At 40.3% G+C, this 453,997-nt stretch overlaps 2 protein-coding genes across 7 annotated transcripts; both read right to left on the minus strand.

Moving 5' to 3' along the window:
* Nucleotides 1-23,320: 23,320 nt before the first annotated feature.
* Nucleotides 23,321-264,009, minus strand: erbb4b (erb-b2 receptor tyrosine kinase 4b). The gene is made up of 28 exons (XM_028393608.1): nucleotides 263,644-264,009; nucleotides 149,947-150,098; nucleotides 126,723-126,909; nucleotides 109,275-109,406; nucleotides 106,129-106,194; nucleotides 100,115-100,233; nucleotides 99,020-99,161; nucleotides 96,638-96,751; nucleotides 96,236-96,362; nucleotides 95,777-95,850; nucleotides 90,990-91,080; nucleotides 89,385-89,584; nucleotides 85,399-85,531; nucleotides 80,797-80,890; nucleotides 75,661-75,815; nucleotides 73,721-73,765; nucleotides 70,179-70,311; nucleotides 66,936-67,058; nucleotides 65,412-65,510; nucleotides 60,905-61,090; nucleotides 33,008-33,163; nucleotides 31,308-31,383; nucleotides 30,623-30,769; nucleotides 28,588-28,685; nucleotides 27,926-28,096; nucleotides 24,996-25,239; nucleotides 24,251-24,379; nucleotides 23,321-24,176 (listed from the first exon to the last, which is right to left on the minus strand). Exons 1-28 carry the CDS (start codon nucleotides 263,720-263,722, stop codon nucleotides 23,491-23,493), a joined length of 4,158 nt encoding a protein of 1,385 aa, XP_028249409.1. The 5' UTR covers nucleotides 263,723-264,009; the 3' UTR covers nucleotides 23,321-23,490.
* A 12,398-nt stretch (nucleotides 264,010-276,407) lies between these two features.
* On the minus strand, nucleotides 276,408-295,665 carry ikzf2 (IKAROS family zinc finger 2). Of its 6 annotated transcripts, none has more exons than XM_028393447.1 (9): nucleotides 295,291-295,665; nucleotides 293,951-294,033; nucleotides 292,941-292,990; nucleotides 288,418-288,519; nucleotides 285,528-285,722; nucleotides 284,214-284,381; nucleotides 280,602-280,739; nucleotides 280,329-280,460; nucleotides 276,408-279,580 (listed from the first exon to the last, which is right to left on the minus strand). In XM_028393447.1, the coding sequence occupies exons 3-9, from the start codon at nucleotides 292,966-292,968 to the stop codon at nucleotides 278,814-278,816; spliced, it is 1,530 nt and encodes a 509-aa protein (XP_028249248.1). In that variant the 5' UTR covers nucleotides 292,969-292,990; nucleotides 293,951-294,033; nucleotides 295,291-295,665; the 3' UTR covers nucleotides 276,408-278,813. The 6 variants fall into 6 exon arrangements, with proteins under 6 accessions (XP_028249248.1, XP_028249250.1, XP_028249249.1 ...); XM_028393449.1 differs by lacking the exon at nucleotides 295,291-295,665 and adding an exon at nucleotides 294,858-295,130; XM_028393448.1 differs by lacking the exon at nucleotides 295,291-295,665 and adding an exon at nucleotides 294,226-294,496.
* Nucleotides 295,666-453,997: the final 158,332 nt, after the last annotated feature.

Below are 453,997 nucleotides of genomic sequence, written 5' to 3' on the forward strand. Positions count from 1 at the left end.
CTGTGCATCCCTCCCTAATCCAGGCTGGATGGGGCCTGTAATACAGCGACGCATCCCTCCTGGTAGACCCCAGTTTGTCTTTTATCTCCCAGGGACTGTTTACTTCCAGTAATTAGGCCATTCATCACCCTAATGGGAACATCCCCCTACACTAAATAACTTCTCTTTTCTCTGAGAAGGCTTACAATCCCAGCACAGTGTCTTGTGAGGGAGGTGGTACTCCTCCTATATGTGGTTCCAAACAGGGGTAGGATTCCCAATCTGTCAATGTTTCTTATCAGAAGGCCATTCAAGGTCTACAATACACTGGGCTGTGTTGTAAGTAGAACTGATGACTAATAAAAAAAAATAATGTGTTGCTTGTATGATCCGTTACAGGCATACAGCAAGCCTTTGGAATGGAATGGAATGGAATGCTATGAGGACATTTTGACTGAAAAAAAGAGTGCAGATGATCTGCTGATCATGTATAGAATCCCTCCTTAAATTCCATGTGTCCAAGCAAATATAATCCTGGCCTTTTAAAGGGACTTGTAAAAGAGGTCCACCAAACCCAATGTATTTATTGTTCTCAGTCATTTAACTCCTCTTAACAGACTTGTTTAACTCTATATTCCCCAGCGACTACAATTTGCTAAAAAGCCACAAAGGTTTTTTCTAATCCAATCAAACCCCTTCTGAAATAATTCAATTTCACTTGGAAACTCATTACACAAGGTATAAGCCATGCTGCTAATTTGTCCCAGTGCTTGACGGGGTTTCTTAGTTAGCCTTCTACAATGAATAAAGCCACAGGGCCAGGCTGTGGCAATGTGATTGATGTAGGCCTATTGCCTTTTGTCAATTATCCCATATTCCTGTAGCTTTACTTCAGATGTGGGATGGTGGATGTGATGTGTGTGGAGTTATGGTTCAAATGAGTAACGTGTCCCTCAGCAATTAAAAAAAAAAATGTCACATACAGGTAATTCAAGCTAATTTCTGGTACTGTGTCTTTAAAAAGACTTCAGAGACCCTAAAATGATGTGTATAATAATTAGAGCAAGCATCAAGTATACCTAATTGGATGTTTTAAAACAGACATTAACATACTTTATTTAATGGTGCAGGCTCAATCTAACTGAACGGCTTTGTGTCACCAAGACCAACTTGGGAAAATCTTCTCTTCAGTGGAGGTCAGTAAAACCACATTATTACTCATTATTTTCCCCTCCAGGAAGCTCTATCTCTCTGCCTTAGTTTAAGCAATGGCTATTGTGGCATGGACAGACACCTCAAACAAAGCAAAGGAAGAGATGGGGGAGTGTATTAACGAAACACTGGTGGGAGCTGCGCTGATGAGAAATTGGTTAGTTGATGGCTCCAGCAGTACTGCCTTTCCATTCATTACCCTGTCCTGCTGTATCGGCACAGGCTGAAGTCCAAAGCCTTGTCTTGTCCACTGGGGAATGAGTGGACGAGCTGGACTCCTCATCTACCTTTCCGATCACCACTCACCCCATGCCATTGTATCCTGCCCCTCTTCATTACGATAGGCCTTAATGGACTTTTTGCAGGCCCCTGTGCTTGATGTAAAAGGGCATATGAGGCTATGGATGAATGTGTTCCCCTTCTCTTGTCACCTACACAACAGGTTCAACCAGCTAAAAAGAAAGTCCCTTTCAATAAAGAAAGGGCTCCCTTTCAATATTTGGTCTCAGAGAGAGAAAAATGAAATGATAGAAAAATGGAGGTGGTTTTCAGGGGGCTTTCTATGGTTGAGATATAGGACAGAAACCACTATTTCTGTATTGTCAAATTATTCCTACTAAGCCATGATAAATTCAGGATCAACCCCAAACACGTTCCATATAGTTCAAACATGACTTTTATATACTCTGATTTTTATCTCTGCCCTTCTCTTAGTTTTCATAGGACTGCCTGTCAGTTTAGTTCATGCTTGCTCTTGGCATTATGTAGTGTCTGATCAGAGTTGGTCAAGAAACTGTGGTCAGGAATATTTTGGTCCAGCTCTACCGCTTATGTTGCTCTTATTGATTTTTCCCTATATTTTATGACCTCTAGTAACATTGTTAAATATTATAAAAGGGGAAAGGATGGTTGATTCTGCAAATCTACATCAAAGTGATTTAAACTATATTGCCAAAAGAATCAACTCCCCCAAATAATTGAATTCAGGTGTTCCAATCACTTCCATGGCCACAGGTGTATAAAAAAAGTACCTAGGCATGCAGACTTCTATAAACATTTGCGACTCTCAGGAGCTCAGTCAATTCCAGTGTGGCACTGTGATGGGGAGCCACCTGTGCAACAAATCTAGTTGTGAAATTTCCCTGCTACTAAATATTCCAGTGGTATTATGACAAAGTGGAAGTGACTGGGAATGATGGCGACTCAGCCACGATGTAGTAGGCCACTTAAAATGGCGTGGATGCTGAGGCGTATAGTGTGCAGAGGAAGGTTCAGATTAGCTCAAGAACAGTGCGTAGAGAGCTTCATGGAAATAGTTTCCATGGCCAAGCAGCTGCATCCAAGCCATATATCACCAAGTGCAATGCAAAGCATCAGATGCAGTGGTGTAAAAAGCATGCCGCCACTCTAGAGCCGTGAAGACGTGTTATCTGGAGTGACAATTCACACTTCTCCCTCTGGCAATCTGATCTACAAGTCTGGGTTTGGTGGTTGCCAGTAGAACTGTTCCAACAGGACTATGCACCCGTAGCCAAAGCAAGGTCCATATAGATATGGATTAGCAAGATTGGTGTAGAAGACCTTGACTGATCTGCACAGAGTCCTGACCTCAACCTTTTATAGCAAAGACTGCGAGCCAGGCCTTCTTGTCCAACATAAGTGTCTGTCTTTACACATGCGCTTCTAGAAGAATGGTTAGAAATTCCCATAAGCACACTTCTAAACCTTGTCAAACTATTCTATACTATACTTTACTATACTTTTGGCAATAGTGTTTTCACACATGCACCTTGTGATAACAAAATGTCTCTACCCGACTAATTTGATGAATGCGGCACAACCATTAAAAAAGCCTAACTGATTTTGTGTATCAAGAACAAAGATCTCATCTGACCATGCCCCACAGCTACTGTCAGATGCAGGTTTTGTATTCAGCAAAGGGTCACTCTCATTAGTCAAACTCCTGTATGGCACGGTAATGAATTAAATTAGGTAGCTCATTAGCAAGCAACTGGGTGATAGGCGAACTCATTTGAGGAGCATGTGCCCTCTCTGGTTTCAACACTGATGAGGATGTTACTGGAATAGGAAGGGGTTTCATTGGGAAGTTGTTTTGCTGCTCATCTCTCAAGGTTTTACACACGACATGGGAATTTTTCATATATTTGATCTTGATTGTTGGAAATACTGGCAACGAGGAAAAACATGAAAAAGGAAAATACCAAAATGCACTGAAACAGTGCTACAACCCGAACACAACATAAATAAATATGAGTGAGTGACTGAGTGGACAGTCATAGCAGCATAGATCTTTTTGTGATATAATTCAAAAATGTGTGACTGAAAAAGCTCAACAGATGCTAATGCATTAATGAATTGTGCGCTATACTAAATTGCTAAGCTGACCCCATATTTAGCTTACTTGAGCTTATAATACTTTATTGTTGGAACAAAAAAATGTCAATTAGTTTCAGCGCATAAAATTGAGATGTTTAAATCTGTAGCTAATGTTATTAAACGTGCTAACAGCTGGTAGCGCATAGCAACACCATTTTGCACTGAACAGACATTTCTTACTACCATCGCCATTACTACTTCCAAACCATGTTGTGTTTTATCATGCCCACACAAGTAAATCCAGGTACCTGCTAACAGTTATTAATGAATGAGAAGACCCTATGCATATAATGTAGCATTATGAAAGACATTAGCGGTTACTTAATGTAATATTTACCAAAGCAGATTTCTGACAGGAGTGTAGGTGTCAAAAGCTTAGAGTAAATACGCCTTTTTAAAGCTACGTAGCATAAAAAACTGATCTAGATGTGCCCAAGATTAAAAATAAACAGTATGAAATAAGCATAATATGACCACTTGAAATCTTTACCTTAGAACATACAAAAATTTAGCACTGAAATGTATAGGTCTTGACCATAGTATGAATGTAAGAAGCACACACAACATGCAGACATATACACAAAATTGTGTCTCAAATTGTTGCAGTCCTGTTCACATTGACTTGACTTGGCTTATATGAAGGACAAAAAATTCAATATTTGAATGGTGGGACGTTCAAGGAGCACAGCTGAGGCCCTGTTTACTCCATAATGGAGACAGAGGCGGTCGAGAGAGAGAGAGAGAGAGAGAGAGAGAGAGAGAGAGAGAGAGAAAGACACCTGCTATATGGGTGAGGGAAGTGTGGGGGAGATTTCCTGAGTCCTTGTTTACCTCTTCCTGTAAAAAAATATCCATATTTTCCTTTCTCTTTAGCTCTCTCTTACATACAGTGTACACACCCACAGTCATATCACAAGGACAAAACGCACAGTAATCAGAGCTGTGAGTATCCATTATATTATAAAGGGGGAAATGATTGATGCACATGTGAATTAAAGTTCAATTGAAGGACGCAGCTCCCAGTTATGGCAGCTATTCATCAATTAGACCCTGAAACACCCTCCTAACAGAGAGGGAAAAAAAGAAGGCTGCATTGAGTTTCCTTTCTTTACTTTTATATTCTCCTGTGGATGGATACAACAGACCATTTTGGTTACTTTAAAATTGATGGGGAAAGGGCACCTAACCAGTCAACACTGTTTATTTTTCTTGCAAAAGATTGCAGTGTGCAGCTGTATGACACATATTTTGGGTTTCTGGATGATCTGACAAAGACAATTATCAAGATATCACCTTGGCTTCTGAGACATTACTTTGCAGTTTTGCAATTATCCAACCTGTTAACCACCCTATTTGGGATGTGGAGGTACAGTTGTACTGCAGTTGCTAACGTTTGCCAATTTAACAGGCTAATTAACATTGTAGAAATGCTTCCATAAATCAAGAAAAGGTCCAAATGTGAAATTGATGCCACACACTTCAAATTCCCTCTATTAATAAGACGGAGGATGACATCGAAATCTTATCTTAATAAAAATTAACAAAATACTGACACTTCTTGAATATAGAGATATTTTGTACTATTATTCTACTCCAGAGCACTTCAAGATATGACAGGAAAACTGATTTCCTATTGGTGACAATATGTACAATTTATAACTAAGTGTATGGTTCATAAAATGCTAATCCTCATATGCTACTTGTGAAAACAATAACACTGCTGGAATAATATTTAGTACTGCCCTTTTGACTGCCATGTTTTGTTTAAATTCCACTTATTTTTCCAGTTGCAAGCTGCTGGTAAGGCAGGTTGCAGAGCAAAGAGAGTGATAGTTTAACAGCTTTGTCACCTAGTAGGATGAAAAGATGCACAGAGTTCATTTTTCTGAGCCTCTTCGTAGCAGCACATAACAGCATTCTAAAAACTTTTTCAAAACCCCAACACGTTTCTCTACCAGAGTTCCTGATGCTTTCAAAAACCAGACAATGTTTCGCACGCTTCTATACTACAATTGAGCTGAAAACCAATAAAAAAAGCAAGCTGCCTTGACATTTTGCAGCTTTACCTGTGTCAATGCTGCCGTACATTGTTTCTGAAGGAGGTAATCCGTGACATAGAGCTTTGATCAGGTACTTGTTTATGGCGCTGCAATCTAAGGCCTTAATCTGCTAGGGACATATCAGATAGTGTCATCCCTGGGTGCTGTTGAGTGGATGGAAGAGTGTCTGGTCGTGACTTTGTGTGCATAGAAGGGGATTAACTGAGAACAAAACAGAAGAGGAGAAAAGTAGCAAAACAGAGAAACTGCACAGAAGAATGATGATTATGCATCCTATTTAAATAAAAAAGATTCATGACCACTTGACCATTGAAATTATATGCAAGGATTAAGCAACACTTAATGGGGCAGCCATGATGCTTTACTTTAGGTATGCAATTGAAGCTATGCTATGTACACATGTAGGGTTCATTACACGGTGGAGAGAAACTCTGCATGCTACTGTGACAAATCTGCCAGCAGATGGGGTTTTAATAAATTAAAGGGGAACTGAGATATAAATGACAGATACTATGAGTTTGCAATACCTGCATCCTTTGTATGAATGTGTTAGAGCCTAGTCAAGTCTTGCCGTGACTTGACAGGTACATAGACTTAACACAGCATTGTGCTTATGTTTTTACCATAGTAATCACATTGTAGTTTGTCTGCCAAAATTAGCCATGTTTCATGTTTTTTTTCTGCGATGAAATCTTGCCAGTTTGCAGCGACAGTTGCTTTTATTTAGCAACAAAAATTCCCCTGGGTGATGTGAAAGTTGCTGTCTGCCAGACTCTGGAGCTGCTGCTCCAACTGTTGTACTGTCAGGCATTTTGGACTTTTTATACAAACAAAACTTGGAAATTAGGCTGTAAAAGGAGAGTAAAAAATGTCACAGCCGAGGGTCATCCACTGTGAGCTGGCAAGTGGAGAGCTGCCTCGACCAGCCACGGACAGCTAGTGGAGTTGCTGTCTGCAGCAGTCAGTTTGTTTTGAATGAAGCTTTCAACAAATTGCAGGAAATATTTGGGCCAGACATGGACAGGCTTGATAAAAACTTACTGATCCCATAAAAACACGAAAAAAGCAATGTTAGCAAGATGAAATGGTGTAGCAAAGAATGACCGAGTCTCTTAATCAAAAAATCAACATTACCATGTTAAAACATGCTATAAACTAATAATAAATACATCTCATTGTCTATACAATTCATCTGTTAAAACAGTCTATCATCTGCTGAGGTCATTGTTTTTTAACCACACTTGAATTCCTCAAATTTCTGTGATGAGCACAGTGCATTCTGGGTGTTTAAGTTTTATTGTCTTTGGAATAAAGGAACCACGCAGCCTTTTCTTTCTTTTCCGGCACTGTAGCATTGATTTTATTATTTCACCTTACTATCGAAGGTTTGTGACACATCTATCATGGTAAAGTATCATTAAAGACAACTAAAGTTACTTTTTGATTTAGGTTGGGCTTTGCACCATTCCTCATGCTGTAGTTGCCTTTAGGAAATATGTTATTCGTTCATGGCTTTCAAAGACATATTGACCTTAAGAGTCCCATAAAAGATTCTTCTTCTGTAAACTCTTACAGAAGCACTAGAACTGAATGTTTAAAAGTACTGCTCCCTGAGATATATCACTCTTTACCCCGCTGAGTCAAAGTAAGAACTTCAAAAAAACATTGGATTATGTGTGTGCACAAATAACAATGTAGAAATCACCACTGTGCTATATTTATATAAAAAAAATGTCCTTCTGTGCAAGCAGCACAAGATAGAAAAAAGGTCACATGTTCACAAACCATGCTAGCAAAGACCAACACATTCTCATGCACGCTCTGCCTACATCTTTTAGTGCAGCAGTGCATTAGTAGGAGCTATTGAATTGTAGCAGGGGGTTCACATCTCTCATTATGCATCGCCATGCCACCATGCAAGTGGAAGAGAGATTAGAGTGCAGATTAGCGAGACTCCATTATTCTAGTTCCCAAATGGTTCTGAAATCAATGGTCCAAACTAAGAATGTGATTTTCTTTTTAACACAGATTCCACCACAGTTATAGTTTTCAAAAATTGTGCATCCTCAGTGGTACACTATTGTATACACTAAGCATCCATAGTGTTTTCTGGTGAGCTATGCACATTCATGTTTGTGAATAAACCACCAACTGAAACAACTATGAAACTCATTATTCCTGTTTGAGGAGAAGGAAGATCATGCAGACACTCCAAATGAAATCTGGGAGCAATAAGTATGATATTACCAGAGGAATATGTTCCCCTGTTTACAAACACAACTGTACTGTTGAGGGAGATATGAAGGGAAAGTGCCATAAAAAAACAGACAGAAACGAAGGCTAATCATTTTTCAAACTGATGTTTTCCCTAGGACAAGTCCGGAAGGAGGATGGAGACACCGAGAAAAAAAGAGGAAAAAACATAATAAGAAATGCTAACATACACTGAAATTAATGAAATGATGTCAAGTCTGATTTTATCTGACAGGAAGGTAATTTGTCTTTCTTTGGCTGCCTGTGGACTATAGCCTTGTTGAATGTGTGTGTGTGTATTAGTTTTGTAATTGCTTTGTGCCAATGGGGCACTTTCTCTGCGCTGTATGAGAGTGTAATGTGAGCATTTCTGATTTTGCATGTGGTTATCTGTTACTTTCAAGGAGGGATGTGTCAGCTAAACCACACAGGTGAAGGATATAAAGTACACCCTGCCAACATACAGTTCTATCTGAATGCTTGTGTTTGTCACTGAAAGTACAATCTATTAATAAAAAAAGCAATGAATTATTCAAATAGTATTCACAGCAGGTAGACACACTGGAAACATAACTCCAATGACTGCCCTTATGACTTCACACTCCTCTAAAAGAACATGCGAGGTACATAAATATTGATGCCAATTTGTTTTAGTTCTCAGATCAGTCACACAAAATCCACATACAATACTACTGATTAGCTGCTAGCTCACAAGTAGCAATGCAGGTAGCATCCATTTACAACTAGTACAATAGATTTGAACCAATATTATTGTATTTATACACGCAACAAATCTTATGTTATTGAATAACACTTAGAGAGTCAGCAGGTTTTTAGATGTTCTTGTAAATTATGATGAAATTTCCATTTATGTTTTTCATGAAAATCTATATTTTTGCATACTTTTGTCATGTGCAACAATACAAAATAAATACAAATAGCTTCACTAGGTTGACCTGACAGCAAATTAGCCAAGTTACAATACATCGGCTGGTAACTGGGTTTCAACAATAACCAAGTATGAGTATTTATCTTTGTTTTGTTTTTGCCATTTCTAAATAGCATGATGTCCTTTTAGGTAAGAAAAGATTAATAGATACTATTTTATATGTTAAATGAATCTACAAGGCAATGTGGATTCATCAAAATGAAATATTGTGTTTCTTCATCAACAACTCCAACAGAAAGAGTTAATAACCTTACAGACACCTATCAAAGAGACTGTTTTAAGTCTTTCTTCTCCCTTCCTGAGAGCGAGTAAGTGGGTTACAAGCCTTTCAGCAGACAAAGAGGTGACAGACAAAGGGCAGCAAAAGTTCTGGCCTAACCTGCTCCAATGACCTTGCATTTTCCTCAGTTCTTCCAACAGGCCTTTAATCCTCTGACACTCCCCCACTATGTATCTTCAGGCTTCAGCAGCCCTTTTGGTCTGAGAATGTGAAAAGCTAAATGGGAGTGGGATGTCTCTTTTCAATGTGGTCTCCAATGTGAGGCAAATAATGCTGTAACGAGGTCAGGAGGGGGCTCTGCTGTCTGCAGTGTTTCAGCAGTTGAACTGTGTGTATATATATATATATATACATATATAAAATTGTTTTGCGCTGGAAAAAAGTCATCAAGTCAATTGCATCATAAGAAAATAAATTGACAAGAATAATGTCAAAATCTGTTCTTTCTCTAACAATAAACTGTTAAAATGTGTGGGAGCAATCATGAGTTCTTCTTTTGAGATGGTGATGAAACATGTCCAGAGAGCTGACATGACCAATCAGCACAAACTGTCCTCAATGTCTCTGGGTGTCCCCAATCATAGCAGACACAATGAAGACATACTCATAGAGGGAGCTCTAGTTTCTGCGAATGCCCATGCACTGATTGTCATATTGTCATTTAAAACCAGATTATGTTACTGATGAACACACTCAAAAAAAGGTGGATGCATAATGGCTGTAATCAGCCTTGTTTTGATCCTACACTGTGAATTTATGCCAGGAAACTCTCTCTTGTTTTTTTGTTTTCTTTTTTTTTGAACTCACATTACTGGATGAATGCAGCAATGGGGATGATGCAAAAGGAAGCATCCACTTTGCAGAAAATGGACAAAATCTCTACCCATTAACAGAGTCTGTTCCTGCTCGAAACAGTCTGCATTCATTCATTTCAAGCGTAGAGGTCTTTGGGTTATTTTGTTAGTCTCTCACACTAAGTGGACACAGGAAAGGGAAAGCACTCAAAAAAGTAAAGATCCTCACCAAGGCCAAATAACCTCAACACTTCCCCAGTATTTTCTCAGTGAGCGTTTTGCCAGGGTAAGGTTTGGTTTTATGGTATTGCTAAGACAAAGGCCCCTTTCCTCTCCTATACATCAAAATGTATAAGAAAAATTTAAATCTGATACTAAACCATCAGATGGTGCTAATCTAAAGCTGGATCCATACTCCGCGAGAACTGAGAATTCCCTTCCCCCTGCCGACGTTACGCCCACAAAATGACGTCATTTTTTTATCTCGGACCGCCCATTGTGCAGCACTCTCGTACACATGGCCCGGGGAGAACTTTTTCTCTCAAGGCTGAGCGTCAACCATGCTCTGATTGGTCGGAATTTATTGTGGGCGTGATGAATGTGTTGAAGCGCAAGAGCTTCTTCAGGTGCAGAAAACACAGACAGAAGGAGGAAGTACGACGACGATGGACAGTTTAGATGAGCAGCTGGCAAACAGCGCCTGGAAGGAGAAACACGGCGCACAGAGGAGACGGGATGTATTATTGCAGACAGTCATCCACACGTTCACAGAATTAAACTCACATAGACCAGAGGTCTGCTACAGTCAGCTACACTGATCGTTAGGCCAGGTAACCACGACTGTGCACACAATTTACAATACAATTGCATTGTCAACCTTTTGTGTGTGACGTGCGCTGCGTGGGAGGGCCATATGAGGAGTTCTGCACACGCACGTCTCACGGAGTATGGTACCTCCATGCCGAAACTAACTTTTTTTTCACTCTTACCACCAGTGGAGCGAGTACTTTGTTCTCGTGGAGTATGGAACAGCCTTAAGTCCTTTGACATTCCCATAGAGCCTCAGCTACACTTTGAGGTAATTAGGACATGGTACCATACTAACTACTAAAAGAAAAAAAATGCAATTATCTACAATCATCAGAAGGCTTATCAATGTAAGCATTTAAACATTTACTCTAAGACTTTAAGTCTGTCCTCCCATAGCTCTAATTCTTGCTGAGATACAATACACTACAAAATAAATGTTAGAGTCATTTCCACTGTAATGACCAATAAACCTGACAATGTGTGGTTTGCAGTAAAGTATTAATCACAAGAAAGCGCGTGAAAAAATTATACATTTCTAGCACCCGCAACCTATATGAGATCTATAATTATAATGATCGACATAAATGCAAGCATGGGATTGCTTTTTTTTCTCTATATCATATATGCATATGGCTTGTTGCATTTAAAAGGTATAATTTGGATATATAATTGTGTTTAATTCACACACACACAGTAAAATAGTTTACCGGTACCTCAGGTCCGTCTTTCTAAAACAAGTCCATTTATTTAGGTAACTCTATTGTTCTGTTCTGTGGCAGTGCATGATGGATTAGTAGGATGGTAAGAAAGACAAACGATACCTGAATTTGATAACAAACTCCATTTTTACCTATTAAAGAATCATAGTTGAGTATTCAGAGGGTAGATACAGTAGCACAGTAGGATGAACTCAAAGATGAAGCCTTTACTCTATTTCTAAAATGAGTGTTAGAGTAAAAATATTAAATTGAGATGTGCCATTTTTATGTGTGAAAGGACACAATTATGCCTCCACTGTAAGCCAACAAAGGACTGCCATCAAGCCATTATGTTACACATGAATAGAGCAGCATAATTGCAATGGAGAGTTGACTTTAACAATGATGGCTCCTCACTTAAGACTGCTGCTTAATTAAAATGCAGCGTTGCCCACAATTGGTCTCATTTATCACTCCGCTCACATGTTATTATTAGTATATTCTATGACTGGAAGTCATTTTAAAATCTTACTTCATTGCCATTAACTCTGCAGACATGAGGAAATGCTAGTTTGCCTGCTGCGTCCTTGATTATTTTTTAATGTGAGTAGAAGGATGCTCTTACACACAGCCTAATTAGCAACTCTTAGCATCACGATATGGCCACTGTCCTCCATATTTTTAAAGACTGTATGCTTGATAACTCTAATAAACACAGGCCTTGGATACTTGCAAAGCCAACCCAAGTAAATGAACAACACTTAACATAAGCCACAAACTGAAGGCCTCTGTAATAGTGAAGCAGCCATTAAGTCATAAATCATATTTGATTAACTGAAAAAATGCACTGAAAGTACATTTACAGAGTTAAAATGAAACAGGTGACAAGACAATGTGCACAACTGATGCCATACAGGTTATCTGAACCACACCTGAAACCTGATTAGAACTGAGGCAAACCCACTCACACCACAAAATCAAACAATCATCTAACAAACCAAACTAAATAAGGCCATCTACATATACAACACCACAACAGCATGGCGCAGCGGCCAAATAACCACATACATTTCACTTATTTACCGGAAGCATGCAGCACAGAGAAAAACCTGGTAGTGATGATGGAAAATGTAAATCTCTTACCCGTGTTGACACTCCAACTGACAGCTCCGCTGTACTGACACCACGACATGTAGCACAGCAGTCACACAGGAAATGTTGTGGGGTTCAGGGAAAAAGTTCCAAGAAGAAGGCTACTCCAGGATTGCAGCAGCAGGGACCTTCGGCTGGGCTAGTGGAAAAGACGCAGCAGAAGCAGCTAGCTTGACAAATCTTCTCTGCGTGCGTGTTATCCTCGATATGAGACGGCATTTTTCACAACTAGTGAAGATAAACGTCGTAATAGTTAAGTATTAAAAGCCAAACAAAACCACCTGTTAATTAGTGAGGGCCAAAATGTCCACTTCTTTACTAGTACGGGCACTTTTGATCTTACAAGCTAGCTTCTGCTGACATACCGGACGAGCATGCGCAGTTAAGGTCCTGGCAGCTTAAAAAGCACAAGTAGTGGAAAACAAGGTCCACCTTAAAGTTTCCCTTTAGCTGTATATCCAATCCATAGCACAACAAAAATAATCATTGGCTATATTAATAAATTAATAAATATAAATACATTTTTAAATTCATTAATATGTTACCCAATCATAATTAAGGACAGAGAATTCTCAAAATATTATTTGCAGGCCTATCTGTCAGGATCACCCTATTATTATATATTAGTGCATAATAGGAAGGCCTACTGTGTTTTCATGGAATTATAATGTAAATATTGAATAGTTTACTGAGGACTTAGACACGGATTAATATATTCTGTTTTAATAATTAAAGTGCCAGAGAAAATCCCATAAGACACATTTTGACTATTTTTAGTGAAAAACTACACAGCATCTGGCCATTAAGTAGCATTTACAAATTTTGCTAAATTGCTAAAAATGCACCTCAGCAAAATTATGCATGCAGCACAGCGAGAGGCCTCTTCCAGTGAACAATTGGCTTGCTAAATAATTAATCTCCAAAACATTTATGCGAGTGGAGCATTAGAAAGGTGGCATGGACATATAGTAAGTCAGTGCCAAACACACACAGACACACACAGACAGACAGATGTCCTCTCCCTCAAGATGTATTCAGTCATCACACTGTATCTTTCATTATTGGAAGTGAAGAGAAATATAAATGAGTTGCAATGACCACTTTTTCATTTAAGTGCCAGTGCAGTTTCAATGGAATATTGCTTTGCCTAACAAAGCAAGTGATAAACAGTAAATGCTGAGCAGCTCATATTCAACAGTAATCAGATGGGCTGTATTTCACAAGCACCATGCAAATGACCAAATGAGATTGGCTTATTAATCTTAATGTTTGCGATGTCAACTAATACTTAGTGAATGCGGGACAGTTTTAGATCTTACCACGCTTGAAATGATGACAACTGAATGTAGCCACAATAGAGGAGATTGTGCAAACCTTGCATAATTGCTGATTAATTTCTAATGTGGTCAATAAATCATTAAATGGACATGGCGTACATAGTGAATTACTTCACCAATTTATTGACTTAACGTCACAGTGGCACAAAGTTGTTTGCTTCAGATGTTTATTTCCCTTTACTTAACAGATAGCATATTATGAAACACATCTATTAATGATTCATTTAGCATCATTAATGATTATTTCGAATGTAATCATAGCTGATGGAAGCCATTGAAATCTGTCCAGATGGCTGTACATCCTCTGGTACACATGACAATAAGGCAGGAGTGTAACTTCCTAAAACATGAGAAGGAAGTGCAATTACGAACGTGAGATGCTTCATGACCACTGGATTAAGTGTGTAAACACAGGAAGGAACAATGTTTTTTCTTTTTTTTACTTTTGATAAAACTGGTATCTATCTCAGGCCACAAACCTACCATACGCCTCATAAAGTGTGAACTGAGTTGTAACTGTGTTTGTTGGCTGATCGGTGGACAGCTAACTTGCTTCAGAGGTCATGTTAATCATTGGCAGTAACAGTATTGGGGTGCTTCCATTGTGTCTTCACTGTAGGAAAGCAGATTCACTGAGAATCAGGCAGGATTTATTACTGGCCTGTCTACATGCTGTCTTGTATGATGCTTTGGTGTGTGTGTGTGCATTCCTGGAGAGACTGTAGCCTCCAGAGACAGATAGCCTGTGAAGAGCATCCAATATGCTGTTCCATAATGAAAGCTCTCAAGGGGGATCGCAACACTGCTTAGTGGGCTTTGTACAGTCCATTCAATCAGAGGCTGCCAACATCCTGGGATTTAGAAGCATCCGCCCTCACCAGTGGCTCTCTGAGAAATAGAGATAGCAATGCCAAAACAGCGGAAAGTACACAAAACAAATTTCAGAGCTTCGCTGCTGTCATTTTGAATACGAAAATTACTGTATAATTGCATCATTTAATAGGATAGAATTGTTGCTCTGATGAAACGTACACAACTTGTGTTGTATGTGTCAAAAGTTGTACAGCTTTGTTGCCGTGACAATTAGAGGAGTGTGTGTGTGTATGTGACACCAAACAGAAGAAAATAACTTCTCACCAGAGTAAACAAAATTCCCCTTCTGGCACACAGCCCGTTTTTTTTTTGAAGCCACTGTCTTTAGAAGTGTTTACACCATGCAAACCCAAACATAAGCTGCACAAGGAGACGGGCCAAATGCTGTGATGAAGAGTGACACAGCCTCCACTTCTATTTGTTGAGAGGTGTCACTCAATCGATTCACCTGAAAACATTTAAGATCATTTACATTCAGCTGTGCCTATCATCGCTCATATCAGGTAAAAATCCATATAGTTTGTCGCAGCGGGGGTTGGCGTGTGAAAGTGAGAGGACAGGCAGTGACAGATTGTTTTGATCACACTCTATTACCATCTTAAGGCAAGTGATTTGACTTTAGATGGGGCAAAGGCTCCGAGATGCTGATCTTGTTATTGGATTTCCGATGATAATGCCATAAAATGTCATCAGCTAGAAAAGAGATGCATCTATCATGCACGAGCAAGTGTCACAAGTAATGACACTTTATTATTGGTGCTCCTGTGTAATTTTCCGGTCAGTGTAGACGTTTGTGTGTGCAGTTTTAAATGTGGAAAACAAATGGCTTTAGAATAGAGGTTGTGAGGATGTGGAGTGGAGTGTAGCTACTGTCTGACTCCTCTCTTTTAAACCTAAAGGTATAATTTGCTGAAATGGTGCAAGATGTCTGCAGCCTCATCTGGGCAAAATGAAGATGTCATGCTGTGACTACAGGCTACACAACACTCCCATGTGTCTGGCTGAAGCACTTGAGAACAGGCTGACATTTGAAGTAAGGAGGTGGAAAGGGCACTCAAAAATATAAGGGCTGAATTGGAAGGTTCACTGAATCTCATCTAGAATTGGATGGAGATAGAAGACAAAGCCACTTTGTAACATTAAATAAATTGATCATGTGGACACAAGTGCTGCTGTTCCTGATAAAGTTCAAATCTGCCATTTGTAGCATTTCAGGGCAGTTTGTATAATTTGAATAACACTAATGGTGCAATGTTAGAAAGTTGGGAGAAATGGTTGACTTCCCTTATTTGCATTAAGTAGCCATGACATTGACTATATTTCAATGATGACAATCGACTTAAAGGTAGAGTAGGAGATTTCATTCTGATGCACATTTTTCAATCCGATAGCAACCAATTCGTTCGGCAGATTCACATTAAAACGAAGAATATTAATCATCTGTGGAAGCTATAAAACGCTAAAAACATCAGCCAATCCTCCGGGTGGACCCTGCGTGGACTATTGGCTGGTTGTCACTCTCTTCCTGCTTTGCGTGCACCCGAGAGGTACGTGCACGATGGCCGAATTCACAGACCGCAGCTCGTCTTCAGGTAATGCGCGTCCATGTGATTGGGAGGCGTGGCTTCGGGGTGAGCTCCGAGAGAAAGGGGCATGTGTTTAGTTTCGAAATCTGGCTGACTCTCACTGAGTTTTCAAAATCTCCTACCCTACCTTTAACACCCTGTCTCTCAAAAAAAACAACAACATAATGCATAGTACAGCTTTTTACATCTCAATTTAGAGGCTACATCCTTTGAATGCAGCATTTGAAACCTGTCTGCACCACACAATGGCACAACAAGGCTGTCGCATTTCAAAGAGGCTCCCATAGAGAAATGCAGCAATTTTCTTTCCAACTGGTGGCTCATTCATGACTTAAGCTGTCTCAGGATTTTTTTTCAAGCCGACCGCTGTTGGCCAATTACAACAGGTAAAGACACAGACTAGTCATCTGTGTCCAAACTGTCCCCTTTAATCCCCCTCAGTCTTCACAGTCAAAGGCCTCACCTTCTGAGATGATGTCCTCTGAAGGATGTAGAGCCCTGACAGCATAGGCTGATTATGTGGAAGGCATCATTTAACCCTAGAAAATAAGCACAATCCACCTGTAAATATTGACCGATCTTTATTCATATTGAATTAAAAATATAGTTTTGACAGATTCAAAACAGAGGGAGTATGTATTTAAATGTTCTAGCTTGAGAAATGTGTCAATTTAGCAGTGAAAAGAAACATGAGACAAAGTACGGCCTATAAAACTTAGCTCTCAATCATCCTAATGAGTCAATACAAAGAAATTATACTTTATGATATTTTCATGAGAGAATATATTTTCTTACAAACTTCAGTGTACTTCAGTGAACAGATTCCGAGGGGGCCTTACCCCCCCCCACATATGAATATAAAAGCTGGATATGATAAAATTAGAGGATTGCCACCAAAATCATTGTATGCAAATGACAACAGACTTTCCAGTGGTAAGAATTTTTACAGTACAGTTGGTCTAGAGCATTCTGGAAATATGGTATGAATATTAAAACATACGACAGACATTTAATCCAGAGTTCATTGTTTAAAATTTGCTTTTAAAAAGAAGAGCTTGAGTATTTTTGTATATTAGCAAACTATACAGCATGAAAACCTTTAGCTGTCACAGGCTCACCTCTGGCATTAAAGTAAGCAAGTTGTGCTGTGTTTCTCTACTCACTAAAATACACAATGCGACCGCCGCACCATATGTTCCAGTTGTCTTATCTTCCACACACTTCTGTTGTCCAATTCTGACACAATTGCTACAATGCTTCAATGACAATAAAATAATTCACCGTGATTATTTTGGTGACAGTGTTAACATCAAATATTAGGTGAAAAATGAACCCAGCTCCCCCAAAAGTCCAAAAATGATCCTGTAAAACACTGGTGACTTCTTGTAAAATTGTGACAAATTGCTGGAAAAGTCCTGATAAAGTCCGAGTAGCTACTAATCTATCTGCATAACACCAGTGATCTATCAATGCCTCCCATGCAAACCGCCTTCCATTTTGTTTCTCAAACATCCATCTTGGGTCTGCAATATATTACTGCAGCTTTTATATCAATATTGCCCCAACTGGATCAAAGTAAACAGTGACTGAGATCAGTGCAAATGAAAAAAAATGAAAGTACTCAAGTAAAACGTAGTATAGTTCCTCAACATGTAAAGTGTAGTGACAATAGTGGATTAATAGTATTTATTAGGAAATGACAAAGAAAAAGGGGGGGTGTCATATTGAGTATTCATTAGTATTGCAACAGCATGTTAAGAGTGTAAAACATTTTGTAAAAAAAAAAAAAAAAAAAAAAAAAAAAAAACCTCAAGAGGTGGATAATACTGAGAGAAGCACAGAGAGTGGACAATATTACACCCAGTAATTAAAAAGAAAGAAGGAAAGAAAAAACCTCCTACAAAGTGAGCAAGAGGAGAGTTTAAAACACAAACTTCACCAAGTTGTGCTCAAAACACAATCACAGAGGAAATGATGGGGTGGGGGAGTAACAAGAGACCCTGCAAGCGGTTTTAAAGTCAGAGTTCACTCTTCAAATTACATTTACAGAATATACGTATATATATATACTGTATATATATATATATATATTTTTATATACATACAGAAAAAAATATTCCCCAAAGAAAAGGTTGAGATATAAGAGACCACTAAAAATGCAATGAAGTGAGGAGAAAAAAATCTTGCGCTGGAAAAAAGTATCATTATTCTATTTACAGATGCACCTGGCCACCTTTTTCCTATAAAAATATTATCCAATTTATTATTATTATTTTATTAATGGTAAAATTGTTGAGCAAATGGGCTTTACCATCAGTTCAATACAATGTAAACTGTGCTTACTTAACCACTGTCTTCTACCCCAGTCATAATGGCATTGTAGAATTTACATATACAGTATGATTTGGTGTGAAACCACAATGTGACAGCAATACACGGTCTATTAGAGTGGTAGAATAATATGTTAGTCACTGCTTTTCTTTAAAAAATATGATCTGTTCAATGATGCACTGAACACAACCAGTAGTGTGACTAATTATCTGTAATGTGATGTGTGTCTGAGACAACTTAGACCAAAGGTGGATTTTTACTTATGCTGTGAAAAATGTCCTCATGATATGAATAATCAAAGCAGAGAGAGTGAAAAAAAAGAAATAGAGCACACACTATAAATACAGTTACTCTGTCCCAGTTCAGGAGTTAGACCCTCCGAAGTCCTCATTTCTAGGCCGGATAGGTCTTAATGGACAGACACGGGTTGTCCCATTTCAAACATCTCAAAAAAAAAAGTAAGCCAGGTTTTACTTTAGAGGACCTAACTGGTTTATCACTGGTTTAGCCTTCATTGGCACACAATCAATTGTGCACCAGTCAGTCTAATCCTGACACATTAACTGAACCATGTAAAAATGCTACTGCAACATTAGGTTTACATTTATCACAGAGGCTTACTGCAAAACATATTTGATCTGGTCTGGGTAAACCCTGCTAGTTGCTCCCCACATGGTGAAATCTGACCCATATAACCACTGATATTTCAAATGTCTGGAAACAACTGCTGGGTGAGAACCTGGAGAGTTGATGAGGCATGCCTGAACACACCTGTAACCATGATGCTGCTGTTTACTTGGTGAGCCATCAGCACTGAGGCTGACCATCACACAGACAACCACTTTTTCCACATTAACTTATTGCATGGCTACTAGTGACATTTGACAATGACATCTTTTCATTTCATGTCTGTTTGGGTCGTATTCACTCATCGCTCAACTTCTCAGTTTTCCACAGTAGAACAGTGTTTGCTACATTCAACTCTACAGTCCCCTCAGAGGAGAAAGATGGAAAGAACGGCAATTAACTCTGGTCTCCTCTGCCAGTTACAGTGCACTTGCACTTTCTCCCCTCCTAGCTTTTGTAACATTGATGCATTGGTTGGGTAACATTTCTTGAATGCTAATACCGTGGTTTAACCTCACTGCAGGATTACAACCTATTGCCTGTCGTTCAGAGTTTCTCAGCTGGTGCCCTGGGTGAGATGTTGGGTAACATGATTTCCCCACAGAACAACAAGGGAAAGTGGATGAATTAGCATTCAAAAAGCTAAAAGCCCCTTGTGACGGTTGCCGGTTGAGAGCTCCAGCAGGTTTTCTCCTCTAGAAGATTGGCTTTATTTTTCCGTAGAGATCTATAACAAAACCTTTTGGTCGACTTGCTCTCATCGCTCTTAGATTCAGGGCCCTACAGTAGTCTATACATACCAATACGCAATGGGTGATGGTTTAAAATATTCTTACATAACATTACTTTCAACACAAAGGGGACGGTTTTACTGCACTATTTTTCACAAAGCATGTGCACATAAGTGTAAATTCAAACTAGTATATCTGGAACCAGTAAAACAATCACAATTTCAGAAAGTGTAAGAGTGTAAGACAGCAGATCAAGTACAGGTAATAATTAAGCTCAACAGAAGAAAGCCAAAGTGATACTCAACACAGTAAAATTCTCTATAAAAATTCACATTTCTGTTGAGCTGCACATTTTATGTGTGCATCCAGTGTGGTAATTATGGCACTAATCCATCTTCCATTATGCTTTTTATTTCTATAGGTCTAATGTCCCTTTATGAGGTGGCAACTTGTGTCTCAGCTGCGGCTCGACTGGATGATTATTATTCCCCATAAAACCTGAGAGGTGGAGAAAACACTGCGCCACGGTAACATCTGTGTTCATGACAGTAAATCCCCATCGCGGCTCATCTGAATCTTTAAATAAAGAGGCACAATGTTGTGTAACAGTTCCTGTGTATTGTACAGTGTGTCAGCAGTGAAAAGCGCACAGGGATTATTAAGCCTTTAATGACATGATCACCTATGAATCAGGGTGAACATGGATTCAATCTGGTATTAGAGTACGTTTAGAGTTTTATTGCGATATCAATAAAGAATAAGTTAATCCAGGTAATCTCTGTTTTGGCTTGAGATTTAATAATTACAGGTGAGATGTTAGTAGACTTGAAAAGAAGAGTTTAAGAATGAGAAGTATATGTATAATGCTTCGTCCAGTGGACCACATTGGGATGATATTTTGGGAAAACCCATAAAGTAAACAGTGGTTCATTCCACATGAATTACACAATGTGTGTCAAGTGAACATACCTTCAAATATGAGACTGTAAATTAGGGATGCATTGTATTTTTGTCAGCCTATTGCAAATGCTGTTATCATCCATATGCACATATTTTTTCTACCTAACCACAGTAAATATAAAATCCTTCTGGTAGTGGAATGACTATATTAACATGGGTAACTGAATTTACTGAGTCCAGTAGGATACTGAAATCGAAACACATAAGCTCCTTTAAGAAGGCCATACCTTTAAACTGCCGTGCCATGCACCAATGTACATGTTAAATTGACACACATATGTGTAAATCATGGTGAAACCTCCATTTGTCACTTGACCACCATACATATTAATTCCAAATATATTATGTTCCATTAGAAAAGGTAGGACTTTGTCTGTCTATTGAACGATGCAACTGAGGTGCATTATTACATTTTTAATATTCTGACTTCAGCATTCTTGTGTTTTTAGCTGTTTCTTGTGCATACAGCAGCTTTATCAAAGCACAATATTATATGCCTTGAGTACATCTTTTACCCAGTGAATTAAATACCTAAGCAAACAACAAGAATGAGCAATGCCAGAAGTGTCCACAAGAGAAGAAAAAAAAAAGAATACATGAAAGTGATAGCTACCTGGGTACTGAACATTTAAAACTTTGTTATGCTTATTATCACCATGTCCAGCCCAGCTCATTAAGGATCATGAATGGCAATGCTTCTGTTGTGTCACTGTTTAAAAAAAACATACATACATACAAAATGCATGAAATGCTGCATAAAATGAGAATAACAGCACAGTCATTTAGCTGTGCAAGAGCATTAAGTGCTATTAAATTATCAACTCCTGCCTAAATTAGCCTTCAAAGTCATTTTATGACAGATGTTCCATCAGAGTTTAATGTGGCATCTGGCAGTAGTGTACTAGTACAGAAAGCTAGCTATCAGTAGATTCAGCAGTGTCTCACCATTAATGTCAAACAACAATACAGAAGAAAGTATCCCATTTTCTCTCTCTGTTCCACGGTAAACCCTCAGAGACAGAGTAAGTCGTGACTAAAGTTAATTTTCTGATGCACAAAAAAATCAGTTATATTTGTCTAGATGTACTTTAAAAACCTTTCCAGACGGAGCTCAGTCCACGCACCCTTTCTTCAAGATCATGTCTATCTGGTAATGACATGTAATTGGCTTATTTACAGCTCTGCAAAGTTAGCCCCTTTGCCATCTCCACAGTGCTCTTTTGTTGATTTTCCTATCCTTCATTAGTCAAATACAGTGTAAGACAGAGTAAACAGATCCCTGATGAATAAGAAGAAAGAACAAAACCTATGATATAAATCTTAAACCCCCCTTTATCCACAAGTCCCTGGTAAAAGGAGTGTCCACCCAAGGCACCGCTTCTACTGAAACATCATGTCTTGTACTGCAGATACCATTATGTATGTCGGTCACAATGCTGCTTACAGTGATATGAAGTGAACTGGACAGTTTGCTGGATCTTCTGACAACAGTGAGGAGCAATACACAAAACTGAGAAATCATGCCAATAACCTTCCAAATGCTTTCAACCAGGTGATACCTGGATGACACCACAGCTGTGTTGACATTTTCTTTCCTGTCGACCCTTTTTCTGGCTGCCATCGTCAGCACGCTCTTTCTTCTAGCACAAGGTCAATTGAGCTACTACCTGCGAATACATTTCAAGTGGCAGCCAGCTTATCTGTCTGGTTGTATACTTATGTATGAATAAATGTATCGAGCCCACAGGCATGTTTACATGTTTTGGGTATGAAATCAGCTGTGTGGTGGATTCCATTGCTGGCACAGGGAAGTCAAAGAAGCCTACATGTGCAGGCATGCAAGCCACATCTGGGCTTTTCAGCATGACTGCAGGGTTTGCTGGTAAGTCACGACACAACTCCGTGTGCATGTGTCATTTGACTGACTGCACAATTAATGGATATCACAATGTGCACATCTAGCTGGGGGGAAAAATGTTCCACTAAGACAAGGTGAAGAGTAAATATGGACGTACAAAGAAAAGCATGTAAGGTCATGAATAATCCTCTTTGGGCTAACCTCAGTTTCTTCCTTCTTTCCTCCTATTAAATGTCTCTCTTCCTCAGATTGATTGTGTTGTTTATACACATTTCTGGTGCTAAAAGTGGCAGGACAGTTTTCTCCAGGACAGGACCGACTGCAAAGAGATGTCTGCTTTCTTTATGGTTTCGCATCTAAGGATGAAGTTAATAAACCTGTGCCGAATGAGGCTGTTTGTAACTGTTATTGTAGTCCTGTCATGATTTTTTTGTGTGTAAGAATACATGATTTTCAATCAGACATGACAGAGAAGTGTTCAGGAAAGGTGCAGGTGATTCCCGGTTGAGAAGTACTGCATGGAAAAGAGAGGACTATTTAATGTCCATTCACCTCCACCCATTTCCCTCTAACTCATCCCTCCAGTGTGCTACAGGTGGGTCACTAAACCACAGTGTTCCTCTGTCTGTATGGAGGGGGTGGCAATACATTGCCGGCTTTCATAGCAGCCTCGGACAAATATTCCTGGTTTTCAGCCACAGCAGGGCGAATGCGTCCATTCTGCCGGTAGAAGAAGCGTGTGCTGCAGTCCTGCAGGTACTCAGGGTTGTGCAGTGAGGACTTGGGAGGGAGACTGTGCTGCCAGTATTCAGGATTGTCAAAAGTGGCTTTCTTGCCTTTCTTATCAAACATGATGGTGCTGGTTGTGATGCCTGAGTGCAGAGCGTGTCCTGAATGCCCTGGATGGAGGGTGTGCGATGGATACGATGGGTGGGGGAGGTGACCGGGGGGTACCACATATCCAGTGGAGGAAACAGTGTGGCCCGATGCAGATGGGTTGACTGTCGACTGCAGTATTGATTGTGCAGCAGAGGTCGTGGGGCCCGAGATGGAGACTGCGCCTGCCAATCCATTCTTGTCCCCGGGATTGAGGAAGGTGTTTAGGTACAGTGGCTCATTAACATACTCGTCATCACCGTGTACAGACTGGCATTGGGCAGCTGCAGCACTAGCGGCGGCGGCAGCAGCAGCAGCGGAGGTGTGGCAGCTCGCTCCATCAATCACTGTGTGGGCGTCACCATTCCTACGACGTGTAACGAAGGGGTTCTCCTCTATCGGGTTTAAGTAATCTGGAAATAAAAAGAAAGGATTTGTTAATACTATGCAAACAATTAATATGAGGTATGAAAACCGACGAAGCAACCTGTGTTTTTCTTTTCTCTCATGGCAGTCATGTAGGGATCCTGGTCCTTATCTCCTTTTGCTCCTCGTTCTGCTAAAAGACCGGTTGGATCAGCACTGTAACGCTGTCCACTGCTGTCCTCCGCTCCTCCTGAGGGACCAAAAGACAGAAACGTAGCTTAAAAAATGGACCTTTAAAACCTTAAATTACACAACCCTGATACAGAGGGGCAGAATCTCCCATATGTGTGCCCTGTATCAGGTTTGTTTGTGACGGCACTCTGAGGCAGAGCTATAGTCAAGTACGCTTCAGGGGTTTGTAGGTTTTGGTGACCTGAGTTGCTCTTTATATTCTGACAATAGATAGATGGCAAATAGCTGCATTAGTGATATTGCGCCCTTCTATCCTTTTAAATTACTTCCGTGCACAATCATCTTACAATGAATGCACAATAAGTAGATACACATATTTTTAACACTTGCTGAAGTACATAAAGAAATGACAAAGAGTTACTCTGTACGAGAAACATAGACTAATTCACAAAGGCATCACAAAGGCCTTCAGTCATCACATTTTAAAAAGAGAAATTATCTCATTTACACACAGGTGTTGCAGTTCTCTTGTTATGTGTGTTCTATTCAGTACCGCATATGACAAAACAAAGTATCCCAATGCAAAGAGAATTCAGGGAACCATGCTGGTTTTTACTGTTTGTCTGTTAACAGTCAGTTGTGACTGCTGCTCCTGGACAACATTCTGTTGTTACCTGCGATGAGAACTGAGCCAACCCCGAGGGTGCTTGACCTCGGCGATGCCTGTTTCCTCAGAGTGCCGTTGCAGCGAGGGTCATCCTGGTTGCCACGGGCAAATCCGCCAACAATTTGCCCCCCTGAAGCGAGGTCCTGTGGAGGGTGGCAGCCCCCGGATACAGGTGGAACTGACATCACTCTGGGGAGGGTGGCCAGCATGTCCTCCATGCTGAAACTGGGATCCTGGCAGCCATACTGGTTCTGAAAAGAAAAAGAAGAGAGAAAGGTTTTAGTTAGGAAAGCACTGCTGGGACAAGAGGCTAAATTTCAATTTGCCCAAACAAACCCCATGAGATAAATACAAGCAAGAAGAGTTATGTCAAAGGTTTTTTAATTCTTCTCTAGGGAGTATTAAGGTTCACCTTTGTTGTCAAGTGACAAAAAATGTAATCCTGTCTTTTTTTCATTGTAAAAGTGCAGGTTAAGCATAAAAGTACAAGAAACAAATGAATAGAACAAACACAAGGTGATGGTGCAAAATATTGTGAATTATAAAACTGACAATTCAAGTACTTTGTACCATTGTTCCTGTGTAATTTTCAACTATGACAGGCAGGGGAGACAAACAGCAGTGCCAAACAATGATATGACAGCATGACTGCCAAGGACAATTTAATTAAAAGGATTTTAATTAAAAGGCTCCATGCAGCAAGTCTTAAGTAGCCATATCAGCCCTGCCCTGCTGTGTGCATTTGTGTCTGCGGTTATAACAAAAAAGTGTTTTTCAGAGCCTCAGTGGGAGCTTTACTCTGATTTATCTTTGTTCCCTCATTTCTCCAGCAAGAGGTTTGTTTCCCGTCTTACATTTCCTTACTTAGTTTCCCTTTCACTGTGTCTGAGAAGTCTGCAAGCATACCAAGAAGACAGGAAATCCACTATTTTCCTCGTTGCACTTATTTTTCCTTGTTGACAAAATGGAAAAGAGGCCTTATATTCCTTTTTTTTGGACTGTGAGTGATGGTGCAGGTTGTGAATCCAAAGAATCTGACATTATCTTAAATTTCTGACTCATATCTGAGGAGAAAGACATAGTTATATCAACAATTAACTCAGAATTTTGAGGTTTCTTTTTTACTAAGACTTTTTTTCTTGAGTGTGCCACACCCAGATTCATTTATTTATTTTATTTATTTATTTATTAAGGCATACAACTGGAGAATGACACTTGTAAAAAGACAGAATCATTGTTTTGTATCCTTTTCATCACTCAGGTATCACTTGAGGTCTCATTTTCTCATACAGTGCACTGACTGTAAGTCTGAGAGGCTCCAGAGATCATGCTGCATTCTCATTATACTGTACTTACAGTATATATCTACTAAATCTTGACTCATCATGTTTTTATCTTGTCTTAATATTCTAATTCAGAGTACCATCACACTCTGTACATAAAGGTCAATTATGAAACTGTTTAAACACTGACACCACAGGATTAAAAAACAGAACAAGTCCTTTAGTCAAAGGTTCCTCAAAGTATATTAATATCATGTCAGAAGTTCCCGTAGTTATCACCATGCAGTTGTATGTATGTGTAAATATTTTGTTGTCTACAGTGATTTGGTTCATTACAATCATCGACATGATTTATGTAGATGAATGTAACTGTAATGAATCACATTAATTCAGCATCCAAACTAATAACAAAGACCCAAAACAGTGCAGAGTAATTTTTTCAAATATTATGCAAATAAATAATCTTTCACCCTCAGAAATGCACCAGAGAGAGTTGGAGACATGTCTCTCATTGGCATTCAGTAGGCATTTCTATCCTGACACAAACACAGGGGGATATTAGAATACAAAATGGCTGAATTCTGGCTGTGTGACTGGTTTCGTGATAGATGTGAGTCCAAAAGAAAGAACATTTGAACAGTCGAAGAACTGCGGAGATCTGGCTGTAGAAGGCAATTACCATAGTTCTACAATGGAGTATAAGACGAAGGAAAACAGACAGAGGATGAAGGATGAAAGTGAAACGGAGAAAGCTGCGTGAGTGCAGTTTTAAAACTTCAATCTTTTGTGCTTTAACAGGAGAGTCCTGCAGTACATGCTGAGAAAACTCATTCCCGCATCACTTTAGAGGCCATCTGAATGATCTGAATGACTAATTTGACTTTATATTGTCTCATTTTTCATGGTTCAGTGCCAGTCGCCCTGCTGCTTCACTGGTAATAAGAAATGGCAATCAGAAGCTCATGTCAAATTAAAATAGAGGCAACTAAAATATAATTACTGCAATGAAACAAATATAATAATATCATTCTGAGCTTATAAAATATTTCAAGGACTTGAAGAAACAATACACAGCACTCACTGACATAAAAACGGGACTGGAAAACAAAGGTAGAGGTTTTAGGTCTTTTAGTACTTGCCCCCTTTTTTATACTTTGGTGTCCTACAATCACACTTGAAGCAATCGATGCTTTTATTCTGACAGGATCTGAGTGCTGGATCATAAATTATTAAAACAATTTAACTTCAATTTCACTTGTGCTGGAAAAATCTTCAACAATGCAGAGGCGAACAATACACTTGACAGTTTGTTGACTGCTTAAAAACCTGCTTTGATAGCATCTTTGTTTGGAAGGATTATGAATATCAAGTTCACAAAATAAGAAATTAAATCTGGCAGGGATGTGGCATGTGGTCACATCAGAGATAAACTGAACTGTAGGTCAACTGGTACACTTTTCAGTCAGTGTAAAAAAGGTTCCTAACAACAAGATGAGGAACTGAAACACCATTTCAGATACTACAGAAAATATACACAAATAATATTTTACTGTATATTCATATTGATGTGTATAAAGCATCGTAGCCAAGAGCCAAATAAGATGAACTTCTGCCCTTTGCCTCGTGATAATCACAGATTGCAGAAAGAAAATACCTTGTTGGGGTCCATGCGTGTGCGAGGAGTGTACGCCAGTGGTGGAATGTTGTAGGAGTGGGGTACCAGGTACTCCTCAGCGTCCATAAGGTCCTCCAGTTCCTCCTCATCTAAGAGGCTCTGGAAGAACTTGCTGTCATTGGGGCTGGGCAACTTCATGCGATCATCACCCTGAGAAAAGGCTGATGATTTCAGTCTGAGGTGTATGTTAACACCGTACTCATGTAACAAAGACATTTGCAGTTTTTACATTTCACAACTCATTTTATAAATATTAGACTTGGAACAAAAAACACCAAGTATACAATATTTGACATTTCACCTTGCTGCAAGTTGCCAAATTTTGGAGACAATGGCCAACAAATAATCAACAGAGAAGGATGGCATTGATGTTTACACCACAATCCTGTTGTCACAGGTGTATGCACTGTACCATCTGTGCAGTGATATAGTTCTTATATAGTATATATATAGTATAGTTCTTATGAGGAGTACCTGAGCCAGGATTGTGTGTATATTGTTGCTCAGAGAAGACAGAAGCTAGATATCAATACCAACAACACATCGCATCAAAACATTGTAGATGATAACTAGCACTGCAGGACACATAAAAAAATCTGTTTGGCGGGGCAGTTAAACTGTCCCTTTCACTGGAAACCCACCTGAATGACCAGGTATCTTTGTGGATCGCGAGCCATCCGAGTGAACTCTGCTGCCAGCTCCTTAAATTTGGGTCGACTGTCTGCATCAATCATCCAGCCTAGCAAAAAAAAATATTGGTATTAAATGCTTATGTATATAAACCCTGTGCATGTATGTTTTTTTTTTCCAATAGCTCTTGACTTTAAATTTAACCCCTCAAGAAAACATCCTCTGCTGTTTCTACGTCAAGTTCAAATTATTTCTGTGAACTCTGCATGTATAAGTGTGTGGTGGGAGGGGGGGGCAGTATGCTTTGTGTGTGTCTGTGATGATCAGTCGGTGCAGTTCTATAGACCTTACACTTTGGTGGTGATGGATTCTGCCTACGCAAGATTGGGTCAAATATGCATAACATGTTCTTTTCAATGTCATTTGCATGAAAGCTTTGATAATAATTTGACTACCGGTAGCTTATATTGTATAGTGGGAATATGTCAACATAAAAAGGTCTGTATGACTAAAACGGGTCAAGAAGGTTAGTACTACAGCACCAATACAACCTTTTTACAATCTCACCAAATCTGCACACTAATTTGTGCCAATGTTAATTATAAAAGAGTAAAATGGATACTAATAATATCACATATGTTGTGTTTGCCTTTATATCTAACTACAGATTAGTTACATTGTGGGTTCTCTGTTTTATTTGCTTCTTCCAATTTAAAGATAAATACTGTTTCATTACTAAAGTGGCCATATGGAGCAATGTACTCTTCTGCCAATTTCCCTGTGAATACATGGGTACAATGCCAAAGCAAACATGTGATCTGGCCTTGAGCAGAGCCTGTAGGTATCCAGGGAAATACCACACAGAGCTTGAAAGAGAGAGATGTGGCTGTTGAAGCACGCAGTTCGCCGTACAAGAGATCTTACATTTAAAAGTGTTTGTTTTTCATCTTAGAGCTGAATAAACAGTAGTAAAATCAAATGAATATGAGGAAGCACATGTATGTGTAGCTGATTACAATATGTGCAAAAAGAAGGCAGGTTACAGGCAGGTGACAGTGACCTCTCCCTGCTGAGTGCGTGTCTGGTTGCCAGGTTGGCAGAGATTCAGGGCGACGGTAAAAAGCCAAGGTGACAGTGATGACCAGAGGCTGCAGCTTGGAGAGCACAGGACAAGGCCGGGGTGACGCTGGCACTGAGTCTTTGTCCTGGCAGTAACAGCCAGAGGTTACAGTGCCACCTGTGACCTCAGAGCCTGACAGCGTGACAGCAATGACCGACCAATAAAGAGGTTGTTTCCTCACAGCCGGTCAGAAAAATCAGTCCATCTGCAAAAGTTTTACTGCTGTCATCACTGAAATATTTCATGTGTGTAACACACGGCCTGGGTTTGCCTTGTAGATTAGATAGAGACAAGTAACCAGTGTCTGAAAAATAATGGTCCGACATGGGACATGAGCTAATATATGCACATCATCTTTTTTTCTGTTAAAAACAAACAGAAACATAAACCAACTGAAATTCATATTCATTTGCTTTACTAGTGTTTGAAATGCATAAGACTGGCACAACATTGGAAATTAGGTGCTATATTTCTACTCTGCAGTAGATCTGACAGCAGTAGGGCTGACAGACATTTTAACGTGCAGTTATTTGAAATTTCTCTCTTGCTAGAGAGGCTGTCTGAATCTGGTCCAAACCTTCAGACACAACAGATCAATATGCCAACAGGCAAATTACTAGAAGATATTACACAAAATAACAGAATCTATCTGGAAAGCTTGCAATTCTCAAAATAATGATGTTGTGACAGAACTGGGACAGAGAAATTTAGAATGTCACCACAGTTGCTTAAATTAAGGGTTGCTGCAGAATCCGGAACAGTTCACCATGTGGACTCAGAACCACCTGTGGCTTACATACATGCATGCATGGGTAAGACCGCCGTCTGGTGTTAAATGAAATGCTTAAATGCGCAGACAAGATTTGTAAAATGTGCGTGAATTATTATTAAAAGGTATTTTTTGCTTTCCCTTGGGTCCTACTTACATTTCACCATGACCATGTAGACATCAATAGTGCAGATGGGCGGCTGAGGAAGACGCTCCCCTTTCTCTAGCAGATCTGGGATATCTCTGGTGGATATCCCATCATATGGCTTCCCTCCAAAGGTCATCAACTCCCAGATGGTTACACCTACAAAGAAGGAGGAGTAAGAAGAGACATCAGTGAAGAAGAGCCAGAAGAGAAAGCACAGACAAATCAAGATGAAGGGAAATGTGAAAGAGGAAAATTAACAAGGACCAAAAAAAAGCCAAGCAAAAATGAACGTAAAAAAGTGATGAGGACAAAAAAAACCACGAGAGATCAAGAGGAGTACAGAAAAGACAAAGGAACAAAACAAAGGATTCACAATAGAAGGTCAAAATAAGAGAAAACAGCTTAACGGCAGACAGAAGATGAGTGTAGGAGAGGAATTAATCACAGCCCTGAAAGTCCTCCAGTGTGAACTTTCAGCACTCTTTGTTGCTAATCACGTTAGCGTTAATCAGCTAATAAATGGCAAGGAGAATAAATGCACACAATAAGATGGAGCTGTAACAGCTTCAGGTCACTGAGAGCCACAAGGGAAATGGATCTCTGTCTCATTACACTGTTATGTATTATTATAATTTTTTGGCAATGTCAGTCTGTCAATATAAATTCTTGATGGAAATGATATTAAAAGGCTTACCGTAACTCCAGACGTCACTCTGATGAGTAAACTTCCTGTAATGGATACACTCCAGTGCCATCCATTTGATAGGCATCTTCCAGATGGAAGAAAAACATTCATATTATTATTACCAAACATAACATAACATAATAAAATCACAGCAGAAATTAGGTTCACCCAGAATTTGAGTCATGCGATGGTTTTGGCTTCCACCACACTGGGGACAAGATGTAAGAATACAAGAAAAAAAGGTTTGATGAAGGAGAAGTCACACACACACACACACACACACACACAAGGTGAGGCTGAACACAGGGCAGTCTGGGATGCAGCTTAACACTGTGATTAGATTTGAAGGCCAATTCTATTGATTACAGTAATGGAGGTTGAGAGGAGGAGGGTGTCGAAGGTTAGAGTGCCTGTCTTTCACTTAGCTGAGGGGATAATAGCACACGCCTCATCGTTGACATAAAGCATGATGGACACACATGGGAAGAGGAGTGAGAGGGGATGAAAATGGGATTTTCTTGAGAAAAGAGGGTTTAAAAACAAAATACCAAAGAGACAAAGGATAAACAAAGATTAGAAGAGGTCAGAAACCTGTGTACAGAGAGAGCCAAGGACGTATTTGTTTACTACGTTTACAGGGTTTTGAAATCTCTCCACCCCAAAGGTAAATAAAACGGTCCAATAGAGCAGAATGGCATTTTGCTCTGCTGAAACTGTCCTCTGTGGCGGGCTAAGTTCCTCCCTCAGGATATGAAACGCTCATTAATGTTAATATTTATGGTTGTCTTTTATAGCCTGTCAATGACACGATCCAAAATAGTAATTTAATAATCTGCAAAAGCAGAAACATCAAACAACAGATAATGAGCAAATACACATGGTCATAAACAGGGTCTGCTCTTTGCAAGATGAAATGATCATACAAAAAGCACTCACAATGGTGCTTTAGTAACACTGCTGCTACTAAAATGAATACCTTATTGACACGAGATACTCTCACGATCTCTTACAATCAGTCACTCAAAAAAGCATTCATTAAATGACTGGTAAAAATAAACCGAGATTTTTAAAAGGAAGAGCATGTCCACATTTTATTCACTGTCTCGCCAGAACATTTTTCTAAATCACTATATCTGGAAGTAGAATCTAATTTGTATATGGATCATTCATCCATCCATTTACTGGACCTGCTTGTCATGTACAGGGTCATGGAAGGGGTGGGGGGGTGGAGCCTCTTCCGGCTGTCAATGGGTGAGAGGTGGGGTACACCCTGGACAGGTTGCCAGTCCACCCCAGGGCTAAACACAGAGATAGACAAACAACCCTTCACACTCATACTAACAGTCAATGTAGAGTATGTGGGGATCATGCTGCTTTTAAATAACACTGCTAAGAAAAAGTTTTAGTTCAGAAAGTTGAGTGAAATTTTGAAAGAATGTTGCAAACAAGCAAGCAACCAAGCAACCAAAGGTCCCTGCTTTTCACAGATAATAATATTTGATGATTTAATAATATATTCAGGAATTGTGCCTTGTTTTTATTTCAGACAGACACTAAAATAAATTGTCTGAAATTGGAGTGAGGTTAAAGCTAAAGCTGAAAAGCGCCTACTGTTGTAGCTACGTGCTATTTAACCTCTAAGACAGAAGATTTTAATGCACTTAGCGAAGAAATAGTTACATAGTGTAGCTGCTGATAGCATGGATTACCTTTCCTCCATCTGCATTGTATTCCTTCTCATTCACATCCAGCAGACGGGCCAGGCCAAAGTCAGTGATCTTGATGTGGTTTGGAGACTTGACCAGAACATTTCGAGCTGCCAAGTCCCTGTGGACCAGCCTTCTCTCCTCCAGATACATCATGCCCTGAAACACACAGACATTATTTGTAATTTTCCATTAAGTTAATTTAGATGCGACTCACATCAGCGGGCGTAAAAAGTGCTCTGAGGTAACCTGCAGCACACACACATGGCAAGTCTGACTCCTGTTTAACATCACCATCTGTCTTCATCTCTATCATCACCACCAACCATCAAGTCCACATTAGAGTTTTTCTAATTATTTGTGTGATCATCATCACTACCGCATTGTTATTTTTATGGTTATAATTCCCATCAATCAACAACTAGACTGTGGAAAAGCCCTCGTAACTGCCAAATGCTTAGCGGTGCAATAAAAGCAGCATCCGTAAGCATCAACCCAGAGGCAGGTTTTCAATTAGGAAGGAGACCCACAGGGGTGAAAGACGCCAGGGTAACAACATTTTCTTCAATACGTTTATTGAACAATTAAGAGACCACAATGGTACTCTTCTTCTCTGTCTCTATTTTAATTAATGATGATTATCAGACCTTCTTATTCTAGGTGTTTACATTTATTCTCAATATGATAAAACCTGATCCCCATCAGAAACCCTTTAAAAGTCAAGCACAGATGGCACTGAATGAATAATTAGACACATTCATACATATATATATATATATGTATATATATATATATATGTATATATATATATATAACATACACTGCTCACCACTATCGAGCCACACTAACACAGCTGTGAATCTATTGATAAGTGAATCATCACACATGCAGACAGGTACGTTCAGTCTGACACAACAATATCCTCAGGCTACAAAAGACTTTTTTTCAGACTTGTGTTACACATCCAAAGTCTACACCGTCTACTGGGCATCACTTGTGCAAGAGTAGGAGCTGAAGAGAAAAAAAAAATAAAGGGAGGGCGGGGGACTATTTTTAAATTGAACGAGCAATAACAGAATCCACTTTGTTTGAAGTGGCGAGCAGACAGAAAAACGAGGCCTGATTTGAAACCATAACAAATTGGATTTAGCTGGAATGGGCAGGAATGAAAAGAGGAGTGGATGGTGGAGGAAGAGGAGGAGAAGGAGGAGGGCTGCAGACAGGTGGGGTTGAGCTACAGCAGTCTAAGAGGTGAGATTACATTGGTACATCGCTAAGGCTATAATCACACTGCCTCATTTGGCTCCCCCTCAGCGGAGAACATGTGGTTTCACCTGCACATTTACATACAGCACCTGCACCTGCAGCCCACACGGAGATACACCCGCACACATGACTAAGACTCAATGTTGAGCTGCTAGAGAAAAAAGATTCTAGTGAAACAGCACATGCTATTGTCATGCATAGTTTACAGTATATAATTTGCATAATGTACTTCAGATTGAGATATTCCATAAACCTGAAGCTGCCAGCCTGTAACTCACACCTGATTCAAGAAGCATGTAAGCAGCTGCTCTTTGCATAAACAGGCCAGTTCAACTTCAAATCTTACATTTTATAAAGGATTTGAAGGGAAGTGTATTGACATGCACAGGGTCAATACACCTTAAACAGTGTTAAATAATGTAAGATCCTTCCATCTGCAACAAACTTCTCTGCCATGTTTCTTAGCTTCTGTGTTGATAGGTCGAGATTTCACATACTGTTTGAATAATCAGGATTGGCTGCAGTGCAAAAAAAAAAAGAAAAAAAAAGATGTTGATCAAACTGAAAACACACTGTGCTGAGTATGGTGCTTCATGTGACTTCCTTCTCCTCTCTAGAGCACTGATACAGGCATACATTACACAAACTGCAGCAGAAAGTGCTGAACTGTAATGGACCTAAGCTAACCCGTGCTGGCCACCTCCTATGGCTGCCAAACAACTGAACAGCATGTGTGTGTATGTGTGTGTGTCATGGTACACACTGCCAGGTTTCTGACAGATTCTTATTTGTACATAAATCGCGCCCAGTAATCTCCTCAATTTTCGAGACAATTAAGCAGTGGAGGGAGAATGGATGGCTTGGCAACCTGTGAATTTTAATTTGCCAGCACAATGAGATTGAGATTGTGTGTGTGTGTGTGTGGAGAGCAGGAAGTGGCTGCAGACATGCAAAAGGAACAAACTTTTTTTTTCCCCCTTTTTCTACCCGGTTGCTCGCATTCACTGCCCTCCCATGTGGACATGACGAGTGCAACTCACTGCCAGAGGTTTGTAATTGCAGCAAACCTAGAAGCGAAAGGCAGGCTGGGGTGGCAGCAGAGGAAGCTGCATTTCAGGTAAGCTTGCCACCAGAGAAAATCCACGGGCTTCAGACAGACTCTGTTATGATCGCACCTCCAGACGAGGGCTGCTTTCCAATCAGTGGGGATCAGGCCTATGCCCTAAACCCTAGCACACGGAGATTTTTACATGGGGAAACAAGCCAGGGAGGAAAATCTGTAGAATAGCTGGAAGCAGGAAATTCAAGGCTTTGAGTCACCAACAAAAGGTTTTCAGGAAATATACAATCGGTAGCAGTATGTTACAAAAACCTGAGCACAAATAATGCTTTTCTTATTTTATAATCAGAACTACAGGTTTGTATACCTTGAACATGACCTAGAACATTATGTTAACACCGTGAAGTTGACACTTGACCTTTTTATAAAATGCCATTGTAGGTTATTGTTAAAATGACAAAATGTCTTTCTTTATGTCTAAAGACTGATAGAGAGGGACTCGTCCAGCCGCTGGCCAAAGCTACCACCGGCGTGGAGGCATCATAAAATGGTTTTAATAAAGAGATGTATTTTTTAACCTTAAAAAATGATTACAAAATCATTTTAATGGCATATCAACTCATAACGGTGTAAACGGTGTGTGAACAAATTCACAGGTACTATATAATTCATGGGGAAGCCTCCCATAGCAACAAGTGTTTACACCAGCAGTCATAAGAATGTCATAAGGGAACATAAAGAAAGCATATAAGCAGTCATAGAGGTATTATATACAGAACCCTCTCAACACTCCAGAGAATTACTACTCCCTTGGATCATATGCTGATGCCCCCCCCCCACCCCCCGGTTATTTGTGCCTATTCCGCAGAGCCATGCAAACAAAACCCAAGTGGACGGTACTGTCCTCAGATGTGTTTTTGCGAAGACAGATTTGTCGGCGAGTGGCAAAGGGCTGGAGATTAAATCAATGGAAAGACACCGAGGTGAGGTGGTGCCCATTTTTCACCGACTGGCACTTCCCACTGTTGTTTACTCTGGCAGGATAGACACACACATGCGGAGGCACACAAGAGGAAGCTGTCAACACATATAAACACCCAGCAGATACACACACACACAGAAATCCATAATCATGGGGTTTATCCTGAATAATGTTATTCATGAGGAAACATTTTTAATGAGACTGAACATCCAGCAGAGGCTCTGTAAAGCTCTGGTGTGTTCCCTTTCTTTAGGGTTTGTGTGTGTGTGTGTGTGAGGTGACTGCCTACTGTAGCAGTGTAGAAGTGACGCTTCTTACTGTGGGTTTATTGTTGTATTTCACTGTACGCTGTCTATGATCACCTCATCATAACACTGTATTACAAATACTGTGATTTATCAGTTGAACTTTTACAATTTTATTTAAGCAAAGCAAAATATTTACATAGCATGTTGCTTGTTGCAAGAATTTTCTTCAGGATTAATAAAGTTTTATCTTATCTTATCTTAGGTGATAATTGAAACCAAAAGTTTTAACATAAACCAGGTTTAGTTGATGAGTTGGTCTCTAGATAGATAGATAGATAGATAGATAGATAGATAGATAGATAGATAGATAGATAGATAGATAGATAGATAGATAGATAGATAGATAGATAGATAGATAGATAGATAGATAGATAGATAGACAGTCTGTTGTTTGAAGTATGACACTGTGAAAAATATTGTCCTAAACCATCCTTACTATTTTCATGACAAACTGCAGCTCTTTGAATGGGATTGTTCCTCATTTAGGAGATTGAGTGTGAGAAAATGGATCATCCACACCTTTATACTCGATCATTTTGTTCATACAGTGGGGAAAAAAAGTATTTATTCTGCCACCAATTGTGCAAGTTCTCCCACTTAAAAAGATGAGAGAGGCCTGTAATTTTCATCATATGTATACCTGAACTATGAGAGACAAAATAAGAAAAGAAAATGTAGAAAATCACATTGTAGGATTTTTAATGAATTAATTGGTAAATTCCTCAGTAAAAGAAGTATTTGGTCACCTACAAACAAGCAAGATTTCTGGCTCTCACAGACCTGTAACTTTTTCTTTAAGAGGCTCCTCTGTCCTCCACTCGTTACCTGTATTAATGGCATCTGTTTGGAGTCGTTATCAGTATAAAAGACACCTGTCCACAACCTCAAACAGTCACACTCCAAACTCCACTATGGCCTAGACCAAAGAGCTGTCAAAGGACACCAGAAACAAAATTGTAGACCTGCACCAGGCTGGGAAGACTGAATCTGCAATAGGTAAGCAGCTTGGTGTGAAGAAATCAACTGTGGGAGCAATTATTAGAAAATGGAAGACATACAAGACCACTGATAATCTCCCTCGATCTGGGGCTCCACGCAAGATCTCACCCCGTGGGGTCAAAATGATCACCAGAACTGTGAGCAAAAATCCCAGAACCACACGGGGGGACCTAGTGAATGACCTCCGGAGAGCTGGGACCAAAGTAACAAAAGCTACCATCAGTAACACACGGCGCCGCCAGGGACTCAAATCCTGCAGTGCCAGACGTGTCCCCCTGCTTAAACCAGTACATATCCAGGCCCGTTTGAAGTTTGCTAGAGAGCATTTGGATGATCCAGAAGAGGATTGGGAGAATGTCATATGGTCAGATGAAACCAAAATAGAACTTTTTGGTAAAAACTCAACTTGTCGTGTTTGGAGGAGAAAGAATGCTGAGTTGCATCCGAAGAACACCATACCTACTGTGAAGCATGGGGGTGGAAACATCATGCTTTGGGGCTGTTTTTCTGCAAAGGGACCTGGACGACTGATCCGTGTAAATGAAAGAATGAATGGGGCCATGTATCGTGAGATTTTGAGTGAAAACCTCCTTCCATCAGCAAGGGCATTGAAGATGAAACGTGGCTGGGTCTTTCAACATGACAATGATCCCAAACACACCGCCCGGGCAACAAAGGAGTGGCTTCGTAAGAAGCATTTCAAGGTCCTGGAGTGGCCTAGCCAGTCTCCAGATCTCAACCCCATAGAAAATCTTTGGAGGGAGTTGAAAGTCCGTGTTACCCAGCGTCAGCCCCAAAACATTACTGCTCTAGAGGAGATCTGCATGGAGGAATGGGCCAAAATACCAGCAAAAGTGTGTGAAAACCTTGTGAAGACTTACAGAAAACGTTTGACCTCTGTCATTGCCAACAAAGGGTATATAACAAAGTATTGAGATGACATTTTGTTATTGACCAAATACTTATTTTCCACCATAATTTGCAAATAAATTCTTTAAAAATCCTACAATGTGATTTTCTGGATTTTTGTTTCTCATTTTGTCTCTCATAGTTGAGGTATACCTGTGATGAAAATTACAGGGCTCTCTCATCTTTTTAAATAGGAGAACTTGCACAATTGGTGGCTGACTAAATACTTTTTTTCCCCACTGTATACAGGGCATTGAAATAATTCCAAATTCTCCAGGAAAGGCAAAAAAAAAAAAAACTCAGCTGCAGGCTATTACTGAACATCGACACGGTGCTACAGCCAAATTTAAATAGTTGCTATAATTGCTGCAAATATCCTGTAGCTAAAAAGCCCAAAGACATAACCAACCATTCAGAAACATCCACAGGAGCGCTGAGTGTTTGACCCTCAAAATGATATAAAATTAAATAATAACCCACCTAAGTGGCAGCAGACTACATCACAGGTACAGTGTGTGCGTGTGTGTGTGTGTGTGGCTTGGTTTTAAATTGAAATTACACCACATGTTAATAAGTGACCTAGGTGTTTTTACTTGTTTCTAAATCCAAAGCCAAGGACTCCAGCTCTGTGCTGACAGAAGACACTGGCTGTTAATGTCATCCATCCATGCTAGTGCAACAGAATTATATATACCCTTGTCTTATTTGACAAATGTTGAGGGTAACAGTGTTCGTACAGCATATCACAAAGTACACAACACCAAAAAAAGCCATGATTACAATGACAACACTGACTATTCAGCAGGAAGAGAGCATGACTCCTCTGTGCATTGTTCTTTTTTCCTCTCTTTTAATTGTTCTTCTTTTGGCTCATTTTAACAGGCATACAAGTATTTCTGGAGGGCACAGGATGTTTAGTGACTGTCTATTTTATGTTGTCATATTGGGTGTAACGGTGCAGTTTTTATTGGAGGCTTGTGACATCAGCACAGCATCTGCTTGATGCAGCACATGTTTAATGTATATGGTTTGGATATAAAAAGATCCCGGTGGGCATGGAAGATGGTGAATCACTGTTTAAGGAATGAGGTGAAACGAATCAGATCAACGTGGAGGAGAGAAACTGAGAGAGGAAAAAAGAAAAAAGGTGGGGGGGGGGGAGATAATATGACAATAATGATGAAAGCGGTAGGCTTTCATTTCATTTTGAGCTCCCATGTCAGAATGAATTTAGAAAATGACATTAGGGGGCAGCTTGAATAAGAACAATTTGTGTGTGCTCAGAATGGGTTTGCAGTTTGTGAAGGGAAACCTTGTCTGTATACATTTATTCTCTCTGATGAACAGTGAATTCTTTTTTTTCTCTCTATCCTACTTACAGCATAGAGGAGGGGTTTCTCCGTCTTACGTGAACACAAATACACACACACACACCTGCACACAACAGCAACTGATCTGCCGTAATATGAAATCAGATAGTAAAAGTATGAGATAAATTTTAAATTAAAAAGAAAGACAGATAATATCCCACGCTATCAGCCATAAGAGAACGATATCTTTAAACCCAAACAAATTCTAGAAATGCAAGTGAAAAAGAGTATTTTTTTGTATTCTAAGTGCATCACTCAGATCTGTATTCCCAGCTTTTTTTCAGCAATGATGATGATCATGTTTCTTGCATTCCAGAGCTGTGTGTAGAATTATTACACACTCATACGTATTATATTAGTATGCTCAGACACTCTTCAGTTGTGTGTAAAGCATTCACGGATGCAACAAACTGGCCTGAATCTCTTTGTGGAATTAGGTCTCCCGTCTCTTTCTATTGCTGCTGTCTAATAAAAAAGGGGTTAGAGAAGAGATTCAAATGCCAGCTGAAGTCAAGTTAAAGGCTTTAGTGTTTAACCTGTTGTAGCTAATTTCTGACCTGTGCTCAGGCTGAAGCAGAGAATAGTGCGCTGTTATCATAAAAGATGAGAACATAAGTATCTCGCTCAACCCCCCACTCAGAATCTCATAAATAAATAATTTTATATATATATAAATAAATAAATGTCTAACTAACTTGATTTATTGGGTTATTTATGGGGGGTAAACATTTAGAAATTATGTCATGCAACAGATTTTGTCAAATTATTATGGATGAAGTCTATTTTAAATATATTCCCATCAAACTTAACTAATTAACATAGTATTTAACTTTTATGTTTGTGGTAAAAAAAGGGTGTTCTCTATGCAACAGAATTACAGGCACATTCATTGTATTAATAATCTGGTCATTTAATTCAACAGTTTTTACTCTAAACCCAGGAGAGCTAGCTCAAATTTTTTATTCATTGTGCTCATTCATACGACACAGAGTGCATGTGTGATTGACAGCTCAAATGACTGATAGATTCAAAGCCCTGCCCTCTGTGATGACTTGTAACATTTGTGAATATTTACTGTGTAGTGCTACAATATAGCTGGACGCAAATACGATTTCTCTTCCTCTGATTTTCTCTTCCACTAGTAGAAGGTCTACTGTTGGAAACACGTGGAGTGTGTGGAAATGTTGTTGGAATTGTTTTTTGTTTTCACAACAACGTAAGATTCTCTGATGGAAACCACTGGCTGCAGCTGATCACTATTACATGTTCCTGCAGGATCACCTTCTGCTGCTAACATTACAGAGTGTGTAAACATCAGAGGGCTCGGATCATTTTGTGATCTTGGTAACTGAGATGGTTGGGATCTGACGATGTGATTCTGTGGTGGAAAGGGAGGGTACTTCTGCTGCTGAAGAGCTGTCAAGCAGCCATCACTCTAAATGGGATTCAACCTCTTCACTGTAAGTGGCAGCCGAGCAGGGCTGACTTCACTTTTCTACTGCCAAAGAATTTCCATCAGCTGCCTACAAATGAGCAATTAAAGCTAAAGTCCAGCCAATAAACTGATAGAGGAGTAATATTTGTTGACATAAATAGATAAAAATAGATTAAAAGCAAGAGAAGTCGGAGTATAAATGGTAGGTTAGAGGTCTTTTTTTGTATAGGTCAAATAAAAATTCAATATGCATTTTACCTATAAGGAGTGACAGTTTCTCCTCCTTTGTTTTGAATTAGTGGAATATATTCACACAAGTGTAACAAACAAACAGTGAGTGAGAGAAAAGAATCCATCTTTGAAAGAGAGAGCTGGTGTTGAGCTAATATTTTTGAAGCTCTTTATGCAGCTGGATCTTATGAATGAATGTATGAAGGGTGTCTTTTGACCTCACCACCCACAGAAGGAGGGACAGAGAGGAATGCACAGGCAGAGACAGAAAAATAAAGACTGATAGTGCAGTCATGCAGAAAAAGTAAATATAGCATACTGTATATAAAGCAGATATGCAGGACAATGCAAAATTGTGCCAATATGTGAGAAATGGGCCTATATTTAATCAATAATTAATGGTAGTAAAACAGAATAGTATCATGTGCATATGGATATGTTCTCATTTTCCTGATTCATGTTTTTAATTTTCTTAACGTTTTTAGTTTTACAATTATAGAAGCCTAAAGTGCTTTCAGCATGTCATATCAACTGGAAAGATGGGTGAAGGCTTAGTGGTTGCCATGGCGATGACAGCATATCTTTAACATCTACAAACTGACAGTGTTTAGATAAGGTTAGGAGAAGGTGCAGAATAACACATTTAAGACAGACCGTCCTCAACCCCACCCCCAAAACACACACCCACACACACAGGCACACACACACACACACAGGCACACACACACACACACACACACACACACACACAGGCACACAGGCACACACACACAAACACACACACAGGCACACACAGGCATGCACGCCAACAGTCAACTTTCATATTGAATAAATTATTTTGTCTGGTCACTTATCTCAAAGGACAGGTTAAGTGCTGGTTACTGTTCTAAACAATTCACAAATGCCAGTTAAAGGAGAGAATAAAAAAAGCCAGCGATACAGAAAGGCATTATTTTGTGTGAATGTGTGGGCATGTGTGACCCAGTTTGCACCATCCAGCCTTGCTTTCTGTCACTTTTACCGCTACAGAGACACCGCTGCCACCCTGCCAGCCTGCCGGTGTGCCAGGTCCCTACAGGCATCTTTGGGATCAGGTGGCAGATTCATAACATACGCCAACAACATGACCTTCTCCTGGACAAGCCCGCTCGAGCCCGGTGATGGGGGCAACAGGGGCCAATGGGGTGAGCGAGAGTAGGGGAAGAATGAGACACCAGATGGATATGTTAATGTATTTGGCATGGTGTAATTTGTTACTATCCCTCTCCGTCTTGCTCTTTTTCTTTTTTTTTCACTTTGACTCTCTGTGTTTTGTCAATGAGCATAAAATGTCCATTCGTAAAGCTTCATAAAGAAGCAGATGATGATGGGTCAGCCTCCATCACCAGCCAAAGAGCTGCAAGCACATAATCAAGTTTGTGGCACTTAATTTGTGTCCTCTTCAATTACAGTAGCCTGTAATTTGCCCAAACAGTAAATCACAACAGAGGGGAACTCAGCACGCTAATCAAAGCTGAGATCCCAACCAAATATCTGCTAAAGCTTTATCAGAATAGCACGGTTATAGCTGTAATAATGAATACAGATGGTGCATTTGCCGGAATATTTTTTTTTCTACGCTACACACTCCCTGAGCGCACAAGATAAAATTATGCCTCAGTAACAAAACGAGCAAAGTAACTTGCAATTAACAACATCTCCCAATGCTATTGTTATTGGCATAAAGGAACATTTTTCCTTAAAGCACAAATATCTCAGTAGATCTAACTGCAAGTGGTGGGTATATATTTGAGAGAAAGGTCTCTACTAGAGTATAACATGTCATGCATTTATATCAATATTTTAGCATTACATCATTAGCTTTTTGTGTATGTGTCTTGGGCAGAGGCACTTGCAGATGTACATAAATATACGCAGTATATTTGTGTAAGAGTCATGAGTCATACCACAATGCTGATAAAGTATGCAGTAAAAAGCCCTCACACAACTGAAGGGGTAGGCGGAGTAGCACAAAAACAGTATTTAGATAGATACATAGATAGATATACTTTATTGACCCAGCAGGGGGAATTGTTATGTTAAAGCAGCAGCAGCAAGAACACAATAGAATTGAATTAGTCAAATATAACAAGTCAAAATAAAGGAAGTAGAGTTAAAGTAGAGTTAAAGCCTTCTGACAGGTCCAAGCAATATAAAAATAAAAATATATACTGTACAATAAAACAAGTGGCAATAAAAAGTAAGGGCAAACAAAAAATATATACAATAGGATGAAGATAGTGTGTAACAAACTCTCAAAAGAAGGGGTTTCAAGAAGAACAATAAAAGAACTATGTGTTCCTAACCTCTCAAGTAGAGCAGCCATTTTGGCTAACGGAATGAAATCTCTCACTTTCCCTTCACCTTATATCGTTATTATAATTGTATGGGCTCACCTAATCCCACGTACATGCTGATGCATCTTTATAGGTGCAAAAGTGCTTGTGTTTAATTTCAAAGCATAAAAACCTCTGACATCTTTTAAATGTTTTTTTTTGATGACTTAAATTATCCCATTCTTTACAGCTAGGGGATGTGTCAAATGTGAGGAAAAAAATAATCACATTTATTTAATTAATTAATTTTATTTAATTGTTTTTTTATTTGTCCATTTTATCAAAAGCACTTCATTCTGTGTCTTTTTCCACAGCTGTTCTGCTGTGGTATTAGTTTTAAAAAAAGTGGTTTGTACAAGTAATAAAAATGTGAACAGTTCTATTTTATTCTACATGCTACTTTTTTTTTTGTCATGACGTATGCCTGTGTAAATGTTAGATCCTGCACAATCGACACGTTCGGCTTCTCTCTATCTCTAAAGTGCAGTACTTTTAATTGCAGTGAAAAATGAGTCCTGTATGGTTTTTCAATGTCTGGCACAAAAACTGACAGTTCAGAGTAATGATTGTATAGCAATAGCAGCTTGATGTGTGACACAGTTAATCAATGTGTAGATGGAATCTGTCCAAAGTATTTGGTACATGGTTCTTGCTGAATACACAAAAAATCATCTTAGAAAGTCAATTCACCAGAGAAATTCTCAGCCAAGCCTGAATTTGATTTGCTAGCTAGTAAGCGAAGGTAAAAATTATAAACTTGTGGCTCCAAAAACTGAAAACCAAAAACTTTAGGAAGAGACAAGCGGGTCAAGAGGACAATATTTCCAGCAGACCTGTAGTGAAGTGGATGACTGTGAACTGGGTGCAGGTGCTAGTGGCTACTTCAGCGGTGCCAGGATTCAAGTGGCTGAATGGAACAAAAATATCAACTGCAGGTTGCTAGGCGACAAGAGCAGTGCATCATGAGAAACAGGAAGTCTGACTAGACCGTATTATTTAACAATTGCTGATACAGCCTTCAAGGGCTGTGCTGTGGTCTATTAAGCACAGACCATTGTAGATCACCCCCTCGGAGGGTGCAGCCCCTCAGTTGGGACACAGTTAGTGTGTGATTATATTCTTTTTTTTCTCTACGAAAATTTAAATTAATGCCGTTTGAGTCCACAATTTAATCCTTTGTTATCCATGAAGCCAAATCACAAGAAGCCTTATATCATACCAGCCAATGTAATGTGAAAACCAGCCACACACAGTTGATGAACAGACATGTCTACCATCAGCCAAACAACGTCATGGCTTTGTTTTAACATTGGTCACAACACAAGTTGTATTAAAAAGCTGCAAAATAAATAAATACATCTCCATGAACCTCTCCTAAACTGCTCTCTTGCATGGTTTATCTCATGCACTCAGACTCTACTTTTCAATGGTTTATAGATTTCCATCTTGGTGCTGCCAATGACATGCACTGTGAGTTCTTTTTAGTAAACCTTAAAGAGAATTTACTTTCATATGGCTGGTTTTGTAACCTAGCACAAAAAGATGGGCTTCAGAGAAGTGCACTGAAATGTCATCATCATCATCCACAGAAACAGAATTCTCAGTATATGTTCTTAAAGGTAACGTCGGGTTTGATTTCCTGTGATGCTGTTAGCAAGGCACTCGCTGCTTTGCCGTTATGGCGGTTTCAGGATGGTGTTGTGTCACTGAGGTCACAGCCATCTGTCTGTGCATGTGATGGTTACACAACAAGGTTAGCGCACAGTGGGAGATGTACTGTACATGAGAAATGTTGTTATTTCTACTGATACCTCCTACATCACACCATGATTTCTTGTCAATGACACGTTAATGTCTTTCATTTACTGAGAAAAAAAAAAGTCATAGTCACATCCAAGAGTTTAAATCGAGGCATCTGGACCTTGAGTCCTTGAGAATTTTAATTGTGACAAAGTGTATTCAAATATCTATTTTATTTGAGACCTGTACAGTATTACTCCTGGATTCTAGAGAAGAAAACTTATTAAAGGCATGTCGCACTTCTAACTTTTAATTAAGTCCTACGAGTGGAGTTCCTTTCCAGCTGCATTTGATCATTTTTATTAAAAAGAATCAGGATTTTCCAGTTTATGCTGTGATCAAAGTCCCAAAACATAAGTTGTCACATTTTAGAATTACATCACATAAGCAAATCTCTGAATCTATATATTATATTGCCTTCTAACTGAGCATGTCTGCTGCACTGTGTATGTACAGAGCTTTGAAACAAAGTGCATGACCCTTACATCTTATGAAACAATCTCAAAGCTTACTTCATCTCTTCCTGAAATGGCTGTCTAAATCGCCTTGACTCATAAAAATGTGATATTTTCTGAAGTGAAACCATGTTCTGCCAGAAGCGGCAGCAGCATGACGCGACATTCCTTTCTGTGCTTAATCTCATTGCTACAGCTTGTGCTGTCTGGCGTATAGCAAACAACAGAGGTTGTGAGTCAGATGCTGACTCAGGCTGATGAGTGTGTTAGACAGCAGCTATTTAGAGCTTATGTTTATTCTAATTCCTTCACCTCTCAGGGATGGGACAGTGTCCCTATCTGGTGAGCCGTCCGTCTGCTTGTGTTTGAGTGTAGGCTGCTCCTTCTGTTTGTGCTTTCCAGTGAGTATATGGAGATCGCCTCAGGTTGTTTGCGAAGGGGTGGGCGTGTTTAAAAAGCACTGCTGAGACATAAACATCAACTGTGCCTGCTCTGAACTGCTCTGATGCATATAGGAAGAGCCTTTAAGTGTCTTTTTTTACTCTTCAAAATGAAACTCGGACACGATGTTCGATGCACACAATGAACTGAGAGGTTATCCTCTTTTTAGGCTGATCCTCATGTGGAAATACATGTTGAGTTTTACCGAGCTGTTTTTGAAGAGAAGAACTATAAATTATAGAGTTTTTGAAAATAACAGATTTGCGAGCAGATTGCTGTTTAGCCGGTGAACCACAGTGTGTGTTAGTGCAGATCTTTACGCCAATCTGTCTCCATGCTTGTTTGAAAAGAAAACGTGATCACTAGGATAAAGGATTTTAAAAAAATGCTTTGATTTAGTAATAATAAAAAAAGCCCTAGTAATTTTCCTTCTTTTCTTTTCTGGTCTTTCTTTAAAGTGTAAGCACAGAACCACTGATATTTTTATTTTATTTTATACTGTATGCTACAAGTAAAATATACTCTTTCCTTCCCTTTCCAGTTATTTTCATTTTTTTTCCATTCCCATTGGTCAGACCCAACAATAAGTGAGAGCACTCCGGCAGCATCAGTCAGAAGAGAAAACAGCACGCACCTTCCTGCCAATCAATAAATGGAATAACTGCCACTTAGGTCATTATACGATCCTTTCTCAGCCTTGGAGTAATGAACTGTAATAGAGAAATGATAATAATGATGATAGTCATAATTAGTGGGATAATAACAGGGCAATCACAGGGTGCTGAAACGGGAGACATTAACCGTGATCTATGATTGATCTGTTGCAAGGCTGGCAGCTTGGTGATCGAGCAGGAATTCTCTGGAATGTGGGCAATGCAGCTGGGGGTGATGTCCAGGAATGTAAACATGGAAAACATGTTACAGCAGTTCATCTGTGATGACCTGGAATTTCTGTCTGACTGAAAAAACATTTTTTTTATTAATGCAACACATTTTTTTTATCCTAATATTTATACCTATAAACTACATATCAGACCATTGTCTGTTGTTATAAGTACTGTAGACCGTACTTATTTTTGATTATTTACTGTCAGCAGGTTTTGGAAAAGGTTGGAATGGCTTCTCTTGGACTGATCTTTGGTTAAAAGATGTCACAATCTTTCATAGCCTCTTTGGTAATAACAAACCCGGTGAGAGATGTTCTTTTTATTATTGAGTGAGAATCTCCTTGTGGTGGTGGGTGGCACAGTGTGTGGCTGACACTCCACACAGAGACTCCAGCAGCCTGTAGGTTCAGTAGGTGCATTATCAGTCATTATACTGTGTTTTTGAGGATTCAGGTTCAGGTGGTTTTAGAAACCAAAGGGTTTTACCCGGAGTGTCGAGTCTGTGTTTTTACTTTTGTGTGTGACTTCTAAAAGTACTTGGGGTAGGAAAATTACGCTTTTCACAAAAGGCAACTTATCCATTTTCTGGATTACCATGGTGACACAGCAGGATGCACTAACTCACTTTGCCACACTGCTGACATAATGTGGAAAACTTGCTGCGACCTCCAAGGCTCAGAGAATAGACTAAATGTAACTATGGACAGTATACTACTCATTATGCTTAAGTGAAAGTCTTGTTCAATGGTAAGGTTAGCTGCAGAGGACAGGAGGTCAGTGACAGTCTAGTCAAACATGAGCTCTGCTGTCACTGGAGCTGACAGAGCCACCTGATTGGTTAACACCTCAGAGATTGCAACACAATCCAGATTTTTGTGCAGATCGAGGCAACATTTTGGCAAAACTGTATTCATGAAATGTAATGAGTAACAAGAAAATTAAATGTTTGTGTGGCTGTTTGTTTCAGTTTATAGGCCTAATGCTAAAAACAAAACAAAACAAAACCAAAAAACAGACAGAAACAAATAACCTGGCCAGCACGGTGCACAGAAAGCTGAATAAATAAAAACTGCTTTGTCCATTCTTCAAGCCCCTCGACTCCATTTCCATCCTCCCACCTCACTCTCCTTCCAGACAGTGCTTTCTCATTCTGAGTTTGCTTTGTCCCCTGTAGTTCCAGTAAATAAAACATACAGTGTCTCCTCGAGCCAACAGGTGTGTGCACGTACGTGCACGCCTTTGACAGTTTATTATGCCGTGCATTTGAACCTCCCTGCAAGTGTGCGCTCTTGTCTGTTTGCACACAGGAACTTTTCATTGTGTGTACGCGGCTGTAGGTGATTGTGTGGTAAGCCTAGGAGAGACAGAGGACTGGAAGCTGCTATCAATATTGTACTTCTTTCTCTTCTGAGCTTTGGGATGTGTCGACGTCTGTGTGTTTGTAAGGTGGGGGGTGGTGGGCGCAAGAGTCTGAGTGTGTGTAAGGCCTGTACAGCTAGCCCTAGTTTGCCAAAGGGAGCGCGAGACGTGCCTGCATCCCGTCAACCAGTTCTAACAAAAGACATATTGTAGCAGGAGGATCCTGTCTGGGGCACGATAACAGCTTCAACAATGCCAAAGCCTGCGTCCTGATCAGGAGTAATGAGCGGAACAGGTTTTCTATAGTTTAGCTTCATTTGCTTCATTTCTCTGATGACACTGATGACACCCCCAAACAACCTTGAGCTGTGGAAATTCCTCAGGGCATCTTGATAGATGCTCTTAGAAAAGAGCTGAGAGGTTTTTTTTAAGCTGGTTTGAGGTTTTTTTTTTTTACATGTTTGGATGAGAAAGTGCACAAGCAGGGTCCACAGGCACAGAGGCGCAGAGCAGGTTAAGGACAAGGAAAGAGAAACTATAAACTATTTGTTTTATAATAAGACACTATTCAATATTTGAGTCCAAGCATGCTTATAATTCCCCACTGAGATAACCAGGTATGTATTATCATAAGAGATAAAGTCAGCATGTAGGTTATGTTCTTTATCATGGCACTACGCTTTTTTCATGTAAATCAAGGAGCTGTATACTCAGTCATAGGGATGCATCAATGTCCTGTACAACACATTGCTATTCATCAGTCAGCACACATTAACCTTCCTAAAACTCCCAACTACACACCTTAAATGACATCATTCTACAACATGATGTAACCACGGTAATTTAGCACCTAAATATCACAGGGAAATAGGAGCTATTGTATGACTGAAATTATGACCATGAGTTTTTGGTGTCTAAACCTAGCCAAACAGAGGTAAAAATATATGAGCTATATTACCTAATAACATAATATAATGGCACAAATTCAATAAATAGAAGTGCCTTGAGCATGAAGAAAAATCATCATCAATCATTGTTTATCACTGTATATCTGAACGTGTAAGCAAATTGTTTGTGTACTATATAAAATGTTATTATAATGCCATATATTATCTACATACTTTTTTTTCATTTGTATGCATTCAGAAGTACCACTGCTTAAATATGAATATATATAAAAACTGTTTTAAAAAAATATGTCATTTGTTTTTGACAAAGTATTTAAGCAAGAGCAACACAGAAGCACTTGCAGCTCATTGTGGCGCCCTCTCTCTGAGTCAGAGACCACTGAAAATAACAGATGGTGCTGGTCTGTATGCGTGACTGTGGAACTTGACCTGCGCTCAAACAGCTACATCATAAGTCCACTCCGGTTAAGAATTTTATTGCTAATTGCAGTGAACTGGAATATGGAGAGGTTGAGATCATTAAAAGGTTTAATGGCATGGTTGTACTTGACTTTGATTGCTTTTATTCCTCATGGTTGCTCGCTCTCTATCTCTCTCTCTCTCATCTTGGTAAGTGCATTATTACAGCACCAAAATAAAAAATGTTCCAATGGATAGTTACTGCTAGCTTAGCACACTGTGTTTTTTTTTGTTTTTACACAGCACTAGCTGATATATGTTGGGTCAAAGAACAGGTCCTGCCAGATAAGTGATATGTTCAGTCTGGCTCTGGGTTCCAGATTATTTCAATTACAAAAACAAGATGCACTGAAGCTGCCTAATGTCCCGCCTCGATCACTGTGAGACAACAAACTAACTTTGATGCAAATGAGGTTGCAATTACCGCATATTTTATAACATTTTATATTTTTATAAAATTATAACAATTAATATGCACTCAGTATTCCAAAGAGAGCAAAGTTAAAGTTAAAGTTACATTTTGATGGTGTCATATAGCTGCACACATGATACCAGTGATGTTTTTGTTATAACTGAGTACAAAGTAATTGAGTAGTATTTGATGCCATGACTTTGACTTTTGAAACCAAAAATATTGATGACACATGTCATGGTATTAAGGGTTAATATGAGAAATACATGTAACAAAATTGATATCAATTACTGTGCTATTTATTCAACCCAGTGCTTTCTAACATGAACTTATGATTAAAAAGAGTAACATTTGTTTACAGATTTGTGATAACAACACGACTGGTTGGTCCAGTTTCACCCTGGCAGGTGTGCTCCAACCTAGGGGGTGAAATATCACAGTGCCCGACACCTGTCTCTGAGGTGACCATGTCAACCATATATCACACAAACACACATACTATTATTATTATTTTGCACATGCAAACACACTAAATCTACCATAACCTTCTAATTCTCAGTATTACACACAGACACACACACTCAATGTTTTGAGCCAGTTCCAGAGAGGCTAGTGAGGAGGCATCTACACTGGCAGGTGACTAATTGAAAGTGAAGTTGGTCCAAGCTGTTGAAGCATTGGCTAAGTGATGACCAGCAGCCTGGTCATACGCAGTAAACACACATGCATGTTTACTACAGATTAACATGCACGCAGGCATAAAATACCACAGACACATGCAACAATTCTGGAGGCCAAAGCACGGAGTAAAGAATGAAGCGGTGCATTTTTGTTTCCACAAAGCTCAAGTAGCGATCAACTTAATTGGTGGAAAATTACCAAATTGGACCTGTCATCAGCAACAAAACTGCTGGAAGGCAAAATGGTGCTAAAATATTGGAAACAGGCAATTCACAGCATTTAACCCCGTGTGTCTTTGCCTCTATTCCACTTTTTCTTTTCAGCCAAAGTCATTTTGATTTTTAAAAATACAGAGTAAAAGCAGACATTTCACCTGTAAACAGATTTCTCAATATTGTATTTTATCTATTTCTGTTATCACTATATGTTGGTCTGGCTGCAGATTTTGAGGTGTTGTGTGTGCCACTCTTGGCTCAGCTGTTTCAGAGTAATGAGTCCAGTGAGAGTGACTTTATTAACCATCACCCTGGCCAGGTTATATTCAGCCAGCTGTTATTGTAGTGGCGCACATATATGAACCCAACATAGCAGGTGTAGTAAGCTTTAGCCTGCTCAGTTAAGACATTGTTCCATGTCTTGTTTGGGTTTTTCATACTCAACTCTACAGCAAGTAAAACAAGTCTGACAGTTTCAGCAAAGTCATCCCAAAAATAATTAGTAACCAAAAAAAGATATGCTTGAACAAACCTCAACACAGCTGCTGAAATCGAGCACTTTGCATCCGCCGTATTCATATTGACACAAGAAAGCTGAGGAAAAACAGATATTTGCTGAAACAGTCGGAAAGTTGCGCTGTGTGAGCTGAACTTTGAGGGGGGACTGCAGGCGTATTGTATCGCTGCATCGATCACAAGGCTCGCCCGCACTTCTGTATTGATGATCTGAAAAGTATTAAAAGTGATGCCTCTGTGGCTACACGATGCAATAAAACAGGAGGAACTAGGCAGACACACTTGATGCCACGCTTCAATGCAGCCTTGATCTGAGGCTCATCAATAGTAATTACAACACTGCAAAATAGTTGTTGTAGTGCACACCATATTTTTTTACAAATGTAACGAGGGAGCCTCTATGCTCCATAAAGATGACATGTACAGTGTAAAGGCTTAACACGCAGACTCTCGAGTGTTGGTGTATCCATTTCCGTTTCTCTGGGAAATACATATAAAATCAGAGGGTGAGCCTATTCTGTAATGAGAAGCAAGAGGTGGGAGAAATGTAGGGCAACAGCTTGACATAAAGCAGCAGGCTAAAGATACGTATCTCCAGTGTTGGTGTGTAAAGAAGAGGTTACGGAACAGTGAGACTTTTTGTTGTTTGACACTGATAGAGAGCAGGAGGAAAAGTGAAGCGAATAAAAAGGTTCTGTGGGTGCGAGCTTGTTTGTTTACCGGAGGGCATCGTGATACGAGTGTGTTTATATGCATTCAAATTTTGAGATGTTCGCTTTGTTAATGTCTGTGTTTTTTTTTTTTAGGATTTTTTGGATGTCTACAAGCCTTCATTTACCTGTGTGTGTGTGTGTGTGTGTGTGTCTGGCAGTCACTCATTAGTGTAGACCCATCTCCCTGAGCTGCCACTCTCATCCATTGTGTGGGATGCCTGCAGTCATCCATTTCCCCGACCACCCTACCTGACCACATCCATCTCCGCTCAGCCAGACGCTGTTAAAACTGTGTCACTGCTGTAGGTGTGTGTGTGACGGCGTAAGAGAGAGAGAGAGAGAGAGACAGTAGGGGACAGTAGAGAGTGAATGTATTCCTCTAGGCTTGTTTGTGTGCGTGTGGTTCTGACTGACAACATGGCACTGACTCAGTGCTGAATAGTCTTTGTGTATCCTTCAGTGCTTTGCAGTGACGATCCATCTGCTGCCTTGAGGTTGTGTACTCTGGCATTCAGAGGTCATTCTAGGTGGCCAAGTTTCTCAGCAAGGACGGTATCTTTTTTTTGTTTTCTAGATAAAATCAACTATTTTCAGGTAGATAGAAAAATATATACTAAAAATGATTACTACTACGACCACAAGGCCATCCAACTGTTCATTTCCCATCTGTTCCTTTTTCCACTGCTTATCTGTTCTGGGTCATGGTGGCAGCAGACTGAGCAAGGTAGCCCAGATGTCCTTTTCCCATCTCTCTAGCCAAGTCCTCCATCTCTTCCTGGGAAAATCCCAAGGTGTTTCCAGGCCAGATGGGACATGTAATCCTTACAACGTGTTCTGCCCTCCTCTTCTACTCCCAGTTGGAATGCCTGCAGAATCAGGCTTCCATGTGGCACTATTCTCAGGATGCTCCAACCAAATACCAGCACCTGCCAGCATGAAGGAGCAGCCATTCCACTCATAGACACACCTTTTTGGCTGTTCATATGGAATGCTCTCTACCATGGATCCCTGCTTCAGCTCCATTTTCTTATTGTTCCAACACAGCATCCAGACTTGTGATGATGCTACACATTAGGCTCAATCGAGTAATCTTCTTTCATCTGAGAGTAAAGGAGGATCGGTGTGGCATGAATGCTAAGGCTCTGTCCCAACTATTTGGTAGTAGTTTGGAGGGCAGCGACTACAGACTCAAGCCAGGTCAGGCAGGATTGTACATAAACAACACAGCAGGTGATTTAACTGATTATTATTTCCTTTCTACTTAAAAGACAACCAATTCAAGGAAGATTGTTCCGGCTCATGTTTTGTTGAATATATCTGTTTGTAGCTGACGAACTGAAGAACTCTTGCAACATTAGCACATGGTATGGTTTATTATAACTGACAATTCAACAGAGCTTTTGAAACTCAGCCTCAGGGATCAGACTGTTGTCATCTCAGAGGTGCAGAAATTCAAACTGTTTCTGCTTTGGAGCCAGTCTAAATTAACCATTCTCTGGCACTGACATTGGCCTTAATACTTGTGGTATATACAGTAAATGATCAGATTCTTTGTTTTTAAGTCTTTTAAGGATTCAGGCATTATTTCAAGGCTATGCCATCAAAGCACTATTAGAAGTGCTGATATTTTCCAAAAACTGAGAATAAGCAAGTCTAACCAATGGAACTGTTACACCCCAGTGGGTCTAGGGAGTTGGGATGTAATCATTATATAAAGACTAAAGAAACAAAATGAGGAAGGCCGGCTTTATGCGAAATATTTCTTTACTTGGTAGGTATTAATAATATACAAAACAATAAATAAATACGGGGAAACCAAACTCACAACCACAAAATAAAACAAAGTGGTATATAACTCAAAATTAAAGCAGGAACCCTGCCAGGAGTTAACAGTCACGACTGTTAACTCAAAACTACTCGACAATGGAGCGATGGCGCTATAAGGCGTCAATCATAAACGAAAAACTACTCTAAACAGAGCGATCTAAAGGACAGACACGAGCACCCTAAAACAAAACTACTCCAATAGAATGAGTGACAGCACAATAGATTGGCATACAACAAAGAGAGACAGCACAAAGCTTCACTAATAGAATAAACAAAAAAACGAAAAACACGTCACAGCGACAAATGATCAGTTTTCTCACACACAATGATTCTCAAATCAAGACGAATTGTCAACGACACAATCAAATTGTTTCACAGGGGAGAGCTGCAGACACACACACAGCCGACCACAAGCGGTCTCTGCAGAGATGAAGTCTTTCAGGGGATTTGTAGAGCGCGCTCCTAGTTGCATGGTTTTGATTGGAGCAACGCTCTTCCAGCCAGCCATTCACGAAGGAGTCCATTCCTCTGAGGAACTCCTACATTACACACACACTCACAAATCAGCTGGCAGACACGTCACCAGCAACATCACGTGACTTCTGAAGAAGACTGCAGGAAGCAGTCGAAACATGTAAAGGTAAAAACACAAAACACTGGTCTGATCGAAAGAACACTTATATGGTTTAAAAAGGTGAAGGTGAATCTTATTGAAACACACTCACATAACTGGCCCACGCCCCTGTCAGTTAGCCACACCTCCACACACACACAGACAAACCCAGGGGGCGTAAGAGGAACAATGACTTGTTGGTCCTCAGGAAAACACTAAAATATTGCCTGTAATGCATCTGAATGTGTGTTTGCTCTGAGTCTGAGCTTTGGTGCAAACTGTTTTGCTTCACACAGGAAACAGAGAGGTGCAGCAAAGGGCTGCAGGTTGAAACAGACTCCCGGCCACTGTGGTGAGGTCTATGACTATCTCTTTCCTTTTTTTTTTAAAGATATATTCCACACAAACAAATCACAGTGTGCAGTACTTCCTCAATAAATAAAACCAACAATCCATGAGTTCTACCCACCCAGTTCTCCTGTTTGATAAAAATTCCATCTGATGAAAACTTGCATGAAGCTGCTTTTAAATTAAACAGGCCTCTAAAAAGTAATATGTACTGTACCCATGGGAAGGGATGTATTCTGGTCACCATTATTGAATCATACACTTATTTATGCAGTCATGAAAAAGGCACCACACACACACACAAAAAAAAGCTTCAGAATAAATTAGTGTGGACATGAAAGAGAGGGAGACAGTCTGAGCGAGAGATAGAGCGAGGGGAAGGGAGAGAGGCGGACACTTGTTGACATTTCTAAGGGTTGGTGGTATCAAAGGCTTGACGCCTGTGATCTGCTCCTCGCTCTGTGCCTTAACATGCAGGCTCGGAGCAGGGATGCTATCTGCCAGTGCTGGTTGAAATCAAACATCTGAATGCAAACTGAATGCTTTCCACTGAGTGGGAAAAAAAGAGTCCAAGTTGGTTTGTAGTCACAGTGTGGGTAGTTTATAAAGATCAGCATGTCCTTATGCATAAGTGACAGAATAGGTTGATTAATGAGATCTGAAAAACATGACAAATAATCATTGTACGGACACAGGGCTGAAGTGAGTATTAATATCATTTGTTTACCATGTTGGGCCTCTGCTTGCAATCGATGCTTTCATTGTTATTTTTGGATCATAACATGACTACTGTTTGTTTTATATATATTATATTATATTTTATTTATTTAAAACAGACCCTTTCACACTCCCTTTTCTGTGAAGCATGGCCTCTGTTTCCACACATTCAGCTCATTCCCATGACCTCTGGAAATGACAGAAGACATGTTGTCACTGAATGGCCTGGACGACGCATCAGCCAGTGTGGCTTGTGTACGCTTTGAGAAAAAAAAAAGAAAAAAAAGAAAATCACCAAAGCTCTAGAGAAGGTTGTGGAATCTGGGGCTCATTTTTCTTCCACTCACATAACTGAGGCTTAAAAAGCTACCTGGTTAGGTTTAGAAGAAGAGTCGCATTTTCTGGCTCTTGTCGTGGCTACCATGGTGCTGAGTTATGTCCTGATCAACACCATATGACCTGCACTATTTTAATACAAGCACTAGTGGGCGCCAGTTGGCAAAAATCTTGCTTGTTTTATCTTCTTCTGGGGATGAATCCGTTTGCCTTCAAAGCTTTGATTATGTTTTGTTCGGTCTTGATGATGTATTGTGTCATGAGGTGACAATACATACATGAGTACATAGAATATTTGAAGTGAATTTAAATTGAATTTAAATCAAATAACATAAGTGGAATCTTTTGTTTAAAGAGAAAGAAAAAATAGCAACAGTAATTTAAATTTATTAAGGTAATCACATTGATTCAAGGGCAGCTGCAGTGAGCCGCACAATGCCCTTGAAAATCTGTATCCCAGTGGAAATGTTACTCTGGATATTTTTGCATAAATATTGTACTCCTGTCATGACCAGTCACCAAAAATTGAATAATGTCCCATTTAGACAGGAACAGTTCTCTAAATGTATTCCAAAACAATGCGCCAACCTTTTTTGTTTTTAGCAGAAATTGCTGATAGAGTGAAGAGTGGGTTTTTACGACATGGCCAGTCTGTGAGTGATGTACAATATTTGTTCTAACAAATGTTAGAAAACTAATATGAGCAGTCATAAATATGGTATATTCTTCTGTGCAGCTTTCGCAGGGAGCCCAGGAGGAAGAAAAAGTACTGAATATTGAAGTAAATACAGACAAGGCAGTCGGAGAACAGAGGAAACAGACTGAGAACTGTGTTTTCTTTGGAACCCTGGGGATGTATGTAATGAGTTAGAGAGAGGCATGTTTGCGGAGTCTGGTTTACACAGAGAAATGACCCTGTGATACACACTGTGGGACCCTCTTTCCACACACACACATTCCCACAATACTTGAAATGAAGACGAAGATATTGACAAACTTTACTGTGCTGTTGAATCAGTGTAGTCTCACAGGTAGTGGGACATGCCCCCCCCCCCCAAAAAAAAAGCACAACACAATAAATATTTAACAGGAAAACTGACTCACAACAGCACCCATCACTGGTATATGAAGACCTGTTCAACTGCAGCTTATGATAGTGTTTTTTCTTGAATCTATGCAGAAGCATATTAGCCTGTTTTATAAGATGGAGCATGCCGTGCTGCTCCAACACTATGAGAGGAAAATAATCGGAACATCATCATTGTTTTCACTTGAAGCTTTTTAACCTCAGATGAAATTGATTCTGACTCTTATTAATTAATGTGTCAGAATGTGTCTCATCTCAAGCAGAATTCTGAGTAAAAGCCAGCTGATGATGAGTGAAGTATAAAGACTGACAAAAAACAACAACAACAAAACATGGAGTAGACATGTATTAGAGTAGACACCATCAGTATTTTACTGACTAAAAGGCAATGGTAAAAGGTAAGATTTTGATCTGTCAAAAGCACTTAAGGAAACGTTTAAAAGTTTAAACCACTCCATTTATCTAGTATGGCGTATTCCTGCTTTATCCTGTGCAGGGTTTAAAAGGGGCCTGGAACTGGCTGAGAAGTGGGCCACACAGGCCAACAGGTTGCCCATCCAATCCAAGGAACAATTACTTGAGTGGTGTAAATTATTTTCTTAACCACATTTCATGGCAATCCAGATATGTCAGTCAAAACCACAACAGACCGACAGAGTCACTCATTATTCAGAATCATAAATGTCTACAAAATTTTGCGCCAATCCATCTGGTAGATAAACCCCGACCTGCTAGCGGGATCATTATGAAGGGTCAGGGATCGTGTAAGTCAGCAGGATTAATTATCCTCTTGTACGTACATAATTTCATGGCAATCAATCCAATATTTGCAGAGATGTCAGTCTGGAGCTGCACGTCTGGAATGGACGGAACAATGCGGAAAGTTTTCTTGCTAAAATGTTCACATTCTTACTGACTGCTGCCTTGTAAGTCATTCCTATAAAATACATTTCGTTATAATAACTTCCATATTGAATATGTGCCATTGTCCTTATGAACCTGCACACTGGACTCATTTAAACTTCATATTTTAAAAAGGAAGGCCTATAGTAAACAGCGTTGCTTTACTGTGTGGCTTATGAGGATCTACTCTAGCCGTAAAGGAGAGGATGATACTTTAATTTAACAAGACAATAACAGTGGCTTATTTAAGTTTAGTAAATCTTTATAAGGCAATATTTACTATTAGCTTCACTCTCAGCTTCCCCAAATATTCTTAACCATCCAAACCTGCTCCTACCAGGTGAGCTCAGTGGTGAATCCCACCTGATCATAAATCAGAGATGCATGACTGATTGTTTGTTATTAGCATAAATAAATTATTAAATTATCCTCTAAACACTATATTAGGGCATGAAGTTGCTGTATGCTAATACTCTGGTATATTTGGGGATGATTGAAGAGGTACCAAAAAAAATGTGGACTGTGAAACTTAAACCTTTAAGGAAATTGGCAAAACTCATACATGGCATCCTGTATGACCAGAAGACAGTCTGTTCTCAGTGCTGTTGCATAAAAACCAAGAGATTTAAAAAAGCAAGCAGACATAATGAGGAGAAAATGATATAGTAGGTTATACTGAGGGAATATAGAAAGATAAAAAAAAAACATTCTGTGGCATCAGAGCCCTGCATGCAGAGTAGCTCTGATGAATCTGCTCATTAGCATGACTCTCATAGCAGATCACTCCATTAATAATCTATGGGTGCGATGGTGGCCATGACAGGGAGGGAGGGCCATGTGGTTGTTGCATCCGAGTTGAAGCACTGTTACTCTTAAGAGCCTCAAGAGCCGTGTAAGACCATGCGAGAGTGCATGCATACACCCAGGATAAAGATAATGACATAATGCTTCCAGAGTCAGGTCTGGAATAAGTTATTATGAGCACTTACAAGGGGGAATATTGATGGCTAAGTGTCCCATTTCACCTTGCTGGAAACATTCAGCTGAATTCAGAAGGACGATTTGTGTTTGTGTGCACTTCAACCCAAGTGTTGCCACCTTGTTAACCCCCCCCCAGCCCCTGACGGCTATTTGTGTCTCCAGGTGCCGCAGCCAATTATTGCAAACAATGCAGTATATATGCGTGAGACAGAGAGTAACACAACACAATGGTAAATAAAACATTATCGTATCTACCCTTTATGAATTATACATCTCTCCTTGTTGACAACTGTTCACAGTGGGCATATATTTATTCATGTGCAAGTAGCCGATCTGTGTCCCTTTTCTACCAAGTCATTTGTGAGATTAATTCCATACCATGAAAATATTTGTGTTGCACAGCATGGGAAGTTTGTCAGCATGGCAAGACTTAATGCAAGCTCTAAATGCCTGTGGTATTACAACAACAAAAAAGCTTTATTTGCTGGGTCCCAAATTTAATTGATGGTTTAATATTTTCTCCTGGAAGCTCGCTGGAGTACTGCCTGCTTCTGGTATAGCCAAAAATGGCAACAGAAATATTTGTCTAAGATATTAAATCTTAGGACTGCAGTCGTTTTCATTCTGCTTCTCTCAAACCAATTATCTTGCTCTCTATGTGTGACAGTTTGCATCAGCCTGCCACTTATGAAATGCAGCATGTCTGGAGATATAATGATATCATGATCCATGTATATCATATCGGAATCCAATGGCACTGCAGTGCTTACAGTTTTATAAATAATAGATGTTTGTGGAGCTTATAGGGTTTAATAAGGTGTTATGAGGGTTGTTAGACTATGTCAGACCATTAGGTGTATGTGTCACCTATCTCTAAAGACAGCTACATTATAACTAATTATGATGCACACCTACATCCATGATCCTGTAACAGTGAGTCCCCCAGCACTCCACACTTTCCCCAGCAAAGTCAAGCAAGACTTAAATTATTTACTTCAGTTGTTCAGAGAGGCTGGCAGGGGAGGGTTCTTCTGTCTGCTGCTGAATTCACCAGCACACTCAGAGGCGCTTTACTAAGTCTCAAGCCACTGTTTCTGGCTTTCAGCCATGTGCAACACACACACATATAAACATAATTTTTCTCACACTGCAAACATTGTTCATTTGTAAAAGGGAGCTTTGGTAACTGTGAGTGTGCGTAATCCCAACGCAAACAATCAAGCCTGCCAAATACCAATCCACCGATCCACCAAACAAATCAACCACTCAGCTATCACGCAATGATTGGGTGATGTTTTTGACCTTACCTTGGCAATCTGGACACACCAGTTGAGCAGAAGCTGCGATCCAATGTTGTCCTTGTGCTCGTGGACGTAGTCAAGGAGGCACCCGTGAGGCATCAGCTGTGTCACCAGCTGGATGGTGGGACTCAAGCAGACGCCCAGCAGGCGGACCAGGTGGGGGTGCTCCATGCTAGCCATGATCAGAGCCTCCTGGACGAGACAGATACACACTGAGGCAGGCATATAGAGGCACATTTTGCACTTTTATTATACATACTGTAACAAAAATCAGTGGGTATGTATGTAACAAAACATATCCTATATTTAAAGCAAGAACACAACCTGAGGTGTGTGTATACAATAACCTAAGCCAATGTTATTATTGAACTGTTGGGATGGAGGACAAATTAAAAAAATATTGGTGTGTGTGTAGTTCAATCAATCACATGGACAAACAATATGATGCACTATGAGAGCCCCAAAGAGGAAACAAGAAGCTGCAGCCTAAGGATCTTTAAAAGCCAGCAAGCAGTTATGTGTAGTCCATAATCATCAGTACCCACCCCAGAATGCTGATCGGCCTGACCCACAGTGGACCAACAACAAAACCACATAGCTTAGAGCCTGATGAGATGGATTGTTGTGTGATCTCACGAGATTCCAGCTGACTTGCAAGGTAAGGTATCATGATTGCAAACCGCTTTGCAAGCATTTTACCCAAAGGCCAGGAGGCACCTTACCTCATTCTTGCAAAAATAATTTCCTCCAACTGTCAATCATGATATGCATCACTAGCCGCCATCTTCTCCAAAATGGCCAAATCAACACATTTTAAAGAGAAGTTCAGGATCTTCCATTGATGAGTTCATTTAGTTTAATTCCACATTGAGAACCGAAAATGTATATGTACCATCAAGTCCACCATTCGCACAGTATCATGTCAGTGGGTCAGTTGTGTTGATGTCCTGTTGAAGACAAATGCCAACACTAAAATTCAGACCCACATACTGCCAGAGAGTTCATCATGTTTACAAGTGTAGACGGAAGAGCAAAAGATCATAGGACGCCTTATTCTGTTTAAGGCTCAAGTTTCTCTTGAAGTGAGCAGCAAGGTTCCACTCAGTCAGAAACAGAAGAATTTTATTCAAAACCTTGACATCAAAGTGACTCACAACTTCACTTCACTTGACTGTCAAGCCTCTTTGTAGTAAGGTAAAAATGCAGTAAATACAGCAGGGTGGGATTGCTGTTGTTTCTCTGCGGTGGTGTACAGAATGTTTGGTATGTAATTTTGCTATTATAGAATATGTGACAAGGTATAAAATAAAAAAATGGAAACTACACCAGTCTGCTATATTGCATATGATTACTGCATGATAAACTCCAACACGAAAAACATATTATTCAAATGAGACAGAAACGCTACCAAAGACAGAAATAGGCCTTCATCTATTCTGCATATCTACCTCACACACACACACACACATCATGGGTTATGGGTTAATGTGACAATTCATCATGAAATGGATAGCTGTGCAGCCAAATACATGAGACAGGTGGAGGTGGATGTGTAGAGTCAGATATACAGTGCATAAAGCTCCACTGAGCACTGACAAAGAGATACAAGCACCACACCATCTATAATTTATGTGGCTCATCTATCACAATGCTTGCATAATCAGATCCACTGCTCACGGGCTGAAGATGTCCAGCGATGGCAGCACATACAAGAAGGGGGACGGCAAATCAGGTCAAAGTCTGTGAGACAGTCTGCCTGCTCTTTGACTGGAGTGACGAGTTCATCTGCCACTGTGGGGATCTGACTGTATCCTATGCACAAAGGACTATAATTTTCAAGATGCAATTATATCATATGGACCACAGGCTGGAGATATATCAAATCTATCAGCTGTAGTCAGTAAATGAATGAATTCCCCAGCATCACATAGAGCTTTTTCAGACTGTAATACATGTGCTGTGGAAACTGTGGCAATAGATTTTAACACCATTAAGTGGGCAGCGATAGTAGAGATAGTGGATGGTAAATCCATTGCAGCCATGACTGCATTATCAGTTGTCAAAATGGTGACAGCCGAGCCCCTTCTTCATCTTGAGGAAAAGGGAGTTGTGGTGAATCAAGTTGTCAGAGTAAGTTTTAGACAAGCTGAAATGGACTTGTGGATTGTAGCATTGTGCTGCTGGGAAGAGCACTCCTCTCCTCCACTTCCCACACTGAATCTTCTGTATTTTCTCCTATTAGCTGCCAGGGAGGCTTATATAATAGTGTGACCCTTTTCCAGGCTTATCCACCAGCAGCACTTCTTTTTTATATGTGTCACATCACCTTGCCTCTGGATCTTACCAATTAGGCTTTTGTTTTGTAGATGGAGACTGATAGTTCTTCAGTCTCAGTCTGGAAGTGGAGGATCCAAGAACAAGAACTCTTTTAAGGATCTATTTTTAAAAATTGCTCTTTGGCATGTCGTGCCTAATCAGCTTCTCATCAGGCCCAAGACACAGCGAGCTGATAAGAGTTTCTTGTGCGAACATGCTAATGGCGACACCCAGCTCTGCCTCAGTGTGTGGTTGTGGTCGGTTAAGTTCACAGACCTTGTCAGTGGTCTCTGCATGGTGATGATGACGGGGCCGTCTTCGAAGCTCTTCCTGACAACATTGATTCACCTGTACTGAGACTTGATTGGCTTAGACTAGACGTTGTTCTTATTTTTTTGTCAAATTTAGGATTCAAAACACAACATATGAGCTGTTTTTCACAGGAACCGTTTTGCTTTTCTTTAAAGCATTGTGTAAGAAATGTTTTGAGAAGCACAGTAAACGTGTTCTTTTGGAGCGCTGTTTGTTTGATAGAAATTGAGAACAGTAATTGAGACATGAAAAGGCCAGAATATTGTTTTCTTTATTCACGATTGAAACAGAATTACTGAAGATGATTTTCAGGGACAGACCTTAGGTTATATATAGATTTATGCTGCTTCAGTGAAAACTGAGCAGAAGTTTGGTTTTCTAAATGAATAACATGCTGCAAGAGGCTGTAGCTACAAACTGTTGCATAATGATAATGTGGTGTAATAACACAGCAGGGGGCAAAGTTGGCAATTAGTATTTTTTTTTGTACATTTGATTGCCTTTTAAAAAGAGGGAAGCTGCATTTCTCTGAGTGCTCCACATGTATGGAGTGGGAAACTAACCAGAATAACACACACACACACACACTCACAGAGAAAAACGATCAATCCTCTGTGACATTCTTCAAACAGTCAGAGGCAAGCGACTGTGGCCTGCAGCTAGAAGGTCACCAGTCAGAATTCCCAGTCTAGCAGGAAAATAATGGATGGGTAAAGTAAATGAATGGCACTGTGCTTCCCCTTTGTAAGCACCACCAATGTTCCCTGGAGCAGAAGCTCAGCCCCCAGCTGCTCAGCAGTCAATAGAAGAAGAAGAAGAAGCAGAAGAAGAAGAAGAAGAAGAAGAAGAAGAAGAAGAAGAGGAGGAGGAGGAGGAAGAAGAAGAGGAGGAGGAAGAATAATCCTCAAGCTTGTACACTCTGTCTCTCATTCTGTTTCTTTAAAGATTATCTGGAGTCTCTTGCATGCATTTTCAGTCCATAGCATTACTTTCAGTAACCCATTCTGATCACCTCATATCATCACTGTGTTCTTTTTTGTTCAAAAGCAGCTGCATTCTGTGTACAGTTTGTTCAGTTCACTCTCCTCCTACACTACTTTGATGCATGCTCAGTAAAAAAATATTCTCCTCTTCACTGGTAGTGATTATCCAGCCGACTGCCTCTCAATGGCTGTCCATCATGATATATACAGCTGCATGCTTTCCTTCTGATACATGAATAAGCATTGTTTTTTTTATTATATCTCCTTCTTGTATACATTATGTCTCTGTGTCACCTTTGTCTGCATATGTTGCATACATATGTTGTCTTTTCCTTGCCCCCTAACTAGTTTTGTGATTGTCGTACAAGCTCCCCAAAGCACGCAGCAGAACATACAATTAAACACACATGGGATATTCATCAAAGACGACCTGATATAAATAGAAATGCTAACACTCCAAAACTCTTCCTTTTAGACTGCCAAACTAAGAGCAAAACATGAGTGCAAGTGGGTCGCATTCGATGTGTGTGTGTGTATGTGTGTGTGCGTGTGTGTTGATGGGAGTTATTTCATCTGCATTGCATCATCACAGGGTAGTAATTTTGATTTTTTCTTCCACTTTTCCTTTTGAAATGAGCCAAGCTGTGAATGTTTTATAAATGGGGCCTTGCCCACAGTGCTGGGAGCCTGTGGCAGGGTGTGTGTGTGTGTGTGTGTGTTACGTATGCAGGGCTCCTAGGGGCCTCTGATGGTTTCTAGTCTGGTATCTGTGGGGTCTTAGGTTTGGTTCTTAATAGCTTCATCTCACCAATAGATCAAATACGAAGAATCATTACAGACTGCTGAATTAGTTTCAACCAACAGAAACATTGATTTTTCTGGTCTGTTTTCAGGATACTCACGTCCATGAACTCCACGTTAGCCTTGGGTCCTGTGGCCTCATTAAGGATTTTGATGGCTACAGGAATTTTCACAGTTTCACCCTCTGGGACCCAAATACCCTAAAGAAGAAACACACACAAAAACATCACCATGAATCACTACACTGATTGCAAGCTCACAAAAAAACAGCATGGAAAGAAAGATTTTTCACCATATTGTTCCAAATATAAGTAGTGGGTAGTAGTACTAGTGGGTTTTTTTTTTCTTAGAAATACATCTGCAAAAATGGGGTTGTGTTCTATGCAGGGTCTAGACTTTTACATGTTAATTATACACCTATAAGATGTAGCCCAAATGTGTGTAAAATGTGTGCCCCCCAGGACGAAAGCAACCTGTCCCTCTAAACTAGTTTATAGTGCCAGAGGACTGCACATTGACGAGTGACCATCCTGAACCAGCAACTGAGCAGTCTTCAAACAACACTCAATGAAATATGAGTGTGATGTACGTAAGGCCAAAAAGGTTAAAAGTCCTTGCTAATGCTAACAGCCAAAGAAAAGCTTAATGCAGTCCTAAATCTGGTCACTGTAGGAAATTGACATGGTGTCACTATGTAGCCAAAAAGCGAACTGTTTTTACCATAATATCCAAACAAAATAATAAACAAATAAAAACATTATAAATATCCATATCATTCAAGTATTTTATAAAGAAAATGATTTAATTTGAAATAATTTTATTTTTTCCAAAAACTACATAGATCCCATCCTATATTTATCTACAAGAGACTGTACTGCACACTGTGTGGGTACACTGACCCTTGAAAATGACTTAAAAGCCGATGGTTTATCAGCTGTCAAATGATTTAAAAGAGAGAAGAAATCAAGCATCACAAATGTTTTGAAATAAGTTCCAGCGATGTGTTTTTGCCCCTCGCAACATGGGCCATAAAATTTGACTTGAGAAAATAAGATCAGGGTCGTCCTTGAACTCCACATTAGCATCACACTAATTCTCCTTGATTCAGAGATAGGGCCAGGGCCAGGGTCCTGTGGTCCAACCCTGAGGATCCGAAGTGGCCGTACTGCATACTCTGACATTTCTATAAGTGCTTTGGAATTCCCCTAGGGAAGTAAGTGTGCAAGATGGTGTTTTAGAAAAGGACATCTACGCTCATGCTATCATACTTCTGACCTAAAATTGTGTGATATTGTGCATGGATGGATCCATAAAACGACCAATTATAATCTCAGGGAGAGTGTTCTTTCTAATTTCAGCTATGTTTTCCCTTTGCTTCTCCCCAGCCCGTCCCTGCACTGGTAGTGACCTCAGCTCCCTCTTATTTCACTGTCACCCCAAGGGTCTCAATGTCTGCTATTACTTATTCTTTTCATCTCCTGCCTCCAGCCTTCCATATCATTTCCTGTCATTAATGATCCTGCCATCCATCTTTCTTGTCTTTCCTCTCATGATGTGAGATTGCAAAGACAACTGCACTTTTACATAGAAATATGTGTGGCTGCTGAAAAGGACTCTAGTTTTACCTTGTAAACCGTCCCGAAGGCCCCGGAGCCGAGGATCTTGACTCTTTTCAGTTCTGTTTCCTTTAGGATGCGAAGCTGGGCTTGATTGGGTGCTGTTCCACTGGGCGTTAAAGGTTCCACCAACTGATAAAACAGACAATAACATGCAAGCATTCAATCAGTAACACAAACCCTAAAACAACAGCAAAGTTATATAAAAAAAACTTTCTCACAGGTTGCTGACAGTAACAACCAGAGAGGGGTGTGCCTAAAAATGGTGACCTAATTTCTAGCAAGTCATGCTGTGAAACTCTGCTTTAATCGTAACACACGTACATGGAATTATGACGAAATAGGAGAGCTTCTTTAAGAAATATCAGTGCTTAAAATAGATACATTCAAATGCAGTATTTACAGGTGCCTACTTCATCTGTTGCTAAAAATATAGAGCGTTTACGCTCTGGTTCTTATTGTGACAGCAGGGTTACAATTACATCACAAATCTAAATTGTGATCACCATTTTAATATCAGAGGTGAAGGGAAGTGTAAGTGAGATATTTAATATGTGAACAAGAAGAGGATCATGGAGATAAAAAAAAATGAGAAAAGGACTGGGGGAAGGTGAATAATTGCGGAGCCTGAACAGGAGTTGACACTTGTTGTCTCATTACTGCTCAAGTGGAGGAACGAACACATGAAATAGTAAAAGACGGAGAAAGATTATATCTAAGGAGGGAGGGAGGAAGAAGTAGAGCGGCAGACGAACTGTGGCAGAAACAACAACAAGACAGCGATGAAGAAGCGAGCCGCTGAATTAGTAAGTTGATGCAAAAGCATAAGTGAGGGAGCAATATGAGGAGAATTAGAGGAAAAAAAATGTTTAGAGAGGGAGACAGAGAGAGAAGAACAGAGAGTGTAAATCAGCCTGATTGTGGTCCACAGCTACTCTGGCTCTGTCTTATGGTTACCATTTGATTAAAAACAAAGGCCATTCTTCATTTAAATGGAATAACATATTAGCCTCTGCGGGGTGGAAACAAACACAGAAAAAATACAGATGTCTTTAAATTGATCCAACCACACACACACACACACACACACACACACACACACTATGGTGTTCCACTATACTGGGAGCTGTCCAGCATTAGTGGTGCTGAAGATGCATCGCTGTCCAGCTTCTTCACTCTAGAGCACATCACACAAACATCACACAAGCCATTTGACAGCATGCTACAAATTAGACACATCTCATACCTACTGGCTATTGATTTATGAGTAGACATGCTGCTCAGGCATACACAGATGTGCTTAGAAAAGGAACAAGAAGGTTGAGAGTTTTGAAGATATACTAGTTTTTCCACTAGTTGAAATGCTGTATATCCAAAAATGTTATGTCCACACAATATCCACATAAAGGCTTGGACCTAAGGGTTCCTAACAGAACACTACTACACTGGTTCACACTGCTGCTTTCTTCCTTAAGTGCATCTTTCACACACACACACACACACACACACACACACACACACACGCGCACACACACACACACACACACACACACACACACACACACACACACACACACACACACACACACACACACACTAACATGACCTCACTATAGATGAGTTCAGTTGTAAAGACAGGGCACTGACTACTTTGCAAACTCATTAACAGCTTTCATTGATGCTGTAGGAGTTCTTCCTTTAGTCTCACATCCCACAATGAGCCATAGACACAGATGACCTAGTTCATCAGCTGTTCCTTTGACCACTTTTGGTAGGTACCAACAATTGTTTACAGTGCCATGAACACCCTACAATTTTCCCTGGAGATTTTGTCCCTGTCCCAATTGCATTGGGTCACTGTCAAAATTGCTCACATACTTAAGCTACTCCAGTCTACCAGGCTCAAGGGACTCCAATCAGATGGATTTTTTTTGTAGGTTAGGGAAGCTGAATCAGGATGTGGTCCTAAATCAGATGCCATCAGATCGGATCTATAGGTATTTACTCTAAAGTAAATACCTATAGATCCTCTACAGTGTGTTCTTAATTACATAAACAAAAATAGTTTCTGAACATAAATTCAATTTATTATGTATTAAAAATGTACATTTATTTATTTACAACACAATAAAGTATAAAATGCAACATTCTGATTCCTAAAACATGGATGAGAATCCAATGCGCTTTACATCTGTTTTCTGATTATAGTGTACATATGTATGATGCATGATTCACTTCTGTTTCAGTGTCTTTTCAAACCTGCTATGCGTGCCACTGTTTTCTAACTACCTATCCTGTAGGTGTAGTAAGAGGTAGGTGTCTAAGCACTGATTGCATAGATGGATAAATGTAGTTTTCTGTTATATACTTCATGTTAATAAAAAAATACAACAATTATGGAGGTATAACACTTCACTGATACTTACATCCTGTGCAGCAAAACAAGATCTTATTCACACTGCGGACACACAAGTGTGTTAAATGGTGTACTCCTCTCATTTTAACACCAAGAAAGAGTGCTTACTCCTCTTCTAATGGTATGGTCCCTTACCTAATACTAATAGAAGTGTCCTCTTCAATGCACTATGCTAAAGTCAACAGCTGAGTCTACAGTTTCTGAAACTTTTCTCCACTTTCTCCACTCTGCAATCACCATGAAGCCTGATTCTTTTTTGTGTCTCTCCTTCAGTCTTTTACTGGCTTTTACCCTTGTGAGTGTCCAAACACACACAGACACACACACACACACACACACACACTGCAGCAATACAAACAGGATCCTATAGGCGTTTCCTGTGTTTTGATCTTGCTTGATCTTGAATTGGTGCAGTTTGTCCTAAATAATCCTTATTATAATCTGCTTTGTATTGAATTGTTTCATAAAGATGTTCATGTTTTTTTTAAACTTAAGTCTTAGACTTTTTTAAACTTAAGACTCTAAGTCTTTCATCTCTCTAACACCACTTTAGCCATGACATCGACTCAGGAGGATGCCATAAGTGTTTACATCCACTCTGCTGTAACTCTGCTGTAATGAGCATTAGTCTTTCTTCATGGGTAAACGCATGCTGCGCCTGGCGTATTGATACCAGTGTAGTTGGATAGAAAATAGTTCTTACAAGAAATTTCTCAAATAAGGCAGAAACATCTTTTGCAAACAAAACACATTTTGGGGTCACTTTAACACTGAATTGCAGCTAGATTTCTTAGAACATTCCACCTTTTCTTCCACCTTGTATTTCATCTGCTTACCTCTGTCTCCAGGAAGCGACGAAGGGCCCTCTTCTTCTTAATGTTTTTCCTGCGCACAGACACCGCAACGCTCAGCACCATGATCACCACCATGAAGAGGCTGCCGATCACCCCCGCTGCAATCAGAGGGGTTCTGGAAACAAGAAAGTGAGAGAGGAGAGAAGGAGGGAAAACAAGCAGATGAAGATGAGGAGGCAGAAGGGCAGACAGGTTGAATTGAGTACAGCAATAGAGGACAAAAACACAAGGGTGCATCATGTTTATGCACAAAATTTAATAAAAAACACTAAATTAAGAAAACAAAAAGAGCACACAAAACAAGTATCTGCTTGCGTGGGTGATCTGTTAGGAAGAAAAAAAAACCTTCACCTTCAGTTTTTGTCTGTTTTTCCACAAAGTTTTATCTGGTAACAAATATCGCTTCATGCCCTCTCATTAAAATTCAGCCTGAGATCAAAAACATGGAAATCACCATCAAAGTGAATTCTCAGCACCACACTGATGCTGCCATTTGAAATCAAGGCTCTCAATAATTTCCCTGATATTCTCCTCAAACTGTCTTCAGAGTTGAACAGAACTGCGTACAAGACCAACTCTGCTTTTCTTTTCTTTTTTTGATGAATTGAAAGGACCTTGTTTGGTCAATGCTCTGCTCAGACTCTGCTCTAAATCAGTGTTTGGAAAAAAAGGACGGTATATCTTAGCCTGCAAGGATGCACCCCATAAAATGTTATCACAGTCAGCTGTCTTTGTGAGAAGTGAGGGACTCTGTATCTCCTCCACATCTCTCTCTCTCTCTCTCTCTCTCTCTCTCTTTCTCTCTTCCACTGCACAGGGAGAAAATCACTATACCTATAATGTGATGGTTGAGAACTGGTGAGAACTGGAGTCCAAGCAATAAATCAGCCAGGCAGACGTTAGCTCAGCGCTGATTTGTCAGAAGGAGACCAACGATTAAGAAAGAAATCTGAAGATTTTGAAAATCTGTGACAATAGACTTTTTTTTTTTTATGGTTTTGATGTCTCAATTTACCCAGTGTGCATAGCAAAGTTGAACTTGATCCCATGAAATGGCTAGTGGACAGGTGTTCATAATGTTTTATATAAAACATTAACATTTTGGGGGTGACCTCATGAATTCCTAGTGTCATCCCTATCAAACCACCAACTCCTTTTACAGTCTTTTATATGGATTAAGAGATGCTGTGTAATAATATAATGAGGGAGCGTTTTAGAGGTGCTGGTAGACTGCTCTGGTGGAGAAAAAAAAGTTTTATGTTTCATGGACGTAATATTAGAGTAGTATTTATCTTCTCATTTGTCTCTGAACAAGACAAGAAAAGAGAGGGCTGTAAAAATGTCAAACTATTCCTTAAATAAACTGATGTAAGGATATGAGAAATTGTTATTTTTATGATGTTTTAAATTATGCATTGCACAAAGAGCTTTGCAGGCAATATCAGCAGGTATTACTATGTTTCAGAGCAGAGGGATGAAGGTAATTGTTAAACTAACTTCTAATTCTCTCTCTCTCACTCTCCAAACTTTAGCAATGGCTCTGATTAATTTTTCTCTTAACTTCACAATTGCCTGTTTTTCACCCATAAACAGCTCTCTGGTTTTCATGTTAATTACAACTCTAACTAACTATAAATGCAGTCTGCACAAACGAAACCAAAACCTGAAACTGAGCACAGACATTCAGCGCTATTTATTGTTCGAATAATCAATGTAATTGGACACAGCAAGGGAACAAAACACACCCGTCAGTCACATGTTCGAATATCTTTTGCTCTCATGGGTGCAAACAAAAGGTGTTATCTTCTTAGTCGTGTCTCTGATCTAGACATAAATAGCTGGAAATAAAAGCTGAATCTCTTGTCTAATGTTCATCTTTTGATGTCAAACCCAAATGTTCTCAGTCTATATTAAAAATAAAGGTATTGGCCTCACTGTTCCGATACCTTTGGAGGGGACTGTATGTGTCAGGAAGACAGGCCACTGACAATCTCTCACAATGGTGACAGTCATTTTAGCATCAAGTTACACAATAGATGGATGTCTGACTCCTTCCGTACGCTCCACTTCAGTTCTCCTTCCAGCTGACATTAACAGCTCCCCTGAGTGATCCCATGAAACCCATCTGTACAGTAACACACAGTTCCAAAGATCACCCAGCCAGCCACCGTTTCACATGACCAGACGGGCATCTGAGCAGACTAAATGGGATTTTTTTTTGTCTTTTCCGCACCATTACAGCAAATATGAAAAAAATAATTAATTAATCATGCACAGGAGGAGCCAATCAGACACACACACACGGGGTGTATCGGGGGGAGAGAACAGACCCTGACTGAATTAATCTTGAATAAAAATAAGATATTGCCAAATAGAAGCAGGTGAGATGAGGTACCACTCAGCTTTATCAGGAAAAAAAATATTACATGAGTAAGTGACAGGAAGTGATTAATCCAGCTTAACCAGATATGCAACACAATCCCGACATAAGATGTAAGTTAATGCCAGGTGGAACAATGGCCTTGAAAGGCTTAGTTTAATCATGTATTTCTGATAAGCCACTTTCAGCAGCTCTAAAATAAAAAAAAAAAAAACAATGATACCTCCAACAGGTAACGGCTTTACAGCATGTAAGACACGTCAGAGCAGGCAGCTTAGCCTGATAGCTGCGGCTAGGAGCTGGCTGCATCCCCCCGCCACAGCTATTGGAGATCTGATAAGAGCTGATCTGTTCACTGGGTCGGCTGATAGTTACATTTTACCCATCTGCTACAGTTCCCCTTCCTTCTCCTGTCGGCAGTGTCACAAATACTGTTTCAGGAGAATATGTGGAGATTTTGATCAGTTTTCAAAATGGTCCAATTCAGAAATCACAACATCTCCATCAGCCTCTGTGGCATCAGTAGAAACAGATCACCTATGAACTGCATTCACAAAAACAAAGAAGTGTTCTGTGTGGATAGATGGTTTAAATGTGTTTCCATTTGTCCCAGTTTGATTATTCTCATTGACATTACCTTTTACCTTTTCCTTGATCTCCAGAGCCAACTTGTGCAGTGCTGACTGCTCAGTTTTCCTTTTTTTTTTTAATCACCCCCTAAATGCCCAACAACAATCCTCCAAACCACTTGTGCCAAACTGTTTCACTTACAAAGTCTTGAATCCATTTGCAGTTAACTGTGAGCAGCATTTTCCTCCCTTTTCTCATACCCCCCAAGCCTCACAACAAAAGCTAAATCGCTATCAATTTATCAAGAAGCAGGGAAACTGCCTACACACACACACACACACACACACACACACACACACACACACACACACACACACACACACACACACACACACACACACACACACACACACACTCTCACAAGCATGCATGCACAGAGAAGCATTAAGGACACACAGGGATTTTGGGCCTTAGAGCTAGCCATTAATCAGAGACTTTGCTTACTGGGATTCTTCTGTTTATCTGTGTGTGCTGCACTGTAGGTGTATAGTTTGTATGCTGGAGAATCTCATACCTGTCCATCCAACCAATGCAATCTTGAAGTCTTGGTCCAATGCACCTTGATAAACAAAGTAAGGACAAGCAAAAGGTTAAAAGCAGCACTCAAACATTCAGAAGTTGCGTGTGAAGATTATCAAGAATTTGTGCTTTATAAATTAAAAGCTGTTTGGGTTGCTCACTGTCAAACACATGTCAAGACTGCAGCAAAGATGGTTTTGCATGTTAAACTCTTAGCGGCCGTAGACAAGCCTGAAATGTAAAATGAGATCTGAAGTGCTGCCTTGTTAGCACATATTCAGCTCTACTCTCGTAAAGTTCAGTGACAGATTACAAAGCCGCCCCGTCTTTCTGATGCAAAGCAAAGATCTCTGCTGGAAAGTTTCAAAACTCCTTTCACGTTAATGTTTCAAGCCTCCCATCTGCAGCAGGCACATGTGGCATCTCACACCACACATAATAGCTTCAAAATGTAGTGGCTCATTTGAATGTGTGGAAGTCTCTCGTTCTCTCTCTCTCTCTCTCTCCACCCTCCATCAGCTTGTATCCTTTGAGAGGCGGACCTGCTTATGAAACTGTACCTGTGACAAAGTGTCAGCCTGGTGTTTTTCATTTACGGCTACATTGTTATGCTCAAGTGAGCTGGAGGCTGTCACTCAGGAGAAGGAAAATAACACACAAGGAAGTGACACAATATCCCTGCGGAGTTAAATACAAAATGATGCCTTGCCAAACCTTGCTGAATATTAAATTGAGCGATCAGTAGCCAATGAGCAGCAGAGACTGGCAGCGTACTTCTCACTTTCATTTTTTGTTCCCTCGTCTCTATAATTTCCTGCTTCCGCTCCCTATTTATCTCACTTTTCGGACGTATAATGTTCTGTACGTGCTTTTCAACAAGTCGGTCTGCAAAGAGCAAATGACAAAAGCACACAAAGAATACAGTCTGGAAAATGACACAGCACAATGTATTCCAAGTGTCTTTGTAAAATTGGAGGTGCTGTGGTGACTGCAACACTTGAGGCTAGTCGGTGAGGTAAAGTAGTGGCTCTGCACACATGCGAGGAAATGAAGTATAATATTTGTAGTATGCAGCTTTGCAGATTTAAAAGCCGGAGTGGCAATGCCATTATGTATTAGTGTAAGGCATTTTAGTAAGGCAATGCAGCTTTATTTGTGTAGCATAATTCATACACTAGGGAATTCAAAGTACTTCACAGAATACAATAAAAAATCGAAAAAGAAAATGGAACACTGAATTGCAACTTAAAAAAAGGATAAAGGAAAGATATCAAAATTAAAAATTCATCAACAAAACAAAAAGTAGTCCGTCCCCTTTTCTTATTTGTGAGTTACCATTTTCTTTTTTTTTACTCCATTCCTATGAGCAACAACAGCCGCCATTTGTGACTGAAATGAGCTGATGAAGGTTAGAATCCCGCATTAAGAATGGTCTACTTTTGGTCAATTGATCTACACATAATATGTTTTTGAGTTTATTTGCTGCATGCTTTTACTCTGACAGTACCGTGCATCCACTGTGTAACACTGTCTTTAAGTTTAATTCAAAAGACCACATGTTTCAGCTGAACAGGCTGATGGAGGCTGAATCTCTAAAGGAAGATGGCACCTTGTGCCGTCTCCTTGTGACCTGTTCTGTCTGCTACATTCTGGCCTTATTGGCATCCACAATAAACTAACACCCTGTGTGTGCTCTCCCTACAACTGAATGAGAACCAGACTATTCTCCTACACTGCAGAGAGGTCTGGCAAGATTGAGTTAAAGGTTATGAGTTAAGCAAATGATAATAGAGTTCATGCATGCTTATACTTAATAGATTATTAATTTGAATCAACGATCCTTGTAAACCATCACATACTTTGCTTATAAAAATAAAAATTCTGAACATCTGATACCCCACTGCTCTGACCTGTCCCTGCCCCGGTTACACTCACCCCTGGGTGCAGTTTGCGTGGCAGGGACGACATTCGTTGTTGGCTTCGGCGTACTTGAAGATAAAGCTGTTAGCTCCTTGCAGGCCATCGGGACACTTGTCCACACAATTCGGACCATCCTTGAAATGAAGGCATTTCACACAATGCTCAGGGCCCTGTGGGCAGTGAGAAAACACACACACAAAAAAAACATTGTCTGTTCAGAGGCATGTTGTCATTTTGAAAACAATGTGTACACCCGCTGTATAAAAGTCAGGACATTGCAGCAGTAATGCTGAACTGCCTGGCTGGATGTAACAGTGTTGTTTGCTTTTAACAGCGTCCTCTCTCAGGTGTTTAGATGAGGTCAACCCGACAATATTTAGTCAGGCATAAAGGACAAATCTGTCGTGTCACAAATATAAGGGATGAGCTGCTGTAGCCCGAGTCTGAAACTGAAACTCTCTGCTGATTGACTGGTATATTTAGACATGTATAACTTGCGGCTAAGTGCTGATTTTGCAGCAGCTTTTCCAGATAAAACTGCTTCACTTCCATCTGAGTAGCAGTGAAAGCTTGAGAGTTAAAGAGCGATAACAGGAGGAAGACGGAGAGTGAAAGTGGAGAAAAGGGGAGACGAGAAAAGAAGAATGTACTGTGGAGTAATAAGGGAAATGACGGCGAGAGAGAGAGTGGACATGGATGCAGAACAACAGAGAGACAGCAAGAAGAAGCGGGAAAAAAGAAAGCGAGAGGAAAAGGGGCGGGAGGGAGGAGGCAGACGAGACGCATAAAGCAGTGTGAGCAGAGCAGGCAGATAATAACCATCGCTCACAGCACACACAATGACCATAACAATCCGCCTAGAACAGGATTTATGGAGCTAATATAGGCGAGGGAGGGGGGAGAGAGGGAGAGGAAGAGAGGTGAGGAGCTCTGCCAGACAGGCATCGTATCATCAGCAGGCCCAAAAAACATCTCACTGATAAACAACACACACACGCATAAACACAATCACTGGATCGACAACTATTTAATTATTAGACGCACATTAACACATACATGGGTGAAAGTCTCACACTCACAGACACCATGACACAAAGTCAGCTATCTATACTTTTGCAAGTGGAGGACTGTGTATGAGTGCTTGTTCACGCAAACAAAGTAGTGTGTCAGCAGGCGTGCGTGTGTGTGGGTGCCTTTACACTAATGCTTCTGCCTGTGCTCTTTATTGCTTGTGTGTATGAGTGTGAACGTGCACTCACCCTAGTATAATTATGCAAATTGAAAGTCTCACTGCTCTCACTGGCTTTAGCGTTGAGCCTGGCACTTTGCTTTTATGAGTGTCTTCCCACCCATGGCTATTGGGTGTGTGTGTATGCATATATATGTGTGTGTGTTTATACAATAGTCCCATCACATCAGCAAGCTAAATTATGTGACAGAGCAAGCAAACATTGTTTGGTCCAGCAGGGTATTGGGGCAACCAAAGCACCGACCAAAGCACCCTGCTGTAAATTTAAATTGGTCTGCCTGTGTGTGTGTGTGTATGTGTGTGCGTGTGTGTGTAATTCTGCTGGATAAGGCTGTCTTTAAAAGATTTTTTTTTTCTCTTCTTCACAGTTTTACACCATGCAAGGCGCTTAGGTGATATTAAAGACAATGCAATTACTGCTGATGAACACACACAGTCGATGCATGACTGGTATCAGTGTAATTGCAGAAAATGTGTGTGTTGGTATAACAGTCACAGTAAAGTTGACTTTTGACATTTTGGTTATACAAAATGTAATCTCCTGATTATTTAATTCCACTCAACATTTATATACAACTTTGTCATAATTTGCATAAAGCTTCTTACCATAGCGACCTTTGACCTTCGACCATCGACCATACTTTCATATTAACACACTGTATAAAACACAATGGCAGTGTCATAGTCTGTCAGGCAAAGAGGTGGAGAGTGGGTGGAGCTGAGGCTGAGTCTCAACTATTATAGAGTTTCAACTTTTACCACATGTGTGTGCATGGGGTTCATTTCTCAGCCCCAAAGGCTGCTGTTTAGATTTTACATTTACTAGAATAGAACATTTTTTTTGACGACTATCCACCACTTTCTAACAGCCTCATGCTTTAGTCAGATTGGAAGCTTGTATGAAATTTGATGAAATTCTATAAATAATTTTATCTTAAGACATCATCTATACAAGCATAAAAAACATGGTTGTTATCTATGAATGCCACCAGTCTCCAGTCCATCAGTTAAGTCACTCTAATAGATGTGATTGCTGTAAATAAGCTAATCAAGTTTGGTGTATCCTCACTCAACGACAGCAGTCGCTGCAGATTGACAGCGATCACCTATTTATACATATTGTCATATCTCCAATCTCTCTCCACTGAGGGCATTAGGCCTATCAAATCACTATGTGTAAGCTCTAATGTAATTGCTATGGGCTTTGTGGCTATAACATGATTGCTGTAATCCATTTGTGTGCCTGCGCTGCACATGTGACGTCTACACGAGGTCCAACAGGTTACCCTGGGACATTACCATTATACACAGCTTGATGTGGCACATGCACACACACACACCACACACATACAGACACACCCACTCACTGAAATGCTGCATGAGAATGTTAAAGAAAGGGAATGTAATATAACCCTCTGATTCTTCCTTTGCTTCATAAGAAAGTATAGGACTGTTTCGACAGAGCTGCTGGATCTAAGCTCCAGTACTGTTTTATTCTTGCTACAGCAGCTGTCTTCAAATGATCCGTCTCAGAAAGCCAGGCACAAAGCTGTGAGGTATCTAGTGGACAAACAAGACAACCAAAAAAACAACATTGAACTCCTCCAACAGCCACACTCCACTCAAGCCAACAACCAGAGATGTGCTAACTTTGCTTCCCAAGCTTTTACACTCACACACTGTTTTTGGGGGTAAAAAAAAAACACACACAGTTCCAAACTATATTAGGAAGACTATCTGACAGGGTGTGACAGGACACAAAAGACAGCACATGGCCCCTCTGGCTTGCATCTGTCGTAAATCATCCCTCTCTATCAAATGGCAAGATAAGATTTTAAGAGAAAGCACAGGGTCGGGGGCCTCATGTGGCTGTGGGTGGAGTGTTCACAAGAAGACGGAAATGAAGCAAAAACTGGTGCAAAGCTAAAGGAGTTTAAACTTAGAGCAATCACTCAAACAACAGCAGTGATCCCAGTGATAATGCAATCATACATGCACACAAATATACATTACCTTGATATTAACCCACAGCAAATTAGCATGTGGTAATGCTGAGCTTGGCTAAAACCATCAGTTTTATCTTTGAGTCTTAACATGAGGCATAATCAATAATCAAGCTGAAAGGCACACCTTCACTGCTAATACAATAATTAATCATTGTCCAAGATGACTGCGGGGGAATGTCTGCAGTCATTTGCTGAATGAAGCGATGCTCTGGATGTTTTTTTGAGGGGGGAAGCCCAACACAGAAAAAAAACACAACAAAAGAACAACAAAACAACAACAACAACAAATAGACTTATATAGGATATGGCCAACCTTAACATTATATTATATCTTTGTAAGTGGTATGTTTACTTGTTCTGTGCTGCTTGTCTCCTCACTGGGAAAATAGTTTAAGGTGAATAAAATGAAAAAGCCAGAGCTCTGGTGCTATAAAGCCCCTGTTTAAAAGGCGTCACTGCACAGGCCAGGATGTGGACTCTGATAAATTTGGTCTTGTCCATTCCAAATGTGTGTTCTCGTTCTGTTTGTGACATGACGTTGTGTCATTGTGACACTGTCTGTGGAATAGGGACAATAAAGTAAAGTTTAAGTCTTTTCCTCCCTTAAGGTGCAGTGAAAATGGACTGGATGAAAAATTAGACATCTGAACTAAAAAAGCTGCACAACTTGTCGAAAGATGCATGAACTTTTTGACGCATTGGACTTTAGACTCATTCTCACTCTAGAAATGAATCACGTTTGGACAATATGAACAGGTGGATTGATTAGAACACCAAAAAGCTTATATCATACATGGAATCCAACATAATCTCATATTATGGTCTCAATAGTAATAGTAATAATTAAAGCTGCAAGCAGCATTGCGGGCCCTCGCAGATCTTGTGATCCACGTGGTTAACGCAATCCCCTCTCCTATTCTCTCGTCTCCTATACTCTTCTGTGCTCTCATTTCCAGAGACATACAACAAACATGTTTACAAGACAAAGTTCCTGTTGCCAGTAGGTGGCGCTATGACAGTATCATCCTGTTAGCATATATATCTGTTCAGACTTGCGTCCATAGCAGTACTGTAAGATTTTGTCCACATTGCATGAAGTATGTGGTACTGCAGAAAATACAGTGTTTCTTTGTAATGGCGAATGGTCAACTTTGAGGCCACGCCCTGGCCACACCATAAGACTTTTGTAAGAGTTTTGGAATGCGTCTATTCCCTATACTATAGGGAATCTAATTGAGCTGAAATTCACTGTGTCCACTCAGGACACTATAGGGCCTATAGTGTCCTGAGTGGACACAGTGAATTTCAGCTCAATTAGATAGTATGCAAGAGTATGCAAGGCGTGAAAAGTTTTGTAGGAGGGTCACAAATGGCCAAAAATGGCTGCAAAATTTAAAATGGTGGACTTCCTGTTGGGTTTGGAGGGGGGGGTCCAAGAGACTTTTTTGTGCATCTTGGGGTGATACACATGTGTGCCAATTTTCATAATCTTGTGTCAAACTGGCCAGGGCTATGCATTAGGGGGCGCTATAGAGCCATTTTCCCATATGCATTTCAAAAGTCAGCAAATTTAAAAATTTTTCGGGCGAATGAATTTTCTACCGAGTTTGATGAGTTTTGGGGCATGTTAAGGCCTCAAAAAATGCGATCAAAGTGGGGGAAAAAAAAATTCAATAGGGCTCTTGCACCATTCAGTGCTCGGGCCCTAATAACAATAACAACAGTGTTGATAGCTGCCTCGTGTCCTACACATGGAATCACGAGAGCCCCTGTAGTAATCCAGCCATTTGGTATATTCTTGTTACCACACAGAAACATGCTCATTTAGCCATCTTCTCTAACACATACAGTGTGCAGTGAATGTTTCAGTCAGGCTCAAGATGGGAGCAAACTTACCGAGCCATGGCAGGTCAAAGAGTCGTCGTCAGCACGCTCACACTGGGCATCACACTCCACACACACTGACCCATTGGCATATTCTCGTATCTCCCTAAGAAAGGCAGCAAAGGTAGAAGAAAAGAGAGGGAGGGAATATGATGGACAGAGAACAGAAAGAGTGCAAAACACCAATGTTAAATATTGCAAAGAGATACAGTACAGTGCTATAGCTTGCCTTACACACTCCCATGTAGCCTGTGAATAAACATATGTCTGTTGCAGAGAGTTGCAGAGAGAGATAAAAAGCTGAGCAGTTACCACTCTTAGTGAATATACATTAATGTCTGCTGACAAAAGAAATCATTGGAAATATATATAATTAAGTGGACAAGCAAAGTGTGCCACATAATCAATAAACAGGATACAAATAATACAGTAAATTAAGAGAAAAAGGTCTGTTCTGCATCAAATAGACAGGGGAAGGTGATGCACATGCAAAAGGTTGTAGTTCTCTAGTTGCCTAAACTGAGATGCTATTAAAGTGTCCAAAAATGTATTACACATCATGCATGTGGTATATTTTTTCTTTAGTCTATAGCCCTGCTTAGCTACAACTAGCTAATCCTCAGTCACAAAGCAGTGTGGCAGATGTGTACTTAAATCTCACAGCCAATCATGCAGACTTATACCTATTATTATTACCTTTATATAATCTGTTGGTGTCGAGACTATAATTGTGCTGCCCTATGAGAGCCTTTTCACATTCTTCTAAACACATAGCTAACTGTTGCATACACACAATGCTGTCTGAGAGCAATTAAAAAAACATGTTTTTTTCTGTTGAAAACCAGTACATGGTGCAGCTCTACAAAAAAAAAAGAAAACCTTTAATTCAATAAAAAAGCAGCCTCCATTTTGACAGAATTATATGATGCCCTTGTGTACAGTAATGAAAGTTTTTGTATACATCCCAGCAAAAGAAAGATAACCACATACTGACGATATATCTGTTGAATCACCGTCTCAATGTCATCATGAACTCTGTATGTGAATGATCCTTTTCAATCAAGAAAGACTAAATCAATCAGCAGTAACAAATGGAGGGACAGAGAGAAGAATTAATAGCAGTAGTGGATAACTAAGGGTCAGTTAGATGCAGCCATAACATAAGCAGTAACACAGGGACACACACACACACACACACACACATTCCTGTTACACCCACAAGCGTTACAGCTAATTAGCTAACCGTGATACTGATACCATCACTCAGAGGTCGATGCAGGTGAAAGGTGCAGTACCTGCGAGGGTGTGCAGCGTTTTCAAAAATCAATTAAATTAAGTGCCTAGTTATTCAATTTCTGCAATCCTCTTATAGTAGTAGAACAGCAGAGTGGCCTCAAAAAGTCATTAAATGTGACCACAGTGCGACTGTGCTGGCACTTTGCCTTTGTCACTGCAGGAGAAGGCGAATGAGTTTTGGGTACTTTTTTTGGGTTAGTGAAGAAAACAGAAAAAAAGGCTGTTGTCCCACTGGGAGCTAAAATCAAATTAGTAATAATTATGCTTCCTCTGGCCTTCAGAAAACCTTCCAGGAGCAAGGGATGGTCAGCCTTTGTGTCGATGTGTGCTGGCTGAAATAATAATGGCAGCAGTGTAGCTGGAAGATATCATTGATGGTAAGAGTATTGTAAGAATATCTGCCCAATTCTAGTTTCTGCCTGTTAAAGGACAAAGATAAAGAAAAACACCAGCAGTGTATAATGTACAATATAACCAATGGCAAAGCAATCACAGGTTACACACACCTGACCCTTGCTGGGCTGCTGCAAAACTTTATAGACTGTACATGAAGATGGACGACACAAATCCGCCCATTAGACAAATGTAGTGCTTCCATTCAAAACCCCATCTCGTAACCAGGGTCTGAGCAGCAGAAGTTGAGCGTTGAAGCCACCTTCTTGCTGTTCTGTCCACCCACTTTAGCTGCTTATATGGCCTTTCACTCAAACTGGCTAGCTTGGCTGCTCCGTACCATGAAGACTCTGCTGCCGCTCTTACAACCTTGTGATACAGACCATTAAGACAGAAGGATCATCACAGTGAAAGGGAAATGCTGCAATTAACCATGACAGATTCACTTCTGCAGCTGTCAGTCACAGCTCCTGGCCGTGATACCGTGTGTTACTTTTCTTTTCTAGCCAACAATAACTAATTAAATAGGAATGCATGGAAAAAATGAACACTTGAACACAGATTATCATTGTAAAAACTGACTAAAAAGCCACACATACAAGATATACAAATTAATACTTACACAACTGTGCAAATCTCCCAGGTGTCCCCTTTATTATGACACCAAAAGTATTCAAATACACCTAGTGGTTGCTAAGATATACTCAATTCATTCATTTTCAAGCTGATGCCTTAAAAATGGGCTTGGGGTGGAAGGGGTTAAAAAAAGATTTATTAGCTGGGTTCACGTCCCATCCATGTCCACTAACAGAGAGGAGGTGGGGTTTATGACCTATACATAGGGCATCCAGCCAGCAGGGGGCTGTCATGTCATCCATCTTTATATACGTTTAGTGCAATGCACCTTTGCATTAAAAACAGCAAGTGTAACCCAGCACAACACACAACACTGGACTGATATGCAAGTTCAAGCATAATGTACATTGTGTGTTTGTTGGACCATGCAACAATTGTACTGGTGATGCTGATGTTACACAGTAGGTGGTGTTGACGTGCAAGTGGACAGGTAGGCAGGGCGTGGCCCCGTGCGCAAGCAGTGACTGTGACACGCAGTGACACGCCTAGCCCCCCTGCCCTAACAGCACCTCTCCTGGTCCTCGACATTCCTCTCCAATGTGGCTGCTATGAGTTTGTAATGCTTGTGAACATGTCATTAATAACATTAATTTGAGAGTTAGGTCACCCCCCCTTTCTCTCTCTCTCTCTCTCTGCCCCCCCACTGTTATGGCACTCTGCAGGGGTGCCTTTTAAACCAAGAGTTACCACTACTCCTTAAATTGTTCTTTTTGCCTGCTGGCTCTTATTATTATCCTTAGCAAACAGACAAAAATTACAGCTAAACTTGAAAATGGTAACAAAGAGCCTTGGGCTGTTCTAAAAAAAAAAAAACTTTTGATGAGCAGGTGCTGCAGCTTCCAACAATAGAAGATTATTTTGAGCCGACCGATCACATTCACAGGTGAATAATTTATTTAAGTTTATTTATTTATCCTTGATTTGATCAGTGCTACTCATTTTACTGCTGTTTCACTGTGCTGAAACCCATCCAGAAAGCTCCTGCAGGGATTCTGTCAAGTGCTTATATAGGAATCAGTTTGATCTTCCCTGCACTGGTTACCTCCAAGTTGTATTTTGAAAGGATGATGATGGTGATCCCTTCAAACGCACTGTTAGATTATTTGGAAGCAGAAAGCAGGGTTGGCAATTTATCAGAATTTATTTTCTGAAGGCAAAGATAGTCTTTTTTCTGAGGTATGTTTTCCTGCAGCCATGAAATAAAGTTCATTTTCCTTTTAGCAACCTATATTTCCTCTTTTCCTCTGGCTTTACGGTGTATACAGTTTTATGCTATAGCCATGTTTATCACCAGTGAGACACACACACAGGATGCAGCTGAAGGAGCAGGATGGAACATGTTGAACTTTGAATTGCAGCTTTTCAAATCAAGATGAAAAAATAACTTTTATAGTGTAATGCAGTTCCCATCCTGCTCGCCCTCTTTGTACAGTAGAATGGACAAACTATGCTGGACTGATCATGTTTATAAGTGTAGGTGTTCCATGAGCTAGGGAAAGAGCTTTCAGTTGGTTGCTACCTCCACACTAAACATATAACTTCCTGTGGTGCTTAGTATAAGAAAGCAGACTATTTAAAGATTAAAAGCACATCTTTACTGTGTCACTACAGGCAACTCTCAGTGCTGAGAGTGTTTTTTCATACTATGTCACCGATAATAAAGGCAATGTTTATCAGTGACCCCACTGTTATCACACACTGAGAGCACCCATGTTGATGCTGCCTAACTCGCAGCATCAACATGACAAGCTTTGCTCAGTGTGCAAAGAGTGTAGGTCTTGGTGTTCTGTTTTTCTGTGTGTGTGTGTGTTTATGGCCTTTTAGTGATGTATTGAGATGAAATGACAGAAAGGCCAATTTCTGAGCTTATCTTGACATAGAGCTGTGTTTTCTTTGGAAAACATGCAGAGGGATGCAATTTGGCAATGAGATTTTGTGTTATTTACTTTTGCTGCATTTACAGAGAGCTTGATCTGTAGAATCAAAATTTTTCTTCCAATCAATGCATAGAGATGGACAAAACTTCAACGATGTTAGGTTTCCAGGCGAGCAATCTAGAGTCAGCTGTTCTCTGTCCTCTTATACTGACTGTGCTTGACTCCTGAATAATCCAGATACGGGCGCGGAAGTGGATATAATAGGAGACATCTTGTTTTTTGGTCTGCTGTGTCCCTCAGTCAGTCCAGTACAATGGATCACACTTATATTACACTATTAATCTATTTGTCATGTCATCACTGTGTTGATGCACTGCATGACTGTACTTGTGCATGCACAATAAGAACTCACCCTTCATAAAGGTTGCAGGTATCCACACAGGTTCGCCCACGACTGAAGTATCGACAGGAGAGGCACTGGTCTGGGCCGGGACCCCAACATCCAGCATCTGAACACAGCGGGTCACACACCATGCGCTCTTTGGCTGCTCAATGCACACAGATAGACAGTAAAAGAGCAGAGGATTACAGTTAAGTAGAATGTAGCTGAGCTTTGATGATTCACTGTTAGTACAGATGCAGAGAATAAACCATAAATCCCCCCAAATTAGCAGGGTATAAAATTATCCAAAATAATCCCATTATTTATGAAAAGACACAAGGGCTAGATGTACTAAGGCACATGCAATTTGTGAGGGCTTATTTTTTGCATTCAGTTTCTCTGCCTTCACAGAGCAGCTGTTCATTTATGGCCTAAAAAAAGAAAAAGCTAACATTCCAAAACAAAGGCAGGAGTAATTTCTGCCAGACAGAGGAATAGGTGTGTGGCTCAAAGACATGATAAAGGATTAAGATATTTCACTTCGGTAAATAAGGAATTGTCTAACAACAAACACCAAACAGTTACAGAATAATTACACCTCCTGGATGAACTGAAAGAGCCAGTTACTTCCACAAAATACTCCAATCCTGTCCAAGCAACTTTTTAAAAACATTACTGTAATTAACTGAGTGGAAATTCAGTGTGTGTGTGCATCTGCTGCTCTGTATTTATATCAATGGTACCCATATGTAGTGTGTGTAGATGTTGACTGTTTGATATGGTTCACTGTGTTCCACAAAGACATGTTGCTTTAACAACATTGTCCGTCTTCATTTGGACTTGGACTACATTATAGTGGTTGGTGTCAAAAGGTAATATTGACTATTAGACTATTAGTTTTTGTTATTGGCTTTTTTTACACAAATTTGTTTGTGCTTCTAATACAAACATCCCTAATACAGCAGGTTATATCGGCTGTCTGGATTGCCATTTAAAGCCATAATAAAAGCACAGTTGATTTACAAAGATAGAAGTGATACAAGAAAATGTCCCTTTCTCTTACACTGCTCACAGTGAACAATCTGTATTGTGTTGTCACTGTTTTTGTCGTGTTGTATTCAGAACAGACTGACTCAGGCCATTACATCTGCTCTGTATTGGCTGGATGTCTTATCATTCTCTCTCTCTCTCTTTTGTCCACAGCACTCGGTTCTACAAAGGTGTCCACATTTGAGAGCATTACACTGACAAAATGAGAGTGTTGAAGTAACACAGAGGCAGCACTGCAGATATTATTATCGCATCTGATGCGATTCTCTCCTTTGTTGGCAGCTCCTCTCCTCCCCTCCCCTCTCCTCTCCTCTTTTCTTGTTTCCATTTCCGGTGAGTGGTGGTAGTGGTGGTAGTGGTGGACGTGGCGCGGAGCTTTCTGGTGGAATCTTTATTGATGAAGTTTTTGTTCAGGTGTCTCCGCTCTTTGCTCCCTACACGAAGATTGCGATCGGAGAGAACAGGACTCAAGTTGCTCCATTATTTAATTGAAAATGGTTGCTACCACAGTTGTCATATAGGGGAAGGGCTTTGGTTGCCAATAACCTGGCTGCCTCATCTCTGTGGCACAGGCTTGTGGCACTGACTCCACCAAGAGGTTTGATGGAGGGAATTCAGAAGGCAATCGTGGACTTCTTCTGGTCAAAACATTGGACTCAAGCATCAGTTCTCTACATGGGGAGGGAGGGAGGCCAGGGGCTGATCGACATTCAGTCCAAAATTGCCTCATTCAGACTGAACGCTGCTCGGAAGTTTTATCTGGGTGTGGCCCAAGGTGGCTGATACCTCCAGGCTGCTGTTGAGGAATGTTGGGCGCCTGGGATACAACAAACAGCTTTGCCTGCTGGGAGCAGGGGAAGTGAAGCCCAATGCTTCACTGTGCAAGTATGCAGAATAAGTTTCAGCAGTCTGCACTGCTGCACTAAGTTGGGACATCTGCAGAAGATGATGGAAACATCAATGGACATCTTCAGGCAGAACACCAACATCACCTCCACCAGGCTGGTCAACAAGGTGGTTTGGGAAGCATTTGCTGCCCTGCCGCAATGACTAAGAGCATTTGCAGAAGACAGTTCTCTTTCTGACCAGTAGGAGGATAAGTGTGAGTACTGTCTGTTCCCCAGTCTGTTCATCACCCCTGCTGTAGGAGAATGGCAGAAGGGAGGTGGTCAACTGCTATCATTCAAAGTGCCCCTCCTGTCCACCTTTGAGGCAATGGGGAAAAAAATCCATTAATCAAATCCGCATGAAGGTTTTGAACCTGAGCTGTTTGGCAGGGGTTAAAGACTCGACAGAGAGTTTTTTTGGCCCAGACTTCGCTCCAAAAGGCAGCTAGTGGTCCCTGTATAAGTCGCCCGTTGAGAAACAGACAGCAGACCTTCACCCTCCCTTAGTGTTCTTCACCATCCTGGCCACATGTACGCCAGGGGCTATGCCTCAGTGCCATCCACAGCTACGTTCAGAATGCTTAACACTGTAGCAAGAAGGATGCAAATACATGAAGAGAACAGAAATCAAGGGCAGAAGATGAAAGCTTTGCCTTTCACAAGAGACAAAACCAACCTCTGTGGCTTGCAGCGCTACAGGTAAACTGACCAGGCTAAGAAAGATGAGAAGGAGGAAGAAGGGTGCCGATAAAAAAAAAGAAAAAGAAAGATATAAACAAGAGGGAGTTGAGGTTGCCTGGCTTTTTAATGATACCAGAAGATCAAAAACATGACTTCAGATGTTTTTGACGTGGTTGGAAAACAAAAGACCTGACAGGTGCCTTTTTGAGACCCGGAGGAGACAAGAGAGCAAAATGATCATGATAAGGGCTACATGAAAGGAAGGAAGGAGGGAAGGAAGAAGGGAGGGAGGAAAGAAAGAAAGGAATGAACCTAATGGTCTGTTCTGTTAATCTATGCAGGAAAGGAATAGGTGTAGCAGCAAGCCAGCAGTTGAGGGAGATGTCAGTAAACTGCATATGCCCACAAAGACCTAGCTCTAGGCTAAAGTCATCTGTGTGGGTTTCTTTTACATTGTTTAGAAAGATGTAGTCTGGTGAAACAGCCTGAGATTTGACATTTAAATGTTGAGTTCTAGCTGAAACTGAGCATTTCAATGCAAAACCACACTTGAAGAGAGCACGCTATTAAAGACAACCATGTCAGAGTACAGACAGAACATCATCTGCAGTCAGATCCAAAGACAGCTCTGTTTTACATGTGCAAAGAGCTGCGGCTGTGATGCTTTAAATCCAGGGATAATTCCAATACCTGGATTACACACACCTAAGATTACTCACATGGTGAGTAATGCTTGTAATGGCACAAAACGTACAACAATAGCATGCAAATACACTCAGTATATTCGTATATTCTCTGTCTGTGCTGTCTTGTCCTGCACCCTGGTTTTGTCATATCTATACTCTAACCCAACACCCTTTAAATCTGTGTGTGTGTGTGTAGGTGTGTGTCCTCAACATGATCAGGAACTGCCCAGGGGAAGGGAGCACAAGAACAGTAAAAAGGGACCAACTCAATAATGCAAATTCTGGCTCATTAATGCAAATTATACACATATGAATAATGTCTTTAAGACTTGTAGCAGTGATATAATAAATTTTCCATTTTTAGAAACATAATCATTATCTCATCAAGTTATTGTAATTTAAGTTTTTTTGTTTTGTTTTTCATGAATGATTGAGATAGTAGCAGACACACACACACACAGGTCAAGTGTGTTTATACATTAGTGTGTTCTTGTGCAGGTGTATAGTGAAGTTATGAACAGTAAATAACGTGCATAATAATGAGGTCGCCGATATCTTCATTTGATCAATATAATATTCTTCGTGGCATCTGTGTAATGCAGTGGAGTTCATTTGTATTGTTCCAGCTTTGTAATATTTTAGGTGCAAATTGCAAATGGACATATAGTCAATAAAACGTATTCAATAGATGTTCAGTATAATTTTAACTTACAGCATTCTTGTGGGCTTCGGTTGTTGCGGATCAGAACTTTTTGGTTTTGGGCGCGGAACAGTCTGGTCCAGTTGACTGTATTGTAATAACAAAGCTGGCTGTTCTCTGCAATGTGGACGTTTCCAGCACTGATCTCTCTGAGAGACTGAAGCTGCAGTGATGAGATGCCCGGCTGCTTTAACACCAGCAGAGAGATCCCACTGAGAGAGTGAAGAAGGGGTGGAGGTGAGAGGAAGAGCAGAAAGGTTAGAGGAGCAGAAGGAGAAGAAATGAGGTGGAACAGCAATGAGAGAGAAAAGGAAAAAAAAGATCAGTATCACAGGTTTTGTTTGAACAAAAATCTTTTTTTTTCCCACATACTCTACAGTTTTGCACAGATTATGTTTTACATTTGAAAACTGATGTGATGCCAGCATGTTATGTTATTTTAGTAATAATGCAGGGATGTCATGTACAAAAATGTTTTCATTATGTGTCTTAAGGAAATATCATCATTTAAACACATCATAGGTGACCTGCCATGTTCACTGTGAGCTTATTTATTGGCAAAAATAATAATAATAATAATAATAAACAGCACAAAAATGTTTTTTTTTTATAATCTTTGATATTGTAGTATTGCCAAACAAATTCCTTATAACATCTATTGCCTTTTGCCTTTTGCCGGAACAACAGGGCATCACCATATTTTAATCATTCCACTACCAGCAATCCGAACCGCCACCCCCACCCACTCCGCCCCCATCCTAACTTTATCCTGTATGCCCCCACTTCCACTTGCACAGTTTAAAAATGACAGGAGGCCAGTGGAGTGTCAGAGCCATCAGATAGACAGCGAGTGTGCAGGATCAAGCACGGAGCAAGGGTGGGTGGCAGACTGTAATTTGTACTGCAGCCTGCTGTTTCCATCTGCAGGCAGGTGCCGTGCACATACACTCACAAACACACGCACACGCAGCCACACACACACACACACACACACAAAAAAATCACACAGCATACTACAGTCCACACTGCATCATCAGCTGACACTCACTGGGGCGTCATACAAATGCCACACTAGAAATGTTTAGAGCACTTTTACATTAAAATAACAAAGCTGTGGTAAAAATTAACATGCACAGCCTCAGAAGGACAAAAAAAAACACATTCACTATTAACTTACATAAAGAAGTGACTCAATATGCTAGCTGCCTGTAGTACTTCACTACCTAAGGCTCTTCTTACTTCCTATCCTTTAAACTGGCAAAGAGCAATTCTTGTGTAATTCTTCGTGCAATAAAAACAGGATAAAAAAATGTTTGAGGCTCTCGTCATTTTTTCAGAATAAGGTTCCGTGGTTTTCACTAGGTGGGGTTGACACTTTGAATAAAACATAATCATTAAGAAAACCTGAAAAGCTTTGATTGTTCTAGGTTTCAGGTGGTTTTACAATCTGTGTGAATTTTGTTCAAACATTAACAGTGCATGTACACTAATAATAATAATTTTGAAAAATTACAAGGAGCTACAAGAACAAAACTAAACCCAGATATACCAGCTCGCCTTTAATTTACTGAACACTCACTTCTGACAGAAATGTAATGTAAAAATGTCATCACATACCTGTACAGCGCTCTTCCCCCTATAGTTGCCAGGTTGGAGAAAACACTCAGGTCTGTCATGTTGTCAGGCCAAGACTGGATGTTAAGAAAGCCTAAATGGGGGACACACACATACACACAGGTTACAATGAGTTGCCAGAGCTGATAGACTGGAATCACCTGTCTGTCCTATTGTCCATTTCACACAGTGACAAGGATAAATTGAGTAGGGTGAGCTGGCATCTCTCTAGAATTAGCAACATACCAGGGCCACAGTTACTACACCACCTGAGCCTCCCCTGAAAGCAGCCAAGCAATTCTAAGCTAGAAAAAAAAAATGCTATGGCCACAGCGACTCCGCGCAGGAGTCCAGTGCCAGCTATGAAGTGTGAAGTCTGACATATCAATATTTTTGCATTTCCTTTATCTGCCCCTCTACTGCTGAATCATTTAGAAGCTTAAATGAAAAGCAGAGATGGTGGCTGTGGCTCATTTAGGATTTTCAATAATGGATTGAGAAATATGAAATATTTAGTGGAGGAACAGTACAGGGAGTACAATCCCCAAGCCAATGCCAGAGGACAAACAAAACAGCTGGAAGGGGGCTATGAGACCAAGGAAAAGAGCCACAGGGGGGAGAATAGAAAAGAAGGAGTTAGACGGTGGAGGGAAGGGAAATCAAATGACATTAGCTGCTGTTGTGCTGCCTTCACAACAAAGCCGAGGAGGTGGAAGTAATAAAAAAAAAATGTGGGTGTGATGGGCATTTAACAATCAATAACACTATCTCAACTCCATTATATTAAACTGTATGATTTCCTCCCACAGGATACATATGCTGGTTCATCCAGGAATGGGAATGCAGGGTGGAGACAGAAAGAAAGCGGGTTTTTAGTCTTGTTAATGAGAGAGCGATAACCTTCAGCAGCAGGTTTATCAGACCATGGACATCGTTTTGTTCGTTATGTCAATCCCGGCTCAGCAGTGGCAGGGTGTGAACATATGCTTATTAAGGCTGTTTGATGAGGTAATATAAAAGTCAGGTAATTGTAAAGAATCGCACACCAGGGCTGATGGAAATGGACAGGAACAGAATTTGATATGCATCCTCACACCACAGCAATTAGTCTCATGCACGAGTGCACAGTTAAAGCAGAAAACAATGCCTCACTAAGTAATGTAGAATAGAACACTCTTTCTGTGTTTACTCCTTTTCCAAGACAAGATTGAATGTGAGTATAATGATGGAAACCATTATCATAAAACAGTAATACTAACTCATTCCATTATAAAGCCTTATGAGATATTTATACTGAATTCTGAAATATACTGCAGGAAAATGATTGTTTCTGAAGGCTAACAACGCTTTTTGTATGGGCCCCATCTCGTTCCTCATGGTGTGCAGTTTATAACGCTTCAAGTGCCTCTTAGCCCCGAGGCAACTGTGCTATAGAATTGTTAACGTACTTGTCGACACTAATTGTCTTAATGACAAAACCTGCAGCGCCGAGGCATCTGACTACTCTGTTACAGTGCTACTTCAGAGGGGTTGGATGCTCCCTAATCAAGATAACAGTCTACTGCCTCCTGCACACTTGTCTGTGCTGATGTAGTCATGTGCTAACGGCAGACATATGTTATATCTTACAGAGCCTTAGACGGGAAAACACGTACAATGAAGTGTGTTCCCTCGTCCTTTCTACATGAGTGTTTGGTGTCCAGTTGCAGCACAAAGGCGTGTTTTCTCTTTTTTTTTAACCCCTCATACACAGCTATGTGGTTTATAGCATGGGTTAGTTTGTGTTCTAGTGGATGTGCTGTTATTCTGCACTGCATCCACTCAGGGAGTAAACAGCTGGCCACCCACTGAGAAATGAAAAAAATAATCTTGCGCTCCACATGGCTCCATGAGTTCTGAATACAGCCACCCACAGCTAGAGAGGCTAATGCTATATTGCTATTTCAGACCAGCAGTGGTGCCCTAATGCTACAAGTGGCAGTCTGGTCTGAATCCCTGATGGTTTTGTGGTGGGTGTTTTTTTTAACCTAAAGCTGCGCTGAATATCATTGGGGCTTCATGAGGGGGAAACACGCAGGACCTGGGGTGTACATTAGGTTCCAGGGAACATACAGTACATGACAGCCTTCTGCTCCTATTTTAGCCACTTGAACTGGTATCTATAGTATAATGTTTATCCCAACCACTACTTAAGTGGGTTCCCCAGGGTAGCAAGTAAATGGGTCAGAGTGTGGCCAGAGGGAGTCACTTCAGCTTATACAAGGTTGCTTTGAAGTCTCTAAAACGATCACATAGACACAGGGGAGTGTGCTGAGGTGGACACACTGCAAAAAAATAATGTCACTGTCATGTAAGCTATTACTGTACAATATCAAAGCAGAGGCAATGAGTAAAAAAAAGATGCCCATCTGCTATGATGCAGCCTTTAGATCAGGGGATAAGGCAGCACCACAGTTAGAATGATACAACTAGTGTAAATAGGTACATCAAATCTGTTCTATAACATATGTTGAGACCAAAACCTGTGTTAATGATAGTGATAATTTCCTTCATGATTACAATGACTGTACATTTTCTTCACAGGGAGGCTGCTGCTGACGTAAGGAACACTCAACATGCACCCACCAACATCGGCCCATTAGGCTTGGGCGCAAGATTGACAAAAAAGATCTGATGGGGAGGCACAGCACTTTCAAAAGAATGCATGTAAGTAAACTGGATAAAGCTGATGCTGCTGCTGAGAACAATTAAAATGCAGCTCGCATCACTTCTATACCACCTTTTTAGGATAAGAGTGGAAAAATAAGCAGAAGGAAAGGTTCATGGTGGACAATGACTGCTGTAATACCTGCAGCTATATGATACACTTAACATGATATGGTAAGGACTGCGCATGCCATAGACAATTTACACATCCACTACCAGATCAAAGATGGCACAAAAAATGGTTTCGGTCTTATTTCCCTCATGACAAATGTAATTTTTTTTATATACCTTATAATAACCTTCAAAACCGATCTTCAGAACATGACAAAAGGCTTATGTCAATGGACATAACTACTGTAATTCAAGTCAAAAGGTCACTGGGGAAGAATTCATCTTTGTTCTAATGGCAGTAATAATGAAGTTTTTTCTTCTCCCTCAGCGAGTCTGCCTTCTCACCTCTGACAATGAGTGAATTTGAGCAGAAAAAAAAGTGAAAAGATCACCAAGCATCGGTTCATGTTCTGCTGCCACATCAGCAGCACACCAATGCACACAGCAAATTACACCATTGAGCCACTTAGAGAAGAAGGCCATGGGCTCACAAGCAAAGGTTAAGAGTGCTTAAGTTGTGGTGATTACATTCTGAGTCACAACACTGAGCAATCCACTTATGTTAAACTGTGTTGAGTTGATCACCCACTCTGAGTAAAACCTGACCTGGTGAAATGTCTTTATAGATCCTGAAAAAAAAAAAAAGAAATAAAAAAAAAAGGCAAGAGTCACGGAGCAGCAGAGGGAAAGAGAAGAAGAGAGCTGTCCTCCTACGCAGCTCATTTGAAAGCTACAGCAATGCTAGCTGTGACCTCTTGGCTGCCTCTGTCAGCAGTCACGTTCACTTGACAGCTCAGATGACAAGCAGAGCAGACACATATGTCTCACTACATGGCCACTGGTTTATGCCCTATCACCTGCTCAGAAAGCTGCAATCTCTAACCTTAAGAAGGAAAACAGAAATAAACCAACAGAAGTCCAGGTTTAGAATCATTCAGGCTGCATTTCTTCACTCACAGTTTTGAAATAATGGTGCGGTTTACAAAGACATTACCTGATTACACAGTAATGACACAGATTGCAAGCTAATCATGTTTTATAAGTGAATGAGAGTTTAAAACCATCCAATCTTTGCTGCTTTGTGCCTTTTGCACACTCAGCTTCCCTGATATGAATCCTCTAAACCACAAAGGGTTTATTTGCTGGTGTCTTACTCTGTATGTAAGTATGTGTGTATGTGTGTATGTGCTGTGAGCGGGTCATTAAAGCAAATCTAAATCCCGACAGTGTCACATGGGACCCTGACATGAAGCAGAGGAGCCCCCATCAGCCTGAATGGGGTTAAAGTTTGCTATAATGGCCACGTTGCAGCATATCATCCTGCTTATTACATGGGTACTTACTGGTGATCTGTACCATGTGCTTGGTAACAGTTGCAGTGCTGCTACATTTATCATACACATCTGTGCATTCACAACCTGTTGTTCTGAGTTATAACTAATTATGTGTATTCGCTTTCGCTTAATTGTAAGGGACCAAAACATTAATAAATGTCCTGAATTTTTCTTATTTACTATTTATTATATAAACAATTTCAGGTTTTCTTTCTGACGGCTTTGTCAAATGTCTGGCCTGGAAAAATGACAGTCTACATTGCAGCTCAAAAGTGTCGGTGTCAAAGGGGAGCGGGAGGATTAACGATGCGCACCACATGTTCTGGATCTTTTCTTCATGGTGCGTGAAGGGAGAACTGGGACTGTGGGACTTAAGGCCCGGGACTCCCCCGAGGGAAAGGAGGAGGAGAGAGAGGAGATTGAAAGACTCATATGATATTCATCTTGTGCTGCGATGTCTGTCCTTGGTGTGGACAGTCTCAAGGGGAGGGAGTGAGGTGGACTTGTGCAAATATCCATGAGGGCACACACACACACACATCCATCATGCACAGTACATGTGCGTGAGAAGTTAAAAGTTAATTCTGTTTATCTGCTTGGTTATGAATTCATGTGCTCGGACACACGTGCCACTCTCACCTGTGATCTCTCGAACGGTGCGGAATACATTGAGTTTTTCTGGGTCCAAAGCTTCTATGTTGTGATAGACGTCTCTGTGAATGATAATAGGAGATCAGGATGACACCAACAAAGAAGGAAGAACAACCTGAGCTGCACTGACTGAGCGTGTGATAAATCCACAACACCAGATCAAATTCTTATGAAATTCAGTTTAGAGGTATATTGCTTTAGAAAATATCCCCACCATCAACTGCCATCTAGTTTTATTCATGTATTTTTGGAAAAAAGGCCTAAATCTTTACCACCAAATATTTACAAAACTATGGAACTGATGGAAAAATAGCTCGGCAGGGGTATAAGGGTAAAATGTCCCTTTAAACCCAAAACAATGTAATTATAATTATGTTATACAGATTTTTGTCATGAATGCCTGCAAATGACAAACACGCTCCACAACCTTTCACTCTTTAACCTCACCCTTTGATTCCGGTGATGAGGAACACCAGGTTTCCGTTGATTTTGGTGCAGTTGACAAACTTGTCAATGTTGCTGGAGTCCACTGTCTGAGCCGCCTGTAAGCTGGCTGTTCCTATTCCATCACAGGCTAGGCAGGACACAGAGGAACAGCAGGTAGATAGGATGCAAAAAATAACATAAAATAAATAAGGGAGGCTGTAAAATATCAGTGGATATCAGAGTTGCTTATGAAAATGTTTCTATATTAACAGACAGAATTCACACATTACATGTCACATTGAAAGTGCAATGATTTATTCACGTGCTTGGCCAGTAGTAACTAGTTTGTACTCACATAATGTTGTGACTAATTGGAAAATTACAGATTAATTACTTAGTTTTTCAACATCTGATGTGATTTACCCTTGGGGCAGATGTCAGTACAAGGGATGCACATTTTGATGCGATTCTCTTCCACCTCCATCTTGTTACTCGGGCACGCTCTCACACAGGAGCTATGGTCCACCACGAAGTTATCTGAAAAACAAGTCATCGTAAATGTCAGATACAGATGGCTGCTGTTTGTCACACAGGAACATACAGTACAGTAAGTGGCACTGGAGTGCACAGACAATCACATAAAAAAACACACTGCTGAGGCACATCGGCCCACTTTACCTGTACATGAATAAAGACAATAAAACCTTCATTCATCGAGGTTATATGTTGTAAAACACAACATTTATAATCAAAAGAAAAAGACCAATAATTACCAGTTATTGTTGCTGTGAGACTAACTGAGGCTAAAGAGTACAAACACATTAGTTGACTACATACTACAATATTGAAAATAATAATAAATAAGGGACTTAGTTTCATCACACTAAATATTTAAATAGTTATATTGTATCTGAAAGAACTCTGCCTTCAAGCACAGGGAAGTCCCACTTCCTTTCCTGCTGCTTGGCCTTTTCACTGATGTTGAGAACAGCATGAGGTGTCCACAATTAGCTGCAGGCATGGTGAGTGGTTAGGCAAATAATGGCTGGAGAACGTGCAGAATAATCTTGGGACTGTCAATGGTGCATGGCAGTGAGAGGAGATGTGGTGAGGATGCAGACAAAATCCCCAGCTTCCTTATTATCTGTACTTGCTCTGCAAAGACCAGTTGCCACAACCCCCCCCCCCCCCAGGCTACAACACAGACTGTTTGAAGGTAGACGGCAACATGAGCGAGTGTGGGGAGGAGATTTTGACCAGCTGTGCAGTATTTAGATGCTACAGAGTCAATAAGGACTGGTTAAGGATTATTATTTTCACTATATGCAACAACTGTCTTGTCCCAGTTGCATCAAGCATAATATGGAAAAAAGGGACCCGCAATTTAAAGAAATGCAACTGAATGTGGTCAGAATTATATTAGTATGTGTTCAAATGAGGTCAGAAAGTTTGAACTTATAGCTGTATGAGAGGAGTTTGTTTATGTTGTTTTTTTGTTTATAAGAAATTCATATTTATGCATGTGTAGCATGTGGAATATAAAATGTTTTTAATTAAAGCATTTCTGTGAACATCTGGCAAAGTAATAAAGTAACAACAATAACAAAAAAATAAATTAAATAATACTAAAACATGCATTCCGCTCTACTAAGAACAAACTTAATAATAATATTTTTTATCTTACACGACCTGTTCACTAAATATAAACCCAGTGATCACCTGTGGAACGTTCTGGATCAAAGCATTGGATTGTTAGCTCCTCTATCAGCAGGAAAAATTTAAAATAGGGCACTGTCTTTTGAAAGTGAGCAGTTCTGTCCCTGCAGCAGGAATCTAAAGAACTGCTCTGCTTTGCTCTTCTGTCATGTGATATATCTACTTCATACAGAATGACAAATACTGATTTAAATACTGACTTCAAAAGACAAGAACACGCACTCACTTACACTTTGTGAGAACCTTCACTGACATAATGAAATCGCTGGACTGACCTTAATAAATGCCAAAGCCCTATGTAACCTAGTCTAATTCTAACTCTCAAAATTGATTGAACACTTGTTAATATTCTGAAAAAGTAATATCTGAAACTCAAGCCGGGCTTCATGAGCACACAAAACCACACACATACAAGTTATCAAGGAAACAAGCTTTATGTGTGTTAGCACTATTTGCTCTGATATATGATCCAGTGGCAGTAATAAGCAGGATATGAGAAGCTTAAAGACTAAATGAAATCTAAGCTCTGCTCAGTATGTAATTGCTGTTCTTATTCACGGCACTCTGTTGATTTGTATGTCAAGGCAAGGCAGGAAGAAGCTGTACACTTGACAGAGTCTCTGACGGAGTCTAATGCAAATGAGGCATTTAAAGGACATAACTGCTCTTGTTGCTGTCCGTGCACTCTGCAGGCACATGTGACAAGCGGTCTACAAGATACAGAGGGATGTGGGTGAGAGAATTATTATGTATTATCCTGGCATTATGAAAATAGGAAGAGACCAAAGGCTTATTTTGACACATGTGCAGTGACCACACACAGCTCTGTCCCTTTGTTGTTATCAGTAGCATGCTTCATGTATCAGCTAATCAGCATTTATCCAATATTTGGAGACAAACTGGACTGACTATTAAACAATAATAGACTGTAATACATTATAAGGAAAGAAAATACAGAAGTTCTAAAAAAATTTTTTTCAGTCTTAACCTTTGGTTTTGAACTATTATAAATATTATTAATGGTTTATATGGCACTGATTCAATAAAGCAGGTGTGTGTGTATGTGTGTGACCAGGTGGTGTGACTTACGCGGACACTTCTTGACACAGAAGGCTCCATAGGTGTACTTTGCTCTGGGGTTGTGCTCCAGTTGGAAGGTGGTGGGGTTGTAGACAAATGGCTGGGGGCACTGTGTCACACATGCCCCACTGTCATTGAAGTTGGTGCAGGCCTGCAAAAACACAACAGATTCTTCACTTAAAGGGTCATTTTATTCTTATCAAACAAACATATTTTCTCACTTCTTCCTTGTGCCATTTAGTAATACAATCATACACAGGTGTGTCTTTGGTCACTGTGGGAACATGTATTGACATAGATGAGCTAAAGGTCCAACACCAACTAAAATTGTCAGTTCCATCCATGGACATAACACCTTTTAACCAAAAGGGTTCTTCAGTTTCTGAAGGTTAGTAGGAATCCCAGGATTTTATAGTCCTATGAGGTCACTGAGAGTAAAACTAGTGAAACATGTGAATGAATAGCAGGGTACTCCAAGGCTACTTAATGGTGTACAAATCCAAATTTAAGCTTGAGCTATGACCAAAAATGAACATGTATACCATAATGTCTTAGAAAAAAGTTCATAATAATATATCAAGACTTCAGTATCCAAGTTGGAGTCTACTTTAAAAGGACTTTCTAAACCATTCCCGTGTGAGTATAATTGGAGAAGTGTAGAAGAAGAAGGTTAAAGAATGCGACAAGTGATAAACTCTGAATTACAATAGGAGAAACAAGCTTAAGATGCAGTGAGATAAAGAAAAAAAAAACGTATAGAGCAAAAGGAGAAGGGCCAGAATGAAGAGTTCTCTTGTTGAAGTCTGTGTTTAACAATGGCACTCATGTCAAGAAGAAATGGAAATTAAATGTCAGCTAATGATATTTGTCATACAAGTGGCATTTTAAGAGTAAGTAAAAAAGTGAAGACAAAATCCATTTGCAGACATACTCAGAATCAAAGGAAAGAAAAAGTCACAGCTAAATGAGTCAGATTGAAAAACAAGAAATGTAAAGTACAGTACAATGGAAATGGGTTATCTGGGCTTATTAGGAATTTCTTTCTGCCTGGCTTTTTCCATGAATGATAAAAAGTGTGACTGTGTTATGTGTGTGTTCACTCACAAAGCAGTCTGTGTCCTTTGGGCCATAGCAGCCACCTGCACACTCACGGTGGCAGCAGTCGCTAACATAGGGACCGAAGCATCTTCCGTCGCACTGCTCGGCACACACTGTCTTAGTTACTGTGGAGGGACAGAAACAAAGACAGTATTCACATGGTGTTATAACAAGTGTAAACAACATTTAAGCTTTAAGCTTTAAGGAACACTAAGAATGACAGAAATTCAATATTGTGTTTATAATGAGCCTTGTTGAACGGACATGTTTCTACCAGCTCGTTTCAGTCGTTGATGCAAAGAGTCTTTCCATCTTTCTCTGGCTGCATCTCTTTTATGAATGGGGGGTGGAGCTCATCACCAAGGCAGCAAAAAAATGGTGTTTTTAACACCCACTCTTTGCCAGCACTTTTTAATACTTAACCCTGAGTGAAAACAAGGTGTAACTATGAGCCAAAATGTCCTGGTGTCAGGAAGACACAAACTCCAAGTTGCTGTCCATTACAACAGTCCATCTCTGTTTGTACCACCACAGTTTGACTCCAATTGTGGACATGGCAACGATAGTCCTATTGATCTATTGATGCTGGCTTATATGCCCATATGTTCTATTCAGGCTATCCATCATAAATGTGTTGTATCTGGGGGTGTTTCTTCAGGAGAATGTGTTGGTTTCTACAGAAAGGAAAGAGTAGGCTACAGGAGGAGTTGCTCAGGCTTCTTCACGCTTCAGGGCAGCAGCTCTCTAAGCCGATAGTCTGCCATTAGATAATGGTCAGTGAGTGTTTGTGGTCCTGTCCTAAACCTCTGGCTGTTGTTGTTTTTGAGTTGCATATCTCTTTCTAGCACCTGGTGGTATCTAGAATTACCCCCTCTCACATAGAGACAGATGTGCTAGTGGCCAATTGGCTGTAGCCTGCAAGTGCAACTCTCCAGACCGGGCTTTCAACAGGGATGGGCTTCACAGACACAGGGTCAGGGTCTTCAAGTATCAACAAATCCTCCACACTGCTACTTTAACTCCCCAGCAATGTGTTTAAGAAAAATGGAACATTAAAACCATACAGTGTGGATGTTCTGGTGGTTGAATGTGGTTTAATTAATAACCTTCTGAGCTAAGAGTCATTTACTGCAGGTAGTTAGTCCGTCAATCTAAAATCTACTGTATTCTTTAAACTGCTGGATGAGCAGGTTTGGGGCCCCTCTTACATCGGCCCTGCCATTGCCTGGTGAAGTGTATGAATACTGCAGTGAGGTGAGTTCAGCTGAAGCTGAAGCATTTTTACCACCCACTAGCTATCTTCAATCATGTCATCTTATCCCAGCATGCTCCCCTGAGGGTCTCTCTAGCTGGATGTGACAGAGACATAGTGATTCCCATCTCCCTCACTGTGCTACCTTCATGGTGAACATCTGTCCACTGATTCCTCCTATGCCTGTTGCAATCACATGGGCTGCCATGTGTCTGCGTGCTTCTCTTCTTGACAACCATATGTAACTGTACATAGGACACTGCCATCTCTTAGTTTAGGACAGCTGGTAAGAGATGCAGCTTAAAGTTTATACGATAGAGCTGGGAAACATGACTAACCTAGGAGATACTGGGGATGGATAAGAAAAGGTTGCAGCTGTGGGTGTTTACAACTAGACATGTATAATAGATCATATCATCACAATGCTTTGTGGATGTTTGAACAACTTGGTTAGGTTTAGGAAAAGAGGATCATTAGATTAAAACCAAACAGCTCCACTTCCTTGCTGATATTTGTATTAACCTGGAGTTAGGCAGAAACGTCGTCTCTCATTATTTCTAGTGTTTGGTTAAATTAGACCCTTTGACAGCGTTAAACACATCTTACAAGGCAGATTTCTCCCATCTGCAAGAACACATTTTTACCCACAGCACAGCTGTAGAAAGACACACATATGTTCTGTTTTCAAGGACTGAAATAACCTCATGTTCCGTTCTCCTGGTGAGAAGATGGGCTCGTTGTATTAATGCACAGTTTGTCTTTTTTTGGTGGTTCTACCTTTCAATGTTTCAGTGAGGAGATACTATCACCATGATAGATACAAGGTATGGACAAGTCACCAAACAACCAGACGAGAACACACACCGACACACACACACATTTTACCCTGTACGCATAATGTGCCATCAGTGGCATTTGATTAACAGCGCCTGGGCTAAAATGAAATGGCCTGCTTTATTCAAAAGACACTCTGCCAAACAAATGACCTTGCCAGAAAAAGACGCAATGCTGTTTATCAATTTGGTTTTAAACTTCCACTTTAAAGAAAAAAAAAAAAACTGGCGAGTGACAACAAATACAGAAGGAATCCATCTCATGAAATATGCCTGGAAGCTTCCATTTGAACAGACTGTGGACAGCGGCATCAGTCACAGGAACCACTGCCTCTCACTTCCCATTTACATGAGCGATTTTTTTCTCTACATCAGGTTTTCTAAAAGAACTTCATCAATAATGTTTTTTTTGCACACTTTTACAGAAATGGAGAGGTGGAAGGGGTGAGGAGTACCCACTGAAACAGCATCAGTTTGATTCACAAGCTCTCTGTCTATAATGAGGTACAGTATAATATTTTATTTTCATTCAGATTAAAGTGTTTTTATTTAAGTTTATTTTTAAGTTTCATTTTTTTAATTATTCACCACTATTTCAACCTATATTCCATTTTATTTGTTCAATTGTATTTACTTTAAGATTTATTTTAATATTACTGAATGAACGGTGCTACATAAATAAAGCTTGATTTTGTTATAATGTCTTTATAATATATATCAAATGCTTATAAGGCTATTAGCTATGCTATGAGTAGTTTGACAAGCAGAAATCTTGTTGCCAATTAATGTTCCTAATGATAATTTACACTGAAACAATGTCTTTTTATTTAGACTAGAAAGAAATCCAGTCCTGTCAGGACTGCAGAGCTGTCTTCCTCCATGTGATCCCAGTGGGATATTTGTAACGACATTTCCTTCTTCTTCTGGTCCATCTGATAGAACAGATAAAGATTCCGCTCACTCGATGCTTCTCTGAGCTTCTCTTTTGTGTGTTTTAGAGGATCCGGGACTCCTCAGAGCTTTCTTTCAATGCTGTTCAATAGACACAAGGAGGGCACAAAGGAAGATGAGAGATATCCAGTTTCTCACTGCATCCCTAAGAATTTATGCTTTATAGATTAACAATGTTATGTAATATCCCAAGGTGATTGCTGTGCTGACTGTGGCCTTCTCACATCACACGTTGTATTTCCTGTCAATAAATATTTACAGTAGATTTTTCCAGTTTTTAGCTACTGAAATACATGATATAAAATCCCTGATTATTTCAGGCTTCTAAAAACACAGTTAAATACCAGACTTTACTGATGAACACAGCAGAATGTTTTACAGATAATCAGCCTGCAGGGCTCGCAGAGAGTGAATATTGCACCCATATTTCCCAGGTGGACTCAAACACAACGAACAAATGAACAACAATGCTGTTCTATAGCTGGAGCTGGAAGTGTGGAATAAAGCGGCAATATCAGGACATGATGGTGGCAAGGAAGCGTTAAAAACTGCATTTCCCTGCATGGACTCTAGGGGCTGGCTCCAAAAGCAAGTCAATCCCATAGACTCCCATGTTATAATATCCTACTTTAGAGCATGAATCAATAAACATTATTAACACCCTGGTAGAAAAAACATTTTGGTGATAAGGGTTTTTTTGTAATACATCCCTCTATTTAATTACATTAGGAGGGTGTGATCACTTTCATTGACACGCAGGTGCTGATGCACAGCAGGAGCTTCCTGCTTCCGCAATTGCCGCCACCTGCCTCAGCTCCACTCATGCTCCACCTTTTTGTCTATATTGGGAGTTGAATCAGACTACGATGCTTCTAATTTGGCAACAATCACAGCCACCGACGGGTAGTCCAACTGGCTCTTCAAAGATCTATGAGTGACATTGAGGATGCTTCGTACATATTACATATATACAGTCTATGAGCGGATACAACTTCAGTCTCAAAGTGTCCAAAAATGTGAAACGTGAAATGAAGATTGCCCAAAAAGTAAGAAGAAATGGTAAAACTACCTATTTTTTTTTAGCCAAGAAATGTCTTTCTTTTCTGTCTTTCTATCATGGGTATTTGGATACTTGTAATGTGTTGCCAGTGATTCTAAGAAATGAGGACATATTGAATTGGGATGCTGATGATAGGCTACCAGCAGAATAATAACCCAACGCCAAAGCTTCAACATCATCTGTTACAAGAACATAAGCTGAAATATAATGGTAACCACAGTGTCCTCCTGCAATTGTGTGAATAACTGCATGTAATATCAAGAATGGAACACATCGCTATGGCAACCAAGACATTAACAGAACATTTTTTGTAGATGGAAGAAGTTGCTGCACATGTTCTCTATGTTAATACTGTAAATCATACTTACAATCACTCTGCTCTATTGTGAATGTGTGAAGACATTACTGTAACAAGAGCTGGTCTATGCACAGATGTGGAGCACCATGGAGAGACTATTTTTCTCAAAAATATAACAAAGATGACATGAGTTGTGTTTATGTCTTGTGTGTGTTCACTCTCCTACACAGTTATGGACATTAAAAGTTACAGTCTATTGTTGATTATGAGACGGCTGAATGATTATTAATGAAAATGTCAGAAGAGTCATTTTTGTTTGGCAGTTTTTCGACTTGTTCATTCAGAGGATTTCAGCACAACAAAATTAAAGGTTATGAGGAAAATAAGATGGAAGAAAGATGAATCAGCCTGTGAATGAACAGATGAGGATGGAGAGATAGTGTGATAACAGCTAAAAGGAGGCAGACAGACACGGCCTGGACTTATCTGAGCCCTGTCTCTGACGTGTTGTTAACAGGTCCTGGTCAAACAGTTCATTCCTCATTATCTTAATGAGATCGTGACCGCAGAACAAATAAGGCAAGACATGCCAGAGTTGGAAGGCATAGATGAAGTGGTCCATGCACGGAGTGATGGAAAGAGAGGAAATTGATGACAAGGCGAGTGCACTCAAACTGGCAGACTGAGGAGGTAAACAAAAAGATGTGTGTAATGGAAAAAAAGGACAAAATGTGTGTGAGACCAAACTTTTGTGTGAATGAATTCACTGACTGTGTTATGCATGTAGTCCAGCAAAGAGAAGCCGGAGCTGGCCATTTTAAAGGCCTGAAGAAAGGAGCTCTCTCTCAGGTGGAGTTTTATTAAGGAAGGAACAAGTGATTTTAGAGATTTTTTTATAGATTTTTTAAAGCACTTTTTATATATCTACATGATGCACATGGTGTGAAGCAGATGGTCTGAATGGCCAGGTATAAATCCAGAGATCTGCTACTCAGATGTACCCATTTGCACCTTAACCAATAATTTGAGTTACATTTTGCACAAAATAAATAAAACTCCTGAACAAAAATAAGAAAACTTTCACCATTAAAGATTGCAAGTACTATTAATGAAAACCAAATATGAACACTGGTATATAGTCTTCTGCATGCTTTCCATTGATTTTTATAAAAGTATGGTATCACACAGACAGAATTAGAATTAACATTATTTGATCTTATCTCTGTGTGGTATGTTACAGCCTCAGATATGATCTAATTAAATTTAAAGTCAGAAAATGAGTTTAAAATTTGGTTAGGATTTATCAGGATGGATTTGAGCAGAGTAAAATGTGATACAGTGTATTTTTGGTACCAGTCAAAATCCAACTGAGGCACATAATAACCATAAAGATATCTCTAGTTTCACATTTAGAACATATCATCAATGCTAGGGTTTGGTTCATAAAATCAAAAATTGGCAACAAACTTAATGTCATACACTGTGTGTATCATGAGCATACGTGAAATATAGTCTTAGAACGTGTAGGTCTTTCTCTGTGATCCAAAGCTGCATGGAGAGGAAGCCACTGAAAGGTCACTAGACGTGTCCTCATCTAATAATAGTGATATAATTGTGAGTACTTACAGCTTTGACATTGGTCCTCTTTGGGTCCCCAGCAACGACCGTTGCAGGAACGATGGCACTTCTGACCTGCACACAAGTTCAAAAGAAGAGGCGGTTGGCAAGAGGCTTCATCAAATATGCTTCTCCAAAAATACTTTGCTTTAATAAGTAAATAGGCCAGATTCACTAAGCTGGAGTCACCAAACACTCCTCTGAAGGCCAACCTGAACCAGGTGTGTGTGTGTGTATTGAGATGCAGTGCCTTATTATAGGTGCATTCCGAGCACTCTGTGAGAGCTTGGTAATTATTATAATTACAACCTACCATAATAAACAGTCTGCAAAGATGCAGGTACAGTACTAGGGCTGGGCATAGTTAATTATACTGCGCATAATGATGTTGGTATTGGTATTAATTGATGTAATCGACCTAAGTTGTTACACTTGTAATAAAATAAATTCTACATTGACTTTATATAAAATGTAATCATGTGTTTTTTAGGTATTTTAAATGCAACTTGCAGTGAAACTGCGTCTGTACCTGGCTGGTACGTGCTGTTCCAGCCATTAAATCTTAAATAACCTTGGAACAGGTTGTTTTGCGAAAATAAGATCATTCTTTCTGCCACTCCACACTAAATCAGCCCAGCATGAAACCTACACATGTCAGGATGAGATAAAAGCAGTAAAGAAGCAGCGAGTAGCATCGTACTCTCAGAGCTTTAGCCAGAGCCTTTCTGGGTTTTTGGAGGACTTAATTGACTGTGCACTAATTGACTGCGGGGTGGAAGTGAGTCTGGATAAGTGCAGAAGTGCTGTCCTCTGTCCATCAGCCTCTCCAGATGAGAGCTATTAGCATCAGACTGACTCTATTGCCCAACAACGAGCCTCTCCATCTACTGCCCCCCCCCTCCTTTTTCCTCGTTTGTGAGCCTCTCCACCACACGTTGGATCACATTCATCCTCAGTCCATCCCTCACTGATTCATCACTCTTTCACCTAATTCCCTGTCTCTTTTTGTCTTGTCCCCTTCAGCTTGTCCCTTTGTGTTTCTCTCCGCCTGCTCCCTTCACTTTGAGAGCGGTCGACAGTCTTGAGTGTATGAAAAGCAGCATACAGTACAAACAGGATAATAATATAAATGTCATTCAGCCATAAGTGGTTGTCTGACAGTGCCAAAGTGTGCAGAACCTCTGCTGCACTTATATCTTTGTTCTCCTCTGAGTTGCATGCCCTGTGAAGTCAAGTCAAAGAGTTTTTCATTCAGTGTCCAAGGCCCTTTACTATCGCTGCTTCTGACCTAGAATAAACCTGTCCCACCCACTTTCCTGCACCATAATCTTTAACAGCCCCTGAAGGTTAAAATGTCAAACATGGTGCCATATCACTGCTGGTGTAAGGCCAAGAAGACAGATTGGGTGGTTCAAATGAACAGGGGCATGACAAAACACAAAGGAAAAGGTGGCACAAGTCACAAGCAATAATAACAACACAAAGCTTGTGTCACCCTAAAAGAATGAAATGGAGATTATGTTCTCAGTTGTGGATTACAAGTTTGAAGACCCCTTGATCTTTTTGGCAGGGGTAGAGCACTTCCACAGGAGCAGGGGTCGATCCAGGGCTAACAGGGCTGCAGGGAGGAGGGTGATTGAGCAGAATATCAATGCTTCAAGTTGTTAATATGCAACTGCAGCCCTCAGGAAGTTGATATCCAAGGATGGACTTCCTCATTTTGTTTCATATATGACAATTCTACAGTTTTGCTTTTTGTACACGAGACAGATTAAAACATGAACAAAACAACAGATTTAAATGTGAAAGAGCTTTAGCATTAAATTAATAACCGGAGGAAAGAAGTGTGTTAAGAGGTTTAGTCTGTGAATGAACAGAAGTGGGTCAGAGAAGGTGACTTAATATGCTGCAACCACCTCGACGACCCCCCCCCCCCTTCTCCACAAGGACAGATTGTGTTTATTTCACCCTAACAAATCCCATCATAACTCTATGTGATCGTTAACATGTCTTCCAGCTGGCTACAGTGGGCTATTTAAGCTGTGTATATCAATATGAATAGGGTCATGGGGTGATTATGTATTTTTTTTATTATTACACAGCAGGTTAACATGTGGGAGGACTCCTTTGGACCGTTTTTCTTTGCTGCCACTCAATGAAGAACCCCTGAATACACTCCTTACAGGCTAATACTGAGTCAACTCAAAGTCAGACAGCGCAAGCTCTGCTTTACACAAAAGTGTTGAAGCAAATGAGTAATCACATCTGTGATCATATTCTCATTAGCAAAGCACACACAGCCATATGTAAAGTCAAGAAAAAAAAAATGAAATGGGAAGTCAGAGAAATTGAGAGGTACAAAAGGTTGGCAGTGTTTGAAAAGAAAATAATTAGAACATTCACAGATTAATGTGGGAAAATATGACTACGATATTTATGATTTGTAAAATACATCTGACAATTATTTCTATCCAGTCTTATATAAGCCTACCTATAAATAAAAAATGTTACTTTTGAATATTATTTCTTTTGAGTGTCCACCCGTTTTGTGTGGTGGTTTGACTGTGATATTATGTGATAAAAGTCAATAAAATATGGATCTTTTAAAAGATAACACCATCACAGGGCCCGCTGGATTCAGTTAACTTCAGCACTCTCGTATGAATAACACATTTCTAACAGCATAACTTACTGTACACTAAGTTGATGTATATGTTACTAATCTCCTAAAACTACTGTGACAAATCACATGTTGTATTCTGCTTCATGAGAGGCTTATTCTCAGATTCTATATCATTTTTCCAGGATGGCAGTAACTATATGCTTTAACTACACTGCTTGAAGTTAGCAGCTTGAGGCCATGTTAGCTTCTAGTAGCGAAATGGTCTCCAACTGAACTGTCAGTTTTGGAGTTGTATAGTTTTCTAACAAAACTTGTTTTGGCAAAAAAAAAGAATTGATTGCAACAGATGATCCTCCCGGTTCTGCCACATTTATTCTTTTCACCAATGCATCCTGTAATCCAGCAGGTCAAACCATGGTTGTACTTTGCAGCTTTCTGGTGTGAATGAATGCTTTAAAAAAAGGCTCCTGAAGTTTAAAGTCATTCACTGATTCACTGGTCTGCCACACGAAGTAGGTGTTGGGTTACTTACATGTGACACTGCTATTGGTGGGCACCACCAGAGGATGGAGGCGTGGATTCTTAACAATATCCTGCCAATGGATTGTGTCAGCGTGACACAGGAACTTGTTCTGGTCAACGTACACACCTCCGCTCAGAATCTCTGTGAAAACGAGAGAGAGAGACACACATTGAGTTAATGTAGACACACACACAAGCAGTTCTTTAGGTTTTTCCTAATTCTGGGTTCTTCTCTACTCATGATGGCAGATGGTCAGTTTTACCTTCCATCTGAGGAGAAGACACTGATCTGATGTTTATTGTGAGGCAGTGTGGACAAAGCCATGTCATACAGCTGTTATTATAAACATGTTGTTTTTCTCATCCTTCTCTTCACACTATGTGCGACTTAAGCTTCAGGAAGGGACAACAATTTTGTAATTATATTTTTATCTTTGCCTTGTCGAACCAATGATCACCAGACTTAGAATGAAGATTGATTCCTGCCACACACACACACACGGTCTGCTAAGTGATTGGATACGGAGGATGGCTCAGATTATTGTTGTGCAGGAGTTTAGAGAATGCTTAATCCTGACTTTTATGCGAAAGAGAAAGAGTGAGAGAAGAAAAGGAGAGAGACAAAGCCACAGAGAGACGGATGGCAGGAAAGAAAGACAGAGTGAAGCCCAGTAGCAGATTTGCATTATTTACAGAGCGTGTGTGTTCTCTATCTCCCTACAAACAGATTACTGACACAGGGCTGAAACCGATGAGACACATAATCATACACGAGGCACCCCGCCAGCCACACGCATAACCAAATGCAGGATCGTCCCACAAAGGCTCGATTAAATGATACTCCTTGGATAATAGGTGGTGGGGGGACCTGCACAGGTAATACAACCACCACCACCCCCACCCCACCCCCAACCTCAGCTCTCCTCACATTTTTGCATGTGTGGTGGGAGTTAGGGAGAGAAATTAATCCTGCCTCTCACCACAGGAGGGATATCATCCGGCCAGGAGGAGGCCATGTTTCAAATTCAAATTGTTTGCACAATAGGAAGCTGACGACAAAGTAGGGCAATGGACAAACCAGCAAACAAAGCAAAGTAGTTATTATGACAGAAAAATGCCAGCACGACACCCCAACACTGCTTAAGAAAGACACACGTACATCCTCTGTGTATTTTTTTGCCTTCATCTCAGCTGGCTGGCTTCTAATTTGAGCCAAAAATATATCAAATTTAACACTTCCAAGACACATCTGGTCACGTGTGTAGTTAAAAAACAGGAAGCCACTTCAATTTGTCAAATCAAATGTCACTGCAACAATACCACAAAACCACTGCATGACTGAATTTGATCAATGTCAAAGAAAAAGTGTAGGTTAGCTCTGTTTCCAAATGACTTGAATTCATTTTGGTTATCGCATATAAGAAATTATATTTTAACTAACCCCTTTATACCCATGAAGACCTCAAAAATACCTCAAAAGTGTTGTTTTCCACCTGCAAAATAGTGATTAAGGCCTCAACAGAGTGCCTGAGTGGTTATTTCTGCCTCAAAATAACTAGAAGTCATTCTTGTCTGTGATTATTTATAGATTATCATCCAACCAGCCCATACCTGTACCTGTTAAAACACCTTTAAAGGGCCAAACCCTAACCTCAGAAACTGCATTTTCCACCTGCCAAATTGTTAGCCTGCATTGTTATTTCTGCCTCAGAATTACTATTTTATTCTTGTCTGTGATACTTAACAGATTGGCTCTTTGCCCAGGACAGTTACAGTGTTTCCCATGGCCTCTTCCATGCAGACATGAATAATGAATACATGCATATTACATAATACCTATGATAACATGTAATACTCAACTTTAATTAGGAGTAAATGCTAGGCTTGCTTGTTTGCTGGCCGGGGAGAGATCAATGGTTAAGTCATGTTGTTGATTGTTTCGTGGGTAGAGAAAATGCCTTAATTAGTTTGTTCACGTAGCTACAGCTCATTTTTCTCAGTTACCCATCCCCCCTCCTGTGTCTTGAGAGCAACTCCTCTGAATGAGCGCGTTGCTACAAAAGGCGCAGCAATCTCCAGCATCGGGCTGCATGACCGTTCAGAGAAAAACAATATCAAATTCAGGGAGGCAGAACAAATGTATGCAGGCAATTATTTTGATGGTAAGTGCTTGTTGTGATGTTTTTTTTTTATCCTTTATTGCAGTGTGGGGATGAGTTTGATTAAGACTGGGAGGCAAACAGCAAACCAACCATTAGAAAAAAAAGCCATATTAATGAGTCTGGAAAGTGAATTAATATGTGTTGTGTGGACTGTTTAATGAAGAAATATGTAGGGCAACAGAAATACCATAATAAATGGTTGATTGGCTCCAGTGTTGGAAGATTGCATTATCAAATATCCCCCAATAGGGTTCGTTCCTCTGCATACTGAACAACATCCATGTGCAGCTCAATTCATGGAAGAAAACACTTTCACTCATTTAGTCCATTTATTGTCTGCTAAGACTGACCTAGTAAGTAGGAGCAAACACAGACAGTAGTTAGAAAGTTAGAGTGGCAGAAAGAGATTCCGAAAAACACTCCAGCAGTCAGGGCAATTACAGCTGATAGACAGGTATTCAATCAAAACGACAGAGACATTTCTTTTTCTCTTTTTCTCTAGCTGTGAAACTGGGGATTTTATCCCGGGTCTCCACTGTACTGTCTCATTGACTCTGAGGGCTTCAACTTGGTTTCCCTCAGCGCTGTTATGAGCTCAGTGGAACAGAGGGGAGAAACTCTGTGGGAAGATGAGGATGCATTTTGGGTCAAAGAGGCTAAATGCTCAGGCGAGGATCCTGCTGGACATCCCAGCAGCAACAGCAACAGCAGTAGTAGCAGTAGAAGGCTGAAGTTGTTGCTAGGCTGTACTCCACAGACACAGATGGGCAGAAATGCCAAAATAAGAATAAGTGCACACACATACACACACAAAGAAAAAAAAAAGAATGTTTAAAAAAATTCACACACACACAAACACACACAGGCTCACACATACATGGCTCAGGGTTGCCAGTAATGAGGCCCTCATTACTATACGAGCCTTGAGCATCAATTAAATTACCAGTTTGGTTTATCAGTAGGCTTGTAACCAGAAGGTCACTAATTTAAATCCTTACACAAGAGCTGGAGAAAAGGGGGTGGGTGAATAGTGGCCCAACTCTGCTGTCCCACTGCAACAAAAAAAACAAAAAAAAAAACACTTTATCAATGATGGGTTCATTGCCAAACAATCAAAGAGAAGTGGGAGGCTCAAGCAGAGCAAGGTGAGTAGAAGAAGGTTTTCCTGGAGTCTTATGTGAACATCTCCTGGACAGTTTTTCTAGTAACACTTCAACAGTGCTGATGACTTTAGATTCAGCAGTATATCTATTTTGTAGATCAATGTAGTTTTACTTACTTCTACAGTCAGTGGACAGTTTTTGGAAATTCCACATTGCCTTTATTTCTCAGCCAGTGAAGTTGCTTCAGACCTGAACTGACCCTGTACCTTCCTGAACTACTCTCAGCTCATTTAGGAAGCTCGAGGGAGGCAGACAGACTTTATCATTACAAATATATTACAATGACTTACAACTATGAATATTAGATTATGAGAGAATGGAGGCCACCTATTTCATCAACCAAAACAGAAATAACTGTCTAAAATATTGTTCATATAACAGAGACCAGCTAAATACAAAAAGGAACACATGCTTTCACTGTTAAACAATAAGCTTTTAGAGAAGACATGAAGACATTGTGGCGTTTTCAGACACAGCTTGTATTGCCACACAGCGCTGCGTCAATCACCGCGCTTTGAGCTGCTCGGCTGCTGACAGCAGAAGTCAGGACAGCAAATCTCTGCCTTTGCTCTACAAATAGGTGATCTCCCTCCCATCCATCATCTGCTGCTACCACACAGTTCCATCCCTGTCCTCCAGTCCCCACTGTTGCCAAGGAAATGCAGCCCTGACACATACATATAGCATGTGTTTACCTGCACAGATGCACTTTCACCATGTGTAAATTTATATAGTTCCATAAGTACAAAAAACTTTGGCCCAAATAAATAACAAAACCTTTCCTAGCCGAACATTTCAAGGCCTATGATTTCAGTCTTTTAAGCTAAGCACCATTATTCCAGTCACTAATAACCACCATCATTTCTAAAAGCCAAGTTATAAATTTCTATACTCAAGGCAAGTTATGGGCCACAAAAAAAATGGATATTCCCATATGAATAACCCAAAGCACACTGGGTAGGAACTGTGCAAAAAATGTGCCTCACAAGAGCCTTTAAAAGAGCCTTAAATGCTTAAATGTCCCCACACAGATGAATGATTTCACCTCTCAAGTCCAAATACAAACAAATCATGTCATGACATAATCAGTTAAAAATAAAAGTAACCTAACGTTTTAAACTACATTTTTAATTCTATTTGAAATCTAAATATACAATCTGAAATGTATAATCATAATATATCATATATATTTAACTAACAACAAATGAAATGGTCAGTGGTATAAACATAACATAAATGACGATTTAAACCATCCGCGACGCTAGCTAACACTGCTAGGAACAAATATAATCTTAATTAGCAGACTGCTAACATAAATGTTATAAAAAATAAAATGCATCTGGTAAATAAACAACATAACTTACATCTCTATGGACGCACACTGAGCTACAAACAGTGCATCAAACCATAAGCACCTGCATGCTCAGCTTCTGCATGCTAATAAACATCTCAACATCAGTCTCTTCTTTTCTGTGTCTCATGAAATCAGTGGCACAACAGCACTCCTAGTGGCTGGATACTGCACTCTCTTGTAATCTTCAGAACATACTCTGTTAAGGGTTAAATAGGCTAGCTATTACAAGTCAACCACAAGAAGATTGAAATATTAATATTTCAAGTATTGTAATAACACATAAGTGACACTTGTACATCTAGCTGGATTCACCTTTGTAATACTTCACATGAATGTGTAACAAAACCACTTTAGAATTTAACAATGAATAACTTAATATAAGCACTATAGTGTAAAATATATAGCAGAAGGCATCACAAACTTCTTATCTTCTATAAGGTCAATGAATGGAGCAGCCCCCTGAGGAATGAAATGCAATTTTAACACAGTTACAGCAGTCCCCGAACGAAGAAGTGCTGCCCATTCAAATGTAATTGCACTTTTATGTGTTCAACTATTGACCTGAAAAGAACAACTGCATTAATTCGACTACATAAAAGTGCTTCATGAGAGGTTCACCAGAGAGATGGCAGCACTGGGATTTGACTGTCTCTGACCATACTGCGGTCAGAAGCACCAGCGTGGGCAGTGTGTGAAGTGTGTGTGTAGCGTGTGTGTGTAGCGTGTGTGTGTGTGTCATATTGTTGGGTTTGCAGAAAAAAAAAATGAAACCATGAGACGGGAAAAGCAGAATGGAAGGAAAAGGAGGATATTAAAGATCGAGTCTTACATACTGTGCCCCTCATACAGTATGCAGACGCGCGTATATGAAATAAAAGCATGTTTAATGTTAACATGGTGACCGACATTCATGGCTGAGTGGCTGCCGCAGCATCACATGCACAGCGTCACATGCACATTGTAGAAAATCTATGAAAAATAAACGAATAAAAGAATTCAAAATCATCTAACCAACGTCTCATTTTTATTTTCCTTCGGCCTGACAGTCAAGTATTTGGGTGTAAAACAAGTTACATAGCACAGCTGGAAGTAAGTGACATTGATAATAGCAAATAAATAAAATAGTTCTACATTAGAGGAGAGATATATCTCCTTGGAGAGGGCAAAGAGCAGTATGACAAATGAAAAAGAAGCAGGGTGAGAGAAATGGCTGTCTGAGAGGACAGAAGAAGAAATGTCTCCCTGGACGCACAGCAGTCATTGGTAAAAGGAATTCTGGGTAACGAAATTCAACACAGCTCACCGACTATACTTAAACTGCAGTCTGAACTGCTAAGTTTCCATTCAAAATGTGTGTGTCCTTTGTCAACAATTACACTGGGAAAAAATATATACCTGATTCAGTCCCATTTGAAATGAGAATGTTGCAATATTTATCGGTATTGACATTTACCTGTGACATATTTACACCAAGACACACAAAATACACATAAAACAAGTAATCGAGTCTTCTCTTGAGTCATGTCTTCCTGTGTTTACATTTTCGCTGTGCAGTACACTCACTTTTTTAGCATGCTTTTAGTGCAGTGTCTGGCTACTCCCTCTGTGTGTTGGTGGATAAGACAGAGTGTAGGAGTTTATTGGATTCTGTAAAAATGACAACATGTTTGTATAGCAGACACTCCAGTCTGCAAGTCTGCAGGAAGAGCAGAAGAAATGCCACATGTCACATCACTCAGCAGGTTTAACCACAGCACAGAGAGTATAAGCTAAGCTGCTAACCAAGGAATGTGAAATGTTACATTAAGGTCTTGTGTTGTTGATGATAAATTATCATAGCATTGGAATTGACAGTATTTCCTCTGTCCTAGGGTCACGTAGCATCTCTTCATCCTACGTGCCACTCCGAAGTAGAGATTTTTCCTTTTTCTGAGGTATAGTAGATGTCATGGGGGTGTTGGCCATGGCCCCCATCCCCCAAACATATGCCTCTCCTCCACCAGGATAATTACATTCACAGGCTGCTGATTGAATTTGGCCCATCCCTCACGCAATTGTTTCCTATGAGTCTTTATGAAAAATGGCTGAGATTTAGAGATTATGGAATTACACCGGAGCAAGGCAAAGCATCTGCTTAAACATGAGAAGAGGAAAACAAAAACATAACATCAAGACAGAATGGTTATGGGGGGGGGGGGGTTACAATCCTTTGCTTATTTTCAACTTAAACTGTGATAAAATCCTGGTAATCTGAGCTTTATGGCTGAGATGAAGGGGGAGAAAATCATATTACAATACCTTGAGATAAGGTAAATCTACAAGCAAGAAAGAAAAACAAAACCAAGAAAACAAATTAGGAAAAGGAGAAAAAAAAGGCTATCAAGGGGACATACAAGTGAGTGATTAAAAAAAGTGTAAAAAGACCTTCAATTGCTGCTGCTGAGGGCCACTTAGCTTATCAAGGCTAATGTGTGATCAGCCTGCCAGCTGAATTAAAATGAGCCACGCTCTCTGGAATGGACAAAACAAACTGGGGTCTGAGAGAGGCAGAGAGAAAGAGGAGGAATGATGGAGACACTGAGGGGAGAGAGCGTGTATCTTACCTCAAGCATACCAAGTATGTTGGTTTTACCACAGAGGAAGCTATCTTCAGTCGGTGCATGGTTTGCTAAGGCAACAACACGTTACTGAAGCCTTGTTTTTTCAGGTCTACTGAGAGACATTCAGTAACACACTGCAGGCCATGGCTCGAACTCTCTTCACACAGTTCCATTATGTGGTGAGCATTAGTCCAACCAAAAAAAAAAAAACAGAAGCACGGGCACATATCTTCCAAACAAACATATACTCATTAAAAATGATGAACATTTTCTGATGAGATGGGAAACGTGTTGGAGGGACAGGGTTGAGGAGACTTATAAGGTGAAGTTATTTTGAACTACATTAACAGAACTTTCCAAAATAAACATTTCAACATCCTCACCCACTTCCCACAGCAACTGGCCAAGCGAGAACGTAAGCAGGGTTTTAAAATCTCTATCAAGCTCTCTTCTCATTACAAAACTATTTCTGGCACTGTGTGTGTGTGTGTATAACCAAGTCCAACAGTATGAAAGTCTTCCAAGAGAGAAATTCTGAAATTGTCAGCCATTATCCTGATACTTTACAATTATAGTGTCTTCCTCCTCTCTGTGACAGCTGACTCTTTGCTCTGCTTTTTTTTTTTGCGCTGCCCATTTAGGACAGCTATTACTACGGATATTTTTGCCATGTCTTGATTTTTTGGAACTTCTTTTTCCTCACGACAACTGGGCAACAGAAAGGAATGCCATGAAACTTGCAGCATCCTGTAGAGGCTCTCATGTTCCAAGCATGTTAAGTAGACGTTTTTACAATAACACCTGTTTTACCCGTTCAATACAACTGGTTCAAGACTACAGCAACTTAAGTCTTCCTTTAAATTAGTGTTAACTTAAGTGGACTTATACATAATTATGGGCGTGACCAGATTGAGTGCGGAGTGAGTGGCCTTTTTACAATGTGAGCGTCCTCCTTTCATGTCTGCCTGCTTACCTCAGCTCCACTCACGCTCCACCTCTTTACCTGTATTAGCAGTTTAGTTGGACGTAAACATTGCAAACCTGGCGACCAACTGCTCACAGAGACTCAATCAGTGTTTTGTGTAGACTGGTGTGTGACTACCAGCTGTCCAAAATACGCCCACAATGACAAGCTGACCTGAAATGTCCTGTTCTTAAAGTTTACTTGCATATTTAACATGTTTCTTTGGATGCTTTTCCCCATTCTTACCTAAACAGGTAATCAATGAACTATCCTACAAAACAGTATTAACAAGACAGCCACTAATAAAAAGTAACCTCATGGAGGAGAGAATGACTGTTGTGAGCATCACTGAAGCATCACCAACTGATGAAGGAACCGTATATTGATTACCAATAGCTTGTATCTTAATGCATAAACTAACCTTTTGTTGTCTTTGTCACAGAAGCCTCAGGATAATTGCAGCCTTCTGAACATTGTATCCAAAGCCCACTTGAATTTCCTCCTTTTTTTGTCTGCTTCACTGATGTCAGCCTATATATCATCTGAGAGCACAGATGTGGAGCAAATGCTTTTAGTGGCCATCCCAGACTAAAGTGACCTCTTATTTCGGACAATAAAATGGATGCTGCAATCACAGAGTAGCCTTGAGTAAAAACTGAATATGACAGGACCACCTGTGGATGTGGCGGAAACGGACACAGAGCTTTAGATGAAATCAAATCTGGCTCGGAGACATGGGTAAGAAACACATGTAAATGGTTAAATACTGTATATATGGTGAAGCCATGCCTGGTGTTGCATGTAGTAACACCCATCGTATCTCTGCGGAGACCTAAGCTGAACAAAAAAGGTATTTTTTTTTTATGTCCCATTACCCACCACTGCCCCCATCAATAACTGTTCCACTTACCCAAGGCTTCGGCCTAAGAGGCAAAAATAAGCATATTAATTATTAAGCTGCCTGGGGAGAAAGGGGAGGAGTCGTAGGGTTGGAGGGTAATGTGTGTGTTTATGTGTGTGTTGGCACTGGTGCGGGGTTATCAAATTAGTTTTGGGAGCACAGCAGAAAGGAAGCCTCAACGATAACAAGTTACATTTCTGGAGATCTTAGTCCTTTCATCCAGCTGTTCAACTATCACTGATGCGCCACTGTTAGAGCCTATGTACTTTTTCTGTCTAATTTTATACCATCACAGAGAAAATAGGTGAAAAAAAGAATGATAATGTGATTTCAAATGTGTTTATGTTAATGTTAAACACCTCCGGTCTCGAACAGTAAAAAGCCTTCATCAGTCCACAGGTGTCCATTTAGACCTCATAACTAAGTTGATAGAAAGTGACATTTTCCTCAGTGGCTTTTGAGACCCTCCGAGCTGCCAGTCAGCTCCTATTTTACTTGCTTTCCCACTCATTTTGTTCCTCCTCTGAGAAGAGCACTGAGCGTCTCTGACATCAAAGACCTGTCTGAAACACAGCCTGGCCTTCGGAATCAAAGTAAGAAACTGCACGTCAGACTGCACAGCCATGCTCTGACACAGTAAAACCACAATGACAGCCAGTCAGTGACAGAAACTGAACATGCCAATCACAGGGTGATGGTTTTGAATCTGCAATCATATCCATGTCAGACTTTTCAAAATGGAAAAAAGTCAGTACAGAATACAATAGACAAACAACGAAAGGGTTTAAAAGTGTAAACCACTTCACTGGTTACACAGTGTGACATAACCAGTACTGAATACATAGGTTTCACAAGGATTGCTTCCATTGAACAGACTGTAGCTTATTAAAAAATAAGAAAAGTTTATTAAAGAGTGCATGTTTGGAAACTGAATGAATCATTTAGGATGAATTCAGTTTTAATAACCATAAAAATGTACATAGGACCACAAAAAGGGAAATTTATAGTTGTGCGCAGTATGCAGAGAAACAGAGGGGAAAAGGTGTAAGAGCAACAGGGACATTTATTAGAGGAAGAAAATGGATGGATATCTGGCTAATGGCTTACCCCACCTATGGTAATGTTCTCTTGCACATTCATGCAAAATGGCTAACATGAAACCACTGTTTATTTCCTCTTACGCCAGCAGTGTCTTTTTTAAACAGTGTGAGTGCAACCTCCTGTATTATCCCTTTGTAAGCAAATCCCATAAAAAGTTGCATTTATCCTTCTCAGAACCGGCTGTGTAACCAAACACTGGTGTATATCATTCCTCTCATCAGTCCCTTTGAGACCTGCACTCCATTAATCTGAATGTGTCCCCTTCATGTATGAATAAGCAACGTCCAGGAGCAGAGGAAGTGTGGGGACAGGGTTCACGCAGAAGCTAAGACCAGGACATGCAAAATGTGGAAGCAGATATGTGTGTATCGGGCCTGATTTTGTGGGGTTTTTTTTGTGGTCAGAATCGGACATTACCTGATCAGTACTGGGATATATATGTATTACGGCTATCAATGACTCTCTGGCTTGTAGTATAGGGGTATGATTGTCGCTTTGGGTGCGAGAGGTCCTGGGTTTGTAGAGAACCCTAAAAGTATCGGATCGAGACTTGGTATCGGCAGATACTCAAAATAAAATGACTCGAACTCGGACTTGAGGGCAAAAAAAACCTGATCGGGACATCCCTAATATGTGTGGTACAAAAAGCAACACCTTCCAATTGCACGCATCTCACAGATGTTGTGTGTATACCATGGCTGTCACTGAAAGCTGAGCTACTTGCTGACATTGCAATTGTCAGACTTTAATAAACTGATGAAGCCACCAGTAACACAGGTATTTGCTGGACTTTTCAGGAGTGAAGATATGCTAAATAATGCACATATTTAAACATGTGATATACTTATTTACTCTGAGGTAGGAGTATCTGGTAGTAAGCATTCCAAAGCCCAAATGGCTTAGAAACACAAGCTAATTTATAAACCCTACAGAGCAAATGAATCCCCAGCACACACAGTTCAGACAGACACAGTTTCACTCGGCTGTTCCTGTTTTCCTGTCGGAACAAAGGGAAAGAAAACAGACTTCAACGAAGTGAACAGCATCCTACTGGTCTCTCAGCCAGTTTTACATCTACATCATTGGAGATCTTAGTCTGATCTGAGCTGTTGCCTGCGGGGATGGAAATGTTGGAAGAAGAGAGTAGAGGACTGTGTTTTGATTATTAATTGGCATTAAAATTCCTTCCACGCCTCCTTTAACTTTTAATGAGGTGAAAGTCAACTCTCACTTCCAGCAGGCCGCAGAGGTTCAGTTAGGAAGGTAAATTGGTAATAAAGGGTATGTAGTCATGTTTAAGCAAGTCAGTTTTTTTTAGCTGACAAAAGAGGGAGCAGGACTGGAGGAATGAGCCAGGATAGTCCTCCCAGACAAGTCCCTAATGCAATCACCGGCATGTAAATTATTTATCGGACACATGCTGCACATGTGAGTTCTTTTCTTGCATAGTATGCTTACATTAAAAAGAGACATAAATGGTCCCTAGACTAGAGGGAAAAAAACATCAGCTTCAAAAATAGTTCTTATTTATATTATTTATAGTATTTGGAATATCTTATATTCAACAGTATGAAAGAACAGAGATGTTGACCAAAGAAGGCTTTTTCTGTCTTAAATGGAGTCAATCCAAGGACAGATCCGGGCTGCTTTAATAGTATTAGCAACAGCCACTCCACAGTATTTATTACCAATCTGCATTCTGCTTCTCTAAATGCTGTCAAAATAGTTCTATTTCTTAACTCCTCTTTGTTTGTTTTTTTATTTGCGTTTCTAGAGGCATTTTAAATTTTTTGTCCAAACAGTTTTTGCAGTGACCTGTTCTCCAGAAGCAGGTAAAGGCTCAGGGGAAAATGCAGTAAATACAAGGTGCTGTAATGATGGCCTTGTAGTGTTTGTTTGAACTTTGCAGCTTTAAGCCTTATATGAATTAATTGAATTATAGGCATATTTAGGTAAAAGTGAGCAATCATGGAACAATATAGTGACAAGAAGGACAGCAAAACTCAAGAAATTGGAAATAGGGTCAACATCGTGCAGTTTAAGTTCTAAATAGCTACATTAGATGCAAAAAAACTTTTAAATTTGAGAAGTTATGAAATTCTGACTGCACATGTGGACATATAGAGTTTCCACTGATGCTTCCTGCAGATGTCACAGCTTATTACCTGCACTGTTACTACCTTTGTTTTCTTAAAGGCTCAGTTTTCAGTTTGGCAGCTCATAAAAACGTGTTTCTGTGTGGACAGAAATAACAAGGAGGTTCTCTCTCTTGGACGATAAGTGCACAAGTGGACAGGACTTAATTGTCCTGACAGTGATTTGATTGGTTGACAGTAGATTGTCATAGACGGCAACAGACAAAAGTGTCCTTTCCAAACAATTTCAACTTCTGGCGTGTTAAAAAAGGTTGAAAAAATAAGGAAATGCTAAGCATCGGACCAAACATCTGCTCATAAACTGTATGATATGAAATGAAAAACTATGAAAAAAACCTTCCGTCGACCTGCTGGCCTATGGGCATAAAGACGATTGTCTCCAATGGTCTCATTTTGTCTGCCACTCAATGGTATTATGCAGCAATCAATTAACACCCGACTACCACTGATAGCCGTTCCGGACTTCAATTTAACATGTGCCTTCCCACGATCCACATTAGGGGCTCACAAATGTGACAATATGAATGTCGTCCTTCAAAAAGAAGTCCCTCTTGCCCCCTTCCTGGAGCGGTGAAATATTGAGTGTGACACGGGAGTAATTGCATGGGAAGTAATCAATTAGACACACAATTGAAGGAGACCTGAGGTCTGCGGGCTGCCAGGCAAGAAGCTCGACTGAATTCTGGTGACGTGCACTGAACCAATCTTGCCTGCCTCCCGTGGCAGAATTGCTCTTTCGTCTCCTAGTAGTTAGACGGGAAACGCAAGTCTCAAGGATCAGAAGAAGGCAGCAATTTTATGCCCCGTCTTCAGCACGCTCCCTTGTCTGGGGGAAATGCAGCGATTCAAAACGTCCCTTTCACCTTGCCCATCCCATCCCTTTCCTCTCCTCCCATGTGTATTGCTGTCACAAGACACTAAACGAGACACGTTCAGCAGATGATACTGAGATTTCCCCATCGGAAGAAAAAAAAAACTGCAGCAGCCTTTGGAGAACACAGTAGGACTCAAGTGCACAAAAGTGTTTTGCATACATGACAGAGTGGTACAAACATGACATTGTGTGTGTGTGTGTGTGTGAAAGGCATCAATGTGACAAATCAAGACAGCCAACTGTAATATGACGGCCGACACAAAGCCAAAGAAAGAGGGATAAAGAGATGGAAGAAAGAAATGAAAAGAAAGAAAAGAAAATGGTAGAGATGAAGAGAGAGCAGATGGGCCATGAAGGAGTGGATAACGCCTTGGCGTAAAACACAGGCTTGTGTACATGCATGCGATGAGAAAGGATCATTCAGCAGATGGGGCCTCAGATTGGATGCTTCATTTTGGACAGACGCAGTGCAGGCGTAGGGTGGTTAGAAAAATGAATCAACAACACTAAACAAATCTGAAAAAAATAGATACTGGATGAAATGAGGGAAAGGGAGGGGGTGGCAGTAAAATGCGCTAAATCGGAAAAGCTCATCTGTGTTGGGCTCCTTATTGAGGCTGTTATTATTTTGCCAGAGGAGGCAGGCTGTAATTACCATGTGAAAGCACAGAGGCTGTGCCCAGGGTTCATGTGAGTCCAGACAGAAGTGCTGAAAATGTTTGCCTAAGCAAGAAGGAAGACACTGCGGGTCAGCGTGCATCAAAATACAGATTGGGAACTTTGAAAATGTCAGGAGGCAGCTCTGTTTAACCTTTATCTTGCTCGGATATGGGAAGAAAAAGTAGACGGAAGTACTTATTTGAAGCTTCTCCTTGCAGCAATCAGACGACTGCACATCCAAAAAGCAAAGAAAATGGATAGTCTCTGCTCTCTGTTTTCAGACAGGAGGTGAGGCCACATGGTTACTTTTTAAACTTTTTCTTTGTCCCAAGAAAATTAAACAAACAAACTTTCCACATTGAAAGTGTCTACTATATTTCTTATTCTATACACCCCTGTGCACACACTGCATCTCTCAAACTTCTCCCTGCTTTAACTGTGCCTTATATTTCATATTCATGAGGATAACTTATTTAAGCTTGATTGAAAGGTGCATCAGAGGGAGTCCTATCCCTGCTCAGCCAGAGACCTCCTCCACCCCATCCTCCAGTCCCCTCAAATCCAGAGAGTCCATTCACAGCTTGCAGAGAGTGCACCAGAAAAAAATCAATAAGTGCAATGCTACAATATACTAGCGACAAATTGATTTCATCCCAAGGCAATTTCGACCCAAGTGCATGTTTCAGCACTGAAGGGGTCTCACACCGACCCCTCTCTCGATTAGCCCCTTATGTAGTTAAGTTTTATCCTCTTATATATGTTGCTTATGGATTGTATTGATTATTTTACACTTCTCCTGGGAGCTACTGGGAGAGGAGCGATGAACTATATGACAGCAACATCAAAGGCCTTGTAATGAATGAGACGGGTAGTCTTGGATGCACTAAAGCACTTGGAGGAAGGAAGGAGTTTGATCTGTGTTGCTTGATGTACAGGAGTGGATCCATCTTGATGGCTCAGGCTCAATTCCTTCCTCAGCAGCACACTGTAGAAGGATGACAACTGCAACAGGACAAACTGGGACACATGTGACTCTCTCTCTCTCTCTCTCTCTCTCTCTCTCTCTCTCTCTCTCTCTCTCTCTCTCTCTCTCCCTCCCTCTAGCAACAGCCTATTTAACTGTCAGGTCCATCTGTGCAAAAATCAGTGATATGATAAGAGCCTCAGAGGCATGTTTCTGTTGTGAAGTCCACATGTTATGGACCTAAACAGAATCAGCTAACCTGGCATGCATATGCAGAAGACTTTCCAGTTTCAAAATGTGTGCTAGACAAATTTTTGTCATCAATACACCCACTGAATGTATCATATTTTACACTTATTTTCTAGTTAGGTTGTGTTCACTGAGGCTCCTTAAAGTGCAAAACCACTTCCTGTCCCTAAAGAGTTACAACAAAGAAAATGTGAAATATCTACTTGGGATGAGACTCATAACCCTGACATTCTTGAAACTTTGAGTGGTGAACGATGGCCAGAAAGAAACATCTGGCCTTACAGGACTAATATGCAATAGGAGATTAAAAAGGAAGGGTGGTGGTTACAGTAGTGCTGCAGACCTCCATTGCAGGCTGGGCTTTGTGTCTACTGTAGTAACATTTCTGTGAATGGTAACAACTGGTTAAGGTTGGTTAAAAAAGGGAAAACAAGGTAAAACAGCATAAAAATGCACACCTTCACAACATAAGATCAAGTTTCTCTTTCTCTCAAATTATCTGTTCTGCCCTCAACAAACACATGGCTACAGATGAGCACCAGATAAATGCACAGTTGTCATTTCCAAGGCCTCAAATGCACACATTTAGTTGTGAGGCTGGTTTGGAGCACAAATATGTAAAGAATAAATCACATCATGCACAAATAGTTGGAAGTACAGCAGATTCAGACTGTTGTGCACAACTTCCCCTCTACTTCATGGCTTAAGGCCACGAATGGCACATCAAACAGCAGCTTCTCGCAGAGTCCAGCCCCTGCACTCTCAGCACTGGCTTCTACTTGGCACCACAATAAAAAAGGACTGGCTTGGCAAAAAAAAAAAAAAAAAGCTGCTGGTGGCACTGGACAAATGCAATTCCCAAAGTATGGCGCAACATGTGACAAAGAAAAGAAGATGGAACGTAACACACGAGCATTCTGTGGCTGCACATACAGGCTGGTTGTGGCTGTGTTGTTTACCCCTTGACTCTGGGGAATCACCAGGAAGGAACAGTTGAGGTAAACAATGAGAGACAACTGAATTATTTAGAGACAGGGGTTGGAAGAGGTGGAGACAACACACTTCATCTCACGAATCTAAACACATTTTCTGTCACAAAATAAATTGTAATATTTCAATACAGAAAAAAACTTTTTTATTGACTGTGAAATGACAACAATGTCTTTCACATATTGACTCAGTGTCTTCTTGACATTTTTTTATGACTTGTTTATATCGCTGTTAAAAACAAGCCTCACCGTGCTGTTTTACTACCAGTTCTGACTGACTGAAGCTCACCCCCACTGTGAAGCAAAAGCCAATTCAAAGCACATCCTCATAACACTCCTCAACAACATGGACATGCATGGCCTGCAGAATAATTTCCCATGTTAAACTATTTATCCTGATGCTACAAAGGGTATGGAGACACAAACACACATAAAAACATGTACATTGACTTACATTTAGTGATTCTGCTGCTTGTCTATTTGTCTCTTTTGGACATTATTTAAACTAAAATGTGTTGGTTATAGTTTTTGTGCACTAATTATCACTTGTCAGGCTGATAACACTCCAACTTGTTCCTATTAAACCAACAGAACACTCAGAATGCTTCTTTCTTTATCTTCCACTCACTCAGAGGATTTGTAAGGTTGAATTTATCTACAAAATGAGCAAACAGTACCTCTAAGCTTATGTTGTACACATTATGAATCGTCCCTGGCATGCCACACTTAGCCCTTTAGTGGAAATGCTCTACATCTTTTGTGCAAGTTAAGAGCTTCATTTTATGCTGACCTCAGGGTCAAGGCTCCTGAAGAAAACCTAGAAGCGCAAGGATTCATTGTTTATAAAGAGGCAGAGCCGCCCACACAATGGTTTTCTACTTAATACAGTATTTATCAGCAACCACATTCAATGTCTTCTCTAGCTTCTGAGGAAACAGGCTTGGTTATAAATCATGAAGGAGATTTTTTTTTTGCATGAGTGATGGGTGGAACTGACAGATAAGATGTAGTCTTAACAACATTTGTGAGAGGGTTAATGTCATAACATATATATTCCTGTGTAAAGGTGAAACAGGTGATAATATATTCAACCGTTTCTTATCATAATTCTACATTAAAGGTCTCTTGGTGAAAATTCTACTAAATTATTTGAGTAAAATCAAGAATTTACCTTGCATGCTTACATGCTTTTTATGAGCACGTTCAGAATAACAACCAGACAAAAACCTATTTCCTATGTTTAAGTCTGTTGCTGGCATGGAGGCATTCGCAAATATTACAACACAGCAGAGACAAATGTTAACTTAAGTCAGTCACTTGCCTGTGAGGTTCTTCAGGCCCAGCTGCCGCAGACCGAAGTTTCCGTCACGTCTGTAGTTGAGGAAGATAGCAAGGGAGTACCGGTCCTCGTAGAGCTTGGTTCCGCGGATGATCCTCAAGTTCTCCAAGGGCAGGTAGTCAAACTGGTTCAGAGCCACCAACACGTAGCCCGTCACCTCTCGGATAGACTGCAGACACACAAATAGGAGGTGTTATACTCACAATAAAAAAAAAAAGTAAATTAAAGAAACAGATTTTTGTATGAAAGAGAAGAATTATTTATTGGATGTAAAATTATTGATTTAGCGAGAGAGGTGGTAAGATGTAGGGGATCTTCATGTTTCCAGTGCATGAGTCTGACGATTTCAGGGTTTAGCCAAAAAAGAGTTTGATACAAGATACACCATAAAATATGCCGATACAGTAAGTTTTACAATACACCTCCAGGATTAGGAGAAAAGAGTACATGGTGTTACATATAGCTTTCCTTCACATCTTAAGAGAGTACTTGACTGGCACAGTAAAATATATTTTTAAAGAAAATATAACTGTTGAGGCTTGATCGAATCTGATTCCCTCAATTCTTTCCTTGAAAATGCATATTGTATACATAATCTGTATGAATGACACATCGTCTGTAGGTGGAGTTCTGTACGACTACTCTCTGTTGATTTTCAGCCACATCTGAGAAAAACATACAGCATATTTAAAGTTCCTTGCACCATGTGACCCATAGTAAGGTGAAAATTACAACTGATTTAAATTATACAGAGTTCAAGCTTTTAACATGGGCAGAATTAAAGACAGTTGCCGCTCTAAATTAATTAGGGAGAATGAGGGCAGCAGCAGTGGGGAAAGCAAAAGAAAACAAACAAAACATGAAGGGCCGAAAAAAAAAAGAGTGAGAGTCACAGGCCTACATCAGATCACTGACAGCATCTGTCTTCAAGGTCACTTTCCACATATTCAATCATGCCAGTGAGTTGAGTTAGAGCATCTGAGCGCGGAGAATTTGCCGCAGGGTTTGTGACCTCACTGGAAAACTTGGCACAGGGTTCGACACTCATGTCCGGGGTCCAGGCTTGAGGTGACTGAGCCACAAGGACAGCTATTGCTTCACACTTTAAATGTCATTTAGGAGGGGATATAACGACTGTCGAGACTTTGGCGATGAGCCACCCAGTTGGAGTTGCCGTTGCATGAATCAAAGTGACAGCCTGTGTCCTCTTTCTCCCATCCACCATCATGGTGGCTGTCATTAGCAGACAGGCGGTCAGAGAAGTCTTTCCACGCCGTGCCGCTGATGCTAATAATCAACAAGTCTGTGTGTGAAGTGCTGCTGCAGCTGATGTACTGAGCTGAAATAAGTCCTAAGGAGGGCCCTGGCAGCACAGTCATGGCGGCTGACAGCTGTCAGAGAGCATGGCCATCAGCCACCAGAAAGTATGCTGCAGTCACAGCTCCGTCATCATTACCCTGCTGATTACCATTAATAGAAACAGACGGCCCAGAGTCTGGTGAGTCGCTATGTATTTATACGAATGAGTACATTCCGTTTGTGTCTATGCATGTGTTTGTCAGTTTAAAAAAAACTGGCTGCAAAAGAAGATCAAGTAAGATTTTTCTTGTAGTCCAAGAATCCCTGAGGAGAACGGGGTGTTCAAAGGTTCAAAAACTGATGCTTTACAGTTGTCCATATAGCTCACTGTAAATCTCACTGTCCAAAAACTATGCTGAGCTTCTGTGATGTGTTCATATTTTGTGCTCTGTGCCAGTTTGAACAAGGAATTTGGACGCGGTTTATTGGATGACTCATGTTCCCCCCTGCTGGGGTTTGAAGGTTGTTTTAATTCTGCTAAAATCCCTGCTCATGTGTATGTACTACAGTGACAAAGCCTCAGCCGTGTCCTATCAAAAGAGTGGCACACAACAGTAAGAGCAATCACCCTTCAGCTGATCACATCCGACCATATATGGTACCCACTAATCACTTTAGGTCACATTCTTCATGGGTGCTTTTATACACATTTTTTCCTGAGGCTGTTTATTACCCCACTCGCACAGTTGTCGCTTTGTTATTTTCAAGCCACCGAATCAATACTTCCAAAGTTCAGCCTTGCAGAGGGAAATAAAACCAGGGTGAAAGAAGATGGCAGATACACACGCTTTTCACCCCGCAGATTGTTTGTTCAATAATAAACCACGTGAAAAAAAAAAAAAGGAAAACAACTCGTAGTGATTACAGGCTCTTGCTGAGCTAATGGCCAAATCTGCTCTGCGCGTGGTCACTTTCATTAAACACAGATCAACAAAACAAGCACGGCCCTGCGGTAACACCACTGGAGCAGGCCAAGTACACGGTGTGCCCACTTCAGGGATACAGGTACGTGGATTATCACGAGCTGTTACACCTACTGTACAAATCCTCATAAGAACAAGGTTGAATATTTATATATATGTAAAAACAACAAAAAAACACACTGTGTCATGGAAAAGTGATTCTATAGTGCCAATTTAATTGAATTTTTGTCAGAGCTCATACTAAAGTCATTTGCATAATACTCTGTATTTAGCTGCAGTGCAATTAGAGCAGTAAATTACCTGCTAAATATAACAGCATGACCCATTGTTGTCCTGGATTTTCCACAATAAAAATAGCTCCTTATAACACTCTTGATACAGGTGCCGTGTGCGGCACATGTGACGGAGAAGTTACAGCATCCTCATCCTTTTATAATCCAGCTCAGAACGTGCTCATGTCAATGCGATGACTAAAGGGGCCATCATCCCATAGAAGTAAGTACAAACTGTTGATCATCTTTAATCCCCTTATTGATTAAGAATAGCCTTGTTTAGTGAGAAAACCCTCCCCAGTTCATCCGACATGTCTCCCAAGAGATCAATGTGTTAGGATCTCTGCAACAGTGAACAAAAGAGACCGAGAGAGCCAGATTCACTAGATTAACAGGGATTTCTCACTCCTCCCCAAGCTGGAGCATTTGTGAACGGAAGTGTGGCAGCGGAACAAACCCCTCACTTGAGTCACTGAGACGTGCGCGGTTTTGAAATCGAGTCCTTCAATCCCTGACTTTTTTAAAAAAAAAAGAAGAAGAGTAGAAGGAGGTTTTGGGATAGAATCAGTGAAGGAAGGCAGGAAGGAAAGGGAAGAGGAAGAAAGAGAGGATGAGGAAGGAGGGATTCACTTTGCAGGATAAGCTCAGTCATCTGGACAGGACTAAATCTAACTCTGTGTTTTAATGTACAATTAAAGGCAGGTTCCAGGTGGTGAGGGAGACAGAGAGACAGCAAAGAGTTGATGAAAGAGGGGTGAAAAGTTGCTGGTGGAATGGGAAGGGGCCCACGGATACCATTATTAGCATGTTTGAAGAGATGGAACACACGTTAGCATGATTCCCACTCATTTCCATACATATTGAGGCACAGAAATGTGCTCGGCAGGGCTGCGGTCATTGAAGTCAGATACACAGGAGTGCACTGGGAGGGCTTAAGGTTTGCATCACTAAGCCCTCACATTCTCTATTTCCATATCACTTCTCTAAATCCTCAGACTGCGCTCACATCCACATCTGTAAACAGACAGAGAATCCGGATGGAGTGTAAGTAAAAACAAAATTCCTCCGGCGTTTTCCCAGGAGATCATTCTCATCGTAGCTGACACCATAATGGAAAAATTACTAGCAATTTGTCCCATCTCTGCAAGTGAAGGCTTCATTACTGTTTTGACATTAATTTCTGAAATTAAATCTTTATACATGCGTGTTAACGCTTCATTGTAAATAAATGATGCATATCACTTACTAAGTCAGATATAATCTAACTTTATTATGTCATCATATTAGTGCTGTGTGAGTAGACGACTTCAGTGTCCCTGATGGGCTGACTTTATTAGCTTTGGGTGTTTTTTTTTTTTTTTATGCTTTGCTTTAGGATGCCAAAGTGGCCAGCTCCCCGGTAACATCTCAATCCCTCTAGAGTGGTTCAAGCTCAATGTGGGCCACTTCAAACAGCTGCATGTGCTGCTGCCCTTTGATGTACGTGTGTATGCATAGAGGAGAGTGTACGTGCGAATATCTGAAGTATACTTTACTGCTTGAACGAGATGATGACGGTGATGAGTCACCTTTGAAGATGAAGAGAAAGTGTTGCTTCTGTTTCTTACACCGCACTTCTAATGCTCTCATGAAACAAAAAGTCTGCACGCGTTTGTGCTGCTGTACAAAGGAATTCTTATGTGAGATTACACAGCTTTTTTTTGGGTTGTTGACTGCAGTAACAGAAGCAAAAAAAAACCAACAAGTGACATGAAAGATTTGAAACCCCTCTGTTGGTATTCCATGTCCTTCCCCTGCCTCTACAGTGGGTCAATGCCAGCCGCTTTCTAGGAACAAATTTGCCATAAAATTATGCAAAAAAGGGCAATTTTATTTTAATAAAATGTAAGTAATGTAAGTAATTATGATGAATAAATGCAAGACAATAAAACAGAGTACAAAGGTTCTGGTTTACTGTGACATTTGAAATAGCCGTCGCTCCTTAATGAGATTGGCAAGAATGAGTGACTTTGAGAAGTCCGTGTTCAGGGAGTGAGTGTCATGTACGCAGAGGCAATGTGTAGTATACTCAGCTGATGTTTGAGTGTCATTGGTTTCGACAGAATGACAGTCTACTTGTCAAGCACGATGACAAAAAAGCCCTGTAAGGTGCATGCATCATTGAAAGGATGCACCATGATCGTCAAATACAAAACACAGAGTCACAGAATCATGTGAACGGAGTTTGACGAGAGAAAGAGAAATACATGCTGGATGACTGTCACAGTAAATAATGACAGTGAGGTTTTTGTAATTTTATTTACTTACAGAACAGGCAGTTCAAAGAACCATGTTAAAATATTTGTATTTCAGTAGAAGTTAATCCTAATTCCCACAAATGTAGCTTTTGCTTGGGTCAGCCATTCTTTAACGACCAAGTAGAAGGTGTGGTTAATATGTGCTAACGAGGCTAATGAGTGCTGTGTGGTGAGAAAGTCTTTGCATTGCTCCAGTTTGATGCCAATCCAAAACTCTTCATCCACTAATGAGGTGTAGACAAGGCAAAGCATGTCAATAAATGGTCATCAATAAAATGTATGTGGTGAAGGTCATTGCTACACTTTTCTACAACTCTGCTATAACAGATATATTATTAAACTGAGTCAAAACCCTATGTAAACGTCTTATTTTTATTTTTTTTTCTTCTCTCCATTAGGTACCTCGATACCTGCTCTGCTGTCCAACAGTGACTGGGAAACAATTCAATAATCACTTTGGCCAACGAGATAAAATCACAGCACTTCACTTTTGACAAATGTTGGATTCAGCCTATTAAAAAAAGTTGATGCTGTGCAATCCAAAGAGCATCAATCAAATGTCAGAATGAGTCAAATATGAAAATTAACTTTTGAATGAAATGCAAGTGAAAGCACAGTTACCTTACAAATGACCTTAGCTTTTTTTCTCAAACTTATTTAATCAAAAGACTGTAAATTATTTATTTTCTATAAATCCCATTCACAGCAGTTGTTCGTTCATTTTTTGGGAAAAAAAAAAATCGGTTTTGCTTCAACCAGGACCCATCAATCATCGATGATGACGCATGAGGGTCGCTCACCAGTGGCACATTTAGTCTGACAGTTCCTTTATTGCTCTTCAACCAATCTGCTGAAATTTAAGGATGACTTTGCTATCCTCTTGAAACACATTCACATATCTGTGCTCATGCATTTTATCAGGACATTATCTGCACACTTTAATGGAGTATTATCTCATATGTAGTCAAAAAACGTGGCGCAGATGTTTTTGTCAGATCTGTTCTGCTTACTGGAAACTACGGACCTTTAAGAGGCGTGCGCGCACACACACACACACACACACACACACACACACACACACACACACACACACACACACGCTTTCCTTCGCTGTCTCTCATCATATCAGCCCTTTCCCATTTCACCTCCCTGACAGTTCCTGAATTGAGCTAGAAAGCCCTCTGTCATTAAGACTGACTATCACCTTTGGCAGGAAAATGAATGGTGTGGTGTTCACCTTATGCTTTGCTATGAGAAAGAGGGAGAGCCATATTCTTCACATCACCACTTTCCTCTAGTATAGGTACGTATACTTTATATAATTCCTGTCATTTTTTTCCACTGTACTGCTGAACCACAGCTTTCAGGGTCACCTGGTAATCATCTCCTGTTATGTAGAGATTTAAAAAAAAACGTTAACATTTACAAAATGCTAACAGCATTGTAAAATATAAAACATGAAAATCAATAATGGCCGAGGCGAATGTTACAACAGCTTTTAAAGCTATACATACAAAGTCTAGAAAAGCTTCACTGCTGCCAACTAATGGTGCCCAACAGCTACCTTCTAAAGACACTTCATTAAGTTCGATTAGCCTCACACAGATGGACACTAATTATAATGCAATGCTGTGTAGCTGCATCCTGCATTGTAATGCCATATAACAAGCAGCATTGATTTCATCCTCCATTTGTCTTCTAAATCCTACCTTGAGAAAAGAGATAAAGACAAAGATAAAAATGGAGAAGAGTGGAGTGACAACCCTTCCCATGAGGAGGACTCCATCACAGCTCTGGTAATGAGTGGACTCCTGTGGGGAATTCTCCAAATTGACTAATTTGTAATTGATTCAGTGCATTAATTACCGGCCTGGTTACGCCTGTGTCATGGTTAATATTGTGCCGATCTGACGAGGCTGCGAGGCCTGTCTGCATTGGGACTGTTCGGGTGAGGCAGCCTTTATTTAATTATGCCGCACATATCTGCGGTGAGGCAAGTCTTAATCCGAGAGTAATCACTTCCCCACGCTCACCAACGATGAGCTGATGTGTGTGGGAGGAGAGTGTTGGGAGTGGGAGGCTGCCTGAGATGCATGTAGCCCATGGTTAACTCCTTAATCAGGGCCGTCAGCCAAATCCCATTTGTAAAGTTTTAATGCAGTTGGAGCAGGTTTTCTTATTAAAGTTAACAATAAGTCTGTGATGCAGCTTTGCATTGTGCTGCAGACTAATTGATGCTAAATTAATATATGCACAAACAAAAACCTACTACAGACCTTTTTGTCAAAATTTGGCCTAACATAGAGTTAAGAAATAGCCACTGATTTCCCCAAAAAACAGTACAAAAATACTTCTAAAATAATGTTAACTTACAATGGAAGGACTTGTATGTATACTTTATGAATGTATACTTTATAATATTGCTACTGGAGAGGCGGTGTTCTACTCCACCTGCTCTTGGAGTGCTGTTGTGAGATTCCAGGATATGAGCGGTGACGGCACTGGCTCTCCTGGGTAAGCTTCTCTTTGCTGCTGAGGTACAAATTCCTTAATTGCACAGATACTTAAGTGTGATTGGTTCAGAATGGATTGGCCCTTTGGAGATATTAACAATATAATAATATAACCAATCCACTTTGTGTATGTGTGTGTGTATGTACGCGTGCTACGACTGCGACAGACTTCCTCTACTAACTTCAGTGAACAGAACTAGAACATGGTCCTTTAGCATTTCCTCCTTGAGCACAACAACTTGATGCAGCACAATTAGGAGTTGGTATCCTAGTTTGACCTCCTCCTGTTTACTGCACACCACAGAAAAAAAAACTCATATTTCAAGGAATAGTCTGAATCTGTCCATGTGACTCATCAAAACAGAGCCGTGTTTTCCACTTCTACTTAAAAAAAACAAGTGGAGAGCACATACTGTACACTCCTTTTTTCCCTTTATCAACTTTTAGTTCAAAAACAGTCTGTTTTCAGCCCTAAGCCAGGAGAGAAGATAAAAAATAGAGGCCTCTCTCTCTCACACACACTCTTTCATACACTCTCTCTGTCTTTCTCTCTCTCTCTCTCTCTCTCACACTTGATTATATTTCTGCTTTGATCTACAGCAGCCATCCTCTAACCATTCTCTAAGAGTTTGGACCTAGCACATCACAACAAAAACAACACCCACAGCCCTGGGAGTAACCAGACTCCATTGTGCCCTTGTTTTAGTACGGCAATCTAAAGAGTGCTTGCAGGAGCTTTCGTTTCCTCACTATCGGGAACATTTTTCTATTCTGACAAGGCTTTTCAGTAGTAAACAGTAGTTTCCAGAGCATTCCAACAGGTGTCTTAAAATGATATACAACTAAAGAGTCTCAAGCCGTCTTGGTAACATTACTCGGCAGTTATTTTTAAGGTAACAATAATTTAAACAAATACACTAGGTGCTATGACTTCCAGCTATGACTTAATCAGTAAACTGTGTCACAAATAAGTTTAAATCTCACAAATGCTACACTAATTCATGTTGTGGATGCAAAAAGTTCAGAAAAACATCTAAAAAAAAATCTCAGTGGAAACTGAGAGAAGCAACACAAGCAGCTTGGTATGTTTTTCAGTTTGTTTGTTATAAAAGGACGCACAGAAGCGGACTTTCACTGCTTTCCCATTGTACTCATATCAAATATTGTCCTTAAATATTGTCCTTCTCCCTCTCTGTGTTCATTTCGACCTGTCCAACATACCTCACTGACCACGCAGAAAACCTGCATGTGCCAAACAGTAACACTGTTCCTTTAACACCAATGAGACAACGAGAAACAAAAATAATAAGCAAGACATAATGCCTAAAGGCAAAATTACTTATGCAAATGACACTGTTTTACCTGGAGTCATTCATTTATGCTTTTTTAAATTTGGCTGGATTTAAGTGACACCTCCCCCCCCTCCCCTCTGAGGGCTCTGTGCTGGTCTTAGCACCATCACATTAGAAGTCTACACAGACACTTCAGTGCAGGGGGCCTGTCACACAGCGGTCCTGTTACTTCAGTCCTGCTCCTAGTGCCCCACTGAGACTGTTAAGTGTTGCTGTGGGGGAGTCTCAGCCACGCTTAATGGCCCTAACTGCATTATTAGCTAATAAAGGTTGATGAGCCTCACGGCTCTATAAATTTAGGAGGACAGGAGGAGACAAAGAAGAAGTGGCCGAGTTAAGGTGAGGTCTAAGCCTAGGAACGTGTGTGTCTGCCTCATACTGCACATCCTGCATGGTAGGATTTAAGAGTGGGTTTATTAAGTCTAAGACAGATACTTATGTGAAAACTCAGTGATTAATAAAATAATATTTCTATACTTTTAGCTTCACATGGCAAACAGCAGTTGTCATCAAGAATATCCTAAAAAAAATAAAATTGGGATTTTAAAAAAGGATAAAGACAGAGAATTAAAACCTGTTTGGACTATATTTGTGTCAGACATTGTTTAAATATGCGCTTTTTTTTATATTTTCTCTTGTCTGCATTAAGTGATGGCCCAATAAAACAAGTCCAAGAGTGGAGGAGAAAGAGGTGATGTGGCCTCTTATTCTGACCACAGAGGAAATCTCTGAAATTGAAGATAAAGGTCTTGCTGTCTCCACAGAGAACCACGAAATCAGTTTTCTGACCCACTTGGCTGTACACACACCCTCTTTCTCTCTCTCACTCACTCACACACACACACAAAGCAACCCAGTGGCTACATCCAGTCCATGGAGTTTTATTTGGCAGCGAGACCCGTCAGCATTTCTAAGAATTAAACAAACCCAGATAACAATCATGTTTAATTAAGACGCAGAAGTGTTATGGTGGAATTAGAGCAGAACTCTCTGAATTGATGTGGCTGTCTGTATGCTGCTTGCAGATCACGTTCACAACAATAAAAGAAAAGTGACATATTGTGTTTGTGGAAAATTAAACTCCGTTCCCAGAACATCGAGGGGCTTTTTAATGCCGCTAAATCAAGACAGATGTCAGCGGCGAAGATGCCTCTGCTGTGTATGTGAAAAGGGCTGCCTCTCACAAGTCATTTGTAAAATTAGCTACATAAGTAGAAAAAGTGTGATGTGTACTTACAGACACTTATCAAATCATCTGAAGTGTTATGTTTGATTGCGTTCAATTTAACTGTGTAATAGCTTCTTATACACCCACACATAAATCTGGTCATCAGCTCTGATTATCACTCTGCACAAGACTTAAGACCATCATACTTTCAATAATGCTTTGCCCTATTCAAATGTCTACACAGGCCAGAATGCACATTAACCCTTTCAACCCCACAGCCCTCTTTTTGGAAACCTGAACACATAAAACAAGCCTCCTTCACTTGTACTTGCTATTAATTTGGTTTGCAGAGAGGTGTGAGTCTGTCAGTGGCATTATAATTTGGTGGGGAGCCTTCTATCTGAATTAATAAAAATATTGGCATTAAAAAAATCCAATTTATTACAAGTTTCCAAAAAAAAGGCTGCAGTTCAAAAACGCAATATTTTCCTTATGTTCTTCCAAGTTGGAAGAAAGAAATTATATAAAAAGTAAAAAGATACAGAAGCTGCTGTGACCTGCTACAAGGCTGCGCATGTGTCTGTGTTTTCCTTAAGTAGACAGAACATGGAGGAACAAGTCAGGAGCTCTACGGGCGACTAAAAAATAATGAATATTTGAATTGTTTTAATGGACATCTCCTGTATGAGCATCTACAGTACTTTATAACAAAAAGTTGAGAGAAGCTGGAGCTGTAGCGGGATCCTCTGTGGAGTTAAGTGTTTCATTGGACTGTGTGTGTGTTTTTTTTTTTTATTTTACAAGTCTCACTCCAAGATGATTTTAGCATGCCTCCAAGAAGTTTGACAAGATGAGGTGGATGGAAGGGCCAACTTTTAGCTTAATAAGACAGCAAACTGTTTTTTATTAGCTTCACATCAGAACTAGGGCAAGTTTACTGAAGAAAAAACTACTGTAGAAAACTATTGTCTCAGATACAAATCTACCACGGTCACAGTAGCTTGTACAGAATCCATACAGATGGCTAAATTAAAACACTACGCTGACCTCTATCTGAAGATGACATGATTTTCCTTACCAGCATAGATAACACTTACCGTTTGAACCACACCAGATGAAGCTCTAGCAATTTTCTCTTTGAAATCTTTGACAGTCCACTTCCACTACACATGGCCGTAGCTACAATTGAGGTCCCTGAGGTCCGGACCTTGATATTTCTTTCTGCAAAGATATTTTATAATACCAAGATTCACTGCTACTGATTTACTTTGTCATAATTGCTTGTCTCATTGCCTGGTGAAGTTTGGTCAAGCCAGGTGATGCGAGAATGATAAATGCATGTCTATTCAAGGTGTTCGGTGTCTGTGCTCAGGCCAAAAAAGGCAAAGAAAGCTCCGTATTTCTGTAATTATGTATCAAAAATCTTGAAAAATGATGTCTACTTACTACAATTCATTGTACATTAATTAACCTGTGCCAATTATCTTTTAGAGGTAAGGAGACACTTTCAATGGATCACATGTTGACTGTAACACACGTTTAATGCAGATCTGGAGAATTCATAGTGTTTATTGGACCTCATCCTGCCTATGGCCATGCCACAACATAACAACAAGCCTTTGAAACACATCCACAGCCTTATTCAGTATTTAGGATCTGTTTCAGGTTATTTTCGCTCATTGTAATGAGGTAGGCAGGTAGCATTAAGGACCTCACATCTTCTCCACTAAAGGATATGTCGTTATTACCTAAGGATTCAGACCCTGGTCTGCTGTACTGTAGTCAGCGGTGTTACCCATAAATCTAAAGCCTTAAAGCTTCGTATAATTGAACAGTACTGATACCCACTGATCGAGTGTAATCTGTTTTACTGCATTATAAGTCCAGCATTATTTAAACTCACACTCACAGATCTGGGAATATCATCATAAACATTGTGCATACAGTTGTTCTCTCCACCCACTTCTATTTCTTTGTCTCCCTCTCTTTTCATTAGCGTCATCTCTTTTGCCTTCTTGTGGTTTTTTTTGGAACTCGCCCATACACTGTAGATGTCAATGAAAGAGTCGTAAAAGTCAGAGCAATTTTCCCTTCCCAGATAGTTGTGCACAGTGCTAGACAAAAGCCTGTGTAATTACTGTAGTAGTCACTGGTCCATTAGTGATAAAGACACGATGGCTCACATGGGTGGAGCTGGCACCGTTAGCTCCACACAATGCATTCATTTCATGGTAAAAGCTGCAATTATACTAAAAGAGACTCTCTTTTTAATTCTCCATCTCTTGCTCTTTCTTTATGTTTGTCTTCTTCTATACCCTCTACTCTCTCTCTCTCTCTCTCTCTCTATCTCTCTCATTTCCTTCCCATCTCCTTTGCCGTTCCTTTATCTACACGATGTCACTGTCAGGCAATGGGATATTATCTGCATGAAACAGTGTCATCAATGAGCAATTAAGTTATTCTCTCATCTATTAAGAGAAAGAATTGGAGTCATTCTGAATGGAAGAAAAAAAAAAAACAAAAAAAAAACTTCTCCTCACCCACCACCTCTGTCACACTAGTGTCTGAGCCTTTTTAGCTTCTTTTGTATTAACACAGCAGTGCTTTGGGGAAAGGAACAATGGAGTCTAATGTTGCATGTGTCTAAGAGAAGCTAAGCTTTGCTGTGGTAAACCTTGTCTCTATTTGAGGCAAAATAATGAGACCCTTATTCGCCCCCTGACCACCCCAAACAAATCCTGCTCACACTGATTGATCAAAATGGCCACGACTCGAAGGAGGCTGAAACAAGAGGCATTATGCTGTTAAACAATCTAAACAAGGATCACTCACTTGCATAGAAGACACAGGAAGAACTTATCGAAGAAGCCTATAGAAGTGTGAAGCATGCGAGAGGGAAATCACTGGCTGACTGACTCAGAGTATACGTCTAAGGATACAATTAAGGGAGGATGATTAAAAAAATCCAGGTCATGTCATCCCGATTAGTGAATCTACTACTGTATCACCTTGGTTTATCCGCTCTTACAAAGGAACCTCCTGTACATATTACATCAAATTAAATGTTACAATATCGACATTTATCAGTTTAAATCAGTTTATGTGAGACTTATAAAACCTTGGATCATATAAGCTGTTCCCAGCAGGTAAATAATTGATTCATCCATCAGTGTAGAATTTATCAATTCCCATTCAGGATTTATGCTTATGAAAAGTGATTTGTGAAAGTCAGCATAAATGTGTAAACACTGAGGGGAGTGTGAAAGAATCTGGGGGGGATTAACAGTGCGCTCCATATCTATATTAATTCAATACTATAATGTAGTGCTGCTGGTAACTGAACTGTAGAAAAGAGGTGAACAAATTACATTGGAAGGACAGCGCTAGAGGGAAGGAAGTAGTGTGGGTGAAATTGAAGGGAAAAAAAAACACAATGGAAGGTAATTGTGCACTTGGTGTTTGGGTGTTGCAGCACAGCTGGATGGTGAAGGCAGCTACACAGTTGGTGCAGGTAGATGAAGGATAAAACATATATTAGGAGTAATATAAACAATATCTTTACCTCTAAAGTGTAAGCTGGGCTCACTAAGGTCAGCTTCTACAGCCTTGATCAGTAGTTTTGGTCAGGTTGTTGTAATGCACTACTAACATGTTACCTGAGATACTGAAGCTACCTGTATTTAGGTGAAGGTGAATGGTCGTATGGCCAGAAGCCTGACTCACAGACGTCTCAGTGAAACCAAGCAAGCAGTGTATGTAGCTTATCCTGGACATCATCATACTGCTTATTGTTCCATCACTACCAGTAACAACTTCTTCCTCTCTTGTTGGATTAAGGGCAGACTGCTTTATTGGATCAATAGACCGCCTAGTGACACAAAGAGGGATTGCACAATTGCTATGGTCACAGCTTGCTGGTTAGCATGCCAAATTTAACTGCATGAGGTTTTTTGATGATTTTTTAAGGTACATTTCTTACAATTACAACATTTTCTTACAATACCAGAATGATTAAAGAAGAGAGAGTGTCTTGAGCTATAGAATTATAGCCCTTTTTTCTTATTAATGTTTTTGCACTCTTGCACTAAAAAAAAAAAGTACATTTCTGTATATTTTCATTCTCCAGCCTTCAGTGATGGTCTGTCTGATTACTAAAATGAAAATATGTATGCCTGAGTATGATCGTGTATTGGTCAATATAATTTTAGCTGTATGGTGCAAAATGTTCAGTAACAAATATGCAGTGTGTGCAGGAGAGAATAGGTTGGTACAAAAAGTGATATTCTTTTCTGTCTTTGACGCTCAGTTTGTCTCCCAAGTTAATTTGGCTGGTATGGGTCAACGACCCTGACCGCAATACCCTCCAAGACCACCCACCACCTATCACCCCACCCGATCTCCTCTGGCTGTTTATTTCTAAAACCCACTGGTGAAATTGGCTGATGGCTAATCAACATTTAGCTCCTCCGAGTGTGTTATTACACAGGAATTGATGGATGGTACAATTACACCCTGTGTCACTTAGCTAAATGGCTATGTAATTCTAATGAGTTTTTATTCAAACACTGACTAGTTAGCACAAGGAGAGCTGTGGGTGGGGGTAGAAGGAAAGCAGGCATGGAAAGGCAAAAGGAAGCGACAGTCCTATAGTGGAGCAGAGAAGAAGGGAGGATTAAAAAAGACGAGGATAGTGGGTAAAGACGATCATCAGGTAACATGATGAATGTGTGGTGGTCTTGTCGATGGGAATCAGTGGGAATCCAGTCTTGGTGGTTTAGAAGTGGAGCACTCAGTATATAAATAAGTTTATATTTAAATAGAGGAAACTGCAGTAGAGTGATGGACTAAAGATTAAAACTCATATACTGGACAGCAGAAATGTGACACACAGCTGTTGCTGATTAGTTATATGCAATGAATACACCATAAAAATTAACTGGTATGAGAACATTTACATTGTCTACTAATAAATACTTTGGATCAAGAGCTGCTTCAAGTCACTTCTTGTTTTGTTTTTTCCCCACTGCAACAAAGAAATCAGTTGTAGTGATGCTGCAGCCACAGTGCGAGAGCATAGGATTACTATAAGTTTATTGACAATAGAGCAGTTTGGTGTTGAACGTATGGCAGTATTTATGTTTATATTGTTATAGCTGGAAATGTTGGATAACAGGCAATCTGTCACCTAGGCTGACAACTCAAAATGAGTTCACATTTTAGAGGCCTGTTATGAATATCTTCCTCATTGATGTAACCTGCAGCCCATCAGCTGTTAATCAAAATGTTAATTTTTTTGACCTGACTTTCCTGATTCACAGATTAACATGTGTGCCTGTGGCTCTTTCACTTTGTAGAAAGTATTAACTAAATAAAACAGCCCAGTGAACTTTTGTTCAGACAGAACCGATCACTATGTTTTTTTTTGTTTTTTAATTCTCACTTTATGTGACCATTTTTGTTGTTGTAGTTTTTTTGTGTGAAATTGCAGCATTAGTGGGTGAGAGGACTAAAACCAACTCTCTGGCTGCAACCTTGACAAGCTGGTACAGAAATTAGACAATAAACTGTATTTCATATGTGCATAAACTGAATAGACAGAATAAGCTAACTGACTGCTAGTGACATCTATAACAAGCTTCTATACCAGTTCTATAGCTGACTGCTGGATGCAGCAACTGAACTCATAAAGAGTCAGGCAAGGTCAGACTGGACAGCTGGGAAGAAGGACTCCAGAACAAGAGTTAGAAAGCTAAAAAGCTAAAAACAGAAAGGCTTCGGGAGCTGACCAAAAAAAAAAAAAAAAAATCCAAGCTTATCATCACAAATATGTGTTTTTCAGTGCATGCTGAGCTTGGAATATAGACAAATAATGTAAATAAAGTTATTGAAAAAGCATATTGTCCAGCATAGCCAGCAAAAATTATGATTTAAAAAGTTTGAGCAACAGGGGAAAAACAAAACAAAACAAAAACATGCTAAGAATAATATAAAACAACAGGTAGAAAGATGACAGTCTCACTGTTCGCAAAGCAAGCCAAACCCACAAGGTCCCTCATTATCATGCATAGACTTACCAGCACATGGTGAATGCTTAAAAAGTGTGTGTGTGCGTGTGTGTGTGTGTGTGAAGGGAAGGTGGGGGCCTACATAAAGCCAGAGAGGATTATATGTGCTGGTGGCTGTTTTCAATAACTAATGTTATCAGTGAGGTTTTGTTAATGAGGAGGACAGAATCGGGTTCCAGAGGAACAATTCTATGTCCATCTAAGCCTTAACACCTGCCATTCTTGAAAAGGACTCCCTCATCTAAGTCGCAGTGGGTGGAAATTGATTTCGATCCTCCTGAGAAGTTGGTCTATATTATTCACCCTTTTTTTTGGCAGGCTGCACAGGGAGGTAGATATGAAGTTTGAAAGGCATCAGAGAGGCAGGGTGGGCTATTGTCACAGCCCGGTTCTGCTTCTCCTCTCGACTGCTGCTCTATTCAGTCTGGCACTGCTACGTTACGATAAGTACTATCACCTCCGGTGTGTGTGTGTGTGTGTGTGTGTGTGTGTGTGTGTGTGTGCTGCAGTGAGACTGTCTCATGCATACTCCAAGACAGCATGCTTTTTAAAGCAGTAGCTTCTAAATGATCGGAAGCTACCGCTATTTTCAGTAATACATTAAATAGCAGCATTACATTTAGGAAGAGTTATTCGACCCCCCATATACTCTGAAGATCACCATGCTAACACTGTAATTTTAAAGATGGAGTCAAGTCCCATTACGAGAGGTTGGTGAGATGAATGAAATGTACTGCTCTGTAATTTCACTCATCACTCCACACTGTACCCATCAGGAATTTACAGAATGTGGTCTGTAAAAGATGTGATGTTTGGCAATGGGAAGAAAAAAGCTAAAAGCAGAAGCTACATGTTTCTGGCAGGAAGTTAAATAGCTGAAATGGCCACATGATGGGAGTCTGAGGCACATATACAGCATGCATTCCTCATACTTCATTCAACATATTGCTGATTGCATTTACATGAGCTGATAAAAGCAACAAAGACCCTGTTCACACTGAGGAAATCAATCCGACTATAGAGCGGGATTCGGGCCGTATAGCTGGATTGGCTCACATCTGGCTTAGGTCTGAACGCAAATGTGGCTAGTGAATCCCGCTACAGACACTATACTTCCAGTTTCAGAGGGACAGTGTATTCCGGATTCAATCCCACCTAGCTGGATTAACTTTCTCCAGGGTGAACGGGGCCAAAGTTTGATATATTTTTAGTTTTTATCAATTAACCAAAACATAAATAAAATCTTTTAAAGATATTTATTTATATCAACTATGTGTCACAAAAACTGCATCCTGAGTTCGGAATGAAGATCTTGTAGATTAAGATGTTTAATTGTGTGTGGAGTGACCGTAAGTTTCCCATTCACATTCACTGAGGAGAAACAGCAAGTTTCCCTTTTCACAATAATGGCCATTACAGAATAGCACAGCTTTAATTGCCTTAAAAAGGGTCTACAGGTCAGTACTAATGGAAATTGTGTTGCTTAAGTGATGGAAAATAGTGCAAGTAGAGGAAATTTCTATTATCCTTCTTTACTCGTGTATGTTTTTTTTTCCCAAAACAAAGACATTTAACCTCTTTTTTTCTTATTTCATTGCTGCAACAATGAAGATCGTTTCTACTCGAGAACAAAAGGATAGCAGCTAACAAACAGCGGGAAGGGGGCCAAGCTATCTGTCACACGACAGTGTAACGTCAGCGCACAACATTTGCAGACACAGATATTGTTAACTGGTGTGGTCAGTTTGAAGGAACATGGTTGTCAAATGAATGTCTCAATTTCAGAAACAAACCAATACACACACACACACTTATGTGACATACATGCAAATAAATAACAACTCATATAGAAATATACACAAACGTGACATATCATCAACTTCTGACTATCAACAACTGCTTTTTTTGCTTCCCCTTAAGGATGCAGCATCATTCATTTTCAGGCACTGCCGTCTCCGTATCTCACACATTCATCTTTTTCACTGACAAGCCATTCATTTGGATACTGTTGCAGGTGAGAGAGGGAACGTGGGATATGAAATACAGTCAAAACATTGAAAGCTGCACCCACTGTCACCCAGGAGTGGGATCGAGTCCCAGAGGTTTCAGACTCATTTATAAATGTTGTTTTAGGCATTAAAAACAGGGAAATGGGTGTACCATTGTACCATTACACACATTTTACAAGGAAAACAGCTCACATGTGGTCGCCATTTTCGGCTGCCGTTGGCACTATGAACACATATGCGACTGAAGAAATACGCTCAAGGGTGGGCAAATTTCCTGGTGAGGACAGAGTGTTTAAACGTTACTCTTCTTCCACCAACAATGCCTCGCTCCCATTCATTGTGGATGGATGCAAGACTATATCTTCTGTGTCATTGTTTAATTCATGGCAGACTGGTAGACTTTAACAGAACTCCCTATCCTCCTCCTAAGCAGCAAATCACATTCTAGGACTCTCATATGGCAACAACCAAGACCCAAACCACAACCTTTTCCTAGACCTAAAGTTATTCTGATGCTGTGACTTCACCAGACAGCTGTTTAAAAGGGTCCTCAAGTGTGAAAATCAAGCACAATAAAAGTCTCCACCGATCCTTTGTGCAACCACAAGATAATGCACTATTGTGCATGTTGGAGTGTAACAGGATGAAGAAAATGTGACCAAGGGTCCATGTGTGACAATCTGGGTGAAAGAATGTGTGGCTCCCTCTTGCAACAGCAGGTTTTTTTTCTTTATTTTGTTGGCTGTCAAGCCCACCTTCAGGTAAACGCTGTTTTACAATCACCTTGTAACCACTACTCTTACTTTCCATGATTCTAGAGGCAGCAGGGACTCCAACAAAAGAAGTTGTGGTTACAATTTATATGTGTGTCTGATTATGGCCATCCAGGTGTGATGAAGTCACACAGTTGTACAGTTGTGCAGAAATCGTCAAAAAGTTAAAGTGTAAAGACGGGTGTGAGATGAGAGTATCTGTAGTTTGCCTTCTCTGTGCTGCACAGCCTGTAAATGACTTCCTGTTCAAACTCTTTTCACCTGATCTTTCCCTCAGCAACCTTTCTCCTCAGGACTCCTTCCTCTCAATGGTCTCACTTCCAGCCCCACACTGTCCTTCTTAGTGTCAAATTAAAGTGATGGAAATGAACTTTAGGAGACGCTAATTGCAATTGTCAATCCAATCTAGGTCGGGGCTGAAAGACAGGGGCTCCCTAGCACTTCATCAGTCTTCATTAATATTGAAGGAGTTTGCTGAGGAGCAGGGGGCCAACGTAATCTGCACTCATCTAACAGTGCATCAGAAATTAGGAAGCTGGGGAGGTCAGTGATGGTGCCTGAGGGACAAATATGCCAGTCAAAAAGAAGCATGAAGAAAGATGTCAGAAGACAGGAAAAGAATGCAGGAAGAGCTGCTGCGTTCAAACACTGGCATGCACGTATCCCTTCAGGGCAGTAAAACTGTACATTATTGAGTTTGAGTTAAACATATTGAATTTTTCAATAAGATCAGGCATAACAACACAGCACAATCCCTTTAAAAAAACTTAGTGATAGAAGGAAGATGGACTGCTTTTGTTGTCAATTTGTAACTTTGCCACACACACACGCAGTCAATACAAGTGCTGCCTGGTCACTCCACAGCAGGGTTTACAGACGGCTGATGCCCACAGATCCAGATGGTCAATCTGACTTCTCTGGTGAGGAGAACCTATGCTTTATTAAGTTTTTTTATATATTAAGTTTCAGTGTTAAGTTTACTATCGTCAAGCCAAAGTTTTGACACCTGAAACACAATTCATGTGAGGAATGATAGCTGTTCTGTATTGATTGATCAGCAGCTTGTTACTGATGCACAGATGATACTAAAGGCTAAGGTTCACACACTGTTGCCCCTCACATGTGTATAATATTGAATCATTTTCTTGAATAAATGAATGACAAAGTAAAATATTCTTGTTTCATTTGTTTGATCGGGTTCAGGACAGTTAAAGTTTTGGGTCATATTTATGCAGAAGTACAGAAAATTCTAGAGCTTTTCAAGCAGCACTGTATATTTGAGGATGTGTAGCATGGTCATCACATAGCCTGATTAAAACACATACAGATTTCTTTTCCCCTTTTTTTTTTAAATCTTTGCTGCCCCTTTTGACCAGGACACAAACAGAACATCCAGCATTAAAGGTATACATGTTAGGACAGAGAAACAGCTTAGGTCAGACCCACTGTGCTTTTCCTTAACCCCTGCTGTAGCAAAATGTTTGCTTACCCCACCACAATCTATATCAACCCATAACTGGCCAACGTGCACTCTAAAGAAAAGTGAGGTCAAGGCAGTTGGGACTGAGAAAAAAAAAAAACCTTGCTGCCTATACATCGTCTGCCCAAGCTTTAAAAATAACTGGCTTCTCCAAACTAAAGTAAGCAGATAGCTTTAATCTCTGGTCACCCTTTAGTCTGTTCCTGCTCACTGGTGCAGCAGTGCTTGCTTTCCATCTGGCATGCATCACTGTGACAGCTGAGAGTTATTTGAACAAGTGCAGGGTCAAGTGAACACTTCATACAAGTGTCACGGAGGACCCCATTAGCAGACCACCACCATCATTTCCTAGAAGCCCCCCTTTAGTGCATAGACGTTGGAGGATTAGAAAAAAGATTTGAAAAAAAGAGAGAAAATTAAGTATTTATTAAACCTTCGTTACACCTTTGTTGCTTTGTTCTTATTGACTTCATATGCAAAAACTTATTTATATATATGTATATATATATAAAGAAATGCCATACAACCTCTTATTTCTTTTCTTCACATACACTCATACAAACAAGGCCCTATTAAATACCATGTTAAATTGTTCAATTTGCAAATGATAATTCCATAATTTATTTACAACTACAGCAAAAGAAGCGGGAAGTCAGTGAACTGGCGCTGGGCTGATAAGCAAACTGATCACCGCAGTAATACTTTGGGGGGGATTACATGTTTACTAATGGTAGCAATGGCAAGACAAACAATCCGATCTGACAGTGTGGTTGTGGGCTCCTACTGAGATTCAGAGGAGGGGAGGAAAAGGGAAAAGATGAATATTTCATTATCGCAGATCTGTTTGTGCGCTCACACACACGAAAAGTCACATGGAAAGAAAAAAAAAGATGTAACGTGTGCTCTCTTCTGTGTGAAGATAAAAAAAATAAAAACTGTTAAAATGTGTTGAGCCAGGTCCTGCATGTAGTTTAATTATGTTATGCAAATGTTATAACAATAACAAAGGAAGAAGATCCAAAGGAATAAGGGGTGATTTAAACACTGAGTATGTAAACACAGCATGTGGTTAAAGCTGTGTGTGAATGTGCATATGTGCCGGAACAGAGAGAACCTCAGTGCTGAAATGCAGTTATTAATCACAGCGCGAGCGTTGATTCATCTGTCGTGGAGGCAGTTTGGAAGATGGACTCTATTTACTGCTAAAGCTGTTTGAGGGGCTTTGGGAGGCAGCCATCAATCTCTTGGCTATCTTCAAAAGAAGGAGCCAATGCACAGGCATCAGTTTCAATCACCTCCCAGAGACAGGTGGTATGGTAAGCTGCTGCACAATAGTTTTTTTTTTTCTTTACTTCTTCTCTCACCTCAAGGTGATTTCTTTCTTTTTTTTTTACCCTCCCTGGGGAAGCATGTTATTAATGTGCTTTATCATAATACTAATAAAATTCCCTAAAAATACAATCTGCCCCCTGCCCTTTTTGCTCCCTTGCTGTTTGGCACCCTGTGTTCCTAATTAGCATCTTCAATTAACCCATATTAATTGCAATCCGTGGAAAGGTGGAGGAACCTCTGTGCCACGGGAGGGGGGGGGGGGGGGGGGGGGGGGTTTGTAAATGACTGGTGGTGTAATAACGACATGTAAATAGAGGATTGTACTAATGCACTTTCACCTCACACCTTTATGTGATGGTAGGTTGTTCGGATGGCACATCTAAAGTGAAACCGGATGTTTCAAAGAGTGCTTTGCTCCTGTGTAGTTAAACAACAAGCACACTGTTCTTTTTAACAGCATCACTTCTCCTACTACCATTTTTAATCTAAGTCGGTGGGGCCTATTACCTCCGCAGGTGTCTAATCGTAGCACTTTAGCATCCATTGCTCCCTCTTTCTTAATATCGTCTTGGTTTTGTTTTGCATCATAGAAGTTGTTTTCAGAATTGCTCTCCACGAAGCAGAACACTTAACTAACTTTTAGTGCTTTGATCAATCTTGATTTTTCTGTTCAATATAAATACCAAGAGAAGAAAAGTTGCCCCATTAGCTCCTACCTGATGTAAACTAATTATTTTGACATATTAATGTTGAATCGTGGCTGCAAGAGGGCAAATTAGGAAAACACAGCTTGCGTTCTCTGTGAAGCCCCCTCAGCCCAGTCCATTCACACAGCAATGCTGGCCGATTAATACAGTCAGCAGTTTAGTGTAACACCGGGGAGCTCCAGGGTCCCCCAGATATACTGGAATCAATTGGAGTTGAATGGCGTGAGCTGTTCAGAGTGCAGTCAGTATGGTCCGGGGTGATGTTCATGAGAAGTAGAGTGCAAGTGCAACAGGAGCAAGCTGATTGCACACAAAAAAAAAAAAAACAGGCTGTGTTTTCCTCCCTCTACATTTCTCTGCAGTAACCACCTTCTAACCTGTCATTACCACACTATTAAATCCACAGCTTCTGAGGAGCTGCAAGCTGTCATCAGCTGACACTGTGTTTGCTTGTGTCCATCAAATAAAACTAGGAAGCACTTGTGTAATTCTGTCTCAGCTCCCTGAGCCAAATATCTACATCCTCAGCATTAGAGAAGACCTGCCCAAGTCATTTAACCTTCCTCTGCCTCTCATAGACAGCCTCACTTGGCTGACCTGTTCAGTACATGCATTTAAAGCTATGTAATGCATGTGTAGGGTAGGTTTTCCACTTGTTCTGTCCATTATCCACACTTAATCATAAAAGCTTTGCAGGATCAAGTTATTTCATTTTTTTTGATTATTCTCAGACCACAATGGTGCGAGCACACAATCAGTTAGACACTCTGAGAAGAGAGGAATTCTGATTACCCCTGATTAGAATAACACTCCTCACTGCCTATCATTGGCTATGAGGACATTAATCTGAGTGCTGATTGGTAGAGACAGATCTGAGTACATTTTTTAAATATATATGTTTAACAAAAAAACCTGCCAGTAAAAAACACATATTTAGCTTAGGGTTTAGTTCTTACTCTGAGGAAGGTCAGGTCACGACTTCGGTCAATGCTTGTGATCTCAAGGTTGCCCATCACGACTTCGCAGTTCTCGTAGTACTTCCTCAGAGTGCGGTACTGCTGCTCCAGGTCCGACAGCGTGCTCAGCTTGTTCTCTGTACCAGCACATACTAGGAAAACAAAAACAGGGACAGAGAGATCGGAAAGTCTTAATACAGAGTTATACACGTGCTGCAGAAAAACTAAATCTACATAACTCCATAGGTCCTCCGTTTGTTGTGGTCAGGTGAGGACAGGAGGCCACTGGACCCCGCTGCAGGTCACTTTCTCATTCCATCACCCACTCAGTGCCCACCCCACAGGGCAGGATGAGAGCTCTTTAGTGGCTAGCTGGGCTCCTTACTTGACAAGTAATTAAACACAACCATTTCCACCCATCACACACCTTGCCCACCCAACACGACACAAGCCATCTGCCCAGTCAGCGGGTGTAGCACAGTCTAGCATGAAAACACACACATATGCTTACATAAACACAAGCTCAGAGAAAAATTAAAGATATAACATGCAAAGTCTCCACTACTTGACCAACAGCGCAAGCCATATTTACTGCATGGTGCACTTTTGTAAACTTGCCGATTTGTAGCCAATACATACGGACAGTGACACTTGCTCTTTTGTAGCGTCCCTTTCATTTGTATTGCCAAAGCAGTGTGCTTCCTCCCACCTGCAGCCTCTTCACGCTTGATGACAGAGAAGCCATCACTGTGACGGAGAGGCGACGGGTCCTTTCCTGTGTCTTGTCACACTGTCACCCATGAGCTGTTACCTCTCTGTGTGAACACCTCCACCTTGAAAGATCTTTACTGGCGCTTTGCATTTTAATCCAAGATCTATTACATATCCTACTATGCACTATACTGTGCTCTCCATTTTGTACCTTATATCCCCCTCGGCCCAAGCCGAGTGCAGTTTCCCTCTCGGTTAGCAATAAGCTAGACTAAACTCATTTACGTCCTATTCTTCACACAGGCACAATGTGGCAAAATCTATTCCATTTCCTCTTCACACTTCCCATTACACAGCAGATACACGTGGGAAAAAGAAGATTCAGCCTCCGGGCAACACAGGCTGCAAAGACAAATGGGATTGTGTTTAAATACTTTCTCATCTAAGCAGATATTAGATAAGTGGAGCCATCCCAATGTGACCCGAACAATGCGTGTATGAGCTGATTCTGATTAGCAAGGTTGCACATAGCATACCGCGCTCTTCAAAAATGATGTATAGCAGACCTGGGTGTTTTCAATAACAGTTAGCGTGGGTTTGAGGGGGTGCGGGGTGGGGGTGCTGGGTGGAGGTGGGGGGTCATAAAGTGAAGATAGGTGTAATAAACTGTTATTGCACCCTTGGGGCAGGGCGCCGAGATCAGAGGAAAGGGCTATTGTGGCATGTGATGTCTGGTGAAATTTACTTTTTTTATACCTATTTGCTTCTTCCAGCATACCTCAAGCAAGCCGGCTGACTTCTGAAAGCTGCCTGATAGAATCTGAAGTATGTATAAGTATTTTTTTTATTTTTAATTGTGTGATTTCTAATGAAACACTATGAAATGCTAAAGCTCTACATAGACTTGAGATGTAGAACGACCTGTGTGGTGTGGAGCGCTTACAGAGGGACATGCAAACTGTGGCAAGTTTACTGCAAAGCCTGGTGATCCTGCTGAAAATTTGTCTACATGTGTGTGCATGAATGTGGGCAGGCTGTAAATAATAGACCTCGGGATATATTTTCCCGCTCTCACTGCATGATCGAATCCATTTGTCTCCATGCTCAATAATGTTGTGAGCCTGCACATCGCAGTAAAGGTTGTATAAAACATTGTCTCTGCTCTATATATTGGCCAACCTGCCCACCCAGGAGTGCATGAAATAAGACACTGACTGTTTAACATACTGTCTAGGATGCAGGAAAAGACTGCATGAACAGATGAATCTTCATATTGTTTAAGGCTTACTGTTGTTCCATAAAAGAAAATCTATCTTATCTGTTTGATGGATTTCACTCTCTGGCACACTTAAAGCCGAGAATGCCAATGAGATCCACTGTCTTTGTTCCACATGTGTAGAAAATGTGCCCATGTAGGTAAATCAATTTCATTTATTTTCAGGGAATTTCATCTCAGAAGTGATAGATTAAGGCAATGAATCATATTTTATTATTATTTATTCTAATTTGTGCAATTAATGAGATTATGACCCAATGGGCAGAAATACATCTATTTGTACAGTAAAGTTTTTCTGCTGCAATACTTTCACACAGACAGCCAGCATTTGAGTAGCCAAATAAACCAATACTGCATATTTATCAGATAAATAAACGGATAGCTCCAGTCACAATGCATCTATCACTGTCTGACACATTTGCCGCAGTCAGCAAACATTCCTTCACAAAAAGCCAAAAAAAAAAAGGTCCACAAACAGACTGCCGTGCCCTCCAGCTGCATTTTCATCAATTTTAATTTAATAAATACCCTTATCAGGATTACATACACAATACATTGCCAAGATTTCTGCCCCTTTCCCTTGTCAGGTAAGTGCTCACAACTTCATCAATAGTGCCTTGTGCGATTATTGAATGCCTATAAAGTTGGCAAGTCGCGGAGGTTTATAGGCTCCTGTCAGTGAAGCCAGCAAAAGGTCATCCCAATAGCCAGTAACTGACTGAATTAAATAAAGTTGCAAATGTCACTTACATAAGTAAACACTGTCAATAGCTGAGCCTGGCTATCGTGCCTGGAATAAACAGGAGGAAAAAAAAGAAGCTGAAACATTGCCATGCACTGTGCAGAATACTACAACGTCTGTCAGGCACGCTGAATAACATAACAGCGTTTGAGGTCGGAGTCGTCCTTTTGTCCCTTAATGTCCCCCCAGATGAGCTACGGTGGCTAAGTATGAGTTACAAGCCACTGCTTCTGATGGTAATCATGGCTTAGATTATAGTCCATCTGCTGAGCGGCTTAATAAGCATCAGAAACAATAACTAGATGAGTGTTCGTGATGACGGCATGGTCCAGTAACACTAACCTCTCGCTGCCCTCTGAGCTCTGGTCACCTACCAACAATGCTGTCGCTGTCTCCATATGGTCGGCCATAAATTAGCATTCGTGCCCTCACTGGTGTGCACTCTGCCAACACCTTGTGGGAAATTTCCACAGAGGATAGCTTGCAGCTGCCAGTGTGCACCCAGGGCTTACACAGGCTGACTGCAATGCATACATCTCATATACTGCAAATTATTACTAATAAGTGGCCCATGATCGGCCCCACATCCTCATTAAAATGTCTCCTGTTTAAACAAGCGAACTCTGAATAACAAGCTAAAAAATATCAAGTTTACCAAGTTAGGTTCTCGATAAAATGGCAAATCTATGGGTGACGCTACAGAAGGTTTGTGCGTCTGTATTTACAGTCTGTAGTTACAACTAAGATTGGATCATCCTTCATCACACACAACACAAAATGACATGCACAAACAAACAGGCTTGGTGATGACAAACGACTTGAATTGGCATTTTATTACTGTTAAACCATCTCACAGTTTGATCTAGGTCTCCAGCTAGCTTTTCAATTTGCATTCAATCCATTTGATTTTGAAGCACGAGGAAGTTATCTTAGAGACTGCTGTGTCCACACTTTTGTTGTCTTAACGCAACTTATTTCCCAATCAAGTGTTCAAAGGAAACATTTTTGTGGAGAATTGGTCCAGATACGACACCTAGACTTCACCCTGGTCCATTTATTCTCTCTGACCACCTTGCTCTCAGTATTTTTCTGGGATTTAAAGTTGTCTCCAGACAAGAAAAATCCAAGTCACAGGGGAGTGATTGGCTGACACTGACACACATCTCATTACCCCAAATCCTCCAGCTTCTTCTTGACTGAGTGCACTGCTGACAGTAGGTATATTGAAAAGCCTTCCAGAGCTTACACTGACCAGTGGAAATGTTTTTGAGTTTTCATAACTCTCGGGTTTAGCTTATCCTCATAATACACAAGCTAGAACGTGAGTCCATTTGTATGATAACTAGGCGAATTATTAGAATGTAAAATCAAGTTTTATGATTCATTCAGTTGGCATGCACCATTTCAGAAAACGCAGCTTTGCAACGATGATTGATTGAGCTATTTTCCCAGTCATTTTGTCTTGTTTATTCATTGAAGATTAAAGAGTACTGCGAAGTTCTGACTGAGCGCGTTTAGAAAAGCAGGTAATTACCATGATAGCTATGGTTATGAGTGACAATTGTGTCGCACCGGTTGCTTTGTTTCCCTGGAAAAACAAAAAAATTTCCACCTAATTTGGACTGGTTTAATATTGTAGCACTTCATCTATAAAAAGAAAATTAACATTATTATAGATTTCCCAGCTGTCAATTTACATATTGCAATATTTTCTGACAGTTAGAAAAAAAGATTAAATTGACTGTCTAGTGTATGCTATATGCATTCTGTAATTTGTGATTACAGATTGCATACGACTGCAACTTTCCATTATCAAAAGTTGTATTTAAACCAATCGCAGCTCCGACTGTCGCCATGTTGGCAGCGTCACAGTCCGCCTAAACTCCAAATACAGACAATGAGGTGGAGCATGAGTAGTGAGTGAGTTATAAAAAATAAAATAAAAAAAGTACATATCCCCCCCTGTACAGTTATCACTAAAAAAATATATCACTTTTGAACCCATCTGCAAATTTTAATACTTTCACCTTGGCTTCAAAATTATTATGGTCCTAGTATGGGAATTTAAGTCTGAATCTTGTGGATCTTCCAGTGATGTACTTTTGTAGGTCTGTTGGCTGTATGGAAGTTAAGCACAGGTGCTGCCTTATCAATAAGGGTTATAAATATCAGGTTGAAATTGGTCTGAACATCAGTAGTGGTCAATACACTGCTAAAACAGCTTCCTTTAATTTTGTGAAACTAAACAATAAAATAGTATAAGACAAAAAAAATCTCAAGTATATGTGATTTTTTTTTTAATTCAATAATTAACTTAAGGACAATTGTCCCAGCACAGGACTGCATGACCACCAGCTGCTAAGACCTCACTGTGGTACCAATTATACCTCAGCCACTGGAGGGCAAAAATGAGCAGGGGAAAGTTGCTGACATACAACAAGATATGCATAATTTATGGCACATTTTATAACCTAGGAGCATCAGAAGCACCTTCCCTATTCTATCCACAGCCTTCATTATCAGCAAAGAGGTTGGATATTTTCCTTTACTGGAGGAATCTGCTGATGCTCTTAACAAAGATGGAGCCAGCCTGTGGAGGGACCCTAAGGCCTGCTTTGGGTGCTTTATAGTGTGCCCACTAACACTGTGTGGTTTTAGTGCTTGGTTTTTAATGGGAATGAGGTGGATGATTAACCTCCTCTGTGATGAGCCAGGCAAGACTTCTCAAAAAGCAAGTGTATGACAAGCTGAGCATGTCGAGCAGAGACAAAGAGTAGACCCCCTTTACCAGGAACCTTTAACGTGTTACTGTAACAATATTTTGATTGTGCCGAGAAGGGTCAGCTATTACATTCAAGATGTTCTTCTCACCTAAAGCTCAGGCCTGTATTTGCACATACAGTATATACTGTATGACCTCTTTCATGGCAAAAAAAAAATGAGCCTGAGGCAGTTTTTTTTTAGTTTTCCCCAATGGATTTGCTTTTGTTCCTGTAGCCTCAGAAGCTTCCTGGAGCTAGGTGGAGCAAAATGTATGCTCTTTATATGCTAATAGGAGTAACAGTAGGCCCCTGAGTGGTTCAAATCCCAGCAGTCTTCTAAAAGAAGACGGTGGGTAGGCAGAGCAACAGGGTCAAATGATCAGTGCCCATACTGAGAAGGACAGTGCTTTATTTTCTTTGCAGAAACACGCTTTAATTAAAAATAAATAAAATAAATCTACAATCTAAAAATAAATGTACTTTGTTGTCAATCTATTCCTGTAACATTTCTGTATTGGATTATTAATCAATTTAAGGGGATTATCATTTAAGGTGTGTCTCTGTCAACTGTTTAACTATGGCTCAACGAAACGAAAGACTCTTCTACCATGTCAGTCAGGACTAGTTATTTGGGGTCATTTTATTTATTTATTTATGTATTGGATTTGGGCAGTTCTGTTCTTCTGTACCTGACTAAGTAGGCCTACATGCACACATATGTGCCTGCAAGTGACCACATAAATCACGCCACAACAGAAATACACAAATCACATGTATTTAACAGCTAAAGCAGCCTGAGGATGATTGAGTGTAGAAAATCTAAAACTAAACACTTGAAGCAATCACACCACACATCCTCACAAGCACGTGTACGTCACAATGCCGTAAACAGCTTTTGACTGCAAGACGACGGAGAATCGGTCTTTTAAAGAAATGCTTGAACCAGTGTTTACGCTTTCCTGACGAGTGGCCACTTGGCTTCACATAAGTAATGACTGTTCTTACTTCAAAGTAAAAGACAGAGCCGAGGTGATGTTTTCATACCATGACAAAATCTCAGATTAAATATCTGGGAGGACGGTTCAGGTTCATGTTAATACAGTGCTGGATTCTTACCATAACTCAATTATAATGTCTGTGATGAAAAACTGAAGTTTAAGGCATTGCAAAGGATGAAAGGGCTCAGAAACCTGAAGCAAAAGCATTAAGTGAGGATACAATATCACTCTATTACTGTACGGTAAAAAAGCCTCCATCATGTTAACTAAACTTTAAAATCATTTATATTAATAAAAAAGAATTCACATTGGTGTTACTAGAAGATTTTTCTACTCACTGTAAATGATGATTATTGTCTTTATACACATTGTTGTTATGTTAAAGCAAACGTCCTTTCAGGTAAATTGATACTGTGTCTTCCACACTAGCCTCTGCCTTCATCTTCTTTCATCTCCTGACAGTTCTGACCCCCATTTTTTCCATCTCTTGCCCCTTTTGATCTTTTTTCATTACAGATTATGTGCATGGCTTCCTTTATATTCTCAGGCCCTCCCATTACAGTATAAATCACAGTCAGTTCAGTGGGTCAGGTATTTACCAAGGGTGAACCTGCAGATTGCTTCTAGAAAGATGGCTCAGAGGATATAATATTAGGCATTTTATAGCTGGCCCTTTTGTGAGCTACCCCCCTTGATAAAGCATCAAAAAACGACTGAAGGAAGAGCTGATAGGTATTCAGACTGTAAGCTGTGATGTTTTAAACATAAGTTACGCTGTCCAGAAAAGAGTCAAGATTGGCTTCACTCACTTTCTCGCCATCACCTATTTATACAAAACAGCCACATTAACAGCAGGCGCTATACTGTACTATAGCTTCTATTGCTGGTCATTGAGCAGCTCCACTGGGGCAGTTGGGTGTTAAGCACACTGCTGAGAGGTTCCTCAAGGGTAGGTGATGAGTGGGAGTATATAACTTTGCTTTTTCCCCCCCTCCACCAGCCTGTTTCCAGCCAGTCTAGGGGATAGGAACCACTGACCTTATACATGCAAACCAGATATACTCTTGCCTCTGGGTTTCAGCTACACTTTCTTTCCCCTCCCTCTCTATCTCTCTGTCATTCTTAGTTCAGGTCCAGGTAGTGGAATCCATCCCTGGTTCTAGAAGTGAGTGAAATCCTTTCTGATAGTTTTTCTTTTTTATACTGCATCAGGGACGACGCTCTATCAATTAAGCCAGCAGGCCAGTCAAAATGTTACCTCATATCCTTCATGCCTCGAGCACATACTGGCTTCCAACCCCCATGTGTGGTCCTACCCATGAATCTTAATCTTGTACCCAAACAGTTGCCATCAATTATCCTGGCTGCTACTGCTAACTCTTCCCCTGCCTCCCATTTTTCCCCATTAAAAAAAAAGCCTTTTTTCCTCCTTGCTGCGACGGAATTGCCTCGCTCACTTGCCTGGGAAATGATTTCTCAGCAGGCTTGTGGACCGCGGTGCTTTCCACAGGTAGAACATATAAATGCATGCGTGTGCGTGTGTGTGATTCTGTTTATCATGCACATGTGTAGCTGATAGTAAAAACCCTGGAACATTTCTTGCAAGAAATAATTTTGGAAAGAGAATGCCATCATGCAAGACAGAGCTCAGCAGTGTCATTAAGATGGGAGAGAAAACTATTTCAGCAAAAAAATAAAATACAAACAATACAATTCAAACACTATGAGCTTAAAAAAACAGGTCATCCAACTGTGAAAATATTCAACTAAAATAAATGTGTCCAAAAGATGAATTGAGGCACTGGGATGGTTGGATAGTTGAATTTCACATCAGTTAAACTCAAGTTTATTTTATCAGTTTGCCCTTCCAGAATTTGAACCTCTCATGTGTGTGTGTGTGTGTGTGTTTGTGTGCAGAGCTTATATTTTAAGGAATATGATGAGGGTATCGGCTAAGAATGCACCCTGCTAAATCATACTGCTTGTTATAGTGACAGTTTTATTTCTATGGACTCAAGGTGCACCATTGGGAGAATAATTGGGGGAATGATTGATCATGATTTTTTTGTACCAGGCACTAAATATGTTTATCTCAATATAGTTCTCTATAGGAACTGACTTCTAACCTCAAGTGGCCATTAGAGGAACTGCAGTTTTTTGGCTTCACTTGGGCCGTGTTCGAAATCACTCGCTCACTCACTCCCCTATTCCCCATATGGGGAGTTCAATGTAGGCACCATATAGTGAACTCATTGTGAAAGCATTTTCGGACATTTTCTGTCGCCGTTAATGACGTCATTGCTGTCGCGAATTAAACGTGCCGATCTCTGCCGGCTAAACAAGCTACGTTGTTAGCAGTTATAATTTGTGCCGTTAAAGCCCAATAAACATAAAACATTAATAAAGCAAACACAGTCGGTTATGCTACATTCTTTAAACCATCATTATATTTATAAGACAGGTGACGTAACTTTCGTTCCCTCTCTCTTCGCCGGTCTGCGCAATGCATGACGGTACATATCTCTAAAAGTAGTGACCATCGGATGGACACTACTTTTCAAGATGCATTGTGGGATAAATTGAGGGCCCTATATGGGGTCTATAATTTCTCACTAAGAATTTGGACAGCACTACAAAATGGCAGAGATTAGGGAGTGATTTCGAACACAGCATTAATGTTTGCTGTTTGTTAATTTCCCCTGCCCACAATGTAGATTACAATACGATTACATTCTATTTATACATAATTCTATGAACGTATGTTGTCTATTTTCTATCACTCTGCTTTAACATTACTGCACAAGTCCAGAGAAAATGTCTTGTTTCCATGAGCTCCATGTAACTCTACCTGTCACACAGTGACATGTTTCAGAGACTGCATGTTACATATGTCAGACATGTCTGAGGGTGTCAGCACGAGCAGATAATTTATTCCATTAAACTGCAAGAACACACTGACAGACAGGCTGAGTGTTTATGTCTGCCACATCAAGTTGACAAGAAGACACCGCTGCAGGCGTTTGATTGTCTGAATGCATTACTGTTCCTCATTGGTTCTTTTACAGGTATGTTTGTTGTCAGACTATAATGAGATTTACACGGCGGCTTACGTTGGGACTGTAAACTAATGTTGTTTTAAAATATTTGGACTAGTAATGTACACCTAAACCAGTGTAGCATACCAAACTGTCTTTCAATTCTCATTGAAGGATCTGCACCATTGTTTTGAAGCATTTCAGCAGATTCAGCATCCTGGAGGCATTGCTTGGGGGCAGAACCTGTGAGAACACAGAAATCCAACATGTTAAAGCTCCAGTATCCCTGAGCACAGACCTTTGAAAGGAAGGTCTTCCTGGTTAGGAATGTAGATGCATTTGATTGTACTTTTTTAAAGTGCTTTTCTTTTAAAATGTACCTTTTTGTTATTATTTTTGATGAATTTTTTGAGCAGTGTTGCATTTGATCTTATGGCACATGTATTTCAAACAGAATATATATATATAAAAGAGGATCTTGCCACTACTTACCAGAAAGTGAAAGAAAAACTTTCTAACTAAAAACCTTGTGCCATGCATCTCAGACCGCCTGTACGTCTAAGACATATGGGTTAATGTGCTGTTTTTATTGCACCGCTCACTCTGCTGTCCTTGTCACCTTTCATTCCTTTTAATTTGCAGCAGGACCACCCTTTTCATCACGTCCAAGATCGATTATAATTTGTTTTTAAGGCTTAGCGGATGAATGTAAATAGCCAGGCATTGATGCTTAAAAAAAGATATAAGCTAACATGCGGCCAGGACAAGCAATCAGCTGGGATGCAGAGAGTAAACTCAGCATTGCTTGTAATCTATGTTCTTATTAGAGGAGAGAGCAAACACATCTTGTAATACAATATCAGACTCCGCAATGAATTACCAAGTGACAGGTAGCTGCAGTGGTCAGGCCAAGTGTGTGTGTGTGTGTCACTTTTGTGTGCATTATCCTACAGTATACCGTGTGTGTGTGTTTGTAGGTATTGTACTACAACAAGAAGGTCACACTATCATCACTATGGTGTGTGTTTCCCCTTTTTTTCTTTTCCGTTTGCTGTTAATCATAATCCACTCAATCCAGTGAGTCTGTGGGAAAACAACCTGTAGCCACTTGTAAAACAAAACACACTTTCACACTGTGACTCTGATTTGTGGCATTTTAAGTCTCCAGCCACACATTTGCTGCTAAAATTGAACATAAACACGATACAGGAGAACATGTTTTTCACTCAAGTTAGAAAGGTTTCCACCAAATTCAACATATTACAGTGTGCACAGTAGTCTGTCTGACAAACTGATTATAACACATCAATATGTAACAAAGCACATCCTGGATGTAAAACTGCCTCGAGAAGTTGAACTACTTAGTGGCTGGTAATCACTGTATTGATGATACTGTTACAGGTTAAGCCCTCCCCTTTAAAGGAAGCTCTAATCTGTGCATGACAAACGGGCTTACATGTAGTTGCTATAGAAACCGGGCTGTGTAAGCATGAAAACGAATGTGCAAGCCTTTGCATATATGCATATACATGTTAACCAGTAGCCACCAAGGTTTAAGTTACTTTACACCTATAAGAGAGAACAGCATTTGTTTTGTTGCTGTTGCCTTCTCTTGTTTGCTAATGGTGTAGTGATCCAGTAAGACGTTACCAACTATGAGCCGAGCTAGCGGGGTAGGCTGGCCTTTAAAACCAGGGTTCACTATGATGGTACAGAGCCCATGGGCTGAGACCAAGCTGCAGAGTGCTGATGGATGAAAGAGTTCCATAGATTAGGATTAAAGTTGCTAATATTTGTGTTTGGGATTGTATTTTTAGTTTAAAAAGATGTGTTTATAGACTTGATGACATGATTTTTTTTCTTTGTCTACTAACAGTATGTTTCTCCTTGCAGTTGCGTGTGCGTACTTCTTTCCACTGGCTTAATAATACCCTGTTGATATCAATACTTGTTCTCTGTGGCACTTTATTGGCCTTCAAAGCTGATAATATCACAGAAAACAAGCATCTTCTTAAAGGAATCATGAGCGACTTCTTTTTTTAACCACATGAGTTTTCATGCCTGGTTTAATTTGTGGCATATTTTAATTAGCCATTATGTATACAGGCTACCATGTAAACAGAGGATATGGCAGAGTGGAGTGGTGAAAATGATAAATTTCCACAACAACATCCTTCTGCATAATTACCATCGTCCAGCGCACTCAAACAAATATCCCACTTCCACTCCTTCCACTCCTACCATACATGTTTTAATTGTGTGTGTACAGCCAGCGGATAGATGCATCTTTGTTAGAAAGTGTACACAGCTCTACAGTCATTCATTAATTGTGCTCTGGTGGGCCGTTGTGTAATTGTTTCTACCACCACACTGGAAGTGGCTGGCCAAAGGAGCTTAGTATTAATTTTTCCCGGCCACAGCCAAGGGATTAGATGTGCTTTCCCCTGGCAAGGCTGTTTGGCAGCCACACTTATCTGCAGCGACTTACAAGGCTTATTGAACATTAGCATGCAATTATCTTTGATGGTCTAACTTTCCTGCTGGCTGACAAGACCCAATGATTCCCTGTTAGGGCTTTTCTGTGGACATGACATGAATATCAAGGTGCAAGGATAGAAGAGAAAATAAAAATGTCATCTAGTTGAAATTGACTCTCAATAAAGTTGGTGGCACACTAGAGCATGTTTAAAATCCTGATTGATTTTTGAAATGCACTGCGTCATTCATCACACACACAGCTATGGATCTGTTTTGCCTCACAGTTGTCAATAAGCTCAAATTATATGACTGCTGTGTGCAAGACGGAGATATTAGAAGATCCTCAAAGACCATCAATACTGCATGAAAATTTTAGAAACATATGTTTCTTTAACGTTCATATCTTATTACTCACTAATGGTCGTAGAGCTGCCACACAATTCCCTGGTCTGCTATTAGGTTCTATGTCTTGCTCATAGACTTAACACTGTGATAAAGCCTCTGGCTCTACCCATAGGTTTCCTGAAAAGCAGCTTTGAAGCTCAGCGTGGTTCCTCAGTGTGTCTGAGTCTCCACAACTAATTTATTTTAATTACATTCAAACATTTCATTAATCAAAACCTATTCTTTATGTTTGTGTAAAACAGTTTGTAAAGTACATTCTGATGCATCATGTCACATGATGTTCAGTCAATCTCCGAACAAGCTGGCTGTGCATAGTGTGTAACACGTGTGTGTGAGTAAATAGATATTTTCCCAGTCTCCTTTGTTCCATATAGCTGTGCTGACTGGTTTCAGAAGCTGCTAATAGTTTTATCAGTGCTGCAGTCAGTTTTTCTTCTCCTTGATTACTCCAGAGCCCCCAGATGCCTCCAATTAGAGACGGCTCTACTCCCCTTCGGATCACTTAATTCCCCTGCACCTCTCCTCCTCTTTTGTTTCTCATCCTCTGTCTATCACCCACGTCCTCTGATTGCCTTTTGCTCACTGCCCATGTTAAGTCACATCTCAGTGAGAGTGAGCAAGAGAGGAGATCAATTCTCTCCCCCCATCAACAGTCAATAACTGGTCAATGGCACGAAAGGGAAAGGGAGGCAACTCTATTGATGACTGAAGAGATGTTGTCACACCTGATTTTCTCTTTATAGCTTGTTCACCTGGGGCCCTGTGATAACATTGGTATCGATTTGAACTTGCCAGTGTTGCCTAATTCAATAATGGCGGGAATCAAAGGCAATTACATTTATGCACGAGTTTTACTGTGGCTGCAGACAAACTGAAATCAGCTGATATTATAGTAACTGAAACTAAATGACTGATCAGAAAAAACTGTGTTTGTTTTAGCCAGATCAATGGCTTGTCCTTTGACTGCATAACAGCTCATTTAAACTGACTTTATTATATACATGACTTGGATTATTAACACATAAGATGAAGAAAATTCCTCCCTAACACCACTTTTTCACATTTAATTTCCAGGACACTTTCTATATATATTCTGCTATTGTGAAGGCTCCTAACACATGAGAGGAGGCTCAAAGCCTTTAGCTTAGGTTCAGATCAGGCTCCTCTGCTGTGGAACCAGCTCCCAGTTTGAGTTATGGTGTACTTAAGTTAAGGTTATCCACACATTTTTCTCATGCACTGTATATAATGATCACATTTCTTGGATTATTAAGATTAGCAGTATTGATAAAAGCATGAAAGGAGCCGAGGTAAGCAGATGATACCAGCAACCCGATACCACCCACCTGATGTCACTTAAAGTGGCCGAACCTTTAAACATACATAACTTTACACTCAAATGGGTGAGTTATAAAAATATTCAAATCAAGTTAACCCCTAACCTTCTGCAAGGCATGCACTGTATATAGCAGGGACAAAAAGCCAACTAGTCTGCAAGGGTTAATGGGCTGCTAACACAAAAGGTGATTGGTATATGCACAGATGTAAAAGGGAGACTTAATGGAGTCTTAAAATAGAAAAAATAAAACATCTGAATCAGACATGTTTCGTCACATTTCTACAGCAGTGAAATTCTATCAAAAGGAAACTTATTGCTTCCCAAGCTAGTAAGAAAGGACTTAGAAGAGCATGGAGAAGATTTAATCTAGATAATCTATAGAGAAGGAAGATAAAGATAAATTCATAACAGCAACATCAGCTCTGCAACTAAACAATGATTTCTTATTCCCTACATCAAAGTAGGAATAATCCACTGCGCCGAGAGACTGATAACACATAAAACAAAGTTTGTCGATCTTATTGAAGCACAGATGTACAAAGAAGCAATTCCTCTCTAGAGAGTAAAGATCGAGAACCTTTGTGAACACTTTGTCATAAATGTAGCCATCAGGTGCACGGAATGAGCAAAATGAGCAGAATTAGTCTGGCAGACTGTGTAAGACAAACAAAGACACGCACTGATGCAAGACAAAGAGCTTGTTGAGCAATAACTGCACTACAGCACGTACAAGTTATGCTTCCTGACACATAATTTGGTTTTAATGAACAACAAGTCAGAAAGAATGAAGCTCAAAAAGCCTGTTTCCATCGGCGTCCATCTGCGGGGCTGGGCTAATGAAGTGCCTGGCACAGAGCACCTGGGCAGGGAGGAGGAGAGCGTGTGTCTAGTCTGAACCGAGCACACAGACTTCTCAAAACGTACTGTAAAACTGTATTTTTTTTTCATTTAAATTGATATCTATGCACTTTAATAAATCCTGATGCGTTTAGCACACACCTGAGTTGTCACTTAGTGCAATCAGTAGGTCTAATTTCCAGTTTACTCAATAATTCATGTGGCAATAAGCCACTGTAATGTCATTCACATTAGCAAATACAGGACAAGCACACAAAAAAGCTAAACTAAGGTGATGGGAAAAAAAATGTCGGGATGTGTGTGTGTTGAGGAAAGTGATGGAAACTTGGCTGTGCTAGCATAAATCCTGTTTTATTTTTCTGTGATTATACTTGCTTTTCTGAGAACATAAGTGGGCTTACACTGGAAAGTGTGGCAACATACTGTGCACTATGAGCATGTGCATGATGTACTCGTAACAGTGTGAAGTGATGGACAGTTCTCACTTTGATAGTTGCCATCCTGAATACAGAGAGTATATGGAATCCCGACCAAACTTTCTATCTTTGGAAAATGGTAACCAAGGAATGGCAAATACCATAAACCACACTTTGTCATAGTCTAAGGTGCTATAACAGTCAGTACCGTGCTACATTGCCTCAATGGGACACTGCTCAACTCTACCAATCAGCTATTTATACTAGCAGAATATGGCCCATTTTGTGAAACAATCCACACCAGCTGGTGCAAAGTAACAGACTAATATTATCATTCTGGTAATACTTCCATAATACTTGTTATATAAACCCAAAGTGATAAACTCAAGTACATTTCAAGTATTTATGCTGTTATACCATCATAGGACAGAGGGACCAGGTGGGCAGAATCCACCTCAGGTTGAAATGGCTGATTAAATGAGATTGATGAAGAAACAGGGAAGAGAATAAACAACAGGGAGAAGTGGAGCCAAACTGCTCAGATGAATCAGCCAAGTCAGCCCAGCCAAGCTGTCAGAGACTGGGTAGTGTTTTGCATGTAGTGTAACAGATCCCACTCTAATATTCTTGCATGGCATGGTCTGTGCTTTTATTAGTCACACTGAGGAGAAATGAATCTGTTTATATAGTCACATTTTGGTGACCCTTTTCCTTTTTCTGGAACTGAAAAGCTCCCAATAACAAAGCTTTACTATTAATGTGAATACTTAGTATAATGTGGGGTTTAGTTAAGGGTTAATGTGAGAGAGTGAGAACATCACTGTGTGAGTGAGTGTAAAGGGTTGACATGGGATTAACCGTTACGACTGCCTAAGACTGTCAGACGTTCCTCTTCACATGTCTGAGTCACTGTACTGTATACATATTCACACACACACACACACACACTTGTCTCATAGAAACACACCATCCACCTGTCACACAGTCTGACTCTCTCCATCTTCACTCTCTCACACACATATGCACATTTGTCTGTTTTGTGTCTTCCTCACTCGTTTGCTCGCTCACTCACTCAACACCCACACACATCATGCACAAAAAGCTAAACAGTACTGTATGCAGTCACCCAAACTGACAGCTTTTCTGAACATGGGATGACTTAAAGCCTTGCGTTCCAGACAGTAGCTCGCAGATTTATGACACATCACATCTCTCACAGAGATGATGCAGCAAGACACATTTTTACCAGCTGAGGAATCAGTTTCATCTTAAGTGCCGTGGCATTCCAAACTGGCAGGCATTATGCCTCTGTGACCATTTTGCCCAGTTTTTAATTGGCTTTAACCGAACATCCTAATTATCTACAACCTAATAGATCATTGCAATAAAATCACATCACAGTGAATACACCATCGAGATAACAGAAACAACTTTGACATTTAAAGGGCTGATGCACCTAAATAGTGAGCCAGTCCAGTTAACTGTCCAGTTAACTGTGAAAGTTTTATTCTCAGTGAATGATGGTACTAGTCCCCTCCCCACCCTCTGACTACTAAGTGTCTTATCAGACTGAGGTCCTGAGTTCTCTCTTCTTCAAAAACGTTTCTGATGGGATGATCATGATGACATCAATTGCCCACATAAGATGTGCTCAGACATGTAGCAGAAAAAGATGTTGACAGTAATGCAATACCACACCAATGCTATGGACGGAGCATCGGAGCAGTCAGCAGAGACGACTCTATGTTGTGTGCCAGATTGCGTGAAACTCCATATTTGAAAGCTGCTGAGGCATGCCTTATATCTGAACCTCAAGCAGCCCCAGTGTACTGACTGTGTATCTTTTTTTCTTGTATTCTTTTCCTGCAAATCAAAGCCAAATGTAGCTACTTAGAACAATTGGAAGTAAAATCCTGCAGAGGACAAAAGGACATCCAACCACTGATGTTGGATTTTTTTTTAGAGCTGGGGATGGCAGGATGTTGTACTGTATATTTTGCATGCATGAAGCAGAGAGTGGAAAGCCTCCCAAACAGAAGTGGTGGTGTGTAAATGTGGGTGTGGTGTTTGATTATGTGGCAAAGCTGTCATGTTGCTTTCCCATTTAGATTGCATCTCCTGAGGGGGAAACACTTGTTCGTGCGTCTGCCGCGTACAGTCACGGCATGGCAACCTCGATCTCATCAAAGAGACGGGCAAATAGAAAAGAGAGGGAGAAATGGGTGTTTGTAGCAAGTGTAGGACTGCGTCTGTGGTGTGTTCATGCTCTCCTTTCCCTGTCCTTGTGTGTGCTGATGCATACCTTTTGGTGTGTACTCTTAAAATAAGCCTGTGAGTGCGTGAACAATGAAAATTTAATGAAACCAACTGGTAGCGTATGATTGCAATACATCATGTTTCCATCCTCTTGGCGCTGCTTTGATGAAGCCAGCTTCTCCAGTTTTGAGACGGTGTTGTAAAGTTCAGGTACATGCCACAAAAAAAAGTATTGACCTTTCTGCCCGCGTGCCGTCAGAATTGATAATCAAGGAATTAAGTGAATTAGAGGCTGGCAAGGGCATTTAGAGAAGGTGAGGGATGGATATGTGAGAGGGACTGTAATGAAGTCAATGGTGCGAGAGTAATGCCCCATCACCCGGCACCGACGGCACCCCTGCCACACACCACCCTGCTCCTCCCACCCTGCTGCAATACCTCTGGGCATCAGGGCAGAAGATATTAAAAAACTGTGGCACATCCTTTTCAAGGACGATTAGACATTTTTCCCCTTCGGTATCCTTATTTACACATTGCTACAGACTCTGCTGAGATGGCTCAGGAGCAATATTTTGCAAGCTAACACTCACATCAAAACCCTGCTTACTAGGTGTTGCCTGGCATTTCCTTCTGTGTTCAACACAAACAAAAAGGCTTCCCCCTGCCTTCACAAGCTAGTTTTTGAGCCTACATCAAAGCCTGCAAGATGGCAGCTGCCTCCGACAACCATATGCTAATTAATGATGACACTCAATGAAAAACCACAGGAAACCGCATAGAGCAGCTCTGCCACATGCTGAGTTATGTGCGAACTACACCTTACCATCAATGCCCATTTACAGTGAAGCTTTAGCTACCTGTGAAGTACAGTCATTCCCATTATTGTAAAACCTGCCATGTTCCTATTAGAGAAAAGTTCTATGGTTACCGCTGGTAGCAGGTCTCAGAAGCATTAGATTGGCTACCTTACAAAGGAATAAATTAAACAGGGTGTTCTTTATAGACGTGCACACACCGACGTGCTGCAGCTGTCATACTGTTTCTTATCTGAGCCAATCAGCCAGTGGAGTGTTGAAGTATTGATGGAGTATTGAAGCTGAGTATTGATGTGTCATCATTGCCATTCCACCCTAAACACCCACCCACTGCATCGACCGCACCCTTCCATCAACTTCTTCCATAGCTTAGCACTTCCATTGGCTGCTGATGATGACCTTACTTCCTGCTTTTTCAGCAAACAATAATTCAATAGAAACAAAAAAATGAGCATTTGAACACAGATCTGCTTGAAAAGAAGGGAAATGTATTATTCGGTGAATTTTAGTTTTTAGTTCTTTGTACTGCATTCTACTAACACAGAGGAAGCAAGGTTTAATCGTTTTCCTGGGATCCATGAACTGAAAAAAATCCTCAAGGCCTAGGTGTGTGTACAAGTTTTGGTACTATAGGGCCATTAGAACAGAGAAGAAAAGAGGAAACAACAGAAGAACTGTCACATCTCTGCTTCAAAAACCAACGTGCAGCACCATTTTCCTGGAAAATGTCTATAACAATGACAGACACCTTCTATGATAGTTGATCTTTTCCTGGCTCATGTGTTTACGTGTATATGTTTCAGGCTCCACACACACACACAAACTCATAAAGCCTGCTCTACAAGCTAAAGCTCATGATGGTGATATCAACCCGAATGCCCTGCGGCGTTACAGTTGTCTTCTCAACTGAAGGAGACAACCAGGATGAGGAGAGAGAGTGTGAGCAATAAAAGATCCGACTCCCACCCACTCGCCTTTTCCGTCTGTGTATCCCACATACGTTGTAGGCTCCTTCCACTTTCAGTCTGGGTTTAAAGGCACCTCGCCGTGACATTTTCCTGTCTGTACCAAATGTGTGTCTTCCGCCATTCCTCTGACTCATGACATTGTAGGCAAAGGGCACTCGTGGGCACAAGTGAGGCAAACAGAAATGAACACTCTTCCAGAGATTGGAGAGTGAATGCCTTGTGCAATTAGCTGTTTTCTGACTGTCCCTGAAGTAAAAGTTAGAGTCTTAGAGGAATACTCCACCCAAATATGTGTTGAAGCACTAACTCCTGTCAGCTTGAAAATTGTTTTTATTTTTTTACAAATACAACTTTCTCAAATGGAAACTGTTGGTGATCTCCGTTACTCCACTTCACTTTTGTTTTGTTTGTCGAGTAATGTAACTGACTTTTATTGGTTGTTTCATTGTTTCTCTGTTTCTCTTTGGTCAACCTGACCTGGCACAGACTGCCAGATGGCCTCACCAAGATCAGTTTAATCAAACAAAAAGGTAGATGAAAGCGTTTTTGTCCTTGTACCGTGGTCCCAAATCAAAGCTCCCCTGTCATCTTTGAAAACGCTCTCTCTCTTAATCACTTGAAAGCTTTATTTTAAATACCAAAACTAACCTTCTGGAGCCAGAAGACACAAACACGGCATGTAGAGAGATCCAGTCTTAGAGGGTGGGAGTACCGCCTGTTAAGCCACCTTCTGCCTTAACAAACTTTATACTTCTCACATCTATTTCCAACTAATTTTACTTAACAAACTTGCATGTTCACAGAAATCCAAAAAATGTCCTAAGGAGTTAAAAGAAGAAATGGAGAATCTGATGATGCGAGTGAGTCAGCTCCCCCTCTGGTGTTGTGTCTCTTTCTTTCCCTCTGACTCTCTCTCTCTCTCCTTCTATCACTGCCCCTCTCTCCATCTAATTAGATTTGTCTGTAACCTCACTGTTCCTGCCCCGCTTTCAGCTTTCTTTGTCTAGCAGCAACGCTTGATCCCATGTACCACAGCTCACATCGCAAAATGGGATTTCAACCCACCACAGGGATTTTTTTTCCCAACTCTTTCTATAACAAGCCTACTATAATACCATGGAAAGTAACATGGGGTAGGAAGCGGGACGTTTGAGGAGTGCAGAGAGACTTTGGCAGCGTTGGTGTTAAAAAAAAAAAACACAAACAATAAAAATAAAAATCACTCTGTGCTTCCATTATGACTTGGCTCTTTAGAGAACTTGTGTAACAGCTGTGAGTAAAGGGCAAATCTGTCAATGAATCCCCATTTGGTTCTTCTTTTCTAATGCCTCTGAAGGCCTTCCCCTTCATCTCACTGACTGATGTATTTTTAAGGAAAAGTCTAAAGTCAACATGAAAATGAGTGCTGGCTTAACTCACTGCATTCAAACAGTGTGTGTTTCTTGAGATAAATGTGAAGCTCCTACGCTATTAAAGACAGGCAGCGTCTGCCTCCTCCTCCTCCTCTCACCTTAATATCTTCACAACATTTCCATTTCACCTCTTATTAAAATGCTTCTATGAGGAATAATGAATGACTTTGTTTAGCATGCACTGTAATTAAAACAAATTATTGTTTTAAGGGTGTCTGGCTGTGTGTTTCCACGTGTTAAGGGTTGCCTAGTGACACAGCAACTTCAGTCACATTGACTGCAGACTTTTAGTAGAAAGTGTTAAAACACTTTAGAACAAATTTATATAATAAAAAGAACAGACCATTTCTATGTCTTCTGTCATTCATAACCACTCCTGCACAGAGCAGGAGTTGGTTCAAGCCAGATAGGTTCCTACATAAAGGAGTTGATATCAAATCTACATGTATCTGGATTATCAAGAAAAGGGTAGGAAGGAAAAAAAGAGGGACCTACAATACACACAGGCACAGTCCAACATTACACAGACATTAATCAATAGGAACTAGAGGGATAAAGTCTCTTTAATGTCTAGCTGAATGTGCAGTCACACATACAGTAGCTTCACCAGAAAATTGCAGGGCTGCTATGTATGTGTATGTATGTGTGAAATGATGTAAGGACTGTTCAGAGTACAATGCATTTAACCAGCGCACCGTATCCTTAAATGAGTGTATTTCCCTCTCCTCTTCTCAGTCCATCTCTCATCCACTCACTGTAAGCAGGGGCGATAAGATTGCAGGTGAAAGGGCCTGCCAGTGGCCACTGATCCCATTACTAAACCTGTTTTCCCAGTGCTAAGGTCAACTGGCTCTAGCAAGTGATGCAGGCGAGGAAGAGAGAGAGAGAGATTGAGTGCATATGTTTTTTGTGCATTCATGTGTGCATTTGAGGACACGCACACACACACACACACAGGCTGATGTCAGTGTGTTTAGAGTACAAGGTTGTGTGTGTTCCAGAGATTAATGGGCTGTTGAGGTCCACCTTTGGTCGAGGCTAACATTAGAGAGCAGACCACATATTACTGTTGAAGCTCTCCTGGCCAAAATAACAACCCCTGTGTGTCGAGATACAGTTTTCTCATTCAGGTGATGGACTCTGCTGCCCCCCTTTTGATAGAGTTTAGAGAGAGAGAGACAGAGAGAGAGTCAGGGTGAAAAACACTGCGATGGAAACATAGAGATACAAAAGAAAGAAATATTGACCAGCAAGCACAAAGACAAAGAGCAATAAAGACGTAGAAAGTGAGACTGAGTGAGAATAAAAGAGAACACAACTGAAATACAGAGAGAAATGTCGACAGAGTCCACCCCAAACCTGTAATTTGTCTGCTGAATGTTACTAAGGAATTATAAATCTATCACGGCAAGGCGACGGTAGCACTACAACAACACCGACACATAATGAACTGCCTATAGTGATGGAGATAGAGGCACAAACAATGTTCTGCGTTAGAGCGATCCAACACCAAAAAGAAGCATTTCATTGAGCAGTCAAGTTTCTGTGCCTCAAGGTGACAAAACTGCCCCCATTGTTCTGGCTTTCAATGGTCTTTACTCAACACTGGCTTTGGGATGTGTTACGTTATAATGCCTGATGTCATCGGGGAGAACACGGACAAAGAGATTTAAAAGGGAGCTGGAGGTAGTCATAAAAAAGAGGTAGTTGTATGTGTATTGCAGAATGACGGCAATTTTATTTTAGAGTGGTGCATTTAAGTTACTTGAAAAATAAATCCATCCTTGGGTTTCTTAGATGGACAGTGCCCGCACACACACACAGACACACACTTCAAGCTTGTGTTCTTTAGCCAGGAGGGGAGGATACGTTGCCAACACATAATTCTCCTCCCTGTGCTTCCCCCCCTCCTTCGTATCTATGTGGAATGCTTTTGAAGATGATAAACTGCTATTTTTTGATTTGCCCTCTGCAAGACATCTTCTATCTCACAGCTTTCTTTGGTCCAGTCAGACCAGCAATCACATCCGTGCATGTAGAGATGCACCGCCTGTGCTCAACCAAGGCTCCTCCAGCTTCAGGCGCTGTGGTTGGCTGTCCAACTCGCCACCATGGCTGTCAGGCTTGACCCAGCCAGCACCCCTGTCATGCAATCATCCACTATCAGTAAGAGATGGAGGATGGCATGCAGGGAAGACGTTTAAAGCGCTTGTAATTTTTTACTGGTGTAATATTTTGGATACAACAAGTGTTCTGTGGCAGCCTTTGTTTTTTCCCTGCAGTGTTTGCCACTAAATCAGATACAAATTTCAATGAATATTTGTGTTTTCTCATTCACCTGAGACTAATGAAAATACAAGGCAAACATGTCATCCGGCTCGGGCAGCTCTTCTCTCTCTCTCTCTCTCACTCAAAAATACTCTCATGAAAAAACATGACTATTTCTCTGACAAAATTTATATAAAAAAATATTTTTCTCACAGTATAATCATTGTTCGTACAGTACCACAACCAGTCGACACGAAAAGAAACAGCAGATATGCAGCTTTTTAATGACGATGTTGTTTACTGCAGTTTCCTACATTCTGCTTATTGATTGAGCACTATCATTTATAGCCTCAAGCAAACACAACAATGAGAATTTGCCTGAAAAAAAGACAGGACGGGAAACATGCATTAAAAACTCACCACAATGAATTATAAAAACGTGTGCATAAATGTGACTCATTAATTATGTGTCCATTAACATAGCTGACTGTTTCACAAATTCTGTGTATGCCTTTGTGTGTTGATGTGTGTGATTACTATGTTGGACTACTAGTTGACTAGTGTCAACTCAGTTCTTGTAATTTTGAGGTTATGGGATGATAAGAGAAAATTGGCTTATGTGGCCAATAACTACAGCTCCCACAGAGACAAACACACACTATAGTCATAAATACAACTGAAAGCTTGTCTGTCTGCAGGCAGGCTTCACCACCTGTGGAGTCAACTTAGATCTTATTGACAAGTACTGAGCAGAAAAAAAGCAGCTAAGGAGTAGAACCAGAACAAACATCTCACCATACTGTATAGTCAGACTGGTGAAGGCTCTCTCCCACCTACATGACTGAAACAAAGTGGTAACTAATGGGTTTTTTTAAGGTCAGATTCTTTACTCTCTTCTTAAAACACTTGCTAAAACATGCTACGCAAGGCCCCTGCAGGAAGACATTTTTTTCAATGTCCGACTCACAATTGGACTAGTATTATAAACAGAAAACACCAGCAGGCCTGCCTACATCAAAGTTTTACACAACCACAATTGAATGTCTCCCATGCCTTTAACCTGAATCGCCAAATATGTGTGTGTGTGTATATATATATATATATGATATATATATATATATATATCATATATATATATATGATATATATATATATATATATATATCATATATATATATATATATATATATATATATATATATATGATATATATATATATATATAGATATATATATATATAGATATATAGATATATATATATAGATATATAGATATATATATATATATATATATAGATATATATATATATATATATATATATATAGATATATATATATATATATATATATATATGATATTTGGACAGCACTTATTGACACAGGGGAGACCTCTGTTCTCACCATGGATACACTACAGGTGGTGGCTGCCATCTTTGTCATGCAAAGGGGAGTGTGAACTTCTAGTGGGCAGTCAGTCACCAAGACTGGCTGTCCCTCTTATCACCATCTGAAGCAAAAACAAATGGGTTGCCAGTTTGAGATGAGGTCACACATGGTCCATAGCCCAACAACAGGACCCTGGCTCTGCCTCATGGCTCTAACAGTGGGACAACCACACACACACACACGTATACACGTACACTCGCAGGAACTGGCAGCTTAGAGGAATGCTCTCATTCAGCACAGGGGCAACGGAAGTCTGTCAGAATGAAACTGTCCAACTGAGCTTCTGAGCACTGATGTAAGCACAGAGCTGGCAGTTTTTTGGGGTTTCCAGTTCAGTCTCCAACAGACACACAGTAAAATCAAACCAATAAAAAAGGCAATATCTAACTATTCAGCTATCACTGACGTAATTCAGTACATGTAGAATAAGATACCATCCAGGTTTGCATTTTCTGTATTCATAGATTCTCTTGTATCACACCTCCATTCACTGCTCTCCCATATCCACAGGTTTATTTGAATGAGCAAATAGAGAAGCACTGATTGACAAAGCCACATTTCAGGCCTTAAATGAGAGTTTATGTAAGCAGGATGGGCATATTTACAACTGTTAACAAACAGCCTTAGGGGAGAGAGAGGGTGCAGCAGAAAGAGTCAAAAGAGTGGGAGGTAGTGCAGAAATAAACTTTATGGAAATGGTGGACCAGCAGAAACACCCGGCTACAAGCTGCATAATGCAACAAAAGAAGGGGATGATGTTTGTGTCAGAGTACTTTCTAATATTCATACGTTACATTTTCCAACTTAATTGGAATCTGTCAGGGCGCATTGGCCGTGAGTGGCATCACAGTGGCAGCTGGGCTGTTTCCCCACAGCTGATGAGATGCAATAAAAAGAGAGGGAGTGAGAGAAAGAGGGAAGTGGATTGTCGAGCGCTGAATGAAATGCAATTCAGAGTCAATGGGAGTCCAAAACGCATTACTGCAAGCATGGCTTGAGTAAACCTGCAAAGGGAAAATTGTTTAAGACAAATACTTCCGCTTATTCAAAGCCTTCAACTGTTCCCTCTGGGGGTGGGGTGGCGGGGGTCATCTCTATCTGCCTGTCTGTTTATGGATCCCAGCACATAAAGAGGCACAATCATAGTGTCCCACTATGTGTAGTACATTACAATAACTAGAGCACTTTAAAGTGTTATGCATAAATGGTGTTTGTTTTGATTTATTCATCTGACATCTTAAACCACCAACAGAGTCAAAACATGATTAATCTTCAACCTTTTTCTTTTATTTGGACTATCTAGCCCATGCAGACATGCAGTAAAGATGGTTGGCCTTCAGCTCACATTAGTACTGGGCTGTAATGGCAGACCATTTATTGACCGCAATCATTGGTAGCAGGACCAAGACCCTAAACCCCAGCTATGCAAATCAACTGAGCCATAAATGCCGTGCACCTGAGGCAGCATAACAGCCGCCACTGGTAATTATATACCCATTGAGAGAGTCGTACGTCTGCCTACTGAGTTTGTTTGGCCTGACAGAGGAGTGGCAAAACCATACGTACAGTTTTCCACATAACACTTATCAAGGATGGTAGCTAGGACCAAGAGAGTCGTCAATATACATGTACATCTACATGTTCTGTTCCTCAGTGTGGTATATGTGTTGTCTAATTTATTATCACTAGACATGGCCAATTCCAAAACTGTAGCACTTTAACTTGAACAATGATTAGGAGCAGGGCAAAAAACTTAACGATGAGACTCCGAAAAGAAGCTGTTCTTTTATCATGTGTAAAGAGCAGTGTGGATTGAGCTGCAACCAGGAAATTGCTTTCCATTTTGACAGGTGCAGCAATCAGTTCTTGCTATGTTTGAAACCCTAGCAGTCCAAAAGGCTTTGGCATTTGTTGCTTTGCCACAGGTCCACCTCTGTGTGAAGTCACTTTACAAAAAAAAAATCTGGTTCCTTTAGAGGTTCAGTGGACTCCAAAGAAACAGAATACCATGCACAATCTTAATTTTTTACCAATAAAAGGCTGTGTGATAAGGATCAGGATTCAGCTTCCTCCCACGCTCCCATGTTAATGTTAGCTTAAATTGTGGCCCAGGTGGTAGAGTGGTTGGTTCAATCCTCTGCCCTGGCTGCAGGTCAATGTGTCCTTGGGCACGACACTTCAGAAAAGCGCTGTATAAGTACTGACCATTTACCCCCTCTAAACCAATGACAGCTAGGATAGGCCACAGTCCCATGTGACCCTGAATAGATAGATCGAAGGCTGCGTTAGCATGAAACTTTGGTCCTTTACCTTAAATCAGATAAGATCCTAATTGAGCTGTAATCTTTTTTTTTGCTTTGCCTACCATTAACAAATGATATATAACACCGACTGTCAGATAGTGGATTAAACCTTGAAATCCACTGAAAAAAACATCTAACATTACATTCCACACGACCTGGTCTAGTTTAAACATTTCTAGATGAACAACTTTATCCCACATTTAAGCTTATATCATTTAATGTAAATCAACATCAGATTCCTGTTTCTATAGCTACCAGACAGAGCACACATATCAACCTGTGATGTTCAGCGTCAGAGAGTCAGTGAGTTACTTTCATAAATCCCCAGAGCAGCCTGGGTCTACAGTACGACCACGAGTGATATGGTTCCTGAATATAAACAGTATCCACCAAGGAAACAAAGGAAGTGTATCAAATTTTAAAGTGTATGAAACAACCTGTGACTACATGGGTAGCCATATGAATACATGCATCTGAAATCTCTTGGATAGGCCTGGACAGTACACTCAAAGACATTAATAAGAGGTGAAAATGAAAACACAATGACACATTTCTATGTACAGTTCCATAGAAACAACACATCCATAGCACACCCCATTACACACACATACACCAACACAATAGGCTTATAGCTGGGAACATCTGGACGTGAAGTCGACTGGAAGTCAAACCTCAAAAAACTGGCTGTGAACCAAAGCAGAAGGCTACAGATCCAAGCAGTCACCGCCACCTCCAACACACTTCCCAGATTCAGCACAATGACTTCTCAACAGACACTGCAGGAAGCTGGAAGGTCAGGACTAGAGTCAAACCAATGGCATTTATAACTGAAACTAATTTGGAATTGGAACTCTGATGGCATGAAAGAAATGCATTCTGACATTCATACATTTCATGAGCACCTCTATTGTAACTATCCTCACCACCATTTTGTCCTGCTTTTTCTAGTCTACCTACAAACCAGAAAAAAAGTACAAGAAAGGCAGCATCTTTTTTTCCCTGAGCTCAAAATGCATTAGCAAGACTAGACCATGATTGTAGGACTGTAAATGTCATAAAGTAGAGGGCACAAAAAAAGCTACATTGTTATTATTCACCACCCCATCCTCTTCATCTCCTCCCCTTTTCTTCCTCTTCTGTCACTCAGGAAGTTATAATGTGTAATACAGCAGAAATGACATTAAAAGAAACTGCAACACACACAGAAAAAATAAGGCGTATTGTACATTAGCTATGATGGATTCAAAACAACCCTGTATGTTTGTGTGTGTGTGTGTGCACAAAAGGAAAATTGATGAGCGAAGACAAAGTACTGATGCGTCAGTAAGCTTTGGTTAAAAGCCTTATCATTTAAAATGTCTTACAAGGTGAGACCCTTAAAGATGTGATTGCACAGTCAGCATTTTCTGGTTGACATTTAATACACATTTCCCTTCCACAAGAATTAGAGTCCCACATGAGGGGAAAAATAGCAAAAGGAGTACATGCAGAAACGCAACCCTCACACACACAAGTGAGACCAAAGTCTGGTGAAAAATCCGCCTTAACTCTTTTCCTATCAAAATAAAAGCACAAGTCTTAAAGCACATATATTAATATTCATTGAATCAACATCAGTAGGGTATACCTAAATAAACATGGTGATATACCCTTGTATCTTATAGTGTATGGGACCCTTGTGTTAAATTCATAGTGGTTCAGTGGATGTTTTACAGTTGTGGTGGTTGTTTGTATTCTGAATAAATATTTGTCCTGTTTTTTGTTGTTGTTGTTTTTATCTGTAGGGAAATTTCCCTGTAGAATCTGCTCTGCTTGAAAGTTTATCTATCAGATAGCTTAAAAATCCCCAGCCAAAACAGCCTATATATACACAATCAAGCATCGCACATTCATTTTCACCAAAGTTCTACCTGCAGGGGGTTTACCTCATGTTAGATCAATTACTTCCATATGCAGCAGCTTGGACACTAGAAAAGAGACACAGCATGCTGGAAATGCTAAATGGCTGCGCAAGTACATTTACTTGTGAGGGTTAAGGGGAGCACCACCAAGAGATATAGACCATCTGCTTTGGAATAGATAATTTATGAATTTATTGGCTCTTATGTTGATTAAGGACAAAGTCTCACATCAAAGTGTGTAATAGTGACTTTGATTCGGATTATACCAAGTATTTATTTTTGGCATTTATTTTCTATTAGCCTGCATATCAGTAAGCACAAAGTTGACAACACATTAGCGAATGAATGAATGCATATGGTCACACGTAGGACTTTTACCCAGCAGGCTTGAATGTGATTTAAGGTGATGCCATTTTTGTTTTTTAGTTGCTTTTTTTGTCTCACTTCCTGTTTCATTTTGTGCTGCTATTTTCTTTTGTTTTAAATTGTTGCTCTAACTCTAAGAAAATATCATCGTACATTGATCATCAGTACAGATTTGTTTTTTTTTAGGAGATCCTCTACTACTTTTATGCCTGTTTTTAGTTGACAGTGTTTTTATACTGCACAGATGGACCCATGCATATGCCTGTAGCAGTGACAGACATGTGACATAATCCTTAAAGGGGGGGTAGGAACAGACAAAGCCATGCATAGTAAAAATGAAAAATTATGCATGTGCATAAGCACAATCTGCGGGCCCCACACTGGTCTGAAACCATCAAGGCCTTATACATGTAATTCACCTGCATCCAGAGCAAACTGGAAGCACCGTTTGTACAAAGTGAGGTCTATGCTTTGGACATGAAAATGGATTTTATATTAAACCAAATTCAGGCTTACACCATTGGCTGTTCCTGCCTCTGTGTTATCCACTGTAACTGTGGAACATGAAAGTGTTTCATTACCCTTATACCAAGGCCAAAACATGTCCCTCTACTTGTATGTCAGTTAGTTGGACTCCATATTTGGGAATATCTTGCCTCAAGAGTGTGACAATGTCAGAGAAAAGTGCACTCCACAAAATGACTGAGACTAACTTTTCCAGTAGATATACACTTCATCTCTCTTACATCTGAACACTGCTTCACCTCTTCCTTCCTTCCTCTCTCTCATGCTGTTAGAAGAGAGACACACACATGCTCACACTCCTACCTGAAAGCTCTCCCTTCTCTTCATTATCTCATGTTAGCCTCAGCAGATCCCCACGGTGTCACTTGCATTCTTCCTTAAAGTTGTGATCAACTAGGTCAAGATCCAATACCAATAAGGCAATTTTGACATTCCTTTCAACATCCTTTAATATAAATTCCATCAATTGTGATGTTCGAGCCCCTTTCTTGTGGGAACATCATGATCCTATGATCAGAGGTAGAAAGTTTTGTTCTGAAAAATCATTTTTTGAACCATAATAGTCTGGTTGGAAAGAAGTTTTTGGTGTATAGAAAAAAGACTAAACTTAGTGAGATGCTGTATAACAACAGACACGGGTTGAGAGAGAAAGGATGGATGAACACACTAAGGATAGAATATCAACAACATCTAGCAAATGCTAAAAAAAAGTACATTAGAAATAGCAGAAACAATTTTGTCTTTAGAAGACAAAGGTGCAAAGAAAAAACAGCGGTGCCCCCAACGGTAGCGCAAGCCTACACAAGTTGATAGAGCCAACTTTGGGCCGGCTGACAAAAATATGTTTATCTCCCACGACAGTTCTTTCATGCAGCTATTTTTCTCAAATGTCAGGGGCCAAGCCTCTCAAGGTGTGTTATCATTTAGTGCGGTGAAGAAGTTTTCTGCCAGTGAATTGATTCTGTGGGTTGAAGGCTACCCGTCTCCTCTGCATCCTGCAGCTAACCCAGCCAGACCGAACCTGATGCATTTGTGCCCACATATTCTCTCTATTCTCGTCCAAAAAAAAATGAAAAGGGGTGAGCACGAAAAGCCTCTTTCGAGGGAGGAGTGCAAAACCCTCCTTGAAGGAAAAATAGGGCCTTCCATCTCTCTCCTTTTTTTCCCGATCCCCAGCTTGTACGTTGCTCACAAAGGCAGCAGACAGGCGGGTAGAAATCAATTCCATGGAGCCACCAGATGAAAGTAAAGAAGGAAAAGAGCAGAGAAAGACAGAAGCTGTATGAAGATTTCACCAGGCGAAAAAGCAAAAAATAACCAATGGTGCTGGCTGGTCTTCCACCTGTGTCTATACACACACACACTCAAAATACAGTATGGAGCTGTGGCCAAGTAGGTGGCAGGATACAGAAATCTTTTGTAAGATTTCTGTATCCTGCCCTTATCCTGATTTCGTTTGTAATCTTACAAATATATTGCACAATTCCATATTTGTAAAGTCATTCTTCTTCTTCTTCTTAGTTCATTAATACATGAATTGACATAATTGTTTTGTTTTTTCAATAAATGAGCAACAATTGAAATTTTGCAGTAATTATTTTTCATGAATGTAACTTTTGATTAACTAAAATAAAAAATAACTCGAGTTAGAGTTGTCAAAATAAAGTAAATTTATAGTGGCCTGGTGCTCTGATTATTACCCCATATCGACACAGTTATCTTACAACTTCACTTGGGCTGCAACGATTACTCGAGTAATATTTGAGGGCAAAATGCATCCACAACTCATTTATTACTTGATGACTCGTTAGTGACGTCATCAGGGATGATTCGCTCTTGGCGTAGAGGGATGATCAGCGTTTTGGGTGCAAGAGGCCCTGAGTTCGAAACCTAAGTACACACACACACACGCGGTTTTGGTGCCGGGCAGAAGCAATGACACTGCAGCGGTCCAAAGCAGCCGTATCTATGGAAAAACTATGACATTAACGCACGATCCAAGCACTTGCAAAAATAATCGGCTAGTATCAAAATACTCATTTGTTGCAGCCCTAAACTTCACCCTTACTGAAAGTCTGGCTGCTGTATACAATCAACAATTCAATGTCAACAATGAGGAAAACATTAAACATTTTCTTGGGATTGTAGAGAGATGATCACATAAAGATATGAGATGTGAGTCTCAAGATGCCTACAATTGTCTTGTCTAGTGATCAGAACCACTTCCTTAGCAACCGGCTGTTATACATAGCAACATTAAGAGACCTTCTAATACTGCTATTGACCAAACCAATCTAAAATAAGTATTCAACAATGTGGAATAAGTGACTGGCACAGGGCTTTGTTGATGCATAGCTGTGCAAATAAATTCTGAACTATTTTCTTTTAAGCAGACTAATATTCTGAAGGACAACTATAATGTGGTGGAAAATTTCTGCCCCCCAAAAACCCTAACCTTGTGTCAACGAGCAACATCCAATCACTGTGAATCTGAACAAGAAAGGACTCATAAAATGAGCTGCTCCGTTCTCTTCAACCACTAAATATTTTGTACAGTTAAAAACACTCCAACTATCATACATGCATACATACATCCATGGGCGGAGCAGGAACAGATTCATTTTACATGGATGCCCTGACATCAGTAAGCATCAGAGACGTGACATGAGTGTGTATGTGTTAAAAAGCGATATTCAAATAGAAAGAAATGACAGAAAGAAGCCTAAATCCAAAAGTTGACAAGAAAAGATGAGACTATAGGAGTGGAGATAATCATACACACACACACACACACACACACACACACACGCACCATAAGCAGCTTCAAGCTGACTAGGCTCCCACACGGCCCACTTACAGGCAGACTTTTGGCGCTATCTGCAATCTGCATCACTGCTCTTGCATGTGTGTGTGTGTGTGTGTGTGTGTGTGTGTGTGTGTACAATCAGACCAGAGAGTGCCAACAGCTCTCAACCAGTATTAGGATTAACCTACTGATCGATCCGGGCAAAGCAAACACAGTCAGCGGAGATCGGCAAGGAGGATGTGAGCAGAGAGGGAGTCTTATCCAAAACTTGGAACGTGCAAAGAAGGTTGGAAGGAAAGTAAGGGAGGGGAAGGGAGAGGAGGGGAGGGGAGGAAGAGGAGTGGAACTGGAGTCCGGAAAGAGAGAAAGAGTGAGTGTGTGCATGGAGGCGTGTATGAGTGGGAGGATAACTAGAAGAGATGAGGGAAGAATAAGAGGTAGATGAGACACACACACACACACACACACACACACACACACACACACACACTACCCACTCGTAAACCAATGGTGGCAGATGGAGAACAGCACCTTCCAGACAATACAGTCACTTGTGTACGTTTTGTGTCTGAGACCATTTCAAACACACCTGTGCTTTTCTAGCTGGGTGACCATCACCTTGTGTTTATGCATATTTTGAAATACTGCACTGCATTGTTGTTTTCTCCATTTCATAATACTTTTAATATGTTTTTGTATGTTGTCTTTTCCATTCCAACCACCTGGTAGAAACACACCTAATTCACATTAATTCTGTTTTTTGTAAACTTTCATAAAATTCACCCCACATTCCTTCACAAACCAGGCTAGTAAAAAGTAAGATGTGTGTGAACACACAGTATAGGTGCCATTAAAACCATAAAACACAGCATATAAGTGTGTATGTATGTGTGTGACTGAGCTTTCGTAGTTATTCCATTTGAGAGAAATGCCATCCTGAATCCATTTGCGTTGCATCAGAAGTCATATGTCCTGACCCTCTCTTATTTTTTTTGACATTCTGAGTCATCCCAATATTTCCCTTTAGGGGAGGGAAAAAAAATAAAAAAATAGAAAAACGTCACATCCCGAGCAGCAGATTTGAGCTGACAAGATATCATTGGATTACAAAGCTCATTTCACTGTAAGTTCAACGCTTGACACACTAGCGCCTGGTTGGTCAGGCATGCAGATGGAGATGGAGCTGCGATTCTCTCCAACCCATCATTGTCTGTGGCATTTGCAAAAGGGCACTCGCAGGAAGCCTTAGACATGACAAGCTCCGGCTCCATCTGCATCCCATGATTGCTCTGTGGGCTGAATATAATAGACGCTTTCCAAACCACTGGAGCGGCGGGACACTTTAGCGGCAGGCCGTGAAAGTTACACTCAGGTAAAAACCATTAGTGCAATAGCCCTAATACTGTTTCTTTGTCGCCCACATGCTCGCCAACTAAAGCAGGAGGCCACTTTCTGGCTAGAGCCCTGGCCTTTATTGAAAAAAAAAAATAATAAAAAAAAAAACATGCTCAGCCAAGCGTGATAAAACAAAGACATGCTCGAGGGTAATTGGACGAGCAGGCAGGGCATCGCTAGGTTGAAGATGGGAGGAAAGGGAAAAAAAAGATGGAAACGCACAGAGCTACAAGGCGAGGGAACGCATCAAAGCTTGATTAGCCGCGCATTAGAAAGCAGGCCTACTTTCTTTTTGCAAGTACTTAGCCCTCACTGAGACCCCAGAGCCTTTCGCCCCCTCCCTAAGCCACTACCATTGCGAAGAGAGAAAACTTCTGTTCTCTTTCATGGAACATGTGTACATCTGATGTGTAGCAGGGATTGTAATGTTCCTGATGGCAGGCCCTGGTGATTTGTCAAGGATGATGGAACATCTGCAGGAGACAGTATTAATGATGCACTGGTCGTGGTTACAAGCTCTCTCTGTGCTGTGCAAATACACACACACAAACGCACACAGACCAATAGGTTACACATACACACACAAGTTATCATGTTAGAGTGTTAACCTGCATCTCTGCACACTTTTTGACAGAAAATCCGAGTCAAGCCTTCAAATAAGAAGAATGTGACAGATGCTTTTATAAACATACAAAAGAATTAGTTGATTAATTCAAAACTCATCAACAGAGTTTGATAATTACTGTATCATTTTAAAAACATGACAAGCTGATTTTCTCTGTTTTATGTATGACACCTCTGTATATGTTGTTCTGGGACTCATTGGAAGCTGTTAATTCTGTCAATTATGTGTGAAGATAGGTTGTAGATAGGTTATTAATACTCATTAGAGTCCAGTGCAAAGTAAGTAAATTCAAAAACAAAACTGCCGCATTTTATTTGTAAGGAAACAACACTATACTCTGTGTAAATCATGGAAATAAAGGGAAAAAGGCAGATACTTAAAGACAATATTACTCCTATGAAATGTATTAAGCCAATGTAAATAGAACAGTAGCCAGAGAAAGCAGGGAAGAGTGCACCATTGCTGAGGACGCAGAGAGGTTAGGGAGGGTGGGTATGAGGGTTGTAGGAAGGCTGTGAGGCGGGGGGTGGGGGGCATCTGTCTACTGTTTAATTTGCCATCTGTGAGGCATACTACTGCCAGGGTCTCTAATCAGGCAATCCATCACACCCCCATAGAAGGAGTGTCAATTATGCGCCGTCCCAGGGCTGACAGTAGCCCTCATGTCATTCAAAAAAAGTTGTCGCCTTCCCATGCATCACTGTGTAGGTTTTTTTTTTATTCAGCTAGCTAGAATCACTTCAGTTACAACTTCTTGTTCCAGCATTGTCTTTTTTCTTGTGTAGTTAAAATTTTAACCGCAGCTTCCAAACACAGCTCCTGGTGCTGCGACACACAGTGTTTTGAGTGAGCCATTAATATTAATGTTTACATTAACGGCTATTACATGTGCATGAGTCCATCAAGATTTTATGGCTTCCACATCTCCTCAGTCAGTTACAACTGGGACTAACAGCTTAATAATCAACTGAAGATGCGTCCGTTGTTAAGGATTCATTCCCCTTTCGTTTGTTACAAGAAAGTACAGACTGTGAAAAGAGCTGACTATGAAGTACAAAGTTTGCTTGAACGGACAAGCATCCAACAGAACCGGACCGTCCTGTCACCCACAGCTGTTCACTTATCATTTTTCTTGATCAAGCACTTTTTTGCTTGGTCAAACTGGTCCAGTCCTCTCAGGATTTGCTTTTAGACATATGCTTTTGGGCATTTATCCTACGATGACCTGCAACTGAGACCGAGCTCTCTGACGCTGATCAATTTGAATGCCTTGATAATCTTATGATTTTATTTGGCCCCACACAGGTTTAAGGCTCCTTGTAGTAGAAGCTGCAAAGCATCTCCTATGTTTGATGTGTGTATATATGACTTATATGTGCTTATAGTAGAGTTTCTCCCATTTAATTTGATATGCAATATGATTTTTTTTTTTTTACATGGTTAGTACAGTTTTCCTATGGCTTTTATTGTTGGGTGCATGCATGCCGTTGAAATGGTTAAAACTAAGCCTGCTCCATGTGTCACAGTGGGGATGGTGTTCCTTTCTTGAATAAGCTTCATTTTTTTTCTTCTTTAGTGAATAGAGGCTGATGTGTGTGTATTCAGAAAGCGTGGGTACAGCCACACAGATGTTGTACTTCAGAGCTTTTGAGGTCAGCACATGGCCATTCATATGTGTCCCAACATTCAAAGGATCCTTCTTTTCTATGTGGGGACAAATTTCCTTTTTGTGGCCGCGTACAGTGAGGTTGGGTACAATCCCAAGGACCCTAAATATTATTAGCAGTTGTTGTCATGGAAACATAACTGTCATTATGGTATCATGGCCTTTACCTTGAACATGCTTGCCAATTATTTGTATTCTTGACTGATGAAAAGATTTGAGGATATTATATGAAAATAACTGTCTGCTTACAGGAAGAGGAGATAATTGTTTTAATGAGCTTTGTGAGGTAGCAACAGTTTTTATGGCCTGAGCCCATATATTGTCCAAAAAAACAAGGTTAGCTGCAAACATTAGGTCATTCAGGGGCATGAGACAATAGCTTTAACTGTATTTCTTACCACTCTTTGCAAAAGTTGGACAATCTAGTCTATAATTCTGCAACATCAGTGGATCTCATTATCATCACAACTGAAGTTAGTTTTCTGTAACTGGCTAATACTAAAAATGCTAAATACATATTCTAATTTTCTAATTATAACAAAAATCAGGCACTTAATCTTATTATGTATTTTTTACACATTCTAAGTTCTTTGCCTTAAACAGGGAAGGAATAATTCCCAGTAGTGTAAACTGGTGGAAAGTCTGCCTTCACACAAAACTGTAAATTAGTTATTAACATACACACAGGCGGAACACACACACACACACACATAAACTCCATCCTCTGCAGAGCAAACTTCATCTCTGTACTGTTCTTCTTACACAATAAGGCAGCAGTAATTAATTTAAAGTCTCCCTCAACCTCAGTACTGATCAAATTCATGCTGTTTGCCAGGAAAACATTACATTTCAAGTGAAACTAGAATTAATGTCTTACACTTGCCTTCACTAAAAAGTGCAGCTGCTGTTTTTTTTTTATCCATGTCTGTCCAGACTCAAATATTAACATTTTGCAATGTTTTGACCTTAGACCTTTTGGATACCTTCTCATACAAAATGATAGATTATGATATCATTACTATAGAATATCTCAAATAAATGAGAAAAATAAATAAATAAATGATCACATTTTTAGTTTTGTTAATTGTAGGTTTTTAGTGTTGTTAATTATAATACATCCTCACAAAAAAATGCCACATTTGCTAAATGTCAGCCCGATATGACACTTGGTTATGTTATGCTAACAGGTTAGGTAAAGGTCATCTTAAAGATCACAGTCACACACAATTATACACAGTTTACAAGGAGAACCGCTCCTGCACAATCTGCATTTTTGGCTACCACTGTGGCAAGTCTCTGCCCTCATGGACACATAGAGATGCTGCCAGTGTGTTACGCTCACATGTTCCATTTTAAAGGACTGAAACATTGACCTCATGTTATGTTTTCCTAGTGAGAATGGGCTGATTCTTATTATTATGTAGTGAGGACTAGCACCTCTTGATAGGCCTTTGGAACACTCTTGATCAACAAAGAAAGAGCAGCCAGCGATGGGTACAGTAGTAGTAGTGATTTCAACATCACAGAGTTAGTCTGGGATTACATGAAGTGGCAGAAGCATTGGAAACAGAAGAACGTGACGTGAAGTTTTCCAAGAAAGGAGTGGTCACCCTGAATATGAATTATTATAAAAATAATGCTACATTTACTTTAAGAAGTTCATGTATAGTGGAGAAACACTTCAAATAAGCCCACTTCAGCGACCAAAACTTTTCCACATAAGTATTTATCTACCTATCTGTCTGTCTGCTGCACTCCCTGCCTGACTCTCTCTCTTTTTATAAATGCAAACCAGTTAATTTGGAGGCCATCAGCTTGCTAAATGCACTCTAACTCTTCCTGGCACTGAGGTCACATAGCCCGCTGAGCACACTCATAAACAAATTAATTGGCTTGCCAACACTATTTACGTGCTGTACACACACACACACACACACAACATTGGATAACGCTTCCTCTCTCCCCACTGATATAACCCAGGTAGAGAAGTGAATGGTTGTTGTACACCTCTGCAAATTAATAACATTCCACTCTGAAGGAACACCGACTCGAGAAGTTCAAACATCCTGGAGCTTGTTAATGTAAAAGATATAGATGATGAAGGTTAATATAATCTTAAAATTTGAGTAAAATGTCATGACATAAAAAAACATTGCATTGCATGCAGCAGAGTATTTATATGTGAAGCTACAATAATTTGTGAATTCAGTTAAATTAAACATACACAAATAAATACTAACACCACTCTAGTATTTCTGTATATGGAGTCTGATATAAAGTAAGAGGTGACACCGATGATGGCTTTTTGTTGCTCTTGTCCCACATCAATGTGCTGCTTGACATCACATTAGATGACTCCTGGGTTTACAAGTGTCACTATTCAAACCAATGCCTCGTGCTTCTATTTTGAGCTGTTATCATGGAAAACGGCCTCTTTCACCTTTAACAAGAACATTTGTCACATGAAGGAAAGCAGTGTGATTTTAGCTTACATCCACTTTATAATACAGCTTTAAACAATAAAAACAATTAATTTAGTCTCTTTATTTCCATTTGTCACAGGTGCAATTTAATCCATCCAATAAACATGGATCATTAGAGAACAATGAGCCACCTTTTAGAGGGAAAGAAATGTATTACATCATACTAATTTACATGAATAGGAAGCAAGTGGAAATATGTGTGATGTGTATAAGTCTACATGACAAAAGTCAGTAAGGTTCAGCAGAGACAATTATTTTACTTTACTTTATGAATAAAGTGCCCAATTTTGAATTCAGCCAAAGCCTCTAGTAAGTAGTGGCTCAGGTCAGGGATCAGAGGAAACTTAATTCAAAGGCGCCAATCTTTATATAGGGCGGAAAACACACAGAAATGATACATAAGCAGAAATATGTGCTGAGTTTCAGATTTCCCCATGACTCTGCCAGTCTGTAGGTGACTAAAGTTTAGTATAGGCAGGCCGATACTTCTCTGGATGTAACCTTTGCAAAGTAAGTCTGAAGGATGATGGAAACAAGTGCATCAACTAAACTGAGAGGCTTAGGATCCTATTAATGTCTGTAGTTTTTGGTCTACTATCCAGCTCTACCGCCATTATGAACATGCATTTCAGCCAGCAAGAGCATGGGTCTGTTCCCTATACACAGGCTAAATGCTACAGTGCTTGGAAAAGGAAATAGAAGAAGCACAGGAGGTGAATAATCAGCTGACCTCGGACATAAACATATATCTAAATTAGTACCATTATGTAATGTAATGCTATTCTATGATGCAAGAAATGATGAAATAAAAAAAAATACCAGGCATATGAACACTCTGTCTGTGGTTCTCCACGTGTTTCCCTTCTTTTATAAATAATGAGGCTTCTTTGTTGAAGACCTTGTTTACTTACAAAGGTGCTGCACAATGTTTCCGTGCAGGAGAAAATACCAAACATTTTGGACAGATGAGGGCATAAAATTTAGATGAAAATTAAACCAATTCCCTGCTTTATACAGCAGACAATGACTACTTCATATGAAGTACATGTTTTTTTCTTCCTTTGTTTCCCTTCTAATAACCATCTACACTAAATGTTAATTAACACCAACACACTAATGCACCTGCACACCATATGCAAAATGACCTGTATCAACTTGCAGACCAGGAGCCTGCATGGACTATAGCATTGGGCCAGTCTCCAAGCATCATTTATAACAAACAAACACACACACACACACACACACACCATCCTGTCAGCTTGAGGCAAAACGGTTTACATAAAATCTCAAATCTCAGTTGGCACAAACATCCTTGATCTGTGCATGCCTGGTCTTGCTGAAGTAGAAGCTGAAAAACAGCTTAATCAGGAATGAACACACACACACACACAGTATTGTCTCATCTCTGCAACTGAACAGACAAGAGGTGTGGGTCATGTTTTCATAACAGTCAAATGCAGCTCAGTGAGAGCACTTGACAAACAGCCACCAGAACGAGGATTTAGGGTTAAAGTTAAGTAGGAGTTGCTGTATTTAATTAGTAACCTGGTGGGTGGTTTTATTTACATTCAGCTCTAGTGTTGAGTGGTAACCGAGGTGGCATTCATTACAGACATATACAATTTAATGAGACTAAACATAACAGTTCTGTGAGGGTAATATAATTCACAGCATCTGTCAAAGGTCTGAACACAACTATTCATTCAAAGGGGGGTTTTCTACTACTTTCTACAGCGTAGAGGAAGGAACACCTGTGGTTAAGGATGTAGAGTGGCCTGTCCTGTGATTGGTAAGACAACCAAGCTGGTCCTGATGACACCAACCCACACCACCAACTAGGGTTGCAACAAACGACTATTTTGATAATTGATATTTTGCAACTACTCGAGTACTTGGATAGCTAATAACTATTTCAATGGTGGACGCCTACTTTGGACCGCTGTTTTGTCATTGCTTCAACCCGCGACTCCATGCCCAGAGCCAAAACTACACGCGTGTGTGCCGCACCGACCTACAAACAGCTAAACCAGGTTTCAAACCCATTGCCTCTTACACCCAAAATGCTGATCATCCCGCTACCCTACGAACCAGAGAAACATTCTAATTTAGTATTTGATGACTTGTTAGTGATGTCATCGAACCTTTAACCTTTAACCTTTAATGCATTTAAGGTCATCAAACTCAACAGTAAATTCCTTTATGTGAGCAATATTAAAATGAGAATCACAGCTGAGTTAAGAGACAACAGCAGGCTATCACTTCATGCCATTCACACAGTTTTTTGAAGTTAGTTCTAAAACCTGACAAACACTGCATTTCATTGGGATGCAAAGTACTCCACTGTGACTCCATGCATGGCTGCACTCACATTACCCTTTATTGACTGACATGTAAAGCTCGGTCTTTTATTCTCTGACACACAGGTTAAAAAAATACAGCAATTTTCTTAGCATTCATAGATGCACAGCACACATAGAGGCTTTACTTATCAGTGTAATTATGGCCTGTGCAGACGTTGATACAACTGACTTTCTGTGAGTGCCTAAGGAAGGCACATTTTATTGAATAAATGGATAAGTGATAGTCTTCAGGCGGCAAGGATTGGAAATAAAATATAACCCCAGCAGTTGAACAGCCACTGAATGAAGGTTAGTAGAGTGACAAAGTCGGGAAGTACTGATGTTGCCACAAGGGCACAGCAGACGGAAATCAAAGCTCTCACTGATGTGAAATGATTACATTTTTTTTACATAAGTGTCTAGATGACCCTTGTGCCTGAGCTATTCATCTTTCATCCAATGAAAACACACACACACACACACACACACACACAGCTATCCCACTCTAGACCTTAAGTCAGAACAATGCCTCACTGGCCTAAACCAGTCTCTCACAATGACAGATGTGAAAGAACAAACACAAAGAGCCTCTGCAGCTTCATGCCCACTCTGTAACTGCAAACACATGTGCACATATTCCACCACTCGTCCTGTAACCACAGCCTGTACCGGCCTAAGTGGGGAAACGCATGCCAACTACTCTTAATGTACGACTGTATATAACAAAGGAAGTGCATCCACACACAGGAATACACACGCACCGGCCTTCATGCAAGCACACATCATGTATGCATAGATGCATTCATTAACTCCAAGATGCAGCCGCACTCTTATATGTACATAAATAGGCCATGAGAACTGACTGTACAGCTCAATATGATTCATCCTCATAAGGAAAGAGAGGACAGAGCTTTCATCAATCAGTAATAAATCAATCCCAAGATGAAAAAGAAAGACACAGAACACAGGGCACAATCAATCCTTTTACCTCAAATCAAATCTTCAAAGTATTGCCATCTTCGCAAGCTCTCATTTGACCTCATAGAAACGTGATTTTGTGGTCTAGCTGGGGGGAGAATTCTGCACACCTTCATGGTACCAAGTGAAAGACAAAAGATGGTTTGGTCATGAATTCTAAAATATTCTTAAGTTTGCCAGGCTTTGTTTGCTCTTTGTGATCAGAAGAGCGAAAATGATGACAGAGAGATTATACACTAGTTTTTAATGCATTTCAAACAGGTTCAAAAGAATACCAATGTGTTAAACTTAATTCCTTTGTTCACAGATTAAGCACGACACCCCTCTCTCAGGCTGACCTTTGGTGGCCTTAACCTTCAGCCACGCAGCTGCATATAACACGTCATCATCACTGCTGTGATACCAGCCCCAAGCATCTTATCAGGTTTAATCACTATAAACTATTATGTCTATTTATATATTCTATAAAATGACTTTATACGGTGTGAATGAGAAAATTGCAGCCTAAGGTATAAGGAATTGAGTCATACAGTCGTCATTACATTAAGTTCTTTTCAAGCAACTCCACAGAGTGTCTAAAATCATTCACTTTGTCATATTTATGCTTTGAAAGATAGAAAATTCTGTCTCAGAAAATGATCAACACTGGCCTTTGTGTGCAGTCATCTGATCTCAAGGGCTTATCATCCAGTACAAGAGGAGCTTGTGTCTCCATCCTAGTGGGCGAGCTTCTGAATACAAGGCTGAAAAGGGACTTGCATCCTGAAAGGCCTGGCGCTGCCCTCTACGCAAAAGACTATTGATAAGATCCATGGCGTGGCGGCCTGGGACTCCTGGGGTCTTACAAGAAGCAGATCTGAGGACGAATTTTTTGAAGAGATTTTTTGAGAGATTTTTCCATGAATTTATGACCAGAGAGTGAACCGCCGATTCCAACCAGAAAGGAGAACAAAAACAAAGATTCTGCTTTTTCAAACACACTTTAGAGCTCCCCACACCGCCCTTCATCGAGCCTGAATCACACAGATGAGTCACCTAGTATTTTTAAATCCAAGGATGATAATGTTTTTTAATTGAGTTCATCAGCCTGACAGACAGACAGGAAGGGGGAAAGATGAGAAAGAGAGGAGCTTTTAGCTTCCTGTCCTCTTTCAGACAACCCTCAGGAACGTCCAGACGAGAAGGTATTCAAGTGCTAAATCCCTTTAATCTCACACATCAAAAAGCAACTCACTCGCAGCACTTAGCTGTCTGCTGCTACTGAAATAACTCAGGACCTGCAGCTTCATCTTTCTCCACTCAACACCAGACTTTTTAGGGCAATAAATTGGGATGCTCTTCCCTTGTAACATACACCTTCTGTTAGATTTTAGTCACACTTTTAACAAACTTTTTTCCCCCTAACACTAATAGAATATTGTTTACATCTCTAATAATACACCACTTTGTAGTCGTATCCTCCGCTGTGTTTACTCCTGTGTTTGCAGGAAGATGCTGCCTTTTGTCAATGCCTTATCAAAGTTCCCTCCACCTTCTATAAATCTCTGTTTTTTTTTCCCCCTGTAGAAATAACAGCAGCGTGTATACTAATTTGTGGCAGACAATACCACCGCACCCCCAAGCTTTTGCAATACAGGGAAGTCAGTCAAATGGATAAATTAGTGTCACAGCTCTTGTCCACCTCCCTATTGAGGTTATCTCCCCTTTGCATCACAGCAACATGCATCATGTTTGATGGCTGCAGGCAACTATTCATGTCAACTCAAACCCTGCAGTTTTACAACCCCGGCCTCTGCACTATCAATCACAGCATCCTCGCAAAACATTCACACAAGCAGTACACACATATGTGGATGGATACACTCACAATGGCTTTATACACACAACAACACACAAAACCTGCTGGCGCACAATAATGCACAGACACAAGACAGAGGTCTGCCATTTATGATGAAATCAAACAATCATCCAGCTGCCTTGTCTCTCTGAGTGTGTGTGTGTGTGTGTGCCTGCGTGGGCTCTGTCATTTCTCAACAGCCAATGAAGAGTGTCAGTCAGGCTGCCGTCAAATTAAAAGGATGGAGGGAAGCCAGAACAGATGAAGCTTCATTCAGATGAAGGAATGAACAAAGACAAACATGTCAGGCGGCAGTGGCGGCTCGGCACCGTACGCCCCTGTGATCGCGCAACTTCAAGATGACGGAAACATTTTGTAGGATTGGATGTGTGAGGCATGTAATTATAAAGACAAAAAAAGGCAAAGAAGGTTGAGAACAGCAAAAAAGAAAGACAGACAGGATTATTAAAGGCCCAATTTACTATTTAAACAAAACCCATCCCACCTAACCACCAGCATAAAATGAGAAAACTTTTTTCCTTCCTTTCCTCTTGAGAGATATTATGAATGTCATTTTCATTTTGAACAACTCATAAATTCATCAACAGAAAATATGTGTAAAGTAAGTGTGATGGTAATCAGCTGAAACAATTACACAGTGCAATAGAATAATGTAATAGATTCATATACATAGTGTGTGGAAATTCATGCAGGCTATAAGATTCCTCCCACTTCACTTCAATATTCTGCCTGCAACCCAAAACACCCCGAATAATAAATGTAGTAATAAAACTGTGGCACTGAAACACAAATCACACCTCTGAAGAGACATCATGAACAGTTTTTTTTTTCTTCAGTCTGACACACTGCTCTGTTTTTCTGCTGTTTTTTATTGTTCTTTAAATGTCCTTTCATAGTGCAGTTGTATTGCCACAAGCACATTATTTTTCATGTATTTGACTGCATGCAATAACAACAGCAATAATGTATTTGTTTGCCAGATGGTAAGAAGTCTTTTTTTTTTCTTTTTCTCCCCAGAAGTGACAGTGTGGTTCTAACAGACGGATACAAATTATTTTTTGTTCGGTTCTTTTAATGAATAACGAATGACTTCTACCCAAAAATGCTTGAATTTCAACGTCACCAACATAAAAAGCGCTGTCTTCATGTCTATGCCCCTGGAGGCTACTTGTCACTCTAAGTCACTGATCATTACTCAACAGAGGTCATCAATCATGACGGTCAACTTTTGTTGCACAGCGATGTATAAATTCTCATTATTATTATTATTATGTCCCTGTTATTCTAACTAGATGTGCTGCCCTACACAAATAAGCAGTGATATGGTCTTTTTCTTCCACATGCTCTGAGGCCACCACACCACCAGATCTTGAGTGATGTCACTTTGTCTCCATAATGAATTCTCCACCTAGAAGGATTCGCTCCAGAATAGTACCATTGATACCATGAAAGGCCAACGGTAAATTATTACATTTGTTATGTACCGTACTCCTGGTAAGATTAGAGGTGAATTAGCTGCTGAACAAGGAGTGAAAATACAATCTCAGAGGAAGGACAAAGCAATGGAAAAGAGCAGCTTCACTGAAGAAAGAACACTTCATAGTGGGCACAATCTCTTGTCACAATGGGGCATTACTGAGGGACTGAAAGGAAGAAAAGGCCTTGGAAGGAAGAGACCTTGGAGAGGCCGTGAACGATTGAACGATAGGCAACATTCTGATTCCAAGAATGGTAAAACAGGGATGCTTTGAGGAGAATAGGGGTCTAACAGACCTGGATCTCTGTTTGGGTCTGCTGCACTATCCTTCCAGCGTCGTGCTGTCTTATTTCAGGCAAACCGTTTTAGTTCATTAAAGGGGACACATAAAGGAGGCCTTGATGGGTCGGACCGTCTGTCATCTCTTGTAATGTGTCTAAATGTGTCCGTCCTTGTAACGACAAGTAGAGCTGAGACAAAAGCACCTCACTTTGTTTGGGCCGGTGAGTTTTATCGATTGCTTCGTGTACGCTGTGATGTGATGTGTGTAAAACTGCAGCCGTGTGTTGTTTGTGTACAAATGAGAGGTCTCCTGATATTTACATTAGATCAGGTACATTATAATACCATGAAGAAATAAAAACCATGACGAAGAGTTTTACGTGTGCATTTTTAATATGGTGGATTTAAGTGTAACCACAACTGTATCCACATTAATTCATTACTACACAACAAGGTGAAAAATTAAAAGCAGAACCCGAGGAGACGAGTCTGCAGGGAGGCTTAGAAAATGCACAAGTGAGGTGTTCTGTTTACTCATATGCTAATTTTTCCCTGTGCTAAAGCCCACATGTAAAATGGATTTTCTGCACTCTGCTATTAAATTATGAGCTCTTGCTATCCAGCTGTTTTCTTTCTTTATTTCCTATTCGCTCACATGTTTTCAAGTTTATCTCTAGTTTACGCACAATAATCTTGATTTCTCTTGGTGCTACTTTAAATATACATATGTTGTCTTTTATGATCTGAAAATTACATTTTACAGCCTCAAGCCTAAATTTTAAAGAAATATACGGCGCTGTCTCTGCTGTGTAGAAGAAGTGTTCTCATTGATTATGTTTTTTGTGTAGATAAAAAGATTGAAAGGAAGGAAATATCAAGAAACAAGTTGTTTGCCTGCATTTTGCCTCATTCTACCTCTTTTCTAAAATGTTCTATGGGTGGCCCAGAGACACATGGCAAGAATGCTTTGGTCTTTTCCCTTCTTACTCTTAATTATTTGCACGAATAACTCAGGAAAACACTGTTTAGATCACTTGAAGTCAGGTGCTGCCATCCGAATACCAGCAATACTGACACGTAAATGTAAATGGAGGATGCAGATGGATGGCAAAAAGTCTTTGATTTGGATATGCAACGTTAGTCAAGCAGAGATAGACAATCAATGTCTTTTTTCAACCTTTATGTCACATATTGCTGCACATCTGTAGGGAACAGCCTTATAAGACATAACAGCATGTGATAACAGGTATGAAATATGCACTATATATTACTGGCAATAAGTTGCTGCACATACAATTTGCCCTTTTTTTTTTACACTTAAGCTAACACATTCAACAAATCAACTCTTCATGTCGGCATGAGGTCGGTGTTATGTTTTCCAGTCTGCATGTGTGTGATGGCCACACCTGCTATGACTTGGTTTTGTTATGGAGCTGTTATGAGTCCACCGCTCTGTCTGTACAAACAGCTAATCAAACAGCTAATCAAACAACTTCCTGAGAAACCGAGTCATCATTTTCAAATGGGGCACGGCGTAGACATACAACTGCAACAATATATATCCAGATTTATCAGTGATGAATGAGCCCTCATAGAAACCACATCAGTGTGTATACTGCACTGTGTTTTACTGACTTGGCCCACAGGGATGCACTTTTATCTCATCTCAGTCTCATCTGTTAATGCTGCATATGATTGTAATTAGAACCTCCACATGTGAAACCCTAATGGCTGACACAACTGATTTATGCGAGATCAAGGTTACTCATTCTAGGTAATTGAAATACATTGAATTTGGTTTGTGATTTGGGCCTTTGATACAGAGAGATTCACATACAAAGACAATAATGCTTATATCCCTTGTTCTGAAATAGAGAGGAGAAAAGCGTATTTGTATTAAAAAAAAACATCAGGCCATATCACATTAAGAGGAGTGGATTAGATCAAGGAACATGGTTGCAAGATAAAGCCTAATGCCTGTGCAGAGTTAAGAAAGCAATTAGATGTAATCTCCCTCCTACGCTCTTTCTTTGGTATATTGTCATTTTGCAGGAAAAACTGCCATCAATTTAAGGTTTTAGGTAATTAAATATGTATTAAATGGCAACGTTTTCAGTAGACAAGCACAATGGATGAACCAGTGCCAACATACTGAACTACGTTTAAAAAAAACATACACACACACACTAAAGTATAAAGTAAAAATACAAACAAGAAGAAATATCTTAAGGCATTGCATATATGACATTGTGCTACAGCTCAACCTAGGCAACAGCAAGACAGTCATGGAGAGCTTATGTCCAGGAAGTTCTGAGCAACAAGCACACATCTTCCATCATTTATCACTTACATAAAGCACACAAAACACCTGCTCGGTTGCCATAATGACTGCGGTGCAAGTGCTGTGTGTATGCTATGTGGAACGTTTGTATATCTGTGTGTGTGTGCGCTGTGTTGTTATTCCAAGGACCAGTATGAAGTGACCTGGCTACAGCGTCTCTTCTCTACCTGCTCCTGTCTCTTCAGTCCAGGCTGACATACAACAAGCTGCCACTCAGGTCATGACCCTTTCTTTCACCTCCTCACCGGCCAACCATGGGTCACCACTAATGATGGCAGTCTGGTTGAATGGGCAGCTAGGTCAACCCAAGGTCCTGGTGACCTAACGCACACACATAAGTACACCTCCGCAAACGCTGCTGTCCTCACCGGTAGGAAGGCCAAACATTTCATGATGCAGGTAATTAAAAAAGAAGAAGGGAAAAAAAATAAAATTAAACGTTTGTATGGGCAGTGATCAGGTGAACAGTGATACTGCAGGTCACTGCAGGAGCGGTACAGAGAGCGAGCCACATGAAGACATTTTAATACATTTGACAGGTCTGTCTACTCGCAACATGAGGTTGAATAATTGGCCCAGAATCTGCTATCAGTCACTACCTTTGATGTTTGTTTGACATTTTTAATAAATGGTGTGTGTCTTGAATACACCAACGCTGGAAGCGTGTGCAAGCTTTTTTTTTTTTTTTTTTTCCAACACACAAATCACATTTCACTGTTAATACTAAAACCGGTTTCCGCTGTGTTCTGCCAGTTGTGTCACTTTTTTATGGCAAGTTTTAGTTACTCTCCATAAAATTTCTCCTGAGTTCAGCACAACAAGGAATGGATTTATTCATACACACCTACATGTACTGTACACAAAGCTGTCACTCCTGTTTCCACACTGCCGTGTATTGTAATAATAACCAGGCAGTGATTTAAGAAAACCTGAAAGAACAGTTAGGCTTTAAATACCACAACAGAGCAGAAATCAAATCAAAGTTTCGCTGTGATTGAGTTCTTTTTTTTTTTTCTTTCTTTGTCATTCTATCATTTTTTTTTTTACCAGGATGTAAAGCACTGTTCTGAACTCTCTCTGCTTCACTGCTTTTACTGGAGCTTTGGGGCTTCGCACACTCACTGTTTACTTTTCAGTACACACACACACACAACACACACACACACACACACACACACACACACACACACACACACACACACACACACACACACACACACACACACACACACACACACACACACACACACACACACACACACACACACACACACACACAAGGAACGTCTACTGGCTAAGTGCCAGGTTACCATGCCAACAGTCAACAATGTAATGGCAGGGCGTATATGTGTTGACATCTTCATGAGATACAGTGACTGGAACTCTGACACACATCAAGATGAACGGCCGCAGTATCAAGATGTATAACCGCAGCAGCAGCAGCAGGGCGTTTTCCAAACACACCAAACACTACAAACTGTAGTCTGCCTTGTATATGTGTGTGTGTGTGTGTGGGTCTCAAGAGTGAGCAGGTGGAGGGTGGAGGCGGTGTGGTGATTGGAAGGGAGTTCAGTCTGCTTCAATATTATGAAAACAATTAAGTAAAAAAATAATAAAAACAAAACTCCTCTCTCTCTTTCATTAACATGAAATAAGAAAACACACATTCAGAGAGCAAATGAACTTGTTTTTCTATAAAACAAATGAATACAATTTAATAAACAGCACATTTTTAATGAATTTAAATGTAGCTATGTATATATAGAAAATGTGCATGATGATAAAACCTGCATATGTTGTGTGGGTGAGAAATAAACAAGAAGTACAGTACAGTATATGTGTATAGAAAAGTTTACATCCAGCATAATGTGACTGACAACACAAACCTGAAGGGAGAATAGTGTCTCCATGTTTGTACAATATTGTGTTAAACACTTTACTCTCACATGGACAGTGTACAGCAGCAGTCGGCCACATAATGCACTGCTGCAATATCCTCTCAGTTTATGATGCTGGAAATGACCAGCAGGGGAGCTGACTCCAGATAGCAACACAACTTATATCAACTCCAAAACCTCACACACAACAACATACTTAGACCTTTGTTCCTTTAAGGCACAGAGGTATCAACATCAGGTTATCAGTCATACTCTGTGCCAGGTTCATTGAAGCTCACTACAGGTGGATGCTTGTGACATCGGAGGTTACTTTTAAGGCCAACCCTTGTACAGTTCCAAAATATTCTAGTAATAGAGATTCATAGAGATGCAGAGAGTTAACCGATTCCTATCTCGCCAACTCCTTAATTCATGTTATCTTTATGTACATATTAAACTCATGATATAGCACGTTTTGATGGGTATGTTTTTGAACTTTGGATACAGTTAAGCATCTATTTCCCTTTGTGTTTCAGTCTTAATGCTAAGCTAAGGTAACCCCCCTGGAGGTCATGCTGCATGCTTAGCTGCAGACGTGTGCATATGAACCTCTTCTTTTAAAGTCTTCTTAAGTCAAAGGTTAATAAAACCGAAGAGACAAGTTCAAGTTTCTCACTAAATACAAACTGATGCTTGAATGTTTTTATGCAACATATATGTGTTTCAAAAGTTGTTGTTGACTCTTTCTGCACTTAAGGCTGATTTCGTATCCAATGTAAAACTTTCCCAAATATTTGCTGAGTAAAATCTGCAGGGATGAGCCTGGAGGTGAGGAGAATTTCAGACAGCAGTCTGTCTTTAGGGCAATTATCCATGTTAGGTGAGCGGCTAGCTTACAACACTAACAAAGCTATAGTGTTAAATAGTTAATATGACTGGAGGAAACGTGTATAAGCGGACTTGGTGACCTCCCATTGCTCCTGTTAAAGGTAAACACACAGCATTTCTCATTATGTTTTCATAAGATCTTCACCATCCTTCCTCTTGGTACTGTGTTATATATGACAAGGCAACTTTGAATGGTTTGTCTTTCAACTGTCTCTTTCATGTGTCCCATCTTTTCTTTAATCCAAGCCTGATCAGATGCTGCAGCAGCCCACAGTATTCCACCTCAGATCCACCTGTCTGCCCGTACCTACAGTGAATCTCTGTACCTACACCTACATGTGTGCTCAAACAGCACCTACGCGCACTAATATAGCTGGAAACAGGATAACAAATCTCTCCTGTGTCCTTATTCAATGACCTATTTTTCATGCACGCTTGGCATGAATTTAGCATTGCAAACTTTGGAAATTGTGCCATTTCTATGTGCGTCTGAGCTCACTGAGCAGGTAAACAATTACAAAGTCAACTGTACAAGAGGAAAGGAGGAAAAAAAACAATTGTACACACAACCTACAAATCTGCAGGTCAAGCTTGTGCAAGTCAAGTCAGCCACACAGAACCTCCAACCAGTCAGACAGCATTACAATGCAAATTGAAATTAAAAAAAAAAAACAAAACAACAGCTTGGGTAATAACTGTCAAAATGTGTCTCAAACATACGTGGTATAAATAGATGTGATCCAATATTTAGACCAGCCTAAATATCCCCTCATGAAAAGAGAGGATTTACACACAGATTGCACATGTTTGTTTCAACCAGATTGAGCAGATACAACAATTTTGCCCATGATAATAAAAAGGTATGTGCATGTGTTTAAGTGGGTCTGTATCAGATGCCACAACTTTAAAACTAATTTAATTATACAGTGATCAACAAGGTGGCATACAAGCACCACAATAAAGGTCAATCACTGACCCTTTTATGCTCTTGCAGTAAAGGGAGGTAAATTATATTGAAATACAGACCGTGCAAGTCAGGACATGACAGGTATTTATGTGTTGAGTATGACGTGAGCATGCATATCAATGTGCACGATCTACAGTGTGCTGCAGGTTTGTGCAGGGGTTAATGCATCGTGTCTCCTGCTCTGTGTGCATAATAATCAACACAAAAGTGAAGCTGCATTACTCATCGCATCTGCGGTCATCACTGAGGCTGAACCCACGGGGAAGAATTAATGCAAGTTACCTGCAAGACAGAATGAGAGAAAAGACATTAGAACATCATCAGAAGTCTGTCTAACATGCACACAGCCCACCTGCATAATTATCTTCATACTGCTTTTGCCAGCTTTCTCTCGCTCTCTCTCTCTCTCTCTCTTTCTGGACTAAAACATATGAACACAGAGCAGATAGTGAGCATCTCATCTTTACAGCAAACATGACTTGGCAGATTTAATTTCCGTTTCAGCAAATTGGTGCAAAAACGTGTCCAAAGAACACAGCGAGGCAATCTGGTCAATTTATTAGTCAGGAATATTATATTCATTTCGGGCAATGGAAGAGTAAGTCGGGTTATGAATGTTAGGTAATGGCTTGTCTTTTTAGCTCCATTTTTGTTTTTTGTTTTCTTTCTTTCTTTCTCTATGCTTCTTCTTCCTCCTTTACCAGACAGACTGGTTGCCTATTTGGTTTGGCAGCAGCAACCAGATGCAATCTCCTCCTAACAGAGGTCCAGGTGATGTTTAACCCATTCGTGGGCAGTGGGATGAGGGAAATCAATCACCTGGGAACAAATAAATAAATAAATAAAAAAGGCCTATCCTGCCGCTTGCCCCTTTTAACACCTATCCCTGTGGCTGGCTGACATGGAAAGGAAACCCATGGGAGGGGGGCGGGGGAGAAAGAGGTCAAACTCATTTGGGCAAAACCATGGAAAAAATGTCACATGAAAAACAATGTGTTTAAATGGCTGACTGCTTTTAAGGCCGGCTCTTTTGGTCACAAAAGCCATTGTATAAGTTGGACAAAAACTATTCATCTTGAAATGCAGATTTTAACCATACCCAAAGCAGCAGGTCCTCCAACCTGGCAACACAGGTTGCCTTCCTCTATGCTACCCGAAGGAATACGGAGAATGAAAGCCTCTACCAGCACCAGGAAGTAAATCCCACTGGACAAGTCACATCACTGTCAGAGGATGCTACCTTCTGGCACGCCCCCCCCCCCCTCCCCAATATTTCTGGCCTTGAGAATTTATAAAACAGACCCTTTGAGGCACTTTAAAACTGCCCCTGAGCACATGTTTATTTGAAATTTTCTGCTGCTGAAACACAGCTTAAAAAAGTGGCCATCTGAAAATGAAAGGGGAATGTCAAGAAACAAAACAACCATGACCCTCAGCCCTCCAACATCAGTGATATTCATCTCAAAGAAATATTTTATTCTCATTTGTTTTTTTTCGCTCTTTCCTTTTCTTCTTTTTTTCATACACAAATACTGCAGATGCAGAGCAGCGTTGATGCCCCTTGCATTGCTAATTAATCATGACTCAGCGCCAAGAAACAAGCTTGTTCATTTGAACACTGAGAAACCTACTGTGCAGCACTCATTGCACTTTTATTTAATGAGTATCTCAAAGTCCCCCTACACCATCCTTATCTCTTCTACATTTTTCTTTTTTACCTTTAACTCCTCCTCAACTAATCATCCTCTGCTATTAGGCGTCCTTTGTCATTGTCTTCCAAAATGCACCCAGATAAGAGGTTTTTGATTCTGTGCTTCTATCAGCAGGACCACATCATCGACAAAGGTGTGGGCAGTGATTACATTTTTAGTTTGTGACTACGATGTCAGCGCAAAAATACACCCCCAAAAAATTCAAGGTTGCCCTGCCCTGAATGAGATTGCAGAGATATGTGGTCCCTGTTCTCTGTTTGTGTTTCCACTGGATTAATTCAATGCAGCAGCAATATTTATAACCAAAGTTGTCACGGCTCAATAATATTGCCAGGAGTTAAGACCCAAATGGAGACACTCAGGCGGAGCAAGCTAAGCTATTGTTGCAGTTTTTGAAGACGGGGAAGGCAGAAATGGCAGAGATGCAATGGTTTACCAATATTATAATGAAGAAGGGAGCTAAAACATCAAAGGTCGTTAAAATCTGCTCAAGAGAGTGGCTTACTTTCAGGTTGGACCTCCTCAGTTCAATCAGGTGTAACTAGTGAAAAATTAATACATGTGCATACAAACACAACAGAACAGTCTGATATAATGTCTGGAGAACTGGGCTAAATGTTGGTTGCTCATCCAGAAAGCTGTGGTTCTTCCTCCTTCCTCCTTTACTTTCTCGCTCTTCATGGTTTTTATTCACTGTTTGGTTGTATTTCGGCACTAACAATTACTGGGTTAGAAAGAGGTCCATGTTCAGGCTGAAACACTCTTGAAATGTGGAAAACGTTATCCCATCTGTTTTCTTGACACGTGCAGCAAAAATGTCAATCACCTAGAAAAAAAAAATGACAACTGCCATTTCCTATGAGAACTCACTCAACAGGAGTCATGTCATGCAGCAGAGCCGGCACTAGCCATTTTGGTGCCCTAGGCGAGATTATGGTCCAACCCCCATCACCCCTCCCTTCCCTGACCTGATAGGCCAGTTTTACCAGCGTAGACCAGACAAGCAAAATCCAGCCCTCTGCCAGGGTATGTCAGTAGACTTCGTATTGAGCATCTTAAATCTTATTTTCGGAGCTGTTGACTCTCCACGCTCTGTCCCACCTGCCTGTTGACTTTTGTCAGCAGGACATGAGGTTTATGTAGTGAACGGTGAACTGAGTTTTATTACATTGCCCCCCACAGATAAAAGAAATGATATCAGGTTAATGTTAAAGACCCAGCACTGACTGTAAAAGCTACATTTGTACTCTTCTCACAACCGGTTAGCTCTCCCCTGGTGCCAGTTAAAAGAACAAAGGTCACACCTATTAACCCCAGTTTGATAAGAAGAGGGGGAGCTCTCTAACGCGTTCAGAAGGCTTGTCCACCAAATGCTCTAGGGCACGTCTCTGACATTTGCATTAACGATACTAGCTTACCTAATCAGGATGACCACCCCATCAGATTTATCCGACTTATCACCAGGCTGTAAAAATGTTCATTATAACCGCATCCCCCACAGTAGGAACCAAAGGGTGACCAGGATAACTATTAAAATGCTCAATCTGGGGTATTTCTTTCAGTCAACCACTAGTATATTATATACCAGGGTACTGGATGGTCTAAGACAGCATGGAGTCCACAAACCCCTCCTACATAACGAACCTACAATCAGTGGCATTCCTAATGAGCTCTACATTGTCGACAGACTTTAAAGCGTTTAAAAATGATGACGCATCACAATCCTATTGTGCATTCCCACTGAGAGTGATGAGTATGGGAGGTATGGGAGCTTGAGGGGATACTGTAAGAAGAACTGAGGCCACCATGATAACATAGGGTAATAATTCCACCCTGCCACCATGGCCACAGAAGGCTTGCCTTGGCCCCCTCAATTCCTCCTCTCCTTCTCTCTGCCTTTACACGAGGAAGACAGCCAATATGTGCCAGAGCGACATATCCTTCCCCCAGATAATGGAATTGCCTGGCTGTAATAATAATTTGAATTTCACACCCTACTGCCTCAGTGCGGAGGGATCGCTGGAGCAGTGGCATAAATTAGCCTCCATGCACTGAGCTGATCGATGAATGCCCCGTCCGCCACCTATTGATCTGAGACAACTCCTGGGGACGCAAGTATACCCTGCATCTGTGCACAACCACTTTCTTCACCAAAATGTAAAAAATATGTATTTATATATTGATGGCGCTGTGTATTGGCCTCTTGAGAGCCAGCCACGTAACATGAATGTGCTCAGAGCAGGTAGGACAAGTGAGCATTTTGCAAAAACAACATTTAAATTACAGAGTGACACAACAGAGACAAATGGCAAATACCTCCCCCACAAAGGCCTTAAAACATGTTTTTCTTCTCTCTGGAGGAAGATGACAATTTAAAGTCATAACTGGAAAAACCCAGTTACAGCCCATTTCTGCAGTTTTGTAGCACTAAAGAATTCTTATAGTGAGGATTTTAAAGAATTGTGACATTTCTGTGTGAGCTAACACCTGTTTTCCAGCACTTAATGGAGAAAAATGCAGACAGTTGAGATGAGAAATGAAGGTGGAAAACACTAAACAACTAAAATCAAGAGAAACTGTAGCATCAATGATTATGATGTTCTTAGAAATGGGAAAGAATGAAAGAGAGCCTTTCAGCTCAATTATACATGCACACACTTTTATACCAGAACCATCTACAATCATGCATTTAACCATTCACAAGTGCAGAATTGAAGGAACAAAACAGAAAGTAGGCTGAAATAAGTGCATCTGAAGCAAACTTTACAGTTGCTGCATGAGCCAAATAGGAATACAAACATACCGAGCAAAATACTGTGCTGAAATATTGAACAAAATAAATCATCAAATTCACAAATCGATAGACCCACAAGCAGCCAAATCCCTCTGACTGAAAGACAGGAGAGGTAATTTTTCTGACCTTTATGCAGGTCTGTGACTGTGGGTGCAGAAGGGAGCTGGGGACCAATAATGATGACAATCAATTCTCAGTTCAGGCCTCTTTTCCCCAGTGTGGCGATGAGGGGTGTCGAGGAATCAATGAGTGTCATAAAAACTCCCTGCATGATGGAGCAAGCACACTTCTCACAAGTGTCCACACATCACACCGGGGGATCATTGGCTTCAGGATTTGGGATTTCCTGAGGCAGGGCTGTGTGGCATTACCTCAGAGACAGCTTAGACCTGCTCATTTTGAAAGATCGGTGCAGCAATTATCACATTTTGGCATGGGGATCATTAAAAGTTGAACCCATTTATATTCTAAATGAAAGAGTGAGGTCAGCAATTTATGGACCCTAAGTTAAAGTCATATGCACAGCAAACATAAATTGAACAGAAAACAGTGCCTTGATGTATGGTCACCCTAACGAACAGTAATTGTGTTAATTAAATGGACCACACTGAGCCTTAAATTAAATTGCAGGGAGCATCTACTTTTCCACTAGACATTATATTCCTAGTGTGTGTAGACACTCACAGAATATGAGCTATCATCACTTCCTTCCTCTCTCCTTCAGTAAGAGCATGTGATTGAGCCACTCAGCATTACAGCCCCTTGTGATTTTATCACAAGAGGCTAAGCCCCACCCATAACTGGTTCAGTGTAAAAAAAAAAAATCACTGCCAGCCATATTGGCTTGTTTGCTTTGTTCTTTCCATGACATTTATTGCATTAGCAGGTTCAGCACTCAGCAGCAGGTGACTTGCATTTGTAGCTACAAACATGATAATTCCCATGTTGTGTAAAATCAGGGGAATACCAGCATGGCTGTATAAGCAGGAACCCAAAACTCTATAACAACAACTCATCTGCACATCACACACACCAGCGACAGAAAACATACTTGTGAGACGGAACTGCTGCGGCAAACTGCTGGAGGGTGATGATGACGAAGCTCAAACCTCCAAGGATTCATCACATACTGAATCAATTTGAGTCTGATTCAAAAATTTAGACTGACATACAATCAGTGGGCCCCTGGGTCTAGAGAGAAAAAAAAGGCCCCATAAGACCAGGTATAGGGTGAATAACATTACCCATTGTGTATGATTGAGGGCCTATTAAGACATGACATAACACATCATATGTTATTTGATTGAGGGGCCCCATTCAGGAATCAAGTGTGAATAACATAGTCAGTGTTATATAATAGGGCAGCCCACATATCAGGATGGATAACAGAGTGATAGTGACAAAGATATCAGTTTGGATAACATAGAATTGCACCGGGTTGGGCTGCAGGGCCCCTCAGCTCTCGGGCCCCCGGGCCTGCGCTCAGTAGGCCTGTTCAATAACCCATTCCTGCACTCTGGCATCGGTGTTTAGATAAATCTGAAAAATCAGATTGAAGCCACACCACAATTACCTGGCTGAAGCAACTTAAATGTAGCTTGTGGATTATGTGGATTACTACACTATTGTTGAGTGTGGTAAACAACCTTGATAGATAAGAAACTAGACGTTGCCTGTTAGAGGCTTTCCCAGACTTTCACCATTTTTTATCTTTCAAAATATCACCACATTCCACTGTGAGAGACACACAGGTAGACAGAGAGAAAGTAAAGTGAGAGATTACTTCCCACTCTCTGCCCACCGGTGTCAGTTGGAATGTCTGGCACCTGAAGAGTCCAACGGGCGGTCATGCATTTTCGCTCTGTTGGCATCAAGCATACTTTCTTTTTTTCGGAGACGTGAAAGTCTGAGAAAAAGGTTCCAGGCAGCAGTCAGGAACCTTTTTTCCTGTGCTGAGGAAGCAGACTGAATGCTTACACTATTATTAATATATATAGCTATCATGTCATGGCCGTCCTCGTTTGAAGTTACATATTTATGAACAGTATAATTGCTGCACTGCACGGTGAAATGTTATGCAACACTATTTCTGGGAATCCCTAAATTCCATGACCCACTACAACAATTCACCGTTTGGTTGTTGTGTTTAAACCACTTCAGATGAACTCCAGTCAGCAGCATCCAGGGAAATGATAGGTCTCATTGAATTACATGCACTCTTTTACATTTCATAGCATATCACAGTGCCTTCAAACAGAAAATGGGAGATCATTTTCTGGAGTTGTACAGAAAAGGAACAATCGCACTGGCAATTCTCTCTGAAGCCATTTGATAAGCTTTTAATCTCTGTAACTGTGAATGTTACTTTCATACTTACAAAACGCAACACAAAGACTTCACCAAGAGCCATCATGTCTGAGTGATGCAGCTTACTGCAACACCGGTCAGCTAAGATGGATGTTGCGTCCTCTGCAATGGTGCTGAAAGAGATTGGCTTTTTTTTTTCCTCCTTCCTCACACATTTTTATTCCATAGACTCATTATCTATCAGAAGAGGCTGAGCTGTTGCACAGTTGATAGCCAGTGGCTTGAACCATGAAAAGAAGAGATATAGACATAATGCCAACCATATTATTTTTCACTGCTCTCCGTCCGACAGGAAAAACAGCTGAAGGGCATGAATTGCGTTAAGAATTCTCTTTCAACCTCTCAGTCATACTAGGCCACGTCCCCCTCTGTAGATCAGATGGAAGCAGAATCACAGAATCTTACTCACAATTACGTATGACAAAATCTAAACAAACATTTGTGAATTGTGTCGGTAAAAGATGTTTACAGGTTACAAAATACATGTCCTCTAAATGTACACAATTTCATGCCTGGTTTTACCAGGCGCACCCCCCCCCCCCCCCCAATGATGGGGCGTAAGGGCATTGGGGCTTGTTGCTAAGCATTTTTTTGTCCAAATTACCAGGAAAATGTAACAGTCCTTGAAAATAGAACGTGCGTTTATTTCTCACATCTCACATGGGACTCATCTTGATGGTAGCCAATAATGTGCAGAAGAGGTTTTCCTTGATGATCTTTAATTGACCCCTTACCCTGTTTTTAATACCTAACTTTCAGCATTTTAGACCTGTAATATATAAAAATATGGCCTGATACACCCTCAGGTATTTAACTTGTTACAGTAAATCACTTGAAGCTTCAACAGCTTTTATTGTATGAACGCTTAAGGCATCCTTCTCTGTAAGTTTTATTTAATGTATGATAGAATAAAGGTAACCATGTGTCATACCTGGCGGATATATTATCCACCAAATATGACGATTTTGTTCTCGAGGACGTATCGGCCATAAGAATGTCTCATCGATCATCCTTCATAATTTGCTTTTCTTCTGAAGTCACATTATTATTTCAGATACTTTGGATTAAATAGCTACAATAAACACCACACATAAGGAGACACAGATGGTTGGTGATGAGGCAAGAAGACAAATATACAAAAAAAAAAAACTACAGCTACTACAGAACTTCAGTCAATTGTCAGTTTAGTTGGGTCATTTTGCACTATCCAAATACTCAAATCGATAAAAAGTTAAAATGAAGACATAAAAATATGACTATGACTATATATATTTTTAAAACCATTTAAATATTCAAATATTTAGAGGCCTCACTCACTAATGACACATTTACCTGCAAACAATATAAAAAGTCTATGAATAAGCCTCAACACTGTTGTTTGTAAGTTAAACACCCAGTTGCAGGCTTCAGCTCACTGGCTTACAGGCGTCTGTGTGGTGATACCATATGGTGTTTCCTAATGAGGAGGTGCTGGGTGCTAGTATCAGTATTCTACTCTCACTTCCTCTCCCCACAGGAAGACGCCCCCTCCCCTCTCATAAGGAATTCACTGCACATTGTTGGCCCACTTTGTAAAAGAAAGTCTCCTTGAATCATTGAAGCTGTGAGTCTCTGTTGCAGTCAATCCTCAGTGCACTGTGGGAAGCTTATTAGCCAAGCTGAGGCATTATAAAAGGATTTAAGAAAAGAGAAGCAATTGTCGAAAACCCTTTACTAGGTGTATTTTTTTTGTAAAACTCAAACTTAGGTCAGGTACATATATCCAGATCAAAATACATCCTAAAGCCTTTAAACATTAAATAAAACCTACCGAGAAGGACGCCTTAAGCTATTACACAAAAAGCTGTTGAAGCTTCAAATGCTTTACTGTAACAAGTTAAATACTTGAGGGCGTATTATGCCATATTTTTATATATTACAGGTCTAATGTGTGGGAAATGGAGAAAAATATTTAATTTTATGTTTAAAATTGTAATTCACCCTTTCTTTTTTTTTTACATGTGCAAAGCATACAGTATGCTCAGGGTACATCCATTATGGATGGGGTCACTCTTTGTGGGACTTGAAAGGTTAAACACACTCAAACACACAAACATAAGGTACACAAAGTTAGTTTTACTGCAGCTCTAGACACAGGGAAGTAAATGCGTGGGCAACTGACACACAACAGACCCAAAGACAGAATAAAATAAAAGTAAATTAAAACTCTATGAATATGTGTCATCATTATATGCTTCTATTTTCTTGCTCACAGTTAATTATTGTTTAAAACCCGAAGCCATGAGCCTAATAATTGGCAGCTCGTGTGAGAAATTCCACCAAAAATGCCTTCCGCTGGTTGTTTTTATTAACAAGGTGATCCTAAAACAGTTTGTTTCACCTCTCCTAAAGGGCAGGTGAGAAACATTTACATCACCCACACCCAACACCCCGCCTCTCATAAATAACCCAGTTGAATAAATTACCCTGTTCATTTGACGTTTAACCAGATAATTACGTGGTGCGTTGCAAAGTCGAGAGCTTGGTAGCAGGGCAGCTCTCTTCTCGGCTTTCCAACGGGCTGCTAACCCAGCCATGACATTGAGCGCTCCTCATCAATCTTAATGAGGCCAGCGTCACCACTGGACTTAACAATGAGACCAGCTAAGAGACACACACACATGCAAAGACATGATGGACACACTCACATGTATGGGTGACAGGATGAATGAATGAAATATAAGTCTGTAAAGGTTTTTTTTTCTCTTAACTATTGTTAAAAGTGTTAAAAATGTGAATATTTGTTTTTTTGTTTTGCAGGATTCACACTTCTTTTCATTTAGGTGCGGGCACTTAATGTGAAAATATACATTAAAGTCATAAACTTAGATAATTGAGTGCAGAAAATATTTAATTTAGTCAACAACAAAACAAAGAAATTATAAGAAAATAAACACATGAGTGGAATCCCTCCAAAATGATTGTGGGAATTAACACTTTGCCTCCTCGCGGTGAACTTTAGCACCGTCTAGCACACGCTGTGATACATGTTTACACCCACACAAATGCTGACACACACTCACACACACAAACAAGCAGAGACGGTCTGTGGCGGTGTATGTTACATGTGCTTGGAGCAATCGCTTTCAACTACAGCAGGTTGACATTGTTTGGCACCGAATGTGAACAAATTAAATGAGGCAATCAAAGAGTGAATAAGCCAGCGTTGATAATTGCGACCTGATATGCCAGCAGCAATCATAATGAGGCTGCCATTCTGCTCAACTGGCTTAGCAGTGTTCTACAAGCAACCGCTAGATGCAACGTGTGTATGCGCATAATGCGGTGCTCAGCTCAGACCATGAATTCATTCTCTCACAGACACTTACCCTAACCTTCAGGGTGGAGTTTCAATATGCCCCTGTCAGAGCCCCTGTCAGCTGGTGTGTGTAGTGAAAATAAGTGTGATAAGTAGAACAGGTGTGTAAAAAGAGAGGGACTGACAACATCAACTTAAAATCTGAATTACAGAAGAAGATGGTATAATCTGAATAAGATATACGCAAATGTGCATGCACAAAAAGGTGAAAAAAAGGAGAGAGGGGAGAGGCAGTCTGGCAGAAAATTGAGACGGTCGGCCATTTTCGACTCTCCCTCATCCCTCTGGGTTTATGGCCCGTGAAGCCTCTTGTCATTGTGACTCACCAGAGAGCCAAGTTAACAGGGCCTGTCCTCGCCTCACCAGCACATGAGATATTCCTCTTCATCATTAACCCACCTTAGAGACACCAGAGTGCACAGCTGAGGTGGAAACCATCGCTATAAAGCACAACAACAACCAAAAGGAGCCAACCTTCACCTTGCTATCCTGTCGGTTTCTTATGTTTTCTTATGAAAAAATAATGATAAAATGCAGGTTGTGCAATAAGTCACAACATGCACATCAGGGTTTGAATGCACATTAAGGATTATGGATAGCACAAAACACAGTCCATGAAAGAATATGTCAAGATTATCTTATCATCTTCAAATAATAATGAGACTTCTTAATTAGACTCAAATGTACCCAGAAATGGAAAGGTTATTAGAGGGAACTTTTTATCCACCCTGCAGTCGATAACAATTCTTAGTCACTGCTTCCTCCAAAGTGAGGATACAATTACATGGAAAAAGAAGTTCCTTTAACTAAGAACTAGAAAGACAACTTTGAACAAAGTTGGCAGTAGACATTAACTCTGCAAACTGATAAGATTTGTGATAAAACATTGGGCTTTAAATGACTCGAGCCAAGAAAGTAGCTAGACCTTCCAAAGTTTTGGTTAAATTTATGCAGAATTATTTGACATAATATTATTTAGAGGATCTGCTGTCATGTGTTGGATCACTGAAAAAGTTTGTAGATATTGTCTTACTATGCTGCACAATCAGCACTGTATCTAATATGTTCAACCAGCTACTCCTTACGTTCTCTCTGAGTACAGTAAGATTAGTTTTGGCATTGTTTTTTGCACAAAGGGAGTAGGTAAAGTGCAACATATGAGAAGAAAAGCTCAAATAAAATCGGTGCTACCTCCATCATCCGTGCTGCACTGCAGCAGTAAACAACCTGGCCTTGAAACTCCCTGTTTTCAAGCCTACCACTTTCACACACTCTCAATCTCCTCTCCTGTCACAGGGGACTCGGGCAGTCAGTGCTGGCCAACCGCCATACAGTCCCACTCTGTTTATCTGTTTGTAATCGCTGCCTTTCCTCTGCAGGGACAAATAGAACCCAATCAGTCTAGCTAAGGAATGACAGGGTCACAGGCCTGACTTGCTGGCCGGCTATCTATTTGTCAATGGTGTCAAATAGTGGGGTGGTCCAACATGTTGCTCGGCCAACAGATCAGTCTGGTATATCACTGATGCTGGAGAGCGAGTGGGTGGAAGAGAGAGGCAGATAAAAGTCAGAGAGAAGGGAAATACACACTGGAGCACTGGGCATGTGGTTATCAAGATAAGCTAAACTTGTTTGGAAAAAAATGTGTGTGGACAAGGGCGCTCACAGCTCCCCGTCTACAAATGTGTGCAGGAGGGGGTTCTCATCATCATAAAGGGGAGCTGTTAGATACAGGAGTGGGTAAAAGCCCCACTGGAGACCTATCTCAATGTGACCTCTATTAACAACACCCGGGGCATCTGAGTGTGAAATGAGCAGTGTGTGTTATGTGAAGGAGGACTTGAATAGATCTGGCTTTGGAAAATAATGGTATAAAATAAGATAAAGAGGCTCTTTATTTGTTTTACAGTCTTTCTTCATTTAAAATTCTTAATAAATGAAAACATGATCAAGATGATAAGCATTCTGCTGGTTTCCAAAGAAAGATGGCCGTCCTGTATAATTATTTGTAAGACTTTCCCTCAGTGCCTGAAAGACAAATCAGAGAAAGAAGGAGCAGACATTAACCAATCCAATCCGTATCTAACCCTATAAAGTAACAATATTTGTTCCTATATTGATGATGGAGTCTGATTCTCAACCCAACTTTTACTAAACCTAACCAAGTAGCTTCCACCCCACCATAAGTAGAAAAAAAGACACCATACACACATGTCCATGTATGTCATCTCCATGTATTAACATGTTTATACAGTCCCTATGTTTTACTGTTAGACAGTGACAAAGCAGCAGAGGTTGAGAGGTTTATCTATATGGCACCAGTAATTCTTTAGGTATTGGCAGCATTGTAGGCAGTTAGCATCAATAATTAGCTGACTGTAGGCAGTCGATATGTTCCTGTGAGATTTAGAGGAGGCCATAACCAAATGCTGTGTGACTGCTCATCCCGCTGATAGACCTCAAACAGGTAAATAAATCATCTGAGGCCTGGAGGTGATATAACCACACACACAGAGGCCCACACATGCACACAAAAAACAGAAAGGTATACGAACAGTCATATCCATAAGGATAATGAAGGCTATTGTTGGTGTCTTAGTAAAGTGCACACTATTTCTGAACAGTTGTTCTTTGGCTGCAGGCTTTGAGTCCCATTGTTCTGGTTTGCAGTATTAGATATGTAATATGATACACCAGTACTGCAATGAAGCACATTTTTCTAACTGACAACACAAAGCAAATAATACTAATAATAGCATCCAGAAACTTAGAACTGCAGCAACATTTTTTTAAAATCAAAACTTTACTATGCCCTCCTACTTCTAAAGCTAAACCTTTACCACCATGATCTGTAGCCAAAACACATTGACCTGAATACTGAAAATAAATGACAACTGGAACATATCTGCATTTAGATCCATACAAATGGCACAGGCCTGAAGGCCTGACCCCGGCTCTGTGGGTGGGAGAGGGGGCATTCTTCTAACATGGTTTTTCCCACTTGTCCCTTAAGGGGAAAAGGTCAGTGCGAATCAATACAAAGAGTTTCCAGATTGATCACCTTTAACCTCACACTTCCACACTGATCAGAAGAGCCTCTTACATGGACGAAAAGACACTCATTCACAGAGCATGAGGGGGGTCCCTGAATGGTTTGATGAGCTTGAAAATAATGTGAATCTAATAATATCATAGTCATGAGGTCAAAACCCCACGGAACATCAGTGTGGAAATATCCTTGGTTAGAATGAAGTTCCGGAGGCCTGTGGTAGCAGGATATACTTTATGTATTTCTTTTACTTTTTCTTTTACTTTAATCAGACATCCATCTCTATAATGTGGACTGCATTACATTTAAAGGCTGTTTGAGTGTAGATGTAAATCGTAAGAGTAATGTTATTGTGAAAAAGGAGGAAAATGAAACAAGGACACTTGCTAACAGAGCAAGATAAAGTAAAGATGTAGATAAAGATTCAATTCAGTCTTATTTAACCAAAATACACTGATAGAGGCCGAACGAATGTAATTTCATACGACCACGTCTTGTTTGCTCTTTCCCAAGATTATGTAGAAAAAGTTCAATAAAAAAACGGTGCGCTTCTTATCTTATGAGCCCTTAGAGTTGAATTTTTGCACTTCTAGTCTGCTGTACAAATTGGTAAAAATTTTCATCAACGCAAAGCATACATTAAAAAAATAAAATTACACTAATGAAATCACCCATGATACAAGGGGTTGAGAAAAACATCAATGTTGCAAGCTGTGCTTCCATAAACGACTCTCACTCACTGCTGAAAGCAAATTTCACTGAGCACCGAGTCGTAAACAATTATTTCAGTCTTATGGGATGCATGGCACAGAAAAGCAGCCATTTGAGTAAACGTGGAGGTTGTTGTGTATGGGAATGAGAGGTGGTGTCATATTACAGCGATAAGCGGAGAAGAACAAGATAACCCTGACTGACTGAACGGCATCGAACAATCTTAGGCGTTATCACCTGCTTTCAGGGAGGAGGGTGAGGCAGGCAGAGACGGAAAGAAGGAGGTGGAAGTAAAGAACAAGAGAAAACCCGTAACAGGACGAAAAAGCAGGGAGGAGAGTTAAAATGAACATAAATGACAGATGAGACAAAAACAATAAAACAGGTCAACTGACATACGTATATTAGAGTCAACAAACTAATGGTGGAAGCTATGTAGATGTCATGCTCAATGAGCTTTTCTGCATCAACTTGGCTGACTGCCTTAATATACAAGCATTATTTATGCTGCAGAGGGGGGCACACAGCTATGTAAACAGTCAAAGTGATATCATGGGATGCCATAAATATCCCATGTGACGTTTATGCTAAAAATGCATTACAATACTACACGAAATGACCTCGCCAGGAAAATGAGTCCTTGAAAATGGAGCATTCTGTGTCGATGGGGGCGGGGACTTGTCTCAATGACTGCACCATGGCATGAGTTTTAAGATTATATGTATCTAACCCTGTTTTTATAACTGTAATGCTCAAATTGTGCAAAGGCGCTTTCCATGAGTACTATCCTTAACCAGTTTAAGATAAGGCAATAAAAATACAACACCCCTTGGTGCTCGGACCCTAACAATCTAAAAACTTGGGAGTCAGGTGAACATCTACTACTTTGGATACCTATGCACCATCCCCTACCCACCTCCTTACTCTGACTATTGCGGCTCTATTGGTCCCATTTGCTATGTTGGACAATACGTCAATATGGTTTGTTAGCAGAGATGCAACCGTGCATCATATCTGGTGGGTGCATCATCAGCAAAATGTGTCATTTTTTCACAAGGATGTGTTGGAAATGAGTTTCCAAGAAGAAACTGGTCTTTTTTAATAGTTTCAAATATCCTGGCACCAGAAAGAATGGTCAAATGACAGAGGATGAGGTGGGGGAAAGTGAAGGATGCGAGTGGCCTAAAGGCTTACAATGTTCAGGCTGTACATATAAAATCCCATTACATTTTACTGTCAGTAAACCCTGCACACCTACAGAACATGCATCAACCATGACTTAAGCAGTATACCGGGATCCATACAAAATAATGGTGGCAGAATGGAAGTGTACATTTGTGGCATTACTCCCATCATAAGGTGAAGTACACAACAACTGCACATCCAGTAGAAAACCAAAACAGACTTTGTACAAAGGCTGCATGAAAAGGTTTGACTCTGCATGCCTCTCTATAAATTTGTACAAAATATAAAAGACCAGCTGTGCAAAGTAAATTGTCCTTGCTTTAAGAAAGGAAAAAAATGTTTGTATGAGTTTGATACATTCCTGCAGATGCTGATCTATACATGCACTCCACACTGAGGTGGAAGCAGGATTGAAAGAATATCCAATGGCCTCTATACACTGTGCGATTTTTATCAATATTATAAAGACCATTGGATGACACACTATGCAACGTGGATCTAATAAACTTTGGTACGCCGTCAGGTTTGATGCGTGCAGATTGTACAATGACCACCACGAAGGGTGACAGGTCATCCTAAATGTCTGACATTGGTAGAATTTTATTTCAGGTTATCTTTGGACGCAAAAGGCTGACAACGGCCATCATTGAACCTGTCTCACAGTGTGACGTAAGACCACTGTTTTAGAGCCACGGCCAAAGATAGCTCCACGATTCTCCTCTGACGGTCGTATTTCGTCTGGGACAGGGCAAAATAGGACAATGTATACCCGGCATGTGCTTGGCATCCACAGCTCTATGGTCACAACATCAATAAAAAAATACCTATAATTGGGCTAAGACTTTGTTTGAGAGACCCTAACCTATGAATAGACATAACACACATAAATGAAGAGATAGTAAAAATAACTTGAATAAGCTATGTTTTACTACTGCTTTTGCGCCATGACTTCTGCTTGCACTCATATTCACAAAAAGCAGAGTGCTGGTTGTGGAGTGCTTTTGACTTCTGCTTCTTGACCACTTGAGATTTGTCTTTTTTATCAATTTTATGATAAAAAAAAAAGCCAGTAGATAGCAAAAGAAGGACACCGGCCATGAGAATCACTTGTAATGTTTTGGTATAAAAGCACACACCAGAGGTTGTATCTCCCATTAGGAGCTTTGAATATCTTGCAATCCTACTATATTGCTGCTTTGATCAAATTAGCGTGGATGCTTTGTGTCTAAAAATGAATGCGTCCCAGTAGAAAGATTATAGGCACATAAACACTTTGATCAAGACATACAAGTACAAATGAATGTTGATATACCAATCATACCAGTCCAAGTGGAGAAGCAGTGTTCTGAACTTCAAAGCAAACAAAGAGAAGCCAGTAACCTCATGATTCAGGTTAAATGTGATTACAAAGCGTCCAGTTAGTAGTAACAGGTCAGATATCCACACTGCATTTCAAAGTCTATTTTCAAACATAGAGCTGCAGCACATACAGGATCAAAATCAGGTCACTCATGCTAATTCATTCATTATTCAAGGGGATCTGTAGCTTTGAATTAGCATTGAGGTGTGCGTCTTCATTAGTGGTCCAGCAGGGTTAAAAAAGCAGATCTAATTCTCTATACAGTCAAGTACGGTAGTCCTGAAAATAAACCTGCACAGAACATCAAGACGGAAAGGAGAGCCTCGTCCTAAATTTATGGACATCAGAAGCAGTGTCTCCCCAGCAGCTGATATGGGAAAATGTGACAGCCCCAAAGACATGACATGAATAGTAATAAGACCTTCACAAGGCAAAAAGAAACTAAACAAAACAAAAAAGACCTGACAAAAGGTGTTTGGGAAATCTCCCAGGAGTGTTTTTTCCCTATCTGTGTTCTGAAAATGAAAAAAATGAAAAAAAATAATAAAAGACACCTTTGAGGAGTGATATTTCAAAGTTGCCAAAGTGAAGTGAGAGATTTGTTGTCTTTATCTTGCTTAGAGGTTTGTGGACAACCAAAAATCCAGCCACACAGAGATTGGTTTTCAGGTCCCAGGGCACACGATCTGGAGATTATAAAAGCCCAGCTCTGTTAGCCGATTTATCAACATCAAGAGCTTTTTCCAGCACCATCAATTACTAGTTTGACTGTGGCAATACAACATATGGGACCATACAGCATTCTATTCTGTGTCACAATCTGCACGACTGTTTTTCATTTTCCAAAGGAAACTAAGAAAAGAGGATGTCAGCCTTTATTTAAGGTTATCTGTTTATGGCTACAATGTGCCACACAAACACATTCCTTTTTAGGAGAGGAAAGTCACAGTCGTCGTGTTGTCCTCAGTTTTAATTAACCAACCTGGTTTCCTCAGAATGACCAGACCAAGCAGGCAAAGTAAACACATTCATTTATCTCAGACCGTATTTGATTCCTCGCACATTGATTGCTTTGGCCTGGAAGCAAAAGGAAAACATCATCATCTGTCTGCTGAGATTGCTTTGACTGCAGCCAAACTGATGAATTAATTGAGTTACATGCAAATAAATACATGACATTTACAGAAAGGTGACAGATGACATGAACTGACGCCATCAGATTAATGGAAATGAGTGCGCGTCTGCAGGATATTTACCATCTTTACCGGCTTATGACAAATTGTGGCAAATTTTACAAATATGGTCTATTTAAATATGATTATATAGCATTAGTCTGATTACTTTTACTGACTTTGCAGCTGTTAAAGCTGTTATTTTGATCAGAATGATCACAAGCTGTAGGACTAGTTGACACATTTCATTAAAATAGTGCATGTATGAGAGTGTAACAGTATATGTGAGTATAGAAGGAATGTAAGAGAGTACAGTAGTATGTGTGTGAGAGTACAATAGTACCTACAAAAGTTCCTACAAAAGTAGGAATCCCTAAAGTTTCCCGACAGATTATCTGTGTACACATTTAAAGCCTAAACACATGCAGCAGTAGCTGTGCAGTTACACACTCATATACCTTGTAGCTAACAACTTCATTTTTCTACTTGTGGCCTGAGGGAGCCGAACAGCATAACCGTATTTACACCCGTGGCCACTTTGTAGCTCGACTGAGCAGGCAGGGGTTTGGAGCTTTACACACAAGGACACGACAACCGAAGTTGCTGAGTTAAGCAACTAGATTTTTTTTCCCCCCTTGGTATAGTCGATACATCCTCTGGTGCCAAACACGAGCATTACCAAAATCCACATTTCCAGCTGTATTTGTGAGTGAACTGAGAGCCTTAAGACTAGCCCTCCTCTGTTTGTTTTTGGCTGTGGATGTTGTGTACAATATATAAGACTGATGCCAAGTACATGGGTATTTTTTATTTTTTTTGGCAAAGTCAACCCACAACACACACAGCACAAACCGCACAGGACAGGTGGTAGTGAATTCCCCAACTGTACATTCCAGCCTGCCCGTGAGCAGGTGACAAACCGGCCATACTCTTGGGGGAAGAAATGAGCTGGCGGGCTGGGGAGGAGGTGTAGAGAGGGATGGGGTTTGTCTCCCAAATGTGGCCCTTCAGTCCCTCGAGGACTGCTATCATTACAAAGGATTGCCCCCAAACTCTCTGAGGTTAAACTGAGGTTCAACAAACCAACTAATGAATGCAGATACAATGACCTCGACTCCCCAGGCCACACATACACCTCTGTAGCCTCTTTCACACACACAGTGCACTACAAGTGGTGTTCAGACTTTAGTTCAGACTGTGAACGCATGTCTGACTGAGATGCAGCTTCAACACACTGGCTCCCCTGTACTAAGTCCATGTAATGTCTGATTCAGGTGACGCCAGTGAATTCATGACTGCTACTACTTTTTTGCTGGTCCATGCGTCATCCTGATAAGCCTTGCTGGGACTGCCTCTTCTCTGTACATCTCACACAGACATCTGCATGTGTGCTGGGGACATACCACTCATTGTCAGACCCGATTGTCTGGACTACGTATTAAAAGTGCTTGTATTTTCATGAGGACCATTGAAATAATGCTTCCAAGTCTCAACACCAGAATTACACACATACAGCTTTTATATGTATTAACAGATGTATGGATTACATATTTGACAATTTACATATAAATAAAACTTACATAAAATGATTTTTTTTTAAATCAAAGTGGACATTTCCAATACCCAATGGTAAGAAAACTATAATTTTAGCTATTAACACAAGCTGTGTGTTTTTTTTTTATTGCGTTTTCCATTTTAATACCAAGCTGTCACTTATTGAACTACATAAAACGATTATAACATCTGAATCCATGTAGAGCGTGTCTGGCTGCTTTTGTCAGTTTTCATGCCGCTCAATTGTTCCCTCTTTCAATTATGAAGAAAACTGACATTGTTACTCATTAGCAGGTCTCTCTAATGAGTGTCAATAATCCACAATCATTATAAAGATTAACTCCAACAGAAAGGTTACCTATCCATTTTGTCTGGGGAGAGGTGTGGCATTTAGAAGTGAAACCCTCTGAAGCTGTATCAATCACAAAGCAGCAGCAGTTAAGTCAGGGCTTGAGGGAGAGCCGGGTTAAAAGTCCTGGTAAACAATGATAGACAATAAAAAAAAAAAAAAAAAAGCAGAAAGCACTTTCAGCACATGTGACTGTCACTTTTCACTGACAACTATAACTACTCTGTTATTTGTAAATTAGCATATTTTTTTCTGAGTCTGTAAACCACTGCTTAAACCCCCATGAGACAGATCCGAACATTTTCCAGTATTGTTATTGGCTTGTGCATAATGTCAGACAACACTCTTTACATGTGATATATCATATGTAAGGCGCCCCCAGTGTTTGTTACATACAAGGAAAAACAACAAAACACAGGCACAAACATGGTCTTATCTTTCACAGCAGGGAGAGGCGGTTTTTATCGGTTAGTTTAATTGTCGAGATCCCTCCAGAACCTAAATTCTCTAGTTTGTGACAAAATGAGTTTTTGATGAGGGACCGCTCATTCCATGTAGAAAGTGGCAGTAAAAGGTTTGCTCCAACAGACAAAGAAGAATGCAATTAGATTGGATTTGCAACAATTATGCTGAAACTTTTTCACAGCCTCTGTTCTCCATGAGAAAGAAAAAAAATGCACATCCTTTTCAAACAGTTATTCATTTTAAAAATTTAGATTTTGGACTGTCCCTACTTCAACACACTGCAGCATCCAAACCCATCATTACAACAACAGCAGTCATAAACGAATGAAGCTCTGTGCACGTCACAGCTCAGACAGATTTAATGGTCATATGGAACACAGGAATTGTTGGACAAAAACAATGGAACACATATAGCCTGGAATTGATTTATCTATGGGAACGTTGTTGTGGAGGTGCGAGCGGCAGAAACAAAGACCTGTGTTAATTCACTTAACCTCTATTGTTCTGTGCTGCCATGCAGGGACTGTTATTGATTCCTTTGCAGCTGGGTATCAAACTCTCCCATGCGCACATACACACACACACTCAAAAATTCATGCACATACAAGTCTGCATGGAATCACACATCGCTGAGCCCCAGCAGAGAGTGGATGTGAGAGAGGAATAAAGCGAGAGAGGCATTAGATCAGATCAGATAAGAGCTGAAGTGGCATGAGAAATTCACAGAGCCAATCAATAATCACAGTGAGACTGATGAATGATTCAACATCTTACTCACTGATAATCATAATTATGATGTTTGGATTTCTGTCGTCATCTTATATGCAAGTTTAAGAGTAAACACATTAAACAAGAATCATCATGGAGGTTTCAAGGGTGTTTCTTGACATGAAACTTTGTTAAAGTGTTAACATTTAGCATAGTTAAAAACATATTTAATGGATTCCTCCAGTTCGAGGCATGTTGAACTAGATGTTCAATATTACTGATACATAAAACCCAGGCTAATATTTGTTTAGCTGCTGTATTTATTCTTTAAACCGAGGCCTAGAGGTGAATCACTTCCTTGTGAAAAACAGCCTGCCGCTGCCACAGCGCTCAGTGGCAGAAATCAGTCTCACCCTCACTGTACCTTTTTTCCACATCTCATGCATTTATACAGCCATGGTTTGGAGATGTTGTGTTTGTTCTGATCAAAGAGAGAAAGCTTAGAAATCAATAATTGTAGACTAATTCCTAGCACAAAAAAAAAATTTCAAAAGTGTATATTTGATACTCACTAATCACCCTATTTTGAGCAATGTTGGATTTTTCTCGGATGTTGCAATGGTTAACACTGCCACCTTTAACCTGTTCTACCCCAGAGTAACTCAACTAGGGTGTCACTCCTGAATAATCATGTAAAAAATAGTCATATTGCATATCAAATTAAACAGGAGAAACTCTCCTACAAGGACATAAAAGCCATATTTATACACATCAAACACAACTCCAACACCAAGCAAATTAATTATCAAATATCAAAATCAAAGTCATACATCAAAGTCATCCCACTTGCCACTTTTATTTTTTAAGCGCTTGGGTACTTCATGCTACACAAACAAACGAGGTGTCATATGAAACTTGAGACTTTGATGATTTGGATGCAGCTTTCTGTCTGGAGTTTGCACGTTCTCCCCTTGCCTGTGTGGGTTTTCTCCGAGTACTCCGCCTTCCTCTCACAAACCAAAGACGTGCATGCTAGTTGAAATGGGGACCATCGCTATTGGTTAGCCCTGTGACTGGCAGGATGTCTAAGGGGTACCCTGCCTCTCACCCATTGACAGCTGGGAAAGGGACTAAGGTCCCCTATAAGCCTGTAGTACAGGACTAAGCAGGTTCAGAAGAACAATGGATGGATGGATGTTTCTCTTTATCCATTAAACTGCAACTGAACTACTCTGAACTATATTCGGTTGATATTATTCAGTAACAGCCAAATTGCTGTACATGACACTCAGACACTATGCTGGTGGATTTTTTGTTATGTAAAAGTGGTGCTTTTTCTTTACAGTGTGCAGTCTGCACACCATGCATACCTCCAGGGTGTACAGTATCTGCTGCTTTCATAAACTGCAAAAATAAAGGCAGCCCCCAGCTGTACCAACGCTCCCCCAGCAGAGCGGACCGTCTAGACAGCCCATCCACAGAGGGAAAAGAATTCCTGTGTCCACACAAATCGTGACAAATCACTTTACCCTAGACAATGGAGCAGGAGCAATATGGTTTGATAACTGTGAAGGTTGAAGAGAAAATACAGATGGAAAATAAAAACAAACCTGACCAAGGGGGGCTGTGGGGTTTGTGTATCTGCAGGTGTGCGTGCAGCTCCCTGACCATGGGTAGCTTGTATTGCCAGGTGTCCAGGGAGGGTGCTAGTATAATGGCCATCATGGAGTATTGTGCTATTCATATCTTCGCTTTTCTCCCTCACATTCTCACACACTCATAGCCAACTGGAAGCATAAGAAGAAACTACTCAGAGCTCACAGAGCAGTCAGTGGGACTCGTCTCTCCATGAGTCTCTCCGGGGATCTTGGTCACAGGCTGTGTTGGTGTTGCGGCCAGAGCCTGGTGGGCCTTGGAGAAAACCGGTCTGTTACTGGTTTTCCAAATGTACCCCTAAACCCCCACCCACCCAACCCCCTTACTCTGCCATCTGCAGCGTCATCTGCTCTGGTATTCCAACACAAAGTCCAAAACACTGATTGAAAAACTTCTCAGTCCTCCAAAGAGAATTTGTGGTGCAACGTTCTCATTGTTTGAGCTTAATGCAAAGAGGCACTCTGTGTAAAAGGTAAGGAGATGAGTTCTGTTGTAATAAAATCTCCTGAGTGTCAGCTAAATGTGTTTTCTACTGTGTTTTTCACCTTTTCGTTGAAGCAGCAGAGATAGAAACTGGCGAGCACCGCCTCTTTGTAGATGAACAGCCTTTTATCAATGGTTTAAGAGTTTCAGAAAAAAAGGTTTTTGGTCATTGTTTTAAAGCTTAATGTATGATCATTAGAAACATGAATACTCAAATTGGCTCCAAAGTACATTTTGAAACAAACATGGTCTGTACTAACATCAGAATTTTTCATGTTAACGAGTAATACTAGAGGAAGGAGACATAATTTAGTAGTTCTCCAGCAGGCCGTGGCATGTGTGTAATTAGAGAAACTCGCTTAAAAATGCAACTTTTTGCTCAAACACAATGTGTGTGAGGTCTTAAATCATAAAGAAGATTGCCATCTGAGAGATAAAGGGCTCCTCTCTGTTAACACTGTAAAGGTTGGCTTCAGTCTAAAATATCTATTATAGGACGGCTACATCAATACTGAGGGTCGTTTCTTTCTTCTGTTGAAATTTACAGTTCCCACTCCGCTCCAAAGGTCCTCTGACGCCTTGCGTTGATGTTTCACTGAAGTCTTTCTATCAAAGAGTTTGATGTAAAGGAATCACATGAAGGCTGCCAGCCAAGAGATAGATGAGAACTAACAAGTAGAAGAACTGGGGCAAAAAAAAAAAATTTTGAATATTGATGTGTCTGAAGTGTCTGTAATTAAGGACAGAATATGTTGGTCAGTACAAATCAACTTGTTTGATACATTTCCTACATTCTAGGGGAAGTATAAAACGTGTTTCAGAATACTGACATTTGAACGTAACCAATCAATTAGCAGAGCTTCAGAGATACCAACACCGATGGAGATAAACAGACAGCATTGCGTCACTGTGTCCACAAAGAGAGGTGTCCTGTCAGCTGTTCATAGTAAGGTACTATCATACAGACAGCTATAAAGGCATTCTCACTTATATGTACACAGCAATCCTCCCTCTGTTCCTGTGCGTAGCTCAGTAAGCATGAGACACCAGAGAATCCCATTCATCAGGTTTACTCGCTAGCTAAACAGATGGGGTTTTAAGCAAACTCCTGCGGTTTCCCCCGAGACATATTACAAACCACATCCATTGAGAGCTCACAGAGAGAGAGAGAGAGAGAGAGAGCTTTGAATTTGATGGAGATAGACTGTATCTGATTTCATTTGAGCAAAAAGAAAAAAAGTCATTTTCAGTAGGATTCAAACACTCTGGCAAATGTATTTGAATATCAACAAGTTCTTTAAATTAAACTATAAAATGTGCTCATCACCGTATTTATTAATAACCTCATCTGCCTGTGCCTCACAGACCTTACACCTGTGTTACCAGTGTATCATTCAACAACACTATAGTAATAGTTTGGAAAGATTCAGGCTCAAAAATGAATTCTAGTTCCCAAGTTTCATTAAGGTTAGGGGACCACTGGGATTCAATAGCAACTCACCCATCCATCCACACCAAAGTCAGCCTGCATGGCTGACATTTCCTCTCACACATTACCTTTTCCACCACCTTCACAAATACTAACAAGGAGGAGGACAACATGAGCTAAACTTAAGATCAAGAAGGAATATGACATGATGACATTCAACACAATGAAGCCTTTGGCTCCTCAAGAGAGACACAATGCCCCAAAAGTATGTGTTGCAGTAGAAGCCTCTCTAATGAAGAGTGTGATAAATTTTAATTTAAGGCTATCGAGCAGGGACCATTCAAGGTGTTTTGAGCTGATATGCCATCAGAATGATTTTGTAAGGATTATTTTAATGAGGAAAAAACTACATGTTATGACTTTAAAGCATAATCAAAGATGGATTTTTTTCTGCTTCAGCGCTGGCCTTCCCTTGTGTTTGTTTCTGAGTGTGTACGCAAAGACTGTTGCATTCGATGGAGTGCTTTTTGACATCAAGGACCATGCTGTGCCCTTGATGCCAGTTCTAATATAACCCTGATCAAACTATAAAATAACTCCTCTGAGTAGAGAGATACACAGCCACAATGTCATATCAGACTTTGTTTTTTGGGTTTTTTTTTTTTTTAGGAAGGCACCATATTTTTCTCCTCTTACGAAGATAATATCCTCTCAGCAAAATAAATACAAGTGCTCAAACACACTGAGTGGTAACAGACTGTGTATTATGTGCCTGAGCTAATCTGGGAATAAGCGACCACTGAGGCTCAAAGAGGCTGTCTAAATTTAGAATTGACTAAGACTCAGTGACAGGAGTGAGGAAAGTCCAGCGTGTCTTAATCACAGTTAACTTTTTCACCTGAAGCTACATCATATTGTAAGGGTGCACACAGCAGGTTATATATACATGAATATGCTGTTCCTGTTGATGACATGGTGCAGCCAGTAAAGCAAAATTAACAACATCACATAATGACAGTGGATACGGTGATAGAGCATTTACACCAGTGGATGTGGCTGAGAGGAGCCATACAATCTGACTTGGCAGCGCTGCAGAGCAGCTTGCCATTGTAGCAGACAGTGAGATCCATGTCAGCTTCAGCCTCTTTCGTTGGAGTATTTGTGCTGAAAATGCTCCCCTTCTGTTCCCCATGGGAGCTGGACACAAAGGCAGACAAAGAGGTTTGTGCCAGAGTCCGTCCAAAATTATACACCTACTCCACACTCCTCTCAGCTGGGATCATATAAAATCATTATGATATGTTCTCAGCTTTTAGAGCAGGGGCAGCATTGAGTGGCACACACACCTGTGACAAATGTTATCTACGTGTTAAATGGAAGAGCTGTTATTAACCCAGACAATACAATACACATTAGTACTTGGTTAGGTTTAGGAAGAGGAACAGGCTACCTAAGTAATCAGGATTACTTTACCTTTATAACTTGTAACATGTTCAAATGATCCTAATAAAAAGAAATACCTCACATCCACTGTCAAGCATGGAGGGGTGATGATTTGAGCTTGTTCTGCAGCCACAGGACCAATGGGTCAATGAGTTGATCATTGACCTAAGTTGTCAGGATGGCCGAGCAGTCTAAGGCGCCAGACTCAAGGTGACAAGCCTTCCAGTGAACGGGACTTCTGGTGGGTGGGTTCGAATCCCACTTCTGACAATACTTTAACACAAAATAAAGGTTTCTTAATCTTAATTCTAATCTTAACTCCTCTACAAACCAGTAGCCTATATAAAGTATTCTAGAGGCAAAGAGGAGGCCCATCTGTCTGTTTGACAGCAAAATCTTGGTCCAAATTGTGTCACGCAAGAAGAAAATGAGTCAAAATCCAGACCTCAACCAGTGAACCACAACAAGTAATATGCCGTGTTGGGACTCTCTGCATGAGCAAAAAACCAAAAATAAACTGAAGCAACAACGTGAAGAAGAATGGACAAAAAATTCCTTAAACGGTGTGAGAGACTGATAAACTAAAGACAGTTATTGCTGCTAAAGGTGAATCTACAAGCTACAGAATCAAAACTTTTCTTTTTGGCTTCATTTTTCATAAATTAAATAAACTGTAAAAATAAATAAATAAATAAATAAATAAAACATGTTACATGTTGTTTTTGCCTGATACTACAATCAGATGATTTTATATTAGGTTTCTTGACAAAAAAAAACAGAATTATAAGAGGGGGAACTAAAGTTTGAAAAATGACATGATCATAATATGTGTAGCACAGCAGTTAATGTCAGTAGTATCAAATATATTGTTACCAGGGTGATTACAGAAATTCACAGTTTATGACAATCTAAGTTTAGAAGGTGACTATATAAACTGCTACACAACATCAATCAAGTATCTGTTCTGCGTGCCCACTTCTTTTGGGCAGTCTACCTCATGGATCTGAGGCCAGTTTGTGATTATAAATGATGGGAACGCTGCCTGGACGAGCCAAATAAGACATCAGTTAGGCTAATATTCGCACTGGCAACATCTTTCCACAAGCACAGTTTCACCAGATGTGTTAAATCCGTATCCAAGTATCCAATTCCAAGGAGAACTGATGACAGTTGGTAAGTGTCTTAGCCTGCTCTGGTGTATTACCCTCAGGAAATTGTAGGAATAAGAAACAAAACTGTAGCCTCGTGATTTTAATAAATAAAAGCAGCTGTTCCCTTGCTTTACAGTGTATTTTTCATCCATTGTTGACTAGCCCATTACTTTTTCTTGTCAGTGGCTTTATGCATGTGTTGTACACGTGCCTTCAGGGCATGCTGCAGGAAACACCATCAGCTCATAGCTCAGGCTAAGAAAAAACGGCAGCTCACTTAGTGGAGCAAGCAACAAGGCACTACTACTATAGCCGAGTACCAGAACAGAAAATGAGACACCGACAGGAAGAGTTAGATCCGAGACCAATTTGGTCACCTCGGTGAGACAGAGGAGTATAAAACAAGCACCGGTGAAGCACTCTGACTACAGATCTGAGGACTTAGCACTTCTAACTCTGCCAAATGAGGTCCTGCCTGCTGGATAAGACAAAAGGGGGAAAAATAGATGGTGCTACAGTGGGAAATGAGAAGGAAAATTTGTTTCTTCTCTGGCTTATGTCATTCATGAGCGTGCTGTAGAAAGGGAGGATGAGGTAATTTTGCTGTGAATCCTGAAATGCTTTGAGTCCTTTTGATTTACATCTTAAGGGGAACATAATTTAATATGCTACACTGATGAATATTTACATTTTATTAAAGCAAAAGGCCCAGGAAAAGAATAGAGGGACGTGAGGAGCCATCAGATGAAAAGAAGATAAACATTCTGGAGCTAATTAAGCTGTTATGTTTTGTGAATTTTAAGTTTTAAAATGGATGTAATTTATTGCAGGTGTAGTTGTGGACTATCTCTGTTATTATTATATACGTAGGTTACTGTTGTCATACTGCATGTCAGCACCTAGTGACTGAAAAACAACAAATATGTTTATTTCAAGTTCTATAAAAGAATCAAGCTGTATTAGGAGGACCGGTGTTTTTCTTCACAGCAACCCAAGAAATCTTCAAAGCTATCCATCCAGCTAGGCCATGTTTCTGTCTGCACTTATTGGCTCCCTCATTCCCCTCTTAAATCCTCTATGCACAGTCCAATTCAGTTCACAAATAAAAACCTCATTGTGTTTCCCAGTATTGACTCGGATTTCAATAGTGCTAGTTCACAGTTCATTAAAAGTCAGCCAAGTCTGAAACTGGTCAATATTATTAAACAAATGGCATCCGTTAAAAAAAAAAAAAAAAAAAGAGGTTCTTACAACCACCTCACCCCATCGTCCATGGTGGATGCTGTTTGCCTTGTTTGCATACAGGAATCAGGTTAATTTCAAGCCTCTCACTTTCTTATGTTTATCAGGTCAGGTAAGAAGTATTCTAACGAGCAAGGACGCTGCAAAGTGAGGGCAGAACAGAAGCATGAGAATTGTGATGAATAAATCAGACCTCTGTGATTTATTGGACCGTGTGTGTGCCAAACTTATGTGTGCCCTTAGAGCCACTCCGCACACTGAACCATAACTCATAAATAACACACCAGTCCCTAGATGGAGCAGTTATCACAGGTTGCATTGTAACTAAAACTTTTGCTTGTTTAGTCATACAGCTGGTAGATGCACACACTAGAGCTGGTTCAAGTGTGCAAGCCAGGATTCTATTCTACAAAGCTGTCTTATCATCCAAAAACATTCACTTCCACTGTTGACCATCTATGACTCTATAGCCAGGGGTGTAATGACATAAGACGTGTACCTGTTGGCAGACGCCATCACATCTGAGCAGAAATCCACAGGTTGAATCACATGCATACACAATCCTCCCATTTACTGCAACATGATGTAGCACAAAGAAATAACACTGACTGTGAGGCTTCACAATACATACAGTCGTGTGAGGAATGTGTAAACACACACATACAGCAAACTCAATAGACCCTTTGTTCAAATAAGCACAGTGATAACTCTCATTAATCCTGCAGCTGTTCATGAAAGAGCCTTAAAACCTAATTAACATCAAAATCTATAGAATGCTTCTAGTCACATTTTCATAAACAATGGATTACAATGTATGGTGAAGGTGTCCTTCATAATTAAAAGCCCAAAGACTAAACTTTACTTTACCGTCTCTCTGCATCAGTGCTTGCTTGTGCTGTTTTTAGGTTATATTTACCACTCCTTTCTTTAACATCACTTCCAGAGGCAGCAGCAGCCCTGATAAAACCACAGTACTACACTATATGCCCAGCAGCAGACAAAATCAGGAGCCAGGCGTTGTTCTCAGGAGAGGATCGAGACTAAACAGCAGTAAAAGGAGAGTAAATGTTGGGCATATGTAAAGAAATAAATACCAGTCAACACTTCTGTGTCTACCTTATTTTTTTCAATATAATACAGGCAGCAGAGGAGCCAGCGCTGTAGGGAATGGACATATGGAGCACATAGTTACAGACTTTCACCGTATGCACTGGATTCACTCCAAGCTTTTTTCATTCATTTTTGAGACCTTAGGTTATTTTGGCTCCACAACAAAATACACACATGTAGTATAAAAAAAAGTCTCCAGGTGATGTTTACCAATTAAAACTTTTATCCATTAAATAATGTTTAAAAACTAAAATACAGAGTATTTCATATCTGTAAATCATTCAAAAATAATGTTTCCCCTCATACACCGGGCCAGATGTCTGTACTCTGTGCATTCACCACACTTTTTAAGTTTTATTCCAATCTGTATTCTGAAGTTTAGAGAAAAGACGTTTGTTCATATATCATTTATAGCCTGATCCCTTTGATGGTTTATTGCTGAAAACATGTCTGTTTTTTGAAATATGGAGTCATAAAACGAGATATCCAGAATCTTTGCTTTGACTTAAGGGTGTGATCACACTTGGCAGTCTTGCCGCAATTAAACTGAAGACCGGTTTGATTGCTTTGCCGAGTGAACTCTGGACCTTTTTAGATGAACTCTGGTGCAGTTTGGGTGATAGAAGCTGAACAAAAGCATCAACAATATGAGGGTAGACTTTTGAATCTGTCTTAAGCTAATGTGCTGATCACTGTTCTAATAATTATTTATGTTTAAACATAAAACATCAGTCTCTTTCAGATGCTTCTCAAACTTATCTACATATACACAAGTGTAGTAATTGAAGCAGGCAGATTTGGACCCGTGCCTATGCCTCTCCAGCTGTATGCTTTTCATACACTGCTGGACGCTTGCCACACCTTGTCACGAAGCCAAACCTAGTTAAAATTTATGACCTTATATGATCTGAATACTAATTGCAATTTGACGTTGTGTATTTGAAATCAGGCTGCATGTTGCCATCCTCCTTCCTGTGATGTTTTATTTTATTTTAATTCATTAATTGTGCGTAAGGACGGTATAATCTGCTCAGTTCTTGTCTTATCTAGCAGACAGGACCTGTTATTTGCTACAGTGGTACAGGTAACCAGAGCTGTCAGGAGTGCTCGGCTCCCAGCTTAGCTGCTTGGGGATTTTCATGATGCCTCTCTAAAGCCTCCAAAGAAGTTTCAGCATTCTGCTTGGCCAACTGTCCAAACAGAGAGCCAGAGGCACCGCTGAGGATCTAGGTGAGTAATAACACTTGTGACTTGTATTCACATGTCAAAGCTTGGCCTCTGTCCAGCCTAGTGTATAAACATAGTCCTGTGGGAAATCTGAGAAGAAAAGAATGACACCATTTATTATTTTTCATTCATTTGCCTGGAATTGGAGCTGGTGCACATGCTTTTGTTCAGAGTCGGTTAACAATCTCTCATTCTGCCGAATGCAACAATCTGCAAAAACAGTGAACATGGATTTATCAGCGATCAATAAGATTTGCATGCTGCACTGGCAGAATAAATAAAAAGTAAAAGAAAAAAAAGACGAAAAAAAATGCTGCAACTTTGATGGTTTAAACTCAGGATAATTTGCAGAAAGTGGTATGCTCATATGGTCTCTGTGGGCCACCTGATAATCCTTTCACTCATATCCGTAGCACACATGCTAGGACACACATGCCAGGTGACACAGCTAACAGTGCCAAAGGAGACATGTTGCATCATATCTGATTTCATATGGAGAGCCTCCTATGATACTCTACAAATAGTCAGCCAATCAAAGAATTACATGAAATTTAAGGGCTGAACAGGATTCCCCTATTTCTGATGTAGATAAAATATACATCTACACAGACAGTCTCATTTCTAATACCATAACTATACACATTTTACTTACATGCATCCAATTATTTCTCTATTGCAATGACAATGAAAAACACAAAGGGAGACTATAGTGCATGTGACGTAAATCACAATCATGTTTGCAGCACGTGCTGACATGCATACATTTAGTCTAATAGTAACTACTTGCATAACCCTTACCTTTACACGACCCTTGAATAAAAAAAAAATGTTAAATGGAATAGAGTATCAAACCCACAATCAATTAGGTCCCAACATTATGAATGGTGTCAATAGATTTACACACCCACAACCTGAGTAGCATAACCACATGAAAATATTGGTGCCAGGGCACCAGTAACTGCGGTAACAGTGCATCTATCTATCCCTCTCCAATTGGCCTGATCTGAACTCCACAACAGGGCAGCGCATTCTCACTAATGCGGCAGTGCTGCAGTGTATGATAACACATGATGACACTAAAACACAATGAAGCCTCTTGCAGGTGATTGAAAACAGCATAAGTACATGTCAAATTAAAGTCATTTAACATTCTTCCTTCGCAGAAAACATGGTTTTGAAAAGTTGGAAATTAGACAACAAAACTTGAATGCAAAGTTAAACTGTAGTTTAACAGAAATCTTTATAAAAAGAAACATTCATTTATGTCGAGCAGTGCTTGGATTTACTTGGTATGAAGTAACTAACCCGTAGTTTGTGGACTAGGTGATTCATTGTATTATAATGTGTCATTGAAGGGCATTACAGGATTCCAGTCCTGTCACTGTCCTGAATGAATCCTCTGTTCTTCATGTAGTCTGTTAAGGTCTGTGAGGCACATTTTCTCCTCCCCTTTTCCATCTTTTGTGACATTGCCCTGGCGTCTATACAACTAAAGTGTCCAACTGCCCTCTGTCTGACCCTCTGCTGCCACTTTAAATGGCTCATAAACCTCCACGCCTCTCACCCCTCTGCAACCACCACCATCTACTCAGCACCACCGTTGGTACAACACCAGCCTAAACCACTCCAACACAACTGAGAGACCAAACTCAATTACATGTCCCATTTATCTCTGCTGGGGCCGCCTGGCCCCGTGGCTCCAGTGTAAATCTCTGGTCCCAGTCAATAATCTATTCTCCAACTCGTCCAAGGGCCCTCCATTGTCATTAGACATCCGTTTGGCAGAGGATGGATGAATGGGAGAAGGATAAGGGGATAAAGTGAAATGGTGGGAGGTGATGGGGACTGAGAAACCAGAGACCATCCATCTACACAATGACTTGTGGTCACTGTTCATTAGGGGCCATAATGCAACCTAGCATCACACATACCCAGTGTTAAGCACTAGTGATGCTGTGGCGAAGGCCAGGCTGGGGCCTCCCATTCTAGCCTCAAGTGTTTGATTGTCTTCAACACAGCAGATGTAAAGTATGAACTGATTTTTGTGTGACAACCAGACTGTACTGACTTTTGAGAGCTTCGATAGTTTAACCCGGCCGTGCAGCGTAAGGCTCAATGGACCGAGACGTCAGTCTATGAAGGAAAAGATCTGAGCGAAAGCCATGTAACTCTCCAGGACACACTAGCAGTGTTACTGTCAGAAGGTATCCATGTGTATACCACAAACAGGAGACCGATGATAACCAACAGTAGTATCCAATGTCAAACTAAAGATGTCATATTAGATAGATAATTACAGCTGATATGGCAGCGTGGGCTGCTGTTGTGCTCTCTCACAAACTCTGGGCAAAACGATCTAATTAAACGATGAGAGGGCATATTCATCCTGTTGTCTGAGAGTCCACTGGTGATGGATGGGATAATGAGTTTCCTGAAGAGCAGCAGACTGGGATAATGAGTTTTATCCAGGAGAGGCTCACAGGGTGCTCAAGGAGGGCTGCCGCATCCCAAGCTAGGTGACAAACAACTTGAGACATTCTGTTTGAGTGCGCCTGCAATAGAGGAAATGGCATCATAACTGTTGGCCAACGCAGCCTATTATTTTGTGTGACTGGCTGTTAGGAATGAAAACTGCCAGACATGTTGGCATAGCAATCTGCGAAGGTGATCATTCTGCGTGATGGGGAGGCTGGCCTTTGGTATCAGTTGCAGACAGATTAAATGATGGTTCACTCACTGTGAGTCCCCCGGAGTCAGTTTCACAGGGCTGTCACACAGCACACACCATGCAGAGTACAGGTGAATGGGTGAAGGGGTAATATCAGCTGTCCAGGAGGCTAAAAAAATGTGTGTACTTCCTTTTGAGGGCAATCAACAGGTGATAAAACAGATGAACCATTGTACACTAACATCACCGTGACTTTCTAAAGAAGACGATGTAGATTAAGGCGTGACACACAGAGGATTAGTGTGTGTGGTAGACTATAAATAAAGATGGATGAGCCGTCTGTGATGTCACCCACAGGTGGTCTCAACAGCAGTATTGTGGCTCCAGCCGCCATTATGTTGCCTCCACCTTAGTCCACCTAAATCCCAGTTAATCCAAATAAGGGTGTGGGAGTGAAGCTAAGGTGACACGGCTGCTCATTAGCAGGCAGCTGCAGGCTGCCTGAGACGACAACCACTCCAAGTGGGCACAACCGATATTATGCACATAATCCTCATCTTAACCCCTCATTTAAACAAGTGAGTAATAAGAAAGGGAAGAAATCATGGAGGTATAGTTATGGAAACAATAAAGCCATATTGATATAATGAATGCTTTATAAGACATAATAAAAATGTCCTATAAAGCAACCAAATACCAAATGAAATCTAACTAACACCACCTTGGCTATATTATTATATTTGTCACACAGTACATCATCACTGCTTCTCCATCTTTATCGCGTTCTTTTGTCTGTTGTTGTTTTTCTGTCCTGCAGCTGGCAGAAATCTTTTGGACGCCAACTGTGTGGACTTTGTCAGTCGTAGGCACAGCAGGCTTGATCTACACTGCCGCAGGCGTTTAAGTGAGACAGGATGAAGCAAAGCTGAACATATCTTTACAGTGGTCATAAAGGCACAATGACGAGACTTCTTAATGTAGCTTTATGTCAGCTGGCAGCTGCTGCTGCTGGTGGTCCCAGCAAGTGCAAGTTACGGAGAGGCACAATAAACAAGGGTATGAGACACAGAGTATGTGCTTGTGCGTTTGTGTGTGGGCGCCATCAGCATGTGCTAAGTTGTGTGAGCACATGTAGAGTAGGGAAAGCTAATTTAGCCTCTCACACTGTCTGAGCAGCATTTAGTCAAAACAAAGGTGGAGTAAATGGAGCTAGAATTTGGGCTGTGTGGTTGTATATTTGGACCTACCAGTCAAGTCACTTTGCTTGGTGAATCTGTTTCTGATACAACACAAAAGTTGTTTCCATGACAGTAGACAAAGCATGCTCTAACATGTGTTTAACCTGCGAGCACAGAAAGCACAGATTTCCAGTCACAGTGACTTAAAAAAATACATTTGTGTGAAGAACTCTGCTCCCTCCTTATGAGGATGTGATGTACAGATTATGTGCTACTGCCATCGCAGAGCATCAATATGATAAGTAAAAATATGCACATCAGATCCGGAATAATTTCAAAGGTCTGTCACTCAGGCACGCTGAGATAAATAGCATGAAAATGTTTCCAAATTAGCACGTTTGTTGAACATTCTCACAGCTTATCAGCTTATGCTGGGCAAACAGAATAGCTGCTCTCTGCAGAGGTGAGAGTGGCTGATCAGGAAAATCACTTTTTACATTCATTGTTTTCATGTTCCGCTGCTCACAAGTAATGAGGTGGATTCTGACTCTCATTGGTGCAGGGGACCTGATCCTGTGCCAATTCTGCAAACATTTACTGGCATGGTTGTCAGCTCAACAAATGCACACACACACACACACACACACCAAACCTGTCTCCACTCCACATTGCTCTGAGCTCAAATTAGTCATTGGTGCACTGGTTTCATTTCCAATATCCTGATAGATATCAAATTGTGACAGATGCACTGGATACAACAGCATGCATGCATAATTGTTATTATTGCCAAATGATGTATTCACTGGCCCCTGTTTTTTCCAATATGAGTAAGTGTTTCAGCCCACTTTGCCATATTTCAAATTGACCTACTCCGTATGTCCAAACAATACAGCACTATCAAAATAACGCTAGCATTTGTAGAGAATTTGTGCAACACTAAAATAAATTCCTTTTGAACAAAGAAACAACGAATAATAAGTAACTGCATCTCCACCAACCAGCATGACAATTCAAACCCACATAGCTACTTCCCAGAAGACAAAAAAGGTACTTTTTTAGCTGCAGATAAAGAGAATGCCAATGTTCCTGTGTTCAATAGAATTCAATAGCTGTGCTGCAGCTATTGAACTGCGTGGCAATCAATGTCTTAACTAAACACAGAGTAAGTTACACCACAGCGTTCGCCATATAAAAGAGAGACAAGGGGAAGGAGGGGAGAGAAAGTACAAATACAAAAAAAAAAAACTGATGAAAAGAGGGATGTGTTTGCCCCTTAAGCCACGCATGTAAGGCCTAAAAACCAACTTGAGCTTCAGCTTCAGGAACATCTATGTACGTCTGAGACGTCTGACCCTAGTACACATAGTGTGCCCCGCAGGCCAGTGACCAGCACCTGTAAACTAGTTTACAGTCTCGGGGTGCAGCACTGTGCACGGCTCTACCACATAATGGATTACAGAACAAGCCTTGCCGAGCACTTGCCCTCTGACATCAGGAAGAAAGTGCTGTTTTCTGACCTGTATGCTTGGCTTAATTAACCTAACTGTTATTAAATACCACAGTTTATAAAGTATTCATTTTTAAATATGACTGTTAATACATTTTTCCAGTATTTACCATATTTTCAATACAAAAATGAAACATTAAAATAAAAAATGAGAGCGTTTTCTGTATTAAAAAAAAGATTTTGTCTCCAGAAATCCAACATTACTCGGAAAAACTCCAAAACACCATGTAGTTTTAAAGCTAGGAACATCCAATATCAGTGAATGCACCGAGTCTGCCCACCCCGTGCACTTTGTTATAGAGTGCAGAATAGAGCTAAGTTAAGGCCTGCTTTGCACTACAATTATGTTATTGATTAGGCAAGTCTAGCAAACTCTGACACAACAATTGTACACTGGAGAAAAGACCTTCTGCAGAAATAGATCAACACACACATTAACAGATGCACAACCATGTATACACGCCACTTCAGCAAACCAGTGTCATAGATGTGTAGTATCAGTTTTTGTACAGTGGAGATACAATTTCTGATCCAATATAACTGCCAACCATGAGCTTTTAATGCAAATTACAGTCACAGAAACAAAATTCTACTGTCTTACTCTATATGGCAATTAAAGTAAACTGAAGAAATTTACCAGCAAATAATCCCTCCTCTTTCTCTATTAGTTAATGATTTATCAAGATTTAATCCCCATAAGAGAATCTGTCTTGTAAAGTGTTCATGCAGCAAGGAAGAGCAGCCAATTCATTCTTATTGATCACACACAATAAAGAAGAAAAGCTTTATCTCCAGAAAGAAGAAAGAAAAAAACTCAGATATTTTGTGCCCCCACAACTTTAAACTTTAGGAACATCCATGTTGAACTTTCTTCAGGATTATACCGCTATAAGAGTCGCAACCTGTTTCCTGTCCACTGTGATAACAAGCATCATCCGCCGCAACATTCACCAGCTCACGACCAGCACAAGGGTCAAACTCTTTTTACTTAAGAGATTTCAAGACAAAACACCATAAGAGCTGCAAGCAGCCCACTGAAAAGACATACAGGGGAAAAAAACTGAATCCCTCAGCTTCATCATCTCATCTTAAAAACCACCACAGCTGCCGCGGAGCTCAACATTCGTAAGACATCAGAAAGACAAAACGCTGGAGTAATGTCTGTCTGACAGAATGCCCTCGGGCTTCTACGGTGTCTGAAAGCGCAAAGAGAGAGATTCAGGGGAGAGAGGATAGAAGCACTCTTTGGCTGAAAAAGTCAAATCACTCAGACAAAAGGTATAAAACTAAATCTTCTCATTTAAAGACAGGCGTACAAGAGTAAAAGTGTTTATGACACGGCTGGCTAGATTTTAAAAAGTGCATGGCTTTACTCAAGTTTACTTCATGCAAATTGTGAAGCTGGCTGCGAAGTCTTGAGCTGGGATTATGTATCCACGGCGTCGTGGATGTTCTGGCCTCAGCTTTGTGAAGCATGTTGTCCATCTTCATATACAGTCATATATATGAGAAGTGTGGGTTTATCTCGATAAGTGAGACAAAGCCCTTTGGATTGCCTTCTTGTTGGAAGTGCTAAATAAACCGTCCTCGCCTGGATCCCTTTCAGATACCATCAGTCCCGTGATCCATTGTTATTATTGTACTGATCGTGGCGGTTTTACACAAGTGGGTTAAGAACAAATCTCTGTTATGAGACAATAACCTCCTGATGCTGATCCCCGGAGAGGAGGGCATATAAAGCTGACAAGGACAGGGAATTACACACTGAAACCCAGATACAGATTTCTTCTGTGGTGTCCCACAGGTGCAGGGATATGAGATTTTCATAGCACACTACACACTGTGTTCACAAGAGGAAATAAACTATATGGCAGCCTATCCAATAACGGGGAAGATTTGTTACTTTTAGTGTTATTGTGCGTCAGTGAAGGGTTAGCAGGACGATGTAGGTTGGGCTAGCCTTATTGGAGGAGACAAAGAACCTGCAGCAGATGCTTTTATGCTTTTAGTAGTTCAGTCTTCTGTTACATTATTCTCATACCATCAGTGTAGCAACTGTAAATGGGGCAACTCGCACACTAAATGGTTCACTGGGTGAAACCTGTTATTCAATACCGGCTTTCTGGGCAGTCGTAAATTTATTAGATACCCAACTTAGGGGATTTTGAACTAAATCTACTCCCTTGGCCAAGTGTATAATATGTCTAATTAAGATGAGAACCATATTTTCCTAACACTATCCTATAATGAGGCTTTGGGACGAAGATTTTTCTTTTTTAATTCTTCATTCATTAAGCTTTAATTAACACAACTAGGATTCAGTGTCCTTTAATGATATTGCTTGAAGGAGACATTCATACTCATTAACAGTCAATAATTCCAGCAACACCAAATGAAAGGTTAGCAGGATGATCTCCAACGTTGGAATTTTATCTCTCTCTTACACTTTTCTTGTTAAAATGTTATTGGAGAACAAAGAGGGACCTCTGAGAGGATTTTTTTCATAGCAAATGAGACTGAGGTGCTAATTAATATTGTCCTATGATTTAGTAGGTGGGAAAGTTACACTGCACAACTGGAATGATAGTAAAACTACAAGGGTAAAAAAAATAGCATGTAACATTTTTAACAAATGTGCACTGGAGAGGAGTGTTATTGAATTGCAATCAGACTTCTTCAAAAAAAAATGCAGTTCCCCAAATGGCCACTTGAGGCAGGCAGCTTGTGATGATTATGTTGTATTATTCAGCAAACTGATAAAAATCAGGACTCTAAAAATATTTTAGGATTAAAAGAATTAAACCCCAAATTTACTGGTTATACATTAGAATAAATAAAAAAGTTTTTAAAAAATTACATTTTAAAATATTTTTACATATTTACAATAAATATATGAATAAATGCATATTTTTATAGATTTGATTTTAATTTATTACATAGTTTTTTCAACATCTATCTTGTATCACAGCTTAAAAAATCGGACCTGATTTGGATACAGCAGAACAGCAACAGTGCCACTTGTATAAGGCAGAGTGCCCCCTGTACAGCCCGGCTGTAAACCCATTACTTCGTCCCACTTTAAAGGGTTAAAAGTGACAATCATGAGGCCATGCATTCTAATAGCCGTCCATGTACTGACAGAATCAGGCTGTTCACTCCCCTCACCACAGTCCGGACCCTCAATCCTGATGAGCATTAATATCTGCGGGGAAAGCACAATCGATGCCGTCAGTTTTTCATCAGCTCGTACCTCTCTGTGTTAGAGATTCACATCTGAAGGCTTGGCAGCAGCAAGAATGCGTATTAGTGCTTAACATGTCAAGTCAGTTATGTAAAGAGAAGTTTACTATATGGATGAAAAAATTCAGGAACAAAAAGGCATTATTATCTCTGTACCATTGATGCCCTTTCGTCCACACACACACTGTCATCAAAGCTTCCCGCTGATCTTGATGTCCTGACTGCTGCATATTCCGGAATATATTCTCCATCTCCCTCTACTGTACGTCCGTCCATCTGTCTATGTGTTGCCCTCCCTCTCTCACAGGAGATGGTAATGGGATCTTAGCAGAAGTTCTGATTAAAAGGACACTTCCTCCTTGGAGACCACCCGACAGTTTCCCTTTTTTCTTCCTCAGAGCGTCAGAAACCTTGGGTTTCGGAACAGAAGGGCCTGATAGCAGGCTCACGCAGTGCAAGCTAATTAAATTAGGCCTCCTTTAATAAAAGAGGAAGTCAACTTAACGCTTTTATCCCAACTGCACCATCAAAGGAAGACGGAAAAATAAGGCAGTGAAGGGAAAAGGAAGAAAACACACACACACACACACACAACCTGAAGATATGAATTTCTTCCTGTTACGTTACGTTCACCCTCCCCCTAAGCTACACTCAACCTCGTGCTGGAAAAATAGTAAAAAAAAAAAAAAAAAAAGTAAATTATTTTGAAAATAGTGAAAGAGTTCATGAAGACCAAAAAAAAAAAAAGTTTTCCATCCTGGTGCTGAGGGTTTCCTTTGTAGTTTTGATTAACTCTGTGTTTGGCTGAAACATGTGAATCTCATGCCCCTATGTGAGGTGGAGAGTGTCTTAGATGTGCTGCTTTACCTTTTCAGCTCAAAGGGTTCTATACATTTACAATTAGTACAGTTATTGCACTCGGTTTTCAGGTGCTATGATTTTTTTAAAGCATTTAACAACATAGACTGCAGACTAAATATGTAATGAAGCTGGAGACCTAGTAAAAAAATCCTTTAAAAAGGGAACATTTAGGACGCTGCTTGCCTGAAGGATTGAGAGCAAAAACGTAAATAATTAAAAAAAAGGGAATACAGTGTATTTAATGTATTAAATAGGGGAAAATCCCCTTCAATTGCTGAAGAAGTGGAAATTTTGCCCTTCAGACAGTTAGCTTTCTTATTGTCAATCTTTTCAATGAAGCTAAAGGCTTCCGGACTTAAGTCCGAGTCCATTACTTTCCATATCTTGGAAGGAGGAAATGAAAGGTTTCGGAGCGGGGCAAAGGGCAGGAGGAGGAAGTCAAATGGATTATCATAAATTTACATGATCAAACTCTCAGCTGTATATATGTACAGAGTTTGGAAATCTGAGAAGAATCAAAAACAAGTATAGACATCTGTTTAATTTATAGGAGTACAATGGATTTGATAGCCGTTTAACAAACGACCGAGATCAAGAACATCCTTTTCTATAACTGAATATCCTGTGTGTGTCGTTGAATATCAGGTCAGTGGGAGCCGTGTGACATTGGACATAGGGACTAGAAGGAAGTGCTGTTCGGCTTTGGTTCAACAGGCCAAAGACAGAAAACCAGAGAGAAGCGGGGAGGAAGAAAAAGAGAAGAAAAAGAGCCTCTCCTCTCATCCTCATTATGTAAACGAGGTGCATGACTGTTCAGTGGGTCCCTCGAGAGTTAATTACCAGTGGCTTCTCAGCCTAATTGGCTGAAACTAAAGAATTTGCCATTTCTTATTCCCGTGCTCACTCTTCCCTGCCCCCCCTCTCTCTTATTCAGTCTTTCTCTTTGTTTCTCTCTCACATTTTCATTTTCCCACTTTTCAACCTGTTTTCTTGTTGTCTTCTCTCTCTCCCTCCCCGGCATTGGCCTTCCAGCTTAGCTTCACGCCAGTTGAAAATCTGGCACTGATGCTTAATTTGAGCATCTGCTCCAGCTGGCAGTGGATACACAGATTTTTACATTGCTAATTCCAGCTATTTGGCTAGACTAATCACTACTGGATAAAGAAGAGAAACGGGGGCTGAGAGTTGCCCATCACTTAGAAACAAAAAAAAGAGAGAGAGATAGTGAGAGCTGGCATCTCATCTATTTCTAAATGGATGCAAATTAAATTCAAAAAGACAGGGATAACAAGTTGGAAGTAAGAATGAAAGTGTGCAACACTGTGAAGAAATATTAATAAAACAGGGCAGGCAAGGAGAGGAACCTAGGGGACGCAGAAGGCTTTGATTTTCATTGGACAGCGCCAAGTAACCAAAAAGCTATTTCGGACATGCCACGCACTAATAAATACCCCCACCCCTCCACCACACCCCATCTCCTGTCCGTCTCCCTCCCTCTTATCACTTCTAACTTTATTTGACAAGACACTGCAAATCATCAAAGTTAATAAATTCATCCAGATACTGCAGACACTAACACATTCAAGGCTGACAGGCCTGCTGGATCCGTGATGTGACCCTCAACCTCCGTCTGCTCTCGCTTTTTAAAATTAGAATGAAGTCAGTGGCACCTGCCAGGTTTTTACTCCTTAATTGTTATATTATAGAACAAAGAGAAATATTTATAGGCAAATGTTTAAGATATGAGCTGCAATAACGCGCGTGAAATTTAACAACCCTGTGTTCGGATCCTATGAGTCACCTGCCAATAACGCAAAATGCCTCAGCTCCCACTGTGTCAAGTTAAGCAAAGCATTACCTTACTTTTGTGAGACTCTTTATGCTGTCATTACTGGAAAAACGCTCTCTTTGCAGAACCTAATGCAGTCTTTCCAAACCTTTGGTCGGTCCACTTTATCTGCACTGTGCCAAACTGCACTCATATGCGTTTTAGCAGCAGCAGCAGCACAGCAGGAGTTGACCATGTCGACCTACGCTGCTGTGGCTTTTGTAGCCTCTAGCTGGAAGTCTGTGGTATAGAGTTCAGTTAAATGCCACTATATGTAATGTACACTTGGATATCAGCCTTGATTTTACTATCGACATCAATACGCTGACTGTACTATTATACAGTACTATGAAACCAATAAAATGTACACGTCAATTTTAAGGTATCCTAGGAGAATTAAAGCAGCGAAGAAGCCGCTGAAATGTGCTTGTGTGCAGTCCAACAACCTGACTGCATGTGACCTTTAGTTAATGATGCTCGAGCTGTGTTCGGGCCTTAAAAGTTCGGCCTGACATGGCCCGAGCCCGACGAGTACATTTTGATTGACAGCTTTTAAAAAACCTAAACCCGTGTACAGCCCAGCATTATTCAAATGTGCACATGCACACAGTTCCATCGCCTTTTGACGAGAATGAGTTATTTATGCATGTTTTAACATAACTTATTCATGACTAATGTAGGCTACAGGCCACATGTAAACTGAAACAAAGAAATAAAAAGTAACATCGTAACATCTCATCTAAACAAAACTCATCTCGAGCCCGAGCCCGGCCCAAGTCCGTGTATAATGATAGAAATTAATCAGGCCCAGATCTTCAGCTCCACTGTAGAGATGTTTTTTTCTGACCAGGGGCAAGGTAAACAAACTGCAAAAACATGACCCACATCTGCACAAGCAGCACATATTTTTGACACCAAATGGACGCAGACTGCTGCAATAGGAAGGCTCAGTCCCCTACAAGTAAAAATAAAAAAATCTACAAACGTCACAGCTGTGTGTGTGGTATGTTGACCATAAAATCATAAAGTGGAATCAGGCTGTCTTGTGTCAGCAGATACATGCTGTACAGTGTGTTTCACAGGTGTAACTGGTTACTCCAGGATATTTTATGGACTGACAGAAATGCAAGCTATCAGGTAAAGATTCACAACGTCACGTCCAAAAAGGAAAAAACGCAATGTTCAGTAAAACACAGAATAAATTTAATTCAATTTGATGTCCCTCCATTTGCTGCGCAAAACAGACATCCACGCAGAAAAGCGGATGGACTTAGCAGCACTTTTTGTATTATATAAACAATGATCAGGCACTGGCGGTGGGGCGGACAAAATATGATTAGCTGTGCTTGTAGTTCAAAGGCCCAGCACAAATTGTAGCGGCCCTGTGCAGGCATATCTGCACGTTCACAGCTGTGTTTTTAAAGATAACCGCCATATTCAAAACACAGACATGTACTATTTATTCAGTGTAATGAGCAGATATTAAAGAGAAAATGAGAAAGCGCAAAACAAAGGGGCACAAACGAGAAGAATGAGAGAAAAATAATAATGATAACTAGGTAATAATAAAGAGAAAAAGACATTAAACCCATGAAAGGGAGAGCGTTTCTTTTTCTATCCATCGTTATGAAATAATTCTATTCACGCTCTTCTTTGTTCCCCCCATTGTGCACATACTTAAGTCTATGTTGAAGACACTAAACGTATTCTTTATAGCACGCCATCCACAGCTTTAGCCCTCTGTGACTGTGAACAGAGTAGCGATCAAGCGTCATCCTGCTTACGCCGAGTTTAAAGACACTCAAGTGAAAGTTGCAAAACATTGCAATGAAGTCAGTGACCTCCATGCTCATGCTGCTTTCTGTTTACTTAACTCAGCCAGCCATGATGTCAAATGTAAATTGCTGCTCTACCCATGTTTAAACATGTGCATATATGCACTCATTTTAATGTGACGAGGGTAGATGAAAAGCAAGAAGACGCCAAAGCCTGCATGCAGAAGTGAATGGAAATAGCTAAAAAAATGCCACAAAACATCATCGTGTCATCTAACTACACACAGAACATGTCATTTTCAGGGTAAATAATAGATCACAATACTGTTCAGGTACACACCTCATGAAGGCCTGTCAGCTGGATTATGTAAAAAGTGACCCGATTGTTGTGGTTGTTGTGAAGATGGCCTGTTAATGCTCCCAAAAGTCTCTCGTCATAGGTGATTTTTCATTTAACAGTTGTATTTCTTAAAACTTGTGCTAGTTCTCAATCCAGATTTATTCCATTTTATGAGTAAAACCCCCGGAAGACGTGCATGTCTGTGATGTTTTTGTACACATAAAGTGGAACATTTACCAGGCTGCAGTGTAACCGATATCTGACAGAAGATGAATGGGATATGCCTTTTCTGACTAAACTTCTCGACAGACCACAGTCCTCAGAGAGAGCCTCCCCTCCCGTTATCCTTCCCCTCTCCTTCCTCGCTCCCCATGATCAGCTGAGCGGATGGCGGTGCTGCTCGGTGGTAGCACTGGCATTTAGGAAACAGCTGCTTACCTTCCTCTTTCCTCACCCTGCACCTATTACAATGATTATCAGCACTGTCAATCTGAACACCCTCTTATGTGTACTTCTCAATTCCACTGTCCCACCCTCCTGTAGCCTGGAGGGCTATGCTGATAGACAGATCCAGCGCTCCCCTGAGACTGGAGGGAAGTGGAGGGAGATGGTGGCAGGAAGAGGAAGACTTCCAGCATCTCGACAGGCGAAAGAAAAGCAGCAAGGGAGGAGGAAAGAACGACTCTGTTGGTGTTCTTCTGGGCAACACATACTATAAGTTTAATAGTGTGATTGCTTTAGCATTGCATAGAAACTAAATGCAGCTTCATCATATTTAGTTGTGACACTTGGGAATTAGGTTTATGATTGAACACGTTGTTCACTGCTGAAAAACTGAACGTACAATTGAAATGGACACAATGACCATGGACTGTACATAAAGATGAACAACATGACTCTTCCTCTGCCTGTTGTACAAACAAAGAGGCCAAAATATCTTACAGGTGCTGCTATGTTGGGAACAGGTGAAGCTCTGCCCATACACCACCCATTTCTGCATGGAGCACAGCTTTCACTCATTCCTTTTCAGAAGGCTAGAATATTGGAATGGCCTCACAGGTCCAAAGGAACACAAAATCAATCAGGCAGATGCAGCTGGTCCAAAATGCTGCTGCTAGAGTTCTGACTAATACCAAGAAACTGGACCACATTACACCGGTCCTCAAATCACTGCACTGGCTTCCTTTGAGTCAAAGGATGCATGTAAAAAAAAAGTACTCTTGGTTTGCAAAACACTGAATGATCTTAGCTCAAAACTGCACTTTAATTTCTATGTTGTTTCTATGCTATTTTAATGTCTTAATATGTTGCTTTAATGTCCTCTGTAAAGTGCTCTGAACCGCCTCGTGTATGAATGGTACTATATAACTAAACCTTAGCCTTTCTTTTTGATGCTCTCTGTCAGTCATAGACTTAGAACAGTTCCAAGCTCTTTGCTGCACCTTCATATGCGCTGCACTTAAACTGGCTCCCTCCCCTTTAAAGCATCTTCTCCAGTACATTATTAACCAACATCACTGGACCAAGGACTAAGAAACAGTGACTGGGACCGCTAAAATAAAGGGCCATCTCCAAACCTTTGATCTTTTGTTCTGCTTATACCATTAGTGTGGAGAGCCACACACAGTGGCTCACCGCCAGGAGTTTTGTTAGATCTAGCTAACGAGGAAGGCTCAGGTAGTCCTAATAGAATCTTTCCTGCTCTTATCTGTATTGACTTCAAACAGTGTGGAATGAATGGAAAACAATCTGGGCCTGACTTTGAGGGTGAAGTTGAAGAATACTTACGGGCTTCTGCTTTTCTGCAGGCTGGGCTACCACACTCTGACTACACTGCACAGATCAAAGTTAATTCCCCTCTTAATTAAGCTGAAATTGGATGAGAGCAGGCAGGGACTAGCTTTTGTTTTCCTTTGTGCCAGCAAACATTACAAGCAGTATATTCGTGTGTGTGTGTGTGTGTGTGTGTGTGAATGTGAATGATTTCTTGTACCCGTGACCATTGGTGTTAGCGCATCGAGCCTACTTAGCTGTGTGAGTGCACATCTTTGTCTGTGCGAATGCGAGAGTGGGTTCTTCGCTCTCTCTCCTGATAGCCAATCAGTCTGCATGTGGCCCGGTAGAAGCACAGCGGTGCTCCGTAATGAGACTCCTTCTGCCACTCTCTTTTTCATGGCCGTGTCCATGTGTTGTGATGCTAATGAGCCCTTGCTACCGCAAACACCCCCCCTTAATTGTCCTCTTTGATCTACCACTAATTCTGCTAATTAGGAGCCCAACTTTCAAAGTTAAACGTTTTGCTTCCACCTCCAAGTGTGCTCGCTTCTTGTGTGTGTGTGTGAATGAACAAAGGAATAAAGAAATGGCATAAAAAGAAGGAAAATTGTCATTTTGCCTCCCATCTGTCCCCACCTGAAGATGGCCCGGGTTATGCTGGGTGACTGCAGGGCATTCAAAAGAAATATATTCACCTGCCATGTGGAATTCATTACATGATCAGCAAACACACACATACACACACCACAATACCAACAGATCCAGTATCCAGCTCCGAACAGATGTAAAAGTATAAATTCTGCACAGATTACCACAGATGCTTCTGTATGCTCCAACACATCTGTACATGCACCCAGAGCTTAATGTACTGTATGAGTGGACACATCCAGCCAAGCAAATTCTTGCCCACAAATTTGTTATCTCTGCTCGCTCACGCATTGCACACATGCTGTGCAAAAGCCCGACAAACCATCCAAAACGAGCAGAATAAGACTTGTAGAAATCAGGAAAAGATTAAACGATAACGTCATTTGTACGTCTACGCTGTGGTTTGCCATCATTCTGAAGATAAATGATCAACAGAGAAAATGGAACCTCGATGTTGTGATTTTTGTCACTGCAAATGGTTTGTTCATGTGTTCCTGTGTGTACATTGTAACTTTACACCACTACCTTCATCTGGCTCTATTTCAGTTTTTTGTGTGGATGTGACATGCCGGACCATGTTCGGAGCAGTGTGTTCATACAGATGTCTGTCGCTGTAGCAATTATATTCACAATGTTGTCAAAAAACAAACAAAGACTATACTGTGTTTTGCAGGTTTAGAGAAGAGTATATACACATACAGTAGGTCAAACACACACGCTCAAGTGAAGCTGCCCTCTGTGGCCTGTGTCAACTGTGGCCAGCCGTGTTGTCCCTGCTTCATATGTATGAGGGTAGAGACAGAACTGAGCACAATGAGCGGGCATGTCACTGGTGCAGCCTGGCCCCGAAACATCAATACATCTCCATTTCACCGTCAAGAGCCAATACACTCAAAAAAAAAAAAAAGAGAGCAACTGGATACGGTCCGAATTCATCTTCAGCATCAGCGGAGAGCTTACTGGATGTACACGTGAGAAATTACCTTTAGATTAACACTAAAACAAGGAAGCTACAGTGACATTTAAACTCTGTTTTAACGAAGTGGTTCACACTTAATTAAAAAAGAAGTGAATCCTAAAGAAGACAAGTGGGCCTAACCTGGATTCACAGAGTCACAAAGGGACTTGGCTTTATTAGATTCTGGGAGTAATCAATAAGCACTGGAACAGGAGGAGGAGAAAAATACTGCAGATGGACTGAGGGACCCCTCCATGTACTTTACGCAGCCTGTGGTCACATTTCATCCCTGTCATCAGCTAAAGTAAGATGAGCAATTAATAGTGCTGACAGCCCACCGAGAGAAATCAGCCAGACAATCCTGTTCCACCACAGAGCCTGTTTAATAAGAGAGAGAATTTAGTGTTGTTTATAATTACAATAACAATACCACCACCACTACTAATAATATTAATAATGCTATTGAAGGGCTAGAGTAGCCTGTATCTCTAGATTTGGGAATAACAGTGAGATCTGAGTATTTGAGTGAAGAGAAAAGAGAATGCAGGAGCCTGACACAGCACAGCCAGGGGATCCCATGCCAATCGGAGCATGGCCTTTTAGTCGAGCACTCTGTCAGAGATGCCAGTTTGACGGACGATGCCTGCACAAGTGACATTTCTCCAGGGTAGGAAAGAAGGGACAAAAGTGTGAGACATCACAGGTTGTTAAAGAGAAAGAGTAAAAAGCATCCATAAGCATAAAGAGGAGACGGGGAGGAGCCACATGATGCTTGTTATTTCCCTAAGTGCTCTAAAATGTTACGCTCGTGTGAGGGTTGGGTTGCAATTTTGTTTGAAATTGTCTTACATGAATACATTTTGTGTAATATGCTCTTTAACATAACACAACATTCCAATGTTCCTATGTGTATTGTGTCCGAAATCTGACTGTACAAAAAGAGCATGTCGAGGTTACATTTTAATAGGTCCTGTTTCTGTAGTTTTTGGCAAGGTGGCTAAATTCACCTCATCATACCTGCAAGGTTGTTAAACAAACAAGAGAGAGGATCAGAGGTGAAGGAAGGGGAAGGGAGCGCTTGTTTATTGGCTCGGAGCTCATTAGCATCACACCCATTAGCGTCCTGCCAGCTTCGCTGCCCCTCTCCGTCACTCAATCCTCTGAGACAGACTGGCTGTCAGTGCGGAGAGGCGGCCAACATGCCCCACAGAACAAACACAAGCGCTGCCAATTTTTTGCTCCGTCTTTATTTATCCATTTGCTGTCTGTCCGTGTCTGAAGTTGAAAGGACAGGTTAACAGATGGGCGAGGAGAGAGGAGTATACTGGGAGTGCAAGACGTACTGTGCAACGTCGTGAATGGCAAACATGTTTCGTTTGAACCCTGTATTGGACAATTCTTTATATGAAGGCTGCTCAAAATGACAGACTGACTCATTCATTTGGAAAACTACATTCTTCACATCAAAGCAAGCCTGAATGTTAATGTCGATTCTGTCAAGCTGTGAGAAGCTTCAAAAACACTTCTGGTTTGTTACTACATGTGTTTATAGATGTGTGATTATAGTGATTATCTTGTTAATTTTTGACACTGGAGGGGTGAGACAGTCAGTAAATATGGAGTTGGAGGTGTACAGAGGCACAGTATGGTATGTTACCATGAAGGAGTTAAACATTTAGTCACAGACATGTGGATAAATCAAAACCAGTCAATCCAAAAAACACAAAAACCTCAGATTTTTCTGGTTTGCCTGCTATTGAGTCTGAGCCAGAGCTGCCCATTACTGAAAGATTTCAAAAGCGCTACCATATAATTGTGATGTAATTCATGGATTTGGTTGTTGTGTGCTTATGAGAGTCTTGACTGCTGACTCACTTGGCTCTTCACACTCACCCAGGCTGTTTGGTGTGAAGGGGCCGCTTCATCAATCAGAATCAGAATTAGAATCGTGTTTATTGCCATGAACATTGCATGAACATGAAATAAGGTAGAACTAAGATAAAATTAAGGTAAATAAACTAAAGTAAGGCTAAATTGACATGACATAACAGACATACAATGAACAGAACATAAAATGAGTGGCGGTTGTAATGGCAAACATAGACCCTTATATGAACGAGTGGAACAGTGTAATAATGTAATAGGTACCACATGGGTTGGTGAGGTGGTACTAGTGTAAGATGGAGTAAACAGTGCAAATAGTCTGAACATATGCAGTTTAAAGACTATCCAGATACAATCCTACTCTAGCAGGATTAACTTTCTCCAGTGTGAACGGGGCCTTAGTTTCTCACCTCCTCCCATAGGCCCCGTTCACACTAGAGAAAGAGTAGGATACAGAGTTAGATCAGGCCATGGTAGGACCGCGTGTACGCATACGTTGTGCGTTTTTTTTGTCCCGTGTCGCTCGTTCTTTTGTTTTTCCGGTTCAAAAAGCAGTTTCTTCCTTTGTAGCCCTGTCGAAAATAAACTCAGGGCAAAGCTGTCATAGTTCTAGTTGTTTACACGCGTCTTTCGTACGTGACACGGACACTGTCCCCGTGAACCAGAAGTATCACGTCGCTAGCAGGATTCGCTAGTCGCATTGGCGTTCACACCTGAGCCACATTTGAGTCAATCCGGCTCCGAGACATGGATCAAGATCTATCCGGATATATCCAGATTCGTGTTGTTCAGACTGTAGAAAAAACTATCTGGATATGGCCCAGATTCTGCTCTAGCCGGATTCATTTCCCCAGTGTGATTGGGGGTCGTAGATCTTAATGTAGATTTAATAATTATAGGTATTCTTTAGGCTGATCACTTTTTTAACCCACATAAAAACTGAAGGAACATCACTTTAATCTACCCTTTGAGTCTGTATAGTTTTAGTACAGGACTTATGTGATGTGATGTTCAAAATCTATCTGAAAACAAGAGATCTGACTGTGGTGTAATAAGCTCACAACAGCAATGCAATGAATCAATTTCTCTCAACTGAACTAAAGCATCAGAAGCCAAAAGAAAATCCTTGTCTTGGTTTCTTGTCTTACTCCTAAAACTGCCAACAAGCTCCTGCAGTAGAAACATGCATAACCTCTGGACTTTTTCTCCGAATGATGACATGTTCACATGGGCCTAACAAGTGCTTTGCACTTGTTCCACTCACGTCAAGTCATTCAGTGAAATGCTGGGGCAGGCGGTAGGTGTGGAGCGGAGGAGAAATTACAATCCCATGGACCTCTCCCTTCTGGCGATCAGCCTGAGACCAGGACACACACATTACTGTACTTGCTTGTACCGAGCGCCAACACACCAGATATACTGAAGCTGTGATTCTTCTGAACGCAAAGTGACTACAAACAACAGAAAAAACACTGTCAACAGCAGTGAAGAATAAAAGGCATCCTACACAGACATTCCTCAAACTAGACTTCCCTTTTTGAGTGTTAACAGCAGAGTTATGATTTCCACAGCAGACAGAGATGGCAGGGGAATAAAGGTAAGAAACAGGCATTGGCATGGAACGCTGAGATCTGCGCTCTGGTTGGCTACAACCTCCTGTTTCCTTCCAAGAGACTGTTTTTTTTGTAGGGCAGCCTGCCTTATGCCAGCTTGCCACCAAAAACTGGTGGAGTAATACATATTAAAAACTGCTGAATACAGGAAGATTTATGCTTGACACCTTAACAACAGACCCTTCTTGAGTTTGGAGAAGTCAGGAGTCGGAACAGATTGTCGAGTCACAGCGATATAGAGAAGTTACAGTGTTTAAGCAATGTGTTTTAAAATTCTAACTTCTCTGCTATAGATAGACATTTATGCATAACCTACCTCAGTTTTACTTTGTCATGACTTGATCATCTGGTTTGTGTAGTAGTAGTGTGTATGTGTAGTAGTAGTGTGTATGTGTTGTAGTAGTAGTGTGTATGTGTGAGTATGAATGTGTAAGCCAGAAAGTAAAGCTACCCTGTCAGGCCCCTGAGGGTCTTCATTGTTTGAGTCTCCATTAGGATGATGAGGTTTGGCAGCTGGAGTTGCTGGAGTTAGTGTTGAGCTTCAACCCTCCTCATGGCTAGGCCTAATTAAACCTAGACCTCAGCTCTAATTTTAAAGATAATTAGCTGTAGGGGTTAGCTACCGCCACCACAGGCTAGGATGAGCATTGGGTAATATGTGTAGTAATGCGTGCTAAGTGGTAGTTTTCCCAGTGACAGATCTGTTGAATGAAACGCACTCACCACATGCAATTGCAGGTTTTTATCCACAGCAGTTCACAATAACATGGTGACACTCTGGAAAGTCTCTACAGTAAATACTGCATTTCTCAGAGGCATATTGTTTTGGTATTTTTGACTAAGGAAAGTCACAATTTGTGTGTTTGTGATAAACAAAGACACCAACTGGCCAGGGTGCATTTTCATAGGTGCTGACCAATAAACTGTCTGACCCTTGGGACCGGCCCTATGTTTTCCCATTAAGCTACACTGACAGGTTGACATTTCCCAGGGTAGAGGGCTCTGATTCAGGTATGTTTTATTCATCCTATTGACTTCACATTGCTGCCAAGGCAGACAGAGAGCAAGAGCCTGAAGTGTGGTAGACGGCAGTGAGAAGGAGCAGCAGAAGATACCTGTTGTTGTTGTTGTTGTTGTTGTTGTTGTGTTTACTGCTCAGATAGCCAGACACAGCTCCGAGACAGCTGGGTGACACATACACAATATACTCATCACCATGCAGGCAGAGATCGGGAGATACTGCAAGCACCAAGAGGAGGAAACTGCCTATATATATATATATATAACGGAAAGACTTGAGGCAGGCAGGTATGGTGGAGATGCAGGAGTATATCCCTCAAGGAGGTTCGTGCTTTGCTGCCTAACGCCTTAAGCAACAGAGTAAAACCCAACTAAGCTTGCTTAATTTCCTCTCACTATTTCGGTATGTGTCCAAATTATCTTCTCGTTCCTCACAGCAAAACCTATAACGATCACCTGAGTGGGTGAAACTGAAAAGCCGTAGGCACATTCACATGGATGCATTTCCATGGCGTTTCATCCTCACTTATCAATAGTATTTTGACCATTTTATGCAGCATTGCCTCCCTGTCTCTAGTGCCCTGTTCACACTGTGCAGAAAACACAGCTAACACCTATTAACATTTGGCTTTTTCCCTTGTATAGGTACAGGTCATGGCTGTGCTTCTAAGGCGAGTCCATTTTCCTGTATTGTAATCTACAGAAAAAGCAAGAGTTTTTCTAAATAACAAATCACATACGGAAACATTCACCTTCTAAACCTAACCAAACAAAAAAATATTTTAATTGGATGATTTTGTACATCAGAAACTTCAGCAGAAATGGCCTTGAGCCTGGCTTTCTTTTTTGAATACAACTCAGTTTGCTGTATGCTTAATATTCTGTCTAGGGTCTAAAGAGTACAATTTGGTTTAATTAATTCTTCTGACAGATGGCTGAAATACTCAGAATTCATCAAAACTTCTCAGAGTTTCAGAGTTAAAAGATTTTGTGAATTGCTATAGACTATAATTAAGTGAAGTTAGAAGAGCCTCATCTTCGAAGAGTTTTATCTTAAATTCCATAATTTTCACTGTGGCTAAAAAAAAAATTGGAACCCTTAATCTACTTTGATTTATATTTATAATACAATACATTTTGAATGTATTTTGTTTATATAAACAAAATAAAACACCTCTAGTGTATCCATTTTGAGGAATATTTGGATATATTTAACCCAGGTATGTGCAGACGAGTGCAAGTGCTGCCCTCATCTCCAGGCAAGTCACGTGGGGCTGGGAGCCAGGACCTTCGGCGACAAAGCACTTGGAGCTGAGAGACACTGTGGGCCTTGTTACCGCTTTGCTGGCTCCATGTCAAGTGGGTGTTTGCTTACTGGGAGGACCGGGGACCCCCGTGGAGGGGAGAGCAGGGGAGCCTACGCTCAAAATCAACAAGACGACACCTGGACTTACTGTACGCACATATTTATGACCAGACGTGGCTAAGGTCTAAATCAACACAGCACAGCTCGGAGTCATTCAAGGCTGTGATTAATTAAATACGTGGATCATTTAGATAATGCTAAGGATTTCTAAACCATTAAAAAACATGACAGGATATTAATGAATGCCATTACCATGTTGCACATTTGATTAGTAGAAAAGCATCAGATGAGATGAGGTGTACCATTTTAGGAAAATGCCTCCTCGCCCTAACAACCCAAGCAAAGCATGATGGTCCACAGCGTCAAGTAAGCCTTCTTTCCCTTTCTTTGTCTTCTACCCTCCCCATCTGCCTCCTCGATAAGTCTCACCAGTGTCCTTGCTTACGCCCTCGGGTGAACCAGGCCATGTCAAACCTGAATCCATCAATCACTCAGCACCAGCCATGGGAAGAAAGAGGGGATGGGGAAAGGCAGACACGCAGGGGTGAGAGCAGGGAAGCAGAGGGAGGGGAGGCTGAGGTGAAGCATGGCCCCTAGTCCACCCTCTCTCACCTTATTTCCTTCCCCGTCTCTCTCCCTTTTACACCCTGAAGAAACTCAGACTTTTACAGAGCTCAGAGTCAGCTGTCAGGTCACAAGAGGCACTCTCAACTGATTCTAATCAAGAGGTTCACAGACCTAAACACATGTTGGAGGAGAAGAGAGGAAAGGAGAGGCAAGGGGACAAGGGAGATGAGCACAGTACAGAGGACAAGGAGGAGGAAATGGCAATGGAGGTGACGAAGCTATGGGTGAGCCTTTCAGCAGGTTCTGTGTGTGTGTGTGCATGTGTCCTGCAGAATAAAGTGTCCCTGTCAGAGCCCCAGCATCCCTCCTGGACCACTTCTGATTAATCGTCCATCCAGCTCCTGTGATAGCGACTACTTTAACCAAGACTCCCGAGACACTCACCCATGTCCCATCCCCCACCAAAAGACACCTCTCTTCCCATGTACGCAGCAGCCTGGCTGCCCTTCTCTGGCTAAAATTAGGAGAATTTTTTCCTCTCTTTCAAACCCCCCCACCCCTTCTTTTTTTTTGTCTCTCTGCTACAAATAATCTTACCTCAGCACCCCATTCACCTTGCCATCGGGGGATAATGTCTCTCAGTGGGAGAGAGGGTTTTAGAACAAAGGCAAGGGGGGGCTGAAAACAGCATGATATGCAGCATGTCCCGTCCCCCCCACCTCTCCCCTTGTGTGTTTACACGTGCTCTGGTGACTGGCTGAGATAAAGCACCCCTGTCTCAGGTAAACAGTCTAGCACAGCAGGCCAAAATGGCAGGGTTGACTTTGGACCCACATTACACTTAGTCAGCTCCTCTCACATTTGATATACACTCCTACACTATACACACATGCACAATGTGAGGTTCACCGTCACCGTTCTCTAATGTCTGAAGTCATTTTTGGTCCAAATTTAACCCATAAACTCACATAAAGCTTTTCTACACTATGAATAACAACTGTCATACTCAGCATTGTCCCTTTATTTTTCCCCTCCTCTCTTTCTGCCAGGCTGCAGAACCATAGCATCCATCCGGATGGCTATAGAGCCAACCCCCAAAAGCAGCCAAGGTCAATTGCCTTTCCTGCTCCTCTCATCTTGTGCTTTATGTACCTTCACATCCAGGGAAAAAAGAGCTGCGCTATTTCTGCTCTGCTGCAAGGTGACTGCTGCTTCACACCAGCAACAGCCGCTGTTAAATGCAGGGACGGGAAGAGCAGCAAACATTTCGTTTGAGGTCTGATTTTAAAAGGTAAATCTATATCTAAATCATTTACATAAAAGTTCCATTTTTAGGAGGAGCCTTTCATGTGTTCAGGGTTTTGATCTTGTTCTGAAAGCCTGAATAATCAAAAGGTCTCGATAGGTGAATGAACCTTTGGCTGATGTTAAGAGGCATAAATGGCCATAATGTGGGCTTTGAAAGCACTGCTGATCAATACTAACAACCCAATGATTTCTCAAGCAAGCAGAGAGATTCCTGTATTTTCTTCTTCTTCATGCTCTCCGTTTTAGAAAATGAATCAATATTCCAGTATAAAACTGATCCTCCAGTGTTCACACAGAACTCCCAGTACTCATTTTGTAAGTCAAAACAGCACTGCACTGATAAATATGAATACATTAAACCAGGCTATGATATATATTGTGTAAAATAAATGAAATATTTGACAGGTTGGGAATTAAAGGCTGAAAAAGCAAAACTAAATGTTGCTTTGACTGTGGTACATTTGTTTTTCCTTCTCTACATCAGTGATGAACTATTTGCCTAATATTGCAACTTGCTTCTCAGCTAGAATTTACATTTTTTCTTTATTATTCTCTGGTAATCATGAAATATTAATGCAGATTATCAGTGGATTTGTCTCTTGTGCGATGTCTGCCTGGTAAAGCCAGGCTTATTTCACAGGGTTATACTAGCGCCGTCATTTTTTGCATAGCATGTTTGGTGCAGCCATTTTTCATCCTTGCATAGACAAATGCTTTTTCCAGTGAAGTCTGAATATCTGCCTCTCTCTCTCTTGCTCCCAGATGTCTCCTTACAGCTGCCATGACTGACTGCAAACTCATTTATTACAGGTCACAAACGGCAAGTGCTTCATTTAAAAGGACACCCCCACCCACTACACACACACATCCACCCACCCTCCAGCACAAGTGAAAAATCGACCTGCAAGAATAGCATACAGGGCACGCTGCTCCATTAGCGCTAAACGGAGGCCAGCAGCGCCCGAAAGATGGGGACAGGGTTTGAGCGGTGGGGGTTTGAAACAGGAAGACATCTGAGTTTAGTGACATCTCATACTGTGCAGAAATACATCCTCTAAAATCATACTTTGTTGTTCATCGGCATGAATCAGATGGGAGCTGTTGCTAGTGTGCAGATTTAGTGGACAAGGTGGTATTTTGTATGTTTTTAAAAAGTCTTGAACCACATCCCAAGTCTGTTTCATATTTATTCAGGCACACAAATCACCAAATCAAGACTTTGCATGAAGCATGCATTCCACCGGCCATATCCGATATCACTCAAAGCCGTCTGTAATTACTTTATACACGCAGATTAGCTATGAATATTTTAGAAGGGGATTACTAAAAGAGGAAAGAGACAGAGAAGGAGAGAGTGGAGAGAAATCAGCTTTTAACACACGCCCACATGCAGAACTGCATGAAAAGCTCGTTTGAAGGTGGAGCTACTCTTTCATGCCCAAGTTGTCAGCCTATTATCATCCTTTCATATGTTTGCCACCATTATTAACTGTGAGCGGGAATAGAAAAATAACACAAAAAAGTGAGAATAAAACACATCACTCCAATATGTCAGGCTGTCTCTTCAGAGGGAGAAAAAAAGCATGGCAGACCAAGTCTTATCGTCGGACTCTCATTCTAAAACGTGGTGGTAATGAGTGTGTCTTAACAAAGATTAGCCATAATTTCCATTGTCATTTTAATGCTCCCACATTATGTGGAGGCTTACAAAGCCACAGATGAAGGCAGAGGGTGGGCGGAGGAAGACGAACAAGCAGACACTGGAACAGAGAGAGAGTCTCTGGGGCTTGGTTAGTCTGTCAGTCACCCTCTATCCCTCCAACCATGCATCCGCACACACACTGACTGTCACCGCACACAAACACACAGTGTATGTGTGTGTTTTCCACACCCTTTGTCACCGCATTTTGAAACCTCAAAATGTGGTTGTCAAAAGGGTCGAAGCCTGACAGCCTCCTGCAGTCCTCCAGGAGGATGCAGAGGACGGACAGGCTTATTGTTAGATGAGAAGCAGCAACAACAAAAGGGATCAAAAGTCTCACACACTGACAGACATGCATGTTGCGTTCAGACTCCCGACATCTACATTGTTTAGTGAACACAGGACTGAGGCGTCCAAGGGCCTGCATCTCACACACTTCTTGCCTTATACTTCAGAGTGATGGCCCAGGGTGAAGGCGGTAAGAGAGCGTGGGCATGTGTGTGCGAGTGTGTGGGAGTGAGTCTTGGAGTGTGTGCATCAATGTGTGATGCACACTGGCACCAGGCTGTACTGACAACTTTATGTGGATCCAATTAAAAATAATCTACTAAAGAACGTTATGTAAATATTGCAAACTTTGTCTGAATGTTAAATGTAAGAATGATGCAACAACACTTCGACTGATATCTTGGAAAAATACACACATAAGACAGACAAAAAAATCTCTAGGCTGCTGTTTAATACGTTTTTTTGCTGTTTTTAGGTATTTTCATAAAGTGAACACACACTTGAAATCTACCATCACCTGACACCGCACAGCTTAGAGATCACTACTACAACAACACATCATAACACTAACCTGTCTCACAATGATCTAATCCCAGCTCATACTTCTAGCAAACAGCCAACATGATAATCTGATGGATCCCTGCTGCAGGGACCAGCCCAGCAGGTATATGCACCACCTGATGCAGGTGGGCGTGGGCAGGGAAAGTGTCATTGCAGAAGCATGTAAGAAGACAACACAAAATGTCAGCAGATCTGCAGCATAATGGACCAACATGTTATGCTATGTTTGTGTTCAAAAAACATATGATCATATCAGCAGATATCATGGGACTAATACAAGGGGCAGTGGAAGGGTATCCAAAGTGGGAGAGTCTGAGGTTCACGTCTCTGAACAACGCCAGCTGTTCTGCTTTTGCAGGTTAACTTTCATTTTTAATCACAGCTGGATTTGGCATTAAAACGGTATTGGTTAGGATTAACAAAACTGTGTAAGGGGTTAATTAAAGATCATCTTAAAACACACAAATTCCTAACATTAAACACATTTTACAAGAAAAACTGCACCCGCGCCGTCACCAGTTTCAGCAGCCATGGGGACGACTCCCTGCCCCCACAAACACATAGAGATGCAGCCAGAGAAACACACTCACACGTTCAGTTTTTAAAGACTGAAACATCGACCTCATGTTACGTTTTCATGGCGAGGCCATTCTGTTTAAAAATTTGACATCACTGTTAAATATTTTAAACGTCTTTAACAACCAATCTCTGAAACAGGTTAAGCCTCAGCAGAGATTTTTTTTTGAATGACACTTGTCAGCACTGTGCCTGACACTGCATCATGTAGCCGTTTGTTGGAGAGTTGTTTGTGTTGATCTCACTGTAACATACTGAAGCAGCAGAAAAACAACAGAGATATTCTAAGCTTTTGTTTTTGTCCTGCAAGCTCTTTTTGGTGGTCTTAAACGCAGACTTACCATCCTAATTAAAGCGCAGCTGATTGATTTCCTCGCTTTTAAAAATGAGTCCTCAATCTGTCTAAACTAGCTGTAGCATGCCGTCAAAGATATCAAGCAGGACCTTGCTCATGTTTGTTGCAACTCCTTCTTAATGAAGGATTTTGGTTGCTGTGTATAAAGCACTCTGGGCCAGGGTTGCACTGAGGCCATCAGTATTTCTATTTCTCTCTCTTGCTGCCTTTCATTCTCCGTCTCTAACACACACACACAAAAACGCAAAGCCTGCTCAATTTACAGCAAGCAATGAGGGGAAGCCATAAAAGCAGAGAAACACAGAGGGAGCGTGCCGTAAACAGGAAGCAGGCATTCAATTTTCAACACACCTTATCAAATCTGCAGTAATCTAATTGCTTGTAAGCCAAAGCTTCAAACACAGAATTTGAATTTTAAATACACATGTGATAAACAGCTGGTCAAATTAAGCATGTACAGACATGGGCGAAGCTCCAATCCAATTACGACATCCTTCACTAAAAGGGACATTTAATAGCTGAGCTGACAATGATACATGGCGAAAAACACATGCACATGTATGGTGCATTCATAACTGCCGGTGATAAATGAGGCTGCAGGGTTTGTAAAGGTCACAGAGGATATGATCCAATCATTTCTGTCGACTGCAGTCTGTTTACGAGCTTATCAACAAGACAAAACTGCAAAACAATGTTTGCAGCTATATCATCAGAAAACAAATCTCAGAAATCTAAAAAAAGCATTTTTAAACATTCTTCATGGTGGTAATTAAAGAATATTAGAGTAGCATAATTAAGACAATGAGACAAAAAAGGGAAACACTGTTGTAATGTTTCAAAGACTTTCTAAAAAATATGTTTTTTGCCCTTGTGTTCTTTGGATAATTTTAACCATTTAAATGCACAATGCTAAAAGACTTAGGAGCAAATTATATTAGCTTGAAGAATTTTCTTCACAGTGGATTGATGGCCTTATGCTGCTCCTCATCTCTCACCCGGGCTGAGACAGATGGGACAAAAGCACAGAGGTTCACATTCAACAAATGGAAGTGGATCACCACCTAATCAAAGGCTGCCATTCTTCTAATAAAAAGGCCTGGTGGTGGTAGAGGGTCAGAGCTCCTTTAACAGGCGACAGCAGATATGACTGTAAGAGAGGGCTTTGTGGCCGAGCTGAGCTGTGTGGGCTGCTAAATGTGACACCATTCTTTCCCTATGCTTCATACTTGAGAAGTGTACAGTACAAGAAGTGCCAGACTGCTTACCGAGAGCACAAAAACTTGAAAAAAAAAGAAAAGAAAGAAATAACACTGTCGTATCTCTCTGTTCCTGCCGGGTCTCTCCCTGTGCCTCGCTCAAAGCCTTGTAAACATTTTGATATACTATGAACTCACATCAGCTGCACACTGAGATGGCAGCACTGTCAATTTCACTCCAATAACCTGTGGTTGCTGCTATGAGATAAAAGGTGTAGTACAGGCTGCAGCCACCACTCAGACTTTGAATTAGAAAAGAAACTGCTCTTGGCCGTAAGATAGGATCATCTATAGATGTCATCAGGGGAAGAAAACACACACACACACACACACAGTTACATTCAACAGATGAGTACTGCACTCCTGTGCAAAGAATATATGAATATTCATAAACACAGATAGAGTTTTGAAATGTAGCCATATGGTTCAGAGTCAGCAGCTGTATGCGTTCCCCAGCTCCCACAGCTTCAGTGTATAGCTGCAGTCAAATGAAGAGGAGAGCGAGGACTCACCGGGACACACACTCAGGCTGCTGCAGCCACGCACGCTGCCATCTAAAAACTAATTACCTCCAGTTTACCTGGAGATTTTCACATTTTGAACAAACTAGATAGAGACGCTGACGTTTGTAACTGAAATGTTAACAGAAATCGTTGTTTGTGTTTATTTAGCCTCACTACTTATTTAAAGGAGAGGTAAACAACTGGCACGGAAGAACCGTGCACGCGCTCCCGGTTTTACGTTATACTACGTGCCAATCTACAGTGAAGCGATTCCAAGACGCACAGACAACTCGTTCGCGCGTAAAAGCGCACACCAGCACTCTCTGGCGCAAACATCCATCACTTTGCATTTTCTTTTCTCAGACACATATTGTGCGCGTCTCCTCGCGTCCCTTTGAACTTACAAATACATTTACACGATTTGAAGCTTTGCAGTGTCACACTGAGCTTCACCTTAAACTGTATCCATCAATGAAACACAAGTGCGCGTGTGAAGCCTTTTTTGTGTGCGTTTTCCTGATTGCTCGGATGCGTGGTTTATTTGGAGAGGCACTGAAAGATACGTTCATTAAAATAAACATTTTAAACAAAAAGCAAAAAGAAAAAAGGAGTCAGGAATTTTGTCTGTTAACGCGAAAAGACATTCGGGTCCGTTGCAGGCTCTACTGGACGTGCATGTTTAGGGTTACAGGTCTGGATTTTATGTGCAAAAAATGCACATATTTCATTAAAATTAGCCGTGCCAGCTGAGATGGTCTGAAATGTTCCTCTTCCTGTAAGATGTAACGTTCAAAATAAATAGCCTCGCACAGAGCGGCCAAGTGCAGATTAATTCCACACTGATTGATCTTAAATCAAATACAGGCTACACGTGGTGCTGTTTGCACACATATTAACTTGTAAACAATGATTTACATGTGGCCAAAAAAAGGAAAAAGGAGATCGTGTGTGCGCGTAATGGTCCGTGCGTGTGTCCTTGCAGCCGATACTTCCAGGCGTAGTCCTGCCTAAAGGTGTTTACGCATGGCAGTGATGATATGGTTTTACCTTTACCTATCTCCAATCTCCCTGTGACACAAACACCACAAACACACAGCGCTGACTGAACCTGTGCCTCCCAGTGCGTAAAGAGCGCCCCTGCACTGTACAAACAGTACTGCCACTGAGTGTGGAACTCCTGCGCGCTGCAACACCGGGTAAAGACACACAGGCTCCCTGAGGGTGCGCGCTATAAAATGAGGAATAATGTAATTTCACGGTAATCCGCTTTGCTTTTATCCCGATTACTCAATGCATATGGATGAATGTTCACCACTGTTATCACCGTTTGCACAGGTGAGAGAGTTACACGGATCAATACTGAAACACAAAGACGTCACACTGCTCCCAAACAGAACCCCAAGCATGACTTTTAACTGAAAGTAGTTTGAAGAAACGCGTTTTGATCGACAATGCCCGCTGAGCGCAAAGCTTTTTAAAAACAACCCACTTTCCTACAAACAGAATAGATTCAAAGGATTATCAGAGGTTCTAACTTACACCATGACAATCACTGATCTTTTAAATTATTATAGAAAAAGGGGCTAAAGCAACTTTGGAAGCACTGGATAGCCTGTCTACCCACAGGAGGGGAGGACAAGCGCACAGTAGCCTGTTGTAAAACGAGGCTGTCACTCCTCTGTGTATGTCTAAGTACACTGTGTAAAGGACACGTGTGATGGACATCAAATGCTCTCCTTTCTCTCCAAATTCAACAGTGCTGCTCTGTGTGAGAAGGACACGGAGCGACTGACTCGCTTTGATTCATCAGATGTACTGCTACAAGCTGCCATCTGCTCCAACCAACACCTGTGTTTCAGCACAACAGTGCGTCATCCCATTTTCTCCACAATGTTGTGCGAGTTCCTTTGGTCAAACATTACAATCTGACTCCGACTTGATGAAATGAGCAATATTCACAGACTGGATGAGTCAAACACGCACAGCTCAACATGCGTAACAAGGAACAATACAGATGGGGGGAAAGTATGCTCGGCGGATAGTTGCGCTGCGCTCAGCGCGCACTGACTGACCAGCTCCACGGACACACCAAAACTACGCACCGGGGGCAGCAGGCGGTTGGCATTCACTCACCTGATTGTGAAGAACTGAACCCAAACAAGAGGCAAGTCAGGAGAAAACCGGAGCAACACAGGGCAGTCGTTGGATTCATTGTTGTGCTTAGCAAGTATCTCCTTTAAATTCACATGTCCAGCAGCGTATGCTTCCTTGAATCAGCCAGAGAAGATGAACCGTTTGCGTTTGACGCCTCTTCAGCGTGCGAGTTTTGGGGGACTTTGGTTGCTTTTGACCAAGTTTACAGTTTGTCCGACTGTCCTTTACGTTCGCGTCTCTGCGCCCTCGGGCCTTTTTTTTGACTGTCGTGAAAGCAGAAATATTCGAATATTAGTTTCCAACGCACGCACTGAAAAGCTTGTCTAAATAGTGTAAAGCAGTACTCATGCCATTACTCCCCGACTTGGATACAGTATGCAGCTGCAGACTCGCATTCTTCAGACACACCTCCGATGTTCTACAGCTCCTCCTACAAGGGGCTCTGATTGGCACAAGCGCCCGACGATCACGCCAAACCCCGCCAGCCACAACTTCATACGCGATGCCATTGGCTGACGCAAGATGCCAAAACCTACTTAATTTGTGCGTCGGCTCTATTGCACCTGTCACACTGAACGCAGCACGGATAAATTCTGCCAGAGGGATTTACAGGAGTACTATGTAAAACACAAGCAAATACGCTTAAAGACACACATGAAACATCCTACTCCATACTCAGCTGTCAGCACTACACTTGTAGTGAGAGTGCAATTCCATCCCAGGTTTACAACCAATCACATTGTATGGGAAACAAACCCTAAAACAGATGCTCCTGTATTCTTTTGCAACATAAGCATGATCAGGCAAAATCATAACCCAGCATATTATTCCTCATGCTGCATCTTAAGGAAACACTTTTCTCCAGTTATCAGACCACATTACTGTGGAATGTAATATCTCTGCACATCCAGGGTGATCTTTTTTTTTTACCCCACATGGTGTAAATGACACAAATAAAAGTCAAAAAGAACATTTAGATCGTGTTATTATTCTTCTCTCAGTGACTTTGCTGTGACAGAAAAATAACTAAGATAACAGGGCTACAGGAAACACTGTGACAAAAGGTTATTAACTTTCAACAGCTGCTGCCTACTTTGGCACTTTTATGTTTGAGGGGTGAACGCCTCCTGGAGTCACAATATGCCCACACATCTGGGCTGAAGTCATGCACTCTGACTGTTCCCCTCACCTTTTTGGAAGAAAACAAAAGTTACATTTAAGTGTTTAAAATGTATTTTATTAATTAACCTGTATTTATCTGGATATTAAAGTGCATTTAAATCATTTTTAAATGCATAAAACTATTCTCACACACCTATTTTAAGCATATATTGGCCGATCTCTCCTTTTTTGGCCGCACCTATGGCCATATGTGATCTTGCAACATTAAGCTGAAACACAAAGTTAGATCATATTTTAGTATGAGAACTACAAAGAAATGTGGGTTCCTTAAAAAGGACAACAGCACCATATTTATGCTCTTCTGATAGTGAGTGGTCATTAGCTTTATTATGACCAGAGGGGGCACTTTACCTTCCTTTTAATTGTCCATTACATCAAAGTATATGCCTGAGCAATAATCTACTGAGGCCCATAAACATCCTTCTTTTAGCTATAGGCAGGTCGCTCCTCCCCTGAGATTATTCAAGGATTTTGTTTGCTCTAACATGGAGGCATACTGCTCACCCACACACACACACACAGCCTGCTGCTGCTTCTGATACTAGAAAACTAAGCTGAACTTCCTTAATCCAAGTGTACTCGACACTTTTCTAAAATGGGATGCAGACAGTTTTCACTTTGAAGAAAGTCAAAAGGCCCTGTGATTTTTCAGCTTGGCTGCAGAATGAATAGTGCACTGAACTGTGAGGGGCACTTCTTGAACCTCTGCTGCAGTGTTGACCCTTCACCAGTGGGGGGCAGACCGTTTCTCACCATTTAGGTCACAGGACCAGCGGTGTGACACAGTTGGGGGTGGGCGATTCAAGCTGCCACCAACTAGTTTCATGACTCTCTGTTTGACATTGGCGTCCTATCACACAGAAGCTTTATTAAATATTCCTCAGCAGAAATGAGCTTTTAATATCACTGACACCGCAAATTTATTAAGAAATATGGAAAAATGAGATCTGGCAGCATGCTACGAGGAGATGCGTTACTCTAAATATCCCCCAAATGGCTGCCGTTTATCATTTTTAATACCAAAAATGCAATTTAGCGACGTTGTGTATTTTCATTATACATTATGCTTTAAGAGGCACCTTCTGACAGTATCAACCCTAATGCTGTCAATTAGGTAATTTATTCCTGGGATTATGAGCGGGAATGAGACGAGGTTTCATACGTTCTTCCAGGCGTCCCCCAGTGCCTGCTGTACAGCTAATCTAATACATAACCCCCTGATTTGTTTAATGGATGAGACTTTGCTGCTGCAAGAGGCACGCCAATAAAAGCCAGGCCCCTCCAGAGGCTATTGTGCCTCATAATGATGCCAGACACACAATGTGAGAGTTATGAAGCAATTTTTTATCATGCGGCACATTGTTTTGCTCTGTTGGTGCCGCGCAAGTAAAGGCAATCTTTCCCTGCAGCAGAGCCCTTCTCCCCCACACTTAGATAAACCTTCAGTATGATAAACGGTCCCAGCCACATGTTGCAGGGATGAAGGAAGTTTAGGAATGAAATGTGCTGATGATTTGCAAGTTAGACAACTCAGACTTTTCATTGACTCATTTTAATTAGGATTTCCTTGATGCCGTTTAGTAGTATTCCTAGAAAATGTCTGGAAGATACAATAAACACTTTTTGATGAACCTCACAACAACATACAGCTCTCACAAAGCCCTCGAATAAATGGATGGATGGATGGATGTTAGACAAATGATGGTTATAACCACACTCCACTCTCCAGACCATCACCTTTAGCCATCTAAACCACATGAGCAGGCCATGGCTTAAACATATAATGCAGGAAAACTCTCCCATCTACAGCAAGCATGTCAAAATCCATTTTACCAGTGAAGAAGGGCAGAACATTTTAAACATTGTGGGCAAAATGTCTTCCACAAACCTTCTAAACGTGCACATTCTAAGCATTGTAGATCTAATCAGATAGCTCTACTTTCTATTTTGATGAAACAGAAGCAACTCCAGCTTCCTCCCACATCCCGTTCTAAATTAGACTCTAGGATGACCATTGGTAGAAATAGCACTGTGAATGATTGCGTGTCTCTCTGTGTTAGCCCCGCAACAGACTGACGGCAGGCAAGGGCAAAAATGCATCCAAGTACAAGCTTGTGTTCAATACCCCGCCTCTCGCTCATTGACAACAGGGCTGGGCTGCAGCCCCCCCCTCCCACAGCTCTGTACAAAGCTGAACAGGACAAAGAAAGTTAAGAAAATAGATAGACGGATGGCTTGATGGAAATTAAAAGCATACATAAGTGACCTCTACATGCAGTAAAGTGTTCTTCATGTTAAGAACTGGATCTCAAATAGATAAAAGTCTCAGCTGAAAATAAACAGCATTCACCATGAAATACTTTCACTCTGAGCAGGACAAAAGTAACAGTTAAGTCATACGCATCTATACAAAGGGCCCTCTGATGGCAGACAGCACTGCAAGCTTCTGAGTGCATCTATCTCTTCTAAACAATAAGAACGAAAGAAGATGAATACTTCTTTCAAAATAAAAAACAAACCTTCAGTTTCTGAGTGGTGCCAGGGCTGCAAAAATGTCCAGGCATTTGTTATTGTCAAAACAAAATGGCTTGTTGAATAGATAATACTGTGGTTGTCTGAGAGAGGCAACGAGAGAGCTAAACGACTATCGCAACACCTCAGAGAATTTCAGTCCTTCTGGAAATCAATATCAGGACAGCTGCACGTATCCAACGCTGTGAAAGCTGATACAGCTTAATAAACATAGAAACTTACAAACACCCAAACCGCTCATCGTTCCCTCCCCCACTTATTTCATTAACAATCTGAAGCGTTTTTAGAAAACTATCAATCATCTTTAGATCAGATGTAGGTTTAGGGCAGATTCTCATTCCATAATGACAAGGACAAACAGCAATAATGAGAATTTTCAAGCGCAGATTACCATTGATCCTATCTGTGTCAGCTGACATCTCAGGCTGCAGGCTGCACGAGTCATACAAGGCAGTGCATAGATAAACAGTCATGACGCGTCATTTGACATGTTGACTGATAAAAATTCAATCAGTAAACACTCACATCTCCCCATTCCTCTTTACAGTTAACAACGTTAATAGCACTTTCTTCTTCATCATTTTATCATAATTCTTATTTTGAGTCAAAGATCATAAGGCTTAGATGCATGTTTGCTTGTCACTGAAGCCTTTTACTTGACTCACTGCTCTACTTCTCTCTCTTTGACACCAAGACACATTGCTAATGCGGTTAGCTAATGCAGTATGTAGTTTTCAAGACACAAATACATCACAACACAATGACACACAAAGATTTCAGGTGTAAAGTTGACTTTGTTTGGATTTCTGTGAACGTAATGTTGCCTCATCCACATGTTAGATGTGTGCCGTTATGCAAACCAGAGCCAACATGAAAATGTTTGTGCAACAAACTGGTCTGAATCATCACTGGAAGCTTCATATGATCCATTTATCACCAAACAAATATAAAGTCTGTGGAAATGGTGAGCCTGGGAGTGCTTTTATACACAGTTGTTTTAATTATCTCAAAAATAATTGTATCTGCGTCTGACAGATAACTCAATGTGATTCATTTTGCTCTGGTTTACACTTTTTAAGCTTAGTGACATTTCATTTCACTTTGGAGAAGCTTCTTACCTGTGCTGTTGTTCCTCCATGTTGTTTTTTAGGTGTCTGGGTCCAAACAGTCCCTCAAGCAACATGAACACTGTTTAAAGGTTCCGGGAGGTACCAAGTGTTTGATTGAGGAGGGGGGTGGATCATGCACTTTCCAGCTCCTTATTAAAATAATGTGACATTTAATGTCTTTGTTACCTAACACCATGCTTCTGAAATGTATCAATCAATTTTCTTTGTTTATCACTAATGCAGCACATCTTGTCTGTGGCAGTCATGTTTTTTTTCCACTTTCCAATTTAAAGGCCCGTGAACACACTGAAGTCAGACAGGTGCATTCTATAAATGTCTGCCAGTCAAGGTTAGTGCCTGTGCTGCTGCTGCGGTTGGCACCTTTTTCTGTTTGTTTGTCATGTTTTTGCTGCCTGTTCATTGATGGGAGGATAAACACCTGGTGGGTCTCCACCTCATCCCTGCCTGAAGCCCTTTTGCTTTAATCCAGCTGTTATTGGTTATGCTAAGAATGTGATCAATGTATTTTTATATAGAATTTAACCTGAGACCTGTGATACCTTCAAATAAAAGACACTTCAAATTACTGAATGACAGCAGTGGCCTTTTTTGTGTTAGTTCTTATGAGAACTGACCCAGCTTTGAGTTTAAAAAAGGTACAAAAGCTACAGATGACAAGCTGGATGCAGCAGCAAAGAGAAGTCTGAGGATGTTTACATCAGTGAAAGAGTCCAGCTGAGCATAAATCACTGAAAGAGCCCATTTCCCAGTGCAATCTATTCACATAGTCTCTCCGGAGAAAGAAGAAGCATCAGGGATTATTTGGTTTTTAAAGAAAACTTGTGTGCGCACATTCCTCAGTGTGTGTGTGTGTGTGTGTGTGTGTGTGTGTGTTCTTGTGTGTGTATGGTGACACTCTCATTTCACATTCTTTTTGCTGTCATCAGACTCATATGGTGGCAAAAGAGTCAACTGAATCTCCGACTGGCCCCACATGAGCCTGACTCAGTGAGCAATAAGCAGCGTTAGCGCATTACACACACATGATTACGTGGCCATTTCCTCAGTGAATGAGTCTCATCAGAAGTCACTGAAGAAGCCACTGAGTGTGTAATTGTTTCCCATTAGGGGAAATGTTGACTGCCATCGAGTCGCATCTCAGTGCAGAGTTTGCTGACGAATGCTCAGTGTCCACTAAGAGAAGTACATTCATTTTTTTAATGCTGTGGGTTATGATGGAATTTCTCACAAGCCCAAAACCACCAGATCAGTTAGAGGGTGAGGGTGACGTGTCATGTTGTTTTTGCACTGCAGGGCAGATGTGTGTAGATTCACTAAAATGACACCAGAACTTCAACATTATTGTATCAGTCATATTAATGCCTGCAGCACTAATGTGTCTGTAGCTCTGATGCAGTCTGAGTGTGACGGTAATGTGTTGTTGTGCTCTGTGTCCTTATTTGTATGCCATTACTGGAAGGTATGTATATATTTGTGTCACATCTCCATATAGTCTACTTTCGTTTCACCATCTGCAGCACCACACACACACACACACACACACAGCCAGCACTGCAGTGATGAATAATCGTTGGCATGTGCCCTTGTGAAGGTGTTGTAAATTGGATCGCTTACACTGCAAATTACGGGCCGGTCAAAAGTTCAAATGAGGCCAACCGTGTTAAGTGAGACCTGAGGATGAGGCGGAGAGAGGACTTTTCTCACGTTATTAATGCTGCCTTAGATGAGCTTTGCTGCTGAACTATTAAGCTGATGTATAGATGGGAGGAATAATCAGCTTGTAGTTTGGAGAGGGGTTTGCTTTACAATGCTGCCATCTTCAGGATGAAAATGAACATGCCATCATTGCCAATGTTGGAAAATTAGCTTGGAAAAGATGATGGAAAGTAATGAGGATGATACTGAGGAAATCAGAGCTTCTCTTTAGAGAAGACACATACATCAGAAACATGACGTTTTTGTTGTTTATTTTGCTGCTTTCAATGTACAAGACAAGTGTAAGGTTGCACCTCAATCCACACAAATGACAAAAGGTTGACAAAAAAGGATGAAATCAAATAAATTATTATAATTTTGTATTTGAACTTTATATTCAATAACTGAAAAAGCCATGCTGCTTTTGTTATGTTTCCCATATGTATTTCCAATAGCAGCAACACAGCACTGGATGGCAGTAAGAGCACACATCTGAACAATCCTGAACAGCATCGAGATGTCATTAGTGCTTTTGTGTGTGTGTGTGTGTGTGTATGAGACACAGATATAAAAAAGCTAAGCTCTCACAAAGCTCTGTAAAGCAGCAAACTTTGAGAGAAAAGATGTGGCGCAGTAAGAGTGACTGATCACAAAGATGGCAGGTGATAATAAGTCAAAGTTCTTTTCTGTAGGTCACACACAAAATCATTTTAGCTGACTACAGTTCAATAAAAACTCACTGCTTGAATGACCAGGACATGCTTCCTCCTTTCCAGAAGCTGTCAGGACATAATGAATACATCTCACTGTACAGCGGAGGGATACATGGCTGCTCATGTGAGGTGGCTCCATAAATACACTTTGTTACAGTATCTGTTCGTATGAACGAGATCAGTGAATGTTCCAGGGGTCACACACACAAATATATTATGAGAGCATACTGTCTGGCAACAATATGGCTTCACCACCACATTTAGGTGAAGAGTTTAATAGATTGAGAGCACTAAGACCATAATATTATTCTTATTATTGTCATTTTACTGACCTCAGATGACCCCAGAATGTGATTCAGTCTTGGTTTTTTATTAAGCTGTAACTTTCCTCTGTAGGTTACCCAGGCTTTATAAAGAGAATTAAAATGACGTGTCCTGTCCTTCTTTTTTTTTTTTTACGTCACGGTTTTTGTTTACTCTCTGCTCTATTTTCTCTGGAAGAGTCAGCCCAGTCAGACAGTGGCATTAACACTGCTGAAGAGTGTGTCAATCTTTCCATCTGAGTCTCCTCCACTTTTTTTTCTTGATCCAAGCTACCAAGAAAAGCAGCACTGACATTTGAGAAACAAAAACTAAAAAAGGTGAGAACCACACCAGAAGCACTTGACTCTTTTTCTCCCATTTCCTTCATTTGCAGTACGACCTGAATGTGTGAAATTGCCAAAGACTATTAAGCACTTTCTGCATTTACCAGCAATTAACAACAGCAAAAATCGCTGTAATTACTGTTATTTGATTAATGGTGGTATTTTGAGACCTTTTTTTCCATCTGCAGCCAGGTTTACCTTGACATGATGCTGATTTATACTATGTTATAGTGTTTTCACGTGAGAATTCAAGCACTTCATAATTAAAAGGTGAACAGCATTTCACTTTGAATAACTGCATAGTCCCAGCCTCTTCTCAGAAGTACAGTAAAGCCGAACACGTCAGCATCGTTTTTACAGAAACGACTGTGTGACACTGTTGATCCACGAGAAGCAAAGAATGCACCATTCACAATTTGATTTCACTTTGAGTAAAAAAAAAGAAAAAAAAAAAGAAACCTTCTCTGCAAATGTAGTGCTTTATAAAGATTAGTGAAGTTTGGAGGTTGATTGATGATAAAGTGCAGCAAAATACAAAAGAGCTGACATGCTGTGTGTTCCCCAGAAGCAGTGAGTGTGATGCAAGGAGGCCTGGCACTTTGTTTTTTGCACTTGCAGGTGTGTGATTGCCCTTTAACTTGTGACTGTTTGACTTGTGATTGTTTTATACAACATTTCTTCTCTTCACTCCCTTTCAGATCCCACCTCAGATCCCACCTCCAACAACACTGTAGTTGGAGGACACTCAAACTGAAAATGATTAAAAATATATATTTACAGTCCATGCACATCTATTTTTGGAAACACCACTGACATTTAGATTAGCCTGAATGCACCTCTGAACTGGTGAAACTTCCTCCTTTTTATTTGTCTGTGCAAAAGAAGAAGAAGAAGAAAGAGAGATCAGGTTTTGTGATCACATTTATTTCCTGTTTTCAGTTCAGCTCATTGCAGCTGTGTATCCATTTCTGTCAAACCACCAGGGTCTTGCATCCCTACATCCCAATTTCCTAAACCCCCCTAGCTGCCTGCTGCATAGCAGCCCTCACACTGCATGCTGCTTCCCTGTGTGGCTTTTCACAGTTCGAGTTGATCAGCAGGTGTGCGGTGTTTGATAAAGCCCCACTTTCTCTGTGTTTTCCTGTGTCAGATGCATTAATCCCTCTCCCTCACCCCGTCTCTAAGTTTCTCCATTGTTGTGTCTCTTTGTCTCTTTCCCATTCACCCTTCTCTCAGTCCGGCACCCTATGATGCATCTGATGATGCCACCTTTGTTCTCTCTCTCTCTCTCTTCAACTCTTCCTCTGGCTTTTCCCTAGTCAGCTGTGGCTGCACGTTATTATCTTTATCATGTTGTTCACCCTCAGCAGACATGGCTGCATGCAGCGGGTAAGCATAGGAAAGTGGAAGTTCCCCCCGCAGTCCTACTTCCTCCCCACATGAATATTGCGACCTCGCTCTTTTGAGACCACAAAACAGCCCCACATAGGCCTTTGCAGTGACACCAGGACTTCCTCACCCAAATGGTGTCTGCACAGAGAAAAAGTCAACTAGCAGCTTCATTTCCAGCTAACTGATCAGCAGAGCGTTCATCTCGTTTATGTTTGGATTTGCAATCCATGCTGCTGAACTTCAGCCAAAGTGGGTTGACACAGTCAAACCGCCCACGCCGGTGCAAAACCCTTAAACCAGCACTGCCCTGAGATTCTCAGGCTGCAACAGCACCCGGCCACCTCTTCCACCACTTCAGCTCCAATGTTTCAACACAGACGTTACACCAGTCACTGAGTTGCATTAGATCTTTTCCCAACATCTCACATTACAGCAAACATAACCACCACAGACTCTGATACTTAACTAGTTGCAAACTTCTAAAATATGGGTGTGTAACAGAAACTAACAAGGTGTGTGCATATGAGTGTGCCATGCATGCATATCTTTGCTGGTGTGTGTGTGTGTGTGAGAGAGATAGAGAGAGGGTTTAAAGGCCTGTCCAAACATCCACCACTACCTGGCAGGAAAAACTGGAATAGGACTTGTCACCAGTCTATTGCACAACCTTACTGAGGAGTCACACATTTGACTTAAAAAGATCTGGAACTGCTTTTGTAACCTGAAACCCAGAGTGCAGGCTGCACTGCTCAGACAAAGCCAACAGGGATTCTGAAGCCTTGGTTTGACTGTTTCTGTGCATTCAGCTTAATCAAAGGTAAAGCTTTAATAAAGCACGTATTGCGTTCACAGCTTTTTGACATACTGCTCACTGGCTGAATGTTTTGCTCAACGCTGTTAGACGGTTTGCTGTTAATTGGAGTGTACAGATTGTGCTCGTGTGTGTGTGTGGGCGTGGATGCCAGTAGTTTCCAATGCTTCAGACGCCTCCATGCAACTCTTATTATGTAACTGGATCTGCAGAATAAGTAGCATGGAACCTAACAGAGCCAGAGCCACAAATCTGCCTCAAATGTATGAAAAAACACACCAAAAAAAAAAAAAACTTTCTGAGGTTTTAATTAAGAAAGCATGACTTTCAAACATGCTGGCCCAAAATTGCACCTATAATCTTTTTCTTTAGTTTCCAAATAATTCAAAGTGTGAAATGACTGTCTGCCAGAGGAGCAGAGGGCAGGTGTTCCTCTCCTGCGCTGAAAGTATGACTCAAACAGAGATAAGATCGAGATGGGAACAAACAACTGACAGGCAGGTAAATAGAGGAATCTGAAGATGAAAAGATACAGTTTGGGGTCTGTTCAGGCTCAGTTTTGCTACCGCCTTCAGGTGGCTTTGATTTTGTGTGTGTTTGCTGTGTGTGTGTGTGTGTTAGTGTGCACAATATACAGATTAAAGAAGTAAGGTGGTTGAAGAAGGCTGCTCTGACATTTAGAGGCTTCCACGGGCTGTAGCGCCCACCTGTTCATACACAAAGACTGGGGAGGAACAAACAGCAGTCATTACATTGTAAACTAACACAACCCTGAACATTTCATTTTTTTTTAGAAATTGTTCTGTTCTGAGAGATTTTACGGATACAACACTTTCACCTGTTTTTAAGTAATAAATGATAAATAATAAGAATATAAATTGGATTTTTTTTAAAGCAATTTTCTTCACAACACACGTGAGTCTCATCTGTTGATCTCTGTGGTGTGTTAAAGTAAAAATACATATTTGATAAACACTGCATTGCCAGCTGCTTTGTGTCAGCAGCGGTGCACATGACTGATTGCTATCTGAACTAAGCTTTATCAGCAGACTGCCTCCCTAACCCTCAGCAACCAGGGCTTAATTATTTTACACTTTTTATCTTTTTTTATGATACAAATTGACCTAATACAGCTTTAACTTGAAATATGTCTAAACTGTACATTTCTGAGAATTGTTTGAATTTGAATTGAAGTCACAGATGATAAAATATTCTGCAAGTTCGGTTCCCCTGGGCGGATAACGCCACACTTTTTAAAGTAAATTCTCCACAGAGTCACTAATTCTCCTGATGATCAGTTCACTGCTGCACACCTCAATCTGTGATTGCATCATTTAAATTCCAGCAGGACTGGGGTTTGTTTTTTCTTTTTCACAATTATCTCTGAAATGACAGAATTAAACTCAGACATGTTTCACTCCTTTATACTCATGTAAGCCAGCCAAAAGATTTGAACATTATTACCAATGCATACTTTATTCTTTTTTCTTCTTCTCCTCATAGTAGAACCCATTAATTTCCAGTAAGGTACAGTGAGGTTTGCATGTTTTGAAGAAACACTTCCTGTATCAAAATTCACAAAACATGCAAGGCAGTAAAACCATTTCTTTAATAGAGAGAAACTCATGCCTTTAAAATATACATTGTATTCTTCACAGCAATTTGTCTTCATTTAAGGTCATTGATATAAAAAAACAAAAACAAAAATCAGGACTGAACCTCCAACTTCCTTCACCACAGTCAGTGTAAGTTTTTAAGCCAAGAGGGGGGGGGGGGGACAACAACATCTGTTGATGTGCGACTTTTTGATAAATAAATCACATATTATAGGACATAAAAATACACACAACCTATGCAAATACCTGAGAGCCCTCACGTCAGAAAGTCCTTATCAATATCAGCACACATTTTGTGGATAATTTCAATATTCAGTGCTGCAAAACGTACACCGTTTGTATATTAACTCTTTAAAAAATACCCCCAAAAAATGCACCCAGACCCCCCCTGCGCCTTTAACATTTTTTTGTAAACATTTTTTTGTCTCCTCCAAACTTAAAAAAACACACAAAGTTCACAAAACTATTTGCATTGACGTTTTTTAGCAGAAAAATAGACATTTAGCACACACTCACTTCCAAAATTTACAAAAACAAAAGTACCAGAAAATCTGTAATAATAAGATTTTTGATTTTCAAGTAAACTCCTTGCTCACAGGGAGAGCTGACAGTAAGACCCCCACCCAACCACACTCCCTTTTTTTCTTTTATTTTGTTCTTATGGCTGCTTCAGGTAAATAATTTGTTTAAGCAAGGCTGTCCTTATTACAACATTTTTAGAAAAAGATCAATAGAGATAGATCAATAGACAGATAGTAAAATGGATGGAAACTGAGAGTGTGTCATAGTATCCTTAGTTCATTTTAAATTCTGTTTAATATTGGGGATAAATAACCATTCCATGTGAGCGTGGGATAAATAAAAGATGACGTTTCAGAAGGACCCCTGCCTGAACAGATAAGGCTTTGCAGATAACAAATAATATATACAGGAATAGAGTGAGAGAGTGAATGTACAAACTCAAAAATCACAGCTGTTAACGATTTCCAGTGGCAAAACTTTACAGACAGTAGGTTGTTGGGTTTTTTTTTTTTTTATGCTAGCTGGGCACCAGTTGCGCATAAAAGAAGCGACATGTAAACAGAGGGAAAGCTGCCTTTCGAGTATATATATTCAACACAAAACATCACTGAGTTCAACCTTAATTAGCTGCTTGTTAATGTGAAAATAATGCCAAACCTCTTGAGTGAGTTCTAATACAGTAAAAACAAAACAGAGCAAAGGAAAATGGAGTCTTAATTTCTTGTGTTCTGATTAAACAACAACAAAACAATAAACTAAAACACAATGCTACCTATAAAGACACATAAAGTGCATGACTTATCTGACTTCTTACACATGGGAGACGCCTCAATGAAAGAACTGGCCTAATGGATCAAAAATTCCTTCAACATACTTTACATCTTATATATACATGAGCCTTTAAATGTCATTGTTGTCAGAGGTGAGGTGGAATGCTACAGTTTAGGGATGTGCCTTCAGAGTCTACTGCCTCGTAACCACACTCCCTTACCTTCTCATCTTGCTCGCGCTGTCTCTGTCATGATCCCCTTGGTAAAAGGTCACACATGAACGTGGTGACATTATAGCGATGCAGAGAGCAAGAGTCAGAGATAAGTAGTAGACATTAGTGTGTACGTGTTTCTGCAGAAGATTGAGAGCAGCCTTAGTCACACCAGTTCCATATTAATAATACCACCAATGTGACAAAAAGTCTGGGATGTTCACCTTCACTAAAATGTTTCCCTATATTGGTTATGCTCTATAAATAGGATGAAAGATGGAAAAGACTAAGATATGAGCTAGAGAAGACTACACACACAGCCTAAAGTGGATTACATACAAAAGGAAAAAGCGTAAAAGCATAAAGTGAGGTACATCAGAGAGCATCCCTCTATGCCTTTGGTATCCTCTGCTGTAAAGCATCATTCTGCAGCAGGGTAGGTAAATCATTATATCACTGCAAAATTCAAAGTTAAGGAACTTAAATGCGTGCTCACCTAACACAACCTGCACATGTAGTCATTTTTCTGTTATTGACTGCATGAGAATCAGATGACCACGGCTAAGGTCACGGGACTAAAACAACAACAACAGGAAAAACACTGTGAGCTCTTTCTTGTTTACATTCCAGCACGCTTTGGCTTCATGATCAATAATTGTAGGTACGACCTGAATAAAGGCTGATTATAATGGAGAGATATACATTTCAATACAAGCAGCAACTTCAGTCTCATGAGATATGAAGAGAAAGATTTGCAGACAATTGAATGTATGTAACTGTATTATATAATTATAATTTTCAACTTCATAATATTTGAATATGAAAACGTTACTGATTCCAAGAGAGACATGAACATACAGTTTGTGTGTGTGTTATGGAATTACCTAATTCAAATAAGTTTCATTTCACAAAACCAGTGTTGATTATTATTGTTTTTTTTTTTTTTTTAATTTTGCATTATGCTGAATATAAAAGCCACCGACAGGAAGCTGGTGGCTTTTTTCTTGTGCGCCTTGGTTCATACGTGCTGTAAAAATAATGTTTGTGCACAATTTGTGGAAATCGAATGTGTCTTAAGGTGGTTGCTAGGAGGTAGATGTCTGTTATGTGCTGGACTCAGTGCAGCATTAGCATTTCAGCTAATCAGATCTAAAAACAACCAAAAAAATGAACGAAAACAGATGAATAATAAAATGATACTTTTAAAAATCTGTAAGTTTCTGTTTACTGACACTTTCTTTGCCACTTGTATTGAAACTTTTCTCCATTGATTACATTCAAAGCCTCCATGTTCTTCGGTTCTATTATGTATATGGGGAGACATGGATGTTTCTAAGATATTTATCTGAAGTCATTTCTAATGTAATTTTCATCTTTGCATCTTCTGAAGTAATGTACTGTCAGGTCCATGTGGTAGAAAGGCTGAAAGGCATACAGTACACTTAGTGAATAATGAATGATATTACCTGAATACTATGACATTCTTTTTGATAGTTGAAACTAGTTTTGATTTGATGCATTGAGCCCAAACATGTTCTGACTACACCTGTGTGCATTTGTTATGTCTTAAAAATGAACAAAATACCATCAAAATGAGCACAGGCACAAAGGGAAAACGGTCAAAAGAGGGACACTTCCAAAAGAGACTAAAGAGTAAAAGAAAGTCAAAGCCAACTGTCAGCTGCTCTGTTACACTATTCATTAAGATTCAAAAAACAAACCTTCTTCCTCTGCATTCATTTTAATTAAATAAGTAGAAAATGTGTCTTTGGCCCATACCTTCATGTGATTGTTCAACTGTTCAGATTCACAATAAGTCTGTGATTGTGCTACACTTGTCTACAGTGCCGTTCATCTATGCAGTCTCAGAAGAGGGGACGAGGACGGACATAAGGCTATTGCTCCTTCCATGTCTCCACCTGTCCTCTTACTGGAAAGTGTGCTCACCGCGGACAATGTGAGAGGAAAACTCGTAGCGGTCTTTGCTCCGGTGACCACAGATGTTGCACTCCATTGGATCTCTGTATCCGTGGCAACCCATATGGATGGTGTACATGACATGGTCCAGGAAGAGCACCTGACAGTGCTCACACTGGAAGGCCCGTAGCTGCTGGCCCTCGCGTCCAAACACTCTCACCCCTTCCTGGCTTACAGACCTCTCCGCCCCTACTCGCATTATCCCCACCCCACTCCTGGGCGAAGCATCTCTGATCCGCTCACCTGGATAGACCACTGCCGGACTGGCTCGAGACCTGAGGAGTGAAGGGGCATTGCTGCCGTGGTAGCCATGCTTGTCTTGAGGGCTGCTGCGAGCCGAGTCGGCGGAGTCCATGCCACTGTTGCTAGGTGACTCTTCGTGCCCTGGATGGGGCAGCTTGCCCTGCTTGGTTAAAGCGGTTGGACCATTTGAGATGGGGTGGCTGGGGAACTCGTGGGGGGGAGGTGGCTGTGGTGGCAATCCGTCACAGTTTCCTGGACGCTCTGTTCGTTGGCCCAGCGGCAGGACATGGTGGAATAGGGGGTTAACCATAGGCACCACCTCAGCCATAGAGAGAGGAGGACCTGGATGGTGGAGCATGGGACGTAGGGAGTCTGAACCCAGATATGTGATGGCATTGTTAATGGCCTGGTCCATCATGTGGCCTGGCATTATTTCAGCCATATCAGGATAGCTGTAGCGAGCCATCTTTTCACCTGCAAATGTGCGATTAATGAGACAATGTTGAAATCATAGAAGACATGGACATGCACTGCCTACAAACACACAAGGGGCAGATAATCTGCAAGATTAGCAACACTTGAACTTTCCTTTCTAGCCAGTGACACTTATATCTTTCTGATATTTCAGGTCTTGTTTTTCACATTTTGTTTCTTGATGTTCGAGGCTAATGGGGTGGAAAGCCCCATCCATCTACTATTGCACTGTTTAACCCCTCCAGAACAGGGATGCGGTAAGCTGTTTTCTCTCGATAAGAGCAATGGCAAAGTTACAGGTGTACGTAACCACAGAGTGAAAAACATTTCCTTGCCTCTCTGTCATGTGCTTGCTCTAGCTTGCTCAATCTCTTCTTCTAATAGTGTGGCAAGTAACAAAATTATGAAAACAAAAACATCTGTTCTCACAAGTGGAGCAGGGCTATTCTGTCATATTGCACTGTATGATGAAGGGAAAACCCACATGTCTCAAACTTGATAACATGTTTTCATTTTCATAGCATAAATCACCTCCTTTGTTTGAAATCTTTCAATATTGAATACAAAAATCATTTGATATGCTGCAAAAATCAGACCATAGTGGTTCTTCCTGCAGAATACAGCACAAGGAATCAGCTCACCTCCAAGCAAATGTAATAAAATAAACCAATACTGCATGTCAACTGTTTCTGTGTTCTCTATATCCTTAGTAACTTTAAGTAAATAAAGCTATGTGTGAAATACTCACCCACAAATTTCTGAGGTGTGGTGCTTTTCCTCTTGCCTACATTGCTGTGCAGCCTTTCAATAACAGGTGGCCGATCAAAGTTAGCCATGGAGTTGGCGTCTGCCATTGGCCTCGGGTCTTTTGGTACTTCACCTAGGGAAGGATGAGAGAGGGGGTGGGGTAAGAAAAGTGCAAGAAGATAATGTGGAGGGGTCAATATAAGGACAATGACAAATAAGATTATAAAATAATAATAACTTAATAATGTGTTATTCATATTTTCTGCCTGTGTACCTGTAAAATGGCCAGTATTGGTGTTAGCATCCAGGCCGATACTCTGCAGGTACCCGTGGCAGCGTTCTTTGTGTTCTTCCAGAGATGTCCTCTGTTTGTAGCTCCGACCACAGTAGTTACACTTATGTGGTTTGCCAACTAAAAAGAAACCAGCATTAAAGGAAGAGCGTATTAATTTCATTTACTGCTACACACACACAGAGAGAGTGGGTAGTGTCCACAGTCTCAGGATTCAGGCTGCTGCGTAGTAGTGCGCAGAGTGTGATCAGTCACCAGTACACACAAACCAAAAGTAAGCTTCTGAGATCATGGAGATTCCACTACTAGTGTGAGGATTCCACATATACAACTGTTGCCAGACACAAAGGCAGGTTGTGGGCGACAGAGTTGTGCAATGAAGTCTATGTTTCAAAATGCTTTCAAAACGCTTTTGGTAAACATACAGCAAAACTCCCACTGCTTTGGCACAGCATGAGTGAATAACGGTGATGATCATGCATCCCATGGTGGTGGTAGGAAACTAACTCCAAGTTAAACTGCGATGGAGGTGGAGTGTGATTCATTCTGACATTTCTGTCTTATTCAGCTGCACCTGAACAAGTGGAAAGATGAAGACATATCCTTTTACTTCTATTTGAGTCAAGCTGTCAGCCCGTCTGTCCTAGCATTCAGCCAGTGTCCTGTAAAGTTCCCATTTTATGGCACTTTATAACAAGTTCACCTCACACTTCTCACAACAACAGCTCTAAATACCACAGAAATTGCTCACTCTCCTATGTCTGCCCCTGGTTTTCACACTGTGTCTGCAGCTTTAAACTACTGCCCGTGCCACTTTCCCACAGACTGTCCCATTTCCTGTCAGTTCATTCGGCAAAAACACGAACCAATATGGCAAGAAAACCACAAGTATTTGTTTGACCAAGCCGGGCAGCAGGGCTTATCCCTTTAAGAAGTTTGATAAATTGACTGATTGATGATAACATGGATATTGCATAATGCATGATGCCCCATGTAACATGTAATAATGGATTATTACTTCACTGGTTAAAACAATAAGGGATTGGCGTTACATTAGGGAACATATTAAAAAGGCAAATCTCTCCAAATGTAACAATTTTTTTCTAGTGTAGTCCTGACTCAATATTCGATCAGTTTCTGTATGTATTCATCCTATAGAAAGCCACTTACTAGCTGACATGCTGATGAAAGCATATAGAACTATATGTTTTCCATACAGAGTTAAATAAGATCCTATAGAGGCAGACATCAAGCCTGTGACCTGTGCTAGGGTAACTAACGCAATGACTCATAGAAGTGACGCATAGTGATGTGACCCAGACACCGTCATCTCCATCACCATCACTATCGCCTTGTAGTAAGTCATTCACCAGCATTAAGGTGACAGCTATTACTAGAAGAAGACGCGCAGATGATCCATCCAGTGCTCTTGTCACTGTGAGAACAGAGAAACCAAACATGTTTCAGTATGAGGCATGGAGGCTTTAACACAGTGTGTGTTAAAGGTTGTCACTCACACGTGAACATGTCTTCTAAGTTCAATTAAAAAAAAAATAAATGAGTGAAAATTAATTTAACTCTAAACGGTCTTTCTATTTCTTTGATGATGATCTGTGTGAATAAAATAAAAACTGTACTTGACATAACCAGTCATGGCCGATCATACATCAGCAGGCACTGTTTTTAGTGAATCATGTGGAATGAGAAGAGTTTTTCCTCCTGTACATGTCATTCAGTACTTTTGTGGTCTACAAATGACACTGTATTGGCAGAACTCGAAACTGGGGTTTATTATTTTTTTTTTCTGCGAATAAAGATTCAAAAAAAAAAAAGGAGTTTCAGTATTAATAGTGTGGGTAGGTGTACCTGCAGGGTCATCACAGCAATATTCATTCTAGGTACTGAAAGAGTTACTTCAAAATGGAACGTCATCATGGAAACTATTTTCTTTTGCCGCTTTCCAGCCTTAACAGTGAAGAAGGCAGCATTCAATCAAGAATCGCTCCCCTGTTCTCACTGTCTCACATATACACACACTTCTCATTCAAACACACACACCATAGACTTCATTACTTTTTTCATATTTATAAAACCGCCCACACGCGACCTTGTGCAGATGTTGGATGGACCTGAAGAATCCACCTTTCAGCTGCTATTCTTATTCATGCAAATGGTGCACACAGTGAACTCAGACTCACTTGACTGATTGCATTTGGCTAATAAATGGGAACTTAGATTCTTAAAATATGTAAAAATCATTTGCCTCTCAAGTCATGACTTCTCTGCATTATTATTTCACCAATCAACTGTGCTTCAGTGAACTTACTTCCACTGTGAAATTCAGTCTAGTCTCTTATTCTTTTTTTTATTTTTTTCTGGCCTTCCACATTTCCTCATCTGACCCCTCTTTCAGTGCTTTATTTTTCTCTTTTCACCACACCTCTTCCTTCTGGTCAGGCACCAAGACAGACTTACAAGATTTCCAGCACTCAAAGGTTGAAAGGATGAATGACAGAGACAGCTATAATGGAACAACTTGACTATGTCAAATTCCTTAAATTCCTCACAGGATGATCAGGGAAAGGAAAGATATTACTTACAATTTTGTTGGTGTGTGTGTGTGTGTGTGTGTGTGTGTGTGTGTGAAAAGTATAGCTGAACATTAAAACGAAGTGAAAGCAGGAGATGGTTTAATTGGAATACATATGTGGAGAAATGGATCGAGTAAAATGAGTGCTTTGTCTTCTGTGTGCTCAGCAGCAATGGAAACATGACACGTGGGTTAAAATCCCAATTCAGGTCTCTTTTCAAGCGCAATTCTATGATACATTCATTAAAATGTGGAAACATATGTTAGCTCAGATGCTAACATCCTCCACAGACTGCCAGATGTGCAGTTTGAAAAGCCACCTGCAGGCTCAGATTGAACTAGCTGTTCTAATACCTGTTGTCCAGTCATAGTAACGAAAGTGTCACTTAAACAGCAACGTCATACGTGGTAAGGAAACAACATGACTAAGAAAAAAATTACGGACATCCAAACACACTGACGCACACCCAAACACAAAAGTTACCTGCACCTAAAAGAAGAGCTGCGTATGAGTAACCCCGGTGGAGGCATCACAGGCTGAAATGACGGTATTGTCTGACCTTGATTTTAAAGGCGCAACAGAGGGGAGAGCACATCCGCTGATAGGAAAGTGGGTTACAGTTAAGACACACAGCCAGATAGTTTCCTCCTTACTGAGTCAAGCGACTAAGGAACAGCATGTCCTTGGTACCTAACCACAAAGCACTCACAGTGCTGTCTATAATGCACTCAAAAAAAAACATACCACCATCTATTCAAAAACAATGAAGCAGCATGTCACGCTAAATATCTCAGGAGGACGGTTGTGGTGTAACAGCACAAACATCAAATTTTAACATGTATGTATAAGTGTTGAATAACCTCCTCTAAAACTCCAGCCCCAGCACTGAGAGCAGTGTTTTTTTTTCACAGATCTCTGAAGCACATTTGATAAATGCAACACCTTTCTGGGGAACAGAAGTAGATGAGTAAAAAGGGAAGAAAAGAGCGAGGAGGAGGCTTACCAGCATGAGTGCGCAAATGACCAGTGAGTGCATCGCGCCGCCGGCAGGCGTAGCTGCAGAAGGGGCATTTGAAGGGTTTTTCACCTGTGTGCAGCTTGATGTGTCGCAGCAGGTTCCCCTTCTGGGTGAATGACACACCACACTGGTTGCACTGGAACGGCCTGTCACCTGATAGACGGAGGCACAGGAAGTCAATGCCACACTCACACTGTATCAACAAGCCCACATATAAATATATATATATATATATATATATATATATATATATATTTTTTTTTTCTTCTTCTCTAAGTGGACTTATTTACCTTCTGTGTGTTTGAATGTGACAGCTCGGCCTTGCCCTCACTCAATGTGCAATAACTACTGACAGCTGCTTTATCGCATTTGAGCACTGAAATATTGTGTCTAACAAATCTTACTCACATGACACATTGTGTCTGAGGTTGTTATGGAAATATTTATATATAACTCATCCTTTTTGCAATTATGCTAATATTGTTAAGGCACTGAACAACACTTGAGGACATATATTTTAGCACTTACCTTGCAGTGTCACATCACACACCTTTATATGGTGGAAACGGAAACATTTTTGTGTTCAGAGCTCTAAAATTTCTGACACAACAACTGTTAGGGTTAGATTAGAACTTTAAACACCTATTATAGTGTTTAGTCATTATGCAGGAAAGCAACTTGAGTAACTAATGACTAATATAAGGAAAGAGTGCACTTTAATCAATACTTGACACCTACACCTACATGAACCTCAGTTCCTTAGAGACCTACAAGTGTCATGAAAGGTCTCTTCATCCTTATTTACTGTTCATAGTTTAAACACTTTTATATTTTTTTCTTAAGTCATATTGGATGAAGTCAGTGTGTGATATAGAGTGATTATTGTGCATATTTCTGGGAGTGACTCCTTCACACTTGGTTGATTGTGAATGTTCTTATAATGAGGACTACTGTCTTTGCCTTCTGATGTCAAATCTCTGGATCTACAGCCAGTTGGAAAAGAGAAATATGACCCTAATGCTGCGAAACCCTGAGCAGTCATGGCGTCAGTTAAAACAGGTTGTGGGAGATTCCAAGGATATTTTTTTTTCCCTGATAATAAATCCAAGTCTAAACTATTGTCTTGCAACAAAAAACAAACAAACAAGAAAAACAGAAAGCACTCCACACCCACTGTCCAGGAAACAAATGAGCTGTGACTCACTCTAGCAAAAAGAACAATCCCTGTGTGGATCGCTCAATCCCAAAGAAGTACCACACAACTTTTTGACTTTCAATGAAAGACACAGTCAGTAGTACCATTTGATTGTCGATGTCCTGCATCAGCTGTCGCATTCGGCCCAGATAATCCATCTTGCACGTTGCTGGAAGGGCTGCCGGTCATGGATTCCTCCAGTGCTACTGCATCATCACCCATTTGGCCAATGTCTTCCGGTGCTGGGCTTCTGTTGTCAGCCTCGTCATTGATTTCTTCTTCCTGCTTAATTGTCAGTTCTGTAAAAGGAAACACGTGATAATTCTGAGGTTTTATCACACAAACAGCCAGTCATAAACCATACTCCATTCCCCTCTGAGCTGCCTGATTCTAAATGGCACTGTACTAGATTAGGGTTATGGCTCAGCTTCAGTAAGTAGGTGGAATAAACATCTGTTGACTTGATGTGTACCTTATTTAGCAGCTTAGTTGATAGACAACATTAGGATAGATTGTTGTGGTGACAAGAAGAAAGTAGAAGATAAAAGAAACAGGCTGGTCTGGTTTCAGGCTGTCCCTGAGGAGAAAAGGAGTGTCAGAGACTCTCAATGGAAGACTGGCTGGATGACAAGGGCAGAAGATTGGGTAATACTGTTTGTCTCTGTATGTGCATGTGGAAGTGGCGGGAAACTAGTTATCACTCATCAGCTAATAATAGTTAAAAACAATAAGCAAGACGCTTGAAAGACACTTGTGCTCCATCTCATTCAGCTCTGATGCCACAGTGAATGATGTGAACTGGACTCTGCAGACCACACAGTTCAATCAGAGAACAGCACAAGCCACTGTGATACATCAGTCACAGACAGTATATGCAATGCAAATAACTGCAACACTCCAACACTGGAGGTTATTTCATTACTGCTCTAAACAACATACTAGTATCTCTGAATATGCCTCCATGCTTCTCCTGGCTGAACATCACCCATGTTAGTTATCATTGCAAATTCATTCAATAAAGCCAACATGGTTCCTTCAGTGACTACTTTGCAGCTCCAAAAAGGGAGAAATCCCCATAGACCTCTGTGTGATACTGACCAAATCCCATCTAAATTATATTATGTTTTAAATGCTTTAAAGGCTTTGAGTGCCAAGTGGATGCCATCAAGAATCACCCAGCCACCTCAAACCCACTCACACTCCTTGCTTGTTTTTGGATTAAGCCGGACATAGGTAAGGACCTCTGAAGCCACCACACTGAGTTTCAAAATCCCTCTTCTGCTAACAGGTGACATTACCGAAGCCGCCTCAACCTCCCAGAATTCATGGTGTAAATAAATAAGCACAGTGTAGGATGTCACCTCTGCTTGGTCTGAAATATGGCAACATTTTTAAAACATATAATATACATACATTTAAGGATTAGCCTGTTTTCGCATTATCCTCCTATTTAGCCCACTTATGATCGATTTGCTCTGCATTCTGTAATAAAACTTCATTTGGTCATTTTTTGTTTTTGTTCAAACTGGAGCTGTGTCACCAGATTTCTAATGATTAATCCTGACCAGCAGGTCTTTGAGCACTATACAAGACAAACCTTGATAATGGGTTAAGATGCATGTGGAAAAAAAAGCTTTATGTGTAGTGCCAAAACACATCTGGACTCAATCCAAACACAACTCACTGATCCTGATTGTCCTGTTTTGGGATTTACAGGGGCAATAATCACAGTGTGAGAGTATGTGGTTGTTTTACAAAAACCTGCATCCATCACCTGTCCCCTTAGGCTTTAAGGGCTGCAATCTGTTTAACTCTCATGGGCCAGTACAGAGAAACGTATAAATTCTGTCATTTTCATTAAAAAAAAAAAAAAAAAAAAGCCTAGTAGTACATCGTAATAAAGAAAACAGTATTCCACAGTTTCTACAGAAGAACACTTATCCCAATACCCAAGTTGCAATCAAGCCATGTCTTCGGCAGCTGTATCCTGGCAACACGGAGCAGACCTTAACGTCCTTGCTATTCAGCTCCTTGCATCTTCACATCTGTTTCCAGTGTGGCAGAGTGGAATGCATAGAGTGGTCAGATGAGGATACGCTTTAAACAGTCACCACGACAAAAGCAGAAAGGGAAATCATCAGGGTGCAGTGTTGTTGGTTTTTTTTTATCCCTCTTCTGGTTACAGTGCAGCATGCTGTGCGACTTATGTGAATTTCCCATGACTGACTGACTGAAAGCAAACATTCTGTCACCCTTTTCATCCAATAAGTGTAATCTAGCCAAAGGGTGTAATTCTACTCTTCCGTCGTTTATTAAACAGAGTGCACAACAGAAGCATAACTGCATTACTGTTTCTGCCTGAGCTTGCAAGTTAAAAAGTCTCTGTCTTTATGCTCATTCAAAAGATGATGTGAAGCAGCCACTCTTTTGTAACAAAACCTCAAATAAGCAAACCATGTTGGGCAACTTCCAGAAATGACAACAGCCTTTATCTGCGCAGAGTATCTCCCTGTGAAAACCATTGCCTGGCCCATCTCCTGTATCTCTAAACTTGTGGGAAACTAGCTTCTCTTTTCTCACTCAGCCCCCTTGTCTCACTTAATTTCCCCTTTTTCTTACCATGCTGCTGCTTCATAGTGACAATGCGAGAAATAATCTAAGATATCAAGTCGATAAAAAAAAAGGAACTAAGCGACACTTTAGATCTGGCGCCTTGTGGCACAACATTTGGCCCACAAAACGCTTGCCTTATGTTATGTGCTTTAACACTGTGCTTATCTTTCAATTATTTATTAAATCATGTTTGGAGACAAAGCTTCATTTTTTTGTATAACTACACAGTCTCATCATTCAGACGCACACACACACACGCATGGCACAATGGATAACATTCCTGCCTAATATGTTTAATATCTAAGGGTAAAAATGCTACCCTTCCCTATGTGTGCATACAGTGCTGCTGCAGACATGTGCATCTATTAATTGAGCACTCACCGCATGGGGAATTAGGACCCTGAGGAACCGTCTGTCCATTAGGTGCTGACATATCCGCCAACATTCTCGAGTTCTCCTTACCAGGAGAGCATTGGCCGTTACCTGGGAGACAGAGAAACACAGCAATCTTCATTGTGCTGTACAATAATGGTAGTTGTTTAACACTTAATGCTGTGTGGAAATAAAAATCACTTTTGCTGCTAGTGGAATAAAATGTGTGTGTGTCACACTGCACAGTGTTACCTTTACATAAATGATGGTGTGCAACAGAGTACAAACAAATCAGACAGTATGTCTGACACAGATAAAGAAACCTGTGAATGTCTTCTCGGATTAAAAAATGATTTCCTCAGACTTCCGTCTAGGCCGAACCTGAACGGGCAGTATGGAGGTCAACATACAGAAGGCTGAAGGGAAGAAACTAAGCAGTCGTTATTCACCTATGGGATCCAAATGTCCAACAAATGTAGATCAGATTGCATCCTCTCAGCAGTCTGTACAGAGCCCGGGCTATGGATAGCCCAGTGTCCACTCAGAGGGAGAGCAAACCAATCCCTTATCCCCTTACAGCGCGGCCCCAACAGGGTCACTCGAACAATACAGTGGCAACAGGTAAACACTCCTTCTGACCCAGGTGTCAGATCCCTTAGGAACCACAGTGAGTCATCAGTTACTTCTAGCACTACCAGGTCCAAATGCTGGAAGGTTATAATCTAATCACACCACTTAAAACCACCACGTGTTTATAAAGCTGATGAGCCGTGGCTAAAGAATCTCATATCTGAAACCACTATAGGGAGGCCTTGATACCGTTTATCAATGCCACGTGTGACAGCAACGATCCCTCATACATGACATGAAAAAGAAATTCGTGTCAGATCTCCTTTGGCTGTGACAGCTCCTCTTAATTTGACAAGCTCTTCTGTGCTATTGTTCCATTGTAGCGGCGGCCTCGCTGAGTGGGGCTTACTGGGAGACGTTGTCCATGACACAATCCCTGGGCCTGGGCTCAGGTTGCACAGGTTGGGGTTGGAGGAAATCTCAGGTGACCAACGCTGGCTATCCCTTGGCAATGCTGTCCTGGACACAGGAGTGGCCCAGATTTGTCATGAAGGATTTTCCATTACTGTAACAGATGCTGACAGATGCCTAGCGGCACCACAGCTTAAGCAGTCCCAAGCACAGAGTAATAGTTTGAGGCTGTCAGGGCTCAGAACACACACACACACAAGAACCCCACAACGAAGAAAGAGAGAGAGAGTTTATAAAGGAACAAAGGAAAATAAAAACATGAGTTAAATGCAATGGTCAGAAACACATAACCACACACAGCCAGTCAGTTTCCACACAGGCTTTTTAAAGCTTAGCTTAGCTGCTGGCCGATATATATTACTAATTTGGGTAGCCGAAAAAAAAAATGCGACAAAAGCACACACATATTCTGTCATTGATTGAATTGAATGTTTGCGTTGGTGCCCCACATTTGCTGAGTCAAACCTACAATGAACAGTAAGATCAGGATATCAAACAGTTGAGGCCAGCCTGAGTGGGGGGGATACTTTGAGTAATACGCACCAAAATTGGGATGCACTGGCAAATGGAAAGGAACAAATGTGTACACATGAAACTTGTAGGCGTAATAATAGCTGACTTCATCACTAAAGACCAAATGATGCGTCTAAAGTACAGTCATCCTCTCTTACAGGTTATTTAAAAGGAGGTGCACACTATTATAAATGTATCTAGGTCAAAGAACAGTATACGATGACAATAAACCACAGTCAGGCTACATCGACTGCAGCAGACATCCACAGACAATGGCTCAAAAGTCTAAGAGCCTTTTATTGTCTCACAAGGTCATCCTTTAACTGCCTTGCACAATTTTTCAAGTCAAATCTTCCTAACGCCACAGAATGAAAATGCGGAAAACAAAAGCATTCATACTGTGTGAGTGCACCCTATTCCAGACGCATTACAGACACAGACACATGCTAGGCTAGGTGCTAATTTTTATTACCGTCCACCTCTACGGAGTCCAGGTATACGGTGCATAAAATAAGAATGAGAATTGGATGAAAAGCGTTCATGTGATTGAATTTTGAAATCTGCATTGAAGATGAAAATTCACCTCTGGACATACAGTCATCCAAGTAAACCAAAAGCTTGATTTTTCTCCATCAAACGTCAATTTTAGTCTTAAAATTGTTACATTGAATGATTTTTTATTGTGTAAAGTGTCATGCTTTGCAGTAAAGTGTCTTTCATGCATGGTAAATATATCTATCTTGACTGACTTTGTTAGCCATCTCCAAAGGAGTAACAATGACACATGATGATTTCATTTGAAACAGAAAAGTGTCACAATGTGAAAATGATTTCACATGTGATAAATGGTGAATGTGACTGAGACTGCTGTGAGAAAGTGTACATGAGGGTATGACACCCAGAATGACTGTGAGAGGAGTGTTTAGGAGGTTGAAGAAGAAGACACACCATGCTCTTCCATACCAAGCTGATCAGTAAGGTAATTAGAAACGAAACTAAAAATAAAAAAACAAGTCGTCCATCCTTTACATCGTAAAGCAAAATAAATCAGTTTACCCCATTGTACAAATTGATTTATTATTTAACAACATGTATGTAGGCTGGCCATGTCTGTGCCTCAGTAATGAAGCACATTGACTCCATATTGAAATGTGTTTTCACTTTACATTATATTTAAATTTACAAGAAAACTGTTTTTAGTCTAAGTCAGAAAGTTACTGCTGGGGTGATCCCAGGTGTTTCACTCATGTCTGTACACTAACAGTAACTGTGAGCATCTCTTTCATGTCTAACAGCAGCGTGTTAAAATACACAGTAAAGAGAGGTGAGAACAACAGACAGAGCTAACCCTGGAGTCTGTGCAGCGAACACAGTGTTCTACAAATGATTTTTTGTTTTTTAAAATGAGGATAAAGGACATAGTTTATTTTAAATAATTTAAGTTACTACATTTAAACAACCCTAAACAATGTCTGGCAGGGTCCAGTTTTACATTGCGTTCAAAGAACCTTTGCGGTCCGCATGTATGGCGCTTTATTCTCTTTATCTCTCCTGATTTTCTTTTTTTAATCAATCTTTTAAACAGATTGATCCACTGTGACAAATTAAACATTAGCGAGGACAGTCTGAATATACTGCGTGCAGTAAAGAGCCTTTTTCTTCTGTTTTGTTTTACTCAGTGTGCTCTGCTTAAGTTGCATTTTGGATGCAGAACTTTTACATGCGGAGGATATTTTCATTTTTTTGTTTTATTAAGGCTCAGAGTACTTCCTCCTTCTCTGGTATGCAGTGTGGCTGAATGTGTGGCGGTTCAGCCTCAGCCTCTAAATGATCTCAGAGCCTCCCCCAAACCTCAGTTACATGTTACACTTCTAGATCCATCTTCTATATTTATCTCTACGTGTTTATGAAGCCGGCTCATAAACAGCAGAAAGCAATCCAATCAGAGGCTACGACCTGACCAATCATTGTGAAAGTTACCCAACACTTATTTCCATACAGTATGTGCAGGAGGTATTTTGCCTGCCCAACAGACACACACAGACACGTGATCATGAAATAAAGAGAAACTCTATGAAATATGTGCAATCATTTGTGTTTAATTTGACACATCCCCTTACATGCAACCTCCCATGCTGAACGCGTCCCAGTGGATTAGTATAGTAGTGTGTGGGAGAATAGAATTAGGATGATGTCTGTCACAACGCGAACATTTAGGGTTCACTGTCACTCAGAGTCAGCACCGCACTGCCAATAAGCTAATGGTAAATGCGTAGAAACCAGGAAGGTGTAAACTGCTTCACATTCGTTCCAAAAGTTTTGTTTCAGACTCAAGCCCACAGACGGACATGGAGAGGAAGAGCCTCCATTTCTTCCTCCACCTCCACCCTTACCCCCGCCTGCCAAGTGTTCCTACAGGCACAAACCCCCAATGGAGACCTAAAAGTCCCCGATGATGTCATCAACAACATGCTAGCTGTTTAGAAATGTGCACAACATTCAGCAAATAACAAGTGAGGGAAGGAGGGGGGCAGGTAAGCAGGCAGGGAAGATATTCAAGAGACCTGCCCAAAGGAAACCAGCAAAGGGCAAAGGAGCACCACAAAGTGCATATCCAGTATCTGCTGCATTCAACAGGATGTAGCTAATGCAGAATTTTCTCTACCTTTAAGGGGTGAACAGGAAAAGTGCTGCACTGGGGGAAAATCCCTTGAAATGTTTACAGTGTTGTGATTGCATGTTTCTTTCAGTCAGTGTTGTTTCAAAATGCTGGAAGAGCTGTGAAAGTGAATAATGTAATTACACTTGCACAGATGCAGTCATCACTATCACCTCTGCCTATACCATCACCATGAAGCACGGTCTGATTTACTACCCTGTACCATAACAACATATGTTTTCCATGCTTGTTTATGAAGTGTGGGTCAGAAGATGCACCGAATGTGATGTGGAATAAAATAAGAAGATGTAGGACTTACTGGCACAGTAGTCTTCAGTAGCCTCCATTTCAAGTGCTTGAGGACCGCTGCTGGAACACAAATAAAACATTCATATTAACGCAGTTGAAATTTCACTTGGTACAGACATGAATCTAATCAGAACACAATTCACAGCCATGGTGCAGCAGTGCACAAAGCTACATTAGCATCAGGCTTGTGCAGTTTTCTTTTAGAGAAGTAGACGTGTATATTTAGCAAGCCACCTCTGAACTATTTTAAATGTGTGAAAAGCCATTTTTTTTTTAGTTTCACATTCTTTATACAGATCATGTATGGCTGCAATTATGCCTGTATTGTGTTTTAAAGCTTCAACTGAGGTGAAATGATGCCATTAACCAGCAACAAATGATATGAAAATCCAACATTGCAATACAAAAAAAACAGCCATATTACTTTAATCATTTTAAAAAAAGGTGAACTCAATAGTAGTACGTATTTTGAGCATTTATGGGAATGCTAAGAAAATGTGTCCACATTCCTTTAAAGTTGCATGTTAGTTGAGTTTTATGGATTAAAAACTGAGTTTACTTCACTCTTCATCTCTCAATCCAATATTTTTTTAAAGTCCAGTTAATATTATGATTAGAATTTTAAAGGTTTTGCATTTTTTTCACTTTTTTAAATGAAGTACACTCGAACTGCAACAAAGCACAAGGACTTCCTTGTAGATTATAACACATTAATTAAAAGAAAATCCTTCCGAATGACCCACATCCCCTTTCAGTTTCTCATGATATTTATAATTTAACAGCACTTTAGGGCTAATAGTGAGATCAGCTCTCTGTGGTATGAGCCTCCTTCTCTATAGCTACCCACTTAGGGGAAACTTTGGCCACTTTACACATACAAACAGGGTGGCAAAGCATAAGCGTTCAACTTTCTAACACCTCACACCCCTTTGCCACTAAAATTAAAACTGAAAGCTGAAAGCAAAACAAGACAGTAACAAGCAATAAGCAGAAAAAAATGAGTTGGATTCTCATAATTACCTTCAAGTGTCTCCCCTGTGCAAAATTAGTTGGTAATTTCAGTCAAGCAGGGAGGGAGGGGGTGGCAAGATGTCTCCACCTCCCTTTAAAGAAACAAAAAAAGATTCAAATTTACCTATTTCATCCCGTGATTCCTCAGTATCAAATACTTTTTCTTTTTTTTTAAAAAAAAAGATGAGAATGTTCAATTAAGAGTCCAGTAGAAATGAGGAAAATCACTTCACATGCGCGAGCAAAGAAAAGCAGAGAAAAGTTGCGCATCTACAGTGTCCTACAGGTGACTGGCTGCGCCAAAAGCTCCTTCTGCGCGACTGTCCCACTTTAAAAGCAGCGCGGTCCCATCGAGCTCCACACTGACTTCATCCAAAACTTACATTTCACTTCAAAAAGACGACACGCACACAACTATAAGGCGAGCCTTCCGCGGTTAACTTTCAGCTGTGTAGGAAGAAAGGAGGAGGGAAGACTCAACAAGTTGGTAAGGGAAAGAAAGAGAAGAGGGATGGATCAAACTGGATCCACCGGTTCCTAAGGAATTAGCCATAGTGACAGGGAGCAGCCAAGTTATTTTCAACAACTGAAGGGACTGGAAATCCGTGGGCAGGACGTGAAAAAAACCTACTATGGAAATGTGACTCAAGGTCGAACCGGTAAAGGTTCACGTGTTTTAACTGCTGCTGCAGAGGATGGGAATGAGGTGGTGACAAATTGCACCCATTAACCCCTTCAAAAAGACAACTACGGCAATTCCATCACACACAATAGGAAACTACAGACCCGCGTTCCCTTTTAATGTATAGGCCTACCACTTTCCACCCTTACTTCCTACTTTGCGCCACGACTTAGGAACGCTAAGATTACACATTAATGTGAAGCGCAAACAGGTGGAAGGTTTGTGTCCGTGTACCTGCCAGACAATAGCGCACCTCATAACAGACACATCAGCTGCAACAAGAGAGAAAAAAAAAAACCCATGAAGCGAGTTTTGTTGTTATTGTTACAATCATCATCGCGCTGCCTCTCTCCTGTTGGCTGATGTTTGCCGGCTGTGCTCGCCTGCATGGCTCTGGGAGCTGACTGACAAGTGCAAATTCAACAGGTTATCCGATCACCGCAGTGTGCAGCAGTCAGCCCGTCTGGCTCTCCATTCATCAGACAGACGCTCCTTGTCTGCCTTTTGCTGCAGACATGCGCCTCCAGCAGCTCTTAAAGCGTCTCTATAGCCACCTGACAGCCGCGCGATATTGAATGGTTAGTATTAAAACAGCTCAGCTCATAGTTACAAGCATGAAAACGCACGAAAGGTTTCTCTCGGTCGCTTCTTTTTTTTTTAAATTTACCTTAAACACGTAGGAGTTTATGTAATCCAATGAACTTGCACCCTGATCCAGACTGAACGTCTCGGCTCGGTATAGAATTCATTCTTGTCCGACATGCGCCATGCAGCGCGGGCTGAAAGGTGTATTTGGTTCCGCAGCAGCAGCAAAAGCAACAGTTGTTAAATCCACTGACTTCCTCCTCCATCTCCTCCAGAGCGGAGCACGGCGGCGGCGGCAGCAGCAGCGGCAGCGGCAGCGGTGACAGCAGAGACAGCAGACAACCCGCACGAGTTGCTATTCTGGGAACTTGGTCTGACACAGAGAAACGGATCACAGAGTGTGGACCCAGTCTGCCTCTCTGAGCGGCGATCGATTAGGTTTCAAGGGGCCTCTTATTTCTGAGGCTGCAGCCAGGTTATATCCCTGTGGCGACAAAAAAAAAAAGATAAGTGGGATTACATAAGGATACGCTGCACAGCAAAGTGACCACAGGCATATTTATGCACCCTGCTGCAGTTATATGCACGTTTATTACTGGATTCACACTTTTAGTTTGGACAATTTTTAAAAAATTAAATATATGATTTAACTGCGCATGCTCTTGTTTTGTTAAGAAGAAGAAATATTATCACTATTATCATAAGAAATCACAATAAAAATGCAGCTTTGTTATGGCAATATTCATATTTTATATTATAGGATATGGTTAGGCTGCTTAAAACAGTCCTGGCCCTGATGTATTGGTCTGCTGGGTCTGATGATGATAATGATGATGATGATGCCAGTCATACTCATCAGATGACTTCTTCTGCTGAGCTTGGTGGTTTTTGTTGTATTGTTGCTTTTTCCATTTTAGTTCTACTTGTAATATTATCAGTCAGACCTCGTCTGCACTTTGAGATCCAACTCATCTATCATGCAACAGAAATTGATACTGACTCCTGACATCATACATGATGGGAATCAAACAAGATTTACCTTTAACTGGGTGATCTGATGACTCAACTGTAACATTTAAGATGTTTAAATATTTCATAGGCACATAAATACACAATGCTATGCATAATGATATGCATCTGTGCATACCACACCACAGAAAACAGGTCAAACTGAAAAAGTGTAACTGCGCTTGCACATAACTTCCAAATATTAGGAAGTAAATCAGGTTGTGAGGTCTGGTGGTCAGCGACATCAGCACTGTAAAACCGTCAAAGTGTATATTTTTGAAGTGTGGAAACAAAAACCAAACCAAAAACAGGTCACAGGTGTAGAAGAGACACGTTTTTAGGCCAGTCTGTGGGGCATCAGTGGCCACTCAGCAGACGATAAATAATATCGAATTAAAGTTACAAGTGCAGTGTTAATGCAGCAAAGATGATGTCAGTCTAAAACCAATAGATCAGGGTTCATAAACGACTAACCGAGTAATCAGTTTCTTATGCTAACGGTAGCTGATTCTAACACTTCCAGTTCAAATCTAGCCATAGCTCCCAGGGTGTAGATTTGCTTTTGACATTGGTGGGGACCTAAGATTCCAACAGAATTTAACCCTTCCTGCACCCAATGAGAATCTGTTCTTTTATTTAGGACAGGATCAAATTATTGGTGGGGACGCGTCGCCTCCGTCCATGCTAAAACTACGCCCTTGCATAGCTCTATTTACAACACAGGTCCTGCCACATGTGCAGGACACAACGATATATATATATATATATTTTTCTTAGACTGAGAATCAATACAAAAGATTTCAACAGATGGCCCAGATGACCAAGAATCACATGAGCATGATAACAATGCAGAAAACTGAACATGACAACATCACAGAGGGTTCATTGCAGTAACAGTATATGCTTCCTGTAGAAATATTTCATATAATGATCAGAACTGTACATGTGATCATAACACTTTGATTAGCCAAGAATAACTGATGCTGGATTATAGTACAGAAGAAACAAAGGAGCACTGCAGAGGTCTAATAGACCTATGGTTGTAAAGACATCTTCAGTGAGTCTTGAATGTATGTTGTTAGCATTCAGCACAACATTTAAAGTGTTATGTGTTCAAGTTAAACGTTATTATGCGCCCATCTCATCAGGGCCAAAAGTCACTTCTCATTCCGATGTCCTTTAACGAGTCGACTAAAGAAACTAACACTGCAGACTGCTGCTTTTTTTTCTATTTTAAACCAGACAGACACCGCGCTGACCTTTTACATATACTGTATATAGTACTGTACTATAGAGCAGTCACATTGGGAGCATGGCTGCTGCCACAGAGAGAGAAGCTTACAGCACACAGCCACAGTCAAAGGCAAAATAAAGGTATGATTATGATGATGACGCTAATATCCTTAGCTGTTATTTGTAGTTATTGCTTGTAAATGTGTGTGTGATTTAGTGGTTGAGTTGCTTTTATATCAAAACAGTGTCTTATATTGATACATTTAAATATTAATGGTGGATAGAAATGTTTCATGTAAGAACCTCCTGAAATTTAATGGGCAGTGAGGTGTGGCTGGATGTAGAATGAAAGATGAGGAGATGATGAAAAAGGCAGACAGAAATGAACTGCATTATAAAACACACACGCACACACACATCTACATACAGGAAATCAGCTTTTGCATCTTATCTTCATACATTACCTCAAAAGCCATCGTTTTTTTTAAATCTTCATAATGTTTTTATCTCACCACACAGAGAGCTGGACGCCAGCCTTTCTGCTGTGAAAATGTGTCTTAATGCTGCAGCTTTCAGCCGTGCTGTGACTAGTCGCCTTGCAGTGTTCTTGTAGGTGCAACAGCTTTCTGATTTTTGTAAGAGCATATAAGTGCAGATCAATTCATAAGGCCCTGTACAATCTCTTGTCCTTCATGTCTCTTGTAATCACAGATTACAGTGACACAATAGAGTGCACCTACTGTCTGTGGCGAAGTGCTACAAAGAAAGCTTTGTGCTGCTTTTCGGCTAAAACAAGGTATATGCTTCAGAAACTAGACAGTCAGAATAAAGCTGGGCAAATCCACATTTAGACCATTCACAGCAAGTGTACTACAGTCTCACTCCCTCAGACAAATTGTACTATAAGTACAAGGATTTAATGTATGTTTACAATATTTACTCTGAGATGTACATACACACTACCCAAACTTCCCTATTGATGAACATTGAACTCTTATAACCTCTACTCCACCGGTCTGGTCACGACAAACTGCAGGGAGAAGAGCGGACTGTTGGGCCAAGCTAATTTTCTTATTGTAAATGTTATTAATGTTATCATGTAATATATGGTGACCTTGAGTGCCATACAAGGCCATTACATTATACGAAATGTAAATAATAACTCCATGCTGTGCTCCATGCTCATTAATAGCCGATGAATGGGGTGTAAGGTGACCGTTAAATAAAATGTGTTATTAATAAAGCAGTAAAAATGATATCTACAAGTAAAATGGTGCTCATGGAAGGCTACGCTAACAATGCAACCATGCTTTGTTAATGCACTAAGTGTGATTAAATACAGGCCCATCACTTGTAAGGGAGTGTGTGCACATAAAAAAGGATTTTAAGTAGTGTTATCACTAAACCCACATTAACAGGGGGCTCAGTTGTCATAATGATGGCAGCAGAATGGCAATTAAACTATATATGTAGGATAGCAGGAGTTCTAAGCAGAAGCACTACCATAAGCTCTGCACATGTAGAGTTATTAGGTCTAATGTTGACAGTAGACCTCTTCATTGAGGTAAAATAAAAGACTTGCAATCATCATATCATCCATTAATCTACACTACTCGAATTGCCACACAGCTAGTTCATGTTCACAGTGCTGTGTGATGTTATGCACTGCAGACCACCTCTTTTTTCCTGCAGCTCCCCCCTGTGGTAACTCTAAGTTAACATCAGTTGAGTGCTGTTCAATCCATTTCTATTCATTTTCCCTAGGTGCTTTACAGAAAACAAGTGCCTTGAGGAAACCTTGAGCCGGATCCTGCTGATGGGCAGCCAGGTAAAGGAGAGAAGGAGGAAAGGAGGATGAAAGAGAGAGAAAGTTATAATGCAATTTCTGTATTTATTTACATTACAGCTGTTATATCCTATAGCTAAAATGGGATAGTTTTCTTGAAAACATTTTGGCACTGATAAAGCCACTTGGGGAAGCTAAGCTTAGCTGTAAGGCTAAGTACACAGACAGAGATGCTATTCTCTTTGAATACATTTCATTTAGAAGCTGATCTGAGCTGTTTGTTAAAATCTTGTAAAAGTCTCCTCATTCCTTTGCTAATTCTATACTCATGCATTCTACTTAATGTACTATCTAAAAAAACACTAAGATTTGATCATGTAAAAACTTAAAAGTCTTACCCTGACCAGCTCTCTGCTTTGTTGCTGAAGGGCTCCCCCTGGTGTCTGTGTGCTGAACATGTTGAAAATCATTGATGCACCTACTGGAAAAAAAAACACATTGTTAAAAACTGACAGTAAGGAGAGTGTTTCCATTTGCACAGGGTTAATTTAAAAGCAGGAAACAGGGTCTGGTTGAGCTGCATGCTCTCAGATGGGTGTGATACACTTCATGAGAAAAATCAGCCACTGTTAATGTTATTAGTTACACCTGTGGTTTTCCTGTTAATGACATCTCAAAATGTCTGCTCTAAAAACATGATCTACACACAACCAATAATATGAAAGGCTGACAGTGTTGGAGCTTGACCAGTCAACATGTCCGGCATTAAAAGTTAATGATAAAAATTCAAACTGTGATGATAATTAGACTTATTAGATAATGACTTTAGAATTATTTATTTTTTATTTTGCAGCATTATTTTTGAATTAGTGTAAGAATAACAGACACATAAGTGCAGCCTTTAGCACTTGACATGAGAATATTGAACTTTTTTTCTGTTTTACCACAGCACATCTTTGTCTTTATGTCGAAGTTATTAAGAGGTCACATCACTCGCAGTAGTCAAAACTGAGCACATGGCGGTAACAGGGCAGACCCATGCAGGCTGGAAAATGTCTAGCGTGGTCTAAGGCAGATGAAGATATCATCAATTCTAAAGCGAGCCGATGCTGTCTCTCTTCCCCACAATCCATTTTCAGTTTCACACACATGAACATACACTAATAACGGCCCCAAGACCCTTTCACCGCAAAGTTGAGCTGACTTCATGCACGCCCACAGCTTTGGTTATTGGATGATTCTGAGGTAAGGTCGTATCCTCATATCCATCTACAGTATAAATGCAAATGATCTTTGAAGAATATATTTCCTTTTTTTATTGCCAAAATCCTGCATTTTCCCTCTCTGGCATAGAAAAAAATAAAACACCTATGTGATATCCTGCAGGAGGCTGACAGAGGGCACTGGTGGTCTATGAAATATTTAACTGTGCTAAACTTATCCTTCAACTCTTGTCCTCAGTATCTACAAAATATAAAGCATTCAAAAGGTAGAACAAGCTCATTACCCTGTAGGCCTTTCTGTGTTCACTTTCACACCGTGTGTCCCATCAACACTGAAGGACATTTCACCAAAATCTGAAGCTGCACCAACGTAAGAGTAATTTTAATTAAAAGGCCCAAATCTCAAACCAGTCAATTTAATTTGCTTAGTAAAAACGCTAGCTTGCAGCGTACATGTGCTGCAAATCAGATCATTAGATTTTAACACTGATCGTGTGGGTGTGTGGTTTTGGTAGAGAGGGAGTCTTTGTTTGTTTGTGTGAGAAATAGAGGGAGTGTAGGAGGAAGAAGTGAGTGGGTGGTTGTTTAAACTGCCCATGCAGATTATTTCATGCATCCAGCGATATCATTTGTGATCAAGCCTGGCCGATCTTCTGTTAACCCATCGACTGCTAAAAATCTCCAAAACAGGCAGGTTCTGTTTTGTTGTGACTGCTTTAATCACGGAGGCCTTCTGAACTAACACCACTTTTGCACACCTTGATGCAGAATTACAAAAACGGGGTTTAGATTAAAAGTGTGCAGAGTTGGCATGTTATTTCAACAGTCTTTGCATAGCACTAATGACACCCACCACAGATTGCAGGACCAGGCACACCCCTTCTCTTCATATGTGTATGTTAAGAAGCAGTTTTATCACATGCTGCCTTTAAACTGCAGTTCTACAAGGGTGGCTGCTAAATAAAGAATAGTTTGCCATGTGTCATAGTTCGTCACCATAACTTTAAAATGTCATACTCTGTTATTACCTGCCTCTGAGTGCTCCCTTCATTTTGTCCAAATAGACAGTCATCTCTGTAAGACTTTTTTTTTTTTTTTTTTTTTTTAGCAGAAAATGGTATGCTTTTTAAAACGCACTTTGAGCACACAGCAGGATCCTGTCGACGGGGTGGTTTTTATCCCTGCTATCGACTCTTTTGATACCTTTTGTGTAGGGTGTCACGTTGCAAAGTCTCAGTGTGGTTTGTATTTACAGTTCAGCACAGTCAGTGGTTTTCTGACTGCAGCAGAAGCAATAGCCGATGCAATTGTAATAATATTGCAAGTCATATACCAGTGATATGAATGAATACAATAGATTATAATAAATAACTGAGCAGATATGCATGGTAAAAGTAGCAGTGTTACACCAACAGATTATTTCTTTTGTTTATGAACGTATGCAGTGTTGTTTTAGAACACTCACATGTATTTTATGTGTTTGTATTCAGGTTTTACATCTAAGGGTGGTTTTGTTTTCTACCTGTTATTGATCATGAGGTTGACTGTCATACATGTATGTGGCTAAGAGGAGAAAATAAAGAACTGAATCTGAACATCATAACTGTGACCTGCATGTCACCCAGCCTCAGTGAACAGCACTGCTGAGCAGATTTACACCAGGTTTACACATGTATCGCCAGCAGGACGCGTTGCAGCTCTATGAAGCGACACAAACTGCTCTGCCCATTAGAAAAATAAAATTTGAGTTTGATGAGGGTTTATTAACAATGATATTACTTTAGCAAAGCTAAGACCAAATTGTATTACATTTTAAAGGGTGCTTCAGCCTGACCCTCAGGAGGTTAGGTTAAGATGCCTCTCTTGCTGTTAACTAACAAGCTATTGAGTATTTAATAAAATTAGAACATAAGTGCTGATGACTTACAACTAAAGGGTTTTTATGTAATTCTTGAAAATTGAATAATCTAGAGTTTCATGTATTGTTTTTTTTTCTTAATTAGTGTGTTAAAGGTAGGGTAGGAGAATTTGAAAACTCAGTGAGAGTCAGCCAGATTTTGAAAGTAAACACACGCCCCTTTGTCTCGGAGCTCACCCCGAAGCCACGCCTCCCAACCAGTCTGTGACTTCGGCCATCATGTATGTACCTCTCTGGTGCGTGCAGAGCAGGAAGAGAGTGACAACCAGCCAATACTTCGCGCAGGTGTGCCTCGCAGAATTGGCTGATGTTTTTAGCGTTTTATAGCTTCCACAGATGATTAATATTCTTCGTTTTAAAGCAAAACTGCCGAACTAATTGGTTGCTATCGGATTGTAAAGAGAAGTTACGCTAATTTAACATAAAAGTGCATCAGAATGAAATCTCCTACCCTACCTTTAATTTGTTTTACCAGGTCAAACCACACAATGCACGTATAAGGTTACACAAAACAGCTCTTTAAAAACTCTATGTATTCAGTGGGGCAGCTGAAAATGGCAACCGTATGACCATTTCCTGAAATGTGTTTAATATTATGACTGTATGTTTAAGGTGATCTATGCCTAAACCCTTACCCTGTTTTTAAGGCCTAACCTTAACCAGTCGTTTAAAAACGTAACTTGCTGTGGGTGAAAACAAAACTCAGCACTGGGTGAAAAGGAACTCGTGGTGTCAGGGGACTCTAATTTCAGACTGCTGAGTCAAAGTCCTCTGTTTGGAATACCCCCTCCTTACTAGGACTTTCGTGGCTTTTAATGGTCCCATGGTTTGATGTTCCATGACTCATCTCTGACAGGCGCAGTATTGACCAAATGGCCGATGTCAAATGGCCGATGTCTTAGTCAAGCATGCTCTAGGCTCAACTGAGAGGGATGCTACTGAGTCCACAAAATTACAAAAAAAGAAAGAAAAGGAAGGTACAGTACTCCATCCATTCCCAATGCATCAGTGACTCAGACTGAACTTCACCTAATAGAGTAGGAAGACATTTTTTAGAAATGCTGACATGCCTCCCAGGCACAGACCAACCAGCACAGTTAAGAAAGATGTTTCTGTTAACCATGGATAATCACTGGGTCCTCTGTGAGGGCTTAGTCCCACTGGCAACACCTGCCTGGGTGACTGACCAACAGTTCCCAGTCACTGACAAGCCACTCAACCCCATATAACTCCAACACTTTTGAAAACCCCTCCAGGGTTTTTACTGAATCTATTAACTGAAAACAAGAGGTCAACATACAGTAGTGTGCTCAACAGACCGCTGCAGTACAATAACACCTCAGCAACATCTGTTCCTTTAGAAACAGGACACACTGTATACAGAGATCTGTTATGATTTATCTTTATATTCCTCCTGATTTAAGTGGAATTCAATACCAGGTCAAGTTTTTCCAATCTCTCTATGAACGCATTAATTTTCCTTTGCCTGCACAACACCAGTGAAGCAACCCTAAAAGTCACTTTAATCGATAAGAAGACAGTACACAATAATGATTATTCAGTTATCTAAACATGTCTTCCTTCAAAGACAGGAAGGGTGGTTATTTATGATGCTGCACAGAAACTGCTAACACATTCATACAATTCAAGAGGCTAACAAATGCTACCATTGTCATACTGATATTTGGGTAGCAGCATAATCAAGGGGATGCCCAAGGCTAAAAGAGAGAGGTGCATTACATTTTATTAACTTTAAAAAAGAGTTTTTATTGAGCTACTTAAACCTCAAAGATGGCGCCACATTTCAAATAGTTTTGGGAAAACTGGTGCATCTCTGTCCTTTGAATGTGTTTGGTTTGGTGCTTTCTGATTCATTTTTCATTGAGCAATTGCACTTCACTTTAAAGTTGGATGCAGACAAAGTAAGGTCAATAGACTGTTTAATTTATTCTCATCATGTCTGCAAACCTTGAGCTGTGAAATTGCAGAACAGAAACAGAGGCAATACAGAGACTTTAAAATCATCCAGAAATCCAGAAAGCACATCTGCCTGCAGAGCATACTTGCAGCACCCCCCCCTCCCCCGTGTCATATATGCTCTTTGTTGTTGTGCATGTGTGCATCACAATGTGTTTTATTTTTTTTTGAAAGAGTTCCATGTCAGTCAGTCATCGTTGACCTTGTGAAAAACGCTTTATATATTAGTGGAAAAATGAGGGTTTTAAAGGAATGACATATCACCTGACTCTGTACTACATCAGACTCCAATCACACACGGCCTCACAGGACTGCCCTCTGGATTTGTTATGTCGTTTTGATGCTCAGTGTTTACACAGGATTTATAATCATGACTTCAGTGCCCCGCAAGAACTCAGCCGATCCAGCCCGAGGCTTAGAGAGCAAACAAAACAGAATTACCATGCAGGGACAGACAGTTCATCATGGCCAAGGTCAAGGAGCGCTTCAGTTTACGAAAAAAAAGAGATGTGTGTCCGCTCACTTCTTGTCATTACTGCTTTCAAAGTGGCTTTTTTTCAGCTGGTCGGGGCATGGAGTCCAGACGTGCATCTTATCACATCCAGGACAAAGCATGGACTTCCCAGATGGACAAGTAGAGCCCTTCACTGCCTTTCAGTAACACACAGCTGTGACCAATGAATCCCTACAGTTTGTGAACATATGGTTTTGTCATCTACTATAAAATATGCATTAAAATGCTGTGTTTGAATTGCACACAGGGTCTTGTTTTCCCTATTGTACACAGATAAGCAACAGCCCAAATTCAAACATGTCTACTAAAGAGACATTTCATTTTGTTCCATCAAGGGTTTGACAAAATGTGCCTCGATAATGTTATCAGATTTAGGTCACAGTGGAGAGAAAATGTATTTCAAGGGGGTTTGAGAAAAAGCTCATTTGGCACGCACAAGTCAGCTGCAGTAGCTGAAGGGCATGGGATGAGCGATGTCATTACACCAGCATTGTGAATCTGATTGGTCACAGCTCATATGTGGCAAAATGACTTCAGAGCGCTCCACTGGTTTGTATTAGGACTAAGTGAGATCAATGAATTCTTTAACTGAGGAAATTACTGAAGGGATAAAGTACAATTCTTATGTGCTTCAAAGATTTATCAACAGTTCATGTACAACTGCTTGACATATAGCGTGTATTACTTATTATAGTTTGTTGCATCAGCAATATAGAAAACAGAACTGAAACAATTTCTCATCCAGATCCTGCACTGTAATTTGGGACTGAAGGACCACTGTGTTGTTGTGTATAGTGCAATCTAGATGCCATCTTGGAACCAGAGTCTGGGCACTATTAGGTGGAGGTCACTGCGCTATCCACACACACCCACCCACTACCCACTACACACCCTTCCACTACTTTCTTCATAGCCTGGCTGCTCCATTGACTGCTGACCATGATGTTACTTCCTCCATTAGCCAACACTAACTAATTAAATACAAACTGAAAACACAAACAGCATGATAAAAAACTAGCTATAAGTTGCCTAACACCCATGCCGAGAAGAATTTATATGAAAATAATTTTTGAGTACTGCAGGATGAAGCGCGTTAATAGATAATGGATGGATGGATGGATGGTTAGGTCATTGTCCCACCCACTAACATGAAGGTGAAGGGTTTGTGCATTTGTGTGTGCAGTGTCATTAAATATAACTTAAAAATAACTAAATTTGGTGCCTAACAGTATGCGTCGGACAGTTGATTGCATCCCTGTGTGCTTAGCTCAAGTTCGCTATACATTACATGTAATAGAAATTAACAAAATAACATGATATCCGAGGTTTCATAACACAGTGACTGTATTTTTGAGTAAAAAAAAAACTTTGATTTATTTATTGCATTCTTCAAATGTGAATAAATTGCAAAGTTCTGGGCCTTTTCTGAGTGTCCCTCATCGTCAACACAAAGTGTTAAGCTCAGGTCTGCATACAGACATCATACTTACACATTCATTAACCACTGAAACCATGTGGAAATTTTGTCTAGTGGGGGTGTTTACATTCTGTGGACCACCATTTCCTATACAGTCAGTGACTATTTTCGCTACTGCAGAAGTGGAAGATAAACTGTGATGACAAGTGAAACCTTCTCACGTTGCCTTCACTCCCCCCTCACATACCCACAATGGGTTTGCAGCTTGACAACTTTATCTGAAAATCTGATGAAAACAGCACCTGACATGAAAGAGATTCTGTGGTCTGCAGGCAGTTGTGCGTGTTTGGATGGATGGGGGTGGGTGGGTGCTATAGAAGCTGATAAACAGATATATATAGTCTTCCTTTTCTGTTTTGTTGTCTATTAGGTGCACGTCTAACGAAAAGTAGGTAATTGGGCAAAAGTAAACACACCTTGTGCTACATTTTAAGCAAAGCAGAAGAACACAACTAACTAAAGCACATTTAATTAAAGTTGCTCATATCATGGTCATAGTTATGCAGACATTTCAGGGCTTTAACATGGATAACGGATACTTTTTTTTACACTGTGCTGCTTCTGCTGGATTATGATAATTAGTACATGGATAATCTCTTAAATGGTTTTAAAAAAATCCAGGTGCCCGGCTAATCTCTTCATTACATTCGACTAAACCGGGTGAGATAATTCCAGGAATCCAGCGGGATGCTAATCTGATCCCTATCACCATAAATAAAGATAATTCTTATACAGAGAATTATACTAGCTGTACTTACAGTTATAATACGTGCTGTATCATAACAGAATGAAGGCTTTATTTTCACCATCTTGGTCAGTGTAGGTGTTGAGAGGCTCTGATCATTTAGCCACTGTGTGAATGAGTGTTTGTACCCACCTCTTTTAACACGTTGTCATTTATCTAACAGTGAAAACTGTATTAATATCCACTCCTACACTGACACCGACGGCCTGTTACCATATACAGACAATAGATATTTGTCATATTAAAATTTATTATAATAAAAAAAATATATTGGGTTACTGGTTGCTGTCTGCAGAGTCCTGGGGCTCAGTAAGGCCAGAACTGTGTGTTCCCAGACAGCAAAATATAGCCAATTAAATGAAACCCCACTCCACGATGCCCCCCCATGATACCACAGTTTTTTTATGGATCACTGATGTGAACAGAGCTGTTCCTTTCACCCTGCTGAATGAACTGTCTGGAGATGGGAACGAAGGCTCACCTGACAGAACGTACACAGTGGTTATTTATAGACATTCTGCTCCTGTAGTGCAGCTTAAAGCACAAACTAGACTGAGAGTTCTCAACTCTCTCAACAGTTTCATTCATCGATGTGGAGGGAGCTGTGGGCACAATACATTATTATGCTTAGTTAGTGCAACATAATTTAAGACCTACATCAGTGAGTGCTTTGTCTCTCATGTTAGAACAGCATATAACACAGAAAAGGAAACAATCATCTGTTTGGTACAAATATACAATGGATTTACAGTATACATCTCTGCCTACAGCACAAGAAGTGGTTTGCTCTTTTCTATACAATTAATCCTTATATTTTGTTAGGGTCAAATTTGACCTGTTCACAATTTTTGCAAATTATGAAGGTCTCTTAAAAAAATGTAATGTGGTGGTACTGGTCACATTTGAGCCATCAAAATTATTGGCTGTTGCAGATCAGTCCATATGGGGTGATGCCAGATACCAGATGCACAAAGACAAATATCAAAAACAGGTGACAATTTATGGTTGTCAATCACTTACGACATCCAAGGTAGGGCATCATCAGAATGACCCCATGCAGGACCTACAAGATATGCTGCATCCTGTGCTGAGGACATCAAGGCAGCATTCCAGTTGTTTAAACCACCACATATTGAGAAGATCCTGATTGAAATGGCACATTTTCATTTTTTTAATATATCACCTATATATAATTAGAAAGTTGTATGTATGACGTAAATAAATTTTAAGACATAAGTAGGGCAATGGGGATCCTGTGAAAAATGTCTTTAAAGTGCTGTCTGATACAAATCATTCTTACAAAGTCTACAAGTTTTAAAACAAAATGTGAACATGATAAAAAAATTACTTTTAAGTGAAGACTTCAGTGACCGGTGAAAGTCAAGCTTCACATTCTTGTCTGAAAGTGTAGAAAGACATCATGAATCAAATTCTGTCATTCAGGTCTGATGGGAACAAAATGGATTGCTGCATTCATCTTTGATTAAAAAGTTTCCACTGTTTCATCATAAAATCCCTTCTGAAGCCTCGGCAGGATTAGCACATGGTTTTTATGTATATCAAATATGTGCCTGCAATCAAAATGTCACATATGCTAAAGAGGACTGATAACATTTAACAGTATGAACTTGATCCAGTTGTGAACATGCCTCAGCTGTTAGCATGAAATGTAGCATGCTGGTCTCACACACTTTAACACAGACTTTCTGTCCCCTTTACCCCACTCAGACAGATTACTACAGTGTGTCTGGTGTACCTTTCCCTCCACTGCGCTGTCAGCTGTGGTAATTGACTCTTGCAGTCTCCACTGAGATGTTCACACCCAATTACAGGCTGATGCTCCCTGATGGGCTGAGTTAGATGACTATAGGTGCAAGCAAGATTAGTCTCTGATGTGAAAGGAATGGTCAGATGGATGCATGGGCAGACACACGTGTGGAGCGTAAGATGTTAAAATGTTTACCTATTAAGGTGGTGTCATTTAACTGTTTTTGTTCTCAGGACACATCGTTGAATCCCCATTGAATCAATCAGCTGACTCACACAGGCAGCAGCAGCAGCATCTCTTCTGCTCCACCTGTGTATGAGGCACATTTCAGCCCACATCACACAGAGAGAGGTGTTTCTTTTTGCCCACCAAGCACAGCTCACACCGCCAATGATAGGCCACCACCGGTCAGTGGCAGTCTGTCAGAGATAATAACCATCACTGGGTTTAGCTGTGTTGTGCCACAGGGAATCTCTGGGAAGTGGTGCTTTGTATGCATTTGTCTCACCTGACAGCTTCTAATGAAGTCCATTGATTTTTTTTTTCAACTTAAAGAGGAGGGGCATTATTAAGATGTGCGACTCCTTTTTTTTGTAGTTTTGGCCGTTGTTTGTAATTACTATACTGACAACATTATTACTACTAACTGAGTTTTAATCAAACTATGTGGTAATGTCAGAAGGAAGCACATGGTAAACACTAGCAGTATCACACAGTGTCACACAGAATTTTAGGTGATGAATGCGTATGATTGTGCTATGATATGTATTGTCAAACAAGGGTGTTTTGCAGTTTAATATGCTAACACTAGCTTTTAGCATTCGATAGATATTGCTGCAACATAGTCGTGGTTCCTTTATGTTGAGATGTTTTACAATTCTTTTTGAACTCATACCTTTTATCCTGGGATTAATAAAGTATTTCTGATTCTGAATCTACACATAGTGATATAGCCTGAGAGTCTGGGAAGGCTGGCTACAAGCAGGGCTAAAGTAACGTGTTCATCAGCATGTACATTTCCAATAGCATTGGTGACTGTGGATGTTAATGATGAACATTAAGAAAGGTCAAAGCTGCTCTTTTCTTAAGTAAAACTCATTTAGCAAACCATCTGCTAGCAGCAATCAGGGGACTCTATTGCAGTAAATCAAATATGTGGGCTGAGTGACAGTTTTTTCCTATTCAGTAACATCAAACATCACAACAGAGCAAACATAGGAAAATATTATTGAATGATTTAATCCTATAATGTAAACTCAACTATAAGAGTATCTACAGTACACTGGGATCCATCTCTTGCATCAAGTATAACGTTTTATTAAAGTACACGGCCACTTGTACCTAAGCCAAAATAGCAGCTTCACTACTGTAGATCATGAGAAAAAGAAGAAGAATGACCCCAAGATTACAGAGCCAATCACTTAAGCCTGCGACAAACAATGTGAGAATCAGATTGTACTGGACATGATTACTTCTTGCAGGACCATAAGCACCTTCATCAGCCACCTTCAGAGAGAGAATGAAAGAAAAGAGAGAGAGAGAGTTTTAGCGTCCAAGTTTTGAGGGCTAATGGTCCATCTAAGATGTGCACAAAACAATTAGCCTTGCTGACCTCAGAGATGGTGCGCCGGCCTGTCAATCTCGAGGAAAGAGGGGCAAGAGGCAACTCTTATCTCTGCCTGACTGTTAAAAGGGGGCAGATGAGCAGATGAAGAGGATGGAGAGAGAGAAAGAGAGAGAGAGAGAGAGGATGGGAAGATGTTATTGATGGCAGAGTCTGGCAGAGTGGAAGGGTCAATTAAGGAAAACCACTGGTGGCCTCGACCCCTAAAAGAAAAAAAATGATCCACTAAGGACCATTGTATCCAGCATGTAATGAGAAAAATCACTAAAAACCCCCCACAGTACTAATATTATTGTTCTCTGGACGGAATATCTTGAAATTCCCTATCATTACTACCTTAGCAGTGACTGCTTGAAAATTGTACATCACCTTATGATTTTTGTGGCCTGAAAGGAGAGTTTAGAAGGGCTTAAACTGATAAGCTGCATAAGTACATTTTGTAATTCTGTTTCACAACTTTTTTTTTTGTCTGACCTTTGTGTCATTCCTGCCCCTCTATAATCCGGAAGATTAAAAATAAAGTCTCTTCTAGGAGTAAGGTTAGTTAGCAGGTGTCTGCAATTAGATTTGTATAGTATAAAAGTATTATATTTGTTAAATGGAAAAGTTATTTTAAAGCCTGCATAAAGTTTCAACAACCTGTGTGCACAGAAACCCGATCAGCTGAGGGCATGTCACATGGTTTTTGACACACAGTTAAGTGCTCTGTGTGTGTGTGTGTGTGTTCTTGTGCGTTAAACAATAAAAAAAAGTCTCTTTAACTTATGTTCGATCTGGGATTGTGGCATCACATGGCAAGCTCTACAAGGACACCCCAAAATAGATCCCTCTAAATCCTGAAACAAATAAAGCTACCATACAAGCTGCTGATATACTGTATTTAAATTGAACCTGATGATGGATGTCCTGTTTCATTTATATGCTAATAAAAGCCCCAAAAGAAAATGTACAATAATATTATTTACACTTAATTTGGTGGATGACACTGATGGCCTCATTTGCAATAAAAGAGAAATATTGACACCATCAGCAGTAGGGTTATAATAAAACCATTCCTCATAAAGCTCAGTGAAAAATATGGTATTGTTACATTAAATTGTGTTGCTTCAGTGCCCTTCCTGCAGCCTGTGCCTGAAGGCCCCACCTATGTATGCTCTTTACTCCTTGATCACGAATCTTGTCAGAACTAGGAGGTGACATAGATCATTGTTAAGGCCGGGTTGTGACAGGGTCACATTCTCTGTCCTGGTTGTTAGCACCTGATGTATCACTGTTGTTGTGCTCTTCCCGGGCCTGGTGCTGTATGTGTGCATCTTCATGACGCGGAACTCAAACCAGCAGCAAAGTGCAAGCCAAGGACACACTGCAGGAAAATGATATAATCAGTGACCATTTTCTGGTCCTTCTGTCTTGCCAGAAGTGAATCCTTTCATATAATAGCAGCTCTAATGACCACATTATTACCCTCCTCATGGAGCACTCTACTGATAAATAAATGTCCAGTTCGCACTTTGAATTCTGCTCACACTGTAACACCAATTGTCTCCTATAAGGACAGAGTATTGACTATTAAGAACTATAAAAGTAAAAAAAAATCTAAACCTTTCAAAATGAAGAAACCTTATTGATTTTATACTTTAAGGCGCAGTTGATAAAATGTAAAGTACAGGACATGAGCATATTTTAAATGTGTCAGTAGGGGGCAAAATTGGTCCAGCATTTTAGAGTCAATGGTTTCACTCCAGCAGTGAGTAATACCCAGTCATGTGGAGGGGTGCAGAGAGAATGTCACAGAGAAAAGGAGAAAATTATTCCTCACTGAGGAGCTCTGAGGAGAACGAGCACCACGTGAGTGACATTTAACCTCATTCCCATCCCTCATTCTCATCAAAGAGTTTTATTCACTTAAGTGAAGGTCACTTTTACTTTGTGAAACTGCAGAAAAAGAAAGGTAATATAAGCCTCCTGAACCATCTAACAATATCTTCAGAGGATATGTTATAATAGAACTGTATGTAAAAAAGTGCACCACCGTTAAAGGACATGCTATGGTTAGGATTAGGACTAAGTACACTAGTGAGTAGTCCATCCTTATTCATGACTACACTGTGTGGAATAACATCACTAATGCATTTTATGTAACAAAAACATCATACAGAGCACTCTGATGCAGAGTTACAATCCTCTTCCTGTTTGTGTCCGAAGTGTCAAAGGCATGAGAAGCAATAAATGGCAAGAGGATTCCTGAGAAATGCTGTAACTACATTTTTCACAACACAGGTGGTTGTAGACAAAGATACAGCAAAGCGAAAATTATTGTTTACATGGCCTGTAAACCTGGTTTTAAAGGGAAACGTGATAAGAGGATCATCCAAATCCTGTTGAAATAGTAGTGAATTTCAGGTCAGAAGCACGCCTCAGGATTTGAAAACCCTTGTTTTAACATTCAGTGCTTTCTCCTTTCATTATTTAAGGGGGGGTTAGCTGTTAATGGAATCCCTTGAGCGCATCGCAAAGGAGTTAAAGATTTTTGTCTTGGCACCATGAATGTCTGTACCAAAGTCTCTGCCAATCCCTTTTTTGCAAGTGATAAATTTGATCCACCGGTGGTCTGAAGCCATTGAAATTCATTATTCTGACCTTATATATTTGCACCAAGTTGTCGTGTGATGGATCTATTCCAGATATTTTACCTAAAGCCACAAACGTCAAAAAAGCTGGACTGTTTGTTTAGCAGGTATCCCTCACACTCATAGCATAGTGGTCAATGTCACAATGACACTTTGTAGTTAGAAGGAAAACAAGCTGGTGACCTCAAGTTAATGAGTGACACCAAGTCAGTATGCCAAGTATGCTACTTGAAAGTGAACTACAGAGGCAGTACATCTATAAAAAGTTAAATGAATGTTGTAAGTAGCCGACTATATGTATTGCAGTGAAACTACAGGAGGCAGAAAGCTTAGCTTAGCTAATGTCTGTGGTAGCACGTGATTAAGAAATACTATAGACTGTATATAACTAACCAGCTGAGGTGGCTCTGGCATCTGTTTCGGATGCCTCCTGGACGCCTCCCTGGGGAGGTGGTCCCACTGTGGGAGACCCCAGGGAAGACCTAGGATGCGGTGGAGAGACTATGTCTTTCGGCTAGGAACGCCTCGGGATTCTCCCGGAAGAGCTGGGGGAAGTGTCCAGTGAGAGGGAAGTGTCCCTGCTTAGACTGCTGCCCCCGAAACCCGGCCCCAGATAAGCGGTTGAAAATAGATGGATGGATGGATGTATATAACTATGGACGTGTCCATGATGTCTATCTTCTCCGAGCTCTGCAGCTCTTACCATGACTCATGCTAAATGCCTGACATTATGTTAATGATGTGCGGTGGCATGTTAAACATTTGTTGGTTGGACTGATAATCACAAGTTTAAAAGTTCTCCATTTGACCATCACTGCTTTACCTTGCCACTCCTCCTTAGACATTCTTTTTCATCTTTCATTTGTAAAGCAGTGAGCAGCTATTTCCCACAGGATTACCAGCAGTATGAGCTCCTCTGACACCAGGAAAAAAAAACTTTTAGCATATTTTAACATGACCTTGAGAGCAGTACTGTTACCCACCTAGCAGGCATTTGCCAAGTAAGGAAATTGAAAAAAAAAACAAAGCAAAGCTTGTACCAGTGAAAACCAGCCTGCAGTCGTAACTGTCTGTAATAATGTAGCACAACTTTATTAATAATAGCAATAAGACTAGGAAACAAAGAAGGATTTTTACACAAATAAGCAACATTTTATCCACTAGAAGTTTCAGTCTGAAATATGAAATGCCTGAAAACATCTTATCCAGCTTAGTGCCATGTCCCTACATTGTCGGAGTTGCAGGCTGTTGAACAGGGTCAAAGGAGAGTTGTGGAGGTGGATAAATAAACTGACATTTTCCAACAGCCACATTAGCTTAGCCAAAGTGATGAGCCAGCACTCTCCAGCCTCTCAAGACTTCATAAAGGTGTAGAGACCTTTCCTCGCTTTCAGCGGTCTTCTGTTTTCTGTTTTTCTGGAGTTCCATTGCTCTCTGACTTTTTCACTCACCACCCACTTGGATAAGGGAGGTGCCCGGTAACCAAGTAAAGTAAAACTAAAAAAAAAAAAATCTCATCACATATTACTGGACTGTCCAAAGAATTCAACTCAACCAAGCCAGTACTTTACTGAGGTACAAAACAGCTTTATATCCCTCTACAGCAGCAGAACTTGTAACACTTCCCTGCACTCTTGTTGGCTACAATGTGCACAATGGTGAAGGTGGTGGTAAAGACACTGCCTCTGGGGTTTATACTAAGTGGAACTGGCTGTGCATGGGAGGAACCATCAAGACCCATCTCAGGGAGAGAAGATTTGGGGAGTTAAGCTATGGCTGTCCAGGCTACCAAAGGATCACAACACTACAAGGGGTCAAAGAACAGATGACTGGTTCAAACTCAGGGCTGTCACCAGAGGTGACTGCCTGGGAAAATTTCATTTTGCAGTAATATGAACATGCAGTAATAATTAATAAGTGAATGATTGACAAACAAATTATCAATTAACAAAAAAACTTCCAACATACAAATCAAATCATTGTGATGCCGCTCGATGCTGCTGGCCAGCCTGTGACATTTCCTGTGTTCGCTGGGCAGTCTCATTAAGGCTGTTTGTTGGAGACCGGTCCACTGAAGGACATTGAGAGAAAGAGAAAGGTCAATGCACATGTTTGCCTCTTTGAATACTCTGTGGCTGTTATGGTGTATTCAGTGTGATCACATGCATGTCACAACTTGTACATTAACCTTTACCACAATTCTCCTTTGATGTGCCAGCAAAGGTCATACATACATGTGTTCCGTGTGTGTGTTTGCTTTTTTTGCTTGTGCGTGCTTGTCATCATCATCATCATCATCATCATCATCATCATCATTATTATTATTATTATATAAAATGTTTATTTGTCACATCCACTACCATCTTGTGGTACAAAGTGGCATTACACAATGGTACCATCCAGGAAAAAGCAACACAGAAGTACTAAGCTGCAGTTCCTCCAATGGCCACTTGGGGTCAATTCCAAAACTGAGTTAATTCCCAAAGACCAGCATTTCAAATTGCCTATCTTTACAGGGAAACAAGCAGGGTTAATCTCTGTAGATGTTCCCTCTTGTACTTTGTTGCTTCAAAACAACCTCAACACAACCAACTCCCATAGCAGCGTGTAGATTCACTTGGTGGTTTTAGTAATGAACTATAATCAACAACTCGATGCACTCCAGCTGTTTGGAGGCACTTGTTTTTTGATTTTGTATCTTATTAAAATTAATGGAACACCATAGTTCATCATGGTAGCAATGATTCCCATTTTCCCCATGCAATAATTATGTTACTATATTAATTCAACACATTGTAAGAAAGACACACAATAATTTTACCTCAAATAAATATACATGAACTAAAAGGCTTTAAACCAGCCTGCACTTTCTTCTTTCAGTTATATATATATATCTGGTCTTAAAGAGAATCACATTACCAGGAATGTATTATCTACACTCAACAAAAATATAAACGCAACACTTTTGTTTTTGCTCCCATGTTTCATGAGATGGACTTGAAGATCTAAACTTCATTCCAGATACACAATATTACCATTCCTCTCAAACATTGTTCACAAATCTGTCTAAATGTGTGATAGTGAGCACTTCTGCTTTGCTGAGATAATCCATCCCACCTCACAGGTGTGCCACATCAAGATGCTGATCTGACATCATGATTAGTGCACAGGTGTACCTCAAACTGCCCACAATAAAAGGCCACCCTGAAATGTGCAGTTTTGTCTCACAGCAAAATGCCACAGATGCCACAAGCATTGAGGGAGCGTGCAATTGGCATGCTGACAGCAGGAATGTCAACCAGATCTGTTGCTCGTGCATTGAATGTTCATTTCTCCACCATAAGCCGTCTCCAAAGGCGTTTCAGAGAATATGGCAGTACATCCAACCGGCCTCACAACCGCAGACCACGAGTAACCACACCAGCCCAGGACCTCCACATCCAGGAGGTTCACCTCCGAGATCGTCTGAGACCAGCCACTCAGACAGCTGCTGAAACAATTGGTTTGCATAACCAAACAATTTCTGCACAAACTGTCAGAAACCGTCTCAGGGAAGCTCAACTGCATGCTCGTCGTCCTCATCGGGGTCTTAACCTGACTCCAGATCGTCGCCGTAACAGACTTGAGTGGGCAAATGCTCACATTCGATGGCATCTAGCACGTTGGAGAGGTGTTCTCTTCACGGATGAATCTCGGTTTACATTGTTCAGGGCAGATGGCAGACAGCGTGTGTGGCGTCGTGTGGGTGAGCGCTTTGCTGATGTCAATGTTGTGGATCGAGTGGCCCATGGTGGTGGTGGGGTCATGGTATGGGCAGGCATCTGTTATGGACGAAGAACACAGGTGCATTTTATTGATGGCATTTTGAATGCACAGAGATACCGTGATGAGATCCTGAGGCCCATTGTTGTGCCATACATCCATGAACATCACCTCATGTTTCAGCAAGATAATGCACGGCCCCATGTTGCAAGGATCTGTACACAATTCTTGGAAGCTGAAAATGTCCCAGTTCTTGCATGGCCAGCATACTCACCGGACATGTCACCCATTGAACATGTTTGGGATGTGCTTGACCGGCTTATACGACAGCGTGCACCAGTTCCCACTAATATCCAGCAACTTCGCACAGCCATTGAAGAGGAGTGGACCAACATTCCACAGGCCACAATAGACAATCTGATAAACTCTATGCGAAGAAGATGTGTTGCACTGCATGAGGCAAATGGTGGTCACACCAGATACTGACTGGTTCTGAGTCCCCAGACCGCCAATAAAGCAGAAACAAAATGCACATTTCAGGGTGGCCTTTTATTGTGGGCAGTTTAAGGTACACCTGTGCACTAATCATGATGTCAGATCAGCATCTTGATGTGGCACACCTGTGAGGTGGGATGGATTATCTCAGCAAAGCAGAAGTGCTCACTATCACACATTTAGACAGATTTGTGAACAATGTTTGAGAGGAATGGTAATATTGTGTATCTGGAATGAAGTTTAGATCTTTAAGTCCATCTCATGAAACATGGGAGCAAAAACAAAAGTGTTGCGTTTATATTTTTGTTGAGTGTATATCTTTGGATATGGACTGACTTTAAGGCACTGTGAGGTTTGCAGAAGAAGAATATGCTTCTCCTGTGAATTCTATAATGTGCATTTGTTGCCTCTATATCCCTCATAATACTTCCAAGAGTAGTTTTTTTATGAGACTGGTGAGTAATCTCTGAAGACTATGCACTTCATCTTTCAATATATGCCGGCAGGGAAAGGGGGACTTCGCCACTCTCTCCACGGTCTGCCAATTTTCATTTTGAGGGCACAGATGAATTGAGAATCCCTGTGAGGTGGAGGAAGACACAGAAACATGGCTTTTCCTCCTGGGGATGTGCAGATGGAAAAATGTGTATTCACTGCAGAGAAAGCCAGAGTGGTGCATCGATATCACCGTATGAAAGTTTCTCATCATGGACAAAAGTCTTGTAAAATCCTGCTCCAAACATTGTGATGAACTGTTTCATGCATTCATTGTTTTGGTAAAACCTGCAAGGTTGTTTCGGGTTGAGAAATGAAGTCAACAGGGAAGTGTCACAAACTGAAGTTCCTGCCATGGCCTCGAGGCTATCTCCAACCCTCAGAGACCTTCATGTTCAAACGTCCAGCTTTACAGCATAAATTAACAGCCTGATACATAAAATTGTCTCCACTGAGATTATAGATTATGAGCTGTTTACAAGACGGCCCGTCCTAATCAGTTCCACATATTTGCCTTTTTTTATCATCAACAGTTAGACAGACTCAGACACTGCCGTGATGATGAAAACTGAAGACTTGGCCCTGAAAGCTGCTGTTTAAAGAACCTGCAGGTGACAGAACAGAATGTCTGTCAAGACTCAAAGGAAGACTGATCATTTAAAACAAGTTTTATACATTCAAACTAAAGCATGTAAATTAGATGTTGTACAGTACACAACACATATTAGACTAGTACTGTAATTTAATCCTTGGAATTTCTTTCTTCCTGTGACATTTTATGTCACACTGACAACAGTACATTAGTAAAAAAAACATGTTTACAAAGTCCATCTACACAGGGCAGTAATCAATGACAAGCAGTCATAGCAGTGGATAAATCAGGGTTGTTACGGCAAGACCAAATGAAACAAATATGTCAATCATAGCTCACTTTGTTACCCCTTTCATCTCTGTGTTAAAATGACATGATGGCTAATAACAAGGCAGAAGGACAATCAACTCCACTTGTCTGCTTCAGTCCTTCAGATTTTTCAGTCCTCTCCAGTGGAGGAATAATACCCATATCTGCCATTCAAAGGCCAACTACTACAATTTTTTGTTGTTGTTGTGAACATGAACTGTAATCAATCATGACCTGCGGTACCACCATAAGCTTACGAGAGCCACTATGGAAATGTGATGGGCAGGATGGACAGAAATAAATGTTTGTTTCACTTGATTTGCTACAGTGACATTAAAAGTGACATTTGAAATGAATCACATGGAGAGTTGCTGTAGTCTTTCTAACCTCACTCAGTCTGCACGTGTGTGGGCCGACATTATCCCCTCAGTTTCAAGTGAAAGGCAAATTTGACAGTTTTAGTATCTTGATATATTATAAACCAGCTGCAGCTGACTAACGGTGTAAACGTCGACTCCTTTGGTCACTGCAGGGTGACATAACATGTGCCATTCAATGCCGGGCAGTTTATATCTCAGTCTTTTCTTGGAAAACAGCTGTCTAGGAACAAAACAGAACCTTTTTTAGCACAACAAAAAACATTGAGAGTGAGAGATGATTGAGTTAGTGAATGGCACACTCAAGAAGTGTATCATCAGGCCAATTGGAGGAAGCTGCTGGTGTTCTCTTTCTGATGCTGAATGCATACTTGAAGAAGCAGATCTATGACAGTGACCCAGATGGGACCACACAAAGACTGTCATTAAAACGAAATAATAGATTGCTCTTCTATCCTTTCTGCTTTACTTTAAAATGGCCTATAAAGTGTTTAACTACAAGGTCAGCAAATAAAAAAAGTTTCAGGAGAAAGTGGATTGCGGGCTATGCACACTTATTTCACCTATAAGTTGTGTAAATGTTCTCATTTAAATGTTGAGAGTTAAATTCGTGCTCTCTCCTAAAATGACAAGAGACTGGAACCCTACACCTTTGTCTCTAATCTGATAATCACTGTGACAAATTTAGCTCGAGAGTCATGTTGAGAGACACATCAGACTGCAAGTCGGTCACTGAGCAATCGTAGCTTGCTATCTAGCATGACCTGCCTGGTGTCATTGGAAAAGGAGGTTTGAGGGGCAAATGTATACAAACAATTGAATGATATAGGATGTCTTGTGTTTGGAAAAAGCAACAGAAATTCTGTTGCAGTCATCAAGTTGCTGTCAGGGCCATGGATGCCTCCTCTTTTGTGTCACTATTACAGGACCAGAAAAGTCGTTGAGGCCCCCAATGGTCTTTATATTGAGGGGATCACTTGCTGTATGTATAGAAGAGCCATGCATAATTAAGTTTTTCAGTTTGGATGCTCAGGCATCGGCCAATTTAAACAGTTCTCCGTGTGCTCTCTGTGCACCACAATGACCCGACATAAGAGAAAGTAAAAGAACTGTCTGAGAAACAAAAAAAAAGGCAAATTATTGCCAAGCACGGTCACGGTAAAGATCACTCAAGTGCATCATCTTCAAGCAGCGAGATGCTGCTGAGACCACAGCTGCTAATATTATTAATAGACACTGCTGAAAGAGGAAGACCGACTCATAGAATAGTTTGAAAGGTGGAAAAAAAGCACAGAGAAAATCTTCAAAGAGATACAAGCTGACCTCAAGGATCAAGGAGAAACAGTGAATGTTCACACCATAGCACATTGACTTCTGAATGGAAACTGACTCCATGAGGAAGACACAAGCAGAGCACAGAACAGCCAGACTTTCAGCTTTACGTATCAGATGTATCTGCATTGTCTCTGCAACTCTCTTCTATGTGCCACATAGTTTAGTTATCTGACCTTTGCAGATTTTTTCATTCTATATAAATGGTAAAAACGTTCAAAAATAGCCTCTGTATTATATGCAGGTTTTACGGCAGCAAAGGTGGAACCTGACTTTCCATCTAGGTCTAATACAACTCGCTGCAAAAATGAGCCAGTACAACAAATGGCTCATGCTAATGCTAAGTCTGCTCATGCCAAAATACATACACATTAGCAATTTAACCACACATTTATTGTAATTATTCTGTTGACTGGCTAAATAGCTTTTAGCAAGATACCCAACTCAGAAATTCAACCATTTCACAATACCAGCAAGCTTGCATCCATCTCTGAGTAGGCACTCCAAACACCAATGGGAATGAATTTAAATCATAAAAAATGTCTTAAATTAGGAACTACCTACCTCTCAAACCAAACAACCTATGAGATGCTCCCCATTAGCTCCATCCCAAATGATCACGCCAAATTCCATTTAGTTCCCACAGCTGTTTTCTTTATGAGGACAAAGAAGGGTACAGGACAGTGACAGCCCGTAGGAAGAGAAATCTCCCTGCGAGGAGAGATAAAAGGAGAAAGTAAAGTGTTGGATGCTCTTTGGGTTAATTGCATTTGACATCCATCCTTTTCTTGTGTGCTTTTCCTCCGAGGTTGCACGCTGTAAGAAAGGACAAAGTGTAGGATTGGGTACAGACGAACAGAGCAAATCTTGAAGCTGTGTCAAAGAGAGGCTAGTGTAAGGACACATAGGCTTCACTTTGATCATGATGAAGCCTTAGCTGACGCTGCATTCCCTTTAGATCTCAGGGGGTTAATATTTGAGGTCTCATAATAGACGTGGGAGGGGAACAGTTGAGCTCATCACAGCAGAAGTCCATAATGTCTCTATGTTGAATCAGAGTCAGCCTCCACTGAACTGAGCCACCTGTGAGCGTATTTAAAAGATATGTTTGAATTTAGAGGGCCCAAAAACAATTGGTGGATAAACCAGAGCATTCTGTATCAAGCCTCAAAGAAAAGAGCTGCTGGCAGGGATTTACTAGTAGTGACATCTGTAGAGGCAGAAGTATTACCAGGAGCTACAGTATAGCTGCATTATGTATCAAAATGGCACCACCTACATACTGAGATACAACTCACTGCACGAGTATTTTCATTTTGATTACTAAGTAAATGTAATAGTAATTAAGACTTTCACTTAAGTAGGATTGGTGAAGTAACACCTTAATTTTTACTTAAGTACATATTTTGATTGGTAATTGTACTTTTACTTAAGTAGCGAACTTCAGTACTTCCCCCACCACTGGTTCCACCTACTGACTTTAGCCTAACAACATATCCCTTGTTTAATGCAAACAAAAATGCAGCACTGTATGTAGTATGGTAAGGATTGTGGTGGTTGGTTTTTGTGTTCAGTGTTGTGACATCAACTACTCCTGAGGCTGTATTCACAAAGATTCTATGAATCCCATCACAGAGCTCTTATCTTAATCTAACAAAAACTTAGTTTAGCTTAAGTGATTTAAGAACATTTTTTCACCTCAAGACCTCTCTTGAGGGCAAAGATGTTTTGTGAACATATCTTTACTAGGATTTAGTCTTAATTATAAGGGAACATTCTTAGAAAATGCCACAATTCTAAGAATTTTCTTAAATTTCACCACGAAGGAAAAACCTTAGCACTGAGAATCTTTAGTTTCTACTTACTCCCATTAGTGGAGCAGTGGGTTAACTATTCAGATCATATTTTAAATATGTATGAGAGTGTTAAATTGCCAATATTGCTCATTATTCTTCTCCTATACACTTTATTAACTGTGCATAGAGTCAGTAAATACACACAATATACACATCATAGCATAGTAAATGGCCTCAGTATGCCAGGACAGTGTTTATAGACTGCCACTACAAACTTGATACCTAATAAAAGCAAAACTATAAGAACATGAAGCAGGGTTTGTGTATCATTGTGAACCAACATCCATACAGTACAATTTTTATAGGTGTATTTTTGGCTATAGGTCGTGTATATAATTATATGTTTTCTATCCTTGAGACCATGTTTCATCAAAGTGTATGTTTGACCAGCAACAGCAGCCGAAGCAGACGAGAGTGCATTATGGCCTGAAGAATTGAGAGATGCAGGCACAAAACAGAGCACATCAGAATAAAAAAAATATTCCATTCTCCACCATTCTCCAGCTTTAAATCAATAGAAGAAGCTTGTTTTTTTCCCTCCAACCCCCAGATACAATTTAAAGGTTCAGTATAAATTCCCCCCTTGGCCAAAAATAGTAAAGGTCCATCTCTCCTGGTGATGCTTTGCCATCTTTCAGTATTCTGTTACCTATAGGCTATTACACATAAGCAGTTACTATTGGAGTCATTTATGTGGAGCCATTTGCATTAAAATGACATTGGCAGCCATGTCTGGACAGCTGGACACTGCTGTTACCCACAAATCCCTACTATTCCCTGTTTGGGAGCAATAATACTTCTAGCTTCTTTAGAATAATTTTCAGACAGAATTAGTCTGACTCCCTTAAGCTAGACGCATGCCAGAGCAGACTGTAAATGAGAGCGGATGATGCTCTGTTCTTCCTGGAGCTGTGAAATGTGAATGTTTAATGTCACTGTTTTTACAGAGAGATCAAGATCTACATATGGTCTGAGTCACCCAGCAAGTCATTGAAGTCAAGCAATGAAAAAGTTCAACTGTCTCTCAAATACATTTAATAGTCCTTTCTCCTTTACTCACTCACTCATTCACACATCCATTAAGTCCTTTATGTCTCACTTGAACTCTTTCTCACACAATCCCACTCAAGCTCCATTAATTCCTCCGTCTCATTTATCGAAACCAACACATTCATTGATTCATAACCTTGAACATTATCATACTCATTCACACACATTCCTCTACTCCCACCTTAAGCAGCCATTGACTTACTCACCAAATTTCTCAGTGATTTTTGTTGTCATTTCATGCTATGTTCCATTTAGCTGCTACGTTACAAATGACTGTCATGTGCATAACAAAATACTAAAGTCCTGCATACATTTGAGATGCAGCTAATGATAGATGTGTTAGGGTTTTGGGGGGCTGTCAATTATTTCCTTCTTCTTTTTGTGCTTTGTGCATTTTTCTCCGCCTCCTTGGAGGTCTTCCTGTTTTCAGAGTGGAATGGGTGTGGTTTGATACTGGCGGGGGATTGGCGTACCTGCTCCTCATCAGGACTCGTCAGTCCTTTTAAGCCGGTGCAGGACAATGCTTCGATGGTGGATTGTCTTACCTCCTGTGGTAACATTCTCGCCAGTCGTTTTTGAACTTCTGAAAACCAACCGTTTGTACTTTTGAACTCACTTGTAACTCATGTTTGTTGTTCTCCCTCAAGTCCCTTGAGGGACATGAACATGAACAACAAAGGGACATGAGTTACATGAACAACAAAGGGACAAGGGACTTGTTCTGTTTGGATTGCTCTCTCTACCAGCCAACCACACCCCTCTGCCATTAACTTCGAGAACAACCAACAGACCAAATTTACCTTTAATCTGCCTACAGCCTGCTGTCTGCTTTTGGGTCCTCTCATAATATGCTTTTGTGAGCAACCAAACAGTGACCTACCAAGTAATGATCAGATTTAAAAGACCAATCTTCATCCCGCAAGAAATTATGGCACACAATATCCCAAGTCAGCGAGACGAATAAGTGACTGCTACTGAAACGGTTAACAAATTAACTGGTGAATATAGACATCCATCCCTGTCTCCAATGCATTCCTGACATTGTAGGTAATACCAGGTTTCTCATACCTTGTATCTGTTAGTACAAAGTTCAAAAAGAATCTGTGCAATTGTTTCACTTTTTTACTTTGACTTTGAAGGTGCGCCATGACACAATTAAGAGTGTCCTGCGGTATAAATACTGCTACATGCTAGAAGCATTTGCATCTCTGTCAAATGATGTTGCACAATTTTTTCCCCTTTTTCCAGGTTCAAAATATTATCCTCCAAAATGGCACCCTAAAGACATTTTTCTGTTTTCTTCCAAAACTGTGACACTACTTAAAACACACTCTGGTCTGCCAACTTGTGTGGCATGTCAGTGTTTGCACAGAGGGTTCTATGTGTTGATGAAGTGCAACTACACTAAAAATCATTAAAAAGTTGCAATGCAGCGAGTTGCCGATTAAAGTCAGAGAATCTCATTATCATAAAACTACTGCTTTCTCATCAACATTTCACAAACAAACCTTGGCTTAGATGGCTGTGTATTGCCTACTAATCTAAACAACTCCTAGTATAAACTGGTATAAACTGCAGCAGGCATGTGTCTTATCTCAGAACAGACTTTTTCATTAGAGTGAATCTTAAAAAAAATGCTTTGTGTATGGCTAAATGGCCAGTTCATGTTTGGCTCACAAACCCATTCTGCAGTGATGGCCCTGGGATAAACTGGGGACCTGTCCAAGTTGTACCCCGCCACCGACTGCACATTCACAGATGAGATAGGCTCCAAAGCCCAACTGCCCCTCAATACCCAGTGATGTTTGAGAAAACTCAAAAAGATGTGCTGACCTACTAGCACATCACATTTTGAGTGTCAAGCTAGCACATTTTTAGCTTGTCATTTCATGCTGTGATAGAGTTATGTCTGAGCTGATTGACCTGAGGTGCCAGGCTATGGCTGAATAAAGTTTAGGCATAAATGAGGTGCTAGGCAACAAAAATGGGAGAATTCATACCCAGAAGGCCATACTTTAGAAGGTTGTAAGTCAGTGGTCAAACACAACGGATCTAAGAATTGCATGGTTTATCAATGCAAAGTGTGGTAGAGCAATATTTGTATTGAAATCCATTTCAAGCTGTACTGAAACCCTCAGTCTCATGTCTGCTGAGGTCATTTTGTGTACAGTTCTGCGTGACTTATTAAATCAGAATCAGAATCAGAATCAGAAATACTTTATTGATCCCCGGGGGGAAATTGTTTTCGTTCCAGGTGCTCCATGTATACTCAAAAAGACAGAAATACTAATAAGGTAAAGTAGTGAGCGTAAAAAATAAAAATAAAAATAAAAAAATAAAAAAGATAATACAGCGAACAACAGCCTTTGACTCTTGGAGCTTTTGAAGAAGACATTCATGTATAATTACAGACAACAAATGCTGCAAAAAGTCACCTGTTTGTTGTAGAAGTTAGACCTTCAGTCCTTAGCAGTGCCTGTTTCTGGTGCCCGGCAAACCTCCTTCATGTCTTTTCTATATTTTATTTAACATTGACTGATGGGGGTTTAGAGACTGCTGAATTCTCTGTTTTCATAGAGTCATGGCTCAGAATGAAGCTGTTGAAAATGCCACACAAAGCACAAGTTTTAAGCCGAGAATTCTTTCTTCTTATTTTTTTTAATAATCTTCAAGAGCGGGATACACAGCTGGTGTTCTGTTATGGTTCAGATTTATTAATGAGGTGTTCTGACATTTGCAAATGGAGTAGACTAATTTGTGCAAAAGGGACTGAGTTGGATGGACTTTTCATTTGGGCCCAGTGGGAGTTGATATTGATCTTCCTAATGGGGGGGCAGGATTAATATGCTGCGTCATTTGCGTCTCGTTCCCAACTTTTGTTTCTACTGAGTGAATCTTAATTGACTGCAAAATCTTTACAGGTATTTAACTGTTATAATATATAGTAGCTAATGTGCAGTTAAACATGACAGAACCGTATACATGCTGGTGGTTTTCCAGCTTTAAAGAGATACCCCAACCCACCCCCACCGCCGCCGCCAAGTTGTCAATTTGGGTGAATATACAGTCCACTTTGGGAGTGTCATTAAAGTGACATTGATCAACGGCTTCATTAGAAGCACTCAATGAATTCCATATCTGAGGACTTTTCAGAGCATGGAGACTGCACTGATCCATCCACTGAACTGTCGATGAGAGACGTCAGGCTATAAAACAAAGCTATTTCTCCATAACTCCCCGCAGAAACTAGTAAGGAGTCAAGTATATCTGAACAGTTTTCGAGAAACACATCTAAAGGATTTTGTCACAGCCAATGAACAGATGATGCCATCAAGGATCATCTTTGGTCATTTGTGCCACAAATCAGGGTTCTGTACTGAATGTATAGTAAGTAGGAAAGTCAGCCTGCCCATACACTTACAGTCTTATTTAGGACTGTAGGACTCTAAGCCTGGTGGTATAGACTGAGAACTAATTAATGAGACAGGACTCTATGTGAAAGTGCAGACCAGTTTCATTAGAATTTTCAAATGTTGAGTGTGGTAAAGCCTCGGATGGCTGAAGTCCAACAAAGAGAGTGTAATGAGTCTCTCATTCGTATGGAGAGCTCACACCTAGGGAGGGCATTTCCTTTCTAGGCAGGGGAGCTTGTATTGTTTTCACTGCATCATGTGTGTTCAGGTGACCTTCTGGTGGAAAAACAGATTTTGCTACACACAGTTCCTGGCAGTCGTCCCTGGGAGAGGAGCCATCGAGGTACTGTAAATCTGGTGATTACTCTATCCCGGGTGTGTTTACACAATTTATCTAAAAAGGCAATATGGGGGAAGGATTCCAGATATTTAGACAGAAGGGAAACATAGTGGCATTTCAATTAGAGAAGGTAGTCTTGTTCTGCACACACACACACACACACACACACTGGGAAAAATACTTGATTATAATTGGCTGCTAGGTGTTTAATAATTCCTTAACCCTTTAAATAACATATCAGGTTGTTTTTCTTGCTCTGAATGTGGAAAGGTTAAAAATGAATTTCACATACCAGTTCTCTGTTTGTCTGAGCCCTAATATTATACCTCTAATCTTAAAATGTCAGAAAGTAACTTTTTACACACAAAATTAGTCATGTCTTTTTAAGTTATTGATTTGATCCTGGTGAGATAATTGAATCAATATCATTCAAAGCTGTTTAAAGTAATTTATTGTTTCAATAAAGGCCGACTTGCCTTCGAGCGCATTCCATTTCTGCCTGGGGATGAGATCGTTATAGCTTTGCCTTTCTTTGTGATAAATGTAGAGACTCCCCCTTCTGCTTAAAGTGAAATTAGATGATAGCAGGGTTATGAATCAAAAACACCATGTCATTTTGCTTGACTAATAGGACTCATCAGATGGACTGAGGTGCATTTGTCAGTTTCTATGTGGCTGTGTGTGGAATTAAAACAATGAAATGTGTCTAAAAGAGGCAGGGATGCCAGGTATCAGGCGTTCTCATTCATTTATTTGATTTATTCTTACATGAAATCCCTTTGTAAGGGAATAATACAGAAAGCACAGCAAGGCAAAGGGACAAATAGATCTACAAGACATCAGGTTTCAAGGGTAATCATATTTTCTTTAGTTTTAGGGTGCCAGGCAATATTTTATTACACTATAACTTTTTTACTGGTCTCTTCAGAGTGCCATCATACCTCACCTTTGGAAACTATCTACACCTAACAATATTAGCAGCTGCATTTTTCAATAACTATGCAGTTTTTTAAAATGACTTAACTCTTGGAGGTGATGAAGTTGAATGAAGAATGCATATATGGCCCCTCCACTGAAAAAAATACCTTGAGATTTTAAACTTACATCAAAGACCCCGTTCACACTGGGGAAATCAATCCGGCCAGAGTGGAATTCGGGCCATAGATACTGTAGTTTTTTCTGAGTCTGAAGAACGCAAATCTGGATATATACAGATTGATTTCAATCCACCTCTCGGAGGTGGATCTAGCCGATTGGCTTACATGTGGCTCAGGTCAACGCAAATGCTGCTAGCAAATCCTGCTAGTGACGTCATACTTTGGGGTCACGCACAAAACCCGTATGTAAACAACCGTCAAACTACGACAGCTTTGCAGTTTATTTTCAACAGGGCTACAAAGGAACTGCTTTTTGAACCGAAAAAAACGAAAGAAAGAGCAACAAGAGACAAAATAAACGCATGAAGCACACGCGGTCATACCGTGGCCTGACTGGACACTGAATTTTACGAAGCGCCACCTAGCGGTTTGGAGGACAACAAACAAGCCTGAGTAAACTGGATTGAGCGTAGACACAGCAGATTAAAAATAAGTCTGAACGTATCCAGCTTAAAGGCTATCCGGATTCCATCCTACTCTAGCTGGATTGACACTCCAGTGTGAACGGGGCCAAATATTCTTTTTCAACCCAATGATCGAAACATGAAGTGAGGAAAATTTTAAAGAATGGCTCTGACCTTCAAATAAAGTTCCAGAAGAATTGATGTTAAAGAGCAACTGCTCAGAAAAAGTGATCTGATGACCCAGAAAACAGGGTTAATATGAAAAACAGTGTTCCTCCTGTCCTAAGGGACAGCCATTAGTCACAGTCAGAGTGCAGTCAGTAAACATATTCCTAATTACAATCATTAACAAGATGCAGGTATAAGTTACAGACGTCACCACTTTTATACTGAACATCTTGTAATTACTATAAATTGCATCTGATGAAAGAAATTAAGAAACTGTGATCATTCACACATACTAGCAGTACTAGGTGTCCCAAGTCTACAGGGAGAGAAAAAAGGCAGAACAGCAAAGGAGGAAAATGAAGAGTCAGAGCACGCCGCAGCAGAGAATCAAAACAAAGACGAATCAGGGATAGGTGAGCATAGGAAGGTTACTTTTTGATTTTTATCATTCAGCCAAACCCGCTCCACTTTTAAGTAGCTTTACCAAACCATGCCCGGAATTGAGTGTATTTTTTGTAGTGTGTCCTTTAAAGAAGCAAAAGTGGTCTAGCGGTCTGCATCATCATGCATGATGTAACAGTATCTAATGGGGTCTCAACAGCAGCAGAATGATGTCCTTTTAGTAATGACTTTCAGAGGTCTTCACATGAAGAAGTTATCTAAAGTTCAACATTGGCTGTAAAGGCCCTGTATAGGATGGTTTTAAGCTCTGGTTAAGTGACCCCTGTGAATAATCGTCCCCTAAGAATAAGAGATCACCGGGTTGCTGAGAGCCAAAACCTTCGCCAATTCAAATTCAACAGTGTCGCTGTCAGCCTGAGTATTACTGTTTTCTGAATTATACTCCAGCTTTTACCTTGAAGCTAAAATGTCCAGTTTTTACCAGCTTATTTCAGTGAATTGATTTAATTAGAGATATTAGAAACATTTTCTCAGAATGTTTGTAGTGTTTTTATAACTTTTATGGTCTGGGGAATTAAGCTATGTAATAAAAAAGAGCTTTGTCCTCTGGGTCCAGAATGACCCTGAGTTAAATGGGTTGTGGTGATTCCATGACTACAAATGCACAGTGCGGCACAAATGTTGAATCTACAGGGACAGAAAGGAGCACAACAGACAAACCTTTCATTGTTACTATCTCATTTGTCCTCTCTCATAGAGCCTCAAGTTTTTCTTGAAGAGTTTGTATATGTTTAACAAAGAGTACAGAAAAAAGTTACATAATTAATACTAAACCAAAACAAAATTCTAATTTCTCCAGCAACACATCTACAAAATATAACGTGATTAAAAGCTAAATTAGCCGCAGGCAAAAACTATGTGAAAGAAAAACAGCTTGCAATGTCAGGGGGGCCTTGAACGTCCTCCTCCTGAGTGAAAGTCAGCCATCGGGCAATTTGATCACATGTCTCTCTAGCATGAACATAGCATAATGTCATATGTGAGGCAATATCCCCATATGTTCCATTAGCATAAATAATAACCATGTGTCATACCTGGAGGATAGATTGACCAAATGTGGTGTCTTTCATGAGGACATGTTGAATAGAAATCCGTCCAGGTTTACATAAAAAAACACCTTCAGAATAACTAAACACTAAATGTTTACAAAATACATAAAATCATACAAACCCTAACATCTGGAAACACACAGACACAGGATAAGGATAAGGATCAGCTGTCCAAAGCCCTGAAGAGGGCCTCATGCAAATATCCTGCCAGCACTGTGTTTCAGACTCCCCAATAAGTCCTCACAATACTGACTGACCGTGTTTCAGGCATGTAAATCTCTGTATCCAAGACAACATCAGTCACTTCTCCTCTTTCACAATTCTCTAACCATAGTCAAACCATGGTCCAAGGAAGCAGGTCAGAAGGAGGGGAAGCTCTCACAGGTGACGCTTGGTGAAAAGCTGTAGTGTGTCAGGCACCAGTGTGAGTGCTCCCTTGCACTGCACTGTACTTCATGTTTACTTCCAGTGTGTTTCAGGCCTTAGAGAGCCTACAAATTCCTCCCCTGTTCTCAAAGTCAGCTCGAGTGACTGATAAAAGGCTTTTCTAGCTGTGAAGTGTGCCGGCCTTCGCATCAAAACCCAGCCCTCCCAGAGGACGCGGTGCTGTTTTGAAGTGAGGCACAGCTTGTCAATGGTGTCACATTGCATTTTCCTTTAGTCGCCAAGCTCAGGTCGTCGTTTTCAGCTGAACTTCTACAGCAACTTTCTAGAAACAAACCATTACATCCTACTTTCTTAATTTTTTTTAATCAATGCCTGTTTATTATTGTTTACAATTGTTTAACAAGGCATACAGATTGCTTATTCCTATTTAATAAAACACTTGTGTTCAGCTTTCATTAGAAGGTTAATTATAATGTAAAGTTTGGCTTGTGGCCATTTAGAATCTATATTGAGGATTTGGACAATATCCCTGATGCTCTGCAAGGCTTTACTCAACTGTAGCTAATGGATTGGCCTAACTAATAAACAGCATTATTGATCTATGTATTCCTGTGAAAGCATGTTCAGGACCTCTCCACATGATAAAAAGATCCTATCAGCCTCCAAACACTGAGAGTGCTGAGGCGATAATTCTTTCTGCTACCACTCTTAGCATCAAAGCCTTAAAACACAGTGACCAAACAAATACTCTAACTTAGACAGTAGACCTTTCCAAACCAAACAGGTAAAAGCAATCATGGCATCTTCCACAGTTATTTGATCATACATACATTTGATCACAGGTAAGGCTTCTGTGTGCCTCTCTGCCAGATTGTTTAAGTCACAGTGAGTGTAGGCTAAAACAATGAGGCTTAATCTGTGTACACTACTGTGTGTATGTGCATTGCTAAAAAAATAACAAAAGGCTCATCAGTAGCATTCTTTGTGGTATTCTTGTTGGCATACAGTGCAACACCTGCTATTGGTGCTAAAGGGGCACTGCTCAACAAACATCATAGAACAGGCTTCTCTCTACACGTTTTTCTCTTGCTCAGACTGTGAATCATGATGCTGAGAATTCAACACATCCTCATGAAAAAAAAAACAAGAAACGCCACATTTGTTCAATAATACATCCTCCAGATACGACACATGGCTACACGTTGCTGGTAAAACATATATATGATGAGGTACATGCTAATATGCGGAGGTTAAACTCCCCTAGACACCACAAATTTAGATTTTGAGTTTTGTTTTTAACCACGACTGAATTTAGTCTAAAAAACACTACTTCTTAATGTTCAATGGCTAAGATCATATTAAAACAAAGCACTTCATAACATTAAACACATTGAACTAGGAAAACCCTTCCATCGCACAGTCACCATTTTCTCTTCTGAATGCAGAGGTAAGGCCAGAGAAATACACCGACATGCTCCGTTTTTAAGGCAAAACATAGACTTCATGTTGTGGTTTTCTAGTGAGGACAGGCAGGAATAAAGGTTAAACATGTGACAATATTTTAGAGGACATAATTTATAAAAAAAAAATATGTTTTCAGCTTAAATTATTGCGCCTTTAATATTTAGATAAATTCAAAACTTGTAACAAACAAAGGTTTGCCTTGTAAACACGAGCTGTGAAGTGTCAGGATTAGTGCGAGACCGGCGTTTCCTCCGGTAACTGGTAATAACTGCAGAGCTAGTCTTTGATCTTAATTTCATGTGAATCTGCCGTATCTGTAATTTGTAATAAAATCCTCTGCAGCAGTCCTGTAATAGTTGCGTGTGAATCACCATCTCTGCGATTTGTAGCCATTTTCTTAATATGTGATAACATCTTTGCGTTTCTCTGCACCTTTCCTCTGCCTCTCCTCTTCTTCTCAAGAGTGCAAATAAAAAATTCAGAATGATCATGTTACTAAAGAAAAATAAATTATAACCATGCACTGATCAATCAGAAGAGCAAAAACCTTTAAAGAGGAATAAATTGGATGGTTTATATGCATTAACTATTTCCTGCTTCAACCTTCAATCAGATGCCATGCTGCACTTCGTGAAGCCAATAAGAGAATGCAATAACAATCATTGTGCTATCTTTCAGGAGGCTTAACAAGTATTGTATGACAGTCTATTATGTAATTTAATGTCAGGAATCTGAAGCGAAACACAAACTGTGCAACTATGCTGTCTAAACACAGCTGTGGCGAGTAGTATTTAAATTACAAAAGGTCCCCAGGTAAAACTCATTGCATGCTAATAGTGCAAGTCTGTTTTAACCCTTTTTTCTGCACATGAGCAAGTAGTTATAGTGCTTAACCACAGCAAAGTGATCCAACACAAATCCAAGTGACCTAAGGGGGAAAGTCTCCATCCCATGTCCTCTGTTTAATCTCTTTTTATAGTTGTATATGATTATGACATTAATGAGATTTGACCATTTCTGTTGCTTATATAATTCCAAGCTTTAAATATGATTTAAGGGGAGCCTTTTCTTTAATGCAAATCAGGTTTGGCATCCTTCTACCACTCAGTACACCTGTCAACAAAACCAACAAACAAACACACAGTAGTAGATAGAGACATACACCCTGAGTGCACCCAGATAGCATCATTCAGCTGTGCACCATTATCCGTCTTTACCATTCATTCCCTTGACTCCACTAGACTTTAATCATTTATTAATTTCCCTAGTGGTCTGAAGAAAGGCATCATGGTCTGAATTTAAACTGGCGAGATCAGAGGATTGGGGGTGTCACTTTCTCATATGAGAAAGAATATGGAATGTGCAGCTTTCATCCCAGCAATCAGCCAAATCCACCATGGACAAGCATATCAATAAAGCCACTGCTTCAAGGAAAGTGTAAAAGAAAACTTGGATTTTCCAAAATTTGTTAAGCATTTTGCTCTGCAGCCTTTACACGGCCGTGACATGTGATTCATTCACTGAGTGAATGTATATGTGTATATATATTGTGTGATGATTTGGATGCAAGACTTAGCTGGAGTTCAAAGTGACAGCATTATAAAGAGCAGATCTCTGCAGACCATCCCGAACATCTGATAAGACACAGCAGTGAGAGCAGTGTGTAGAAGAAAGGTGCTGTAGACCAAGACTAACAGCAAAATATGTTACTTACGGTGGTAAATACAGCAGAAAGCACTGTGAGACAGAAATGGAAAACTCAACCTGATAGAAGGATGACTTCAAATAACAGAGATAAGTGGCTGATAGGAGTCAAGTGTGGCAACAGATGCAGGTGTGAGGATATTGCTGCAATTTATTGGTCCCTCCAGTCTGTATCCAGTCTGATAGAGCTGACATGGGAAATGATTTCGTTGTCTTTCACATTACTGATTACTTTAAGATAAAGCTGAAAAAAACGTTCTGTAGTCTAGTCAACAGGTTCAATGTGCAGTACCTTGTTTTTCTTGCAGCTTCATCTGTATGCTGCAGGGATGTTGTGGAAAATGTAATGGCTGACCTCTCCATCTATATGATAGCGGGGAATGTAAGCTTTTCAGAAGCATGTGCCCTTATTGTGCTGATCCAATGAGCTCTTTTTGTTTCTCATTAACTCTGAAGCTTTCATTCTAGATATATGAATATTTCATTCATTCCTGTCATACTTGGAACTGCTATGGCCTGTATGCATTTCACATGAGCTGCCTCGGGCCTTTTGCTGACATGAAACCAGGCCTGCAGATATTAAACACTCCTCAAGGTATTGATGCAACACACAAACTACCTGCTGCTGCTTTTATCTTGTGTTCACAATCAGTCTTTGCAATTGCAAAGGAACGACTAAAAGAAAACTGAACTTAATCACTTATAGCAACAGTAAGCATACATTGTATGTAGGTCTGCTGCCTGTGTAAAAAGCCCTTTGAGCTTTTATATCCTTGACATCAAATGCTCTTTTCCTGCACTAGTAATGCAGAATATCACACTAGTTTACTACTGAAAGTCAAACTTATGCACTAGTTAACTTGCTGAAGCTTTTTTGACCTCACCACTTAAGTACTCTACACATCTAGTGTTGCCAGGATGCCTCAGATTATTAGTTTTTTTTTTCTTTTAGAAAAAAACCACACACTAATGTATCTCTTTACCTAATTTTAAAACATGTAAGTCTACCTGTTGTAGCTATTATTTACCATATGGTGACTGTGTTGCAAAGTTATGTGCAACAAATAATACCAATAAGCCAATGATAATGCTTGCCCATAATCTTTCATTTTGCATACACAGAGAGCTATACGCAGAGAAACCCAAATTTAAACAGAATAGTTAGATTGCCAAGGAGCAGATGGCGGAGAATCATTTTGATTATAAAAACTTGTTGGGCTTTAGGAAACAACGGACAATTTACACAACAAGCTCCTCATCCTTTTGACTAACCACACTCACGAGATTATGCTTGTGTTTTCCAGTGCTGTACTAAAGTTCTATGGACAAACAATACAATAAATATATATATGTGTTGTTTCAGTCTTTTTGGTCTGCATGGAGGTCGGCTGAATCTACAGCCAGACCAGAGGGTGTCTTTCATATGACACACAGCTCAATAAAACACTTGTTATTATAATCTCCTTCAAAACTGACCAATGCTGCTGTTTTTATGGTGAGGATGATGTTCAGATTGTGCTGATGTGTTATATATAAACAGCCATACCACCATCCTCTACAGCCTTTGTAAACAGAGCAGCTGCAGCTGCGCTCACAGTGAGTGACTGTATGCTGTCATAGTTCAGGCGTTTGAAAGGAGTAATGAGCAATAAATGCATCATGTAAAGTGTCACATTACCTCTTCTTTCTGAAGAACATTTCCTAGCCTGACAGAGTATTGTTTCTCCACTACACCAACATAACTGTTCATATGAATCAGGGCTTAAAATTAAACTCTGAGCTGATGTAGACGGCAAATCAATCCTATTCCCTTCTATACACACATGCACATTGAACCAACAGCAACGCTTCTATTTTTGTGGCAGAGTGAGCGGATGATTTTAAAGGATGTCTTACATCAACATGATGCCAGCAGGGAATATATAGTGTCTGTTCTCACGCCCTGAAGGAATTAAGTTTGCATGAGGCCTGTGGTTATTGATGAACCCCTGCGTGTCCCAGACTCTTTTAAAGTTATGCCAACCAGCGGAGCCATGATGGAGCCCAGCGGTTTTTCACAAATAAACAGACAAGACAGACCGAGGCACACAAGTTGTAAACACACAGTTGTACACACAAAACCTCACAAGGAGTTCATAGACATATGTCTCCTCTGTCAGGGCTATAAATCATTCATGTCGAAAATGAGAATTAGCTCTGTTTTTTCCTTTTCTCATGAGTGAATCCAACAGCAGCAACAACAAAATACTTCTGCAGCACACCGGATCATTCATAAATAACTAATGGTAATGTTTGGTGATTCAACTTTAATATCTATTTACTTTAATTATTTATTCAAGATTGAGTGATCTTCACCATTAGGGTTAGTTTAGGACATGTCTAACATAAACAATAAAATGCACACTCCTTGAATTCTGTGTGGGTCTCTGCGGTTTTTCAACACTCTAAAAAAAATCCAGGAGGCACCACTGGACACTTCTGATACGTTCTCACAATAATGTGTTGAGCATGGGATACATATTAACATCCAGAGTTTTGGTTATTTGTGGCAAAATGCTGAAATTTGCTGTGCCAAAACATAAAACAATGACATTTTCTGTTGGCAGGCCTGAAATATGACAAAAATATGACAAGATGAGCCCAAAATGTGTCCTTGTTTTTCCAAAATGAGGCACTTTTTGTGTTGGTTTTGGCAGGTACCTCCAAGAGCGACATTTGGATGAGATATATATGTATGCCAAATGTTGTGCATGTTGTTTAAACCTTAACACAAACTGGATCTTATTCTAAGGGGCTGTTCTGAGGCAACACTGAAATACACAAACATTTTCATAGGCTGAATTCTGAAGGTTTTTGAAAAAATGGCAAAGCCCATTAAATTAGCAGTTTTATCATCATCAGAAGAAGAAGAAGAAAAGAAAGAAGAAAAAAATGAGATAAGGTAAGTAAATGAGACTAACAACAGTACAGTGAGGTGGTCAAGATATCAAAGATATGAATGCAGATTGGGTTTATATATTAAATCCCCACCAAAAGGGAGCTGAGTTTGATTAATGCATTTCCTTCACAGCACAAATGCTGCCAATAGCATTGCATCATAACAAATGAGCTCTAACAACGGAAATTCATCCCTGAAGAATATTCGTCTGTTTGACTTCTCAACCAAAAAGTCAGCACTTTAAAGTTTCAGCACTTAATGAAAGACACTCAGACAAATCCAGCCCCCCCCCTCCCCGTATGTAAGATAACTAATTACATTTATCTTGACACAATGATGAATATTCTTAAGAATATATAAACCAAAGACCACACAATAGTATCAGTGCAGCGTGTATTCATGGTGCAGCCCACAAATGGGTAAAGTAATAAACCGCTCTGCTGTGTCAGTCAATTTGAGTTTGTCAAACAGCAGATGTCAGAGAAAACAGGACGTCCTTGGTGTTGCATTGTGATTGATGACGGAGACTCTGTGAAAGTAAATGTGTCTCCCAGAGACTGAGTGCTTCGGCCTCCATAAATCTGAGCGTGGATGCATGCAAGGACTACCCTACGTGCATGTATCGAAGCTTCATTCCCAGATTTATGGTGAGGATAAAAAAAACATCTTTCAGTCAGGGAGGTAAACACAACAGCTTTGTGTAGCACATGTTAAACGTATCCGCAGCCTCTCACATTACCATTTCACTGAAGCAGAGCCTCGGCATGATCATTCTCATGCTACAAGAATGACATGTTTCACTTTCAGATCTATCCAGAACGTCCATCCATCTGTGTTTCCTTCCATCTATCCTTCTGCCCTCAAATTGGAAAGTAATTGGAAAGGTCCAAGTGGCAGCTGACAAGGCTTGCTTGGCAGATGTGACCAGGAAACATGAGCACAGTGGAGTCCAATTGAACAGACTATGGGGCCTTTTCATAGGCACAGATGGAGCCCTATAGAAGAAAAAGGCAATTATACAATATAACGGATGAGGAAAAAGATTTCCAGTTCACAAATGTCTTCTTGCTTGGATGCAGTTCAAGAGTGAACAAGTTGAGCCTCTCTCATTTGTTTTACTCTCTCTCTCATCTGCACAGTGGAATGGCGACAGTATACAGTGTATCAGATTACACTGATCAATTACTCATTACACAAAGTAAAGTAATTATGGTACTTTACTGATTACTCAGCAACAACAGCAATGTGTTACCCTCCACATTAACTTACCAGGAGAATTGATAGAGGCTAACTCTAGCCTGCACTAAGCTTACAGATCAGCTTATCTAGTAAGTGCAGAGACCGAAGCCCAACATTAACTATAGGTAAGACTGGCCCACTAATGGTTGCACCATTACTTGCACTCCCTGGATGGTGATAAGTGCAAGGAAACAGAAATGAATGGGCAGAGTGAGAGGCCTTTTTACAAATATTCAAATACATAATTTAAGTGAACCAGGGATTCAAGAGGGAATAATAACTACATGTGCATGCAGTTCAACAGTAGCGAATGAGCGAGTGATTACGCAGACACAGACAAGTCGTTTGTGGCATTTCTGCTTTGAATAACAGAAGATTGCAAGCTGGGAATCTGCAAGTCCTCAATGGCTGCAATAGGAAAGTGGATTTGAACTTGTCCAACACCCACTTTGTTTGCCTATGTGCCCCTTTAACTGCTACCTCTTCCCCAAAATGAAGAAGGAGCTCAGATGCTGCCATATTGACAAAGACATTAACCATTTACTCTTCGGCTTTGGGGCGACACCTGCTATTTTTGAGTAGTTTCAGTGGCCCTTTGTATACATCATGGTTGGGTCTGAATCCGAGCTTTTTGGTCAGAAGGGTTATTTTTACACACGTTTATGTGTTTTATGTTAATAAGGAAGTACAATTAATCACATTTAAATTGATATGGCAATTAAAAAAAAATAAATGTCACTGGAAAAATAAGAGGTCAAGATATTTGTACACAACTCTTTATTTGCTGTTTTGCTTTACTTTTACCCCATCCGTGCAGTACTTTACTGCATATATCCTGGCACCAAATGTTGTTTAGCAGGGTTTTAATAATAAAGTCACGTCGTCACATCACAGCAACAATTGGCATGGAAATATTTTACCTTTCTGAGTATGTTACACTAGACAACAATAGACACAGTCCTGTGGGATTCAGCTTGAAAGACATGCATTTGCTTCCATGTTTTTGTTGATAAGCCAGTAGTGAACTATGGCTGGAACAGAGAGAAAGTGAATTTTGAATGGCATTTAAAGTGGTGTGTGATGTGCCTTACTGAAAAAAACCTTGATATAAACTACTTCATATTTCACATAAACATTTAAATCACATCTGAGTCCACTTTCATATCGGTTTACTCCATAATAAATAAATGCATGTTCTACCTTACGTTTGACTTAAGGTCTCTTCCTGTCCCTAATTCACCTTAAAGCAGAAAATCTCCCTCAGTTTAGTCTTGTGATATTATTATATTGTGATGTTTATGGTGTCTGTGTCGGCCATTTTTAAACTGTAAATAATGTAAACTTCTGTGTATCCTGTGTGTGGATCGGCATGTTGTTCACATTTATTTATAGATTTTACATTCACAACATTCAGAGGGAAGAAAAATGCTCAGAGCTTTCAGAAGGCTTGTGTGAAAGGTCTTCATGTTGTAAAGAGTAATTTGACTTAAAGGGAAAATTATCCAGTTATCCATGTTGGTGCTGTGCCGAGAGTGAGGATGAAAATAAGGTTTAACCTTATGAAGCAGTGACTCATACTGCTAGTGTGATCTAATAGTGAAAGTACTTGTGTTACAAACTAACCTGGATTTCTCCTTGTATAGATTTACTAATGAAATAGTTCTGTATGTGTTGTGATTGAAATGGGTCATTTTAAAAAGCTAATAGTGTGTAAACATCATCTCTTAATTAACATTCCCACGATAGCCTTGGAAGGTATTGTTAAATTATGCTAACTGTAGCAGCAGTTGCTAACTAATCAAAAATTCTACACACACAAATTGTGCTTTTCAATGCGCATGCATATTGATTCGGAATGAGCTTGTCAAATGTTAACACGACAAAAGCAAAGGCTCCAGGATTGGCTGTGTATGTGTGTATGTTCTGGCTGATATATCTGGTATGCACACACACACACCTGACCTCACCTTCTAGAAAAAACCTTGAACGGAAGGTATGAATCAGTGGAGGACTGAACATCTATAATTTCATGTAATTGCTGTGTGAGTGCAAGCATTCAGGAGTCCCCGTTTTTGTTGAGCTGGAGCTATAGTTCACAGGTCAGGTCTTCTGGTGAGCTGTCTGCAGTCAAAAACGTGCATGTAGAGGATTGGGTAAAATGATGAAATTTTTTTTCAATAAATACAAGCAATAACTACTAATTGTTGAAATTTCCCAACATGGCACATGAATATGTAGAGCATTAGTGTTTAGCACGCTGAAGGCTCAGACACGCTCGTCTCATCACTCCGAGTGATAATCTAGGAGCAACATGGTCACATCTGTTGTCTTCTTTACTTGGAGAAAGTGATTATTGGTGGGATTATGAGCTCCGACAGTCTGCCTGCAATAAGGGTTAGCTCAACATTTAACTCAGCATCCGTTCTTGTAGACGGCACAGTGTGACACCAGCGAGATGTGACAGATGAAATGACACACAGGCTACTGTTACTCTCCTCCTCTGTTCATAAAACCCAGCATTAGTGTGATAGTGCATGTCGTGCCTGTGAATTTAAAGCAGACGATCTCTACAGGAATGCCGACAGTAATTAAGCAATGGCATGCAGATGGTGTTTAAACAGCAAAGGGCTTAGAGGGGTTAGATCAAAATAACACCAAAGCAAACAAATATATATGCGGTGCATACATGGGCTTTGAATATATCACAGTCATGCTAAGCACCGTGGGGGCACTCCTCCAGCTGAAGTTCACTGTTTAATCATGAAATCCTCCAGACGTTAAAAAACATACAGTGATGCAACATGTTAGAGACCTTTCGTTAGGTAGGTTAAGGAAAAGATGAGACATAATTATTTATATAGTTGTGCTGTACAATACATCATTAGATTCCCTTTGATTCGACTGATCTCTTGGTTCAAAGCCATTTCACGCCTTACAGCAAGCACTTTCCCCCTAATTCTTCCCGTGGCACATGAGCATTGAGCAACTTTTATACAGCATGTTGCAACAAAATATTTGATGTCTTCTTTAAACAGTCTTTTATCATGTCTTCAACACTGTCCGTTTTTTTTTGCACAATAAAATTTCAGCATTGCAATTTATAGAAAATTAACATTTACTTATAGAAAACGAATATATATGTGATATATGCACAAAGAAAGCACTTACCAGTTGTAAGGCCTTGTATGGGCTACTTAAATGTCTTAATATAATAAAATATAAGTAATTAGAAACAGTACATTTTAGTTGAACAAAAAGTTGATGCTGTAATTTCAAACTGCCACCCCAAATTGAGCAATATAAATAAAAGTGTTGTTCCACAGGCTGCTTACACACAGACATGTTATTTAATGTGGAGGATGATGTGTTGGGCTATGCAGGAACACATAAGTGTATATGTGATGTGACATGTGATATACTTAAATTAATGGTACAGTTGACTATTCAATGCTATAAACAGCACACGTGTGGGTGTGTGGTTCTATCTACCAAACAACAAACTGCCTCCATCTGCTGCTTTAACACTGTTATCTAAAAGTCATTATAAGAAAGTTGTACAAATGTCCCTGCAGCAACGGATGCCAAAATCTCCCTTTTTTCTCACTAAGATCCAAAAGACCACTGTGGACTGTCCACAGCATTTTGTACCAGGCTAAGACATTCTGGCCAAGTGCCTCCTTATCTCTGGTGGTCAGAACTCTGGCCCAAAGCTGCTTGGCCCTCCCCTGACTCTGCAATGCAGCAAGTAGTTCTTAGACATTTAGCTGAACATTCATTTGGTAATAATAGAACCTCCATACTATCTATCCATCTCTCCAGACATCCATCACCAGAGTAGATGAGTGGGACTAAAATGTTAATGCTGATTGGATAAAAACAGCAATAATGGTGCAAAAAATACTGCAGTCTTCCTCCTGTCTCCCTGATGTGGACAGTAAGCCAGTTAGCAGCTACAAGCAAGGCAAGCAGGCAAGACTGGAGGGATCCCTACTACAGGTCAAACCCATGAGTTCGGAAAGGGAGTGAAAGTATGGTAAATACTAGTAAAATGTATTAACATGTATAATGTTAATGTATAACATTCACATAAGAAAGAAAAATAATATTATAGCATACTATACAAATGACCTGTAGACAATCTGATTTTAAGAGCAAAAATCCTAATTAGGCCGATCATGCAGCTTCTCCCTGGAATCTTGGCTCCTTGTTTGATGTCTTTGTTGTGTTCCTGACCCTGAGCTTAATGGTTGTATCATAACCTCTCCTCAGCTGCTGGTTCACTCTGTTCGAGCCACTTTTCAGGATGTTCACTCACCATCACGCAGGTGGGTAGCTTCAATCCTGAGGGGCATACTTACTCATATTTGGCACTGCCTATTGTGGAGGTTTATTGACATGCAAATGTCAATAAATGGGTAGCTGACACATAAATGTCTATCCCATTTATTCAGGTGTATTTTGTGTGTGTGTGTGGGAGGGGAGGGGGGCACTGCTCTCTATTTGGGACAATATAGTAATTCTCCTGTTATGTGTAATGTTATCACTCTTTAACAGCTGTCAGCTACCAAGATGGTTGTGATTCCATTTTTTCTTATAATTGGTTTCTGTTCTTGCCTCAGATGGTTCTCGTTTACGTCTGTTGCAGAAGACTTTGCTGAAGCCTGGAGTTTAACTGGGATTTGTAAAGAAGGAGAGCCCTGGGGCTCGGAGGTTTACAGCCTGGGTGTGGGGCTAGACTGGATCTGTGATTATATTCATCTTATTGAGGTTAAGGCAAAAAATATGAATTGTGTAGGAAATATAAAATAATTTTAAAAAACACATGGAAATATATCAGGACTTATATAAAGGCTGATATATAAAAAGAGCATATAACTTAATATCATCATAATCAGAATCAGAAATACTTTATCGATCCCAGGGGGAAATTGCTTGCATTCCAGGTGCTCCATGTATACTCAAAAACAGGTTAGAAATATAAAATAAGGTAAAATAGTAAGAGTAGAATAAAAATAAAACCTAATAAAATTCTAAACATTAATAAACATTCAAGTTAAATCCAAGCAAGTGAAAACTCATACAACTTATATTGTGTGCAGTAAAATCTTGTCTACAATAAATCCAATATGGATATAATTACAAGACAGTGTGTTAGATTGTCTGATCTCAGAGGGAGGAGTTGTACAGTTTGATGGCCATAGGAAAGAATGACCTCCTGTGGCGCTCAGTGGTGCATTAAGGAGGGATCAGTCCAGCACTGAAAGTCCTCCTGCATCTCAGCAGCACGTGGTGGAGAGGATGGAAGCTGTTCTCCAGGATCCCCTGCAGCTTAGACAGCATCCTTCTGTCTGACACTGCTGTCAGGGAGTCCAGCTCCACCCCCACAACATCACCGGCCCTTCTGATCAGTTTATTGAGTCTGTCCGTGTCCGCTGCTTTCAGTCTGCTGCCCCAGCACACAACAGCAAACAAAATGGCAACCACAGACTCATAAAAAATCCTCAGCATAGTCCGACAGATTTTAAAGAACCAGAGCCTCCTCAGAAAATAGAGGCGGCTCTGGCCCTTCTTGTAGAGGGCTTCAGTGTTTTTAGTCCAGTCCAGTTTATTGTCCAACACCACTCCCAGGTATTCGTAATCCTCAACAATGTCCACACTCTGCCCACCGATGGAAACTGGAGCCGCGAGTGTCTTGGTCCTCCTCAGGTCCACAACCAGCTCCCTTGTCTTTGCCACATTGAGCAGCAGATGGTTCTGCTCACACCATGTGACAAAGCTGTCCAGCACAGTCCTGTACTCAGACTCTCCACCTTTGCTGATACATCCCACTATGGCAGAGTCATCAGAAAAACTTTTGAAGATGACATGACTCTGTCTGGTAGCTGAAGTCAGAGGTGTAGAGAGTGAAGAGGAAGGGAGAGAAGACTGTCTCTTGTGGGGCCCCGGTGCTGCTGACCACTGTATCAGACAAACACCACTGCATCCGCACATACTGTGTATGCCATACACTATGTGTCATTCATTCATAATATTCAATATTAACAGTTAGGCATTTAGTAGTTTAGTTGGGTAGCTGTGAGAGTGAAGTTCACAGCAAGCAGCCACCCCAAACTCACACATCCTCAGGGGCCCTGACGGCACCAGGTTGTCTGTGACATATACTTAGTAGTAACTAAGTGCAAGTTTTTTTGTAATGTGGACAATTAAAGCACAATAACATTTGAAAACTGATGCCCAAACTTCTTTAATGACACCTGTGTTTAATTGTTGTTATCAAACTTTATCAGGAAGTAAGCACTACTTTTTCAACAGAAATACACACTAATAGCTGCAGCAAGTGATTCTGATTAAAGAAGGGACTAAAGTGGCATCCCAGTGTTTAAATACTGATTGATTTTTGGATCCCTGGTTAGTATGTCCTGGTATAATGTGTGAATGGGGATTAGGAGGGTTAGGGGGGACACTCAGTCAGGGACCAAAGCTCATCTTTGCCCCGGGGCTCCAGCATGATAATCCAGACCCTGGAGGCTGCTGGGCAAGCAGGTTAGCCATTAATTGCAGTGTTATTTTATTCTCAGCTACTTGAGTGACTGTGTGCGTGTGTGTGGGGGGGGTGAATGTAACAGTATTCAAATAACACATGTAGAGGATTATCCAGTCTTTCAGTGATTTCTAGTTTTACTGCTGTATTCAGTTAACACACACCTGTACAGCGGGTACCAGGATTTAAAATAACTATCACTGCAGGGTAAATCGTAATAAGCTGAGCTTGTGATCAAATATTATTGTTTAGAATATAAGTTAATAGATTTTATGAAGATCTTGAGATAAGGATCTTTGTCAGACTAACCCCTGATTAACACGTCGTGGAACCGACAAGTAATATAAGTGTTCTATTTTGGAGCCGTGTCGCAAGCAAGATGCATCACTACATCAACCAGATCGAGCAGGCAGGAAGGCACCAGAGAGAGAATCCTGTATTTTCAAAATAAAACACTGTGAACTCTCCCTCATATAACATCACAACCGGCAAAGAAACACAGCCATGTACAAGGAGAGATTCATTTTGGGGGTAGAGCAACAGCTTTTTATATGATATAACACACTTTTCATTCAGACAACATCAAAAAGGAAAAGGCAGGGAGAGAAGCAGCAGCTGTTTTCAGAGTGGAAGGTGAAGCTGCCTGTACGTGTGTTGATGGAGTAAATGTTTTTAGTAACATGCTCTGACTGATACATGTAGAGAGGACATTAACTATAAGGTACAGGCAGATTACTATGTGATTTTGTGAATCTCTCAAGAGCTTGTAACATACATACGAATACGCAACGCTTCAGAAACACGCCTGGTGGGAACTGATGTCACGCTGAAGACACAACAAAAACGCTCTGCAGACTGTACATACATTAAATACTATATTTAGTTACATTGTTAGATGAAAAAATGCTCACATGACATATACTGTGTATATGACAACTTGCATTGTCATGTTATAATCCTCTAGCCAGTCCTTGGTTCAGTATGTAACTTTGTCACTTAGAGCAAAGTGCATGTTGAAACCCTCTTAATACCACACTGTACGTGTGTATGATATTATAATAGCAGGAGAAGGTGCTAACACGTTTGTTCTCAGCTTTCAAATGAGGAGCTTAAACTGTCTCAGTGTACTTTAATGAATATGTTTTAAGGTCTCTAAGTTTCTAAGTTGCTAAAAACAGCCAAGAGCAACATCCACTTCCTTTTCCCCGTTTCTTTTTGGTGCAGGCCAATGCTCTAACTTTTCACATTTCAGCATTGTGAATTATTGATATTTCCTTTCCAACTATTCTATCACTTTCCTTTGTGCCTGCAACAGATTAAATCTTCCTTCCAGTCAATTTTGAAAATGTGAAATCTTTCAGACTCAGCAATAGTGTTTTGGCATTTTATGAATTAATATGAAACCAAATCACTTATTTTAATACCACGTCATTCACATAGTCCATGTTACTATACCAGTCTTTAATAGCTATTAATAGCTCTAATGTTGTTGATGTCTACCATTGTCCTCTCTTTGAATCCAAAAGAAAGACAAATCAATACCAAAATTAGAGTCGGGGAAAGATTGTGCCTGAAAAGCAGGCTAAAGGCTCACATCTACCAGAGCGGGTTGGAAAATCCAATTACTTTGGTTAACAAGTTGACCTTCGCACATATAATGCCACTGAGTCCCCTGGCTTATTTTGCTGGCAGAGCGTAGCACTCCTGGGCCTCAACAAAACCTCTAAATATTGCACTGATTGCACTCAAATGTAATGTTCACTGAGTAGCTCTGAGCAACGCCCTGATAAAACAAGCTAATGAAGAGTTAAGGATGGTTTCTTACCTGAATTAAAAAGCAAGGAAATGTATTGACTGTGTGTGCATTTTTCTGGAATGTATTTGTTTATATAAATGAGTGTCATTGCAGAACAATAGGAAAGGTGCAGTAGAGGCCTCCCTCATAAACATGTGTGATACATGTGTTTACATTTTCAACAGACAAGAGTTTTTTTTTTCCATTTTTGCTTTGTGCCATCTTAATTTACAAAGAGCCAGAGGCATACAAACTAACACTTACACATCTGAGCAAATCTCCCAGGTGTTCCCTTTATTATGACACCAAAAGTATTCAAATACACCTTGTGGTTGCTGAGATATACTCTATTCATTTTGGGCATGCCATTTTCAAGCTGATGCCTTAAAAAAGAGGCTTGGGGTAGAAAGGGTTAATTTATATGCTGATAGACGCGGAACTGAAGTGTCCACAGATAGCTAGAGTATATTATAGGATTTTATACCAGCTAAACCACAGCTTAACTTGAACAACTTGGCTTTTAAGGTTGTCTATGGTTTCCTCACAGACTCTCTGAATAACAACATGGCGCCATTGTATAGTTAGCCGCAGTGACCTCTTTCTCCTACTCATGGTTGATTCCTCTGCACCATCTTCTGCTCGTACAATTAGCCTGAAAGTGTGGATCAGCCATTAAATTCTGAAAAACTGCAACAAGCAAGAGGAAATGCAGACATGTGATTTGTAGTTCAAGCAGCAGCCCTGGACTCGTGCTGATAATTACACAGAGAGCTCTGAGAGTAATGCTGCAAAGGGACGTTGTTCATTTACATATGCTTCTCACAGACATACGTGTTGATGGTTCTGTTCTTCTGCAGATGATTGTTATAGTTATAACTGCTCTGTAGCACATCTATGCACAGTGAACAAAAGCAGACTTTCACATCTGAAGGATAATGTATGCCTCACAAAGAGGTACGCTCATTAGCATAATTGGCTAATTTACACGAGCAAAGAAAAGTAAGGAAAGAGCAAAACATATCAGCCCCAGCATTGCTTTGCAACCCTGTGGAAGATTGTGCCAAAAGTACTTTTTGGATAAACAATATGGATTACTGGGCTTCTCAGGATGATGACTTGCCTAAAACCCTTCAAATCTCCCATTTAAAACACTGGCTGGGTTTCACAGGGGCTAATAGAAATAAGATGTATAAGCTGAACCTCCCCTGAGCAAGGTTAGCTCTCAGAAAGGCCTTGGAACACACACTCTGTGTTGTTCTGTTACATATTTTAAGTTGTGGTTGTAGTTTAAGTTCATCAACTATTTGTATTATCATTCTAGTTTTTGTATTATTGTCTTTTTGTATAAATTGCCTTTTCCCTAGTGTGCCAAGAGCTACTGGACAAAATTTCATTAAAAAAAGATAATGATTCTTAATTCTTGAAACCAAACAACCCTCTGACATACACACACAACAGTGACCACCTTCAGAGTAAAGTGCTCATTCTAGCAGTTAAATTATTTCTTCTGTTTGAGTGGGTCATTACTTACACAGCCATGAAACCGACAAGACTAATGATCTCTCAGCTTTTTAACAAACATCACAAGTTTGTCCCGGGGGGAGTTTTTAGCCTTCTTAGCAGAAACGTTTTGATGAATTGGACTGATATTGGGGTTGCATGTCATGTAAATGCAGATTGTCCTTCAAATGCTTACTACTCCATTTTCAATATTAATATGATTTATTTTTAGCAGATATGCAATAGAGACTGATGGCCTAGCTGCTAAAGTAGTGACACTATAAAGGGATCTGACTGCTTGGACAGTTGAGGAACAAACGACTCAGCTGTTTTACCTTATCAGCATGTTCCATCCTCAGAACAGCCACTAAAGAACTGAATGTACAAACGGCAAACCTTTTTCACAGCATATAAATGATCTAAAGAGGCTTTCCTCAACACACTACCACACTAACAAAGGCTGACAAGCAAGACAAGCTGTTACAGTTGTGACAGGCTGTATTCCACTTGTGGAAGTTTACTCACTATCCCTGAATGCCTCAATGATTCAGTGCATCAGCAAGAAATAGCCCCATGGTTCATCGCATTGCCATCACTGATATAGGCTATATAAAAAAAATGCACAGACTTGTAGAGCAGTAAATCACTACATATCCATCGATAGAAGCAAAGGGTTTGATCTCTGGGAGTATGAGTATCGCCCGCAGAGTCATTTTATGTTCTTTACACCTCTTACTAACTCTCAACACCTTTTATTTTCCCATTAGTTGTGCATCACTTGCACAATGTCAATTAGTGCAGTGAATACTCCACCAATTAAAAGCATTCTCTAAAAATTAGGTGCTACATTGCAACTAGAAACAAAACCTCAGAAATGTCCACTTCAGCCGCTGCTGCAGTACAGTGGGATGATGCATGTTCCATCTGTTGATGAAGCACTCTGTTTACTCTGATAGACAGATGTGAATTGCACATCCTCTGCACCTCAAGGCACCTCTGGGAGAGCAGCAATGCCGATAGGTGCCAGAGAGCAGACAGCTGTCAGACCGTAGCATTGCATTCCAAGTAACCTCCCTGTCAATGGGCAGGGCAACAAAGGAAACTGAGTTGACCCACCAGTGCTGCTGTCAGACGCGCAAGAAATTTGAAACAGTCTCCCTCATGTTTAAGCATCATAAAACCAGGATAGATATCTTAAACTAGATAGATCAACCTGTATTTTCAGAAAATGATGTAATGTCAGAGAACCAGCAGAAATGGAAAAGTAAAAAAAAAACATGCAGTGCCTAAATGAACAAATATAGATCAAATGCACTGCCGGGCCATAAACGCCATATCATGCATGTTATAATATCCTACAAGTCAATACAAAGGAGCAACAGATCCTTTTCTGAATAAATCAGCAGTCAGCAGTCAGGTTCAGCTGAGAAACCTACAAGCTGGCTTGGCAGCTAAAAAAGCTGGAGGCAGCACTCTGCTGACGGGAGAGAGATGAAAAAGAGGCTTCCTCTCATCATGCCTTCATCACCATAGCACCAGAGGATGCCAAGAGAAGCTAAGAATTATGGCAGCTAAAGGGAGAGTAAATCTTCAAGACCTGCTCTCTCTCATGCTCCCAGTCCTGACTATTAATTTCTGCCACCGCAGGAGGAAGTTTTGTGCACATCTGTGCACATCTGTGCACACGTTGGCTGCAGTCTGGCTGTGTGCAGTTTGAGCCGAGCAGGGCGTTGAAAAAGGGGTGAGATTGATTGCTCTGAAGAAGAGGGATAAATCACCATTATGTATCACCGCCTGATACGGATATGACACAGTGCACACTTTCTTATTATTACAAGGGTTTAACTCACTCTCAACACATCACCATCACTCAGTGAATCAAAATGTTGCAACATGTGTAACACCAGTCAAAAGAAGCAGAAGTAAATTTGCATCACATGGCCTCACTTAATCCACGGCATGTGCAGGTTTTATGTCATTGTTGAGTGTTATTGATTCACTATATGAGCAGCCTTTATGTTATGAAAGAGGACAAAACTCTTTTAAATGCATAGGAACAAGATGATGTATAGTTAGAGCTTATGCATATCGTGTTCTTGATCAATTGAGCAATTGGCTCTAATGGAGCGGATCTATACGGTGACAGAGTGAAGTAAGCAGTAACAATGCTGAAATATACATACAGTTGAGCTGTGCCACAAATACTTCACTTTAATGTATTTCTGAACCCATGAATAGTTTCCTTTATTGTTGGCATGCTTACTAAAAACAGAGCGGACTCATCACTTAGATCACCGTGCAGCTCAAATCCAGCTTATGGTGTTTTGAGTCATTTTTTTGATTTTGGTAATTATCCAGAATGAGAGCAAACAGAGACTGGCTGTGTCTCTGACACTCTGAATCACTTTGCCATAAATGTCAGTAGTAGTTGAGTGTTGTTGTTTAATCTTGGGTGATGCCCTACAATGTAGAAAAGCTTCTTTTCTCCTTAATTTCCCCACTTGGACAAAAGTTTCATTCCAGATCCCACAAAGAAAATTGAAAATAAAAGCAGAAGATCATTAAGTGGGAATATTATTTTCGCCGTGTAATGTCGTCTCCTGGTCAACAAATTAATAGCTATGGGCTACGAGGACATCAACGTTCAACAAGTGCTTTTCTCACATTAATTTGCATGGATCCTTGTTACATGGGTCACACCTCCCTCCTTACTTGGACTTTTGAGGTCCAGTATTTTGGATGATGCATGTGTTATATCTGGCAGGTGTATTATCGACCAAATATGGTAATTTTTTTTTCAATGAGGACATGTTGGTAATACCTTCTTTTTACATATTTTGTGTGCATGATGGTTATTAGTGCTTTACTTCTGATGCACTGTGCCTGAACTCTGCTCTATAAATAAGTAGCCACTTTGCTTGTTTACTCATCCTGGTGGTGAACTTCACCGTTTTCACACCACAAACTGTCAAAATACTGGCAGGGAGGGAGGGGGCTCGAGTATTTCAGCAGCTCTACAACGTGAGCACATTTGTAACTGTTCATAAAAAGGACAGGCTCTGTTGTTAGTTGTACAAAAATTTCAATGCAACTCTGTAGTTAATTGTGTATTTTAATACAGCTGGTAATGTTTGACAGTGACACAATACACTTGTAGCCTCAGAGATAAGGAGCATCTGTTCAAACAGCATTCATCAGTTTCTCAGAACACAACAGAACTGTAAGCTATAGAGCAAACACTCAAAACCCAACACAATGTGTTTATAATGAGGCCTCATTAACTCACAATTATGAATAACATAAACATCATGAACACTTTCTGCAAATTATTATGGCCAACTGTGTGTCTCTGTTAGGAATGTATTCATTCACTCATGAAGAACCTTGTGATGCCACAGCGGGAAGTTTTCTAACAGTGCAACCTGGGATCAAATACAAGCAAACAGAGAAGGCAGCAGGCAGAGCTAGCCTAGAGATTAAGAGAGGAAGCTTGTTGAAAGGTTTTCTTGGGTGGCTGAGGAAACGGAGGCAGACTGAGAGCTTGAGTTACCGCCATCAGTGCCAGTCACTCAACCTTGAGCACAGCGTCCCTGCTGCATTTATGGAACCCTAACCCTCAGGAGTCACGATTAGAGCAATCTAGTAGCACTGGGGAGCTCCAGGGTATCTTTTGATAGAAAGTAAAGTGAAATATGGATGTGCCTGCAGTCACTACTGGATATTTTTCACTTGTCAAATATTAACATGTTCTTTTGCAGATGAGAATGGAATTTTTAATAGACATATTTTTTAAAAAGGATTAATATTTATACATCGTCTTCGGTAATTACAGTAAGGTACAGTGTGTTCATTATGCTTTGCAAGGTCATCAAGTCATCTGCGCCTTTAGGCAACTCAAGTATCGTTTTAAGTGACACAGGAACTCAGCCACTGACTCATGTGTACACACAGGAATAAATGCTCAGAGAGGCGTAGGCTGCTTGCGTTAAATGCAGTGAATGCTTTGCATAGGTGAGACTGACTGGCAAAAATTCAGATGAATAACTATAATACACCATACTCTGCCAGTCATTCAGTCCCCACAGAATATCTGACAGGGGATGAGATTGTTCATTCAAGTGAGTGGTTGATTTTCTTTATGGTGATTGAAACAACTTGTGTAGATGTGCTTCCTGCTATGGTCAGGTGAATGCTTGCATATGTAATCTCATTGTCATCGGTAGTTGCTAAGTAATTTACTTTGCAATGTGTTTTAGTGTTCCAGAGAGATGCCATTCATCACATGCCAATGTCTTCGACCTTAATTCTGTCTCTAGACACTTTAAATGAGCACTGACTCATTCCAATTGTAAAAACGATCACATATCCAGAGTTCAGGTAGGTTGCAGCGCGATCACATTAACATTTCACTGTATCTAAATCTTTTCCTTTTCTTCTGCCATCTTCTTCTCTTTCTCACCCTCTCTCCACCATATGCGTCTTTTCGGAGTGAAGACAGGAGACCATTCATCACCTGTTCTAATTAAACATACCCTCATAGTACAGCAGTGGCAGCCAACGCGAAAAGGGACAAGAGAGGGAGATCAATTGCCAGGGGGAAGATGAAAAAAGACAGAAGTGGAAGAGAGAAACAGAGAGAAAGAGGGCGGAGAATGACAGCGGAGAGAGACTGAGAGAGCAGTCACTGAGATAGAGAGCAGGGAGGATGTGAAAAATCTGTGGTGCCTATAAGTCAGGTCTCCTGCCAGATGGGCCAAGCCCCCTACCTGGGTAATAAGAAGAGTGACTCCCTCCTCAGGATGCCTGACAGCCCCGTCTTAGTCCATTTCGTTAACAACATGTGGCCCTTTTTCCATCCCACTGGAGACTGATGGAAGTTGTGCGTCACAGCAACTGCAGCTTCAGGCTGGTAGAGCTGCACAACGGGCTTCAGTTTGATTCCAACAGCATTTCTTGATTTCTGACCTCTTTTCCTCACTGACAGATTGGTTAGATTATCCCACCACCGCTGGTGCTAGATCTTCCTAATGGGCATCTATACCTGTTTTCACTTCATGTACTAAGATGATTTTCATCCAATGTATGTCAGACAAATTGGACAATCAGCCGTTTCCTAGGCTGTCTCAAGTGAGGTTTTATACATTAACTACCAAGCTATTTTAGATATAATATATTTAAAAAGTTATATCCTATCAAGGTCAACGCTCATTTGATAAACAGATGAGCGTTGACCTTTCACGGGATGTAGCCATATTTCATCTGCTCAGATAAATCCGATTCACTTCACTGTCCATAATAAGGACTAATAAATATGCCACTGACTAACTGACATTTATGGAGTCATACAAATATCACTCATCTATATCTGGAGGAAAAGGTAACAGTTTTGCAAGTCTGTGTAGACATCTGAACCTGTTTCTAAATAAGCTCACACAATTTATGCGCATAAGTGCAGGTATTTCACAGTAAACTGTTTTAAACAGCTTTTAGGTGGTGACTTCCCTGTGTCTGTGTATCATAGGTGTTGCCTTTTATGTTAACTTGAAATGATGGATTTGCCGTAGCAGAGGAAGAAGCAACCGCAGTAGCAAAGTAAATTACTGCGAAAATAGGAGTATGACAGAATATTTGATGGAAAATTCTAGGAAGCGTCTAAGAGAAGTGTCTGATGCTACAGATAAAAAAGAAAGTGCATTCAGAGGAGAGATTAAAGTCCAAAAAAGGAGATTGACAGCAAACACTACATAACACTGCTGCTTGCCATAGTTACAGGCTCCTAATCATAAATGCTCAGAATAATACAGAGACATATCCACATGAATGCAGGTAGATGCATGAGAAGAAGTCTAGTTCCTTGGTTCAATCTGGATTACCTTATTAGCAACAAACAGTCAAGGCAACACTTCTACCATATACATCAATCTGTCCAATCTACAACATCTCTAAAACTGTTGTATGTAAACACCATTTTGGTGAAATGACTAGGAATGTCTCGATCTGATCACGTGATTGGAAATCGGGCCAGATTATGTGGTTTCAGACTCGATCAGAACCAGACTTTACCTCCCGATCAGGACTCGGATATATGTATAAGGGTTGTCAACTTTAACGCGTTTCCGCCAATTAATCCAGCATAGTGCTGTGTACAATAGTTCTCTGGCTTGTGGTTTAGGGGTGTGATTGTTGGTTCGGGTTCGAGACTGGGATGAGGTGGTTGCTTTGTGAAAGATACCAGTTTGAATGGAAGTAGTTAGAATCTGCGGCATTGCTTTTTGGGCAGTTTGCAATCCCACTATCCTCAGCAGTACCTCTCCACCACTGTGAATGCTGAGTGGATATTACATAAACTGAAACTATAGTTGCTGTCATGTGCCAAATCTGGATGGCTCCAACCCGCAACAGACCTTATTCCAGGATTCCTGGGTTTGCGTCTGCAAGATTCCACTGTTGCTTTATTGTGGTATTAAATGCTTCATGGTTGTTGCAGCCGTCACCTCCGTTTTGTTTGGAGTTAGGCATTAAGACACAACTCATTAAGGTCAGGCATGAAAAGAGGGGGTAAGGTTGTCATGCTAGCTGCCAGGAAAAATATTCACATCAGTCTGCACAATTCATTCATTCATTTAACACAAATAATGATGTCAATATTTCACTCTGATAAAAAATCTAGTCTACAATATGTATTAAAAACAGAACAATCTGTGTCCCTGCACACTAAGAAATAGGTTTAAAATTGCCTGACTACACCATGTTATGGAATGAAACTTAGCCACTATGCCCTGGCTTGGTAGACTGAGAGCAATCTTTTAATTGCAATTTTTAGCATACAGTCATAACTACTACAAACCAAAAACGTACATTTAAACATCTGTCCATATGATGCTATTGGTGGTAAATGGTCAATTTAAATTAAAACTAGAGAACATAAGAATTATGGATGGATGATCAAAAACGCCTGGTATACAGCGTGTTTGGTGGCACAGCCGGGTGGTCGGGGAGTGAAGTGACGCATAATGTCATGTCATGGCAATGTAAAAGTAGGTCCAGGGGAAAGAAGTAGAAGAGATGAGGACAGAGATACAGGGTATTGTGATTTATATTTTTCACCCCTTATCCTCCCCCTATTTATTGACCCGACACCCACAGCAGCATGTAACAAAATCAATTTATTTCTGCTGTGAGGGAAATGGATTGTCACAGCACAGGGAAACAACAGCACTGAGGAAGAAAACCAAAAGAGACTGCCACTGGAAAGAGAAGGAGACCCCCCGTTGTGCTGATAATCAAAACAGAGTCCACAATACTTGGATGGGTGTGAGAGTGGGGGTGTGCGGGGGGGAATCACAGGACTTAATTACTGATTGCAGCAATCACAATAATAAACATACACCACGCTTCATATTAGGTAAGATTTACAGTGTGTGGTGTGAAGTCTAAAGAGCTCATAGCAAAGTGGACATGCTCATTACACAGACACACGTATGCTGCATTCTGTGTGCTTGCAGATTGAGTCATTACAATTCCACATGTCCTTCCTGCACATGAAGTTCAGCATTTGTCAAAATGTCGACTGATTTTAAAGGGTGACCTTTCGTATCAACACACATTTATTCATCACCAGACCAAGGTGTAATTGTCTTGTGTTCTGACTCCTTAATATAACAAATATATAATCTGCTCCTATGGGGGAGTTGTGAGGCAGAGTGTGAAATTAATACTTCTCTCTTCTCTGCGGTGCAATAAATAAAGTCCTTAGCTTATCAAGAGAGGAAGAGAGAGAGCCCTCCTGCATATCATTATACTTCCCCACACTGTTAAAACATGGCACATGTACTGTTTCACACTCACAACGGAAATGTGAAAATGAGTCGCCAAACATTTTCACTGTGGCCTTTCAAATGATGGAAAACACCCAAAGCACAAGGTTGATTCATGACACGCTTAATTTTTGGTGTCAGAGCAAAATGCTGTGTGGAAGACAGAAGTGTTTTCTGTCATTAGTGTAAAAGCAAGATTCAGAATGGATGGTTTAAATGATCTGTGTGTAAAGTATGTTTAAAAAAATGCAGAAGCAAGAGTCACAAGTAAAGTAAAAATGATCAGGCCTACATGCATCTAAAGAATAAGAAGATATAGTGATGCCAAAATGTGACAGAAACTGAATGCCTGAATTAAATAATAAAAAAACAATACAAATATTCATCGGAATTTTCTGGCAAATTGTACAGGGAAAAGCAGTGTAATGCTGAAATAAAAACACCTCACCCAGCTAACTATGGGTGAGAGGCACGGTACACCCTGGACAGGTCCATCACAGGGCAACATGCAGACAAACTATCATACACACTAACACTCACACCTATGGGCAATTTAGAGTGAACAATTAACCTAGCAACCTTCAGCTTTGTGGAAGGAAGCTGGAGCACCCGGAGAAAACCCATGCAGGCACAGAGAGAACGTGCAAACTCCACACAGAAAGGCCCCAGTCAGAATCCAACCAGGAACCTTCCTGCTGTGCACTGCTAACCACTGACCACTGAACCACCGTGCTGCCCTCATGGGACATCTTGCATCTAAATAAACTAAAGCAACCTTGTGAGGCTGAGCCTAGGGACATAAAGAAGTGCTTTGTTCTATAAAAGTCTGCATGTGAAAATAAATTTGGGGATTTTCAAAGTATTAAACGGCCATGACCTTTGGTAATTGGGCTGCACTGCATTAAAAACTGTTTCTGTTATAGAAACCCCTGCATTAGCTCAGAAACCACAGACAGCAAACTGTCATTACTGTATATCCATAACCTCCTACAGCCCTTTCTGGGGGATGGGCTGGCTTTTTTGTTATTTTTTTATTTTGTTTTTTTGTTTTTTTTAAATGGGAAAGTGAAGTAAAAAGTGGTCTGACCAATAGAAATGTTTTTTTAAAAACTGAAAGCTGCATCTGAATGCATATCAGGTGTTGTTTGGGGTGGCCGATTCTAATCCTAACAGCATCACACCACAGGAGTCTGGGTGCTAAACTGGCCTGCATGCAGCCCAAACCTGTCAGGAGACATTTGCTGCATTATTAAACGCTGTTAAGAGAAGAGCTGATGCAACACAGAGGCAAATATTGCTGGGAATTGAAAAAATAAATAATAATAAAGTAAAAGTATTCCACCTCTTGTCTCAGGATGGTTTTGCTTTTATAAGAATTACTTCTTCATTTCTTTAACTTCTTTAACAGCCTGTGTCTTTATCTCATTCCCATATCATTTTCGTTGGGGATGACCTACTCCATGTGCTCATCCAATATTCTTCCATCACTGTCCTAAGCAGAAATGCTAAGGGCAATGGAAAATTAATACAAGGCAGAGAGGGACAGCCGGCAGGAATAAAGAGACAGCAGTCGTAACCCAACTAGCAGGTGAGTGCATCAGACAGCTTTTTAAGGAGTAATAAAGATACAAACAATTGATGTTACAGTGCCACTCAAGAGCTTTTCCTCAGCTATCTGGCACACAGCCTTGGCTTTTAGTTGTAGGTACAAGGAGCAGATGAGCACCTCGTTGCACCACAGTTACACAGCAACAAATGTGGGTCACATTAGTTCGCTTGACACCTAATAGTGTCTGACAACTATGTATCCTGTATGTGTTTGTCATGTCTCCACGAGTCAGTAACACTGTTTTCTCTGCTGTCAGATACAGAAAATACTTTCAGGCTGTATAGAAAATCTATTACAAAGTCAGAATGAAGAAGCATTAAAATGATCAGAAAATATTACATTACCAGCAAAAAGTCTTAACTAAATTCTGCTGCTGATGAAGCAAATGAGCCAAATTGTTTCTTTAAACCAAGTCATCATTTTTAAAAGAAACTTTATGTAGGTACTATTTTCTACTGTAGTGTATCATTGCACAGAAGGTAACCAACCATGATGACAGACTTGTGACAGTGCGACACGACGAAAAAGATGCTGCCAGTCCCTTTAATATGATGGATTTCAAGGTGTGATATATATATATAAAAAAGAGTGTAGTAGGTGAGGTGTTTTCTTTGTTGGCAAAAATCCCACACAGAGACAGTACCCAACAAATGTCTTTGCCACAGTGCTTTATCCATTTTACACAATAACCAAGACTGGATGTTCAAGGGAATAGAACAGGAAAACATAAGATACAAATCCAGCAGTAAAAAAGGATAAACCCTGCATGGTTCATATCCAATCAGTGTGAGGGATTGCTGTGTTTGAATTTGTATTTCTGCCTGACCGAACAAGCGTTGCCTCTCTGATATCCCAGTATCATGTTTTGACACATTCTGTTATTCCAAGCAGAACCAAAAAGGGAGGCGATAAGCTGACCTTGGAACACAATTTGTTTCATCAGGGATACACTCTGTGAAGCCAGCCGTCCATCAATACAGTGCCTCAGTCTTTTCTGGATTGATTTGATTATGGTGAATATACATGTATTTTTTTATGGCAGATTTAAGTCTTATTTTAACCTTCAGTTTAATCTAAGAGAAATCAATGCTGCAGCGTGTGCGCTTTAATAATCTCTAGCTAAGATTTGTACTTTATGCATGGTCATAAAAGCCTTAGCATATCGCCTCTTGGAATATTGTGCAAGACCTGTAGGCTGGATTCATGCAGAAATCCAACCCGGGAAATCTGCCGTTCCTCAGGTTATATTTACACCCTCCTGCAGCGGGACTGTTCCCAGGAGGACAGTTTATTCCATATGAACCCCTGCCCTCCAAGCTGACTCCAAGCCAAACCAACATCGGTTGCTTCATCTCAGGCTTCTGGCCATAAAAAAGCTGCCTCATCGCCCATGAAACAATTTCAGCCTCTGAGATTCAGACTGCCTGTTCCACCGCTTGCTTCCTGCTGCTGCACATAACTTCAACATGTAGTATATGATATGTTGTCAAAGCAAGGCGCCACACTGTGCAGTGTAAAACACATATTCAACCACCAGCTGCCTCAATATAACACTGAAACAGATGAAATGTCACCAGTCATGACATCACAAAATGTCACACCACTCCAACATTTAAGTCCAGTGAAAACATCTGTGATTAAAAGCTTTGATTAGTTTTGATTAGTTTTTAATTCCACATCAAAAACTGCATAGAATCATCATCATAACAATTATATGTTCACCTGATTTCAGTCGTCTACTGGAAATCCCAAAATGAATGCTTTATTTTATCTTATTTTGATCAAATTAACACTAACTAATTTCCTGTCATGATCTCTCTATTATTCAAAATGGTATTAGTCTCTTAGACCCCAGTCTAATTAAAGCTTAAGAAAATGTAATGAAATCCAATTTCACAATCTAGCACTGGTTTCCCCGCACCATGTCTAATGATCCATTGCCTTTTCAATATAGAAAAAGGAGCTGGAGGGAGAGGCCGAGCCTCATCACATCAGCAGATCTTCAATCCTCTGTCGGCAACGTTCTTCCCTGGGTTATTAGATGAATCTGTTTTAATCAGACAAAATATCCTACACAGGCACAGGTCCAACTCTTTCCACGTCAACTGCGAACACATTCGATGTGCTGGGAAAATCATCTCCCTTAACGCATTATCTGGAAATTAACCACCATGCTGTGCCTCACACCGTACTGTGTAGGCATTGCAATATGTGTTATCTCCACTAAGAGTCCCTCTGGTCATCGTCTCTCAAACTGCAAGTCACTAATTCTGTTCTGTAAATGGACATTTGTATACAGTGTGGCTGTAGATTTACATGTTTTGTACATGTTTAGCGCACACTCAAAACTTCTCACTGGTCCTTTAAATTTGCTGTAAAAGTCTGACAGCTGCTGTCATTCCTGTTGAGGACAAACCTGCTGTGTCAAACAAGTGTCACATTATTTAATATTGATTGAAATGGCAGTCCATACATTCACTATAGGTTGATTTTTAAACAAGTCAGAAGTTGGCAATTGATGCACTTCTACAAATAAGTTTAGAAGGACGCCACATGGAATCACATTTGACAGATAAAAACAGGCAAAGTGCATCTTCCATGTTCTGCCCTGCATTGTCTGCTCCCTCATGTGGAAAGAGAACATCAAGAAATAATAAAACAAAGAGGCAGTGAAGCTTTAAGAAACTTTAAACAGATGACTCTTCCAGTGTGTTTTTTTTTTCCCAGAGCAGTCAACTAATTCCTGACTCTGAGCCATTACTCTCTCTCATCTCAGCCTTTCCTTTCTTCCTGGGAAAAGCTCCAGCTAATCACTAGGGGCCTGAGGGCCATTTGCTTCCTGCTGCCACTCTGGCCTCCCAGGATGGCCCAGATGGATCCCATTCTGGGTGTTCATTGAAATCTTCCCAGCTGCCCACTTTCTCTGCCCACAGAAAAGGCCTCCTCAGTGCCTGCCCTTACACCCTTGGGAGTCAACTTATTGAAGGGAGATTTTTCATTTGCAGTCAGTGAGCTGTCGGGTGTACTGGTCACAGGGAAGTTAAAGTCCCGACTTCTTTTTTTTTCACTTATCTGCTAGACAGACAGAGCTGAGCCTCATGAACCTACTTTTTTTTTTTAAGATATAAAAATGTAACTTCCCACAGGCAGAACTGTCACCTTGTCAGTCACACTTGCTGCCAGAACTGGGTGAAATCTCTTGACTACTGTGGCCACAATAAAACTTAATCATCTTCAGTCACGTCACTGTAAATGGAATGACCATTACAGCATTACAGCATTAAGGTGACAGAAAGGAACGGTTCTTCTTGTAAAATGCCATAATTGCATGTGTTTTAGGACTTTCACACAGCCTTTAACCTTATTATTTAACTCTTAACATTAACCAGTAATTTTATTGCCTATATTCCCTATATTCCCAACTACATGTTATTAAAACAAGGAAACATAACTGTGAATGGAAACAAATCAGCTGGATGTTCAAAGCAACAATATTAAGGGAAACATGAACCTCAGACTCTGTGGTAAAAATCTGTAGCATTGTATCACCTCTCACCTGATGCAGAGCAGCACGTTCCTAACAGAGGTTCAATGTCTGTCACCATAAGCCGGAGTACGAAGAAAGCTGAAGAAAGCCGAAGAAAGCCGAAGAAAGCGCAATGAGGCCACAATGCCGGTTACAGCGAAGCCTCCTCCAGCAGATTCCACTCAGCCGAGAATCCACGATACGTTTAGTCATTGTGCTCCTTACGACCGGTAAAGTAACATAACGCAGGTTAATTTGCATTACAGCATGAGTGAAAACATGCACTAGTGTGGGACATATTCCAGTCACAGGTTCATTTGCACAGACATGTTTTTTTTAACTTGAAATAATCACTGATGTGACTTTTCTGAACTTATTTGTCCTGTTGAATTTTAATGTTGATATGCACTGCTTTGTGACCTTAAGATATGAACATTTGAATTTCATTAATTTTCATTTATTATTATTTTGAAGCAGTTTGTGCATTGTGCATCTGTTATCAATACATATTTCAAACATGGCTGATTGGTGCCTAATCACTACTTACCAGCTTAACCTGTTAGAATAAAGTGGTTAACTTGACTGATGATTTGTCAGTATCATTTTAGAACAGTGTGGCGATTGAGTCAAAAACATAGTGCAATTGTCATCAATTAATCATCAAATTAATCGCTATCGGCTAAATGCCATAAATAATCATGATTCATTTTCTTTGGCCACCTTAGTACGACGTGGCACCATATCACATTGACACCGACATAGCTGTGATGATTCCAACGCCGCCTGTCTGTGCATCCGTCACCGTCTCGCCCCCTCTGTTTCGTCATGACTAAAAATGTATCTCTATGTTGTTATTGTTGACTCAATGGAGTATATACAATTGCACAGTATTGTGAACTATAGAGTGCAGCTGCCACAGTAGCAGAGGGATATTTCTTAAACTTCTAAATCATATTGTCACATGCTGTCTGATTTGTGAAATGGGCTGTACAGATCTGGTAGTCGGTTGTGTGTGTGTTTTTTTTCCACTCTTTCATTCTTTGCTGTATATAAAATGCATCCAAAATATATACAATATCGTGTGGCTTGCCAAGGTCCTTCTTTTCCTCCCCGTGCCACCACACACTGCTACAAGGAAATCTGTCCAAACCAAAAAAGAATCCATAACACATAGCATAGCTTTGCTGTGCCACTCATACATGGTTAGGGGACACCAGACACCTGTTGATGATAATAGAAATGAATGAAGTACTGCAACACAAATGTTACTTTGAATGGAAATGAACAGGCATGCATGCTAAGAATGAGTGTTGTGGTGAAGTAAAAGCAACAATTCTAGAATCAGAAATGTGTCATGCTTCTTCTAACCATGTTTATGTTCTGCCTTATTCTTAAAGCTGTTATCAGCTGAGCTGAGCAAAGACACAGCATGTATCGCTAACGTTGTCACCCATTTCCTTACATACCAAGTATTTGTTACTCATAAGTGTAGCAAAAGCAGCAAAACTGCTACTTTTAAATCTTTGCTCGTGAATGATGAAAGATGACATGCAGCATTCATTTATAAAAATAAATAAATACACTGGTGCTATAAAAACTTGATCCACTGTGTATCCTTTTTTTGGCTACAGCGCAGCAGCTCTTCGGCTGCCATCTTCTTTAAATTGCACACAGGGCTGATACTAGTGGAGCCTGAGTAATTGTTTTCCAAAGGTACATTAGAACCCAAATTGCCTGAGTGCTTGGTTGTAACAAACAGAATGGAGGTGATAAAGGCTGTTACTAAAACTCCTCTCCGAGAACCTTTAAGTCAAGCTGACTCACCCACTGTTTTGCTTGATCCCCAGAGGCCAATACACTGTGTGTGTGTGTGAATGTGTGGACGCGCATGCACGTATATTTACTTTGGGTTTACTCATAATATTAGATTGTTGTCTTTCAATGGAATATAAGAGAGCTTTATTTTCCTGCTGTGCCATTGTTTCTGCCACAGTGGCACTAAAGTAAGTCCACATATTAACACCACACACACTTGCACTTTATGAGACAATTAAATTGGTGTAAAGTTACTTTACGTGTGAAGGCGATGCTGTTGTCTGCCCAACCCTACTGACCCTACTGTCCTGCCCACAATGAGCCAGTCTCATGCCATGTTAGTGTGACACTCAGACATACTTTAGATGCTATGAGGGTTGCATTACTGAAAAAACATAATAATAATAAAAATGCAGCTAGCTATGCTAACCGGTTTAATCTGCAGCTCTGCAAGATGTGTCAAATTTAATATGATATGATCATTTTATAGGGCTTATTCTCAGCACACACAACTCTGACTTGTCCTCCTTTCTTACATCCTCTGATGCAAAATTATATTGAGAAGATGACCTTCAAGTTTTAAATCAACATTCAAAGGAGGATCTCCTCCCTCATCAAAAAAAGATGTGAGGACAACTTTTGCTTAGAGCGTGGATGCCAAATGTGACACATTCCTCTCCGTACCTGAGAGAAACAAAACCATCATAGACAGCACTGATCTCCCTCTCAAACTGTAAGCACAGCACATAGGTTGCTAGGGGGGCCCACTGTGAACGACATCATGTCAAGCCTCTTTTCGATTGGAGTTGTCAGCGAGAATGAGCGATGTAAAATGCCGATGTCAAAAAGCCCTGTGTTTAGCTTGTCCGTGCTGACAGGTTAGGAAATGGAGCGTGCTACCTGACTAGCATAAGAGAAAGGCTGCCCTCCGGTAGCAGTCGTTTCTGCGGGCCGACGATAAACAAGTTTTCATGCCGTCAATCACCTACAGGACTCCCTCTTATTTTTATTCGCCCTCTTTCTCTCTGTCTCTTTGTTTTCTCAGTGTCCTAGGTTTGTCACATTGACAAAGCAAGCGAGGCAAATTCCCCTTGATTGATCAGTTATTGGTCATTTATTTTGGTTGTTATACATTTGTATATGGATTAACTGTCAAACAGTTTTGTAATATAACAGTCCTAAAAACTGAAACCATGTCATTGAACCATCGTGTCACCCTGTTGTCGGCCTGTCCTGGAACACACGTGTCTGAATGCAGCCTACAATAACATAGCAGCGTTCTAACTTTTCCTGCCTCATTAGGATGCCAATGACGCACAATCTGTCAGTTTAAAGTAGTAATCCCACGGAGCTGCGTCATGCTTTGATTTGAGAGGATTTAGGAGCTTTCAGGTCTGACTTTCAAATTTCTTTGTGGCAGATTTTTCACACCCATCAGAGAGGAGAAATGAAAAGCGGATCATTTCCGACTACTGCAGGCCCTGATATTCATTCCCTCATGCTGGAATCTTGATGAGATCAGAGTCCAAAAATGGGTATGCTATATTGCAGCTGTAATAATAGGGCAGCCAAGGGAGGATCATTCACTGTGTGTTTTTTCCCCCTATTTCCTGGTCTTTGTGTGAAACTTTGTGTGATGGCGAAGGGAGAATACCTAACCCCTCTCTAATAAATCACTGTCCATAGCAGCTATTGTTTAAAGTGGTGTCTGATGAGGCTGATCCAGAGGACACCTATAGACAATTATAAATGGTTGTTTTTTTTTTTTTGGTTCAGAGTATGGGGTGTATGTTGTGTTTAGGGGCTCCATCTAAAAGAAGTATTGAGCTTAGACCATTGTGCCAGACTTTTGAATGAACAAACCCTCAGTGACCTTGTAGCGCAGCTTATGAAGAACTGCAATTATGCCCCATAAATTTCATGGCCCGATGCCTCCAAAATGTGCATAAACTCATAAATACGTTCACTGGATATTAAGAAAGCGTCATCAAGCAGACAGAGACAAATGATTGTTATTAACGGCGCCAAGTTCCATATGTTATGCTACAATATTGGAATTCACCTACAGTACAAACTCAGATCCAGATATGTGCTGACAGTGATTACCATATGGGCAGTGACATCACAGCATGAACGTGATGCAGCTTTATATTCTTTCATGTGACCTGGCAACAAAAGGGAAAGAAGACTGACGATGAATCATTAAACATAAATGTGAATATTTTACCTTCAGCGTATGAGCGTGAATTCCATTTATCTAAAACATTGTTTTTTTCCCCCTCTCTCCTCAATTTCTGGAACATTCTGGTGCTCATAACTGAGTGTGTCCAGCTGGTAAGAAATGGGTTGCATTTATCCAGCCTCAGTGAAGCAGCTGGCCACAAAATATACCAATAGATGGAGGAAAGAAATAGTTAAAAAGGAAAATATTCAAAACATTTTTCTTGCAGATTGGCTCTGTATGCCATCTGCTTCTCCAATACCTGAAGCAGGCTTTGCCCTGCGGGATAAATGCATGTTTTAGAGTAGCTTATCAGGATGAATGACAGGTATTATGAGGTGCGAACCACACACTGTCTGACGAGAAGATTCGGATGAAAAAAAGAGAGAAATGCACATTTGGCTTTAATTCAATGCACATTACTCTTTATAGCTGCTGAAATTTTAAAACTCAAACTGGTGAAACAAATTACACTTGCAGCAGACCCAGACATACTACAGGTCAGACCAAAAAAAATAGACTTCTGAAACTGTATTTTATACTTCATATAGTATATGTGAGACACTTCAATACAGTTTGAGCAATATCCAGCTGACAAATTCTATATTTTTCTTCAACATCCTTTTCCTTATAACCAGCTGTCCCTCCCACCTTAGCCATCCATGCTGCAGTTCCACAAAAACTTGTATTGGTCTTCTGGTAAAATATGATTGTAGCACTATATCCATTTATATTTCTTGACAGCACCTACTGTAATATCTCCCAAATCAAATAAATGTCATCATTCATCACACAAGCAAGTCTCTTCTGATTTTAGAGGTAAGGGAAAATTCAATTCACTTCGGCTTGACATCCATCTATCAACATCGAATTCTCTAATTGAACTTTAAGGTTAATATTTGCGGCTTGTGATATTCACTGTTGTGTGTTGTTGTGTTATTTTCTACTTTGCTCAAACCCATGAACTTATTGAGTCATGTGAGACCAAGTTAGTCAATACTAGCAAATGAGGAGAAAAAACACATATCTCCAGACAAACAGGAAAAACCATATATTTGAGAGTCTGTGTCTAAACATTAAAGCTGACTATTTGTAGATGGAAAAAGGGGGAACTTGTGATATTGTGAGTTTAAAAAAAGGACTCAAGTTCTAAAATAACAGTGTTATAATTACCTCAGATGTCAATATACGTGTTAAAGTAATATCTAAAAAAGAAAATACAAAAATTATCCAACAACCAACCTATATGGTGATCTTCTAGATAAGAAACATGATAGCTTCGGCTAAAAACAAACACCCAGTCCTCATTCTGATGCACTTTTTGTTAAATTAGTGTAACTTCTCTTTACAATAACAACAATCCAATAGCAACCAATTAGTTCAGCAGTTTCACATTAAAACGAAGAATATTAATCATCTGTGGAAGCTATAAAACGCTAAAAACATCAGCCAATCCTCCGGGTGGACCCTGCGCGGAGTAGTGGCTAGTTGTCACTCTCTTCCTGCTCTGCGTGCACCAGAGAGGCACGCGCATGATGGATGAAGTCACAGACCGCAGCTCGTCTTCAGATAATGCACGTCCATGTGATTGGGAGGCGTGGCTTCGGGGTGAGCTCCGAGAGAAAGGGCGTGTGTTTACTTTCGAAATCTCGCCAACTCTCACTGACTTTTCAAAATCTCCTACCCTACCTTTAACCACAAACTACAAACGGAGTAGTATATCATCTCCACAGATACGCACATCATGATGAAGAAGCCTGTGTATCCTAGAGGTTTTTAACAAAAAAAAACAACAGCAGCCAGCATCAAATGGAAGGTACCGCAACCTTCATACAAACTAACCACTTAATGTGCACAGAAATGACTCACAAAATGTGCCTTTCTGTGACAAGATAAAGTAACGTTCTAATCTGTTGCAGATCTTCATGAGGCATTACAAAGCAAAATGAGCATTATATAGATAAAATTGCATAGTGTGTGAGTGGACCAATCAGAGCAGAGTGAACGTTGACTGGAGGCGACAAGGAGCATCCCTCCATGAAGAGGTCCAAATTGGATTTAAACATAAAAACACATTAACTACACACAAGCGAAGTGTAATTCACAGACAAAAAAACAATGAGGTAAAATCTAAATAGGATGAAGCTTACTTTAATATATAAATGTTTATCACATTCTAACTTTCTACATGGTTAAACAACATTTGTATTTGAAATTTTAACTGTATTTTCATACTGGATTATCAAGCTGGAGCATAGCGTGGAGGGGGAAAAAAACTGCTGCAGGATTATGTTATGGGAACGCTGAACTTAATTTACAGAGATATTGAACGGGCAGAATCTTAAAAGGCTTTTCACACTGTGAAGAGCACAGAGAGGCAGATCAGAAACAGCAGTCCCTAAGGAAATGCAGTCATTCTCAGCTGAGGTCACCCGGCAGTTTGTTTTCACCGGCTGCACTGTTCCCACAATATTTCACCATTTTGAATTTAAAACCCAGAGAGAGAGGAAAAACTACAAATCTTCTATTTGTTTTTGGACATTTAAGGATTCAGCGAGCTTGTTGCTTTAACAGCTTCATCTCCTGAGATATTAAAATGATATAATTAAAGCAAGATATCAGTTTTGTAGAGTACTAGAGCAATTTCTAGTGATAAAGCAGGCGAGCACTGAGAGGAGGAGGAGGTTGGTTTTGGTTTTCACTGAAGACATGTGTCATCTGTGATTATATCAGATATCAAAGTTCTCAACTGTGCACAAAAAAAAAAAATGAAAATCTTTACCAACACAGAGGAGGAAATTATTCTTTTAACAGAACTTTTTCATCATTTGTATTTTAATATTTGTGATATTAATAAAATGTTTTAATTATATGCACAATTGTTTTATTATTGTGATAATAACGCATGACGACTTTAATTTTGCCTTTCATCTTAGACTGTCCTCTCCACAGATGAGCTCAGGGAAGCTGGCTGCACAAAATGACAAGTCTGTCTGTTCCACTGTATATGAACGACGTGCCACCATAAGCCCTTTAGCCAAACGCACACACTGATATGAGTTCCAGACTCAGATGTTCAGACTCTGGAAGAATCAAAAAACCTTGAAACATCCCACAGAGATGTACTGTGGAAAATTGCCTTCTACTGATTTTCTTTTTTTAACTGATCGCTCTATCTTTACATTATAATATCGCTAACTAACATTCGACACATTTTGCTAACGTATGACTACTCTTCAATGATTACGAAGCATTGTTATGACCTCATTGGTCATTTGAGATGCCGTGGGAATGGGATGCACACCTTTCAGTAGCTAGTTTTATTACACAGTAAAACAGTGTATGAATGAGTAAATACAAATGGAAGTCATGGATGCTGTACGGTGTTTGTGTTGTGCATGCTGTACACACAAAAGGGTAACAGGAGTTGTAGGAGCATCTGATTTTGGGTCACTGACACTCCTCAGGATGAGTGAAAATGTCAGTCGGACCAAACCAGGAACAAATGTTGGCAGAAAGTTTTCAGATGGTTCAGTCCGCCTTAGCCCTGTACTTAGGGTGCATCGTGGTCCAGTGGGTTTACACAAATTCTACAGTACGTATCCTTGCTGGGAGTTCATTTTGGGCTCTTCACCTACTGTGTACAAATCCGTGGAGCAGAAAGACCAGCATAAATAGCCCTTCTAAAAACATAAAGTGAGGCACTGCAAGTCTACACAGATAAAAACATAAGTGATGTTTTGCTTCACTTCACGGTCAGATAAAATCAAATGTTTTCTCTTCTTTAATGTAACATAACCGATTGTGTGAAGAAGCAAATCCACCTCTACTATTTCTTCTTCAAATTATTGAGTTTATCACTGTCGCAGTAGCCACCCAGCCAGCCTGACAATATGACTTTATGTGTGGTACCTTTCACTGCCCATTGTGCACAATGAAATAACTGCATTTGCTGCTATAGGGGGGGTGATGCTGCAATCGGTGTACTGCAGTTCCCTCTGTTGTCACGGGCTCAGACAGAGGAGCCAATGGTGCAGAAAGGTTCTGGGCTGATGAACAAGCACACAGCCCTCTGATTACGCCAGCGCTCTCTCTCTATTCAAGCCTTTGTGTCACTCGGAGACACAATTAGTCTTGACGAGCAAAGAGCCCTCTTGTGTGTGCCTTTTACCTGCTCCCATTCCTGTCCTCTAATTCAATTTACAAGCACCAAATATGATTGCTATGTGGATTCCAGACAAAACTGATCATACGGCTCCTTTGTTGTCTTGGTGTAATTGAGTCACAGATGAGTGACTGTCCGCCCCCCCACATGTAATAAAGACACACATGAGATGTGCTGTCAGCCTAACACACATCTGTGAGGGTGAAGGCATGCTGAGTTAAATTTTCATTAGCTCTTTTTGGCTGCCAACATGGCAGGGTGGCAAGTTAGTTAGTACCAACAGCAGCCACACACAGTGCCCCAACATGAGAATTTCACTAGGAAGTGGGTGTGTGTGTGAGACATAACCTTGAAATCTCCAATCCTGCAAATGAAACCAGATTTGATTAAACTCACAAGCAGTAAAGATTACACAGCTAATACCATTTTATAAAGCAATCATTTTTCCTCCACCATAATATTGTGCCAACAATACTTTTAGGTCATATTATCATTTATAAGCCTTTTCTACAATAGTGGTGCCTGAATTTAAAAAAGAGCTATTTTAGCAGTAGAAAAGTCAGCGTACACTTGGGGGATCGAGGTGGAAATTAGAAAACCAATATATTTCCTGGGACAATCATTCAGGCTGGAGATGATGCTAACAGACCTTTGCACATGCAGCCATTATGTTTGCTTAGAAAACAAAATTATTAAAAAAAAATATGAACATGATTTTATATATATATATATATATATTGGAATACTGAACTGAAATGACATGCTGGAAAACACAATTTTAGTGCAAAACATTAAATTGGTTTGCTTTTGTGATCAAGCAGAAAAACCTAAGCTGACCTACTGCATGTCTTATTGTGTTATGTTAGATGCAGAACATCAGTGAGTTACAACAATGTGACAAAAATAGAAAAAAATTGAAATTTCTTTATAATTTAATAGCAACTGCAAATCTCCAGACTCATCTGCTAGCTTAACACCAAACATCTCACAGCTGGCTGGAAAGCTGTCATTAATCTTAACACAAAGCAAAGTATACTATGATGGAACAACCACCCTAAATGTGTGAGAACTGTTGTTGAATATAGGTGAACATGGTGAAGAAGGCGCATGCAGTCGCTACAAATTCTTATTTATTTCCAACCCACTAGAGTCAACAGGTCCCTGACATCTATTCCAGAGGAGAGGACACTTTCAGAGGACTTCGGCCACAGCTGTCATTGTGTGGAGAACTTGAGGAGGATGATAGTGCTCCATCTGCCCAGCCCACATAACCACCAGCTCTAGTACCTGATGTTTTCATCACAAGCTGCTAACTGTGGCAACAAGAGAAGAGTCTCCAAGTGTTAGCTCACAAAAGTGTCAACTGTTTAGTTACAGTTACAGTCTAAAGGTTGGTAACTAGAATACAGTTACATTGTTGAAATCAGTGGATTCACTCTGGTGGAGTGATATATTTTAAATATATATATTTTGTAGCAACAAATATCTTGTTTACAGGAGATGTCTGACCTTCTCCTGATCGCTTGTCTCATTGTGTGGTTATGTACATGTGTATGACGGTGAATAGTCATTGGAGTGAGAGCTCTTACCATCAACACAAAAAAATCTTTACACAAAAAGTTTTTGGGCCATCATTGGACAGCAAACTGGACAGAAAGCTGCATGCTGCAGGCGACAGAGAGGACAGTGCAGCCGGACTGATGGGGTTCAGAGTGTAAGGATGAAGAGTGAAGAGTTGAAGGTGAAGCGTTGCACACTAATAATGCTCCTCAATCATGATGCTTGTACACTGTTAGCCTGACTTGAATGAGTGAACAAGTTAGCTGCTAGATAACGTCCAAAACTGTGGCTGATTATCATTTAAGTAAGAACATGTCTCTTGCAGTCTGGTAGTAATCCAAGTATTCAGAATACATTACTCAGATTGAGTAATGTAACAGAATGCATTACAAATTACATTTTAGGACATGTAATCTGTACTCTAACAGAATACTTTTAAAAAGTATCCTTCCCAATAAATATATGACATTCTCAAACTACTTGCCTGTGCAGGCTTCTCAAGGAGGCCCCTGGGACAGTCCAGCACATAGCAGGATTAGTGAGACAGCACAGAGTGAGCCCGATGACCGAGTGGCCCCGAAACATCTGTGCCGAGTGTGGGTCGTAAGTTCCCAAGTCCCAGTGGGACTCACCAGGAAAAGTGGAGGGACTTGAAATTTCAGACTGACAAGCAGCTGCTGGCTGACCAACCAGACAAAGAGGTGATTGACAAGCAGTGGAGGAGAAGAGGGCGGTTGTGATAGTCATGGTGATCCCAGGTGACATTAAAAGAGAAGCAGCATAAGGAGACAGAGGACTGAAGGAACACCACGTCTAGGAGACCCAAGGTGTCTACATGCTACAGGATTTATGTCTGATTATTTTACTGTCCCTATAACTGAAAGTCGGAGCCTTTCTCAATCTTGGGAAAATCTGGGTCAGACGGCAGCTGCTGCAAATAGGCTAAAACGTAGAGGAATACAGAAAAAGAAGAGTCGTAGAATTATGGCAATAACATAAGTGTCTTTACAGAGCGTCATGCAAAAAAATATCACACCAGCCAGCTGACGACGCTGATCATCCACCATGTCTGTTTCTTCTGAAATCACATATGATCACGCAGGTGTGTGGTCTGGCCGAACCATGTAGTGTGTTTATTCAGAGGATTTATATTAACAGAGAGCAGAAAGCTGCGTAAAAGGATGATAGACACTTATAACAAAAGTGTATTATTTACAGCTGCACTAGTTGTTGTGTAATCATCACACTTTTTGTCCCACTTGCCTTTCACACAGCACACACAAAACCCTGTCTGACAGTCCTGTCAGGGCTATGTGAGAGTGTGACAGGCTGAGCCTGACTGACAACTATCTGTTTGCTTACACCTGTTAAGGCAACACAACTCTGAAGCTCTCGCCGGTTACAGTAACACACACATACAGTGAGCTAAATGACAACTTTAAATAAAAGATTATATTATTTGTAAGGATAAATAGTTTTGACACACTACACCACAGAGCTCAGTGACAAAGTGATGTTGTATTGCTATTAATATTCATGCATAGAAAAAAAATGCTCATTAGTGTGTACTCTGACATTAAAAGACAACATTACAGCTAAATACTGTAGTTTCTTGAACAAAAGATCTGAAACCTTTTCTAATTATGGTCAATTATGTAGACTTAATAAACCATTATGCATAGCCTCCAGGAAGTAGGGAGGATTTGAGCGTTATCTGTGTTTTAGGGTAATTAGTCTGCTTTTGAGGACTTCAATTTCAGCTCTTCCTTCTCATTCCATTCATGTCGCAGGCTAATTCAACTCAACAGGTTCTTAGGTCACATCCTTCTACCTGAAATGTCCTCCTTGATCAGAATGACTGTGTTACACCTGCAGAGTTTTGGCAATCAATTCCTCACTCCACCAAATCAGCGCTGAAATGCAGGGAGAATCTTAAGTCAAACACCATATTCCCTCCACGTTCGGAGGAAGCCCGTTCTGAAGCTTTGACACCAAGCCAAGGTCACCACTAAAAAACAACAGGGACCCGTGGATTCGCTGGTATGTCAAGCAAGATGTAGAAGATTGCAAGAGGCAATTACTGCAGGGTCGCCGAGCTCCGTGCGCGAAGTAAGCCGACACAACCTGATCAGGATTATGATGCCCTAATTTCCATAAATCTGCCATCGCCGCTGCAGGAGGCACGAATGACTGATTGTAATCGCAAAAGACTTTGTGACGATTAACAAACCTGCCAGGTCAAACTGCCAATCAAGATGCACCAACGCTGGCGTCGTGTCCCTTTACTTACAATTTTACACCAACTTAGTTGAGATGCAGATGACATCACATGACAGCCCTTATTTTTCTTCTGCTATCCTAGCAGTTAGTGCACCTTGTGATATCTCTCCAAGGACTGTGTAACAAAGCAGCAACTTCTCAGACGGGTCACAATGGAACCAAGGATAAAAACCTGATCAATCATAATAAAGAGCACCGTCTTAGAAATACTGGCGAGTGTGCAATAACCTTGCATTGGAGAGGCGGCGCTTGTTGTTGCAGTGTTGTGTATACGCAGCTATGTCTGTCCTTTAGAAAAGAGAATAACGAGTGGATGTGGCAAAGGTGGAGGCCAGGGATGTGTTTAGGTACACACACATTTCTAAGTCATTCACATAAACATACCTTTGTACTGTTACACAATAAAGTCAATGTGTTCGCCCCCATTTTCCTACACTGAAAAGGTTAGTGCGAAAGATGAATGTGGTACAGTCGCAATGCATTGTGTGAATGTGTGCAATCCATTTAGGTCGCCGAACCAAGCGTTCAAATCCATCTGTGTTTGTTAACACAGGAGCAGGTTGAGTGTGTATGTGTGAAGTTGGGGTTATAAAAGATTAAGAAGACAGATACACCACCAGAATAACTATTTGCTGATTCTGCTCTGTGAATTAATGATGTTTCCTGATGACAAACACATGATCATGATCATCTGCAGCTGCAACCAAATTAGTGACATGTTCGTGTGTTATATTGTGGTTTCTGCAGGGCTTTGTTTGGAAGTCGGGCGTTGCATGGTGCCGAAACTGGATATTCTACATGCCAGTGTTGGTTATCAGCACAGGCGTCTGTTCCTGTGCACCTGTCTAAAAGGATATTCCCATGAGTGAAGCCTCTGATCCTACCCCAGCAGATATAATGAGATTGTAGACTACCACGCAAGGGAACGCAGGGAAAAAATAAAAAATAAAAAAAAGCTTGGACTGCTTTGTTTTCATGGCTCATATTCACCTATAAGTTGTGTGCTAATGTTGTAGCACTCATTGGAACAATCGATTATACATTTTAATTGCATTAGACTTCTGACTAATATATCTTAAATGATGACAGAAAAAAAACCATCAAGGTCAGAACACACAGACTGGGCTTTGCTTCAGCCCACACACTTGAAAATAGCATGTTACACAGATCTGTTAGGAGGGAACAGAACTGTGTGTTTCTCTCAGCCAGCAGAATAAAAGACTGAGTTGTGACAGAGAATCAGACTTATGGATGTAGATCAGACTAATAAATCCTGTCCAGCAGCAGAAAGGAGATGGGTGCATTAATTCAATTCACTTACAGTCCATAATGCGAGAGAGAGAACGTCAATGCCAAAAGCTTTATCAGTCTGCAGCTTCAGAGACAGATATTGAAAACCCTTGTTGTGGATTTGGGGAAAGCTCGGGCTGTGTTTCAAAGAAATGAAAGAGGCACAAGGAATAAATCCTTCATGTTAAGGCTTATTAAGGCAATAACAAATCATGGATCAGTAAGTCGCAATATCACACAGAATCTTTTCTTCATGTTCCAGCATGCTCGCATGCGTCAACGCATTTATCTTCACAAAGATTCACTAGGTTCCATGTCAGATAAAAGTGGGAAAATTGAAAATTCTGCTTTGCTATAAATACAAACAAAAACAGAAGATAGAACAATGTGCCTGCCTTTAAACTGTGATTGATGCAAACTCTGCAGCGAGATTGAGAAAAAAACATGTATTTGCAACTAACAAAAAATCTAATAATTCAGGTTGATGTCACATACTGCCAGCGATGCATTATGAAAGACGCTGTCACACTATAGAAAAGATGCACAGCCAGGCATCTATGAGGGCACACTGAAGCGAACAAACAGGGCGCACGCACACACACACATGCGCGCACACACATGCGCACACACAAATTCTCCACTGCCCTTTAGGGCTCAATTCACCATATCAACTGTGTTATAAAAGGCATTTTGTTTGCCTTTGGGCCAAACTAACAAACTGGTAAAAAAAAGAAAAAAGCAGCAGAGTGAACACTCACATCAGCCACAAACTCTGTCATTTCAAAGGCATCGCGAATGTGAATTAGTGTGGAACATCTCGGATCATTTTGATTTTCAAGGAACTTCAAAAACAGGTAGAGGCTCAAGTACCTCTGTCTGTGAGTCCATTGTATCTAATCTTCCCCACCGATGAACATCATGGCCATAAGTACCATTTAGGCCCCCAAAGTCCAGACCTCTGTATTGTTTATAATCAAACATGAAGTCCAATCAATTTGTTTTTTTTTTCCTCTTAAAAGCCCCAATTGTCAGATCACACTGTACAATTCTAATTAAAATGTACCAATTATCCTGAAGAGGTGAAAAGAATATTCAATGGTTAACCTTTCTGATGATGTTGACTTACTGCAGCACAGATAGGGAGAAATTTAAAGGAAAATTCAGCTCAAATACCATTTTTGATTATTTCATTTCATCATGACCAGTTCACATTTTGGACTTGAATATTTCTAAATCCTGGCTGTTCTATGTCCTTGTGACAGTAAGCAGTAATATCTGGGTCTGAGATGTGAAGCTAATGAGGAAGTTCTTCAAAGTCATTTGAGACTACCTGCAGATTGTTACAGGGAACTGTATAGTGAGCTGCAAAGTGCCCTGTTAATTGCATCATTGCTGAGGCATAATTAAAACATGCTGCATTGCTGCCACCTAAATAACTTTTAAGCTAAATACATTACAGTACATATTGCTGATGTAGTAACCATTGCTTACACACTACTTTTCATGGCTCATTGTCTCATTGTGGGATACATTGAGTACATTACACAGTGTTTAATGATTCTCACAACACATCTGAAGAGCGCCACACAATGGTAAACACACTAAAATACCCAACTTGACAACAAATACATAAGAGGGGATTTAATGGATGTGCTGCCAAGACGGCATCGGCCAGAGCTTCCCACCGTTCAGCAAACGTGTGGTTGACATTACAAAAGTCTCCATCTTTATCAATGGTTTATGAGCGTCTTTAGGAATAATAAACTAACTTCTTAATCACAATCTGGTCACAGCTACAGATTGGTCTAGTATACTATAGAGACAGTTATTGAGTTTCCCAGCCATGAGCCAAAGTTTTCTAGTCCCCTGTCAGCAGGCTTCCTTTCCCAATTACTGTCACTGCAGAAGCTCTGCTCTGATTCAGTGATTAATACTCTGCACCACTTCCCTGGACAATGACCCACTACCTTACTCTGCAGCCTCCACCACTGCCTCCTCAGGGTTTAGGGTCTGTCTGATGAGGGACTTTAGCAGCACTTGGAGCAGGACCAGAACAACAGCAAATGTATTATTCTCACAAAATGGTGCCAAGATCCAATTTATTATTATTATATTATTATTTTAATATTAGCCGGCAGCTTTAAGCAGAAGCTGCTATGGGACAAAGTTCTACATGAAACCTTCTACATGCAGGCAAGACGATGGTTATGGATGAAAATGTCACATCCTATCAAGTACAATTAAAAAATTAAGGAAGGATATAAAGGACATTTTCACTAACATCGTTGTGCAGTCGTCACATTTCAAATTCATTGACCCTTAAAGAGTCACTCCAGCAATTATCCTGTACCAAACGCAAATCCATCATAATTTAAGAAAGGCGGCAGCATGTGATCATTCTGTTAATGACAGAATGAAGCCATTGTCTGTTACTGGTAAAATCTGTTTATCCTGAGTTAATTCAACTTAAAGAGCCTATTTTGCAATTTAAAAAATTCACATTCAGTTTCTCATTATGTTGATGTTATGCTTTGAATGTGAAATTAGCACACGAGCATAAGCATGTTTATCAATATTTTATTCAGATCTGATCAGGGAGAATCAAAGGCGCAGATTAAATGTTACAAATAATCCATGTCCCAAGACCATCCTTGAAGGAGTGTTAATGAACATCTTGGTCTGACAACTAGCTCATTAATCATTGATTATAGTGCACGTTATTAATCAAAAAGCCCTTTGAAACATGCATTATTAGCTTCACCAGCCAGAGAGTGGGAGACGGTTCTGTAGTTTTAAATCTGATGCTGATTTGTTTGTTAAAGTCAAAAGTATTATTGCTTACTGCAGAACTGTCTTTGATGTTCAAGCTCAGCTGCTCAAACTAACATGATAGGTTGATATTAATTGGACTAAACACCATTTTATTCAATCAGACCCAAATACAGTAAATATGTAATATTGTTTTTTTCTACCTCATCTACACTTTTTGCCCGTTTAGAAACAAGTGTTTTAGGCAATGTAACAGAATCAAAGGTATTAAAATCATTTATATTACATAGAAGATTATGAAATTCCTCAATGTGGGGAGGGAAAAAATGGGGGAATAAAAACTCAAGGAGAAGGTGCATGGACATTCAAAGCACTGGGGTGGCTTTATATCATCATGCAATGCATAATTTATAGTTTATAATAGTCAGTGTGTTTTTTAGTCAGATTCTCTCACAGCAGGAAAACCAAATGCCAAAACAAGCAGCAGATTGCAAGTTTTCAAACCCCCCAAAAAATAATATATATAAAATAATAATAATAAAAGAAACAGAGGCTGATAACTGTTGGCGTCTGGTCAAAAACTGGTGAGTGTTGTTCTCATTATTGCATGAAGAGACAGTCGCCCTATAAGCAACTATGGCATTAGCAATTACACAAAACTATGCAGAAGATCTCAGGTTTAGACATGGAACTGACTTAGTAGTCATGCTCTAGGTGAAGTAATTCACTTCGCTCTGCCTGCTGCATAACAATTTCCAGCAACTGAAAAGATCCATCTGTTGGAGTGGGTCTAATCTTTGCTGTTCTCATAACAAGCAATATAAATATGCAAATTGTTAGCAGCATTCTGGAGCTCTCAAAAAAAAAGCTTTTCATTTCAGACTCCTTGTGGCTTGAGGATAAAAAAAAAATAACCACATTAACCCCTTTTGTGCCATCACTGAGATTATTCATATGACAGGTTCCTGCTAAGCACATTTCAGCTGTTACTATGACTTCTGATATTTCATTGAAGGCCACAATGATAGAAGCACTTTGAGCATTCCTGCTGCTTCATGTACCAGTTTGCTGGGAGTTTGGTAAACCAGCAACAATATTATGCTGGGGCTGAAAACTAAATACAGCACGGAGTATAGCACCGATAATTTATTCATGTCCCTATTCCTGGTGCTCACACACACACACAAACACACACACACACTCACACATCACATGAGATAGTATGGTAAAATACACTGTATATACTGAGAGGATGGTGACAAGCAGTAAGTATTCTTCAAATAGAGTGCAGTCTCAAAGGAACGGAGCCTGGAGCCATGGCATTCATCAGACCACAGATGAATTACTCAAGCATATATTCCTCAAAGCTTTCTAAACAGAAGAATCAAAAAAAATAGTTCTAATGAATAAAAAGAATGTGACGTCTTGTATGTGTAGAAATTCTTTAGCGCACACTGGCTCTTTTGTGTCTGTGTGCACACATGCTTTAGTGCACCTGCTCATTTGATGAAAAAGCCTGGTTAAAGACACTGTGTTCTGTTAGTCCGAACATTGATTTGATCGTGGTAGTATGCTGATCTGTGCTGCACCTGAGTGATCAAATTAACCTGTCACTCTACTGCTTGCTTGGCAGAAACGGCGCTCAGCAACTGGGATAACAATCCTAAACCGAACCGAGATTGTTTCCTCCGAGTCGGATGCACATAAAGAAATGTAGGTTCTGGACCATCAGGTTGCATTGATGCATGTAGAGGAGCCTCCTCTGACAGTTAGTCCCTCAGGCTTCCATGCACAGTTCCATTCCTTTGTGGTGCAGCACTAAAGGGCGTGTGTGCAGGGAGGGGGTGGTGGTGGTGGGGTAAAGCTATTTATGGGATATTACACTTTGAAAATGCAAGCCGCCTTAAGTAGAGCACAAAAAAAACACATTCCCTCCACAACTGTGGCTCCAGTAAAAGAACTGCGTTAAATTTTTTATCATGATAAAATCCTGAACTCGGGTGATGCAACAGTGAGTACACTCCCTCAGATTTGGAGTTGGAATAAAACGAGATATGTTGTAGAATTATTATAAATACACAGACAGAGGAATGCATGGAAAGAAGGTGAATCTGCAAACTTTTTATTTCAATTAATTTGAACTGTGCATTAAATACTGTCTCCATTTCATTTATTATTATAATAGATTGAACAGCTAAACATTTCCCTTTCTCAGTGAATCAGGATTAAAATAATCACAGTTTTATTTACCCCTGTTTTCTTTACCATGTGCACTGCTGCTGAAGGCCAACAGCTGATTGAGCCAGACTGAGGAAGCTGTGTCGGACTTGTTGGTATGCTGAGTCAACAGTGTGCTTCAAAAACCATCTGCTCTACATTACGGCTGCTTACACAGTGATCGCTACAAATGCTAGCGTTACTGCTAATAGGAAGGTTCTCCTGTTTCAGACAACAAACAACCCCCTGCTTAAGAAACAAAAAATGAAAGTGGACAGTCTCTCCCTTGTTGGTGACATTCATCACTACATAAAAAAAACATGACGATCATCAGTGACAATAAAATTGCAGTTATTGTAAATAAAGACTGTAAATACTGTAAACATACAGTGAAAGGCAGTCAGAGGTGGTCCCAACAGGATGTGGAATGTTCCTTTAAACAAAACTGCCATGGACTATTCACTGATGACAGACAATTAAACCATGTGTATGTTTGAACTTTAACATGTAAGTCAGTGCAGAGAGACTCCTGAAGGATGAAGTTACCATAGCTTAAATACCAGTGCTGCACCTTTTTTCTGTTACAGTAGTTATTTGGGTTTACTAGCTAACTAGTTTCATACTTTAAAAAAATCCCAAAACATTTATTCAAGGTAAATGCATAAAGAGATATCTATTGTTATCTGGGACCACATTGGTAATATAACATTTTTTTCCATTAACAAGCAGCCAGAACTAAAGATTACAATGACGCTGTTGTTAATTAGAGTTCATTAATAAAGTAACCTAGCTGAGTAAACACCTTTTAACATGAAGCTTCAACATTAGCTTTCTATGTATACTTTGAGAAGAGGAAACCTAAACAACAACTAGCATTTTGGCCTAAATACAAGTGTATATAAAACATAGTATGAAAACACATGGTGGTCATGAAGCTTCATAAAAAAAAATGAAGCTTGTATTATGATGTATGATTAGTAAGATATGATTAGTAGTTGCGTACCAAACCCAGCCTAGTAGGCTAACTGAAAATCTTCAGTCTTCTAAATTAGCATAAACTGCTGTAGGTTTCTCCTCAACAATAAGGTAAGATGCAAGAGACTGCACAGGAACCACATCTTAACATGAATGAATCTAGAGCCATGCCATTTTGAAAGCTTATGGTCATGTTTTAAACATACAGAGGCACAGAGAGGCATATTTCCCTGCCTCTGTCTCCAGGTATTACTGCATGAATAGACAGCAGTGTAGTGTATGGTTGAGATGGATGCTGTACTACATATCTGATGTAAATCATGCATGCTCATTTACAAGGAGAGAGCTGTTCCCCTGTGTCAGTCTGCCACTGTGTTCTTTTTGTACATTTGTTTATTACGAGCCCACCACCCTCACTCTTAGGCTTAATCTTTCAATCAATACATAAAGGTATGGAGATGTGTCACTCTGGTCTAGTTATGTGCATTTTTAATTTGTCGAGAGCACACATTTAACACGGAACACAAATCTGACGGATCAATAAACAAATTCACACTAAACAGACGCACCTCAGCACTTTGAAGGTAGCAAACGATTGAAAAAAAACACCTCACACCGAGATATCTTTGTAAACAATTGTTTCGGTGCCACAAAACATCAGAGACATTTAATATTCAAGCTCTGCTCTTTGCTTAAATGTCAACATCAAATAACTTGGTATACTTAAGGCTTGTTCAGTGGAACAGGCGCGAGCGTTTCGGCCATCACTCCTGCCTTTCCTTGTGCCAGGCTTTTATACAACCTTTAACAGCTGAGAGCGCAACAATAGCTGTAAGCCGCTTTCCATGGTGTCTGACTCAGTCAGACTGTGTGGGACAGACGAACACTTATAAGGACATCAGTTTCTAAGGCTTAAGCTTCACACAGAGATTTGCTTTAGCCCCTTTTATCTCACCTCTTTTTGTCCCTTTGGAGACATACCAGGGCAAAGCTATTCGCTGTCATGGCTGTCTGTGCTGTGACATCTAAATCTTAAAGCACTGTGTCACACATCCTGTAAAAGCCACCATCTTTACATATACACATGTTTATTTTTGTTAGTGAGCAGAGCGAGTCAGACAAGTGTGACTCCAAGAAAGCTCCATACATAAGTAGTACCAAACAAGCAGAATTACATATTACCCAGCATGCACTTGCTATCTTGAGAACATAAGTGACCAGCCTTGTATCACTAAAAGGAATATGAACACAAAATGACTAATGTCTGAAGTCATTCTGTGTGTTAGTACTGCACATTTTGGGCATTTCATGTTTCACTTTAGTTCCCACTGATTTGCACTGACCTGCTATGGAAGCAGCAGAAGGCTAAATTTTTGTTTACCAACCGCTTACCCCAAGAAGTGCCCAAATATTGAGAGTGAAATGCTAAATACTTCACACACACACACACGATGGAGCCATTAAACTACTCATGAATCATATGAACCATTAATTAAAGGTAGGGTAGGAGATTTCATTCTGAGGCACTTTTTGTTAAATTAGTGTAACTTCTCTTTACAATCCGATAGCAACCAATTAGTTCGGCAGTTTCACATTAAAACGAAGAATATTAATCATCTGTGGAAGCTATAAAATGCTAAAAACATCAGCCAATCCTCCGGGTGGACCCTGCGTGGACTATTGGCTGGTTGTCACTCTCTTCCTGCTCTGCGCACACCAGAGAAGTACGTGCATGATGGCCGAAGTCACAGACCGCAGCTCGTCTTTAGGTAATGCGCGTCCATGTGATTGGGAGGCGTGGCTTCGGGGTGAGCTCCGAGATAAAGGGGTGTGTGTTTACTTTCGAAATCTCGCCGACTCTCACTGAGTTTTCGAAATCTCCTACCCTACCTTTAATGAAGAGTAAAAAATAAAAAATAAACAAACCAAAACAAAAAAAGATGAACCATAAATATATTAGGTGTTCGTCGGGGCTCCCAGGCTGACTCTTGCCTAAAGGTAAAGTCTGTCACTGGTATCTGAATCAGAATCAGAATTCCTTTATTTATCCCTGAGGGGAAATTCTGTTACCAACCAAATGCAGCTTTTTGACTGTTGTTCAGTCCGATTGTACACACATGAGGACTGCTGTGCCTGCACTGAAGTAGGTCACAGATCACTGGCAAATGCCACAAAAAGTACATCCACTACTGTGTATCTGAGCACACAGCATAGGCCCCGATACAAGACACAAACCAAATGCTCCTGTGGCTGCTTTTATAATGTTTTCAGCTCCAAAGGGGGGTAAGCTGACAAAGATAGAAAGAAAAGGACACAAGGTGGAGGTGGGCAATAAAAGGATTCCCTGCAACTTCACCCGAATAAAGAAGGTTTCCTCTTGGCTGAGAATCTACACAGTCCCTACATTTTCCTAAACTTCCAGGCCTTGTAATGCAGCATTCACCTTAATACATACATTCAAACAAATGAAAAGACAATACAAAGAATCAGATTTTAATCCTATTTTATTTCAGTAGAAATAGTCTGACCTCAATTAGTTTTTGTGGTTGTGGCTGCTTTTTATAAGAATACCTTTATGTTTCTCCCAAAATTGTCCTAATGTCAAAAATGATGTCAGAAAGAAAGATGTTATCATTAAAAAAAAATTAAAATAATAAAGTCAGACTCTCCTAATGCTTTATCCCTGTGGGCGCAGATTGCTAATTCAGAGACCACTCTTCAATAAATGTATTCACCTTATTCGACTACACTGTGTGTTTGATTTAATAGCATTAAACACAGAAATGTAACAACTAGCCTGCTTGCTAAATTTCTGGTTAAGCATTGATATTATCAGAGACTTAGTGGGAGGTATCATTTTCAGACATCATTAACAGAGCCACAAGTAATCTTTAAAAAAAAAAAGTCCCCAAAGCAGAATTATGCATCCCTTCTAATTATTTCCCTCAGTGAACAAGTAAATAAGTACATCTTACAGTCACAGCTCTCCTCCCTTCCTAAGATTTACGTGCACAGCAACACACAGCAAACTATCTGCAATCCCTAAATCAGTGATGGTGTAGTGTAAACATTATATCAGTATCATTGTCATGATATTCATGTCATGACTGTTACTTCTGTATTCAGCTCCACACACCTCCGTCTCTCCCCCTGTCATCATGCCTGATTAAAGCTCTCACTGTGGCTGCCAGAGCCGTCATTCATGTCATCGCCGAGGACAATCCAGTGATTTCCCAATGGTGTCTGCAGCCGGGGACAATGCTCTACTTAACAATTTCTCAGATGGATCAATTTATCTGTGTGAAACCCGAAATGGTTCCACAAAGCCGAGAAACTGATTTGGTGCCTGAGAGAAATAACACACCTGCCAGATAAGATATCATAACTGCATGAAATTAGAATTTAACCCTTTGCAGGGTGAAACCGTGTCTGCACTCTGTGCCATCAAACAAACTGGAATTACACAGGTGACGGTGATTCCAGCCACACTGAGAGGGGTCACATCTACGAGTGTTCTCAGATTATATACAGATTATGTGGGTATCCTTGGCTCCAGTCCTATGTAATGTATCTACAAGCAGGATGGATATGTAATCAGAGTACCAATATTTTACCAGTTATGATCCCTGTGTAGAGGAGGTCCAACCCCTCCCAGTACACACACACTGTAATGCAAAAGTTGCTGCCAACATCATTAATCTAGTGCAAATTTAACTATAGTCAGATCTCTTTGACAATGTTCCGGTACAATATGCTGTGACCAAAAGCAGAACAACTATCCTAAAAATAGCAATCATTCTAACACACTCTCCAACAGAAGCAGATTCTATGACTATCATATTCCAAAAAAACTACTGGAGACATCAACCTGGCGCTTCCAATCATTGCCACTTCACAAACCTCACAAGTCAATTGCACCTATTGTGGAAGGGTGGACTGCTTTTACAGGCTGTCGCTGTTCAGCGATAGTCTTACCCATCATTAAAGATTTCTTTTTTTACTCACATTTTTTTTTTTTATCAACACTGGTTGAATGCTTCAGCTTGATGTGTCATTCCAAATTAGTTGATGTAGCTTATTGTCAGACTTGTTTTTTAAGCCTTGGCAGGCACAGTTTGCCTCTACTACTGATTTGTTCAAACTGAAGTGAGCTTCATGTACTGGCTTCACTCCATAGCTGTGTATCATATTTTTTATATCTAAAGGTGTAGAAACATTTCACTGTTTGACTAACGTTTTAAATTTAAACTTCCATTATAGCCACACAAAGCCTTTGTAAAAAGTACACCTCACACTAAACGTCTCTCTTTGGTTGCTGATATCAGATCAATCATTTATGGACGAGGTGTGCCCACAAATCAAAGAGAAAATGACAGCTCCTCACCTTTCAGAGCATGCTGTAATTATAATTCAGTATACTTTCATCCTGCTGCAAATCGATAGCTTCCCTGTGTGACACATTTGTCTTTTTTTAGGTCCCTTATGCTGAAACAAAAATCAGTACCTGTGCTAAGCTGTTGGAAAAACTGGCCTCTAATCTGCAGCATGCACGCACATCAACTTAAAGACAATCATCATGAAAACCAGTATAATGTTGGAGGATGTTAAAAGCTCAATAAAACTATATTGCAAGTTGTTAAGAACAAACACACAGATAAAGACCAACTAAAACAGCCTGCTGCTCTGACAGTGAACAATAACCCTGAAATGTGATATACAGCTAGAGATTTTATCATTGGAAAATGTGAGATACCGGACCCAGACCCCTCAGACTCTTCATAAGAAAAAGAACCTAAAACTCATTCTATGACAGATCACAGCCTCCTCTTTCAGCATCTGTGTTGTAGCATTTGCCAAAATCTCTCATATACAGAGCTACATTCAGATTTGTATGCATATCAGATTTGCCCATCTTGATGGTCCACCATCATAATTACAAGCATCTTTTTATCCGACTTGAATGTGAACCTCTCTGTCCTCTGAAACTCCACATGTGCACATCGATTCTTTCATACATAAGAACAAGAAGACAAAAAAAGCTAAGCTCTTGGCCTTTGCTGTGATGGGAGTTGCTGTTGGCACTGCTGTGAGTCTTTCCTCCATTGTTTACGCTGCATGCAGATTCGGTGATGACAAAGCTCCACACATGCATGTAAACAAAAAGCCACATAGATTCTGACTTGTCATTTTTATGTTGCAAATTAGATACATAGCTGAGATTGTGGAGTGATTCAAGCCAAAAAAAAATCACCTGAGAATAATCAGGCTATAGTCACTTCATTCTGGCAGTGTGAACGTAGCCTTACAGACATCTGTCACAACTATCCAGCCTATCCACAGACACATGATAGTCAATAAACACCTCTGTCTGACATGTAAGGTCTCATAATAGGTGAAAGCATGAGTATCAATGTAAATCATGTCTTGTTATAATAAACAACATCTGGTTGTTAACACATTTTCTAGAATAAACTGCTCACATGAGTAAAAAGCACTGACTTACCACACACTCCTGAATTGAAGATCCATTATCCTTAGTAAAGTAGATGCAAAGTGCCTCAAGCAGGACTGCTGCTCTTTGTAGATTAACATCCTCTGTACCCTGTATAAAGGAATTCCAATGATTAAATCATACATAATATAAATATATGAATAATGACAAAAAATATTGTGTAATTTTATAACTTTTCCAACCTGTGGTACCTTAAGTTATTCCAGTAATTGGCTTCCACATTTAATTACAGTTAAGTGTGAGAGTTTTTACCTTTAGCTTTAGCACATGAGCCTCTACCTCATTATTAAGGTGGCACCAAAGGTTTCTTGGAGCCTGTAAACACTGAGGTAAAGATAGTCCCACACACAGTCTATGCCGAAGTGTGTGTGTTGTTTAAATTTTTTATCAACCCCTGCATACTAAACACAGTTTATGAGCTGTGGAGCCTAAATACATTTCACTGAAGTTGCATGTCTGTTGTTTTTAATTATTTTTGTTACTATCTGTAATGCTTCTTCAGCTGCTTTCTAAAGCTGCTGTGTCTATCTGTCTGTCTGTGTAGCTGCTAGCTTTAGTAAAAACACAGAAACATAATTTGATGACAAAGAATCTCTGTGATCAACAGATAACAACAGATATCTGCCCACCAGTACAGGGGATGGCAGTGTGGAAGCTGAGACAGCAGTAAAGCAGGTCAAAGAACAGCAGAGGTTCTTTACTGTATGCTTACTTTGATTGGTTGATAAACACACGCAGCAAGCAGGTAACAGGACCTGGATCACAAAAGGACCAGAACATGTGGCCTGGAAGAAAATCCAAGATGGCTGGGGAGCTGGTTGAGGAGCTAGGAGCAGGTGATCTGGGTGTGGCAAACAGGTGAGTGACTGACTGACTGAGGACCCCTGGTGGGTGGAAGGAGTTACACATAGACATTTCTTATCCCTCCTGTTGTTACCTGGAACCCAACCCTATTGTCTGTATCTACCATTTGTTTATTTTGGAAGGAGGTATAGTATTTTTGTTTTTGTTGCATAAACTTTGAATTCACATTTAATTCAAAACATAAAAAATGCAGCATATTCAGACTATTGTAACAATTTAATTGCATCTTTCACAGTATGTGCCCTCGTAGATCTTTTTGAAAGGCACATTGTGATGACTAACTTGTGCAGGATAAATCAACAAGACCATACATCCTTCAGATTTTTCTGATTCAGCAGTTTGAACCCTATTTCATATTCTGCATGTTTATACAAACCTGTCTCTGATTAATCATGTTCTTATGCAACAAATCTGCATCAGCAATTTAGTGCAGCAAAGAGCGAAAATGTGATACTCAGGACCAGCTACTGTGGAGTTCAGGGTGGTGGGTGGCTGTTTAAAACTGCCTCAAACACAATGTTTATCATCCTGTCCTGAAGAATCAAAAGACAGGTTACAGCATTCATATCTCTACAAAGTTGTGATAGTTAAGTGTCCTCAGTCCAGTCTCCTGTGAGGTTTATGTGTTAATAAACACTACAGTGTGGTGGTCAGCCTAATTTACTGGCTTGGTTGTATAATGTTTATGGTTATGAAACATTACATGGAAGAAATCCACTGTCTATGAACATTAAAGAGGCACAGTTTGGTGATTTTGGTGTGAACAATAATTACATGTTTTATAATCTTTATTCAAGAGAGAGAGACAGACACACATGCAACCAGAAGATAATAAAAGCAAATATCTGAAGCAGACACGTTTTTGCTCTTATCACATCCATGTGATCCATCTAAACTGTACAAAATAGGTCTAAATGTCCTGTCTCTGAAGACTGCATGGCAGTTAACAACAGCTGCCATGAGAGCTGAAGCTATATGTAAGTGACAGTTGATCTCTAGAGTGAGATCAATTATTTGGCCACTTGCAAACAATTCTATCCATGAAATAGACTGAATTGGGAACATTCACAAAGGCTGTAATCATTTTAACCCAAGAAAAAAAGACATGTCTGCATCTGTGTCAGCAGTTATACCCACGGTGGAATCTTCTCATTAAGTTCAGACTTGTCCTGCACTCACCGATGCATTCGTATTGATTGCTGCCATGTGACTTTTCACCTTGCAGTCTGAGTCACAGTGCTCTTGCTGCCGGCAGCTCATGCCACGTCTTTTGTTCTGAACAGAAACATCTTACCACTTGAAGTACTGTATTTCCCATTATTCTGCATATTTAACCTGACTGATGGCTCCCTGGCAGCCTCAGATCGTTCTTGATCAATGTCAATACTTAGTTAATGCTCAGATCATCAAAAATGTAGGAGCTAATAAGCTTTCCTGCATTTGCAAAAAGGGATTTAGAGTTTGCTAAAGGTTTTACAGTTTGCCAATGCCTGCATTTCACTTCAGTATCTTGCAGCTTCAAACCAGATGAAATTGGTGCACTGATGGCACTAAAACACATACAAAGTGGACCATTGCTGTCTCTGTGGTGTGCACTAACATTTCTAAGGGAGGTGCAAGTCATAGTTAATGAGGCTATGAATGATGTACCATGATGGAGAGTAGAGTACCGTATGTAAGTAAAAAAACATCACCACATATGTCAGCCATTTTGGGCCAACCTTTCTACAGTTCTACCTCATACAAGATGGGATGTTATTTAAAAATGTGTATGCTGTCATACAACAACTGAGTGGCCCCTGTGAGACCCAGAAAACGGGGGTTGCATACAGCTTTGTGATGCATGATTTATATTTCTATGCTGAAGAGGGTCAAGTTTGATTGGTGGTATTCCCTTGTCACAACCTGCTGCTGCTGCTGCCGCCGATGGTTCATCTGTTCCACCTGTAACATTCAGCTATTTCAGGCTCAGCTACAATGCTGCTGTAACTAACTTATCAACCTGGTTAGGAAAATAAAACTATACTGTATGTATTAGGGGTGGAACAGTTCACTAAATCCACGGTTCGGTTCATGTCACGGTTCTGAGGTCACAGTTTTCGGTTTACCTTGTTGAGGTTTTTTCTACTTTTAACAATACCAGATGAGAATAAAATACATAGCCTATTTATCCAACATTCAACATATTTAAGAATCAGTTCAGTGTTTCCCCTATCATTATATCAGGTCAAGTCAATTTTATTTCTTTTTAATTTCTATATAGCACCAGATCATAACAGAAGCCATTTAAGATCCTTTCCCATAGAACAGGTCTACACCTTGTTCCTTCCTTATTAAACAAAGTAAACAGCTCGTGTTATTTATCTTTTTTGCACGGCAGCATGTCATTTCTCTCTGCACTGCTGTCTGCGCACAGAGGCCCGATGTGTGTACATGCACAGACAAACACACAGACACACACCGTCGGACAGAGAACGTGTGTTGCTTTGCCAACCGTGATAGTTGGATAGCCTGAACTTTATGACTACGCTAGGTTAAGCTAACGGTACTGAAGTCTGTGTTTTTATTTTATTTTTGCCATTGAAATATGCTATTTACATCCCGCTCTGTAAACCATGACGGGACCTTCGGCAGCTTTGCGCACGATTGGACGCAGAGTGCTGTGGGTCTCTCTGCTCTGCCCGCAGCTGAACCTGCTACGTGAAGCTACAGAGACTGACCCGCATGTAAATGCACTAAGGCAGGGGAGGAGCTCATGATCGCTGCTTGTCGAGGAGAGTAGCCTGACTGCAGACTGATTTCACGTCAGTCTCCAAACGTCACCAGAGAGTCACTAGTTGCTTTTGATTAAAAAAAAAAGTTTTGATAAGCCGCCAAATTTAGCAAGAGAGAAGCCAAGTTGCCAACACTCGTCTCTATGCTGTGGTAAAAACGCCTCCCTGTATTACTTGATGCGCATGCCCAGAACTGAACAGAACACGTGCCCCGAACCGAAACTGAACGGTTCGGATTTTTTTCCTGAACCGTCCCACCCCTAGTATCTATACTTCTAAAGCAACTTTACAACATTAAAATATTAGTGGCAAAATATGAAATCATTTCTGAAACAGAAATTCTCCTGTAGCACGTCGCAAAAGTTCTCTCTGTGAATCCTGCAAATCCTTCCTCCTCATAGCCACTTCCATTTTGTAACCCTATCACACATTGATCCATCCATCCATCCATTTTCTGAACCCGCTTTTGTCAAGAATAGTCCAAGAATGGATTCAAATGCAGTACGTGGCTAGGTGGCTTGTTGGGTAAGTAATGTCCGTAACTAGGTCGGTGCACAAAGAATCAGTTTACAGAGCAACAGAAACAAGAGGCCTGACCAAGGCGGTGTCGTAGTCCGGGCTGGGTTCGATAACATGGGGACAGTCCTCCAGGCAAAGGCACCAACATGCTAACAGGAACATGCTAACTCACAAGTCTGTAAAACAGTCCAGGTCTAGTAGCAAATAAGCAGTCCAATCAGGCAACAGTACAGGCTAGAGAGTAGGCAGGAGACAAAATCCTAAATAAGCGGTCAGTAACACATAGGGCAGAATCACTGGAACGCTTAGGAGTACAACAAGCCGATCTGGCAAAGAGTCAGAGGGGAACCGGGCCTTAAATACCGGAAGACCAGAGAGACGTCGGGTAGATCCAAGGCGTGGTCTCAGTCACTGGCGGGAAATCCCTAAAGAGGAGCCGGTCCCTGGCCGGCCCGACAGCTTTATCCTGTACTACAGGGTCACTGTAGGCAGGGTACACCCTGAACAAGCCAGTCTATCGCAGGGTTAACATAGCTTTATGCAATGGCTCGTAAAATATTTTCAAAATTCTTCTGTTGATACCAGTCTGGTTATCTGCCTACAACAGCAGTTACAATTTCATCACATTTTGATGAAGGCATGACCAAGCTCAAGAAAATGTTATGACTGGTTAATCAGTAAAGCTGAAAGAAAACAGACTTCAGTGTATCACTGTTTGACAGAAGCCCCACTTTTTTTCTACACTCTATTTTTTCCCTTTTCCTTCGTTAGATTAACCACACCTCTACCTGCAAAGAGGTGAGAGGAAACATGAAATGACCTACAAAGTAAAACACTGCAGTTTGCAGCACCTGACCCCGGTTTTGTTTCAATAGGCATACTGGCTTCTTCAGCTCACCCTTATATTTGTGTCAATGCCACAACACATTAATGCAAATAGGGTTGAATTCTGATACCCAGGTAGTAATTTTCTCTGACTCAATCACATCCTTATATGTGTTCAAGAGAAAACTGCAGTTTGAAGCACCATTTCTGTTTAATATGGGAATAAAACACACCAGTCTGCTGCTCTGCTGAGATGAGTTTTCTTCTCTTGTTCTCAGGAATCCCCCCATGACTGATAGGCCATGTCACAGGCAGAGGGCAGGAGGATAAGCGAAGTTGCCTTGTAGTATAATAGGGGGTTGTAAAATGTAAAAGAGCACTGCGATGCATTTACTGCTCTCCATAAAATAATACCCTGCAGAGAGGCCACAGTGATGGAGACCCACCGTCACCACACTGTATCTTTATCCAGTCGTTGTGCCAACATGTACGTCAACAAGTATAGATGTGACTGTGTTGCAATGACTGTAATCAAGAAGGGTTAAAAAAACAAACAAAGCAAATCCACTAAAAAAGCGTGAGCACTTTCTCCCATGTCACATTTCTGCATAAATATGTGACACAATATGGTGTCTTAATGACAACACACCAGGTTCAGTCCCCTGCTGTTTATCATAATTAGAACTGGTCGTCTGAACATCTTACTAACTATAATGGATGAGGTGTGCTAGGGGCCGGGTGTTGGTCAGCAAATGAACATCCAGCTTCCCTGTCCATAATGTCTGCCATTATTCTTTGTCAGCTTTTGACTTAATCTATAATGAAGGGGTCATTTTAAAGGCCATGTTTTTGCAGACAGATTTAAACTTTGTGCTTTACTCTTACTTTACATTTGCAAAAGTGAAAAAGGTGAAACCCACAGAGTGCTGGAAACATGTAAGAGCAAGCTTGTTATCTTATGTATAACATTTGTAGTTCAATAACTGCTGCAACATACTGATTTTGTCATGCTGCAGGGTTTATGAAAAGCCGTCAGAAATAGGTGTGGCTCTGGTATAGATCGTTCCTATGTGGTAAAGAGCAGCACAAGGTTTGATAATGCCAGAAATATAATAAAAGAATTCTGTGTGGAAGGAGTACACACAATCCATTTTCCAAAGGTAGTTCAGATTAGCAAAAGAACACATAATACATACATGCAGACATAAATTATTAATATGCTGCATTTATATACTCAATTACCCAGAAATGTATCATAGCTTTTGGAACCACGCTTTAAGATTTAAGCTGATTTGTGTAAATTATTATATTTAGGAATTTTAAATAATCTAGCAAGACAAAGAAAATTAGAGAACTCTCAGCAAATCAGGAAATGGACAAAGAGCTTTTCATAAAATAAAGGTAACACACTAATTTTTTTGTCACTTCTCTCCATTTGTACTAAATACACAATGATGTGCACCAGGTGTCACCAAATGCGTATAAATAGCAAGCTCCCCCAGTGTTTTGCATTAACATGCCATTGCAGCAGGGGAAGGGAACAGTTTTCCTTGTAAAAAAAAAAAAGTGATCTTACCTAGCCAACCTAGTCCTGTGTTCTAATGCCCAACCCTAATATGTAGTAACCCCAACCACAAGTGAAATCAAAACTGTAACTGTGAGTTAACTGTATTTAAAGCAACATTGTCAGGGGAACACGAATGGCACGATGGTGTCAGTACTTCAGACCTAAAACTGCACATATACTATATTCATGAGACAAATAGGAAAACATGTTTGCTTTGAAGAGTCAATATGTATTTTTATGTTGCTGTCTCATCTAACATACAAAAAATATGGGCCATGTCATGCAAGCACTTTATCATAATAATATTAATAATAATAAAGACTCCTAACAGTTCGCTAGCTGGCTGGGTTTATTGAAAACACTGAATGAGATTGCCAAAAGAACTTTAGGCCAGTGTTCTGCTTTCAAACAAAAAGAAAGATGATGATGACTAGATGGTGGAGCCTAAGGCTGCATGATGGTCTCATTGAAATCAACTCAATAGCTTTTTTTGTAGGTCACTACAAGAAAGAAAAAAAAAACATGTTCAGACAAATCTTCTCACTTCCATTGCCTGTTTTTTCATAAAAAAATTTAAACTGATGACCCCTATTTGTATTTTTCTGCCTCTTCTGTTGTAGTTACAGGTTCTAATATACAAGGAGTGTCTCAGTAAAGAGACATTACAATGAAACATCTCTAAAAGACCTGAATTCGATTAACCGTCAGTGAGGAGCATAATATATGCATCAGTAATATTTGAAAATGTGTTATCTAAGCTTTGACAAACACGTGCATGACATGAGAGACATGAACATGAAGAGTGCTTCTTTGGTTGCCTTTAATTATTGAGACAATGAAGATGTAGCTCAGGTGATGGGTTAACTGTCCTAGTTGTAGACTACACTAGATCAGCTTTCTCCTGTTGTGCTCACACTGTACGAACACGAAAAAATGAAACCCATAGCATGCCATAATTTTTTTTCAGTTTGAGTTAAGTTAGGTTTTAAATAGTCTTTTCGATTTTCTCCAAACTTCATACTTAATTTGATCTTTAAAATAAATGAACTTAACTTCAATGTATGTGTGTGTATGTGCTATTTTGATACTTATTATACTTTGTAACAATTATGTTTTTTATCATTTTCAGGTGTTTTTTTTAATAAAATAGAAATTAATTATTTCTGCTTCTACCTTCTGACACTATTGTTTAACCTATTCCTATTATATATAAAAATAGAAACGAGAGTTTATTCTTTGATTTTTTTATATATATATTTGATAAACAACTTTATACATCCACAGTTAGAGAAGCAGTTTCAATTTAAGTAACTAAATAAAATAATAATAATAATAATTTGAACACTCAGTCAACAACAAAATCTAGGCTGAGCTGCAGCTACAATTTTCTGCCCCTTAAAAGTAGGCTATTCACTTTTGACAGCGCTTGTTTATTTTCTTTTGCAGAGTAGAAAGAAGGCAAAATTGCCCAGCCATCATTACAAATGAAATTACTCCTGCAGCAGGGGTTATAAAATGATGGAACTGTCAGAAGCAGCAGAGAGAAGAGAAAAAAGCTGCCCAACACAATTAATACAAACATTGCTAAAACAGCAAACTATTTAACAAATAACACGCTACAGTGGTTCCATGGGACGTATATTTTCACTGTAGCTGCTTAGATAAAAGTGTCAAGACTCATGTGAGAGAATCCACCAAGAGTAAGAACTCTCCTACTCTTAGACCCTCTGATGTGTATAAACCAGTCCTGTCTGTCTTGTATACTCACATGGTTCCTCCAATATATTTAAATAAAATCTGTTCTATTGGGGTATTGAACGATTCACTGATATTGAACATGTGCTTTGAACAAATTTATGTCACATGCCTCACAAAAAAATATTATATACTGTGTTTTTAACTGCATTTGACTTCAGTAAAGTGGATATAATGGCAGCTTTTAACATGCACAATTTGAAGTATAGTACCTGCGTATGTTGGGTGTAGTTTTAGCATGGAAGGGGACGTGTCCCCACCAATGTCCAACGATTACTAAATTGTCCCCACCAATAATTTGATCCCCTCCAAAAAAACAGATTCTCACTGGGGGCAGGAAATTCTGTTCTTTTGTCCTACCAATAGATATCCTCCTGTCCCAAAGCCCTTTACATTCTGATTCTGATTGGGTTATATTAAGGGCTCTGGTCCTAGTGTAACACATGTGACTATGTAATTGGCTTTTACGTGCTGTCAAATGTGTGGCTTCGTTGGTTGGCAGCGCCAAAACACCTGCGACACGGTGAGTGCAACATATCAAAGAGATGGCAGCCATAAAGGTCTATATAAGGAGCTATTTTGTAAAGAAACCTGTCAGTCAAGTTCACTAACGAAATTAGTTCATCATAATAATAATTGTCGGAATCCTGGTCTTGGTTCCCACCAATGTCAAAAGCAACTCTATGCCCTTGGGCAAAAAATATTCACGCCAAGTCAAATTCAAAGTGAGATGAAAGCAGCAAGGTAGAAAATGACACTTGTTGGCAACAATCACCGAAGGTTGTGATTGGAAGAAAATGGAACTGCAGGTGATGAAAAAGAATAGCCTGCCAAATGTTAAACTCCGGCCTGGATATATTCTTCCATCAGGCTGCAGTCAGCAGAAAAAAAACAATGGATTTAACTAAATAAGAGCAAGCAGGCAGGCAATAAAGTGAAACTAAAAAGAGGCGAAAAAAAGGATAAAGATTCAAAAACAAACCTGAAATCCACCTTGAGCTACTTCAAGAAGCACAAGCTGGAGCTGTTGCAATGGCTGTCAAAACCCCCTGACTTTAGCTCCATTATAAACCTCTGGTTAGATCATAAAATAATAGATATAAAAATATCTCAGAACTCCAAGTGATTTGCAGCAAAGGTTTATAAACTAAACGGTGCATTAACATTTGAAGGAAGGCTTTTTTTTTTTTTATGCAGTTGCTTGCAGGGGATGAATTTTCATTTTGTCACGTTAAAAATCAACAAAACATAATTTGCCCTGGGCTGCACAAACATCTGCATCCTTTCAGAACTCATGCATTCAGCTAACATCCATGCATCCATAATGCTGAATAACTTATAGCAAAGGCTGGATTAAGAGTATTAATAAAATATGGGTAATATGTGTAAAAGCTTATTTGATTATGTTGACCATTCACAGACAAGATTGATGACTAATCAATTTTTTCAGCAATATGTTAATACACAACTGCTTTTTTTGTTATTTGTTTTTGAAGATTTAGCATTAATATTACATGGACTCTGAGGTTTCACGTTGCAGGTGGTGCACTACATCAGTTACTCCAACTATTGAGGATGCGATTTGAAAAATGTGAGTGTTGTATCCCCGAGTTGTTTGTAATGGAAGACTCACGTGTGTGACTGTCTCTCATTAGAAGACCGAGCTGTGTAATGGGTGGCCATTTGTCTAAAGATGCTAGATGGGACCTAATGGGCACAGGATGTGAATTAATAAACAACACCCCATGGTACTTGTGTAGACAATTAATAGTACTTAATGAGAAAAAAAAAGATAGATGACAGGGGTGCTGGTGATGGACCTGAGTTTAACAAAGTTGGGTGTTCAGGGCACCTCCTCCATCACCCTGTTAAGACAGACACATAACTTAAAGTGGGGGGAGGGGGAGAGCAGATGGGAGAGAAAGCTTTTAATCATAAGGAGGCATGGCTTTGGGGGAGCTAGAAAGAAAAACAAAACTCATTACTCTTGTGTTGTCCTCAGAGCTAACAGAGCATTGGAGGAATTTTCTTGTTGGATGTCTTTAAAAAAATGAGTGTATTCAGACTGACTGACTGCTAAGTAGATTTCTTGACATTGCACTCTCAACATGAAGGTTTTCACCATCAGAGCAGGCTGATGCCTGCCACCATATTGCTGTGTTTTGGCTGTATTTACTACCTGGGAAGCTGTAATAGGGCATCCCCTATAAACAATGTAATACATGTGTATTTAATTACACATAAAGAGAAATGTTGGAAATAACAATGCCCACCGATAAGGTGCAGTTTATAGGATGAACTGCTCCATAACGTGAATAACTTAGCTTGTGAACATAAACTGAGGAGTTACTTCTCTGACACAGCCTGACATCAAAACGATCTAAAAGTATTCATCATCGTTAAGCACTTAATAATCATTTACTAATCTAATGGCAACATGGCCATCAGTCTGTCATTCAGAGCTCCAGCTTGCTGTCAGCCTGCTCTGCCTTTGAACAGTTATAGTGGTGTACACCTGATGTAAAGCAGATCATGTAGTACCCTGTGTATTTCTACCTGCTATGAAGCTGTGGTGTGCGTGTGCTCTCTCTCTCTCTCTCTCTCTCTCTCTCTCTCTCTCTCTCTGCCCAGTGGGACTTGTGAGCTTGTAGACCAGACTGTTGACCTTTTGGTTAATGTTTTGGTCTTGCAGCAGCTGAAATCGGTAACTGTCTGCTGCTAGGGCAGCATGTTTTGTGCTTTTTTTTTGTTCATTGCCTCATAAACACAATTCGCCATCCTTGTCTCTACCTCCTTCTCCTTAGACCATGTAAATATTCTTTTTAGTTTCCCCTCATCCCTTGGACTGAGATATGTAACACCACCCACAACAGAGTCGCATAGTGCTGGTGCAGTAGCTGCAGACCTACTATGGAGCTTGTCACAGTGTTATTAGTTGATATGGCATCAAAAGGATTGTAAGAATTATTTCAAAGGGAAAAAATTACACAGGATCAGTTTAATCTCATAAATTGTAACCTGCTGTATTATATCTACATTACAGTAAATTATCCATTTAATCATGCGTTACACAACCTCCTCCCTGTTATCCACTCTTGGGCCATATATTCCCTTTTGTTGGCTGCGGCTAACAACTTTTACATACTGCAAAGTCAAGGAAAAGTTTGAGGAGTTGGGGAGTGTAGAGGCCATTCATATTCATAGAGGAGGGTGAAGTGTAGTGCATTACAAAGCACAGAGCCCATTCCGAGCTTGGTGATTCAGCACCGAGCTTGTCTCTATCAGATAAGATGACAGACTAATATTGATGGGTCTTGTCCTTGCTCGGGCTGATACTGTACATTGCAAACAGGTGTGGTGACACAGCATTCCGCAGGGCTTCCCCTTGGCTTTGCCACACAGCCAGATGTAAGTGACAGCTAAGCGCTGCAGGTGGATAATCCTCTGAGGAGAAGAACTGAATTAGTAATGAGAGTTTCAGCGAGAAATGTCTGGCATTGTATTTACAGCAATGAACAACAGGCACTTTTTTTTTCTAAATTGACAAAATGCCCTTCAGCTGATGAGATTCAGGAACACTGGCTGCATGGGCCTGTGTTTGACTCAAGAAGAGACAATTTATCACAGGTTAGACACCTGCATGCACGCAGGAGCATCACAGTGTCATCCCATTACACGAAATAGTCACACTGTTTTATTATTTCTTTGCACAGCGACATGATCCGTCTGATTTTTCGAAAAATAGTCGCTTTTTAAATGCCCATCACCCTTTTCTCCTGTCATGGTATAATCCTGCTTCATTACCGTTGCAGACATCACATCCATTTAGTTTTTCACATTAGAAACAGGGTAAGGTTGTAGGTTGTCATGCTGGCTGTCACTAAAATCATTCATATCACTCAACAAAAAATGATTCATTATTTGTATGTCTCTATCTAACAAAAGAAGTGCATCAGGCATGAAACACAATTCCAACTAAAATCTATTATTTTGACATTTGTCCTGCCGTTTGTGTTGCTGTGCACGTAACTACACATTCAAAACATGATTATTTCAACTATTAGGATGAGGCTAGTAGTAATTGCTTAAAAAGAAGATAGTCAGCCGTTTACATGGGCCTGTGTTGATCACACACTGGCCAACACATCGTCACACTGTGTGATACATATGGTCATAATGCCCGACGTCATCGCTATTTTCGGCTGCCATCATGGCGGTCAAGCTACATAAGGACTGAAATATCGACCAATTCCTTTTGAGAATGGACAATCACTCTGAAATAGATTTTTGTACACAAATAAACCTCTGTAACATCTGTAAACAAATACATCAGTCAAACAGGGTCTTGAAACCACACATTTTCAGTTTTAAGTTCAAGTAATATATATATATATATATATATATATATATATATATATATATATATATATATATATATATATATAGTATTAATATAGCACTTTTCTACTTCACATTTACCCATTGATGCACACAAGCATTCACACACCAGTGGTGCAAGGTTGGGGTTAAGTGTCTTGCCCAAGGACACATCAGCATGCAGCCACAGCGGGGTATCAAAGTGCCAACCTCATGGTTTGTGAACAACCGCTCTACTACCTGAGCCACAATTACCCCTAAGTGTACTGACGAATCGGGTGTTGTTGAGGTTTTAAAACCGTATCTGAAACCGTATCTGTAAACTGTGTGATTATACACGTAGTCTTGGCTCAGATATCAGTTTCATCTGCACAATCAGATTTACAAATGTCTTTGGACACAAACACCAACAAGCGAGCACAGAGTAAAGGTAGATTAATGACTGGTTTTTAACTTGATTGCTTAGTATCCAATCTACATTTCCCCACAATTTACCAATTACCCACTGAATCCTAAACACCTCTGCAATTATGCTGGTTAAGAGTTTTTTTTTCATCCTTTACATAGTACAGCACTTAAAACTCTCGGCTTTGCTTCAACACCAACTGTCTTAAAGCTGGTGGCGCACAGTGTGGCACAAAATCCAATATGTCTTCCAATAAGATCCAGTGAAAAGCCATTAGACCAACTGTGCTCCTTCTATCGAAAACCCTAATGGCCTTCTGCTTGGGACAGGTGCTCCACAAATTGCTTCCTCTAAATGATTAATGAGTGAAGATTTATAAGAGGGGCAGCTCAACTGTGTGGACTATATGTATGTGTGTGTGGTTGTGTGTGTGAGTGCACATGCTTGACAGCATAGTGGGTCTAAGATGGCCAGATAATTTAGCGAGCTTTGGACTTCGTCTGATTCATATTCAGAGCATGCTACCTTTTGTACACATAATTAACTGAGCACACACAGTTATAATGAGTGACTGTTTGATATGGAGCATACTACATCTGTGAAACTAATATCTGGATAAAACAGAAAAGAATGGAATACACACAATAGAATAAAATAAATATACACCACAAAGCATCATCAAACTCCACAATGTGACACAAAATACAAACATCATGGCACATCTGGCATTTAGAAAATTATTCTAGTTACTTTGTTCCAGAGTCACTTGTAATGCATGTTATACAAGTAAAAGCGGTCACACGTTTCTGGAAGAATATTATGAACGATAAGAGGGCACAGTTCCTACAGCCTTGTAACTCGTAAATTGTCTCTTTTTAACCTTGGTGCTCCGAATCCTGCTGATGCATTTTACATCAGCGCAATTTACACAAGTTACGCAAGTATGCCGCTATTGAATTTCAGACATCACTGAACCAATAATGTATTCATTTTCTCCAGTAAAAATGTCATTGACATCCTCTGAGTGCTGCTGATTTGCCACTGAGAAGACACCCAATTTGACTAGTGAGAGAAAAGAGGTAATACTCCTTATTTCAATTCTGGTAAGTCAGAGACAGAGACAGTGGTCTGCCCCTGATAGCAGGATTTTCTCTTATATACACTACACCACAGTGATTGGAAATTGAACTCTAAGATGAAATGCTCCTAAATTGATATTCATTACTGTAGAAAATGCTTGACATAGTCGAGTTTTGCAGGATTTGTAACTGTGATTTATGCAGTAAATATATTTTCCCACAGGTCACTATAAAGAGAATCCAGATGAAGTCATGTTAAACTTTTTTTTATTGTTTTTTTCCTTTAATTCCACAGCCAGCGTTTCTTCAGTCTCTAAATAATACGAGATATTCCACACTAAAATGTTTAACCACCACCAAGTATTTATTAATCCACTGTCCACAGTCACACTGAATGCTGACAACAATGGCAGCCTGGAGTAACGTGTTAATGTTGCTTGACAGACATTTTGTTTCAGGTAATTTAGCAGAGAGCTGTTCCTTAATGTGCACGTCCTCAATTCACAGACACCGAGCTTGTGTTCTTTTCACTTTGAAAAATGGGACTCCCTGCTGTGAAACTGAATGAGGATAGAAGGCTGAAGACACACTCTGCTGTGTGTGTGTGAATGTGCAGGGATGGTTTTGACCTAGGCAAAGACTTCTAGGCAGCAGTGATTAAGTTTAAAAATTGGTGTGCTCATTCTGTCAGAAGTGTCCACATTACCATACAGCTCATTGAGAGACAAAATATAGCATTGAAAGATAAAATGCAAAATAGTTCGTTTTTTTCTGCCTTTAACACCCATATGTTCAGAGTCCAGAGACACAAACTGTACTGCTGACGAATGTCAGATAACAAAAAAGCATTATCTCTGTGCAGTGTGGCTGTAATTATCTTGACCTAGTGTCCTCCTGCTCAGTCAGTTTGGCACAGCGATGTGGCGCCGTAGTAATGGCTCCCGAATCATTTTCACCTTCACCGCCGCCATGCTGAGAATTCAAATCACATAAAGAAAGCCAAGGCACAGATTGGCTCCCAGATTAGCTGCTTATCCTGAGTGTCTTCCCTGCAACCTCCACAGGCACCAATCACAGGGAGAGAAAAATGATTTGCTTCCATTTTCATGTCAACTCTACTTGAGAAATTTTATATAATTATTACTGGAAGAATTACTGAAAGCAACATTTGTACTGTGTAGATTCCAGAAAGTCAATTAGAGGCTGTGTGTTGTTGATGTCAGAGAACCTTGACTAGTATTGTCACTGCTTCACTCTTAAATAAACTCAAGGGACAGCCAAAGAAACGTTTCATAGCTGCAAACCTGGTAAACTCTCAGCAACTGAAAAGAAAAAAAAACTAACACAGTAAACTTCAGTCTAAAAGAAAACTGGTCCCAAATGGAAATCCAACTCAGGGCTCCAGGGTAAAGGTCTGTGATCTCTAACCTGTACCTTAGGTCTGCACTTTATTGTGAAATGAACACATTCTGAGTTTACAGTCAAGACAGCTGTCAGATGTTTTTTTGAGTGTGGTTTTGATGCATGAATCTACAAGCAGGAAAATCACTGGCCCCTTTTTCACCTTTCAAGAAAAGGGTGACTTTTTTCCAAATCTTCTTTTTTTCTTTTATAGATTGTTTGGCTCCTTTGAATAAAGTTTCAGAGTTAATTACACATCTCAGTGGTTTTGATCTGTGTTTTCCTGTTAGAAAGCACTGTGTACTTCTTATTTACAAAGACCATCAGAATAGTCGAATTTTTGCTACTTGAGGCAACAACTCAACATGGAAAGAGGATGAACCATTCCCTCATTTATGTCCACAAGCTGTCGGTAGTGACCAAAAGAATGAGACTGCAAGTGCAAGAGGCTGAAACAAGTTTCCTCCACAGACTGGCCAGACTCTTCCTTAGAGGTAGGGTGAGGAACTTGGTCATTTGAGCTACCTTCCCGCCAAGAAGTGCCAGTTGAGGTGCACCAGGTTAGGATGCCCCCTGGGCGTTTTGAGCATGTCCACATAAGGAGGCCCCGGGCAGACCCAGGACAAGCTGGGAGGATTGTATTTCCTGGCTGGTGTGAGAATGCCTCAGTGTCCTCCCAGATAAACTAGAGGACATTGCCAGGGAGAGTGAGGTCTGAGCGTCACTCTAGCTAGAAGCTAATCAGTCCACATGTCCTCGCCAGAGTACTGTCTCACCTAATGGCTTCAGTGTATTATGATCGAACAAGTATTTACAATCAATCGGTTGGCACGAAATCAGGAAATGATCAGACAGCAAAATCAGCCAGTTTGACGTAAAATCAGTCCCTCATCTCTCTTTCAGGTAGCCAGCTCATTAATCTAGCTTTAATCACCACAGTGTCCATTGCTGCCCCTCATCTGGCTGTCAAAAAGCCATTAGACTCTTCTTAGAATGAGGGAAGTGTCTGGCCTATCACTTGTACACTCTGCCACACAATCACATCAGCAGCCCATTCAAACATCTTGTGAATCTTCCTGTCACTGGCAGCCAGCGGAACAAGAAACCACTGCTGAGCATCAAAATGGGGACAAAGGACCATTTGATGATGTGACATATACAAAAGCAATATTATAGCTCAAGAGCAGTGAGAGAATTTAGACTTTTTTCTCAGAACATTATCACAGAAGTAGATAGTAGTAGTTAGTAGATAAAAATATATTCTGTATTTAAATTTCAATGAATCCATCTTGAGTCTAAGGGAACATGTGTATTATATTTAAAGAATTTACAAAAAATGGTCTAACAGTATATATTTTTAAAGAACTCTCCTGACTTTACATATTTAACAGAAACAGAACTTATGCCTACTGTACAAAAGCTGTCTGATAGATATTACTGCATTATTCAGAGAAAATCTGCATGAGAGCTGCAGCCAACAATGCAATAAAAAGCTAGGTGGTCGGCCTTGCAGAGGAAACATTAACTCCTAATACCAAAAAGTCCACATTTTTTTCCAATTTGTGTGAATCATTACGTTGTTTTCTCGGTACTGTGAACCCCTGGTGCCCAAACCATTTGCCTGTGGCAGGAGTCGGCCCAGGACAGTGATTCCATGAGAGGTAAAGGTACCTCATGGAGTCTTTAACTTATGCCATGCTGTGCAGAAATGTTTTTCTGCATGGGTTGCCAATTTATATGCCTTGTGCACATACACATAAGCGTAGGGACCAGAAACTGCTTTTGAATAACTATATAATGAACTACTATTGTTCTAAAAAAGTTGAATAAGTAAAACTAAAGTTTAAAGTATTGAAAATAAATGTTCTTTGTAGATCAAATTATGTTTTCCTATGTCTCCTTTTCAGTATTTGAGAATAAAAGTATGTAACAATCCAAAAATAATTATTTCATTAAAAAACATATCAAATACTTTACCCATTAAAATATTTTATATTGAAATAATATTGGATGTTGTGTGACACAGAATTGAGTGACATTTTATGCTAAAAGTGTATTTATGTGTAAATTTGTGTGTTATAAGGCTTTTATAAGGGCTATTCCTGTGTAGCTCTTAGCTCACCCAGACCATGTGCAGAGATCGGCACCATAGGACCCAATAATCATGTTATTATTTTCTAGGGCAAGTGTTTCTTTTGCAGCTTTATTAATTATTAATTAATTAATTAATTATTAGTCCTCATCTTCAGAATCAATGTTTAATCTATACTGTTATAAGTTTACAGAAATACAAACAAGACAAGTGATTAGTATGTATCACTGTTGAGGAGTGATCTCTGAAGCTGGTGGATTCTCACATGTCTCTGTAATATCATTAAATAATTCAGACCAAACTGTGTCTTTTTGGTGGCTATGGCCATTGTTTAGTTGTGACATTGATCTATGGTGATGTCAGCAAGAAGTAATGTGATTGGTTGAAAGTAGTATAGCCTGAGATAAAAGGCTTTTAGCTGAACGTTTTAACATAGGGCTGTTGAAAAACCTGCTTTACAGTATGAAAATGCATCAGCACGTTTTGTTTGTCCTAGAAGATACACAATGTTGATTTACAACAAATGTAAACAGACAGAATACAAAACTCCACAGAGGACCACAAAACAATGTCAAGCTCTCGTCTAATCATTACAAACCTGTTAAAATATTATTCACATTATTCATAGCTTTTACAGGGACATATAGCCACTTGGATTTTCAGATTAAAAGTCTTTAAAGTAATAAGAAGATACACAAATCAACTTTTTTAATTTAACATATACGAGCAAATTCACATGGTTGAGTTGTGGTTTCTAATTTGTAACTCATTGATGTAACACTTATGACACATGTATTAAACAGGTCATGCATCCACTCCTATTAGTTAGAGAAAGCCAGTACATTTAATGTAAGGGAATGCTGACATACGGTTGCCTGTAGTGGCACAAAGGTCTGATTGAATGCATTTGATAGCCCCTATTGATTCTGCTATAGTGTGGCTGTTTTATCAGAAGACAAATAGCTTCTGCAGACAAGCTCCAGGGGACTCAGACGTGACTGCAGTCTAAAGGGCTTCCCTGGACCTACCTGCAATAATTTCATCCACTTCTAACACTAACATGCAGTGCAGCTTACTGTTCTCTAGGAAAGGTAGTTATTTTTACATATTATTCACAATAATTTATTTTTAATGGCTCGTGTATGCTGGGATGTGACTGCTAAACTCCACAAATTATCAATAGTATAAATAATATTGGCCTTAGGTTGTGTCGATCAACAATCACACTTACTGAGATGTATAGAGAATCTAAACAGAGCAGATCACACATCTTTAAAATTTATGCTTTCGATGTGCATTATTTCGCAATGTTCCATAACCTAAAAACCACAATGGTGCCATAAAATTAGAGTAGAAGGTGGATTTTTCTCTATATTTTTCACTCAAGTGCATCTGTGGGGTTTGAATATGGTACAGATATATGTATCACCACACCTTTACACAGCAATCTGACTAATAACAGTAAAGGGTAATAATAAAGTAACAGATGAACCAAAATTTGGTAACAGATGGCAATGCAAAGCAGAGTGTCCGTCTGCATTCTCCGCCACTTAAGCGCATCATTTTTGGTACAGACTTGCAATAGGAGTACTCTCAGTGGATAAGGCTTTGGTCTGACGTCCAAAAATGTCTTATCCACTATGTCTTGTGCAGAGTTTGTTTGAAGAAACCTATCATAATTCCGATCAGCTGTGTCTTTCCCTGACAATACAACACTTCCATCTCGTCAGTTTAAATTCATACACTGCCTCCGTTCTCCTTCCATCTGCACAGACTACAAAGGTAAACAAAGCAGTGGGAGCTGTAGGCTGGTTGCCTGACAATGAGGAAATGAATGAACAACATATTTGCCCACCATCTACACATCTGTCACCTTCCCACACTATAAATTAAAAGCCTTGTGTTGCGCATGGAACACTTGTTGATTATTTGCATGAATATATTGCACATACAGACTGTATTTTTGTTATTTGTATACACACAATGTTTTAGAGAATAGATTCATTCAGTCTATTCAGTATCTACGTCTCTCATAACAGTATGTCTCTTTTTCATTTTGCTGCAGGATCATATGCTTTCAAAGTCAAAGAAGAGTGGCTCAGAAAATGTGGGTCCAGAGTGTGGATGATTCATGTACCCACACAAATGAGTGGCAGATGATTCATTTACATCCCGTCCAACCAAAAGCTATTCTTGCCACCTTTCTCCAAAGCAGAGAACAGATTAACTCTTGCACATAAGGGTCACTGACTTTATTATGTCCTTCTCAATTGTTAAGGTTCTCATCTGCAAGACTGTTAAATTGTTTGATATTGTTATCCACTCAAGACAAGGTGAATGGCCGCACTTGACAATGACCCCGTTCAGACTGGGGAAAGTCAATCCAGTTAGAGTGGGATTGAATGTAGATAGCTTTTAACCCGGATACGTTCTGACCTATTTTCAAATCCAGCTATTGCACACACACATCCATGCTCAATCTGGCTCTATCCATCGTCTTTGCTGTCCTCCAAGGGTGGAGGACAAGGTGTCGCCTCGTAAAATCCAGACCCCATTTGGACCAGGGTAAGACCGGGTGTACACAGCGTCGTGCAATTTCTTTCGCTTTGTTTGTTCCAAAACGCAGTTGGCTCCTTTCAGCCATGTCAAAAATAAACTCCAGACAAAGCTATCATAGTTTGACGGACACATACGGCATTTGTGGGCGATCCGGATACTTTCCCCGTGAATACAGAAGTATGATATCGCTAGCCGGATTCGCATTCAGACCTTGGCCAGATTTCAACAAATCCAGCTAGATCCATAACTCCATTACTTAAGACTCAAAGATGATTGTTGATTTATGTAATTGCTCTCCAAGCAACAATGATATTATTATAAATGATGGCAAGATCAAGATGATATAGAGAAGAGATACATTTTGGGATTCATTGTGTTCTTTGATGAATTCTTTTTTTGGACCATGGGCCTGTCATGTTCCACCCAAAGGTTACATTCATTCACTTATGCAGCAGAAAGTGAACTGACTAACTCACGCTCACGTGGTTGGTTGTAGGTGTATATTTTGTGACTGACCTGAGTGGGTAAAATATTTTTAAGGGCCATACCAAGCAAACCTCGCTGTTTGCAGCATGTGCTGAATACTTACTGTAATAACTGGTACACCTACAATATAACACACAGACTGCAGATTCAATATGCAGTGTTGGTGCAACTGGCAGATCCATTTGTTCCTTAAAAAATGAGGAAAAATACTGAATCCGTTCCCATCACCTTTGTGATTCTTTTCATCCCTGATGAGTGACTATTCATTGAACCATACAGCAGCTGCTATTAGCCTCTCCAGATGACCTAACCTCAGCTTTGCCCTTCACACAGCCTGCAGCTTCTGATATCAGTATACAGATGGTTAATAGTTGCAATTTTTGAACATGCACCAAGGTCATGTACAAGATTAGTCAAATCAGTTAAATCAGTTTGTGTTGACTAATTTAACCTAGCCTGAAAGCTCATGCTTTTTGTACCTTAGAGAAATCCACAGAGGCACATTACTGTAAAATCTCCACATATACAGCTATCAGTGTGTAATAATTCAGTGGAATAGTGTAACATAAAAAATAAAGTTTTTGACTGGATGTAAAAATTAGTATACACTATATAAAACCACCTTTTTCCTGATTGTTAGACAAGATACTCATATAAAAAGTGACATACAGCCATACAGACAGACAGTAAAGTTGTTTTTACAGGGACCTTAAAGAGATTTTTACTGACCTGCTTTTATTAAGACTGCATTAACGTATGTCCTCACTGAACACAAAACACGCCTGCTCCATTGCATCGCCTATCAAAGAAAACGGACAATTTTTCAGGAGCTTTCATTTTGCGCTGACAAATATGTCAGACGGATAGATCATTGGAAGACAGGAGACGGAGTGAACTGGAGGTTGTGAGGAGAGTGATGACTTTTAAAGGATCATAAAGAACCTCTAGGGGACAGCTCTGTAGAGGATTATTCAAAAGCGTTTTAATTTATTGGATAATTCTAAGGGAAGGGTTTTCTTATCAATGAAATGGCTTCAGTCTGAATGTGAGCCTTCCGACTGATTCTGGTCCCCCTAGAGCTTCTGGCTTTTAAATAACAGCGGTTTAGAAACTCTCAAATGTGATGTTGCCATTATATCACAACATCATCATTCAGTGCATACTGACACATGGATGAAAAGCATAGCACGGTCCTAAATTTAAAATGATACATAAAATAAGCTGTCCTGTTTGCAGCCATATTTAATTTACGGCGTCTTGATCTCAGCCTGTCAAGCCCCTTTTAAAAGGGGATAAATTATATAAAAGGTCATGGTTGTGGCTTAATCGCACCTCGAAGGAGTGTTGCTGTTTAGCAATTTACATCAAATTCTAACAGTAAGGTGGGGCAATATGTTTCTAAAGCTGGGAAGTGGATGTACTGAATATTTCTAAATGAAACCTGAAGACCATAGATGCAACAATGAGATTGTGTTCCAAATGAAAAACCAGAAAAGTAGTCCCGCATGGCCTTCATCAGCCTGAGAATGTATTTGGGAGAAGCAGTGTTGCTTACATCAGACTGCAGCAGAGTGACTGTTACAATGGTGCCCCACTTTTCTGTAATTACTGGATCTTTCTCTTTCAACAGTGAGAGGTTTTGATGTTTTTTGTTACATCGTTTGTCCAAATCATTGTGTTTCTGGCTGGGAGCACATGACAAATAAGTGTAAGTCTGACTTCAAATATAAATAATGCAAAAAAGAGAGAGTGCATTGGAGTATGAAATTAACAACTTTCCAAAAGACAACATCCTAATCTTTGCACAAGTTCTTATTAACCACACAAACTGTGAGTTCTGGCAACAAACTATAAAATATTCTGACTTTTTTCTCACTGACCAAATGTGCATCTACCAGTCTCAGCCTCCCACTCTGCTTTGGCAAAAAGTAATGAGTTCTTACATAACACCTTTAAATACTTCATCCTACATTATTGTTGAAGGTCACACTGGCATGGACAGGGTACACCCCTTTGTAATGCTCATATACATAGATACACAATTTCACCAAACGTCCACAGTACAGCTTTTATAGCTAATGTAAAATATGCTAATTCACATTAAAAAAACATCTTCATTTCAATATAACATGCATGACTATGGCTTATGGGCACAGGGAGAACATGCAAACTCCACTCATTAAAGGTCCCAACCAGCTGGGAGGTTCCAGCCGGGAACCCTCTTGGCATGAGGTGACAATGCTAAGCACTACATCAACATGCTGCCCACTCCAGCTCATAAAATAGAAATAGAAATTACACAGATAGGTCAAATACATGGATATGGATGCATACTTTTTTTTTTTTAAACATAGTTCCTTCCTTGTTATGTCGCACTTGTGAATATGCGCACAAAATGTATGCTTGAAGGGTGCACTAAAATGAGAATAAAGTGAGCAATGAAATAAAATGACAAAAGTATGAAAAAGAATAAGAATTTGACATCTTTTAACTGCCAATTATTTTAGTGTGACAGCCACATGATGAAAGAGATCACATCACCATTTAAACAGATTACATAATTGAGCCGACACTGTACAACATTTCAGAGCAAATAATAAAGCATTTTTTTTAGTATAACATGCATCTCATGTGGTCCTGCGGCGCCTCTGAGCCTCGCACAGCATGCACGCTGCAAGGTTAGAAGAAGAGTCACCATGGTGAAGCATTATTTTGGTGAAAAGTGGAACTTTGACATGTCAAAATGACTCATTCCTTCCAAACTTTGTGTCAAAGAACTACATCACTCCTGTCTCATTAATATTTTACATTCTATCTGTCAGTCAGATATTAAATGGAAAAAGGAAGCACTTTTTGTCCTGTGATGTCATGCTAGATGTGTCGGCGGGTGACTGACAGTGACCTTGTCACTGCGGAGACGAGTCATCTGAAGGCCCTTCGCAGGCCTAATTAGTGAAGGGCAGATAACAACCCTGAAGGAGAGGTCACTTTGGTGGATAAATGCAGTGAATATTTGGCATTACACTTAGGCTCTGAGATCTTTGTGCCTGCCCAGGGACATGATCGCTATACTTTATATTATTCAAGGTGACTCCTGTACTAGACTTTAACCTGTCTCTTATATCAAATAAGTAGTGCCAAGCCATCAACATAATGGTGAAGCAAAAAGGAACATTTATCAGTGACAAAATGTGTGTTTTTACCTACAATGTTTGGGAAAAAAGTGGGCACAGATGAGGTTGTTGATTGTTTTCTTAGCGGCTATATCAATAGAATCAGTTTAGTCATTCAAATAATGCATCTATTAAAAGCATTTATATGATAAGGATTAATACAAACAAAACAGAATACATGTTGGAGTCAAATCTTCCTGAACAGGGTTTCTGTTTTCAGTCTTTCCTCTGCAGTTTTACTGCACAGCCTCAGTCCCTGGAGATGTCAGAGAGATGAGTGGAATCTCTCACTCCAAAGAAACATCAGCATCAGCACAGCAGGTAGGGACTACCACAGGGCAGAGGCCGACTAGAAAAACAAGCCCCAAAGCTTGTGGGATAAAAGAGAATGGGAGTTAATGAGCAGCTACCTGGATTGACTGAGCTCACACAAGTTGTGTGATTTGTTTGTGCACCTCAAACCTTGCTGCTGTCTGTCTGGAAATCTGAGGAGGTTCACTGGTTGACTTGTATACAAGTCAAATCTACTGGTTCAAAACATGACCTGAAAAAGTATTTTAATGAAGTGATAAAAAGGAAATTATAAACATGCCATTAAAAACAAAATCTTGTTTTAATGGGTCAATGTAAAATCTATTACTGTTACGTATTTCAATTAATATTTCTGCTGCATTAGATTTGTTACATTGCCTTGAATTCTATTTTTACACAGCTGCATAAGCCCACTTTTTTTTTCAAAAAATGAAAATTCCCCCCATATGCCAACCTATTTTTTATGAAAAACATGGAAATGTTCAATGACTGGAAAGCGAAAGAGGCACACAGAAAAATGGAGGGACTTTGTAATTATGCCTGGAGTTTCCAGTACACTTTAAGATAATTACATAATTAATCATAAATAACTCATCCATTTCTGTTCTATGTTCAAAGAGGTGTTACCTCTGCATGATGACAAAACCCACAGATTTCCTTTATTTTTACTGTATGAGGCCGCTGTGTTTATAAAGCATGTCCGCATGCAGGCGAACAAAAAGCAGTGCAGCAAATGCAACTGCATCCAAGTCTTCTAGATGTTCCGTACTTCCTGACAGGAGGAGGATAGAAATTAATTAAAATAATGATTGTTTGTGTTACCTATGAATGAACCCAAGAACAACAATGCTATCAGCATTCCTCAGATCAAATGGTACCATTTCTATTTTTGTTTCCGGGCCCTATGTGAAAAATAGAGATGCCTAAAGGCCAATTAACAGTTAGTGTCACTTTGTACTCAACAAAAAGTGAATATAAGGATTCAAACGAGGAAGAGGCGACGGGGATATATCCTATTCTCCACAACCTTATTCTGCATTGCCCCTGGCGTTGATGCTGTGCATCAGCTTGAACCATAAAGGGAACCATCATACCAGAAATTAGGCATGATGATGATGAAAAAAGGAGCACAGCAAAAACAGGAAAAGACTGCAGACAAAGGCTAACTTCTAAGTCCAGTTTTAAAGAACCAACAATAACACACACATATGTATACAATTCTGAGACTCATTCTTTATATATCCATCCCCAACTGCTCCCTTTGTCACACAATGATATCGCACCACTTTCTGTTATGATTGACAGCAAGACTAAGGCCTCTGAAGTACATAAATAAAAGCACATTTCCTCCAGAAAACCTCATCAGATTGTTGTACAGTGTCACTTTGCTGGAGGAAGCTGTTTATCCTCACAAACAACTGCAACATTTTGTTGATAATACATCTGCTAGATGTTACACATCTTGTAACACACTTGCACATATCACCGGATGTACAACATAATGTTATGTTACGTTAACACAACATTTGATCACACTGCCCAACATCATCCGATCACTGGACCAATATAGCCAGAGTAAGGAGGTCTTTTCAAGGCTCAAGTGCCCCTGACATTTTTGGCGGTTGCCATTTTCAGCTGCTATCATGGCTCCCATGAACACATAGCGATGCGGCCAGAGACCTCACACGTTCCCTTTTCCTAGTGGAGATCTAGGTCCTGGTAGTGACACACTGGGGACACACACAGTTTCTAAATAAGTATTCCTTTATTTTACAGGCAAGACTCAAAATGTGACTGCCAAACCTGTACAATTATCTCATAATAATCCCTGCTTCTACACACTCCCTCCACATCTGGACCGCTTTTGTGAGGGAGACAAAGAGCGAGCGAAGCAGGGGAGAATCAAAGAAAATGAGACCAACAATGGTAAAACAAAAGAAGCTTCTCGAGCCTCTCAATAGTCTGAAGAGTCCCACATATTCAAAATGTACAACATCATGCCTCCACTCAGCTATTATAAACAGGTCATTCATCTGATAAACCCAACTGGCAACACAAAGATTGTGATTACCGTAATCTCAGCAATTTAATCACCAAGTCACTAATAGCAGTCAGCAACATTCTAATTCACAAGGATACTAAAAGTGTTATAACAAGTTATGACAATGTGAGCACATGTGAATTTACTGAACCTACCAATTTGACATCCGTGTGCTCATCCTGACACAGATGGCAGCATTTTAAAAACTCTTGCCTCATCTCTGTCTGTCAAATGATATAAGAGCCAAAGATGAAAGTCTTCCTTGCTCTGTCCTGCTGTGGCTGAGTGGTATGCCTTGTGTGTTATGTCAGTAGTTTCATTCACCTTCGCTGCAACAAATTGCACCACACTCAGCTCCTGTTTTATCTTCAGAATATCTGCTGTGATAGTGATGATGCCAAATGGAAAGTTAAATTAGCATCCTTGCTGTTTAGGTGCAACACTTTCCTCATGCTGTGTAACATCTATAAGACATTAACTTTATCATGGTAGTGTTAAGACAGATAAGACTCAGGTGTCAAATAAATCCACAGCATATAGGCTGGGGGTCTTACAATATATGAATATTATGATAAAAAAAATAATGTAATCTGATACCAGTTTGTAGATAATCCAGATTCCTTGATATAGGATAATACAAGTCAAGGCCTCTGTGTGCCTTAAGAAGACTGTAAAACTGTAAAATGTATCAGTGCTTACACATAATTTATCTTATTATTAATATTTATATTCATATACATTATACTACACAGTGCATTGTCAAGTGTGAGTGGTATTGTGTTGCACTCGGAATGTATTTATTTTTAACAGTCTGTTTCTGTGTTGCCTTCTTCTAAATGTCTGGTCATGTTTCAGCCTTTTGAAAGTGCAGCCGTATCTTCTCCATTCATTTCTTCCGCTGTTAACGTAAGTAAAAGGGGTAATGTGTATTGACACAAGGACATAATGGTAACTGAGTGCAGTGCTCGCCGTGATGACTAATGATTGGCACATTCATGAGTCCCAGTGAAGCTGTTAGCTGTGCTCGTCCTCGTGGCCAGCTGCACGGAGAGAGATGGTCCAGGGGGCATTTCAGAGATTCTGCCCTTGTTTATGTATTCATGTCAAAGTCATTTGGACCTTCCGATGACAAATAGATGGAAATTGATTTTACACTACAGTGAGTGGAAAATAATAATAATAAAAAAAGGAAAGACAAGAAAAATACATACGTTTAAGATTTGCGTGCAATATCCAATATGCAGCTGGGTTTTATATAAGTAAAACATCTTTATATTTAATGAAGGTTAATAATCACTATATGTTTCAAATACATCACAGCAGTGCACTTGATTTTTAATAAGAAAGAGTCATAACATACTCTATTTTCTTTTGTGCAACACAGTGCTGTATCTCAGAGGCTCTCATTCCACCCTCTGCAATGAGGGCAATCCCTAGTGACCATCCTCTCTACGCCCTTTGTGACAGTCCCTAAAGGCTACAGTCTAGCTTCCAGTGAACATATTAGAGCACAGAGTTGAGTTCAACTAAAGCTGCTGACCTCAGCTCTCTAACCTTCCCCATTATCTCTTTGCATTTGCCATTCAGGAGCTAGCTTCAGGGTTGGTGCATAAATTTAGGGATGGTGGATGTTTGTTCTAATTAGATTTATGGGTAGGAAATGTTTGGAGAAGCAAGACAGCACTGTTTTATTATTAAGCTCTGAATCAGGTCAGATAAAAATGAGCAGCAATGAAATGCACTTTGATATTTATGAGCTACGAAAGCGACACAAGGTACCCAGCTGTAAAAACTGGGGTGTATAAAGTCATTTTTCAGGATGAATAAAATACTGTTTGTACAAGTCCCATGACGAATGAATCATGAGCACCGATCCATCACCTATTAAATAAAAAATTCCTATAAATACCGATGAATCACACAATTTTTTTAAGTGAATACTTAACATCCCAGTACCATGTTTCCTCACATCATGCCACAAGAATGTACTAACTGCTACATCTTAACTGCTGGGTTAAAAACAGGGACTGTGCTGTTACACAAGCTTTCAACATGTCTTTTTCTTATCTACTGTACCTTCTGTCCATTAATAAATTCTCTCTCTGTGATCAGACCTGCTGATAGCCGGTAAAAATCACTAGAAAAAAAGCTTGTCACGCTCTGCTGCTTTTTGTGATAAACTCCAGTGTAAATAAAAGATCTTTGAGAAGGCGGCTTAAACACGATCGTACTGTTTTCTCTCTTTCACAATAACACAGAACTCCCTGCGATTAAACATGAAATTCATGGTTAATTGACCTTGTGATTGAATTCAGAAGCTGGAGGGCTGGAATGTGTTCAACTAGTATCAGCTTATCAATTCTAATTCTCATAATGAAAAATGTGTGCATTTTATGCTGGACCACTGCAGTCATCAATCACCAACCTTAGTCAAGCTTCACATTCAAAGAATCATAATCCTGCCAAATATATGCTGCAGTACACTAGAGGGAGCACCTAAACTGGTAGAATGTTTAAGTGTTACTAACTATATTGTCTAATCTATAGTAGTTTTGACAAAGTGAGAACATGCAGTGTGATTTGACACTGCATGTTGGTTGTTGGCTGTGGTTGACGGGAATAGAATTACAAGTGTCCCACCTGGCTGTTGTGAGACTCAGAGGAGTCAGCTAATTGAATAAACCAAACACTCCAATTGAGTCTTTCAATGTGACCTCGTACAGTCCGTGGCTCATCCATTTAGATTCCATCTGCTCTGAATTAAGGACGTGCGCATTCTCATTTCTGTCCCTGCTGCTCCAAGCAAAACAACCACTGTTGATCAGAATCACATAAGTGCTGCCAACCGCCTGCATGAGATGAGAACAGCTGCCAGGGAGTTGCAGGTGGAATCAGACTGCATTACAGAGTTTTAGATATCATTTCAACAGTAATCTTCAACATCTGCTGCGTTACACAGTGCAGCACCCCGTCGCGCACACCCATTCCCACAATACAGGTACTGAATGCACATTACATATACAAGCAGAGTGTACTACATCACTTGTACACAGTTAGGGTTAAAAATCACAATGCTATGATCACTGGGAGGCAACAGAAATCTTTGACAAGTCCATGCCCATAGCTACCATTAATACCCATTGTTGTACCGTTGTTTGAGGTACACATAATTAAAGGTAATAAAATCCTGGCTATGGCCATAGATAACACCCCTTCTAAAGATAATCTCCATTTATTTACTGCATGTCCATAACCAGACTATAAAAACACTGGCAAATTTGTTTTTAATATCACTAAATGTGCACCTCACTCTCATGAATAAAGTATGACTTTCAAATTTACAGCGGTTGCTCATAAATATCCTATTTGTAAACAAGCTGCTGACACCTGTCTGTACCAGTGCTCCACTTCAAGTCTCTAAATCTTTATTTCCTCACAGTGTTATTGCTTCTTTAGCCTGATTAGGTTTCAGACTTTTTAACTCCTGATGAAATTCTAACAAAAACAAAATATCACTGAGAGATCCTGCAGGCTTACACTGTAGTATAAAAATAAAGGTATAAAAAATCCATAACAATGACTTTTGCAGAAACACTGCAGTTTTCCATTTATGTGTTGGGTCAACGCACCATTCATCTGATACAAGCCGTCATATCACGCCCACTCTCAAGCTCTTGACTTTAGTAGTAGGATTCAGTTTCTTCCCTGTCGGAGCTGAGTGCACAAAGCCTTATTACCATTACACCATGAATTATGAATAACCACAGAGCTCTATTTAAAGTCTTATGTTATTCGGGAACTGTTTTGCATGCCAGGCTGAAACAAGGTGATTGTATGAAGTCTCACATCTACCTCCGCTGTATGTATCAATGTAGAATATCAACTCAACAAGCTAAATTAGGTTCATACATTCATGCAATTATGTGACAGCAGCACCCTGCAGATATAAATCAGGTGATGCAATTAATTATTACAATTATAAGAATAGGGGGGGGGGGTGATTTGCTTGGACGGTGGTGTGATTTGGTGCCAGTGTTGACCTCCTGGGATTTTTAGCACAACCAGAAAACTTGAAGCTAGCAGCAGTTCTGCAGATGAAATGTCTTTGTGATGAGAGAAATCAGAGAACAATGACCAAACTGGAACCGACAGACATGCTATGGTAACCAGCATAACCACTCTCTTTCCAACAGTGGCGAGCAGAAAATCATCCCGGGAATGCACAATCCATTCAGCTCGGAGGCAGATAGTGTACAACAGAAGATGACAACTTTGGATTCCACACCTTTCCAGCCAAAACACAGAAATCTGAGGCAGCAGTGGGCACAGGCTCATAAATACTGGACAGCTGAAGAATGGAAAGTTCTAGCCTGGTCTGATGAGTCTTAATTTGTGCTCAAGCATGCAGTGTAAGGTCAGAATGTGGCTCTCACAGCAGCACAAATTCTGAAACAACTTGTGCAGGCTGGTGGTGCTGTATGGTTGTTAACCAATACCAACTGCTCATTGATCCTCAAACACGACATTCTGTCGAACATAATAATGATTTCCATTCAGTATTATGACAAACCTGCAGCTAGCAGCGTGGACTTGGATAAGCAGCACCCTGAAGCCAAAGCAAAAATGCCAAATCACACCTTTTTGAGTGGCCAGTTGAGGCTGGCAACACAAATGTGTCGGTTTTTCTAATAAAGTTCAAAGTGAGTGCACAATTTACACAGACACAGAACAACAAATCAATATTCCTGCAAATAAACATGTTTGCTTTTATATCACTCTTTGCTAAGGGTTGCAGCCTCCCACATGCTAATTTCACGAAAGTCTACCTAATTGGTGTTTGATGTTTTACGAGTTTACTAGTTTAGTAGTCTAGTTGTAATTTAGCCAACAACATGAACAAGCTCCAGGCCCAGCAGTTTGGTTTATTAGCCGGGGTCCTGCTGAGCAGACCTAAGGATTCTAGCCCAGTTAAAGGCACATTTGTTACATTCCCTGCCTCAGTGCTGGATCCTTTTTCATGCCTGTGCAAACACAAAGGACTATTTCATTCTTAAATAATCCTCAAAATGTAATTACAGACAGACATTCTGTAAAGGCAGTACACTTGTTATTGGTGTAACTCCTTGACACTGGGTCAAACAGCAGGAATATTTGTGTTCCTTTGGTTGCATATCAATCAATGTCTGAGCTAAGATTCCTTAACTAATGATGAGTGTGAAGTATGAATTGCACTATTATGATTATAAAGTGTTACTGATATATCAGGCATTTTAAATGTATCTAAGGAAAACCCTGCTGATGGTGTGCAAAGACTCTGCACAACAAATGAAGCTGTCATCACACAGAAGCAGATTATGTGTGTGATGTTGTCACAGAGAGAAAAACAGACAGAATGTGGGCCGAAGTTGTCATCCCGTGTGTAGATCTACAGTTCAAAGTCCACACCCACACTCACACAGAGAGAAACCACCCGCGTACATGTTTTGTGACTCAGAGAAGGCAGAGTGAAGGCATCATTCATGAATGACCAAAGTGACTATATGAACTCGAGGTTATCTATGTGCAGCAACAAGCGTCTCTCTCTCTCTCACACACACACACACACACACACAAACAGATCACAGCCAACAACAAAAATGCATTTCAGTTTCTACGATTTAACAGTCCTATCCTAGCAACAGAAAGAAAAGTGGGAAATTCACCAACCATCACACACACGTTGACTGTGTGTTAACAAAGAAAGCTGTGCACCGCATTGTGCAACATAGTGTACTAGTTGTTGTATTTCAGCACGATGCATCCATCAAGGGATTGCCCATCACCTTACATGCTGCTCCTACTAACTGAATTAGCATGTTTGATCACTCACTTGATCTTAGCTTATAGTGATTACACACTTCTAAGTGTGGAAGATTAACACACCTGTCTACTGCATGTGTTGGGGATAATGTGCAAACCAGTCATTGTTAAATTTAACCCCTTCGGTCCCACATCACTCTGTCTGTGCATATTAGCCCCTTTTTCAGTGAAACTAACTACTTTACACACAATAATTAAACTTTATTTGATCTGACTTTATCAAATTAAATATATGCTGTGGTATACATATTAATGGTTTGTTCTTCAGAAAAAAGCAGACTGCTGATTGCTCCCAGTGTCTTCAGTCAGGCATCCAACACAAATGTGATATATTGCCATCTGTTTTTTATGACATTATAAAAGCAATACTTGCTGCCTGGCAGAAGAACACCTATAATAATCATCACCAACTGATTAAAAAACCTTCAGATATATACTATAAATAGATGTTTTCCTCATGGATGGTGCATGACTATGTTGTTGTGTCATATGCTGAAAATGCCACAAGGTTAAGAAGGTGACACTTGCACCGGAGCCAGCATGTTAGAAGATAGCATATTCTAATAAAGCTCCATTTTCAAAAAAGGGCAGGTTCAGATGACAGCTGTCCGATCGAAGATAGATGCATTCAGGAGTGCAGGCAGTGCAGTCATCCTTCTGTGCCAGTAAGCAGGATTATCTTGAGTTAAATGTCTCCTGCACTGTGAATGCACAGGTAGCAACAGACCATAATATTGCCAATAGGAACTATTTGCAAGAAAAAAAAATAAGGACCTCAACTCGGCCTTTCAGCAACTCCAACCTAAAATCAGATTAGTGGAGAAACATGCTGTTGCTCTTTGTGGAGACACAGACCGGGTCTCATTAAGCCTTAGAGGAACATATTTGATCAAAAACAATAAAACTTCCTGCTGCCAGAATTCTAGAAGCAGAAATAGCCAAGGAGGTTAACAGGCTGACTGCAAATTCTAACACTGAGGAGACTGACAGCAAGAAGAGAGGAACTATGTATATCTACACTTTGTATTTCTTAATTAGTGTTGTAGAAAGAAAAAAAAACAATTTGTACTAAGACCAATTTTACCAGAGGCTTACACATTACTCACTATGCCAGGCAAGTCTGATAAGAATCACATTGACATTTGGATTGCTTTTGGATCACATCATCGCAGATCCTTTCCCTGAGGCGGCATGTTGCACAACACTACAGATAGATCAGGGTGGACTGAGTAATGTATTACAGAGAGAGAGAGAGAGAGAGAGAGAGAGAGAGCTGTGCATAAAGTTGCTAGACTTGCTGGATTTTACACACTGAAGATCTTCAGGTGCCAGGACTCACAGGCTTTGGAAGGGATTCATCTTTAATCTTGCCTTCTCAGCACTTCCATATATCCATCTCATTGCACAAATCTCGTTACCTTCATAGTGTGGTCCGGGCAGACAAAGGAGTAAGGAGATCCAGTCAGGAGATAAATGCAGTCTTTTAGGGAGGCTGTTTATGTAGAATGAAAATCTAAATCTAATCAGTGAAGCGTAGACCTGGCTCAAATGCTCATTCCACAAAACTTGTGGAATTCCCACTCCTGGTAGCCACATCTAGGCCACAGGCAAGCCAGACCACAGAGGTACAGTCTCAGCCAGACACAAAATCCAGAAATGGTCCAACTTATCTTATTCTAAGCTATAAAAGTTTTGTTTGGGAAGTCAACATTCTATATCATTGACCCTGATGTAGGTTGATGGGGTTTCCACTCAACAGAGATAAATTATGTTTGAGAGACCATCTACTAGACAAAAGTCTTGAAAGAAGAGACAGAAAGGTGCCAACTCAGACCGCAAGCTTGCTGATCCTGCAACGGCCCACTTAATTGAGCCCCACTCAACCTGTATTAAACAGCTCTTGGGAAACCATTGGGTGATGCCACCAACATTTTGTAGTTATACAGAATATGGCCAAGTCGCACTTGATACTGTTTATTTGCATAAAGTAGGTGCATCAGAATTCTATGCAAATAAGCTCAACATCCTGACTTTTAAATCACTATGCCACCCAAATGGTGTTTCATTTGGACAATGAATAGGCGAGTGTGAAACACTATCACACAAGTATCTGAAATGACCAAACAATCAACTAGTAGATCACCATAGGAAACTGGAAAGAACAGACACTTTCATAAAATTGTTGATGTAAATTGGAAGAAAAGCAAACTTTAACCAAAGAAACAAACCCTTTTACAACACTAAACAACACACAGGAGCAATCATGGCTACATAAACTGGTCATTTCAATCGTTTCTAAAATCCGACTGGTTTTCTTGGTGATGGAGAGGCTGTGTGTGAGTACAAAGCACTGTTTTCAAATGATTGTCCCGTTTGTAATTTTAGCAGCAGAGACACACTCATTTTTTTCTTCAATATGTGTGGGTCTGTTTTTCAAAGCCTCTTCTCTTCAGTGACAATTCTGTGTGATTTCACTTCTGCCCGCTGTGGTTTGTACGCAGTCCTCCGTAGTTCTGATCACCAGACTTTAATCCAAACACTTCTTTGATGTTTCTAGACATCCTGGACTCTGCCTCGAAATGGGTAGAACAAACAGCTGAATCAGATGACTGGTGCCTCTGTGGATCTTGAAGGCTGCCGAGGAAATGTCACTGCCGTTTGTATTACGCATGATCTGATAAACGATGCTTAGTTGTTGACATTTTTTTAAATACTGCGCAGAGTTTGTGCAGGCAATGTGCATCCTACTACTGATGATGGCAAGAGTATCATGTCTTCTAAAACAGCTCCCATCCATCACAAAAGCCTGAAAATACTCTTCACTGACTCGTCTTTCAGAATTGGACCAATTTGAGAGATTTTTCTGACCACTATTTTTTGATGTGGTCAAACATATACAATGATAGATATGTAGGGATTGTGGCTCACAGCTCAGCAGGCTCTGAAGCAGGTCTGAATGCGCACAAAACTCACTGGCTGCTCATTAACATGATCGTCTTGGCATGGCTAATTGACAATCACTTGCCACTATGCACAGTACTAATATGAGTCAGTGAGACTATTTCACTTTCATACACTTCATGCACTGAGAGCACAGCAAAATGTGTTCATTGTCCTAAAACAAAGGAATCTGCATGTGTGAAAAGGTTTTTATGTGATCAAAATAATCCCAACAATAATCACCCCTACTTATAAATGATTAAAGAATCACACTGAGTATCTAGTAGCAGAAATCTGACTGAAACATCCTATTGCTCTGGGGGAAAAAAAGACACACTGGTACCAATCAATAACCCAATAAATCTCACTGCGGCACCTTGTTCTCATCAAGGTGTTATTTCCTTTTGCACAGTCATTAAATAAATATTTTACGTATTAAATTATATATTTGTACATTTCTTTACAATTTAAAGAATGTTCCATCATCTGAAAATAAAAAGCCAACTAACAAAAAAAAATTATATGGATCTCAGAGCGCCTCACAGAGATTTGCGTCGCTCTCATTGTGTGCATCTCAAGACCATCTATCACTTGTTGTTCAATAGTGAGTCACCACAGCTTTCTCAGGCTCCTAGCAGGAGCTGAAAAGCAGAGCCGGTGTCACCATGCAGTCACTAATTATCCTGTGATTATCAGTCCAAGGGAAAAAAAAAAAGAAGGAAAATCGCACCCCTAACATAAGTAACACACACACACACACACACACACACACACACACACACACATTACCAGTCGTGTGGAAGACACAGCATGACCTGAAACACATCCACATCTGACATCAGCAGCAACACTTCTCCCTACCCCAGAGCATTGTCTATTTCTGAGTTCCACTAACAAGCTATCTGAGCAGGCGAGGGTGTTGTTTAGATTATAAATTGGTGATAATATAGTGTGTACTTTGCAATTGATTCCGGTCTGGTAGTGAGCATGCTGTATTTTGATATCTATATCCATTCTTAAGTTGAAGTGAAACTTAGTGTCAAATTTGAAAACATAATCATTTGACGCATTCCTTAGAGACTCTACTCACAAGAACTGGACAGGCAACGAGAAAGCACAATGCCTCTGGCCACAGCTGGCAACAGCACAAAGACATTTGGTCCAGAGCATGTCTCCTGGGTGAAAGCTTAGTTTTGGGTGACTGACATCCTCCTGACTTTCCCTGCCTTTATACTACCCCACCAAACAGCTATTGGCAACCTGTTCTGTCATTTTTGCTTGAAGAGTGTGGACTGGCCCACATCTGTTAAATAAAACTGAATGCTGTCCTCCTTCACAGTGTCTCCTAAGATTAAAACTAAGGTATATATGATGCTGCTATTTGGGGGATTGCGTCAAAAGAAACAAGACATCCAATAACCTTAACTCATCTCTGAGACATGTGTCGAGAGAGTGACATTACCAATATACAGGAGGGTCACTGGTCCATGAAGCCTCATTGTAAGTAGGTTGTTTGAAACCTCGAGGAGAAAGGAGATGATTTACCAGGTTTGACAAGTGATTTTTGTGAGGGGTATTTCCTTTTAAATGTACTTTTTGTCCATGTTTTTGACAGCTTATGCTCAGGACAACATTTCCCCCAGGACCCAGAAAGGTCTTTATGACATTCTGAAGATTTTTGTCTCTTTTTGTGAGGAAGTAAATCTTTTACTGCACCAAGGGAGTTGTATCCTGTGAGCCTTATACCTAATTATTTGCAATTACCCTTATCATAAGTTCATGGCATCTGTGATAGACTTTGCAGAACATGAATAAAGGCTTTCCTAGGACAAACTGTTCACATAAAAAACCCAGTAAATCAGTTTGAAGAAATAAACACAGCTGGCCACTGCTGTGCAGGGGAAACCACTGGTGGGACCAGAGAAGACGGCATGTGTCTGCGAGATAAAACTCCTGCCAAACAGGAATGGCTGTGGCGTATTTACAAAACCCTCACATTTGAGAACAGACACACACATAAAAAGGGGTAATGGTCAGAGTCTGCCCTCTTGTTACTGCAGAAATAGAGGTGTTGAGGACAGCAGGGGGTGACAGCTACTTGATGGGAGACTTCACCTCGACTCTTGGAATATAATGGAAGAATACAAATGTGATATACCCTTGAATTCACAGTCCATAGAAGTTTAAAGGAAAAAACTACTGTTATGTACTGTTATAGAAAAGGTTGTTTGGGGGTGTTTCAGAGTCCAGGCCATTGTATTGCCATTTGTTGTGACATTCTCTCCAAAAATGTTCTAGGTGATGATAATAAAGGACGCTTGTACATGAGTGACAGATGCTAAGCTAAGCTAATTCTTGTCAGAATTTAAGATGTATGTAAATAATAATGATGTAAAGGGTCTGCATTTGATACATGCTGCGTCATTCTATTTTTACAATTCTCTAATAGAACATATAAAATTGAGAGCTGGACAGGTCCAGGTCTGTTTTAGAGGGATTAAGTGATCACATGACATCTTTTGGAATCCAATCATGACTCAAAGTTCAATTAATACAAGAGAAATATAAAAAAGAAATTTTAGGCTATTAAAAAGAATGGATGTGAGCTAGTTAAAGATGCATTTTTTTCTTCTGAGTTATGTTTTCACAAAGTGCCAAAGTGCATAAAAAGCTTGGGCATTCTACCAGGCTTAGTCATAGATTAATATTAAGGCAGCTGCATAAAAGGTGGTTAAATAAACACAATGACTCAAGTCAAAGCTGTGAGTCAGACACAGCATAACAGTCAGGTGGATATAAAAACACGATACAAGTATCTAATTAGCTGACCTATCATCTCCATCTTTAATTTTCACTGTTTTTGTTTGTGTTTTTTTATGTCAAGACATGCCTCCTTGATTTTATTGGATGTACCAGTAGGCTGCAGTGGGAAGCTGTCACTTGAGTCAATTACCTGAGCTGAGGTTAATTAGTCAGAGGTTACTTTGTGCAACCTTAAAGTGGTTGATCCTTAAAGTCAGAAAAGTCCTGCTGGATTTTATCACACAGGGCTTCAGTCCTGAACATGAACTGAGCTTCCCTCATTAATCATTTAGTGGCAGCAATTTGCACAGCACCTGTCCCAAGCAAGAGGCTATTAGGGTCGCCGGAGGAAGAGGAACCACAGACTTAATGGTAAAGGAGCAAAGCTCATTTACACCATAGTTTAACCCTTCACACATGGTAGCCTTGGGTAAAGTTATTTCTAATGCAAAGGCACAATGTGACAGTTTTGTCTTACACTGAATTTCTAAAAGGCAAAAGGGAGATTTTATTTCTGTTTGTGTGGATGAAGATTTAACATTCAGTCCACCAAGCTTATAAACAGTATAGTGTCTGTATTTGACCAACCACTTCACTGCAGTCTCCCCATCTGTTTCTATACAGCATGCCAAGTTTGAGAGTAGAAGCAATGCATTCAGAATTGCAGTGCTCTGATGCCAACTCCGACAACAGAGTGTGTTTCCACTGGTCAGAATATAGCTGACTACAGTCCCACAGTGCCACACTTGCTCTCCCTCAAAACAGAGTCTGTGATCAGGCTATTAACCTCGAAAGAACCTCTGATGAAGTACAAAACTATGATTAGGGAAAAAAATGTTACCTTTCAAATCAGGCCAAATAATTGGATGAGAGTGTTTGGATCTTCAGACACACAATCAAAGAGCTTCAAAGACAACTTGATTTGAATTGTAAACTGAAATAGCCCACAGGCCTGCTCAATACACAAACAAAGGAAAGCAACATTTCTCTAATTTAAACTAATTTAGTTCGGCAAAAGCACCTTTGCAGAAGAATGCTTTCATTTTAGGTCATTGAGGTCTATTTCGAATAGTTAAGTAAGGAAGTTCCTTTTTAGCCCTACGCCTATAAAACGTAATAACAAACTACATACGTATGTCGACAATAAATCCAGCTTGGATATTCCACAGAAATGTTGCCCTCTTTGTACAAGACAGCTGGCATTATTTGAGCTTTATGGAATTTCTTTTGACAAGTACACAGACGTAATGTAGGGTTTATACTGCAGTTTGACACATGAGCACTTTATCTTATCTTTGCCGTCAGCTTTACTTGTTGTGCAAAAAAAAACTGTAGTTTGTGAGGCAAGGACAGAGATGCATGGCTGTAAACAAAAGGAAAAATAAATTAGAGTAATATTTTTAGTTTTGGCATCAATAAAAATATTGCTACTTCCTTTTTTCATAAAAACTAAATTAAGAAGGAATGAAAAACAGAAGGTGTTTTCACATTTCACAAAATCACTAGATGCAATTATTTGAAAGGACGAGTCAGACAAGGCGATAAAAAATACTGGTTAAAAAAAAAAAAGTAATGACAGTTTGTACCTAACCTCAGAGAAAATGCTTCATTTTTCTTTAAAGTTTAATATTTTTTGGATCGCCGTCTTCAGAAGGCTCTAAATGTAACCATTAATATCAATTCAATTCATTAAAAATTGAAATCAGCTCAAAATTATACAAAAAGGGACAGATTATAAAAATATAACCATCATTCTCATTTGAATTATCTGAGACTTATTTTATATTATAATTGCACTATCATGGTTATAACACGACTTTTTTTGTTAAGAACATAATTGGCTTTTTAATGAAGAATCACAGATTGAAGGCTGTGCTGACTGTCTAATTAAAGAGGAGACAGTGGTTTCAGAAAGACTCACACTGCTGGAAACAAAAGACAGAGGAAATTAGCAAGGAATAATTCCATTGTACCATCAGCTCTGAATGAGGCCTCAGATTTTACACACTATATAATATCAGTATACACATGTAATGTCATAATCCAACAATGGATGCCAACACAAAGGAGACGACTACTACTCGTTCCACCTCATTGTCTGCTGTGCATGGCAGGACTTGCAGAACAGTCAGGTAAATGTCAGTGTGTACAACCTTTAGGGAGGGAGTTTGGTAAAGCTTCTGTTTATGGCTCACAAATTAAAGAGCTAATTCAGAAGGCAGTGGGAATACTTAACTACACTGTGGGTTCAATCAGGATAGCACAGGGAAGCTGACAAGTCTGAGTGGGTTAAAAGAACAAAATAGCACGGTAGATGATTTTGTATTTTTTTTTTTTTTTAAATTACACATATTACATATTAAATAATTACAGAGTACAGACAGGGTAGCAGCAGGCTCAGCCAATGTTCTTATAATGAAAAAGAGCAGAAGAGAGGACTGTACCTTTTCAACGTTTTGTCACATTTGTAATGATTAGTCACCAAAACCTGGCACCTTGGCTGTAAAATTTTATGCATCTTTAATCAACATTTTTTTTATTTTTGGGTGCCACAGGGTGGCAGTTTTATAGTTTTGATTTCCCACACATGTCACCTTGCTTTTTTGAAATTTACAATCATGATTTGGATCTTAGTTACAAATTCTCCTCCTGGGGTCCTGAGTGTATTTCTGTAACTCTAACACTCCCATTTGTGTCTATTGTTCTGCCCTTCTCATTTAAAACTTATGTGTAACACATTCAGACCCTGGCCATGCATCCATATGTAACACAACATATATGTTGTCCTGGTTTTTACATGAAACACTTCAAGTATCATGAAGTGTTTCACACATTTCACCTGTACGATATGCTGAAAAACTGGATTTAACAGGAGTGAGGATGGTTTGTCTTTATGCTGATTCAGATGCTTTCCATGTTACTGTTGCTTATGAGTAAAACTTTGAAACTTTCTGGACACCGTCTGCCTCTCTTCCTCTAGGCCAGCCTCCCACACTGTCCTTTCATGCACCATTAATTACACAGGCATTTACTACTGACCGTCGCCTCTGTAGAGAACCAAAATACAGGGTCAACACAAAGAGAAAAGCTCTATGTAGCATCCTGCATTTTACAGATTTAAAGGCTTTGTAATAAGAGTTATAGAACTGGGCTATTGGTAAATGGATAGTAAATATGGACTGAGGCTGAAAAAGACTGAAAAGCCATTAAAAGGATTCTGATAGACTCCCTACAGTGTGTAATCGATCGCAAAGTAATGCTTTTCTTCTTTCTTCAACTTCTATTTTGTTGAAAAAGTCACACAGAAGTTGTACTTTTGTGTACTGTGGCCTTAAAACAAAACTTTACCAAAGGCAAAATCCAAAGGGACTTCATGACAAGGCCACCTTAATGCAGTTTGGTTGTAATTTCACAATAATGTCAGTAATGCACTCAGTCAGCAGCACCAGACCCTTTTCTGACATCTGCATATGCCGCTGAGTGCTCCATTGACGTTAATACACAGTGCGAGTGCAAACTGTTGGGCATTAACGGTTAATGCAGATACGCCACTGTCACATTTTCAGGGATGTCCCTGTCTGCAGAACCAGACCTATCATCTCTCTGGCAGACAGGAGCCGGACAGAGCCCAGAGGAAGGGGAATATTAATTCAGCAGCCAAAGCACTGCCAAGCTGTCATTAATCTCCATGCAGCACCAATGCTTTCGTATCAAACATTTATCCCATTTGCATACAAATCAGAATCCCAAAGAAATCTAATGTCAGAGCCAAGGCTGCTGTGAAAAACTTTTCTTTAAACATCCTTGGGGAGGAGCTGATGCGTGGCTCATCATTCAGAGTAGTGGTTGGGAATGAGGTCAGTTCTCTTGTTCTGTCGAGCCTGCAGGCCGCCTCTGTCAATCAGAAAATAATACTTAAAAACAATCACACAGAAAATATGGATTTTTTAAGATTCACAGTGTGCTGCAGAGACGTATTGGTGTGCCTTTTTCTCATGTTTACTTGGCATTTACAGGTTGAGGAAATGTGTGTATTTGCAAAGCTTAGTTTATAGTCTATCTCCATAGCCTCCATATGTTTATGTGTTTGCTTCCATGACTGCCAAAGCTCCTTTGGCCTCATAGTAGCCGAGAGCCCTGAGCCAGCCAACCATTCTCCTCAAACATAAGGCGATGCACAATCCCAGGTCAGCCTGCTACCTCCATCTCACATGGTGATCAGTTGACCTTTAACCAGAAATGCTCTGGCCGCAAGTACACCTTAGATCAAATGATGCCAGTATGCATAGGTCCAGCCTAAAAAATACCACATCTAAACCAATCACCTGCTACAGGTTTCTACATTACTTAGATGCTTTTAGCACCATGATGAACAAAATGTTGAAGCCACGTGCGGGATGACGCAGGATGTGACTTCAGCATCCTGGCACACTCAACAGGTCACTAAGTGTGTTCACATTTCAGATCTGCAATCTCTCCAAATGCTTGGTCTGTAAACAGCAGCCATGAGAGATCACAGTCACAAACAGGCTACCACAGGAGGAAAGTTTCACAAAGATAGCTAGGCCAAAAAGCCTGAAATATTCCTGTGTGCTGCTGAAATTGTGGGGCAGCGACCCATATGAATTTGTTATGCTGCTTTACAAAGATTTGAAAAAGATCTTTTGGCTAGAAGAAGTGACAGGGTGGGGGGAAAAACGCTTTACTGCTTAAATGAATCTGCAGAATCTCACACTTGTTACAACCCTCTGAGGCCATTAACTAAATTTTACTTTCCAGCAGCACAGATCACAGTAAGGCAAGAATTAAATGTGTTTGTCCACAGCCCAATCACAAAAATAAAACCTCCATCAGAGAAATATAACATTAATAGGAACCTAACCACATATACAAATCATCTAACAAAGGTTAAATGATTAAAAGCCTATTATCTGTTATGTTGTACACATCCGGACACAAACATGTACCTTCATTGTTCAAGGCTTTTAAGCCCATCTACCATCAATTGCTGCAGAAAAGATGCGAACATAATTCATCAAAGAGTAGAAAGTAAAGAAAAACTTTCCTTCTATTCTAACTACAGCATCCCTGTAAATGTACCTCCAGTAGAAATCTAAACAAACACACTTGTAAGATCTTTTGCATTCATGTCTTTCTTGCCTGTAATGGCTTTTCAAGGATTTTTGAACTGAGGAGAAAGTTCTAGTCTTCACAGCCTTTGGCCAAATCATCAGCTCCCTGAGAACACACTTCACAGCTGTGAAGTGAAGCTCAATACACAAGCAGGACACTGGAAGCTGTTTATATTGAGTTAATACTTTCTATTTTTATACTTTTCAATACTTCAGCACTAGCCAATACCAGCCCAATACCAGCACCAATCCATGTGATAGTGTATACAAGTGATGACGTAACATGTGCATTAGTGCGAGTCGACTCATCTGCTACTCTACATGTTCAATCTAGGCTGATCTGACATCATTTGAAAGAAATTATGAGCCAATATTATCCATAAATCTTTGGCCTGCTTACAGGTATGGTTGAGTACACTTGAGCAGAAGCGTGGTGAAAAACATCTGTAGCATCATCAACCTTCATGTTTCCCATGAAATCAACCTGTTTTCAACATCCCTACGGGCTCGAAAGCAGAAGTGAGAGAAAGAAACATCACAGAAATCCTTTGACTTCACATAGCTTATGCTGTTCTTGAGACACTGAACTTTCTGATGTGGTATAGTTCCTGCTGTGAGGGAAGTCTCCTCTGATTACTATCCTGAATTAAGTAGATGACATTATACAGTGCCCTCAAGACAAAAACAATTCATGAACCACTGTGCATGCTAAGAAGAAGCATTCAAGAACTGGCCCAAGATAAACAATTCTATTTTACATAGATGGCCCATTTAGGATTTACATTTAAGACAGGTAAGTTACAGGTAAGTTTTGACACTGGCCAACTAGCTCATAAGGAGACCCGACCTCCTAATGAGGATGGTAGCAGATACAATGTCTGGCAGATTTCAAAAACTGCATTGAACCTTAACTTGCATCATGAAAGAATACACTCGCTGCTCCCCATTACTACAACAAGCTGCCATCTGTAACAGACTTCTATTCAAGAACCTTTAAATATTTTTTTTCCTCTCCTGGTTTAAATCATCAGATCATTTAGGGAGGCTGTTTATTTAAGCTTTGATTTTGTTATCATAATTAGGTGCATTTCTATTACTATGATTTTAAGCATTTAATCACCAGATTCTTTTATACAGCTGTATAATTTTTCCACCTCAAGAAGAAGCCACATCAGACTTTCAAATCCTTTTTGAAAAAAATAGTGCATGAATTGTGGCAATTTCATCTGTAGCTCCCTCTCATTAGTATTTTAATCAGAATGTGTTAATGAAAGAAGTAAAGTAGGGACAAGACAGGGCGCAGGAAGTCATGAAGATAATTTAGTGAACCTAACCAAACAGCAGCATTACCCCATGCTGCCTAAAACAAATCTGTGGGTCAAAGTGGTAATAGGCTTGGATGAACAAGCAAGCAGCGACCAATCGCACACAAGAAAGGCAATGCAGCAGCGTGATGATGCACGCAGTTCAGAGTGTAATACACTCTGATATTGCATAGAATGTCTTGGTGAATTAGCATCCTTGTTACGTGTGTGTGGGAAGCATTTTTTTTCTGATGTTGAACTCACTATTATTCAAGTTATGGTCCAGGGCTAGCTTGGTAAGCATGCTAAGAAGATATCTGCGCGGCACAACACTTGACATATTTGACACAGTAATAGTAACTACGTCTATAAACAAGTTTAATCTACGCTAATAATGCATATTATCTCACATCACCCACACAAATACAAGCTAGTGTTCAGTAACACATCAACCTCTTCAGAGGCTCATCCTACACTAGTGGTGTGGAAAATGTCATCTTCACCTTTAAATGTTCTTGTCATTTTTGTTTTAGGCTAATGCATGTATATCATTATCAATCCATAAATTTGCAGCACTTAGACTTTTCTTGGTGGTGCATGTAATTTCGAAAATTACAAGACCGAAGGGAGAGTTTTGAGTAACCTTAGGCTTGGTGTTTTATGCTGCCAAATATGTATGCCTGCAATTGTCTGGGCATAATGTATGCATGAGGTTCTTTGGCAGGAGCAGAATACAGAATATTGGAATAGTTGGAACACAAATGTGTTCAGTAAAAATCACAGTGGGATAGAGCGGTTGCAGACACAGTGATGAGACTTCTAATAAGAGCTGCATAAAGTCGGCTCCTCGCTGGGTGCAGAGGTAGCAAAGTGGCTTTGACACAACATAAACAAGGTGATTGTCTCTGACACTGTTTTTTGCTTTAAGTTAAATCAAGCCTGGCTGTGCTGAAGTCGAATTAAATATATTTAAAGACATTCAGTTCAAGAGGAGATGTACAGTGTTGCAGGGGGTTAATCATGAAGACTGAGGAGTGTGCAGACACCCATCCCTATCTAAAATTGTACTATGCACCGAGTTGGCTTTTCCTTTTCTATACATACAAGTGCATTTCAGTTGTTCCCTCTGGCAAATTTGTGATGACATCTTCTGTCATCTGGCAAACCGTATCATTATGACTCATGCTCTGCAGTGGGCTACACAGCACACTAGGTTCTGCACCCTTTAGGTTTTTCCTCAAGTTATCCACACTGTTGCAGAGCCCTGCACTGGAGTCTTAATGTATTTTAGTTGGTTATTAATGAATATGCAAAGCTTCAAAACTCTGGTTGAACATCTATCCTTCCATCTTGCATTAACCCGCTTTGTCCTGCAGTGCAGGGTCACGGGGGTCTGGAGCCTATCCCAGCTAGCTCTGGGTGAGAGGCGGGGTACACCCTGGACAGGTCACCAGTCCATCGCAGGGCAACACACAGATAGACAACCAATCACACTCACACAAACACCTACGGGCAATTTCGAGTGGGAGGTAGCCAGCGTACCCGGAGAGAACCCACGCATGCACAGGGAGAACATGCAAACTCCACACAGTAAGGCCCCAGTCAGAATCAAACCGGGAGGCGACAGTGCTAACCCCCTGGTTGAACATCTTTAGAAGAAATAGGGACAAAAACAGCATCGACAAGCATGATGAGGCTACATAAATATTCCAAAATAACACCGTATTGTATTTATAGTAGGTCCAGCTTGACCTCAGAAGTAGCCACAGTTATGCTTTTAGTGGTTCAGACATGGTTTAGTGGGTCAGGCAGGAAGCAAAAGCCCCACAACAAACCAGCTGGACTTTTCTTACAAGATGCATGAGAGATCCACAGCGATAACTTTACAGTCTGGCCCATTTGATTAAATAAACAATATGAATTATATATATGATTTAAATGATCTTATGAAAGATGTTAAAATATGTATCAGAGCTTGCCAACTCTTTTGATTTTCCTGCGACTCTCATTAACATACTTCTGGTTTGTTTCAATTCTCAAACATATGATGAAATTTCATAATCTATCTACCCATTCACTATCAATGTTACCAGTGCTGTTTGTGAATGATTGAATTATGACACTTATTCCAAATGAAACAAGAGAGACAGACAACCAAGTCTGTACATTTACCACCAAAAAGACCAGCAGTAAACATACACATCTAAAAATGTTTAACACCATTTATGCTGTTATTTTAACATAATAAAAATCCACCCAGGGTAGAGAATAGTGAGATGTAAATTATACTTGAAGACCTTGAAGACATGCTGGTTTTTAGAAGGAAACAAATCCAAAGAAAATGTGAAAGGGAAAATGAGACAAATCCAAAACATGCATGAAACAAACAAGCACAGAAACATGAGAGCCAGGCAGAAAACACACAAGGATGCAGAGCTATAACCAAAGAAGAGGATCTGACAGAAAGGCAGCACCCTGCTGCACCCACAGAATATCAAGAAACAGGTGAAACCAATCAGGACGGGGCAGCAAATCACAAAGAGAACAATGACAGGAATATAAAATACCTGCACAAGGCCTGTGTCCCGAATCACTCACTACTCATCTACTCATACAGTACAGTACATATTTTACACATTTATAAATTTATAGTGAGAGTCATCATACAATTTACAGTAGGATCAGTGTATCCCAGAATGCACGCCAAGGAAGCAGTGCATAACACAATCATGCATTGTGTTCAAATGAGCATGTAGCTAAGGCAACTAGGGAACGATCACGTGGTTATGCAAAAATTATGAATAAATAAATAAATGACTAACTGCATTTGGCATGTTTTTGTGCAGCAGCATTGACATTGTTAATAGCCAGCGGCGGGGCGTGCATTACACACCTAGGCCTTTAATGACGTCCCACTTAGTCCTTCCTAAATTAATACACCTCATAATAACATCAATATGACACCATGGCTCCAGAATACAGAGTCACATTTAAACCCAACATCATCGCAATATAAGCTAGCTGAGCAACACCAGCACACATTAACAATTAACAGTGGGAAGCTAAGATTACGGATACTGTCCAAAATAAAAAGGCGATTTAATAAAAAAATAAAATGCTTGCACTCACCAACACGGATCTCCTCCACAGTGCCTGCGTATTTGAAAGTAAAATCCATAATTCTTTCTCTTCTCAAGAAGACTTCAGTTTATCTGTGCGTTTTAGTTCCATCAATAAGTATTAACACGGAGGCTAATGCTGAGAGCCGTGTCTGCCCTGTCGTGTTTCTGGCATAAGCTTTAATATGTTTAAATGCCAAGAATGGCCGCTCAGCAGAAGCAGTGGAAACAGGGACAGTCACAGTCAGACAGGCCAGTCCTTTCCTCTGCTGGGACAGGCTAGCTAGCTACCATGAAGGTTAGCCGACCTCTTCTCACAATCTCCAGCTTTTCGTGAAAGGTCTGTCTTGAAAATGGCGTTGCGAGAATATCTGTAACCAGATCTATCTCTTCTCCTCCTTCAGCCATCATAGATTAAAAACACGTAGCTGTAGCTGTTGGTATCAATCGGATCTCTCCGGGTTTACTTCAGACATTTTACACAGTGCCGCCGTTTAGGCTCTCGCGAGTGCTTATCCAATAACAGGGCTCGTTCATGTCCAATTCAGCGTAAGGCCTTCTAACTGGCCTTGGCTGTCACTGACTCGAGATCTGATTGGCTATTAACAACTGACTGTGTCCGTTCACTTACAGCGGACGGGAGACTGCTCTGTTGTTTCTGAAGGTAGATTTCATCGAACCTGGCAACAGAAACTAGCTGAATAAAAGCTAGTAAAACTAGCTGGATAAAAACTTTACCTTAATATACAACACTGGAAGCAGCTCAACCGAGTATATGGATATAGAATAGAATAGAATAGAATAGACTTTATTAATCCCTTTGGGAAGGTTCCTCAGGGAAATTCGGGTACCAGCAGCAATACAACACCGACAGTCAGAGCAGGAATTTAAAAAAAGTAGAATATACTACAATAAAAATAAAAGATAAGAGGAATTATGTACAAACATTGCACACCAGCATAGATGGTACATATGGATTATTGCACATATAAGTTATTGCACATATAGATTATTGCATGTGTGTTGTATTAGGCAGGCTGTACTCTTCCCTCCTTCTCCCCTATAATATGAGTTAAACAGGCAATAGAGAAAAAAAAAAATATATATATAGTGAAATCTTGTTGCGCAGTTGTGTTCTTATTTACTTGCATTTCTTTCAAGACCTACATTTAAAGAATGATCTGCATTCAAAATACCTATTTACACTTTAATATATATTTCCACATTACAGCAGACTGCTTTGTACATCCTGCAATGACACATCGCATGCAATTATAACTTAGGTCTGCTATAAAGAAGCCACTGTATGACATCCATTCAGAGGCAGGCAGTCCTGCTGACAGAATTGCAGGAGTGTGATTGGCATCTATTCATTTCCTCTGAACTGGGAACAGGCTAAATCAGAGTCAATCATTGACCCTTTCAGACAGATACCAAGGAGTGAATGATGCAGAGGATTAACAGTCCCTGCTGTCGCCTTGTTTATTTCATGTAGCCATGAGTCTGAAAATGGTTGCATAAATTGTATAAAACCATTAATAACAGGGATACAATTTTCTCCCGTTCAGTAACCCTTTCTGGTGGAAAGGCATTCATTTCCTGTTCATTCTCTTGACAGAAATCCAATCAACAGCGGATCATAATTTATTCACACAGAGAGGGACTCCAATTTCAAGTATATGAAGACTTCTCATTATTTTAGAGCACACACAAAATCCACATTATTGTCTGAGCAGATACAGAGAGCATTTTCAGTTTGACTGACAAGAAGTTAATTGTCAATTAAATATTCATTAGTTTTCTAAAAACAAAAGTCTGTCCTTTATTAAATCACAAAGACAATCCTATTGTAATGATGCTTGACCAGTTATTAACTATAGGATAAACCATTGAGTGGTAAATGATAGGTTTTCCACTCCACACATTTATTAGTTGAATTAACTGATTTCAGTGAAGGTTATAAAATGTTAAGATCCATCCATCCATCCATCTTCAAACCGCTTATCCGGGGCCGGGTTGCAAGGTAAGATGGGATCATTACCTCTAAAACATATCATCATAAATTGAGTGCAGTAGCAACCATAGGCAACGACCTTATTACTCCAGTGCGGTAAGGAAACACAGACAGGACAGAGTAAAATCCCAATGCTTAATTGAAAAAGCCAGGCAAAGGAAATACAAAAAAATCAAAGTCCAAACTCTGGGTACAATCAGACAAAGGGTGAGGTAAAAAAATATATAATCAGGCAGAGGTCAGACACCAGGCAAGAGGGTGAGGCAAGAAATCAAAAAAACAAAAGTTCAAACAAAGTTGAGAACACTGCAGAGGCAATGGCTGGAAAGATCAGTACACAGAGGTAACAAAGGCTACTCTCAAACTCTGGCCTGTGTGGGACACACAGACCCCATCATGTCAGTTCAAATTTTTTAAATTCAACATGAGTCACTTCAGGATCTGGTCATAAATTGGATAAATGAGAACTGTCAAGTTGGAATCCATGTGGCTTTTTGCCAACACGCATGCGTAGAGCGTTATCATCATCAATCTGCAACTCGGCATGTGGTGCCAAACCTGTAAACAATAGAGGAAATTAGCACAGCGACACCAGCAGCAGCTTCCAAAACAACAGCTTTTCTTTTGCCTTTCTTTCTCCTCTGGAGCGCTTCATCTAAAAATGCACTCTCATTTCTATTTCTTCTGAAATGGAAAACACATTTGACAGGTCTTAAGTGGTCTCACAAATATCACACAGACAAGATGCTGGTTAACTGTGCAACCACTCATGCGAATCGATAAGCACAAGCATGCCATTTGGGAAGACGGTGACACAAGATCGGTCAGGTCGACTAACTCAAAACAAGAGGCAAGCAACAGGAGTGGCAGGAAACAAAACCAGAAACAGAATTTCAAAATAAAACAGAACGAGCTATTGTTTAACCTTGACTGATTATAGGTATAGTAGCAATCAGCTAAGAACGAATGCATCCTGGGTGTTAATGTTTTTATCTAAAAGGGATATGACAGCGTTTTTTCTAAAATACTGAAAATAGGACATAAGAGCTTCAAACACAGTATCCTGTCAGACAGCCAATGACAACAGAGGCCCTTGTTGCTGGTAATGAAACCTGCTGCTTGGAAAAAAAATCTAAATTTGTTAAGGTACTCACACAAACATCCATCCTATCCCAGCTAACTATGGGTGAGAGGCGGGGTACACCCTGGACAGGTCACCAGTCCATCGCAGGGCTCTTGACAAACAATACATATGAAATGTGCATCTGTGAAAAACTCATCACTAAGGAGACATTTAAAAATAGGTGATTTGGAACATTGTTTGCAAAACACACACTTCTTGCTAAAAACAGAAATAATTGTAAATAACCTGAGTATAAGCTAAGAAAGTTATTTGCTTCTTTTTCTTTCATCTCCCTCTCCCTGCCTCTCTCTCTCTCTCTCTCTGTGCAGCTCATCAGCATGAGTAATGATCGTGTATGTGTTTGATAAGTGCGTTTGCTGCACCTCTGGAATTAAAAAATCAACTGATGCATGAAATAAACAAAAGAGAGACTATGATATGGCTTCTCTTCCCCGGCAATTACCAGGCAATGAAATGTAGCGTTCATAACCGCATAGATGCAAACGCACACTGCTAACCTCCTGTGCTTTAAACTCCCTGTAGCAACTTGTCATGAATCCAAAAATTCAGCAGATTAATTCTCTGCTGTGACAGAAGTGAGGACTCATCAGGTGTATCAGATGGACGCCAATGATTTACAGCCCTGTCATTTTAACAACTAACAGGGCCGGGTTTTTTTTCTTCTTTTTTCTTCTGGTGAAGCTGAACTGAGAATGCATGTTCCCTGCACCGGTCCACTGATCGTAGAGATGCCTACAAAGGGACAGTTTACGCTTACATGACAGTTTAAACCCCCTACCACAGCTTTGTTTCAATGTCCATTTTCTTTCCAGACCTCTCCTCCAGCTCATCCAGGGGTACACAGAGGACCCCCTGGTAAGTCAACTCTGGACTTTGTTCCACCCTTCTTCCCTCTCACGAAGCGTGGTACCAGAGCCCACACCATGCGTCAAGGTGAGCCAGACTACAGCTAACCCCGATGTCCCAACCTCCTGTCACCAACAAAAACTCAATGCACTCGACTCCTATGGCCTCCCTTGCAGGTGGTAGGTCCGCAAACCCATGTCAACTGTTTGTGCTGAGCCCAGCCAGGTCATGAAAGGCCCTGCCACCAGGGACCTAAACCAAGTGCCCCTCTCCCTGGCCTGGCACTAGGGTGGGACCCCAGGAACGGGAAACCAGGCTCTTTATTTTCACCTGTCCATAAAGGTCCTTTGAATCACTCTCAGTCTAGTGCATCAGGTTAGGGCCAATTTGCCTTAAGAGACCCTACCAGGGCCTGTTGCCCCTGACAACATAGCTTCCGGGATCCTTCAGTCATGCCTAATTTAACTGAGTTATATAACAATTCATCTCTCATACATTGCCATAAAATATCTAGAATATCTAGAAAAGTGAAGAAGATTGAAAGATCTCTTGTGAAGGTGAACTTCTTAACGTGAAAGTCCAGCTTCAAGTGGACCGCAGACCCAAAGGTTGCTGCTTGGCCCAAAAGTGACTGAAAATGAATGAAATACCCAAAGCCTGCAATGAAAAAGTCAACTACATAAAAAAGAAACAGTCCAATATGGCACATATATGATAGGATCAAGAGATATACCCGCACAACAGCAACTGAAATCTTCTTCTTTAACTAGGACACCGGGGCATTCCAAAAGTTAATTCAAGTTAGTCTAACTCAGTCTAATAATCAACATCTCATCCAGAGATTCTAAACTTTTATGCTGCGACTAAACTTTTATGAACGAATATAGATACGTATCATTGCTCTACCAGCAATATAAGTATAAAGTGAAACGTGTGGCAACGCCTCTGCAATTGAATTGTGTCTCTGCCCTGAGCTACGATGCAGAGAGAAAGGAAACTGAAAACAGTTTAAACTCACACCTCTATTGATTTATCCTTTATTGCCTGAGATTTATGAATTATTATAAATCTGATGGTGTCTCTCATAATACTGCCACAGGCTTTTTAAATCAAGCTGACAGGCTTATTATTGAGCTTTGGCAGAGAAGGCAGCGTAGCATGGAGGAACGTACCATCCCTGATCTAGGAGGAGAAAATATTACCCCTCTCACTCCCTGCTGGTGAGAAGTTGTTGCACCACGCCCACGTCCCAGCTCGATTGCCGTGGCACTCTCCATCACTCATATCAGTGAAATAGCACGGGCCTAACAATAATGGCGTCTCCAGCCACTCTGCTGTAGATCAGTCCCGCCGGCTTATTTGACACTAATACGCTAATAAATATTATAACAGTACTCTCACACATCACAGGGGATCATGCATGCAGAATGTGTCAGATGATTATCTGTATGGATTCTAGTCAAGCATTAATAATACATGTAAACCATAAAAGAGCAAAGTAATAGACAATATCTGGGGGTCATGGTCACCTTTTGCCTATTGTAGCAGTAAAATAGTGTCTCCTAAAGAGCAGACCTTGGCATGAAATATTAATTTAAGATCACTAAATATTTGGCTTTGTTATATTCTATGTTTTATGAAAAGCAGATTAATAACGCTCGGGACGGAAAGAGTGGACGGAAAGCATCTTAAGCTATCAGAAGTGCATCTAGTCATCATTAAAGTTTGAATAAGAAAAGAATCTGACTCTTCCACGCAGGCCACTGCTGTGTACTTGAAAATTCACCATGCAATGTCAGCCCTCATCTTAACTCAGAAGAACAGCCTAAGCTGCATGCTTCATGAATAAAACCGTGGTCTTTAAAATGTCCTTCCCTCGCTACTCGCCGTCCTTCCACTCCACATTTTATGAAGTATTTTTAAAACCGCCATTACACTGAAGTAGAGGGGAATACGCCCGGGTTTCTAATACATCAAATCTACCAGATATACTGTATCTCAGATTTATTTCTGCCAGGGCCTAAAATGAAAATGTGCGTGCAGTTTTGTGAGCTGCCGCTCAGTTTTATCAGAAGCACTCAGTTGCCCTGACAACACTCCAGCATCCATACTGCTTGATAATAAAAGGTTGTTTTTTTTCTATTCCAAATCATGATAATCTCACACTAAGATTAAACAGATATAAATTGTCCAGATATGGCAGCATAAAGAGAATGACACTAAACAATCTGGACACACAGCCTGTTTTTCTCCATCATGAAATGTTAATAAGAACACACGCTGATGTATCTGAGAGAGGTGTGGCAGTTTTGACTAATGCATGTCGCTAGCTTGTGTTGTTGCTGTTGACTATTAGTAGATTGCATATCTACACAGGGGTCAGTGCTGCACAGTTAGTCCACGTGACAGGCTGCTACAAAGCTGTCAGACAAAGACACTCCAGAGAGCAGTGCTGTAAATGGATAACCAAGCATGCAAATCAATCATTTGTCACACTGATAATATCACAGATTACATTTCTCTGCTGGCTTTGTCATTTCATTTTGTTGAAACACCATCGGATTTGACTCATTAATGTCCACAGTGGGCTGTACAGCAAATATGTTTATTTGTGTTAGTCATGTCTTGTGTGCTTAACTCGTTGAATGTTTGATGTTGTGCTCCTTTCCTTGTTGCCAGGCATCCATTTTGATTTATTGAAGTCTCCCTTGTGCTATTTTGAGAACATAAGCGTATTCATATGTTGACGCCAATAACACCTGGATAGAGCTTTTACAAGGGGTAAATGTGGGATGATAGATGCCTCTAACTCTCAGTGGTAGAAGCCAGTTCAGATTATGTTTAACAACGTGTTAATGTTTAATGTTTGCTGTTTGTTCTTTATGCTCTATCAGTCGTTGCAATGTTGTTCTAAGACGGCCTGCAGACTTGATTATTAAAATCTTAAATCTTTTTCAACACTTTTAAGTTTGTTTTATAGATTTGTGTCCGGAATCATGAAATAAACATCAGTGGTTTATTTCATGATGCAAAATATGCCTTTAAACGCACCACTGTGGTTTTTCATAATTATTACAAAAACAAATAAAACCAGTGATGAACAGTTAGGTCCCCCTCCAACTACTGTTTATCAGCATAATTTTATAAATAATCTGATGCTAAATAAAACTTTAAAAATGCCAATATTTTTTATTTCCAAAGTAACATTAATATTAGCATTGTTAGCATATTATAGTAGCATATTTTCAACTTTGTGCATTGCCACAGCTGTAGTTTACAGTTTGTCAGCCCTCATGGGCCCCAAAATGGCCCCACAGCCCCAAGCTGTTGGCCGCCTGGCCCGCCGACAAGCATCGTATTAGCATGTAACTATGCAAAAGCTATGTGGTAAACTCCATGTCTTGCATTAGCATGGTGACTCCTTTGCTTAACCAGAGTTTTACACAGCTGTTATCATAGCTGTTGTCTCTACAGGCAGGTTAAGTAACACTTCACAGTAATCACAATGATTCAACAAGCCATGGATCTACTTTTGGATAGCATTTGATTGCTGTGCTAACTTACCCAGTGAGCCTGTAGAGCAGACACCATACCACAGCCCATGTCACAGCTGTTTTTAATGAGCTATAATTGGTGTTGACTTAGAGAAGGAGGCTGCAGTCAGATCTTCCAGTGGTTTCAGCGTGCCCCCCCTCTATCCTGTCTTGCAGAGAAAATGATGTTAAAAATACCTAGCCAGTTATTGAAAGGCCTTCTGTGTGCATCAGTAATCACTCTGTACTTTTTTTCCCTGGGTCAGCCACAATGCTGAGGGTAGAGAAGCTAAATGCTGATGGGACCAAGCTGGGGCCGCAATCCCATTTGAGCAGTCACTGGTACTTTGCCTTAAATGCTTTTCAATCTGCTGGAGATCACATTAGGCGGCTGCTTCTTATCGACTCATCTAAAGAGTTTATGTCTTCATCTAATTAAGGACAGTGCTTCCTTAATAGCTTCATGCTTAGGCTGACTTATTTCATAAGTGCGTGTCTTAGCTAGCGGTCTGCTATCTCCTACTTCACTGTCTGCTTAAAATCATATTCTAACACTTACCAGGTCTGTTTTTTTATCAACGTTATAAACATAATAACAGACACAGAAAGTGTCCCTGCTCACATTAGGAGATAATTATCATAATTCTAGTGTTTAAACATGAATAATCTTGTGTCTATGTAAATTGTCATAATTTCCTCTCTCCATATGCACTGTAGGCTTACAGCCGCCAGCGTCACTTTCTTCATATGTTGAATCCCCTACCTGGGAGGCTTAGTGAAGTTGACAGGATCAGAGTTCAGGCATATATTAGATAGATCCAAGGTGTCCACTGCCAAGGCCTGCCAGCTCAGCCTGTTTCCATGCTGCTCTGTGTGTCAGGAGGGCAAGCCTCCTATTTAGACAAGAGAATGAAAGATGGGGCCGAGATGTATTATGCATGTGAATGCAGGAGGAGGCAGGCATCTGCTCTATCAGGTTAAGTCACTCTCACAGGCCTGTCTTCTCCCTTCACAAATATAGACTGAACTGCTCTAAGTGACAGAGATGATCCCCATTGAGAAAACACCTCCTAATGTCTCTGTTATAATAATAATTTTCCAAATTAAATGTTACATTAACTGACTACCAATTCATGTGATGATACATTCCAATAGTGGTTGAACAGGAAGAACAGGAAGTGTATTTCTGCACGTTAGCCATGGGCTTAACTATAATGCAGTTCATTGAATGGCCACTAGATGCTGGATGCAAAGGTGAGTCAAACCTGTCGACCTCCTCCTTTAGCAATAAATACCCTGATACCCTGATGTAAAAACGTTTGGGTGTCTGTGAATAAATACCCCTTTATCATCTTTATGTATAACTGTAAATTTTTTCATAACATTTATGTGTAAGTAAGGATATGACTTTGAGTGTGAGGCAGGTTTTGGTGCTAGCTAGACTCACTAGTGCTCACTAGGGAAAGATAACATGAGGTGAGCATATTTCTCTCTTCGTTTACGTGTTCATGTGGGTGGGGAGTTGGTGGTGGTGACCGCACAAAAGGTTACTGTAAATGTGTGTGTTTAAAAATGACCTTTACCTAAACTAGTTGTATGTTTATGCCAAATCCTAAAGAAAACTTTAGGGGGGGGGCAAATCTCAGACTACCAAAGGTGTATTGGTGTTTTTTTACCATATGTTGAACTGGGAGCTAACCAGGACTCCAGATGACAACAGTCTGAGGCGCCCACAAGGAGCTTCACATCAGTATTTCCTGATATTTTCAGAAATGGGAGAGACAATCTCCTTCTAATCAGCAGAATTATCAGCTATATTGACAGTGTACTAGCAGCTGAGCTCCATGCATTTTTATGTGCATGATGAAACCTCATGCCTTGTGTTCACAATGTATTGCTTTACCGGTTAAAGATAAGGAAAGAACCTAAGGCCAGTGCACCTATTGATAACCAATAAAAAAACCTGATGTAAAATAGTAGGCATTTAACTGGTGGCTTCCATTTAATTATCTGTTATTGAATTTTCCTCTACACAATTTAGTGAACTCCATATGTTTGCAGGGTTTTCTTCTGTTAAGCAATGACCATCCGGTACCAGAGATATTTAAACCACATAACAGTATCTAGTCTTTGCACGGATTCGCTACCTCCTGCGGTTTATTCAGTAAAACAGAATTCGGGGATGAGGTGATTACTAAAGACCATTTGCATCTGCATGTCTCCTCTGAACTCTCTGTTGCCTCCCATCAATAAACCTTTTTTTCTGAAATCCTTCCCGTTGGGCACCTTTGGAACGTGTGAAATCAAAAGCTCCCACTCAGCATGTTTCCCCTTAAATGAGTCAGCCAGTCGACTCCACCATTGTGACTGCTCTGCTCTATATGAGGACTTGGTTGGTCATCACATTTTATATAATTAATAGCCCTTCAAGTGAGCTGAATTTACTTGCGGAATGGGCTGCGTCCCAACAAAGGGAGGGCTGTTGAGAATAAAAAGCAGCAATAAACCATTCTGTCATTAAGAGATTGTTCAGAAAAGAAGCCAATCTCCTCTTTCTGTTTGTTTGTTGTGATGAGCCTTGTGCCTGCATGTGCTGTGGACTCAATCTAGCCCCCCCTCCTCTGTTTTATCTGGGGTGGTGGTGTGGGGGGTGGGAGGGGGAATGTAAGAAGGCATACCAAGAAGTCCATCTTAAATAACAAATTCCTCCATTTTCAGACTAAAATAAAAACATCCTTAAATCACCCAGGCTGTTAAACCATTCAGTTTTACACTTTTACAACTATGAAATGCTGCGTAAACCATAATCATACATGACAGCCAAGGAGTTTAATAGAGCTATTAACATTTTAACAAGTTGAACAAACATCTCTGGGTACTGCACAGGCTTTAAGTCAATGTTAATAATTGTAAATGTAAGTTTGAGGTGTGTATTTGTCGTGATTTGCAGATGCACCCCTCTGTTTGAATTTAAACAGGCTTTCTCTCCTTTGCATTTGTTTGTTCATATTGTAATATATATATTAATATTCATACCATTCAGGCTGTTATTTTAGTGACACTTTTCCTAAAATGTTTCTAAAGGGAACAATTGATTCATTTCCTTTCATTACTAGAATATAGCCGGAGCACTAAGCGCTTTATTTCATTAGGGTGATAAAGTTGTGAATAATTAAGCAGCCAGTTTGCCTTTTATAACATGCATTCCCAATTTAGCCAACTTCAAAACATTAGACTGGCCCTATTCACAGGCAGACCTCCTATTAGAGCCCTGTTAATGGTTTTGCGGCAATTTATTCAGAGCAAACAGAGGACCTGTGGAATGCCAAAACAGGAGTTAAGAATTAATTTAAAGGATAATTGTGATGCAAATTAAGGCAGATGTTCTACCTCAAAATGAAATTTACTTTTGCTATTCTTGTGATCTCAGAGCAGTCTTCTTGAGGCTGAGAGCTATGCCGTCTGTGAGGCAAAGGAAACACAGTTCTGCACCGATGCCAGTCACTTCCTGAGTTACACATTTTTTAAGGTGGATTTTCAATTAATATTCTTTATGTGAATTTGAAAAAAAAAAAGCTTTCTCGTATGCTATTAGCATTCAAGTCATGTGTGACAGATACGCCGCAGGAGACAGCATTAGGACCACAATGTACATCCAAGTGAAAAATTAAACTCCATGTCCCTTCTATTAGCTGCTACATGAGTTGCTGCAGACATATTTATTGAACAAACAACATCAGTTAATGCTTTCTGTGTTGAGAAAGTCACAAATACATGCTTGCCTTGTGTTTAACCTTGTGAACGGCTAAGTTTAAAGATCTTTTTGTAAACCAAAAAAAAACTGGAAACAGGATGTTAAGGATTCATCATCCACCATTCACTGTTTACAGACTGTCTTTATAATATTCACCCACACAAACACATTTTTAGAGGACATATTGCAGGATTTTGATTTTAACTAGAAGATTCTCATTATACAGTAATAAAGATATTCAGGTTATAATGTAGAAAAAAATATCTATAAGTCAAAGTCTACATGCTGTAGTTCATAGCAGGATGTGCATAGAAAAGTCAGGCTGATCTCTTAGATGTGGTGTCAGTTCCCATTTTTCCGCTGGAGGGAATCTGATGAATAAAAGTACATTGTCAGAAGGTATTGTACATTAAAGATTATTTTTAGCCTCGGATGGCTTCCTACGACAGGGTCAGGGTTGTGTCAACATCAAAAACATGTCTGTGACTTCTGAATTTGCGAGTAAGTAAAAATCATTATCTTTCAGTTATCCCCTTAATACTGATCTCTACTGGAGATAGAGCTGTGAGTGGCAGAAGTACCATTAGCCATTGTGTGATCGCACAAAGACTCACAATTCAAACTGTGTAAAGTATTTTAGGACCACAGCAACAGCAGTTACTCTGTAACAAGAGTGCATGCACAGTAAAATAATAGTTTAGACTTAGTTTCAAGCGGTTGGTTCTGCAGGACATCAAATCCATCCCTGCTCTTCACCCTGCTGACTCATGACTGTGTGCCAAGCTACAACACCAACCACATCGCCAAGTTTGCAGATGACAAGACTATGGTGGGCCTCATCACTAACAATGATGAGGCAAAGTACAGGAGTGAGGTGAGCCAACAGGTGCAAAGATAACAGTCTCTTCATCAAGAAATGAAGTCCAAGAGATTGTCCATTGACTGACCATCAAGAGTGCTGCAGTGGAGAGGTTGAGCAGCACAAAGCTCCTGGCAGTGCACATCTCTGAGGACCTCTCCTGGACCATGTCCCACCTCCCATCATGTGCTTTCTACCGGGGCACCACTGAGAGCGTTATCACTGGCTGCATCACTGTGTGGTATGGAGGCTGCACTGCCTCCTGCCAAAAGACTCACAGCCAAGAAGAGCATCGATGCCCTTCTGCTCTACCTCACAGACATTTTCTAAACACACCTAAACCATAAAGCCATCAGCATTGTTAGGGATAACTCCCACTCCTCACATCTCCTGCCGGTAGAAGGTTCTGAACCCACTCCACAAGACTGTCAAACAGCTTCATTCACCAGATTAAAAAAAAGGTTAAAAATGCGTAGGAGCTAGTGTAAAACATGCAAACAACTTGCTAAAATTAACACAATAAGTCACTTTTCGTCTTTTTTTTTTTGTTATAATAAGACATTTTTTTATCAGGATGGCAGCAATATGCTTCTGCAGTGGACAAACACAGCCAAATCCTGAATGTTGACTCCTATCGATTGAGAGGCACACAATAATATGTTTGATGTTGTTCAACAACCAGAGCTTTATGGGTCATGATATTGGCCACAGCACCATGGCTTCTACAAAGGAGGAAGAAAATTCTGAACTCTCTGTTCTCACCACAGTAAACTCCCTCATCCTCCTTTGTATTAGTATAGTATAATGTTAGCTATGCAGGTGAGAGTATTATCTGGTCAAAGGAAAACAATGGGGAAATATGAGGTGTGATTGACGGTGTGAGGTAGATGGGGTTCAGTTAGCTCTCACTGTACGTTTTAAATCAACAATCTTGTGTATTCAACATCAAAAGTCAGACTGTCACCCAGTGATATCCATGAGATCAGGAGTGGAAGGGCTTTTACCTGATGATGATGATGATGACGACACCACCCTCATCCAGTGACATGATCTATGACACTATCAATCCCCAAAGTTATGAGCTCACTGGCGTCAAACCTCTTTGGGTGTGATGAGGCAGATCCTAACAGATTTATGCAGCAATTCATAAGCATCGATGAAACTTGGACAATCAAATCAGGTGCACAGGTAAGGTGACGGCCTCTGTTTGAGAGGAGTACTGCAGTTTTACAGAGCAACATAACCGATACAGCCAAACAACCAGGATGAAGCAAGTCCAGTCAGGTCCTGAGCTCAGGTGTGACTAAAACCTGTTTGTTTTAGGTCTGTATGGATCTAATCATCAGTCACAAATCAAGCATGAATGACATGAATGGGAACAAACGCGTCAGAATCCATATACTGAGAGATGCACCAACCTGCAGCAGCACAGATTACGCACACACGTGTGTAAGTCAGATGCAAGTCTGATCCCAGACACTTAAAAATCAATGGGAAATAAGGTCTGAAAGATCACATCCATGCAAAAAAGACTTATATGTAAGACAGACACTCCTTTCTAGTTATTAAAAATATTATTACAACCACTACAATTACAGTAAACAACACATCCTGACTGACCCACTGGCCACTGTGCATTGGTAGAAATAACATACTGCAGGGAAGACCAATCACCCAGTTGTATTATACCACTTGTACAATATAATAGAAAATAAATGAGGATGCCTGCTGACCTTGTTCATAATGTAGACGGAGTATAGCGCGCCTGGGGAAATTCTATTTGTCACAGTTTGCTCTCCAGTTCTTGTCATCGCTCTACTCGCCAAACAATTAGTCAACAAGTCTGGAATCAGTGGGTGTGTATGTTTGGAAAGTACTTTCATAAATGGAGGGCATGAATAATAAAAGCATCCCAGATGCTAGGCTTGCTGCACCTTACACACACTTAACAGTTAAATGGGTTTGCATTTCATTTGCAGTCCCATTTAAAATGCAGCATCTCTTGTGGTGGAACACCTGGTCTTATTAGTATAGTGCACAAATCCAAATTCTGCCATCTGCAGCAGTGATGTCCTCAGCACCTCAGTGGGTTACTATTCCCACTTCTACATCTTCCAGAATATTTTTTTAGCTGGAAGAAAGGGAGCTGATGAAGAAGGGGGCTGAGCAAAACGAGAGCTGGAGGAGATGAAGATCCCTGTGGTGAGAAGGGGACTGGAAGCTCCCCTGAGAAACGGTCTCTGTGCAGGAGGATGGAGAGGGGCCGTGTGCTGTATAACTCTCCAGTATGCAACTGCCTAATTATCAGTCCAGCAAAGAACAAGCAGCTGTTCACATCCAGCGTACACCATTAGACTAATGTCACACATTAGCATGAAGAATATTCAACATGGAAGAGAGACACATTTGTGACAACTGATGATTACATTGATATTAAATATCTGGAACTGAGGCTTCATCCTGTACACTTGAAGGATTAAATATGTTTGTAATATTTTGTAGGTCAACATGTGTCTTTTTAAATGCAACATTCATCGATTAAAATGAACCCCTGTTTGTCTAATCAATGCAAATGGCTTTTCAACCATATCAACAGATACATCACAATACATTGATTTTACATGTATATGTAGCCCCTGTGGCCACTAATTGTTGTTTGTGCAATATTTTCCAGCTAACAGAAAGCACATTTATAAAGCTGTCATCTTATTAGAGGACCCATGTGGACCCTGACATTGATCAGATGTCAGTTCATTGGAAGGTTACTAACAGTTAGTCTAACACTGTCCCAGAAATTACAAAGAGAAGGTCCATATGGTCCAGGACTACTGGACTGAGTGTGTAAATGTAGGTCATGTAGGAGGATCAGTAAGTAGACTTATGGCCAGCTCCGTACTCATACTCCTGGCCTGGTAAATCCAGATGGTCCAATGCTTCTTTTTACTAAGAAAGTAGAATGTCTGCTCCACCTATCATCATCATGGTTCTCAAAGGAAGCCCTAAAAGAGCCAGAGCTTGCTGGTGCTTCTACACCACTAGCAGATGAGCACAGGTGGCCATAGAAGAGAAGGCCTAAGTGGCATAAGCAGGTTTCAAGGCAGGTTTCACAGCATAGTGTGTCTGTTGAAATCCATGACATCACCTGAGAGGTACTGAAGCCTCTGAGAACTCACCTCCTTGGTAGTAGTTGACAGAATTGCGGACATGATTGAGTCCTGTGCGGTACACAGGACAACAACACTACAATTGTATGATTACTGATAATCATACAAACAGTTTACTTGTACCAAACTATAAACTTGCGAAAGTTCACGTGAGAAAATAGGGGTGTTTGTGTATGGCAAAATTCCTACTGAAATTGAAATTCTTGCTACCAGTCGCAAAGAAAAAGAAGAAATTTGTCTCACTGTGTACAAAACCAAAAGTTTAAAGCAAAACTGCTGGACTTGTTAGAGTTCTTTGAAGACATTTCACTTCCTCTACAAGCAGCTTTATACTGTATGATGATGATAAAAAAAAGTGTCTTCTTAGATATCTTTTTCCTAGAAAAAGTCCAGTTGCCTTGCTTTGAACTCTCTCATAAAATGACCTTGATGACTGAGAGCTTCTACCGAAGCACAAAACGAAACATGAAAGAAAGTGACTAATTCACATTACAGGATGGGTGATTTCAATACATAATTAACAATTTAATTGCTTTTCAGGCCATTCACTCTTCAGCCCATTCTTCACTTCTATATAATTTAGAGACAATAACAGTTAATACACTGGTGCTGCAGAGATGCACCTCTGACATCATAGCTTTCTCGCTGACATTGTGTGTATTTTTGTGACCACAGCACTGAGAGATTTCTCTCTCACACAACACCACAACGCTGCAGTTCGCATCCCTGGGGGCTACTGTAATTGTAGATGATTACAGTCGAATACATTACTCTCATGACTGACACCCTTTGTATGTACTGACAATCAATATAATTGGCTTCCAAAATGCTGGGAAGCACTTCACCTCCCATGGTGTCTCGTGAGTATCGTGGAATGAGGGGAAGTTTGTGTTGTAGCACGCCATGTCACTGTGTAAATCTGATCATATAATACCTGATTACAAAGCAGCAGCGGTAAAGAGATGTACAGTGTCATACAATGCAAAAGCATTTAAAATAATAGCATTACACCCACGCAGTGTGTGTGCATGCTGGAAAGTGCACACCATAAAATAGGGCTGATATTTAGTGATAACGCTGTGTGTTTGCCAGAGTGTAAAAGATTAAACAAAGATAACATCTGTGCAGCTGTTTACATGAAGAATTGGCAAATAGTGTTATAAATTGAAAACAGAAAACAAAACCTGGCCGGCTCATATTGTTATGTGGCTAAGTGTCTCCCAAAGACTGGAACAAATATGTGTGCAAAAATAGAAGCATGTAGGAGAGAACGAGCACAAGCAACTTTCTCTTCTAATGTCATTTACACAACAAACAAGCCACAACCACCACACTGAATTCTAAACTGCTAAAACAAGACAACTGTCACAACACAGATTGGCACTATTTTGGCTTTTGTCTGCTTTAACACAATGCTAAAATAATCCAAGGCTGGATCTTCACTTATTAGCATTATTTTGAATTACAGTCAAATTCAGAAATAGGCCAAAAGAATATAACACCAAGCAGCTGCTACAAACATGGACTGGAAAGAGTGGTCGGCCTGTCACAAGAAATCTGTCAGCAACATAAAAACCAATGCAATAGGCCAAATGACTAAGCTGACTTCCATATATACATGATAATATTCCCACGTAAATGATTCCAACCCTTTTTCTTTGTAAGGCTACTCTACATAACATCTGCTAGTAAGACCTGTTGAAATGTGAGCTGACTCCAAAAACTTCACCACGTCTCTGGCACCTGACTGATCGACAAGAAGCTTATCAAACATTGTTTTTGCATAAACATTTGTTTTTGCATAAATTCAATTTGTAAGCCACAAAACATACAATGCCCTTCAGTCAGTGCACATGCTGTGTTTTGATTATGTTGTGACCACCAGGTGGTAGTTTGTTTTGCGTAGCATCAAGTATAGAACAAATGTTCCTCACAGCTAGAAATCAAATAAAAATATCAAGCTGTTTCTGCCAGGGACCAGAAAACATATGAAACAGATCCCAAGCGTTATGGTATCTGTCATTTTTATTAATCATATTGGAAATTCATAAATTATTCAGTGATACATTTTGCACTATAAAAAAGGCACATAAGCTGATGGAGGTAAATACTTCTCACAGGCAGGCAGAAATCTCTCATAATGACATTATTCATGATGAATGCTGGTGTTGTTGATATTCAATTAATGCAGTCATTCATTCATACAACTTAGTCCAATATTACACTATAAAATCCAGAATATTTCATTTGATTCATATGCCAAAGTGTCCCTCCAGGCCTTCTCTCCACTTCAACTCTATTTGCATGTCTAAAGCAGCAGAGTCATTAAAAGGCAACCAACCACAGCGACACAGTCTCAGTGCTGAGTACCTCCCTGGAGCTGCTAAAGCATCGTCAGCCTTTGGAGAAACCGAATCAGAGAGTCTCTACAGGTCCCCTATGGGAGGAGAAAAGAGCTCTTATTCTAACTTGGTGGAAAATGCCAGCACCCACAGGGGCACCGTTACACACAGCTGGGATAATAGGCATCACAGGGAGACCCACAATCCACCAGCAAACAGAGACCAGAACACAGATTTTTGTTCCTTTTCACCGTTGCCACCGAGCTGACTCATCCCCAAAAGCCAATGAATCTCTTCCCCCTTCGCAGTAGCAGGGCTATTTGAATGTCTGAGTCAGTGTGCCATGTAATACAGGATGTGGTTTATAGGACCACAGGGGCAGAGTGGATGGGTGAAACAGTATGGGGCTGTGAGATGCACTCTCCAGAAGGCAGGCTTGAACTGAAACATTTATACAGGCATACAATACACACTGCACACAATCTGCTTAAACAGAGGAGGCTTAAATTTACTAGTGTTTCATACATTCCATAAAAAACAGATGACACACATTTTTCTTCTTTTGTTTGTCATGACGAAGGTTTAAGGTTATGTAAATCAACCATAGCACATATGAAATGGCATTACAAATTTACTTGTGACACCTCTGTATAGATGGTATCACCTTCTTCTTGATGCACTTTCACAGCCCACATCACTGTCAAAATGATGACCACTGAGCTCCTTTTTCATCTTGGAGGCCACATCAGTTGAAAGTTGTCAATTTTATATCACTTCAAATCCATAAATTCTGGCTGGCAGCCATAACCACAGCACTCGCACTCCCCTTGTCAGCATGTACTCTCTAAGTAACCGTGTGACCTTTCTCTCGGTACCAGTAGTAGTGCTAGTGCATCCCAGAAAACAGAGGCCATCGTGTTGTACTTTCATCTCAAGTTGGGAGTGATGGACCTGAGTCTGCCACAAAAATGGCAAAAATGACATGTAGTCTCTAAATGAGAGTACATGTTAAGGTCAGTCCACTCCTCGGCCCCAAGCTGTTTAAAGTTACAGAAAGTACTAAGAATTGTCAATCTGTCAAAATCGTGTCATGAATTTATTCCCAGAAAAACCACAAAAGGTCAACTCAACCTTATTTATAAAGCACTTTAAAAAGTGCTGTACACAGGTGTGAAAAACACATAAAGAGTTAGAAGAGTTTTTAAAAAACAGTAAGTAAGTCAGCTTATGTGATGAGCAAAGGCAACTCATTTCACAGTTTTGGGGCAGCGACTAAAAAAAGCGACGTCACCTCTCAGCTTGCTGTTTGTCTTTGGGGACTGAGAGAGCTTGAGGGAGTGTATGGCTGTGGCAGGTCAGAGAGACACGGAGGCCATTAAGACATTTAAAAAGAAATGAAAGAATTTTAAAATCAATCCAAAAGTGAACCAGAAGGCAATGAAGTGATGCCAAAAGTCAAGCAGCAGCTTTTGAACCAGCTGTAGTCAGTAGTACCAAGCCATCCTGAATGCCCACCCAGTTTTGCAGGCGAGGCTGGAGGATCTGATAGTCAACTGTATTGAAGGCAGCTGTTAGGTCCAACAGAACCAAAGCACAAAGAGTCTAAAAGCACATAATTAAAACCCTCAACAGTGCTGACTCAGTACTGCGACTAATTTTAAACCCAGACTGGAACACCTTAAGAATGTGGTACTTATCTCAGAATGACTTCAGCTGGCATTTTCTGGAGAAAGAAAAAGGAGTTTAGAGATTGGCCTAAAATTTGAAAGTACAAATTTTCAGCATAATCTTACAAAAAACTGAACTCCACATGTGTGTTATGAGACATGTTTAATCCCAAACCTCCTTCTATGTGAAACCACAGAGAAGGAGGAATATTGTGGTGGAGGTTTAGTAAAATCAAGATGATTTCTGTGCTAATACATTCAACATAATAAGATGACTCAGAGTAGATTCTTCAGACTTGTTTAAAGTAGCGCATGGATCATCCAAAGAGACTTGGATTCACATTGTTACACAGTCAAATCAGCAGGGGATTGCAGGAGCTCAAGCCAGGGATTACATTTGTCACAGTAAAATTGAACTACTAGTGTTAATTTTAAGCCATGAACAGAATACTTAGCAAGAGAGAAGCATGCTGCATTGTTAAAGATGCCCTGCCAGACACATTAACACAAAACATGGCCCTTATTTCCATGTATATGCTTCGCTTACACAAAAGTCTTTAGTCACCTCAGGCCCCCTTCCCTCCCTTCCTACCAGCTGTGTCTTGTCTTTCTCCCCTCTCGCTCTGCTTTCCTCCTTTCTTGCATTCAGTTTAATAAGTTAGCATGAAAAGCTGTGACTGAATATAAAGCCTAGGACCTGCTATGAATGCAGCCCTAATGGCAAAACCATTATAACATTTGCTACAGAGTCTGCTGTAGTGAATGTGTTGCTGCAGGAAAACGGAGGTGGTGGAAGGCAGGAGGCGGGTGAGGGTGGGGGTGGAGGGGGGTAGTGAAGAGCTCCTTTTCCATTAGCTGATTGAATTGGAACCCAGTCCGGTGGGCTGGCAATTGTTTGCCACACATCAAATACAACTGAGATGTAAACACCTCCGTGAGGGGGGCTGACGAAAATGCCCCCCCCCCCACCTCCACCTACAGTAATAAGACAGGTAGTCTGTAAATACAAGTGCTTCCTCTAGTAGAACATTTCCTGGTAGCAGTGATGTTTTGTATTATCCACCCCATGTTTTTTGTGAGCCGGAGTGAAGGCCTAATGGACCATGGCGTACTGGAGTAACTGGCTGGCTGTCTTAGACAACACATCTCACATTAGGATCCAACATTTACCCAAGCGCAATGTCAGATGTAATAAATGATATATATATATACTTGCACGAGCTATATTCAGAGTGAGTTGTGTGAGAAGAGGGGAGGAAGATGAGAGGCTTTACAAGCCATAAGTGTTCCCTTTTCTCTGCAACCAGGTCAGCAACCAAGATGTTTGGGAGTGGGGGGGGTGGGGGGGGGGGGGGTGCAGCAAAATGCATGCTTTTAGCCTGGATAAAGCTGCACGACTTGAAAGAAGTCTGGGAGAAAGATGTGCATTAGGAAGCCAGGAGGATTTGCTTGGTGAGCCTGATTTAAAGGGGAAATGCAGCCCACACATGTAACTTGATAAAGTCAAACACAGACTGATAGATATTGATGGGAGAACAGCAGTGAATGGTTGTGACAATTAAGGAGAATGTAGGGAAAGTAATGCCTTCTGT

The sequence above is a fragment of the Parambassis ranga genome, chromosome 21 (genome assembly GCF_900634625.1).
Source record: "Parambassis ranga chromosome 21, fParRan2.1, whole genome shotgun sequence".
NCBI lineage: Eukaryota > Metazoa > Chordata > Actinopteri > Ambassidae > Parambassis > Parambassis ranga.

What these genes read in the sequence shown, in the direction of transcription:
- ikzf2 (XM_028393447.1), bottom strand. Translation starts at nt 292,968, where the DNA reads ATGGAGGCTACTGAAGACTACTGTGCCA. An exon ending in GGGTCCTAATTCCCCATGCG is followed by an intron (nt 285,723 to 288,417) that starts GTGAGTGCTCAA and finishes TTCCTTTTACAG; the next exon opens with AACTGACAATTAAGCAGGAA. An exon ending in AGGACATCGACAATCAAATG is followed by an intron (nt 284,382 to 285,527) that starts GTACTACTGACT and finishes TCCGTCTATCAG; the next exon opens with GTGACAGGCCGTTCCAGTGC.
- erbb4b (XM_028393608.1), bottom strand. Translation starts at nt 263,722, where the DNA reads ATGAATCCAACGACTGCCCTGTGTTGCTCCGGTTTTCTCCTGACTTGC. An exon ending in GGGCCTGAAGAACCTCACAG is followed by an intron (nt 109,407 to 126,722) that starts GCAAGTGACTGA and finishes TCGTTTTCACAG; the next exon opens with AGATTCTGAGCGGAGGTGTG. An exon ending in CACCAATAGCAGTGTCACAT is followed by an intron (nt 106,195 to 109,274) that starts GTAAGTAACCCA and finishes ACTTGTGTGCAG; the next exon opens with GTCAGAAGTGCCATCGTTCC.